Source organism: Plutella xylostella, chromosome 28 (genome assembly GCF_932276165.1).
Source record: "Plutella xylostella chromosome 28, ilPluXylo3.1, whole genome shotgun sequence".
Classification (NCBI taxonomy): Eukaryota; Metazoa; Arthropoda; class Insecta; order Lepidoptera; family Plutellidae; genus Plutella; species Plutella xylostella.
This window is the reverse complement of record NC_064008.1, coordinates 1,333,055-1,883,310: the sequence shown is the minus strand read 5'-3', so window position 1 is coordinate 1,883,310 and position 550,256 is coordinate 1,333,055. Positions and strand designations below refer to the sequence as shown.

The window sequence follows — 550,256 nt, the reverse complement described above, 5'->3', positions numbered from 1 at the left end:
ATCGTAGCTGCTGTCTGTACAAAGGGGAATTTCATTCGGCTCTCTGTAATATTAATTACCTTATTTTGGACTCATGAGCTTTCACGATACTGTGAATATTTAAAGTTACGGTTCGAACAATTTGAATAAAAATCCAAAATCGATATCGCAACGTGGAAAACGTTTTGTAACTTTACAATCCAACGAATAATAATATAGTAACTTTATTGCACAAAAAACAGTTCATGTAGGTAGGTCTATTTTCGATTAGGTACACTATTAGGTACCACTACAATTACTAGCACAAATTCACATGTCTTATTTAAGTTACCTTAATTAATAATAGTGGCCCCCAAACTAGGCTTGGCCCCTATCTTCTGGTACCATAATTTGTGTATTTAAAAGTAGTTTAAATAACAAACAATTCTTCGTAACAAACGTAAGGTCTGCGTAATTTATAGATGACCCAGCTATAGGCTATGATCTAATCAATCTGTTTTTATTGTAGGTTTTTTTTATCATTAGTACATACATTACATACATAGGTAATAATAGTACATACTTACATATTGTGCTCACGATTGTAATCCCCGGAAGGGAGGTCAGAGGTGACTACGGGCTGATGATGATGATGAGAGCTTTTACCTGAATTTCATATGCAGAAGCAATCCGCAGTTAAAGTAATGGTAGACACTACCTAGTGCGTTGTAGTTGGGTTATCAAGGTACTGTCCATTCCCTTGAATTTTGTCATGTTCAGAGCGAATTTCTTTCGATTGTTTTATACATTGATAAGTACTATGGGAGCTATTCAGAAGGCACCAAATTTAAATTTTTGTCTGTATGTTTTTGTATTTACACTTTATCTAATTTTCAATTGGCAAAAAATTATAGTAATAGAATCGACATCGTTCAGGTACCTGACATTATACACTCACGGGCAATGAAAAGGTTCCACTGAGAAAATCACCATATTACTTCTAAACGGAAAAGGTTAGCTTAATGCCGTCTTCTGCAATATTGAAGTAGGTACATTTAACAGAGCATCAGGATATTACCAACTAAAATCGGTAATATTTTGTTTCAATTTTAAATTAAATCTTTGAAAAAATTGGGGTCGTTTGTTGTCGGAATTTTGTGAGTGGAACTTTTTCATTTCCCGGCAGTGTATTATCTTAAACGAAAGATATTTGTAACTATACTATACACCCTCTGTTCAAACAGTTTGATTATTACTTGCTGGTAAAAATATACATTTTATGTTGAATCCTTGTAACTTTTACTATCTATAAAATCATATTGTTATGACTTACCAGAAAACTCCCCATTGTCGGGAAAAAAATACGTTTGCACAGCAATTCAAAATGACACGCTGCAACAAACGAACTGGCCCGATATTTTAGACTTAGTATTCCAATTTAGTTGCAAGAGAACGGCTATCTAGGTCAGGCCTAAAATATTTGTGGTCAGCCGTTGGGAATCCCTTTAAATTATGAACAACTGCCGGCTCCTAGGGGTCACTCTACAGCATTGGTACTCAACCATTTTTATATAAGGGCCACAAACACGTTTAAGTCATGGTGTCGCGGGCCACAAGAAAAATTACCGGCAATATTAATACATATTTCGAGCGCTGCGAATAGGATTCAAAATAATTAACAATATGGGTGTGATTCAAATAAAGGTATGATTCAAATAAAGGTATTTTTTTAAATCATTTTTTATATTAAAATAAGTTTGCCTCTATCAATATTATTTATCATATATTTTTTTTGAGCCAGTAAATAATTTTTGAAAAGTGGAAAAAAACTGTGGTAAAATCAAACTTTTGAAACGTCACGCATCACGTAAAAGGTGTGGATGAAACTGAGCCTATGACTTCACACCAAGCGCGCCACAACGGGCGGGCGTTTATAGTGGTCGTGTCGGTTGTCCTATAAGTACTTATTTAACTTTTATTTACTTTTTTGGCTTATATATTTTTTACTATTATAAAGCGTTGTAAATAATCGATAAAATAAGATCCCGACGAATTGAGAACCTCCTCCTTTTTTTGAAGTCGGTTAAAAATACATAAAAAACAAACGCATATTCCCTATTATCTATCATGGCACGCGGGCTACTGATAAAAGCCCGGCAGGCCACATGCAGCCCGCGGGCCGCAGTTTGAGTATAGCTGCTCTACAGGGTATTGCAAACAGGGTACACTAAGCCGAAACCTACATGTGCAGCAGCATGGTATATCTAAGCCCGAAACTGAAATCAGAATTTCAAAATGCGCGAAAAAAATAATCATTTTCCATAGAAACATTGTCACGTGACTTTTTTACTGTGGAGAATGTTTATGTTTATGTGAGAATGCCGATTGTACGGCAGCTATCATTCGTTCGTTTTTCGTCAGTATAAAGTAACCCTCTGCGATGTCCGGGTTGTAAATTTGATCAGTGTTGCCAGTATTCCGTGGTTTTAATTGTGGAGTGTGAAGTAGTTTTTCACCGTAGCTAATACTATGTAATATCTTCGGAGTCGAGTTCCTATTTGTTTTGCACTAACTTGCGGAACAAATACTCTCTCTCTAGGTAACATTGATTGATGCTTCTGGCTTCAAGTTAATTGGAAATTCATCCCACAGTTTCATGAAAATCTGTTGAGTAGGTTTTAAGCGAAATAGTAAAAAACATACACACTACGGCGATATGGTTCGCAGCCTATCACGTGAGTACGGTCAGGTGCAGAAAAACCTGACCCCCCCTCTCATAGTAACAATGTTTCTGATGAATGATCAAATGAATGTAGAAATGTGCTGCGAAATGTGGGTGGCTCGCTTGTAAAAAACCTCTGACTACCCCTTCAGGGATTACAGTCGCGAGTGCATTATATTTCGACTGTAGCAATTAACAATGTCGTAAGTGAAAAACCGCTACTTTTCAGTAGAGCCGTTTTAAGTTTTAAATATGACTAAAATAGTTCTAAAATTTACATTACTCTATCTATCTTAACCAAATTCGGCATGGTGACTTAGTTTTAAATGTGCTACAAGGTAGTAAGATAAAAAGTTAGTATTTTTGATAGGAAAGGTGAAAAAAGGCACATGTGACATTATTAACCGTCAAATCCCAGATTAACTTTGTCGGAAGAGTTAGATCCAACAATGTTAACTGGACTTGGTGTTATAAATTTTGTTGGTAGTGGGAGATTCAACAATGTTCACTGAACTTAGTACTCAAAATTTTGTCGGAAGTGGGAAATCCTGCTATTTTAAGTGGAATTTATATTCTTTACGATGTCGGATTTATGCTTTCCTGAATAATTTTTTCCATGAAAATTGTAGTTTTCCATTATTTCATTTCTATTTTCTAAGATAAATTTTAGTTATCAATTATAATAATGCAACGATAATCTGCTTATAGTTCTAGACACAAAACTGAATGTCGCAGTTTCTTAAGGCATGCTAAGAGCGGGAAATTCGGGAAACTTCGTCACATATTCTCCTCGGCCATTCTTCAGAGCCTGAAGACAAAATTCTTCAGCCAGTGAGTCCTGCCAGTGAGGACGTATGTTGCAGAGACCTGGACACTGACGGTAGGACTGGTCCACCGATTTCAAATCGCTCAGCGTGCTATGGAGAGAGCTATGCTTGAGGTTTCTTTGATAGATCGTATCAGAAATTAGGTTATCCGTCAGAGGACTACGGTTACCGACATAGCTGTCAAAATATGCAAGCTGACGTGGCAGTGGGCTGGTCATATCTGCCGAAGAATCGATAACAGTTGGGGTAGACGAGTTCTCGAGTGGAGACCACGAACACACAGACGCAGGGTGGGGCGCCCTCCTGCCCGCTGGACCGTAGGCGGGTAGCCGGTTGGAGGAGGAAGTCCGAGAACCGAGTGTTGTGGCGCTCATTGGGAGAGGCTGCAACTGAGATTTACCAACTCCTCAATGAGTGCTGGTGTTGCGGTACAGTGCCAGGTAACTGGAACGGAGCGGTCATAGTTCCTTTGCATAAAGACAAAGGCTCTCTCCAGGTCCGCAACATTCACCGTGGCATCAGCCTCTTAAGTACCGTTGATTCTGTATGCAAAAATATTGATTGAAAGGGTATATAAGGAGACAGAGAATAAAAATCTTGGATGTGTTGGCATGGTATTTGAAGAAAGGGAATGGGATTTGTGGATTACGATCTTATCACTACGTATAATGTCACAGATAGGTCCTGGTTTAACAGAGTTCTGTGCCTTCTTAGATTTAGGAAATGCTATTATAGTAAGGAGGAATGATTTGTGGGACACAATGTCCGTTTATGGAGTGGACAGCCAATTGACGCGACCACTGGGATCCCTTTAGGGACTTTGGCTTGCGTTAGGATAAATAGAGCCTACACTGACTGGTTTAGCATCCACAGGGGTGTTAAGCCCTGCTTAATGTGTGCTTCGCCTTGGGTGTTTCATTTATTTAAAGAAAGTTATGTTAGGGATATAAAAGATGATAAAAAGGATTGCGAATCGAAAAGTTACTTCTTAAGTGCATGCTGTACGCTGACAATTAAGTCTTACTATCATCGTCGGTAGAACAGCTGCAAAAATAAGTAACTTTCCGGTATGATGTTTAAAAATGAAGGAAATGAAAGGCGAAAGTAATGATGTTTGAAAGAGATGAAACGGTGACTGAGTGTAAGATCACGATAGAGAATTAAAGATTACAGCAAGAGAATGAGTTTGTATTGTTTGGGTATCCTGTTAACGAGAGATGTAAGGGTTATTGAAAGTGAAAGTGGGAAATCAGATAAATTTATTGGAGCCTGGAACTCTGTAATGAGGAGTCAGAAAGTGTCTCAAAAAGCTCATTTGGATGTTCATGAGAGTGTTGTTCCCTACGCTGATGTCATTTATTATTGTTATCACTAAAGATCTAGCATACTCGTATCCTTGCAGCTGTACAGTAAGAGGCCGGGGAACCTGCAGGTTACAGTGCACGTGACTGCACTAGTTCATCTTCAAATCCAATAGGAATTTTACTGACGGTTGTTATCCAAAAAACAACAAATAAATAATAAAATATCGGTACCTATAAACATACAGAATGTAAAAGCAATGCTCCTGAAATCATGAACCACGTGCTCCTTCAGTCCAACTAAAATATATAAATACCTACGCAAACTATCATTTTTTTCAGTTTACCATACAGAATTACCTACTCTGGAATATTACGAGTATGTATGGGATTTCTAAAGATGTGAGTGTTAAATTAAAGTAAACTATTTTTGTAGATACCAGAGCTTTTAACTGTTTTTGAAAAATCTGCCCTTAATAAATTTACAGTAAGAGGCCTTCCTTACTAGGCCATGGTCACATCAGCAACTACGTATCCAAGCAGTAGGTATATTGAAATGTATGGTATTAGCGACGATGCCACACCTTCGTCGCCAAGTGAGTTAGGTACCATAAATTTCAATACTTACAGCTTGGACACGTTGCTGGTAACGCGGTCAATGAGGTTCTAGTGAGGCTGGGCTCTAACTTTTATAGAGAGCCGGTCGAGATTTTACAACGTTTACAGAAAATAATGGTACATTGTACCACATCCAACTCAATAGTTTAACATTATGTACAAATAACAAGGTCGGTTCTTCCATATCCGACAATCACAAGGGAAAGAAGAACAAATAATAAAGTCGGTAATACCATATACAACAGTAGTACTTGAAACGCAAGCAAGTAACAATGTGGGATGTGGTACATCCGACTCAAAATTAAAATAATGCGCAGTTAATACTGTTGGATGTGCCGTTTGCTACAATGTTACCTGTTCAGTACTGTTTATACAACTTCCATACGAAAATTTAATAAAATATTAATTGTTAAAAAAAAATACATTGTATTGGGCAAGCATGTTAATGTGAGATGCTATAAAAATATATATTTGTTTAATTGTATCCGTTTTAATGGAACATGTTTGTACACAAATCTTCAAATTCTGTCATACATTGTCTTGAGATCTTTACCCGTTCCTTGATACACTAAGTCTACCATTATTTAGAGCAAGACATTATAGTTTCATTATTTTTATAAATTAATTGATCTTAAAGACCACATAATAAAATTGTATAACGCAACTTGGGCTCCTCCCGCTAACATGGCGGGAAGTGGTAGATACGACCGGCCGCCCCGCTCGCCCGCCCCGGGAACAGTGTCGCAACATACTTACCGACAGTGTTAAGCGGTCGCCATGAACAGATCCGACTTTTTTCCACAAGAAAAATCGGGAAATATTCATAATTAAGAGCTGAAACTTTCCTAACACCTTCCTTATTGATATTATGACCTTCTTGTGCAATAAACTGAAAAATGGCCAAAAGTCAGTTACGACATTGTTAATTGCTACAGTCGATTTGTATGTATGCATTAGTGATGTAACGAATGTGTGTTTTTGGACATTCGCGAATGCGAATGCGAATGCGAATATCTGATATCGATATTCGCGAATGCGAATGCGAATGCGAATATTCAGTTTGTGTTCAAATTTGGTGCCATTTGTATGGTATGGTGGCAGTCTCGTACTGAACGAGCGAGGTACGTTCCTTTCTAGGCGCATTCCGAATCAGACTAGCCAATACTAGTCGCAGTTTTTTTTAAAAGTAGTTACACTTTTGTTAGCTCCGTAACTGTTACGGTACAATGCGACTGTGTGCGGTTTCTGAGGACGACTTACACGAAACATTTAAGTAAACGTATTTAAATCTATGGCTGTCTTCCTCTGACATTACAGGGCTATTGGCAAGCAGACCCGATCCCTTGATCTGGTCTACTTGATATCTTGAAAGCAAGAGGTGATAGAGGAAGACATTTCCAGTCGATCGAACCCCACAATGCATCATCCGAAACTTAGCCACCTCTAAACTATTTAAGGTTTTTAATTTTTTTCCAAAATTTTAAGCTTAAAACCGGAAATTAAAAAAAACTAGTTACACTTCTATAACTTTCCCGGTTCAAAAACCAATAAAATCAATCAAATGTACTTGACCAAAATTAGACACAATACCTCAAAATAGTTAAACATTTTAAAAAATATATTCAAAACGTTAAAACCAATAAGTTTAATTAAAAAAAGAATGTCATATAACAATTTTTTGTGCACCTTAGCTTTCAAATAAAATATTTCAATATCAAATCGATTTAGGTATCATTAAGATGTGGCCAAAACAACCATACTAAAGTCAACAGGACTGAAAACAATCACACTTTTTTAACTTTAAATTGGTCTAATCTTGTTAGTTTAGACGGCCGAATGGTGTAGTGGTTAGTGAGCCTGACTTCTGAGCCGATGGTCCCGGGTTCGATTCCCGGCTGGGGCAGATATTTGTTTAAACACAGATATTTGTTCTCGGGTCTTGGATGTGCCCGTAAAATGGCAATAGGCCCGCCCCCTATTACATTGGGACTAACATAACACTCTGGCGAAAAGTGGGTGCAGCAATGCACCTCTGCCTACCCCGCAAGAGAGTACATTAGTACGAGGCGTGAGTGTGTGTGTTTTTTTGTTAGTTTTCCTATTGAATTTTGTTTTGAGGTATTGTGTCTTTGTGTCTAATCCAAGTCAAACAATGCACACTTGACCACTTTAACCAGCCTATCAAGGTGTCACCTATGCAAAACAACAAAAAACCACTAAAATATGGCTAGTTATTTTTTTTGACTAAATTAAAAAAAAACTTAAATATTAAACATCTTAGAAACGGCTAAGCCCCCGGACAGTTAATGCATTACTTAGGGTTCACTCGACTGTGCCATCCGCTATCACCTCCTGAAAGGATCAGGTCCACCCGCAAACCATCCATAATGTCAAAATACGCTTTTTGTTTGTTTAAAGAGTTTATTTATGTTTAGGTCCTATGAAACTATTTACTATGATATCAAAAGTTTCATTTCCCAAAGTAGGTAAATACTTAAATAATACCAAATCACAAAGTAAGACTGGAAATGTGATTAAGAGGGTAACTTGTAATAAAAAGGTTATAGACTAATGGATTTTGATTTTGTTAACCTACCATTATTTTTAAATCGTTTTTTTTTAATAATTACTGAATTTCGCAAAACATTCGCACAAAATTTTGCGAATGCGAATGCGAATATCCAAAAAAGTGCGAATATTCGCGAATGCGAATGCGAATATTTGTTACATCACTAGTATGCATACACACTAAATCACAAATCAAATCTTTCTTTATACCGAATGCTTTATTAGTAAATATGATGTAACTATTTAGTAATCTGTGGGTATGATGTACTGTTACATAATGTGATAACTGAGAACAGTGGACCCGGAATCACTGGGCTGCAGATTTGCTCCTCCACATGAAGAGGTTTTACTTTGAGACAAAAAGTATCAAGATTGGCCAAGTTCAGATAACTGTTCCGCTAAAAAATAATAATAATATTTATTTTCACACCATAATTTTACTTAAATAAGATAAATCAAGTAGTAGTAGTTAAGTAGTAGGTAGGTACACAACCCTCAAATTTTCTTTACTTTCTATTTCTTTATGTTTAAAGTTCGCTCTTAGCGATAAGGCCGCCTATTGTTCATTGTTTCTATTTTATAAGTATTGTCTGTATGTTTTAATACTGTTTACTATCTTACCTTTTTAACAACCAGAAGATAATTTCAGAGTGCAAACCTCTAGTCAGTAGAATCGGCCTCCAGATGTCGATAGCACACGCCAGCTATAAGATAGTTGTGAGATAAGGGGAGCTGATAGATAAACTTATAAATAGGGGACATATTGTTATCCGTACACTACGGTTCACTAAAGCTGCCATGTGGGTACAGTAGAAAAGTGTAGGTGGATAAAGTTACCATACTTATTAAAATTTTATGCAAATGGAAAAATATAATACGGGTGGCCTTATCGCTAAAAGCGTTATCTTGAACGCTGCCTGTTTTTGAGGAATGCCTTCATCATCACAACCAATCACGTCCTCACTGCTGGGGCGCGGGTCTCCTACCAATGAAGGAAGGGTTTTGACCTAGTCCACCACGCTGGCCTAGTACGGGTTGGTGGCCATGAATGGAATGCCTTATTGAATTGAAATTTAATAACTATTAAATTTATATCATCATATGAAATAGAAATGGAGCTGAAATTTATGAAATTGAAAGCCTCGTGAAAGCTGTCCGTGAAACCATAGACATAGAGTTCGACAAAGCTAACTTCACTACTGAAAGGTGTGCCAACACCAAAAAAACTAACTTAACCCACGATTAAACTACAAAGTTAATCCGGGGGGTCACTCTCTAAGACGAAAAACCAAATTTAGGAGCGCTGCTGCGCGAGCCACGACTCTATCTCGTTGTATTAAACGTGCCGATTGCATGACAGCTCTCGTTCGTTCGTTTTTCGCCAGTGTAAATAAATATAATAAATAAATATGTGGGGACATCTCACACACGGCCATCCGACCCCAAGCTAGGCAGAGCCTGTATTATGGGCATCGGACAGCTGATATATCTACACAAATACATAGATAGATACATATTAATTATAAATATCAACACCCAAGACCCGAGTACAAATATCTGTCTTTAAACAAATATCTGCCCCAGCCGGGAATCGAACCCGGGACCTTCGGCTCAGTAGTCAGGGTCACTAACCACTACGCCATGCAGTGTAGAGTGACCCTCCTGTCTCGCCGCGGCACTTTCATTCGTTCCGAGTTCGTTCACAACTCTCAGTTGATATTTCGCTTCCATTCCTTCATCTATTATTCATTCATTCACTCACGACCGAACGACGTGGCGCTATAGAGCGGTGAATATTTAGGGCCCACCTAAATTAACTAGTGGGCTGCGGTGATTTTAGTCTGAATTGGTGTCTATATTGTGATTTTTAGAATGGCAGCTATGACAGGTACTGAGTTTTTATGTCTACGGATTTAATTGAATAAATAAGGCTATACCTAATGAGTTTTCAGCTCGTTTTCAGACTGATTCAAGTACCTACCTACTAGATAAGAGTCAATGTTTCATAGTAAAATGATGAAATTGGTGAACATTTGAAATCTATAAAGTTAAAGTTGATTCCAAATCTCGGAAGGTATCGAGTCTATTCTCATTTTTGTCGCCTCTCGACTCTCAATTTATTATTCATTCGTTCACTCCCGACGACGGAGTGACGATGTGTGGACATAGAGTTAGGAATTAGGAAATAGCGTCCTTCAAATCCGTCAATATTTTATCCCTTGTAAAATGTGTAAAATAATTGTACACACGTAACTATCAGCATTTTCATCTGTTTCGAGCTCACGACTGTAATCCGGAGGGGTGGTACGAAGTCCAAAGTGACTCGCCGGTGAGCCATTTGGTCTTCATGACCTTACTCAGCACAGCAGACGGAAAATAGTGAGTTTAAAAACCATTTTGAAGACCTGTAAGAAATCTACACCCTACCTTTTTTGGATATCACACCATGCAGACTCCGTAAATAAACTTTTGCCTGGGACTGTAGAAAACCAAGGAATTTCTTCAAGGCCCTTCAAAGTAATCTATCAAAAGTGGCCTATAACTATTTAGGTAATAGGTATTGGCGGGTTGATGGTCCTGTCTATATTTCCCCAACTCTACACCGCGACAGGGTTAAACCCCATAGGGAGATACGGCTATAATGCTGCTAAATTGTAAATGGATGCTTTAGGTTCCCCAAACTTTGCCTTTCCACTTCCTAAATAATACAGTGAGGACGAGGGAGTGCTCAGTAGGTACCTATCGGTGCGGTTGTAGGTACTTATATCGACACTTAGATTTGGTAGAAAGGGCGAAGGATATATACCTCCACTATAGAAGTTATTGAAATACTTGTAGTACCTAATTGCATAATAATTATGTGTTATAAATCGACCAATAACAGTTTTATATTAAGTACTTATTATTCAACTTTGAATTTTCTTGAACTGATGCAATAACGTCTGTAGAACGAATGATTTCTGAGGTACTCTCTAATTTTTAATTGAAAAGAATTCTGACATTTTATAAGTGATTCTACTAAAAAAGTTCTTTACCGAAAAAAGGAAAAATTGCGATCCATTTCTGGGCAATATTTTTTTCTTAATATTTTTATACAAAATGATAAATCTAAATATTTACTTGCTCAAGTAAACTAATACAAAAATAATAAATATTTCAATATAATAGCTGTTCCCGCGAGCTTCGCTTCGCCTTAATAAGTTTTCCCGTGGGAATTCCGCGATAAAAAGTAACATATGAGTTAATCCAGGGTGTCAGCTAACTCCATTCTAAATTTCATTAAAATCGGTTCAGCCGTTTTGACGTGAAGAAATAACAAACATACACACGTACATACATACATACATACACACATACACTTACAAACTTTCGCATTTATAATATGAAGTAGGATCACGACTCACGACCAATGTATCGAAATAATTTTAATTGCTTTATTTTATTCTTTAGCATGGCATCACTTCCTACTAAATTCAGGGATAATAAACCTTTTTAATCAATTTCAAAAAAAGATTGTCTATTCGGTAAGTACATATATGTTCGGTATGTATGTAAGATTATTGGAACTGCACCATATTGACATATGACAATATATTAGGGCTAATAAACAAACATTCAAAATTTTATAAATGTTTATGTACCTATGTATGTTTATATGCTTGTTGGTATGTATGTTTGTCCACGCATACCTCCGAAAAGATTGATCCGATTGTCACTATTCTTTTTGAGGGTTCCGTACCTCAAAAGGAAAAAAAAGAACCCTTATAGGATCACATTTTGTTGTCACCACCTTTTTTCTCGGAAACGGGTAAAGATATCAAGCTGATATTTCGTATAGATGTACATAATTATGATGAAATTAAAAGGAAAACTACCTCAGGTAATTAAGTAGACTTGTACGGAACACTCAGTGCGCGAGTCCAACTGGCTCAGTCGGGTAAGCGCCCGCTTCTCAAGCAAGAGATGCGGGTTCGAATCTCGGCGCTGACATGTAGGTAACAATGAGTCCTTTGAATTTAAGTACAATGTATACCATCGCTCTTACGGAGAAGGAAAACATCTAGATGTGTGAACCCACCAACACCGCAGTGGACCAGCGTGGTGGGAAATGGTCCAAGCTTAGGAAGGCAGTATGGAGATGCTGGAGGCGCTTCCCCATGGCAAAGGGAGGATCCTCCGACCGTAGGAACCAAGTGTAGGTTTCATCAAAATCGGTTAGTGAGTTTTCAAGAAAGATTTTCATTCGACTTCTTTGAATGCTCGAATGCGCTCATATGTTCTCAGTCTCAGTGTAATTTGCTTCTATTTCTTGTCTACATCTTGTTATATTTGTTAAGTTTCTGTTAGGTTTTTCCTTGTTGACTTTTCGCGTTGTGATCGTTTGTTGATTTTTATAAACGTTATGGAGCCACAACCTGGCCCTTCCCGGGAAACAGCCCCAACTGACAGAGCACAAGAGTCAGACTTTATCTCTCCCAGAAAAAAGCGTCCTCGTGGTTCTTTTTCGCCAAACGAAAAGACCATCATTCTAAATATTTACAAATATAATATAGAAAATTGGCCGGAAACAACTGATTGGAGTGCAAAGGAATGTGCTAAAAAGACTTCCGAGATGATTGGCGTGAGTCTGTCAAGTGTCTATAAAATTATCAAAGAATATAAATCAAATCAAAATCAAAATATATTTATTTAAAAACATGTAACATTATACAGATCTTATATCTATTCATTACATCTAAATACACTTTGCCTTCATTGGATCTGGTACTCTGTCTTCTAAACTAGGACAGGGTCCTGTATCTTAGAAGACAGTTTTCCAGTTACAGGAGCTTTGTCGGTTGATACGCGTGTATCATTTCATAGGCCTAAGTTGTTGTGATAAAAAAAATAATAATTAAGTAATGTGAAGTGAAGTGGTCTACAAAGCAAAGACACAAAAGAGTTTCAGAAACCGAAAAAGAGTGGTCCGCAACTATCTTTCATACATTTTGATGACTTTACTTTTACAACAATTCGACGAAAGGTTCACGCGTTTTTCTACAGGAACGAAATTCCGACTATTGCAAATTTTTCACCTCTATTCAAATACGAACGCAACATCGGCCTGACATCGGCGTACTACGGCTACCGTTTCAAAAAGAATTACTAGTTGTTTTTAGATATATTTTCTACGACAGCGATAATTATATAAGATAATTGAGATTATCTTTAATTGTATTTTTCACTGTTTGTGATATATTTAGGTACGGTAATTATTTCTCACCGTAGGTAAATCCCCTTTTAATTTGGAGCGCCGCACTTAATAAAATGGATACAGGGACTAAAAAAAAATTATTATAGTCTCAGATGTCCAGACTCGTATTGAAAAAGTGCCCAGCCCAAAAAGGTTTGTGATCTCTGATTTGTCTAAAATTGATAACTGTCAGAATTCCGTAAGAATACTAATTACAGTGTAGGTATACATCCGAGTCCGCGTTGTTCTATGTTTCTTTCAGATTAGAGATTCAAATCAAAGCTCCTTGTTCCAGCAGTGTTTTTGTCACGGACACGCTAAGAAGTAGGTAGATACCTCAGACAGGTTTTTGGTAGTGGCTGGATGAGGAAGGTCGAGGACAGAGTGTTGCGATACTCCTTGCAAAACGCCTATGTCCATCAAACGATTACAGGCTGATAATTACGGCATTTCTTTCCGGCCTTAGATAGGATACCTAACATGCTGCATACGTAGTACGTAGGTTTCTATAAGCATACCATCAGGGGCGTATTTACCCTAGGGCTAAAAGGGCTACAGCCCGGGGCGGCAGGCGGCGAAGGGCGGCTCAGGGGCGGCCGATAGGCTGGCGGTTGGCTGGCCAGGATGATTAAAAAAGTACAGTACAATATTTTTTTAGGATGTAAGCCTAGAACGGCCCTGCCTGAGCCATCTTTCCACATGTTGATTTCATGTCTTAAGAAATTTGATTTAAAGTATGAAAGCCGACCTTTGTTCTTTTCTGAACCGGTGAAAGTCAAATTTTTTACCACCGCCGCAACATTATGCCGCCCTGCAACAGTTTATTTCTAAACGTTCTAAAATGTACTTACCTTCTCGTCTATCCAGAAAAATCTAAATTTTTTGTTCGGAAGATATCATTATCTTTGCAAATCTATCACCACAATGTCCACAATGTTCTTATACATGTAGTTCGGTAGGTACCCTCACTTCTTCTTCTTTCGTGTCAGTGAAGATGCGAATTTTTAAATTTGTCCAGACCAAAAAGAAGAACTTTGATAGCATTCTGGTTGGCCTGGAGTAAGTCTTCCCGAGTGCTAGTGGAAGGGCACAGGGGACAGGAGAGTAAATGCTCCATAGTCTGAGGGGCGGTACCACAGTCGCATAGGTTGGTACCAACGATATAGCCCCACTTGCAGATATTTTCCTTGCAGCAGCCTACCTTGGCTCGCAACCGATTTAGAGTCTTCCCAATGTACCAGGGGAGACTGTTACCGGGAGCAAGTTTTTTCTCAAGAGGTAGTACCTAATATAAAGGATCCTGGGGCTGCTTTTCCTCCCAGAGCCTTAGCCTTGCGGTTTGTGGGTTTTCATCCGTTTAGGACACTTCACTATTTTTAGAAACGCTTTTTTTTCTCTTAAGGCGGGAAGGTGCGGCAGTATGTGAGTAAAGTGGATGTCTGGAGTTGCATTCTTGTTTGGCTTTCTCAACAGAACATACCACTTTTCGCCGTATACTAGGGGGTGCTATCCCAGCCAGAGAGTAGACTTTGTAGAGCGGTGTCGGAGTGAGGCATCCCGCTACTGTACGAACTGTGTCGTTAAGAGCAACATCTACTTCTCTAGCATGCGCAGACCTTGCCCATATAGGGCAAGCGAATTCGGCATCTGTGAAGCCAAGTGCTAGGATACTTGTTCGTAGAACTTGCGGAGAGGCGCCCCAGCTGGTAGACGTAAGCCGTCACAGAAGGTTGTTTCGGGAGCTGACTTTCTTCTTCGTGCTTTGGCAGTGGGTTTTATACGTGAGGGATGTATCCAGGGTCACTCCGAGGTATTTTGGTGCTGGATTTTAAAGTATGAAAGCCGGCCTTTGTCCTTTTCTGAACCGGTGGAATAGTTAAAAAAAAATCCGCCTCGGTATTTTTTAAGGAAATCTAAAGAAAAAATATTGCCTCTCTCAGTCGCCCTGCACCAGTTTCTTTCTAAACGTTCTAAAATGTACTCGTCTATCCAGAAAAATCTTTTTTTTTTTGTACGGAAGATACAAGCTGGACCAAAAGAAGTCATCCGATGTTGTTTAGCTCTCATTTATTTTCTAAATGAAAAACTTCGATTCTGATTTGATTATGTTTATTTGAACCTTTACAATTTTATTGGTAAAGTCTAGAAAATTATATCGGCCCAATGAGCGCCGCCATTACTTTCATTCATTCATTCATGAATGGTCATTAATTTTGGCCCACCATGTATCATTATCTATGCAAATCTATCACCACAATGTTCTTATACATAATTATGTAGGTCGGTAGGTACTCTACACCGACTGCTCTTTTTTTCTCTACTCGACCGTTTTTTTTATGCCTTGATGGGGCGGAAAACTACAGGAGCCCAGGGCGCGCAATCTTTAAATACGCCCCTGCATACCATTTTTGCAACACATTCTGTATAAATATATAATCACCTCATTTCTCACCAACGGCGGCCTCCTCAACCCTCTCCAATCTGGATTTCGTTCGGGTCATAGTACCACCACAGCTTTGCTTAAAGTGACAGAAGATATCAGGTGTGCCATGGAGGATCGGCGGGTGACAATTCTGGTGCTGATCGACTTCAGTAACGCTTTTAACGCTGTCGACCACGATCTGTTGCTCGCCGTACTCGAATGTCACAAGATCTCCGCTCCTGCTATGAGCTGGTTCTCTTCCTATCTTCGAGGTCGCCAGCAGGCAATTCGCAGTGGTCCTTCTGTTCTATCAGATTGGGCCGACTTGACTGCCGGTGTTCCTCAAGGCGGTATTCTCTCTCCTTTGCTTTTTTCTACGTTCATAAACTCCGTCACGTCTAATATTCACTGCTCCTATCACTTGTATGCCGATGACTTGCAGATTTACAGCCATGTTAAACTTGACGAACTAGATTCTGGCATTGCCGGGGTGAATGGTGATCTCGACGAGATACTGAGGTGGTCACTGAACTTCGGTATTTCCGTCAACCCTAAAAAGTGCCAATCGATAATTATAGGTAGTTCAAGACTTTTATCCTGTCTGGACTACTCCACTGTACCTCCTGTTCTATTCGACGGTCGTGTGGTTCCCTTTTCTCCAACTGTTACTGACCTAGGTCTGACTATCGATGAGCACCTGAGCTGGCAGCAGCAGTTGGACAAGGTGTCTCGCAAAGTTTACGCTTCTCTCCACTCCATGCTGCGCCTTAAAAATTTCCTTCCTCAACACACCAAATTAGCATTAGTCAACTCACTGCTCCTACCGATCCTGGACTACGCGGATGTGTGTTATTTGGATTTGACCGAGGTACTTCTCAATAAGCTTGAACGCTTATTGAACACTTGTATCCGTTTCGTTTTTGGGCTACGTAAATATGATCACGTGTCCCAGTACCGCGCACAGCTAAAATGGCTCCCCATTCGAGATCGTAGAAATCTACGGATTCTATGTCTCCTCTTCTCTGTTCTCCACGAGCCAAATACTCCCCCTTACCTTAAGTCCATGTTTAATTTTCTTCAATCACACTCGTCATCTCCGTTCCTCCCATAACCATCTATTAGCACTGCCCTCCTTCCATTCAGGTTTCATGTCAGACTCTTTCGCTGTTACCGCTGTGCGCCTATGGAATAATCTTCCCGAGAACATTAGGAAAGCTCCTTCTCGCAATGTCTTCAAGCGACTAACCCGTGCTCATTCCCTCAGCAAGTTAGATCAATAGCATTTTCTTGTACCTCTTTGAATATTATAATTATGTATTATTGTATATATTCTATATATATATATATATATTATATATATTATATATATATTATATATATATATTATATATATTATACTTATGAAGTATTCGTGTGTAAATAATATAATTTATATTTATCATTTCTTGTAATATATGTATATTTTATGTATTTCTTTTAAGTTAATTATCAAGTGACTTTTTAGTTTTTCCTGCTTTCATATACTTATCTTTTTTTGCACCTTTTCACCTTTTTACTTGTACCTCCTGTAGGTTGGCTGGTAGAAAATGCTTTTAGCATTAAGTCCACCTTTTGTACACTTATATCTCATATTTGTGCAATAAAGTATTAAATAAATAAATAAATAAATAATAATTGTATTGCTAAATCAAGGAATAAAAGCAAAAACCCTATCCTTACTTAATTTTATATTGGAATCTTAGTGCATGGACTGCATGGTGCAAGTGTGGTGCAAGTCAATTAAATCTGGGGTAATCCCGGACAGACGTAGACGGTCCGATCTCGTGTAATAGGATTGCAGGATTCTACAGGAGTTTTTAATGTTGGGGGTACTTACAATTTTCTAAGCTCGTGCTTAGTATTTCTCCTACTAATATAATATTATGTATAATATTACCACAAAAGTTGGTTATTTATTATGGATGGATGCATGTTTGTTGCTCTTTCACGGAAAAACGGATACAAAATTTTTGATGAAATTTGCTATGTGGGAAGCTGACACCTTGGAACAAAATGTAGGCTACTTTTGTATTCGTTTTAATAAATAATTTAAATTGTGCAGCCTTGTGAACAAGAGTCTAGTTCTGTTATTATCGATTTTTTATCTTCTCTCAATTATTCCTGAATGAAACGGTAAGGAAAAAAATAAACTTTAATCACACAACCATTTAATCACATTATCGTTCGTGTTAGTACCTACTTCAAGAGTATTTCATACATTGTGTCGTTGTCATGAAAGCGGGCCCCAACTGGTAGAGCTTTGCATAAACTGCCCCTGAATATTGATGACCAACTGGCGGAGTATTCTGGCTTGTTATACAGCTTCATTGCTGCAACCCGCCTGCCACGCGTGGAGATTATGATATTAAACCTCCAGTACGTTTAGTATACAGATTTTATAGTCTGGCGAAAACTATAAAAGTTTACGTTTTCTCGCATACGAAGTACGCGGCTCCAGCGGAAACTATCATGAAACTTTTGGACAGATAATGTGTGCAGATGACAGAAGGAAATCTACGCTTTTTTGGTTTTTGTAAATTGCAAAACCAGTAAGTACCCCGTACTATAAGAGAGATTGTAGAAGAGTGTTCGAGGAAGCCTATATCGGGTTGTGTGTGTTTGTGTTTCAGGTTCATAAAGCTATATACTGATGACGACTAAATCTGATATCTGGTCCAGCCGGGGATGGAACCCGGGACCTTCGGCATAGCAGTCAGGGTCAGTAACCGCTACATTTAACATCCGATCGTCAAATATATTTCCTTATTGTACGTCAATTTGAGAATCGCCTCTAGGTCCCAGAATACCGTTCCTGCAACGTCCAGATTTCCTTAGCTAGCCGTATTGAATTTTAACTATTTGTACAATGTTCCGCTGCCGGCGAACAAAGGAACCCACCACCAGGAAATAATTGAATAGCAAGTGATAGCCGGACGGCTTATTCTGTAACTGTGGTGGCTATCGCGATCACGTTCAATTTGACAGCTGAAATTACAAGGAAAGTTACAATGGTATGCTGTGAAAATTGTGTTTAATACGTATAAATTATTTCAGAGATTTCAGGTGTAGATTTTTTAAAGTTTATATAATTCCTTAACTTATCGTCCTAAGTAGACCTACTAATAACTTTTGTTCAATAGACTCACCTATGCTGGACAGTTTAACCACTGATACTTACATGCATTTCTAGAACTATGGTCTAAATGTTATTTATGTCATTATCCATGTGAATGCGACAGGAGGAACTGTTGATTTTAGCCAATGTGATTACAAAATAAAATAAACCAGGAGGTTATTTAATCAAAATAATATACTGTTATGAAAATATCGTTTTCATTCGTTGAAGATCGTTCGCTGAATTTCTTGCAGAATCAACATTTAACATCTCTAACAGAGCTTAATAGATATTATATTTATATCCACGTATAATGTGCCTCCTAACTGGTTCAAAGTTAAAGCGATAGATATACCAACAACACAATATAATATGAGACCGGATCAGTATGCTCAGGCTAATTTAATGTGGTTAAAGAGATACGATTGAACCACAGTACGGTACGGTACGGTTCGGTTCGGTACGGGATGGATAATTAGTAGCGAAGCTCTGTCTGTGCGATAGAGGTCGTTATAAATGCAAATGTTATGAAACATTGCTTAGTTAAAATGTTAGTGTTGATTGCAAATGTTTTTATGAAGTTAAATAATTATGCAGTTAGCAATTCAGGATAAAATCTCTACCTGTTTAGTTATTATGTAGTATCCAATGAATACGTAGTCTAAGTAATTTATTGTTAACTTTAACACCTAGCATACATGGCACTCATAGCTACAGAACAAGTCTACGTTATGTACGAGTAGCTATATATTTAGCAGCTTTTCTTCAGTAAATTGGGCTCATTGACGCATTTGGTAACTTGACTTTACTGATAACACACTGCCCTCTAATCCCTCTATAACTTCACACCCCCAAGGCGACTCCATTCCAAATCCGATCCTTAGTCAACAAACACCCTGTATCCCGCACACTCAATCCACGCTGCACCCCGTGACCTGAACTCGTCGATACGGCTCCCGACACGCAGTTAAGATCGGCGATACGGTCTCCAGTTACTGTCGAAACTGAATCGTCGCCTGACTGATGACAGGCACAGGTAACTAGTATCCGAAAGCCTTATTCCGGATAGCTGAATAACCAACCCACGCGAAAAGCGAAATAATATATTATGTGTATACAGAGTGGTATTTCATCGATGACTTTCTCTACTTACTTACGTCCCTTACGTCTAGTACGCGTACGGGTGTCATAGTTTGCAGAAAACTATAAAAGTTTACGTTTTCTCGCATAAGTATATAGTGGCGCCTCTAGCGGAAACTGTCATGAAACTTTTGACTGATAATAAACATATTGAGATGACAGAAGAAAACAAAACTTTTTTCCTTTTGGTTAATTGCAAAACCCGGCTCAGGTGACAGAAGATAAAGTAAACTTTTTTGGTTTTCGAAAAACTGCAAAAACCAATGCTAGACGTACTGGAAGGTGTTTTTTTACTTTTGCTTTTTTGACATATGTCAGAAAACAACTAACATGGCTTACCTTCGACCTCGTAATAAGACCCGATATAATTTTTTTAAAGCAGACTATACCAACATTTTTACTGAACTCTCCGAAATTGACTGGCTTACTGAATTCGTAGATTGTGAAAATACTGATGGAATGGTTCAAATATTCTATAAAATAATTAATGAAATAATCGATAAGTATGTTCCTAAGCATAAAACCTCTAAATCTAAATGGCCACCTTGGTTTACTGTCCCATTAATAAAACTATTAAATGAAAAAGAAAAATTAAGGAAAAAGTTTCGAAAGTACAATAACCCTCGTGATAAATTAGAATTTGACTTAATAAGAAACCAGTGTCACAAATTAACAGCAAACTGTTACAGTACTTATAGATCAAAGTTGGAGCAAAACATTCCAAAGAACCCAAAAGCGTTCTGGGGTTTTATGAAAGCTAAGAGAAAATCATCAGCTTGTCTTCCAGCTGAAATGAAAAATGAGGGCTCTATTGCTGACACCGGTCCTGATATTGCTAACCTTTTTGCTTCTCATTTTTCATCAGTTTACACAGTCAATTCTATTACTACACAATATAATGAGAACAGTCCACCTTCATCAACTATTTCCCCTAACAACATAAGTAAGGTAGAGAGTCCATATTTCGCGGTATTCAAAATGGCGTCCTTATTTCGAGTTATATTTATTTTCATGATTATTACTTATTTTAATAGGTTTGGATACTCTAAAATTACATTTAATCGTTCATTATCTTTAACTGAAACTACTTGATGTAGTAAATATGTTTAAAATTGCCTAAAATTACTAAAAACTCATGTAATGTGCCGTGAGGGCGACGCCGCCATGTTTTTCATACAAACGCGACCCGGCTTACGTAAGGCCAGCCATATTTAATAATTGTGTTTTTTAATATTTATACGACGTTCAACTTTGTAAATAGTTTATATTTAGTTTATTATATTCTTATACTTACATTACATTTAAATTTTAACTCTTTTTAAACTAATTTAACCCATTTAAACTCAAAAACAAAATACCTCGGTATAAGGGCCTGATTTTTATACGTTGTTCCTAACTCCGAGGTACCCTCGGTATAAGGAAAAATAGACGCATTTTTCCTGAAATAAAAATGACATATTATGTATCTAGCCTATCTGAAACCTAGTTAAACATTGTGAGATATGGCGTTTCGACTTTCTCCGTGTTCGGCATCATAAGGGTCACAGTGACAGTTAAATAAAGTCCATTTTTCTCTCCACCTTTAATTTGCAAGGTGCGGGTGCCTATATAAATAGAGTGAGTCGCCCGCGCGCCTCAGTTGTAATATCACCATGCAGAAATGACTAGGTTTCAGATAGGCTAGATACATAATATGTCATTTTTATTTCAGGAAAAATGCGTCTATTATGTAGTCTGAGCCTATCTGAAACCTAGTTAAACATTGTGAGATGTGTTTATTATCGCATGGTGGAGAGAAAACCAACTGTGACCCATAAGCTACTGATGAGTATATCAGTAGATAAATATTTGAATCTATAAATTTATAATGCATAGATTTCTAGGTAATAGATATACTAAAAAGAAAGGTATAAGTATACATAAGACTTAAGTACTTCCTTATTATTCCTGACTTGTCAGAAGGTTATGGAAGGTATGTACCTATACATATAGGTAGGTATTTATACATATGGATACACACAGTGCCTCTTCGAAAGCAATACTTATAAGTAATTATTGATCAAAATCTTGTTATTCTCAAGACAATATTTTTAACATACACTAGCCGGATGGATGGAACCAGTGAAATACTTTGCAACAATATTTAAAAGCTGTAAAATGTCGATCCAGGCCGCTGGGGCTCAGGTCAGCACATGCTGACTAGGGTATGTAATTCTGGACTGACCTCAGAAATGCAGCAGCCGACCCTGGAGCCTCGTGGACCTGCTCAGTCAGCCCTGTACGACGACACGGCCTGCAACACCTGGCGCGGCATCTAGTCCTTGGAACGAGGAGTGGTGCTTGAAGGGAAGATAATTTTACTAAATATCTCAGCCTCATCAGCTACTGGAAAAGATTAGATGAAGGCTGTGACACTGGCGGATAACTAAGTATTCAGTTTTTCAAAACATGATGCAGGTCACTATATTCATATTCTAGATTGACAAGTAACACACAGTCTAATTTTGTATTCTAACTAACTCGGCGGTTAACGAGTTCCTGTGCAGTCCTACTAGGAAGGAAAGTTATTTTATAAGCCTTTGCACCGATTTTGTGGGCTACTATCATTCTGTATCATCATGTGTGAATATTATGAGCTCTGGCAGCATTCCTTGGTAGATGACATCAATTAATAAAGATTGATTAACACAACAATAACAATTGTAATAGTTGATAAATGAAACCCGGCTAACATGTCTTAGCTGGGTAAGTAAATGATCAGTCATGCCACCAGGATAAGTAAAATGTTCAGTACTTCATATGAAAAACATTAACAAGGTCACCTTTAGGTATGTTCGTCAACACTAAGGGCAGGTCTCGGCCAAAACCTTAAGGCTTCGCCTTGTTGCAACTTCAAAGGTACGTAGGTAGGTACCTACTTACATTGTTGTAGGTTCGATTTTGAAACCATTAAGTCAACCTAGATAAAACAAAATAAAATAGCTCGATTAAATAAAGATGGTTCGTAAAGATGTTAGTTGTACCTGATCAGACCTGATGCAACGACAGCCAACATAGACTCTCTAATCTGTGGAAGTAACAATCATGGTGGCGGGAACATGGACAGTTGGACGAGCCACCTCGAGCCTGACTTATCAATCAGAACTGACAGTTCGCCAACAGCAGATAGCTTGCGGCTATCTATAGGTAAACTTAGGTAGTTAGCTATACCCAAGAAAAAGTCCTTGGACATCGATATGAAAGTGGAACGGCAAATAACTGTGACACTCTTTAAAACAAAAAGGCTTGTTGTTGTCCAGCTAAGGAAGGTTATCTACTTCAGCGACCTGGTATTGCATTCTGAAAGAACTGCGAAGAGTTAATATTATGACTAATAATTATTACTTATTTAGAAAGTTTTCAGCAAACTCTAATAAATCAAGCAGCTACCATGTCACCGCTGCCCGGTTATAACTCTGTACTAGCTTAGTAGATATATATACCAGTTTTAGCCTTCAGCTAGAGGCCAGAGAGCTCCTAAATGAGATTCGAGTACGAGCATGACACAAGTAATTTTTTACTTGGTAACTAGTTACGTAACTAACTGAAAGATCCATAAAACAGTTGAGGATTACTCAAAATGGAATTGTGAAAACGGCACGTCTGCATATTAACCAGTCAGTCTAAGTAGTTTCAGCAGATACAGTGTTGAAAAATAGTTATGAAACGTTTGCGCCAGAATCGAATTAAAAATACATTTTCATTAGAGAAGCCGTTTAGGCATGAATAGGTACTTCCACCCTTTGGATTGTGCTCCAAATGATGACCTTCGAAATTCATAGAAATTTAATGACGACTGCCATTGTTTATTATCTAGCCCCGTACATTGAGTAGGGCTGCGGCTACACGTGATGTGATACACAGTACACAGTAGGTATATGCATGTTCCCAGAATAGTGGAAGTTATAATTTTACCAAAAGGTAGTCGTCTCGTGCAAGAGCACCGTTACTCGATTTATTCGATACACAACTAGTAGACAGCTGCTGCGTAGGAGGTTCACGCATTTTTCAACAAAGAGCCCGGATACACACTCACAATCCACTGGGACATAAGGAAGACAGCTAATATGGTGCCACTCAGAAACCGCGATGACACTCCGATCATGATCACCCGACAGTAGGATCATAATAAATTCGGTAACTTGTGAAGCGGTATGGTATAGCAACAGCGACTTTCACGAAATCAGGAATTAGCTCAGTGCTTTTAGGTTGAACACTCGCCGGTGGGATTCACTTTGCTCACAGCCGAGAAAAGAAAAGACTCAAAGCTGGAATCTGCCGATGTGTCATGACACTTAAGATAGTGTCTGGGGGGTCACTTTATATGACGAAAAACGAGCTTTCAGTGCACTGCGGCGCGAGCCGCTCTATCTGTTTGTATGTATTAAACGTGCCGATTGCACGACAGCTCTCGTTCGTTCGTTTCTCATCAGTATAGAGTAACGCTCCTGTACTTACCGTGCGTCACCATTCCCATGAGCAGTCCAATGATCTTAAGGCAGTTTAGAACAAAAGCTGCATTAGACAGTTTCTTCAGCAGAAACATCGAAATAAAAAATTGATTGCACAACTATCCCCAGGAGCAGTCTACAGGTCACTTTGACAGTTCAGAAGAAAGCTGCTTTAATAGAATACCCTACCTCAGCGGAGGCATCAAATCGAAGTGCTATAACACTTTTAGAAGCGGTGCACGTTACCTGATTTGTCGTCATCCATGCCGATGCGGCTACGGCGACTGCAGGTGGTTACTCAGGCTTCCTTGGTGTGCCCTTGTATGGCTAACATGACTAACCTTGGCAGTAAACGTTCGTCTGCATATGCCAAAATCACTGATGAATAGCGCACGTTACTCGATACCTTCTAAATAAGTCACTCATAATGATGGCTGATGATGATGATGACCGTGCTAGCAATAGTGCAGGCGGTTCCGCTGAGCATAAAATCTCTTCCCAGACAGGGGGCGTTTGGATCTGGCAACCAGAACAGGAGTGCCAGGTGTGCGCAGCGATGCAGGTGGGACAACACAGCCGCCAGGGCAGGAGTGCATGGCTGGGTCTATGCAGCGATGCAGGTAGCACAAACCGGTGGCCAGGGCCAGGACCGGGTGTAGGCTGCGATGCAGGTGGCACAAAACGGTGGCCAGGGCCAGGACCGGGTGTACAGCCGCCAGGGCAGGAGTGCATGGCTGGGTCTATGCAGCGATGCAGGTACCACAAACCGGTGGCCAGGGCCAGGACCGGGTGTACGCTGCGATGCAGGTGGCACGAGACGGCGGCCAGCGCAGGAGCACAGGGCCGGGTGTATGCTGCGATGCAGGTGGCACGAACCGGTGGCCAGGGCAGGAGCGCAGGGCCGGGTGTACGCTGCGATGCAGGTGCCACAAGACGGCGGCCAGCGCAGGAGCACAGGGCCGGGTGCAGGTTACACGAAACTTCAATTTCACCGAATCGGCCTGCCTACCCTCAGCGGGTAGGTACCGGCGGATCACATTACTCGCCGCACATGCCACAATGTCCCAACATACTGAAACTTCTGCTTCCTGTAAAAAATCCTATGACGGTCCTGGAAAGCTCCTGTTTGTAAAGCCTTACATAAGCTATAATCAAGTGCATTATTGTAATAGCAAAGTTTTTATCAACTGTTTTCTAAAAATATTAGAAATTGAGGGTAGAAAAATATATTTTTATTATTTTTTCCTGTATAAAATTAACATATGATTTACTTAAAGCGGTCATTAATGTAAGTATCTAGCTCAAGCGCCACTAGTAGGACCGGAATATGTGATCAATCATCACCACGACTATTGAATCGGACCCTACTGCGTGGGATAAAAACCCCAAGCGCCGGAGCATTATGACCAGTGGCTGAGCTTTTAAAAGCAGTAAATAATAGCATTTTACTCACGGCTTATCAACTCAAACCTTCGTTGCGAAATCCTCAGCAATGGCTGCGTGCGCAGCAGCCGGCAGGCCCCGCGCCGCCTGGTCCGCATCACGCTACAGCTCCCGGCAGCGAGGACTCCGCAAATTCAATATTATATTTTTCCCCGTCGGAGCGAAGCCGACGAGAACCGTGGCTACATTGAGCCATTTTGCCGAAGTGTTCACTTCAAAAATCAAAAACCAACTGAGGCGCGCGGGCGACTCACTCTATTTATATAGGCACCCGCACCTTGCAAATTAAAGGTGGAGAGAAAAATGGACTTTATTTAACTGTCACTGTGACCCTTATGATGCCGAACACGGAGAAAGTCGAAACGCCATATCTCACAATGTTTAACTAGGTTTCAGATAGGCTCAGACTACATAATACTATGTCATGATTTTTAGCTTATAACTTTACAAATAATAACATTTGAAGTATATGCTTGATTACATAATAATAATGATGAACGTGACAAGCTTATAACCTAATTCGGCGGTACAAAATATCCTCTAGGAATCTTAATATGACACGATAATTGTTGACGCAAAAAACATGGTTACCTAGAAAACCTTAACTTAGTATGTATATTTGAAATGATAAAAAACAGCGTTATTTTATCGCTATTAACGTAAGTGATACATATTTTTACCAATATTTTATGTATGATTTGAGTAACATATCTATGTTGTTTCTAAATCGATAATTTGATAACTCGAAATATGGATTATTAAAATACTTGCTGAACCCCTAATATGGAGTATGACATTTTACATAGGTAGGTACCTCGGAAATCGGAATATGACTACATCACACCTTCGCAGTGTCATCCGATGCCGTCATCAAACCATAAAATCAAGATGAATTAGCGACTTTCTTCCTAAATATAAAAGTGGTGTGGATAGATATGCCTGACTTTACGAAACTACTACTAGATACTACCTACTTATTACTCTTTATAAAAGAAGAAAGAAAGAAATTTGTAGACGTAAAACTTTATTTGGGTGAATAAAATAACACACACGACGGTTGAGTTTTTATAACACTTATATACACAATTGCCTAATTTCATTTCTGTATTTTATTTCCATTATCCTTCTACTTCGAGGTCTGATGGCCGTTGTAATATTGTTATCCCAGAATTCCCAGATAAATGAATGTCCTGTATACTGCATTTCATGTTTGGTTTAGGGGTCTGGTTGATTTTTTCATTTTTTTGTTGTTGTCACTGAAAAATAAAGTAAGTAGGTAAATTGTATGGATAGTTGACAAAATTAAGCTTATCCTTATAAGTTGGTACCCATTTTCACAAAACTTAGTGAGTTTAGAAACGAAAACGCTAGAACAAAAACCTAGGTTAGTAACTAAACTGATGCCAAATTACTGATAAAAACATAAAAATATTTCCATTTCACGTAATTTCCTAAAATAATTCGCACACAAGCTTACCTTATCGATTTTCCAATTGCATATTGCAAATACAAACATAATAATTTAATAAAAGATGTTTGTTTTCTAATGTAAAGACTTAACAAAAATACTTTCAAAGAATAGCGGCAAACTTTTCGGCGGAAAATTGAACATGGCGCCGGCGCGCCTCCAGTCCAGCGCGCATGCGCCATAGAGATGTACCTAGTGCAATGTTCCTTGCTTCCGACCTATGCTTGAATGAAAAAATAATCGATGCTGGATCGATTCCTGGGTAGATACTTTTATTATAATCATATTCGTTTATGGTAAATACATTAGGTACTCATCGGAAATTAGTACTGATAAGGTATTTGGCTTTTGTAAGTATTCGATACTTTTCCTCATCCCTTACACATCTACTTTTATTACGTATCATCAACTTTTAAACATTTAAGTAAGAACATAAAATATCGTGGAAAAATTTTAGACCTTACTTAGATAAAAACTATAGTAAAAAATGTTTAAATCATTCGAGTTCAATAATCGATTATAGTCGATTACTGTCACTATTTCATCAATTTACCCCATCTCTACTCTATTTTTTTTTAATCGCTTGGAAAAGTCCATAGAACAAGGTCTATGATAGAACATCATAGAAGCATTATGAATATTTTTTCTAGCCAATGTTACCAGTTGCAATAATGAATTATGAAAATGTTACATAAATAATAGAAATTATCACGAAAACCAATATAAATGGAGAGTATTTAATTCTTTTCATTATTTTCAACTACTATTTAGAATAATTAAATTTATTTGGAGTACTTTAAGGTTAAAAAAGTATATCGATATTTTCGATTGTAATTTCCTTATGTTCATGGCCACACTCATGGAGCCACTGACAGGACTAACTCGGAATATGGAACAGGCTACCTCGGTATATGGAAGAAACCATAATCCTACCTCGGTATTAGGGCAAATCGACATGTGTAATAAATTATATTTTTTTAAGTATAATTAATGTGTTATCAATGAATCTGTGTTAAGAAATATAAAATTTAACGTATATTCTTACAGAAGACAATATTTCACATCAATATTGATGGTTACAAATGCTTATTTTTCTTACTTACTTTCAAATGTTGTGATTTACCTCGGAATAAGGACGCGATACCTTAATTTGTCCAATTTAGTATTTACTGAAACGGATATACTAAAACAATTGAAGCAAATAGATATTTACAAAGGTGCTGGACCCGACGGCATTCCTCCTATTTTTGTAAAAAGATGTGCATCTAGACTAACTTTTCCTCTTTATCTCATTATAAATAGTTCCCTCAAATATGGTATCTTTCCGGCAGAGTGGAAAAAGGCAAGAATTATACCAATCTATAAAAAAGGCGATCAAAGTGATATTAAGAACTACCGACCAATTTCTATTCTATCCTGTTTTTCTAAAATATTCGAATCACTCATGTATAAATCTCTATCTCACACCTTTCGAGAACTGATTTCCGAATTCCAACACGGTTTTATCAGCGGCCGCTCAGTTCAAACCAACTTAGTTGAATACATCTCAGAACTAGCTGATGCACTTGATAAGGGACATGAAGTTGATGCTATTTACACAGATTTTTCTAGCGCGTTCGACAAAGTTGACCACAATCTATTGCTGCATAAACTTAATTATTCGGGAATTAAGGGATCTTTGTTGCTTTGGTTTAAATCATACCTACACAATAGACCACAAAGTGTTGTTGTTAACGGTTATGACTCTAATATTTATCCTGCTGTATCGGGTGTACCGCAGGGCTCTCATCTTGGTCCACTATTATTCTTGATCTTCATTAATGACATTACTTCCTGCATTCAACATTGTAAATTTTCTCTCTATGCCGATGATCTTAAAATTTATAGAACAGTTAATTCCGTAAACGATATAAATCTAATTCAACAAGACATAAATAGGATACAAATCTGGTGTGACAGAAACAAAATGTGTCTCAATATAAATAAATGTTACTTTATTAAATTTACCAAAAAGAAAAACCCTTTAGTATCATTGTATAAAATTGCAAACCAAAATATTAGTCAAGTTCTGGAAATAAAAGATTTAGGCGTTATACTTGATAGCCAACTGAATTTTAAAAGTCATATAGACAGTGTCACTAAAAGAGCGGCTCAGATGCTTGGCTTTCTAAAGCGTAATACAAGGGGATTTAGTAATAAAACGAAAATCCTTTTGTATAACGCTTTGGTTAGGAGTATATTGGAGTTCGCAAGCGTGGCGTGGAACCCGCACTACGCCGTGCACTCGCAGCGCCTCGAGGGCATCCAGCGCGCCTTCACCCGCCACCTCGCCTTCATCAGCCCCGGCATCTCACACCGGTGTCCGTACGAACAGCGGTTGACATATTTCAATATGATTTCTTTACGGCATCGACGGATTCAGCATGATCTCATTTTCTTATATAATGTTGTTAATAATAAAATATACTCTAGTAATATCTCCAGTAAAATCAAAATATCAGTCCCATTTAATTACCCGCGTAAACGTATAACCAATTTATTTCACTCAAACCATTCCAGAACCAACCTCGGTGTACACGCTCCACTCAATAGAATGTGCAAGGAATTCAACACTATAAATAGTAAATTTGACAATTTGGATATTTTTTGGGATAGTCTTGCAGTTTTTAGAAATAAGGTACTTAGTGCGATCTCTAACTAATAATGTATAACATATTAGTGTTAAGAAGTTGTTTTTGTTTTTATAGTTTAAATAAGTTTATATATCTGTTTTCATGTCAGAATTTTTAAAGAATGTGAGTTAAAGTTTTATTTTTCTTTTTTGTAATACTAAACTGTATTTTTAATTATGATTATTTCTATGTTTTGTTATGTGCCTAACAAGTGTTGAGCATGTCTGTAATTGGTACATGTTATTGATAAGTACCTCTCTAACCTTTCTTTTATAAGTGTATTGTAACATGTACTGTTGATGTGCCTTATATAAATAAATAAATAAAAACAACTGGATGGCTTGTAAATCGTTTTGCTTCACCAAATACCAACCCTTATGCTATCCAGATTGATCCGGCATCATCTGGTTATCTATCCTACAATCTCACTTGTGCAGGTAAGTTCACCTCTATTGTGTTCTCATAGGGGTAGTTTTCACCTGGCAATTGGGATGTTAGCCTCAAAATCCGAGATGTTGGATGAAATGTCGTCGTAGGTACGATGGATTGGCGGCAAACGTTGTTGTACGGGTTAGGTATACCATAGGCTAGGCTTCCTAGGTTCTTATAGTGAATTTGACGGTCGAATGGCGTAGTGGTTAGTGGCCCTGACTGCTATGCCGCAGGTCCCGGGTTCGATTCCCGGCAGGGGCAGATATTTGTTTAAAGACAAATATTTGTACTGGTCTTGGGTGTTGATATTTATAATTAATACTTATGTATTTGCGTAGATATGTCAGCTGCCTAGCTTGGAGTCGAATGGCCGTGTGTGAGATGTCCCCATATATTATAATTATAGTGAATAGAGCAGCAGACTGGTGTATTAGTACTTCAGCCTCAGTTTTCGGGGCTGAGTTTAGTACTCGCGGCGAATTCTGCTTTTTGTCTGCTACACACAACACTAGCTGTGCCCGCGAGCTTCGCTTCGCCTTAAAAAGTTTCCCGTGGGAATTCCCCGATAAAAAGTTGCCTATATGTTAATCCAGGGTGTCAGCTAACTCAATACCAAATTCATTAAAATCTGTTTAGCTGTTTTGACGTTTGAAGAGGTAATAAACATACACACACACACTCTTCAACTATTTATTTATTTTATTTACTTATTTATTTATTTTTTTTTTTTTTATTTATTTAACACACACACACACTCAATACTATTATGACAGTTATTCACCAATGCAATAGTTTAGTGTCATAAAAATAACATTCTTACTTATTATATGAAGTACTTTATATAATAGGTAGTTAAATACATTACAACATAAACTTTTCTCACATAAACACTCACAAACCTTTATAATATTAGTGGGATTATACTTCTACATTCGGATTCGAGAACGCTTCTTTATCTCAATGATGTCGATTCTGAAGGCAGAAATTCTAAATTTAGAGCTGCCAAAACCTTAATCAATTTCTTTGTTTAAAATTCGACTCTATGATTGTTGCCGTAAATGTCATTTTATGCTAGCAATTTTTTTAGTTTGACACGTTCAGAATCGACATCAATATGTCGGCTGTCCACACGTAGACTGGAGTGCGGGGCATCACTCACGAGGTGGGGATAGCCGAGCTTCAGACTGATGGGGTGACTCAACTGGACTGCTGATAACAGTATTTTATAAAGGTAGTGTGTGACATGTCCCACTCACAAGCAATGAAAAAATAAATACAGATACCAAACTATGCGTTTAAAAAAAAACGTAAGTAGGTACATAATATTTACGTTTTAATTGGTAATATTCTGATGCGCTATTAAATATGATACTTTACTTCATATAGCAGACTATTGGAGTTAAGTTATAGTTTGGTGTTATATCACCGTAACTTTTTCATTTCTCGTGAGTGTATTTGAGCATTTACATTATGTAGTATGTATTTAATTATAACCTACATTTTAATTTTAATGTTGCTTACTAGTAGTCGCAAGTGCTATAAACCTAATGAATGAACAAAAATTTAATCAAACCTGCGAAATATTCAAAAGCCGTCACCGAAAAATTACCGTAAAAAGTACAGCGTGCAAATCAGTTGTCTGTCCCCGCGTCACGGCGACATGTCGCGAGCTGCCGCGTGGCGCCGCGCGCGGCGGTGGCGCCACTGCGCTGTACCGATAGCAACGACAGAGCCGGGATTGGCAATTTAAGACAACGAGAAAATTTTCTTTTCTTCTGGATTGTGATACAAATTATCAGTCAAAAGTGTCATGGTAGTTTCCGCTAGAGGCGCCACTTTGTATGCGAGAAAAGTAAACTTTTATAGTTTTCGACAAACTATCAAACCTGTACTAGACGTACAGAGGGATGGGTGGTGAATGAGGAATAGGAGATGGATGAAAATGTATGATAGTTTGGGCCAGTCTTTATAAATTTTATTTTTACGTTTGGGTAGTTATCTGAAATAAATGGATTAAGTTGCTAATTAAATTACTTAATAGCAAAAGTATATGCGGTCTTTATTGGGGGATTAAGTAAGATCATAGCAATTAAGAAAAGTATTTTCTATAATTATTATTTGTACTTAGCCTAAATATTTTCATAGCACGTGTGAATTTCTCATCAACTCATTTAGTTCCCACATTTCAACAAAAGCTCACTAATAAACTAACACTTAAACAAAACTCGCCTAATCAACAAACTCTGCCAAAGCTCTGATTCGCACACAAAGCTAAATTAATCCACAAACTAACGAAACCGCCAACTAGTATACATATATGGTATCTAGGTACCTAGCTAAATTTAGTTAGGCGACCAACTAGACGATTTGATGTTGTGCCGAGCGTTTTTAGTTCTAGCTAAGGGCTGATTTTTCAATGGTTAGATAATAATATGCTATAAGGGATAAACTTTTTCCTGTCACTGTCTAATACCAACATTCACATGCGACAGCATCAGAATTATTCCTCAGATAACTTTTACTGATATAGATATGAAGATATTTCATGGGCGAGATTTGAACCCTCAGATCTGGAAGTAGGTTCACTACCGACAAAGCTATCGTCATTTTAATTTTTCATCGGTGAACAAAGTACAAAAAACACAAGATAAGGTACAGTCTTTATATACCTATACTGGGTACGTACCAGTACCTACCTACGTACTGAGTTTCATAATAATAATCTTTATTTGCATTTTGCATACCGTAAAACAAATTTATATCTAACTTAAATAACAGAAATGCACAAATGTTGGTCAAGCTTAAAGCGATCTTTTCCAAACAACCCTTTTAAAATCAGCAAAAGGGCATTGGGCAAAGGTATAGTAAAGTTTATTTAGTGCCAATTTCACCATTCTCGGTTATCTAAGCGACAGGGATTGATTTATAAATTAAACGTCATTTCCATATAAAATTCATGACAGATGTGTCAAAAGTTAACCATTACTCCCTGGTTATGCTCAAACAGAGAATGGTGAAATTGGCACTTAGTTTTTTTTATATACTTTTTATTTTAACGACCATAAATAACATTTTCAGTCTTTTTCTCTACGTAAGTTGCGCTGCTGTCGCTACCACATCAATATTCGTCGATGTCGGAGGCACGTCGCAATAAGATTTATTAGTTTCCGTTCTCATTATTCATATATTGAGGCGGTGGGTTAGCTGTTAGCTGCTGCCGAATTTTGGAGCAGACATTAATGTACTAACTTGCATAGACTGACGACCTTAGGCGGGTAGCCGGTAGTGGTTGGATAAAGAAGGCCGAGGACCGAGTGTTGTGGCGCTCCTTGGGAGAGGCCTATGTTCAGCAGTGGGTGATTATTGGCTGATGATGATTGCATAGACGGGATGGGAGTAGCTTTGTAAGCTGTTTGGTAGTCTTCTTCTTATCATCATCACAGCGGTACGCCTCGGGTCTCCTTCCAATGAAGGAAGGGTTTTAGGCCTAGTCCACCACGGTGGCCTAGTGCGGGTTGGTGGACGGACCCCTTCATATCATAACAACAACACACGCACTCATGCCTTGTACTAATGTACTCCCTTGCGGGGTAGGCAGAGGTGCATTGCTGCACCCACTTTTCGCCAGACTGTTATGTTAGTCCCAATCCCAATGTAATAGGGGGCGGGCCTATTGCCATTTTACGGGCACATCCAAGACCCGAGAACAAATATCTGTGTTTAAACAAATATCTGCCCCAGCCGGGAATCGAACCCGGGACCATCGGCTCAGTAGGCAGTAGGGCATGCAATACCGTAATACCGGTATTCGTAATACCGGTATCAGGGACAAAATTCACGCTTTTTTCAATACCGGTATTGAAAGTTAATACCGGTATTGAAGTAATACCGGAATCGGATTTTTTTAGGCTATAATAAAGCGATTAAGATATAGTATTCCTATGTACTGTGAAAGCGCACTTGTTTCTAACCGTTTGATGCAGTTTTCGGCCGTTTGATATCTACTGTTGTCTATGCGTAAACGGACACTGGATGTAAAAATAATAATTTATTGTAAAATTTAAACTCTAATACTGAATTCTCGTAAAAATCTATTACAAAAAACTGCATTTCATTGCTTTTTCTCGTTTTATTTTGACCTATACGACCTTTAATCACAATATATGCCATTTATTACAAGGAAATCTAATACCGGTATTAATACCGGGATCCCGGTATTGAGTTGCAATACCGGAACTCAATACCGGTATTGAAAATAGTTCCGGTATTGCATGCCCTAGTAGGCAGGGTCACTAACCACTACGCCATTCGGTCGTCTATCTTCATATCATGTTGGTGAAAAACACTAGAGTTGAACCAGGGTTTGTAATCCTGGAAAGATTGATCAGTTATAGTAATATAAAGATTGATCAGTTATGTCAGTCGCTGACTGCCCGGCGCCGAACGTATACAGGGTGTTGCAAAAGTGATAAGAGTGAGGAAGTGACTCAGCTCGTTATTCTGAGCAATTTTTTTAAAGTATAATTAAATCTAAGTCAAGTTATGATAAGTTCAATATAAAGTTTTAAATATAGAAATACAAGTATGTAGTAAGAGTGCAATGCAATGCGTACGCCTTTTCTACATTAGCTGATTATCTACTAACGGTTTAAGTAAATGAATAAGAAAAGAAAATCTCATTTTAAAATCTCTTTTAGGATTGCTATAAAAAAACAAAATCAACGATGTTTCCACCCTCTCTCTATTCGTTACAGGAGTTATTAGAAAGGCGTTTAGAGATCCCCGGCGCAGACGATAAACGTTATTTTATTTTTATACAGTAAAATGATTTTGAATTTATTTATTTTTACATATTAATTTCAAAATAAATAATATTTATGCTATTCACTAATACTTAACTAAAACTATCTCTGTTTAACTTATTAAATTGAATTATTCAGCTGCTTTTTTATACAAAATTTAGTCAACAAGTCAAGACACCTGGCTCAATTAATGTTCCCATAATGCTAGCTGCATTACCTCGCTATATGTATAGCCAGGGCATATACTTGAAAATATAACCTGAGCGAGCAATCGAATAAATTTAATGAATAAATGAATAAATATATTTATTTCACAAATAAGCTTAACCTAATACATCCCACAAAACCAAGTACATTTTGGTTTGTCTGTGGGAAGGGAGTGGCACTTCTTTTTCTATGATTACTTATACCTACTTAAAAAGTTACTTAAGAAGTACTTACCTATCAAACGCTTTACTCGCTCTAGCACTAATCCGTTATTGTTATTTCTACTAAAACATACGGACCCCTTAAATTTCCAATCCACGTCGCAGCTCGCCGTTTTCTTTCAGCGGTCCTGCTAACAAATTGCTTTTGCCAGTAAAATTTCTTATTTCCTGCTTGCAACCCGGAAAAAATGATGCAGAGAGAAATGTTTAAGAAAAACTCACTTCACTTTAGTGTCCAATTTGTATATTTTAAAATAATATATTAAGCTAATCGATTTTTAAAATGTTTTTCTACCGTATTCTACTATTCTATGTTAAACTTTTACAGGGTGTACTTTTTATAAGAATAAGATAAAGATAAAGATAAAAAGTATTTATTCGGTGTCTAGCACCACACACCAAAAAATAATAATAACATAAGTAAGTACACAAAAAATAAAACAAAAAAACGAAATTAAAATTGAAAGTGAAACATAGAAACAAAAGAACATTAAGAATAATTAAAAAAAAATATTATATTTATTATGGTGTGAGTTGTCCAGCACCGAAAAGGCCCGCGCCTCAGCTTACACCGCTACAGATGAGGTGGCATCCACCCACCTGACGCGGCACTGGTTTTCAGTCGCGTCCTAGAGTGACTGTCATTTGAACTACTTTTATAAAATATATATATATATATATAAAATATATATATAAAATATATATATATATATTGTATATAGGTATACGGTTATACATAAATTTTATACTTAAATACCAATACTGGAAAATATAATAACAATCATAAAAACATACACATGATATATAAAGCAAGCATGCAAGATATTTTATTCTTATCCAATCAAAAACATAAATGTGAAATGAGAGCCAAGTTCAATATTACTATACTTACGAGTACCTAAATGCCGAATGTTGACTTCAACGACAAAAGAAGTGAGATCTAAATGGGTGCCAAGTTCGATGGTCAGTCCAGAAATTTATTTATAAGTAACAGTATTACATAATCATATCTTCTTATAACATAAAATAATGTATTGTAGCCTAAGGTCTGATTTGGCTAGTTTTTTTAAACCTATCTCAACGAATTATTATGTTCGACCAGCAATAAAAAAATTGAATTTAATAAGAACCGACAAATTCTTGTTGGTTCAACTTTGTGAAGGCATAATTCATGTATGAAAACTAGCCAAGACAGACCTTACTTGACACTTCTTTTGTCGTTGAAGTCAACATTCGCCATTTAGGTACTCGTAAGTATAGTAATATTGAACTTGGCTCTTATTTCACATTTATGTTTTTGATTGGATATCATTACTTTTTGTTGGTAAGTACATAATAATATATTATCCTCGTAACGCCGTAGGTCCTTTTAAAAAGACAAATTTAAAAATGCATAAAAAAAAACTTTAAAGTCCCTAGACTTTTAAAAAGGATAATTATTCACTCAACCTACATATCATATATTCAATATTATTACTGTATTTTCCTACGTTTACGGGGTACTTATAATTTTCTTGTCAGTGTTATTTTATCCTATCCGATTTAATCAGATCCGATCCGATTTGACTCAATTTGATCCGATCCCATCCGACACGATCCGTACCCATCGGAACCGATCAGATCCGATCTGTCCGATCCGTCCGATTCGTCCGATTCGTCCAATCTGTCCAATCCGATTCGATCCAATTTGATCAGATCCGTAGGTACTATCCGCTCCGATTTGATGCGATCCCATCCGATACGATCCGTACCCATCTCATCGGAACCGATCTGATCCGATTCGATTTGAGCAGGTCCGATCCGATCCATCTGATCTGTCCGATCCGTCCGATCCGTCCGATCCGTCCGATGCGTCCGATGCGTCCGATTTGTGCAGATTCGATTTAATCCGATCCGATTTGATCCAATCCCATCCGATACGATCCGTACCCATCCAATCCGTACATATCCGATTCCATCCAATACGATCCGATTTGATCCGATCCCATTGCATTCCATTCTATTGACAGACTTAGACTAGTTAACATGAATATTATGCAAATGCATCTCAAAACCATTTCATAGTTTTCGCATATTATGATTGTAATAGTACCATAAGAGTTTTGATCTATACCTACGTGAGTGAGTCAGTCAATGTTAAAAATGAGGTTTTTTGGACATTAATATCTAAATAATCGTTTGAGATACGCTTATGAAATTTTTAACACATATGTATCTCGCTAGTGTCAATATATGAGCCAAATTTCATACGTTTATATTAAATAGTTTTTGATTTATGAGGGGGTCAAAAGTGTCTCGAAATGGTTCGTGTAATATTACACACGGTGCGGCTCGCCAGTTCTGTTTCTCGAACTTGGCTTGACACGCTACCGCGTGTCTAGATGAGAGTTCCTATGAACGATGCGACACAACGCAACCAATCCAACCAATGGGGCTTCACCGAGGTGGATTTAATGCTAAGATATTTTTACGAACAACCTACATTATACTTAAAAATTATAACTCTAAGCCCGCTTTCGGTAAAAGAAATAAAAGCTAATTTTCGTAATGAAGGTGGAACAATATTATGTTGGGTCCGCTACATTAGTAGTTTGATTAAATAAAACCGCAACTAAATTAAACTTTGTTAGAAATTCAGAGTTGATTTCGCACACTTTATTTACAGAGATGGCGTACCATAATATACAAAATATACAGGGTGTTGCAAAAAGGGTATACTAAGTTGAAACCAGTATGTGCAGCATGTTATATCTAAGCCCGAAACTGATATCAGGTTTTAAAAATTCGCGATATTACATGCTGCACATGCTGGTTTCGGCTTAGTATACCCTTTTTGCAACACCCTGTATGAATAAAGTACATCTATGTAATAAAAAAGTATTGAATTTGACACTAATTATTAGTATATATCGTAAATGTAATTTCGTTTCGACCTCGCCATAGAGTCCATGATCAAATAACCGTCAATAAAAAATCTGTTAGCTGTTAACCCTAACAAATCGGGTATGGATCCGATGAGCCAATATGAATTTCAATCACTGAATCCAATCAAAAAGATCCGTGCGTTTAGTCCGATCCGATCCGTATAGCTCTCCCACTAAACAATTCATAAGGGATTGGGGCAAATTGACTACCTGTTTCAATGCGGTTTGGATACAATTTGGGGAATTCCCGTCGGATCATTGGCTAGGTGATCGGATTAAAAATGTATGAGCTTGTATGATTATCATATCAATATGGGTTATTGGTGTTAACTGGCTAATAGATGTAAATATAGCTTCTTCTTTCATTGATTTGATCATTGTGGTTCCCAACAACGAGGATTGACACAAGCCATTCCTTCATATTATTATGTCAATAGTCATTTTAAATGAAATACATTTCTTTGCCCTTCAAATTTTTGTAATGCTTCGATTGTCACGGCTCAATCTTTATTTTATTATATCTATTAGCGAAACAAACAGCAATATACAGAGGAAAATTATCACAGCAGAACTTACAATACTTGCCACTTTACATTGCTAATTATACTCTACGACTATACACCAAATATAAATATTAACCTACTTATATCTTCATGTTTTTGAATAAAGGTATAAAAACCCTTAAATGCTATTGAGAAATATATTTTTATGTGCAAGTGGTAATAAATTAATTTGTTGTTGTGGTGGTGGTTTAGAAGCTATCGAGAAACGTTTCACTTCAAAGTTTTTACCACAACACGCCTTTATCGGTCCGTACAACTGTGCAGTGTAAGGCGGATGATCAGAACCGTCCATTACGCATTCAGTGATCAGTCGGGAACATGAGTCAATTTTGACCCAGTTATCTGTTACAGTGCTCTATAATTTTCGAGTATAAACCGACGGACAGGACGGCTTGTTATTATGTTAATACGGAATCGCTGCAGTGTGTGGCGGCCATTTTGTGAGCCTCATGTGCTTTAACCGACACTGCAGCGAAGGGTAGGTTGCGTTGTTATATCACAGCTTTAGTACAGTATCGACTCAACTCAAAATTTAGGGCGAGTTTTTGAGCTGACGTTTCCTTATTTTGCGAATTTCCATGATAGTTTTTTTTTTGAGTTAGGTTGTTACTGCACTAAAGGTGCATTAATCTAACTTATTAAGGCCTAATTTCACACCATTCGGTTAGGTTAAAAATACCTCGGTTTGGTTACATTTTGGACCGTTAAGGTTAGTGAGTGTCCCACCATGCTAAATCACGGGGTTAACTCCCTTGATCGGGTGATAAACTTGATTGCTGCTGTGGGGTTCCGCTAAGACTTGGTTAAGACCGGTAACCAGGCAACGGGTTGTTTACTTGTCACTCATTCTCTCAAGATTCAAGATGGAAAAATGAACAGAGCCTTTGATAAACAATATACGAACTAGATGTTGTGTGACATAAAAAATGAAGCGAAATACTGTCTGGGTTTTATATAATGTCAAACCGAGATAAAAGTTTAAATTTAATGTCCTAACCTAACTTGGAACCGCAATATAGAAACACAAATTGATGGCCCTACCTGGAAATCGAACCCGGGATCCCTGGGTGATGAAGCTGAGCTTCTACCACTAGACCACAGAGGTAGATTCAAGAAGTTAAACCTAATGACTAAATGAGAACTATTGAATTAAGTGAAAAATCTTCTAACAAAATATTTTAAAATAAGTCTTTACTTAGAAATTGATATGTTATTTCCCGAGAAGTTTCTTTTGTACCGACACTCCATCTTGTTCGTTGTATTGTTTTTCAAAGGGCATGGCGTAATAATATTATTTTCAATGACGGATGTCAAAAAACAACCTCGGTAGAAATAGTAACCATGGCAACCACAAAACCAAAAAGTTTGGTTGTTTGAAATCACTTGGAAATCACAGAGACATAGACAACAAATTTCAATGAATATGACAGAATATTGAGTGAAGTGTGAGGGAAATGAGTGAATGATTCTGTTAGATTTTCGTCGTGGGACTCATCCAGTTAACAAGGGTATTGATCCTTAAACGCGTCGTCAGCAAAACCGTGATTTAGACTGTAACTAACAGAATCATGAGAAACCAGGTCTTAGTTTTATGTTATTTTAAAAAGCATTCTTAAAAAATGTAAGTATATATTTATAAACTTATTCATAACCTGTCCGCAAAAACATTAAACATTACCGACTCAAAATACCTAAAAATTGCGAAGAATAAAAGATGGCCGCCGCATAAGCTGTCAAAAGTTCACTGACCCGTCATGACGGCACCGGCGGCTTCTCATCTCAAGTACTCCTTTGTGATGGCGATGTCTTGGGAAGAAAGCACGTTTTTGCACACTCGATTGAAACGCTGCGATGGAGGGTGCAAGAAAGTAGATAATGAAAAACGACGGGAAAAAAGGATCTGTTTATCTTGCGTATAGTAGAGGCCGTGAAAGCGTTTGACCTGTTTTAGGGGTTACAATCAGCCTTATTTTGCAGGTTGAAGGGTCACTTCTGTAGTTTTTCTGTATCTAGGTAGAGTTGTATGTAGATATTTTGTATTTTATTGTTGTGATAGGGATAGTTTTTAGATCGTTATTAGAGATATATTTATTGGAAGGATATATTCTGAAATTGAAATTAATTGTACCTACCTATTGATTGTAACACTATACATATTTATGTACCTATGTATTTCAGTCGAGGAACCATAGTGCGCATATAAACCCAAACAGGTTTCTGACGCACTATTCATTTGTAACCTAAATAAATGTCTCTTATGTTTGCTTACATAAATAATTAAAATGCTGTTTAGTATTTTAGGCACACGAACCAACCTGATATCAAGGTGGTGAAGTATTCTAGATTCATTCAAAGGTTCATTCTGAACTACTTGTCAATATTCATGACACTCCCTTTCGGCATATACAATAATATCTGCAACTGTCCTGTATATTTAAACATTGCATCACCGTTATATTGTTTCTCCGGCATGGGATAAGTGGGAAATCTCTACCTATTTCATCCTGTAGCCGCTATGGAAGGGTTGAAGGATAGACGGTATCCCATGGGGGTCATAGAGAAACTATATTTACTTACCGTCCACTTTTCTTCGCCTTGCTATTTCCCTGTTTTTTTTTTTGCCTCTTTTTAGCAATGAAAGACTTTCACAAAACTCCGAATGCATTTTTTTTTACATTTAATTTAATAATAGTAAAATTTATTTACGTTTTTAGTTAGTTATATTCTGATGTGCTGTTCAATGTAGGTACTCCAATATTGCAGAGGGCTTCATTAAACTACAATTTTTTCCGTGTAAGAGTAACTTGGTGCCAATGCCAAGTCATTGGCATTATTTTATTGCTTGTGAGTGTATTACAATAAAAAAAATACTTTGCGGCTAATGGTATTATGTCAGTATTATAGTAAGCTATTTCGATATCCATTAGGTGTAGTTTTGGACATTTTGCGTACTCTTTGAAACGGCCAATAATGTCCGGGAGCTGTGCAGAATTGCCAAAATTACGCAGAATTTAATGAACAAACAGCAATAGCACAATATTGACTATACTGCAATTACAGGCAGTTAAAATTGCGATTTGGCTAACTAATAAATATTTGAAACACGGGCAAATAGGTATTGTACTAGTACATTGTTTGAATTTGATGAAATTAATACAACCTTACATACCTACACTCAAAAGCAATGAAAACAGTTCCACTTACAAAATGCCGACACCAAATGCCCCAATTTTTTTAAACATTAATTAAAAAATTTAACATAGGGCGACTTGCACCAACATATAAAAAATAGATTAAGGGCCACTTGCACAAACATTTAAATCTAGATTTAGTGTCAAATCTCGATTTAAGAAACGTCAATCCATATAAAATTTGACACTAATTCGAGATTTAACACTAAATCTAGATTTAATATGTTGGTGCAAGTGGCCCTTAGTGTTAAATCTCGATTTAGTGTCAAATTTTATATGGACTGACATTTCTTAAATCGAGATTTGACACTAAATCTAGATTTAATATGTTTCTGCAAGTGGCCCATAATGTTTTAGTTTTAAGTTGGTAATAGTTTGTATAATAAGTTTATAGGTAGTTTAGTTTGTAACATAGTGTCTTATTTATTATTAGGCTAAAGTTATTATATTAAAAAGTAGTATAAAGATTATATTCAATCAGTTGGTAATCTGTTGAATGTACTTATTTCAATATGGCAGACGGCGGCGTCATTAAGCTAGCCTTTTCCGTTTAGGAGTAATGTGGTGCTATTCTCACTGAACTTGTTTTATTGCTCGCGAGGATATTATTTAATTCATCAATGTATCTTATAGCTATGAGTCTCAGGAAGAAACCGTTTAAGCTGGCCATGAGTCTTTACTTTTTTATTGACTGTACACGGTAATTCCCATAAACTCCTACAAGAATAAAATTCTTCTCAATTCTTGAGAACTACAGGTCTCATTGTACTCAAGTGCCTTCGTACTCGTATTATAAAGGGAGCTAATGCTATAAAGCGGTCTCTCCCAGTCAACTGTCGAGGGCACTCAGACCGCCCCGCCCTGATTCCAGGTACTGACTGCAAAAAAAGGCTCTGTTTTTGTGATGAAAAAAAGGGAGGTGGTAAAACTTTGTTTAATGAAAATTCGTAGAAAAATTAAACTTTTTACTTTTTTACTTTGCGTAGCCATTTATATACTTAACTTTTTCTTAGAATCTAACTAAATAAGTTACACAACACACCTCAAAATTGTCAGTCACTGAATGTCCAGGGTAGGATACGATACAGTGGGGTTATCACCACCGAAAATTAGATCGCCGTCTCCAGATTTCACATCTGACGTAACTCGTATGGATCTGACAGATGTTTGGCAGTTGAATGACGCTGCAGGATTTATAATTGCCACTGTGTGGTTACGGTAGCCGCTGATACTCAAAAAGCGCCTTTCGTACCTCTGTCACCGTTGCTTATAAAAGTCATTTTTATAAATGATTTTTACGGTGAATAGTTTTTTGCCAACCATACCAGAATATGACCACTCCATATGCAATACGCAATAAGCGTATTCAAACAAAATCCTAATAATGCAGTGAATATAAACGACCGATTATTCAGAATAGAATTTCTCTAGATCCGCTCTATCATACAATACACACTCATACCTACATATAGGCGAATATGGTTTGGAAACTCAATAAGTAATCCTAAAATTTTGGCCTTCGGGCAGCTTGAAAACATCTGACAGTCGGGTTGCCCACTTACCCGACAACTCCAGTGCATTGTACTCATTCAAAAACGGCGATACGGCTCGCGACCTAACACGTGAGTACAAATGTACAGCGAAAAGCGGGTGACTCGCTTACGAGTCACCTCTACTACTCCTTCGGGGATCACAGTCGTGAGTGTATGTATGTATGTAAAATTTTAGCCAGTGTTCCATAAATAATTTATTGAGAGACTTAATTAAGACCTACTTAGATGGTCCATGCAATTTTCTTACCTGTGGCCTACCATCAAATGGATGCAATACATTTTTGGCATCGTCTAAATCTAGTCAGAGGCCTACGGGCAACTTAAAAACATCTGACAGTCGGGTTGCCCACTTACCTGGCAACTCTCTCAGCACAAGCTTGCTTGTGTTGGGGTCCACCAACCCGCACTAGGCCAGCGTGGTGGACTAGGCCTAAAACCCTTCCTTCATTGGAAGGAGAACCGTGCCCCAGCAGTGGGGACGTGATCAGATGGGTCATGATGTGATGTGAATTATCAAGATAAATATATGACCCCTCTAAGACTGCTGGCTTATTGGCATAATCTCCACGGTTGGCAGGCCTGTTGGAGATATAAAAGATAGTGAATTTGAGCACTCTGTCGTTCGTTCCTCTTGTCAATACTACTGTGCAGTCTTTTCCAGTCCATTTCACATCTTCAGCATACTTTGCTTGTGATTCAGGTTTACTGTTGAAACTATTTTTTTCAACGAGTATTGAAGCGTTATTTAGTGCAAAAGAAACGTCTCGATAAATAACACTCACTCCTATCACTGAACTCTTACTTTGAATTAGTTATTATTCATTGGCACAATAGTTGTCATTAGTTTGATCTTAAAACGGTTTGACAGCAAACCATGCGGACAGTTTTTGGCTTTGTTTTTTAATTGTTAGCATCTAGTTCGTATATTGTTCATCTAAGAAGATCTCAAAGTGTTTTCACCAGTAGGCAGGCCAGTCCTTGCAGCTCTCTCTTGCACTCAGAATACTGACGCGATGTCAAAAAGCGAAGTCTCGATAATGGAGGCCACAGTCCGACGAGAGACAGTCGAACTAAGCCAATACACCGGTAGGGCTGCCACGAACCGTACACAATTATTTAATTTTTATAAAGTAGTTGAAGGTAATGCTGGCTTTCTGGCGTGAACTATAACGTAGTGTTTTTTCTCGTATTTATCGTATGTCGTGAACTTTGGTGGCAGCTGGTCACTCCGTAGGGATTTAAGGTTAATAAGTACGATATTACCTACCCTTAGGCTAATAGGCTGAAGATAAAATACTTATAAAATACTTACATCATTTTTGAACGACGCAAACAATTATTAATACGGTTAAAACTCCAACCTTATCTAATTAATGTTGACGTGACGTAAGAATGTGACCTGAAAGAGATAAATACCTACTGTTGTTTAACGTTGAAACAGGCCAGCTGGCGAAAAAAAAAGAACGGCCAGGCGCAATAGTATTTAACGGGGCCTATAACTTCCACTTTTTCTGAAGGACGGTGCGAGTGGCAACCCTACACACAAATCATTAGCAGGTTGAAAGCTTCGTCGAGATAGTTTACGGTTTCTGTTTAACGAGGTTCTTTCCATTTCACGTTAAAACAACTTTAATGCTGAGCTTTTAAAGCACGTATTGCTCTAGAGCCAACAGTAATACAATTTAGAATAGTGATTCTGTTAATACCTGTGGCGTGAGAGTGTAGGTATTAGGGCGGTTTTAGAGCTTCGTATTTTTCGGCGCGTTACCTTAGATTAACGATATACGAACCAGATGGTATGTCACATGTTTTTAAATATTATTTGTTTTTGTTTCGTGCGTCACGCTGGGCATCCACTGAAACACCAGTGATGTGTCCTTCAAGTTCCTCTAAGACGCAGCAATAGCTGAGTGGATGTGCCTTTTTGACACGCAGCATATTGTTCATTATTGTTTTGTACCAGTATGTTGTATTTTTATTATATATTTTTTTGTTTATTTTCATTCTTAAGTTATTTTTATGTACACTTGTGTTACGAGTGCAAGCCCTCTCTACACATATTTCGTCATACCCATATTCAAAGGAACTGTATTGTGATTGCTTCATTATTCATTTAGTGCTGACAAGTAAATTCCAAAAGTTCCGTGGGACAGTTTTTAGTGTTAAAGGTGTCTTTGTGCTCCAATCGCGGTAGCCGAAGGTCAATCCTCTGATCATCGAGATCAGATAGTTATAAATTAGTTTTAATCACTTCTATGTAATCATTTATTAATTAATTAAATATCTCAAAAATCAATTTGAGTTTTTAAAAACCCTCTTCGGCGTCCAGTTATCGTAATTGGCGCAGTCGACGGAGAGGTAGTCGAGTCAGTGAATCCAACTTCGATCTACTGATAGCAGCATCGCCGCCGCGTTGACTATCTCTACGAACCTACAAGTGTCGCCGACAGAGGACCCACCCGCGTCTTCATCCGAACCTCGATGAGCCCAGGCGCTATGCAGAATCATCTGTTAATGTGAGTAGCACAATATTCCTATTAGTTGCTATTCCCATTCCCTACCCAGTAAGATCCTATTTTTAACTAGTAGTAAATTAGAGTAGTAAAAATTTTTCACCCAAGGAGTAATAAGGGTTCTAAACCCAGTACAACTAGCCTTCGACAATCTTTTAGATTTCATAAACACTTATTAGATCAATTAGAAGAGTTAGAAGAAGACTCAGAGATGGAGAGTAGAACACCCTCCAGTACTCCGAGTGTAGCATCAGAAGGACGTCCTAGCAACATGCACGACGTCACAGACCAAATTTGGAGAGCTCTTAGGTTAGTTCCTGAATTTAATGGCAACACTAACGTGCTGGTCAGATTTTTAGACATTTGCGATCAACTGATCTTAAATTATATGAACCCAGCCCCTGGAAATGAACTTACTAACTCAGCCCTTTTGAATGGTATCCTCAATAAAATCACGGGACCCGCTGCTGGAATGCTAGCAACAAATGGCATTCCCAGGGACTGGAATGGCATAAGAAATGCCCTCATTAATAGTTTTTCGGATCACAGAGACGAAACAGCATTATATACCGATTTATCTATGTTAACCCAAAAATCTGACACCCCCCAAGTATACTATGAGCGTGTACAAAATCTACTAAGTACCATCATGACCTATGTAGAACTGCATGAATCCGTTTCAACAACTGTTGAAGCTAAGCGCGAACTATATAAAAAACTAGCGCTACAAACCTATATTCGTGGATTAAGCGAGCCACTTGGTTCTCGCATTCGTTGCATGCGTCCTGATTCACTCGAAAAAGCATTAGAATTTGCCCAAGAAGAATTAAATGTCATGTACTTGCAAAGTAAAAATAATTATGGCACCAATCCTAGGAAACAATCTATGTACAACTCGCAAGACCATTTCCCCAGTGCAAATCAATTATTTAATCACCCGTTTAAAGGACAATTTAGGCCCAATATCATGGTACCAATGCAGAATATTAATTCTAACTTTTCACCAAAATTTAACCAGCAACAACAACCACAAGTGTCGAATTTCAGACCACCTTCTCAGGGTATTTCTAGGACACAGCAAATGATGAAAGCATTACCCCGATCTAACATGAGCACAGGGTTTAAGATTCCCCCCCGCCCTAACATGCCCCAACCCATTTCCAGCGTTCAACAGCAATACCCTAGGCCTATGAGTGGCGTGGCTCACCCACCCGCCCGTACGCTGCCTCCTACACCGCAGTACCGTCAGCAGCAGCAGCTTAATGTTAATGAAACATGTGACCCTTATTTCAGCGACTTCGACTATGCTACAGACAATTACTATGAATACTGTCCAGAAACTTACATAACTGACTATAACTATGACCAAAACGTAGTTACTATTAGCGAACCACAGACTGAAAATTTTACCCAAAACGAGGACGAAAATTTTTGCAAGGACCAGTTGAATACGGCCCCAGAATAGAACTTAATTCACAGAATAAGCGTAACTTACCGTACATCCAAATCAATAACCCACCTTTAAAATTATTGATCGATACAGGCGCGAATCAATCTTTCATCAGCCCCGAAGCAGTACAAAGCTTTTTTGCTGACATTACCCCCGATTATGATCCGTTCACAGTGACCAACATTCACGCGACAACCCAAAATCATTATTCTATAACCATCCCATGTTTTTCGGAAATCAAAGACGAAAAACCAATCAAACTCTATATCTATCGATTTCATGAGTACTTTGATGGATTGATTGGATGCGACCTGCTGGAACAGTGGCATTCAAAAATTGACCTTAAGTCCCGATCACTAAAGACTGAATATACAGAAAATCCCATTTACATGTATCAATCAGGACAAAGTACTAACTTACTTGAAGTTATCATACCCGCACAGTCCACCCAACTAATACATGTGCCGATTGACATTTCTGAAGGAGACGTTTCTATTGACGGACAAACGATTAGTGGTTGCAATATCATAGATTGTTTGTCTACTGCCAAAAATAGTCATGCTCTAATAGAAATTTCCAACCCGACCCACAATGACCAAATTTTCACCCTAAGCGAACCAATGCGCGCACATATATTTAGCGAACAGACTATGCCATGCACTTATTATAACAATGGTAAGACCGAGCGATTCCAAGAAGTCCTATCGCGGTTGCGCACCGACCATTTGAACCCAGAGGAGAAAGCCAACTTATTATCATTATGTAATGAGTACTCTGACATTTTTTATTTAGAAAACGAGCCTTTGACTTTTACCAACCAAATCAAACACAAAATTATCACAAAAGACGAAATCCCGGTACATAGCAAAACCTATAGGTACCCTTACATTCATAGGGAGGAAGTTAAGAATCAGATAGACAAAATGCTTAGCCAAGGCATAATTAGGCCCTCATCATCTGCTTGGAATGCACCAATATGGATCGTACCCAAGAAAGCCGATGCATCTGGCAAAATAAAGCACAGATTAGTAGTTGACTTTAGGAAGCTCAACGAAAAGACCGTGGATGACAAGTACCCCATCCCTAATATCTCAGACATCCTAGATAAGTTAGGAAGATGTAACTATTTTTCTAGCATAGATCTTTGTAGTGGATTTTACCAAGTTGAAATGGATCCAGCAGACATCCACAAGACTGGATTCAGCGTAGCCGACGGCCATGGGCACTACGAATTTCTCCGTATGCCCATGGGTCTTAAGAACAGCCCTTCCACGTTCCAAAGAGTGATGGACAACATCCTCAGAGGCCTCCAGAATGTAATTTGTGTAGTTTACTTGGATGACATATTAGTCTTCAGTACTTCACTGCAAGAACACGTAGTTAACCTCGGAAAAGTATTTGACAGACTCAGACAATCTAACTTCAAAATTCAAATGGACAAGTCCGAATTTTTAAAACGCGAGACCCCATATTTAGGACATGTGATTACACCCGAGGGAGTGAAACCCAACCCAGAGAAAATTTCGGCAATAACTAAATATCCCATCCCCAGAACCCCCAGACAAATAAAAGGTTTTCTCGGGCTATTAGGATACTATAGGCGTTTTATCCCCGACTTCGCTCGTCTAACCAAACCGCTAACTGCTTGTTTGAAAAAAGGCGCGAAAATTAATTTGTCACCCGACTACGTAAAGTGTTTCGAACACTGTAAAACTTTACTGACTAATGATCCCGTACTTATCTACCCAGACTTTAGTAAAGAGTTTCTATTAACCACCGACGCCAGTAACGTGGCCCTAGGAGCGATTTTGTCGCAGGGACCAATTGGGTCTGACCGACCAATAGCTTATGCGTCAAGAACGCTTAACGATAGTGAGCTTAACTACTCCACTATCGAAAAGGAACTCCTCGCTATTGTGTGGGCCGTTAAATACTTTCGGCCCTACCTTTTTGGCAGAAAATTTAAAATAATCACCGACCATAAGCCGTTGCAGTGGCTTATGAATCTTAAAGAGCCCAATCCACGCCTTACTAGATGGCGACTCAGCTTATCAGCCTATGACTATACTATTATATATAAAAAAGGCAAAAATAATACGAACGCTGATGCACTATCTCGGATCGAAATTAATAATAATGAATTAGAGTCAGTAGTTGTGAACATAAGCTCTAGTTCATCATCCAGACGGTCATCCCTTACCTTGTCCGCCCCAGATGAAAGACCATTGCGGAGTCAATCTTCAACTGATACCGCCCCCAGTCAAAACCCAATTTTCGATGACGACTTACAGAATGACTTACCCGTAACTACAGCTCACACTAGTGTAGAAGATCCCATTTTAGAAATACCTTCTACTGATGACCCCCTGAATAAATTCAAAAGACAAATTCACATTAAAATTGTCAATAAAATCAATAAAGCGAAACCAAAAACCACAAAACCATTCGATAATTTTCAAAAAACCATAATAGAAGTCAGCGAGAATTCATTCGAAAATGACATAATTTCAGTGGCAAAAAATCACATTGACCCCAAATGCAAGACAGCAATCCTGGTAGAACCGTTAGATAAAATGTATACTATCGTCCCGATTTTACAAAAAACTATACAGAGTTCATCCCTTAACCTCGTCCTAGTTAAAAGAGAACTACAAGATATAACCGACTACTTAGTACAACAGGACATCATATCTAAGTACCACACAGGAAAAACCAACCACCGTGGCATAAATGAAACACACCTCTCTTTATCTCAAAGATATTTCTGGCCAAAGTTAAAAGAGAGTGTCACAAAATTTATTAATGAATGTTCAATATGTGGACGAGCAAAGTACGATCGTGCACCCCCGCGTCAGGAATTTCAGATTGTTCCCCCGCCCTCAAAGCCATTTCAAATAATCCACATGGATGTGTTAACTATTGAGCACGAAAAATACTTAACCATAATCGATACATTTTCAAAATACGCCCAAGCGTACCGGTTACCAGATTGTACCGCCCCGAACATAGTAAAAGCTTTTATCTTATTCAGTAGTCATCACGGTTTTCCCCTTACTTGCACAACAGACAACGGAACTGAATTTAATAATCAAGTCGTAAGCGAATTCCTCAAATTGCACAAGATACACCACCACACCACAGCAGCACACGCCCCAAACGAAAACGGCGCCATAGAACGTTTTCACAGTACACTGCTTGAACACCTGAGATTACTAAGATTACAATACCGAAACGAGCCCGTGTCGAACCTCATCCCAATAGCACTAATAGCGTATAACAGTTCAACACATAGTTTGACCAAAGCTAGACCATTCGAATTAATAACTGGACATTACGATCCTAGAGACCCCACTGACTTAGATTTAAACCTAAGATTATACCAACAGTACATACAAGATCACCGTCGAGCAATGGAAACAGTATATGGTGTCATTCATGAGTCTTCACTGTCAAACCGCGAGTCCTTAATGACACAGCGTAACATTAGCCGTGAACCTGTAGTAGACTATAACGTCAACCAGGAGATATATATTCGAAACCCTGCCGCACAGCGACAAAAGCTCGCCCCGCGATACACTCATGATAAAGTTGTAACAAACTTACCTATACACATCTATACATCAAAAAAGCGCGGACGCATCGCTAAAGCTAGAATTAAAAGGCCTAATAAAACTCAATTGTTACAGACCGATAATGACCCTAATGGTGGTCCAAGCACAAGCCGACCGTCCACAAGCAACCAACATCCGACTTGACAGTTTAGCTGACAGCCCTGGACTACTACCCTTCAGACTTGGCCCCACTAAAATTATTTCCCACTACCACACATTCCTTGAAGAGATAGACCTTGAAAAAATAGACCAACAAATAGATCTTATAAAACTTCAACTTACTGACTTAGCTAACAGGATTCCAAATCAGCACTTCCTATCTTTTAAATACATTATCTTTCACCTAACTAATAGACTAAACGAAATTTCAACTAAAATCAGCACTTTTGAACCCATTCGAGTTAAACGCGGTTTATTTAATCCGTTAGGCACCTTTATAAAAAGTATATCCGGAAACTTAGATAACAATGACGCTCTGAGATTCGAAAACGCACTCAAAATTCTGCAGAATAATAAAAATTTACTGTCTGAAAGTTTGTCTCAGCACATTAGTCTATTTAAGGAACTATCCTTACAGCAAAGCCAGGTATTGAATAACATCAGTAGTAATCAGCGAACATTAGAAAAGGCTATCAGTTACATAGTTAATGTCACTAGTACTGATAAAGACCTTTCAATAAAATATATGCAGCTGTCGCAACTGTTCACGATATTAAGCTATAATATTCAAAAGCTTTCCGACGAAATTACTAGAATAGAAAATATATTAGCATTTAGCCGCACTAAATCCATTCATCATTCTTTACTATCTATCAAAGATCTTAAAGGAATGTTGAAAAAATTAAAACAGTTATACACTTCAGATAATGTTTTAAGTTTAGATATTAGGTATTACTATGATTTAACTAGCTTAGGATACTATTTCATAGAGAAAAAAATAGTTATAGTATTAAAGTTTCCTTTAGTTTTACTGCCCACGTATGACCTCTATAGACTCTGTCCCGTACCTAACAAATATTCCCAAATTATCCTACCCACACTCCCTTTTATGGCAACTAATTCCAAGGAATTTGTCTACATGGAGGCTGAATGCCAGAAAGTCGCTACGTGGTACATCTGCAATCATAAAGCGCGGATCCAGAACAAGGAACATCGAGATTGCGTCGATGACCTCATCTACCAACAGGAGATAGAAGGAACGTGCCACCCCACGCCTATCTCTCTGTACAAGGAAGCTCTACTGGAGCTAGATAGTCAACACTATATCATGTCATTCCCGAAACCAACTAAGGTGCAACTAGAATGCGGTCAAGAAGAACATCGACTATTAGAAGGCAGTTTCCTAGCTACAATTCCACATAATTGCTATATAAAATCCCCAGAATTCACTGCTTACAACATCGAAAATAAAGTTCTTGGATATGCCGTTGAAATCACCGCTTCCCAGAAATTGCTGGAGTCATCAAAATCACGAGTTCGCTATAACTTTACAACAATCGACTTGAATAAATTGCACAATATTCAACAGCAAATTATGACAGAATCGCCAGCGAAACTCGATACTGCTGATGTGAGTTCACTGTATCACACCACTATACCTGTGTACATCATCATACTATCCGGTGCATCTGTACTGACAATTATTATACTGATTCAACGCCGTCGAAGAAACATAAAATGGAATCCAAAGCTGCAGTCGAATGCTGAGACGAAGCTGCCCTCTTCTACGAATGAGTCCATGACGTCCCTGGAGGAAAGGAAAGCCGCGACATTTGCTGTACACGTCAGCAAATAGTCACTCGTCTAGGAGGGGAGGTGTTACGAGTGCAAGCCCTCTCTACACATATTTCGTCATACCCATATTCAAAGGAACTGTATTGTGATTGCTTCATTATTCATTTAGTGCTGACAAGTAAATTCCAAAAGTTCCGTGGGACAGTTTTTAGTGTTAAAGGTGTCTTTGTGCTCCAATCGCGGTAGCCGAAGGTCAATCCTCTGATCATCGAGATCAGATAGTTATAAATTAGTTTTAATCACTTCTATGTAATCATTTATTAATTAATTAAATATCTCAAAAATCAATTTGAGTTTTTAAAAACCCTCTTCGGCGTCCAGTTATCGTAATTCTTGCCTGTTTTGTAGCTGTATTTTTTTTTATTTTTATTGTTATCTGCTGTGTGTCAAATAAATGATTTCTATTCTTTCTAATTTCTCACATAAAGAATTGTTAAAGTCACGGATATAATAAAACAATAGGTACATACAAAGTAAAGACATAAAGACCCATATTTGCGGCCCCTTTTAAAAACTAACCAACACAATTTCGTAATCCTACACTTGTTTTGACCTCATCAAGCTTTGTCTCACAAAAGTGGTCCCCTGACAGGACCCTTACCGCTCTGCATTTAAAAGCTAAAGTTACTTGTCATACGGGACTTTATGAGTGGAACAAGGTATTCTTGTGCCTACCCGCAGACTCACCTTGGCTTACATCAACGTAAACAGCCTAATCCCTGGTTTACAGCCGGGGGCGGGTTTACAAATACTACATCGTGTCGGTGAGGGCATGACATTGGGATAGAGGAGCCTTTGTTAGAACAGTAAGAGGCCGTCTGCACAGGCGAGGAAAGTCGTGTCACGCATTTCTATTTACTCTCATAGAAGGTGTCTCCACACGGTTGTATTATCGCCGAATGGTTGATTACGCGCGTTAAGGAACTCGTCGCGATGTCTTTGCCTGTCGAGACGGTCCCTAAAGGCATCACATATTATGTATTTTTATATTCTTCACAAATCTTTAAAATAACATTTGATGATTTTTTAGTGTGAGTAAATTTAAAAACATTTAAAAACCATTATATAACTTCGACTGTCTACATTCCCCGATCGAGGTGTATTTTACGAATTGTTTAATAAGTAGGTAAGTACTGAAGAATATGAGTTAATATACATATTATTTATATTCTCTACCAACACATAGATTATTAACATTTCGCAACGCGAATTTAAAAACAAAACCTCACCGATTTCAGCCCATCACCGAATAGCTTTCGCAATATCGCGCTCAAGAGATAAACGCGGCCATTTCATTACTTGAAGGTTAATGTGATGAGTACTCACTTGTACTACTCGTAACAATTTGGTTAGTTTCATTGCTTGTTGTAGAGAGGTTGTAAATTACACTAATTAACCTGCTCTGCGCCCTTAGTGCGAGTTTTTACACCGTTCGAAAAGTGGAAACTTCTCACTTATACGATATTATGTTAATTCCAGAACTGCCTCTGTGGTCTAGTGGTAGAAGCTTCGCTTCATGACCCAGAGGTCCCGGGTTCGATTCCCGGGTGGGACCATCAATTTGTGTTTCTAAGTTTGGTTAGGGCATAAAAAGCTGATCACCTGATGTCCGAAACAGTGAAACGATCCAAGCTGTCGGATGGGCATGTAAAGCAAACGGTCCTGCGCCTAGCTCTCTCCAGTCGTGTCGGTCAATCCGTCCCATTGGGCTATGAGAGTGATGGAACAGAGAGTGCTCCTGTGTACTGCGCACACACTTGGGCACTATAATCTACTCCTGCGTAGATTGCTGATCTCAAATGAGATTGGCCGCCGTGGTCGAAATTCGGCTAGGAGGACATTATTATGTTAATTATTATCTATTCCATCCAAAGGTTGTCAGGTACAGATTGCTTTAAGCAATAAGGCCGCCTTTTTGTATTGTTGTCTTAGTTTGTAAGTTGTTTTTTTTTGTATTACTGCGGTACACTGCCGTATTTGTATACGAATTTGTGTTCTCCTCTGCTCGATCTATAAGAAAAGCTCCATTAAAAAATCAAACAAAACTGACATAATCTGTACGACAGATGTTTGACTGATAAGCTTCTTCTTCTTCTTCTTCTTGGCGTCCTATGACCCCCCCGTGGGGCAAAGGGCAGACACAACGGTTCTCCATCTCTGTCTGTCGACGGCAGCGAGCTTCACCTCGGACCACGTCATCTCCGCGTCCTGCATCTCCGCATCGATTGAACGGCGCCATGTTTGTTTAGGGCGGCCTCGCTTACGCTTGCCCTGCGGATTCCAGTCAAGAGCCTGTCTTGGAATGTGGTTTTGGTCTCTACGCAGGGTATGGCCGATCCAACTCCATTTGCGCCGTTTTATTTGCAAACCAACAGGATCTTCGTGGCATCTCTTCCAGAGGTCTACATTCGATATCGTGTTGGGCCAGAAGATCTTCAGGATCTGTCGGAGGCAGCGGTTGATGAATACTTGAAGCTTCTGTGTTAGGGTCTTCGTAGTCTTCCAGGTTTCGCATCCGTATAGCAGTACAGATTTCACGTTGGTGTTGAATATTTTGAGTTTCACTCTACGAGAGAGGTGTTTTGACTGCCATACGGAGCGCAGACACGCAAATGCGCCTTTAGCCTTGTCGATACGGGAGCTGACATCTAAATCAGTGCCACCATCGCCTGCCACAACGCTACCTAGGTAAGTGAACCGTGATACCATCTCCACTTCTTCGGTTCCTACGAGAATCGCGTTATCTACGTGGTCGCCGGTTCTTAGGTATTTGGTCTTTCCGACATTAATTTTTAGGCCAGCTTTGGCAGACTCCGATTTAAGCACGTCTAGCCTGTTCTGAATGTCAGATTGATGGTTGCTCAGGAGACATAGATCATCCGCATAATCCAGGTCTTGCAGATTACCAACTGGTTCCCAATCTATGCCTTGGTGGACTTGTTCATTGACGCGCAGCATTATCCCATCAAGGACAACGAGGAAAAGCAAAGGTGACAGAAGACAACCTTGTCGCACTCCCGCAGAAACCTCTATTGGATCTGATATGAGGCCATCGTGACAGACTCTGCACGAGTAGTTATGGTACATGGCCTTCACCAGATTAATTATTTTGGTGGGGACACCAACTTCTTCCAGGCGGCTCCAGATGGCGGACCAATGCAATGTGTCAAACGCTTTTTCAAAATCGACGAACAGCGCGTGGATTTCATTTTGGAATTCCGAGGCTTGTTCGAGGATAATACGCAGCGTATTGATTTGGTCCGTACATGATCTTCCTGGTCTGAATCCTGCTTGTTCGTTACGGATGAGTGGCTCCACCGCTTTTGAAAGGCGGTCCAAGATAATTTTACTGAGGACTTTTGAGGGGATTGGTAAAAGTGTTATTCCTCTCCAATTGCAGCACTTGCTTAGGTCACCTTTTTTCGGTACTGTTATTAAAAGTCCAGTTCGCCATTCTTCAGGGATAAGTTCTTGATCCCAGATATCAGACAGCAGAGGGGTAAGCATGTTTACTGCAGATGAAATGTCTGATTTCAGCATTTCTGAAGCTATTAAGTCAGAACCGGGTGCTTTTCCGTCTTTGAGTGTCCTGATCGCGCTATGGATCTCGGTAGCTGAGGGTGGGTCTTTGCTTATATCCAGTTTATTTGATATGCCTGCCAGTGGCTGCGGGTCCTGGAGGTTATTGTTAGCTATAGAGCTCAAGAATACCTCAGTGAAATGCTCCCGCCAGCGCAACAATTGGCCTTCAGCTGTCGTAATAAGGTCTCCAGCCTTCGACCGCAATGGACGTTTCTTTGGACGGTTTTTACCTGCCAGTGTTTTAGTAGCATTGTAAAGATCTCTCATGTCACCTCTTTTAGCTGCTGCCTCGGCAGTATCTGCGATCTTATCTGCCCACTCACGTTTGTCCCTACGTACACTGCGGTAGATCTTTTTGCGCAGGTTTTTATATTCTAGTCGCAGGTGTTGCAGTGTGCTATCTGAGGGGGCTGCAACAATTTTTTCCTTGAGAAGTTTTCTTTGTCGTATAAGGTCCCAGGAACGATCTGATATCCAATCTTCCCTTGCGTGAGCTTTGTGGCCAAGAATTTTGGAGCTGGTTTCGTTATAGACCATTTTCATTTGGTTCCACTCCACATTTATGTCTTGACCAGGGTGCTTCATGTTCTCGTACTGTTTGCGAAGCTCGATCTTAAACTCAGCTTGGGTTTCTTTGCTTCTTAGTCGTTGCACATCGTATCTTTTCCCTACTTTTCCCACTGAGGGCCTGTGGGGGGTCGCAACTTTGAGCCGTACCTGTGCAACTACAAGTTCATGGTCACTGTCGATATCCGCGCCTCGGCGATTTCTTACGTCCAACAGCGAGCCACGCCACCTTGCACTTATTGCTATGTGGTCCAACTGTGCTCTAATCAGGCCTGCAGGATGTGTCCAAGTATATTTGTGGCAATCTTTGTGTGGGAATAGTGAGCCTCCTATCACTAGGTTGTGGTTGCTGCACATTTCTACGAACATTTGCCCATTCTCATTCTTGCCACCAAGTCCGTGTGAGCCCATGCATTTTTCAAAGTTCTTGTTATCCGATCCTATTCTGGCGTTAAGGTCACCGAGGAGTATGACAATATCTTGGGTCTTTATTTCGCTCAATGATTTCGTAAGCAAGCTGTAGAAATCTTCCTTTGCTTGCGTATCTGCGACATTTGTTGGAGCGTAGCAGATGATCACGGAGATCTTACGGGCTCGGGAATTAAAGCGCGCTACGGCAAGCCGTTCTGAGATAGGTCTCCAGTCAATCAGGCTCTTTTTGGCTTCCTTGGATAGAAGAAATCCAACACCGTATTCACTGGTGTCATTCTCGTCTTCTTTACCAGAGAACAAGAGAGTGCAGCCTTGAGGTGCCTGAACTTCACCGAAACCGTTTCTGCGCACTTCTGTTAGCCCGAGAAAGAGCAGGTTATATCTAAGTAGATTATCTTCCGCTTGAGCAAGTCTACTATCATCCCTAAGTGTCCTTACGTTCCAGAAGCCAATCTTAGTCCGTTTTTTCATGCCAATGGTCGTCGTTTTTAAATCAGTCCGGTTTATCCCATTTGTGTCTGTTTCTTTAATCATTTTAATTCAGATAAGTAGGTGATTAGCCCGCTGTACCCTAGTCTGCTGATGGGGCTGCCATCTCTGGTCCACAGACTGACCCATTTTATATCGGGTATGTTCCCTGCTCTGGTTGTCCAGTTTTAAGGCGCTGGAGACTCGCCTTTCGACCACCTCCGTTTGGTTACTGCAACAGTGAGTGGTGACACTCACGAGTGCAATGTTGCAGCACTTCCAGGGGCCACGACGGGGACGTAGGTCGGTGGTCTGGCTGGCTCTACTTGTTTGAACCCTAGTCACCCCGGGTAGTAGACGGCGTTTCTCGGCACTTTATAGACACTCAACCTACCAGTAGGATGAGTATCACCGAGACCGTTACCAGCCATAGGCAAGTACCAATGTTGGTACAAGGGTCGCATGTTACAACCCCCCCTAAGCTATACTGCTTAAATTTGTTAATTGCTTATTGTGTCGGTGGTGCTGTGGCAGCTGGGTGTTTTGGTGTGGTTTGTCACCGTGGTGAAAGAATTAGCCATTGTAGTGTGGCAACACCTTCCCTCCATACATAGGTACCTAATACGTACTTCATATTAATAATAAAGACCATTCGCACATCAACCGTGTTCTTGATTGCTCGCCTCATTACATGGCGACCGTGCCAGCCGGCCTGCCTCCGTGGCAGTGCCGGCGGACCGAATAATAAAATAAATTAAAAACAAAAGACTTTTACAAAAAAAAAATTGTGTGAGTGATAAAATGAAAATGGACGATTCATATAATCTAAAGGATAAAAATTCCAATAAATAATAATAATTAATTAAATATAAGAAACTTGAAGAAAATAAACATGACAATCAAGTGGACAATATATAATAAAATTCTACAAAAACATGGATGGCGCCGGGAGAAAAATTAGCTGCTGAGGAGAAGGCGCTGGGAGTGTGCGAGTCGGGTAGCAGAGGATGTCCTCCGAGCTACAGCTGCGAGGCTGGAGGAGGATGCTGCTGCCTGATGCCGCCCAGAGGGACGCGAGCAGCTGGACGCGCCCGAGTTGGATCCCCGCAAGTTCGACCGCCACGCCACGCCAGATGAGAAATTTATATTTTTTTCGGAACAGTAGTTATTTAAAAATTCAGGTTGGCTAATTATTATATATTTATTCTTTATAGCGTTCTTTTAAATTCATTGAGAAACAGATAAGTCAAAGTTGTTGATGTCAAAATATACCTAACTAAAGTATTTTTTTTTTAATTGTGTTGGATCTAAATATGCAGAAATGATTGAGTAAATAATAAATAATTTCCAATATGGAATGTCACAGATGGAACTTCTAACCGACTTAAATACCTTTTATTAAATATGGAAGTGCCTAGATTACTTAGGTACCTAAAATATATTATTGTATGTTTATTTTCTTTGGAAGTATAATAATTTTAATGACGCTTGTTGACGACTAGCTAATATTTCATCAATTAAAATCTAGTAAATATATTAGAAAATCATACATATATCGTACGTGTCCATACTTATTGTCAATTTTTATATTACATAATATTATATTTCATTTCAGGATATTTTATTTTACAGGTTTAAAGTGGTTTAAATAAGGACTTTGGTTTAAATCTCATAAAAAATATTTTGATTTCTAAAAGATAAACATATTGATACGGATAAATAATAGAACTCATAAAATTAATACATATTTTAAAATGTTAATCATAGAAAATCTTACCTTATTTCTTATAATTTGTTCGAAAATATTTTTCAATCTAAAATGTCTAAATTCCGTCAAAGTACTATTCATATTTCAAAATTAAATTGCTAACCCTATTAAATAACATCTAATTAAATTATATACTTAAATAGATAATTATAGATACATTTTTGTTTAAAAAATAAAATAATCTAAATTACAAATTCAATGCATTGTAAAATTTACTATTGTGAGTATGTAAGTGATTAATATCACTTAAATTCAAAATATTCTTTGGTACTATAAAAACATTCCTTGACTAGCCATTTTTTTAACCCATATTTAAATTAATTATTTGCATTTAAAAATTAAGCTGCTAAAAATTAAACTATAAAAATAAATTAACTAAATAATCCACCACAAGCCAGATATTGCTGAAAATTAATAAATAGTATGAAAGTAAATATCAATAAATCATATCATCATCATCATCATCAGCCTTCTATCGCCCACTGTTGGGTATAGGCCTCCTTATTTGTACGCCAATTCTTCCGGTCCTGTGCCGCTCTGATCCACTGCTTCCCTGCAACCTTGCAGATGTCATCGGACCATCTAGCAGGTGGTCTGCCAACCGCTCTTCGTCCGTCTCTAGGCCACCATTCTGTGACCGCCTTTGTCCACCTTCCGTCCTCCCGACGAGCCAAGTGTCCCGCCCACTCCCATTTCAGTTCGGCGACCCGCATACCGACGTCGAACACTTTGGTCCTTTTGCGGATCACCACGTTGGGAATACGGTCTCTAAGCGAAATGCCTAACATGGCTCGCTCCATAGCTCTCTGTGCAACTCTGATTCGGTGCACAGTTTCCTTGGTAAGCGTCCATGTTTCGGCACCGTATGTTAGTGTGGGCAAGACACATTGGTTAAACACCTTGGTCTTCAGGCATTGTGGGATCTTAGACTTCAGGACATCATCTAGTTTTGAAAAGGCGGCCCATCCCAGTTGAATCCGCCTCGTGATCTCTTTGACCTGTGATTCTCGGCCAAAGGATAAACAATGTCCAAGATAAGTGTATTCATTCACCACCTCCAGTTTATGGTTTCCAACAGTAATGTTGGAAACTTCGGTGGGAATGCTGGACATGACCTTAGTCTTGGACATATTCATCCTCAGGCCAACCTTCAGGGATAAATCATATAAATATCAATAAATTCAGACCTATTTTTTTTTTAAATTGTGATGATAGTAAACCAATAAAATAATCATTACCTACAGCTTATAAAAAAAAACCAAAAATAAAACCGTTTATATGGTATTTTTCTTGTATCAAAATCGCATTCATAAAGAGATTTATTATTATGTCACAGTTTCGTAACGCTAAAACCGATAATATTTTTCCCATTTATCCCATCATCTTATACTTATATCCCATAGAAAAGATAGCACTAGATGTATCATAACTATTCTTATAAAAACGTATCAAAGTTCAATTACAGATTTGGAGCGATGCATAGCTTTATTCTTTGAATCCATATAACAAAAACATACTTCTCACAAAAATGGTCACACGCTCAACAGATATCGTATTTCGATCCGCCGCACATGCAGTGAAGAATTTGATGATCCTGCATATTGGGAAATCATGTCATGTCACGATGCAACATTTAAGCTAAAGTTTAACAGGTCTAAATTTAAGTTATTATTTTTGAATTTCATTTTGTTAAGGAGATCATGCATTGGTAGTATAAAATAGAATCAGAAAACAGTAAACAGAAATATGCAGTAGTCAAAAAATTTATGCGTGAGATAATTAAATAAAATATACAAATAAAAACTGATGATAATAATACTGTTACAGTCAGAGAGTTAAGTACAGTTAGAGTCAGAGAAACCTGACCACCTGTAATTTTTTTTCATTAAATTAAAATAATTTAAGGATTCGGCATTTCTAAAAATAATATTAAAATATATCTCAATAGTATAATGAAGTTCCAGTATCAACATAAATTTAAGTAAGTACCAACATATTATTCGAAATGTACTTACACTTCAGATAAATATATATTATAATGAAAATTATTTGGGTAAACTAATAAAGATATTACAACTAGGTACGTACCAGAATTAGATTAGGAAATATGATTTCGAAAAATAGTTACTGATTTTAAACATAGGTACCCATAAATAAAAATTATAAAGTTTGGAATGTAAAGAATAAAAATTATAGAAAATAAATATTTGATACGGTTACGTTAATATAATGGTTTAAAAAGAAAACAAAATCGTAATAAAAGAAAGAAGAGTAAAATATAGAGTGTAAAGTTTATTTTGCGAGCAAAGACACGGCTGGATGTAGTATTAAAGATCTTTTTGTCGTTCCAAGAAATGATGATTAGGTACGAATCGTCTTGTCGTCGTCGTATGTAGATAAGCGAAGGGTATAGATGTCGATGTACAAGTATAAAGATTGTTTAGTACTCTTTTGAGACTAGGGATTGATTAGTTTTGTTAATTGAATGAAGATCTATGAATTATGGTGAAAATGGTTATGAGTAAGCAATGATAAAGAATATTAGGTAATGTATGAAGGTTCAGTAGCTCATGTGCACGTGAGAAATGTATGGTTGAGGAAACTTTGGTCAGTGAATAAACAATTGGACTGATCACCCAAGCGTTAACAATATTTTATTGGCCGAAGGATTCTAAAGGACATGAGTAATATAAAGAAGGTAATACGAGTAAGGGACATACAGAGCGCAATTACCAAGATAATTAGCGATTACGTATGGTCAGAGGACTTATATAAATAAAAAGTAAATAGCAAAGTCATCGAAGGTACATATGGTAGGGTACAACAAGGTGTCACGTCCTTATTTCTGATCATAGTGCGGTCGAGAACCCTCCGTGAAGAATTTTGGAATTGCCTAAGAGTAGAGCTAGTTTAAATGTGCCCTTGTAATATTTATGGAATATGTGTTTTTTATATTATAATTATTATAGAGTCGACTCTCGTTGTTTTGCGTACCCTGCAGATAAATATATAAATAAATAATGAAGACCAGGCCTGGCCCACCAAAGAGTGGAAATAATTATATGTACCTTTCGTAAATGTGTATGTGTGAAATTAAATGAAGTATAAATAAAAAATAAAAGATGACTTTGAAAATAAAAGAATATGAATGATGAAATATATACGCAAAATAAATGAAATAAAGTATAAATAAATGATTAAAGGTAATTTTGAAAATAAACGAATATGAATGATGATAAATATACGCAAAATAAATAAAATATAGTAAATGTCAAAAGAAGTATTTAAAAAAGGAAATATGTATAGGAAGAAACATTATAATGATTTGAATTAATAACATACGTCAGTTTAATATATAAAAAAGAAGATAAGATAAAGTTTTAATCATAATGTACATAAATCATATAAACTAATAATTTACATTTAAATATATTTACAAGTACAGTCAAGGACAAATCCTTCTATAATCATTAGATAATTTTGAATTTTAGTTGGACACAACTTGTGTTAAATGAGTTTCTTGTAGAACAAGTATATACGGAGTTTTAATAATATTGAAACTAAATAACTTGAAATAATTAATATAAATACTTATTGAAATTTTAATATTAAATCTAAAAATATGTTTGGAGTATACATTTTAAGGGTACCTATACAGCTATACAGGTGTAATAAAAATATTTTTTTTTAAATAATACCTATATACCTACATTTAATTTTGGGTAATAAAATTATGAACAAGCGAGTCTTTATAGTCGTCAACAATGCGTCAACATTACTTTATGTTAAGATAAAATATATGTTAAGTTTTGAGGAAACTTATAATTGTACTTATTGTTTCATTTTATATTGTATTAATGTGTGCACTATCATAATAATAAATCTTTTCAGAATCAGAATTTGCAATAGGAAATTAATACGTAATATATTATGTTAATACTTGGTATACATTGAGATATCCATAACTAAAATTGTATTAAAAAATAAATAAAACTAAAATATTAATAGTCCGGAAATTATATTATTCTTTGTTGGATATAAAGTGCACACTTAAATTCTTAATGTTAACTTTACGTGTTTAACCATGTAATCAATGAAAAAAAAAAAAGCTTTGATGTCAACGATGTGGTTTAATTTTTGTGTTCAGTACAAAAACACTTGCAATAACTTATTTCTATAAAATCAATTTAAATTTTAATGTTTATACATTTATATAGAGTTTGTACGTAACTAATAACATACCCGAGCTTTCATATTGTTTTAAATTAGGATTTTCCTGTATATAAAAAGATTCAAAATGTATTTTTTTTGTTTAAAAGCAACCAATTTTAAGTAATTTTGTGAACTTAAGTAGTAACATATTAGTAACCTTGGAGAAGAACGAAATTTAAATGTCTGATTATTCTGTATCTGTAATTACTTGTAAAAATCTATTTTAACAATTACCGACTCATATTAAAAATTGAAAAAATGTAATTATGTAACATTTTTTATTCGAAAAGGGGGAAGGTGTAGTGTGGCAACACCTTCCCTCCATACATAGGTACCTAATACGTACTTCATATTAATAATAAAGACCATTCGCACATCAACCGTGTTCTTGATTGCTCGCCTCATTACACCATATAATAAGTTATTATCAGTCGCTGACTGCCCAGGGTGCGCTGGTCGTATACAGGATGTTGCAAAATTGGTATACTAAGCCGAAACCTACACGTGCAGCATGTTATATCTAAGCCCGAAACTGAAATCAGAATTTGAAAATTCGCGAAAAAAAAAAATTATTTTCCATAGAAACTTTGTTGGTCACGTGACTTTTACTATGTTTTTTTTTTTTTTTCGCGAATTTCCAAATTCTGATTTCAGTTTCGGGCTTAGATATAACATGTAGGTTTCGGCTTAGTATACCAATTTTGCAACACCCTGTATAGGGTACTTATAGTATATTAAGATCAAGTATAGAGGGAATAGTTGACACGTCACTCGGGGAAGCCTCTTTTCCTGTGCTTCCCATAGTGAATATGATCGATGTTATTAAGCATTAACACGGGACTTGTGGGACATTTTGTTTTCTTTCATTTCAGTGCGAATTCGGTGTAAAGTGTCATTTATCAGCGGAGGCGCTCCCGGGGGCAGACGAGGTTAGAATGTGGACTGGGAGTTGGATGGGGAAATATAAGACAAATAAAATTTCATTTCATATCCTTCCATCCGGAGGTTGTCTGGAAGAAATCGCTTTCCAAGATAAGACCGATTTTGTGTGTCGTATAAGTTCTGTAATATGTATGTGTCCTGTTTTTGTGTACAAATAAATAATATCTGTCTATCAATCTAATTATTTTGTCTAATTTGTTTAGCCTGTAGTAATAATCCCGTTAAGGACATGATCATCCTTTAAAAAGAAAACGGACATACTATAATACATAGATCATGTTTCATAAATAAACGATGCTGCTTGAGGATTGTTGATAGCTAATGTGTGGCATTTGTTAGTCGTATACCTCGAAATCAAAAAATCCTTGTAGCTTTTCACCTATTCGCATTTCGCCGCGATAGCGTTTTTTGTTGTAGCGTATAATATATTTTGTTACTAGCATATATTTTTAACAGATTTTTACAACAGTAGCAAATTTTTATGTAGCATGTATTATCAATAGCTTATTTATTAAGTTGCATATATTTTGAATAGCAAGTAAGTATTTTATGTCGCATCTTATTTGGGTCGCATATTGCTGTCGTGTAAAAGAAATATCGCGATATGTACCTAATAATGCATTACAAACAAATATCCATCAAGGTGAAAAGCGACTACAGTGAAGGCAGGCAGGAAAGTAAATCTATTATGATTTTTTCAGACAATTGTCAGTAGCGATCAAAAATTATACTACAGGAATAAAAATCTATTCAGAAATTTTGATATCGCGGCGAAATGCGAATAGGTGAAAAGCTACAAGGATTTTTTGATTTCGAGGTATACGACTAACAAATGGTTTTGGTCGTTATTCTACTTACCAACTGTAAATGTTGAATGTTGATCGAAACCGTTCCACGTCACTGGACAGTTGTCATTACTCGTGCTTGTGAGTGAATGATTATTGTTAGCAATTATTTTTGTAGTATGTTTGGTTTATTTACTAATATTATTAATAGGTAGAAGTAGAAGGTATATATTTAAGGTTACCTGTGAGAACTCTGTGTGAAGCTCTTAGCCATATTGATCATTGGTCCTAGTTTATAAGTAATCTTTGTATGTTTTGCTATTTGTGGTGACCAATAAAGTTATATTCTATTCTATTACGGGGTGTGCGTATGTTTTACTTTTAAGCTTCCTGCTCCCGGCCTATACTGTTCAACTCCACAACGGATACAAATTGATAAAAATTCTTTTACACATGTTTCTTTGCGAGTTTGCGAGAATTTCACTTGAAATATTACACCATATTTATCATGTTTCGAACTTATTATTTGTGGAAAACACTTTGGGAAATACGCTGAAATATACGACCGTAATCTTTGACTTTTATTCTGCATGAGATGTATTGTTTCGTAAGGGGAGTTGGACAGTTAGGAATACTTTGATTGTACAGGGTGTTCGAAATATGATATAGTAAGGTAAAGTTAGACGAGACAAGCGGTCGTTACAAAAAACATAAATTCGAATATTTAGAAACAAAAGTTTCTGAGTTGGCTTTTTGCGCTTAATAACCTTATTCCAATACATTATACAATAAAAGATTATACCTACCTTGATTTCCCAGACCAGAGATTAAAATGTCCATATTATGTCTCTCAGTTAAAGTTATACTATAGGCCATATATTCTTGCCCCTACACTATAGGCATCATAACTAGCTCCAGAAGGGTTACTCTATACTGACGAAAAACGAATGAACGAGAACTGTCGTGCAATCGGCACCTTTAATACAACGAGATAGAGTCCTGGTTTGCGCAGCAGCACTCTGAAACTTAGTTTTTCATAGAGTGTATTAAGCTCATCTAGATATGTGAACCCACCAACCCGCATTGGACCAGCGTGGTGGGAAATGGTCCAAGCTTAGCCCATATATGCCCAGAGGGTCGTTAACGACCCATTTAAGTTTTTTGCATATTTGCACTTAGAATCGGAATCTTAAACATATCCTAAAGTAAAACAACTTGATGTTAAAACTAGTTATGGGTTAAGAATAAGAAGGCAGTTTAGACCTTGGGGATATACACAAATAAGGTTCCATTCAAGAGAGCCAGGTGCAGGTACTTACACCCCCACAGCGAATAAAATAGTAAATATAATGAAATGATCAATATAAATATGTGGACATCTCACACACGGCCATCCGACGCCAAGCTAGGCAGAACCTGTGTTATGGGTGTCGGACAGCTGATATATCTACACAAATACGTATTATAATATAAATATCAACACCCAAGACCCGAGTACAAATATCTGTCTTAAAACAAATATCTGCCCCAGCCGGGAATCGAACCCGGGACCTTCGGCATAGCAGTCAGGGTCACTAACCACTACACCATTCAGCCATCATATAGAGTGAGCCCGCAGGTATAAGTGGAAAGTGTCCAGTCATGCAGGCGTGTGTCTGCCACGTGATGGAAACCAGAACTTGGACGATTAATCACAAAGACTGATTACTTACGGCTCAATTTCTGAACTGAGATTTTGACTAGCGCCATAATGGAATAATATGATGTGTCGGCAGTTTCTGGACGGAAAACTTTCTGGCAATTTATGTTGTTATGTTAGTCGTATAGGTTATCTAATAAGTTAATTGTTTTATTATGTAGGTATATTGTAATTAGTTCGGAAAATTATATGATACGCCTAATTATTACTCAGAACTGTAGGATTAATATCCTATGTACTCGTATATTTATTATGTCCTCCGCAGGATATACCTACCTAGGTGACATCTAACACTGTGCATCTTTCTTATTGGCTGATGATGAGAGTAATTTGTAAAAGTTGACGTTCATCAGAAAATTTTATATTTATACGATGAATAAAACTATTTGAGTTTGAGTGAGTTCGAGATGTCTATCATGTAATAAGTCAGCTTTATAAGCAGTTATTATACACGTTTGTAAGTAGGTATCTTATCAGAGAGTATTAAGTCGCGTAATTTTCCATTTAGACCTCAAACATACGCGACAATTTCGGCCGTCGTCGGTTAAAAAAACTTATTGTATTGAAGGTAGATTTGGTTTTTTTTTAATATGTGGGGACATCTCACACACGGCCATCCGACCCCAAGCTAGGTAGAACCTGTGTTATGGGTGTCGGACAGCTGATATATCTACACAAATACATAGATAGATAGATACTAAATATAAATATCAACACCCAAGACCCGAGAACAAATATCTGTGTTTAAACAAATATCTGCCCCAGCCGGGAATCGAACCCGGGACCTTCGGCTCAGTAGTCAGGGTCACTAACCACTACGCCATTCGGTCGTCGTTTTGCAAAGCCTAAGATAGCCCTACGTAATATTACAACCATAAAAACGATATTAATTGACTAATTAACAAAGAAGCTCATATTTTGTTTATGTTTTACGCAAAAACATGGTTTTTATTTTGATAGCCTCTATAAATTACTTGATTTATATCGGGCCACGATAAGTAGGTACTATGTTCCTAAGAAGGCCCGCATTAGAGGTTTCCAAAAATCACTGTTTTCGTAAAGAAGCTTGATTTAATCTCATGATTTATTTCTAGATTAATATTGAAAAATAAATGAAGAATATATTAATAAAGTTTATTTCCTAAATTGTTTCCATTTTTTTATTTATTTAGCTATTGCAAAAATGGGCCTTACTAGTGGATCGAACCCAGAGGGGGTTATGAAGATCTTCTACCACTAGACCACAGAAGCAGTTAGGTATACAACAACTCAGTATACAAAGTACAAGACAGCACTGTCTTTACTCGTCGCATGCAAAGGGTGTTCTTATTCGGGCCGTGCACAGTATACATGGTGCTCTTGACCCGGTTGCCGGTTGAACGAGTGTTCCGGAATAATGAGACGTGACGTCACACTGACGGGGAAAATGTATTTTTAAGATGCCAAGATAACGAGTGGGTTTTTTTAATGCGTCAATCTTTGATGGAGCATCGTTAGGAATAAAATCTTGTGCATGTGAAATATGTATTTCGTGTACGATTTTAAACCTGATGGGAAGAAAATGTAGTTACATTATTATATATTTTTTAAGGTGTGTCTTTGTTTGCACTTTGCAGTCGTAATAAGACTTTTAAAGTAAGAGTCCACCTATTCGCATCGTAAGTATCGGGCCAAAGTGATTTTCGTAAATGTATAGAGAAACGGCGTCGGCAGAAGTAGATGTACTTGTGTGAATTTCTGTACAAAGAACACTGGATGCGATGCGTCCGATGCGTAAGATGCCTAAAGGTGGAAGCTTACCTCTAAACAAATCAGTTTTTTCAAATTATATTATATGAGGACGAAGTTTCAACTTCATATTTGTTATTAGTTTCCAGCATTACCTGTATTGAAGTAGGTAATAAATAAAAAGCTCGATATAAAGTTTGTCAGTTTTGAAGTGGTTTGATGCAGTACAAGTAGTAGAATCAAGAAAATATAACTTTTAACGATCACATTTATTTCTCTGACAAAAACACTAATCGGAATGAATTTATTCAATAGTAACTCAGAAGATTGACTATTTTTTATATGAAAAAAATATGACTTACTTAATATTTACGGAATTCCCGGATAATTCCGGAAATCTCGCCGGGCGCCGGCGGCCCGGACGAAACGGATCCACGATTATCCTCTTTTATACAAAATTTATGGTCATCTTAGCCTGTTTTCTGTAACGTCATAACTTATCTCTCCCTCAAGCGATTCTGGAATTTCTTGCACTGGTTTAGGGTGGGTTTTCGAATGTTTTTAGTGGACAGGAATTTCGTGATAGATAGTTTTTGAAGTGAACTCAATTACTGGAATTGACTTTGGCCCGGGATGTCCTCTGATAGCCTCTTCCTAATATCTTTTAATGGCCGCGTTTAATGTTATTTCGATTATTGGGAGTAATTAATTAGTAAGTAATTTTCAATTTCGTTTATTAGCTAAGTATTTAACATCCTTTATACTATATCTGTGGTTGTTAAATCACTTAAGGCCTGTTTCACAATCTCTATGGCTACCTGTGGGATAAAAGACATGCTGTCACTGTCGAGCAAAGGTAGCACCGGTTTTATTACAGACATTATGAAAAAGGCCCTTAATATATTATATATAATATAATTATTGTACAGGATATCCCACAGTTACGCTACATATGGGAGTATTAATTTACGTGTATATTCTGACGTTAGGATATTTTACTGAAAGAAAACTGTTCTCGAAATACAATTTAAGTAAAAAATACTAAATTAAATTTTCCACGACGAAACTTCATAATTACTTCTACGAAACTCACATATCATAGCGTTCATTATCCTGTATCCTCATAGAATAATTAAGTTTCTAAACGACACAAACTAATACATTGTCATAGGATTTCAGTCCACACCTCTGAGTAATATAGCTTTGTTTGCAAACATATTTAGCCGACAGGTACAGTGAAGGTCAAGAACTCCTGACACCCCTATATAGCTATAACTACAACCCTCCCACTTAGGCGCCACCTATATAAAATAACCTTGAACTACATAAACCTTGTTTCGTTACTAAGACTTCTGTGTGTGTGTTTAAAGATGGCGCTAAATATCGACCTTTATTAATTTAAGCGCCATCTTAAATCAAATATTGGAACTAGCTTCATAAAGTTCATGCCAGAATGTTATAACCTGTGTTGTTCACTTTTAACTATTGCAAGCCAGCTCAGTGTGATACGAACTGATTGCATTTTTCACCAGTTTAACTACTTGACGGTGTGGTCTAATCGTTAAGGTATTCGGCTTTCAATATGGAGGTCCAGAGTTCAAATCTCTGGAAGGAGTGACTTTTAAAATTTATTTTTATGTTTTTCTTTGTTAATCATTATAGATAGGTTATTTTAGACTATCTTTATCAATATGAACAGGAAATAAAATAAAAACATAATATATAAGAAAAAAAAAGCTTTATTTCACTAAACAAGTAAATATTATTAGTCTGTATGCAGAATAATTATGAACAAAAGTAAACAAATTCAAAAATTGTAGAATTACAACAAAGAGAACCAACATGTTACTAAATTTCACAATTTACATCTCTTGTTGTTCTACAATTAAATTATAAATAAGCAACAATTTTATTAATAATTACTTATAAATATGTAATCAATTATCTTAACAGTATGAACAATTATCTTACTAGTTACTAAATAAATTTTACTCATACTTAAACTGGAGACCCGTTAAATACCTACTAAACGTATAATAACATAGTTATAATGTTCCATTTCTTCAATGCGAGTTGTGCTGTTATCGTGTAGAAGATATTTCTCACGCAATGCAAACAGCAACCATTTCATCATCTTTAAAATTCTCAAATTGATTCTTGTCATGCGTTTAGCTATTTTATAACAGTTCTTCAGGGCCCATTATAGGACATCCATCTTCGGTAACCTTTAAAAACAATAATTTGATCATGCCTTAATAAATATAATAATTGTGACATTATTACTATAGTGTAAAAAGTATATTAGGATAATCTATAAGTAAAATAAATGAAAACCAATAATACTTATATAAAGTAACCAATAAAATTATAAAGAGAAAATACGAACCCAATGTTGTCCTGGCACTAAACTCAATTAACAATGACCTTTTTAATAAATTCGTTTGTCATCGTTACAAATTAATAATGTTGATAACAAATTAATAATGTGTATTATACGTAAATATAAATCAGATGGAATTAACAAAACCCATCTCAATGCAACAGAACATTCTCTTCAAGTCTACAATTTCAATTGAGAAATAAATTCAAAATACCCTCTGCGCTTATAATATTTCATATTGTAAACAATTATCACTACATAGATTATACTTTTGCTAATGAACCGCAACATATTCACTATTTTGCAAACGAGTTTAACAAGCTTCGTGGCGTAGCGGGCAAATGGTTGGTTTGCGGATAATTGCGACGCGGGTTCGATCCCAGATGAAAAACAAAAAGAATTTAAATTTTGTATTTCATAATATTATTGTTCTATGAATTCGTTAGTTTGTGTAAATGATGGATATAAATAGGAGAATAGTAAAATAGTTCTATGTCTGTCTATAGACACGAGCACTACCGCAACATACGTCACACCGACAAATTGGCTTTGCGTAGTTAGAATTTCTATTTGAAATGCAGGGGGTCAGGTTTATCTGCACCTGACTGTACCTATAATAAATTAAAGGTGTGAATTTAAATACGTTTATTCTCATGCGGGGCTTTTGAATATTTTAGTACAGAGCTCAAAGTTTATTTTTGTGTTAATCTAACAGATCCTATAAATAAATGGTAGTTTTACTTTTAATACCGAAAGAGGTTTATAGGATACCTTAGGGACAAATGATTTTGTGAATACAGGGTGTTGCAAAAAGGGTATACTAAGCCGAAAAAAATCCTTTTCCATAGAAATTTTGCTGGTCACGTGACTTTTTTACCATGGAGAACGAATATTTTTTTCGCGAATTTCGAAAACTTGTAGAACAAAAGTTGTTAATTATTAACGCGAATTTTCATAAATCGTTGAACAAAAACTGTACAAAATGACCTGAGTCATTCCCTGTCGACTTAGATATAATATAATACTTTCGCAACATTCTATATAATAAATAAGTACCTATAGTCCAACTATAAAGTCGTGAAAACAGAAGTGGATCCTAACTAATTGTTTAAGATCGTATTTAAGCGATCCGTTAAATTTAAAAAGGAAAAATCAATTAAAAACCCACACTCAATCGCTATGTTATTTTTAAAATGTATGTAAAAGTAAGTTTATAACTAATGATCATAAAAAGTCTTAGCAAAATCGCACTCTTTGATCTCAGGACTTTATAGTTTGACTGTAGTTACAGGGAGGTCATTCTCTAAATCATGGCATGCAATCGGCACGCTTAATACAATGCGATAGAGCCGTGAATAGCACTGCAGATTCAGTCAAAATATTACGTGACCAACAAAGTTTAGGTCTATGAAGAAACAGCATAATTTATCGCCAAAAGTCGTGGAAGAAAAGTTGTACCTGAGTCATCCCCTTTTTGGGACATCACACACGGACTTAATGTCAGACTGTACAGACATACCACTTTTACACAACACCCTGTACAATAAATAACTACCTACACACAAACATAACGTACAAAACAACCCGCAACAGTGCATTCGCCTCTGCACTGTACATTTCAGCGGGCTGATTTGAAATTATACGAGGTATAAAAATAAAATATAAAATACAAGGAGATACACGCTGACGCGGCCGGTTCAATCTAGATGCGCGAGATACGGCGAGCTGGGGAGCGTCAGCAACGGAATGATAAAATAAAAATAAATAAAAAAAATAAAAAGAAAAAGCTAAGTAGGTAAAAGCTATGTATATATGTATATATTTTTTAGATTTGTACCTATAGGCTATTATTAAAGCTGAATAACAATCAAAAATCTATGGAGGCTGGTCTAAAGGCCAATAACGACACGTCATAATACAGGGTGTTGCAAAAAGGGTATATCAAGCCGAAACCAGCATGTGCAGCATGTTATATCTAAGCCCGAAACTGAAATCAGAATTTCAAAAAAGTTTACCGTTTTCGAGTTATTGACGATTGAAGTTTCAAAAAATCACGCAGAAAAAAAGTGGTCTAACAACCCTAAAACAGCTGATTACAAGACCCACTGACCTACATGTCAATGAACTCTGTCTCTGTTACTAGGACATCATGCACAAAATTTGAATAATTGCCATTTTACCCCATTTTCTCTTTTCCCTAAAAGTAGGGAAAACTAATTCACAACAGAATTTGAACTTAGCTACATTTAAGTAAGTGCTTACATGTAGTGTTCAGGAAATGTAAAACTAAGATAATTTACGTCATAGGTACCTACAATTGCCTACTACAGACTAGAATCAAATTAATCGAGTAACTAGGTAGGTACTTACGTGCGACATCCAACATCCCGAATATTCTGATAAACACAGAACACAATCACACTTACCCACTATCACTTGGTTTTAACGCACAATAAATTTATCTACCTATTTCTTTCATAGTAGGTACTAAATAAATTAAAAACTGTCTTTACAACAAACATTTCGCGACACACTACACGCACTACACAGTCTACACTACACTTGTGTATGCTTAAAAGTTTGCAATATGACTAAATCAAACTACCTAAATAACAACAAAATGTGCATTTGTCAAAGCCGCCGCCCTTGGCTTTGAAATAGCCGCCTGACGCGGCCGACGCGCCGCGCCGCGCCGCTGAACTTCTTTGATCTAGTTAGAAGAATAACGTATTTCCTATTCATACCTACCTACTGATTTTCTGTTAATCGCGAGCGCAACACACGGGTTAATGCAGGTGTGTGTACTTTACTTACTAATTAATCATATCTCCCCAACGATCGGGTTCTGCCAAAGCTAGTTTCAGGTAATTTATTTATTTGATTCTGGTATCCCATAGGCACTATCTTATCTAAACCATTATTAAACAAAGATAGAAAGAAGATAAAAAGAGAGACGAGAGTTTTGACCAATAGCAAAACCAATAAAAATTTATTACTTTTGACCAATGGCTCTCCAACTTTAAGAATTCGCGCGCGAGCAGCGCATAATGGTCTCCTGGTAGTCGCCACACGTCCCTCGAGCTATAATCCTCCAAAATTTAAACTCAATAGAAACTATTTCTGATGATGCCAAAAAATAGTCGTGAAATAGTCATAAATAGTCGTGTTTTCCAAAAAAATAGTCGTATCATACTTTCGGAGTTAGAGCTATACTTTATGGAGGATTATAGCTGGAGGTCTCCAGCTATAATCCTCCAGCCTCTGCAGAACAAACGGTAAGGCCTATCGACTTGGTTAAGGTCTCAAAAAATAGTCGTGAAATAGTCGTAATGACATGCCAAATTTCAGAAATAGTCGTCCAAAGATAGCAGAGATATAAAGGTACTTTGCTGCAGCCCTGGTGGAGGATTATAGCTGGAGGTTTTGAAAATATCGAATATCTTTGGAACTACTATGACTATCGGTTTGAATTATGTCTCAAAAAATAGTCGTGAAATAGTCGCTTCTATTTATTATAATTTTAAGCTTGATAAAAGCTGTTAAATAATTATATCAAATTCTTCATACAAATCAAAGTGGACGAGAATGCCAAAGCAAGCCAGTACACAAAAGTAATAATACTCATGTCGAATTTATCTATAAATCATTTATTTCGTCATACTTTGCATCAATAGTATCTAAACTAATCTTGGGTATGACATTTTATTGCTTTTGCTCTTAGCCTTTACCTTACTGTGTACAGAGAAAACGTATGCCTATACACGCACATCTGTCCTATATCTCTGTTATCTTGACAAACGATAGCGATGACGACTACGGCGATGTAGTACCTAGGTCAGTTATTGTCATCCCTTACTATCCCGTAATCAGACAAATATTGCTATCCTTGTCTCCTTTCTAACCGGCATGCATCGCACGCATAGAACGCGTGAACGAACGTGTCACCAGTTGCATCTTGACAAGCAATAGCAAAGCGGTATTTATTACGTCCCTTACTATCCCGGGATCACACAAATAGTGCTGTTCTTGTTTTTTTATTAGCGTTGATGTGGCCGCCACCTCCGCTGCCGGTGAAATTGGGATTAGTTTTATTGAAGACGCAGTACAGGGTAGCACTCAAGCGATAAGAATAAAATACGGTGTTTGAAATATAACTCATTTAATTACAATCACAGGCCGAAAGTACTTTTATTTATACTTAAGTTATTCATTAAACAATCTTTAGGTAGATTAGGTTTCATACAATTATCTCAGTATTATTTGACTATTACCTATAAACATATTTAGTTTAATTTAAAATAATCACAGTTGGTTTATTGCTAAGTAATAATATAATATTGACGTAGTTTAATTAAAAATAATCATGGTATGAACTTAAATATGTAGTTATTTTACTATTTAAAAATAATTATTTTCTAGCCCTATATCATAATAAGCTTAAGTTAAAGTAATCACAGATTGTTCATTAGTAGGTTTAGGTAAGTATAATCACGGTTATTGTCATAATGAAATATAACTCATTTAATTACAATCATAGGCCGAAAGTACTTTTATTTATACTTAAGTTATTCATTCCTTCATTCATCTTTAGGTAGATTAGGATTTAATTATTTTTAGTCTCCATAGTAAAAAAGTCACGTGACCAACTAAGTTAATATTTAAATTCTGATTTCAGTTTCAGGCTTAGATATACCATGCTGCACATGTAGCATTCGGCTTAGTATACCCTTTTTGCAACACCTTGTATAATTGTTTTAATAAATATACCTAAATAACTTCGTAGGTGATAATAGGGTATCTATAATGCCCAGATAACTGAATCCTGTAGGTGTAGAACTTGCAAAAATTATGAACAGCCACTGTAGCTTGCGACGTTATTGAAGAACACACGTAAGCTGCGCTGAAAAAAAAATAAGGCAAATTAACGTCATATTAATAAAAATATTTGTTTTTTTTTAAATATTATATACATATAAATATGATATACGAGTAGGTAGATACGAGTAGTAATAACGTTATTTCACCTAGACTATTTGTTTGGTAATTTATTGTCATTTGGAGACCACAGCAAAATTTCTTATCAGTAACTTATTGCAACAATAACTTGAAACTGCGAACTTTTGTGCGAAAAGGGTAGAGTAGAAATACTGTTCATTAGTGTATTCGCTTTTTTCAATATATATGTCCCATAACCGACCTCTATTGTTTTTGAGCGAAAGAGATAGCTGAGTAAACAATTTAGCTTTTGTCCAAAACCGGTTTGGTCGGACGGTGCGTTTGAAACTATTATGAAATTTCACAGGGTGTGAATTACTTACATAGGTATTTAGTTCAGAAACACGTTTTTGTCGCTTGTAACTGATAGGTACAAATGAGTTTTGACAAGTAAATTGGCTGTTATAACTTTATCACCTTCAGCACCACAACACTGTATAGGCCTAGCATAAGCACAATACCATATGAAAATAGTGATAAATTCTTACCCAAGATTTGTTATCTGGTAATCATGTATTCGGAGCCATTGCAGTTTTTTAGCGCATTACATCAATGCAGTCATGATAGTTTATCGGCGCATTACATCGATAGGCTGTGTTTTCACCTGAAATAATAATAGGTAGGCTTATAGGTAGGTTACACATATTTTTTTTAATACATATATTTATTTGCCTAGTTTCATTCAGAAATACAAACAATATCGCCTTTTTTTGCTATTGAGGGTTAAATATCCACATTTAACCAGGCCTACCATATGTAGGTAATCGATGATACCCACATATTTTCGTATCTACTAAGATATGTACATGAATGCCTTGATTGCATGTATGCACAATTTACTCGCTCATAGTGTAAAATTGCTAATTGAATAACAATCCCCATACATATTAAACATAGATATTAAAAAATAATTTGGCTACGTTACTTCAATAAAAAATCATGTTAATAAATAAGCTGAGCATAACAAAATGGGATGGCTTGCTTTGATATTGAGTATTAAAAAGGATACTTACTTGCAATATTCAAACATAGCACTCACTAAACACTCTTATCTGCATCCACTAATATCTATTAGAATATAACATCTTGAATATTCATTTGCGTATAGAGCACTCACAATATTTTAACAACCAACAATAACACCGATCGTGACCATAGTTTGCACTAAACTGTAAACAAATTATCAAACAAAACATGCAAAATACTAACCCCAACTTCACCGGTGGCGGCGCGCGGCGGCGCGCGGCGGCGGTCACATAAGGGACGTAATAAATACCGGTTTTCTATAGCTTGTCAAGATGTTATGCGGTCGCTCACGCGTTCTATGCGTGCGATGCATGCCGGTTAGAAAGGAGACAAGGATAGCAATATTTGTCTGATCACGAGATAGTAAGGGATGACAATAACTGACCTAGGTACTACATCCCCGTAGTCGTCATCGCTATCGTTTGTCAAGATAACAGAGATAAATGTGTGCGTGTATAGGCATACGTTTTCTCTGTACACAGTAAGGTAAAGGCTAAGAGCAAAAGCAATAAAATGTCATACCCAAGATTAGTTTAGATACTATTGATGCAAAGTATGACGAAATAAATGATTTATAGATAAATTCGACATGAGTACTTCAATGCTACGGTGCTATTATTTTTGTGTACTGGCTTGCTTTGGCATTCTCGTCCACTTTGATTTGTATGAAGAATTTGATATAATTATTTAACAGCTTTTATCAAGCTTAAAATTATAATAAATAGAAGCGACTATTTCACGACTATTTTTTGAGACATAATTCAAACCGATAGTCATAGTAGTTCCAAAGATATTCGATATTTTCAAAACCTCCAGCTATAATCCTCCACCAGGGCTGCAGCAAAGTACCTTTATATCTCTGCTATCTTTGGACGACTATTTCTGAAATTTGGCATGTCATTACGACTATTTCACGACTATTTTTTGAGACCTTAACCAAGTCGATAGGCCTTACCGTTTGTTCTGCAGAGGCTGGAGGATTATAGCTGGAGACCTCCAGCTATAATCCTCCATAAAGTATAGCTCTAACTCCGAAAGTATGATACGACTATTTTTTTGGAAAACACGACTATTTATGACTATTTCACGACTATTTTTTGGCATCATCAGAAATAGTTTCTATTGAGTTTAAATTTTGGAGGATTATAGCTGGAGGCACGTCTTGTTCAAACTGATAATCACCGAAAGAATTGCATGAAAAAAGGCATTGAGCTCGTTTCATAGCAGTGACGTGAGGGAATATTTTGATTGGTGATGTACTTAAGGATAACTCTGCTTCTAAATAAGCTTTCACCGCTTAGGTAACAGAACAATGTGCAATGTATTATTGTAGGTATTTTATTCACGAATTCGATTCGATTGAGTGAATTACTACTTACTTTCATAGTGTGAGTAATGAGTATTAATACCTACGTACTTTTACCTTCATAATCATAACCAATACCAACACGACAGTGACAAACCCTAGTTCAGCTCTATTATTTTCACCGACACGCTTAGGAGAAGAAGTAGGTACTTACCTACCTCAACGTATCTACGGTAACGGTATCCACTTTACCTGAAAAAACTTTGAGAACCAATGAACTCAGATTGTCCTAGTAAAAGTAACTACATTATTAAGATAGAAAAAGAAAAAAGATATAACTTATCTATGAAGTAAAAGAGAGATAGATACTTCTTTATTTGTATTACTTTAAAGTATTTTAATGTCTAATTGTCTATGTATGTGTTAATATGATGCGTGAGTGAGAAGAAAGTATTCGTTGTTAATGGCCTTCGCGTGAAATAGAAAGAAATAGCATAATAACATGCATTTTCGTCCTTAAAGCTAAGCCTTTTGTCAACACATCTGCATTTCCTCAATGACGCTGTGATTGGTTCGCGGCGCGTCAATATTTTCGGCGCGAAATTTTAAAATCAAAGGACTCAAAGGAATCCCGCATGCCGCCGGGCGGTCTCTCTCGGTCTCGGTGCATTTCCTCAACTGAAATGTACAATATCCGACCTTTTCATTGACTGAATTCGTCTCTGGTTACTAGGACATCATGGACAATCAATGCCATTTTACCCCAGTTTCTCGTTTCCCTAAAATTAGGGAAAAAGATAAACTTTTTAGGAATCAAGGATTATGGAGATGAAATTCTTACTTGCTTGCGTGCTGACGAAATGTAATTACCTACCTAGAATCAAATTCATCATTTACTATCATTCATTACCTACTTAGATTACGTAGTTGGTAGGTAAATAAGTACTTACTTGCAACATTTATTTTATTAATTACCTAATTTATTTATTTAACGCACAACATTATTATACCTACCTCTACAAACAACATTTCATAAACATTTCGCGGTAAAAATATCTAATGCTTAGCACTGCGATGTGACTAAATCAAAGTACCTACCTTATCAACAATAAAATGTGCATTTGTAACTGCTTTGACGAACCGCGGCAGCCCTCTTTGAGTACAGCCGCTTAGCCGCGGCCGCCTTCTTTGAGTGAAGCCGCTACGCTACGGTACCGCCGCCGCCGCCGCCGCCGCCGCGCCGCGCCTTCACTCAAAATTAAGTAAGTACTTACTTAATAAACTGTTTTTAGGAATCAAGGATTAAGGAGATAAAATTCCCTCAGACTCGTACCTACAAGAAGTGACTTACCTGCTTACTAAAAACGAGATTCCCTACCCTTCATATGAATTTTGTGATAACAACCTTAGGAGTTTAGGAGGGTAGCCGGTAGTGACTGGATGAGGAAGGGCGAGGACCGAGTGTTGTGGCGCTCCTCGGGAGAGGCCTACGTCCAGCAGTGTATTATTATAGGTGATGATGATGATGATGATGATGAATCCAATTATTTAAGGTGAAGTCGGCCAATGCCGAAAATCGGGTAATTACGATTGTTGCCGATTTCTACCAAACGCAACCATACTTTGAACCGTGGAACCATTCACCTTGGTCGCAACTTCGTCAGCGTACGTGTTAAATCGTAAAATGAATAAAAAATGCAAATTCCCGCATTTTTGATTTCCGGAATTACCGGCACGTTATCGGTAAACTTATTGTTTTTTCATCAAAAATACTGTCGTTTTTTTCACTACGTTGTAAGCTAATTTTTTTCCGGAATTAGCCGACTAGGGTAATTTCGAATGATGAAACATTTAACTATGAAATTCTGTGGATCGGGTTATAATAATGAATTTGGCAGTTCTAGGCAATATTGCGAAATATGTTTTTCGAGGTTAAAGTTGATAGAAAAATACATGCACCTTTAGCTTAAATGAACTACTCAAAACTAATTTTTAGATGTAATCGGAATTGCCCGCATCCATTCGGAATTACCCTCGTGCAATGAAAAAAAATATCAACTTTTTAAACTCAAAATTTACCTTACCTAACCTTGACCTTTTCTGATAATGTGACAAAATACGATTGTACCGAACTCGACCAAAACCTTTCGGAATAACCCAGCTTCACCTGGCTAGTAAAAGATTTGTACCTGAACTTTTTATTTTGAATTATAACCACATTATTTAGCTGTCATATTTAAAGTATGACTGTGTCATTTTGATCTTTGTTATCTGAGTGTTATTCAATAAGTATTTTTCATAAACATTTATTTTTTCAGCAGAAGGCCTTTTTTTGCGCTGGTGTCAGGTTTATCGGGAGGTTTTCTCAAACGCTATAGCCTTTGCTAACAACCACTGACGATAAATATCTCACAAACACACATCCGGATAAGCTGGCCATAAGTACAGTACGGACCCACTCTCAGTTACAGATATCCATGGCATGAAAAGGTCCCAGTTCCGATCTGATAGCCGCAGAAATGTTGAAAGTGGACATCCCGTCTTCTGCAGTACTTAAACATGCTGTATCCAATCACATACTTTAATATACTACCTAAAACACCGCTTAACATACTTATCTAAATACCCACGGAATACGTGAATATTTTAGTTTCAAAAGCTCATATTTTTTTTCTTTGCACGAGGGTAATTCCGAATGAGTGCGGGTTATTCCGAATGAGATTTTAAATGAGTTTTAGGTTATTTAAGCCAAAGGACCATATGTATTTTTCGATCAGCGATAACCTCGCAAAAACTAAATTTAAAAATATTGCCTACAACTGCCCAGAAGCACTTACAAGAAGCACTTACATTTATTCATATTAAAATGTTCTAACATTCGGAATTACCCTTGTCGTTTAATTCCGGGAAATTCAGAAAAAAATGAGCTAGGTTTTTTAAATTCCGAACATAGTGAACAAATACGACAATCTTTTAGATGAAGAAACAATCAGTTAAATTAATTATCTGAATTCATAATTACCAATGTGCGGAAAATTCCGAAAATTCAAATCTGCGGAAATTTGTACTTTTTTTACAAATTTTACGTTTTAGCACTCACGCTCGGTCCTACCAGTGATGACGTATGGTGCAGAGACGTGGACACTGACGGTAGGACTGGTCCACCGATTTAAAGTCGCTCAGCGTGCTATGGAGAGAGCTATGCTTGGGATTTCTCTGATGGATCGTATCAGAAATGAGGTTATCCGTCAGAGGACTAAGGTTACCGACATAGCTGTCAAAATATGCAAGCTGAAGTGGCAGTGGGCTGGTCATATCTGCCGAAGAACCGATAACCGTTGGGGTAGACGAGTTCTCGAGTGGAGACCACGAACAGGCAAACGCAGCGTGGGACGCCCTCCTGCCCGCTGGACTGACGAACTTAGGCGGGTGGCGGGTAGTGGTTGGATGAGGAAGGCCGAGGACCGAGTGTTGTGGCGCTCCTTGGGCCACAACACTCGGTCTAGGCCTATGTCCAGCAGTGTATGATTATTGGCTGATGATGATGAAGATGCTCGGTCCTAGCGCCCTGAGTCAACCCAAGCGCAGTAGAAGATTAAGTTGCCATCAAGGTGAATGGTTCCACGGTTCAAAGTATGGCTGCGTTTAGAAGAAATCTGCAAAAATCGGAATTTCCCGAAATTCGGAATAACCCACCTGTACCTTATGGCTGTGTTTAAAAGAAATCGGAATTACTTACCCGATTTTCCGCATTAGCCGACTTCACCTTATCTACTTGATGAATAATGAAATTATGAAATATCATGCTACCTATCTGTACTTTAAACCGAGAGCGTTTCGTCAAATGAATAAAACATCTGAAACAGACAAAAACTAACCTTATTCAAATGTAATACGGGTATTGGTTTTACCTACAATCGCGCGGTGCGGTATCGGCAAAGGCTTTGCGGACATCGCCGCCCGCCGCGTTTGACAAAATGCCGCGCCGCCCGCCCGCCTCAGATTTTTTTGATGTTTGCTAGGTATTTCTTCTAGTAGGTTGTAAGAATAACGAAATTCATCCTATGAATAGTAGGTAGGTACTCCTGAAGTTACCTGAGCAACTTAGATTAGTTAGTTAGATTTTCTGTGAGTTACAAAACACTGGTCAATGCGGATGCGTAGGACGTATGTATTACATGCTCATAAATCAATCAACCAAGCCAAGGCTGTTTTCAGGGGATTTCATATTTTATTCTGGTATCCCATAAGATAGAAAGAGAAAGAGTTGTGTTATGGTTATTTTATGACCCTTTGGCCAATAGCGAACTTACTTACTTTTAGGCTGTCTATGCGTAACAAAGATAGATGCTTTTGTTTTTGCATTGCCTAATCACTGTGGCAAAAAGAGACAAATAGCTTTTGCATAATATCCAATAAGAGAATTGTTCAATTTGGCGGGAAAAAGTTTACTAGTGTAAAGAAAATCTTCATTTGCAAAGTGCATCGCGAGTCGTTAGTGTTTTTTTAAGTTGTCGCGCAATGGCTGAATACACGAACGCTGAATACTACGACATGGTGATGTGTGTGGGGGAGTGTCGGGGAAACCTTTGGGCAGCCCGTGAGATGTACAGGGACCGATATGTGGATGTGCCAGCACCGAGGCGCCTGCCCTCGTACCCCTGCTTCCGTCGCCTGGTGAACCGCCTGCACACGACTGGCTCGGTCCGCGAGCGGAACCCAGGAGGGAGGCCCGTCGCCGACCGGCACGGAGTCATCGACGAACACATCCTCCAGCACTTCGCCGAGGACCCCACCCGGAGCACCCGCCGCGCCGCCGCTGTGCTTGGCGTTGACCACTGGACCGTGTGGCGCACGCTGAACCGGGACGGCCAGCATCCGTACCACCTTCGCAAGACGCAGGAGCTGACGGTCAGGGACTTCGCTCCGCGTCTCGTTTTCTGCGAGTGGTACCGTGACCAAATTGCTGCCGACCCCGGACTGGCTCACAACATTCTGTGGACCGATGAGGCCAGTTTCACGAGAATGGGTGTGTTTAATACCCACAATGAACATGTTTGGAGCCACGCCAATCCGAGGGCATTCCGTGAAACTGGGTTTCAGCATCGGTGGCGCATAAATGTGTGGGCCGGTATCATCGGCGACCACCTCATCGGGCCAGTGTTTTTGCCGCACGCGCTGAACGGGGCCAATTATTTGGGGTTCCTCCGAGGCCAGCTGGAGGAGCTACTGGAGGACCTGCCGGTGGCGGCATACCATCGCGTGGTTTTTCAGCACGACGGCGCCCCCGCACACTTCGCGGTACAAGTGCGCAATTATTTAGCCGCCAGATTCCCACAGTGGATAGGGCGTGGGGGCGTGATCCCGTGGCCACCGCGCTCACCGGACCTCACGCCGCTGGACTTTTTTTTGTGGGGTCACGTGAAGACCACTGTTTACGCAGTCGAGTGTGGCACAGAAGAGCAAATGCGGCAGCGGATAGTCGATGCTTTCGCCGGCATCGACCCGCCCATGATCCGTCGCGTGGTGGATTCTGTGCGCCGACGCACCAGGCTGTGTATCCAGCAACAAGGTCGACACATAGAACCCTTTCTATGAGTTCGGCGCGTGAGGTTCCTACGGTGAATAATAATGAACTTTTGTGCTAATTGTTTTTAAGTCAATAAAGTAGTATTCTATTCTATTCTAAATTTCGTGTGGTTGCGTCATCGAACTTTTTTGATAGCGAGCAGTGAAAAAGTGAAATTGTGCTAAGTTATTATTTCGCTAAAAGATCGTTTTAATACCTACCTACCAAGGAATTAAGTGTAAGTGATAGCAGTGAATGACAAAAACAATGTGTCGTCGTTATTGTGTCAGTGCAATACCGGAGGATATTGCTGTTACCTACTTTTGGATTGGAGAGGTATGTTAAATGTTTAATATTAATACCTGTCCTAATTTTTTAATCAGTACTTTAATTAACTAGTTAGGTTGGTAAAGATGCAAAACCGTAAAAAATGTACTAGGGACGGGCCGTGTCCGCCAGCCAGGAGGTCATGCGGCGCGCGGTGTGTGCTATGCTATATCTAATACTTATACAAAAGTGGGGTACTAGGGTCATAAGGTGCTCGCGTGGCATGTGATGTATGTACATGTAGTTATACGGAAGTGGGGTACCAGGGCTAACATAAAAAAACATTAGGGTTGCCAAAAAAGTAATGAATAAAATATTGATTAAATTTTGTATGGGCATTTTTTTTATTCGTGCGCCCAAATCTGACATCGGAAATAGGTTTTCCAGAACGAGTTGTGTGGACCCTTTTCGGCTTGGTATACCAATTTTGCAACACCCTGTATACATATAATGTCGTTATTGTTGCTCAATTTAAATCAATGTGTATAGTATATTGGAATATCTTTCTGATGACATAATGTCACGACGTTATTTGATTCATCTTAAATAAATATAATATTTTTTATGATGTATACTTTCTATAAATCCTATCCAAAATAATTCAAAAACATTTTATATGCTGAAAAAATAACAAAAAAAGGCGGCCTTATAAAGCAATCTTGCCAATCAAATTTTGGATGGAAGAGGTAAGTAATAATATATAGATTTTAAAAAAAATAACAAATTTTTCCACAGTTTTGCTAACTGTACACATATAAAGCAGGGCGGAATATGCATATACCTGCAAATACCGAGTTCCGGGGCTTTCAATAAATGCATTTAAACGAAACCAGGCGTGTCACAGCCTGCGACCTACACAGGTAGGCTTTGTCGCTGATAGAATAAAACTAGCCTTTTACAGGTCAGATGTGACCTACACTTTACTGACATAAAAAAAATATACTGAAGTACGGATATCAATTTTAAAATTCGTGTTAAAAAGGGTAAAGTAAGACATAAGGCGGTTACTGAGTGGGTACGCGATATAAACTACGAATTATGAAAATTCGCATTTATAGAAACTTTGTTACTCAGGTTAGTCCCTTTCGGATTACTATACCACTTTTGGAACACCCTGTAAAGATCCAAAGCTTGTGGTCAGCATCGTACGTAACGGACGCATTAAATTCATTACTCTTTGTATAGAAAATGACACAAGTGCGTCCACTTCATCGGCATTGCCGACGCCGTTTCTCCATACATTTATGACAATCCGTTTGGTCCGATACCACGTACAATACCGATTGGTAGCCGCTTACCTTAAACCAGACGTCTACTCTGAGTGTTACCAGATAGAGCAGTAGTTAAAGTCTTTGTAGTACACCTTTACACAAACCCTATTTTACCAATCTTCATGCTACAACACTGGGTGTATAAATCTTCTAGCATAAAAGACGTAGGTACTATTAGTTTTACTCCATATTTGCACGCCAAAATGCACTTTAACCCCTCGCTTTAAAGGCTTATGCGAATGCTCTGTACATTTCTAATGCCATATAGTAGCTGCCAAGTTATGACTGCATGGATGGCAGAGGAATATTACCTTTAAAACTACGGTCGTAAGAGTTTAATTGGCTGAAATAGGTGTGGACCGCTACACTGTATTCTAGAATGCAGTCTTTAAACCGAGGAATGATTGTATAGAGTGGCTTTAACGGCTTATTCGAGTAGTTTGAAATAACACTTTATACACTTACTACAAAGAAAAAGTCCTTTATACAAAATGCCGACACTGATGGCCTCAATTATTTAATACATTTTATTTAAAAAAAAACACAATTTTTTATGTTATTTTAATATATGTTATTGAGACAAATAAAAATCTTTTTCTTTCTTACGTTGGTAATATTCTGATGCGCTGATAAATTAATGCACTTCAGTATTGCAGACTACCACGTAATTAAACTTTTCCGGTTAGGAGTAACTTAACTAGTGCTTTTCTCACTCGAACTTTTTCATAGCTCGTGAACACTCACAATGAAAATGTATATACACATAACTCCATAAAATGTGCACAATACTAACAGCTCTATACAAATATTGCCAAAAATACTATTTGCCTCGAGAATATGGCGGGATTGGGCGCCGGAGCCTCCTGTATTATGTAAACTGAACTATGAGCGGAGAGCTAGATACTCAACTATGTACTATGTAGTAGGTACATAGAAAATCCTAGTAGATAGACCGTTGTTACATTATTACGGTTCGTTTATTCATTCACATCTTTCATGTTAAGAACCAACTACAACCAGTCCTATCCTACCTTTGAACCTTTGGTCGAAGCTTTGAACGTACACAAAGGTAGATAACGCACTCTTTATTTGTACACCAAATAGAATTATTTAAAAAACATACCTACTGTAACTTCATTTGGGTACAAAAGGCGATCTTATCATTTAAAAAGTGATCTCTGCAAGACCACCTTTTAACCAACACACGATGTTTATTACTATTTCACGGTAGAAAGGCAAAAAAAATGCTAAAATTTGGTACTTAGGTAACTGAATCCTTGAATTAACCACGGATTAACATAACATTTTAATTAATAGCTAGCAATTTATAATTGAGATTTAAAAGTAGTGTAGCACATTTAATCATGTAGGGAGGTTTGGAATAGAATAAAATATAATATATCTTTATTGACAACCACAAATTAAAACATACAAAGAGAACTTATACACTAGGATGTACAATAGGCGGCCTTATCGCTAAGAGCGATCTCTTACAGGCAACCTTAAACATTAAGAAATAAAAGTAAATCTCCTTAGCAAACCATACATTTAAGGCTTATATGTGTAAATACATGTACATATTATATATTTAAACAAAAACACCGCAAGATGCAATGAGAGAGCCGCACAGGCAGATGAAATCTAGGTCCAAAATATTCACCCGGTTAGTGGAATTGCAGCTCGCTTATTCACGACTAGATTGCGTTTCTACATAGATACTCTAACACTTTATTGTAAACATACAAATATAATTATTACAATGAAACACGACACAGAATAGTTCTTAACTAAGAAGTTATACAATGGCGAACTTATCGCTAATAGATATATTTTACAATCAACCCGGGTATTCTTTATTTCTACAAAAAACGGTATTTCAAATTAATTCAAAGGATTAAAGTTTTACTGTCATAAAAAAAATTCTTTCTAATTGTGTATCTATACTATAGTCATCTGGAAGTTATAAGACCACTTTTTATTTACAACAAGTTATGTTAGGATGTACCGTTTTTTGTAGAAATAAAGAATAAGATTTAATATCTACGAACATAAAGTACACAAATAACTGTACATACAACACAGTACAATCTAAATAACTTATTCATATATTTTGATTAATTGAATCGCAGCACTAATCATTCGGTATTTCTGAATCCCTTTCTCACGTGGCATTGTCCAGAATAGTTCTCCAGGTGTGTGCTGGGTTCATCTGGAATGCAGTGGAATATTCCAGCAGCTTCAGATGCATAGTGCCTGCTGGATGAGCGAGATTTTTCTAAATCTAGATTTCAGGGCGTCTACGTTTGCACCCTAAACCTTGGTAGCTGTTTTACGTAAATATTTTCATAATGTTTTATGACAGAAGTTTTCGAATTATCTTGATAAAAGTAAAAGTTAACAAATAACACAAGAGTACACTACGTTTACATGTATACAGAATGTTTCTGCATACATGCATATACTTTTGCAAATTATAAAAAACACCAATAATGTTAAACCAACAATACCAAAAAATATATATTTGCGATTCAAATTTAACTCACTTATTAAGGGAAAAAATGCTAAAAATCTTAGGGCGTCTTGCACAACAAAGTTAATTAAAATTAAATCTATGACCTCTTGAGACAAACTATTTAATTTTATTTAACTTTGTTGTGCAAGACGCCCTAAATGATATATTTTTGACATTGTGTGTGTCTTTATAGGAACAGTAGTAATAAGTGAGTAACTCATACTACCCATATATTACGGATACACTACAAAGTGGTTCTACGGCGATGGAAACAGGATATTTTTTTTACAAATTACTGAAAGATTTCCCTTTCAGTCCTGTGATCCTGTGTGAAAGCGAGCTATCATCTTGAGTCACTCTATGCGGTGACTTTGCTTTCTCATTCACTGCATAGAGTACTGAGAATATAGTGAGTGCAATTTTGGCACATAAAACATTTATGTTACTTAACATATAAAGACTTAAAGTAAAAAGTTACTATACATGTAATAAAAATTGTTTCTTTTAGGTTTACAACACTAAAAAGGTTCCTTCCGAAAGGCGCATCACTTTGTCATCTAAACAAGAGTTACATACCCACTAACCCTCAAAAATTGATTTCAAAGCATGAAAGTTTCATAAAAACTAGAGTTTTCGTAAGGGTACAATTTAAATCATCACAAAAAAAAATAATTGTACGCTAATACATTGCACCAAAAAAAATAATTAAAACCAAATTAATTAAACCAGCTCCAAAATCGAAATCCCAAAAAAAACCGTTTACGTTCCAAAATAAATAAACATGCCTCCAAATAATTGCAAGTTTACATTAGAAAATCTTTTTCGTCGCCAAAACGGATAAATCATCACCAAATTATGCTATACTAAAATATAAACATTGACACCAAAACTAACTGTTCAAAATTTCATTAGTATCACCAAATGGATGGATGGATGTATGGATGTATGGATGTATGTATGTATGGATGTATGGATGTATGGATGTATGGATGTATGGATGTATGGATGTATGGATGTATGGATGTATGGATGTATGGATGTATGGATGTATGGATGTATGGATGTATGGATGTATGGATGTATGGATGTATGGATGTATGGATGTATGGATGTATGGATGTATGGATGTATGGATGTATGGATGTATGGATGTATGGATGTATGGATGTATGGATGTATGGAGGTATGGGTATGGAGGTATGGATGTATGGATGTATGGATGTATGGATGTATGGATGTATGGATGTATGGATGTATGGATGTATGGATGTATGGATGGATGAACGGATCGGCAGGAAGGTATTTCTATAGAATTTATTGGTACATGGCAGAATTCAAACCCTCGGCCACACGAATGGGAGTCGAGATGGCGTAACGGATAGATTTTACTTGGCACATACTAATGATTTAATTAATTCATAAAGCAATTTAACAAGTGACTTCGTTTTGGGGTAAGCTATTTATTATTTGGTATAAACTTAATTTTTAATGTTTACTTTTACTTTTTTTGGTTACAAAGGATTATTAAAATGATACTGATAAAAGAATATATTGGTTACATCTATTTAGCGATGATATACTTTATTTGGTTTGAAATAAATTTTAATGGTGTCAATATAGTTTTACAGTATGCAGTAAAAAATAATTTGGTTCATTTCAAAAATATTTATCCGTTTTGGCGGAGATTTCGAATTTATTGGTGGCAGTATCATATAATTTCTGGTGGAGGTTTAAATACAAGCCTTTTCGTAAAAGTCTGATAGAGAAAGGTAGGCCTACGCCGTATTTCGTAGCAGGTTCGTAGCACCTGCTACGCCGTAGCGCGTAGCACCTGGTAACAATTATTATTTCTTTGTTGAAGTGGTAATTCTTACGTATTCTTCATGCCTTTATAGGAAAGGCTATCAGCTATAGAATATATATCTAATTTTTACCCATTGCAAAGTTAGCGTCGTCGGACACTATCTCTCTTGATGACCGAATGGTGGTTATTATAGTGATCCTGATGTCGAAGGTCCCAGGTTCGATTAACTGCTGGGGCAGGTATATTATTATAAGGTCTAAACTTTCTTGGCCGAATCATCACTTCGCCAAGACTTATGTGGCATAAGACTCGTTTCGTCTAAAACTCTTTTGGCATAATCTTGAAACACTCTCACACTCACAGTCTCGTTTGCTCAAATTGTTCGTATATATGTAAAATCTTGTTTCTCCTAATATCTTAATAAATAATATTACATTAACGTACAAATTGTGGTATTCTTTTCCTACATCCCAAAAATCACGATATTGATGAATGATCAAAATATGGAAAGTCAATAAAGCAGTTAAACCCCATGGGATCGAAACCTAAAGATAGGTGTGACGACGAGCAAAGCGAGGAGGAGCGTGTTAGGTGTACATGTTAGTCAAAAGCAAAGCGGAGCGCAGCGAAGCGGAGCGTAGCGTTCAAATCAAATCAAATATTTTATTGCCATCAAGTGTACATTACACAGCGTTTCCCACATGTTGCGATATGTAGGGAGACGCTCCGTCTAAGTAAAAGCCAAACGAATAATATTAGTTTGTATAACCTAGGTATACATTATAAGGCTATTCAAGATTAGGCCATACCATTATTAGGCTAAACAAGATTATGCGAAATAACTTTTTACTAAACGAGATTTATGCCATACGATTTTCGGCGAAACGAGACTTTGACCAAATGTTACTATGCAAATAAATCTTAGGCCAAAAAAGGTAGAACCGATGTCCCCACATATTATTACTACACTGTCGCTACTCTACGGACAAGGTTTTACATAATAAAGAGATGGTGTATGAAGCTATAGGTGGGCTTTTGTGCTGCATAATGGACTTTACTCACAACAAACCGGCAATGGCGGCCACATTATATTTATTAATTAATTTCAACTGAAATATTTCATTTTATAGGCGTAGTGTTAATTGCTTTTATTGTTTAGGCTACGGTTTTTAATTAAAATTGGGCGTAGAAAAAGTTCGGGATTTTTTCGTTTTTGTAGTTGGAATATTTGTGCGGAAAATAAAATATTTCTGTATCTCGGTTTACAATTCAATTTTCGTTGGGTAGAATGATGCCTTGCTGTAATTACTTTATAACCTTTTATTATACACTGCCGGGCAATGAAAAAGTTCCACTCACAAAATGCAGACAACAAACGATGCAAATTGTTTCAAAGTTTTAATTTAAAATTAGAACAAAATATTACCGATTTTAGTTGGTAATATCCTGATGCTCTGTTAAAGGTAGGTATTTCAATGTTGCAGAAGACGGCATTAAGCTAGCCTTTTTCGTTTAGAAGTAATTTTTTGTTTTTCTCAGTGGAACCTTTCCATTGCCCGTGAGTGTATAATATTTATATACTACAAGCAAATTTTACCGCACGATTTTGTTTTATTTAAAACAGTTTTCCCCTAAATTTTATTTATGAAAATATAAAAAGCCGTCCTATACACAGGCTTTTTTGTTACTTTTTATTTCAGCTATTCACTCAATGGATTATGAAGCTATTTGTACGGTTTATAATTGATGCCTCAATTAATTTTTTCGCCATATTTTCCACTAGGTTAGCTATAGACTTCACCAGAATCCGAGTTTGAATGATTACTTCAAATTGACGGTTTAAAAATATACGATTTATTCCTAGTAGCGGCTATTAAACCTCCCTGCTATACTAGAATTAAGTACGCGCTGGCAACACAATAAAGGTGTTGCTACATTTGTGCGTATCATTTATCGCAAATAGCCAAAAAAATGGGCAATTATCGGTTTTACTTACCTACCACAAAAAGTTAAACACAACTACAAAAACTTTAAATCCGATCCTGCTTTTAATGATTATAAATAATGTTTAATGATTATAAAAATGAAATAATGTGTTAATACAGTAATTTTTTATCTTGTTAAACACTCACACACAGATTTGTCGTGTATTCCAAAAAAAACAATACTTCGTAGAGTTTTTCAATTTTTTTATTTATTTAGTGACTGGATCAAGAAATATGATTCATAAAAATGAGCGGTACGTATAAGTGGCAGTTTGTTATGATGATTTTAAATAATAAATCACCTAAATACTCAGTTTAATATATTTCGCATTAGTGTAGCTTAACCCTTAAGCTGGTATGCTAAATCCAGTACATTTTAGTGAATATTTTATTGGTAAGCGACGCGGCCGCTTCGAACTATAGCTACGTATACGTGTTAGAGATGTGACAAAAGTGTGAAGAAATCATCTCGATATTGCGAACTTACCCCCTTATTCATAAAAAAGTTAGTTGACGCTTTAGCTATTGAACTGTTTTGTCACAGAACAGTTCAATAGTTTCTACTTGGGTTTATCACGGTTTTGGGTTTATACACCACAGTTATTCTTAATAAAAGAGTGTTTCATATACCTACCTAAGTAAATTGAAGTTTTAAGGTGTAACGTATACCTATGGTTATAGTTACCCTCCAGAGCCTTAAATAAAGAACAAGAGATACTTAACACGAGGATACTGATTTCATACACCTTTTATAGCTCTGTCACTAGGAATAATTTAATGACTCATTTATATCGATATCGATAACTAAGAGTACATATCACTAGTGGTCCGGGATTGGCGTAGCTCGGCCATAAAATGTCGAGTTTCCACGATGAATTACTGAAGTAGGGATGTTCTGCAATATTATGACGTCATCAACATGGTCTCAGTACCTAAAGCTATACAGGATAGAATTTTTATAAAGACCATACTTACGAAAAACATGTGTGAATTTTCTAAAATGGTACAATACAGTAGAATAGGAGATTTGCACATAGTATAATTCATTGACTTGATAGCATACACCACTAGAGAGAAGGTACCTATGTACCTATATATAAGCTCGATGCTATAAGAATAAGAAATCGGTGACTGGACTAAAATAATTTAAAAAAAATTAGACCTGCCACGTAAGAGTCAAAAATTTAAAGTATTTAAACTGTTGCCCTTGTAAACTTGCCTATATTTTGGTGTTGGAACTTGTTTTGGTTGCAAAGTTAGCGCTGTAGGACTCTACAAACATTCTGCTATTGACAGAACCGCCAATCGGATCAAACTCGTTTTTTCCCGAAACTTTCAGGTACAACTCATCATAGCGACACCGCTGAAGGTGAGAACTTTTCACTCATTTTATTGGGCTCTGAGAAGTTTTACTGAAAGTTTTGGCAGGTTTTTTTCCAGAATTTCACGATTATTTTTTGCTGTCATAACTTTAATCGACACGTTCTATTTTTATTTATAGAATGGCGGGAAAGGGTTATAAAAATTATATACACAGGATGTTGAATGGCTACAGATTTGTAGAATAAAAGGTGTTTATATTGAGGAGCCGAGCTCCCATTTTTTGTTTAATATTGGAAACACGATGTATAATAATAATAATAGGTGGGGGCTTCTCACACACGGCCATCCGACCCCAAGCTAGGCAGAGCCGGTAATATGGGGACTATATCGTAGCCGTCAAATGTGAATATGGTATTAAAAACTACCGAATTTATTACATTGTGCAGTGAATGATTAAGGATTTATGATGAAAAACTACAGAATAGATTCAATAATTTAAACTTCACAAAATAGGTTTTTTTACACGGCTCTCGGATGGGCAAGCCGTTAAGCCGAAGCGATGATCGTAGAATAATATAGTTTAGATAGTTTTTTTATACAAAAATATCATTTCTGGTTTTTGTACAAAATCTAAACGAGGATTTATAGAAATAACAAGTTAGAATGGTGTGTAAAAATTGACGTTCATCAGTTTTTTTTAATTAATACGTTGAATAAAAACATTTGACTTTGACTTTGAATAAACAAATATACTAGCCGTTTTCTGCAATCATCGCTTCGGACAGAACTTATTCTGACATATTGATACAAAATGCGATCATCACTAAAAGCTATTTCTTCCATACAACCTTTGCCACTGCCGAATGAAATATTCCTGAAATCCTAATCCTAACTAATATTATAAATGCGAAACTGTGTCTGTCTGTCTGTCTGTTACTCTTTCACGCCAAAACTACAGAACGGATTTGAATGAAATTTGGTATACATATGGTCTAGACCCTGAGAAAGAAGGCTACTTTTCATCCCGGAATTCCCACGGGAAAACTTTTTAAGGCGAAGCGAAGCTCGCGGGAACTGCTAGTATATTAATAAAAACTGTTTGTTCAAGCCGATGGCAGTCCCTTTAGAATTCCTTCTCCGTCTAAAAATAAACCTATGAAATATAATCCCAGCCTTTTTAGCATACCATCCTTCCCACGTTGTATGAAGATATATTGGAAACGAAAATACGTGCGCCTAAGGCTGTATTTACACTGGAGTACCAATATGTGAACCAAACCTAAACTACTATTAAAATATGTTCAGATACACTCGATATTAAGATTTTAGTTTAAGTCATGCCTTAGATGATAATTCTTTGAGGAAAGCATTAAGGGAGTAAATCAATTATTGTATTTAGTAATTAAGATTTGTGTTATTTAAGGTTTACTGCTGTGATTTTCCCATAAATTAATAAATAATAGATGCGATATGTTACTCATCTACAGTTGTATATTGATGAAACTATTGAAATTATAAAAAAGAAAAAAAAACACGCACTCACGCCTTGTACTAATGTACTCCCTTGCGGGGTAGGCAGAGGTGCATTGCTGCACCCACTTTTCGCCAGAGTGTTATGTTAGTCCCAATGTAATAGGAGGCGGGCCTATTGCCATTTTTGAAATTATAAGTGGTTGAAAATGTTATTTAATACACCTTGAATATCATAAGACTACAAATTAGTTGGGTACCAATGGAACTACATGTTTTAAGACATCGTTTCAGTCGTAATACACTCGCGATCCTACAATTTAGTTTAATGACGCCGTCTGCAATATTGAAGTACATTTAACAGCGCATTTTAGCAACTAATAAACTAAATTAAATGTTTTATCAAATTGGGGTCTATTCTATTCTATTCTGTTCTATTCTATTCTCTGTGGGGGTGTAAGTACCTGCACCTGGCTCTCTCGAGTGGAACCTTTGTGCATATCCCCAGGGTCTAAACTGCCTTCCTAAGCTTGGACCATTTCCCACCACGCTGGTCCACTGCGGGTTGGTGGGTTCACATACCTAGATGTGCTAAATCTAGATATGCAGGTTTCCTCACGATATTTTCCTTCACCGTAAGAGCGATGGTATACATTGTACTTTTAAATTACTCTTAAACGAAAAAAACTAACTTAATGACGCTTTCTGCAATATTTAAGTACATGAAACGGTGCATCAGAATGTTACCAACTAAAACGTAAATAAGTATTAGTGTGTACTAACTTCTTCTTAATTTGTGTTTTGTTTGTGTATGTTTTTTTTAAGTATGCAATAAAGTGTCTATATAAATAAAATAAATAAATATTTTGTATAAATTTTCCACGAATTTTAAAAAAAAATTGGGACCATTTGGTGTCTGCATTTTGTTAGTGGAACTGTTTCTTTGCCCGTGAGTGTACATGGAGTAGGACATAGGACAACCTTTCGCCGCCATCTTGTAGAAATATCGCGACAAACTGCTCAGTTGATTTAGCAGACATTTCGCATTCGGCTAATTTGCTTTTACTGCCGTCTGCTCGCGTCCTGAAGAGGGGAGTGGAGATGGGAGGCGGGTGGATGTGGCAATAATAAAGGAGAATGGCCATTTCTCTATGGTGCCATGACCCAGAGCAGCCATTGATGAAACATAATTATACTGATGTGTAGCCCATGACTACAGTATATCCTGGTGTAAACTTTGTTTGTTTAAATTTTGAACTTAAAATTAATGATAAAATTGTTTCATCTAGTGAAGAAGTGGCTTCCGTCTTTGAAGATTTTTTCCGTAGTATACCGATAGCTACAACTGAGAACCTTGATTCATCTTGCGCTGAAGCTGAACGTTTGCTAAGAGGGAATGCACCGCCTTGCGATCTCGACTTTCAATTTCATGGTATAAATACACAGACCATAATTACCACTTATAAAGAATTAAATTTTAAAATGACAGAAGATTTATGGGGCATGTCCGTTAAAGTTATTATAAGATTGGCAAGTTGCTTGGCGACCCTCCTTGCGGGGTGAAAGACGCGGAGGGGACGAGGTACCCAAGACGACAGCGGGTAGCGGGAGGGGTAGCGGTAAAGGGCAACGCGTGCACTGCATGTCATTTTTACGGCAGTCTCGGCCGCGCAGCCGAGGCGGCCACATGTCTTATATAGTCTGTCATAATTTGAGTGCGACCCACATGAGATCATTGATCCTGAGACCATTAGTCTTAGGATGAGTGTTGAGGCCTTTTTATTATTATTATTATTAGGTATCTATAATTCGTCAACAAAATAACGTTAAAAACAACAAATCGTATAATGTCTCAATATAGGGGCTTCTTGTAGAACAGCGTACCGGATCAGTCATGCTACGCGGCTAAAGGTTGGTACTGTGCAGTCAGATACGAAAAAGTAAACAACAAAGACGAAGAGTCCATATGACAGTGCGTCAGTTGTCAGTTCTTGTAACTAGGAAAGCAACCAAAATTTATGTGATTTAATGAAAGTAATTAATGAGCAAAACACAGAGAAAAATTACAAAATTGATGAAATTTTGAAAGAAAATGGTCATATCGTGCTTCGCCTACCCCCATACCACCCGGAATTAAATCCTATTGAACTTGTGTGGCGGTACGTGAAAGGCGAGCTCGCAAGAACGTCGATTGACTCTAACTTAGATAGAGAGATAAAAGACTTAGAGTTGCTTTTCTCTAATTATTCGCCTGAAAAGTGGAGAAATTGTGACGACCATGTCATAAAAAATTAAGACGAATATTATAAATCTGATAGAGTATCTGACGATGTATTGGACAGGTATGTTATTGTTTATTTATAATTGAATTTAAATTAAACATATAATATTATAGTTGTACACTGAACTAATATGACTAGCGTACTCTAGTACATTATACTTCAAAGTAGGTATAATGTTTTTTAGGTTTTTGTCTTAGATTTATAATTGAAGTTAATGAAAACGATGATGAAGATGAGGATGACGACGACGATGAACAAGTTCAAACAGAGAGTGAACATGAAAGTGACATGGAAATTGATTTATAAAATAAAACACTTTTACATAAATAAATTCAAATTGGTAGATATTCTGAAGGTAAACATCCAAATTTTAATGCTGTCAAACTATAAATTTTAAGCTAAATATGACATTTACGGGAACACTCATATAATAAAATTTTACTTACGTCAGAAATAGTTACAAGCTATCGCGAGATTAATCCGGGCACACTTTTCTACGTGTGTAGCATGTCGTGCTACCTCGCCCCCGCCACTTCTTTCACCCCGCAAGGAGGGTCGCCAAGTAACTTGCCACATTATAGTCATGTTATTGATATCCTAGCACCCCACTTGGCTAATCTTTTTAACAGATACATTGAGGTCGGTGTATTCCCCGATTTGATGAAACTTAGTAAACTAATACCGCTTTTTAAATCTGGTGAGAAAAATGATCCCAATAATTTTAGGCCTGTATCAGTTTTGCCAGTACTGAGTAAAATATTTGAAAAAATTATGCTGCATCAAATTCTTTCGCACTTTAGTATTCACGGCCTTCTCCATAACCAACAGTTCGGTTTCACCAAAGGTCGATCTACAACTGACGCTGGTGTCGCGTTGGTCAAACACATATTTAGTGCTTGGGAGGAACGTCTTGATGCTGTGGGTGTATTTTGCGATCTATCGAAAGCATTTGATTGTGTGGATCATGCCACTCTACTTATGAAACTTAAATATTATGGGCTGACTGGCAAAGCTCTTACATTATTGGAATCATACTTGAGCAACAGAACTCAACTAGTTGACATAAACGGAGTGCGTTCGGCTGGCTGTCCTGTCAGTATGGGTGTTCCCCAAGGCTCGATTTTAGGACCATTCTTGTTTCTTGTATATGTTAACGATTTACCGTTTTTGGTAGATAAATTATGTGAGATAGTACTGTTTGCTGATGACACTTCACTTATATTTAAGTTGAAGCGACAAGAAGTCAATTTTGACAATGCAAACAGTACTCTTTCCATAGTTGCTAATTGGTTCACTGTAAATAATTTAGCTCTTAACTCCAAGAAAACAAAATGTATTAAATTCACTTTGCCTAATGTAAGACAAGTAGAGACATATTTGACATTGAATAACGATAAGCTAGAGTTAGTAAATGAAACGGTATTCCTGGGTATTACAATTGACTCAAAATTGCAATGGGGACCCCATATTGAGAGGATAGCCGGTAGATTGAGTTCTGCAGCTTATGCGGTTAGAACCATTAGACAGTTAACAGATGTAGATACAGCCAGGCTTGTGTATTTTAGTTATTTTCATAGTGTTATGTCTTACGGAATTCTATTGTGGGGACGAGCGGCTGACATTAATCAAATCTTTGTTCTGCAAAAACGAGCTATTCGAGCCATATATGTATTAGGGTCTAGAATTTCATTAAGAGATACGTTTAAGGAAATAGGTATACTAACTGTTCCATGCCAATATATCTATGAAAATATTATGTATGTTCGTAAAAACTTAAATTCATTTAGTAAAGTAGGAGCCACTCACGGTATTGAGACCAGAAACAAAAACAAGTTGCTTTTCCCCACACTCAGACTTTCGAAAACAAACACATCATTCATGGGGAACTGTATACGTTTTTATAATAAATTATCAAATGAAGCAATAAACCTTACTGAGCAAATATTTAAGAATTATGTTAAAGCTACATTATGTAGTAAAGCTTACTATAGTATAAATGATTATTTAAACGACAAAAACGCGTGGTCTTGTCCACCTCAGCTAAGGCTATTGAAAAAATGAAATGGATATAGGTACTTAAGTAAAATTGTAGGTACTAGATATAAGTAAAAATTGTAATAGATTATAAGGAAAAAGTTGAAAAGATGCTCGAGGAGTTTCTTTCGCCATTTCTTTCCTTCTCAATGACGGGGCCTTTGTGAAATGGTGGTAGATGACTATCGACAAATAATTGTAAAATTTTACGTCGATTAAACCATTTGAATTTGAACCATTTGAATTTGAATTTATTATGAAGCATGGGATAACGAAGATATAGGTGCTGAAAGATCATGTTTTTTTTTACTATACGGGATCCCGAATTCGCAATCTCGAGTCGGGATTGCATTCTCTACTAGATAGTTCCCTCAAACAAAGTTTTTTTTAAAAATAATTTTCCCTCATTTAGAACACCTTTATCAATGAATAAAAATAGGTTTGGTTAGGGGCTGCCAAGCATTGACAAAAGAATAAAGAGAGGACATGCCATATCAACGAAAAAAATGCGCTTACCTAAACTTTGGTGTCAATTAAAATGGCGGCTTTTTTCTTGAAAAATGTAAACAAACAAATTGTTTGACAGCTGAAGTACCTTGTGTTTGGATGTCAATCTTGGTCAATCAACATGGCGACCGATCGCAATGTTGTAATTTTAGGCAAAGACAAAACTACTGTTGTCCTTTTTTACGTACGATAACACCAATAAGTTAAAAAGAGACGACGATATATTTTTAAGTACCGATTTTTATGACAAGTCCTCTTTATTCTTTTGTCAATGCTGCTAAGCGGGTCAGATTTGGCCATTCCCTTTTATCGCGATAAATACGGCGCTGTGATTCTCGACGTCGCTAAAGAACCCGTGTAGCGGCGGCTGTATGAAGAAGATGCGTTGATTTTTCGCCGCGATAAAGCGCATAGAAATCTTTGACAGATCGGTTGTTTTCGATTATGTGACACATGATATTGACTCCTATTTTTTTCGAACAAGGTGCAAAATGCAAGTGTTTTTTTAAGGCTCTTACGATTTAATGATTCGTGTGTGAAGATCTGCATGTGCATTATTAATTTTGGACAAGTGTATATCTTTCCGCATCCAATCATCACCAGCCACCTGTCGCAAGTCGTCACCCCATCTAGCTGGACGGCGTCCTACACTACATTTATTTTTGATATACAGTGAACACTTTTGTGATAAGTGTGTATTAAATTATTATTATATTAGTTAGTTTCATAGGTGTTAAAATAAAAAAATATATTTACTTAGTCCGTATTTTAGAGTATGAAAAACACACCGGTCGTATTTAACTACACTGTATTTTTTAAATTAAACCCATTTATTATTGAATCACCTCTTATATCCACAATTTACAAAATTGAACTTAACGCTCAAGCATATTTCACTAGTCAATCTATAAATTCAGAATAAAAAGTAACCTTATCCACAAATGAAATGTCTTCCAGGCTCGTGAATCAGAAGCGAGCCTCACTCCGCCCCGTCTGATTTCAGCGACGAATATTTATTAAATAAATATTGAGACATTTCATTTACAGAGTTTGTGGGGCCTCGTCAAAGAGGGAATATGACTATTTCTCAGTACTACGTAAGTATACAGGGTGTTGCAAAAATAATAATAATAATAATAATAATAATAATATGTCGGGACATCTCACACACGGCCATCCAACCCCAAGCTAGGCCGAACCTGTGTTATGGGTGTCGGACAGCTGATATATTTACACAAATATATAGATAGATAGATACTAATTATAAATATCAACAGCCAAGACCCGAGAACAAATATCTGTGTTATATTTAAGTGTGTGTTATATTTAAGCCCGTATCTGAAATCAGAATTAGTAAATAGTCATGTGACCAATTAAGTTTCTATTGAAATGATATTTTTTTTCACGAATTTTGAAATTCTGATTTCAGTGTCGGGCTTTGATATAACATGCTGCACATGCTGGTTTCGGCTTAGTATACCCTTTTTGCAACACCCTGTAGAGTGCTGCAAAAGTGGCAGAGTAAGCCGAAAGGGGTTGACTCTAAGGGTCATTTTGAACAACATTTGATCTATGTCTTTTTGAAATTCGCGGTATAAAAATGGTCCATCTTATAAACTTTTTTGGTCACGCGTGACTTTTTACTTTGGTGATTTGTTCTTACTACTTATCAGTCATTAAATATACATGTTTGTAACGATGATATGAGTACAATACCATAAAAATCTACAAAACCCTCTAAATAAGAGCAGTCGGTTGTCCACCATCGTTGTAGATTATGCGCTTAGTAATGCATGTTAATCATATTCAGTGCTGAAATAAAAATAAAATATGTACACAGGGATTGCAAGTAGGGACAGCAAAAAACTCACGATGGCCACTCAGTGAAAGTACGAGGGCGGGTCAATAAGTCCGTGACTTTTTGAAGAAAATACTGGTTTTTGGATAATTTTATTTTTTATTATTAAACGTAGTCTCCTTTGAGCTCTATACACCTTGTCCAAAGTTTCAGCAATTTTTTTATCCCTTCCAAAAAATAAGATTTCACGAGGTCATCAAAATACCCACCTTGGCCTTCTTTGGCGCCGATTCACCCCGATAAACCCACTGTTTAGACTGCTGTTTGGTCTCTGGTGTGTTGTGGTGGATCCACGTTTCGTCCACGGTTACAAAACGGCGCAAAAACTCGTCCGAATTTCGGTTGAACAACGCCAAACACTCCTGCGAAGTTTTGTCATTCGATTGCGTTTGTGAGCAAACGCGGCACCCATCTTGCGGAAAGCTTTTTCATACCCAAGTGATCATTCAAAATTGAAACCACTGATTCACGTGATATCCCTGTGGCTTCCACTATCCTTCTCACTTTCAATCTCCGATCGGCCAACACCATGTCGTGAATTTTTTCAATCATTTCAGGTGTAGAGACCTCAACTGGGTGCCATGGACGTCCGGCATCTTCCGTACTTGTACGGCCAGAACGGAATTCAGTAAACCACTTTTTGCCATAGATATTGATGGTGCAGAGTCCCCATAATCTTTATCAAGCTTAGCCTTGGTTTCAGTGATGGTTTTTTTCCGCAAAAAATCATGCTTAGTGAGCACACGAAATTCAGGTTTTTCCATTATGTTTTTAAATCACGCGGTAGTTGCTAAGAACGGGTGTAAAACACAAACCAAGTGACGTAACTGGTCCAAATTTTGACAGATGTCAGTTGACAGTTGCCTGTTGACAGGAGCAATGTTGTTCTTTCAGTTAAGTGACGGGAAATTATAAAAGTCACGGACATATTGACCCGCCCTCGTATCTAGATAATTTTTTATAACATTCTTCTTCGCTTTTTCGGTCCCGCAAGCTTCGCTTCGCCTTAAAAAGTTTTCCCGTGGGAATTCCGCGATAAAAAGTAGCCTATGTTCTTTCTCAGGGTCCATACCATCTGTATACCAAATGATGATGGGCACAAATATATAGAAGCTGGGACCAGCACCAATGGAAATGAGTGATACGTCGTTGAAAAGGTATTTTTTTGCAGAATATGAATAACAGAAGCGCTAGTTTTTTTTTTTTTTTAGAAGCGCTAGTCTTGATTTACTGTCCAATTAGAATAATCGTACCTTGAAAGTTTTTATATTTTATTTCTGTAATTTTAATGTTTTTGTTAGTTTTTCACATTCATTTTTAATTTTTATAACAAACTGATCATATTTCATATAATATTATATTTGTTTATTATCTCAGTAAATAAAACCAGTTGAAAGTAATTTCTCCAATTTCAATAATACGTGTTTACGTGTATTACGCCCTAACTGTCATCAGGAGAGAGAGTGCAATGCCATAGAAAAATACTTCCTTCCGACGAATATATTTCAAAATGGACCACTTATACGGATTTGTCGTCATAATACTTTTTTGCTCACTTGAAAAGAGCTATCCAACGATGTATGTCTCATCTTTATTGGACATAGGTCCCAAATTTATTATTAATATAATTTATTCATTATCATTTAATTAAAATCTGTTCGGCAGTTTTGGCGTGAAAGAGTAACAGACAGACAGACACAGTTACTTTCGCATTTATAATATTAAAGTTAGGATTAGGATTAGCGGCTGATCGCAATCTCGTAAGGTTATGGTCCATCTGTCGGTATCGCACCAACGTATCGTCCCAAAAGGATTGTCATAAAATGTAAATGCACCTTATACGCAACGGACGCATCGCATTCAGTATTCTTTGTACAGAAATTTACACAAGTGCGTCCACTTCACCCGCACTGCCGACGCCGTTTCTCCATGCATTTATGACAATCCTTTTAGTGCGATACGTTACGTATGATGCCGATAGATTAAATTAAAATACAATGACAAACAGAACGCAAAAAAACTCTACTGGCCTGGCCATAGAAATTAAGATTTCATTATTAAAATATATTAAAACTAGCTGTTCCCTGCGCGCTTCGCTTCGCCTTAAAAAGTTTTCCCGTGGGAATTCCGGGATAAAAAGTAGCCTATATTCTTTTCCAGGGTCTAGACGGTATGTATATCAAATTTCATTTAAATCCGTTCTGTACTTTTGGCGTGAAAAAGTAACAGACAGACAGACAGACAGACAGACACAGTTACTTTCGCATTTATAATATTAGTTAGGATAAAGTTTACAATATGCTATCAGTACTTACAGAAAAACGCAGAAATTTTAATAAGGCGACAGTATTTGCATAGATTTAAAAGGCTACCCACAAAATATCCTCGCCTATAAAACATTGTTATAATATTTTTATGTCAGCTTAGTTTTAAAGCCTTTAACTACCTCTTTTTTATCACCCTGGGTTTCTTGACAGATGAAGGCTATTTTAAGGATTTCACTGCATATTCATATTTGCTGGATTTCCTGTGAATCTTTTTCAGTAAATTATAGTCTTGACCTTACCGCGTTTAAATAACACATACATTTGTGGACGTTATAAACATTTAATCATATTGAATTGGGTAGTGTTTAGTACTTACATACGTCTTCATTTAATTTCCTATTGGTGATTATAATATAGGTACTTAGTGGATTTAATAAGTACAAACTCCAAATAAATTTATATCCCAATTTATTATACTATTAGGTATAATGACTTATCTACAGCGTGTTCGATTTCGGTATCATTTCAAAGAGTAATCCGATTTTCGACTAAATAGTTCCTAATTCACCCATCCGAAGTGCACCCTAAACTACGAGCATCAAATAACCTGTCAAAACATATGACAACAACATTCACTAAACAAAAACACACCTTGAGGCTCCCGCTTAAGGCATAATTTGCCGGTAGCGTGCCACATCATGGATACAACTCAGTCATTTTGAAACCTGAACTGACGAATGGGGATTTGAAATTGGAGCCTTCAAACGTATAGCTGGCTCTTTCTGGCTCACGGCTTGGCAGAGGTTGTCTCTGTCGTTAATTAACTTTATCCCTGTCAGTTAGTTAGGCGCACTTGACGTAAAGGTTTGTTTTCGTTAGGTCCAAAGTATGGACTTAACTATAATTATGTTTTTTATATTCCTTTGTTATTGAAAAACAGGAGGAAATAGGAAAGATAGGAAAATGGTCCAAGCTTAGGAAGGCAGTTCAGACCTTGGTGATATGCACGAAGATCCACTCGAGAGAGCCAGGTGCAGGTACTTACACCCCCACAGAGAATAGAATAGAATAGAATTATAATCAACAAAGAACATACCTACACATACATACACACAGACCCACACACCAAACTTACAAACCCTCTTAATCATACTATAAGAATATTGTTACTAACACAACTGGGTCTGAGTTGTCAATTTACATATTTTTTATTAATATTAGGTATTAATCCGTCGAATCCTAATCCTAACTTAATATTATAAATGCGAAAGTAACTGTGTCTGTCTGTCTGTTACACTTTCACGCCAAAACTACTGAACGGATTGAATTAAATTTGGTATACATATGGTTTAGAACATAAACTACTTTTTATCCCGGAATTCCCACGGGAAAATCTTTTTAAGGCGAAGCGAAGCTCGCGGGCACAGCCAGTATTAATAATAACCTAGGGTCCAACCCCTAGGTCTGATGGGTCTCAATCAATGAGTACGGCACTTGACGTAGAGTGACGGTGCCAATTTGGACTCACGTTCAATGATGGCTGAGCTGTATCCAAACAAACCTCATTATACTCATCTGTCCTCAGGTGGACCATTTTGCCCGTGGCGTAATATACAGGGTGTTGCAAAAAGTGTATACTAAGCGGAAAGGGGGTGACTCAGGGGGTCAATCTGAACAAATTTTGTTCTACGAGTTTTGATAATTCATGAAAATAAAAACATATTTTCCTTAGAAACTTTGTTGGTCACGTGAATTTTTACTATGGAGATGGAGAACGAATATTTTTTTTCCCTTACGGCTTAGTATACCCTTTTTGTAACACCCTCTATAGGCAGTTATAGTGTATGTTTGTGTGTCCGTAAACTTAGGGAAGAGTTGGTTTGTGGTGATGTGAATCCAACGGCTTGGACTTAACCTGCTGAGGCCCTCATATACGGCGTTTAAATCTCGAGATATGATTTTGTATGAAAACTAAGTATCTAAAATTTTATGAACATACATAAAAAATATTAAAAAAAAAACCCGACGAATTGAGAACCTCCTCCTTTTTTTGAAGTCGGTTAAAATAGCCGCCATTTCTAGAATTTTGAGATTTGACCCCACATATGGGGGTGTTTTCTCGATGAAATCAGTCGTAGAATACACCCTTAAAGTTTGTCGGGTTCGAAAAACAACACATTGTATAATGACGACCGAATGGTGTAGTGGTTAGTGACCCTGACTGCTATGCCGAAGGTCTCGGGTTGGATTCCCGGCTGGGGCAGATATTTGTTTAAACACAGATATTTATTTTGTTCTCGGGTCTTGGATGTGCCAGTAAAATGGCAATAGGCCCGCCACTTATTACATTGGGACTAACATAACACTGGCGAAAAGTGGGTGCAGCAATGCACCTCTGCCTACCCCGCAAGGGAGTACATTAGTACAAGGTGTGAGTGTTTGTTGTTTGTATAAAGGAGTCTACACACCAAACCCGCCGACCCGCCGACACAGCCCGGCGGCTTGGTGTCGGCGACTTTGTTTCAAGAATCATGTCGGCGACTCGTACCCGCGCGTGCAAGTACTAAAAAAGTTGTACTGATTTCTTGCCGCCGACACTCACCGACACAGCCCCATGACACATGTTGGCGGGTTGGCGGGTTTGGGTCGCCGACACCAAGCCGCCGGGCTGTGTCGGCGGGTTTGGTGTGTAGACTCCTTAAGAAACCAACTTTGAACCTTAAATATGTAGAAACGGGTCAGTCAAGGACTCGTATGTTGCTGACCGTATGTTTACCTATCTCGTGTGGCTGACCGTACCTCTGTATTGTTGTAAACTGCATCTCCGCTCGTCTCGCCAACTCGAAGCCTGTTTGATATTCGCCCAGAGTTTGGAGTAACACCACTGTAACTTAGAACTACGTTCATATTATCATCACCGTAATTATAATGTATGTGCCTGTAGGGCGATCACGAAAAACAGAGCTAACGTATAGAATCGAATACGAGTGCGACTATTCGAAAGTGCTGTCAACCTGTCAACAACAAAATGGCGGTGTATAGATTTGCGAAAGTTTGACAGCTATCATTCCATAGGTCATTCTCAGAATAATATTATGTACTCTGTGGTCATTCTATTCGAAAGGTAAAAAGTGTTCGAAAGTGCTGTCAAGTTGACAATTGTCGCACTCGCATTCGATTCTATAGCTCTGTTTTTCGTGATCGCCCTACTGTTATAGGATGTCAGAATAAAGTAAAGAGCTACATAAGGACATTGTACGAGGTAAAAAAAAAAACATTCGTCATTAATCCCTGTTTCACGGGGAAAGACATCTGACAGAACCCTTATTACATTCGAATAAGGGTAGTTTTTATTTGTATTCTGATTATCAGACATCTGTGTTTTTCCCCGTGAAACAAGGTATAAGCTACCCAGTATTTTTTGTTTAGGAGTAAATTGGTGCTATTACCACTGGAACTTTTTAAGGCTCGTGAGTGTGTTCTTTACACCTTAGGCATTTTTATATTTACAGATTAACCTACTGACGGACACTGACTGCATTTGACGTCCTCCAGACTTTTAGAAAAAAATCACAACGTCGAATGCAGTCCCCGCTCTTTTTCTAATTATTTCAACAACGGTCAATGCAGTCCTGTTTTACCTAGAGTTTGTATGAAGACCATCTTGTTGTGCTTTATTTGGAAGGATTTCAAAGTTATATGTGCACCCAGAGTACCTTTTTTTCACACAGCAATAAGTTTTCATACAAAAAAAGTGTGTACTCACACGCACACAACGGTCACCGACGTCGTGTTTTCTTTACTGCGTCTAGGCAGTGTGCCGGCATGTGCACCAGCAAACCATCACTCAACTCCCATACAAAAATGTTGTGCGTTTTTATGAATTTCACCGTTAATCTAGTGTCCATCAATGTGAAAACATTGTTTCCGTGCTGAAGTCTACAGTCTACGTGGTTGGCTTGTACCTGTCGATAGCAGATGGAAAGTCTCACCACTGGCTGTGTGGAAATGCGCTCACCTCAGACTATACAGGATGTTGCAGTTATGACGTTTTATTCTATTCTATTCTATTCTCTGTGGGGGTGTAAGTACCTGCACCTGGCTCTCTCGAGTGGAACCTTTGTGCATATCCCCAAGGTCTAAACTGCCTTCCTAAGCTTGGACCATTGCCCACCACGCTGGTCCACTGCGGGTTGGTGGGTTCACATATCTAGATGTGCTAGTTATGACGTTCACTACTCATCATTACGAAAGAGCATATGGTTATCGTATTAAATGGTTTTATTGTTTTTTATTTTCTTTTATTTGACTATGTGACTAAACTTACAATGTGACAAAATCTAAACAATTATCTTATCTAATATATAATATTATAGATGCGAAAGTAACTGTGTCTGTCTGCCTGTCTGTTACTCTTTCATGCCAAAACTACGGAACTGATTTGAATGAAATTTGGAATACGGTCTAGACCCTGGGAAAGAACAAAGGCTACCTTTTATCCCGGAATTCCCACGAGAAAACTTTTTAATGCGAAGCGAAGCGCGCGGGAACAACTATAGTAGGTACCTATATAATTTCTTTCAACCGCTAAATACCTGTATGCTCTAGTATGTACGTATTTTTTGCAGTGAATCAAAAGTAAAATAGTAAGTAATGTGGAAGACCAATAATTTATAATCATAATAAAAAATCGTGAAAATAATAAATCATCGTGAGGAAACCTGCACATCTAGATTCTAGATGTGTATCCTCAGTGCATTATACTTATCCCAAAACGGCGATATGGTTCGCAACATATCACGTGAGTACAAATGTGCTGCGAAAAGTGCCACCTCTGACTACCCCTTCGGGGATTACAGTCGTGAGTGCATATATATGTATATATGTATGTATGTAATATGTATAATAAAAAATATTTATTGGAAATATTTTACACACACAATTGAAATATAAACCATAAGTAAGTACCTACTTTATATCATTCAGTAAGTGGAGTAGAACTTCTTAAATCGGTTTCTTTACCCATTTAGCCCTTTACTTTATTAGTGCTATTTCAAAAACTAACAGACCCACCGTGAAATGCCTAAACCACTCAATTAAAACCACTTACTGATTGAACTATGTATCAATGTCTTATTTCACAAACAGCCAACCACAAACTAATTTCATCCCTATCACCCTAAACTTAAGCCTCTCTTTCCTCTACTACCAATTTCGTAGTAGTAGTAAAGAAGGATTTAAAGGAAAGTGCACGTTATTAGAACGGAGTAAAGTGGTTTTGAATTCGAAAGAGATCTTATTTGAATTTGCCCGGGACAAAATTGGTTGCGGCAAAGAGGTGGTAATGGTGAAAGCGTGTTTTTAACCACGAATGAAAAAAGGGGGGTTATATGTGATATTTGGTGGTACTTGTGTGTGTGAGGTGTTAGCTTACAAAATTTCAATCTTCTTATGTCGTTTACAAACGCTCGAGCTAGGATGAATCCTGTCACCACGGTGACAAACCCATTGTCAATGAATAAATATTAGAATTTACGTTAGCCATTGTCACCGTGGTTACAGGATTAGTGTAAATTTCACCATAGTGGGTTAGAGCATAACCAGGGATTATTGCTTGACTTTTGACACATCTGTCAAGAATTTGATATGGAGATGACGTATAATTGATTAACCTTTCCCTGGTTACGATCTAACCTACTATGGAGAAATTGGAGCTTATCCAGTTAGATTAACGTCAATTCTAATATTTATTCATTTATTTATTAAAGTTTACCTAACATCTAGCTTCACAATCATTAGTTATCATCACTAGTTTTCAGCAGTTGCTATTTCGTATAGGTAGTACCTTATTAGGAGGTCATACCACAGTTCCTACCTCCTCTGCTTGACTCTGATTCGAAACTAAATTCTCATTATAGCTTTAATGGAAAACTAGTAAAATGATCGAGCGAACTTATAAAAACTATCTCTTTAACATAAAAATATAGATCCAATGAATAAAAAGTGAAATTCACGCTCTAGTAAAATTGTAGCACAAATCTGAAATTATTTTAAGAGAAGATTGAATTGGGAAAGATTTTTTTATTTTTTCTTATATCCTATCTTATACAGGGTAGAATTTCATTAATGTGAACGTTATCCCAGAATAGTATGTGCTAAATATGAAAAAAAGAAGATAATGGTGCATTCATTAAGCTGCCTACGATTTTTTCCCTAATTAAATATCAAAAAGGATAATTCTATATTTCATACAACACATCAATATTAAGTGTAATATACTTAATTATGTTTTTGTATAAATTAATCTATAGTAAATCTCACGAAATTAAGATGTTACAAAAACCTACTTCAGACCAATAAAATTGGGAACCGTTTAACTCATCCCGATTGCAATTTTTCCTAGTAATTTGTGATATTACACTAATAGCCAATTTTCCCAAGATCTTTTATAAACTTCGACCAGGGTATTCTTTACTATATAAGTTGGTATTTTCTTAATAACTTTAAATGGTAACATATATTATGATCATATTAAATTTGTATGCCCGGTTTTATTTTCTGCGTAAAATTGTGTACATAACTACTTAAAGTTATGGCAAAAATAGTATGGTGGTAAGGCAAAAGAACGAGACATCAGCCAATCACTATATACTGACATGACCATTCATCATCACGACCCATCACGTCCCCACTGCTGGGGCACGGGTCTCCTTCCAATGAAGGAAGGGTTTTAGGCCTAGTCCACCACGCTGGCCTAGTGCGGGTTGGTGGACCCTAACACAAGCAAGCTTGTGCTGAGAGAGTTGAGATGACTAATGGTATGTCAATTCTTTAAATCCTAATCCTAACTAATATTATAAATGCGAAAGAAACTGTGTCTGTTACTCTTTCACGCCAAAACTACTGAACGGATTTGAATGAGATTTGGTATACATATGGTCTAGCCCCTGAGAAAGAACATAGGCTACTTTTTATCCCGGAATACCCACGGGAAAACTTTTTAAGGCAAAGCGAAGCTCGCGGGAACAGCTAGTAAACCATATTTCATTTCATTTCATTTCACATGTCACTGGATCTTTTTCATTGCCCGTCAGTGTAAATAAATCGCTATGTGTAAAGTATCCCATTCAATACCTCGTGTAATCCCGTAGTATTGGCTAATCTGTAAGAGATTTCTGCTCTTACGGTTTAATAAATGACTCGACACAATTTTGCTAACGATTTTGTTTCAAGCATGTAAAGCTTTGGTGATTCATCAAATATGTTGATTAACGACGGAAAATAATTAGGGATCGTGTGCACAATTTTTCCCATTTAATTTTAAAAGTGCCCTTTAAAGTTTTATTATTATTATATGTTTTCTCGGTTTTTCAATTTTTCTCTTTTTTTTAATAATAATAATTATTATAAAGTTTATCTTACAAATAAATTGCTTATCGTGTAAAAAACCTGAACACACGATACACAAATTAATACTGTGTGAGGCTACTGTTAAACCTGAAGGGCTAGTACGGGGCGCATTAAGACGTGACATGGCCTGGTGCACCTATAACTGTTTGTGATGATTGATAAAATTAAAAGAATTATATATAAATATTATACTGATTGTTGTTATAAATGCATTTGTAACGAAAGAGCTACGAAGCTGCTACAAGTGGCTACAATCAATGTTGCTACGAAATCGCTACGATCTTGCTACGATGTTGCTACGAAGCTGCTACAATGTACGACATAAGAAATTTCAATATCTTGGTTTTTAATACTTGCATGTATTTTAGGGTACGGTCAGCTGCATTAGTAGCTATACACTTTTGTACTTTGTCAAACTACCTACCTAGTTAACAAACCGTCAATGTTTGGATGAATGAATGGACAGTTTGTGAATTTGACCAGGTAAAAAAGTGTATAGCTACTTATGCGCTGACTGTACTGTTTTTTTTAACGTATTACTTAAGAGCTGGTCGCCAGTTATCTGTTTTGATAACCATACGCACACGTTGTTACGCAATCGAATATTGTGTGTGCAGATAAACTCCAAATATAGTGCCCAGACATTTGTCTCCTCTATATTGCTTGGACTGAGGCCAATATTACTGAACACTAATACATTTAACACAGTTTCTGCCAGTTACATCACGTAACACATACGTAAATATACAGGGTGACCCGTAAAGCGTAGACAACTGGAAATTGGAATAAGTATTACAGGAAGTTGTTTTTTTTTTTGAAAATTTCAGAAGGTCTTATGAGTAAAGTTATTCAGAATGACGAGTATCATATACTTATTTTGGATATATATTTTATTAATATTCATACTGTAAAAATAATACTGTAATTCAATTCTTTATCGCTGAGTTGCAGTTTAAGCTAATGTCGACCTTAAGCAATAAGACCGCCTTTTTTGTACTATTTTATATATAAGTTGTGATATTGTAATGTTTCCTTTAATGGTTCAAAATAAAGAGTATTCTATTCTATTAAATGTATAGCTTCCCTGCTTTGACAGTATACGGACAGAAAGAGACAGACATATACATATTTAATGCCGACATTAGCTTAATGTTCCTTTATGCAACTCAGCGTATGTTTTTTAAAATCTATTCCCTCACCTTAACTACATTTATGGTCTTACTAGCTGGCCCCGCGCGCTTCGCTTTGCCTTAAAAAGTTTTCCCTTGGGAATTCCGGGATAAAAAGTAGCCTATGTTCTTTCCCAAGGTCTAGACCATATGTATACCAAATTTCATTCAAATCCGTTCAGTAGTTTTGGCGTGAAAGAGTAACAGACAGACAGACAGACAGACAGACAGACACAGTTACTTTCGCATTTATAATATTAGTTAGGATACTTTACGCGTTGCCCCATCCCGCTAATGCAGGCGTCTTGAGTCTACAATGTTGCACATAGCTCATCTTACCCGGGTAATATTTTACGTACAATGTATGGTACAGAAGGGCTAGTACGGGGCGCATTTAAGACGTGACAAAAGTTCTCCGTCGCGCTCGCTCTTGAGGCTGCACGTTGTGAGTGAGCGCGATGCAAAACTTATGTCACGTCTTAAAAGCGCCCCGTACTACTAGCCCAGAGCGGTGGTGGCGTAATGGATAAGGCCTCGTCCTCTCAATCGAGAGGCCGTGGGTTCAAATCCTGGCCTGTACCAATGAATTCTTTCAATAGTGTTTTCAATTAAGGAGTTTAAGTACAATAATACCACGTGCTCTTACGGTGATGGAAAATATCGTGAGGAAACCTAGAATCTAGATGTGTATCCTAAGTGCATTGTACTTATTTCTAAACGGCGATATGGTTCACAACCTATCACATGAGTACAAATGTGCTGCGAAAAGTGGGTGGCTCGCTTGTGAGCCACCTCTGACTACCCCTTCGGGGATTACAGTCGTGAGTGCATATGTATATGTATGTATGGTGCAGTCCAATTCACGTATGTTGACCAAGGCATGTTTACTTCAAGCGAAGTGGGGGGAGGGCGGAAAGTATCAAGTGAAATTTATGTGAATTGACACGTTACGACTGATGTCAACTCTTGTGAATTGTTTTGTACCCTGAGTAAAATGACATAATAATATGTTTAAAGATTGCATACAGTATAGTATCTATCTAGTTATACGAACATTGGATACAGTCACAAAACTTCTAACCGAACTAATTCCTAATACCTAAGAGCTCAGCGGTACAAGTGGGGTGTTATTTGTTGAGACGTGTCTTTTGTACTGACAATCCATCTTTTTCGTATATTGTTAATTTAAGTATTAATGCAAAGCTCTCCCATATATTTTTAACCGACTTCAAAAAAAGGAGGAGGTTCTCAATTCGTCGGGATATTTTTTTTTTTTTTTATATTTTTTTTTATGTATGTTCACCGATAACTCCGCCGTTTATGAACCGATTATGAAAATTCTTTTTTTGTTGTATTGGGTTGAGCTTCCAGGTGGTCCCATTTTTTTTTCAGAATTTTATCTCACCCCTAAGGGTGGGTAAAGGGGTAAAAACAGGGTATGAATTTCCATTTTGGACACATATTAACCGATTCTAATGAAATTAAGAACGTAAATATAGTTCTTATAACAATAAAATATGATGGTGACCTTGAGCTGATCTGCTGATGGAAACGGAAGGCAGTCAAGGGAACTCCTCAACGGTATATAGCAACTACCTCGTGTTTAGGCTTGAATGATTCGTATTGATTAGTAGGACTTTTTGGTATCATTTGCATCTTACTTTTGATTAAAAATTATTGCAAATAAACTAAAAACTATAAAATAAAATAATAATTTAAAAAAATAAAAAACCGACTTCAAAAAACCACTAAAATGTAAGTAATAATTTAAGGTTTACACAAATTATATGTGACAGTACAAATATACCTAAGCAGGAACTGTTCTTTTTTGAAGTGGGTGCCATATTTCTTTAGATTACTTTGTCACCGCACCAACATCAAAAAAGAACAGTTCCTGCTTAGGTATATTTGTACTGTCACATATAATTTGTGTAAACCTTAAATTATTACTTACATTTTAGTGGTTTTTTGAAGTCGGTTTTTAATGATAGTTGGTTATTCTTTTGTTCACTCTGAGAAAACACGCGAAGATTTAATTTGGAACGTATTTATAGGCCAACCATAAAATAATTATGTCTGCAGGCAATAAATAGGTAAATTTATATTTACGATAGATTTTTTACATCCTTTAAGTGTTTTTATAACTGTAAAAAACGTCGGAAATGATTCTAGTAAAGATACTTCAACGATGATACCTTTAACTAACAAACATAACCTGGCTTTTCCAGCGATGCATCTGCCGAAAGTTAGTAAATCGTTTTTAGGGTACTGTATTAGATTTTATAATAAGCTTCCAACAGAAGTTACTCAAATGCCAGAGGATAAGTTCAAGTGTTACATTAAAGAGAAACTCTCTAAAAAGCTTATTATAAAATTGATGATTATTTAAAATTGAGTATATTTATAAATCTTAAATAAATAAAAAGTATATTATTAAACTTATAAGTATTGTTTACCAACTAGTTTTAAGTCTTTTCTTGGAGTTTCTTGCCTTCGTTCTTCTTCTTAGACAGAAAGAGCCCCTTATCCGAACGGAGAGTAGTTTGTAAAAATTGACGTTCATCAGAAAATTTTATATTTATACGATGAATAAAAACCTTTGACTTAGACTTTAACTATAAATACGGCCGGCCAAACCAAATCTACCATCGTAGCATGCGTACAACACATTCCATTGCTAACTTACGAGAAGAATTGAGCTCCGCAATACAAAACACTACTGTTTTCAAGTACATAACATCTTCATTCTTAATTATAGTAAAGATTTATTTCTTAGCTATTTCATTTTCTGCTTCATACTTTGAGCTATATTTTTGTTTATATTAGTTTTAAATTTAAATCTATATTAACATATCAAGGTGTCGTAATTTTATCAGTGATCTACACGATGGAGATTGGAGTTTCTACCTCCATTCTCCTTCGTAATTACCTACCGAAAGAAAGGTACAAACAAACCTTGATATCGAAAATTCCAAGGCAAAGTTAAGTTGTATTTATACAAATACAGTGTGTCGTGTCTGTCTCTAAAATAGATTAAGGGTTTTTACTTAACGGTATAGATGCAGATGTAAACCACAGATAACGATTGACAATAAAATTATAATATTTATAAAATATTTAAATTTAATAACTAACCCAAGACAGAAATCCGTTAATTCCGCTCCTTGAGAATTAATTGCATTTTCTGTAGTTGCAAGAAACTGTTACTAGATGGCGCTGACTTCAAGACACTTTATCCCTACCAACTTAACCGTCCTAACTAATACAAACTGGCTCCTATTCCAACGGAATAAGGTGCAATAAAATGCAAAGCAGTCCAACTCAGCATTAACATAATAATTCAATTAGCCAGAACGTCGACACTTCTCTTAAATGAAAGTAGAATGGCGAAGAACTAAGGTCCCTTTGTCTTTTGTACTACGAAGATGGAAAAAAATCTCGAATTTACGTTTTATTTTCAAGATCCGGCCAGTATTTTGCGTTTCGGCAGCTATTTTTTCTTTAATTTTGTAATGTTGGGGACAATGGGGAAATGTGAAAATGATTCAGGGTTGTTTTTGGTGTAAGGAGCGTCTTTTGTTTAGCTTTCTGAATATGGCAGATATTACTTAACGTTATAATATAACTTATGATTACTTAAACCGAGAAAATAAAGATATCACCATTTTGTAGGAATCTTGTGTGAACGGGAATTTATACACAGAAGGAGTTCTTTAATTGAATCGTTTCATAGGTATAAAAATGTGTATTTGAGGAGATGTTCCCGTAGAAAATAATTATAGAAGCGAAAAATATCCAAACCGACCATTGATTGAGGTCTTTAGAGAAATAAATGTTTTTTTCTTTCTTTGTTTTACTTTCAGGAAAGAATCTTTATATCAGAGAAAAGATTTAACGAATACTTTATCATTGATGACCTAAATGATTAACTGCTAGTTTCAATAACTCTAGGATGACTGGTAGTTATTGATGTCGATTCTGAAGGTGGAAATTCTAATTTTAATGCTGTAAAAACCTTAAATTCTTTGTTTAAAATTCGACTCTATGACTGTTACCTGAAATCTCATTTTATACTAGCATTTTTTTTTGTTTGACAGCGTTAAAATTAGAATTTCTGCCTTCAGAATCGACATCACTGTCATACTATTTTTGTCAAAATCGTATGGAAGTACATACCAGTCATCGGTATATATAGTGCCACAAACTTATCTGTTCCGGTGAGAGCGAACTAAATTGGTCCATATAATCTATGTCAATATGAAATTCATTAGTACAGTAAGTAATGAGGTATGGACCAATTTAGTTCGCTCTCACCGGAACAGATAAGTTTGTGGCACTATAGTAGAAACTGGCAGTTAAGAATATATTATTTGGATTTTCATTCTTAGCGCCATCTTACGATCATACATATCTATAGAAGATTACCAACCAAGAATCAAAATTTAACAAAGTACCTAATGTTGGAAATTTGAGACGAAGCACTTCTTCCAATTCGGTTATTCCCAAGCTAATTCGTAACTAAGTAACGAAGGGATGAAGTGGCTATTTATAAGCAATGTTTTATTTTATTAGATTCGGAGTAATGTGAGCTCAGTCGCCGGAATAACCGTCGGACGCCCTCCAAATTAAATGTTGAGGCATTCTTGCATTCTGCTGTTGTTTCATTTCAATGACTTTGAATGCTGGTCATTTCTTGAATTGGATTGCTCTATACTTAAATAGTCGTTTAACAGATCAGATAATATACTGTAAATTAGATTTAGACTCAAACATGTCTACATTACTATCGAGGGATAGGATGAGATTCAAAAAGTGTTTTTCTACGCCCGAATACACCTTATTTAACCATTATTTTATTGTTTGTGGTTATACATAATCTACGCTTCTTATTATATTTTGGCACCTTCATAATATAATATTTTGGCACCTTCATAATGGCCAAGAGATTGATAAGGTAGACTAATTTAACAGGAAATCATAGTAATACGGTGCTAGTAAGTACTTCCTACAAATTATTGCCAGTAGTAATGAGAGCATTAAAACCGAATAAATCTTCTCACTCTGCCGAGATACCAGGGATTCATGACTTTCAAACGACTCTCATTAAAATGCCTGTTACTCGGCAATCGTAAGATTCTCAATTCAAACATAAAGCAGTTACGACGTGACGTCACAGGCTGTGCGCTCTCTGATTGGTCGAGCGGCGCGGCACGGTACGGTGCGCTTACTCTGATTGGCTTAATGAACAATCGCCTTGATTGCGGCATAGAGTGCGCATCTTAATATAGTGAGTTAATGATAATTTTAATAAGGAGGAAGTTCTCAGACTCACTGCACGCTCGTACCGGGTGCGCGTGGCCGGCGCGCTCAGCGAGCGGCGGGCGGTGCGCTGCGGGGTGCCGCAGGGATCCACGGCAGGGCCCGTGTGCTACCTCACCCTGGTCAACAGCTTATGCAGGGTGCTGCGGCACTCCTCAGTGTATATGTTTGCTGACGACCTGTGCGCGGGCAAGGACATGGCTGAGGTTAGCCGTCTCATGCAGGAAGATGTCGATAGAGTAGTCAAATGGTCACATGATAATGGTATTATACTCAATGCTGATAAAACTCAATTATTAATTATTCAATCACCTTATACAGCTCAACCAACTTTGCCGTGTCATATTAAAACCCACTCCTATGAGTGTTATCATAATAATTTAAATATAAACTATGTATGTAAATGCAAACTTCTTAAAAAAGTTAGTGAGGTAACCTACCTAGGAATGAAAATTGATGAGAACTTTGGCTTGACTAAGCATATTGATTATGTATCGCATAAATTAAGAATACTGCTGTATAAGTTTTACCAACTAAGTAAATTTCAAAATACCTAAAGATGTTCTAAAATGTATTTACTTTGCTTTAGTGGATTCTATAATAGGCTATGCTCTTGACTGCTATGGTCTATCATTTAAAACTTATATTGATAAAATAGAAGCTCTTCAAATAAGATTTCTTAAACTTTTAGTTGACAAAGAAACACAGAGAAAATGCCAAAATGATTATAGTCTGAATTCAGAACCAGTAAACTGGTTTTGTGGGTCATTATTAATTGTACTGTGTTTTTCATGTTTAATAAATACATTCAAACAAACAAACATCCTATAAGTTTTCGTTACACATAATACCTACATGATGGAAAATGTCATGAACATTTTCCTTTTAGTCACCCAAAACGGGGACCATAACCGTTGCAACAAGAGAAAAGCTATTTTAGTAGTTTCATTACAAGTAATTCATCGATTTCAACAGCTCAAAATTTTTTGTTCACAAACCACGTCACCTGTGGGAACACTGAACATTAGCAATTAACCAACCTTAAGCCGTTGCACTTATTCGTTCACTTGTCAAATCTAACGTAACTTGTTGTATATCTGACAGATGTTTGACAGACGAGCGACGCTGATATAACGTGTCGGTGGTGGTACAGCAACCGTAACCTTTCCACCCACTGTATTTCAGCTACACTACATTTCAATCAGCATACAGTGCTCCAATGCAAGGAGTCTTACCGCAAACACACCAGGGCCTCAATACTGGAGATATGTATTTAGTTTGGCCGAGTCAGACGACTTTGAGGATGTCATGACTCGATAGACCATTGTCTGATTTGTGTACGCATACAGGCTTTTATGCACGAAGGAAGCCTCCTTGAGTGACCTGTTATATTACCCTGTTAAGGTAAGCGTCCTCTTGTAGGCATCACATTCAGTATTGTTTGTGTAGAAATTCACATAAGTGCGTCCACTTATTTGGCATCGCTGACGCTAATGTATGGACAATCCGTGTGATAGGTGGACGCTTACTTGTACCGAGTTGAGTAAGGCGCAAAAATAATTAGGTAATTTAGTGAATTTTCAAAACTCGTAGATCAAAAGTTGTTCAGAATCTCCGAGTCACCCCTTTTCGGCTTTAGTGTATAGGGTGTTACACACTTATATTGGGTAATATTATTTTGACCTTTTCAGACAGGATCTCTTTATGTTAAATCTAAATAAATACCGGCTCGTAGATGTCTTATTAATAATTGTACTTACGTATACTTACGTTTGCCTGGGGTTCTACGGTGTTAGTGACCGGCGTTATTATTTCATTTCCAGCTTGCAGGTTTTAGGAGTAGGACGATTCGTGAATCAAAATAACGTAAAAACTTTGGAAGGTGATAAAATAAAACCGACTTTTCAGTAACTTATTCATATACTGTACTTTTATTTGAAAATTCATGGTATAATTTACAATATTGGACTTAATTTTCTGCAGCACAAAATCTAAATTTCAATGCTTACAACAACGTCTTAGGGATTAGAGGAATACTTTAATGATTCTTAAATTATAGTAAGTCCGTAGTTGAATGTTAATAATAATAGTTCTTATTACTATTGGAATTTTAAAGGGTTCATTGCAATAACATAGTTACATAGAGAGCTGTGAAAATAATTGACAATCATATTAAGAAGCTATATTTTGGGATTGTATGAAATATAACAGTTTCCGGGATGTCCAAAATAACATATTAATCTGCAATAACAAGTTTTTCAGTAATTTCCCAATGTGTAGAACAAAAATTGTCTATCGCACTACCAACCACTTTCTCGACATCACCAAAGGTTAACTGGTAGAGAATGCTACTAGCATTAAGTTCGCCTTTGTTCAATGTTTTTTATGTGCAATAAAGAATTTAGACGACCGAATGGCGTAGTGGTTAGTGACCCTGACTACTGAGCCGATGGTCCCGGGTTCGATTCCCGGCTGGGGCAGATATTTGTTTAAACACAGATATTTGTTCTCGGGTCTTGGATGTGCCCGTAAAATGGCAATAGGCCCGCCCCCTATTACATTGGGACTAACATAACACTCTGGCGAAAAGTGGGTGCAGCAATGCACCTCTGCCTACCCCGCAAGGGAGTACATTAGTACAAGGCGTGAGTGCGTGTTAAATAATTTATAATAATAATAATAAATTGTTTAGATTGACCAGCTGAGCCTCTGTTTTTTTAGATTGTTACAATATAGTCCTTTTCGATGAATCGGATTAAGAAAGGGCCGTTTTGACTTTCCTTGCAAACAAATTATAATTAGGACCATTTACACCATATTTTAATCCAAGCTTAAACCCAGGTTAAGTCGACAAAGTAAAAGGTACTTAAATTATATTATTTTAGAAATAAAGCCGGGATTATGTTCTATTATTTACATAATTTTGATAGAACTGTTAACAAGAAATTTTATAATACTGTGAACAACATTTAAAAGATTTTCTATTAAAATTGGTGGGTTTTGTCTATAAAAACTAAAAGGTACACTAAAATAATAATTCAATTCCATTAATTCAATTAATATTGATTTGCTAAAAACATCTATCATCAAAACAGGCAACATTTTTAACATTCAACGGCAAAATTATTTACAAATTTATTAAGCGATCCATATTGCTTTTTGTCCATTTTAAATGATGCTAAATGCTAAACTATATTTTTTCATATAATATACATCTTTATTATGTAACATAATATATAATATACATTTATTTTATTCCTAATCTAACACAGTCAGGTTATATATTCCAATGAAACACATATAGTAAGTATATACGCTTATTTTAAATAAATTGACAATATATTTAATTGAGTTCACTATTAACCTTGACTGTACGTTGCAATATTTGAAATACAATTTTGGCAATCACTACTTTATTAACTGTTTCTATACATTTATTGCTCTAGCTAATAATATACTGTGCAATATTCTTCATTATATGGGTTGTATTTTTTATATGCCAGCTAAGCATAATTATATTAAACTGTGCAAAACATTTATATATTATCTTAATTTTCATTTATTTACATTGTTATTATAGTACAAAACATTTGACTATTTTTGTTGGCTAAACGGTATAATTATACTCTTAAATTTGAGACTAACTGAGAGCTTGAGAATCAGCTACATTATCCTAAGACCTAAATAGGTCCCGTTGAATTAGGTGCTCTAAAAAAACGACGTCAAAAACAAAACATTGTGCTATTATAGCGTAGTAAGATTATAGTAAATTTTACTAAGTTAAATCACTCATATGGATCAAATCACTTTCGAATTCCGAGTTTAAATCACTTCATGGAATAGTTTTCTTTTTTTATTAGCCTCATTTCGCACTTTCCACACTGGCTGAAAAGAATAGTTTGTGTCGTCGAATACTCGTTCGATTTTTGAGTTTAGTCTGCGCAGGACTTGCAGCATCTCTGCTTGTAGCGGCGCAGCGCACACATGTTCATCGCTCGAACATTCTCGCAGTATTTTGACGAATCCCTGCAGACGCCATCTGTTGGGAAGTTAGGATTTGTTTTGTTTTAGTAAAACGGTGAAGAACAGGCTTTCAAGTTTTTGTATAAATCCTAAGCAAATTAAATATGCTTTCAAGTTCAACTTACTACGTTCCGGTAAATTGAATATTATTTTGTCAATCAATACCGAAATAGTCTAATTTAACCTCTTTTACTTCTTATGAAAATATGTCCTTAGCCCCTTATTCATAGAGAAGTTACAGAATGTTTTAACTAATAAACTGTTTTGTCCCTCTCCGACAAAGTACAATTTGTTCTTTGACAGAGAGGGACAAAACAGTTTGTAAGTTAAAACGTATTGTAACTTTTCTATGAATAAGGGGGTTAGTCTTTTCATATAGACATAATACATCATCACCAAGAAAAACAATTAACAAAACAACACAAACCTTTGCCCCCATCACAGGCCGTCACATAGCACTCGCGGCTGACCTTGGGCCGCCTCAGCCCCTCACAAGCCGCTGCAGCGCTGCGCTCCTTACGCCGTTTAATGGTACTGCTGGATGGGAAGCGCCACACACAGCGGAGAGAGCGGTGTTGCCGCCCCGTGCCGCACGCGCCTATGCACTGGAAGAAAGGTGGTTATGAGACGTTGCCGCTTTGGGTTAAAGGTGATTGGGTGAGGAAAGGGGTGAGGACTACTGAGGACTTGGTGATATTCGGGATAGTGTATCAGAAGCCAGTAATGTGGTGGAGTAAAATGTTATTCCGGAAAGTTGGAATTTCTTTGGATTCAGGAATATCAAGCAAAATAACCTGTCAATAAAAGGTATTAGGATTGATATCTGTTGGTCCAAGGCGTGGCGTGCCAGGCGGATCCACTGATCACCACAAAATGACACCAACCGATTCTTAAAAAGTCCACGTTCATGGAAAAACTTCTTTCTTCTTCAAGTTTATCTAACTCCAGTCTATCTTGAACCCTGAATCATGCATTACCATATTTACTTTCCCCATACCTTGCTCCAAGGCGTGGCATGCCAGGCAGGTCTACACGCGCTGGCCTCGCGCCGCTGCGCCTCGGGCCGCTGGTCGGGGGCGCACTCCGAGTCCGGGACCACGCCCTGGCTGCTGACGCATTCGACGCGGCGACGGGACACGGCTGGGGGAGATGGGATTGTCAGATAATGTGGCATGATTGTAATAGTAGATACAGATATATGGTATAGCTTCCTTTTGAGCAGTTAGTGACTGACGCTATTTTCAATGGCTTATCCTTTAACTAGGGTAGCAATCACCAGAAAAAGCTCTAGTGTTTGTCACCGACATACTACTTATGAAAAATAAAAATACCTCATGTTCTGCCAAAAGTCATGCACGAGTCGACACAGACCTTTTACAAGAAGCCCATAGATTTGCAACGGTTAACAATTTTGATTAATTCTCTCTAAACCAGCATCTAAAATCAACATACCACTCCCACCAGGCAGGCACCGAGGCTGAGACCAGTTTGTGGTCCTCCAAGTAGCACAGGCATTCCTCGAGCATTCCCTGATCACATCTGGAGGCGCCACGCCACGGCACAAGCACTCCTGTGTCTCCACTGTCGTTGTCGTGTTGTGGGTCTTGTGCTGTTGGTGGGAAGGTGAATTTTAGTGACGTGGTGGAGAGTTAGGAGGGAAATTTAGGGAATTGGTAAAGTTTATGAAGAGAAAATGTGATGGAAAGTTTGGATGGAGCAGCCTAAAATGAGCTTTTAAGTGTAGTGTGTATTGCAATAGTTTACATAGGAATTGGTATAAATGATACTATGATATACCTAAATGATACTATGAAATAAATTTGACTTGATTTGGCCAAATGTATGTATAAGTTGTTTTCACATCCAGTACAATAAAACAGTAATTAGCAATAATACCCTTGTAAGGACAGCAACCTAAAAAGAGTGAAAGTATAATAATCCAATAAGACCAAAGACTTTACCTGACAGACTGCACCTCTAACTTGATGTCCAACTTGTCCGCACGGAGCATTGCAGGGAGACCACTCGATAGTATGCCAGACGTATTCTTCTGAACCGTTTAGTTTTGGTTTTACGGTACTAAAACTGAAATATTTTATAAATAAATAAGTCGGTAAGTAATTGATTAGACGACATTATCATAGTGTATTTTTTAAATGTCTTTTAAATTCTCACCTGGTGTTTGTTGTTGTAAAAACAGTCGTTTCTGGATCCAACTGTCGATCGATGTCATCAACGTAATCCTTGCTAATCTTGTTCTCGCTAGAATCTATTGTGTTTCTACTGATGTCTTCATTTACAATTATTATATCAGAGTCGTCATCCTCGGGAAAAACAATTTGTTTATCTTCAAAATTCATGACTTGCCCTTTCATTGGTGTTCCATATTTCTGGTAAAGAAGGAGAGGATCTGCCATTCGTTGCCCTCTTGAGTTGGTGCCGAAGGTCTGGAAATTCCAAAACATCTGCACATATCAATTACATTAGCTCTTAATGAGTTGTTAAAAATAATGGTGAATGATTAACTCCACTTAAGGTATCGTGAATAATGAAAATATTATGACTACGAGTATTCCAATGGAGATACTAAAAATAAAAAGAAACGAAAGAATGCGACATGCATAAATAATTAAATAAAAAATAACCTTCCTAAAACCGAAGAACCTAATTATAAAGAAACCAAATAAGGATCTCATGCTTCTAAAACAAAATCCAAAAAACTGATACAACCAGGACAAAACCTCAACCAAAAGTCATGCTGTCCGCCAACGCAGAAGAACCAACAGAAACCAAATTAGATCATGAAACCTCGATGACTGATGAAAAATTATATACAAAATTTAATAAGGAACCATTATAAGATGAATTTGAAGACATTGATGAAGTAGATTTCCTTTTTGAAAACGTCTCACCTGAAGTTGAACTACTAAGAAATGTAGGCAGGGGAGCAGTCTAGAACCGGTGTTCCTTTTCGGTGGTAGCTGTTTGGACGAAATAACAGTCTCCTAGTATCCAGGCAAGCATAGGGCAAGGGGGGGTTTGTTAGATACACACTAGATTATAAGTATGTTATAATAAATATTCAAGTCTTTTATTGTATATAAATTGTATAGAAAGTGTAGTAATCAGGGAATTTAAATGTGAATTATACATCTCGTTATTACTTTGGATTTGTTTTGCGCAAAAATATCGCAATTTAATACCTTTGAAATTATACCTTCTGCAACACTTTTACATCTAATTACCTTATTATAAAATCATTAACGTTCAGACTGTTAATAAAAACAATGAAATAAAATCTAAAATTTATAAAAAATCCCATTATGCAAGGAAAATTACCTCATTTTCATCATAGATGTCGCGTCCCTGTGAGTTGTAGTTGGTGGCTGGCTTGGTACTAGTAGTGGCGGTGTTGCCATACATTGCGTCTCTCACTTTGTCTATTTTACCTGGAATTACAATATTACTTCAGAGCGGTTGGTTTATATTTCGCTTGTAACTTTGTGTTTTAAATATTATTCTCGGAATTGGACAAGGATGTTTCTCAATGGAGCTTTAAAATGTATTTGTTGTAATAATAAATATTAAATTATAAGTTCAGATTTGTAGATAAAAGTTGACTCCGAAATTTTATAATAAGAATTATTTATACGATACACGTGTGTGAACAGTAAAGCAGTTTTTTTATGTGTGACCTTTAACATTCAATACGTAGGCTTTTCGACAAAAAATAAAAGCAATTTATACTTGACTTTCCTACATAGGTACATTCTTTTTAACCCTGCAAAGCATACAACACAATTTAGTTACACAAAAGCTTAACCCCTCGTCACTCTAGACAGCGCAGTGCCGGGGTCTAAAAGACCCGCTCTAAGTGCATGGATTAAGTTTTTAATGAGCGTTGCCACGTCTACTAAGGAGGCATTATTAACCTCTTTAGGGTTATATCGGGTGACAAATGTGGCACCGGTACTGGAGGAAAATAGGGAAAATCTGAGTGTTGTTTTAGCAGTTTCCTTCTGAGAATATGAATAATAATAATAAATAATAAATAAATAAATATGTGGGGACATCTCACACACGGCCATCCGACCCCAAGCTAGGCAGAACCTGTGTTATGGGTGTCGGACAGCTGATATATCTACACAAATACATGGATAGATAGATACTAAATATAAATATCAACACCCAAGACCCGAGTACAAATATCTGTCTTTAAACAAATATCTGCCCCAGCCGGGAATCGAACCCGGGACCATCGGCTCAGTAGTCAGGTCACTAACCACTACGCCATTCGGTCGTCTAATAATGTTTTGAATTTTGTGAGTTGAGTAGACTGAGAAGACTTTACGGCTAGTTGTGTGCTTTAGAGACTGTTTCAACCGGTAGTGGCTGGGTGAGGAATGCCGAGGACAGAGTGTTATAATGCTTCTTGAAGCCTATGTCCAGTGGAAGATGACACGCTGATGATCAGTCAAGCCCAAAAACTTGGTAGCATTACCTATCTATCCACCTAGTTTTCAAGACAGAAAAAAATATTTTTTCAAGATTTTTAGTCTTTTTAGTTAATTATAGCATGTTTTATTGAAAGTAGGTACAAATCAAAATAATTATGTTTCTGTTTTGAAAACTACCTAAAGCTACTTTGTCACCGCACCAACATCAAAAAAGAACAGTACCTGCTTAGGTATATTTGTACTGTCACCTAGGATTGGTCTAAACCATTATTTTATTTAATTATTATTTTATTTTTAAATTATTATTTTATTGATACAACTTATCTACCGCAACATATTGAACTACGTATGATTTGACATTAGTTCTCTTTACAAATTACCTAATTTCTGATACAACTCATCTACCGCAGTCCACAACATAAACATTACCTTTCTGTCGGTTCTTGTTGTAGTTCTTCCGCTGGTCTCCGGGACGCTGCTCGTGGGACTGGTCGTCGCCCACAATGGCGCGGTACCGGCCGTCCGTCCTACTGGAGGAATTAATAGAAATAATGTTTACTTTTTCCGAAAAATTAGAGAAAGATTTTTTTTTTTTCGATCTTCGTTCAAAGTACCATTGAAAATACCTATAGGGTTGGTATTATAGATAGAATACAGATGATTATTTTAACGTTAAAAAATTGTGTTATAACTAGTTTGTGTAAATACCTTGCACAAAAGTATTGCAAAAGTGGTATAGTCTATCTAAAGCAAAAGTGTGTAAATCAAGGCTTTTCCACCAATTTTACAATTTCATTAAGTAATAATTTTCAGAATGTTCTTCAATTTAAAGACACCAGCAGTCTATATCGCTTTTGCATCATCCTGTAAATACAGGTATAAAACACATACTTGTTAACATAATTTATAATGTTATTATTATTATCTTCAACTTTATACAGAATTGAGAAATGAAATTCCTTTCCGGCCTTCGATATAACATGCTGCACACGTAGGTTTCGGCTTAGTATACACTTTATGCAACACCCTGTAAATCCTCACCTATCAGCCAACGGCGACGACGGCTCATCCAACGCTTTATTATGCCTCTCAATCTCTTCACTCGAAGGAAACTCTCCCGGCCGAGGCTTCACCACCAGAGTGAGGTTGGCGCTGGACCGCCCCGCCACGCAGGTGTAGACTCCGTGGTCCCGGAGAGAGAGGGACGTGATGCGGAGAGCGCCCTGGGTGGGAGAGAGATGGATGGTTAATGCCTCATACAGTCATTCTTCAAAGTAAAAAGTCACGAGACAAACAAAATTTCTATGGAAAAAGGTAATATTTTGTTGGTGAATTTTCAAAATCACGAAGAAAAAATTAAAGCTGTTTAAAATTACCTGAGTAACCCCCTTTCGCCTTAGAATACCCTTTTGCAACACCCTGTATAAACTCTCATTTTTTTTTTATTTATTGCACAATTTACAAATTAGTAACGTTAAATCAGGTGGACTTAATGCTAAAAGCATTTTCTGCCAGTCGACGTGCATGTATTTCTCACCTTCTTCGAAATCTTGTATTTCTTGGATTTGGTGATGATCTGATGATCTTTGGCCCACTGTATCTTCGTTCGATTGTATCCTTTGACTGGACACTTTATCTTCACTTGAGTTCCGTAGAATATTGTAGCTGAGCCGCCTACTTTCACTGTTACCTGTTAGAGAAAATATTTTCTTGAACAATAACGCACAGCGACCTATACTTAAAACTAACCCCTAAGAGAGGGGGTCAGGTTTCTTTGCAGTCCGCTGTACCTAGTATGGAGCATGTAGGAACTCTACAAGTCAAATAGTGTACATAGTTAACACTAGTTATACCAAAATAGCACAATGTGGAAGAGATACAAAAGGTCCGAAAAGTGAATCTAGTGGTTTTGTTGTATTCTGCCAAGTTCATCACGTAAGGATAGAATAGAAACGAAATGAGGTCAACAGTCTTTATGGTATAGAATTGCAGAACTACATACGCTGGGGAAAATGTTGCTACACTACAGTTGCATTTATGGGTATGTAATGCTTTACATTACAGACTGCTGTCTGTCTTGCTTGTTATATACTACATTATTACCTTCTTCTTCTTCGGATCATGCTGTATATAACTCGAGTTAGCCAGGCCTATCTCCGGTGAGGCCGTGTCTAGTAGGCACGGGCGGCTGTTGCAGGCCTTAGTGGAGGCGGGTTTAGGCGCGCCGCACATCGAGTCGGGACGTTCTACCACGTGGGACTGCGCCATTATTTGTTTGCATTCCACCTGCGAGGAGAAGATATAAGGGGATCAAAAAGGCAAATTAGTTCAGCCCATCAGCGCAGCCCATGAAAAAATAACTACTGTTTAATAGATAAGATAAGATATTCTTTATTTGTACACAAAAATATGGAAAACATTACAAAACTTAATCTAACACATATTATATGTACAAATGGCGGTCTTATCCCTTAAAGCGATTTCTTCCAGACAACCTTTACCAATATAATCTAGAAACTAGAAAGAATTTAGACCCCGAAGACAGAAAACAAACAGAATCTAGCATAGAATTTCCACTATGATAATTATTGTAGATGTAGATGTTCCAAAAAACTCCCAAGTTGAATATTTCGAATGTTTTTAATACCCTGAAAAGTTAGTTTCATTCATAAGTAGCTCAATACTTTTGTTTTTTTAAAGATTGAAAAATATAAAATAATTGCAAACAATGTACAGATGGGGATTTAATAACATAGTAGGTACAAATACTTTACCGCATCGCAGTTATATTTTAACGTTGCATCGTTAATATTTAACTAAGCACTCTACTTTATACGCAGTTTTATAGAAACAATGTTTCTATTTACGATGTAGCTGCTTTATTTGAAAATGGAATGGGCATTATTTTATTTTATACATGAACCTTATTATATTCTCTGTGGGGGTATAAGTGCCTGCACCTAGCTTATACCTTTGTGCATATCCTTTTAAAGTCTAATGCAGGTTTCATCTCGATGTTTCCCCTTAACCTAGAGCGATAGTAACATACCTACTACCACTGCCATCCGCTAAAATTACAACGAAACTAACAATCTGGATAAACACATAAAATGTGCTACTATTTAACCTGTAATTTTCACAGGAAACCCTTAAGTAAGTATAGTTAGTAAGGAAACACTAGTTGTACAAATACTATCTATGTCATGAGAAGCGTGCACTGGAAGTGCCACCAGCCACGGTGCGCGATAACGCTAACAGACTTAACTCCAGCGTGCACGACGCACTGTGTGAAGGGTCTCATCCATTCTAGTGTAGCACAGGAAATAATATCTGCTTACGTAGCGGTCCGTGGTCGACCGCTGTGCGTGATGACTGTGATGAGCCATAGAATCACGCACCGTATGAAGCCAGCATCATTTCGGTACGAACTAGCACGGTCATATAGTGAAGAAGATTTGTGAAGAACCAAGGGACGGGTTCCATCCGTTATAGCACAGAAACTTTATCTGCATCAGGCACCCAACTCACCGCCCTCTGCTTGACGCCTCCGCCGCAAGTCTTGGAGCACTTGGTCCAGTCGGCGGCGTGCCAGCGCACGGGGCAGTCCAGCACGTTGCAGTACTGCCGGTCCGGCGGCGGCGGCTGCGGACACATCGAGTTGGGCTCCTGGACTGGGCTTGAGGAGCTTTCTTAAGAGCTTCGTATATAAGTATTCTTCTATCGTTTGAGTAGAATCAGCTATGTCTATCCATGGTTTTGCCTTCAAGATTGCACCAAATTATACCTTCTTAAGAAGCTGTCTTTAGGGAGCTGTCTTAAGAGCGCTCTTCATTTTGTTGGCACCAGGATTCTTCTATCGTTGGAATGGAATCAGCGATGTCCACCCACTGTTTGGCCATTAGCGCTAGCTTTCGTCAAATCTTCCTAACTAGACACCAGCTCGCACTATGCATTGTGGAAAGGCTCACGGCTTACCATGGAAAGAATCTCGTTTATCGTAACACAGAAGCTAGATATATGCGTGTATCTATGTCCGTGGTCTCCCGCTTTACCTTTGGCGATTCCACGGATCCTCAATCCATGGAATCGCCATCATAACCCAGCTTCCCTTCAGCTTTAGCTTCACTAAACCCATAGAAACCATCACTCACCGCCCTCTGCTTGACGCCCCCGCCGCAAGTCTTGGAGCACTTGGTCCAGTCGGCGGCGTGCCAGCGCACGGGGCAGTCCAGCACGTTGCAGTACTGCCGGTCCGGCGGCGGCGGCTGCGGACACATCGAGTTGGGCACCACCACCGTGTTGGTGCCGCCGCGGGTCACCTGTGGGATGAAGATTGTGAATTTGGTGTGTGTGAAACATTATATAGCTGCTGGAAAGACCTGTCTTTGAAAGAGACATCAAACAACAGCAGACAGATCAAAGACAAAAAGGCTTTATGTGAAAGATAATGTTGGGAAAACGGGAAGAAATGAAACGTGCTATCGACGAACCGTCCAATAGCGAATATGCCGTAGGAGAACGGTTGCTGATTTAGATTTTATTATTATTATTATATCTTTTAGCTATCTTAGGAATATTTATGAGTATAAGAAGGAGATAAACAAAGCTAAAGGGCTAGATAACAAAACGATATAACATAGCTCTTTATATCTGGAAACTGAACAGGTCATATTTGTTAAAATGTGGATATTTTGGAGGGCGTGAGCACTGTGGAGGAGGAGATTGATAAATATATTTTAAAATCTGCAAGCTGAATTGTTATCACGAATAACCATGCAAACGTACTGGTAACCTTAGTCAATTAAAAGTTAATATAGTAATACATAGTAGGTCGTGGAAAGTGATAAAACGAAGGTTTACCTCGTGAATGCAAGTCACTTCTCGTGTTTGTATCCCAATGCCGCAAGACTTGGTGCATTGGGAGAAATCTGTGTAGTTCCACCTGAAAACAATTCCGTTTTAAGTATCTTATGTTATAGGGTTAATGTTTAGACTTTAGTGATACTTAAGTGGTCTGGATGCATACAATCTGTTTATGTTTACTGTTCAACAATTACATTCTTACAATTTAATGTCGAACTGCACATTAATACATACATTTATGGAGAAAGCGAAAAAATCAGATCTACTTATGTATTTCAGTATAATAATAATAATAATAATAAATAAAACTTGTTTATTCCAGTAAAAAGACTCAGATATTGTTAGTAGACTCGGCTTAAGTTAGTAAGATGTCATTGTGTATAAAACCTGTTTGATTTAAAGCGCGGTTTAAAAGTGCTTTTTTCGCATGTTAACTCATTGGACTAGAGTAAAGTGCCGGTTAATTGCGCGTTAAACACTTTTTAATTGATGCTGAACTAACAACATGACTCTCCACGTGTCCACTCTAAATTTTTGCAATTACCCTGTGTGAAACTTGCGTGGTTAGAGAGATAACAGTGTTATTTCATCATTATTCAGGAATGTTTTTCTATTAATCTTCACGGATAGTTTAAGCCATAGACGTCTATGGCTTCAAGCTGTGTTTTTTTTATCAAATAATAAAGAAGGCATTAAGCTTTCCTATGTTTATTAAAGATGAACAAATAAAATAAATTATACAAAGTGCGCATATTATTGATAAACACGTCTGATCTAATTATATCCAAAAATATAGGTACTTGTTCTTGTCTAGTGTCTAATTAAGGAGTTATGATTGCACACAACTTTCTTAAATAAATAAAAGTTTTTTTTAAAGTTGTTGTGGATTCCTAGCCACACAACTAACTGATGGCACTCGAAGCGCAAGACACATAACTCTTATGGAAAACCAAGAAATTAATATAAAATCCTACATAGCGGTATCGAAGTTTCTCAGCTGAGGAATTATAAAGAGGAACAATACTAAGATCTTAGACATTGCCGGCTTAAAAAAAATAAAAAGGCCTCCGTGGGTAGCTCAGTGGGATTGTCTTTATTACCGGTCGAACTGTGACCAAATTTGTCGTCAGGTTTGTTATTACCGTAATCAATTATTTATTGACACATTTCTTACGATAAATTAATATAAAAAGGCATGGTTAATGCTCAACAAATTGTGGTATTTGGTTTATCACTGCTAGTAACTGAACGGCTCATATATTTTTTCAAAGGTTAGGTGGGCGTGTTTTGTTACTTCGGTTTTGTTACTGAGGGTACGGTAACATATAGATGGAACGAAAAAGTAACAAAATCGACAGGTTTACATGGCGACTTTAATAACGGAAGTTAGATTGCTATGACTGTATATTTATTGTTTTATTTTGTTACAAATGTGGTTTTTCGAGCGATATAACCCAATTTAGAGATTAACTCTATTATTAAGATGTTTAAAGTGAATTTCATGTAAAATTGGGCCCATGTTCTAAGTTTATCATGTTCAAATTTTGTGCTGGTGCCATGTAAACCAAGCCCAACAATTTTGTTACCGTCCGTTTAATAGCTGTCCCTGCATTCTGTTCGAAGATTTTGTACTATTTTGTCTAAAACTCTTTACTTTTATAATATATTTGGTTCTAATGATTTAATATTAGTTATTCCCCAACCTATGTAAAAGTTATAAATGTGTTGTTGTTTAAATTACGCCTCAGGCATTAAAAATTATTCTTGAGTTCTTGACGGTGGTAACAAAACTGAGACATTATTAGATTTTTAACTGATTTCTAAAGAATATAGGACTTTTTTTCCTTGATAATGTCATTTAAGAAGACTGTGGCTTTCCTTTTAATACTTTAAATTGAATGAATACCTAAAGTTTAATTAATTATTTAGGCCTCAAGAATGGTAACAAAACAGAAATTAATTCATACTTACCGTCACATTTTTACATTTTATTAAATAAGTACTAAAAATACCGTAATTACACAATAGATTTTAATAACTATAGATTATAGCGGTGTTATTTCGTTTACTCAAAATATATTACAACACCAAAAAATAAAAACATAACATTTTCATCCGTTGTTATAAATTTTTATAATTCCTCAGCTACACTGTAATAAATAGAAGAAAACTGCCTCTGTGGTCTAGTGGTAGAAGCTTCGCTTCATGACCCAGAGGTCCCGGGTTCGATTCCCGGGTGGGACCATCAATTTGTGTTTCTAAATTGTGGTTCTAAGTTTGGTTAGGAGAGTGATGGAACAGAGAGTGCTCCTATATAATCTACTCCTTCGTACATGGCTGATCTCGTGGTCGAAATTCGGCTAGGAGGACAATCCCCAACCGAACCGTTAACCGTTGGGCAGCTGGCCGCCAGGCAACACTACCCGGCGGGGTCGTAGGATCCTGTCTTTGCCATGGGGATGCACTAACAACCTCGCATATCCATAAAGTCATTTAAATTAAGCTATTCGTACCTTGGAGGGCAAGGGTGGTCATTGCACGTCCGCACTCGGTTCTCTGGTTTAGTCAGCGGGTCACACATGTATGGGGACGCGTTCTTGCCGTCTTCGTCTCTGACGCACTGAATTATCAGTTCCTGTGGGAGAATAGTGTGTTTTAGAACAGATTCATGAAGATATGTTGTAGATGTGTACACCACTGTACATGATATATTCCATCAATTCGCATTCTGTGAGCATTCCGAGTTTTATAATCTAGTCAATTCTAAAGATAATTTGTTTCAATGTATAGTTACTTACAATAATTTACGTTACTGGTCAATTCATTAGAAAATATGTGGAAAATAAAGATTTATTTTACACAAATTTCATTTTATTTACTTTATCATATCATGGGATAGAGCACCTGGCTGACAAGAATCAGATGATGACAATAATGATGACGATAATGACTCATTCGTTGAATACCTGGACGCCACTAAGACAAGAAGCACTGCAGCTAGTATATCCCTTCTCCTTCCAGGAGTAGCTCTTGCCGGGCGCGCCGGGCGCCACGCGGATGTTGCTCGATGTGCCGTAGGTGAGAGACCTGCTGATGATGATGACGATGATAATGTAGTAAAACATATGTTTTATTGCACAAAACAAGATGTGGGAGGTAAGGGAAAGATATGAGGAATATCGCAATCTGCGGCCTTATTGCATACTGATATAATATTGCATATATGAATAAAATTGTGTAGTTGTAGTGCCGCCTCAGTGCCATTTGTGATTTTGTTTTACTTACATATGCAATTTAAATAAAATAAATAATAAACACTACTAAAATCGAAATTGTATAATTATACGATGATTACGAGTTATGAGTCTTTGCCCTTATTATTTTTGGTGAAGTTTTTTTTAAATTTATAATTTAAAATAGTTAAAGCTGACTCAAATCTCACTCAATTTAATTTGGCATTATTATGATATGGCTCCCTGACTCATAGAAAATCAAATGAATTGATAACACGTCACGATAATGTTCATAAAACACTGATAAGAACAAAATCATGTTTCTATCTTTATCGAAAAACTTTATCATTATCACTACAGTAATCTAAAGATAGTGGACAGTCTCTGTTGGTTTGTTGTGAAGTTAGTGAGTTTGTAAAATATTGGACATGTCTTTAGAAGTGAATACAAGTGAGCCTGATGAATTTAATAATGATGAGCTGCACAAATATATTGAAGAATACGCAAAAACAATGGGAATGAAAGATTTCACTTATCACGTCGAATATGTTTGCGGACGTGGTGATAATTTCATATCTAATTTATTCCGAGTATTCATTAAAGAAACAAACGATTGTAAAGATGCAAACGTTAGTGTGGTTGTGAAAACTTTAGTGAATACAGTAAGACAAGATTTGTTTAATGAATTACATGCAAGGGAAGTTTTAGTTTATGATAAAGTTATTCCAGCATTTGAAGACATTCAGATGCGTTTGATTGAAGATCAAAGGGTTGTTTTACCTAAATGTTTTGTTTCTTGTGATACAAAAGGTAAAGAGGTGCTGAAGATCTCAAGGCTAAAGGGTATACCATGGAAACCAATTTTGAAAAATATGATACTATTCAATACCAACATGTTTGTCTAGCTTTGACAGAACTGGCCAAATTTCATTTGTTATTCAACATGAGCAACCGGATAATTACAGAAATTTAGCTGCACAATTTTCAGATTTAATCTACAAAGACAGTTTCCTAAATAAGACACTATTACGAAATCATTTTCAAGACTCATTCAACATGTCTTTAAATGTTATAGAAGATGCAAAAGCAAAAAAGAAATTGGAACAAATTGAATGTAAACTGTTAGACATTCTAAGAAAGTATGTTGAACCAAGAACGTACAATGTTCTGTGCCACGGTGATTTGTGGATAAACAATATGGTTTTTAAACACGATGATGTGAGTATTGCTGTGTTTTTAATAACTATTAAGTTTCGGGTTCTAAGAGTTAATAGTTAAAGCCCTATTTTTTCACCTCCTTGTACTGGATATAAAAGGTTAACAAAATGTTTTTTTTTTGTTTTACAGGAAGGGAATCCAACAAGAGTATGCTTTATAGACTTTCAAGCAATGCGATATGCTAGTCCGGTTATTGATATCGTATACTTTATTTACCTTTGCACAGACTCCGAATTTCGGTCCCAGCATTTTCTCACTCTACGAGATTTATATTACGATAGTTTAAAACAATTTTTGAATGTGTATCAATTAGACGTTAGTGTTATATATCCTAAAGAGGAATTTGTGAAAGATTTAAATTATTATATGCCTTTAAGCCTACTCGTAGCTCTAGTAGAATTAAGAGTAATAACAACTACGCCAGAAGATGATGCCATATTAAGAGGTTCAAGTTTAGCTGGTAATAGTAATACAAGTGAAGTGCCTGGAGAAAATAATCTATTTATAAATAGAGTCAATGATATTGTTAATGAATTTGTATCCAACGGTATGTTAGATTCGATTACATAATGATGGTATATTTCAGTTTTAGAATAAAACGGTCTTATTATTATTATTTTTGTTAACCTTCTGAAATACTTGCTCCTTACATTGTCATAATGTCGAAATTATCAAAAAGATATACTACATACAATAAAATTTTGTTGTTCAACTTACCTGTCGCTATTGTAAACCGGAGCACTGGAATCCCCAAATGAGCTTCCGTACGCCATTGAGCAAGGTTCCATCACACATCTCTCTGTATCTTCAGGAGGCTTTGGTCCCAAACACTTTCCATCAGGGAGTTTAGCGATAGTTCTGCTGAACTCTAGAAAGATCTTGCAGTGAACCTCTTTCTTACGCCATCCTTCTCCGCAAGTAACGCTGCAGGGTCCCCATTCATCGTCTTTTATGTAGCTATAGAAGAAAAACCATGTTATATTGGTTTTTTTAATACAAAGCTAAGTATCAGATCTTCTCAATCTAACACACTCTAGATTTAAGAAGTCATGCTGGGATATTATGTGCTTCCAGGGGTCACAAAACTACTTAAAACCTATCGGAATGTTATATTTAATCTGGCTGGTTTATGTAGAAGTATGTGCACCAATGTCTGTTACAATTCGCCAATCGTTTTTGTATCGAGTGAACAAGAGACCTGAAATTTGAAGACAGTAGTTTTAGAAAAGTGTTGGAGAGAATTTTGTGCTGTAGTTCAAATAGTGTTAAATTGAACAGTGTAAAGTTTTTGTTAAGTGTGCGCCAGAAAGAGTTTGTAAGAGAAGGTGTTGAAAGCAGAAGGAACAAAAACTCAGTTTGTGAGCAGTGAGTGTGTGAATACCGTGCGAGAGATCTCAAAGTTATGTGCAGAAGTGCTGGAACAAGATAGTGAGATGGATTGCTCTGAGGTGAATCAAAATGAGATGGAGTGAAAAGGAAGTTTGTATTTTATATTTTTCTAGTAGGTAGGTATTGTGTTTTTCGTTTGTAGAAATATAAATTTCTACTCTTAACAGTAAAGTGTTATTATTTACAGTGGATGTTTTTGCTAAACATTCTATTTTAGACACATAAATTCACAATCTATAACACACTCGGATTTAGGTTCTAATAAGTCTAAGTGCACAGTTTTGCTGATAAAAAAGGGCATCTACTGGCTCGTAGTAATGTGAAAATTCAAAAAGCTAGTAAAAGAAAAATTCTAGCCATTGCCAAAGTGTTCGATGGGGTTTATGTCATTCCTTGTTCATAGATGTGTGATGTTTTTAAATGTCTGAATCGAAAAGTGATACCGAAAACTGAGACGAATGTAGGTACAATACCTCACATACAACCAGCCACACGCAAAGAATATTTTGTAATTGCTGAAAGAGACAACAACAAAATACTCTGAGCTCAAGTAGATAGTAAGAGACGCATACATAAGTACACTTTGATAAAAGGTTGCATGTATAGACTTGGTTAATATAAAAACCAATAGTAGGTATTTTGCGAAATATAGCTAGAAATTACATTATTTTGATTATGAGTATTACGACCTTATTTATAAGTTTATCAGATACCATTGAAAAATTAACAACCAACAGTTTTTTAAAAGCAGCATTACTTATATGCCAAACTTCTATCAGATGCAATTATAATTAGCTCACTTTTTATAGACGCAATGCTGCTAAAGACGTGTTGATTGGTAATCAATAAAGGCAGGTTGGTACGGTTGCAGTAGGTCTGTTCTAATCATTTTTATTCTAAGAGAAGATTTTTCAATAATCAGATAAACGTTATCTGAGGAATAAATTTGTTGCTGTCACTGTCAAATACAAACATTCAGACGCGACAGCATCAGAATTATTCCTCAGAAAACTCCTATATGACCATTGAAAAATCAGCCCTTAACCGTTTTTACTCTACCCAACCACCTCACAATCATTATCATCTACTCTACAAACAAGATCAACTTACGTAGCTTCAACCGGCACGTCAGGTTCTCCGATCAGCCGCTCAGTCTTCGGCTGCGGCGGCGGGTACTGCTGGATGAGGGGCTGCGTGTGGTACACTACTCCTGGGATCAGGTCCTCTATGTCGTCTTGCTGCTGGGCGGAGGAGGTTTGGTTGGAATGAGAGGTTTATGTCAAGGGTATAACTATTTTAACTTATGTATAACTGTATATTGACCACCATATAAGACTACTTTACAACACAATTAATAAAATCTTGTGAGTGAACCTATACTAATGAGTTTTACTTTACTAATAACCATGTACCTGATATGTTGTGTAAAACGAATCAGTGAGAACAGTTGCCGCTACACGGGTTCGTTATCGACGTAGATAAAAGTTACCATATAGCAATTCGTCATAAATAAGGTGCTGTAATTGGTGGAAACCGCATTGTACGAGTTTATCGACGTAGATAACAAATCCGGACACCGCAAATTCCTGAGCATAATTTTCTTGTGGTTTTATCTACGAGCAAGGATTTTTTGATGATAAGTAGACCTCACCTCAGACTGGCTCTCCCCCTCCTCCCTGTAAGTCGGGCAGCTGATGCCCACGAAGCAGGGCCGGCTGATCTCCGGCCTCTCCTCGGGGTCGCAGCCGCCGCCGGGGGGCGCGCACTCCACGCCACGGACCTGGACTCCTTCGCCGCAGGAGACGGAGCACTGGGGGAAAGAGATAGATGTAAAGGCACGGAAATCAGAGTGATGGGGGAAAGAGATAGAGAGATTGCACTCCACTCCGCGCACCTGGACGCCTTCGCCGCATGAGACTGAGCACTGGGGGAGGGAGATAAAGATACATTACTTGACGGGTGTGAAAGTACGGATTTCTAAGTGATAGGGGTAAGAGATAGAGAGATTACACTTCATGCTGCGCGCCTTCGCCGCATGAGACCGAGCACTGGGGAAGGGAGATAGAGAGATTAGGGTTGATGGCAATGGGCGAAAGAGATAGAGAGATTAGTTGACGGTTGATGATAGTACGGAATTGAGAGTGCTGGGGGAAAGAGATGGAAAGATTAGAGTTGATAGTTCTAAAAGTACAGAAATGGTTAAAGGGGGGAAGAGATTAGGGTTGATAGTTATGGAAGTAAGGAAATCAGGGCAATCAAGAAAGAGACGTAGAGATTAGTTTACGATTATGAAAGTACGGATTTCAGAGTGATGGGGAAAGAGATGAAGAGATTAGGGTAGCAGTTTCTGATGGTACCAAAGTACTGTACAACCACCGAACATTTATTATAAGAAATTAACAATCCTTAAGCAGTGTCGCCCGCCTGTCAAACATCCGTCAGATCCATACAAGTAACATCAGATTTGACAAGCGAGCGACGCCAACGCTGCAGGCTTAGTGATTGTTAATAGGGAATATGCATAAAAAAAATATACTTTTATTGGATAGTTTTACATCACTTTATTATAGTTAAAAAAAATCAACGCCAAAATAAGTAATTTAAGGTATTGTAAAGAAAGTTAAAAAATTACAACCATCACGACCACTTTGAAATTCCCGTCAGGATGGCGGGCTGGTGTGACGTCATAAACTTTTAATTTCACGGCTCAGAATAATGAGTCCCATCAGTCGGCATAGATTTTTTACCTAATCAAGTAATCACAGAGTACTTTTGTATTTTCAACAAACCAATGTTGTCATGGTAACAAACGAAAAAGGAAGTGTATAAAGTGTGATCAGTGGCTGTTTTGTAATGGTAATAAAGTGTGACCAGTGGCTGTTTTGTAATGGGAGCTCGTAAATAGCTACTAGTAGCTCTTTTGAAATGGGAGCGCGCAAAGCAGAGGACCTTTGTACACAATATTACGCTATTATGGCAATATGAACATAAGGTAATATTTGTATTGTATGTAAGTACTTACTGTAACTTGTTCTCAGTAAGAGAGACTAGGGTTAGTGGATCATTCTATTCTATTATCTGCGGGGGTGTAAGAACCTGCACCTGGCTCTCTTGAATGGAACCATTGTGCATACGAGTATCTCAAAGGTCTAAACCCCCTTCCTAAGCTTGGAATGTATCCATTTCCCACCACGCTGGTCCACTGCGGATTGGTGGGTTCACATATCTAAATGTGCTTAATCTAAATAATGAGGTTTCCTCACGATGTTTTCTTTCACATACTACATGATTATCCCCGAATTTAATTCTACAAAAATAACAACGTATAACATACATATTATCTTTTATTTATAATAAAAACTACTATTACTGTAATCATATCACACTCTATCATATATCTCTATTTACAGGATGGTTGTGGTTTTCCATCTTTTCTATAATTTTCAGTTTCGAGCCATCATTGTTTATTTATTTATTTAAACTGGAACACCAGCAGCTTATATTGTTCAAAACCAATTTTAACATAATGGGGCAGTTATGCCTATACGTGGACTATATTTGGGCACACGGCTCTCGACTTTTCAATAGTCTTTGCTGTCGTTTTCCGCAGCTGGCCACAGTTTACTCGTTCATACTGCGTAATAAATCTAATGTATCCAGTTCTTCTGATTACGAGAATTCTTCCATAACTTAATTTAGAAAAAAATAACAACTTTTGAAATATACTAACGACTGCCATTATAACCTAAAAGTAGAAAGAGCAACTTGTGTCATGTTCATGTCATAATACTTACAATACAAATTTAATTTTATTGTGTTGCAATATGGAGCATATTTGAGTAGCTCGTTGACCAGCGAACGGCTGTTTACGCCTCATTACAATAGAACAACTATTGGCAGCCCATACACTACCAACAAAAAATATAAAAAGTCCTAAACTTTGCAAACAAACAAGCATATCAAATAAGAAGTGGAGAGGTTATAGGAGGCTAGAATCTATTGGAAGAATTTTTATGTAATCCATCGTATCTGATCACAACGAGCATCACAAACACTCGGTGACATTAACATTTCTTTGTTTAAACTTGACATTTATTTAACTTCCGCCGTAAACGCAAAGAAGTTATTATTCTGAGATTGATATATAAAGAATTTTGACGTCACATCCGCCCTAAGAAAATGGGTGACGTTTCTCTGAAGTTAGAATTTACCGAAGTTTTTTTGTCCATTTCAACTTCATTTACTTGCTCAAAAATAAATTATAATCAAAAATATTGATGGAGTCGAGTCGTAGTTATGAAATAACAAAGTTTATTATAAATAATATTTGACCTTTATTTGAACCACTTGCATATTCCCTATTGCTAATGTGTCGGTGGTGGTACGGTAGCTAATAGCCGTTGAAGAAGAGGCCTTTTCTGCAAAAGACGATTGATCTTCTTTTTAGTGTGTTGGTGAAAAACACGAGATAGAGTCAGACAAGTAAAGTCAAAGTCAAATGGTTTTATTCATCGTAAAAATATAAAATTTTCTGATGAACGTCAATTTTTACAAACTACTCTCTGTAGTTTATAATTATTCGAAGTTTAATAAATAAAATAATGAACCTATTACAAACCAAAGAAATGTAAGCAGGTTACCAGCAAACAAACTTTAATTGAAATTCCAACATCATAATTACTTTCACACGCAACAACAAAGAAAATAATACGAGTACAAAATTAACAAAGGGAAAAGTCAACATTCTACAAAGTTGAAGATTTCCAACTTTTTCCCAAGTTTGTTTTAAATTATGATCGTATATTAAACGACGCTTAACTTTATTAAAACAAACAGGATCTTCCCATTCGGGTATTTAATGTACAAAAATATCCGGTAATTACTCGCCGTGGGAGGTACTTAGTTTTAGATTCTTGATTATTATTGTATACATTCATGTATCATTATTGTTGAAAGTATGTGCTCCCCGTTATCAGTGCAGATGTGAATTATGTATGTTTTTGTCGATTTATCTGCCTGCCAACTGCAAAAAAGTTGTAAAACTAACGTTAGCTTTAATTTAATAAACTATACCTACCTACACTTATATTCGAGTGAGTACGTAAACTCTAAAATTATTCACGGCAAGAAGCGTTGAAGAACAGTAATACAACTCGAAGTCAGTTCGTCTTTTTACCGCTGTGAGGCTTCGCCGCGTCAAAAAGACCACGTCACTTTCCCAACTACACGGACAAGTTTCCTACGAGGTATGAAATTGGTGGAGCGAAGGCAGTAAGCCAACTCCGAATTGACTAAAGTGTGTTTTTAAATCTCAGATACTAAATTGACAGATACTGAACTAGGGTTTCTGCTCGAGAATTCTCGAGCTCGAGAAGATTCGAGAAATTCGGCTTAGTTCGAGACGAGAAAAAAATCTGAAGACTCGAGAATTTCTCGAGCCTTGAAATAAAAATTAAAAATATTCAATTCGATTTTTTTTCTGCGCCGCTTAACAAGACACACGCATACCATGCGCGTGTATTATGATTTATTATGTTTCATCTCCATTTAAGCTAGTGCTGTACTGATAATACCAATGAATGATTAAAAGATAACGTAGTAATACGTACTGTTTCTTAGTTCAGGTGGACCAAAAGAAGTCTTCCGATGTTGTTTGGCTCTGATTTTTTTTCTAAATGAAAAACTTTTATTCTGTTTTTTGATTATGTTTATTTGAACCTTAACAATTTTATTGGTAAAGTCGAAAAGATGATATCGGCCAAATGGGTGCCCTCACAATTGATTGCCATACGGGCTCGTATTATGGCATTTGTCATCATTTCAGCGAAAACTTCGGGCAAGAAATTCTCGCACTCGTGTCGAATGTTGTCCTTAAGGGCTTTCAGAGACACGGGTTTATTCACATAAACACGGGACTTCAAAAAACCGAAGAAAAACTGTCTGAAACTGTTAAATCGGGCGATATTGCAGGGAAAAATGACAGATAAAACGAAAAAAAAGCGACCCGAAAACTGAATAAACACAATTTTCCTCGTTCTTGGGGAGTATATCACTCCACGGCTTCTGAACTTGTATTCTGCATTTGTCTAGTCCACAAATATCAAAACTGATTTGAAATTGGCGGCCATTTGCACAAATGAGAGCAACTTCCAATAGGGTGATTACTTTTGGCCCATCTTGTACCTACTAGTAATTAGTAGCTAGCCAGACAGCTAAATTATGAGTATTAGTAAAGTATTTTCTTTGTGATTAAGTTGACAAAGTAAAAAAAGGAGATTTAGTGTTTTTTTTTAAATTAAGGCTTTTTTCTAAAAGGTTTTCTTAAAAACGCTCGAGACTCGAGAAGACTCGAGAATTTGGGCTCGAGAATTCTCGAAGCTCGAGAACGAAAACAGGTCGAGAAATCAGAAACCCTATACTGAACGGATCATCGACAATGATATCATAAAAAACAGACTTTACGTAAGAGCGATATCACACGGGCGTTTTGAGTGAAAACATAACAAAACGCACATAACGCTCGTGAGGCATTGCTCTAAGATACTTTAGCGAACTATGGGAATAGGGTGGTTTATGTATGGATTTCAGAGAGTTTGCTGATATAACTCACAAATTCAGCCAGCCAAATTAGCAATTTAATAGCTGCTGAAGAAGCGTAATTTTTTTAGGTAGACTAGTTCTCGAGTAAAGACAACGAAATGAAAGAAGTCGCGTCAGACGCCATTCATCCACCCTATTAACTTAGGTAGTCATGTAGCTGTTTAGTAATGATAAAGAGGCCTATATTGAGCAGCTATCAGGGAGATTTTTGACAGACATCTGAAATTTCTGTATGCGAAGACTTTAACTTTCACATAACATTTAGTGTATCTTCCGAAGTTGGAAGCGTCTCTACTGAGCAAGTTTTACCGAACCCGGGACAAGACAAACCGTCGCGCGAAGTTCAGGCGGAGTTGATAGCTTGTTAGTGTTCACAGTTGAACCTAGATCTAGATGTAGATCTAGACGTACCGTGTACTACGCGTTTGATGAGTTACATGAGTGCGAGTGTGCTTGTCGATGGATAGATGCATGAAATGGAATGAAGGTGACATAAACAAAGTTAAAGTGACAGAAACAAAGTTAAGATGACATAACCAAAGTTAAAGACGCCTCGTTAAGAGAGTTACCTACTTGAAGACGGTCGACAACGCCGATAAGGCTTTTGAGCTTTTATAACATTTAAAAAGCTGGGAAGGTTTTTCATGAAACAATGCTAAGATGAAAATAATTCTCGATTCATATTTCTAGACGATTTAAAATCGTTTTCTACGTGAGTTTTTTCAAAATTTGCAAACAGTTTTTTTATAAGTTATACCATAGAATAACGAGACTTGTTATTATATGGTTATACTTACTTGAATTTAAAATTATCATGATACGAAAATTCAAAGCTCAAAAGCTTTGCCAAAATCTCTAAACTGTTCACTTTATTGTCTCCATGTTGACGAGATGCCTAGTCTAGTCTCTGCACTCAGCATATTTTCTGAGTAAGCGATTTATTTAAAAGCGCAATTGTACGATGTTGTCCTGAAATGCCCGATGTAGTCGAGTCTGATATAAACCTGTTTTCTAAAGCAGTCTGCAGTCTAAGATGGTTCAAGAATTCTGTGTGTGTTTTGTGTTATTATGGGGACCATTAAATATATTACACTCCCATGCAATGAAAAGGTTCCACTGAGAAAAACACCAAATTCCTCATAAATGGAAAAGGCTAGCTTAATGACGCCTTCTGCAACATTGAAGTATATTTAACAGAGCATCAGGATATAACCAACTAAAAAATATTGTGTTAAAATTTTAAATTAAATGTTTGAAAAAATTGGGGCCGTTTGGTGTCGGCATTTTGTGAGTGGAACTATTTCATTGCCCGTGCGTGTATTATATTCAATTCTGTTAAGTAGTGATGATATCAATAAAACCTCTCACTGTTGTATTGAATGTCAGAAAATCATCAGAAAGTCAGTTAGGCCCGTTATTTGTTTAAAACTTTTTGCACTGGGGATACACAAGGTTGCCTGTAAGAAATCGCTCTTAGCGATAAGGCCGCCTATTGTTAATTATTCCTAGTTTATGAGTATTGTTTTGTATTTTTTGACTATTTTTGTGGTGATCAATAAAGTCATACTTATTTCTTTCTACACATTTATCTGTATTCTTGATATTGTAAATAACGCTATTTGTAATATAATAGTTAGTGTGAAGTATATTAATGAATCTACATTTCCTTTTTCATGTACCCAATCTTAATCTCTTATTCCCGCCATCCAAAGGTTGTCTGACAGAGATCGCTTTTAGTGATAAGTCCGCCTTTTGTACCCTAATTAAGTTGCAACTTGTTAATCTTATTATTCTATGTTGGTGTACAAATAAAGTGTATTCTATCTATCTATCTTGTGTTTTTTTTCCTGCACTGTTTCCTAGCAGGCAAAGCCTTGCAGTTTATGCCCTCTGGCCTGGTGCATGTTGTGGTTTTACGAATTAACGCGTTGGAATGTCCCAACAAAAGCAATTTACAACTTCCGAACAACACATCGTTAGTTCTGGCGATTTCCTAAACTATTAACGGGCAGCCTAGCGCGGTAAATTAATTAATAATGAAATTTCATACGCCGTTACTTGGTACGAACAATAGCCATCACTGCCTTGCTTTCAACACGGGTACTTGCATAATTTTATCATCTATAGGTACGCAACGGGTAAATAATTGAATATAATTTTTTATAACCCTAAAATGAAGAAGAGAAGAAAATGGCAATATAATGGAAAAAAATGGTTTTCGTTGCTATGTTAGCTTTGTCGGACTGTATACCTACATATTTATGTACAAAGTCTACTTTGATGTTCAGGGATATCTTAATAAGACACGGTCAACCGGAACACTTAGTTAATTTAATTAATTGAATTAAATAGTTAATAGTTATTCATTTTATTAATATTTAAATGAAATTATTTTAAACGTTGTTAGTAATACTTAATTAAAATATACAACACATTTTATTTTGGTTGGACGTTAAAAATAAATACGGATTTACGTTTGCATAACAAATTCATGCTACCCTGTCTGGCTGAATACATTTCTCACTCAGAAAGTATTTTTGTTCGTGCTACTATTGCACCGTCCATGGATCGATACACTCTCAACATTTTATACAAAAACGAGGATAAAATGAATAAATGCAAATGCGAGTTGATGAATATCAACCCAATATCAATTACGCAACGTAATAAATCGAATAAACACTGTAAAAGTTCATACAAAAATGGCTTTAATAATACAATTTAAACCAAATGGCGACAGCTACCATCAAATCCATTTGGCTAAAAACCTCTCCGCTAAGTATGAAAGTTGCAAATTAAAATAAAACTCTATGAATATAGCGAAAAGACTCGCTTCACATTACCATTCCAGTCTGAGACGCGGCTAAGTTTAACTTTATAATACATTATTCAATGTACCTAAAGGAAGCTATGAAAAGTAACATAATTTTGTAGATTTTAAGTTTTATGTTGTTGTCAAGCTAGCTTCAGTGATCGTAAATCGTAAGTGATCAATGATCATTGATCTTAAGCAACACATGCAATGGTCATCCATTTCTTTTACACAATAATAATAACATGTTCGTTAAATCGCAATAAGTTGTCAGCACACTTCACTAGGCACGCCTTGGATGGGTCAATTTCTAGTGGTTGTTTTCTGGACGCTTCCGTGCTTCGGACGGCACGTTAGCCGTGTGTCCCGGTTGCTGTTTCGGCAGCAGTCGTTAAGCCTAGTCAGAGGCCTTCGGGCAGCTTGAAAACATCTGACAGTCAGGTTGCCCACATAGCCGACAACTCTCTCAGCACAAGCTTGCTTGTGTTGGGGTCCACCAACCCGCGCTAGGCCAGCGTGGTGGACTAGGCCTAAAATCCTTCCCTGAAAGGAAACCCGTGCCCCAGCATTGGGCACGTCATGGTTTGTGATGATGATGATGTACATGTATGTATTCACCCGGGCTCCGAGCCTCGACCTACGCAGAGAGAGAGAGAGAGACAGGTTATAGACTCACCCCAGACCAGTGTCCGGCGACCCAGCGCGGGCAGGATTGCTGGTTGCAGGGCTGCGTGCCTCAACCTGTGCGGAGAGAGAGAGAGAGAGAGAGAGAGAGAGAGAGAGAGAGAGGGAGAGAGGGTATAGACTCACCCCAGACCAGTGTCCGGCGACCCAGCGCGGGCAGGGCTGCTGGTTGCAGGGCTACGTCACACGCGAGAGAGAGAGGGAGAGAGAGAGAGATAGAGAGAGGTTACAGACTCACCCCAGACCAGTGTCCGGCGACCCAGCGCGGGCAGGGCTGCTGGTTGCAGGGCTACGTCACACGCGAGAGAGAGAGGGAGAGAGAGAGAGATAGAGAGAGGTTACAGACTCACCCCAGACCAGTGTCCGGCGACCCAGCGCGGGCAGGGCTGCTGGTTGCAGGGCTGCGTCGCGCGCGGCGCTGGAGACACGCAGCCGGGCTCCGAGCCTCGACCTGTAGAGACAGAGAGAGAGAGGTTAGAAGGTGTTGGAGATGTGGCAACAGCTGTAGCTACACGGGTTCGTTGTCGACATAGATTAACCGCCCCTACCACCCCACCAACCCGCACTAGGTCAGCGTGGTGGACTAGGCCTAAAACCCTTCCTTCATTGGAAGATGACCTGTGCCCCAGCGGTGGGGACGTGATGGGTATGTGATGTGATGTGATAGATAAACGTCATTTGCCATAAATACGACGCTGTGATTGGTGAAACGTGCACTAAACAAATTTATCAACGTCGATAATGAACCCGTGAAATTTATTTTAATGGATCTGGCAGACGTTTGTCGGATAAGTGATATTTCAGTATTTTTGAGTGGTCTAATGTGTCAGTAGCAGGTATGCTATATGGCGATAATACGTACCAGGTTCATAAGTATCCGCCTGCGTGACGTTAGCGGACCTGGCACAGACCACCCTGCGCGTGCGCACGCCGCCGCCGCACGACACTGGGCAAGACGACCACTCTCCTACGTACCATCTGGGGGAAGACGAGGAGATTAGAGATCTGTTGTGGGAGGAGGTGGAGATATAGAGCCTACTAACTACTTAGTACAATTGAAATCAAACACGAAGCTGAAGATGGAGAGTCACTGTGGAGTGTGGATGCTATCTGCCCCATCTATGAGACATAGGACACTAAGTCATGTTTACTGTGCGGGTGCCCCCCTGCCGCACGACACCGGGCGTACCATCAGGGGGTAGAAGAGGAGGAGATTAGGGTGGGAGGTATTGACTTACATTATTACTAGCGTAAGGATAGGCCCAACTGCTCAAGAAACTGGCACCCTCACGCTGGTCCTAAAATCTTATATTTATGTATAATTGTCATAATTTTTTTCAAATGCGTTTAGTGCGCAGGTGACGTTTTCATTACGAAAAATGTTCTGACGCGCCCATCCTAACAACTTATTGAAATCATTGGTTGAAGGATTGTATTTCTTTATCGCGCGCGATGCGTATTCATATTTATTTTTATATTTTATAATATTTTGAAACTGTCATCCCAACTGTGTCCCAACCAGTCAGCTTCATTAGTAGCTTGAATTTTTGTATCTTGTTATAGCCACAATAAAATAGGTTCGAAGCTACAAAGACAAACGGTGACGAGACTTAACGGTGAGCCTACGGAATTTCTTACAGAATTATTTATAATTTCTTCAGATTTTGCTTATCGTAAAAATAGCTAAATTGCAACGTGCAAAGCTTTATTTTAATGTACCTATGTTAATAATAATCTTATTAACTGTTAGCGTTAGAGGTAATAATAACATTGTTTCAAGATGATCTACTTAACTGTTTTCACATTATTTTACGGAAAAATACTTAGCTAAGTAATATAAAACCGATACCCTTGGAAATCTTCACTGGCATTTCGATAAGTATTTGAATCTCTTCGCATTTCTTATTACCTGAGATTTCTCTCTAATGACGCTGCCAGAGATTCTTCAACTCTTATTATTCACAGAACAACGTTGTATATTGGAAGAGCAATGAAAAACGGAAAACAAGTATTTCCACTTTGCAGTTAACGTCCTTGCAACAGTTTTCTTAAGAGGCGAAAGTATTTGCCTAGTGTTGTGTAATATTGATAGTTTATGATCTTTTGTGTTTATTTAACTTAACCTCTAATAATCATACTAATCTCTAATTTTTAATTGGAAAGAATTCTGACATTTTATAAGTGATGCTACTAAAAAAGTTCTTTACCGAAAAAAGGAAAAATTGCGATCCATTTCTGGGCAATATTTTTTTCTTAATATTTTTATACAAAAAGATAAATCTAAATATTTACTTGCTCAAGTAAACTAATACAAAAATAACAAATATTTCAATATAATAGCTGTTCCCGCGAGCTTCGCTTCGCCTTAATAAGTTTTCCCGTGGGAATTCCGCGATAAAAAGTAACATATGTGTTAATCCAGGGTGTCTGCTAACTCCATTCCAAATTTCATTAAAATCGGTTCAGCCGTTTTGACGTGAAGAAGTAACAAACATATACACATACATACATACATACACACACACATACACTTACAAACTTTCGCATTTATAATATGAAGTAGGATCACGACTCACGACCAATGTATCGAATTAATTTTAATTGCTTTATTTTATTCTTTAGCATGGCATCACTTCCTACTAAATTCAGGGATAATAAACCTTTTTAATCAATTTCAAAAAAAGATTGTCTATTCGGTAAGTACATATATGTTCGGTAGGTATGTAAGATTATTGGAACTGCACCATATTGACATATGACAATATATTAGGGCTAAGGCTAATAAACAAATATTCAAAATTTTATAAATGTTTATGTACCTATGTATGTTTATTTATATGCTTGTTGGTATGTATGTTTTTCCACGCATATCTCTGAAACGATTGATCCGATTGTCACTATTCTTTTTGAGGGTTCCGTACCTCAAAAGGAAAAAAAGGAATCCTTATATGATCACACTTTGTTGTCACCACCCTTTTTCTCGGAAATGGGTAAATATATCAAGCTGTTATTTCGTATATTTGTACATAATTATGATGAAATTAAAAGGAAAACTACCTCAAGTAATTAAGTAGACTTGTACGGAACACTTAGTGCGCGAGTCCAACTGGCTCAGTCGGGTAAGCGCCCGCTTCTCAAGCAAGAGATGCGGGTTCGAATCTCGGCGCTGACATGTAGGTAACAATGAGTTAAGTAGAATGTATACCATCGCTCTTACGGAGAAGGAAAACATCTAGATATAATGTGAACCCACCAACACCGCAGTGGACCAGCGTGGTGGGAAATGGTCCAAGCTTAGGAAGGCAGTATGGAGATGCTGGAGGCGCTTCCCCATGGCAAAGGGAGGATCCTCAGACCGTAGGAACCAAGTGTAGGTTTCATCAAAATCGGTTAGTGAGTTTTCAAGATATGGACGTGGAAGTGCTATGATGTGATACTTTATGGTGATAGCTATCACCAAAGAGGTTTATGAGATATATTTTTTCTGAGGTCAATGACTGTCACGATGCATCTGTCACATTGACTGATTTTCATTAGGCTACGTACTACGGCTACCGTTTCAAAAATAATTACTAGTTGTTTTTAGATATATTTTCTACGACAGCGATAATTATATAAGATAATTAAGATTATCTTTAATTGTATTTTTCACTGTTTGTGATATATTTAGGTACGGTAATTATTTCTCACCGTAGGTAAATCCCCTTTTAATTTGGAGCGCCGCACTTAATAAAATGGATACAGGGACTAAAAAAAATATATTATAGTCTCAGATGTCCAGACTCGTATTGAAAAAGTGCCCAGCCCAAAAAGGTTTGTGATCTCTGATTTGTCTAAAATTGATAACTGTCAGAATTCCGTAAGATTACTAATTACAGTGTACACTGCCGGGCAATGAAAAAGTTCCACTCACAAAATGCCGACAACAAACGACCCCAATTTTTTCAAAGATTTAATTTAAAATTGGAACAAAATATTACCGATTTTAGTTGGTTATATCCTGATGCTCTGTTAAATGTACTTCAATGTTTCAGAAGACTGCATTAAGCTAGCCTTTTCCGTTTAGAAGTAATTTGGTGCTTTTCTCAGTGGAACCTTTTCATTGCCCGTGAGTGTAATTATGATGAAGAATGGTTTGTGTATATGAAAATAATGATGTATCTTAATGGATGTAACGAATACATTCCAAAACCAGCTAACCGATTTCAAAATGTCTTCACTATTAGACCTAATTTGTAATAACATTGAGTGCTATGTACTTATACTACTTTTTATCCCGTTTTTCAATTTTGTGACTGAATTTCTTTTCCCAACTCTTCAGAACTACAGCATGAAGTTACAAAGAAACCTCACCTTTTGTTATTCCAATCCGCTCTTTGCGCCTCTAGCAATAAACACTACAACAGTGTGCCATTTTTACAGTTTCCTTTCAAGCTATGTTACTTATTCTCTCCCGTTGCTTTATTACGAGTCTATTTGAGTTCAGTTTAAATAGGGATTGCAAAGTTGCTTTCAATATTTACGATTTGACGGCAATTTTCAAATTGAATTGCTCCAGTTCAGGGAGAGCTTTTCAAGTTTGAACCTATTACAGATTTTCACATACCTATTGACAAACATTGACAAACATATATATTCACGATTGATATTATTAGGACTTGTGTTTATTAAGGGTAGAATATTTCCGAGCCATTATTTTATAATACCTACTTATTTTTTATTGTTTAGTATACAATATACATTAAGTAGTTTACATATTGTAGGTTTGTAAGTAAGTATATAATAATTTATGATATCCATTTTCACCAATTATGATATTACCTAATAATGTTATTATAATAATGTTGTAAATAAAAATACTTAAATTATTATTAGATATGATTCAAGGGACAACCTTAAACAAGTTAACGGTAATGGCTGGATGAGGGAGGCTGACGACAGATCCTTGTGGCGCTCCTTGGGAGAGGCTTTTGTCCAGCATAGGACGTGATGGATTGATTATGAGATGAAATCATTTATCAAAATTCAAAACACACAATGACATTATATCCAAGAACTCATGCAAAAGAGACACTTATAAGGACAAGGATGTGTGTATCATTTCACCACCTTTGCTAGCGGCTTGGTGGATGCGTCAAAAAGTTCCTATGGTGCATTTACATCCATTCATCTTCCAGAACACATACCCACAATACACGAGCGTAAAAGAGACAGATAATACGACACTTACTTGTAAGGACAAGGATGCGTGTTGCACCTCACCACGCTTGCTTGAGGCTTGCTGGATGCGTCACAGAGTTCCTCGGGTGCGTCGGAGCCCGTGAGCCGGTCGCGACACACGGCTAGCGTCATCTTATAACCTGGAGACAAACATGGAAATAAATTTATATCATGTATAACATATTAAACTAGTAAACACAACAATTTAGCGAAATGGTGTCACGTGGTGAATTATAGACGAATAGTAAAGAGGGGATTAGAAGTTGTTTCCGCAATAGCCGAGCGGCACCCACTCCATTTAATTAAGTTACGTAATTGGTATGCAGTTAGCTGACACCCTGGATTTAACACATAGGCTACTTTTAATCGCGGAATTCCCACGGTAATACTTTTTAGACAAAGCGAAGCTTGCGGGAACAACTTGTCTACTCATAATTTTGGTGTGGCAAAGTAGAAAACTTTGTCGTCTGAAATAAATATTATAATAATGTACCTACGTATTCAAACATAATGTTGTCTACTCTCTCTGTTTGTTTTAGGTGTTTTGGTTGGGGTTTATATGTCCCCAATAACAATACAGAAAACCCATTTTCTACTACTTAGCAAAAAAACTTTTCGTTTTGCAATATCTTTAGGCAATCCGCAAACACACAAACCTTCATATCTAAGGCAATTCCTTTTTCATTACCGACCGTTCGCGGCCCGCAAAGAGTTAAAAAGACCATTTTGAGAGTGCTTTAAAATGAAGAATATCTTTTTAAAAGTTAAGAGGAAAAGCGAGACTGCTCCAGTGTTTAAATAGCCATTAGGTCGGGCTCTCGGTACAAAATTACTGAAACGGGTCTTTCTCGAACGATCCTCTTTAGGGTGTCACAAAACTTAAAAAATTAAATAACTTTATCTTTGAAATTAATATTCTAAACGAAAGAAAATTCTAAATCGCATTAGGCGCTAAGTCAGAAAGTCATCATTAAATTCGTTATTCATGATTATCGTGACTATGTACGGGGAAGACAATATTTTTTTCTACATAAGTATTTACTTCTTAAAAGCCTAATGTAGTTAAGTATATATTATAACCATTTACTTAATTTTTCTATAAATGCGTATCTCTCTTCTGTTTGAATTTGGTTTTTATTACGTCTATAGATATTTTACGTTTGATTTCATCTTGATTTTAGTTTTCATTCAAATTCCCAAATGGAGTGATCAGTTAGGAACCCACCGGCACGGACCGGTAACAAGAAATAACGTGAAATGGGCTCGGACGGGAAGCATCCTCGGTGTGCATAAATATGCAAATACTGGCGGTGGCTAGTTTAGTCAAAATTTGTATTTTCCACGTTTTAGACCAAAACCCTGATGAGAATGAGACTCGCGGGACAAAAGTCACTTTTGTACAGGAAATTTCGTGTGAAGAATTCAACGAAAATTTGCTGTGGAGACTGGGTCAAATATACTCGGAAATGGAAATAAAGTAAACATAATTTAGCCTACCAAAATTGAAGCCAACACAAAAGTTAAGTAAATTCTTCGGTGGTCGATAATTTGGCACACACATTTCATGTGAACATTATCTTGAGTTAAGTAAGTATTATTTATTTTTGTGTTGTTTCCGTGTGTGTGTGAAATAAATGTATTTTCTTTCTTTCTCTTTCTTTCTTAATAATCTGGTAAGCGTCCAGCTATTGGTATGGTACGAAAGGCATCAATCGGATTGTCATACATGTTTGGAAAAACGGCGTCGGCAATGCCGATGAAGTGGACGCACTTGTATGAATTTCTATACAAAGAATACAGTGCAGCGATCACAGGATTCGATACTATTTTCGAAACTACACAAACATTTGTGATCGCTGCACATATTTTTTTCTCTATGGGCTGCACTGAATGCGATGCGTCCGTTGCGTACGATTCTGCTGAAAGGTGGATTGGATTAGACTTCTACTCCAGTCCAATACTCATGACAAATAACAAAACAAACCCAAGGCCATCGAGATATTTGTCACAGTAAATTGCGTCGCTTCATTACAAGTGCTAATTCTTATCGAAGCATTCATCTTCAGGGACGCAAATTAACTTCGGGACACTTCTGCCTTGGGACTTAGATACAACGGGAGCTGTTTCTTTAGTTTATGATAATTCATAACTTTACAGGGTATAGTTAGAGCGTTTGGGATCTTTGTGTCAACCCGTAAGTTTAAACTATTGTGTCTCGTTTGCATGTTTTTGTTTTTCACTTTGATTTACAACTTTTATAAGTAAGTGCTATAAATACGGTGATAAGACTCAATAATATATTATATTCCTCATTGGCGGATTATACTTACTAAATTTATTTATAAATTACTTTTTATTTTACTATTTAATTTTTTCTTCTGTTTGTATTTGGTGTGTGTGTGCAGTGCACTGAATAAACGTTTCTTTCTTTCTTTCTAAATTGTAAAGACAAATCTTCTGCATAAATTATCATAAAATGCATTTCCCCTCTTCCGTGTCATAAAACCTTGTCACCAACGCGATCGCGTATCTCCATTTCCAAAAGATATTTCGCAACCCTTTGGCGGCCTCAAATCTACAACACAGGCCAAACAAGAAACTGCTGGAAGAGACAAAGGGAATTCGGGTTGATTTATCAGCCTCCTTCGATTCCCGGCCGGGGATAAATTACAGCGCTGTCGAGCTCCAATTAGCTGGGATGATACTGTTGCGGCCCACTCGGGGTGTTGGAGACGTAATGTGCTGTTCAATTGTTTTGATAAGATACGTAGAAGATATGGAAATTTTTGTTTTTGGAACATGAAAATCGAGGACTTTGTAAAGGAGGGCACAACATGAGGTTTTCAATGAGTATGTCGTACAAAAATTTAAACAGGTAAAAGACACAAACCTGATAATTTGTATCACGAAGATATAAGAAATAAAATTTGTTCGCAGGTCTTGTGCGTGGTGAAAAATGCCAATATGTACCTATAAATGCTCTTTATTATTTTTGTTTCAGAAATACCAAAAACTGTCCTTAACACAAAAAAAGCTGAAGCAAAGCAATTTTCCATACATAAGCCTACCATGGACTGTACGACTGTACGTTATGTGTATGTATGTATTGTATAGGTTCCCACACATTCAAATATGAACTCTACACTACACACCTACATAAATCACACCCCATTTCCATTACACCCAGATATCATAACACCCATAAAATAAAATGGACTACAATTGGAGCACTTAGCTTGGTATATCTTAGAAACCTCAGAATCTTATTACATGTGCTATAGGGTCTGTTTTGCTGAGTACTTCTGGAATATCGTGACCGGATGTAATAATAAATCATGAAACTCACAGTAGGGTGTAAGGAAATATTTCTGTTATTAGAAAGTTTTGGTTCAGAACTAGCTACAGCAAGATTTGATTATTGCTATTAACAAACTTCTCCCACTTATGATAATAGTAGTGTTCAGTGTTAGTATGTGTCTCTAATGTCTATTGGTGAAAACAGAATTATCATCATCATAAGCTTCTAATTGTCCACTCCTGGACATAGGCCTAGGGAGACTCTGTCCTCGGCCTTCCTCATCCAGCCACTATCGACTGCCGTCTAGGGTCATTGGTCCAACAAACCCGAGGGTGTCCCACGCTACGCTTGCCTGTTCGTGGTCTTCACTTCACTTAGTAATTTTGTCCCACTGATCATCGGTTCTTAGGTTTATTGCTACTTAAGCTTTCATATGTGAGAGATAATACATATATACACATATAAATAGGTATGTCAAGTATATAAACTTGTGATGTTATATGAATAACTGTTATGATTCTCTTGTGAAACCTTCACCATTCTTTCAATACCGCTACTACTATAATAGCAAAATAGTTAACTTTCAAACCGTCCATTCGGCATATTGAAGGGTCTTTATATCCCAGAATCCAGATCTAAGATTATTTCAGTCGCTCAGTAGTATTGGCCGTATTGATCGGACCCTTTGCAACAAATTTCACCATCCAATCGGAATAGAATGGCATTGTGTATTTTGGTATCGAAATTTATGTTTTGTGCTTTGTAGTTTAGAATGATAGACCGGTTGGGATTTGTTTGGAAATAAAAAGAGATTGAATAGTTATATCACGACTATTATAAAGGCGAAAAGTTTAGTCCACACATTTTGTTTCTACATTTACGGGAAACAAATTTTAATGAAAATTGATATGCACGAAGCTGTAACCCTGGTTTAATACTTTCTTTTTCTGAAATTCCCATACCTTTTCAGTTGGTAAGCTATAAAGAAATGATTTTGACACCATTTAATTAGAGTGAGTTTGGAAAAGGTAGTATAGGAAGAATGAACAGAATATTATGCAATCACTTTTGTAAAAAAGTTGTGAGGTCAAATTTGCAGAGAAAAGCGGATGGCTCGCTTGCTAGTCAGCTCTTACTACCCCTTCGGGGATTACAATCAAGAGCACATAAGAAGCTGTTGAAAAGAAGTTATAATTTTATTTTCAATACTATCTTACTAATTTCAATTTTACTACGAAGCATGTTACGCTGACGATAATATTTTGTTAAAATTTTATTTTATACAAATCCACGTTAAATTTGAATTGGTATAAAATGCATGATAATGTCGAATTGAATTACAATTTTTTTGCATTAACATGTTGATTCATATAACTAATGACTTGCCTATTTACTTTAGTAAAACAGCCAGTCCATCCTTTTCTGATTTTACTACTAGTACTACTATCTTACTAATTCCAATTTTTTGAACCTACCTCCAAATACCTATTGCCTAAAATAAGTGATCCCATCAAAAACAATACTTGTCAAAAAAACCAAGTCTCGTAACTCAGTTGTTCTGCGGTAAAAAGTTGTGAGATCCATGTAATACCAAGTCTTATCCACGCACGCATCTCAATCTTAAAAATCTTTTATGTTTCATATAAATATATTGACTCGGCCATCGCATTTAAACACGTATTAAATAAATTATTTAGTGCTGCCGTGCCCCCAGATATGTGATTATGAAATTGTTTCAGCAGTTATGTACCTATCTAGAAAACTGGACCAAAATTGAAAAATTTTACTCGAGTTGGTGGGGGCACTACCGTGCCCCCAAATATTTTAGTTTTCCCTTGATACATACACCAAACACTACTTATATTCCAAATTTGAAGCTTCTAGGTCTGCTAGAAGTGCCTTAGAATTTTTATGATCGGTGAGTCAGTCAGTGAGTGACAAAATTAAGAAACTTTGACTCGTTATAATTCTTAAACTACTGTTTCAAATTTTATGAAATTTTTAATATACCGTGTCTTTACAATGCCTGCATGGTTAGTGAAAATTCAGTCTTCTAGTTTTATCCACAACCAAGTTACAGGGGGTCGAAAATGGCCCGAATTGCTTTGAGAAAAGGATGGTACGGCCGTGCCGCTTTTTTGCTCGACTTGGTGACTGACGTGCCCCCAGATACTTCAAGGGAATGGTTACTATTTGTTTATGTTTTCCGTATTAATTTTATCACGAGAAAAAATCTTTTGGCTTCTGTTTCAGTACCAGTTTTTTTTCACCCGCACTATTACTTAATTTGATTTGATATGGAAACGGATTTTCAAATATATGTTTTTACAATATTTTTCACCATTTCCGAGCTAAATCGTAAATATGGCGGCTTTGATAAATCACCGTGAAGCAAACAGCGCGCTCTATTGGCGTCCGAAATCAAATCGGACATTTTAAAATACAAATAAACGTTCGTTTTCGTGGAATCCGATTGGATACGACTGCGGGTGTAGTCTCTGAACCTTGTCACTACATATGTAGCTACATAATGTACAGTTGTACACTCACAAGCAATGAAAATATTCCACTTACAAAATGTCGGCAACTCGGCACAACCCAATTTTTTAAAACACTAACCCCATTATTCATAGACCAGTTCAATACCTAAAACGTCCTATAACTTTTCTATGAATAACTAAGGGAGTTAGTTTAGAGTTTGATAAAAATATTTACGTTTTTACCCGACTGCGACTGCCGAAGGAGGAGGGTAATGTTTTTTAGGTGGTAATATTCTGATCAGCTGTTTTGTATATTGAATATTGTAGACAGATTTTCAGTTTAGGAGGAATTTGGTGCTATTGTGGATGGAACTTTTTCATTGCTTGTGAGTGTATTTAGTCAGGTATAGGAATATTTAGATTAATTGAAACTAAAAAGAAATAGTCAGGCCTAAAAACTTTGCTTCATTAATGGGTCGTGACGATGATGAGTCATACCTACAATATTTACCAAGCCTTCCTCCCAATATTTTCCACCATCGTAAAGAAAACAACATTTTACCATCCCCACCCTTCTTGAACTAAGCACCAAGCGATGTAACTCTCACCCCATCCTTGCAAGGTCGAAAACACAACCATTTATCATTCGCTCTCCCCTTAATAAACAATTAGATGTCTACTTTTAGACATCTGAGGGCAAAGGCAAGGGATGACGGTTAATATTCGAGATCATGTTAATGAGCCGAATTTGCGAGTTAATTTTAGTTTAAAGTCAGTTTTAGTTTAGTTTAATTACTAGTGAGCAAAATTCGTGTCTGTAAGAATGTGCTTTTGGTTTTTGGGGAAGGAATGTTCTATTCTATTCTATTCTCTGTGGGGGTGTCAGTACCTGCACCTGGCTCTCTCGAGTGGAACCTTTGTGCATATCCCCAAGGTCTAAACTGCCTTCCTAAGCTTGGACCATTACCCACCACGCTGGTCCACTGCGGGTTGGTGGGTTCACATATCTAGATGTGCTAAGTCTAGATATGCAGGTTTCCTCACGATGTTTTCCTTCACCGTAAGAGCGATGGTATACATTGTACTTAAATTCAGAAAAGAACTCATTGGTACATGTCAGCGCCGGGATTCGAACCCGCATCTCTGGCGTGAGAAGCGGGCGCTTACCCGACTGAGCTACCAACCGCTCTAATTGAAGGAATGTTGCTAATACAAGGTTATAATTATAGTCGTGTTTAAGGTTTACTAATGAGTAAAGTTCCGTAAATATTATAGCAATAAATATGGAAATCATAGACTATAAACAGAATGATTGGTAAATGGACGTATTCCTTGGAAAGTGCCTTGAACTATCTGTGAAAAAAAAACCTACTTTAATGGGTGTTCAAATAAATAAAAACGATTTCAGGCGTTTGACAGCCAACTCAGAGCGCTTACCTATCTAAGTTTTGCCCGAATACCTTTATCCAAATTTAAACCAATTCTGAAATATTGTGTTATGATATTTAACAACTGTTTTAAACTTGTTAATATAGGATCGCATCGGATCAAATCGGATCTAATCGGACCTAATCGGACTAAAACGGACATATCGGATATTTTCTAAAACCACCACCTACCACCACCGCGGGCGCGCGCAGGTGGACCCGTCGCCTCCACAGACGCCGCACTACATACTGTTACTTACGGTACAGTAATAGTAACAAGACAGATTATAGTCTACCACAAAGCGATGCAGCTGTTTTCAGCTACCATACATATTGTATCGCATTGTAACAGTAACAAGACAAATTAGGAACAACCTACCTCCACCGCAAGTGGCTCCACATAATGAGGCCGCAGTAGGCAGCCAGTGGTACCGCGGGCGCGCGCACGTGGACCCGTCGCCGCCGCACACGCCGCACTCGTCCACGCGACGGGTTGAACCGACGCGCAGGTCGCAGCCTACTCGCTGCGGGGGGAGAGGGGGGTTATAGTTACATAAGATAAGATATGATAAATTTACATATTATTGTAATCCGCGAGGCTCGCGGGAACAGCTATTGGAGAATATCTTCGCCTCAAAAGAAAACCGTGGAAATCCCGCAATAAAAAGTAGCAAAGTATATGTGTTAATCCAGGGTGTCAGCTAATTCCATACCAAATTTCATTAAAATCGGTTCAGCCGTTTTGACATAAAGAAGTAAGAAACATACACACATACTCTTAAAGTTTCGCCTTTGATAATTTTCGCGAATGAAACATCTCTAAGAAAATGGCGTCTGGTAGCGAGGATGCTAATGATCCAAGGGACTAAATACAAAAACCATAAATTTTCATCGCTCACTGAACTTCATAGTTGCATTTTAGAAAAGTATAGTTACATAGGTGTACATACTTAAATATGTATAATTGAACAATTGTCAATATTACGAAGGACTATTCCGTTTTCCACAGTATTTTGTTTCAGTTGATTTTCTTTCACATGCAAGCCTGTAGGTTTGTATCTCAAACAGTATACGCATTTGAGCATAACTAAACAGCTAGGTATAAACACAGCTGAGCTGCTAACATAGCCCTTTGCGTCGCCAGAATCATGACACGTAAGCAAAGCAACCCTTCAAGACACACTAAATAATAAATGCTTCGCGCATTAACGTCTGCCAGGAGGGGTTACTCTGTACTGACGAAAAACAAACGAACGAGAGCTGTCGTGCAATCGGCAAGTTTAATAAATAATAGGTAAATATGAGGGGACATCTCACACACGGCCATCGGAGTCCAAACTAGTCAGAGCCTGTGATATGGGTCTCAGACAGCTGATAATAATATATCTACACAAATACATAGATAGATACATATTAAATACATAAGCGACAACCAGACACACGGCAAACACAAATGCTCATCACACGATTGCCCTGAGCGGGATTTGAACCCGCGGCCCCCAGCTTCGGAAGCAGCTTCACTACCTACTAAGCTACGGTGCCGTCAACAACGAGATAGAGACGTGGCTCGCGCGCGTTGAAACTTCGACTTTTTGTATTATAGAGGGACCTCCCATACCTCCCCATCCCTCTAAGGCTCAACCTTCCGAATCCCTGGACATTGCGTCACATTAGTGCGTCAGTTTATTCCGATGTCGCCTGCTGAATATTCTATAAGGGTAGATTGTCGTACTCAACAGTGGCACGTATAAAACACAGCTAGTAGAGTGGATAGTTCAACCAATGTGTCTATTTTGTTGTATATCTCTAGAGCCGCTGGAAAATGGTGATAGAGTCTTAAAATACGTTGAATATCTTGATGTTTTCAGCGTTTTGGTGACAAACTAGAGCTTATCTAGGGTTTGTCGTTTATTGTACCTATTTATGTAATTTAATTTTAATCAAGATTTTTGGGTGAGTGATAAAGGGTGAGTGTAAAATAACTATATATGGACAAAGCTTCATATACCTACATTTCTCAAAATGCTATTAATATTTTGGTATTTTTTATTGCATGTATAAATGTCTTTTTGTATATTTTTCTTTCCTCATAATCTCCAGAAACACCTTCACTCACTGACCCATCTGCTAGTCCACCCGTTCCCTCAAAGACACCCACATAAACAAGCAGTAATTGAATCGAAGAATACAGCCGAGATAAATGAAAATAAGGGAGACTCTTAGCTCAAAGAGGCGCTTAACAGCTGTTGATGCTTGCGCTTGAAATAAGACAGAGGCAAAGGAACGTAAATAGAAATAGTTATGTGACCGTTCTAGCGCTTTATGCTGAAATGGGGTTAGAACGAGCAGCGCTTTGTCCCGTGTTCCTAGTTGGATTGATAACAACTCTGAATGGAAGAGAGTCGTTTATAGCTGAAGTTTTTCATTAGAAGATAACTTGAGATGTACTGATGCTATTTTAAGGTAATATCCACCTAAATGTGTCCGTGATGTAACTTTGTGAATAAAGATAATACCTACTAAGGGCCTGTTTCACGATGGCTGGATAATGGCTACATGTAGGATAAAAAGTATGCTTTATATCTAAAACATTATTACTCTCTGTACAATGACTTTCATCTCATCCCACAGGTAGCCATTATTCAGACAGTAGTACCTAGATTGTATTTCAAGCAGTTTACTGTGTTAATTTAACTGGATAAAAAGCCTTTATTAAACATATACAGAATATATTTTAAGGCAGTGAAGTAAAAACAAGTCTAGTATTTGAAAAAAATCGTTGATTGAAGTTTGTCTGGCCAACTAATAGACAATAATACAAAAAGAAAATAATAGGGCGAGTAAATAGTTAACGTAAATAATAGCACAAATGAGGTAAATAAAAGAAACATATCAATACTTTCTCGCTCCCAACAACTAGGACTCTGACTAATTGGCCTAGTTAGATATACCTAGAGATAATAATAACAATTTATCTGCGTGTTACTGTATGAAATAATACACTCACGGGCAATGAAAAGGTTCCACTAAGAAAAGCACCAAATTACTTCCAAACGGAAAAGGCTAACTTAATAACGTGTTCAGCAACATTTAAGTACATATAACGGAGCCTCAGGATATTAACAACTAAAAACGGTAATATTTTATTCCAATATTATATAAAAATCTTTATAAAAATTGGGGTCGTTTGGAATCGGAATTTTGTGAGTGGAACTTTTTCATTGCCCGTGAGTGTAATAATTCGGTAGCCTATTTTTGATAAACTGCATACGTAGACATAGGTACGAGGGCGGGTCAATAAGTCCGTGACTTTTTGAAGAAAATACTGGTTTTTGGATAATTTTATTTTTAATTTTTCAACGTAGTCTCCTTTGAGCACTATACACTTTGTCCAACGTTTCTGCAATTTTTTTATGCCTTCCAAAAAATGAGGTTTCTCGAGGTCATCAAAATACCCACCTTGGCCTTCTTTGGCGCCGATTCACCCCGAGAAACCCACTGTTTAGACTGCTGTTTGGTCTCTGGTGTGTTGTGGTGGATCCACGTTTCATCCACGGTTACAAAACGGCACAAAAACTCGTCCGAATTTCGGTTGAACTACGCCAAACACTCCTCTGCGAAGTTGTCATTCGGTTGCGTTTGTGAGCAAACGCGGCACCCATCTTGCGGAAAGCTTTTTCATACCCAAGTGATCATTCAAAATTGAAACCACTGAGCCACGTGATATCCCTGTGGCTTCCACTATCTCTCTCACTTTCAATCTCCGATCGGCCAACACCATGTCGTGCATTTTTTCAATCATTTCAGGTGTAGAGACCTCAACTGGGTGCCATGGACGTCCGGCATCTTCCGTACTTGTACGGCCAGAACGGAATTCAGTAAACCACTTTTTACCATAGATATTGATGGTGCAGAGTCCCCATAATCTTTATCAAGCTTAGCCTAGGTTTCAGTGATGGTTTTTAGGGTTCCGTAGCCAAAATGGCAAAAACGGAACCCTTATAGTTTCGTCATGTCCGTCTGTCCGTCTGTCCGTCTGTCCGTCTGTCACAGCCGATTTACTCGGAAACTATAAGTACTACAGTGATGAAATTTGATGGGAATATGTGTTGTATGAACCGCTACAAAAATATGACACTAAATAGTAAAAAAAAGAATTGGGGGTGGGGCCCCCCATACATGTAACTGAGGGATGAAATTTTTTTTTTCGATGTACATACCCGTGTGGGGTATCAATAGAAAGGTCTTTTAAAATGATATAAAGTTTTCTAAAAAACATTTTTCTTAAAGTGAACGGTTTTTGAGATATCAGCTCTCAAAGTCGTAAAAAGTATGTCCCCCCCCCTCTATTTTTATAACTACGGGGTATAAAATTCTAAAAAAAATAGAGGTGATGCATGCTAATTAACTCTTTCAACGATTTTTGGTTTGATCAAAGTATCTCTTATAGTTTTTGAGATAGGTTGATTTAAGCTACGGAACCCTTTGTGCGCGAGCCCGACTCGCACTTGGCCGGTTTTTTTTTCCGCAAAAAATCATGCTTAGTGAGCACACGAAATTCAGGTTTTTCCATTATGTTTTTAAATCACGCGGTAGTTGCTAAGAACGGGTGTAAAACACAAACCAAGTGACGTAAGTGGTCCAAATTTTGACAGATGTCAACTGACAGTTGCCTGTTGACAGGAGCAATGTTGTTCTTTCAGTTAAGTGGCGGGAAATTATAAAAGTCACGGACTTATTGACCCGCCCTCGTACATAATTTTATAGGAATAAGTAAATGTTATAACAACTGTATTTTTACAATATTTACTGTATTTTTAATCTAATTTGTTTGATTACAAAAAATACGCATTTTTACTAAATAAAATAAACAAAGAGCCATTAATTTTATCACTTTCCCATCTTGCTCACATTTTCCGTGTGACGTTTATCTGTGTTTAGTTTTACAAGAAAAACAGGCCGTGTCTCCCCACGGGAAATGATGTGTAAGTGGCAAAAAAGGGACGGAAACACCCCTGTTTACCACAAAAGCTCGGAATATGCTCCGAATAAGAATTATTGGTGGAAGTGACATATCGGGACTGCTAGAGATTTTTTATTTTTAGTATATTATTTATTAAACATTGCAGTGTTATACTTATACATTAATAGTTACAAAACAAATAGTGGCATTACCGCAAAAAAATAGTTTACGGGATTTCTTCTTCTTTAGTTTAACCCGAGTTTTGGCGTATGCATAAGGAGTTAGGACAGCGCTAAACTACTGTATAGCGGTTGTAGTGATTAGACGATTAGTTTAACGCGTGTTCCACCAATCAAAGCGCCGTATGTATGGCGCATCGCGATAGTCACGCTTGTCTAAGTCGATAACGAACCGTTGCAGCGGCTGCTGGGCACCTGGGCAGTTAGCGACTGACTCTATTCTGACTGGCTAATCTTTTCTCCACCACCGTGACAAATCCTATACTCTTTCCATCTTATTGTTGGTTTATAGACATTCGAAATCCCATACGTACTTAATTTATTATTTATTTAATCCTTTATTGCACAAATATAAAAATAAGTGTACAAAGGGTGGACTTAATGCTACAAGCATTTTCTACCAGTCAACCCACAGGAGGTGCAAGAAAATTTTATTATAAGGTGTGCAAAAAGAAAACAAAACTATTACTACAAAATTAAAAACAAGTCACTTAATAATAATTACCAAATATAATATAAAATACGTAACTATATATAAGTTATGAATATATAAATAAACATAATATAAATAATATATACCTATATATATATATAAAAACTATAATATATATTATTATATAAATATTAATATTATATAACAATAATTAATTTAGAGGTTCAGGAAAGAGCTATCAACTAACTATCTTACTAAGGTAGTGAGTTCGAGTAAGACGCTTAAAAACGTTGCGAGACGGAGCTTTCCTAATGGAATCAGGGAGATCGTTCCATAGACGCACAGCCGTGACCGCGAAAGAGTCAGACATAAAACCAGAGTGGAAGGAGGGTAGGGCTAAAATTGAATTATGAGAAGAACGTAAGTCTCTGGTATGAGTGTCAGATAGAAATTGGAACATAGACTTTAGATAAGGTGGGGTATTGGGCTCGTGGAGGATAGAGAAGAGAAGACAAAGGATACGCAGGTTCCTACGGTCACGGATGGGGAGCCATTTCAATTGAGCGCGGTACTGTGAAACGTGATCATATTTACGCAGCCCAAAAACGAAACGAATGCACGTGTTCAATAAGCGTTCAAGCTTATTGAGCAAAGCTTCAGTTAGGTCCAGATAGCACACATCCGCATTAATGACTGCAAAAGAAACCCAACTTTACTTACCAGACATGAGGAAACGTTAAAAATACAATTATACAGTGGAAGCTCTATAGGCGCCCTATCGTTTGTCACCGACACTAAGAAGAACCACATCTCAGTTATTTCATTGTGCTCTGATAGGACCACTGAGACAGATTTCATTCTGGGAATGAGTGTAAGATTAGAAAGCGGAAGGAAAATGTACTTACAACGTTATAATGGAGCTACGTGGATGTTTGTCGAAGATGTTTCCAGGAAGAGTTATGTCTTTAAACATGATTGTGGGGAAAAAGGTGTGGGAATTTACGTTTACTTAGTCAAGAAAATACTTGGTGATAAATATTGACAGCTTGTTTTTCTATAAGGTCGTTATTATAAATTTTGTTGCATCTCCTACAATATTAAGTATTAAATAAATAAACATACCTAGGTAAATCATCTGAGATGGAAAAAAAAAATCTCTATATTTTTCACTATAGTTAATTTCTCTATATTTCACTCGTGTTATCGTAAGAGTTTGAATATGGTCACACTTAAAACTGATATAGTAATTATTGCAGAGAGTTTTCAATAAACTACGTTTGTAACCACAACTTTTCCATCACTAAAATATTACTTTCATGCGAAAAGAAAAAAACCACCGCAAAGACGCAACCTCTAAGTTCCAGAAGCGAGTTCAGGTCAAGAATTAGTATTCCGAAATCGTGGAATTATGCAAAAGGAGTGTTGAAGACGCACGCACACATGCATATGACCTATAGACGACGCACACAACTACAGATGGTCATCAACCAATCACACGGCGCCGCGATGTCGTGATAAATCATTTCATTGGCTATTTACATGTTCCCTTCCCCTTGTCCTCGATCTATGTAACCAAAAATTATTAATATACTACCTGTTTGAGTATTGAACGATAAACATCTTTTATTTCCAAAATCCTGCCACTATTCTCAGTTAGGACAATTTCAGCAAAAGTAAAAGTTGGCTAGATAAAGTAGCAAACATAATTGGACCTACGAAGCCAAATATAAATACCAAGGAACGACGACCTATGGACATATTTAACGTGATTGGGAATCACGTGGCACGAGATTGAAGACGCAATTTCCCTGAGCTCATTCCCTGGAAACCAAGGAGCTACTGGACAGGAGTGGACAGAGGACACTGGATACCACTGCAAAATCAGTCTAGAGGAGGAGCGAGGAACTAGACGGCCAAAAGTTCCACGTGGACACGATACCTACGCCACGCACCACGGTACGATCAGCCATCCCATCCTACTCCTATCCCACCTATATACTTCTTTTGTGTAAACACAGTGCTTAAATTAATTCCAGTGTTATATAACGTGACCGATCCGTTATCTCGCCGGTGACCGGCCACGCGGCATCCGCCCGCCTCCCGTCTACTTAGTGCAACACACGTGAGTACCTTCTCTTTTCACTTGCCACCAAAATGTCTTTAGAGCCATCTGCACCCAGGTCTAGTGCCAAGTCCCCCACACGAGGTGTTACAGACGAACTTACTGACAAACTAATTCGCGAACTTGTTAGGAAACGTGGCATAGTCAAAGGTAGACTCACTAGGTTTTCTAATTATCTAGCCAACGTGGCCAAGGATAGTGTTTTAAAAGCGCAAGATCGCATTGATTTAAAACTACGCATTCAAGGGGCTACTAGCCTATTTGCTGAGTTTAATGAACTCCAAACTAAATTAGAAGAATCTGTTAATGAGTGTGATTTAAATAGCCAGTTAGATCAACGTGAACAGTTCGAGGATTCTTACTACGGCACCATTGCGCAGGCCGAGTTAATTCTCAACAGTGGAGAGGTCACTAACAGTTCTCACAGTAGTAGCAACAAAAACCTTCTTAAATCAGTGCAATTGCCCACCATTTCCATGCCCACCTTCGACGGCTCATTCGAGCGTTGGTTAGAGTTCAGGGACACGTTCTCATCACTCGTACACAACTCAACAGATATTACCAATATTCAGAAATTCCATTATCTGAAATCATCACTGAAAGGAAGCGCTGCACTTATCATTGATGCACTAGAGTTCTCTTCGGATAATTATAATGTCGCCTGGGAATTGTTGTTAAACCGGTACAACAACAATAGATTGCTAGTTCAAAACCATATTAAAGCTTTGTTTAACTTAAATCCATTACCCAAAGAGTCAGCTGCTTTAATTAGAACATTAATTGATACAATTCTAAAAAACTTAAGGGCACTTAATATGCTCGGTGAACCAACACAACATTGGGACACTCTTGTCGTGTATATGATTGTATCAAAGCTGGATAAAACCACTGAACGCGAGTGGGAGCAATATAAAGGCTCCTTACTTGCACAAAAGGATTCGAAAATACCCATTAAAGTCGACGATATAATTAAATTCCTTGAAGATCGGGCTGACATGTTAGAAACATTGCATTTGTCGCACAGTAAAGAAAGTCTAGACCATAAAAAACAAAGCGCACCCAAGACTTATAATTCTTCACACTGTAATGTTTCTACCAACAATAACAAACCGCAAGATCGTAGTAATTCGATTACTTCGCGTCCTAAAAAACTATGTCTCATGTGCAATGCGAATCACCCAATTTATTCGTGTCAAAAGTTCCTCGACATTAGTTTAGATTCGAAGTTAAAACTTATAGCCGAAAATAAGTTATGTCGTAATTGTTTACGTTCAGGACACGCGGTAGACGATTGCAGGTTTGGCCCCTGTAAGCGTTGCAATAAGAAACATAATTCAATAATTCACGTTGACGACAGCCCGTCTAGTCAATCAGTTGTTACTATACACGCAGTTACTGAAAAAAGCGTACCGTTACGTTTTCAGGAATCAGCTGATCGCGTCAATGACCCGAGTACCGTTACCTCTTTCACAACATGCGCTGTCCCTTTCAGTGATACTGAAACCAATCATTCATCTCACTCGCAGATTCAGGCACACAACGCACACACGCACACTCAGGCCGTAAAACCTGTTCTAGCGCAGCCTGTTCTACTATCCACCGCACTAGTCGAAGTAACTGATGTCCATGGCCGTTTACATACCGCCCGCGCTCTTCTGGATAGTGGAAGCCAGCGATGCTTCATAACTAAATCATTTTGCGAGTTGCTAGGCGCACAATTAATACAGTCCACTCATGAAATACGCGGTGTAGGTGATTCTGTGACCCAATGTACGCAAACTTGTGTCATAGATATAAAATCGCACGTAAATACCTACACTAAAACTATACAATGTTATGTACTACCAAAAATAACATCAACAATGCCACCTGTATGTGAATTAAGCGCACAACAGTTCTGTATTCCAGACCACATACAGTTAGCAGACCCCACGTTCTTAGATTCCAAACAAATTGACATTTTAATAGGCGCGGATCAATTTTGGAATTTATTATGCGATGGTAAAATTAGATTACGTAAAGGACCATATTTACAATCTACCAAGCTAGGCTGGATCATATCCGGTCCGATTTACAATAATAATAATAATCATAATTCACGCGATGATACTAGGCGGGTTCATTGTCATTTCACGCAGACAATTGAAACTCAACTTAGAAAGTTTTGGGAGATCGAGGAAGCCTCCACTATCTCCGACAAGCGCACGGACGAGGAGCGCGCCTGCGAGGAGCACTTCGTGCGCACCACCACGCGCGCCGCCGACGGCAGGTTCTGCGTGCGCATCCCTCACAAACTGTCACCAGACACGCTAGGTGAATCCTATTCCCAGGCGGAGCGTCGCTTCTTAGCTTTAGAGCGGCGGCTGCAGCGTTCTGCTGAGTACAAACAGTTGTACAGTAATTTCATTCACGAATACGAAGATCTCGGGCACATGAGCCGCGTGGAGGCGCCCGGCAGCCCGCACTACTTCCTGCCGCACCACGGCGTGCTGCGGCCCGGCAGCAGCTCCAGCCCGCTGCGCACCGTGTTCGACGGCAGCGCCGCCACCTCCACCGGCGTGTCGCTCAACGACATACAGATGGTAGGGCCTCCTATACAGGGTGATTTAATCGATATCATGCTTCGCTTTCGACAATACCGCTATGTTGCTTGCGCTGACATTGCAAAAATGTACCGGCAGTGCTTGGTAGCTGAAGACCAACGCGACTTGCAGCTTATTCTCTGGCGCGATGAACCGACACAACCCATCAGCATTTATAAACTAAGAACCGTGACATATGGGCTGGCTTCCTCAGCTTTCCTCAGCGTAAGGTGCTTGAAGCAATTAGCTGTCGAAAGTACTGATCCGGACGTCCAGCGAGTAATTAATTGCGATTTTTATGTCGACGATATGGTCACGGGTTTAGACGACAAAAATGATTTGTTAAAGCTTTGTACAAATGTTTCAAACACACTTCAGTCAGGCTGTTTTCCATTACGCAAATGGATTTACAACTTTGTACCCGATGATAGCAGCTATGATCAGCAGTCGGACTATAAATCATTCAATGATAATAACAATGATAACCATAGAACATTGGGCATAGGTTGGTCTCCCATCAGTGATGAATTTCATTTCAATACCAATTATAAAAACAATGAAAATTCTATTACAAAGCGCACTATCTTATCTAGCGTTTCTCAAATTTTCGACCCGCTAGGTTTCCTCAGTCCAACAATAATGCAAGCTAAGGTTTTATTGCAACGACTTTGGCTTCTAAAGATATCCTGGGACGATGAACTACCTAATGACGTCACGCAACTCTGGGTTCGATTCGTCTCATCATTACCTATTCTTGATAAAATAAGAATCCCGCGTCATGCTATAGGTATAAATCCCAAATTTATTGAATGTCACGTATTTGTCGACGCTTCTCAGTCGGCATATGGGACGTGTATTTACTTACGCACCATCAGTGCTGATAACGATAACACACCACACAGTGTTACAATGCGTTTGTTGTGTTCCAAGGGTCGAGTCGCGCCGGTCAAGCCTGTCAGCATCCCGCGACTAGAGCTATGCGGTGCTTTGCTAGGTGCACGATTGTATACAAAGGTACGCGATTCCTTACGATGTGAATTCAGCAACGTAGTTTTCTGGACTGACTCCACCATAGTGCTAGGCTGGCTTAAAATGGCACCTAACTTGTTAAAAACATTCGTGCAAAATAGGACTGCAGAAATTCACGATTTAACCAAAGATCTCCCGTGGCGTCATGTCAGTGGCAAAAAGAATCCGGCTGACCTAGTATCACGAGGCGTAGGGTTAGGTGATCTGTCTACCTCTTCTTTGTGGTGGGAGGGTCCTGAATTTCTTCACGATGTTAATTTCAATCACGAGCAAGTTCCCATTCATGCCGAGGTACCTACGTCGACTGAGCTGCCCGAGTTAAAATCAAACACTGTTTCGCTCGTTGCTGAGGATAACAGTGAGTCATTTGTGTTTCCTTTCATAAGATTTTCACAATATAATCGCATAAAGCACACCGTCGCGTATATGCTACGTTTTATTCATAATGCGCGCAATAAGAATAAACACAATAGGCGTACGGGCGCGGTTACCGTTTGTGAATTAAAAGAAGCCGAAAATAAACTAATAAAATTATGTCAATTAGAATCATTTCCGCAGGAATATAAAGCGTTATCTGCTAACGGTTCGTTGAAAAATAAACATAATTTGTCCAAGCTCAATCTATTTATAGATAAGGACGGTCTAATTCGCATTTTAGGCCGATTAGAAAATGCGCCTGACCTTGACTACGACAAAAAACACCCGGTGTTGATTTCAGGTAAACATTACTTTGCGCTTTTGTTATTTCGTTATGAGCATAGGCGACTGCTTCACAGCGCACAACAAGCGTTATTATTTAACATTCGCGAGTCGTGGTGGCCTATAGGAGGCCGAAACTTAGCTCGCAAGGTACTCCACGACTGTGTCACGTGTAGGCGCATTCGTGGTAAAACATTAACACCGTTGATGGGTAATTTACCGATACAGCGGATCACTCCGAGTTATCCGTTCAACCGTTGTGGTGTAGACTACGCAGGGCCAGTACTCGTCTTGAACCGTAAAGGGCGGGGCGCTAAAACAACCAAGGCCTATATATGCCTATTTGTCTGTCTAGCTACGCGGGCTATTCACTTAGAGCTAGCTAGTGACCTCTCGACTGAATCATATTTATTATGTCTAAAACGCTTAATTAGTCGTAGGGGTAAAGTATCCGAAATATTTTCAGACAATGGAAGAAATTTTCTAGGTCTAAAAAATGACTTTGCCAAGTTTCTCTCACAATGTAGTGACGAAATAAAAAGTTATGCTACCAGTGAAAACATAAAATTTTCCTTTATTCCTCCATTTTCCCCTCATTTTGGTGGCTTGTGGGAAGGGGGGGTAAAATCGTGCAAGTACCATTTACGTCGGGTGGTAGGTAATGCTCACCTAACGTATGAGGAGTTCAGCACTGTGTTGACGCAAATCGAGGCAGTCCTGAACTCCCGACCCTTAACTCCTATGTCCGCAGACCCAGATGACTTAACTCCACTTAGCCCTGGTCACTTCCTGGTTGGTCGGCCGCTGACGGCGCCCGCCTGCCCCGACTACAGCGCCACGCCCACGCACCGACTGTCACGATACCAAAGGCTAGAACAAATACGACAGCAATTCTGGTCCCGCTGGGCCAAGGAGTATGTTTCTGAGTTGCAGGTTCGAGTGAAGTGGTGGCAAAATAATACCGACCTTCAACCCAACACATTGGTCGTCATAAAAGACGACAACTTGCCGCCGTTGAAATGGCAAATGGGCCGCGTGGAGAAGACCTTCCCAGGCAAAGACGGGATCTCGAGGGTGGCCGACATCCGTACGTCCTCAGGCATCCTCAGACGACCGTACACGAAGATTTGTCCTCTTTCAGCTGATGGCCATGATACCTAAAATTTCATTGAAACTGGATCATTTCAAGGCCGGGGGCATGTTGAAGACGCACGCACACATGCATATGACCTATAGACGACGCACACAACTACAGATGGTCATCAACCAATCACACGGCGCCGCGATGTCGTGATAAATCATTTCATTGGCTATTTACATGTTCCCTTCCCCTTGTCCTCGATCTATGTAACCAAAAATTATTAATATACTACCTGTTTGAGTATTGAACGATAAACATCTTTTATTTCCAAAATCCTGCCACTATTCTCAGTTAGGACAATTTCAGCAAAAGTAAAAGTTAGCTAGATAAAGTAGCAAACAAGGAGCTTTTCAAAGTTTCCTTTTAAATAATATATGAAATTATGTAAAATACGCCGTCGTGGGCACGCCGACGACGTAAAATTGACAGTATTGTGTGTTCAAAGGGTATTAAAAATACTGTGATTTTCTGATTTTGGATGGTAAATATCATCGACTCCGTTGGATTGGTAATTTAAAAGGGATGGGAGATCGGCCTGTCAAGAGGCTAAAAACTATTGAAGTACTGTTGATGTTGATGATAAAATGATGATGCGATGATGTGCAATAAATGCCACCAGTGTTATGCTATGTGCAGTATTGAGTCTGATTGGTGGACTTCAAACGTAGGTACTTATACACTGCAACGAGCATAGCAACAGCACCAGGGGGGACATTCTCTAAATTGACGAACGACAGAACATGAATTGTCACTTAATTATCGATAAAAAAAAATTGCAGGTACCCACGGCTCTGTTTCGTTGCATTAAGCGTGCCGATTACGTGACAATTCTGGCGCGTTCGTTCGTCAATTTTGGGATTGACCCCCCGGAGATGGATAAGCGATACCATACTGCCCACGTTTTACTGTGCCGTAACATCGTCGATTTCAAAAGATCCTCCCCATAACTTGTTCTGAGTATCCAATGAAAAGAAGTTTGAAGTTCTTTCCGTACCCTTATTATGTATTGTGGACCGATACTTTAACTTACTTTGCAGAAGCTAACGTGTACAAGTTATACCTTACGCTATTATACAGGATGTCCGATGGAAAAGTTCATACAAAGTTTAAAATGAGAAATACTGATAACTTAGACACGGCTGAACCGATGTCTATAAACTTAATATCGTTATGTATTAAGTCACATTCCGAATACAATAAATACCAAAAATGCGAACTACATAGTCTTTAAAATCAAAAGGCACCTATGTCAGGAGTCATGGTCATCCAAAAATACCGGCTACCTGAATTAGGTCGTCAATCTAGCGTCCTGTGTGTTAGTTAAGGGGTGCCCGAGTGACGTATCAACTATACTTTCCATACCTCTATCGCACTCTGAGCAGTCAGTGACTGATGCTATTCTGACCAGCCAATACTTTCACCAGGGTGACCAACAACCGACACGCTAAGACGAAGCTAAGTTTAAGACAGGCGCGTGGATTTTATACAACCTCTTTAAATTGCCCGCTTGCTTTCACAAATAAATCACTGCAATAATTAGCGCACGCCACCTAGCGTCGTGAAGCGGGACTAACTTGCGACATTCTTCAAAACAACGAGCAAATTAGAATAAACTTCTCGGTGGCACAGACGTCTGAGATCTCAACATAGTCGAGGCTTGCAGCTCACGTGGTATACAGGGTGCGCGGTTGACAGTGCTCAAGTCTGTGTAAGGAGACGTTTTAAGGTTTTCTGCTAACTAATGATGTAAACCTATGTCTTCTATGACTAGTAATAACACAATCAACATAGGTTATAACAATAAATCCATGTTTACACATTTAGGTAATTGTGTTATGAAAAAATATATTTTTCATACAATTTAAACTCAGTTTCTTTAATAATTTGCAATTAAAAAATAAGAAAATTAATAAATCATTTTTAGAATAAAGAGGTTTTAGGGAAACAGTTGATATACATTTTCTGTAGGACATATTTATAATATAGGTACTTAAGGCCATTTCTGAAGGACATCTAAGAACATTGTGTCTTAATTTTTGTGTCTGGTTTAACTTTATAAAGTTCCATCTTGTATATCTGACAAACACTGGCAACTATACTGGCAACCGCGGAATGAGTGAGTCATGAAGTATGCAAAATAGTTCTCGGGACAAAATCGTTGCGGAGAAAATGTTTCCAGTCTTGAGAATAGCTGAGCAACGCTATTGATATTTAACTTGCATAGAAATATAATTTAATCATGGTTTTAGAGACTTGAAATTTGCATGGAGTAAAACATGATTGTTCTTTGCCGTCTTCTTAACTTATAGCCTTTTCGCTATTTCGTTTTCACATTTTCTAATTTCATAATGTTTGTGGTAAATTGGTTGTGTAGTGTTGTAGTACATACCCTGATTGGGTATATAATACAAAAGTTGAAGTCACACCAAATGCAATTGCATTTATTGATGATGTCTTCCAAGCCGATACGGCTACGGCGACTGCTAATGAAGATTTAGGCTTCGTTGGTGTGCCCGGATGTGGCTTATGTAGCCAATCTTGGCGGTAAATGTTCGACCGCACATTTCACATTTCAGTGAACCATTTTCGTAATTGTATACGATTGCCGCAGGTGGTCTGGCTTTTAGTTCCTCTCTTCTTGTGTCCAGGTCTGTTCGCCGCTGCTCCTCAAAAGTGAAGACATTTCCTTGCACAAGATGTCTCCATTTTGGGCGTTCAGCTGCAGTCTCCTCCCAGCTGTTCGGGTCTATGCCGCATCTTTTCATGTGCCTTTTCATTACGTCCTTGTATCGAAGGAACTGCCCACCTCGCTTGCGCGTGCCTTCACGGAGCTCCGAATAGAATACGCGTTTCGCGAGCCTGTCATCGGACATGCGGGAGACATGACCACACCAACGCAGTTGTCGTCTCATAAGATAAGCTTCGATGCCACCGACCTTAGCCCGACGCAACACCTCTGTATTTCGAATACGGTCTGACCATTTTATATTTAAAATCTCTCGAAGACACTTGAGGTGAAACCTATCTAGTGTCCGGATGTGTCGTCGATACAAGCACCACGTTTCGGCTGAGTAGAGAAGGTTTGGGAGGACTATAGCCATGTACACAGCGATCTTAGTTGACCTCCGGATGTCGTGTGAGCGGAACATCTTCAGCTGTAGCTTTCCAAAGGCTGCGGAAGCCGCGCCAATCCTGCTGTTGATTTCGGCGTCTAGGTCCCCCTTAGCTGTTAAGGTACTCCCCAGGTACCGGAATTTGTCTACTTGCTTAAGAGTAGTTTCCCCCAGGCGAATATTCAGTGCAGAGTCGGCCGTTGGCGGTGTGTCCAAAGACATAACTTCGGTTTTCTTAACACTTATTTTCAGTCCAAATCTGCAGCACGCCTCGTCGAGCTTGCTCATCAGCTGTTGTAGACCGCCTGGTGAATTAGCCACAAAACATAGGTCATCCGCATACATAATCTCCGTTATCATGTCGTAAGAGACTTTGGTGCTGGCCTTAAGTCGTTTGGTTGCTGTCTTATGGCTGTAATAACTTCTTCAAGTGTGAGCGGATCACACAAATTTGTTTTTTCGGGGAACTTTGGGAGTGCTCGAATGTGCTCAAGATCAGCTGATCGATCTACATTTAGTAGGTATTTAAAATGCTCAGCCCAACGATTCATAGTTTCTTCCCTAGATGTTAGCCGTTGCGTCCCGTCTAAGGATCGAAGTGGTACATTGACACGGGGCGCACTGCCGATTAGTTTCCGTACTTCAGCATAAAACAGCCCTAGCCGGTTAGACTGGGAAAGCCAGTTGATGAACTCGGCTTTCTGTTTCCACCACTGGTCCTTTACTTCCCGAGTAAGAGAACGAAGCGCAGCACTGCTTTTCTTTATCTCCTCCAGCGTCTCTCGAGATTGTCTTCCCCGACGGTGACGTCGCAACAAGGCTCGGTGCTTTGCAATCGCATCGGTCAATGACTGATCGTTCTCGTCGAACCAGTCTTCGTTAATACGGGGTAATTTCCCTAACATGTGTTTGGCCGAATCAATTATTTGCGAACATAGTAAGTCCCATGTCATTTGTAAGTCACCATCTGTGTCAATTGTTGAGGTTGCGTTATTCAAAGCATGACAATAACTGTTTCGAGTTTCCATACTAGCCAGTTTATTTACGTCAAGACGTGCTGAATTGACTCTGTTGGATCTGACGGGCGGGCGAAGTCGCAGTTTTACTTTAGTCACCACAAGCTTGTGATCCGTCCAACATTCGGCCCCTCGCATAACCCGCGTGACGAGGACTTGCGAAATATCCGCTTGCCGGACTATGGCGTAGTCTATAAGGTGCCAGTGTTTGGACCTCGGGTGCATCCATGTGACCTTGTGCTTAATGGGTAATCTAAAATAGGTATTGGTTATAGCCAAGCCAAATTGCGCACAGAGGCTGAGTAACATTTGGCCATTACTGTTCATGTTACCTATACCGTGCCGACCCAAAACACGCGGCCAAGCTTCATAATCACGGCCAACTCTAGCATTCAGGTCACCAAGCAGAAGGATCTTCTCTACCGGTCGAATACCAGAGAGGGTGGCTGCAAGCTCTTCATAGAAACGCTCCTTAATGTCGTCATCGTTGGTCATCGTTGGGGCATAAACGCTTATCAAGTTGAGGTACTGATTATTTTCCAAGTGTAAGCGCAAAGTGATAATGCGGTCGGAAATAAACACTGGACATTCAACCAGTTTCTTCACAATAGCGCTTTTGATCGCAAACCCGACTCCTGAGCGTCTTGGCTCGGATGCAGGAGTCCCCTTCCAGTAAAAAGTATACTCGCCACCGTGCTCCACTAGTTCTCCTTCGTCGGCCAGGTGGGTCTCGCTGATTGCGGCTACATCCACATTATAGCGACGAAGTTCACGTGCCACTATAGTGGTTTTTCTTTCAGGGCAAATGTTGGTATCGCGATCAATCAGTGTGCGTACGTTCCATGCAGCAAATGTCATTTTTAATGTCGTGTTATAATGTGCTCGTTTTCGACCACGATTGGAGGGATGCTCAGGCAGCCGTGGTTACTACCTCCCTGTAGTTTTGAGGCGAGCAATTTTTAGGACACCTTTTCTAGTCCCGTCCCCCTGTGGGGCAAGCAGTGCTTCCCTGAATAGGGCTGCTTGGACACTCAGAGTGCTGCCGAGCTCACGCTGTCACCTCAATCAGCGCAAAAGCGACCACTCTCTCTCTGAGCCGCCTGCGTGCAAGCATCGGACAAAGCCCGGTGTGCATCACAACCGAACCTCTCTACTTTTGCTCATCGCCGTAGGTCTTGTCGATTCCGAGTCCGTTATCCAGAAGCAGTCCGATACGCAGATCATATTATAGTGCACAAGTAGGTGCGCAACCACAGGTGCACTCTCTCGTCCGCCCTCTTCTGTACCCGATGGAACGGAGACCGCTACGATCGGAGAAGAGTTGGATGCAGTGTCTGCCGACAGCCGCTGTAGACCTCTGCTGTCGCCTCTGGCCTTCCACCATGCCTTTGCTGTCCCGCTGACTCTGCCAATTACCGTTGCTTATCAGCTGTGGTTTGCCTTCGTCACCGGATCAGTCTTCATGCACTGCGTAGGAGGTGTCTACGTTCAGGCCTGTCCGCCGAAGCGTGCAGGCTCCCCTCGACCAGGTTTAGCCCACGAGCCGACGTGGTTTACCGTGGTGTGGCCGCTGCGTACACAACAGCTTCTTGGAGCCACTGGTGAGAGATTTGTGGAACGCCTGTGGACCAGTGTGGCATACACCCTCCGGATGGAGGGCCGGCTGTAGAGACCTGAAAGGTACTACCACTAGACGCCCCACTACACCACCATTTATTACGTTAAAATTGAATCATACCTAAGTCCCATCTTCAAACCGTATGCTGGCCAAAATTCATAGCAAAAGTGCACGGTCCAAGATAAAGACATCTTCTCAAAGCTTGTCATACTACAGGACATACCTAAGGCTGTATGTACAGTTGTACACTACTAAAATCCATACAAATGAGCCTGCAAACCCTGAAACATTAATCCATAGAACAGCACAATCGTCGCCAGAATCAAAAAGGCTTTAGCGCCCGTCGCCAGTGACTCGAAAGCAGACAAAAGACAGACGCCGCAGAGCCTAGAATAGAGCCTCTTTTGTGCCAACAAAAAAAGCCCAGAAGAGATTGAAACCTGTGACACAATAGCGGATGAGGCTGACATCATCAGGGAGAGGGACGCGAAATAATAAGGCTTTTCGGGCTCCGGGTACAGGCGGGGAGCGGTTTTTGAATTCGTCCTTAAAATATAAGCTGACTCAAAGATGAAATGATGGGCATTGTTGCATAAATAAACACTTTATAACATAAATCATTGATGAATAAATAACATAGAAATCTATATTTAGTACACGCCAGAATTTGAATCCACGGCCTTTCGAATAAGAGGAAGAGACATTTCCCACCACGCCACCATACTTCAATCGATGGGAAATTTCGAAGCAAGAGCGAAAAAGCTGCACCTAACAAATAAAAACATTATCCGAAGCGTGCAATAGCATTCTCGCTCTGAGCGTATAACCCGGCCACGTTTGAAAGCTCGGCTCATGGCCTTTGTCTACTGTTTGCCCCCGTTTTTAAAATTAAAACTATGTGGGTCGGAATACCGGGCCATGTATTTTGTAGTCTTCGTAGAAAAGAATGAAAGAGATTCTTTTCCCGGGCTACTGAGCACTGGGCACCCTGTTAAAAATGTATTCGAGTGTTGAATTTAATGTAGGTACGGATTGAGGCGTAGGAGTGTAAGGTTTAATCGTGGGACGCGATTTGATTGAATTATTTTAGCTGTGCGTGGCGTGGGTTTGGTCGTTTGTTCAGGTAATTAATTACAAATTACAATAATGAATGGGTCGATGCCTTCTGTATTCTTAATTTGGTCGGTTAATCGATATTCTAAAAGTGAAGTAGATGAAAGCTTCACAGCGGTTGTTAACGTAACATTGTCAAATAGCGATGCCACGGGCGTTGTGTGTGCGTTGCGTTAGCGCTCCGCTGTTCTATATAAAAATTTGAACAACGCTGCCAGAGGATAAGTTAAAGTGACGGAACGGTGGTTTAACGCAGAGCCCAAACAAAGTCCGTATTGCGTATCACCGAAACCGTAGGTCACTTTGCAATGACCATTTGACCATCTACCAGCCTTTTTCATAAATTTTTAGAGGCTCTAAAATTCAAACTCTCTTTTCAGCCCTCCTGAAGGCAGAATAAAAGGATACCCGGTAAACATGTTTTCAATTACGTGCGTTAAACAAAGCGAGGCTCATAGACACAAAGGTAATTTTTACAAAACCCACGCAAAGTTGCCAGCTTAAATAATTTGCATACTTTGAGTTACAGTCGACGCTACTGCGGCCAACACTGAGCTATGGACTAAGATGTAAGGAGAAGTGGTTTTATTTATCAATTACTTATCTAGGTACTAATATATTTCATTCAAGATTTCCCCACGGGAATTCCGCAGGTGAGACAAGTGGCATACTAACATAATTTACTAGCGTTTTCCCGTTTGAATCCCGGATTATCCTGTACGATTATGGAACAATCTTCCTCATAATATTAGAAATGCACCTTCTCGCAACGTGTTCAAATGTTTGACTCGTGCTTACTACCTTAGCAAGTTAGATAAATAGACCGCTTCTCCTGAACCGCTTAAGTATATTTTATAGGTATATATTATTATGTATGTATTAGATATACTTATGTATATTACGAGTATGTATAATATATTGTATGTATCGGTATATTTGTACATATATTTATATAGGTTAATTAGGTATAATGTTAAGTGACTTAGGTTTAGTATTATTTTCCTTTTTTTTATTCTTTTTTGTACACCTTATTACCCTATTTTTCCTGTACCTCCTGCGGGTTGACTGGCAGAAAATGCTTTTAGCATTAAGTACACACCCTTTGTACTTTTATTTGTAATATTTGTACAATAAAGAGTTAAATAAATAAATTAAAAAAATAAAAGTAGCTTATGTGTTAATCCAGGTTATTAGCTTATCACATACATTGGTCTCTAGTCGTTTTCCTTTGAAAGAAAAAAATATTAGCAGCAAACAAAAGTTAGAAATAAGATGACTTTCTTGAAAACGTATTTCAGAGAATTTACCCTACCCTAATAAGCTGTGATAGGGTAAAGGGGTTATTCTCAAACATACGTTTTCTAGAATCCAACATACATACATACCTAGATTGGAATAACCACTGAAAACATGCACGGATGAAACTTTTCTCCCACTTCCCATGTGCGTTAACTAATTTGATTTTAATTTGTAAACTTGAGACAGCAACGCGACGAGTTTATTTGTTCGGAATTTGTTATATTTTATAACGACACTGTGTATTCGGAATTATAATTATGCTAATTACCGGAGTTTTCGAGCGGAATTCGATAAGCCAATTTGGGGAAACATTCGGTGGTTTTTGTGTTATTGTATTGGTGATTTTAGTTGGGAAGCACAAAAAGATAGCTGCTCCATATATATGTATATATAACAAGTAACTAGTGACAAAAATCGTTCTCCATAGTAAAATGTCAAGTAACCAACAAAGTTTCTATGGAAAATAAATTATTTTTTTCGCGAATTTCCAAAACTCGTACAACATAAGTTGTTCAGAATGACCCCCTGAGTCCTTTGTTCCCATCGAGTCACACATCAAACCTGTCACACTGTAAACAGTTGGGAATTCTTCATGAAAAGTGTGCCATCTAGTCACAGTGTTACTCGATGGGAGTGTTACTCGTTGGGAATGATTTATTTCTGAATTCCAAACCAGCCGCTGTAACTAGATGGGAACATAAACTAGAAAATTCCCAACTGTTCTCCCGTTACTCGTTAAGATTTGTTCAGTGATGATGAATGATGATGATGCCTAACCAGTGATAGGTACTGTGACTTATACAGTGTGTTGTTTTTCGGACCCGATGGGGGTTTTTTCTCGATGATATTACTCGTAGAAACCCTTAAAGTTTGGGTCCGAAAAACAACACACTGTATTACAGTGCCACAAACTTATCTGTTCCGGTGACAGCTCACATAAATGTCTAATATTTCTTAATTGTATAAGATTTTAAGTTTGCTCGTATTGTTCATTCACTCTTGCGGTGTTAATAAACCCATCTAATCTTTTACAATATTACAATTCATTAGTAAGTAATGAGATATGGATCAATTTAGTTCGCTCTCACCGGAACAGATAAGTATGTTGCACTGTAAGTATTTATTATTACGATTTTTTTTATTTTCGTTTCTTGAAAAAGTATGAAAATAGAAATAATTATTCCGAACAACCAAATAAGTTTTATTAAACTAGTTAACAATAAAATTATAAAATCAAAACCGAATTGTAAAATCCAATCATTTTTTTTCTATGAATGATAGATAGATACTGGGTGTGTAGTACAGCAGTAGCCACAAAACAATAGAGAAAATGAAAACTTTCAGTTCCCAAATTTTGCGTGGAGGTGACTTTATGGCAGTTTGATATTTACTTATCGACTCATATCTGTTGCCCGAGCACAGGATTCGAAACCTCCGTTTACGTTGCGTATCGTCAAATGTCACTGTCAAAATGTAAGGCAAATTTGTTAGTTCCAAAAGTGGCATTTGTTTTTTCCATGTTAGGTGGAATTTCACCAAACGCTAAACGTATTTAGTAACCTGTCATACGTCTGTCAGTTAGTACAAAATGTATTTAAAATTTGATTTAAATACGTTTAGCGTTTGGTAAAAGCGACCCTTCGTGTAGATTCGAAAATAGTATCGAATCCTATGCTCGTGCCTCAGTTGCCCGAGCATAGGATTCGAAACCTCCGTTTACGTTGCGTATCGTCAAATGTCACTGTCAAAATGTAAGGCTAATTTGATAGTTCCAAAAGTGGCATTTGTTTTTTCCATGTTAGGTGGAATTTCACCAAACGCTAAACGTATTTAGTAGCCTGTCATACGTCTGTCAGTTAGTACAAAATGTATTTAAAATTTGATTTAAATACGTTTAGCGTTTCGTAAAAGCGACCCTTCGTGTAGATTCGAAAATAGTATCGAATCCTATGCTCGCGCCTCTGCTCTGCTTCACCATGAAGAAATAATTAGGTACTTCCGAAGTACCTACCTCAGATTAATGATGATCTGGCGCTTACACCGCGGGCGCGCCTCGGACATAGACGGAAGATGCAGATGATCTCAAAATAATGGCGAAAATTATGGGGACCAACACCGATCTAGTACTTACGTACTTATTTATTTATTTTATTCGGAAAACTTAAACTAGTTAAAACTTAATATTACTAATTTGCATAACAGCCATGTAGTAATTATAGTTATCGCATATGGTGGAATTCAGATCCATTGGACTCTTGTATTGGCTCAAAAGACTTGATGAGGTTTCACTAGCGCCATCTACCTTAATCTCTTATTCCCTCCATCCAAAGGTTGTCTGTCAGAGATCGCTTTTAGTGATAAGACCGCCTTTTGTACCCTAATTAGGTTCGTCATCTTTAGCCTATAGTCCACTGCTGGACGTAGGCCTCTCCCAAAGCACGCCACTGGATGTGATCTTTAGCTTTCCGCATCCAAATTAAGTTACAACTTGTATATTTTATTATTCTTTTGGGGTGTACAAATAAAAAGTGTATTCTATTCTATAATCGGTTTTTGTCTATGGTGGAAAATTCTTCATTGAAAATCCCAACAAGTTACTGTGACTTGTTGGGAATTTTTATTTTCATAGTCCTAACTAGTTACAGTGTTACAGTTGTATGTGACACGTTGGGAATGAAGGAAAAGGGTGTTTCAACGAGTAACAGAGTGTGGACTGATGGGAATTTTGAACATAAAATTCCCAACGAGTAACAGTGTGACTGGTTGAGGTGTGACTGGCTGGGAACAAAGGCCCTGAGTCACCCCCTTTCGGCTTAGTATACCCTTTTTGCAACACCCTGTATCTGTACCTTATCTGTGCCTACTTTAATATACGCCCAGCGCACCCGTTTTTCTATAGAATCTTTTTAAAAGTGCCTATGTTTTGATACATTATTCATACATCGGATCATCATTTGGTGTTGCCGCTTGTTTCTGTCAAATTAGCGTTCTCGGACCTTAAACAGATGCACAGATACCCACGCACATCCCATAGAACCCCTTTTACGGTCGACAGTTAAAAAACAAGACCACAATTCAAATCCAAAGTAACAAATCATCCAGAAAAGGCTTACAAATGTTGCCCCGGGCTTTATTCAACGATCTTTTGAACACCCTGAGATTGGTTCCATTCATACTTTATCTACAGAAATCTCTTTTACTACCCTCTGGTTAATAAATGGATCTGTATTTGTGGTTTTTAGACTTGCTGAGTAATGGAAATCAGGGGCTTAGGCTCTTTAGGAAAGGATTTGATGGTACGGTTGTAGAAGACGGCTTCCGTGCCAAAGGTCCTGAGTTTGAATCTTGGCAAATATGTAGAATTATGTTTGAAAACGTACATCACCATCATAATCTTCATCAACCCCTAACAGTTTACTGCTGGATGCAGCACACAACACTAGGACAGAGTGTTGTGTGCTGCATCCAGCAGTAAACTGTTAGCCGGCCTTATACAAAACAAAATTACTTCATTGATCAAACAAAACTCTAATATTATTTTCAAACTACATCAAAATCTGTTAAGCCATTAATAACTTACGGTTTGTTTTGTTATGTAGTAAGATATTTCGGAGAAACCTTATACAAACTTCAACAAAACATGGAACCTATCTCGCAAGCAACAAACCCATTTGTAAACTAAACTCTTAATGGAGAATCCCACAATAACAATATCTGAACTTGAATTACATTCAATCTGAAGGCTAAGGTATCTCCAGTAGATTTACAGACCACTTGTAAGAAAAAATATGAGACATTAGAACTTCTCTAAAGAGAATGTATAAACAGTAATGGAAGAACGAACGTTACTGGCTCCCAACACTAAACATTAACGCACTATATCTAGGTAGGTAAGTATTTAATTAAAGTTTAAGTATTATTTTTTTTATTAATCATTTTATTTGAATACTTTTTCTATTCTCTAAAATATGGAGTATAAATAGGTAAATAAGAATTTTGATTTTCGTACCATGAAAAATACCCTATTAGCTATACTGTGGCGTACACGCAGACTTCTAAGATATCTGTGGTAGCGTATCAATTTATGCGAACAGTACGCCTACTGGGAACTCAGTCGAAGACAGAGAGTGTAGCCATATTTCATCCTAAGCGAAGGCGGCAATTTGTTAGGAAATAATTAATTATTAGAAGAAGCGACGGACGTGATCTTTGAGTTCTGGGGGAGATTCCTGTAATTGTTTCAATACATATATAAGAAGATAAGCAGTTTCTATAAATATAGGTCTTACATCAAAAGGTTGAGGGATTATTAGACTGATAGAATGAATGTTATATGTTTTATTCGTTGTAAGTTAAAGGAAATAATTTCTAACGAAAGTTAAATAAATTACTCCGAGGTATACTTTATTTATATAGTTAATAAATAACAGCAGAGGTTACTTTTGAAATTAGAACCCTAATTCAAACGATGTTCAATAAATTATTATTCATCCACTTTAGAACTGCGGATATTCTAATCGCTATATTATACCTATACATGACCAACGAATCACCCTGGTCTTCTTATGATTACGACATTTTTTACTCAATAAGTAGGTATTTTTCTTTATGTATCTGAGTATAGCCCCCATTTTTATTTATAATAATATGTGGGGACATCTCACACACGGCCAACCGACCCCAAGGCAGGCAGAGCCTGTGCTATGGGTATCGGACAACTGATATATCAAAACAAATACATAGATAGATATATATTAAATATAAATATCCCATCAAAAACAATACTTGTCAAAAAAACCAAGTCTCGTAACTCAGTTGTTCTACGGTAAAAAGTTGTGAGATCCATGTTATACCAAGTCTTATCCACGCACGCATTTCAATCTTAAAAATCTTAAATGTTTTATAAAAATATATTGACTTGGTCATCGCACTAAATAATTTAATTAACACGTGTTTCCATGCGATGGCCGAGTCAATTTTACCGTAGAACAACGAGTTACGATACTTGGTTTTTTTGACAAGTATTGTTTTTGATGGGATCTCATTTCTTTTTGTATTTTGTAGACAGTTCTACTTTTTTTTCTTTTCGGTACCTTCTAGGTACGTAGGTGCGTTAACTTAGTTTGGTAGGTACTTAATACATAAATCGCAAACTTGAGATAAGAATCAAGAATCTTTATTTTTGGCTACGTAATGTACGTAATGAATAAACGTAACTTTGATACTTCGTACTGCATCAAATTTCCCTAATTAAATTTCAACTTTCATTTCCATTACGCCACCACCGCTCTTACCGTGCGCCTATATTTACTTGGTGGGGGCACTGCCGTGCCCCCAGATATGTGATTATGAAATTATTTAAGAAGTTATGTACCTAGCTAGAAAACTTGACCAAAATTGAAAAAAAATACTCGAGTTAATGCTACCGTGCCCCAAATATTTTAGTTTTCCCTTGATTCATACACCAAACACTACTTATATTCAAAATTTGAAGCTTCAGGGTCTGCTAGAAGTGCCTTAGAATTTTTATGATCGGTGAGTGAGTGAGTGAGTCAGTGACAAAATTAAGAAACTTTGACCCGTTATAATTTTTAAACTTCTGGTTCAAATTGAATGAAATTTTAAATATACCGTGTCTTTACAATGCCTGCATGGTTAGTGAAAATTCAGTCTTCTAGTGTTATCCACAACGATGTTACAGGGGGTCGAAAATGGCCTGAATTGCTTCGAGAAAAGGATGGTACGGCCGTGCCGCTTTTTTGCTCGACTTGGTGGGGGCACTGCCGTGCCCCCAGATCAACATCAAGACCCGAGTACAAATAATTGTCTATAAATAAATATCTGCCCCAACCGAGAATCGAACCCGGGACCTTCGGCACAGCAGTCAGGGCCACTAACCACTACGCCATTCGACCGTCGCATTATTCGCTGAAACAAAGATTACCATTAAGAAATCCGCATTCCCCGCCTTTGCAATTAAACTAAGTTGATTCCACAATTGGTTAGACTTGCTTAGAAATAATTCAATTTCACGAAAGCAGAAGTTGGGTGTTTAATTTGATAATTTGATTGAATTTCAATCTCAAACACACCCAACATTTCCGTAGTTATTTAGATTTCTGATGTAACTTTGTGTTGTGTTACTTGGTAGTTGAAACTAAAGTAGGAGTTACTTTTAGCTTCTTTGTCGGTAGGTACGTGTCAATAGTTGTATAAGAAATTCTACTAGAGAAGTCAACAAATGTAAGCTATATCTGCGATGTAACCAGATAGATTTATTAATGTGCTACTCTCTAGAGCTCAAAATATACATAATAATTATAGTATTCCTTTTCATCATAATTATAGCTGCGACGTATTATTTTTATTTTTAAAATCTTATTTATTTTCTTTAGGTCCTACTTAAGTATAATGCCTTATAACACAAGGCCGTCTATTATATGTACCTAATTCCAACTGTATAAAATCGATCAAATTTGTTTTTTTTTTTTTTTTTTTAAGATTTTATTATCACTCCACAGACTTTATGTCCGTGCCTTTTTGAGAGATCAATATATTGTGAGAGTTTGGTTGTTTTTTGTCTTCATCTTTTAACTACTCACTAATCAAATTTGATTTATGTATATGTAAAAAAATGGTAACGCATTGCTTTACTTTTCAATAACACCTCTTATTTTCCGTTACGGTTTAAAAACATCTAATGAAACCTGAAAGCAATTTCCCAAAACATCCTCGCGAAATCCTTTCAGGCTCATCGGGTGGGAACCTCATCTCATTTTCATGAGGTGAAAAATTTCGTTCAGGAATTCTTTCATTTTTATCCCACAGTGTCTGCCGTAACTAGTACAGAACTAACTGAATTATGACTGGGGGTCACTCTACAATGTGTTGCTATTCGGACCCGACTAACTTTAAGGGTGGATTCTACGAGTAATTTCATCGAGAAAAAACCCCCATGTGTGGGGGTCTAAGTAACTTAAATTAGATTTTCTTCTTCCTTATAGAAAATCATATCTCGAGATTTAAACGCCTTACGGACATGAAATAAAATGCTTTTATCCGCAAAAAGTCATCTCTATCCAATAAAAATATCCACAACCGCTTAAAAATTACATAGAAAAGTTCAAATCAACTTTAAAATGCCCGCCATTTCTAGAATATTGAGATTTGACCCCACATATAGGGGTTAATTTTTATCGATGAAATTACTCGTAGAATCCACCCTTAAAGTTTGTCGGGTCCGAAAAACAACTCACTGTATTTGACGAAAGATATAGTTTTGCGCCAGCCACGAGTCTATCTCGATGTATTAAACGTGCCGATTGCACGACAGCTTTCGTTCGTTAGTTTTTCGTCAGTATAGAGTAACCTCCCGGCCGGGCGTAAGGTAACGAAGTTGACGATTTGAGAATGTATTTAGTTTGGTAATTAAATTGAATTGCGTAACCCTTGGTAGTTATGAAATTGTTAATTAGATTTGATTGCGCAATGTAAATACGATTAGGCTTCTTACGATGCCGTGAATATTTCTAATATCGTGAAACAAATAGATCGTTAAACATGGTTTACAACAAACACGTTGTTCTCTATGACTTTCTTGACTTAGTATCCTATGTCCCCTGGATGGGGCAGAGGGCGTCTACTGTGACTCTCCATCGCAACCTGCATCGCATTCACTCCAAGACTTCCCGATCTTTTACGCTTCGTCCACTACCGTGCGTCGCCAGGTCTGCTTGGGACGGCCACGCTTTCTCTTTCCTAGCGGATTCCAATCCATCGCCTGTTTAGGTATAAGGTCAGAATATCTTCGGAGGGTGTGGCCAATCCAGTTCCACTTGCGTCGCACCGTTCTCTCAGGTGGTCGTCGGAAATTTTATTGGACCAGTATATTCGGAGTATGCGTCGAAGGCATCGGTTGAAGACTTGAACCTGGTGCGATATGGCTTTGGTTACCTTCCACGTTTCGCAACCATATAGCAACACGGACTTAACGTTTGACCAGAATATTTTGTGTTTGACTCTTCTGGTTAACTTTTGTGATTGCCATATTGGACGCAATTGCGTGAAAGTAGCTCGGGCTTTGACAATTATGGCATTTATTTATTTATTATTACAAAATACTTACACCACTATTACAGAATTATTCTAATGCAGTAGTGCAGTGAAACAAACAACTATAAACTATAAAAACTTAACTAACTAATTACATAATACAGCCAATGTTACTTTTGTGAACTCATTCAGGGAAACGGTGAATATATCGACAGAATATGCTCACGACTGTTATCCCCTAAGGGGTAGTCAGAGGTCACCCGCTTTTCGCTGTACATTTTTACTCACGTGATAGGTCGCGAGCCGTATCGCCGTAATCATTTATGTTGTAAGAAATAGTTGTAAATAATAAGATTTACACAATTTCAGGGCAAAACAGATAGTCATAATAATCCCCGAAATCTTATAACTTACCCCGTACGTAATACCACTAGGTACATTATACATTCAGCCCGCGGCCGCGCGCTGCGAGAGAAATGTATCACCACCGCGATAACGATATTTATATCCTCTGGCTATGTCGTGTGATATAATATATTAGCGGATAAACACGCCATTGTACGCGACGGAAATGGTTTTTGTTAAAAAGTTGACGAAGTTTGAATTAAGGCTGTGTCTTGATTTTATGGTGGAAATGTTCTTATTATTTTTACTAGGGTTAGTCACCGCGGCGCGGTGAAAGATCTAACACTGTTCGGTGTTCGAGTAGTAGTAACAGTAAATGCAAATTTGTATCGCTACCTAGCGGTGAACTTGACAAATTCGGGTATCCAAAATAAAAACTCATTTCCTATCAAACCGTCCCTGAAATCACAGCAAACTACACGCGCCAAACGTATGACGCCTCTATTTTTCCGCCGCGGGTGTTATTAAGGCGGATCACGAATTTCCATTCAGCATATTGCATAGAATAATACTTTTGTATAGAAAACACGCAGAGTAAAACTCACAGAAAACGCATCTAAGTGCGTTCATACTTTCATATAATTCACGCAACACGCGCAGTATGATGCGGCAGTGTGATAACCGCCTAAACTCTAAAGGATTCAGTTGTTGTTACTAAATTAGGCATTAATCGCAGGCTGTTCACACAAAGTTTTCTTTAAGCGACAACAACAACTAAATGTTCCTTAAACTCAGTCGCTAAGGGTGCTTGTACAAAGTTATACAGAACAACTTTTTAGTAAATGTGTAGTGTGAACACATTATGAAAACATTAAGCAAGCAAAATGCCTTCCGGGACCTAAGGAAAATGTATGCGGCGTTGTATCGTTTAGTTGCGGTTTTAACCGTAGTTTTAAAGAAAATAAAATGGTTATTGGTTTTAACTACGGTACGTAATTTTTATGAAATTGTTTTTTTTCTTTTAGATGGTAATGTACGGATATTAGTCATATTTAACCCATAATTCACTTCCTGAGTCCCTGGGACTCACATCAAAATTTCAAAATTCAATAATTGTAACGTTTGAGCGGTGCGGTAGTTTCTCCCCCGTCTCAGTACCTTCCTGAAGGGTCACGGGCTCCGCGGTGGCGAGAGGACGTGCGCAGACGATGCGTATTTAGTGAGTTATTACATCGAGTGAGTCCCACGGACTCATACAAGTGAATTATGCTATATTTATTTTATTAAATTAAATTTTCGAATGTTGCTTATTTGTCGTTATTATTGATATAAATAATATTTTTTTATATGCTTATAAGATATATTTTTATGGATTGGCAAAATGAATCGAAAACAAGTTAATATTAATGAATCTAAGGACACGCCTGTACATAACTCGTCTGCCACACAAAGTTCGCTGCTCGATTTCATCTATCATGAAAAACGAGATTCCTGAAGATGCGAGCCACCCTGAATCTGAAGATATGTAATAAAAGAAAGTACTGCTGTCTGTTCCATTACAAAAAGAGAATATAAACTGCATTTCTATGTACCAAATGTACAAAACCCATATGTTTGGCCTGCTCAAAAAAGGTATGCTGACGTTGCCTGTAAGCAGTGGCAAAACCCATTGCACGTTTTTTATTTTTGTATTAGAGCATACATTTTTGCTTTTTTTATTTTTGGTTTGTATGTCTTTAATAGTCAAAAAAACGTAAAAACATATATTTGTTACGAATATTTCATATTTTTGTAGAGGTTTTAAAATACCTCTGTTTTTTTAGGCTCATAAAATTAGTTTCTTTAATTTTGGAGAGGATATCAGGAGCTCAATTCCGGAGGTTCCGAGATTCATCTCGGATGCCTAGATGACGTTTATCTCGGTAGAAAATTGAAAAATGCTATTCTAGTGATCTCGAAACATCAAAATCTCACCCGCAAAAGCACCGAAATTTCCACAAATGTCTCAGGTGGTCATGAGCAGCCGAGATGTCATTCTCCCTTGTGAGACTGACAAATTGACAACCTATTGATGTTTTTTACGTCACTTTGCGGTTGTTTTGTTGTTTTGTTGTAATTGTTTGGGGTGTCTGCAGTGATATTTTATGATTTTATTGAATAATTTGACTTGGCTACGTATAACGGACTTAAGATTTGATTCCAACTGTGACGATCTTTGGCATAAACGGACTACGGACTCGATATTTCTCACACGATGGATGAATTCTTGGCGAATTTTATCCCGGAGCTTGTCGAGGCAGCTGAAGCTGCTTTGGCGGCCCCTCGCCGGCGAGCTGCATGGCGAGTAGATCCATTGTGAGAGCCGCAATTTTTGTGCCACCGACGGATACTGCCGTTTCACTTTTTCCAGCGGCTGGTCCATGTTGACTTTGAAACCGCACACAACAAGAATAAGTTAAATTATTGGGATGAAAATGATGAAATGAATAAAATTTCCCGAACCGAAACGAAAACGAAATTCAACTTTCAACGTTTATTTGCTTTGACAGTCTTGTTCACAGAATACTATACTCTCTACCAGTCTTGACCACAGAGTAAAAAATACTAAGTAAGTCGTGTCAATTGCGTTTCTTTTTTCTAAACTATCAAGATGTAAATGTAAAGTATAAAAGCATAAAACTATCGATTACATTAAAAATCCTTGTTTGTTTTGACTGCTTTTCATTAGCGTTATTGGTTTTGGATATTTTTTTATTGAAAACTGCCGTTATTTTAACGAAAAGAATAAATAATATATTTATCGATTATATAAAATTGAATCGATGGAAACCGAACGTCTTTTCGGGTATGAAGTTCTATCTAGGTCGTGAATGTATCTCCTTGTACCGCGAGAATACGGTTTGAGCCTAGTTCCGAGATTTGAAGCTGACACGTTAGGGTAGATTTCAAACTGAGATATATCTCGGTTCTGAGATTTATCCCTGAACCTCCGGAATTGAGCTCCAGAAGTCTGTCCAGTTTCGTTGCTTTTTTATAGTGCATTAATAAGTACTGAATAACATTATTACATATTTTTTTAAAAAAAATATGTTTTATTTGAGTAACCCACGCTTACAAAAATTTATGAGTCCCAGGGACTCATACAAGTGAATTACGTTAGTAAATTTCACGAAGTGAATTAAGGGTTAATAATATTAAGGACCCTTTTGGATATAGAGTGGAATAATATAGGATTATGGATTTAGATGCTAAATGAACTATCTTATTGAGACTTTGTACATAATTGCATTTCGCTCACGAAAAGAAGGCTGGGGCATACACACACAATAATGGGCAACAACAGTATCCAACACATTAAATGACGTAGCAATAATGCCGCAACATAGCACCCTGAGGTGCTGAGGAAACCTATACTAATATTATTAATGCAAAAGTTTGTGAGTGTGTATGTGTGTTACATATTCACGTAAAAACGGCTGAACCGATTTTAATGAAATTTGGTATGGAGTTAGCTGACACCCTCGATTAACACATAGATTATTTATAGCGGAATTAGGAATCAGCTAGTTATTATTACGAAGCACTAACCTGACACCGCCCATCGATGCACATGTCCAAGCTACCAGGGCGGCAGCGAGTGCCGTCCGACACCCGCGCGGCGAGCACCGCCACCACCACGCGTTCGTCGTCCTGGTCCAGCGCCGTGGTCTGTGGGCGGGAGGATAGAATTAGAGATGAGGGGTCTAGCGGGGTTGGTTGTCGTGGGTTGACAGCCTGTTGGGTTATGCGATCCTGGTATTGTAGGTGGAAAAGAAGTGGAAGAGATGAGGGGTCTAGCGGGATTGGTGGTGGTGGAGCGACTGCCTCTTGGGTTATGTGATCCTGGTACATAAGAGTCCAAGTTTACTGGTGGCGTAGAATTAACTGTACTGGGCAAAAGTTATAACGCAGAGGGCGCGTTGTATATAGCCTATAAAATTATGCGATCCTGTCGTCGAATTAAAAAGCAAGGTTTTAACGTGGATTCTGAAAGCCAGTACCGCCACCACCAGCCATTGTCTTTGGCCTATGCAACCCTGGTACATCTTCTCACCCTAACACTCACCGGATGCGCTTCATGCCCCAGATGCCTCGGTATCCCCCGACACGTCAGCGCGCACGGCTCTGCATCGTCTCTATGTGCCTTCCAATGGAACAGCTCCCATCCGTAAGGGACGCCATCATAGTACATTCTGCATAATTACACGAGCGGGGAATCTACTGCCTGCCTCTACCACCAGCCATTGTCTTTGACCTATGCAACCCTGGTACATCTTCTTACTCACCGGATGCGCCTCGTGCCCCAGATGCCTCGGTATACCCCGACACGTCAGCGCGCACGGCTCCGCATCGTCTCTATGCGCTTTCCAGTGAAATAGCTCCCCTCCGTAAGGGACGTCGTCATGGGCCGCGCACTGCTGGGAGCGCCAGGTATCGTCTTCTAGGAGGGTTATGTTGCCTCCGCCGCGGCAGGGCTGGAAAGAAGACAAGAGGTTAATAGGTTTTCTGAGGGAGCTTTGGCGTTGACTTAAAGATAACCGTTAAACTTGAGGTTATAAGTTTACTGAGGAAGTTTTGGCGTTGATTTAAAGATAAGCGTATCGTACCTATCGCATCAAACGGTCATCAAGGTAAGTATATCGTACGTATCGCATCAAATTGTCATTAATATATGGAGAGGTGGCGTCAGCAATGCCGATGAAGTGGATGAGTTGTGTGTATTTTTAGACAAAGAATACTAATTGCGATGTGTCCGTTGCGTACGATGCCGAAAGGTGGGGGTGGAGGGACTAAACTCTGGGTATAAAACACTATAATTGCATCCATAATGTGAACAAAGATGATTTTGCAAGCCGTTCCCTTCACTAGAAGGCAGTTAGTTCTACAAAGTTCACACAAATAAGGTATGTGATGTGAACCACCCCTACTCACAAATCGAACAATAATATTCCAACAAACATCGCGCAAACTGACAAAAACATTCCAAATTCCAACCGAAGAAAAACCGATTCGAACGCCACGACATATAAAGCTAGCTGATATACCGCCCTCAATAATATTCGTGACATGTCGTTTACATAAATCGTTACCAAATGCGCGCTTCTAAGGAGTTAGGGCCACACCCCACCGATACGGAGACAAGCTGAAATGTTTTTGAAACAACCCAATAGAATTGTGCTATTAGCTTCAGACCAAAAAATAAGTAGGTAGGTATGTTAAATCTTTTTTAGTAGATGTGGATGTTTTTGAATCAAACGTGAGACCACTGTGGCAGTGTTCGTTAGAGAACGCACACATTATCAAAGAATAGTTCGAAATCAACAAAATACCTGTAGATTTTAAATACCTAATAGAAAGCTACATAAATAAAATGGAATTCAACTATAAATCCTTTTTAATTTTACACCTTATTTACAATTTTCATTCAGCATTGTCAGTAATGGCGTTCAAAGAAAACGTCTATAAATATCCTGAAACGAAATGTTTTGTTGAGGAAGTACTCACAAGAAGTATTTAATTAAAATGGTGATAGAATTTGGACAGATCAATAATGCGATAGCCGAATATTTATTGCACGGCGGAGATGAGATTTCGGAGAAGTAATTTTTCATCTTATTTACTAGAAGCTGAGTTTTATTATTTATAGATAAAACAGCAGGGATTATAAGCAACTTCATCGTTGAAGACAAAACGTGTTTAATTAATTTATTTAATAATTAACACGGGAACTTAGTTGCGTAACCCTCGTGTTTATGATAAATATTAGAAATTATAACAGTTATAACTAAGTTTATTATAAAAATAGTAACAGTTGCTTTTTTCAGAGTTGACAATTGCATGTTGAAATGAAAAGATCTCGCCCGAGCGTAAAATTCAACAATATAATAAAAGTTGCATTTAGGTATTAGGGCTAAATGCTATGTCGATTCCTTATTTAATATTAAAACTTCAGTATCATTAATCAAACTCTAAAGTTATAAGTTTCCTCTATCAATACAGGCTGCAAGGTTAGATCGTTTCCCAGCGCCACTTAAACGCCAGTTTATTACGACACTTCAAAACTATCAAACGAGCGTTATTTTATTTTGCAAAAACTTCTCTAAAAGGGAAAAGTTTGTGTGCGAAAGTGTCGTTAATTTCTTTCTGCTAAGTTTTTGCATATTTTTCTTGAAAGTTCCACGCCGGATGATAAAAGTGTTCTCGCCTGTACTCTTATTTCGCTTTTTTGTAAAATATGAAGACGTATTTTGGCATTTATTTTTTGCTCTCAAAGCCAAGTGAATGGCGGGTCATTTGGTTAAAAAGTTCGCGGCACTTTTGAGTGGTTTTGATTGCAGAATTAATAAAAGACAACTTGGGTGCGGGAATCTTATACAATTTATCATATTAGATTAATATTAACTTGTAAAGTCAGTGACGCATTACGCAGAAGCTGCTTAATGATTGTAAATTTTCGGTGGTGGTAACCCCGAACAGTCATATTATCTTGAAAAATCGCATTTTTTTTATTTACATTTTTGAATTCTACAGATTATTCTCTACAATCTGGTAAAACAGTCAAATCTGTAGCTCATTTCTGGGCCGACATAATGACATAAGTATAAAAGTCCTCTAATCATCATCTTTTAGAATGACCCACTTTCACACGAGCCAATGAACGCAAGAACAAAGCCAGCCAATAAAAAAGTAAGACAAGCAAATAACATTCCTTATTGTCATTCAGTCGACGCAAGCCCGTACGTTTTTACCTTCGCTTCTTTCACCCTCTCGTTTGCTTATCGATTCAGGGATGAACTTGAAAGAAAGGTATATAAAATCGTTTATCGTACTATGATACTTTTGGTAATAATAGTGCTATTTATGCTCTGTTACGAGTAAATATATGTAAATCCAAATACGGCTGGCGACCTATCACGTGAGTAGGAATGTACAGCGAAAAGCGTGTGACTTGCTTGCGAGTCACCTCTGACTACCCCTTCGGGGATTACAGTCGTATCATTATGTATATGTAAATCCCGTTTATCTGCAATAAAAAGTATTTTACCTCTATCTATCCTCCACGGGACAGGCATTGCCTAGTGTGTGGGTCAGTATATCACCATCTCTTGCATATTTTTAAAGGAAATGTTCGGTACCGACGAACACTTTAATGTATGTGGGTAGGTTCTTATATTTGTATGTGGGTAGGTTCTTTTATTTTTGACAGTCTACTCAGTCGTTGGCAGCCTCTCGTCGGGTTATCTGCTCTTGTATTTCGGCGCGGTCTCGATATTCGCAATATTTGTATTTTCGGTTAAATATTACCAGCTGCTATTAGGCATTATATTTGTGTATACAATTATAAGTGGACATGTGATTTTGTGTGTGAGAACCTCAAGATTAAAACGGATTACTCAAGCATCGGGAGGGACCTCCACGCCGAGCTTTGGACCTTGAACCATCACGTGAGCAAAAACCTATATAATATTTATTTTATTAAATATATTTATCCAACAGGAAATAAACATTTTTACTTACTTACTTACTCTTAATAGTACAGATCGGTAACATTTTACGGGATCGGGAGCACAATTAAAATTCCACCCTGTACCGAGTGTCCTGAATACCAGAGTCTTATAGAATGACCAAGAGGGTCACTCTATACTGACGAAATACGAACGAACGGGAGCTGTCGTGCAATCGACACGCTTAATAGAACGAGTTATTTATATTGAATATGTATCTATCTATTTATTTGTGTAGATATATCAAGAAAGAAAGAAAAGAAAGAAAAATAGTTTATTGCCACAAGCAGAAAATACAATTTGAAAGCTTACTTAAATACAAAGGTAAATGCATGCGGCAACACACTGCGCTGGTTTTCAGACTGCCCAGTTCTTAATACTAACTTAAAAACTAAAACTAAAACTTAAGGTCACAAGGTACACACATAAGGTTTTATTGTAAGTATATGTATCAGCTGTCCGATACCCATAACACAGGCTATGCCTATCTTAGGGTCGGCTGGCCGTGTGTGAGATGTCCCCACGTATTTATTTATTAGGTATTTTTATTTAAGTAAAGCGCTGCAGTTTTGTTTTTCAACATCAGAGCGCTATGCTAACCACAGCTCTATCTCGTATTAGAATAGAATATTATTTATTTGTGAACAGAATTTACAAAGCTTACAAACAAAGACATGGGTACAAAAAAGGCGGTCTAATCACTAAAAGCAATTTATTCAAGATAACTTTTGGGTGGAAGAATATTTATGTTCAAATAAGGTCAAGTGTACTAAAGAATTCGTATTGTTATTCGTTCAAGAGTGGTCACCTACCACCCTAGAGCCTCATAGAATGACCAGGATCTACGCAAGCCTCTGTAGACGTGCATGGAACAGAAATGAACTTCGGGCTAGTTCCGCTAAACTTAGCCGGTACACTGTCGTGCCAACAAACAGTGCTGTTGTGTTTGACTTGAGAATCGCTTTACTCTGTCTTGTCTCTGGCCGTTTGGATTTTTTAATTGAGTTTCAGCTCGTCAAAGTGAAGTTTAAAGTTGGGTTGTTTTGCTGAGAGGGTTATTTATTAGTTTATTAGTCTGTGGGAGTGACGACGTTCAGAGGTTCATGGTTCGATTCCTGGGGTTTCCTAGTTAGTTAAGTAGTTTATTATGTATCACCAAGTAGAGAAGATTATAATAATATGAAAATTCAGATGATCGATGTTTCCAGATGTGTTAATAGATCAATCGTTACTGCGCCAATAATTATCCATTCCGTTTTGTATTACAGTACGTCGATGTAGAGAAAAGTTATTTTACGAATGTCATTTTAACATAAGTGACTCTCTATCCTGGTATTCACTAGTCAAGCTAGTTAATGTTAATTAATTAGCACAGAAACTTTAAAGTGTCCTTATTTATCGTGCAAGCCACTGTACGTCGGCCGGAACTGCAATTACTACGACGAACAAGTTGCACCAAGTTTGATGCTCGGCATTATAACATCAGCATATTGTTTTAAACTATGTTGGTAAATGCTCTGTTTTGTTTTAGGCAAGTTTTGTAGTTGCGAGCTATTAATATCGACAGCAGTATTGCTATTTTATTTTTATATATTTTTTACTGTCGTTGATACTGCCTTCTTAATTATTATATACTTAAATTTAAAAGTTTGTAAGTAGGTATGAATGCTTATTTGGCACTCTTTCCAAAACCGTTGGAGATTTTTATATGAATTTTGGTATGTAGGAAGCGGATACGTTTTTATCGCGGGATTTCCACGGTAATTTTTAAGGCAAAGCTCGCGAGAGGTTACTTTACAAAAAAACGATATTTCGCTGCTACCCTAATCACGGCTCAATCCACGTTCGTTTGTTTCAAGCTAGACTAACCCATCAGTTCCATCAAATCCAACGAAGATTACACTGTATAGGCACCTGTAACCCACCCAATACCTTAGACAATACCTTGCGTAGATCCAATATTAGTTTTAGACTAGTTAAAGGTCAAACTGGAGTCAAACGACTGAAACTACGACCAAGTTTACAGCCGCCACCGTCGTTCTGATTCTGAGCTCTGTTCCTGATTGGTCTATTTGAATTAGTGTAGTTACATTGTTTAGCTATTAGTTGAATGTACTTGTTATTAAGACGTTAGGGTTTAGGTTTAAGGGGAATTGAGGAGAGCTAATATCCTACTTATATTATAAAGGCGAAAGTTAGTGAGTATGTGTGTGTTTGTTACTTCCTGACGTGAGCCGATTTTAATGAAATTTGGCATATAGTTAGCTGACACCCTGGATTAACACATATGCTACTTTTTATGGTGGAATCACCACGTAAAAACTTTTTAAGGTGAAGCGAAGCACGCAGCTAGTACCTACATAGATAATAATTTACAGTTAGGAGCAATTAATATTTCCAAAACATGTAACTTTTACACCAATTTAAATCTTTACAGCTCACATTATTATTATTCTGCTGCCGAATTTGCTCTATCAACGCTAACATTCATCAGTTCAAAAATAATATATCCACTACATAATGAACATAAGGCTCACAATCCTGTGCAGCAAAATCTAGAGCAACAATAAAGAAAGTTGAAGGAAGCATACTCCACTTACACAATATAAAACTATTTAATAATGTCCTGAACTTCAGGAAAGTTAAAGACGTGTACTTAATCAATAGTTCTTAGAAATGTAATATGAAATTGTTGAAGGAGCTTTATTTTATTTTCTACTAAAGTTTTACAAATGCAGACGTATATTTATTAGTCGATTGTGTATTTATTTACGACTAGTTTAATAATGCATGTTGATACTTCTAATGATATGTAATGCGTACATATTATTATTATTATTAGTAGTTCTGAAAACAAAGAGCAGGATACGTTATCAAAGCAAACACGGTGCAATTCAGATCTTAATACAGTCGGAGGCAATGAAAAAGTTTCACTTACCAAAAGCCGACACCAATAATTTAATCTTAAATTCGAACTCATGTTTACGTTTTCAGTTGGTAATATTTTTATGGTACCGACGAACACTTTAATAATTGTATGTGGGTAGGTTCTTATATTTGTATGTGGGTAGGTTCTTTTATTTTTGACAGTCTACTCAGTCGTTGGCAGCCTCTCGTCGGGTTATCTGCTCTTGTATTTCGGCGCGGTCTCGATATTCGCAATATTTGTATTTTCGGTTAAATATTACCAGCTGCTATTAGGCATTATATTTGTGTATACGATTATAAGTGGACATGTGATTTTGTGTGTGAGAACCTCAAGATTAAAACGGATTACTCAAGCATCGGGAGGGCCCTCCACGCCGAGCTTTGGACCTTGAACCTTCATGTGAGCAAAAACCTATATAATATTTATTTTATTAAATATATTTATCCAACATTTTGGTAGCAGAGCGTGGTTTTAATACGGCTATATTATTAGGTTTTCGTGTTACGTAAGTTTTTGAGGTTAGCTCAGGGCGGCGTTATCAATTCGGTTAGCTTCATTGCATATTGTTTACGTAATAATTTTACTTTCGGAATACAGTTTCTATTGTACTAAGTATAGGTATATTTATTTCGGGTCGGTCAATACTTATATTTGTGTCGGTTTTCGTACGGTAGGTACTACGGTAGCTACGGTAGCTAACTACTTAACTTTACGGCTATAATTTGATTATTATTGTAACTCAGATATTCGGTAGGTACAATTACGTCTCACGTTAGTAATTACCATATTGTCTCAGCTCGCTATGGGCGTTGAATCATTTATCTTTTAAGTTAAACATACTTACCTATTTATTAACTAATCGTGCAGTATTGCTGTGGTGAGATTAGGTCGGTGATTTGGTGATTCGACCTGAGAAACTAGGTACTTTATGTTGAATAATTTACGGCTGTAATATTGAAGTGTAGTTAATATTATTGTGAATTTAAATGGCGGTTGGTTTAGTCACTTTGTAACTTCGATTTCTTAGTAACTATAGCTTTTTGATTAAAGATAACTGGTTAATTTCATAGTAAATATTATACTTATAATACGGGATAAAGTTTTATTTGAATAAATTTCAGGAGTTAGTAAATATTGACGTTATAAAGTGAGGTGATATTCATAACCGACCATCGAGTTCGGTATTGTTGCGTTGTTTATTGTTTAAGATTGTAATATGGCTTTGAGAGCATCGTTTTCGGTATTTAAAGTAAAACTTCAATGGCTTATTGACAGTGCTGACTTGCTGGATCGACCTGAACATGTCAACCGTGTCTCTGTTCGACTGTTAACGGTTAATACGGAATTTACGAGTTTAGAAGCTTCATATCAACGAATAATTGAACTCGCGGACCCGGAAAATAATTCGGAAAATCAAATTTTAGAAGCGGCACGGAAGGAGTATGTGAGGGCATTAGAAGCTTTTGACAAATTAATGTATGAAAAATTAAAACAACGCCGGAGCACGAGCGGTTCCACGGACGAGTCGGAGCCGCGGTCAGACGGACACAGGTTCGACTCAGAGGCTTTGGTGTCGAGATTACCTACCCTGCAGTTACCTATTTTTACGGGTGATTTGGATCAATGGGTCGGATTTAATAATTTATTTGACAGCTTGATAGATAATCGTACGGATTTGTCACCCTCACAGAAACTAGCTTATTTAATGTCATGCATTTCTGGTGAGGCTCGCGGGCTAATTCAACATATTAAAATATCGGATGCTGGTTATAAAACAGCTCGTGACCTTTTGATGCGGAGATACCAAAATTCCCGCCATCTAGCGGACGTTCATGTCGGTCAAATTATGAACTTGCCAATTATTTCGTCAAATTTAATCGGATTGCGACCGCAATTTTTAAATCCATTAATTATGGCAACAAACTCGCTGGAACGTTTGGGATTCCCTGTAGCTGAATGGTCCTTTTTGCTACTGTATATTGCTAGTACTAAATTGCCGCCATCAATTAAAACTCGGTTCGAACAAAAATACGGTACGGAAACAGATGTTATACCAACATTCTCGGAGTTGGTAGAATTTTTAGAAACAGAATGTCGGTTATTGGAGAGTACCAAGAGAGAATTTGTTTCTCATAATAATCGCGAGGACCAGCGCCCTCCACGGCGCCACCAAAATTATGCGGTTGCGGCAGCGCAAGTCCCGTGCTGCGCTTACTGTGGTGAGTCGTCGCACTCGGTGTTGAATAGATGTTCACGGTTCAGGGAACTTACACCCGTAGCTCGGAAGGAATTTGTTACTCGGAAGCGGCTATGTTATTTCTGTTTGGCTAGTCATCACTATCGTGACTGCCGCCAGGTGCCGCAATGCGATGGATGTGGTAGCCAGAAGCACCATCCATTGCTGTGTTTCAATCGGGTAGGCACTGCACAGCCTCGTGTGAATAATGGTGCATCGGACAGACGCTCGCCGCCGCGTGCGGGCGGGAGCGCGGAGTTTTATCGTCGCGGCGGCGGCGGGAATCGAACCCGTTCACCTCGGATGTCACCGGCTCGCGCCGCGTCCCCGGAGCGTCGGAGGAACGACCAGTGGAGCCCGCGTCGTGCGGCTCAAGTGGGCGGCAACGGTTATTCTCATCACCCTCAGCGTGACGGTGATGGTCGAAGGGATCAGCGGTGCGAACGTGAGGCGCCGCAGCGATCTTATAATGATCGACAATAGGATACGGCTCCTACCTACCCATTGCAATCACCTGTTCAACATAAAACTATTTTACTTCCTACGGCTATTGTAAGAGTGCATGGTGATAACTTGGATGATTTTGTTGAAATTCGGGCTTTATTAGATGCAGGATCCCAAGGCTCTCTTATAACCTTAAATTTAGCTAGGAAGTTAGGATTAATGTTAGAACCTACGGATGAGCTGGTGAGAGGGGTAGGAGGATTAGAACTCGGTAATATTTTCGGTCGGTCTTGTGTTTCATTTTCACCTTCGGGAAAGCGGTTTCCGGTTATTTCCACTCCGGTTACTTGTTTACGGAATCTTGTCGGTAATCAGCCAACATTTAATTTAAATGAATCGGTATTAAATTTATGTGAAGGACTGTTCTTAGCTGATCCAGAGTTTCATAAGTCCAAACCAGTTGAGTTATTACTCGGTTCGGATGTTTACGGTTCACTAGTCGGTGGTGATAAAATTACTTTAGATACAAACGGTTTAACGGCGTATAATTCGGTATTTGGTTACATTTTATTGGGACCTATTGATCATTCGTTTGACGTAACTTCGGAGCCAGCAGGTGATGTTTTTGCTTTATCACTTTCGGATGCTTTACAAAAGTTTTGGGAGGTTGAGGAGCCTCCATCGGTTTCACAGATCACCCCAGCTGATGAGGAGTGTGAACAGCTTTATAAGCAAAATACACATCGGCTATCAGACGGTCGGTTCTCTACTCGACTTTTATTTGTTTCCTCGCGTCCAGTGTTAGGTGAGTCTCGTTACATAGCCGAGAAACAATTTCATGCGGTAGAAAGACGGCTTATTAAAAATTCGGTCTTAAGAAAGGAGTACATCAGTTTTATGCGGGAGTATGAAGAACTGGGACATATGTCGGTTTCAAAATTTAATTATAAATCGGGCGAGGAACACTTTTTTATCCCACATCATGCGGTTTTTAAATATTCGGGTGACGTGCCCAAAATTCGGGTGGTTTTTAATGGCAGTTGCGTCACATCTACGGGCGTGTCATTGAATCAGTGTCTTCACACTGGTCCCAAATTACAAAGGGACATAACGGACATTTTATTAAATTTTCGGAGACATAAAATTATTTTCATTTGTGACGTCAAACAAATGTTTCGGCAAACGGTAATAGACGAATCGGATCGGAAGTACTTACCAACTTATATTATGGCGGGAGTCTCCTGATCAGCCTCTCCTCACATATGAGTTGTGTACTAACACTTACGGGTTGCGGTGTAGCCCGTACATTGCTAATCGAACAATCTTGGAGCTCGCCGAGCAAGAGCGTGAAAGCCTTCCTCGTGCGGCAGCGGTTTTAAGAACAGATGTGTACGTAGATGACATAATCACTGGTACGGATTCGGAATCTGATGCGTTGAGCCTTCAGCAAGAACTCATTACTTTAATGAAATCGGGTGGTTATGAGCTCCGTAAATGGATTTCAAATAGCTCAGCAATTCTACAAGGTTTACCTGATGATCATAAACAATTACCTCTCTTATTTGAAAATTCGGAAAATCCCCATACGGTTGCGGTTCTCGGCGTTTTGTATGATCCGGTTCGAGATGTCTTTTCTTATAAACTAAATCTTGGTGCATCGAGTTCGGACACTAAACGATCTATTTTATCTGTAGTTGCCCGGATATTTGACCCTAAGGGTTGGATTTGCCCAGTAGTGTATTGGGTTAAATGTTTACTGCAGCGTTTTTGGCTAAACAAGCTCGATTGGAATGATCCTTTACCTTCGGATTTGTTGCGTGAGTGGCAAGCGTTTCGGGAAGACTTGGTTAACCTTAAAAGGTTGGCTATTCCTCGATGTACTATGACTAAGCCTGCAAGCAGCTACTCATTACATGGGTTCTGTGATGCTTCGGAGTTAGGTTTTGCGGCAGTGGTTTATTTGCGATCAAGTAACCAAGACGGCTCGGTGTCGGTACACTTGCTCATGGCTAAGAGCAAGGTCGCCCCTCTCAGGACACGTCCCACCATTCCTAAATTGGAGTTGTGTGGAGCCGTGCTACTGGTTAAGCTTCTCAATCATGTGAGTCTTTGTCTTCAAAGATCCGTTGAATTTGAGGAGATAGTTGGATGGACCGACAGTATGATTTCTTTGGCATGGATTAATACATCACCTCATACTCTTCAAGTATACGAGGCTAACAGAGTTTCACAAATTCAAAATTCTGCGGTTACTATCACCTGGCGACATGTACCTGGCAATTTGAATCCGGCAGACGTCGCTTCACGCGGGTCAACGGCTTCAACGTTACTTTCTCATCCATTGTGGTGGGGACCTGCCTGGCTTACTCAACATGAGTCCGCCTGGCCCTCTCGCGAGGTGGAGAGGCCTTCGGAACTGCCTGGTATTAGATGTTGTGCAGTTACTAAAACGGAATCGGATTCGGAATTTGAGTGGATTTTAGATAGATATAGTTCACTTGATAAATTAATATCGGCTACAGGTTGGATTCGGAGATTTATTCATAATTGTAAAAATAAAAATAATCGGATTTCAAAGCAATATTTAACGGTGACAGAAAGGAAAGAATCCTTACTTTGTTGGGTCAGTTTGATTCAAAAGAAACATTTCGGTTCGGAAATTGAAGCTCTAGGTGACGGCGAGCAGATCAGAGGCAATTTAAGGAGTCTTACTCCATTCGTAGACTCTCGTGGACTGTTGCGCATTGGCGGTCGGCTCCAAAATGCAGAGATCGGATTAGAAGCAAAACATCCCTTGCTTCTGCCAAAATCGGGACATTTCGTAAAACTTTTAATTTTTGATTTGCATTAAAAAAATTGTCATGCGGGACCAAATGCTCTTACGGCTATATTACAACGGAATTTTTGGGTACTTTCAGCTAGGAGAGCTGTCAGGAATGTCACTTTTAAGTGCATTCAATGTTACAAATTGAAAGGCCTGACGACTCAGCCATTGATGGGTAATTTGCCTCGTGATCGCGTTACTTCGGCTAGACCTTTTCAAGGTATCGGTACGGATTTTGCTGGACCTTTCCAGGTCAAAACACATAAGTTACGGAATCCGAAAATCACCAAAGCATACTTATGCGTGTTCGTGTGTCTGGCCACAAAATCGGTTCACCTGGAGTTGGTTTCGGAACTATCTACTGAGGCCTTTATTGCCGCCTTGTCTCGGCTTGTGTCAAGGCGCGGCTTGCCCTCCCTTATTCGGTCGGACTGTGGCACTAATTATAAGGGTGCTGATAATTATTTAAGGGAAGTTTATCGTTTTTTGGAACAAAATCAAAATTATATCGGTCATAATATGTCCAAGCGCGGTATTACTTGGATTTTTGATCCTCCAGCTTGTCCATCATAGGGTGGTTTGTTTGAGGCTGCGGTTAAATCGGCGAAAACTCATTTAAAACGGTGCATAGGGGAAACAAAATTAACTTTTGAGGAACTTAGCACGGTTTTCTGCAAAATTGAGGCCCTACTGAACTCTAGACCTTTGTGTCCCATCTCCTCAAGCCCTCATGATCTGGAGGTATTGACCCCTGGTCATTTTCTTATCGGTCATCCGCTGGATGCTCTACCGGAGTATCCGTTGCAAGATGTGAAGATGAATAGATTAAGTCGGTTTCAGCTGTTACAGCAAATTTCACAAAGTTTTTGGCATCGGTGGCACTTAGAATATCTTCACACTTTGCAACAGCGGGTCAAATGGACGGACTCCACCTCTCCTCCTAAGGAAGGTGATTTAGTTCTGCTGAAAGAGGACAACGTCCCTCCTCTTCAGTGGAATCGCGGTCGGATAATTAAACTCTACCCAGGATCGGATGGTGTGGTCAGCTTAGCGGATATTCGGGTTGCAAATGGAGCAACGCTCAAGCGGGCAATAGGTAGGCTATCTAGACTGCCTTTAGACTAATTACAAAAAAAAATCGGTTGTACGTATATACTTGTATACTTATTTATTTTTAAGCAGCGGTTACTGCTTAGGCGGGAGAATGTTCGGTACCGACGAACACTTTAATAATTGTATGTGGGTAGGTTCTTATATTTGTATGTGGGTAGGTTATTTTATTTTTGACAGTCTACTCAGTCGTTGGCAGCCTCTCGTCGGGTTATCTGCTCTTGTATTTCGGCGCGGTCTCGATATTCGCAATATTTGTATTTTCGGTTAAATATTACCAGCTGCTATTAGGCATTATATTTGTGTATACGATTATAAGTGGACATGTGATTTTGTGTGTGAGAACCTCAAGATTAAAACGGATTACTCAAGCATCGGGAGGGCCCTCCACGCCGAGCTTTGGACCTTGAACCTTCACGTGAGCAAAAACCTATATAATATTTATTTTATTAAATATATTTATCCAACACGCTGTTAAATGTATTTAATATTGCAGACGGCATCATTAACATAGCCTTTTCCGTTTAGGACTATTTTGGTGCTATTGTCACTGGATTTTTTCATTGGTCGTGAGAGTATAATCTTTTTTTGACGGTAAAGTCAAATCAAAGCATGCCAAAACCTTGCATTCATACCTATTTTCCAGTGCATATCCTGAAATTTTCTAGAACATGCCCTAGAACAAAATATAGACCTGTTTTGATTAAAATTAAACTGTACCTCAGTATACACTTTAAAAACGCTGAAATATCGCTGAAAGATCGAACAAACAATTTTCCGAAGCTACGCCAAGCAGTTTACATAAGAAGCAAAGCAGAACATCTAGGCAAGCGTGGTCCAACTTGGTCCAAGTTTGTCCAACTTGGTCCAACTAGCGGACATTATAAACCAGTTTCATATTGTGTAAAACACGGCCCGCCTCCTTCATTTATTAATCTCCTTTTGTTCAGTTTCCTTCGGTATCGGAAACTTGGGTCTTTCTTTGAAAGTCTTGGTGAAGTAGTAATAAAGTTTAGTTGCAGTGGATACTTATGAGTGTTGTGAGCGTTGTTGTCCTGTGATTAAAGTTTTAGTTTTGTATTTTATTACGTTTTATCTGATAACTTATCTAACTCTAAGACCACTTTGTATAGTGTTGTAAAAGTGGTGTAGTAAGCCAAAAGGGGTTCACTCAGATTTTTTATTTCGAAATTTCGACCTATTTCGATTTACGAATGTTCATTATAGGCTTTGAGGTAATGAAATAAGGCTAATATCTCAGAATTCCCACCGAAAAACTTTAAAACGCAAAGCAAAGCTCACGGGCTACAGTTAGTTCATGAATAAACCAGTTTTCTTCAGAATATTCGCATTAAATAAATTACACCTGAAATACGGAAATGCGCCAACTCACTTCTTATTTACTTGTTCAGTATTTCACTTTGTGCGGATGAAATTTACTGTTGCCATTGAAAAAAACATAAATAAAAATTTACCTTCATCGAAAAGTCGTATCATCCAATATTTTTTTGTGATTTTACAGACATAAAGATAGATTTGATAGACTGAGAAGTACACTAGTCGTTGAACATTTTCTGTGAAAAAACTTACTAAAAATTTACTTCGCAAAACTTTCTTGAAGTTATTTTAACGCTTGTGTTTTTAATATCCGAGATTTCTTTTCAGAAAATCGGTTACCTGGGTTAACTGAGCTGTATTCCTCATTTAATTTTGTAAAGTTACTAAGCGTGGGATGCCCTCTGGTCCATTGACTACTGGCCTTAGACACATAATATTGATGGAGACGGACACAGTATACAGAATATTTTATGTCTTCTTATTATGGGGTTGGTGACAAAAACGACAGCTAGACTAAGATTAGTCACTGTGGTTACACCATGATTGACCAGTCAAATTTGCTTCCTCAGGGTGCACCGGGCATATTTAGAGGCGTAAAACAGGTTATATGTCACTCTAGGAGGCTTCTTTAGTGCCCCCATTTTTTCTCTGAATTAATTCGTCTTTTTAGAAACAAGAATTTCTACACAAATATACCTAATTATTTTATGTTGTTGGAGTTACGTTAACATTACGTTTTTGTAACGACTTGGATGAGCAAATAAAATGTATTATATTGTGAAAAGTTAACCCTTGTAAGTAAGCTTAAATTCTGTACAAGAGTACACTAAACAATCCTTGTTATCACAAATTTATTCCAGTCACAAGGGACCCGAGATTTTAATAAGAAATTCTCACGACACATTTTGTAAAGCAGTTTAAATGGGAACTTCCTACTAATTGTGTTGAAAATTTTAATTAAAGCTACAAGCTTAATTAGTAGGAAAAACTTTACAGTTTCATAAACATTTTTTACAGCTCTATTGTTTCTGTTTAATAGGATCTGAGCTTTGCGGTTAAATACTATTAACAGTTAAACATTATATTCCGTTGTTGTTAGAAAATTTAATATTTTTCTTGAAAGCTTATTTGTTAAATACTTCATAAGCACGGTAATATTTACATGAACGGATTGAAATTTTTATGTAAGAAGATGCTGATATATAAATAAGAAGCTTTTTTCAGACTGACTCGCATCACCCTGCGTGTTTCGTGAACTGCATGAACGCATAAACCGATGTAGATGCGTTTTCTGTGTGTTTGGAGTGAGCGTGTTTTCTATTCAAACTGAGACTCTTACAAGCAACTTTCGAACACGCATTCAAGCTAGACACAGCGTGATACCTGGCAGTGTATAAACCTCCATACGCTACTTTTCATCCCAGACTTACCACGGGAACTAGTAGCTATTACAATATACATATATTTGTACATAGTTTTGCACACCTTTTAACAAAGTTTTTCCTGTACTTTGTATGTACTTTGTTTGTACTTTGTACCCTTATTTATATATTTGTGCAATAAAGGACTAGGTGCAGCAATAAAACCATCACTAACCTGCATATTACAGATGTTATACCGCACTGGCTCGCCCCGGCATCCAGCCGCGTTGCTACACGTCCGCAGCTGCCTCGACACGCCTCCATCGCAAGTCCTCGAGCACAGCGACCATTCGCTCCACTGCGACCAGCCGCCGGAGTGCTCCTGGGGAAGAGATGGGTTAGTTAGTAGACAGAAAGGATGGCTTAGTTGCAGAAGAAGTTCTAGAGTAGAGCGACAATTTGCTCCTGGGAAGAGATAGGTTGATTAGTGAAGAAAAGAAACAGCAGAAAAATGCACTTCGCATAAAATAGGCTCAAGCTCAGCATTATAATATAAACTCACATTCGAAAAAAAAACGCAAAACTAAAATGATGCGATTTTTGCCTACGCAGAACGAAATGCTACGAGAACTGCGTAGCACATTCCGTAGCATCCGTAGCGTCGTAGCAGCGCTACGATTGCTACAAGAATGGAATAAACTGATTTTGTCGTCTTGTCTTGTCATGCGATTTTCGTCTGAAATATAGGTTTGGGTCATGTTTGGGTTTCCCAATTTAAGCTGCGTACAGACCGACCCAACGAACGTCCAACGATGGGTATTTATCATACATAATACAGGGCAGATTGCAGCAACTAAGGTCAACGAAACCGTTTCGTTGGCGTTCGTTTGGCCGGTCTGTACGCAGCTTTACAAAAAGGTTTACGTTTTCTTCTGTCATCTGTAAACATTATCTGTCAAAACTCTCATGATAGTTTCCGCTAGAGGCGCCGCTTTGTATGCGATAAAACGCGAACTTTTATAGTTTTAGACAATCTATAAACTCGTACTAGATGTACGAGTCATTTTCTTTACAGTGAATAACTAAGAAAAATAAGATGAATAAGTATACTAAAATGACTAACACGGTCTATAGAGTGAATTAATCACATTGCAGTTAAAACTAGTGTTTTTTAAACTAAAACTGGCATGACCTTTCAAACTAACAAAGTTTAATTTGTACCAGCATTCTACACAGTTGGCATCTAACAGTGCAGTTTTTTTTTTATAGTACGTTCACTATCTCTTGCATTCAAAGTGCACTCGTATCTCTATAGCGGTAAAAAATATTCATTACATTCAGCGTTCGTTGGTCTCATCACTCACAACACATAACTAACAAGCCATGCTACCAAGACAGGTTGCGATGGAGAGTCCCTGTGGATGCCCTCTGCCTCATCCAGGGGACATAGGATAATAAGTAAGTAGTAGCATGCTACCTACGCTTTCTTTCATGTAGCAAATAAATGCTTTATTTAATTTTATTCAGCGTTCGTTGGTTACACCAGTGGTATAAGCTAGCAATACCTTTCACTCATTCATTTCATCGGTAACTATACTACTTTTTAACCGATTACGAAAAAAAGAGGAGGTTCTGTATTCGTCTGGTTTTTTTTCATTCATTCATTTCATTCAGCGTTCTTTATTCACAGTAGTGACAAGCTAAGCTCCCCTGGCTGTAGTGCAGCGGCGCTGAATCGGTGATCCGCCCGGCCGCTGCCCGTCAGTCGGCCCGATGGAACGGAAAAATGTTTTATGCGGAAGCATCCCGGTTCCCAACTGATCATCGGGTTGGTTTGTTGGGCGAGTGATCGGTTTGAGAGTGTTTGCCTGTCTATGGCTGGGGAAAAGAATTTAACTACCTATAACAATCTGGTTTTGGCCATCTCACCCAACAATGTCATCAGTTTAAGCTAATAAAAAAACCGATTCATTTTAATACATAATCTTTTTCTTTACAAAAGTGAGTTTTAATCGTTATCATCCGACTAACGTAATGATCGAGATTTTTATACTGATACACATTTTAATGATTGCGGAACTGAAGTCCGAAAAAGAAACGCAAATTTGATGCTATACTTTCTTATCTCTTAATTATAACGTTGATGATGAATATAAAGATTCCTTTCAATTACACACCATTGAATGATACCGATGATCAGTTATGACAAGACTGTCCTCACTGGAGTGTGGCGGTACACTGCGTGGACAATTATTCGGTACACTTCGGTTGAATTCTTCCAATGCACTTTGCACGTTTTGACACAAACACTCTCTCATATTTTTATACGGGGTTTTTTGTTTTTTAACACGAAGCTTCAACCTTCTACTAGTTTTTGTGAAAATTGGGACGCGATTTATAGCAATTGAAGCTCAGAAATACGCTGATGAGTAGCTAAATAACTTAATGAAAAACTACCTACAAGTTAAAATCAAAATATCTTAATTTTAATTGTTTATCTTATTAGGCTTAAAATTCCTAACAACTACCATTCAGAAAGGACTTTTGTCATGGAACAGTAAAAGGGCAAAAAATATATTTCGTAAACCAAAACTCCTAGACAGCCACAAAAATTCCGAACCTAAGCCCAGCCCACACTGCGAGACAGCGAAATAGGGGCGCTGCAATATTTATATATCGTACGTAAGGGAAAACTTTCCGTGAAGCGTATAAGGAAGAGATTTTCAGGAACGTGCTTATTTTGCATGGAGCTGACCGGAATATGTAATTGTTCGGGGAAATTGTTGAGAATCGGCCCCGCTTTTAGCACAGCATAAAATAGAATATAAGTTTATTAGAAAGCAGAGTTTGTGGCGGTGGTAGGGAGATACTTTAATGAAGTAGTGGGTTTTTTGATTACGATACTATACTATACAGGCTGTCCCGTAAGTTATCGTCAAGCCGGCATGAGATGATATAACTCGTCATTCTAAACAACTTTTATCATGTTACAGCACTGCAGCAATGACGAAAAGACGATAATTTTACATTTATTACTACTCACTATCACATAAATCTATTTGAAAAAACCATTAAATCCGATAAGAATGCAGAGTATCATTACTGCACAGTGAACCCACTGTAACACTAGTTCACTATATACAGAGTTGTATATATTTTTGTGGCCGGCAGTGTTTTGCTGGTTATGAAATTGTGTTGAAAAAGTTCAGATTCGTCTGTTTTTGTTTCAGTTTTCAGTTTGAAATGGTGGAATTGAATAAGTTTTAATGGCCTAGCGAGTTAAATGGTTTGGACTTTGGACCGATGTCTGCGTAACTTGGCTTTTGCTACTACCGGATATTATAATGTTTGAATGGCTACATAGTGCGTTATAAGATTTACTGTATATATGTAAAATTCATAACTTACATACAAAATAATGTGAAGATGCATAATTTTTTTTATTTATTATTACTGCTAGACATAATATCTAAGCTTTTTACAAAGATTGGTTATAAAAATAAGTTAAATCATTTTGAAAATAATAAATGTGATGATCAATTAGGACAACATTCTGTCCTCGGCCTTCCTCATCCAACCATAACCCAGGCCCCATATAAGTTGTATGATTTGAGGAGCTTCTTTCGCTATTTCTTTCCTCCTCAATGACTTTTGACTAGGGGCTTTTGTGAAATAGTGGTAGATGACTATCGACAAATAGTTGTAAAATTTTACGTCGATTAAAGACTCGTATTATAAAGTAGGTAATATGTCATTGTAACTTACTGTATTCCACTGTAAAATCATTAAATCTTAATTCCTCCAGTAGCCATTTTTAAAACACCATCAAGCTGAAAAACGAATGTCTCTATTTATTATGTAAATTTTAAACAAAAACATAATTTTACATTTCCCACGCGCTGTTCCTACATTTTTGTCACCACTTTTTCACAGTCTCATTTTTATGCAAACAAAATGACATAATATTTTTGCGAGACTCGGTGCGAAAACCCTGCATGGCTTATGAAGGTTAAAATGTGTAGGTGTTCTTTTACTTTGTAGGATATCTAAGGATTAGTTATTTAAATCTAGATTAGGTGTGCAATGGATACTTTTATATTACTCAAAACTTTGTATTATAAAAAAATATGCTTTATATATATTTTTAAATAGATCTTATATACTGCATTCATTCAATTTGGCACAAAAAGTAAATAATGACAAGATACATGTCACTTTTAACAGCTCATAAATTATTTGACCTCTAAACGATAAAACTTTGTGTTAAACACAGCAAAGAACGAAGTATAATAAATCAAAAGAAGACAAAGCTGTTTTCTTATAAAAAGTAGATTAAAATCATAAAGTTTTCCGCTTAATACAAAAGTTAGTGCTTCATTAACCTAATAGATCGGTCAATGTTTGTTTCAAGTTTTTGTATTTATTAGCTAATGGAAGTTTAAACTTCTCATAATGTTTATGAATGATAACAGTATGATCATTGATCCCTGATAGCTTATAATCAGTTAAAACGATTTTAATGAAATGTGGTAAAAAATAACATCCAAACACGAGAATATCACTAATAAAATTTTACCCGATCTTTCATTATTTTGATTATTTCATTCATCATCAGCCAATAATCACCACTGCAGGATATGGGCCTCTCCCACGGGATCAATAAAGGAGCGCCACAACACTCGGTCCTCGGCCTTGCTCATCCAACCACTACCGGCCTAAGGTCAGTCCAGCGTTCGTGGTCTCCACTCGAGACCTCGTCTACACCAACGGTTATCGATTCTTCGGCAGATATGACCAGTCCACTGCAGTGGCTGAAGTGTCAGCTTGCATATTTTGACAGCTATGTCGGTAAACTTAGTCCTCTGACGGATAACCTCGCATAGCTCTCTCCATAGCACGCTGACTTTATTTTCATTCATATATTTTTTTTCATCTTAAAATGGTGTAGGAATCAATCTAATCCAGCCAAACTTTGCTGCAAAGGTCAGTTACCTTTCAGAAGGTTCCAGAAACATAATTCACAAAACTGTAGGTACAGTCGAGAGAAAACATAAACATTTAGGAACGGGGTGTACTCATAAAAACAAATAACAATAATGGGCTTGTATTTTTCGCGGGAAGCTCTAACTTGAGCGGCGCACACGAGAATTTGTTATTCACTTCAGGTTGTTACCTGTAGGGTACAGGCGGGTACACAAGTTTCTCCATTTACCACGAATTTTCCAACTTAAAGAAGTAAGAGGTGTTATAAATATGTGTCTGTTGCTCGCCTCGTATAGCTCCCAAATGGATTGCATGAAAGAAGCCTCCTCGAGTGACTTATCACGTGTTTCTTACTTATATTATAGAAAAGTACGGTGAAGTTTGCAGAAAGGATTAACAACTAGTCTAACTGGCTATTCATTTCACAACGGTGACATTGATTGCTAGGTAACTTTTATTTCAGGGTTGAATGTGTTTAGTATTTTTTCATTACAATTAGTTTACCTGCTCAAAAGTTTGTGTGCAAATTATCACAACACCTGCGAAAAATGCATTCGCCTTTTCAATGCACTGTTATTTTAGAAAACTAAAATACATTCTCGCTTTTGAATGCGCCTGTACCTCGCACAGGGGTACACTGATCATTAAAAGTTACACTCTCTCACACATTCGTATGTTTTTTTTATTTATTTCCTTTCCTATACAGCGTTGAGGCACGGAGGGCCGGATTTGAGTGTAAAACAGACATTTCGAGTGATCTTTTAAATTGTGTCGCCATTTTTGAATATTCAGAGAATATTTTCAAAGTCTGCCGACAGACACTTCAATTTCTGTAATAGAGAGACTTTTATGTAAATTGAAAAATATTTTGTAACAGCGGGTTTTGTTGTTTAGTAGGAATTTTTGGATTTTCTTTTAAATATCTGGTTTGATCTCGATTTCATTTTAGCTTCGTAAATTAAACTTTGCTTTTGTGCCAAAAAATTAAAAATGTCTTTTTAACTTGTCCAGGTAAATAATTGACTCTAAAATGATGTGGTGCCGATGTATCGTTCTTCTCCTTAGATTATCGGTGACAGTGACGCATTTATAAGCTTTTCACCAATCACGGTGCCGTATACATATTATTATATGGTATTATCGCGATATAGTGACGTTTATCTACGTCGATAAAAAACCTGTGAAGCGTCCCAAAAAAATCGTCAGTCTCGCTGCTCTACTCGGAAGTGATCTTTAATTCCTTTCTGTATTAGATTATATTCTCACCTTGCTGTGGAAGCTGGTGCCGTTGTTGTCGTGCTGCGGCTCCTCTGTGGAGAGGTCGTGGCCGTGGCGGTGCGCCGCGTAACTGGGGACCTGGGGGAGAACGAAATATGTTTTATTAATTTATGTATCAACACCATAGTTACACAAGAGAGTATATACATACGTTACAAATTAGAAAGCACAGGAAAAGACGCCGTAGGTCGAATAGTATAATCTTTTTTTGCAACCCATCTTTGATTTCGGAATAAAATATTTGGGTTTTTTCTATATTAGTTTAATTTTTTGATAAGTTTTTTAATTTTAGGTGCATTTAAAGTCTTACATACAGTCTTTTTAACGAACATAATAATTATTATACAATTGTTAGACTGGTTCAGCGATTTTATGTCGCTAAAAGCTACATGTACGAAGGTTTATTCAAAGGATCGCATTAGAAATCCTGAAATGAAGTCGTGCATATTTTCTAGTAAGTTGTCTACCAAAAAATATTTCGTACCCAAAAACATACAGAATGAAGCCACGCAAAATCACCGACGCGTGAATCGATAGCAGAGCATTCGATACAACAATCGAGAATACATTCGAATACGTGCGATAACTGCTATAAATGCGCTTTGATACGCTTTGACTGGTTTTGTTCACTTTTGTAATTCAGCACTGTGCATACTCGTATACATAGGTAAAACACGCGAGAAGTAAGCTAACTACTGATTTACTGACTCACTGCCAGTTTCAATAACTCTATTTACCGATGAATGGTAGTTACTTTTATACGATTTTGACAGGTTGTAACTTTAATGCGTCAAAATAGTATGAAAGTAACTACCAGTCATCGGTAGGTAGACTTATTGAAACTAGGAGTAAGAAATAAATCCTAATTAGCTTTGATTTGACGACCGAATGGCGTAGTGGTTAGTGACCCGACTACTGAGCCGAAGGTCCCGGGTTCGATTCCCGGCTGGGGCAGATATTTGTTTGAACACATAATATATTTGTTCCCGGGTCTTGGATGTGCCCGTAAAATGGCAATTGGCCCGCCCCCTATTACATTGGGACTAACAGAACACTCTGGCGAAAAGTGGGTGCAGCAATGCACCTCTGCCTACCCCGCAAGGGAGTACAATAGTACAAGGCGTGAGTGTGTGTGTACTAAATTGACAGATTCTCAACGGTTAATTAACAGTCGATTGACACCGAATAGTCTGACAAAAGAACGATACGTCACTTAATTGCGGAACATTAATGGGACAATCGACTGTCGATGAACCGTTTCAGATTCTGTCAATTTAGAATCTGAAATAAAAATAGACTTAGCTTTGAATTTCATAAAAATTTGAATGCACGATAAGAAGTCAATCGAGTGACGTATCACTTATTCCTATGTTTATGTCCGTCCGGCGGACCCTGGGCAGTCAGTGACTGACGCTTATCTGACAGCCCGATCCTTCATCTATGTATGGTGACAAACCATTGTCAGATAGCTGTAGTGTTTCTCACCGAAATACTTAGATGAGTATCAGGAATGAGTTTTTATTTAATTTATTTATTTATGTATTTATTTCGGTAATAGACAATAGATTCATGATAATAAACTAAAAGTTCGCAGGTACAAATGCAAAAAAAAACAAGTCTAAGTATATAAATTTTACACTACACTAGTTTGTGGATGGAATACTGCCCATAACATCTAGGTATACTAACTGTGTGCTAACAGTCGTTGATTGTGCAATATTTTCAGCGTAGTGGCTAAAAGCCCGTATGCGTGAAAGTACACAATAGTTTTTCATTCTCATCAAACCACCCTGAATTTTTTTGAAAACAGATTTTGAGGAAACATAATATTGAAGCAGCAAAAATGATCTAATGGCTACTCTCACTGGAATAAAAAGATGGGCATTATTTTTCTATCCTTATGAGTTATGTTTACATTTTAGCGTGATCGTTAGAATAGTCATAAATATAGATGCAAATGGCACTTCCACCCCCGATATAGACCACTGGAGGCCTACTGACGAGATGCCCCTGAAGCTTGTCATGTTCGAATGCTAAAGTATCAATCAGAACCAGGGCAAAAATGTTGTGTTCCTTTAATAGGACTTTAAAATGATGAAACAAATCTCAAGGTCCTAAGCACATAAATAAACCACACCTCCCAAAGCAAGGCGTCAACATCAACATTTACACAAACACCTTTGACAAATTTTCCTTCAACCTGCCACATTAACTGGCCTTTAAATATTTCTTATTTTATCCCCCGTAAGAGTGAGAATTGACCCACAAATGTACCGCTTTGGATGTCTTTCTCGGTATAATTCTGTGGGCAGACCTTTGTCTAATGCGGTGGAGTGGGGCCAGTGGTTTGGATAATGTGACGCCCGTGAGGTTGCGGGGAGGAAACTAGCGTCATGCCATGATAGCGGAGGAAGAGTAACTGCCAGTTTTAATAACTCGTGAATATTATATATTATATCTATGAATATTTTAATAACTCTCTATCTATAAATAGCTGACAGCTACTTCCATACGATTTTGACAGAATGCAACTTTTTAGTAGGTACTTAGAGTAATAATAAGTTAGTAGTTGAGGGTTTCAGTAATCATACCTACATACACGGTATGTAAGTATAGCAAAGCAAAAAACATTATTGTTTGTCTCTAATGAGAGAATACTGGACAGAAATCATTAAATTTAATTAATATTTTACAATCATTAGGGAGGTAAATCTTGAGAAATTTATTTTATTCTAGTGACCTTTAATTTAACTGTCTGTTTTTTTAAAAAATCTGATATAAAGTGACAGATTCAGAACGGTTCATCAACAGTCGAATGTCCTGCGATTAAGTGCCGTATCTTTCTATTGGCGGGACAATCGACTGTTGATGGACTGTTCTGAATCTTCAAATTAAGTACCTGAGATTAAAAAACAGACTTTAGTTCTGTTCGTCACCGTCTTCGCTGATTTCGTGGACAGAGCCCAAAGGTTGAGGGCAATGGGCTATGTATGAACTGAGGCGAACCCACAATGTTTACTTCTGATTTGTATTTATTTGAAACAAAGACTGAGACTGATTTATTAACATATTTTATAAATGGTGCTACATTTTACTGTGGGAGTTTTCAAAGTGTTTTCAAACGCTCGCTCTTCCGTTATAATTATTCTGAGACACAGAATGATTTTACCGTAACCATAGCAACCGCATTTGCTATTCGTACCTTAGCAACGACCATTCTGCTTTCCGTTGTCATAGCAACCTCCATATTATGTCAATAACTCCCCGACCTATCACTGCAGATTTTTAGCCAATGCTACAGCCAGTATTGCAGTTTTATCACCAACGAAAGTTCTAAACTAGAATTCTCCATCAAAATGGTGATACTCCACATAAAGCGAGGCGACGAGAGCCAGTTCCTCTACGAGACAGTGGTCACGCAAGCGGTAGACGACGTGGTGAGCGACGTGGCGGTGATCTTCAACGGACGGCTGAAGGTGGAGAGGATCTGCTATGAGCTGGAAGAGTTGGGGAAGTATGGGACTTACCAGCCTCCGGAGATGCAGGGGTTGACTGAGGAGCAGGTATTTATTTGTTGCCATTATTATTACACCAGCCAGTAACTGTAACTATAAATTTTCAAGGAGGCTTCTTCTCCACGTTTTCCTACATATATTGAGCTGTCTCTTTGACTTCGAATATCTGTAGTCCTAAGCTCCACAGGGGAGTAACAGGAGTGTAAGAAGAAGGGCTACAACACTCTGTACTTGGCCTTTTGAATGTAACCGCTACTGGGTATACCTAAAGTAATCGCTCCAGTTGCCTTGGGGCCTTTTGGGGCTTAGTAAACATAGATATCGAAAAATAAGTGCAGAAATGCCCCTCTGCCTACCCCACATAGATGTCATTCCACTCATCACAAACCCATTAATTTACTTTCAAGACCCGTATTTAAAAATATCTACTCCTTTCAGCACAATGTATCGTGTACGTTTAGCGCGCAACTGGGAAGTAAAAGACTGTGTACTAACGAGCAAGTTCTTACATTTCTTTCCCTTAGCACTTTTTGTTTTCAAGTGTTTCAGTCGAGAGACTCGGGGTCGGAATAAATAATGGCGGCTTCACTTGTTTCGGTGTGGAAGCGTTGAATTGAGGATTTCTAGTTTTGCTTTATGACTTGCCTTTTGATGTACTTGAGGGTTGACGACACTTTGTTACCATTAAATGTTTCTGTATTATTCCTATTCGTAGCTTGTTCGAGGTGCACCATTTCATGGCAGTCACCGATTGACGCTTATTTGACTGAGCAATAAAATCAACACGCTGACAAACCTTAGTCTAGCTCTAGAATCTATCATCGACATGTTTAACGACGGTTGTGCCTAGTTCAAATCTGAGTTTTACGATTAACCGATTATTTAATGACTATCTATTGTTATGTAGCTACTTTACGTGACTATATAGCATATGATAGCGTGGAGACCTCACGCCTCAAAGCCTTCGAATTTTAACCCATTTCTTTGCTACTTTCACCAGATACTGGAGCTGAAACTAGAAGACCCGTCATTGTATTGTAATTATTGAAATGTTTTTTATCTACATGCTTTTTTCTTTTTCCCCAGATAACGGAGCTAAAACTCCAAGACCCGTGGGCCAAAAAGTGCGCCCCACAGAACTACGTCATAGAGAAGGATCCACTAGGCCGGCGCTGTGGGCTGGCGCCCCCCCCACACATGCAGACAGTGCTGACGACAGCTGCTGGCGTGGCCAAGGAGTGCGTTAGTAAGAAACATGTGAGTACTACCTCTAGAATTAAAGGAACGCGGACATTATGATGGGTTGCAGTAGGATTTCCACATGGTGATAAATGATAGAAAGCGCTATTTATCGCTTCTTCGGCAATGAACTATCAGTGAGTGCTATATTAACGCTCAACCGCACCTTTATCGCCTGTTACCGATAGACCCATGATGCCCGCTGGAGGATTACTAACTGACGAAACACGAACGAACGAAAACTGTCGTGCAATCGGCGTTGTAATGCCTTCTTCTGTCTCAAATAAAAATAATAAAATATCTGTGTCTCACTTCAACACGCGGGATGACCAACAGTTATAGATACGAAAATAATAAGATTAGTCGATGGATTGCATAAAAAATTAACACATTCCTGCACATAACCAGACCACTCTCTCATAAACTACAACAGAACGTGTTGTTTGCAAAGAAAAACAAGCAAAGCTATCGATTCCCAAACAACATGCAAACCCATTAAGGGATCCGTGTCTGAAATATTCATTGAAAACTCGCTGAAACATGCTTTAAACAGAATATTGTGAACGGCTCGGCAATCAAAAAGAAAACTCGGTGGGAAACTTCGGGAGCAAAGTCTTTAACCCCTAAAAAGGTTAGGAGTCTTCACTTTATCCGTTCTGTACAAAGTTTATGCCTCGTTTGTATTAGTGGCGGTACTTGGGCTAGTTAAGATGCTTTTGTCAGTATTCTTGCACTTTTCAGTGTCCATCTCCCGTCAGCGTAATCGCGGCCTGCATTTTCACACAGACAAATTAAGAAAAGGTTATCTGGAAGAAATTGCTTATTGGCAATAATTCCGCCTTCATATGTAAATTATGTTTCTAAAACCTGTAGTGTAACATTTCTGTTATTTGTGTGCAAGAAAGTGCAAATTAATAATATTTATTTATATTAGACTGAAACAAATAATATAAACAAACTAAAATTAACCAGGTATGAAAGAGCTCCTTGCGTTTTGTTACATGAAAAAGTTGAAACCACCACCACTGTAGCACCAGTCACTGGATCGCTGTAAACACAGCACAGCAGCTCAGGCGATCTCCCATTCGCCAAGTTGGAAGTGCAGACGTGACCGTATTGTACAAGCGAATGTTCCAGCAGGGTTACTCTATACTGACGAAAAACAAACGAACGAGAGCTGTCGTACAACCGGCACGTTTAATACAACGAGATAGAGTCGTGGCTGGCGCAACCGCGCTCCGAAACATGGTTTTTCGTCATATAGAGTGACCCTGAGACGGAAATATTGAAACATAAAAATTACTGCAGCCAAACGAGCTGATGCGGCAGACGTGGAGGGTGACAGTTGGGGTGATGCTGAGGTTGGAATTTGGACCATGATTGGATTGGATAAGGGTGTAAATATAACGCATGAAGTTATGCTTGTAATTTGGAACTCGTGGCCGAAGAAGCTTCTGATAAGTTCTAGAATTGAAAATGTAAAGTGGAAAGCATGATGCTATAATTGCTGATTTAGTTTTACTTAGCTTAGAACAAAAAATAGACATACGATAAATCGAAGTTTAAAGCTGTCAAATACTTTATTTATCTGTGAGATGATAATTATAATATGAAAATAATGATAAACTTATTTTATTTTATGAAGTAATTTTAAGACCTATTATATTTTTTCCAGAATCTGTAAAATGTAAAATCCCATGTTTTATCACAGTTTTCTGGTGTCCAATAACCCTAAAAACTCTGCCTAGCTAGGGGTCGGAAAGCCGTGTGTGAGATAACCCCACGTAATTATTATTATTAATCTATAACCATCTCACCAGGTGGACCTCCGCAAACCACTCACTCAAAAAGACGTGGCGCGCGCTCTAGCCGAACTCCGCGGGGCGACACAGATCGTGTTTCCTGGTGGTCTCCCTCCCCACGACCCTGTGAGGATGGAGCTGGACAATGTGGAGGATCTGACGGAGAAGCAGGCGGGGAAGGAGGTCATCGACCCCGCCAGGGCGTGTCTGTGGGTGTGCGGGAAGAAACTGTTGGCGGGGAATAAGTTGAGCGACCATTTGGGTGAGGATTTTGGCGTTTTATAATGGTTTGCTTAGGTGGATTTGGCGGTTTGTTGTTTTGGGGTTCCGCTCATCTCGCATAATCTTTATTGACCAAAACTCATTTCGCATAACTCGTATGGTCTAAACTTTTTTGGCCGAACCATCACTTTGCCAAGACTTATGTGGCATAAGGCTCGTTTCGTCTAAAACTCTTTAGGCACAATCTTTAAACACCTAAATTTCGTTTGCTCAAATTTATGTTCGTCTATACCTATGTATAATCTTGTTTCTCCTAATGTTATCTTAATAAATAATATATTAAGTATGTAGCAAATGTACAAATTGTGGTATTTTTCTCCTACATCCCGAAAATCACGATATTGTATGATCAAAAAATCGAAAGTTAACGACCAATATAATTATTACAAACCCCATGAGATCGAAACCTAAAAATAGGTGCGACGACGAGCAAAGCGAGGAGGAGCGTGTTAGGTGCACATGTTCATCAAAACCAAAGCGGAGCGCAGCGAAGCGGAGCGGAGCGTTTTCCAAACAGCGGAAACAATACAAGGCACCAGTTTGCGCTATGTAGGGAGACGCTCCGTCAAAGTTAAAGCCAAACGAATATTATTACTTTGTATAAACCTATGCCATAGCATTATTAGGCTATTCAAGATTTGGCCATACCATTATTAGGCTAAACAATGTTATGCGAAATAACTTTTTACTAAACGAGATTTATGCCATACGATTTTCGGCGTAACGAGACTTTGACCAAACGTTACTATGCAATACGAGATTAGGCAAAAAAATCTTATGCCAAAAAAGGTAGAACCGTTGTTTTGTCAATAGAACTATGCTAGGCACTGGTTTGCACGGAAGAGGCTTTGTATGAAAAGTTATATATCAACTCCTTATAGATACATATAATAATAATAGATCTACCATGGGCAGTCTGATGCTTATCTGGAACAGCCAATCCCTTCACCACCGTGAATCAAGCTACTCCATCTCTAGTTTTTATTACAAATTCCTACAGTACAGAAGAGCAATGACACATAGTACATTAAGTAGCATTCCATACCTGATAATTTAAAGTCTTTTTGCGCCCTCCCTCTCGTCTCACTCCCAAACGGCTAAGCCGATTTTGACAATTCCTCCACCGGGTTCCAGGTACCAACGACAAGTGCAAGGTGGTGGCCAAGCTGTGCCACGCGGCCGAGCCCGCGCCGGGAAGGGAACCCGTGATGACGGAGGACGAGAGGAAAGATCTTATGCTCCACGCTTATAGGTCAGTTGGTGTGGCGGTTTTTGGTAACCCTAAAGCAGTCTGTTGCTGTGGTGTTATATAGCTATAGGATTGCTAAAAATAGGTTATTTTTAGCGTAGGGTTACCAAAAGTTCTTGACAGGTCAATAAATAATTAGGCTACATTAATTTATAATGATGTATCAAATATAAAAACAGAACAGTTACACAACTTAAGTATGAAATATAAAAAAGCAGCTGTTTCATAGTAATGATTATTTTAATATCTAGAACAAAGTTTATGAAACAGTTGTTTTTTTAAGCATTTTGTTTTTGAGAGATCAATTTATTGTGAGAGTTTGTTTATTTTTATTCTTCATCTTTATAGATTTTAGGGTTGGTGGTGATACCCACAAACATTTAACTTGTTGTGACTTTCTGACGCACCTTGGAGACGACTATGTCCAGAAGTAGATTTTATTGGTTCATGATGATGTAGGGTGCCTATTTTGGCTTGTTCAGTAGTGAAATGGCCATATCTGTCATCATATTTCAAAACACACAGCTATTAGCTTTAAACGTTATTAGATCTATTCCAAGAATTAAACTTGCCTATTCGATTTTGAATTGGGTTTAAAATCCGTTTATAATACGCGCCGATGGCAGAAATTTAGATCCTGAAATGGTTTGAACAGAGTAGTTATTTTAGAATGTTAATTCACGTTTAAAGTGGAATTTAAATTGTGGTTTGGTAAACGCATGATAGCCTATTTAGAGTTTTAATGGGAATATGGATAAAGCTTAATCAGTTGAAATCCGTTTTTAGGCAAAAGCAAAAACAAAGGGTGATTAATTGATGCTCGTTATGAACTTCTTATTCGTGGTGGTAGCCGTGAACTAACACGACGATTATTTAACACGTTCCACGCCATGTCGGTCACTGCTGGGCGACAGTGGTATATTTCAATCGGGCCAATTCAAATCTGTAAAATGTCTAAATTTCACAATTTTTTTTTGAGTTATTTAAATAGAATAACCGATTTTAATAGTCTTGTTTTTCAAAAGATTCGTTAAGTTATATACATATATCAATTACTAACGACCCACCACGTGATTTTATCATATAACAAAAAAAAACATTTGTCATGACCCTAGATATTTGATTTTAAAAATTTAATCTTAATCATTTTCAAAAAACCAAGTGGTAATAGGACATACTAGAGAGCCACGCGGGTCAACCTTCATTTCAATCGCCTAAGAATTACTGCCCGTCGGCCTCTGGGAGCACGTCAAAAAAGACTCTGACTCGCGGTCACCGTTGACCGACACGGCCTGAATGGAAAAGCTTGTTGTCGCCCAGCACTGTCCGCCATGGCCCCAATGGAAATTCACTCATTCATTTTTGATGGCATTGAACGTGTTAATAAATTAGCAAATTTTGCATTGTCTATTTGTCATAGTTTTGGAATAAGTAATGCAACAGTAGGCTAGATTCGCCTACGCACATCGGAACGGCTTGGCAAGGGTTTTTGGTCATTCAACCGTAGTGTTACAGAAATATATACGTCATACGTGGGGTTATAGGTACTCTCAAGTGAATGATAGAGGGCTGATGATGATGATGTCAACTTATTATTCTGTTTACTCTTATTTCAGAAAACAAGAAGAATGGAAGAAGCTGGAGGCAGACGATGACGACCACTACATGGACTCCAGGTACATAATATAATAGATTCATTATTATAATGACCAATGAAAACGTTCCAGTGACAATATCACCAAATTACTACTGTACAGTCAGCAATATTGAAGTAAATTTAAAAGAGAAATATTGAATCATTGTGTCACCTAAAATTAAATTTCTATCTTGAATTCTTGACAGATGTGTCAAAAGTCAACAACTAATCCCTTGTATAATGTATCTGGGTTGTTAATGAACTAACAGAGTATAGTGAAACTAAGTCTTAGGCTAATCTCCTAAAATTTTACGCAGAATACTTACAACTTATTAAATTATTTTTGGTTTCATTTCCAGGTGGGCTGACGGGGCACAGATGAAGAAGCAACTCCACGGCCTCAATGACATATCTTGGAAACCGACAGTCTTCAAGAAGTAAACAGTAAACGGTATCGTACGCACCGCTCCAAACGGCTTGTCACAAATGTATGTAGAAACGACCTCGGCAATGCCAATGAAGTAGACGCATTTGTGTGAATCCTAACTAATATTATAAATGCGAAAGTAACTGTGTCTGTCTGTCTGTCTGTCTGTCTGTCTGTCTGTTACTCTTTCACGCCAAAACTACTGAACGGATTTGAATGAAATCCTAACTAATATTATAAATGCGAAAGTAACTGTGTCTGTCTGTCTGTCTGTCTGTCTGTCTGTCTGTTACTCTTTCACGCCAAAACTACTGAACGGATTTGAATGAAATTTGCGCGCGGGAACAGCTAGTTTCTTTATAAAGAATACAGAATGCTATGCGTTGTACGGTACCGATAGGCACACAACTACACATACCTTTACCTCTCAGAAAACCCACGTGTGTAAAATTGAGCCGTAATGTCAAATGTGACAAGAATATAAAAGAGCGCTCCACTGTTTCAATAAGACAAAAGACAGAAGTTTTTATTTATTTTATAAAGCCAGGCATAATATAAGTTTGTTCTAGTCTAAAAATAGTTCTTGAATTTAGACTAGATGCTAATACTGATTTTTTTATATGAGTAGATGAATCGGTGTTTAAGATATAGAATACTACCTACTTAGCTTGTTTTCTTGAAAATAAAGTCCGTTCTATTGATAAAGAGGTTTTTCTTTTCTTATACTTACCCAAGGGTTTTAAATTCTTAGCAAAAGAATAGTTGACGGTATGAAATAGATTTCCTGTGGCCTTATTATAATATTCTTTGCCTTTCTATTCACAAAACCCAATCCATCATAGGATATGACGTTGTTTACCTACCTATAACATTAATATAAATATGTATAAACATTTATTTGACTACTACGGTAGAAAGGGAAATAATCATGAAGTTTTTAATATTAGTTATGTGTGATTTTATTTTTTGGGTATATGTACTCAAGTTTGTCTTTTCAATTTTAAAGTTATAGTTTTGAAATTCTAGGTTTATCCAACAAATAAATACCTAAATATAATTATTTGTGAATGAGTACGATTCGTTATGCAGCAAAGGCAAAATGCTTTCCGAAGTTTCTCCATTTATCAACATTATCATACAGTTTAATACACTTCAAATGGCTAAGAGATTTAAATGAATAAATAATCGCACCAACGAATTAACTGAAACAGTTTAACCAATGAATACTACATACAAACAGAAATTAACACATAAACGAAAATTTATAACATCGAGAATGAATTTATTAATTATATTAAAGTTTATATTTTAATTTATTTTTGACAGTGGGCTGCAAAGAAACCTGACCACAATTTCACAACAAGAGGGGTTAGGTTTCTGTATAGGCCACTGCATACATTTTAAATATACTAAATACTGTATCTTCGAGGAGAATTGTTGGTTATCAAATAACTGTCAACGTAAAAGTACCATTATTTATTCATTACTAATCTAATTCCACAAATGTTAAAGGCAGATTTTTCAATAGTCAGATAAAAGTTATCTGAGGAATTATTCTGATGCTGTCGCGTCTGAGTGTTTGTATTAGACAGTGTCAGCAACAATTTTATTCCTCAGATACATTTCAGATAACATTTATCATTTATCTGACCATTAAAAAATCAGCCCTAAGATTGGTTGTGCTTTTTGGTTAATTGCCAAAGTTAATTCCAAATTATTGCCGCATTCTAACGGCACAAAAGTTACAAAATACAGAAGCTTGAACGCCATTTTTGTACTACCCACCTAAATTACAACCAACACATAACCTCAACCTTTTTATACCTCGCCTGTCCTAGACATTACGCTTCATTAACCAACAGGTATCCTCATCAAAAGACCCAAAAACTTGATAACGTGACAGTTTTCTACACAACCGTGTCAACCGGAACCCATTTTGTTCCCACCTAATGAGTCCTGAAATTACGGTGACATTTTCAGGAATGCGCTCATCTACCAAAGCCCTCCTTCCAAACTGGATATTAATTATGTTTAGCTGCGGTGAATATTTTCAGCTCGTATGTAAACAATGTGGTAACTAAGTTATTAACTTATTTTTTTAAATTTATTTACTATTAGATGTTCCAGCGGCCTTCGCTTCGGCTTAAAAAGTTTTCCCGTGGGAATTCCGGGATAAAAAGTAGCCTATGTGCATTCTCAGGGTCTAGACCATATGGATATCAAATTTCATTCAAATCCGTTCTGTAGTATTGGCGTGAAAGAGTAACAGACAGACAGACAGACACAGTTACTTTCGCATTTATAATATTAGTTAGCATAGTTAGCATTAGCATTAGGATTTTAATCATTTACTATAGTATTAGGTAATTAAGCACAAGCTTACTTGTGTTGGGTTCCACCAACCAGCACTGGGCCAGCGTAGAGTACTAGCCCTAAAACCCTTCCCTAGAAGGAGACCCGTGACCCAGCAGTGGGGACGTGATGGGTTGTGATGATGATAGATAACTTATGACTGTATGAAGCCAAAATAAAAATAAATAAAATAAAAATAAAATGATAGGTCAAAGCTCATTTGCGTTATCTTGTATGATGATGGTTAAATACAGGTTATTAAAAAAGAGTACAAAAAACCACAACTAGGTAACGTCGCGAAAAAAGATGTGTTTTCTATACTTATAAACTTTATTGGTCACGTGACACATGTTTGTATGTTAGTGACCGTACTGTTCCTAGTTTACTATTGATTGTAAGCTACCTGGTGATTGTAATGTTAATTATGTTTCCAAACATTGCTTGTTGATTAATATCAGTTTTTGGTCAGCGCGGATTTATTTATGACATCGTGTCAGCATCGGATGTGGTCAGCGGATTATCCCGACTATGACAACTTTACTGACAAATATTTAATGATAAATTATTAATTTATACACTAGAATGATCATTCATTGTTGGACATTAGTCCCCTTACAAGCGTAACTAAAGTTAGCTTTCATACAAATTGGTAGTTCCAAGCGGGGTTTATTTATTTATTTATTTATTTATTTAAAGGAAAACTTACAGCTAGAGATATCAGTAAAAATAGCAAAGTATGAGACAGACAGCCAATTACAAGTTTCCACATGTAAGAAACAAAATATTGCCATTATGCCTAATAAGTTCTACTTATTTCAGTGAATAGTAATAAATAAAAGTAAAAAACATTAAAATAGCCTTAAATAATAACTTTACGTAACTATAAGTGAGATTACAAATAAATGAAGTGAATGTGCCTATTACACAAAATATCTATATAAATATCTACCTACTTAACAAATTTTGAGCTGAATTTGTCGGTCAGACAGAAGTATGCCATTTTAGGGTTACTAACAAATAAGTCAAGACCTGGGTATTCTCTGGTCAGGGAGTTAAATGATCGTGAGGCTCTTAAAAGAAATGAGTTCTGTCGGTAGTTTGTGTGAACTACTGGTACATGCAAAATAGTCTTTTGTCTCATTTGACGATCGGGGGCTAATATGTTAATTTTACCTAATAAATCCGGACAGTCAATTTTATTTTGAGCGATCTTTAAAATAAATGCGATGTCTGCTGCGTCACGCCGTATATAGAGGGGCAATAAATGGAGTTTGTTACACATAAATTCGTATTGACCTTTAGGGATTTTGAATTTATAACCTAAGTATTTAATAAATTTTCTTTGAATTGATTCGATCTGTGATATATAAACATTATATAGTGGATTCCAAACCTGACTCGCGTATTCTAAATTACTCCTGACAAGGGAGCAGTATAGAATTTTTATGGACTTCATCATTTTGAAATTTTTACAGGAGCGAATAAGAAAGCCCAATGCTTTGTAGGATTTTTTTACTATAGTTTGAACATGTGTATCAAAGATGAGCTTGGAATCCATTGTTACTCCTAGGTCTCTTATTTCGGAACAATTGGAAATTGATTGGTGGTTCAGCTTGTAACTATTTAAATATATATTTCTTTTCCGACTAAATGTAATAGAAAAGCATTTAGATACGTTGATGTCTAATTTGTTATGGCGACAGTATTGTTCCACTCTATCAAGGTCATCCTGAAGCAAAGAGCAATCTAGAGAGTCATTAACTACTCTAAATACTTTCATATCGTCCGCAAAGAGGAGAAAGTCGGAGTAACGGAAGCAAGTATCTATGTCATTTATGAAAATAACGAACAGTAAAGGTCCCAACAATGATCCTTGAGGAACTCCTGACGGAATATCTGTCCATAAAGATTTATAGCCATTTAGTACTACTGCCTGAGTTCTGTTACAAATGTATGAAGAAAACCAACGATACAGATCACCTCGAATGCCAGCCATAAGTAACTTTTTTAGTAACATTTTGTGATCGATGCGGTCAAACGCCTTACTGTAATCAGTATAGATTGCATCAACGTTATTGTTACTTTCCATTTCCTTGCTAATAAACTCATTTAACAGTACCAGGTTAGAAACGGTGGAGCGATGCCTTAAAAAACCATGTTGCTGGTGATTAAAAGTAAGTTTAAGTGAAACGTAGACTTCATTATAGACTATTCGTTCAAATACTTTTGCTACTAAACATAATTTTGAAATAGGTCGATAGTTGTCTACCTGATTTTTAGGACCCTTTTTATGAATAGGACTGATAAAAGCCGATTTCCAGATCACAGGAACTACGCCTTCAGCTAAGGATCTTCTAAATAGAGTGGCTATGGGGACTGATAGCGACTTTGAGCATTTGATGAGGAATATCGCTGGTAGATCATCTGGTCCTGCTGATTTATTGGGATCAATTGAACTCAATAGCTTGTGGACAGCGTCTTCGGTTATTTCTATAGAGCTTACGTCCGCAATATTAGGAGTCGCATCGTCCACAGTACCACCATCCGCATTTTGATCAGGCTCCGGTTGAAGAAATGTCGAATGAAAGTAGGAGGAAAATAAATTGCTTATTTCATCTCCAGAAGAAGATGAGTTTCCTAGATAGTTCATAGTGGATGGGAATGAGGACCCTTTACGTTTGTTCTTTATAAAAGACCAGAAAGCCTTCGGGTTGGTGTGAAGTGAATTTTCAATGCGACTCATGTAACTATCGTAGCACTGTTTTTCAAGACGTTTAACTCTTTCTCTTAGTAACTCGAAAGTTGCCTTGTCACAGAGATTCCCATATTTTTTATATTTCTTGTGAAATTTGAATTTTTCTTTAATTGCTTTAGAAAGAGCTCTACTATACCATGGCGGATATTGGCCAGTATAACCAGTACGTTGAGCAATATGATTATCACGAATTTTATAAATAACATCGTAGAACTTAATTACAGCCTCTTCAACGGATCCACAACTTAGGATTGATAGCCAATCTATATTACAGATTTCATCATTAATAACAGTATAGTCCGCGCGATTGTAGCTATATACTAAGCGAGTTAGTGGACGAAGTGGTTTGAGGTCTATAATTGTAAAAGTGATAGAGAGCGCTTTATGGTGCGGGTCTTCAGGTACAAAAGGGTCAGAGCATGCATCAACAAGCACTTGCTCATTTTCGTTGCAGATGGCCAAATCCAAAATACGGTTAAATTCATTTTTGATATTGTTAAATTGCTGAAGACCACAAAATTGAAGGGTTTCTAAAAAGTTATTTATGTATTCACAAGAGTTTGGTGCTGCTTCGAGATGGTCGTTGATTGTAGTCCAAACAATGTCGCTCATATTAAAGTCACCTAAAATTAAGAATTTATGGGACGCGTTCGACGTAGTAGCTAGTTCTAAACTATCACAAAAAGCCGATAATTGGTCCACAAACGATAAACCTAGGTTTTCGGCACATAGATATAGCGTACAAATACTAAGGATATAATGAGATTTGGATGTCGGACACCGTAGAGTCACCGTGATCCAAAGATCCTCGGCAGATGAACGCCAATTGGGTTGTTCATGTGCGATAAGTTGCTTCTTAATCGCGATTAAAACCCCTCCCCCGCGCTCTTGTTTTGTGCGGGCGTAATCGCGATCGCGCCTCCAGACACAATAACGGTCGTCAAATAATTCCGTATCGAAAAAACCGTCGTTTAACCAGGTTTCTGTTAAAGTTATTATGTCGTAATTATTGATTCTTACGTTTCTAGAGAAAATATCTGTTTTTGTGCGTAGGCCCCTGACATTTTGATGATATATTTTTAAGTTAGGCATTGTAATAAGTAACTAAGTTGAAAACTAACTTGATTAACAACATTATAAGATAGCAATCCGGAACAGAACTCATTTCATCATGGAACTCCACTTCAAATATAACAGTCAAAACAATGTTGAAAATATAAACGTGACCAACTATAATTATAACGACACTAAAGTATAAATTGAGTAGATTGATTTCAATACAGGTAGAGACACCCAGAAAATAGAAAGCAAGGCACACAACATTAATAGCTAATAAAAACAAATACATAAGAGACTTAGAATATACAGTACAACAGACCAACAATGACAAATAATTATTTTTCGGCACAATCAAACTTAATCTTAACTGCCAAAAGAACCTGATTAGTTGAGTTTGTTTAAATCTTCGATGGATCTGATTGTTAAAACTGGTGCAGAGTCATTTTTCCGAATATGGATCTTGGCATGTTTCACCCAGACATAGAGGTAATTCTTATCGCGCGCAAGTTGCTTGGTTCTACTTAGCAGCTTCTTGTTATTGGGTGATAAGTGGTCGTTTATGTAAATTCGTTGGTCGCAGTTAGCAAAGCCGATATCACAAGCTTTAGTAGTTTTCCTAGCTCTTGCTGCGGCCACGAAGTCCTCCTTTACGTATCTATTTACGAAGCCAAGTAGAATTGATTTTTCCTTTGTATTAAAAACAGGCACACGAGAAACAAAGTTAATGTTGGCCTTAGAAATGGGTACGTTTAAGTGCTCGCTAAGGGTCTCGACTATCTTGAAGAGATTTTCATTATTCTTGAGTGGCACTCCTTTAATCTCGACGTTGTTCAGCCTTGACCATTGGTCTTTTTCATTGAAATCCTGCTGAACCAACCCCATGGTAGATTGTGTACTTGTTAGAGCTTCCTTCACGACCTCCAATGACGTAACCCTGTCCGTGAGCACAACGAGTTTCGACTCGAAATCGTCTATTCTCTGGCCCGCGAACTCACAACTTTTAACCACTTCCATCATGTTAGACTTTAGCTCGTTTACATCGGAAATAAGCTTAGGCAGCACATCCAATTTTTTTGTTAGAATATCTAGGCGACTGATAATTTCATCAAGGGAAGCTTCTTTATGTTTTATTGGACTTTGAACTCTCGGAGATGAAATTCTGCATCTTGGACACTTCCATCCAGCTCTGCGCTCAGCCCCTAAGTTGCGGTAACCTCGCTCAGTAATATTAGCGCAACCAAAACACAATTCTTTTTTACACCCGGAACAGGTGACCCCATCGCCACATGAGACGTTGCAATCAAGACACAACATAACTGACTGGTCAAAATGAAGCAAAAGCTCAAGCCAAGCCCCTAGTACAAGCAGCACAATCAGTTGCACAGGCGTGCGTAAGTCGAATTTACTGCTTCGACGACGTCGCTCACTCCGTAGCAATATCTCGTAGCACGTAGATCAAAGCTCTTAGACAGAATCCGTACGCTAATTTTAGCGGGCGCGCTACGGTTCCGATAGCCAAGCGGTTAAGGCGTCAGGAACTAAGTTCACTCACCGGAGAGGCACGGGTTCGATCCTCGGCAAAGCGTCTTCCACTTTTCTAATTTTCTTAATTAGACTACGTCCACTCAACACGCAGCTAAGGCAAATGTAGCTGTCTCACTTCAGACACGCCCAGTAGGAGGAGCTTGCCGTAAGTTATCCACAAGATAGAGCAGGAAACGGCCGCAAGGGTCCTCGACCAATCACGATTTAAATAAATACAATTTAAAACTATTAAGAACACAGAGAAGTACGTGTACTCGTAAGGCTGGCCAAAAGAGAACTGTTAAACCAGAACTATCTTTAGTCTTTGTTTTAAAATAAGGAACTAGGAGCCTACTCTGGTTATGGCCTTCCTCATAGTTTCTTCCTAGCGTGTCGGTGACTGTCTGAAAGTTAATATTATTTTTCAGCTAATACCTAGGTACTAAGTATAAGGTAGGGCTGAGCTGTAGGCTACTACCGGGGTCCATAGGTGGCGGATAATGGAACGGCTTGGAGATATCCTAGCTAGCTGTGTATGCAGCCCCCGACCAAGCAGCGGCAGGTGTTTGAGGGTGTAGTGGGTGCTCCTAGGGAGGGAGTACCTTATAAAATACTGCAAAAGACTCGATGAAAACTCTGTGACATGGCGAGTAAGTGCCGCCATCAAATAAGCACTCCCCTGTACGTTGGCAGCTGGACGGACAGTAGGCTCGAGAGTGGAGATCGCGGGGATCGGTACGGTCGAGAGTCACCTTTTGTTATTCCGGTAGCAAACAGCGATGTGGAAAGCAAAGGGAAAACTACCACATTATTTCTTCCCAGGAAAATCATTATGGCTGTACAACAAAATTGCATGGCCCTCAGTCCCCGGCAGACCTTAAATGGTCAGAGGGTGCTAAGAATCCCCGGGTCAGCCATAAAGATTGCCACATGGAATGTTCGGAGTATGTATACTCAGGAGAAAATAAAAAATGTAGAACAAGAGATGACAAGACTCAATATAGATATACTGGGCATTAGTGAAGCCAGATGGAAAGGTTCTGGTATTGAAGAATCAGAAGAATATGTCACATACTACAGTGGCAATACCCACAAGGACCATAGACAAGGAGTTGCAGTCATGGTAAAGAGATATCATAAGGCATCTATAATCAATTTCTTGCCAATATCTGACCGCGTTATGCTCCTTCAAATACGATCTCAACCTGTGAACATAAACATAGTGCAAGTTTACGCCCCGACTGCAGACAAAAGTGACGATATGGTAGAAACTTTTTATAATGAGATCAAAGACGTCCTTCAAAAGTTAAAATCACACGAGTGTAATATTGTCATGGGCGACTTTAATGCCAAAATTGGCGAAGGTAGTGTCTCAGATATCGTCGGAGGCTATGGCTTAGGATTGCGCAATGACCGTGGTGATCGTCTGTTTCAGTTCTGTCAAGAGGAATCACTGGTGGTGACGAATACCTTTTACAAATTACCACCACGAAGACTGTACACATGGAAATCACCGGCAGATTCACCCTCCCAAATAGTGCGTAATCAGATTGACTTCATTCTTGTAAATAAACGCTACCGGAATAGTTTCAAGGCTGTAAAAACATACCCAGGTGCAGATGTAGGATCCGACCATAACCCACTAGTTGGAACGGTTACTACTAAACTGAAGAGGTTGATATCACCCAAAATGAGACCCAAATTTGACATATCCCGACTTAGAGATGTGGATATTAAACAAAGGTTTCATATGAACCTCCACAACCAAATGCACGAATTGCAGCAGAGTCAAAGAGGTGTAAAGGAACCGGAACAAGTATGGAATCAATTTAAGGGTGTCATTATAAATACGGCTAAGGAGATACTCACACCAACAGCCGTCGTGAAGAAAAAGGAATGGATCACGGATGAAATCATGGATCTTATGATACAACGTAGAGAAGTGAAACATACAGATCCAGCAAAATACAGGCTGATTCATAGACTGATAGGACGGAAATGCATTGAGGCCAAAGAAAACTGGATAAACGACAGGTGCACGGAAGTAGAGTCACTACAGGCCAGACATGACTCCTTTAATATGTACAAAAAGATAAATGAGATCTTAGGACTGAAAAAGAAACCTGCCAACAATACCCTTATAGATAAAAATGGAGCATACGCCATGACTATTAAGGAGAAACTGGACATCTGGAAGGAGTACATTGAGGGGTTATTTTATGACAACAGAAGTGAAAACGAGCAATCAGTAGTAGATCATACTGGACCATCTATTACAAAAGATGAAATATCTTATGCCATTAAGTCAGCACAAAATGGTAAGACAGTGGGCCCAGACGAAATACCAGCCGAAATTTTAAAATTGCTCGAATATGAACATCTGGGAACTCTGGTACAGTTATTTAATGCCGTATATAATACCGGACACATTCCGAAAGATTGGCTCCACTCTACATTTATAGCTTTACCGAAAATCAACAACGCCAAACGGTGCAGTGACTACCGCACAATATCCTTAATGAGTCATGTTCTGAAGATATTCCTCAAGGTTATTCATAACAGGATATATAGAAAATGTGAAGAGAACATCTCAGACACTCAATTTGGATTCAGGAATGGATTTGGAACGCGCGACGCACTGTTTGGTTATCACATTTTAATGCAACGTTGTTGGGATATGGATCGATGCGTATACATCTGCTTCATCGATTACGAGAAGGCGTTCGACCGTATAAAGCACGATAAATTAATTTCAGTTCTGAAAAAGATTGGCCTCGATACAAAAGACATTTCTTTTATAAAAAACCTGTACTGGCAGCAGACGGCAAACGTCCGAGTTGAGCACCACCTTACTGACGATATATGTATACTGCGAGGTGTAAGGCAAGGATGCATAATGTCGCCTTTACTCTTCAACCTCTATGCAGAGGATATATTTTCTGAAGCTCTTGAAGATGCGACTGAAGGAATTATTATAAATGGGAGGCCCCTAAATAATATAAGATATGCAGACGATACCATCCTCATAGCGAGCTCAATGGAGGAACTCCAAAGTTTACTAGACAGAGTAACATCAGTCAGTGCGCAAAATGGTCTGAATATTAACACCAAAAAGACCAAATACATGACGGTAGGACGTACACCGACCATAGCTGCCCTCTACGTTAACAACCAACCGCTAGAGAAAGTACGTTCATACAAATACCTTGGGTGTATAGTGAACGATCAGGAAGACCACAGTACAGAAGTCAAATGCCGCATCGAACAAGCCCGAAATGCATTCATGAAAATGAGCCATCTTCTCTGCAACCGTAGTCTCAAGATATCCTCCAGGTGTCGATTACTCCGATGCTACATATTTTCAATACTTCTTTACGGAGTAGAAGCTTGGACTTTAACCCAGACCATGTGTAAACGGTTAGAAGCATTCGAAATGTGGGTTTATAGAAGAATATTGAAGATATCATGGAGGGATAAAATAAAAAACGAAACGGTATTGCAGAGAATGAAAAAAGGGACCGAAGTGCTTAAAACCGTAAAAAGGAGAAAGTTGCAGTACCTGGGACATATTATGCGCAACAGTAAATACGGTTTATTGCAACTTCTCCTACAAGGGAAAATTCAAGGCCGTCGAAGACCCGGTCGAAAAAGAACATCTTGGGTCCAAAATCTGAAAGACTGGTACAACACCGACACCACATCCTTGTTCCGAGCAGCAGTCTCGAAGGAAAGAATAAGCCAGATGATTGCCGACCTCCGATAGGAGATGGTACCCAAAGAAGAAGAAGTATAAAAATACTCATCGCTATTATCATAGAATAAGAACATTAAATATACAAATGGCTACAGATGGCTAGATTTTGAGGTTTATAATTCAATAAGTAGGTACTATTCAAACTTTGCAGACACTATTAAAGTCATTTTAATGCTTGTTCTTTCATAGTTTCAGATTCAAATCAGTAACTCTTCACTTTGCAAGGAATTTATAATTGAGTATAGGTACTAAGAAACAATACTACAAAAAATGTCGCCCGTTATCGCTCTTATTAAGCCATTTTTTTAAATCACTAAGACGTTACTGATGATAGAAAGGTAGTTTTGTGGCACTAGTCCCAGTCCTATGTCCATTGTCTGTTGAAATTCATGAAATACAAATTGGCTTACCCAAGCTTAATAATTAATATCAGGCAATGCCAAGTTTCACTACAGAAATGAAAGTAACTACAATCATATTCTACTAAGATCCAAACTACATCCCTAAAGGGACTCCAATCCCAACTATGCGCAGTGCTCTCAATGCTATTCAATAGTATTTTTATACCCCAAAGCACGTACCGTACCTTTAGAGCGGTGGTAGCTCAGTCGGGTAATTGCCCGCTTCTCACGCAAGAGATGCAGGTTCGAATCCCGGCGCTGACATGTACCAATGAGTTCTTTGAATTTAAGTACAATGTATGCCATCGCTCTGACGGTGAAGGAAAACATCGTGAGGAAACCTGCATATCTAGATTTAGCACATCTAGATATGTGAACCCACCAATCCGCAGTGGACCAGCGTGGTGGGAAATGGTCCAAGCTTAGGAAGGCAGTTTAGACCTTGGGGATATGCACAAAGGTTCCATTCGAGAGAGCCAGGTGCAAGTACTGTCACCCCACACAGAGAATAGTATAGTATAATAGTACCCCAAAGCACAGCACACACAGTGGTCAGACCTCGGCCTGTTTACCGACAATAGGGCGAGTGTATGCATGTGGGACGAATCATATCTGCCGGTGAGACGTGTGGACATCGGTGGGACGTGTGGACATCGTTGGGACTTGTGTGGACATGACTGAAGCTGAAAACGGAAACTTCACAATGGTTTGGTTGACAATTGACGCAGTGAGTACCTACATGGGGGAATATTTATCAATGATCTAGGCAAGGTGGGAAGCCTTAATGAATGTTTTGGAAGATGTTTATCCGTGAGGTTATAAAAGTTTTAAATAATAAAGTTCCGGGTAAAAATTATGATCCTAATCTAACCTAGCGGAAATAACTATTTTCAATGCAAATTATCGGAATTCTAGCAGTTTTTGAGAAATAAATCAGTGTTTTTTGTCCAAAAATATATTTTATATCGGTAACTAATTAACTATAAGTACTTAAATAATTTTCAAATATGCTACTAAACAAACAATTAGAAATACCTTAGTCCTCTACATAGCGGTGGCACATGGACTCATTTCTATCATAACTCAACAAATAGGCTCCACCACTTCACCCTCGCTTCAAGGGGGGTCACTTTACATGACGAAAAACCAAGTTCCCGAGCGCTTTCATCAGTTCGTTTTTCATCAGGTATAAATAGAATAACCCTCCAGGGTTTCTCAGTTTATTTCCTTCGCGGCACCTTTGACAGGCCTTAATTTAATAAAACCACGAAGCTAAATTGACTTCCAGCTAGGCATATTAAAATATTGTGCTTCCAACGCAATTTCTTGACGATAGAAAAACGATTTTTAGTTTGGTTGAGTTTTTATACACGGGTTTGAAGTTTGTAGGGTTTAGGTTGGAAAGAGAATTTTCTATAAGTTTTACGATAATTTAAAAAAAAACCTAGTTATGATGTTTTCACGTACTAGGAAAAATTGTACCACGAACTAACTTAGTTGTGGAAAAGCTATGTAAGTTATTGGTAAGTATATTGATATTTTCTGATTTTTTAATAATTGTACCACTGTTTAACCCGAAAAGGATTATATTACAGGCTTAATATTTTTTTTTACATTGACACCGTATTTCCGATATTTTCTGTGTGTAATACATTAAGTTTGCTTTTTCGCCGTGGCCCGCCGCCTGCCATCAATTTTCATTCCACGTCAGATACAGTAGATTTATTAGTCGAACTCATATCATTATGGTATCGATATGGTATGGTTTCATTCAGAAGTTAGGGTCCCATACTGTCAGTTTCACACCTGAATACAGGGTGTTGCAAAAAGGGTATACTAAGCCGAAACCTACATGTGCACCATGGTATATCTAAGCCTGAAACTGAAATCAAAATTTGAAAATTCGCAAAAAAAAATTTTCATTTTCCATAGAAACTTTGTTGGTCACGTGACTTTTTACTATGGGAAAATAATTTTTTTTTCGGGAATTTCCAAATTCTGATTTCAGATTCGGGTTTAGATATATAATATTTAGATATAGGTTTCGGCTTAGTATACCAATTTTGCAACACCCTGTATAATGACTAGGTACATAGTGCGGAGCAAAGTAGCCTCCCGCATCTGTCTGTATTTAAATGTAGGTACCTACATATGTACTTATGTTTACCACAACGGATTTAGATGCGGTTTTTTAATAAAGATACCTTACCACAAAAAAATGATAGTCTAGTTTTTTGTGGTAGCACAGAGAGTGTTTTAAGAGGAAGGTTTGTATTTATATATTTAACGCGTTCTTAACCCTCGGGTAAAAGCTAGTATAAAAAGTATCAAGTTAAGCTGCTTTTGACTTGATACTTACTTTGAGTTTCACTTTATTTGTACTTGTGCTACAATCTACAATACAGTTCGCTACCTATACTTACGTCACATAATTATGTTTCTCACCCCCCATTATGTTTATAAAATGAACCCCTTTACATTTATTGTGATTCTGGCTTGGATCTGAGTATTGACATGGATAATGAAGATAGATAAGACTTTCTGTTTATTTTTTAATAAATATGATTCGGATTCACACGCCAGCTATATTGGAATTAATGGAGCGTTGAAATTAAATAAAAGTAGAACAACGCTCACTTTGCAACAGAACCAAACGTTATTTCGTTACTCCAATATTGTAGACGGCGGCGTTAAGCTACTTTTTTTTCGTTTACATAATTTTGTGCTATGTCACTGGAACTTTTTCATTGCTTGCGATTGTAGTTATGTCTAGTATATTGGTCTTGTCCTCGGCCTTCCTCATGCAACCACTACCGGTCAAGGTCGTCGGTCCAGCGGGCCGGAGGGCGTCCCACGCTACGCTTGCCTGTTCGTGGTGTACACTCGAACTAGTTCAGTTCATATAGAATTAATCCGTCCAAAATTTAGTTCCACTGAATCATTCTCACGGACTGTCCAGCTGTTTTTTCTCAAAGGGTAGAACTTTATCAGTGCTCCTTGACAAACAGGTATAAAATATGCACTTAGAGAATGAACAGAAGGAAGTTTTGACAATACTTTGCTAAGGAATACTGTAGTAGCATTATAAAAGTGTAAAAATTTCAATTCAGTTTTTCAGTTTATTCGTTACAGAATATCGTATTATCATTTGATAAATCATTGTTTCGCGTAAATACTAGAGATATTGCAAAAACACCCATAATACTTAGATAAGTGTTCGTATGAAATATAAAATTAGGATTATTATTCCTACCGCTGATAAAATTCTGCCCTTAGACAGGTAAGTGTACCTTAATCATCATCTATCATATTTTATTTCCGGCGCTGGACAAAAGCATTTTCCTGTTAGTATCTGTTAGTGTGTACACACATAATATTTTGTGTGTTTTTCCACATACAACTTAATCCAGAAGCTTCTAGTGGCTCAGAGGTAGCTAATGGAACTTGCCTAACCTCTATTATTCTGCGTTGTCGGGTAAAATAATGGACAGTGACTAAATATTGTTTTTACAAGGACAAAATAATAAGAACCTACCTTTCTCTGTCCTATGTTGTAATACCCAGCCACTCTTATTATATTTATTTTACAAGACTACCTAAAACACTCCACAATGCAAAACTTAACACCACATTGCAGAAACTAAAACAAAAAACACGACCCAAAAAACCCCGCCTATCGTCTCTCAGAAGCGGCTCACTCAAAAATGATAATCTCAAATTGAATCTCGCAATATCTCCGATCTCCCCAGCGAGGAGGTATATCTTAGATATTGAATATCCGCCGCAGATGCGTGGCACAAATCCTAGTCGGGAATAATTATATCTTGGTAACTGTTAGTACGTGGCAGTTTGGACGTGAGCTGGGGCCGTGCTGTGTTCACTGGATGAGATACTTGGGCAAGTCTACTTGAACGAAGGGTGTCCCACCCCACGCGTAGTCGTAAAAAATATCTTCCGTTATTATATTAGATAGGTATGGTACACATGTATAATTTCCTAGTTGCCACGCTCGTATGCATTACTTGTGAACATTTTTGTATAACTTTTGTTATGTATAACATCGCTTTTTCAGTAAGAAGAAACCTGCACATCTAGATCTGCGATCCCATCAACCCGCAGTGGACCAGAGGGCCGGGCAGTGGGAAATGATCCATAAAATGGTACCTACACCTCACAGAAATAGAATAGAATAGATATGACGTTCATCAAAACATTTTTATTACTTAGGGTGTCTTGCACGAAACATTTACACGTATTTAATTAATCTATTGCTAAATTGTAAACCTTTTTACATAAATCTTTCTAACGCATATTAACTTGACCATAGCTTTCCAGTGACTCGTACAAGTCACTCACCCATGCTCTCGCAGCTCTAGTGTAGCTATTACAGTCACGTGCGCCTCAGTGCTGAGTAGAGATTTTTCCCGCCGCGGTAAGCAACCAATCCCACTATAAATTATTGATAATTTCGCTCAATACCACCGATTTAGTTCTCATTTTCCACTTACAGCCGTTCAGAGCCTCGGTTAGTCAAGAAAATTCAGGTTAGAGAAATTATTGTGTAGGTTTATTTAATCATCTATCATTGTTTAATTATATTTCCTGCACGCTAATCTGCCTATCCTTTCACCACAGTGACCAACCCTAGCGAAGCTCTTGCTTTGGTCACCGACACGATAAACAGAAGAAGATAATATTTCCAAGAAGCCATAAAGCTTTCTTTTTCTCCATAATGTTATGCTCAGGAGAGCTAGCACTTTTATTCACCGAGAATTTCCCATCGCTACACAAAAGCCTCACAATTCAGTTATTCCCAACACTATTCTAACACCAATAGTGCCACAACAGCTCTATAACGGTTCCGATGACAATCGAGTCAGACATGGCTTAACTGCAACTGTAACAGCCGGCTTAAGATGTCGCTACACTGAGGCTAGCTAGAGCCAAGCAAACTGTGTTTGAGACGTCTCGAATACCATCGTAGTGTAGTACTTATACGGAAGTGGCTGTAGTCGAGCAAGCTTCAGTGATCGTAACTGATCATTGAAGTTGAGCAACCGATTGACCGTTTTGAAGACCATGTTTTGTGGGCGCTTCCGTGCTTCGAACGGCACGTTAAGCCGTGGGTCCCGGTAGCTGTTTTGGTAGCAGTCGTGGAGCCTAGTCAGAGGCCTACCAGCGTGATGGACTAGGACTATAAAACCCTTCCTTCATTTAAAGGAGACCCGTGCTCCAGTAGTGGGGACTTGATGGGTTGTAATGATGATGATGATGATGATGAAGTATCAACTGTATTAGGGAAAGGGGTGTTCAAAAAGGGTGTAGGAAGCCGAAAGGGGGTGAGTTGTTCAGAATGATGTCTTGGGTCATTTCCTTGCGGCTTACTATACTTTTGCAACATCCTGTATACTTAACTAGTTTTAATGACCATTAATAAAGTGACCAGCGAACACAACTCAAGACAAACACAAGCAATTAGCATTTCTCCTGGACTTATCTCCGTTCGCTTGGTTCCTATCGGCTTAGCGCCACCGTCTCACATAAGACGTTAAGGCTGTCACTAAAGCTGGAAGAAAATCAGAATCTGTCAAATCTAGTGAGGGGGGGTTGAGGTATGCGGGGCGTTCTACGGACAATGACATGAAATTTTAACATAGTACTCGAAAACATAAAAGTGAAGACATGCCACTTTGTTAAAAATATACTAAGTAAGTAATATTGTTTTGTGATACGAAAATATTTATTTTTATTTGAAAGTATTTTTAATATTTAATCATTAATTATATATAAAGTCGTACCCGTGCCGATATTTATACAGGTTGTTGCAAAAAGGGTTTAATACTATGCCGAAACCTACGTGTGCAGCATGTTATTGATGTTATTTCTAAGCCAGGAAATGAAATCAGAATGTAAAAAAATCGCGAAAATATTATCAGAGTTTAATAGTTCAGGGTGTTGTATTAAACTCTGCCCCCGTGTGAGGTATAAGAATAGTAAATAAAAAAAGTATAGTTAGCCGAAAGGGCGTTACTCAGGCGTCACTCTGAAAAACTTTTATCCTACGTAATTTTTTATATTCGTGAAAAAAACGCTTCTTCATATAATTTTTTTTTGGTCACGTGACCTTTTAGTTAGACGACCTGTTTTTTTTGGTGTTTCAAAAGCAGAACAGTAGTTGGCAGAACTCTGCATATACAGGGTGTCACAAAAGGTGCTGGCAAAGGGATATGGGGAGGTCACCAGAAAAATAATAACATGTAAGTACCCCCGCAAGGGAGTACATTAGTACAAGGCGTGAGTGTGTGTGTTTTTTTTTTTAGTACTTATGTGTATTTGGGATATGATAGAAATAATATTTTTGTTTCTTAAAAACCAAAAAAATTATACCTTGCTGCGCTCTTTTGCTCACTGTAAGTACACCTACAAATATTGCTGTATTAAAAAAAACGGTTTTGTAATAACGATTATAAAAAAAGGTTATTTTCATGTCAAGGAGTCATTTACCTAATTACGATTTCACTCAACAGCAGGTGAACTGAAAAAATAAGTTCTAGTTCTATCATCACTTTAGATCGCAAACATTGTAACTCCACTTTTCTCGGCGAAAAGTACTCTTTGGTGTCAATAGAAACGTTTTTTGAATTCACATGTTTTCCTCTTTATTCGAAAAAAAAAACTGTATTCCGCATTTTAACATTTGTTTTCCTCTAAACCCCAAACCGTGATTTTTAAACAAGAAAACTTAGTAATTACCCTTTATTCTCATATACAACGTGCGATGTAGGCGAACGTGAACGAAAACTATGCAATAAGCCTTTGTTTTTATTACTACTTTAGTAAATTACAATAACATACTCAACAATGTTAATTTTTTTTTGCAATGTTATGTTGTTAAATTAAGATCTAATATTTTATTAACATGAAGTTACTTTCAACTTTTTTTTGCATCTATGCGTCGAATCACAGCATGACGGCTGCTGCAGCTTCCTGCTGTCCTGTCCTCCAACCAATCCCACCAGTACTGCAGGTTGCGTCGAATACGAGCCATTCTCTTCGACTTGACAAGACAGGTGCTCCCGGAAGGATCATAGATCGCACGGAACCCGTACCGTATAGAGGCAACGGACTCCTTTGCAACAGCCCCCCAGATTCGGAAGTAGCCCATGCACTGCATGGCGAGCACAGCTGCAGCAATTTTTTCGTAATGAATCATTGGGATGTCATCCCCGAAGGAGGCTCTCAGCCTACCTCACGACCTGTGTGACATTAGAAAAATGCACTGTGCTAACGCCGTTTGCGAGCTTGATTTGCAGGACCGCGTTGTATGCCAAGTTCCACAGCAGAGGGGTCCAAGACCTACCGCTGTGGAACTCCGCAACTGAACTTCTTCTGTGAAAACAAACCCTCTCTTTTCGCATCCTTAATGTACTTGTTAGACACGTATGACCTCTGTCAATTTTCTGCAGATAAGAAGACAAGTGATGGTATACAAGAGCCGCCCTAAAGGTTCGCCCTCTAGGGGATAGAGTTGAACGCGGTTACTATTTTTAAGCAAACAGCCAGCGCAACAACTCGCCCGTGGTTCTTATCCTGCTCCGACAGTGAACGAACGCAAAGTATTGTACCCACTATTCGAATCCGCATTTCGGATGCCAAACTGACTGTCCGTAAGGTCGAAACCGTACCACCACAGAGGTATGACTCGTTCGAAGAGCTTATCAGGCTCTTACGGCAATCAGATGTGTCGGTACACTGAAAGATAATCTACAGGCCTGCTTTATTTATTTAGGAGCACTAATGGCCTCCTTTCAGTCATTGAGTCACTGGCACTCAGGCTGCGGTTGAACAGGAAGATAGACTGTCGGCACAGTATACCCTTTTTGCAACATCCTGTATAGGTAATATCAGGTTTATAAAAGACCTGGGCCTGTAGAGTGAGACTCGGCATGGGGAGTCATAATTTATAGATCTTTTAGGTTGCAGTGGCGAATGGGCACTGGTAGCCCTGCCCTTTTCTATAACTATAACTATAGGTAATTTTATGGCAATTTAAAAATGGTATAACATTTATCTATTTGAAAAAGTCATTAAAAATATACATTACCCATCACCCTAATTTAAAAAAAAATTCAGCCCTTACTTTAAACTTATAACACGCCTCTATTTCCTTCAGGGGTTAAAAAACCTGTGTATTTAATATTTTCTTATGACTTTTTTTTTAAATACTAGGCTCTTACATAGTTGTACATAATATTATGCGGTATTTTATTCCACTTGTAACGCATAAAATTCATAGCTACAGTAAACATTTCATTTTTTTCATGGCGAGATACAGTCGCACTTAACCGCTTTTTTGCAAAGCTTGTTAAATAGATTTAAAAAATTATGTAAATTTTAGATCTTCAATTTTTAAAAATACTTACTTATTTTTAACAACCTGTAGTGTACAGACTACCACATCTTAAAATATATATATTTTTAATTAACTACGGTTTTTGGTTTCAAATAAAACAAATTATGAACTTACTTTTCAAAGGCCCTGTATATTGTGTAGCTTACCTAGCATACACAACCGTTAAAATAAAATAAATTACCCCTCAGAATATAAACAGGCTCGCGCTTTGGCATACTGCATTGACCGTATAGTTCTTATTCGGAGAATCTAATAAGTGTCATTATGTGCAATGTTTACCTTTATCTATGCATCTGTAACTCTATAGTAAAAAATGTAAACAAATCGAAAAGGCGAAATGTTTTCTAAGAATTTTCGGCTTTTCTGCATCTAAAATGATTAGAAAATTAACTTTCCATAGCAAATGCATATGTATTATAATACTTGTAGTCATAATTTGTTGATTTAATCAGTTTTTGTGAAATATTTGATAAAAAATAAAATGGCGTGGGTATCGCTCCTAACAGGCCGCCACCAGGGCGACGACTGAAGAAATCTGTCACGGTGTCATCATTTTTAAACCGGAATTTATTAGTTTTTTGCAAAAAAAGTTGACTTCTGGTCCATTAAATCCAACTCTTTAAGGTAACTTTGTTAAGAATTTAATTACCTACACATACATATAAGATTCCATGAAAATGGGCCCTCTGATTTCGAGGGTTTTTTCATAATAAGTCAAAAAATGGCAAAAGACATGGTGTATTTGCAATTTTTTTTAACATACTTATTATAATCCTGCACCAATTTATAAGCAACTAACATGTTCAGTATACCCTCTGCTACAATATATATTTTTATCAATGTGATAGAAGCGACCGTTTTTCCAATCTAATCAAGTATATCAAGCCGACTTTAGCATTTTAGCTTTAGGGATCCTCTTAAGTCCCACCGACCAGAAGCGTACAGGTTATGTTAATGTTCTGTGCTTTACCTACAGGTTGCATTAGTACTAACTATAGTAATAAGGATGTTAAAAAAGGGATACCTATCTATATACTAAGAGAAAGGTGGGTGGTGTAACTTAGTTTCTTAAGACTATAAACTCATTAGGAAGTTAGTTAAAAAAATATGGTAAACAGACACCAAAATTAAAATTAAAACTTAAAATTTAAGTAGACAACAGTCTACAGAGAATTTGAAAAATATTGAGACTTTCAAAATCATGCTCGCTAAGTTGGTAGGTAAATAACTATCTGAGGAAGTTTATTAGTACCTACATTATTGTATTTCTAATTTCGTCAAAAATGAAAACCAACAATCTTGTCCTACTAAAACTAAAAACGAGATCTCAATATTATTAAGAGTAAGACCGACCCAATACGGTTTCTTGCAAATTTTTCCAAGCAGAAAAATCAATATTAATTTACTTAGTGAAGATATTTTCAATCTGGGCCGGAACTTCGGTCCTATCTCCCATCTAGTAACAACATCGGCTGATGAGAAAAAAAAATATTTCAGGGAATTTTGTTCACAATAATGTAGGTAAGTAACAAAAGATTTCATACATTTTGATAAAAAATCTTATCCATATAATTAACAGGTAAAAATCTTATTAGTTTACAAATAACTTTAATGTACTACCAAAGCCATCTACCGTAAATTTATACAATATAAGCCAAAAAAACGCTACTTTAAAACTTAAATAATATATAAACTTAAAAAGTAGTGCGAAGTCGACCGAATGACTACTGAGCCGAAGGTCCCGGGTTCGATTCCCGGCTGGGGAAGATATTTGTTTAAACACAGATATTGATTCTCGGGTCTTGGATGTGCCCGTAAAATGGCAATAGGCCCGCCCCCTATTACATTGGTACTAACATAACACTGGCGAAAAGTGGGTGCAGCAACGCACCTCTGCTTACCCCGCAAGGTAGTACATTAGTACAAGGTGTGAGTGTTTATAAAAATACAAATAGTGCGAAGTATTTCAAAACACAATATATATGTTCTCGATATGTAAAATATTACCTGCATCACTGAAATATAAATACCTTATCGCGATTAATAGTCATAGCACTCCAGACCATAAGATACCAATACACCACGGGCTCAACACGAGAGCTGCGGCTCAAGGTAAATACCAAACTGTAAAAGTTAATAACTATTTTGGAGGCAGATTGTTACAGCGCAGAATTCCATTGTTATATAATGAGATGCCTATCCATATAAGAAATGAACCAAATAAAAATACATTTTCAAGATTATATAAAACTTTCCTTCTACAAAATATAGCTATGTAATTATTGCTAATTAAAAACCTACCCTATATAACATTAATAATCAACAATATGTCTATGTATGTAACGTTAGGTATGTCTATCTTGTGTAAAGTTAAGAAAATGTTAAGTTAAAACTTTTTAAGTATAAGTAATCATAGAAAAAGAAGTGCGACTCCCTCCCCACAGACAAACCAATATGTACTTGGTTTTGTGGGATGTATTAGGTTAAGCTTATTTGTGAAATAAATATATTTATTCATTCATTTTATTCATTCATTTCATTCATGTAGGTGCCTCTACAATAACAATTAAAAACTTAAAGAATGTTTTTAACAAGCGCGCTCAAACAACGAATGATGGGTTGTTTTCCAGGAAACTCCTAAATCGGCTGTCGATCGTGGAAAATATGAAGTGATTTATTGAATTATTGGTTTTGTTTTCGGTTTATTATTTTACGAAAGAGCGATTTAACTAAACGAAAGGGATGGCGTGGGTGTTATCTTACAGTGAAAAGACAAACATAATAAATAATAGTGAGAATAATTATTGTAACACGTACGAGTAACACGTCGTATTTGGTACATATTATATTGACTATGCTGATTTTTGTTATTAAGGGCCTGTTTCACAATTTTGGGATAATGGCTGACTGTAGGGTAAAATACATGCTGTGGTTTACTAGTCTAAGCTTTCATCCCATAGGTAGCCATTATCCAGAGATGAAACAGGTCCTTAAGCTAAAAAAAATAATTGAGTATCTTTACCCAGCTTTGCATAAGTTGTGTAGTTATTCAGTAACGAAAATAGTATAAAAAACGATTAGTAAATGGGTAAACGCTAAACAGATGACAAATTTCTTTACTTTGATTTGTTATTTTTTTTAAATGTGAGAAATCAATCAAACACATTCATATCCCACACTTAGTTACTGGAGGATTTTCAGCCGTGAGAAGCTTTTATATTCCACGATAAATCCAAGATTTAAACTCGGCACTACTGAAAGTTTCAGTCGCCCTCCCGCGGATTTTGCTGACGCTGCACAGATTCGTAGGCGCAGCGAAAACAACTGCACACACGATATTGTACCGTCAACAAAACATATTTTATTAATCGGGATCGTATCTGGCTCAAGGAGTCTCTCTGGCTATACAGAGACGTAATGTAGCCAGCATTATGGGAACCTTTGAGCCAGGTACGATAAGAGGAGGTCTTTTTGATATAATTTAGGTTAAGTAGTTCGTAAATCGCATATTTGTTAATTAATATAATCTTATTGTTTAGTTTTAGTTTTAAAAATATTATTGTTTCAAATACACAGACATATTATAATCAATATTACCTATATGCTGTTTGTTTAAAATATAAATATTTTAAAAGGCACATTTCAATATTTGTTGCGGACTGTACCTAAATCTCTAAAGTTTTTTTGTGCTAGGCATATCGCAGCCTGAACCAACAAAATGCAGGAAGCAAAATATTTTCACAAACAGCTTTTGGGGCGAATCTGTTTTAACGATAGGGAAAAAACGTTGGGAACAAAGCATAACAAATGTAGTACAGTGCATGCACGGGAAGTGATCTTTCGACTACGGTAGGGAAGTCGTTAAAAATAATATATAAATATTGTATATTGGATAGTTTTTGGATGTAAATAATATATAAAATAAAATACTGTCGTGTTATGCTGTATTATTATTTCAACGTTATTATACCTATAATAGATACACTCAAGAGTCAAGAGCATTTTTTTAAACATTTAATTAAAAATTTGATCAAGATATTTACGTTTCTAGTTGGTAATAATTTGATCCGCTGTTATATGTACTTCAATATTAGAGACAGCTATTATGAATCTAGTCTTTTCTGCTTACAAGTATTTTGCCTATTGTCACTGGTACATTCCCATTGCTCGTGAGTGTATATCCCGACAAACTCATAGACCCCTTCGTTCTTACCCGTAGTCAAGTAAAACCTACATTCACAAACTCACCGTAACTACCTTAGATATTGATAGGTAACCCTGGGAATTCACCCAATCACAGCGCTGGAAAAACAGGACTGTCCCTTAACCCTTCGTAGGGTTAATTCGACCCTCAGCGCTTGTAAATAAGGTCGACAATAAATATTATATTGCTAGAGCAATCTACACCGGCGACAGAAGGAGGGAAATATGCGGGTAAGGGAGTGGTGATAGTGACTAAGAACATACAGGGTGTTAAAAAAAGAAAGCGAAATACAGGTGATTCTACGGGTCAATAATATAAACCGTAAATGTTCGACGAATCCTAACTAATATTATAAATGCGAAAGTATCTGTATCTGTCTGTCTGTTACTCTTTCACGCCAAAACTACTGAACGGATTTGAATGAAATTTGGTATACATACGGTCTAGACCCTGAGAAAGAACATAGGCTACTTTTTATCCCGGAAATCCCACGGGAAAACTTTTTAAGGCGAAGTGAAGTTCGCGAGAACAACTAGTTTAGAATATTTGCGAAAATTAATTTTGTTTCTCCATATAATTTTCGTTGGTCAAAAAGTATTATTACTTATTGTAAACATAGAAGTATTTAGATTTTCAGCATAACACGGTGCGAAAGTCCCCGTTGCGGTGTCGTGTCGGTGCGTTCATCTGACCGACACTTAGGGTTGCCACACATACAGCCAAACCAACACCAAATATTTTTCAATTTCACGCTAGCAGGCTATTTCTGCTTGGAGATAGTAAATAAAATACAGTTAGGTACCTACTTAATGCCTTCCAGTAATTTAATAAAAAAAACAAAAAAAAATAACATAAACGTTTGTGTCAGAAATCACCTGCCGTTGACTTCAATCACCTGACGTAATTCACGGGTATTTAAGTGCACATCAACTACCTAGTAATATATATATCCTAACTAATATAACCTAACTAATATTATAAATAACTAATATAACTAATATTATAAATGCGAAAGTGACTGTGTCTGTCTGCCTGTCTGTCTGTCTGTCTGTCTGTCTGTCTGTTACTCTTTCACGCCAAAACTACTGAACGGATTTGAATGAAATTTGGTATACTACGATCTAGACCCTGCATGAGAAAGAACATAGGCTACTTTTTATCCCGGAATTCCCACGGGAAAACTTTTTAAGGCGAAGTGAAGCGCGCGGGAACAGCTAGTACAAAATAAAAGGACAAGGTCTAGTTAAGTCATGAATTATAAGAAACTTTTTGGTTGTCGGCACTTGATTCTATTCTCTAGCTTTAGAATTTAGTACCTATAGTAAGAAAAGCGGCGTTATCATTTGGGCGGAAATTCGAGATCGTTCCGAATGTAATATCCAACAAATACATTTCACATTGTAAGTATTTCCATTCTGTGCGGGATACAACGTAATAGAGGAATCAGGTTGGCGGAATCTTCTCAGATTTATGAAAATCGAATGCAGCTATGTGGATGCGGCCTTATGTTGTTACTGAATTTGGTGGGGAAATATTTTTTTTTAAATTTCTGAAGTATGTGTATGTAGGTTGGATAGGTTTTTTTTATAGAAAATAATTTAAAAATATTTTTTTACATACAGTGTAGATATAATCCAAATGATTACCGACATCCCTAGATAAATCGTTAATTTACTTAACACAGTACATCATACACCAATTACACGGAAAAATAACATTAGGTAGGAACATCACGGATAAACACACGATAATATTAAAAATGGTCTGGTAGAGATTGCTATAAGCAATAAGACCGCTATTTTGAATCGTTTATTTTGAAGTTCTTGTGATTTCATGTATTGTTTTAATATAACAGACATGTAAATTGAGTTGAAATTGACTAAGAATAAATATTTTGTAAATAATTATTGAATAAACACAAACATTCACTACTGACAGCCCTAATTCACAGGTGGTAATGAAAACCGGACGGCCTGTCAAAGAGGTGGGTATTGAGTCGCAAATCCAAAATGTGTTTCGTTTGTGACTGAGCGTGGGACGCCCTGCGCGGGGCTTCAATGGAAATGGAGATTTTCATCAACCCCACTGTGACTAGTAATTACAGTGAAATCTGATTACTGCGCGAGCTTCTGATGATTACGTAAGACACGTTATGGAGTAATCGGATCGGACAAATTTTGTCGGATGAATGGAAGTCCTATTCACACATTGTTTAGTGCGAGTGTTGAGTAGTATAAATTGGGGAGTATGCAATATATAAGTAGTCACAAGCAATGAAAAAGTTGTTACAAAATGTCAGCACCAAATATGGCCCCAATTTTTTTAAATATAGGTATAATTTAACTCAATATGACGTTTTTAGTAGGTAATATACTGCTACGCAATTAAATGCACTCCAATATTATTGTTTGTGAGTGTACCTACCTATGTACATTCAAAAGTTATGTTAAAGAGTGCTAGTTTTATGCTCACTCTACGCAGTCTTAAACGGAATCACTCTTTTAGCTTAGTTTTTACCATTGTAATGAAAGGATTGGCATTATTTTATATTTTATGTAAGTATATGTTTTTTTCATGGTCACCGTATAGAATATACATTTCTGGGAAAAGGAAAGAGGGGTCTGCTTACTGTTAACGCAGCCTTATGTACCCATCAGTTAGTTTGTCAACTGAAAGTTTTCCGTTTCGTTATTTCCAACTCGTGATGGCAGTAACTGGGCGCCAGTTAATTAAAAGTTCACGTCAATACGAGTAATAGAAAAATATACCATCCGACGGTTTTCAAAACAACTTATTACTTACTCTGTTTTTTATAGCGTAGATGAAAATGAGAGGGTGTGAAAAGATTGACGTCTATGTCTGTCTGTCTGTGGTATAGTCAGCTTTAAAGCTGACACACGCGAGCAATTTTTAATAATTTCCACTCACAAAATACCGACTAGTAATAGGCCCAATTTTGAAAACCAATTACTTGAAAATATTTACGTTCCTAGTTCGTAATATGCCGACGCGACGTAATCACTAGACTTTTCCGTTTAGGAGGTATTTGGTGCTATGTCACTGGAACTTTTTTTGCTCGCGAATGCATGTACTGGGCCTCTAGTACGGGTTTTGCCATTTACGTAAACGAAAAAAGTTTTGGTTTTCTTCTGTCACCTGCAAACATTATCTGTCAAAAGTTTCATGATAGTTTCATTAGAGGCGCCACTTTGTATGCGAGAAAACGTAAACTTTTATAGTTTTCGTCAATCTATCAAACCTCTGCTAGACCTACTGATAATAAATCCTGTGAGGTGTAAAAAAGCACACTTTAAAGATTCACTGAACAAAGCTCGCTCGTCGTTTAGCACAGCAAACACTGAGCATTTACATTTCAAAATCCAACGTTTAGCTCCAATATTTTATCAGGCGATTTTCGCCGTTTGAGAAAGTCAAACGGGGACTTTTATGTAATAAATCAATATTTATTCAATGAAATATTCCGCTATGTTCCAATCAGGCGAGAAAGGGGAGGGGAAGTGGGGGGAGGGGAAAATGTGATTCATTTTCTTGCCGTTCTTTCTAAAATATGCAGGTTTGAGCTGCCTTTTAACGCTGTTTTAATTCTAGAGGTAGCTCAACGAAAGCTATTGATTCTTTTGAAATGCTTATTTTACAAGTGCTGGTAGTAAAACATAATTATTAATAATAGGTATTATAAAGCGGGAAAAAATGAGTTTGTGTTTGTAATAATAATTATAAATTGTGTGTTAAATAAATAAATAAAAAATATAAAGCTCCGAAAGAACAGACTAAGTTTGAAAAATTCTTTCACAATTTTTAGGCTACATTATTCTTAACTGCTTTTGACTACATTTTATCCCGGAATTCCCACGAGAAACCATTAAAAAGCGATACGAAGCTCGCACGAAAAACCTGGTCAGTGAACATTTTTCGGATCAAATCGCACTGTCTACACCCCAAACCGCTTCTAAACAACCCTTTAAGCCCCTAAACAGTGAACACAAAACAGGCGACCAAACAAAAACAGCCGCTAACTAGCCCGTCTAAAACGTTGTTACACGGAATGTTTGCAGTCGAGTAAACGCGGGTTAATTTGTTTACTATGCAAAATAGGGTGTCACGCCCAAACATCGGCCATGCTTCACTGTCCCACTCGTAGTGCAACTTGGCTGGGGAATGCTAGTTATTAGTACGTTCTGGCGTTTACTGGGTGTGGAGTTTTTACTGTGACAGAAGGCTGGTAGTTTTCATGTAGCCTATTGTAGAGCATATTAATGAAAGAAGCCCCCCGTAATGACGTGTCAACTGTACCTTAGTCACACCGTGGGCAGTCAGCGAAGCTAAGCCGTTGACTAATCTTTACACCATGGTGTACTAGAGCTATAGTGATTGTGGAAACATCAGGAAAAATAATGAACTGTACCTATATTTTAGTAATACTTAAGTTTATTCGAAATCGAGAAAAAATAAGTTAAATTCGTTCATAGGTTATAGTTGACATAATCGACCTGAATTTCATAATTTTGTTTTTTGTTAAATTTTCTTGTGTTTTTAATTATTGCACACCATTATATTACCTACATACAAGTGCACAATCATAATAATAATAACAATTTATAAACTCAGTCTCATTACTATTTTGTATGTGTTAGCAATTTTCTCCAACTTTTCATTTAGCAGTGAATATTAATGAGTAGTTTACAATGCAAGTCTGGTGTCGGCCTCAAACTCACTCCACGTTTCATACTGTCAAGTTGGTTGCTGTGGCCACAACAAGGTGGACTTTTATCAGTGCTAATATTGTAATAACCACAGTAAAAACCCCCGGCATTCAACACTAAAAGTCGGAAAACTTTTGAACGGGTAAGTCGATTTTGATACAATATGGCTAAGAACACTCGGGGTAATCCCCAGTTTCACCATACTCTGTTATTTACCACAGACAGATAGTTATATAGTTATAGTTATAGAAAAGGGGAGGGCAACCAGTGCCCATTCGCCACTGCGACCTAAAAGATCTATTGTGACTCCCCTTGCCGAGTCAAATCTCACTATCCAGGCCCAGGTCTTTTATAAACCTGATGATCTTACCTGGAGGGAGAGACCTGACATCTATGGGGGCTAATTTGTAGCCGCCCAAGATTCTGTTTCTCTTGTGAATGATGGCCTCACATTCACAGAGAATATGTATGGGCGTTTCGTCCTCTTCATTGCAAAATCTACAAGTTGGAGTATCGGACAGACCCATTTTATGTAAGTGACTGTTCAACCTACAGTGACCTGATAAGGTTCTTGTCAAGACCCTTAACTGGTTGCGTGTGAGCTCTAAAGCTCGACGTGTAAATTTCTGCGAATAGCCCACGATTAGGGCTCTTGCATGATGTTGCCCTGGTACATTATTCCAAGCCTCTAAGCTTTGGTTCTGTGCCCAGTCCTTGATCTCGCGACGACTGGTGCATTTTGGTAGCCCGATGATGTGCTCGGGGCCCAACGGTAGGCTTTCTGCTCCCAGACGTGCGAGCTCATCTGCTTCCTCATTGCCATTGATGCCACAATGTCCGGGCACCCATCGCAGGGTCACTCTATTGTTAGCTCCAATTTTGTTCAGGATGAGGATGCACTCCATTATAAGTTTGGAGTTAACTTCTGCAGAAGTCAATGCTTTAAGAGCAGCTTGGCTGTCTGACAGAATAAATATATTCCTCCGAGTGAAGGCTCTATCCAGGTTTTCGTATGCACATCCAATGATGGCATATATCTCGGCTTGGAATACGGAGGCAAACCTTCCCAGGCTCGCATATTTGCGCGCTCTTGGCCTTTCTCCGTAAATGCCTGAACCTGCCAGGCCTTCCTTTTTGGATCCATCGGTGTACCACACGATGTCTCCCGACCGGAAAGTTTGAAGGGCCTTATCATCATTCCACTTCTCCCTTTCTGGTATCTCAACTGAGAAGAGCCTTGAGAAACAGTACTCCGTTTCCATAGCGTCGGAAGGCATCGCCATGGCATGGGTACTGAGAAGCTCTCGGTGGAGCGAGCTGAACACAGCCGAGTGCCATCGTTTCCTGCCTCCTTCAGCAGCCCGTAGCATAGCTGATCGAGCCTCTTTCTGCACATGTATGTGTAAAGGGCTAAGATTCAGCATGGCTTCCATCGCTGCTGTCGGAGTGGACCTTATAGCTCCAGTGGCCATCAGACACGCTAACCTTTGAAGACTACTTAATAGATCTTGACAGGTTTTTTGTTGGGTTTTCCTGTGCCATACTACGCAGCCGTATGTAACCATAGGTCTCACTACGGCTTCGTATAGCCAAAGGGTTAACTTCGGCTTAAGGCCCCATTTTTTCCCAACTAGTCTACAGCACGATCCCATAGCGCACTTAGCTTTCTGGGCTATGTACTGCAGATGTTGATTCCAAGTCAGCTTCTGATCTAGGATTACACCAAGATATTTGGCTTCTTTGGAGAAGTTTACCGTTTCCCCAAAGAGAACCGGTGGTCTCAGACCATCTAGGATCCTTCTTCGGGTGAACGGTACAATTATGGTTTTGCTGGCATTTACAGAGAGTTGATACTCCCTGCACCAGCGCTCTACCATCTTAAGGGCTGTTTGCATCAGATCTGAAATCGTGCTGGCGCTTTTGCCTACGATGGTTATGACGAGATCATCAGCGTAGCCCTGAGTGTCGAAGCGAGCTTCATTGAGCTCACAGAGCAGGGTGTCGACAACAATGGACCACTCCAGGGGCGATAGTACGCCGCCTTGGGGACATCCTCTTGTTATTTTAACCTCAATGCTCTTGTCCAGGAGTGTTGTTTTAACAGTCCTGTTGGTTAACATCGATTCTATCCACGTAAGTGTGGTGTTGTCGATGTTTTTGTCCCTCATACATTTGAGAATGACATTCGTCGAGGTGTTATCAAAAGCACCCTCTACATCTAGAAAAGCACAGAGGGCAATTTCTTTGTCCTCTAGTGCTTTCTCAATCCTATCAGTAAGTTCAATTAGGGCAGTTTCCGTAGATTTGCCCTTCTGATAGGCGTGCTGCTTCACATGTAGTGGGTTTTGTGTGAGGTAGCCCATTCTAATATGAAGATTGATCACCTTTTCCATAGCTTTGAGCATGAAGGAGGTGAGACTTATGGGTCTATAGGACTTAGGTAGGGACTTGTCTCTATTTCCCGTTTTGGGGATAAAGGTCACCCTCACCCTAGTCCAAAGGTGTGGCATATACCCCCAGGCATAAGAAGCTCTGAAGATTTTTACCACAACTGGAAGGATAATATCACATGCTTCTTGTAGTAGTGCTGGAAATATATTATCCTCTCCCCCGGTTTTAAAGGGCATGAAGCTTTTGATTGCCCATCTAACACGGTTAGGAGTGAAGACCTGTGAGGCTTTTCTCCAGTCCTCATTACTTGGCCTGATTTTGGTAGGCTGCTGCCCTGTATGTGCATCAATGTACCACAGACAGATACACAGACATGTTAAACTTGTAACACCCCTCTTTTTTGTCGAAGATTGAAAACACGCGCACAGCAATGCAACTATTTACTATACTTACCTGATAGAGTAAAGTAGGTACTATGCTAGGTATTTCTGCATCCATTTTAATAGGTCTTACCTACTTACTTATATTATTATACTTATATTATTATATTATATATTATTATAATTTTGGTACTGTAAAAGCTGCTACCAGTGAAATCAATGTTCTATGTTCTGCCGGACACATTGACCCCTTTTCAGTAGAATCACTGATAAACAATCTACCCTAGCTCATTATTTATACAATAGTGGTATTTCAGACGGCACTAGTAACTCCTTACTCCCGTCGGCAAAACAGTTACCCCGTTACAGTAACACGTTACAATTTCATTCAAATAGCTCGTATAGAAACAATTAGGGATGGGAAAAGTTTGTATCGATACGAGGAATTTAATAAATTTAATTCAGGTTGTTATAAGTAATTGTTAAAAATATTTATTTTGGTAAAAAAATATGTTTACAGAATCGGCTCGATACACGAAAATCGTTTAGGTAAGTTCTCGGAAAAAAATATGCGTAGCTTGTTACTATTTTTAGTTAGATGCAAAAGGCAGCTTACCTTGGTTATTAAAAAGTCTACTTTTATATCTTTTTTTTAAAGGGCAAAACCGGAAAATTGAAAAAAAACTATTTATCAAAGTGAAGCTCGAATACTCAAGCTTAAGAAAAGATGGCGAAGGAAAACAACGTGAGCAAACCTGCTTATTATTTCTTGATTTAGCACATATTTATGTGAAGGTGAACCCACCAACCCACAGTGGACCAAAGTGGTGGGAAATGGTCCAAGCTTAGGGAGGCATATGCACAACTTTGGGGATATGTACAAAGGTTCCAATCGAGAGAGCCAGGTGCAGGTACTTACACCGCCATAGAGAAAATAATATTTTCACCAAAGATCATCGATAAACATGTCCCCATCCCTAACCGGTACACAAATAGATACCTTGAAGGCTCTAATTTCACGCACGGAACTGATAAATTACTGAAACACCGTGTACTATCGGTGGCCATCTTGAACTATCGTCGGCTTCAGTGAGGTCACTCTACCAAAAACTAAACTTCTGCTGCGGCGCTAACCGCCACCCTATCTCGTTGCATTTAACGTGTCGATTCCTTGGCAACTGTTGTCAGTGTGTTTTTTCTCAAGGTAGAGTAGTCCTTCAGGTGCTGCAAGGGAATATAGGCTTTAAGGCAGGTGAGCAGGAATTAGGGCGTGCAAAACCGGAAGGTTTTCAAAACCGGTTTTGAATTTTCGGTTTTCAGCCTCAAAACCGGGTAACCGGTTTTTCACCGGTTTTGATATTACTTAAATATTTTTTGTCATACAGTACTAATTAAACAAGGAACCCATATTCTTAGATAGAGATATCCACAAAACATACGAATAAAACATTTTTTATGATATACTTACCTATTTTTAATCAACCATATGACAAATTAATAATTTAGTGAACAGGAAAAAAAGTTAAATAAGAATTATCATAGTACTTACTGTTATCACATCTAAAAAAAAGTGTGTGGCACCTTAATGGTGTTTTTATATCGTTCTGTTATCATCAATAATTGTATATTTTAAACATACAGGCAGATTTTGAAAAAAAAAAACATTTATCGTCTGATTCTTACGACCACTCTATAGTAGCAGTAAGATGATGAATGTTTTTTTGATGTATTACAGATTTGTTCATATCAACGCAACCTAAAGCCTAACTCATTGATGGACACGACTGCATTTGATTTGACGTCCTCAACACTTCATGAAAAAAGTCCATAACGTCGAATGCAGTCCCCGCACTTGGCCTAATTATATTTTCAACAACGGTCAATGCAGTCCTGTTTTACCTAGAGTTTGTATGAAGACCACCTTGTTGTGCTTTATTGGGCCAGATTTCAACGTTATAATTATGTGCACCCAGAGTACCTTTTTTCACACAGCAATAAGTTTTCATACAGCAAAAAATGTGAACTCACACGCACACATCGGTCACTGACGTCGTGTTTGCTTAAGGCCTGGGTCTCCTATTTACGCCGCAGGTCGCGTCCAGCGTCACGCCGTAGGCCGCGTCACGATGCTCACTATAGAAATGTACTGATGCGGTCTCCCTCACACGCCGACGTTGGCGCGTAGACGTAGTGAGAATCGTGACGCGGCCTACGGCGGTGACACTTGACGCGACCTACGGAGTAAATAGAAGACCCAGGCCTTACTGCGCCTAGGCAGAGTGCCGGCATGTGCACCAGAAAATCGTCACTCAATTTCCATACAATATTTTAGTGCTTTTTTATGAGTTTCACCATTAATCTAGTGTCCATCAGTGTGCCAACCGATAAAAAAATTCTTTTATTTTTAGAGTTTATGGGTTCAACTTCTAATGTATGTAAAAAAGTATATAAAAATACGATCAAAATCGGTGAAAACCCGGTTTTCGGTTTCCGGTTTTGAGAGTTCAAAACCGGAACGTTATGAAAAACCGTGATATATTGTCCGGTTAACCGGTTTTCCGGTTAACCGGTTAACCGGTTTTGCACGCCCTAGCAGGAATGTCGACGGATGAAGGATTAGTGCTGGTAGTGGAGTGAGGTGCATGTTATAAGCGGTAAGCGGAAATTGCCCTTCGGTCTCTCGGTAGAGAGTATAGTGTCATGTGTCTTTCGTCGACAGCTAATGGCCGGAATTTTTTAAAACATTAATTTATCATTTACAATATTTACTTACGTTTTTATTAGTAATATTCTGAATTCTCATGCGCTGTAAAATAATGTACTTCAATATTGCATCATTTAAGCTAGCCTTTTCAGTTCAAGAATAATTAGGTGCTATGTCACTATAACTTTTTCATTGTTGTGTATAATTAGTAGAAGTTTATTCAATTCGGTCCTAGTAGAGGCAACGTTCCATTTTCTTACTAAAAATGTCTAAAAAATTGTCAATCTGTTTCTATTCTTCCCATTGACTTTGGGAGGAGTATTGTCAACCCTACCACCAGCCGCTCTTCTACTTCTACCCGTTGACTTTGGGAGGAATATTGTTAACCCTATTTCCGCCAACCATCACAATACACACAAACATCGCTCGCATCTTAACCCTCGCCTACTCAAACACCGCTCACACTCACATCTTAACCCCTCACAGCGCGTGGCTCGCTGCGATTAGAACAAGACAATTCCGGCCCCGGAACTACGGGCTGCTCAGTTACACGCGCCGGGCACGCCACGGCGGCGGCTGAACTCGACATTTTATATAAAAAAAATGTTTTTATTTATTGGTGTGAAAAATATTTTATTTAATCGGTAATTTTTGTTTAAACCATTAAGATTTAACTGAGACTGAGAAGTAATGCCATTATGCGAGGTCCAGTGGAATAAAAAAAATGCGCTATCTATGATTTAGTTCTTCATAAAAACAAATCATGGCGATTTTTTTAATTTAACTATGCACTTCCATGATTATGATGATTCTATTATTATCACTAATCAATTACCTACATGAATGCGCACAATGAATATTTTCAAAACATTCTATTTTAGCCCTCCGTTCCCCATGAGAAGGATGTAATACATTTGTTTCAATGTATTTGTTTCAATGTATTTATTAAGTAAACATAAAAAACACAGTACAATTAATAATGACCCACAAAACCAGTTTACTGGTTTGTCTGTGGATTCAGACTTCACTCTTAATAAACTAATTATATTATATTCTATTTTTTAAGAAACTTAGTGCTTAACAATAAATTTAACTTGATACTTGTTTAAACATAAGACAATAGGTTTTTTATATTTTACTTAACAAATGTTTTTTTAACAATCTTGAGAATCTTGCCTTAATATATTACATATTCATAACGAACACATTGAAACCTACAGGTTCCGTAAATAATTAATTTTCACCTACATTTTGACCTACTAGTTTTGTGGCATGACGCCAGTAATTCTCTGCAACCAAGTTTTTTCAGCTATTACTCGGTAATTGGCAACGTTATAGCACCTATTACTGGGTCCGTGTGTGGCCTTGACTGCAATACTGAAAGAGGTAAATTGTAGAAACAATAATAGGTAATTTCACCTTAAGAAATGTTTAGTCCTCATTTTTAAATTGAAATACTGTAAGTTAACAGTGTTAAGATAATGGATATTACATATACTACTGAAATTTAATGTTACTTATTTAAAAACGCCCTAATCTAGTTGGAGGAAGAGTATCCCTCACTACATTTGATTTTCTTCTGTCTTGTATCCATAACTTACATCATATAATATAATATATTATATAATATAATTTATTATGTAATGGCTAGTCTTTTCCCCACAGTGACAAACCTTAGTCCAGACACATAACAGAATATGAGTAGCCATTAGCCCTAAAATCTCCCATTCAAATTACTTTCATTGACAAAGCAAAGCAAAACAAAGCTTCACCGCACAGAATCTAGGTCACATAATAATGGCTAAATGTTGTCGAGAACAGTACGCACCGTAGTTAGTTCAAATGCTATAATTAAGACATGATTGTGCTAGCGTTGTTCATTCCACTACTGCTCACTATCTCAATCACAACTGCTTGTTTAGATGTTTAATCCGTGTGAATTTAACCTGAGTTTGGTAAATTTGATCTGTATACACTTTTGGTTTAAACCACGCCACGCTGGTTTCATGGTAAAATGAAATAATAGTACATTGGTAGTGATAGCTATTTTAAAGACAGAAATTTTAATTTAGCAATGTCAAATCTTAAATTTGTAGATTTGAATTTGAACTGTATCGTTTGGCTGCGTAAATCCCGTTTTTCATAGGCCAAATTTAAGTTGTGACAGTGTTCAATTTAAGCATTGTAATACAGTTTTCCACGTATCAAGCATTATAAAAGCGCTTCCTTTTGAGTCAAATTTAGCATTTCGGGGAAAGCAGAAAGCACTAAAATCGTTCATCAGAAAATTTTATATTTATACGATGAATAAAAGCACTTGACTTTGACACTATCTCTACAAAATGAATTTGTCTGAATATTTTTGCATACTATCACGTATCAGCTATAGCTGCATAGCCACTTTGAAGGTTTAGGTATCATGTTGTCATTTTTAAACACTAAAGTTTAGAGTTTAAAGCAAAAGTTCCAGTGACGATAGCACCAATTACTCCTAAACGAAAAAGACTAGCTTAATAACACTGTCTGAAAATATTGAAGTAAATACATTTGATTGCGCATCAGAATATCACAAACAAATTCATAAATATTTTGATCAAATTTTAAATAAATGGTTTAGAAAAATTGGGGCTATTATTGGTCTCGACATTTTGTAAGTTGAACGTTTTCATTGCTCGTGTATATTTATTTTTCCTTTGACATAAAAAGGGAACCCCCATTATTTCTAATAGTAGGTACATGTCTACAAAGCTTTCAAATATGTATCTAAAATGTTAGGTGCATTGTACGTTTGCCTGTTAAATAGCAGATGTGGTTATTAAGACATTTGCATAGTGGCCCAGATCCATTCCACACACTGTAGGGATGTACATCTAGTCAATATTACTTTCATTCAGACACGGTAGTATATTGGTAGATAATAATAGCGATTCTGAAGGGAACTATATTTAAAATTATGCAACATGAAAACGTAAAATTCTTAGTTACAAGTTAATACAACTCTTTATAATTGACTGCGTAAGTGTAGATTTTCATTTATTTTTTGTTTCTTCATCATTAAAAACGCTGGTCGATTATGAAAGCTCCAGGTTTTTTTGTTTTTCCCTAAATTTTATTTTTAATACCATAACTTTTCATAATTTTCATTCTTATTCTGAAATACCCAGCTTTCAGTGTCCAATCGCCGCTAACACTTCCCGTGAACACCCAAACGAGCCTTTCGAGACACGTTTTGAAGAGTACAAGGCCCCATTCACTTTATTTATATCGATAAAAAACAAAAGCTTCCCATCACTAGTTTGCTAAGTGCGCTTAATATTCGGTCGCGGTACATTCTGATAGTCCGCGCGGCGACAGTGCCACTATTGGTCTAGAAATAACAAGTGCAATTTTGGTTTCTAAACGTACTTCGTTGCGGTATAGTTGTGTTGTTTTATTCTGCTGCTTTGTTTGTATATTTATGTTAAGTGGGTTTTTTTTCTTTCGAATACTTACTATGTTTTATTTTAGGAATCTTCGATAGGTCGTAGCTAGGTGGGCCTATTATGTAATCACTAAAACTAGGCACAGGTAAAATACCTAGATGTTTAGGGGTGTTAAGACCCCTTGTATATGTCAAATATCGTGTCGATGTCCCGTTAAACACGGTTTAGACATTCTTGAGGTTATACCTAACTACTAGTAGGTATTTTTATAATTCTTATAGCGATTTTTTTCAGACAATCATTGAGATTCAATTTGAATTAATCAACAGTCTGCCGATGAATGCTAAATACCTAATGCGCTTCATATTAACAAGTGAACGAGCGTTTTATAAATGATAAAATATCAATTTGTGACAAATATGCAGTTAGCAAAGTGCATGCTAATAAATTATTAGCATATATCAGATGCACCATTTTCAATTGCTACCTACCTCGAAATTCCCAATATGAATATATTGGTTCACAAAAGCGCTACATAGTTTTCAGTGTACGAGTTAGGTAATTGGCTTGTTTTGACTTCTAGGAAATAATTCTCTGAATGTTTGTATAAACAGATTCTAATGAAAGTGATAGCAACAAAAATCTTCTGTTAACAAATAACAGTTAAACAACTATTGAAATTACTTTCTTTTTTATTTTCAAAACCGTTCTTTTCCAAAACGTAACAATGCTAAACTAAATGATTGCCGCCCTAATTCCTATTTTGAGAACCAATCACCAACCGACCTAGCATCTAGAAGTTAAATAAATTTTCACCAGAAAATGTATTTTTCGTCTAAGGCGGAATAGATACTCAATCACTCATGCTCACTCACACAACCGCCTAATTATTAAGGGTCAGTTGAAAACCAGCGCTGTGGCCTTAGTGTCCACATTGAGTTGGTGGCTTTTTGACCATCTGGACAGCAACCTAAGTTTGTTTTGTCTATTGCCTGAATTTTGTGGTTGTTTTGTGAGACTTAGGTATAGATTTTCTGTAAATTATTTTGTGTTGTTGTTTTCAGCATTGCGTGTTGTCAAATAAATGTTTCTTTCTTTCTAATTAAAGCCTTATGCCAATGACTCACCAGTAAGGCAGCTATGGCCAGGATGAGACAGGCGCGAGTGCACGCCATCGCTGACCCTCTAGCTGCAGCTCACGGCATCATCAGGGCATCTGGAACAGAGAGAAAACAGTTGCTGTATTCATCATCATCATCATCACAACCCACTGTACTCTTTTTTAGTAACCTGTATGATAAACATCATGATACAAGATTACGCAAATGAGCTTTTACCTATCATCATCACAACCCATCACGTCCCCACTGCTGGGTCACGGGTCTCCTTCCAATGAAGTTGCAATGAAAGAAAGGGTTTAGAGTTAAGGCCTAGTCGACCACTGGCCTAGTGCGGGTTGGTGGACCCCAACACAAGCAAGCTAGTTCTGAGAGAGTTGTCGGATAAGTGGGCTACCCGACTGTCAGATGTTTTCAAGCTGCCCGAAGGCCTCTGACTAGGATTGACGACTGCTGCCGAAACAGTAAGCGGGACCCACGGCTTAGCGTGCCGTCCGAAGCACGGAAGCGTCCAGAAAACAACCACTTGAAACCGATCCTATGGGTGATCGTGCCATAATTATGTTGCTTGATATCTCGTGACTTCGCATTAACTTACGGCAAAGGTGACTCACCTATGAATCACCTCTGCCTACCCCTTCGGGTTTTACAGTTATAATGTGTATTTAACTATAATAACCGTCAAAGCTGTTTGTATTGTATCGATCGTTTACTCGATAATGTTTATTACGCGGTGTTTCAGTTTTTTCCTTATCTTGACATTCACGCTATTTGTCACAAGAAGGTTACTCTATACTGACGTAAAACGAACGAACGAGAGCTGTCGTGCAATCGGCACCTTTAATACAATGATATAAACTCCGAAAACTCCGAAACTTCGATTTTCGTCATATAGAATGACCCCCCCGCACTAACAGGTGAGCGGCTCGATAAATGTGATATTTTATATGTATACGGCGGAAATGTACGATTTCCCGTACAAAAGTTGAACTCCCTACCTGTTTTCTATGAGTTATCGAAGGAAATTGTACCTATGTTTGCTTTGGAAAGCTTTTCGGCCAAGTTGGTATGCAGAATCTGTAACATGACTAACATGAATGTAAGTTCCTTTCACCATGATGACAAACCCTGGTTGCGCTCTAGTGGTTGTCACCACTTGTCATCGACACGCAAAGAAGCTCGAAAGCCTAGCTAGCCCCTTTCTGTGCTTTAGCCAGTGACCTAGCCACTGCTTCGTTGACATAATACGATAATGTCGTCAAGATACCGAGTGGTCCCCATTATATCAACAATACATCAATGTCACCGCACTAAACGATAATGGACTACAAAACGATTTCCATGTTACATCAGTGTTATCATGAGTGTTTTGTCATTTTGAACGTGATAATTAAGTGTTCCTAATGGCAAACAAGTACATACAATGTGTACAATAACATTTAGTTCCCTGAAATTGTTAGTTAACGTTTAAAAGAATGATTACTACAAGTTTCAAATAGTTATCTAATTCAGATATATACGAGCTAGATAGCTTACAATTCTAAACTAGCTCACAAATACTAAGGGCCTTACCACAAAAACTTAGACAGTATTTAACAGATGTTTAGCGCTGTCAAACGCCTACAACATGACTGCTAAGCCGAAGGTCCCGGGTTCGATTCCCGGCTGGGGCAGATATTTGTTTAAAGACAGATATTTGTACTCGGGTCTTGGGTGTTGATATTTATATTTAGTATGTATCTATCTATGTATTTGTGTAGATATATCAGTTGTCCGATACCCATAATACAGGCTCGGCCTAGCTTGGGGTCGGATGGCCGTGTGTGAGATGTCCCCACATATTTATTTATTTATATTTATTTATTTATCTGTCAAATTTCGTTTTAAACACTAGTTAAACAGTGTTTAAAGTTTTTTGTAGTAGCACAGTAAAGGTTTAGTTTAGGGTTTTCATAACCAATCGAGCAGTGAAACCTAACGCGAAATTGTATGGTGCAGAGTTCCCGTGCCATACAAATCCACGTTTATTGGATACTACTCTAATGGTGTAAAAACCCGCACTCCCCATGCACCACTTCTATATTCAGTCGGAGCTTGAAAAAGCCCAAGCTTCTCTCCTAACGAGCCAAACCCAAGCTAATGCGGAACAAATAGCCGTGATCAAAACACGGCTGCCGAAAAATCCAACGGAAAAATTCTAAAGCTAATAATATTCAAATTCCGAAAGCCCAACGCCATTAAGCGTGCGAGCGAATCAGAAACGACATCAATAAAAATAATCCGGGGAAGTCCCGGGCAAAGTTTTAAAGCTCTTTTTAATGCAGTAATCTTCGTCCGACATATCTCCGGGCCATAAAACGTGGGAACTAGGGAAGGGATTTATTGGAGAATTTCGCAGTCAGCTTTACAGTAATAAAGTATGAATAATAATATTATTTTGCTTACTCTAGAGTGAGTTGAATGTAATTTCTGTGACTTCACTATGGGAAATAAAATCATTTATTATGATTACAGTATGTTGCAGAAATGGTATAGTCAGCCGAAAGGAGATGACTGTTGGGATCGTCCTAAATAAGTTATATTCTGCGACTTTTAAGTGGACGCACTTGTGTGAATTTCTATACAAAGAATACTGAATGCGATGCGTCCGTTGCGTACGATGCCGAAAGGTGGATGCTTATGCTTACCTCTCGCCACTAATCGAACGGAGTGAAAACTCACACTCTCCATACAGATGTACCTGTCAGATGCCAGATGTGCCTTATTGTAGCATACACGAAAAGTTCCGCCGCTGGCGCCGAATATCGATGTCAAAACAGCTTTGCGGGGGGGTATCGCGAACTTGTTTTGAAAACCGTTTACGGATTCAAATAGACACTTATTATTTCGTAAATGTTACTTCGTTTTGAGTTCGCGATAACCCCACAGATACCCCATCCCTACCGCGTCTCTACTTGTCCGCTCCATTTGCCTCACAATCAGACGAAGGTAGTGGGTAGAAGGGGTGAGATGACCCCGCTCAGTTATAGGGAATGTATCGACTGGATGTCTGCTTGTGACGTTTCAGATGCGAGAATACTATATGCCTGTTTTTTTATAAAGAAATAAATAAATAAATAAAAATACCTAGAATTTTAAGTGAGCCGTGGTGGTGTAAAGGATAAGATCTCGACTTTCATTCTTGAGGTCGTAGCTATTCGAATTGTCTAAGCATTATTATAAGATTATTTAAGTTTGCAAAAATAAATAAAGGTACGGTTATTTATTAAATTATTTAAAAGCATTAGGTATTATTTACCTACAGTATGTTAGGATGTCTCTGGTAATGTGTCATCCATCTACACTGCAGTGCCCTTTGGGAATAATTCTTCTTACTTAGCTGCTGTGAAACCCAGGTACCTACTCTGCATAAAATTCCTTGCAGGGAATATTTAGATCTATTCTTTTCTAATATAAGGTTACAATAGAAATAGTACCTAAGTATTTTTGGTTTAGGCTAAAATGGGTGAAAAACTATGTAAAATGAAGTTTTAAGATATTCAAAAGATATGAGCTAATTACTAAAATAGCTTTTGATCTCTCATTTGTGTCATTCAAGCGGCACTCGGGGTGCTTTACTCCAAGATAACCAAAATGCGATCAAAGTTGCATCATGTTGGTCTGGGAAAATTTGGCCAGAATTTACAAAACTGACACGCAAGAAGAAGACTAAATTGGCTAATTAATTCATGAATAGAGCCTGTATTCCCAGTTGAACTGTACTGATATAGGTCTCATATAGGTACTGTCAGAGACGACATCGACGACTAATCAGGCCCTGTAGTACAGGGTGCTAATAAGACGTGACAAAAGTTCTCCGTCGCACTCACTCTTGAGGATACGCTATGTGAGTGATGGCGATGCAAAACTTTTGTCACGTCTTAAATGCGCCCCGTACTAGCCCTTCTGACTAGCTTATCGTATCATCACGGTGACAAACCCTAGACCATCTGTTTAAATAAATTGTTAACAGTGATTCTCACTAGATGGCGCTGGTGTGACACATGCTACATCGCGGTATGGTTGTGTTTAGCAACCACCATATAAGACTTCCTATACTTTTTATAAAGACGTGTGTTGTGTGTGATCCTAAAATAAAGAGTTTTACTTAACTTCCATCCATGATTGATGTGTAGTAATTATCACTAATCCACCACCACCGCGTCCATTTTTAGCAACGTACGCAACGGACGCATCGCATTCACTATTCTTTTAATAGAAATTCACACAAGTGCGTCCACTTTATCAGCATTGCCGACGCCGTTCCTCCATACATTTATGACAATACGTTTGATGCGATACGTACGATACCGATAGGTAGACGCTTACTTTTAAGTACCTTAACACACATATAAGAGTCGGTCGAATGGCGTAGTGGTTAGTGGCCCTGACTGCTATGCTGAAGGTCCCGGGTTCGATTCCCGGCTGGGGCAGATATTTGTTTAAAGACAGATATTTGTACTCGGGTCTTGAGTGTTGATATTTATATTTAATATCTATCTATCTATGTATTTGTGTAGATATATCAGCTGTCCGATACCCATAACACAGGCTCTGCCTAGCTTGGGGTCGGATGGCCGTGTGTAAGATGTCCCCACATATTATTATTATTATTATTATGTTGTGTCTTTACCATCACGGGACCATGGGGTCCCGGGCATTTGGAAGGCGTGCATGGGGCCGAAGCCAACATGTAGAGGCCCGTTTGACAACATTAATCTATATGAAATGTGACACCAACCGACGATTTTCCCTGTGTAAACTATAGAGTAAACCCAAGGAAAATCCCCGGTTAGTGCAGAACTATTGTAGGATATGGACAAAACTAATACAGGGTTATGGAAGGGGGTGCTAAATGGAATGGGTAACTGGGACTATGGAAGGACTATGGCCCCTGCCTGACCTATATGTTTCACACACGGATAAAAAGGCAGGGGGTGACTCGCACACACAGTAAATGGGCCCCCCAAAACAGTCGCTAGCACATAACAGTGACGTAGCAACAAGGGGGCAACATGGCATGAGGTGCTAAGGATGGAGAGGTATTCCACGGCTCTCAGGACAATTATTATTATTATTATTAAGAGTAGTCTAGCAACGTCAGACTGCAGTGATATGACAACACTGCGCCACAACACAACCGGTAATGTTGTGTAGATTACATTAAGTAGTTAGTGAAGCTGAAAGCAAGCCTTCGGGAGTTGTTATTTTGTTTGTCGGTAAAACTACTGAGCGTAGGAAACTTTGTTCTTGATTCGGTGGCAATTATTGTTGTGCATTTTGTGCAGTATTAAATTAGTGATCAGACAGTGACAAAAAATCTAGGCACACCTCATTATCAAAAAAACACGCACTCACGCCTTGTACTAATGTACTCCCTTGCGGGGTAGGCAGAGGTGCATTGCTGCACCCACTTTTCGCCAGAGTGTTATGTTAGTCCCAATGTAATAGGGGGCGGGCCTATTGCCATTTTACGGGCACATCCAAGACCTTAGATCAAATATCTGTGTTTAAACAAATATCGGCCCCAGCCGGGAATCGAACCCGAGACCATCGGCTCAGTAGTCAGGGTCACTAACCACTACGCCATTCGGTCGTCCTCACCTCACCATCAGTTCGTGACTAAGTTTTTATGGCTCATCCTTTTTTTTGCCGAGACCAGGTGGCGATAAGTTGGCGTTATAGTTGCGATAGTTAGTAGAAGTAAAATGAGAGGGCCCCAATTTAAATTAAGTAACTTATTTTACCAGAAAATTTCTTGTCTTCATTTTTTTACGGTTTATACTTATCCCCCTATTTCTAACATTCAGTAGGTATAATTTTAGTCAATCTTAAAATTACCAACAAGAACAAGAATAGAATGCAGACACCTCAAGAACTTTCAAAACTAGCGGCTGAAATTCACGAAGTTGTCAAATCCTTGCGGGGCAGTTCACTGAAGATTGTTCTTGCGGCCAGAGGGTTACTCTATACTGACGAAAAACTAAAACGAAAGAAGCCTCCGTTATCGAGCGTAACTGATCACTGAGATTAAGCAACAACTGGCAAGGGGTTCTTTTCTGGACGCTTCCGTCCTTCGGACGGCACGTTAAGCCGTGGGTCCCGGTTGCTCTTTTGAAAACACCTGACAATCGAGTTGCTCAATAATTACTCGACAACTCTCTCAGCACAAGTTTGCTTGTGTTGGGGTCAACCAACCTGCACTAGGTTAGCGTGGTGTACTAGGCCCTTCTTTCATTGGAAGGAGACCCGTGCCCCAGAAGTGGGGACGTGATGGGTTGTGATGTCGAAAAACTAACGAACGAGAACCGTCGTGCAATCGGCACGTTTAGTACAACAAGATAGAGTCGTAGCTCGTGCAGCCCCTCCGAAACATTCGCGGAAAGGTTTGACTGCCAGTACCTAAACCACTGTAGCATGATACACAGGGCTGCAGTCAAAATATTATTTTAATATCATTGATTATTTTTTAGAAATTTATGTATATGTATTTTATTGTGTTTAAATTTGATTGTGAATATTAATTGTGTTAACTTATGGACTTTGAGTCTGAATTAAATGATTTGAATTTGAATTTGAAACTTAGTTTTTCGTAAAGAGTGACCCCCAGGCACCAGAGGGGATAGAGGGTTGTTTTGAGGTTACGGAAAGTTGATTCAGTTATTCACCACCTACATGATAAATATATAGATAGGGTAGAGTTCTATCAGTGACTTTACTGTTGGTAGAGCAGTTAAATTTTACACTTACTTAGCAAATAAAAAACGAATGAACCACAAAATGGCGGTGCTTTTTTTATTCATTTCCTATGCTAATATTATAAATGCCTAAGTTCGTGAGTATATTGTGTGTGCGTGTGTGTGTTTGGATGTATGTGTGTATGTTTGTTACCTCTTCACGTTAAAATGGCTTGACCGATTTTAATAAAAATTGCTATGGAGTCAGCTGACACCCTGGATTAACACATAGGCTACTTTTTATCACGGAATTCCCACTGAAAAACTTTTAAGGCTAAGCGAAGCTCGCAGACACAGCTAGTATTTTTTTAATAATGAAACTTGATCAGTATGTTAGTGCGTGCACTGGCAATAACAAGGTCACTGATAAATGTCCATCATGTATGCAGGACGTTTTCAAAAGTATAGTAGCCCGAAAAGGGGTGACTCAACTCGTTATAGTATAGTTTATAAATTCTGACTTGAAGGCAGTTTTAAAATGATTGCACTGGTATCGCTCTAAATATATCAATACAAATTCTGAGCTATACCTTTGAGCTACCACTTATGCTGCCGTGCAACCGTAAATTCAGTAAGATTACACATAAACCTGCACCTACTTAAGGTGAATTTGGCAAAGCGGGGAAAACGTTCACGTCCCAAGGATCTAAAATTAGATTCATTTGGCTCTGAACTTAAAATCTACAGTTTGAACTAGGAGTTCAAACTGCTAGATATCGTCGGAACTGGATTTGTATGACTTAAATTAATAGCTTATGCAGGGTGTTGCGAAACTGGTACAGTAAACCGAAAGGGGGGTGGGTGGCACACATTCAAAACAATCCTATTCTATTCTATTCTATTCTCTGTGGGGGTAACAGTACCTGCACCTGGCTCTCTCGAGTGGAACCTTTGTGCATATCCCCAAGGTCTAAACTGCCTTCCTAAGCTTGGACCATTACCCACCACGCTGGTCCACTGCGGGTTGGTGGGTTCACATATCTAGATGTGCTAAATCTAGATATGCAGGTTTCCTCACGATGTTTTCCTTCACCGTAAGAGCGATGGTATACATTGTACTTAAATTCATAAAAGAACTCATTGGTACATGTCAGCGCCGGGATTCGAACCCGCATCTCTGGCGTGAGAAGCGGGCGCTTACCCGACTGAGCTACCACCGCTCTCATTCAAAACAATGTCTGGTCTAATTTTGAATGTTAAAATGATGATCAATAAATTTTTCGTGTATTTCGAAAAGCTATGTTAAGTTTTGTTCTAAATGACTGCTGAGTACCCTTTCAGCTTACTATACTACTCTTATAGTACACTGTATAGTAAATGCTTTTAGCATTAAGTCCACCCTTTGTACTTTTATTTGTAATATTTGTACAATAAAGAGTTAAATAAAAAAAAATAAAAAAAAAATTGGTATCTTATAAATTATGTGCGCTATGGTGTGGCACTCCTTGGGATATGATGATGAAGTACCTAATAGGTTAACTCTAGTTACCGACATGTTTGAATTTAGCAGCTTTCACATGTTTATCTTTCTTGCTTTTACATACTACATCATGGTTTCTTTACAATCCTTACATTTCTATAACAAATTCTGTAACTCCCTCTAAATTAGGCAAACGGCAAAATGCTTTTGGCAACACTGTATATTTCAAAAGTGGCTACATGGCCTCATTTCCCTGCCTTCCTTCAGCTTGCACGAATCGGCAAGTTAACCTGAAATAGGCAACCAGATTACTTTTCCAACGAACCAAACCTCACGTCAGATAGAAGCCTTATTCTGGGCAGCTAAGCGTTTCTAATGTCTGTTTTTTTAATCTAAGATACTAATGGTGGGTTGCACCATTTAACTTTAACTATTACAAACGTCAAATCTCTTGGCGAGACAGATCAATCTTCAAGAGACTTGACGTCTGTAATAGTTAAAGTTAAATGGTGCAACCCACCCTAAATTGACAGATTCCGAACGGTTCATTAACAGTCGATCGTCCCACCAAATAGAACGATACGTCACTTAATAGTCATCAACGACATAGTGTATCACTGCGGAAATAAGGTTTGACTGACAAATAGGGGGCCAATCGCGAAGTCAAAACGAAATAAATACAATTAATTCAAAACATTTTGCATCCGAAAATGGTTGTCAAAACAAGTTCGCGATAGGTAAACAGGGCCGGTATTCTGCTAATATACTTCTTGGACTTCTTGTCATGCCATTGGTATACCATTGACGCCATTGACACTGAAGTTCAATCGACAAAGACTATGTAATAACTGTCAAATTACATTTCTTGGTTTTTACATCCAATTGTCAAGGCCCAGGCTCCCTATCGCGAACATGTTTTGACAACCATTTTCAGATTCAACACATATTGAATTGACACTAATTACTTCGCAAATGTCACTTCGTTTTGACTTCGCGTTAACCCCACAGGTCAAGCAATGTGGCACGAGGTTGGAACCGCTCTGTTTTCCCGGATACGGAACTGGCAGCTTATTTCAACAGCCTATTTCCATCCGAAATACTGGTTCGTGCGGTGGACTGTCGTGTGTCAGACATTGATTTTTCTCTTCATAAAATATTCAAGAATATACGGATACAGCGTGCGGTAAACGCTGGAATATTCTAGACTTCTATGTGGAGGCTGGTTCTATTCTATTCTATTCTAATCGCAGGGGGCGAAGACCCTGTACGAGGCTCTCTCGAGTGGAACCTTTACGTACCTACATATCCCGCTAATTTCAGCCCAGCCGGCCAAGCTCCCGAGTAAACTGGAGCAGCAAGCCTGGATGTTGCAATAGCTGTTGGTCCAAGAATAGATAATGTCGTATCTGTAGTCTTTGTCAGAATTTCAATCTACCTAGATTTATAAGGACAGCTCACAATCACATTGCGATCGTCAGACAGTCTACAAAAGACTTGTGATATCCACACGATCGCATTCTTCTTCTTGTCGTGTCGATGGCAACTGTCACACTTCCGCGGCCCAGTGGACCGCCACGTTGATACCCCTCTGTTACCAAGATGACCAAGACCCAACTAACTGACGACACGATGGCAACAACAACAACAACGATCACATTAAAATCGTTAGACAGTCCAGAATGAGGCCGTCAGGTCGACGGTTACCTCGCCTCGGTTATTACTAAGTAATATACATTTTTCTTTTATTGCCTTTCACGGGCTACGGGCGCACATACCCGCTTATATGTTTAGCCGGTTATTTACAGAAATAGCTAGATTTTCACGGTGAATGTAACGTATTTTTTGTTACTGTGATTTTGTATTGGTCTACTATTTTGTTAGTGACATGGGTTATTTGATGAAAAGTGGTCATCAGACAACTCCACTCCAGTATACATTTTGTAGACATAGCACTAAGAATAATACTGAAAAAATGTGACGCAGAGAAGTACTCAGTATGTCATGATACTTATCAACAATAAAAAGCCTTCTCCCTAAGTTTATTATCTACAAGCATGACGCTATTACAGAAAAGGCGAATCACTTTGGTAAATTGAGTTTATTCAATAAGAGAACAGTTGGAAAGCCCAATTAAAATGGAGGGTTTCGTCGGAAGGCGTAAAAGTAAAATACATTGTGAAAGAATTATACATTTCCTGTTCCATCGACAGTAATTGAGGAAAATTCCTTTGTTAGCTAAGTTTTAAATGAAAACTGTTCTTTTTGTACCTATAGTATAGGTAGTTGTATTTTTTTTGCTTTTGTAATTAATACGATGGCTCTTTTGCTAAGATTTACTGCGACAATCTGGACATTGGATTTGGAACGATTTGTTTTCAATTGACACTGGAATTAAAGGGATTTTTATATCATAAGTACATAATCCTAACTAATATTATAAATGCGAAAGTAATTGTGTCTGTCTGTCTGTTACTCTTACACGCCAAAACTACAGAACGGATTTGAATGAAATTTCGTATACATATGGTCTAGGCCTTAACAAAGAACATATGCTACTTTTTATCCCGGAATTCCCACGGATTTTTTTTGAAGGCGAAGCCAAGCTCGCCGGTACAGGTAGTGTGAAATAAATTTTAAGTATAAAGTTTTTATGTGGAAACCTTTAGCTAGCATATTTGTTACTTTAAATTTTACTATGTCTAGACCTATAATTCTATGATGTCTGTTTTCCATGATTCTCAAATAAAGGAATAAATGTTTTATTTTATCTACATCGTTATTTCAGAAGAAAGAACTGCTATCGGGGAAGTGTAGGGAATTCCTAAAACGATTCGAAGCTATATGTTTTTTATTATTATTACTGTCACTTTCTATCCATATACTGCTGAAGCGTGATAATTAATCTAATAGATTTTATCTTAAGATTAATTTTGTATGTGCCTAAGAGAGGAACTAAGAGTTACCAAACGTTAATTGGTAGAGAATTCTACTAGCATTATATTCGCCTTCGTAGAACTTAATGTTTTACATGAAATAAAGAATTTATAACAATAATACACTCACGGACAATGAAATAGTTCTACTCACAAAATACCGACACCAAACGACCCCTATTTTTTCAAACATTTAATTTGAAATTTGAAAAAAATATTAACGTATAAAAAAAAAACACGCACTCACGCCTTGTACTAATGTACTCCCTAGCGGGGTTGGCAGAGGTGCATTGCTGCACCCACTTTTCGCCAGAGTGTTATGTTAGTCCCAATGTAATAGGGGGCGGGCCTATTGCCATTTTACGGGCACATCCAAGACCCGAGAACAAATATCTGTGTTTAAACAAATATCTGCCCCAGCCGGGAATCGAACCCGGGACCATCGGCTCAGTAGTCGGGTCACTAACAACTACGCCATTCGGTCGTCATTAACGTGTTTAGTTGTTAATATTCTGATGCTGCGTTAAATGTACTTCAATGTTGCAGAAGGCGTCACTAAGCTAGATTTTTCCGTTTTGGAGCTTTTCTTACTGGAACTTTTTCATTGCCCGTGAGTGGTAAGAGTCAAACATCATCACCATGGCCTTTGCCTCACAGCCAACTGTTGCTAGCCCTATAAATGTTTTTGAAAATACTATTGCACGTCAGTTCTTTTTCATATTTCACTGGTCGAAAATACTTCTCTACAGACGACATTCTATCAAACGGTTCTAAAAACAAACAGCTAACGGTAAAATAAAGACAAACGTACGATATAAAGGCGAGCACTTTCTATTCTAACATCAACAAGACTATTCGATTCAAAACGTGATATTTTTCAGGTTTCGCCCGGTGCAGTGTTTCCTAAACTGATAGGGTTACCAGCTTATAAAAATGCTACATGCTACAATTCTACTGAAGCTATCGAAACTATGCTTCGTTTACCTGAATTGATAATTTAAATCTACTGTCCATAATATAGTTTAATGACTGATAGCCACAAGCTTAATCAATACTTATAGAAGAAGTATATCCTATGATCACAACGCTTGGAATGTGTGTCTGTCTATTCTCCTGTATCCAAAAACAAGTAAAAAAAAGATTGCTTAGAAAAAGTACACACTTACTATATTATGTACCTATACTATTGCCCACGTAATTTATTACTGCGTTGCTATTGGTCCTAACAATGACCCATTTCACTCAATATCTGAATGTGCGAAAAACATACTCAGTACCCGTTTGTTAAAATTTACTAATGCCTAGTTTCACCATCGTCTGTTAGATCATTAACACCCCTGTTACATTGAAATATTAAATTCTTGACAGATATGTCAAAAGACAACATCTAATCCCTTGTTATGATCTAATAGAGTATGATGAAACAGGGGCTATAGCAGCCCTATTATCCGTGTGGACGTCGAAACATACAGACAAGTGCCGCCACCTGCCGCCTCGGATCGAAGAATTGTTGGAAAACAACGCTAGAAATAGCACTGAAATCCAATAAAGTTGGACAGGGTTGTCCCGACCGACTAGCCTCACTGGCAACGAAAGGGTAATGTATTCGGAATTACTGGAAAGGTTTATTCCGATAATGGGTTAAGTTTTGCGAAGTTCGTAATTTTTTGTTAGCTTGTGAATAAGTGCAAAGGTTATTTGATATTTCTGTTAACTTTTGGCAATGTGTAAACTTCATAATATATTATGCTTTGGATTGTTATCCCCGAATGATAAGTCAAAGATGACTCACTGAGTGAATTATTAAATTTTTAACGGACTTCAAAAACAGGAGATTCTGAATTCGTCATGTAACTATGTTTTTATTTTATGGCTCAACATTCGCACTCATAGTTGCAACCCGTACTGAAGATTTTTGATAATAAACGTCATCTTGGCATAATCTCGTATCGGAAATGATCTTAGTATCTCGAGAATCGGTACCCTGACCTGGACAAACACATCCATTATAATCACAGTAAGACAAGCCGAAGTCCGAATACGGTTGGATCGATCAATTTGTGTTTCTAAATTTCAGTTTCCAATTTCAGAAGCGTATATAGGCTTACAGTTGCAAATATTATTGAGCGCAGGTTAAATTTGAGTGAGCCAGGTGCAGGAACGAAGATCCTGCCAATTATAATACTTAATTATAAACGCCAAACTGTTTTCCACTATTTTGTAACTATATGGAACGGTTAATCTTATGTTCACTTTACTCTATCCTGTCTTGTCTATCATTCGTCGTATTGGGTTATTTATTTAAAATTAGTTAGCTAAAGTACATTTTGTTATTTTAACGACTATTACGGCTTTAATCTTTATTGTGTCACCCTCAAAATTTGTTAACAAACATAGGTAACAATATGGTTTATAGGTACTAATATGGTTGCGGGAATTTAAAAATGTACTCAATAGGAATGGCCCGGGCTACTCCTGTTCGATCCTTCTTTCTATCGGTGTCGACATGTTTTACTATTCTCGCTTGCGTCGGAAATATCTTTCGTCGATCAAGGAAATAAGCTTTGTTTTAAATCGGCGAATTTTTTGAACTTCGACATTTTTGACCTCGCTAGTTAGACTGTTGTTATAGGTAAGTTTGATTTTGAGGTTGTCTGTCTGTGGTTTACAAATAGATGTGTTACCTACTAATTTGGATGAGGATTATTCATTTGCAGACTAGGTAAAAAGAATTATGTATTGATCTAAAACGTGTAAAATTGTGAATATTTTAGGTGATATATTATGTATACATTTATATTATTTATTTAAGCGGTTATGAATGAATATATATATAGAAAAGGATTATCAAAAAACTACCTAGTTCACAGTAAAAACAAATCCTATCATATAATAACATGAAGGCCTTATACCTACCTCTGTTACTAATAATAAGTAATTTAAAAGTCCCTAACAATTCTATTTCATTCCGAAATTCTAACCCATTAAATACCTTTGTAACAGTTCCTGAACATTGAATATTACATAGAGACGAAAATTAATTTTACCGTTACCCATTTCAAAGCGAATTTAAGCCGATTACTAGTCTATAATGAATATAATGACATTAATGACCCTTGCTGGTATTATGTTCTCTTTGTATCGTCGATCTTTGGTTCTCTAGTGGGCTACCTATTTTAAAAGCTTTGTGTCTTCAAAGTCTATACGCCCTCTTAAAGAGTCACAAGCACTCAGTCAGTTCAGGTTTTGAGTAGTACCAAAAGGAGAAAGATCTTTATAATGTTCTTTGTTGAATCGGTTTAAGCCCTCCGAAAAAAAGGTGTTATAAGTTTATAGTGTGTGTGACGACTATGTGTCTGTGTATCTCTCTGTGGTGACGTAGCTCGCTAGAGGCTTAACCGATTTTAGTTTTACCTACCTACTCTATAAAAGCTGACTGTTTGTGTTGAGTTAGAAATATACCTAAAAAAATATGATATTATACACTAGCTGAATTACGCCAACTGCGATATTGATGTCGATTGTGAAGGCGGAAATTCTAATTTTAATGCTGTCAAAACCTTAAATTCCTTGTTTAAAATTCGACTTTATGACTGTTCCCAGAAATCTCATTTTATACTAGCATTTTTTTTGTTTGTCATCCTTAAAATTAGAATTTCTGCCTTCAGAATCGATATCATTGAATAAGTACATTTAAGAGCGCATAAGAATATTATCCACTTAAACCGTTACTGTGCTACCACAAAAAACTTTAAACACTGTTTAACTAGTGTTTAAAACGAAATTTGACAGATTTTGTAGGCGTTTGACAGCGCAAAACATCTGTTAGATACAGTCTAAGTTTTTGTGGTAAGGCCCTTAATATTTTAATCAAATTCTAAATTAAATAGTTAAAAAAAAAAAAAATTACTGTCGACATTTTGTAAGTGGAACTTTTACATTGTGGGACATAGAACCTACTCTCGTGACAGTCTCTGCAGTGCTGCATTGCGATTCTATAAAGCTAATTATTGTCAGAACTCGATTCTGAATCCGAAGTGAGTTTTCTATTCTATTCTATTCTATTCTCTGTGGGGGTAACAGTACCTGCACCTGGCTCTCTCGAATGGAACCTTTGTGCATATCCCCAAGGTCTAAACTGCCTTCCTAAGCTTGGACCATTTTCCCACCACGCTGGTCCACTGCGGGTTGGTGGGTTCACATATATTATCTAGATGTGCTAAATCTAGATATGCAGGTTTCCTCACGATGTTTTCCTTCATCGTAAGAGCGATGGTATACATTGTACTTAAATTCAGAAAAGAACTCATTGGTACATGTCAGCGCCGGGATTCGAACCCGCATCTCTGGCGTGAGAAGCGGGCGCTTACCCGACTGAGCTACCACCGCTCCTCCGAAGTGAATTTTGAAATTGGCATTCTGTAATTTCCGCAATTTCGATATTTTGACAAATAATGTATGAGATGACAGTCATACGTGAAGGGAAAGGTGAAGAGAGAATGAAGATCGAAGTGAGATGCGAAGTGAAGTCTGATTTTACAGAATCGCAAAGCTGGGTGAAAAATCAAATTGCTACATTGCGTATCTTTCACAATAATAGCAAATACGATTTAATTATAGCGCTCCAGTCATTTCATAGTCAAAATATGGCAGCTTGCGAACTCAGATAGCTATACCTTATTCAATTCCGCTAAAACATTACAATGAAGCGTACAACTTTGGTGCGGAGAACACGCTCGGTATTTAGTCTGTGCGAATAACTCGTAAACTTCTGCGTCATAACTTGTGGTTTCCGCCGCTCATTTACCGGAATTGGCCCTCAACTTTGAGCTGAGCAATAAAACGAGAGTAACAAAGTGTAGAAACACTTGAATTTTGTTAATTTACTGCTCGGCGCTTAACGGAGGACTCAATTTCTGTAATGTTGAGTGGCTCTAAGAGAGCTGTGTACAGTCGGAAAAAGAGATATAAGTAATTTAAACAGGGTGCTGCAAAAGATGTAAGTATAAAAAAAAAAAAAACACGCACTCACGCCTTGTACTAATGTACTCCCTTGCGGGGTAGGCAGAGGTGCATTGCTGCACCCACTTTTCGCCAGAGTGTGATGTTAGTCCCAATGTAATAGGGGGCGGGCCTATTGCCATTTTACGGGCACATCCAAGACCTGAGAACAAATATCTGTGTTTAAACAAATATCTGCCCCAGCCGGGAATCGAACCCGGGACCATCGGCTCAGTAGTCAGGGTCACTAACCACTACGCCATTCGGTCGTCGTTGTAAGTATATTAAGCTAAAATGAGTGATTCAGGGGGTCAATCTGAATAACTCTCGTTCTAAGACTTTTGGAAATTTGCAAAAAATATGTTTTACAAGTTGTAGAGCAAAAGTTATTTGGATTGACCCCCTGAGTCACCCTCTTTTGGTTTAGTATACCACTTTTGCAACACTCTTTATAACGACGGTAACACTACAGTGAAAAGGAGAATTTAACCAACTATGAATTGGCTTGGTAAAATTTTAATTAGGTATTCCTTGTTGATTAATGCGTAATTTATAAGTTGAGTAAGATTATTTATTTATTTATTTAATCCTTTATTGCACAAATATATAAATAAGTGTACAAAGGGTGGACTTAATGCTAAAAGCATTTTCTACCAGTCAACCCACAGGAAGTACAGGAGAAATTATGTTAAAGGTGTGCAAAAAAAAGAAAAAAAAAATTGCAATGTCACTCAATAATTATTGTACCTAACAATAAATAGAATACATAATAAATAGAAATAATCCTAACTAATATTATAAATGCGAAAGTAACTGTGTCTGTCTGTCTGTCTGTCTGTCTGTTACTCTTTCACGCCAAAACTACTGAACGGATTTGAATGAAATTTGGTATACATATGGTCTAGACCCTGAGAAAGAACATAGGCTACTTTTTATCCCGGAATTCCCACGGAAAAACTTTTTTAGGCGAAGCGAAGCGCGCGGGAACAGCTAGTATAATAATCCTAACTAATATTATAAATTCGAAAGTAACTGTGTCTGTCTGTCTGTCTGTCTGTCTGTCTGTCTGTCTGTCTGTTACTCTTTCACGCCAAAACTACTGAACGGATTTGCATGAAATTTGGTATACATACGGGTTAGACCCTGGGAAAGAACATAGGCTACTTTTTATCCCGGAATTCCCACGGGAAAACTTTTTAAGGCGAAGCGAAGCGCGCGGGAACAGCTAGTAAACTATAAATATAGATTACTGAAATCTTCTAGTTTTAACTCACACTCAAATTCTCTTTTTAGTTTAGTGCTCTTCGAACCAGAATTCATTCGTCAGTAGTTTTTATGTTCATAATATATTATTATATTATCCAATAACTATATAGGTATTTAGAAAAAAACATATTAGCTAGGACTAAGACTTTAATATAAATAACGTATAGCATGCTGTCATCATAATTATCCTTAAGGGTTAGTCACTAGATTGTTTGTTCAATAACATATTTACTTAGAAATGTATTGTGTCTGACCTGTTTTATGATGCTTTAAGATAAAATAAAATAAATAAATTATGTTAAACTGGCCATATTTACTGTCAATTTTGCTGAGTGTACCTCTACTCTCGGCAACTTTGTTATAAAAAGGATTTATGATAAAAGTTTATACTTATAGAGTTTTAGAGAAGAAACCATGCACGGTAAGCTTAGCGTGGGACGCCTTTATATACACACCTATATGATATAAGTACTTACTCTTATGTATGATAGGTAGGCCTTTACTGCCCCATCTATCTTTCCACACTATCCTAACTAATATTATAAATGCGAAAGTAACTGTGTAGGTCTGTCTGTCTGTCTGTTACTCTTTCACGCAAAAACTACTGAACGGATTTGAATGAAATTTGGTATACATATGGTCTAGACCCTGAGAAAGAACATAGGCTACTTTTTATCCCGGAATTCCCACGGGAAAACTTTTTAAGGCGAAGCGAAGTGCGCGGGAACAGCTAGTATTATATAAATAGAAAATCTTATAATTACTGCATCCAGAATCATAATGATGTTAACCCTTTAACTGGTAGAAAAGTTTATATAATAATAATAAACAAATAAATGTACATTGCCTTTGGACCTTAACTTAATTGCATGAAGTTCAAAATTATGGTTGGCTTTTTCTTCTATCATGTAAATGGACTAAGCTTACTTCCTCCAGTGTTTTGCTACTCTTATACCTACCACTTCTGGTAAAAGGGTTAACGCAATAAAGGTTTTCGCACATTATAACAACTCACCGGCGACTCCACTCTATACTAGACATTGATATTTAAGCCCTGTGTCATATGTTCAAGGTTTAATTTTAAAAAATGATTATAAAGTAGTGTACAACGAGTGGCCTACGCATCGTACACTAAATGTCTAGAAAAACTAAAGGAGTGTGAGTAGAGTTGCTGCCGCGTTGTCCTAGAGTTGTTATAATGTGCGAAGACCTTAAACCAACAAAATGAAAACATTCTGCAAAGAATTCCACCTTTTATTTCATACACGCGGGATGCGAAATGGCATTTGAAGCGAATGTTTTATCTAACGTTGTCACGTCGCCTCAATTTACATAGTCGTGTGACACCATAAGTTCACACTCCGCTCCGTGCATAAGCAATACGCTTATCTATTTATGTTTTTGAGTTTATTAAAATATTTAATACGAAATGCTGAGATTCTTACGGTCGGATAGCACGGCTGTGCAATTTCAAAATCTAGTAAGAAACATGAGACAAAAATAATGTCCAGGAGAGCCAAAAACGGTATTGTCACTTCATTTCAATGACTTTTTTTTTTCAAACATGTCCCTTTGTAGGTTTTCAAATTACACAACCGAGCAGTTGGGATAAACTGAGTCTTGTGTCCTTTTGGACCAGGGTTAACTTCTTATATAGTTATAGTAGAAAGATTAATAGGAATTCAAGCAATATAAATGAAATTCAGCACTGTGAATATCTGCAGCAAGCTACCGTCTTCGTTATCTTAATCTTAACTAATATTATAAGATAAAGATAAAGATAAAAATTCATTTATTGTAAACATGGGTAAATAAAATGGTGTTACAAAAAATATTAGTTCTCCATGCTTTGCACTATACAGTACGTACAACTTTTTGGATTACCTACACTATAGAATTCATGCAAATTTATATAGATTAAGTTCAAACTGAGATAATACAATAATAGCAATATAATAATTAAATAGTCATACAATAATAGTCATTCATTTAGTTATATAATAAATTATAAAATGTCATTTAGGTAGTCATTAATTGTATAATAACATTTTTTTTGGAGAATACAATTCAGTTCATTTTTAAATTTAATAATGTCAAGACATCTTATATTGTAAGGCAGTTTGTTGTACAGTTTAGGGCCCATACACACAATACTCTTAGTTAAGAGCGTAGTGTTATAGCGCTCAGTGAACAGCCTGTCTCTGTTGCGACCTAGTCTTAAAGTGACATCGGTCATTGTTTTAAATAAATTTGGATTTGTTTTTACAAACAGTAGTATCTCATAAATGTACAAGCAAGGAAATGTTAATAAACTGTTTTTGATAAAGTATGGTCGACATGAATCAGTGCTTCTTAAATTAAACATTGCTCGAATGCACTGTTTTTGAGCTTTGAACACCTTATCTTTATCTGTGGAGTTGCCCCAGAATATAACTCCATATCGTAGTATTGAAGCTGCATTACCATGATAAGCAGTTAGGAGTGTTTTTAGATTTGTAGTACGTGAAAGTTTGTGAAGGGCGTACGCAGTTTTACTCATTCTCTTACATACATGGTCTACATGGAATTTCCAGGACAGATTGCTGTCAATCAATAGTCCAAGAAAGCGAGTGACATTAGTGGTTTCAACCACCTTTCCGTCATGGCTTACATTTATGTGATCTGGTAGTTTTCTCTGGTAAAAATGCATAAGCTTAGTTTTCTCCAGGTTTATTAAAAGATTGTTACCTGTAAGCCAGTTTATAACTTTGCCAAGTGAGTCATTTACTTCAATTTCATAACATTGAGGATCATTGCATTCTATGAGAAGTGTGCTATCATCTGCGAATAGCACCATTGGAAATTTTGTGTGAAGGGGTAGGTCATTAATATATAAAATGAACAATAGAGGCCCTAAGACACTACCTTGGGGTACACCACGACTGTTTATCCTCTGTAGAGACCTATAGGTAGTTTCACATTTAGTGTCCAAACTTATTTTGGTTATTTCTACCAATTGGAATCTTTCGCTTAAATAGGATTCAATAAGCTTATATATATTGCCACGAATTCCATAAGAATGTAGTTTCCTAAGTAAGAATTTATGGTCGACTAAGTCAAACGCCTTAGTCATGTCCATAAACATTGCACAGCAGGGTTTTCTGTTGTCAATGTTAATCAGTGTTTGATGAAGAAAATTAAATATGGCCATGTTTATTGTTGTGTTTCTCCGGAATCCATATTGTTCATTTACAAGGATATTAAATTTGACTAGATACTGGTAAATAGAATTATTAATATATTTTTCGAGAATTTTTGAGAAAATGGATAACAGGGCAATAGGACGATAATATTGAATACATTCTTTGTTATTCTTTTTGTGAATGGGGATAATAACCGTGGTTTTGAGTCTCTTTGGAAATACACCCATTGTCATACATAGCTTAGTGGGAATGATATTGATTCAGCTACGGTTTTTATGACCTTAGTCGTAACTTCATCATGACCTACACTATTAGTGTTCTTTAGCTCTTTTATTATCTTTAAAATGTCAGTGGGGATGGATGGTGGCATGAAAAAAGTATGATTTACATTGTCTAGTAGGTTAGGTTTAATGTCATTAGAGGGTAATTTAGGTTCGTCAATAAAATAATTATTAAAAGCATTAGCAATGTCAGTTGGGTCAGTGATTATATGAGAATTAATGTCAATTTTTGAGATAGGCTCTTTTATGTTATTAAATTTTGAATTTTTTATTATTTGCCACATAGCTTTAGACTTAGAATCAGCAGTTTCAATGAGATGGTATAAACGCAAAAGTAACTGTCTATCTGTCTGTCGGTCTATCGGTCTGTCTGTCTGTCTGTCTGTCTGTCTGTTACTCTTTCACGCCAAAACTACTGAAAGGATTTGAATGAAATCTGGTATACATATAGTCTAGAGTTCTAGACCCTGAGAAAGAACATAGGGTAATTTTTATCCCGGAATTCCCACAGGAAAACTTTTTAAGGCGAAGCGAAGCTCGAGGGAACAGCTAGTTTTTAATAAATCCCACGGGGCAACCTGATAACGCAATGCAAAATCGGCGGGAAAATATTGTGTCATACAAAGTTTGAAGCCATTATTGTCTGTTGGTCTATCAGTCTATTATAGTATCGTGAATCCGAACGTAATAGAGTAACTATTGGGTTTTTATTAAAAGCCACTAGTTGATCAAGATTAGCCTCGATTTAATAGTCTCATATAAATCGATACACAGTGATACACATGAAGTAAGTGATGACAGCCAACACATAGAGTACGTGCTATTTTCCTTTTTTCTTGACTATGACTTTTCGTTTACAATTTCAACACTAGGCCTTAAACAAAAATCATATAAATAGGCAAAAGAAAATTAGCACAATTCTAGGCCTCAAACAAAATATCATAACTTATATAGGTATATAAAACTAAAACATAACTTTAACACTGACTAACGGAGTACAAATAAACAATATCACAAAAAAAACATATATGAAAACAAGTTAATCAGTTTTAAGTAGTTTAGACACAAACTTATAATGCTTCTCTGAAGTTAATGGCTTCGTTAACACGTCCGCCAACATTTCCTCAGTAGGAAGGTAACTTAAATCAATGACCTTCTTACTTATCAACTCTTTAACATAATGGTGCCTTATATCTATATGTTTGGTACGCGAGTGTGTTACAACATTCTTACAGATTTTCTGTGCTGATTGATTATCGTTAAACAAATCAATTTTGCACACAATACCAGTACATTCTTTAAGAAATGTTTGCAAGAACAGAGCCTCCTTGCAGGAGTCAGAGACCGCCATGTACTCAGCTTCAGTACTAGAAAGCGCTACAGTCCGTTGCTTTCGGCTTTCCCACGAAATAACTGAACAACCAAGACTAAAAACATACCCAGTATATGACCGACGATCCATCTGATCTCCTCCCCAATCAGCATCTGTAAAACCAGTAATTTTCAAATCGTCACCCTTTTGAAATAGTAGACTGTAATGTATTGTTCCTTTTAAATATCTCAGAACCCTTTTCGCTGCTTTCCAGTGAGTTTCACCAAAACAGTTATTGAACTGGCTTAGATAGCTGATGCTATGAGTAATATCCGGCCTGGAACATACTGACAGGTACATTAAACACCCAATAAGGCTCCTATAATCATATTTACATGCCGAATTCTCTTCCTTTTTAAGTTGAATTCCAACTTCCATAGGAGTCTTAGCTGCTTTGCATTCTGCCATATGCAGTTTATCTAAAACTTTCTTTATGTAGCTGGACTGATCCAAAGTATAGCTTCCATCAGGTAATCTAGCAATTTTCATACCTAGAACCTGATGAGCCGGTCCCAAATCATGCATCACGAACTCTTTCATCAGCCCTTCCTTAATAACTTTCTTTTTCTCAGAATTTTCGGAGCTAAAGATCATGATGTCATACATACAGCGCTACGATTATTACTTCATCATCAGTATTATGAATATACACCGATTGCTCAGAAGATAGTCTACTAAATTGCAATTTATTGATGAAAACATTATTAATGCGTTCATACCATGCTTTCGCCGCCTGTTTTAAGCCATAAATTTCTTTGTTCAGCTTATATACTTTCCTGACCTTTTCATCTTGACCTCCATCTTGGATGAAACCTTCAGGTTGCTCCATATATACAGTTTCGGTTAGTAACCCGTGCAAAAATGCAGTTTTTACATCTAGGTGCTCTATAACTAAATCATATTGAGCAGCTAATGCTAACAGTATTCTAACTGTTGAGTAGCGAACCACAGGTGCAAATGTTTCATTGTAGTCAATTCCGTATCTTTGTGTATAACCCTTCGCCACCAGACGAGCTTTATACTTTAACAATTTTCCATTTAGGTCTCTCTTTTTGCTAAATATCCATTTACATTTTACTGGTTTTTGCCCCGAAGGCAGATCAACCAGTGTCCAGCATTCATTAACTATGAAAGAGTTATACTCATCTTGTATAGCTTCCTTCCAATATTTAGACTCGCAGCCACCCAGAGCCTCTTCTATTGTCTTCGGTATATCTTCGTCTTCTGTAACCGCTGTAAACCCAGCATACCCATCCGTATCAGCATCTTCAAAATCAAGCGAGTCCTCCGAATCCATGCTTGAACATCCTGGAATATATGTAGGGTCCGAAGAGTGGTTATCCGAATTTACAGATTCTACTGATGAATCCAGACTAAACATGGTTTGTCTCCGAGGATTCACTGTGTCATCAGGTAACAACTGATCCATCTCGACCACGTCTGGCTGACATAATGATGTCTCAGAAGCTTCCGTCGACGACTGTGCTGGATCAGGTTGTGTAGTACTATCTAAGTTATCAGATGAATCTAAAATTAACAATTCATCATGCTCCTTACTTTTATCATCATTGGACACTACTTTATCCAAAAACATACTTTCCATGAATGTGACGTGCCGGGCTTTAATACATTTCTTTGGAAAAGCAGGATCTACAAGTCTATACCCTTTACTATCCTCACAGTACCCTACAAAAATATACCTTTTGCATCTAGGGTCCAATTTCCTGGCTTTCTCATCAATGGCATATGCTACACAACCAAATACACGTAAGTGTGCTACATTCACCTTTTTGGATGTCCATTTTTCTTCAGGTGTTGTTCCCATGACCGCTCTGGTTGGTGTATAGTTCTTGAGTACGGCAGCCGTGTTCGCCGCCTCCGCCCAGTACTGTTTCTCCAACCCAGCCTCCTGGAGCATGCAGCGGGCTTTATCCATTATGGTGCGATTAGCCCGCTCCGCCACACCATTCTGCTGACTACAATGTGGGACGGTAGTTTGATGTTTTATCCCACTGCTCTTCAGATACTCCTGAAATTGATTAGACATGTACTCGCCCCCATTGTCACTTCTCAAGGTTTTGATTTTACTACCTGTTTCATTCTCTACAAGCACTTTGAATAGTTTAAATTTCTCAAAGACCTCGCTCTTTCTATCCATGAAGTAGATGAATGTTTTCCTCGAGAAATCATCAATGAAGGTAACAAAGTACCTTTTCCCACTAAATGATGGTACCTGCATAGGTCCACATACGTCTGTATGTACCAACCCTAGTTTGACAGACGACCTACTATAACTTTTCTTAGGAAATGGCAGTCTGGTCTGTTTACCTTCTATACAAGCTACACATGGATTAAAAGTAGTATTTGGATAATCCATACCTGTGACTAGCCCATTTTTCATCAGTTTCATACTCCTGGCATTCAGGTGTCCAAGTCGCTTATGCCACAACTCGTGATCAATGCCCTGCGCAGACACCAGCGCAGACACCTCCGGAACCTCGCTAGACTCTCCAGTCACCGACTCCTGCTCAATGCCCTGCTCAGAAACTAGTGCAGGCATCTCTGAAACCTCGCTAGACTGTGCAGTCACCGGCTCCACACATGCTGAGTTCATGGCGATCCCTGACTTAACTACATCAAGCTCATAAACACCATTGAAACCAGTACCAGTGGCAATAACTTCACCTTCATCAACTATTTTACATAAATTATTATCAAAAACTACACGAAACCCTTTCCTATTTAACTCACTAACTGAAAGTAGATTTGCTGATAGTTTAGGAATATAGTAGACTTCACTTATAGTCTTAAAACCAGTCTTCAATAATACTTTTACTTTGCCGATACCCTCAGTCAGTAACTTCTCTCCGTTGGCAACATTTACTTCCAGCTTCTTGGTGCATTGCAGCTCTTGCATGATATGCTTGTTATTGCACATGTGATGAGTCGCCCCTGAGTCAATGTACCATACGTCGTTCTGAACTTTCACCGACAAGGCCGTCAGTAGCGAGTTTTCTTTTACACTACTTCGTCTTCCTCCCGCCTTAGGCTCCATGACCTCATCATTAGGGCAGTCCTTCTTCACGTGACCAGGCTTCTTACAACGAAAGCACCTCACTAGCCAAGGTCTCTTTACCGCCAGTGCATTCATTTCATTTTCCTTGCCATCACGCCGATGCTGCTCCTGGAGAAGTTTACTCCTGACTGTCTCGCTTGTCAGCTTCGTATTGGAGTTCTCCAGCGCCATAATTAGTGGGTCGAAGTCTGTAGATAGCCCGCTCAGCATTATTATTGCCAGGAACTCATCCTCTATTGCTGATCCTATATCCGACAACTGTTGCCCGAGCTCCGTAATATATGTTAGGTAGCTCTGCATACCATCTCTGTCCTGTAACTTCACACCAAACAGCGACCTCAACAGCCCGAGTCTTCTACACAGCCCCTTGTCCTCATATGCACGCTGAAGGTTGCTCCAGGCCTCATAAGGCGTCTTTGCATTGCGTACATGTTGCAACGCAGACGGACCTACTGACAGACATATTTTTGCCATCGCCTTTTGCTTCTTCCTCTCATCCTTACAACTGTCCTCACCTTCGATACAGTCGTGAAGATCATCGTGCATGAGGAGCATTTTCAGCATAAATTTCCACTGGTTGTAGTCTTCCATCCCTTTTAGTTTGTCTACAGGGAGACCAATTGGTGTCGTAATAGAACTCGCCATTATTGCTGTTTGTATTTGTAAAACTGTTTGACAACCGGCCTTTTAATTAGATATTATTTTATTTTTGTAGTAGTATTTTCCAAAAATATTTATTGTATGACACGCGCCAAGCTGTCCTGGGCCCATAACCTATTGGGTTTTTATTAAAAGCCACTAGTTGATCAAGATTAGCCTCGATTTAATAGTCTCATATAAATCGATACACAGTGATACACATGAAGTAAGTGATGACAGCCAACACATAGAGTACGTGCTATTTTCCTTTTTTCTTGACTATGACTTTTCGTTTACAATTCCAACATAACAACAGTAATTCATTTAAATGTTAAGAAGTATAATTTTATGCTTTTATAAAAATAACGTTACTCATAAACAATTTTCAAACTCAACCCTTCCTCATACATCATTCGATTTTCGAATAATGAATTGATGACATTTAGTTTTGACAGCCGATGCGGGCGAGTAATAAAAAATAAAAAGTTATTTGTATTAAAATTGAGTTTGTTATTAAATTAACAGGGTGTATAGGAGCTGATGAAACGATTACATCAAATGTTGGACAATAAAATAAAATGGAGCCGTAAAAAATATGTAAAAAATCATTTGGTCGCGTCCCGTTTTTCATCGTTTGTTATGGATTTTAATTGACGAAACATCGACCATGCAGTTTACATAAAAATATTAGTAGAGTACTACAAAAAATCTCGATGAAAACAAAAAAATATGTTCTAACCTATTATTTAAAATAAAAATTCATTGTTTTCATAATTACTGGTGCTAAGGTTACCAACATAGCTCCAAAATCTGTAAATAGAAGTTACAGTAGGCAAAACAACTAAAGAACGTTCACATACGAAAGAAAATCACAGGACCGAGTTCTGTGTTCCTCTGCAGAGTTCTATGATTTTATTAACTAATTAATAATTTTCAAAAGTTGTTCAGATTGTTATCCTCTTTGCAACAACCTTGTTAAAGAAATATCATTTATAACATTATATTACTACCATCACACACACACACACACACTCACGCCTTGTACTAATGTACTCCCTTGCGGGGTAGGCAGAGACGCATTGCTGCACCCACTTTTCGCCAGAGTGTTCTGTTAGTCCCAATGTAATAGGGGGCGGGCCTATTGCCATTTTACGGGCACATCCAAGACCCGAGAACAAATATCTGTGTTTAAACAAATATCTGTGTTTAAACAAATATCTGCCCCAGCCGGGAATTGAACCCGGGACCATCAGTAGTCAGGGTCACTAACCACTACGCCATTCGGTCGTCTATAAAAATATATACTTACCTATTATTTAAAATAAAAATTCATTGTTTTCATAATTACTAGTGCTAAGGTTACCAACATAGCTCCAAAATCTGTAAATAGAAGTTACAGTAGGCAAAACAACTAAAGAACGTTCACATACGAAAGAAAATCACAGGACCGAGTTCTGTGTTCCTCTGCAGAGTTCTATGATTTTATTAAGTAATTAATAATTTTCAAAAGTTGTTCAGATTGATATCCTCTTTGCAACAACCTTGTAAAAGAAATATCATTTATAACATTATATTACTATAATCAATTCATAGTTAGTTATATAATAAGCTTGCAAATATACTTACCTACTATTTATGAACTGCATAAAATACTTTTGCATCATCCTGTATAATAAATAACGACGGACGGTCGAATGGCGTAGTGGTTAGTGGCCCTGACTGCTATGCCGAAGGTCCCGGGTTCGATTCCCGGCTGGGGCGGATATTTGTTTAAAGACAAATATTTGTACTCGGGTCTTGGGTGTTGATATTTATATTTAATATCTATCTATCTATGTATTTGTTTAGATATATCAGCTGTCCGATACCCATAACACAGGCTCTGCCTAGCTTGGGATCGGATGGCCGTGTGTGAGATGTCCCCACATATTATTATATTATTATTATTATAAATATACAATATGGCACGTGTTTCAGTGTTGATGATAACCTGTGGCCTAACAATACTAAATAAAATAAATGCTAAGTACTGCACACGAGAGACAGCTACAACCAAGACAATATTAGACCATGTCTGCACAAATTTGAATGAACATAGCTATATGATGTCAATCTTGGATTCAGCAATGTCAGATCACAAGCAAATATATTTTGAAATTAAAAAATTCCAACACAAACTAAAACCTAAGGTAACGTACAATGCCATTGACTACAAAAAGATGTACGAAACAATGTCGAATGTCAGATTCAATGAAGATAGCGGCTATACGAACCTAGAAAATAATATTCTCAAATGCATTAAAGAAAGCACAGTGATAAAAACACGGATAGTCAATCCTCCTAGAGACGAGTGGATAAATCGAGACATCATCAAAGGAATTGAAGACAGGAACCACCTCTGGCGAAAACATAAACTCAATCCTCGAGACAACATACTGAAAGAGACCCTATCAAGATCAAGAAACTGGTTAGCAAGAAAAATTAAAAAGACCAAAAGTGCATTCTACATAGACACTTTCAAGAAAACAGCTAGAAAACCTAAAAAAATGTGGGAGCTTATTAATCAATTAACAAACAATAAATTAAAGAGTAGTTGTGTTCCTTCAAAGCTTAAAATAAATAACATAACTGTAACTGATGGCAATGAAATTTGTGAGAGCTTTAACAATTTTTTCTCTGGAATCGGTGTTGAACTGGCTAACCAAATACCTTTGAAATATCAAAATAATGATGTGCATACAACTTGTAAAGGGAACGAAAAAGATATACTCTCAGAACTTAAAACTATCACGGTAGAAGAGATTGAAAAAATTATTAACAATTTAGACTCAAATACTAGTGCTGGGATAGATAAAATAACTACAAAATCCATAAAGTGCATTAAAAACATTGTGAAAGACGAACTAACTCATTGCCTTAACCTATGTATTAGTAACGGTAACTTCCCAGATAGTATGAAAATCGCGAAAGTGACACCAATTTTTAAGTCTGGTAACAAAGAAAACCCAGGGGATTATCGCCCAGTTTCAGTTTTGCCAGTGACATCAAAAATACTTGAAAGAATACTTCATACTAGACTTGCATCATATTTAGATTCCACAAATTTCCTATTTGAACGACAGTATGGATTTCGCCCAAAATCAAATACACTATCTGCAACTATCGACTTGACAACACAAATAAAACTGAGCATCGATGGTAAAAATATAGTTCTGGGTATATTTATCGACCTGAAAAAAGCGTTCGATACAGTAAGTCACAGCATTCTTCTAAAAAAACTAAAAGGTATTGGTGTCACTGGTACAGCCTATGAGATGTTCCAATCATATCTTACTAATAGGTATCAAATAGTTAAGATCGATAACTTTGAAAGTAATGCTCAACTCATCAAGTGTGGAGTGCCACAAGGATCCATTTTGGGACCTTTACTTTTCCTTATTTACATAAATAACATAAAGGATATTGGGCTTACAGGACAAACTTATCTATATGCTGATGACACATGTCTTTTTTATTTCGGCAGTTCTATTGACAGTATTATCAAAGAGGCTCAGGAAGACTTAGATAAACTTTCCATATGGTTTCAGTGCAACCTTCTAACTGTGAATACCTCCAAAACGAATTATATGATATTCTCAGCCAAAAATAAGAAAATTCCAGATCATGAACCATTAACCATCAACGGGGAAACCATTACTAAATCCAACCAGGAAAAATATTTGGGTCTAATTTTAGATCCTAAACTAACATGGAAACCTCATCTAGACCGAATAAAAACGAAACTTTCTTCAGTAAGAGGGGCTATACGAGGAATTGTGGGGTGTTTACCAACTAGTGTCCGGTACACAATCTACAATTCTTTGGTTAAACCTCACTTAGAATACCTGATAGAAATCTGGGGAGCAGCTGCCAGAACGAATCTTAAACAAATACAAATTGCTCAAAACAAACTTGTCAAAACTTTGTTCAATTTTGATTATTTAGAAGCAACACAAATTATCTACGAAAAAACTAAATTGATGCACATTAATCAACTATACACTTTTAAAACATGCATTTTCATTCATAAAGTACTTAATAAAACTACACATTCACAACTATCTTTCACTAAAAAACAACAAAAATACAACACAAGAAATGCAAATAATTTAAAGTTAATCTCCCACCGGACTTTGTATGGCAAGAAAAGTATAGCTTATGAGGGAGCACAGCTATACAACAAATTACCTAAAGACATCAAAAATGTAAAATCGCCATTTATATTTAAAAAATTGCTAAAGGGTTATATTTATAAAAATGTCACTGTTATAAAATAGCTGCTAAGTACTTATTATTTGTTTAGCCACGTAACCTACACAATATAATACAAAAATATTTAACTATAACTACAACTATTGTATAACTTTCAACAACTTGCATGCGCAAAAAATGTAAATATTATTAGTTAAGGACTAACATAGATACTTAAGTTAATTAATTAACATCTCATTTTAAGTGAACAAATGTATATTATGTTCTTATGAGAATAAACGTTTAAACCTAACCTGTTAATTGATCGAACGAAAATTTACCAATTTTATGCAAACATGTCAAACTTGGCCATCGTATCATAATGTATTAATTAACTATTTAAATATTAAATCCTCATTTTAGTAAAAGCGAAAGCGCTAAATAACAAAAGCTAACGAGTGTCAAAATATTTCATGCATGATAATTTATAAATTTTGGACTTACACAACAGAATCAAATTTTGCACTTACACAACAGATGTTAAAAAAAAAATAGGTACCTACCGTCAGCTAAAAAGAAATGTATTTGTATACCAAGCCAGCGCAAAATTTACAGGGTGTTTTAAAAGGAGTATATATATATTATTATACTAGACCGGAAGGGGGTAACTCAGGGGGTCATTCTGAACAATTTTTGTCCTTGGAGTTTAAAAAAAAATGCGAAATACTTCGAGAAACACTAATAAATTCGCAGAAAAAATAACTGTACTCTGCTTTACCCAATGTCTATGGCTGCACGTCTTCCCAGCATGCAGGGTTTAATAGGTAAATTACTTTTCTCATTCTAATGTTTTCTAACGAACGGGATAGCCGTAAATCTCTATAAGTATGTAAATGGGTCATTTATTTTAATTAGGCGAGAAAACTGTTGGTTCAGTTTGATCTATGTCCGTAGAGCTATGTATCTAGTAGACTGAGCACTAAATTAGATAATATAAATAAAAAAACTTTGTTAAAAATAAGTCTGGCCAAAAGGGCTACTACGGGGCGCATTTAAGACGTGACAAAAGTTTTGCATCGCGATCACTCACATCGCGCATCCTCAAGAGCAAGCGCGACGGAGAACTTTTGTCACGTCTTATTAGCGCCCTGTGCTACAGGGCTACGTATAATCTTATCATGTCGTTTTTGGTATTTGTTAAAAAAGAATGATTATCCTGAGACACTTGAAATTTACCAAGGTACCTACTTTTTGATTTCTATTAGGTACGGTTCACTATAAGTAATACATTTTGTTCTGCTCAAAATGCTCATTTAACAATAAAGAACCAAGCAGGGATACCATCACTGCTAAATAAATATAGCACTTGTAGGGAAATCGACATAAATTGATCCTAAACCATACAGACCAAATTGGCTCAAATAGTCATTCCAACTAAACCTAAGTCAAGTCTGAGAACTAAAACAAGCACCTTACACCGCCCGCAGCAATGTCCAATACTAACATTGCCTAGACAATACCTAGGTAGTCTATACGTACCTAGCGTCTCGGCAAACTTTGGCCGAAGCGTAATGCTATTGACCTATGATGTCTGATGTATAGATCTGTGATTTGAGTGATATAGCTGTATAAAGTTGTTCATAGTAAGTACCTAATTATGTTGTATTATCTCTTGTCTTGTCACACATTACCCCTTTCTTTATACTATCGATTTCCTTTCAATGTGGTTGTCTGGAATAGATTACTTTTAGAAATAAAGCCGCCGATTGTACTGAAATAAATTAATCGGCATTCCTGTCAACTGTTTCAGAACATTCGTAACTCTATGGGCATCTCATTACTTCCATATTTAATTGGTTAAGATTCTTCCCGAGATATCGACTCTGCATTCACAGACCGATGCATGCTGGATACGAGCATCAACTAATTTATTTACTAAACTAATTTATTTATAGATTATCGATTTAGTTGCCTAGTTAGTAAAGGTAAATTTATGCGTTCAAACCTAGTTAGGGTTGATTGTGTGAGCTGTCAAACACGGATAGTATAATTTTGTTGATGAATTATGTTGTTCATTAGGAAGTTGGGTACAGTTTACAGCAGCGGTTCCCGGCTAGGGTTCCGAGAGACGTCGTGGTTCCGTAAGAGGCTAACTGGGGTTCCGCGAAAATAAAGAATACCGCAAATGCGCGTATGGATATAGAGGTAGGTTATCGTAAAGGCATAAGCAAGGGTTCCGCCAAAAAAACGACGAATAAAAAAGGGCTTAGGAGGGAAACGGCTTGTGTGGAGTATGTAAAATGTGAAATACATAAATCTAAATGTAAATAATAATGTTCTACAGAAAAAAAAAATACACAGCACAACATAGGTAATTTTTACTTCATTAAAGATATTTTGAAAGTGTTTTGAAGCTACGTTACCTGATTTAGTAAGTAGGTATGTAGACGCGTAGACGAACGAGTAATACCTACTTATGACACCATATTAATATTTATAATACCTTATTTTCAATCACTTCTAGAAAAAGACAACCATGAGTATCGCATTTTTCTGCTCTGTGTCCTGTAACCTCCATTGTTTGGCGGAAGGCGTCCGCTAACCGGAAGTGGGCTCAGCGACGCCTGATTTCCGGTGTCGGTGCCTTCTGACACTGCTGCACTGCACTTATATAATGTAAGTACAGGGTTTTGCAAGTGATTTCATCGGGAAACTAAGGTTACTGACGTAGTTTTGAAAATCTACTAGATGAGGTGGTATTGGGCCGGGCATATCTGCCAAAGAACCGATAATTGTGATGGATAAGTTATCAAGTGAAGAACAAGAATAGGAAAACGTAGGGTCGGTTCCCTGTTGTCCATTGTGATGTTGTTTTTAGAGATGTATTAATAGTGGCTAGACCACGAATGGTGAAGATAAACTGTTGTGTGTACCTATAGCAATTACCATTTTGATAAATTCATATTTTTTTCATTGTAAAAATCAAAACGTGAATAAATACGAAATATATCTTTTATCTTTGATTATATTTAGAAATTTGAAATCCTTATTCTTATTTCCAAGGGTGTCCAGATGAGAGCGCCAGTGCGGATGGCGCCGCTGTCACGTCGACTTCCGGTCGCCATATTGCCATGTATTTCGGCGGGAAGCGCCATTGTACTGTGATCTATTTTAGCGCGTAAAGCAGCGACGGCCGCCATTTTGCAAATTGAAATTTATTAGCATTTTCACGGCTAGCTAGAGTTCTTTGATGGCGTGAATTTTATTTTGTTTAATCATTTAGGTAGGATATCATTTTATTTTGGTCATGCATAATCCGACTAAGGGATTTTAACGCAATTTTAAGCCTTATTTACACCGGCTCGCTAATAATTAAAATCCAAAGAATCGGTTATTGGATACCTAATATCAACAGAATGAATATTTATTAACGTGAGGGACCAAAATTATATTCAAAGTCACAATAAGAAGGTAATTAATTTATATAATAAAATGTAAAAAAATTAATTATAATAAACTTGTATTGTATTGTAAACTGTGGACTTTTATAGGTGAACGGCATGTGAACAGACTGAAGTTTAAATATATGACAGACAATATAATGAAGTAGATATCAACAAAAACTTTTTATACTTATAATTTGTCAGAAGTAAAAATATAGTAATAGCAGGTGTAGTATTAACTGATAGCTATTCGCTACAAAAAGCATAAAAATAAAAGGTAAAATTTCACTATTTTCTAACTAAAGATTTAAGGTTTCATTATTTTCAATAGTCAATTTCATACAATAGACAATCTACCTCATAACAATGTGGTCTAGCTGGGTCTAGCCATCCTAGGTCACGACATGACCTGGGCTAAAGGCTACAGAAAAGGTGCCTTTGAGCCTAATTGGCTTACTTATTCTGAGGGCAAAAGATTCTCAGAATAATAAAATATTTGAGCATTACTTGTGAAACATACTGGGCCGCACAAATGAAATGAAATGAAATGAAAATGAAATGAAAACATTTATTTGCCTATTTGGTTTAGAAATGGGTTCCTGGCTCCCAAACTAGGATACCCTGTGCTATGGGTAGCCAGGCATCCTTCGTATACTCAGATGACGACAACAAGTAGTTAGGAACTATTTAAAATTTATAATTTACGTACATAATAAGTAAATATTTTAGAAAAAAAAAATTATTCTGTAGGTAGTTAGCAAGTAATCGAATACTTATATATAGTTAGTAGTATAGTTATAATAGGACTAGTTAACTGATTGCTATAAAAGTTTATAGCAATCAGTTAACCAGTAGGTTTTACAAATTATATTTATAGTGAGTTACTTATGATTAAGTTTAAACAACAAAAAATTTAGGGTAGGTAGTGAAATACTTGAATATTACGATCGATATGATAAGTGTTCAAGCAGCTAATGAATAAGGAACATTTTATGTGTTCCGTATCCTCATTACAATAAAGACCATTATTGAAGCAAACATCGTATGACTGTGGGTTAGGGTCGTGAAGTATATTTGTTACAACGTTACAAGTGATCATGTCCAAGCTGTGAGAGTGTGCGTGATGGGTAAATGTATACAATATATGTGGTGATTGCAGATTAATTTATGCTGTGATAGTTAGGTAAATTATGTTGTGATAGGAAAGCAGTATATTTCAGTAAGTGTTATGTATTTGGAGTTTAGATAGGTATTGATTGGTGTTTAGTGTTTGAGTTGTACTTTTTGTTTTTTTTATTTGTTTGAAATTTAGGTAAGTTGTTAAATTTGGTATTTAATTATATATATTTTTATTTGGAATTTAGGTAAGCAGGTTTTAGTATTTTAGTTGTAATTTTTATTTTATTTTTTTAATTTTGGTAAGTAAGTATTTGATAGTATTGTTTTAATTTTAAGTTTTATTTATTTAGTATTCCTTATAGAATGTCTTCGGTGTCATCGTAGTTCATTTGCAGTAGCCATTCAGTTAAGATTTTTTTACATTTATAGGAATTTAAGTTGACAAAGTTAAGTATTTTGTTAATTTTAGTATACAAGATGGGCCCTTTGAAATTGTAAAAATGACTTGCAAACTTTGTCTTAATTACAGGTACGTGCCAGCGGTCATACCTCGTGGGCCGAATAGGTACTATGCGGGTTACTACTGAGTTTTTATGGAATCATAAGATAGTTTTTAGTATGTAAATTTGCCTAATTGTGAGTACCTTACTTTCTTGATAAAGTTCATTTGTAGAGAAACGATAGGGCTTGGAGTGAAGAACTTTTAGCGCTGCTCTCTGTGCGCGTTCGAGTTTGATTAGTGTCGTTTTGTGAGTTCCCCCCCACACCACAATGCAGTAGCTGATTATTGACTGACACAGAGCGTAGTATACCGATTTCAAAACAGTTTTATTAGCCGCGTTACGGAGTCGTTTAAATATGTGAAGTAGCTTTCTGACTCTTGGCACTAATGCAGCTATTTGGTAAGTCCAGTTTAATTTTTCATCAATAATGACACCCAGGTACCTTATATTTGATGTGCGTTCAATGTGACAAAATATGTAAGCATGGGATAAATAGCAAGTAAAATGTAAACAGAGCAATTGTTTTAAATGTTACGTAGGTATTTGACATTGTGAATATTAAATCTAGGTAACTAGGTAATTCCTACTTACGGTTTTTTTCTATTTTATTTTAAGAATGCGTCAACTACATGATAAAACTACGCAATACGTAGTAATTGTTGGGATTAGGTACTTACTCATAATTATTAGGTATATACGTAATCTTAGGAGCACTAACGTTAGTCATGTAAAGCCATGTTGTAGGTATCGTGTGAAACTTGTAAAGTAAAAGTAACTTAAATTTTGACGAAACGAAACGATGACCAGTCGCAGAAAGTAGTATTACTTACAAAGGCAGTGAAGTATTAAATATACTTTACTTATTGGTAAATAAAAATGTCCTTATACAGGGTGTTGCAAAATTGGTATACTAAGCCGAAACCTACATGTGCAGCATGGTATATCTAAGCCCGAAACTGAAATCAGAATTTGGAAAAAAAATATAAGTCTCCATAGTAAAAAGTCACGTGACAAACACCGTTTCAATGGAAAATGTTTTTTTTTTCTAATCTACATAAGAACTAGTGTATTTAACGTATCCAGCTTGTTGGCATATTCTCCTATTAATTACATCGCACAAGAGCGCATCCATCACCACAGATCACCAATAAATGCATAAACGGACCATCACTCTGTCAACAACACCGTACTTGGCGAAATTAATCGTTGCAATCTTAGATTAACAATATACGTACACGATGGAGTGTCATTTCAAACCGTCTTGACAAATGACACCCCACTTCTACCACTGAGCTCTCATTTTGAATTAGTTCGGTTAGAAGATTGGTGACTTTATTCATTGGTAGTTACAATTTACAATGGTTTTACAGCAAACACAATGCGGACAATTGCTTCCGTTTTGTAAGTGACACACCATCTAGTTCACATATTGTTAATCTAATGTTGCAATCAAAGTAAACAAGCAAACAAACCTCAGTTTATTCACTTAGCTCACTCGCGGTGCGGCGGACAGGCGTAATGAAGCAACCTCTAAACGTAGATTAATGTGGAAACGGCGAGGCTGCAATTTGCAGTCTGCCAACGTGAGGTGGTTGTTATATGAGTGACGGCGAGGTAATGAATTTCGGATTTTCATTTCGTTTACTTTACTCAGGTAATACTTACTGACAATGTTTGTCAAGTGTGTAGGTAGGTAGGTACTCGATGTAAGTTGGTATTATTTTTACTTTGGTCAATGTGATTGTACGTAAATTTGTTAATTATTTCTTGGTGTACCTACAAATAAAGAGTGCTCTATCTATCAAAACCGTTGTTTTTTTCTGATTTTACAACTTGCTAATAATATTAAATTATATACTGTGTACAATAGTGTGTGCCTTCATTTTAAGCATCAACCCATAAAGGACCCAATATTGATAGACTGAAACAAAATATCCACCAAAGCTCCACGCTGCCTCGTTAGTCGGCGCCAAGTCACGATCTCATCATAAACCCGCGTCAGGTGCAAAATCTCGCCTCATAATATTGTGTCGTGGCAACACTGGATGTTGCCGAAAAACTGGCAACACAGAAGGGTTACTTTATACTGACGAAAAACGAACGAACGAGGGCTGTCGCGCAATCGAATGAAGTAGATACAATGAGATAGAGTCGTTACTCGCGCAACAGTTTTACGAAACTTCGTTTTTTGTCACATAGAGTGACCCTGCCTGAGGTAGGTTTGCTGCGAAAAACGTGATGGGACAGACTGGCAAATAGGTTTTAAAACGAAACGAAATGGAAAGTTCATCGTCATTTTCGTCGCGACGTTGTGATTTATGACCCCTTATTAAATATAATTAAGCGATTATTATAAAATAAAAAATTATCTGCTGAAAATTAGAGTGACTAAGTAAAATAAATGCAAACAAAATATCTTAAAAATAAGGAGCACCTTACCTTAGTAGGTACCTATACCTAATTTAGAAACGTGTTAAATGTAATAATTAATTATGCCAACAATTGAAAACCGTTGCGTCACAACGTTGCTCTAATACCCCATTTACACTCTCGCACGAGTGGCGAGGCGAGCGAGGAGGCGAGGGGCGAGGCGCGAGTGTGAACAGACGCTCGTGGCTCGCCTCCTCGCTCGCCTCGCCACTCGCGGCGCTCGCGTCCGGAGCGGTTTTTGGGGCACGAGTCAAAGGAGCTCGCGTCGAGCTCGCGTCGCACGCGAGCGGGTGTTTACACTCTCGCGTCCGCTTCATTCTGGCTTCTACATCGTGCCGCGCAGGCTGTGTTCGTCGTCGTATAATTATAACGTAGTGTTTTTTCCTCAGTTGTATAATGGATTCAGATTCAGGAAAGAAATCGCAATGAGGCGCTGGAGATGGATCGGCCATACAATGAGAAGACACGACTGTAACCATGCTCAAGTTGCTTTCGAGTGGCAGCCTGGTGGAAAAAGGAGACCAGGTAGACCCGTACAGAGCTGGAGAAGGTCCGTGGAGGCGGAAATGAAGAGGGCAGGTCTATCGTGGGTCCAAGTGAAGGAGGCGGCTCAAGATAGGGAAGCGTGGCGAAGAATGTCTGTAGCCCTAAGCTCCACAGGGGAGTAACAGGACTATAAGTAGTATAATGGATTGGTCGCAAGACGAAACATTTAATTTCATATAAGTAAATATTTCAATAAAATAATAATAATAAAAAAACACTAAAACGTAAGAAATAAAAGCAGTATTTACCTGCTTAGATATATTAGTACTGTCACAGTCATAGAATAGGTCTAAACCATGTCTAAACCTTAAATTATTTCTTACGTTTTAGTGGTTTTTTGAAGTCGTTTTTTTATCATTATTTTATTTTATTACTTATTTATACTTAGTTTATTTGCAATAATTGACAATCAAAATTAAGAAGCAAATGATACCTATAAGTCCTACTAGTCAGTAGTAAACACGAAGTAGTTGCTATATACCTACCGTTGAGGAGTTCCCTTGACTACCTTCCGTTTTCATCATCAGATCAGCTCAAGGTCACCATCATATTTTTTTTAATGTTAAAAATATAGGTAAGTACCTATGTACTTTCTAAATTTCATTAACTACAATCGGTAAATAGGTACCCAAAATGGAAATTCATAGCCTGTTTTTAACCCTTTACCCACCCTTGGAGGTGGAATCAAAATTTGAAAAAAATGGGACCACATAGGATCTCAACCCAATACATAAAAAAAAGAATTTTCAAAATCGGTCCATAAACGGCGAAGTAATCGGTGATCATACATAAATTCTTTATTGTTGCGGCTAAAACTTCGACGTCCTCCATCGTTGCTAGCTCAAAGACAACTGAAATCTGCACGAGAGTGTAAACACCCACTCGCGTCACACGCGAGTGGGTGTTTACATTCGCGCCTCCGCACGAGTGACGAGGCGAGCGAGGAGGCGAGGGCCGAGGCGAGAGTGTAAATGGGGTATAACAATACAGCGCCCGGTTTCCGCGCTGCGTTCCGGATTCCAACGATGCACGATGCACCTCCCATCACAATAAGCTGCGCACAGATGGCGCCACCACGCCGCTGGCTTCCCGCCAAAACTATGGATTGTCACGATCGATCGCGCCGCGAATAACTGATTTTATTGTGGCCGTTTCGCAAATGGCGGCGTCGTGAGCATCTTCATCGTAATTTGTGTGGACGTGTAGGAAAATTATTATTCGTATCTTATAAAGATGATAGAAGGGTAAATTTTGACCCTTATGTAATCTAATAATAAAAGTACAGATTTTTTAAAAAGTTATAAGTGTAAACTGAGCTTTATCTGTGCCCTACCTATATGAAAAGAACAAGTCTAAAATAAATATATTTTATATTATTAGGTAGACGTACAAATTACATTATCATTTTAGTATCTCAGTATCATTATGAGTGCTCTAACTAAGTTTGAACAGCTTTAATGTTTTCTTACCCCTTCCATAACCTCATTCATTCTTCGAAGGAAAGAGGCACATCCACAAAAGCGTACATTTTGGCTAAATGTCGAATTCGCGTGTCCCACAGCCATCGCTTTGGGATTGCGTTGAGCACGAAACATGCAAGCTGAGCTGATTCTGATGAAGATGCATAGAGCAGGGAGAATACAACTAGAAGTAACACACATATTTATAAGTTTGCTTTAAAACACCATTATTAAACTTAGTTTTATAGTAATTTAAATGACCGAGTGTTGTGGCGCTCCTTGGGAGAGGCCTATGTCCAGCAGTGGATGATTATTGGCCGATGATGATGAATTCATTTCTTAGTTATGTTCTTATTTAAGTTTAGGTGTTCATCATTTAAGGTTTTTTTTATTGTTTTTATTTGTGTGTCGGTGTACGGTGCTGGACACAGTGGAGATGTGATGGGTTGTGATGATGATGGTGAGGGATAGACAAATTAGACATAGATATGCATACTTATGCATAAATAAGCCTTATATTCAACAATAAAAAGCCATAAATACCAAACAATAATACTGCCAAGTCCCTTTACAAAACAGACGAAAGCTAGTTACCCTCGCATTAGAATAATATGGAATAACGAGACATAGAAGCGAAGACTCAGTAGAATCAATTGCAATTATTGCTACCCGCCCGCCGCTCGCACGTACAATTTAATAACTTAGAAACTTGCACAGTTACGTTCTATAGCCGTGTGGGAAATTCAATATCGCTTTTGTGAAGTCGCACAGTTTAACTTTATTACATTTGTTATGTGATTTTGCTACGGTGCTTTTTTCTACGTGTATTCTCCAGAGATAGCATATAACGAACGATAAAAACCCCGACATTCAACACTAAAAGTTGCATAACTTTTTAATGGCTATGCCGATTTTGATTAAACATGGCAAGGAACACTCGGGTAACATTAAATATGACCCAAAAAAACAAACCTAAAATCACAGACACACAAACACAGATACACAGACACGTTAAACTATAACTCTACAATAAACGCAATCCAGCATAACTTCATCACCAATGTCCATCTGTGACCTAGGACATCCACAGCTACATTTAGACCTAGGTCTAGGTACAGCTTGAGTACTAAGATAAGACTAGCGGAGGGAGAGCATGGATCTGATAACCTCTGAACTTGAGTGAATTCTGTTGCGACAGTACGCGAGCTAAGCTCAGGGAATTTCGAATTGAATTCAGAATATAATATTGTATATACTTACCGGGTACACTACATAATTCCGAATTACTTTTTTACGAATATGAAAATAACGATTTTTGAAATTTCGAATTTCATACTTCCGAATAATTCACAATCCCGAATTTTAAGTTTCCGAATAATGAAAATCACAAATAGTTTATAAACGAAATTTCAAACAACATATTTATTAAAATGACGAAAGTAAATTTTCCGAATATTATTATTTCGATGTTTCAAAAGTACGATTTTTTATTTTATCGAATTGTTAAAATTACGAATCCCGAAGTTTTAATATTCCGAAAATACAAATTCCCAAATGTTTCTTAGTTAATAAGAAATGGTTATATATTATGAATAGTGGGTTAATTAACAGCATAATCCGTATAAAAACAATATTTTTGAAGCTATATTATGTGAAACGCTCCGCTCCGCTTCGCTGCGCTTCGCTTTGTTTTTCGATATCTATGTGCACCTAACACGCTCCTCCTCGCTTTGCTCGTCGTCGCACCTATCTTTAGGTATAGGTCCTAAGGTTTTTAAGTTTAAACACCATAAAAATCCTAGCAATTGTTTTGCTCTATATTTGAAACGCTCCGCTCCGCTTCGCTGCGCTCCGCTTTGTTTTTCGATATCTATGTGCACCTAACACGCTCCTCCTCGCTTTGCTCGTCGTCGCACCTATCTTTAGGTATAGGTCCTAAGGTTTTTAAGTTTAAACACCATAAAAATCCTAGCAATTGTTTTGCTCTATATTTGAAACGCTCCGCTCCGCTTCGCTGCGCTCCGCTTTGTTTTTCGATATCTATGTGCACCTAACACGCTCCTCCTCGCTTTGCTCGTCGTCGCACCTATCTTTAGGTTTAGGTCCTAAGGTTTTTAAGTTTAAACACCATAAAAATCCTAGCAATTGTTTTGCTCTATATTTTGAACGCTCCGCTCCGCTTCGCTGCGCTCCGCTTTGTTTTTCGATATCTATGTGCACCTAACACGCTCCTCCTCGCTTTGCTCGTCGTCGCACCTATCTTTTGGTTTTAGTTCTAAAGTTTTAAAGACGATTATGTTTTTTTTTCAAAATCACGAATTATCATATTTCCGATCGGGTATTTGACTTTTTCGTGATTATAATAAATCGGTATTTTATTTTTCGTAAATTAAAGTAATCGTATTTTTTAACATTCGTATATTTAACAATCGTTATAACAATATTCGTGATTATAATATTCGAAATTATAATTTTCGTGATTATTATAATTCGGTATTTTAAAAAATCGGTATTGCAATATTTCGTAAATTACATATTCGGGGTTATCAAATTCGGAAAAAAGTTTTTCGGAATATTTGTGTGTTCCCATACTTACCTACTATTTTGATGATTTCATAGAACACAAGATTACAAATTAAAAGAAAGGAAAATTACTCAATAGGTGGCCTTATCTCTAAAAGCTTCTTCCAGGCAACCTTTGGGTGGATAAGTGAGTTAAAAAATAAATGAAGAAGGTGTACAAATATTGTAGTAAATATTAATAATTGGTTTTAATAAAAGATACAGTTTAAAAATTCAGCTGAACAAAGGACATATAATATATATTTAGGTAAGTATATGTTTTCGAAGTGAATTCATCGATACAAATCTTTTTCTTTCTTTCTTTTTTGTTAATAGTACTGATACTGACTGCAACATGTTTACTCTTTAACCGCTTAGACTAGCATCCTGGGAATTCAAAGACCTAATATGCAGAGGTTATGTTACGTAAGCAAATAATAGTACGTACTTGTTTATTATTAGTTTAACAATAATACAGTTATATCCGTAGTAAGCATTTTGTGATGATTGCTTCTGTCTTTATAGTTTTAGTCAAGTTGTTATTTTACTGTGCTTAAAATGTAGCGTTCTTAGCCATCAGAACCTAGACTAGTACGATTTTAGGTTTTATTTAGCTCAGCTCACAATTTTATTGTACAAATGGTATCTCTATTTATTATCTTTAAGTTTAAGGTCGCATGATTATGTCACCTAGGTACCTATTAGGTATTTCATTTGAAGACACGTGTCACTACGTCACTAGGGTGGTCAATCTATTTGACGAAAATCAAGTTTCGGAGCTTTGCTGCGCGAGCCACGACTCTATATCGTTGTATTAAACGTGCCAATTGCACGATAGCTCTCGTCCTTTTATCAGTACACAATAGAGTACCTACCCCCCTAGGTCTTTATCATCGTCAAGACTTCAAGAGTCATGTCGCTAACCGCGAAATGAATAACATTATAAATGTAGAAAAGTATCTACCGATGTGTATTCCATTTTCTTACAGTAAAAGTAAAACCATTTATAAATGCAAAGCTACTGCATGAGATTCAAAATATTACACTGTCTTCACTAAATCTTGATACCCTTTTATGGAAACAACATTCAGCTTCCAAATACGGCGAAGTAGCTAAATATCTCAGTATCAAGTTACTGACACAAGCGACCTATGAGCTTAACCAATTTCTACCCCGTTTGAAACCTGATATTCAGGTGTATCTGTAGCAATCTTATGTTGTCGGGAATATACCTGGTAAACACACACACAGCCCGTTGGTATACAGGGTGTTGCTAAAAGGGTTCGCGAATTTCCAAAACTCGTAGAACAAAAGTTGTCCAGAATGACCCGCTGAGAGTCACCCCCTTTCGGCTTAAAAAAAAAACCCTTTTTGCAACACCCTGTTTAATCTACTGTAAACGAGTCTTTCTCCTAGACTAGAAGGTTATTGCCATAATCTCCACACTTAGCACTTTGGCAGGTGTAGATATCACACAACGTATTTTTTTTTACATCCAGGAGGCCTAGCACGGAAGCAAGACGCGCGCGTCAAGACGTGACTAAAGTTTTCCGTCGCACTCGCTCTAGAAGTCGCGTGATTTGATAGCGTGACGCAAAACTTTTGTCACGTCTTGGCGTGCGTGTCTTGCTCCCCGTGCTAGACCCTCAGATCTTTACATCACCACGGTCAAGGTAATCTTCTGGAATAGTGCTCTTCTTGTAACTTACCTGAAAAAGAAATTAATCATTTAGAATTCAAACATTAAGACAGGCATACTTATATAAGTAAGGCTAGTAAATTAGTAGTAAGTACATAATTATTTGTACATTATTTTTTAATTTATTAAGCCTTTCTAAGACACTTTTGCATCCCAGGTTTTTATAGAACTTAAAAAAAATGAAAATTTTTATACAGGTTGTAAAAACATTTCCGAAATCGGTCCACTAGTTTCGGAGCCTATCCAATACAATCAAACAATAACATCTTTCCTCTCCATAATATTAGTGTAGATGATATCGCACTTTAAACTTTCAATTACCAAACACCATTACTTATAGGGAATTCTTCATCCATATAGCCAGGCAAATTAGTAACCTATTTGTAATATCACGCATTCGGTACATCAAAAGAGGCTTTGACGCTGACGTTAAATCAAAAACAGCGGGCGGCGCTACACACGTTTTTGTGGGTAATTTGACACAGCGGGGTGGTTCTGTTAAGGGGAAGCTCTTCCAACAATAAAAGTGGTGAAATCGCTGTTTTAGACTATAAACAGGGTGTTGCAAAAAGGCCACTAAGCCGAAACCAACGTGTGTACATGTTATAGGTATTTAAGCCCGGAATTAAAATGAGAATGTCAAAATTCGCGAAAAAAAAACATTTTCCATAGAAACTCACGTACTTTTTTACTATAGGCAAGGTTTTTTTTCGCAGCGGGCGTTTTAGGAAATGCAATCTCGATCACGCGAGATAATTTTATTACTAAAATACCTTTATAGTAAAAAAGTACCTACATGATTTTTTTATTTGCCTGGTTTAGCTAGCTATAGAGCTTCCACTATGTTATTGTATTTTTGATGTTTCCTTATCTCTGGTAAGTAAAGTTGGTTTTCCTTTGCAGTCGTCAAATATGTATGGGATTTCGAATGTCTAAAAATCAATAATATAATGGACAGAGTATAATAATAGCTAGACATAAGAAACTTTAACTAATAGACACCTCTTACGTTGCAAGGTAAGTAAATTTATCAGGCTGATGCTCTTATTACAACGGGTGAAGTTAAGTGAGAATTTAACATCACTTAAAAGGCCTTTAACTTGCGACAAGCCTACCTATGTACTTACTGAAGTTTCTATGTTCTTGTTAAAGTGGTTCGAATTACCTGAAGCAGTATTTGGTGTTGTCATAAGTAAATAATTTAAAACTTTCTAATAGACTTAAATTTTTGTACGTGTAGTCGAAATGGCATGACTCAGATGGTCATCAACTTTTATGCATTGAGTTGATACGAAAGTAGTCATTTTTCCACGAATTTCTAAAAGTCGTTGAACAAAAGTTGCTCAGAAAGACTTGTAACGCCCTGGTGGTACCTAATTATAATTTCAAAAAACACAGTCAAAAGAACCGCAAACAAAATAATTTTGAGATGTGGAATAAAACTAGAGCCAGTTGGCTGAACTTTAAATAGAATTCGCTGCAGCATTGTTGAAGTCAGTTCACTTCAACTTCTTACAGTGTTCTGTACAAGTGATTGCAAAGATACTTGAACTTGGTATACCTAGTTTTGAATGTTGTGATAAGGATAAAACTTTCTCGAATGTTCAATAGAATCTATCATGCGGTGTTTAATTTATGCATTTCTTAAAATATATTTAAAAAGTTCAAAGTACTCAAAATATTATTTATATAAAAGTGTAAAAATGGTTTTTCGTAAATTCCTTTTTGTCGCCAAGATTTTTTTGTACGTTTTTTTTTTTAATTAGAAACCAAATATACCGATTTTGTTTCATTTGCAAACTGTTATATTTCGGAAGAGCTCCCCCTTAACGTTAACCAAATAAAATAAAAACAAGTGTTAAACTTCAGATTAAGTATGCTTATTGCTTGTCCAAGTGGATTTATGCGTGAAGTCATGTAATTTAGGTGTCGAGTTGTCGACAACAAATGAAGAAAATTGCTTTTCAAAACAAAGATACATATATGTACTGTATATTAGTATACATGAATATAACATATTGGAATTAATATTTATGCCTTCTATGATAATGGCACATATAAATCACGGCTAGAAATCGAAACAAGCTTAATTAAGCCTGCGTTTCGAGTAGGCACACTGTTGGCCCGTTAGTATCTACTAGGCCGGGCCGCCGCCGCCGCCGCCGCCGCTTGCAAATTGCTGAGAATATGAACGCAAATCTAGCCAACTGAACACTCGGCATACTAAACCGATACGCCGCTAGCTCAGTCGGCGGTGAACTTTTTGCCTACTGGAGACGCAGTCTGATTATACTATACGAGGGCGGGTCAATAAGTCCGTGACTTTTTGAAGAAAATACTGGTTTTTGGATATTTTTGTCAATGAAATAATAACATTAAAAATAACTTCAGTCATAATAAACCTGAAACTAAAATTACCTATATCTTTAAAAAAATGCATCCCAAACAAAATTCCACGAAAATCTATTTTACAGCCCGACAGCAAACAAATATAGACAAAACAAAGTCTAGAGCTGGCAATAATAATTTTATCTCGAGCTCCAATGATAGAGATAGGTCAGCCGTTGAATAAATTATTCTAGATTCCGAATAGAAATGCACACAATTTGATAAGATGCGGCCGATTCGGCATGTCTGCTTCCGATGCAGTTTTACGTCGTCCAGTTACTCTCAAACTTTATGATTTAGATTTTTTATTTTTTATGTTCTTTTGATTCTGATATTCTTATAAGTAAACATATTGGGCTTTTGTAAAGCTTTAATGAGATTGGTTTTAGCTATCACAAAGCAAAAAGCTATCATAATGTAAAATATTGATCATAATATTTTATTTTTTAAAAAATATTGGAATGATTCACTTTTTACTGCCTGAATGCTGCATAGTTTTGAGTTTTCTAGAATATCTCCCTTATCGAAACACGGAACCACTCGTTAGCATAAACAGTCATAAATGTATGTATTGTATATGTAACTTATAGGTATATATTTATCATACATGTTTCATATACAAGTAAGTATGTATATTCTATTGTTTATAAGTATTTTAACAAATTATCTTTTTCCTCTCAGTCTATCGCACTACCTATCACTTTCTCCACAACACCCAAGGTTAGCTGGAAGAGAATGCTGTTAGCATTAAGTTTGCCTATGTAGGTACATATTTATTATTGTGCAATAAAGAATTTAATAATAAATTTAAGTCCACTCCTTCCTTCCATTCGGAGCTAAGTACATCGAAATAGTTGAACCCAAAATCATCCTTTTAATCAGGCAGAACCAATTGAAAATCTCACTTATGCAGGTAACAATAGCGTATGAAATTATACGAGCCCTCTTTACCCTCTCAGAGGAACTTGGCCGAACAAAGTTTGTCCATACAACGTTCGGACAAAAGAATGAAATGTTCGAACAAGTCTTTGCAAGAACTCCAAGTTTCGAACTAAGCTTTAGCGATAACTCCAAGAATAAATCTTATTCGGATGGATTTATACTAACATGTTTATTTGTTGCCCGATTTCGGGTGGAAACTTATGTTAGTTTTGATTCGCTTTGTAAGAAAAAGGACCAAGTTTTTTTTGTTGACTGACAAGTATTTTTTGTGTAGTGCCAACGAGTTTTGAAGTTTCAGCCTTATTTGCTTTGATCTGTAGTTTCAGTACTATTTGTTACACAATAATGGTTCGTATCGATACAAACACGTGTTTTATAAATTAAAAGACTGTCTTATTTTGTTAAAATAATGTAATTTATCCTTCAATTATAATACTTTCCTCGGACTGTATCTATTCTATTCTATTCTCTAGGGGGTGCAGTTTAGGCCTTGGGCATATCCTCAAGGTCTAAACTGCCTTCCTAAGCTTGGACCATTTCCCACCACGCTGGTCCACTGCGGGTTGGTGGGTTCACATATCTAGATGTGCTAAATCTAGATATGCAGGTTTCCTCAAGATGTTTTCCTTCACCGTAAGAGCGATAGTATACATTGTACTTAAGTTAAAATAACTCATTGGTACATGTCAGCGCCGAGATTCGAACCCGCATCTCTGGCGTGAGAAGCGGGCTCTTACCCGGCTGAGCTACCACCACTTCGGACTGTATCAAACCCGGGACCTTCATATTTCGCCATTGTTTAGTTTCTGTTGATGGGGCTACATACATCACTCCTCTTTTAGGCAAGACGGTTAAAAACAAAAGAATTATGCAAAGTTTGAACACCACTTGTCAATAAATACGTCGCGTAAATCATATCATAACATAAGCATAATATGAGTGAGTTGCGACAATCTTTGCATGTATCTGTCGACGTATAGACGTTTTTTGTGAGCTCAGTGATTCAATATGGCTGCCAGAATTTTAGTGTTTCTTTTGTTGTGCCTTTGTGGAGTGCAGAGTGATGGAAATATTGGTGCAGGTTGGTTATTATTATTCATAATGTATTAACCTCATTCTCATTAAGTACATTACAAACAATTAGGTATATAGCTATTATAATATTTTATTTGTAAGTTTATATCTAGGTAGGTACAGGAAATTATCTGTCATCGACCTGTAGGCAGGTCAAAGTATAACTACCTAAACTTTTCTAGGCGACACGCGACGTCATAATATATATATATATATATAAGCATTTTGTTATTCAATATTTTTACGATATCAAATATTTTAGAACCTAATTATGTTATGTAGTTTTTCGGCGAGGATTAAAAAGATCATGAAGTTGTTTACATTGTACTTGTAGTTTGGAAACTGCATATTATAATTTAGAAGTAGAAGCAACGACCAGAGGGCTCCATTTACGGATAGGACCAGCACTGCACATATTAAGTTATGGATTGCAAGTTGCTTTCATGACATCATGTGAGAAGTAGAAAACTGATCACCAAACCCTCTAGTACAGGTTTTGCTATTTATGAAAACGAAAAAAGTTTACGTTTTTTCCTATCATCTGTATACATTATCTGTCAAAGGTTTCATGATAGTTTCCATTAGAGGCGCCACTTAGTATGGGAGAATCCGTAAACTTTGATAGTTTTCGACAAACTATCAAACCTGTGGAATGACACACATGTTGTAGGATGGGCAATATGGGCAAACCGGCTAAGCAGTAAGTCCTGGGGGGTCAGTTTCAAAATAAACGAACGAACGAATAAAAATGATCATACAATCAGCACGCTTAATAGAGCTAGATAGAGCCGTGATTGATATACAGGGTGTTGCAAAATTGGTATACTAAGCCGAAACCAATTTTTTTTCGCGAATTTTCAAATTCTGATTTCAGTTTCGGGCTTAGATATAACATGCTGCACATGTAGGTTTCGGCTTAGTATACTCTTTTTGCAACACCCTGTAGATAGAAGAAGCAGATATACGGAAGGCAGAAGAAGAATGATAGAAGCTTTGAAAAAACAAATCTGCAGCGCTAACCACGACTCTATCCATTTGTTAGTCGTATACCTCGAAATCAAAAAATCCTTGTAGCTTTTCACCTATTCGCATTTCGCCGCGATATCAAAATTTCTGAATAGATTTTTATTCCTGTAGTATAATTTTTGATCGCTACTGACAATTGTCTGAAAAAATCATAATAGATTTACTTTCCTGCCTGCCTTCACTGTAGTCGCTTTTCACCTTGATGGATATTTGTTTGTAATGCATTATTAGGTACATATCGCGATATTTCTTTTACACGACAACAATATGCGACCCAAATAAGATGCGACATAAAATACTTACTTGCTATTCAAAATATATGCAACTTAATAAATAAGCTATTGATAATACATGCTACATAAAAATTTGCTACTGTTGTAAAAATCTGTTAAAAATATATGCTAGTAACAAAATATACTACCGATATTATACGCTACAACAAAAAACGCTATCGCGGCGAAATGCGAATAGGTGAAAAGCTACAAGGATTTTTTGATTTCGAGGTATACGACTAACAAATGGTAACAAAATATACTACCGATATTATACGCTACAACAAAAAACGCTATCGCGGCGAAATGCGAATAGGTGAAAAGCTACAAGGATTTTTTGATTTCGAGGTATACGACTAACAAATGACTCTATCTCGTTGTATTTCGCTTGCCTTTTACGTGACAATTCTCGTTCGTTCATTCGTCTATATGGAGTGACCCTCCTGCGCCTAGCTCTTTGCAGTTGTGTCGGTCAATCCGTCCCATTGAGTTATGAGAGTGATGGAACAGAGAGTGCTCATGATTAGGCACTACAATCTACCCCTGCGTCGATGGCTGATCTTAATGAGACTAGCCCCCCTGTATTGGCTTCAAAAATCTTTAATGAAAAATACCTATTTCAATTTTAGATACATAGATAGATAGAATACACTTTATTTGTACACCAAAACAGAATACTAAAATTAACAAAATTTAACTTAATTAGGGTACAAAAGGCGGTCTTATCACTAAAAGCGATCTCTACCAGACAACCTTTGGATGGAGGGAAACAGAGATTAAGATTGGGTTGATTTTAATATTTATAATCGATTCTTTAATACATAATTATGAATACGGAAGCGTGTTTTCGTTTTATCTTACATACTTAACTATTACATAAACTATTATCAGTGCAATAAAAGTATTATTTTTACCCCGGAATATCATAATAGCCGTGAACATTATGTAAAAGCAAAACACTTAAATTATTCCAGACTACATTTTTTGATAAGGATTAAGGAAGTCATAATAATATTGGGTCACAATTAGAGGCCATTGGCATTGAATTTGATTGATAAATACGTTTTACCTAATTAATTATAGAACTACGTAAATGAAACCACTATCTAAAATATATATGTAAGTAAGTATACTTACTATTTTCTTTACCATACTCAGGTATTATGAAATATTTATGTAGATTTAATTTGTAGGAAATGTATTATCTTACAGAGTCATCTCATCTATTTCAAAGAGTCATTCCTCCTCTCAAAAGTTGCCGGGAAGAAATCGCTTTTAGGACCGCCCATTGAATAATTCCAACTTTAAATAATGTTAGCCCAGAGTTACAAAAGAGATACTTATTCAATCATATTCATATTCATTCATACTGTTACCTGGTCGTTCAGTGTTTCAATCTTTTATTTAATATCTCCTATTTTAATAAAATTGCACATTGTGAACAAACAATACTACAATACAAATGGACATCGTGATTCAATTGTATTGACAATAGAATTTGTGTTCAAACTATGTTCCCCAGTGAGACAAGATGTTTTATTTCGAAACATTAATTGTCTCTGCATTATTTTTGTTTACAAATACAGAGTTTAGCATTTGATAAATTATAGCAGCTTTAAATTGTATCTAAATAGATCATGTATTAAGTAGATAAGTAGATTACTGTCTAAACAATGTACCTTATATCTGACTAAGATATACACGTAATTAATCACTTAAAATAAAGTTAACTACTACACTTTATACCTGTAAATCAGATTACAGGCAAAGATAAGCTAAAGCTAAGGTTTATAAAATTAATCAAATAACTTGTTTCCTTTTCAGATCTATTCTGCATAGACCCGGACGACAGCTCGTCACATCCCGTCAACTCAACCTGGCTATCGTCTACATTCTGCGGAAAATATACGTGCAAAATACGGAAAAAACATCAAAACAATACAAGAGGTATTTTACCAAAAGATGACAGTAATTCTATACCAGATAGTATTAAACCAATTGATATTAATAACTTAAGAAATGACCAATCTATGGATCAAAGTCATGCAGGCAGCGATACACAAGTGGTTTATGCCAAACCACCTGCGAATATGTCCCCGTACCCTATTTTACATAAAGAAAAGAAGTTGAACACCGACAAAGATAAAACGAGTACAATCAAATATATTCACGAGAAAATTATGAACTCAATTCATGAAAAAGATGATCGGTACCTAACAGAGGGGGAAATCAATACGATATCAGAGCTCCTGCATACAGTCAAGAAGAGTGACTTGGAAACTATGGCGGAAATCTACTCACTAGCCAAAGATATATTCAAGGAAATGGACGCCAAACCAGACCAGGAAGAACTGTCTAAAGTAGAAGATGAAGTTAATAATAAAATTTACGAAAGCACAAAATCGAAGTCTGTGCCAGTACCGAAAAAAACTTCTTACTTCTACGAGCCGCTGGTGCAAAAGAATTCTTATGAAATGAAAGACATGGCGTCGCATACAGTTCCTTCAGTAATACCGACCCCTGCTCCATACGTCCCTCACCCCGTTGCGCACGCAATGCCATACTACAACCAGATAAACTACCAACCACAGCCATACCACCCTTACGTGCCAATACCGAGCCCTATCCCACCGCAATCTAACATCCAGAACACTTACTCTTATAGACATCCAATCACTGCTCCTCCTTACATCAACACAAATAATTACCACAGAGAACATAACAGCTCTTGCTCACACTTTCCATTCACTCATGGAGTTGTGAAGACACCTTTCCCCGTAGAACCAGCTGAGGTGAACCAAAAACCTGCTTTGATGCCGTATCCATTCAGTTATGTTTACCGGCACGATCTGCGTCCACAATATGTTTACTACAATCCTTTTGAGCAATTTGATAATCGAAACCCTCCTGTGCCAAGCTATGCAGCCCAACCAGATTCAAATCAACAGAATTATGCTAAACCTTTTCAAGCGCCCAATGTTAACGCGGTGGCAAAAGATATAGATGACGATGTGGAAACAGACATTAATGATGTCGACAGTGATGAAGACTTAGTTCAAAGAATACTGCCAACATACAAGAAATCCCAAGACAGAAAGTTACAGCCATGGCAGACAGAAGAGCTTTCCTCGCAAATTTTGAATGATATTAGAGCAAATTTGACGAATAAGAAACCGAGTATATTCCCTGTTAAAAAGATGCGGTTAGAAAGAATTGGGAAGGTGATCAAATTGGATGACTTCTTGAGGGTTAAGAGGTCTGTTAACGCAGACGACGAAAGAGAAGATTCGAATGAAGAATATGAAGCGTTTGTCGATAAAATCACGTAAGTAATCCAGAATTTATTTTGTAAATATTTTGAACACCTATTAATAAAAGTCTCTTTAATACACATAAAACCGACTTTGTATAAAAAACTAAAGTATTTTTTGTGGTAAACATATTTGCGTATCTTTTTTTGTACAGTATAAAGTAGAAAACAAAAGTTTTTGTCTTAAATTCTCAACTGACAAATTGCCGTCATTTCAAGCATTCCATTTTTCGTATAAAAAGTGTCGAGATTTATTTTAAAAAAAAACGAAACATGCCTTTTGTCACGAGGCAGATGTTTTAAACAGGGGTAGATTAACTTTTTTGTTAGAAATAGAATGTGTTGTGTGAGAATAAGTAAGAAGAAGTTAAAACAACTGACCCAATAAAGTACCAATGACATATTTGACACATACCTTTGATTATTGTAAATTTTAATGTAAATAAAAAAATATGTCAAATATAATACCTATGTATTTTTTGAATCAGCCATCATTGACTTAGAAAAACAATTTGCTTTCTCATTGTCTTTTAAATAACTTTCAAAACGAAACTATGGCATAAACATTATAATTATTAAAGGTACTGTACAATTTAATTTCCTTTCGTTCGACATCCAATTATTCCCAAGTGCTATTTGAATTGAAAGTTCAATTAAAACAGTAACAAAAACAGACCTATAATTGAATTGAATGGTTCCAACGAGAGAGGCTGCAAAACTTTCTTGATTATTTCAAAAAGAGGTCGATATGTCAAGGATTGCTATGAAATTGTTAGGGTTGTGACTGACATTGAATATTTACATAAGTCGAATATTTGGCATTTCATTACAGCAAGCAGTTCGATACAATAAAACTGTAAAAAAAACACATCGATCGAATCTACACCTTTAGTGTTTCTATAGGAAAACAACCAAACAAATATTTTTCTTGTTGGCATATATTTAATGATTATTATGTGTGATAATCCTTTTATGAAATATTATAAGTAGGTAACTAAATATTTTAATTGGAATAAAAAACTTCATTATTTGTACCCACAACTTATAATAATATGTACCTACATGACTTTAATTAAGTAAAGAAAGTAGGTATTTTTTACTTGAATTAAAATCCTTTCTGATTTGTATCCAAAACTTATGCATGACTTTATTTATTTATTTCAGATGTCCGATATCTACAGAGCTGGGATTCTTCAGAATGGGCGACCTGAGTTTGCCATTCCCCGAATGTTGCCCGCAGAAAATCGCCACTCACACCAACACATAAGGTTCATAATTCAACAACACTGTAACTTTTGATAAAATGATAAATAGTGATAGTTCCCGTTTTTAGTAATGTTTATTTATTTATTTTTAATTTAAAAGTATGATTCAAATGTAAACAAAAGGTACCTAATCGCCCATCTTTTGGCAACGTACGCAACGGACGAAAGCATTCAGTATTCTATGACTAGAAATTCACAAATGAGAGCGTCCACTTCATCGACATTGCCGATGCCGATGCCGTTTCTACATACATTTATGACAATCCGTTTGGTACGATACGTACGATACCAATAGGTGGATGGTTGCCATAATTGGCAGGTCAGGTAATATTCAATTAAATACTTACTGTAATGCCTAATAATGAATGTGCTTGAAATAACAGACATAAATGTAAACATAATAATTATGTGTATTATATTTCATACGGTGTATCTATCCTGTAACTCTTTATTATTTATAAATTTATAATAATGAAAAAACTTTTATAAATTACAGTTAGATTAATAAGTAAGTAAGTTAGCTAAGTTATTTATAAAATGTTAGTCTAAGTTTGTACATAGTAATAATTTTCTACATTTATAATTAAATAAAAGACATTAAAACATTAATCGGTCTTTTGCTTTTATAATGTGAGCTAATGACGTACTGTATGCATAAATAAAATAGCTTTACTTTAGTATTGATCTGTAAAAAGAGTAAGGATAATAACTATAAAAGCTAAATTATGTTGATAAATAATTAGGTACTTAATCATTAAAACTGAGTTAAAACATTCTAAATTCACATTACAGAAAATAGTGTTGTTTTTCCGTTTTTTAGTAAGAACATTGCTCCAGATAAAGATAAACATATGGAATGATTATAAAACTCTCTATTAATTATGTTAAAATTTTCTCTTCCATCCAAAGGTTATCTGGTAGATATTGATTTAAGCAATAAGATCCCCAATGGTGCAAAATAAAGAGTATTGTATTCTATTCTCTCCTTAGCTGAGTGCATAAAATCATGACCTAATTATAAGCCAAGTTAACAAAGAAAGTTGACGACCGAATGGCGTAGTGGTTAGTGACCTGACTACTGAGCCGATGGTCCCGGGTTCGATTCCCGGCTGGGGCAGATATTTGTTTAAACACAGATATTTGTTCTCGGGTCTTGGATGTGCCCGTAAAATGGCAATAGGCCCGCCCCCTATTACATTGGGACTAACATAACACTCTGGCGAAAAGTGGGTGCAGCAATGCACCTCTGCCTACCCCGCAAGGGAGTACATTAGTACAAGGCGTGAGTGCGTGTTTTTTTTTTTTTTAACAAAGAAATAAAATGGCGCCCGTCACCCCCACAGCAGAATATCTGGTTACCCGTAATATCCATTCCAATTTCTCCAATAACCATAAAAATAAGAAACCCATTAAATAGGACATTTCGGCCCAATCTTCCGATACTTTTCCCGAGGACATTTGCTACATATCTTTATTCGACGATTGCGATAAAAAAATAATGTCCAACATTAAAGGAGGACTTAATTTAAATATTTCTGGAATAATGTATAGCTTTCTCGCTCTGTTGGAAGGGTTTCTCTATGGCTCTGTCTCGCTCTACGGGTCCTGATAAGTAACCACGTAAAATGTATTTCTAAGTGCCGTTGATGATAACGTGCCGTTTTGGAATTATGCTGTTTTAAAATTCTGGACTTTTCAAGTTTAAAGTAACAAAAATTTAATTAAGAATTGTTTAATAGAAAAACAGTTCTTTCCAGTGATCTTTGCTACTGTTTTTCTATCAAAACAAAAAACCACATTTAATACGAATCAAATAGTTATGTAGTTACGTGACGATTAACATTTGCACACAAAATAATCTTATGATAACCCTCTTTATTTTTCAAGATGGATGACAACACATTGCGTAGCCAGTATTGCCCTAGTTCACCCCTGCTAGTATTTCTATCTTAATTTATTACTTAAAAAACTGTTTCCTTTACTATTTATGTGGCAACTTCAAACAAAGATTTATCTCGTGCTTTTGGGCTAATTGGACAAAAAAGATAAACAAGGGAGAAAAATGTGTTTTTAAATAATGTATCTTTTTTGTCAATACTCCGTGTTTTTAGACCACCACGGGTGGTTTTGATGTCATGTAGGTAATTAGGTACTGGGAGTTTTGTACAATCATTTGTCATTACATTCAAAGATAATTATATTGAAGTAATTAGGTGGGAAACATTGCGTGGGACGCCCCTCGAAACACCGCTAACTAGAGCTGTTCAATGAAGAACTAAAGTAAAAATTTATTTTGAAAGTTTACAGATCTGATTATTTTGATCAAAATAAATTATTATGAATTGTGATATTTAAAATATTGAGTAGCCATTGTTAAAATAATAAAATAAACAATCTAGGACAATAATATTATGACCTTGGTTAGTACCACGTACCCAGTAGCAATACCCAAATTGGATAGAATAATTAGTAGGTACTTAAAAATATATATTTTTTTAATTTTCTTAAAATCTATGCTCAGCGCACCAAATTAACCCACCGCAAAATGATCAAACATAAAAGCAGTGGTAGTCCCAGAGCCAAAAAAAGAAAAAAAAAACACTTCCTAACCCTTTAAGGCTTTAATACCTTGCCAGGTACACGACCCATCTCACACCTTATCACAACTTGTACAAATATTTTATGTTACCCTTTCTCTAACAGCTTACCTGATTTTTAATCCTTCTGTCACTTTTTTTCTCTTTTTTCCGACATGATAGGGTGGCATTAATAACTGCCAGTACTAAAGAGGTTTGTTATCAAGATCTGTGTTCCATCTATGGTTAGAATTAAAAAATATAGTTGCATTCATTCAATAATGAAATATGGTAGGTATTATATAAAGTACCTACCTGTACAATAAATTCAATGTGTTCACGCTACTTACTACATAGATGCTTTAGCTATAACCTCCTGACCCAGAGAGGTATATGTATACATATACTGTTATTAAATTGAAAAAAATATTGAAAGTTTTAAATATGTATACATACACTGTTATTAACCCGCCAGTGGTGACGTATATGTCTGTAAGACCGGGTGGTTCGAAAAAGTCGAATAACTTTCTCACTAGCCATCGATTTTTGTTGTGATTTCGGGTAGCTGCCTCATTTCCCATCCCCCATCGTCAGTCCACCCCACGACGGTGACTCGTGCGCAGGTTTCGGAGTTTTGGCGCCAACCCGGTGCGTGAGACCGGGGTCACCGACTATGTAAGTCAAATTTAAAGATGTTTTTTAAATTTTTCATACATTTTTTTTATTTTTCTTGACTGTATTTTTGTTTTGTGATTGTAAATTTCATGATTGAACTATTTTTAATAGATAGTTGTAGGTATTTATACAAATATAAGTACTTAATAGATTTCAATAAGTTTTTACAGTAATATCAGCTAGTTTCAGCATGTCCTTGAAAATGACGACGGAGATAGCTGGACCTTCCAAAAATTGTCAATGTTATGAATGTGGATAGCGAAAATAACAGAAAAATTTAATATATTTGTCACAAAATGTAAGAAATATATGTGTTACGACCATGTAAGTGCCGTCTTGCAGAGACTGTTTGGCTGTGGAGAAACAATGACTTTTAGTGTATTATTATTATTATTTTTTTGGTAGAAGTATATAAATTTTTGTTTTTTCTTATGAAGTTCGTAGTGTTATAAAACTATAAAAGGTGTACTTAGTTATAAAAAATTACATCATTGTTGTATTTTTTTAATTTTTAAGATTTTAGGTGAAAAATTATGTAAATATTAAGTGTTCTAAGTACCATGGTAAAAGTACTAATAAACGAGCCGCTATTTATGATAATGCTTTGTTTTATAGTCAAACAAATACTTATCTTTAAAATTAAACGAATTTTAAGTAGCATGTGTAGTTAATTAAGTAAAAAAATAAGTTTGAAAATCCCGGTGCGTGAGACCGGCGTCACCAACGATGTAAGTCAAATTCACGTCACCACTGGCGGGTTAAATTGAAAAAAATATTGAAAGTTTTAACTACTTAACTGTTTTGTCACTTTCTGGCAAAGACAAATTGTTTAAGGGATAGGTACCTACTCTATAAAACTTTAAAGGAATAAAATAACAGGGATACTCCATAAAACTTTTAATATAGGTTTTTTTAAACTAAGTATATATAATATTTTTTTTCAATGTCCTACTCATAGCACGCCAGGTGTCAGGAGGATAATACTTAGGAAAACTTGCACCAAACATTTTAAACGTATTTAAATCCATAGCTCGCTTGCTTTGAGAGTATAGTGGTACGAGTAGAGAAAGACAGCAATAGATACTTTAAAACATTTGGTGCACACATAATGTGTAAATTTTTCAATTTTAACTATGTAATCAATCTAAATTCCAATAGATCCTCTTCAGATTGAGACAAAGCAATTTAATCAGTTATCGACCGAGAGTAGCCAACAATAGCCTAATTTTGAGACCAAGTAAATCATTCTGGAGTATCTAGTGATAGGCCGGGATCGCACAATTGTATTGGTAAGGGTGTTTGGACGGCAACATAGGCTAAACATCAAAGGTATATTTTGGAACAAAATAAGCGAACAGAAAACGACTAATATTATAAATGTGAAAGTTTGTGAGTATGTGTGTATGTTTGTTACTTCTTCACGTCAAAAGGGCTTAACCGATTTTAACGAAATTTGGTATGGAGTTAGCTGTGACCCTGGATTAACACATAGGATACTTTTAATTGCGGTATTCCCACGGGAAAACTTTTTAAGGTGAAGCGTAGCTCGCGGGAACAGCTAGTATGGTTTAATTGTGTCTTGTGCGCTGGATGTATACCTACAGAGTGTCTGTCATGTAACATTAATGTATGTATAAGGAAAGAAATTAAATTATTGAATAAAATGAGGAAGCTAAAACATTACAAAAATATAAACACTAATAGAAGAGGAAATTAATACCTACTGATGTTTTTAAAAATAAATACTTCAATACACACATTTAAATACTATTTTGCATATGTACAAGATACAATACTGAATAGATGTTAAGAAGGAGGCTCCTATTATGCCCGTCCTCCTCATTCCTCCTACATACTAATCGTTCGACTCCCGGCCCACAACTAACTTAAACCTCCCGCCACTCCGTAGAGGTCATGAAGGCTTTAATGAAATTCCGAGCAGCCATAATTGAAGTCGTTACATGTTGTTAAAACCTATTGTGGGCAGGAACAATGGACTTGAAACATTCATTATTGGTAGGCTTTTGTTCGTAAGTTCGGTTAGTACGTTTGGAGGTGTGTTGTGTGGTTTTTTACCTTCGGAAATGGAGGGTTAAAGTCCAATTCGGTAGTGGAAGACTACCGGTTTCTATATACATATTATTTCCGTTTAGCGGTAATTTGGTGTTATTGTCACTGGAACTTTTTCATTGCTAGTGAGTGTATGACAATACAACGAAATGGCATGTCATCATCAGCCAATAATCATCCACTGCTGGACATAGGCCTCTCCCAAGGAGCGCCACAACACTCGGTCCTCGGTCTTCCTCATCCAACCACTTCCGGCTACCCGCCTAAGGTCGTCAGTCCAGCGGGCAGGAGGGCGTCCCACGCTGCGTTTGCCAGTTCGTGGTCTCCACTCGAGAACTCTAAATGGTATGTATCTCAATTGTATACAGCTTGGTGCACCTTCCATACAAAAACACGCATTCTCCTTTCCATACCTTTTTTAATTATTTTAATACAACATAGTCCCTGAGCTCCACATATTAGTACCTAGTCTGGATTAAACCTGAAACACGTTGACCCCATTCTAGTTTCCCGTTGGATTATTTGTAGCGAAATTCTATTTTTGTTTTCAATTAATCCGTGCCGAGGATATTGGTAGACGGGAAATCGATAATGATTCCGAAAGTGCTCTGGTAAGGGTTCCGTACATAAAATAAAAAGGAACCCTTGTATGTTATATTATAGTGGTAAAAACCACAGACGTCTATTATACTAGATTGCCCAAGTGTACGTACTGTTGCCCGAGCACAGGATTCGAAACCTCCGTTTTCGTTGCGTATCGTCAAATGTCACTGTCAAAATGTAAGGAAAATTTGTTTATTCCAAAAGTGGCATTTGTTTTTTCCATGTTAGGTGGAATTTCACCAAACGCTAAACGTATTTAGTAGCCTGTCAGTTTGGTACAAAATGTATTTAAAATTTGATTTAAATACGTTTAGCGTTTGGTAAAAGCGACCCTTCGTGTAGATTCGAAAATAGTATCGAATCCTATGCTCGCGCCTCTGTACCTACGTGTCAAAAGGTTGAGCATTTATCAACTTTTGGTGTTCCGTCGTGGTGCCATTCTTGAAAGGCAATTTATAGCGTCTGTCTTGCGTTCCCCACATTTAAAAAATCATAACTTCTCTTCAGAGTCGTTTTTCCAAAAAACAAAAATACTAATACGAGGGCGGGTCAATAAGTCCGTGACTTTTATAATTTCCCGCCACTTAACTGAAAGAACAACACTGCTCCTGTCAACAGGCAACTGTCAGTTGACATCTGTCAAAATTTGGACCAGTTACGTCACTTGGTTTGTGTTTTACACCCGTTCTTAGCAACTACCGCGTATTTATTTTTTTTATTATTTATTAACATAATATATGTGATTTAAAAACATAATGGAAAAAATTTAATTTCGTGTGCTCACTAAGCATGATTTGTGTAAAGTGCTTCTTTTTTTTCTGTCATTTGCGTAATTATATTATCTGTCAAAAGTTTCATGAAAGTTTTCGCTAAAGTGGTCACTTTGTATGCGAGAAAACGGAAACTTTTATAGTTTTCGACAAACTATTAAACCTGTACTAGACGTATTGGACGGTCATTATGGCATACTTAATACATACAATAATAAAATTCCTAAAGACAAAAGAGTCAGAAGGCACTCATTAACACAAACTTAATCCAACAAAAAACCCAAAAACAATCTCCAAATTCCCTTATCTCTGAAGTTCAAAGTCCTGGGAAGAAATTCCCTCCAACGCTATTACCTCGTAATACGGACTAAAATCACAGATATTTTAAACAGATTTCAAGGATCATAACAACAAGAGAATAAGGTATATTTTAGTGACTTTTACTGCAAGTGCAGACACAATGTAACATAATAAAGTTGGACAGATGTATATTGTCCCTCACGTTATAGTGATAAGGAATTGGAGCTAAAGTTAATGTAATAGATGGATAGTTTTTGTATTATTATTTGAAGCTCAATACGGTTTCTGTATCACGCCCAGGAATTCTGTTAAGGCGAAGCTGCTATAGATCAAAGACAACAATAATAAAATACAGTGTTAGGGGAAGAGGAAATACTGAAAAAAATATTGTAATAGCTCTCTTCCATCCAAAGGTTGTCTGGTAGAGATTGCTATAAGCAATAAAGCCGCCTCTTTGTACTGTTTTATTTTTAAGTTTTGTTTTTTGTAATTTTTGTTCTTGGTGCAAATAAAGTGTTTTGTATTGTATTGTAATAGGGATACAATTATGCTTGATATGACTGCTTTGATAAACGTTTCTTCAATCCAAAATAATAACACAGAAAAAAACTTTTGGTATGAACTGTTGGAGATCACAGACGAACAGATAAAATTAAATGGGTAGCAATAAAACGAGTGACTGTAAATTACAGTTCTAAGTGTCAAAATTAATTAATTTGGGTTATAGAATTACTAAGTGAGCGACTGACTGCGAGTGACAAGAAATCAACAGAACAGCAACTTACAAACATTATTTGAGTTACTTAAAATACAAAATGAGCAACTTCATAATATTTGAGCGACCTAATATTTGTTTGAGTGTCAACGTTACGTCCTGCATTTTTTTCAATATATGGCAAATGTATTTTTTATACTGAGCGGCATTTTATCTTAAATGAAGTGTTTCGAATACAAAAACCACTTTGAAAAATACACTAATGAGCAGAGTATAATGAGCTCACATTTAAAAAATAAAAATAATATGAAATAACTATTTGAAGAAACACTATTCTATTAGTTGAGAAATTTTATTATTGAAATATAAGGGTAATTAAATAAAACAATGTACTCCGTAAAAATAAAGTAATATGCATGAATTTATTTCAATCAAATGAACAAAAAATAAAATAAGATTCTTCAGTCAACAAAAAAATAACTTCTTATTAGTACTAAGGGTCACTTGCACCAATATATTAAATCTAGATTTAGAGTTAAATCTCAATTTAGTGTCAAATTTTATATGGACTGACGTTTCTTAAATCGACATTTGACACTAAATCTAGATTTAATTTGTTGGTGCAAGGGGCCCTAAGAAACATTGATAGGTATGAGGAGCCCTACTACAACTCACCTGACTGCAACGATTCGTCGCCCCGCCCCCATTCGAATTCACGCGCATTTAAAAATCTGTAGTTTTCATTAAAAAAGCGTATCAAAATAAAAAACATAAGCCCTCAAATAGAATATCAGTAACCAATAATCATTAATAAAGCACCATACAAAACTTTGCTCAAAGTGAACTTTTTAGTAGTTCGCTTAGTATAACCTCACTTAGAAAAATCGAATCTATCTTAATATTGAAGTTGCCCTCTCTGTATTTCCAGTCGCTCACTTAGTAATTAAGTCGCTCGGATAAAATTTTAATATCTGAAATGGATTTATCACAATCCACTTTTTGTAAGCTCGTTCTGGTTTTTATTATAAATCAATATTCGTCGTCAGTTTAGTTAATTTTTCGCTTATTCAAATTCATACCGCTCAAGTTATTAAAACAGTATGTCATCATCAGTCGCAAAGTTTTTTTTTGTTCGCTCATTTTATAATTCCCCAAATTAAATTGCGACAGATGTGAAAATAAGTCTGCAGATCTCTGCTGCTCTCTGATGGATAGCATTGAACTTTAAATAAAGTTGAGTCATGAATTTTCACTTAGTGTACTTTCTTTTCCTCTGCAAGGGTGAGTAATAAAATTAAGTTGCCGTCAATATTGAATTTGGCTCCGTCAAATGCTCTTATGCATTGCTGTCATTCTACGGAAAACAATGCATAATATAATAAATAGCATTTGATGAAGCCAAATTTGAGTGAATGAAGACAAATGAACATTATTTACTTGTACCTACGAGATATTAATGGCGTATATTCACTTTGAGAAAACTTCAGGCCCAAAAATATTTTACGGGGATATTACTAGGTACCTACTTTCTGTTATTTAAATACCTAGTAAATAACAAATAATGTCTCATCCGAAGTGGTAGACCAAGTGTATCCCCTTAATAAAAGTGATTCTAAACCCATAAATATAAAATCGAATAATGCTTCTAACAAGCGTGTAGACATAACGTAACGTCTAGCTCAGATAAATAACGTACATTTTGTATAAGTAATGAGTCCTAATCCCTACTTTCTCCACATTACCCGCAACTTATGAGTTTAAAAATAATTATTCATAGCAATAGTAGTAAGGTATTTAGTAAGGAGTAATTTTGTTTACTTTCTAAAAGATAAATTGTTCAGCATATTTTGTATTTGAGTCATCATAAGTGTAATTTTATTACAATTATAGTAAAATGAAGAAGTGTTTCTAGTTAAACGTAAATAAGGCATGGCAATTTAAAAAAAAAATGTTTCCCCGTAACCGAAGGTATACTAGAGTTCAAAATAAGGTGGGAGCTATTTTCCGCTTGCCCTATTAAAGGTTTACAGTTAAAATGTATTCCAACAGAAATAAAATAAAAATATTTTTAAGTCTCGGCACTGTACTTTCTTGTTAATTAACCCTAAATAGGTTATCCTACTTTAATTGCCCAAAAAGCTAGACACGCCTACGCAGAGACTAAACACTAAAACCAAATTTAAAGTTCTCCACTTGAGTTATTAATGGTATAAAGAGCCTGAAAGCCTAAAATGCTAACTAGGTTGGCAAAAAACATGAAAACAAGGCTACAACCCACTCACAAGTGCGACGTAGAGCCATTAAGGCTGTCACTAAAGCTAGAAGAAAATCAGAATCTGTCAAATCTAGTGAGGGGGGTTGAGGTATGCGGGGCGTTCTCCGGACAATGACATGAAATTTTAACATAGTACTCGAAAACATTAAAGTGAAGACATGCCACTTTGTTAAACATATACTAAGTAAGTAATATTGTTTTGTAAGTGATACGAAAATATTTATTTTTATTTGAAAGTATTTTTAATATTTAATCATTAATTATAAAAAGTCGTGCCCGTGCCGATATTTATACAGGTTGTTGTAAAAAGGGTATACTAAACTAAGCCGAAACCTACGTGTGCAGCATGTTATTGATGTTATGTCTAAAACCCTGGAAATGAAATCAGAATGTAAAAATTCGCGTTTTTTTTTTTTCGCGAATTAAGTATAGCCTCACTTGGGGGCAGATTTTAATATAAGAGGGACTACAGGGTGTTGTATTAAAAAAAGTATAGTTAGCCGAAAGGGCGTTACTCTGAATAACTTTTATCCTACGTATTTTTTTTGGTTCTACCTTTTTTGGCATAAGATTTATTTGCCTAATCTCGTATTGCATAGTAACGTTTGGTCAAAGTCTCGTTACGCCGAAAATCGTATGGCATAAATCTCGTTTAGTAAAAAGTTATTTCGCATAACATTGTTTAGCCTAATAATGGTATGGCCAAATCTTGAATAGCCTAATAATGCTATGGCATAGGTTTATTAGGTTTATACAAAGTAATAATATTCGTTTGGCTTTAACTTTGACGGAGAGTCTCCCTACATAGCGCAAACTGGTGCTTTGTATTGTTTCCGCTGTTTGGAAAACGCTCCGCTCCGCTTCGCTGCGCTCCGCTTTGGTTTTGATGAACATGTGCACCTAACACGCTCCTCCTCGCTTTGCTCGTCGTCGCACCTATTTTTAGGTTTCGATCTCATGGGGTTTGTAATAATTATATTGGTCGTTAACTTTCGATTTTTTGATCATACAATATCGTGATTTTCGGGATGTAGGAGAAAAATACCACAATTTGTACATTTACTACATACTCAATATATTATTTATTAAGATAACATTACGAGAAACAAGATTATACATAGGTATAGACGAACATAAATTTGAGCAAACGAAACTTAGGTGTTTAAAGATTGTGCCTAAAGAGTTTTAGACGAAACGAGCCTTATGCCACATAAGTCTTGACAAAGTGATGGTTCGGCCAAAAAAGTTTAGACCATACGAGTTATGCGAAATGAGTTTTGGTCAATAAAGATTATGCAAGATGAGCGGAACCCATTTTTTTTATATTCGTGAAAAAAAAAACGCTTCTCCATATATTTTTTTTTGGTCACGTGACGTTTGACGTTTTAGTTAGACGACCTGTTTTATTTTGGTGTTTTAAAAGCAGAACAGTAGTTTGCAGAACTCTGCATATACAGGGTGTCCCAAAAGGTTACGTAGCTGGCAAAGGTGGTGATATGGGGTGGTCTGGGCGAGGTATAATATGTACTTAAGTATGTGTATTTTGGATATGATAGAAATAATATTTTTGTTTCTTAAAACCAAAAAAAAATAAAACCTTGTTGCGCTCTTTTGCTCACTGTAAGTACCTACAAATATTGCTGTATTAAAAAAATTGCGGTTTTGTAATAACGATTATAAAAAAAGTTATTTTCAAGTCAAGGAGTCAGTACCTAATTAAAATGTCAGTCAACACCAGGTGAACTGAAAAAAAATAGATAGTTCTAATTATTCTATAATCACTTTAAATCGCAAACATTGTAACTCCACTTTTCTCGGCGAAAAGTCAATTAGTCTCAGTTGGTGTCAATTAGGGCATGCAATACCGGAATAATTTTCAATACCGGTATTGAGTTTCGGTATTACTACTTCGGGATTCCGGTACTAATACCGGTATTAGACTTTCTTGTTGTTATAAATGGCAAATATTGTGTTTAAAGGACTATAGGCCAAAATTATACAAGAAAAGGCAATCAAATTCTGTAATTATAGATATAAATTTCTACGACAATTGAGTATTAGAGTTAAAATGATAGATTTGAAAAAAAAAATTTGGTGTCGGTTTACGCATGGGCAACAGTAGATTTCCAACGGCCAAAAACTACATTAAACTATTGGAAACAAGTGCGCTTTCATAGTATATAAGAACACAAGGCTAACTATACCTTAATCGCTTTATTTATAGCCTAAAAAGTCCGATTCCGGTATTACTTCAATACCGGTATTAACTTTCAATACTGGTATTGAAAAATACTTATTTTTTTCCGGGTTCCCGGTATTGCGGTATTGTATGCCCTAGTGTCAATAGAAACGTTTTTTTAATTTACATGTTTTGTTTTACTCTTTATTCGAAAAAAAAAACTGTATTCCGCATTTTACAATTTGTTTTCCTCTAAACCAGAAACCGTGATTTTTAAACAAGAAAATTTAGTAATTCCCTTTATTCTCATATACAACGTGCGATGTAGGCGAGCGTGAACGAAAACTATGCAATAAGCCTTTGTTTTTATTACTACTTTACTAAAATAAAATAACATACTCAACAATGTTAATATTTTTTTTTGCAATATTGTAAAATTAAAATCTAATTATTAACATGAATTTCAACTTTTTTTTGACGGCATGACGGCTGCTGCAGCTACGTGCTGTCCAGACCTCCAACCAATCCCACCAGTACTGCAGGTTGCGTCGAATACGAGCCATTCTCTTCGACTTGACAAAACAGGTGCTCCTGGAAGGGCCATAAATCGCACGGCACCCGTACCGTATAGAGGCAACGGACTCCTTTGCAACAGCCTCCCAGATTCCTAAGTAGCCCATGCACTGCATGGCGAGCACAGCTCCAGCTTTTCGTAATGAATCCTTGGGATGTCAGCCCTCTAGGAACGCGGTTACTATTTTTAAGCTAAGAGCTAGTTCTCATCCTGCTCCGACAGTGAACGAACGCAAAGTATTGTACCCACTATCGATCACGCATTTCGGATGCCAAACTGACTGTCCGAAAGGTCGAGACCGTACCACCACGTACTACAGAGGTATGACTCGTTCGAAGAGCTTGTCAGGCTCTTACAGCAGTTAGATGTGTCGGTCAACGGAAAGATAATCTACAGGCCTGCTTTATTTATTTAGGAGCACTAATGTGGCCTCCTTTCAGTCATTGAGAAACTCACTGGCACTCAGGCTGCGGTTGAACAGGAAGATAGACTGTCTAAACAAATCCTTTTTAGGCTAGTTAAAAAAAAACTTTAGGTAGGTAGTATGTTAACTAGAACTACAAATAAAACAGTATATGTGTCTCCTCTTAAAGTTGGTCACGAGGAGTTACGATGATTACGATCTGAGGTGACGCTGACGATATACAAGGTGTTGCAAAATGGGTATAAAGCTAAGCCAAAAGTGGATTTAGGGGTCATTCTGATCCACTTTTCTTCAACAATTTTGAAAATTCACAAAATAAAACCTTTTACAAAGAAACTTATTCGATCACGTGACTTTTTACTATAAAGACCGAATTTATTTTTCGAGAATTTCCAAAACTAGTAGAACAAAAGTTGTTCAGAATAACTCCCTGAGTCACCGCCTGTTGGCATAGTATAATCTTTTTGCAACATCCTATATAGGTAATATCAGGTTTACCTGGACCTGTAGAGTGAGATTTGACCTGGCAAGGGGAGTCACAATAGATCTTTTAGGTTGCAGTGGCGAATGGGCACTGGTTTCCCTGCCCATTTCTATAACTATAACTATATGTAATTTTATGGCAATTCAATAATGGTATGACATTTACATATTTGAAAAAATAATAAAAAATATTGGTACATTACCTATAACCCTAATAAAAAAAAACTGGTTTAGCCCTTCCTTTAAACTTATAACACCCCTCTATTTCCTTCAGGAGTTCAAAAGCTGTGTTAAATACATATTTTTTATGAGTTTTTTTTTAATACTAGACGACCGTATTGCGTAGTAGTTATTGACCCTGACTACTGAGCCGAAGTTCCCGGATTCGATTCCCGGCTGGACCAGATCTTTGTTTAAACACAGATATTTGTTCTCGGGTCTTGGATGTGCCCGTAAAATGGCAATAGGCCCGCCCCCTATTATATTGGGATTTAAACAACACTGGCGAAAAGTGGGTGCAGCAATGCACCTCTGCCTACCCCGCAAGGGAGTACATTAGTACAAGGCGTGAGAGTGTTACATACATGTGTGTATATATGTAGATAAAGTCGCACTTAACCGCTTTTTTTGCTAAGCTTGTTAAATACCTTCATAGATTTAAAAAAATATGTACATTTTAGTTCTTCAATTTTTAAAAGTACTTATACTTTTGAACACCCTTTAGTGTACAGACTACCACATCTTTAAATATATATTATAAAAAATTACGGTTTTTGGTTTCAAATAATACAAATTGAGAACTTAATTTTCAACACCCTGTATATTGTGTAGCTTACCTAGCATACACAACCGTTAAAATAAAATAAAGTTAAATTATTACCCCTCAGAATATAAACAGGCTCGCGCTTTGGCATACTGTATTGACCGTATAGTTCTTATTCGGAGAATCTAATAAGTGTCATTATGTATAATGTTTACCTTTATCTATGCATCTGTAACTCTATAGTAAAAAATGTAAACAAATCGAAAAGGCGAAATGTTTTCTAAGAATTTTCGGCTTTTCTCCATCTAAAATGTTTAGAAAATTAATTTTTCATAGCATTCAATGCATATGTATTATAATATTTGCAGTCATCATTTGTTGATTTAATCAGTTTTTGTGAAATATTTGATTAAAAATAAAATGGCGTGGGTATCGCTCCTAACAGGCCGCCACCAGGGCCATGGGCTTTTCAGCTAATACAAAATGTCACTCTTATTTTTCAAGCACTAATTTTTTGTTTGTGAGCACATCTATAGATGGCGCTGTAATGAGAATTATAATAATGATAATTGAGTCCAAATAATATCTGGCAACATTATTTTACTATTATTTATTTTTAATACTGGTAATTATTAAAACTCCGGCAATGGTACGTTTCTTTACAGTCAAAATATTACGTCAAATTCAACTGCTATAATAGTTATTAAATATTTTAGTATCTAGTCATTCACGAAAATTTAATAAAATAAAACATTACATATATATTTATATTACTAATACTGACATCAATATGTTTAAAAAATATAGAATTTGCATACTACAAAATATTTCAGTGTGTATATATTCACGCAATGTGTGCATAATACGGAACGTTATTTGTTATTACGGCCGCCATAATACAAATAACTTTTTCGGATTTTTGGGATTTTTGTGATTTTATCGACAACTCTAGCTTTTTCGTGGACTCTGATTTGCCTCCTCACGTTCTGACCTTTGCGAGTACTATAATTGACCTTCATTTGCCTTTTGATTTGGATTTTGTACTATGGCGTCGAAACATAAGTGTTTTATTCCTGGTTGTGACCAGAACCAGAATGAAAAACGTAAGTACCTATATTCACTAATAAATGTTCCGACTTTGGACGAGTGTTGTGTCTACCGTCGTAAAATTAAGTTTGATGTAATCTAGCTGAAGGATTGGTGCTTAGTGGCGGCTTATCAAGCTATGTACAACTCGGTTGCCAAAAGAATGGACCTGATACCGTATTCATAGCAACTCGGCGATACCGTAATGGATCGCGTTCGTAGTTCATCGACGCTTAAGCGAAACCAAGAGTAGAAACCAGTATCCCGCGCGGCATTAAACTATGAACTCCATATCATTGGTACAGGCCAGGATTTGAACCCACAGCCTCTCGATTGAGAGGACGAGGCCTTATCCATTACGCCACCACGGCTCTTCGTCATGCTGGTTAAATATAAATGTTTTTATTGCAGGTGAAACCACCAGTACCTTACATAGGTTCCCCAATCCTGATAAGGATGCTGGAAGATTCGGAAAATGGACCAATGCTATTGGTGGAATGTTATGTGTGGAGTATTATAAAAAAAGAAATAAATGTCGAAAACCTTATCCTGATGTATTAATTTATCCCCGTTATTTTATTCACGTAGGTATTTAATAGATACAAATAGCTAGAAATAAATCAAAATACCTATGTATTACCATTAGTGCTATATATACATATATGAAATTTAGTTCCTGGGCACATCTACAGCTGGCGCTGATATCATCGTGTGACTGATAGCTCTATTCTCAGAATAATTAATGTACTCTGTGACCAGGGCGACGACTGAAGAAATCTGAAATCTGTCACGGCGTCATCATTTTTAAACCGGAATTTATTAGTTTTTTGCAAAAAAAGTTGACTTCTGGTCCATTAAATCCAACTCTTTAAGGTAACTTTGTTAAGAATTTAATTACCTACACATACATATAAGATTCCATGAAAATGGGCCCTCTGATTTCGAGGGTTTTTTCATAATAAGTCGAAAAATGGCAAAAGACATGGTCTGTTTGCAATTTTTTTTAACATACTTATTATAATCCTGCACCAATTTCTAAGCAACTAACATGTTGAGTATACCCTCTGCTACAATATATATTTTTCTCAAAGTGATAGAAGCTACCGTTTTTCCAATCTAATCAAGTATATCAAACCGACTTTAGCATTTTAGGTTTCGTAATCCCCTTAAAGTAGACTTAAGAGGATCCCTAAAGCTAAAATGCTAAAGTCGGCATGATATACTTGATTAGATTGGAAAAACGGTGGCTTCTATCACATTGATAAAAATATATATTGTAGCAGAGGGTATACTGAACATGTTAGTTGCTTATAAATTGGTGCAGGATTATAATAAGTATGTTAAAAAAAATTGCAAACACACCATGTCTTTTGCCATTTTTTGACTTATTATGAAAAAACCCTCGAAATCAGAGGGCCCATTTTCATGGAATCTTATATGTATGTGTAGGTAATTAAATTCTTAACAAAGTTACCTTAAAGAGTTGGATTTAATGGACCAGAAGTCAACTTTTTTTGCAAAAAACTAATAAATTCCGGTTTAAAAATGATGACACCGTGACAGATTTCAGATTTCTTCAGTCGTCGCCCTGGTGGCGGCCTGTTAGGAGCGATACCCACGCCATTTTATTTTTTATCAAATATTTCACAAAAACTGATTAAATCAACAAATTATGACTACAAGTATTATAATACATATGCATTTGCTATGGAAAGTTAATTTTCTAATCATTTTAGATGCAGAAAAGCCGAAAATTCTTAGAAAACATTTCGCCTTTTCGATTTGTTTACATTTTTTACTATAGAGTTACAGATGCATAGATAAAGGTAAACATTGCACATAATGACACTTATTAGATTCTCCGAATAAGAACTATACGGTCAATGCAGTATGCCAAAGCGCGAGCCTGTTTATATTCTGAGGGGTAATTTATTTTATTTTAACGGTTGTGTATGGTAGGTAAGCTACACAATATACAGGGTGTTGAAAAGTAAGTTCATAATTTGTTTTATTTGAAACCAAAAACCGTAGTTAATTAAAAAAATATATTTTAAGATGTGGCAGTCTGTACACTACAGGTTGTTAAAAATAAGTAAGTATTTTTAAAAATTGAAGATCTAAAATTTACATAATTTTTTAAATCTATTTAACAAGCTTTGCAAAAAAGCGGTTAAGTGCGACTGTATCTCGCCATGAAAAAAATGAAATGTTTACTGTAGCTATGAATTTTATGCGTTACAAGTGGAATAAAATACCGCATAATATTATGTACAACTATGTAAGAGCCTAGTATTTAAAAAAAACTCATAAGAAAATATTAAATAGGGCAAAACACCCAGTAACTGACCACCTTAAGGGAGTTGTTCCAGTAATTTATCTGTAGCGTGCTCAATTCTTATCGCTTATTAAATCCGATTTTTGTTTTAGAAACTAGAATAACAGAGCTACATTCCTGAGTAAATAGCAAAAATGTAGGAGTTACTCTTTTTTTTATATATTTTTGCAAACAAAAAGTAGTGATTTTCCCAGTAACTGACCACTAAAATCTAGTAACTGACCACACTCGATGCTAGTAACTGACCACCAATTTAAAAAGGTTTAAAAATGGAATTATGATTAAATCTTATTATTTTTTATTTATTTGATTACTTCATGTAATAGTACCGATCCTCTGGTCTCTTTTAATGTGTGACTCATCACGTTTGCTCAAGGTTTCTTAACTGAAAAGTGCATTAAATTAATTAATCAGATTAATGCATAATTTAAATGATATTTTTATCCTAATAATCAACCATTTATTTATTAAAAACACAAGTTTATGCATTTTTGTTAAATACTAAAAACAAAGGAATAAATACACATGCACATAGTGAACACGCATTTTAAATTTACAGCTTTCAGGGAGATTAAGTGGCCCCAATGTAGTACCTTCAGATAAGTCACAGGAAGGGCGATTTTGTTTGTCCGGAACAAGCAAGGATCAGTGGGACAGGCCCATGAAGCATTCATGGTGCCAGAAACGAGCATTTTCTTAAATATAAAGTAGCGCCAGTAAATCCAAGCGCTAAAGCCGGTCTTTTCCATATTCGGTATCAACTGATGAGGAGGAGGAATCGTGGCGGATTGTATTGTCGGCCTGGGAAAACATAAATTCCCCGCCGGAAAAGTAGGCCCTTTCCCCGCCGGTCCTTTCAAGGATGTAGGACCAGAGACAGATGGTTTTCATTATTGCTGAAACCCCACCCAGAGACTTTCAGTGCGGCTAAAAGAGTCATTGAGGCTAGCCATTGTAATTATGACCGAATCAGATATTGTATCTTTGTATCTTTGTATCCTGAAAAACTAACCCTTGGGGGTTATTTTTTCAGGATACAAAGATGGATGCCTTGACGAACGGGATTTCAATGACTTTGTTGAGGATTCAACTGGAATATTTAGGATGCTGTTGAAACGTGCTTTCGTAGGTAAGTATTTGGCCAAAGACAGGAGTAGTCATTTCTGCAAGGGGGACAGGGAATCTTTGCCTCGTTGAAGAGGCGTCACTGAAGCAGAACATCGCTGTACTTTCTGCATTTTCCGCTGCTGGACTAATGTGTCTGCCAATGATAGTATAGCGTTGGCAGTGGATTCCGGATAGTTGTGGTATCGGTTCCAAATCCACGGCTGGGGTGTTGGTCGTGGTAACAACTTATAGAAGAATGCCCCATTTCTTGTGTGCCAATTTTACCGTTCTATTTGAAATCCGCTGGCCGTTCATAATGCCATTGAAGGGCGTGTTGGTGCACCGGCTGAGGTTGCTAGCATTGTAGTGATGCTTTCTTTTTCCTATTTTGCTGAAGTGGCTTTGCCTGTCTTTGGAAAAATGTGGAGGTGCGTTTCGTCGGTAACGTATATTCGGGTTGGGTCATTAATAGCGTCATTGAAGTCTTGTTCGCCAAGTGCTTTTGTGCTCGGAGAACCAATTTCATCTGGTTCACAAGCGCTGGCATTGGTTAGGTACGCCTTCAGCTGTTCTGAAGATAGCATTTGAGTATCTTTTCATAGAGTGAGATGGTGAAAGCCATTTGTCTCCTGGTCTTGCATTCTTGAAGGGACTGCTCCAAGGATTATCTTTAAGGAAAAATGGTGACATCTGTCTTTATCCTGGAGAATCCACATTATCCTAGGCTGATAGTATGCTCCACTAGCGTTTTTATCTTCCTCATCAGCTAATACTGAATCTGGAACAAACTTGGACTTTGTGTTTAAATTCTCTATATTTTAAAAGGTGCTTGCATGTCACCCTGAATTATTTTGGAATGTCTTGTTGATCCTAGTTTGTCTCAGACAAGTGGAATTGCCTTTTCTATACTTTTTTTGCTATCTTGGCGCTTCTTCATCTCGCTGAAAGCTGTAAAAATATATCATATATAATAATACCAGTAACTGACCACCAATTTACCCAATAACTGACCACCTATGTCAGTAAATGGAAGGAGTGAAGATAGAATGCTCATATTTTGACACAAGAAAATGGCACATATGAGCTTTAATATTACGTTCTTATTTTGCCTAAATTCAGCTTCAACCATAAATCCCAATAACCGACATAGGTGGTCAGTTATTGGAAAATCGCTGTTTTGTCGTCCAGTAACTGTCCACCCCATTAAAAACAATTAAACGGAAAATAACAAGCTGAATCTTATCAAAAACGTAATCGTTATAAATAAAAATATATATGATATATTTTTTTCTTTCAATGATTTCAATTTTTTTCATGGTAAATTTTACGATCAAAAAATTCACTTTCCTTAACAAATACGTTAGTCACAACTGCAATTTACTCGGTTCGCGCGCCAACTGAACTTTTTCGATCGCTCACTATCCATATGTTGGCGGCTGGCAAAATCTTTTGTATCAGTAATGCTCTCAATGTACCACAAAATAGACTGGATGTTCACTAGATGGCCCTGCTTGGCTATATTTCTTATTTATTGGAGTTGAAGAGGAAGGTGGTCAGTTATTGGCACATGGTCAGTTACTGGGTGTTTTGCCCTACACAGGTTTTATAACCCCTGAAGGAAATAGGGGGGTGTTATAAGTTTAAAGTAAGGGCTGATTTTTTTTTTTAAATTAGGGTGATAGTTAATGTACCTATATTTTTAATGATTTTTTCAAATAGATAAATGTTATACCATTTTTAAATTGCCATAAAATTATTTATTTATTTATTTATATACACTATTACCTATAGTTATAGTTATAGAAAAGGGCAGGGCTACCAGTGCCCATTCGCCAATGCAACCTAAAAGATCTATAAATTATGACTCCCCATGCCGAGTCTCACTCTACAGGCCCAGGTCTTTTATAAACCTGATATTACCTATACAGGATGTTGCAAAAAGGGTATACTGTGCCGAAAGGGTTTGACTCAGGGGTTGTTCTCCAAGTTTTGGAAATTCTCGAAAAATAAATTCGGTCTCGAGTCTCGAGTAAAAAGTCACGTGATCGAATAAGTTTCTATGTAAAAGGTTTTGTTACGTGAATTTTCAAAATTGTAGAAGAAAAGTGGATCAGAATGGCACCTAAATCCACTTTTGGCTAAGCTTTATACCCTTTTTTCAATACCTTGTATAAAATATCGTCAGCGTCACCTTAGATCGTAATCATCGTAACTCCTCGTGACCAAATTTTAGAGGAGACAAAAATACTGTTTTATTTGTAGTTCTAGTTGGCATACTACCCACCTAAAGTTTTTTTTAACTAGCCTAAAAATGATTTGTTTAGACAGTCTATCTTCCTGTTCAACCGCAGCCTGAGTGCCAGTGACTCAATGACTGAAAGGAGGCCATTAGTGCTCCTTAATAAATAAAGCAGGCCTGTAGATTATCTTTCAGTGTACCGACACATTTGATAGCTGTACGAGCCTGATAAGCTCTTCGAACGAGTCATACCTCTGTGGTGGTACGGTTTCGACCTTTCGGACAGTCAGTTTGGCATCCGAAATGCGGATTCGAATAGTGGGTACAATACTTTGCGTTCGTTCACTGTCGGAGCAGGATAAGAACCACGGGCGAGTTGTTGCGCTGGCTGTTTGCTTAAAAATAGTAACCGCGTTCAACTCTATCCCCTAGAGGGCGAACCTTTAGGGCGGCTCTTGTATACCATCACTTGTCTTCTTATCTGCAGAAAATTGACAGAGGTCATACGTGTCTAACAAGTACATTAAGGATGCGAAAAGAGAGGGTTTGTTTTCACAGAAGAAGTTCAGTAGCGGAGTTCCACAGCGGTAGGTCTTGGACCCCTCTGCTGTGGAACTTGGCATACAACGCGGTCCTGCAAATCAAGGTCGCAAACGGCGTTAGCACAGTGCATTTTTCTAATGTCACACAGGTCGTGAGGTAGGCTGAGAGCCTCCTTCGGGGATGACATCCCAATGATTCATTACGAAAAAATTGCTGCAGCTGTGCTCGCCATGCAGTGCAAGGGCTACTTCCGAATCTGGGGGGCTGTTGCAAAGGAGTCCGTTGCCTCTATACGGTACGGGTTCCGTGCGATCTATGATCCTTCCGGGAGCACCTGTCTTGTCAAGTCGAAGAGAATGGCTCGTATTCGACGCAACCTGCAGTACTGGTGGGATTGGTTGGAGGGCAGGACAGCAGGAAGCTGCAGCAGCCGTCATGCTGTGATTCGACGCATAGATGCAAAAAAAAGTTGAAAGTAACTTCATGTTAATAAAATTAATATTAGATCTTAATTTAACAACATAACATTGCAAAAAAAAATTAACATTGTTGAGTACACTTGTCCAAAATTAATAATGCACATGCAGATCTTCACACCCGAATCATTAAATCGTAAGAGCCTTAAAAAAAACATTTGCATATTGCACCTTGTTCGAAAGAAATAGGAGTCAATATCATGTGTCACATAATCGAAAACAACCGATCTGTCAAAGATTTCTATGCGCATTTTCAATTTTGGAGCACTGTATGTTATTGTAATTTACTAAAGTAGTAATAAAAACAAAGGCTTATTGCATAGTTTTCGTTCACGTTCGCCTACATCGCACGTTGTATATGAGAATAAAGGGGTAATTACTAAGTTTTCTTGTTTAAAAATCACGGTTTGGGGTTTAGAGGAAAACAAATGGTAAAATGCGGAATACAGTTTTTTTTTTCGAATAAAGAGGAAAACATGTGAATTCAAAAAACGTTTCTATTGACACCAAAGAGTACTTTTCGCCGAGAAAAGTGGAGTTACAATGTTTGCGATCTAAAGTGATGATAGAACTAGAACTTATTTTTTCAGTTGACCTGCTGTTGAGTGAAATCGTAATTAGGTAAATGACTCCTTGACATGAAAATAACATTTTTTTTATAATCGTTATTACAAAACCGTTTTTTTTAATACAACAATATTTGTAGGTGTACTTACAGTGAGCAAAAGAGCGCAGCAAGGTGTAAATTTTTTGGTTTTTAAGAAACAAAAATATTATTTCTATCATATCCCAAATACACATAAGTACTTAAAAAAAAACACACACTCACGCCTTGTACTAATGTACTCCCTTGCGGGGGTACTTACATGTTATTATTTTTCTGGTGACCTCCCCATATCCCTTTGCCAGCTACGTAACCTTTTGTGACACCCTGTATATGCAGAGTTCTGCAAACTACTGTTCTGCTTTTGAAACACCAAAAAAAAACAGGTCGTCTAACTAAAAGGTCACGTGACCAAAAAAAAATTATATGAAGAAGCGTTTTTTTTCACGAATATAAAAAATTACGTAGGATAAAAGTTTTTCAGAGTGACGCCTGAGTAACGCCCTTTCGGCTAACTATACTTTTTTTATTTACTATTCTTATACCTCACACGGGGGCAGAGTTTAATACAACACCCTGAACTATTAAACTCTGATAATATTTTCGCGATTTTTTTACATTCTGATTTCATTTCCTGGCTTAGAAATAACATCAATAACATGCTGCACACGTAGGTTTCGGCATAGTATTAAACCCTTTTTGCAACAACCTGTATAAATATCGGCACGGGTACGACTTTATATATAATTAATTATTAAATATTAAAAATACTTTCAAATAAAAATAAATATTTTCGTATCACAAAACAATGTTACTAACTTAGTATATTTTTAACAAAGTGGCATGTCTTCACTTTTATGTTTTCGAGTACTATGTTAAAATTTCATGTCATTGTCCATAGAACGCCCCGCATACCTCAACCCCCCCTCACTAGATTTGACAGATTCTGATTTTCTTCCAGCTTTAGTGACAGCCTTAAGAGAGATAAGTAAGTTTATATTTTTAGGTTTTAGACATTTATTTCCCATAAGAATACAAAAAAATATTTATTTATTATTTATTATAAAAATACATTAATATTCGCTAGTGAGAAAAACATGTAAAATATAAATAAATGTAGGTACAAAATACTAATTAAATCTCAAGCCTAAAAGTTTTTAGCTAATATTATTTCTTAAATAACTGTAGCTAGGGATATTTTTTTTTTAAATTGTGGAGTTTATTTTTCATCTCTAATTTTCAAACTTACATAAACAAAAGTTTATTGCGAATGACCCCGTCAGTGACACTCTTTTGACTAGCTTTTCAACATCCTGTATTTAGCCTTTAATTTGAGATACTTTTGCAGACAATCCTAGTCCGCTTCTTGTTTCATCATCGACCCATCTCGTCCCCACTGCTGGGGCTCGGGTCTCCTTCCAATGAAGGAAGGGTTTTAGGCCTAGTCCACGACGCTGGCCTAGTGCAGTTTCTTGACAGAGATGTTGGGCGATTGAAGTAGTGAAATGAGTAACGCGTCGCGTCGTGTCTTAACTGTATAGAACTCTCTTTATTCAGTAAAATAGTAACATATTTATATGAAGATTTTGGAATGCGCTATGACGTAGACATGTCAATAAAGTCTAGTTTGGCGATCTATTAAATACATTGTATGTGACTTGTGACGTATGTTGTTTAGAGATAGTATTACAAATATTTATGGAATGCATTGTAGGTACTACGTCACATGCTACATTTAGTTCAATTTAAAATCCGCTCCCGCCACATCGTATGCCATAGCCACACAACAGTAGGCTCTAATGACTGCACCGCGCTCCTCCACACCTTCTGTAGTGGGCTGAGGGTGCGGGTCACCTACTTCTCAACTACACCTGTTAGGGGCACTGTACAATATGCAGAGGGAGCTTAGAAGCCATTGTTTTGGGACATACAGTCATGGGCAATGAAATAGTTCCAGTGACTAGCACCAAATTACCTACTCAAAAACGGAAAAGACTAGCTTAACGTCTCCGTCTGTAATATTGAAGTAAGTAAATTGAACATCGCATCAGAATCTTATCTTATTTTTCAATATTTTGAGTTTTGTAATGAAAGTAACTAAATGGTAGCGGCAGATACTGGATCTTCCGATAGTTGGTGACTCGGGAGCTAACAACTTCTATTTTACAAATTTTGGAAATTACAGAAAAAAAAATTTTTTGGCTTGCAACATCCTGTATAACAGCGATAAAAAATAAATAAAGGTAAATATTCCCTAACATAAATATTGGATACTCATTGAGTTTCCAGTAAATTTTAATTAAGTAGGTACTGAGGTGAACCTTAAATTACAATTTTCATTACTTTTATGTAGATTAACTGAAAATTCCTGGTAAGTATCCGATTATCCGATTTAATAAGCTCATTGATTAAAAGTTCATAAATGGTAAAAAATTGGATCTGATTTACAGAAAGCGTACAGGTGATTAATGCCTTCTGTAAAGTAGTAAACAGTTGTAAGTAAAGCCCTACCATTCCATGGTAAAGCCTTTTATATTATAACAAAAATTTGTGTTGGTTCGCTACTATGTAGTATACTAATAGTATAACTGGTAAAACACATAGGCCGGGGTCTCCTATTTCTCGCCGTAGGTTGCGTCCAGCGTCACGCCGTAGGCCGCGTCACGATGCTCACTACGTCTACGCGCCAACGTCGGCGTGTGAGGGAGACCGCATCAGTACATTTCTATAGTGAGCATCGTGACGCGGCCCACGGAGCGACGCTTGACGCGACCTACAGCGAAAATAGGAGACCCGGGCCTTAGGTACATGAACGTCAGGGTACCTGTATTGAATATTGTATGTCTCATTAGTGACGGCTGAATCTTTCATGAACGTGTCACTTTATAAGGTTCCCTTGTAAGGGAGACTATTGTCTTGTTACTACAGGTATTTTATAGTGGAACTAAAGCTTCACTTCTGGTATACCATAATAGTCAAAAGATTACATCGGAAACTCGAAACAGCGATAGTAAGAAGGAATTTTCGGAAAGGAATGTTTGATGACAAAATAATTTGAGCAGTACCTATTTATAGTTTTGCTGTTTTCTTACAAAATCAATGTTTTGTAGAACATCGTGTGAAACCTACTAGTACGGAAGGTGTAAAGGCTTTACTTCGTGTCGTGCAAACACTATGCTGGACTGTAATGACCCACTTTCCACATTCGTACATTGACATATATTATATATTAACTAATTGCATTCGTATCAATTATGTAAAACATGGTATGCATACAATTTACGTACAGCTTGTTGACTTATGCCATCACAAATGAAGATATACCTGAAAAAAAAACAGAATGATTTAATGAAAATCTGTTCAGTAGTTTTAACGTGACAGAGTAACATTATCTTAAACATTCCCCTTTATAATATTAGTAGGGTACATGCAATATTGTTATCTTCATCATCATCACTTCATCACAACCCATCACGCACGATCACGATCTCCGTCCAATGAAGGAAGGTTTTTAGGCCTAGTCCACCACGTTGGCCTAATACAGGCTACATTTTTGATAGTAAATTTTTAGTAGAGGTAAACTAAACTATAACTGAATAGCCAATTTCATTACCTGCACAATATTTTCCTGTACCCCCCATTAGTCCGAAGTATCCCCTCCAAACAGGAAAACCTTGAAAGAGCAACGCTAACGACTCGTAACGCCAGCTAATTGTACGTGACGATAAAGCTACCTTAAAAGTTTTGTGGCTAAAACTGCCGGCCCTGTAGACCTAGAATGTGGTTTTCAAGTTTTTATACTACACTCATACTCTATTCTATTCTATTCTATTCTCTGTGGGGGTGTAAGTACCTGCACATGGCTCTCTCGAGTGGAACCTTTGTGCATATCCCCAAGGTCTAAACTGCCTTCCTAAGCTTGGACCATTTCCCACCACGCTGGTCCACTGCGGGTTGGTGGGTTCACATATCTAGATGTGCTAGATCTAGATATGCAGGTTTCCTCACGATGTTTTCCTTCACCGTAAAAGCGATGGTATACATTGTACTTAAGTTAAAAGAACTCATTGGTACATGTCAGCGCCGGGATTCGAACCCGTATCTCTTGATTGAGAAGCGGGCGCTCACCCGACTGAGCTACCACCGCTCCTACTCATGATCAATGAAAAATTTCCACTCAGAAAATAGGTAAGTAGATAAAATTTAAACACAATATTAACGTTTTTAATTGGTAATACATTAATATTATTCACTTCAATCGGACGGCGACATTAAAGTAGGTTTTTTTGTTGTTGGTAAGTTGGTGATAAGTATGTCAGTGGATTTATTTATTGCTAGCGAGTGTAGTAAATTTACTAAATTTGCAATCCATATGAAAATTTAAGTTACCCTGTTGTTTACATACAACTTCTGTAAGTAGCTTTCTGAGATATTATTATATTATAATTATTATATAAGGATTAGGTTTAGAAGCTCTATGCCTAAGTACAAAAGTAAGATGACTTTTTGGGTCCTCAACAAAATATGCAAAATTAGGTCAGTAGGAAATTGAATTAATTAACCTTTTATGGCCCCAACTTGACGTCCTAATCACGGTATTCTATTTTAATTAGGGGTTTTATTCAAATAATTAATGGCCCCTAATTTTTGGGGAGGTCTTGTCAAATAGCTTGACACTTTGTAATTAAATTCTTATTTCCGCGCTTCAGGATGAGGGTTTTATGGATTTTTTCATTAATTTAATGAATCCTGAAAACGGTTTCAAATTCATTAATTTATGTAACGGTAAAAAAGTATTAATTGCAATCTGCAGTTTTAAAATTTTATTAAAATAAATACCTACTTTGTTATAAAATAAAAACATAATAAATGACGCTAATTCCTCATGATGCTATGGAGTGTAAAGGTGTCGGCATCGTACACAACGGACGCATCGCATCAGTATTATTTGTATAGAATTTCACACGAGTGCGTTTCATCAGTATATCCGACGCCGTTACTCCATACATTTATGAAAATCCGTTTGGCCCAAAATACGTACGATACCGATCGTACGTATCGTATCGTTTATCGTCTACTTATTTTTTTTTTACTTTTTAACCTTTTCTTCTAAATGTATGTGTTGTTTCTGTGTGTGTAAGAAATAAATAAATTTTCTTTCTTTCTTTCTTTCTACATACAGCACATGCTGCGTTGCTCCAGGCCCTAGGCGCAACCTTTAAAATGTTACTCTCTATATTCGTTTCTTATTTTTGTCGGTGTGACAAATATACACAGTCATCTCTTTTTCTTCCTTCCTACAATCATCTAGAATCGTCATAACATCCACATCACACAACTCACACTATGACACGCGCGGTTCGCCGCAGCACGCACTATCGCCATCCATTCTGTCCATTTTGCCGCCGCGTACCTTCCTGTGTGACACGCGTTGGCATTCCGAATAACTACTACTGAATGCATTCATTCTGTAGGTAAATAAAGGTTTATTAACAAACCTTCCAAAATTGTCGCGTATGTCTGAGGTTTAAATGGAAAATGTGGCTTTGCGATTTGTTAGCGACTGTCTTTTAAGAGGAGCGAGGTTCCCGTGAGCTTCGCTTTGCCTTAAAAAGTTTTCCCGTGAGAATTCCAGGATAAAAATGAGCCTATGTGTTAATCCAGGATGTCAGCTAACTCTAAACCAAATTTCATTTTAATCGGTTCAGCCGTTTTGACGTGAGGAAGTAACAAACATGCACACATAAATACACACGCACATACTAATATTATATAGTAGGAAGTAGGATTGTCATTACATCCACATCACACACCTCACATCTAAACCGCGGCACGCACTATCGTCATCCATTCTGCCGCCGCGTACCTTCCTGTCCACGCAACAACCGGACATTACTCGCGGACGTGATGTAACGTGTAACACAACGCGTAACAAGACGTTGCGCGTTGTTATTGGAGAATGAGAGAGTGGAGAGAGATTTCGGAAAGGTATTTTAGTGGAATAGAAGATTATTTATTAAAAAAAAATGAAAATTGTTTTCATGATTACGACTATGGTACCGTAGAAGTAACTATGTAAGTTCGTCGGTTAGCAACTTTCCGAAAGGCGCCCAACGCTACTCTTGTGTATGATTCGTATATTTTTTGTAGAAATTTGGCGAAATATCTAAAATCACTTAAATAATGTGCATCTTATTATAATAAGTTAAATTCTATAGGCAAGTATACCTACATGCAGCGAGGAGAAAATGACTCCTGTACTTAGTCAAAATCTCTAGAAACGCGACTATCCAATCATATCAAACCCATACCTGCATTCAATCAAAAACAACTCTGAAATTATAAAATATTTGCCACTAAAGCTATTATTTTCAGTTGCAAACAGCCGGCTCATAACTTCCGGTACAACGTCCGGCCCTGATCCGGCCTGACGCACCGGACACGGCTCGCCGCCGAACACATCCGCTCGAATTACCGGTAGTCCGTTTGATCCGGACTTTCCTTTTGACAGAAATCGCGGGGCGACCAGATTTGAGCGAGCGCGTTGCTCGCATTAACCACTTTTTTATGCCTTTATTTTTTAAGTTCTGTTTTTTTTTTCTCGCTGTAAGTTCTTATTTAGTTTCACTTCCTGTCCTCAGTTTTTCTCAGTCCGACACTACCTGTTACACATAATATCTTAAGAAACACAATTGACGACCGAATGGTGTAGTGGTTAGTGATCGATCCTGACTGCTTCGCCAGCAGCGGATATGATTCACGGCCAGGGCAAATACCTAATAATAAATAAAAAAAGATTTGTACTCAGGTCTTAAGTGTTAATATAGGTAATTATGTATAGTGTATAATAATGTATGTATATGTGTATTTGTGTAGATATATCAGGTGTCCGATACTCATATTACACGCTATGCATGCATAGCTTCGGGTCGGATGGCCGTTTGTGATATATTAAAAAGAAAAAGAGTACAAATACGAAATAAAAATTAAAATACATTTTTTGTTCGTGCATAAAACTATTTACTATTACAACTAATATGTGTATTATTTTATGACGTGTCGTTCAAATAGTGAATTAGAACCGTTCGTCAGTGGCTTGCCATATTTCGCTCGCACAAGTCTGTCCACACCCTCAAAGCCAGCTGCGTCGACGTTGGCCCGCATACTAATTATACCTAAAGGCGTCCCCTTAAAGATTTAATTTGCTAATTGGCAATAAGGGTTAATGGGCCGTTTTTGTTTGAGTAGCACAATTGGACGTATTGTTTTATGGCTTGAACTTCGGTGTTGCGATTCGTTACTGTTTTGTCAGGTCCTAGGTTCAATTCCGGAGGTAGTTTTTTTAAGCTTTATGGAATCGATTTTAGAATAGCTGTTGACTTGTATAAGGGGCGCTGTTTTGTAAATGTGAACTGATTCTAATTTAGTAGTTTTTTAGGGTTCCGTAGCCAAAATGGCAAAAACGGAACCCTTATAGTTTCGTCATGTCCGTCTGTCCGTCTGTCCGTCTGTCCGTCTGTCACAGCCGATTTACTCGGAAACTATAAGTACTACAGTGATGAAATTTGATGGGAATATGTGTTGTATGAACCGCTACAAAAATATGACACTAAATAGTAAAAAAAAGAATTGGGGGTGGGGCCCCCCATACATGTAACTGAGGGATGAATTTTTTTTTTCGATGTACATACCCGTGTGGGGTATCAATGGAAAGGTCTTTTAAAATGATATAAAGTTTTCTAAAAAACATTTTTCTTAAAGTGAACGGTTTTTGAGATATCAGCTCTCAAAGTCGTAAAAAGTATGTCCCCCCCCCTCTATTTTTATAACTACGGGGTATAAAATTCTAAAAAAAATAGAGGTGATGCATGCTAATTAACTCTTTCAACGATTTTTGATTTGATCAAAGTATCTCTTATAGTTTTTGAGATAGGTTGATTTAACTGTAATATTATATTTGCTGCTACGGAACCCTTTGTGCGCGAGCCCGACTCGCACTTGGCCGGTTTTTTATAAGGACACTTTCATTCACACCGCCGTGAGCGCTTACTCGAGTAGGACGTATACACTTGCTGCGGAGCTTGTTCAGTGGTTGTCAACCTTTTTTCTCTAAAAAGTATCTAAAATGCGCCGACTGTGATCACGATTTCACGGATGGAGCTCAATGTGGAGCTTGCAAGAAGCATTATGACTTCAAGTGTGCCGGCGTTGCAGAATCCAGCTATCGTAAGATGAAGAGGCTTTCCTGGCGATGCAAAGCATGAAGTCGCGGCCACTCTTCGCCTACGGTGCAGAGGGAGCCACCGTCGCTCGAAGACATAATGGATAATAAATAAATAAATAAATATGTGGGGACATCTCACACACTGCCACCCGACCCCAAGCTAGGCAGAACCTGTGTTATGGGTGTCGGACAGCTGATATATTTACACAAATACATAGATAGATAGATACTAAATATAAGCTGAACAAATTGACCGATCAGCTCGCCCCCTTGTCGTCCTTAATTGAGTGAAGATGAAGTGAAGGGGTGAATGAAAATAGCTCCTTGGGTGATCATATTATATTGTTATATCAACTCTGTACCTTATACAGGGTGTTGCAAAAAGGGTATACTAAGCCGGGAGGGGGTGACTGAGGGGGCTATTCTGAAACACTTTTGTTTTATGAGTTTTAAAATTCACGAAATCAACACCCTGTATACTTCCTTTACGCCCTGGGCAGCCAGGAAATGACAACTAACCTAATATTTTAACCACAGTCTAGCTCAATTGTTAGTCACCAAAACGCTACAAAAAGATGATAAATAAATAACCCAATTTCATAAATACCTACTTACAAGCGACAAAATCATAACACCACTCTTTTCGTCTGGAGTGAAAAACACAAACAATTCAATTCAATCAGAAACCCAACTTGGCAATTCATAATTGAATCAGTCCACAAGCTGACTCAGTTAGTTCACAGACTTAGGATACCTAGCGTGCCTAGATGGGCTAGATTCTAGATGCAGTGATTACGGCTAGCTTTGACATGTATTAGGTCTGCTTGGCGTAATTTCATTGCGGGTGGAATGTGGGTATTCGGTGTAGTGACCTAATAATTATTATTATACTAGCGGTTACCGCGCGCTTCGCTTCGCCTTAAAAAGTTTTCCCATGAAAATTCCGGGATATAAATTAGCCTATGTTCTTTCCCAGGGTCTAGACCGTATGTATACCAAATTTCATTCAAATACGTTCAGTAGTTTTGGCGTGAAAGAGTAACAGACAGACAGACACAGTTATTTTCGCATTTATAATATTAATATATATTATAATATAATATTATAATATTATATAAGTTAGGATTTATGTATCTACGTTTGACACAACTTATGTTATTAGGTATTGTGAAAAACCTACATGCTTTATAATTGTCATACAAATACACACGTGCCATGAAAAACTTCCTGTGATAATTGCGCCAAATTACAATATTCTTAAACAGAAGAGACTAGCTTAATGACACCGCCGTCTGTAATACTAACAACTACACTCACGGGCTATGCTTGGGGTTTCTCTGATGGATCGTATCAGAAATGAGGTTATCCGTCAGAGGACTAAGGTTACCGACATAGCTGTCAAAATATGCAAGCTGAAGTGGCAGTGGGCTGGTCATATCTGCCGAAGAACCGATAACCGTTGGGGTAGACGAGTTCTCGAGTGGAGACCACGAACAGGCAAACGCAGCGTGGGACGCCCTCCTGCCCGCTGGACTGACGACCTTAGGCGGGTGGCGGGTAGTGGTTGGATGAGGAAGGCTGAGGACCGAGTGTTGTGGCGCTCCTTGGGAGAGGCCTATGTCCAGCAGTGGATGATTATTGGCTGTTGATGATGACACTCACGGGCAAAGAAACAGTTCCACTTACAAAATTGAGATACCAAATAGCCACAATTTTTTTGAACAATTAATCGGATATTTTAACAAAATGTTTATAGTTGCTTATATTCTGATGCGCCGTTAAATGTACTTAAATATTGCAGAAGGCGTCATTAATTTAGTTTTTATACGTATAGGAGTAATGTGGTGATTTTCAGAATGAAACTTTTTCATTGCCCGTTAGTGTAAAAACATAAAAGTATTGATGAAAAAAAAATTGGGGTCATTTGGTGTCGACATTTTGTAAGTGGAAGATTTTCATTGCTCTTGAGTGTACTATTCAAGTTTTATCTGTTGGAGGTTTATCAAATCAAATCCTATCGGCTATCCCAAACAAAATAGGCACATTCCTGATTACACCTAAATAATAAATTAATAAACATTAATAACCATTATTTCATCATTAAAGAAGCGTCCGTAGTCGAGCGGGCCTCAGTGATCGTAACTGATCGCTGAGGTTAAGCAACAACTGACACGGTCAGCCATTGGATGGGTGACCAATTTCAAGTGGTGCTTTTCTGGACGCTTCCGTGCTTCCGACGGCACGTTAAGCCGTGGGTCCCGGTTGCTGCTCCGGCAGCAGTCGTTAAGCCTAGTCAGAGGCCTTCGGGCGGCTTGAAAACATCTGACAGTCGGGTTGCCCACTTACCCGACAACTCTCTCAGCACAAGCTTGCTTGTGTTGGGGTCCACCAACCCACACTTGGCCAGCGTGGTGGACTAGGCCTAAACCCTTCCTTCATTGGAAGGAGACCCGTGCCCCAGCAGTGGGGACGTAATGGGTCGTGATGATGAACCATTATTTCAAAATCAGCCGCGCGGTTCTAGCACCAAATAATATATTGTCAATAGGAACACAAAACAATGTAGCAATCCTTATAATCCGATGTTGACAGTCCAATTTAAATTGACAACACCCTGTATAAACTCCAACGAGAAGGCACTCGTGTGTGTTGTGTACGGGGTGAAGTTTTGTCATTGATCTAGTCAATGGAAGAATAAATAACCATAAACTCTCGTAATTGACGACCGAATGGCGTAGTGGTTAGTGACCCTGACTACTGAGCCGAAGGTCCCGGGTTCGATTCCCGGCTGGGGCAGATATTTGTTTAAACACAGATATTTGTTCTCGGGTCTTGGATGTGCCCGTAAAATGGCAATAGGCCCGCCCCCTATTACATTGGGACTAAAATAACACTCTGGCGAAAAGTGGGTGCAGCAATGCACCTCTGCCTACCCCGCAAGGGAGTACATTAGTACAAGGCGTGAGTGCGTGTTTTTTTTTTTTTTTTTCTCGTAGTTAGGTAATTTTGAATTTTTTAAATTTAAATAACTGCAACATATTTTTATAAAAGTAATAGATAGTTATCTGTTTATTACTATTTATAGGCGATATCGCTTGAATCCAATGCAGGCTTTTTAAAAGTAATGTGAAAGGCCTTATCCTGAGAAAAAAAGGGTAAAGTACAACTATTATTATTAATCATTCCTTTCCCCTCCCATACCCTCCTCTACCCTAAGTTTAGCCATTACAAGTTATGCACTGCAGTCATCATTATTCTCTAAGTTTTTTTTTTATTTCGTTACATTTTGCAGACACGTTTTAAAACATTTACCTAATATAAATTTAATATGTTTATATTGTACTGTGTAGGTAAGTTTCAAGAATTGTAACTAAAAGACTATTGTATATTTGATTTGATTAATTGTTTAGTTTGTGTTTTTATTTTGTTGATTTTGTCATATAAAATTTGTTTTAATGTAACTTTATTATAATAAATTCCACGATACAGGTTCGCCTAGTGTGGAACTTGCAGCCACATCACAAAATTTTTAGCAAATTTATTAATAAAAAAACTTTACTTTTACTTTTTTACTTTTAGTTTAAAAAAAAATAATATCGTCGATCACTGACAAAAATCCACCCTGTATTTAATGGGAACCGATACGTGGTCACATATGAATTTCATTGCTTAATACGATTGTTATTGAGACTGTAACATGTATGAACGTATAATGTATACGTTATTGATCTATTTTGAAGATTATAATCTCTGAAGGATCGTTTCAGAAATTAGGTCATACCATATCTGGTCCAAACTGCCTTCCTAGGCATGGACCACTTCCCACCACGCTGGTCCACTGCGGGTTTGTGAGTCCGCACATCTAGATGTGCTAAATCTTGAGCAGGTTTCCTCACGATTTTTTCCTAGACTCTCCTGTACACAAAGCCACCGCCGTCACCGCGCTTTTACACCCAGTAAATTTGACATATTCACTACCTATACAGTGGGGTTACCACCGACCATTATGGGTCGATTACACCTAACGAGTACAATGGTGAGTCAGTAAATAAGATCTCGGCCGAGAGAGTTGCCGAACCGAGTGGGTGGTTACACGTATTTATTTACACCAGCGGCGATTCAGTTGATAGTTGATAAATAGTTTGAAAAAAATACACAAACACGCACACTACTTGATGACGAATAAAGAACGAGTGGCGAGTGGCCGAGTGACAGCGAGTGCGTGTTTATACGTGCCGGTCTCCACGGACGTCTCGGCTGGCGTAGGCTCGTGCTAGCCCGCGTCGTTTAAACGAGCAAGCTTGCGTCCGTATTTAGCCGAGCCGCATCTCCACGAACGGCTCCGCTCGCGTAGGATCGGTCTAGCCCGCGTCGTTCAATCGCGCCTTAAGCCGCTTGTAAACTGACAATTCGTTCTATGAATTCTGGAGTTACTTTTGATCAAAGGTTTGGTGCAAGCCACTCTAAATAAATATGTAAGTGGATATCATAATCCAACTAATCATACAGCCCCAATATCTACCCGAGCACTGACCGCTAACATTTGGCCCGAACATGGTATAAATGCGAGGCCTATCTCCCGTACCGAGCGTGTTAAACGTCGAACAATAATGGCCTATGATCTATGGGCCTAATTGTTAGGCGCCTATTGTCTGAACTTGGTCGGGAATATTGCTTAAATTATTAGCATGGAGGGGCAATGGTTTGGGGTGAAGTAATCGAAATTAAAACATAATAAAAAAAAACACTCACACCTTGTACTAATGTACTCCCTTGCGGGGTAGGCAGAGGTGCATTGCTGCACCCACTTTTCAGTGTAATAGGGGGCGGGCCTATTGCCATTTTACGGGCACATCCAAGACCCGAGAACAAATATCTGTGTTTAAAGAAATATCTGCCCCAGCCGGGAATCAAACCCGGGACCTTCGGCTCAGTAGTCAGGGTCACTAACCACTACGCCATTCGGTGTTCAATACTAATTAATAACCTGTATATTTTTATACAGGTTATTAATTAGTATTTTTGGCGCAATACCACATCTCTCTCACTACATGTTCTAAGATCACTGTTCAGCGGATGTCTATAGGCGGCTGAACGTTATTGGATGCGCTGAAAGCGCAAAAGATACTTACCTACCTGAATATATTTGGTTGGCTGAGCAAAAACAAAATGAACCAAATTCATGGATGTCAGTCAAAATTTAAAAGTCGCAAACAAATGAAAAACTGTAATTTCCACCAAAAAATGTTTCACAATCCTTCTAGTTACTTATTTCAATTAAAAATGTCACTAACTAATTAGGTACCTACCTAAGTCGTATGTATGTAAGAAATATTACTCTTTTTATAGCCGCCGCCGTTATAAATAAGTGCCTTTTAAAAATGTCATAAAACAAAACGTAACATGTGTTTGTAACATAAATTATACTCTTGTTTAAACTCGCAAAATTATTCACATCAACAGCACAATGAAAGTAACATAAAAATAAACCAACCGGAATTTGTGCGTTGAGAAAATTTGTTGTGAAAATTAATAAAACAAAGGACGTTTTATCTAAATTACCTACTCTCATAGCCTACCAATACTCAGTGAGACTTGCACCAAATATTTAAATCTATTTAAAACTATTGCTGTCTTGCTCTGTCACTATACTGACTGTCAAAGCAAGTGAGTAATAGATTTAAATACATACGTTTAAATGTTTGGTCAAAGTCACCCTTAGCTCCAATTTCTCCATAGTCGGTTAGATCGTAACCAGGGAAAGGTTGGTCAATTATACGTCATCTCCATATTAAATTCTTGACAGATGTGTCAAAAGTCAAGCAATAATTCCTGGTTATGCTCTAACCCACTATGGTGAACTCGGTATACTCACTTTTCATAGACGAGTTAAACTCGCAGTTATCCAGAATGACCAGTTTTGTTCCCCTCCCTAAATCCACCATCGGATCCCTAATACCCCATTTTTCCCGTGACACATGTTCCTGTATATTAATTAAGTTAATTTTGCTTGACCAATAAAGATTAGTATGCGACCCGTCTTTTGGGAACATCTGGCGTGGACTATGTCATCCAATGTGTAGATAATTTAAACCGACTACAAAAAGAAGTAAGATCTCAATTTGTACTAAGTTTTTTGTATTTAGACAGTTATTTAAAAAAAAACGATGTAGTTACTTATTACTTAATATTTTAGTGGATGGTAATACAAAAAACGGTCTAGCAATTAGGTAAGCAGTTACTTTAGTTGTTTACACCCTAAATTAACCTATTCAATGGTATTTCGCCATTACTGAAACAAAAGGATACAATACAATATGGCGGAATCCAATTCTGAACAATAGAATTCAGGTGTTACCAGTGACATTAACACCTTAATTTTCCCTTTAATTTAATTTATACAATTCCCTCGTAAAAGAAAATTAATTCGAATTGTACCAAAATATTCCCAAATCGTACCCTCATTTTGTCTCACCGCATAAGGCAGCAAGTCAATTAGTCCTATCATACGATAACGACCCTTATTGTAGCGGTAAAAGGGTTCAATTTTCATTAGAAGTTTATATTGGCCAGATGTAGAGAGCCTTGGGTCGCATACTAATGTAGAGGTATTGATATTAATTATGTTTACTCGGGGCTATTACGGCTTGGTATCTATGATACTAGGAATAAAATTGAAAGCAATAATAAACTACTATTAGTAAATGGCGCAAAAGTGATGCTCCCGAAAACTGAAACGATACTGATCAATCTGAACAACTTTTCCAAATCAATATACCGCAAATGCACTTCCATGAGATTAAAAAAATAGTTATTACTTTCCGATAGTATTTTTCTTAGGGAATGTTTTTCAGTTTATCAAGTACTGGCTGTTCCCGCGAGCTTCGCTTCGCCTTAAAAAGTTTTCCCGTGGGAATTCCGGGATAAAAAGTAGCCTTTGTTTTTTCTCACGGTCTAGACCATTTATGTATACCAAATTTCATTAAAATGCGTTCAGCAGTTTTGGCGTGAAAGAGTAACAGACAGGCAGACAGACACAGTTACTTTTTCATTTATAATATTAGTTAGGATTTCATTTTGATTTATCCGGAGCACATAATTTACAACCTCTTTACCTAGTAAAAACAATTAAAAAAAAATACCCAACATAAACGAAAAAAAACCCCAGAATACTAAGCTAAATCGTTTTCTCCAAATAGCCGTGTGTCTGCAGTTCACAACTTGTATATTATTCTTCTGGCAACAATATATCAACCGTCATATCCAGCCTTTGGGAAATACTGCAAGCTCTACAATCTACACAAATAATAAAAGTAATAGTTGTAGTCTAAGACAACGTGCAGAGTAAGACAGATGAATGGATGGATTCCAGACTAGATAGATAGATAGATAGAATACGCTTTATTTGCACACCAACAAAGAATCATAGGAATAACAAACTGCAACTTAATTAGGGTACAAAAGGCGGTCTTATCACTAAAAGTGATCTCTGCCAGACAACCTTTGGATGGACGGAATAAGAGATAAGAATGGGTGTAGTGTACATGTTAAAAGAAAATGTAGTACGATATTATAGTGACTACAAGAGTTTACATTCTCATGTCACAAACACACTTGTGCTACCACTTTGCAACCGTAAATTTTATGTTGAATAACGGGGGTTTCATTATTATTATATAGTATTTAATTACATATACTTTATTGCATATAAAATAAAAATTGAATATTATAAACGAACTTAATGCTAGTAGAATTCTCTACCAGTTAACCTTTGGTGATGTCGGGTTTTCATTGCTTTGGTTATTGTACTTCGTATAATATTTTTCATCCACACAATTCCGTAAATATTGTACCTACAAATCATTTGTGTATTTCTGCAACGAATGCCATGTCACAGTCGTCTGTTCGGATTGACGTGGCGGTGGCTCGTGTTGTTATTAATTCTGCTTGCTGGGAGCCAACTCGGTCAACCATTGCTGTTTTTAGCGTTCCGCACTGTCAACGGGGTCCATACATATGTAGCATAAACCCCTTACATTAACGATATACACTCACAGGCAATGAAAAAGTTCCACTCATAAAATACCGATAGGTACTATTTATAGATAATTTTTTCAAACGTTTAATTTAAATGTTATCAAAATATTACCGTTTTATATGGTAGTCCATTCTATTTCTATATGATAGTAATATCCTGATGCTCTGTTAAATGTACTTCAATGTTGCAGAAGGCGTCACTAAGCTAGCTGTTTCTGTGTAGGAGTCTCTCTCTCAGCCTTCCATAGTCCACTGTTGGACATAGGCCTCTCGTGTAGGAGTAATTTGGTGCTTTTCTCAGTGGAACCTTTTCATTGCCCGTGAGTGTGTAGTGTGTGCTGGAGTACCTATGTATGAACAAGATGGAGTGTCAGTGTAAAAAAACTTCTACACAAATAACACCCCACTTACACACTCCGCTAAACCACTGAGCTCTTATTTTGGATTATTTCGGTTCTGACATTTGTGACGTTATTCATTGGTACAATGGTTTAGATTGAACTTTAAACAGTTTGGCAGTAAACAAAATGCGTACTTACCGTTTTTGCTTTGTTTTTGTATGTGACAAATCATCTTGTTCGTGTATTTTTAATCTAAGCTAAAACCATTTGAAGTCTGCCGGTATGTTCACTAAAATACGTTTTTATATTGGACCAGCATAGATTTTCCCTATGGTACCTACATACTGGTACAGACTCCTCCGTTTTTTTAGAAATCTGTGAAAAATATCCGCCATTAGAGTGCTCCTAAAGTAATCCATCACATCACACCACAATAAAGGTAACCTACACAATACAACATTCATCCATCAAGTACAGAAAATACGACACTCCAATATTACCGAAAAGCAATCATAAGAAAAGATTTTCTTTAATCAAACCCATAATAACAGCTGTAGTTCTGGATAGTCAGCAAAACCCCGACCGACCAAACAGTTTACCTTGACCTGAAGAGCTAGTACGGGGCGCATTTAAGACGTGACAAGAGTTTGGCATCGCAATCACTCACATCGCGCAGTCTCAAGAGCGAGCGCGACGGAAAACTCTTGTCACGTCTTAATAGCGCCCTGTGCTACAGGGCTCGAGGAAGTGAATATTATCTGCAGTGCGTTTTCATATAATACGGGAAAGGATAAGGGTCTGCTTAGATTGGTGATTGTGCGGGCAGAGTGAGTTGGTAGGTAAGGCTGCTTGTCCACTAGAACGAGTCATAATGGCGGCAAAATAACGTGAGCGTTAAAACAATATTGAAAACATAATAAAATCGCGATTCTCGCCAGCAATGAAAAAGTTTCAGTGACAGGACGAAAACTCCTAAACGGAAAAGACTAGCTTAATGACGCCATCTGCAATGTTAAAGTATTATAGACAACTAAAACATAAATATTCAGTTCAAATTTTAAACTAAATGTTTGAAAAAATTGGGGTCGTTCGGTATTGGCATTTTGTTGGTGGAAATTTTTCATTGTTTGAGGGTGTACATAGTTAGCGTAGTGTTTACATTATTATTTCCAATTTCGCCATAGTGGTTTAAAGCATAATTAGGGATTAGGTACCTATTGGTTGACTTTTGAAACATCTGTCAAGAATTTAATATGGAGATGACGTACAATTGATGGACCAATCCCTGGTTACGATCTAACCGACTATGGCGAAATTGGAGGTTAGAATGAAAAATCTTCAAGCTTAACAGAGGCTGGTCATGTCTATAGAATCGATAACGGTTGTGGTAGACATGACATTCTAGTGGTATATCCAGACCAAGAACAGGTACATGTAGTCTAATAATAAATAGTTACTGTAAGAAAAAACCTTCAGATAAGTATAGACCTATACCTGCCTCTGAGCTAGCCACAGAATTGTAAAACCGATCAACATTCAAATACCCGACACGCTTCCCACCTCACAACTCACGACACAATACCCAACAGACAACGCAGTACGGAACCCGCAACAACTCACCAACTATAAAACCCTACCAATTATCTACCGACATTACCGACGCTGTATAAAGGCCGGTTTAGGGTTCCGCGGTGGCCGTAAGCATGGGGGGAATTGTGTGTGTTTGCAGCTGAGTTGGGTAGTGGTTAGATTGTGGATAGTGAAAAATCCAGACGTTTTTGTCCCTTACCGCGAAATTGGGTTTGAAAACAAAATGTTTTTATTTATTCGTCCTGTGATTTGCTTAAAACACGAGCAATTGTTTATACATTGTACTTTTAACCTTAATAAAATGTTTAAATAGGATTAATGTATTCAGTAGTTGATGTACGAAAGTCAACGCCTTTTATGAATCCTTGTTCAATTTTAATTGTTTAAAACTGGACAATATTAAATTATTTGCAATATGAAACGTTGCGTCGCATTTAAAAAAAAACGTTTCTGAGACCTTCGTGGGAATGAATCCAGTTTTACGGTTGCATAATGGTCGCACTGTGTTTGTGACATGAGAATCTGAGCTTAGATTCTCGTTTAAAAACACAGAGTCGGTATGAAACTAGCACATAGCACTAAACTCAACAAAGAACCAAATACAATCGACATGTACGCTCGCTTGTCCATTTTTTCATCTCCGCCGCCTCCTCCTCACAAATCCTATACAACATCCAACCAGGACAGTTTATGTGCGAGGCTATCCCTTTATATCCCTCGCTTGATTGCCCCAACCTTCGGGGGGCCGTTAGCAGAAAAATTCGAGCAACGCTTATTACTATGTAGGGGTGTGTTTGTTGTCTGTTTGTAAATTATTTTTTCGGGGGTGGCGTTTTGTCAGTGTGGTCCGTGGCAGGTCAATGAGTTTACGTTAATAAGTTTAAGGTAATCTGTGGTACGGTCAGCTTCGTAATTATATAGGGTATTGCCAAAGTGGTATACTAAGCTGGTGCGCTTCAGGCGTCACAGGAAGTTAGGAGTCGATGGCAGTCGCCATGGCCGAAATCGGTCGGAAGGTCATCATCATCATACTAATCTGTACGGGCTCGACGGGTTCAATCTGAATAAAGCTGTTGAACGACTTTTCGAAATTACCTACTATTTTTTTCTTATTTTTATTCTAGGTATAGTCAAAAGTCACGTGACCCTCAAAGTTCCCATGGAAACGCTTTTTTTGAAGAAGTCGTAGAACAAAAGTGGTTCAGATTGACTTAGTATTCCGTTTTTGCAACACCCTGTATCATACGAAGCTGACATTATATGAAAAAACGTGAGGTCAAATTAATATCTTAGGTGAAGTACCAAGAAAAATCCTCCTTAACACTTTCTAGAACTGTAGAGCAACTCACAAGAAAATTACCCCTCTGGGTATTATTTCAACTTACTTCGTGAATTTTATGATAAGAAAACACCCAATCTACTGTACAACATTCAGAGATACATTCAGTTTTATTTCTCATTGTAACATTACATCAATTAATGATGGGTACCTACCTAAATGTAACATAAATAAAACTAAAATATTTGTGAGTATTTTGTTGACCACAGCAACATTTTGCTATGAAAAAAAAACATAATATTATTATTATCAAATAGACCATCATAAAAATAAAAGAAATAGACAAATAGAAGAGTTCATTGTACTGAATACTTCAGAACAATGGACTCTTAAAACGATAATGGTTCAAACTTTGCTTGCTGACTGTACACAAATAATATGAAATATAGGAATGAATTGGATTCGCTACTTTTGAAGGAGATAAAATATTCAACAAACTACTTATATATATTTGTATAGTATTAGGTAAGTAATCAAACGAAAATCAACTAAAAACTAGTGGCCATTCGAAAAGAAAAAAAACTCGGGTTCAATTCGATTCGAAGTTCATACCCGGTAGTATAGTAGGTCATAGTATAAATAAATTTTGTTTTTCAAAGTAAAAAAATGTCTAAATTACACCATGCCAGGAATTGGAAAATGGTACCTATATTATTTGAGAAATCATAACACTGAAAATTTAATACATATTCAACAACTAAAACACCTCGCGTGTTTAAATAACTTACTAAATCCTGACCTATTTACATACATTGGTACTGTCGGGGAATCTACCTACCTTAGCTTAGAAGAAGAACGAAGAAGAAGAAGAAAGAAGTTAGCTTCGCGAGTTCTTAGGAACGCTCGTACAAAGAGTTGCGCACGGGTAATGGCCTGTAAGAGATCGCTCTTGTTCATTGTTCCTAGTTTATAAGTTCTCTTTGTATGTTTTAATTTGTGTTGTTCAATAAAAATATATTCTATTTTATTCTATTCTAATTGAGGAGTAAAGATAATAGATCTACATGTTACCCTTCAAAATTCCGCTAAGGGTATGTACAAGAATTTACCTAAGCCAATTTTTTCTTTACTACGGGTCATTTTTAAGACATACATTTCCCAGAATCCAACCTAGAATGATTTTTCTAGTGTAATATATAGGAATAGCTGTGATTTTGTTATGAGCCTCTAGTACGGGTTTTGCAATGTACAAAAAAAAAATCTGTCAAAAGTTTCATGCTAGTTTCCGGTAGAGGCGCTACTTTTTATGCGAGAAATCGTTACCTTTTATACTTTTCTACAAACTATCAAACCTGTAGGACATAGTCGACGGGTTTGTGGCCCTGACTGCTATGCCGAAGGTCGCGGGTTCGATTCCCGGCTGGGGCAGATATTTGTTTAAAGACTCGGGTCTTGGTTGTTGATATTTATATTTCATATGTATATATCTATGTATTTGTGTAGATATATCAGCTGTCCGATACCCATATTACAGGCTCTGCCTATTTTGGGGTCGGATGGCCGTGTGTGAGATGTCGCCACATATTATATTATTATAATGAAATCGGGAGGGTATGGATTCCCCGATGGTCCTGCCCAGCGGGCCGTGGAATAAATCTACATTTACCTTTTCTGTATTAGGAACAATATTTATCTAAGCTTTATCAAATGATATATTGGTCAAACATTATTGTCGGTTCTGTTTGCGTTTCTGTAATAAAGTTTGTATTCATAAAATCTGTATATTGGAAACTGACGAGAGAAAAACCTTTTTATAGATATGTAAGTAAGTACACACAAATTTGTTTTTGATTATTTACTCGCTTATACCCACAAGCTTTGGTGATTAGCATTGATAGAAGTTTTATGGATAAAAATATCCAAAATTACAGAAAGAAAGAAATAAATAAGATATTTTTATTCGTTGTAAAATGAATACATTCTTAAAGTAAGTCAACTACTCCTCATTCGAAAATAAAAAGGGCTCTACCTACCTATTCTAACCTATTCTGGGAATTATTGGTTGGATAAAGAAATGTCACCTTATAATTTCTTGAACAATTATTGGAATTAACATTTCACATTGCATTTTATAGATATTTTAAGGTGCAGCACTCTATGAACAATGCATTTTAGCTGATAATAAAGCAAAAAATTGCACGTAATTACAACAATACCTTAGTACATAATATTATTATAAAAAATACACCAATGCCCAGGTTTTCACTGGAGAATATTAAGTCAAGAACAACCAACTATGACGCTTTGTATTTGCCAAAATTATCGCTGAGCAAGACTTAACTTCATGCTTATGTCGATTCACACAAGTGTGAAACTGGGCCCAAGCCCAGTGTACTAATAAGGGTTCATAAATGTCTGGGCGTGTCCTCATTAGACCGGTATTTGTGACCCAGTGGGGCGGGAGCGTGGGGTGTGTGGGCCACGACTGTAGCGATGTGTAGACGTAACTTGTTGAACATCTAAAGATTTGACGCAAATGTTCAAAAAAATACCCTACCCTACCCCTTAATAAAAAAACGAAGACTCAAGATAGTTCTGGTTTAGATCCGGTTATACAGGGTGTTTGGTGCAAAAAAATCGACATAATTAATTCCGTTGGCCTAAGAACTATTTGCGGGGCCTGGGATGATAGCTGAAGACCCCCCCAATCCACCATTTTAATTTGGCAAACGATGCAGACACCCTGTAGTTCCGAGATTTCATACAATTCAGTAGTCTCACCAAGTTTAAACCAAGTTTAGTCATCTTAATCACTAGCCCAAACCCTACTTCGGAATGACGTTACAAGGGTAGTTATAGTTATCACCATAGAACAACATGACTCAGGTGTTCCTCAATTTGCCAATACAGACACAGACAAAGACATCAAACGTATAACACATCCCTTATTCGTTCTAGGATAAAGAAATCAGCTTGGAAAAAAATACGAAACGGTACAACAATTTGTTTACAAAACATAGCTCGAGAAAAAATGAAAGAAAAAGCTTCTTTCATAAACATGGCTAGTTTATTGGCTCGGAAACTAGGACAAAAAGTACAGCAGGGCGATCACGAAAAACAGTAGAGCGATCCGGAAAAAACGCAGCACATTCTATTCGATAGTCTATTCGAAAGTGCTGTCAACCGGTCAACAACAAAATGGCGGTGTATAGATTTGCGAAAGTTTGACAGCTATCATTCCATAGGTCATTGTCAGAATAATATTATGTACTCTGTGGTCATTCTATTCGAAACTCATTCGAAAGGTAAAAAGTGTTCGAAAGTGCTGTCAAGTTGACACTAGTCGCACTCGCATTCGATTCTATATTTTTCGTGATCGCCCTGCAGATTAAGTAAAATCTATAACACTAAATGCCTCTGGAAAAAAGAAATGTATACTCTGCATATCTACTACCTAACCACTAAAGTCTGTTTTTTAATATCAGATAGTAAATTGACAGATTCTGAACGGATCATCAACAGTCATTTATCCCGCCAATAGAACGATACGTCCCTAAACCGCGGGACAATCGACTGTTGATGAACCGTTCAGTCAGAATCTGTCAATTTAGTATGTGAGTTCAAAAACAGACTTTATCTAACCACTAAACCTATCAAATGGGCATACCTATGTCCCTGTACATCACAATTATCCATTAAAACAATGAAAAGTCCCAATGAAGGTGAAGCTCCAATTAATTGCTCTCTCACCCCAAAATACCATTACTGGAAGGTGTAAGCTGAGGGTGTGAATACGGCCGGAATTTGGGACCTTCACCTTACCGTTAATGTGTGGCTACGGTCAGATAATAGCATCTTCACCCTATGGTATGTGGGTAAGTTTGTAAAATATGTTTACTTGATCTTAACTCCTACATATTACCTACGTGTTTATGTTTAGGATACCTTTATAATTATGTATATAAGTAAGGCGTCTTTGTAATACAGAATTTTGGCAGAGTTATCAAGTGTCTAAGATTTAATGGTAAGCGCCTGATGTTTTTAAAAGTTATATATTCAGTAAGAACAGTAATTGACACCTGACTACCCCTTCAGAGAACACTCCTGTTTAAAATTTAAACTAAACATAATTAAACGTAATAAACCATTCAAAATAAACATACTTATCACTGAAAAAAGTGTATAAAACAGGGCCATGGCCTAACTAGTTTATTCTTCGATCATATCGCTTTTGCAATAGAGATCAGTTTCGATTGACATTGAGTAGCCATAAGGGACAAAATTGTGAATGGCTTTTGCCTTAATAAAACAAGATGGGAGCCCAATAAAATCGATAAAAACTAAATAATGGCTAGTTATTTCCTTAAATGTCATGACCCTAAACGGAGTTTACAAAAAGAACAATGGTTATAAACTTACAAAGGGTTGGTCTTCAAACTAAGCTCGTTTTCTTATGTACTTACTTACGTATGATGTAAGTGTGTGTGTAAATTAATTAATAAATTAATAGGCTCAATGATATTAATGATTTATCCTAAAAAAAAAAAAAAGATAGCTAGCGTTGTTCTTTGGTCACATCTAAGCATCTCATTTAAAGCATCTATTTTTACAATATATATATTTTTTTGATTAATTTAATTATTACTTAAGTTCTTTATAAATATACTTAGTTGTTTTTGAAAGTAACTGTATTTTTGTTTTTTCTTTTTTTGCTGCGTGTCAAATAAATGATTTATTTTCTATTCTATTCTATTCTATTCTATTTCGTTTATATTCCAAAAACATTTTATAATAGGTACATAAGAGTTTACAACAAAAACCTGCCGCTTCATTTTACGTGTGTTTATTTTTGTTGAATACCGACGATAAAAACAAAGCAGTTCCAAAATTCTTACTACAGATACGAAAAACATTCGAAGACCTCCACTCCGAAAGCGTGTGGTATTCCTCCAAAACTGTGGCAAAGTGGAAACAATATCGATTAAATATATAAAAGTTCCGATCGTCTGTCGGGCGGTGTGGGCGACTGATGCTATCTTCTCACGATATAAGGACAGTGTGTAGTGGCAGCTGAAATATTCGAAGCTACTATCGAGAGTTTCAAAGCTTTCTTTGCAATCGAAACAGGTATCTACATATTTTGTGCCCGAAATTTCGTCAGCTAGGCACAATAGCATTTTACAGGACTTACTTAGCTAGGTAAATTATACTTTCATGCGATTTTAGTTGGTCAAATTACAAGTCAGATTGAATTTTTTTATTTTATTGCATAAATTAGAATGTAATTGCATGACAAATGAAACAGATTTTGGCATTTGCCTATAACATTTTTGATAAAATATAATATAAGTACCTACTAGTATTACAGCTCCAATAAGAAGAATCCCAACATAAGGGTCCCTTTCCACCAGAGATGTGATAGCTGCATATCTCATCTCTGGTGAAAAAGCACCCTTAGATTGATACGCATCTCTTCCCGTTTATAGAAAACCGTGGGTGTAAAGGAAATTATAATCTCCCTACATCTAAATACCCTCAAAAAGGAATGCGTATAATTATATGCGGTTAGTTCGAAGTAAAATGTAAATGCTAGTTAAAGTTATTTGTTTAGTGGACAGCGATAAAAATTACAATGCTTGTTTGTTTCCAAGAATGTTTAACTTTGAATGTGTGTAAACTCTTTCACACCAAATAATGTAAAGTTAAGCAGACCTTAACCATGCTATGCAACGCTGTGATGAAATGAGAAACTAGATGTTTCTCTACTTTACACAGTGAAGATGTGGATATCTGCCTGTATTTATTATACCTACATATTATGAATTTCGATAGAGTGAGAGTTATTTCCAGTTTAAGTAGTACTTAAATAATAATAAATATGTGGGGACATCTCACACACGGCCATCTGACGATATATCTACACAAATACATATATAGATACATACTAAATATAAATATCAACACTCAAGACCCGAGTACAAATATCTGCCTTTTAAACAAATATCTGCCCCAGCCGGGAATCGAACCCGGGACCTTCGGCATAGCAGTCAGGCTCACTAACCACTACACCATCCGGCCGTCGGTAGTAGTATATCATAAATCCTACTAGCTACGATATGCAAAGACAAATAAGTAGACTAAGGGTCTGTTTCACAATGTCTGGTTAGTCGCTACCTGTCGGATAAAATACATGCTGTCACTGTCTAAAAAATAATAACAGAGAGTGACAGCATGTATTTTATCCGACAGGTAGCGACTAACCAGACATTGTGAAACAGGGGCTAAAAGTTGTTTTACTTACGGAATTGATGTTATAATAGAGTCGATAAGCTTTTAACACTTAGCCGACATACCTGAAAAGATAAATACATACATTTACAACAAAATTGTACATTATAATACAAATCAATAAAAGCTTCAAAATAACATACAGGGTGTTAGAGAACGGTAGTGCAACCCAAAAGGGGGTCACAAAACCCCATAACAGCTTATTTTAAACATCATGTATTAGAAATCATCAAGTCAAAGCTGTATTATCCACAATGGAATCCAAACCCGTTCATCTTTAAGGATTCCCATCAGGATAACAGCCAGCTAGCCTAGCACGGGGCGCAAGACGCGCACGGCAAGACGTGACAAAAGTTTTCCGTCGCGCTCACTGTCGAAGCGCGATGGGAGTGAGCGCAACGCAAAACTTTTGTCACGTCTTGCGCTCCGTGCTAGGCCTCGAGATTAGAACTGCATGTGTTAATATCTTTTGCAGTAAATCTATGATTCACCCATATTTATGAAACATTAACCTTTTATTACCATTCGTTAACCAAACAGCAACGCTTCGCACTTAGCACTTCCGTTAACTTTTCTTAACGGTATGTGCGTTGTTTGATTATCGTGATTAAACGTAATACAGGGTGTTGCAAAAAGGGTATACTACTAAGCCGAAACCAGCATGTGCAGCATGTTATATCTAAGCCCGAAACTGACTCTCAGATTCGGGCTAAACCTTGAATTGCTATTATCCGAAACTTAAAGTCCACGTATCTGTATCATACGTATTACACGAAACGGATTGATATAAATAATATATAGAGAAACGGCGTCGGCAATGCCGATGAACTGGACGTACTTGTGTGAATTTCTATACAAAGAATACTGAATGCGATGCGTCCGTTGCGTGCGATGTCTTTAGGTGGACGCTTACCTTTTATACTTTAAAAGGATGCCTTAGAAACTAATGTATCTAGAATGTATGGAATTGTAAAATTAAATAAAAAAAGTCATATTAGGTACTTGGACATTGTTATAACTCATAGGTCAACCAAAATGTACAGCAAATTCATCTCAGACCTAATTTCGCGTGACCGCAAATCGCATTTTGGTGAATTTGTTATTTGCAACCATAACACGCCGAGGGAAATGCGGCTACAGCAATATTGCTATGTACGAGTGAAAATAGCTGGCCTTAGATTAACAATATACGAACTAAATGGAGAGTCAGTGTAAAAGAAACGTCTTAACAAATAACACTCTGTTTACTACCACTGAGCCATTATTTTGAATTAGTTTATTTGGAAGATTTGTGACTTTATTCATTGCTACAATGGTTGTCATTAGGTTGCACTCAAAACCGTTTGACAGTAAACAAATGTAGACAGTTTTTGCTGAATTTTTGTGTGTGACACATCATCTCGTGCGTATATTGTTCATCTAAGTAGCTGGCACTTGCCTGGCCTATTACTTTGATATATGTTTGGCAGACTGTCTTTACCGCGTGTACACTGGCCGAACTTACAGCTTGAGGTGAATCTGATAGCGCAAAGTTTATTTGTGAAATGGGCTTAATGATCACGGACATTTTAAGGCACGGCTGAATAAGAGAGGTCTTATAATGACATTATTATTTGTATATCTGTTAATAATGATTATGTACATTGTGTTTGTCGTTACGCAAATTCTCTTTAGGATGATTTTAAATAGGAATATCCGCTAGGAGACGGCACTTGAAGAACAATAAAAGCGTCAGAGTTCGTCCTTAGGTATAATTAGGTACTAACTGTGCTACCACAAAAAACTTTAAATACTGTTTAACTAGTGTTTAAAACGAAATTTGACAGATTTTGTAGGCGTTTGACAGTGCTAAACAACTGTTAAACAATGTCAATTTTTTTGTGGTAAGGCCCTATATGTTTATTTGTTTATGTCTTTCTTAAGTTCGTTAGCTGTAAACTGCCCTTTTAGATACTCTCATATGTGGGATGGCTATGTGACCGCGAGCTAACTGAAAATTGCAGACGTGTCACGCACAACGTAAAATTACTTATACGTTTTTACGTAGGTATGTATGAGCCACTCATACATGAGATTATTTGATGACAGCGCGTACATGCGCGCCCTCAATTAAGGAAGTCGTGACATCTTTGTAAATACACGATTATTATATTTACGATTATTATAAGTTTAAGCTTGAGTAAATTGTAGACCTTTATACGTATCGGTTATGTATTCATTCTGACATCCTGACATCTCTAATTGACAATAATTATTATACAGAGTGTGACATATTGCATACCGCTCTGTACATTGGTCCTTCGAGCCGGATCACACCGCTCTCTGGGCCCTGAGTGTGAAAAAACTCGCACTCAGGGCCTTGTACAAAGTAATAAGATTTGTTACTGACTTTTCACAAAGAGTGGCGAAATGAAATAAATGGTTGAAGTCTTATCACAAAAATAAAATGCTTATTAATCTTAATTAACAATACCTACATGATCCATGATTTTTATTAGAAACCAGTTGTCGGGGTCATTGACCTTCTGACGGTAATGACACTGCTAAAATTCCATTCTACAGGTATAATAACGCAAAACATTAGGTACTTATACAGGGTGTTGCAAAAAGGGTATTTTTTTGCGAATTTTGAAATTCTGATTTCAGTTTCGGACTTAGATATACCATGCTACACATGTAGCTTTCGGCTTAGTATACACCCTTTTTGCAACACCCTGTATATCGGTTCTTTTTCCGTTTAGATAACCTACATACATATTAAACTTTTAACACCCATATTTTCTATCAGGAGTTAAATATCGATGCGGGGTATAGGGTGGAGAGGGTACAAAAACATTATGTTTTTGTGTTTATTACCACTGTTCTTTGAGGTTATAAAACATGAGTTTATGGTAAGGACTTGCCATAAGAAAGATACTTTTATTTGGTTTTCGTTATTGTTTGCCACAACCATAAGATTTCATGTCTTTATGTTATTCGTTATAACTCGGATATAGAGAGGGTAATGTAATAAGAACAGTGGTGTGAATGAAATAGCCTTTAAATTTGGATCGGATGAACCACAAATTAAATATTAGGGCTAAACTGATTTTGATTGGATGATAATATTTTGTGATAAGAATAAATTTGCGTAATACGGCCTCCTAACATTCAGGGAATGCTAGGACATTCAAAGCAGGATTTAATTATTGGGCACAGACATCCAGTGCAGATCTAGGTAATGCCTAGGTCCCAAGACAATAGCGTAGACAGACCTAACTCAATATTGTACAAACTGTATTGTCCCGAGATGATAATAGGCCATCTTCGGACTATCTTGATTGTGTGTGGCTGTAGTTATAGAACTAGTCTATCTATAAAGTCCTGAAAACTGTAATGGATCCTAAATCCTAACTAATGGCTTCAGTCGGTATTAAATGATTTATTTATTTACGCATTATATTATACTAGCTGTTCCCGCGCGCTCCGCTTCGCCTTAAAAAGTTTTCCCGTGGGAATTCCGGGATAAAAAGTAGCCTATGTTCTTTCCCAGGGTCTAGACCATATGTATACCAAATTTCATTCAAATCCGTTCAGTAGTTTTGGCGCGAAAGAGTAACAGACAGGCAGACAGACAGACAGTCACAGTTACTTTCGCATTTATAATATTAGTTAGGATTTTCTTGACTTTATAGATGCACTGCAAAAATATATTAGGGCGACTAATATACAAAGTAATTTATATGGTGGCGTAACGGATAAAACGGATCTCATTCGGTCCAAAAAATCATGACAACAAGTTCATTATTGTCAATGATTAATTTATTGATTGTCATGTTTATCACGTTGCATTATATTCAAACCACAAGTATTTGATTTCCTTGATCATAGTGACCAACTTTCATAACGGGACCAAGTTAGTTAAGGTTAGTAAACATAGTTTTCCTCACCTAAATAAACAGTATAAATTAGATGATTATTCGGTAAATAAATATAGAAAAGACTATTTAAAACAATCAATTATTCTAAATACTAAACGATTTCTTAATAAAGCTATGAAACTGCTAATAAAATGTAAATCATCGAACAAGCGACCAGTTAACAAATATTTAACTTAAAATATAAGATGCTTAAACATGATGCCTACCTCTTATTATAATTACCTACTGATGAACTGTTAAATGTTAGTAAAATAAAAGAGAATGGCCAAATCTGACCCGCTTTGCAGCCACTAACCAAACCTATTGTTATTCAATGATAAAGGTACCTATTTTAAATGAAGGGAAATATTTAAAAAAATCTAAACCACTTTTTAAAAAAACTTTGCTTGAGGGATACATCTAGACAGCACTAAGACTTGATCTTTCAGCAACTAATATCTTCGTTCTCCCATGCTTCATAATAACAAAGTTTACACCAGAATATACTGTAGTCATGGGCTACACATCAGTATATTATGTTGCATCAATGGCTGCTCTTTCGGGTCATGGCGCCTTAGAGAAATGGCCATTCTCCTTTACAACAGAATATTTTTTTTTATTAGACGAGACTGGAAAACTTTCAAACAAAGCGAAACTCGCAAAAATATTAAGTTACACACTCAACTGAGCCAACTAGAGAATCCGCCTGCGAATAGCGATAGAACGTAAAAAGCACGTTTCACGACCCAAGAACGAATCTAAACAAGTCACGGGGAAGTGATAAAATGTACCGGAATTCACGCGCGCCTAACGAACCGGCACTGCATAATGGCGGTTTAGACGCTGCGTTTGAGACGCGACGTTTTTTTCTATGGTTATGGAAAACCAATTAGTATTATTATCAAAACAAAATAATGTAGAATTTTACTGAAAAATCTATTAAGCACGGTGAAAATACTAGATGTAGACTTGCGCTGTATTGAAATACTTAATCTAAGGTTAAAAAAATTAATTAGGTAAATTTTAGTAAATAATAGCTTGGAAATTTCAAACTTATTATCATGGCAAAGACGTTAAAAAACAGTACGGTCATGCCATTTACTATGTTATACCGTGTGCTGCAAAAAGAGCATAACTACTAAGCCGAAAAGGATTGACTCGGGTGTTATTTTTATCCTCAACAACTGTCGTTCTAATATTTTCAAATAAATCCCAACAAAAATAACCCTTTTCCGTAAAAATTTAATAATACGGGTATACAATTATAAAACAGTGCGTTTTTTAAACCGCAAGTTTGTCGTGTGACTGCGGCCGTCGGTAATGAATTGAAACGGAAGAATGTCAAATGTTTGTCACCGATCCGGACAATTTGTTTCCTTTTACACCTGTTTTTTTATTATTTCCCAACTTCGGAGTCGGACCATGGCTTTATTTGAAGAAGTTATAAACGACTGCGTTAAATAAATATGTGTTTAGATAATTTGTTCCTGTCAATTCTAACGGCCGGTTTGTAAATGGTATTCAACTCTAATCTATGGTTAAAAATATTGTAATGTTACAGTATAGGTAGGTCTCTTTTATTGTATTTTGTATTGCTGCAACCAAAAAAACCTAAGGGTGTTATTTGTTGAAACGTTTCTTTTGCACTGACACTCCATCTTGTTTGTAGGTATATTGTGAATCTAAGTTGTCGGCCCGTTTTCTTTTTTTATACCCTAAATATTCTATTCAGCTTCACAATACGAAGTAGGTTCACCAAACTACAATGCATTGTCAATTGTCATACTAAGGAATGTTTCATAAGACTTAAACTCCATCCTCTCATAATATTACTCAAAAGGTTCCGTAGACTCAAAGAATAAAATAACTAGTGAAGAGTCAGGCAATGCTAAATTTGCAACGAGTAAAAGACGGATGATTATTTTCCTTTAACTGCGGTAGCCCAATGTTTATTGAAACGAGAAGATTTTTTAAAACGTAAGTACCAGAAATTATTTTACAATAAAGAAAAGTAAGTACTTACTTAAGTATATCTCCTGTACGTTGCATTGGCTGGTAGAAAATGCGTAACTTATTAACCAACACTATGTATACCTACCTACAGGTAAAACTTATAACACTCCATTGACCTATGTTTGGGAAAAATAGTTTCCTTTCCATATAACCATAAATTTCCGGAACCTTAAAAAGTTCTAAAATAAAACTCTACACAAAAGTGCAGTGTATAAATGGTATCCCGGCTAAGTTGAGTGGGTCATTTACCCTTTGAGCTATAAACGTATAAAGCTGACTCGGGATTACAACTCTATTTGGCTAGCTTATCTCTCTCTAGCAGTGCGCTCAGAGTAGCATAGAGTAGTGTCTTGCTAGTCGCAGACAGGACAGGTTATTGAAATATCCTGAGTCGTGAGCAGTAAGTTTCGATCTTCCGTTAACGTTGCGTATCGTCAACTGTCACTGTCAAAATGTAAGGCAAAGTTAGTTCCAAAAGTGACATTTGTTTTTTCCATATGTTAGGTGGAATTTCACCAAACGCTAAACGTATTTAGTAGCCTGTCATACGTCTGTCAGTTAGTACAAAATGTATTTAAAATTTCATTTAATTACGTTTAGCGTTTGGTAAAAGTGACCCTTCGTGTAGATTCGAAAATAGTATCGAATCCTATGCTCGCTGCACAGATGTGGACATTCTCTGCCATGATTTTGTCTCCTCAAAAAAATGAGTATAAAAAATCACGAAGATTTATAAATATTTTGTAAAATATAGCCAGAGCCCTATAGTAGCTGTAAAATCTACAGCGTGTTGCAAAAAGATTATACTAAGGGGAAATAGTTCAGTACTCAGGGGGTCATTCTGAACAACCTTAGATCTACGAGTTTTGGAAATTCGCGAAAAAAAAAAATCGTTCTCCATAGTAAAAAGTCACGAAACCAACAAAGTTTCTATGGAAAAGGAATAATTTTTTTTCGCGAATTTCCAAAACTCGTAGAACAAAAGTGGTTCAGAATGACCACCTGAGTCACCCCCTTTCGGCTTAGTATAGCCTTTTTGCAACATCCTGTATACATTTTACTTGACATATTTTGTTTGTTTTCAAGGAAAAAGCATACGGATATGTGAATCAAACGTTATAGTGCTCATGCTATATTTTACAAAGTATTTTTGAGCCTTCAGAATCACGTCACTTCTGCATTCCATCCGTTATCTATTCTATTGTGGCATGAGCTAACAAGTCCCGGTGTACTGCGACAATATTTGTGTTCAGGCACAAGTCAAGATGCATAATTAGTTAGAGAAGTCACCTTCTCTTTACACTATTGTATCATTTTACTTTTATGATTCTGTGGCAACACGCTTTTTGGAACATCCTGTATACATAAGTATACAGGGTGTTGCAAAAAGGGTGCACTAAGCTAATTTTGACATTCAGGTTTCATTTCCGTCCTTAGATATAAAATGCTACACACGAAGGTTTCGCCTTGGTATAACCTTTTTGAAACATCCTGTAAATAATACATTGAGAGCCCAAGTGTCTCTATTATCCTCTGAGAAATATACAGGTTAAACTCTATCAGTGTTCCTCCCATCTTTTCCATTTGAGACCGAAAATTCTGTCGCGTTTTTTTTTGACAAAAATTTTAGGATCCGAATTTTGATTAAAAAAATTGTTAATTTATTTTGACTTCCCAATTTAAAGTTTAATTCACATAATTTTAATTAGGTTGTATTGAACATATCATCGGTAGTAGTTTTAACAAAACAGTCAATACCACCAACAAAGCGCTATGTAGATTCCTAGATTTAGGTTCCAAGCGCTTTGATACCTGACGTATAGCATTCCTAGCGAACATTGAAACTGACCTATTGGTACGGACTGCAACCCAGAGTGTCTATTCTCCTCCTGAAAAGACAGTCGCAAGCAAATCGCAAACTGTCATTTTTTTTCATTTTTCCATTTGGACCTCGAACACACGCGACGTTTTTGAGGGACCGATAAAAAACATTTAATGTAAAATGAATGCATTCGTTGCATTTTGTTGATGTTCAGAAGACAACGCTTTTAATACAATACCTACGCTTTTTTATTAATATTCGTTCAATTTTCGATGTAAATATAGAAGTGAGCGTTGCGTTTTATAAAACGTTTTTGAGACCTTCGTGGGAATTAATCCAGCTTTACGGTTGGTCGCACAAATGTGTTAGTGACATGAAAATCCAAGCTCTGCTTTCTAAACGATTCTCTATCAAAGAGCATTCGATACAAAAGCCCCGAATCTCGAAATCGTCATCAAATAGGTGAGTGATCGGTGTAGCTAGTTACTACTGTGTGGGTTATCCGAAGATGTGTGCAAGCTTTTCGATCTAATTTCAGTCGAGAACGCATCTATCGGTGGAATGTCTTTCGGACAAACATGTGAGCATAGGATAGCAGCCATTTTGTTTATAATTGGGCGTGTATGTATAACAAACTGGGTAGGTATATACCTAAGTCCAGGGCGATTTGTATTAGAATTTTTCACCCATTTTAATGGTACATTAATGTTGAGTGATATAATTTGATTTTAACAGGGTCTTTTCACGGAAACCCCTATTTAAGGCCATGCGAAGTTCTCACGAAAAGCTATCGGTCAAAAAGAGGCAATCCATAGGCAAAGGAACAGTTTTTTTTAAGTTACAACCTACACCGCCATTTATATAAACCGCCTATAATTATATCAATAAGTGGCAGGCACAGCTGAACACAATGGTATTCCAATACCTCGAAGAGCTAGTTATTTGCTAAATGGTCGAGGAAATTGGTAATTTCGCAAAGTGCCCGCCTTTTGTCATAGACTTGCGGGGCTTTTTTGTTAACTGTACCGTAACTATTTAAGGGGGATTTGGTGACCGTAAATCTTTGTAGTCGATACATCTGGCAAATAACATTTTAAAGGTAGATTCTGGTATAACAGACGGTTGAATAGAGATGTTGTGAAAGATTGAGTTCGTTTCTAGCGGAAACGACATTAACTTTTACATTGTAGGCACAAAAAGTCCCATAACTTTTGAACGGCTAAGCCAATTTTGATAAAATGAAGCTAAGAACACTTAAGGTAACATTACCTATGAGTCCTATGATCAAAAAAACAAATAAAATAAAGGATAAGTACACAAACATATACACAGACGTTATAACACTCCTCTTTTTCGTCGGGGGTAAAAAATACTGCTACGGGTAGATATCTCTACTAACACAACAAAGTGATTACTTACTTTACCTATTTACCCAGTACATATTTATACATAATAAAATAATTTCCAAGTTGTTATCTAAAGCAGCTTCTTAAACCAAGATGAGCTCTGGTTTATTTGTCTAGTTTATTATTTGCACTTAGCTTGTTATCTCAGTACAAGTTTGTATACTTTTTATTTACTTAGGAAAATATTTCTCTTTAATAAACTTTACTGTGTTTTGATTCCGTTGCACAACGTTTTAGTTACAAAATATGTAATTAGTTAAGTATGTTAAATTGGTTGCAAAAAATAAAAGTGCGTTTTCAACCATGGATTCAAGATTGGCACTAAAATTAGGTAAGTTAGTGTACCTACTTGTACTTTTTTTTTCACCGGAGTTTTATAAATGTTAGGTCGGAAGAGCCTCACACAACACGTCATAATAGTACATTTTTATCCAAGGGATAAAATCCACTCAGGTATTCAGTCCTGTATAGTTGTTAAAAAAACAACATCGAAACCGACACCAACACCGAAAAAGTTGTCACTTTGGCAACACCCTTTATATATCGCCAATCACATTACAATTTGAACAAAACGCAGAAGGAAAGAACTGGGCAATATTTCAGCGAGTTCACAAACAATTCAAGCCGAATAACTCAGCCTCCCTTAAATCCTTACAAGTGTTGAAGGATAAAATGTGTCTTACTGATAATGCTGCCGGCATCTGGACATATTTATATCCCGTTTAAGGCGAGGTTCTGCGATTGTTATTGGCAGAGCGAGAGGTGAACTACTGATTGGATGTTAGAGGAGTCCAAAAGGGCTAGTACGGGGCCCATTTAAGACGTGACAAGAGTTTTGCATCGCGCTCACTCACATCGCGCAGCCTCAAGAGCGAGCGCGACGATGAACTTTTGTCACGTCTTAATACCCCCCCCGTATGTATGAGTGTATAGTTTTTACTTACCTACCTCGTGTTCGTGACTGAGGTCACCATAAAAGGGCCAGCTGAAAACCAGTGCTGTAGCCTTGCCACACATGCTGAGCTGGTGCCGTTTTGACTGTCCGACAGCAACCTTTGTTTGTTCTATATTAAGTATATTATATTCTTTGTTTTTTTATTGTTTCTTTTTCTGTTTTTATTGTCCTGTTTCCGTGTGTTTTATTCTTCTTCTTAGGGTTTTGATACACTAGCTACCGTGTCACAGTCTGATGCTGATCTGCCAATTATCTACCAGATCCATAGGTATAAGTTATGTCGGATATTTGATAGCGACTGTTCGACGGTGATACGGTAGGTAGGTATTTTAAGTTTATTTTTCCATTAGTAACGCGGAAGGAGAGCCTTAAATCCAGAATTTACTTGCGGAAGCGTGGTGCTTGTGACAGCTAAATGAAGTGGGAGATTTACCCTGGTATTGCTGGAGCTTATTCTCTTCTGGAGACCTGAGGGGTTACCATCACCGACCATTAGCAATTAACAATCCATAAGCTGCGTCGTGCGCTTGTTAAATCTGACGTAACTTGTATAGAACTGACAGATGTTTGACAGGTGAGTTAATTGCTAATGTGGCGGTTTCGGTACCGTAGCTGTTTACTAGGGGCAGCATCTGATCAAGCCAGCAACAGGGAATGTTGTACCAACATGGGCTTTTAGTAAATTCATTGTTTTTTCAATACAAGCGTACAACGAGCCTCCCGAATTTTACATAATTTTAATGTTGGTTTTATAGCTAAGCTAAGCCATAGACTAGACTAATAATAGTCTATGGCTAAGCAGAGAGCTAAGGCTAGGGCTACTCTTGCTTGAAAAAATACAAAGTTTTAGCGTGCTGTCATGCAATCGGTCGAGATATACTTAAAATCAGTTTTAAGTCCGCTCTAGTTGGACGTTTTGTGACGCTTGTACAAACAACGTTCGGCCTAGTCATACAATTGAATAGCGCCGTCCAATGAACGCGCTAGTGATTCAATGAAGAAGGAGGTTCAACCAGATGCCTGCGACATACATAAGTAGTTATGATTCTGTTATAAGCTAGACTGAACCTCCTATTAAAAAAAACTTATTTCACATCCTGCTAATTTCTTTGTAAGCTGTGGAGGTGAGCTTTATTTTGGGTTCCTGTCTATGGTATTTTGGGGCTGAAGTAAAAATACGTCGGTGACCAGACACGTCGCATTGGTCCACCACAGACGGCCTCACTTAGGGGCTTTGAAATTTTGAATATTGTTTAACAATATAGATTTTAAACAAAATTAAACTGTCCTCATTGTCTTTCGCACTACCTATCACTTTCTCCACAACGACCAAGAAGAAATGCTTTTAGCATTAAGTTTTTAATAATAATAATAAAATTTAATTAATTAAATTCTTTATTAATAGTAAAGAATTTAATAATAATAATAATAGAAACAATTAAATTATACTAAAGTTAAATTTGGATATAAATTACAGATATTTGTATGAGTAAGTAGTTTTTACTGTAGGCAGTGGAACGAAATATTCAGTTCACCCTGTATGCTAAGGAATGGTTAGAAATGACGATGAAAGACGACCGAATGGCGTAATGGTTAGTGACCCTGACTACTGAGCCGATGGTCCCGGGTTCGATTCCCGGCTGGGGCAGATATTTGTTTAAACACAGATATTTGTTCTCGGGTCTTGGATGTGCCCGTAAAATGGCAATAGGCCCGCCCCCTATTACATTGGGACTAACATAACACTCTTGCGAAAAGTCGGTGCAGCAATGCACCTCTGCCTACCCCGCAAGGGAGTACATTAGTACAAGGCGTGAGTGCGTGTTTTTTTTTGTGTTTTTTTTTGGTTAGAAATATTAAAATGTACTTACACTTTATTGTGCGATTTGTACTTATTCGACAGTAAAATCAAAGGTAAATTAAATTAACTCTTTTATACCTCAACTCTCTGTAGTCGAATAACAATATGTACAATTTAACAATGTTCGTGTCAGACAATTTCGTTATTGTATAGTGTACGGTTCAGAACTCAAGCATTAATTGGTGGTAGCAAGATTTCAGACTGAAATTATTTATGTATTTCTCAAAATTAGCACCAAAATGTTGCTTTCAATTCGCTCTCCGAACTTAGTTAAGTGTATAACAAATTTCCTACTTATGTATTGTGACTGTACATCAGTAGGTAGTTAGGTACTTAGTAACCATAATTACTATCACTACCTCAGCAAGTTGGGACAGATTAATTAGGCAGTTTTTCTTGTTCCCCCTGTTTTTATATATTTGTATATATATATATATATGTGTGTATATTTATATGTATATATTTATATATATATTTTGTATAGGTAGTATTTTACTATTACTAGGTATAGGGTCATATATATTTATTTTCTTAGTTTTAGGGTTAGGTATTATTTTTATTTAGGCACTTCACAATCATACTGATCTTTTTTTTCCGTTTTTGCACACCCGTACTTTTTATCTTTGTACCTCCTGCGGGTTGACTGGCAGAAAATGCTCTTAGCATTAAGTCCACCCTTTGTACTTTTATTTGTAATATTTGTGCAATAAAGAGTCATTGAGCCATTTGGCCATGCATTTGAGTTGAATTATTTCACTAGAACTTTTTCATTGCTCGTAAGTGTACTAATTTACTACTCTAACATTTTATACTAACATTTTATCGGGATGAATTACATAGATATATTTTTTCGAATTATTAAATTTATATGATATGTTAACTTATTACTTTACACTTGGTTTATTGAAAAATCATAAATATTACCAACCGTCGATTTTAATTCAAGAAATGCCATTCGAAATCCTAACGAAACGTTATATTTTTTTACAGACAGAAATGAGGAATTCATCTTAAAAGCAAACCCGTGTATGCCTCCATATGATATTGAAATGATGTGTAAATAGAATTCCAATATACGAGTCTCTCAATCATTCCATTACATTAGACTGGAGGAATAATTTAATCCCCCTGTATACGCGTGATTTGACGAAGTTCCCTGATTGGCTTAAAAAAATCTTCCACGAAATTTAGTACAGGAGAGGTGCAAGGTATAGGCGGTAAGAGTTTAATAATAATGATAATTTACACTTTTCGCCAGTGTTTATGTTAGTCCCAATGTAATAGGGGGCGGGCCTATTGCCATTTTACGGGCACATCCAGGACCCGAGAACAAATATCTGTGTTTAAACAAATATCTGCCCCAGCCGGGAATCGAACCCGGGACCTTCGGCTCAGTAGTCAGAGTCACTAACCACTACGCCATTCGGTCGTCATAATAATAACAATATTTTTTTATTTGCAAAACAAACATATTATCCTAAAAACAAATGCACAAATGGCTTTCTCATCACTAAAAGCGATCTCTTCCACACTACCGTTAATTGTAGAATCAGCGTGTCTTTTACCATGGCTGTTGAAGTTGATTCTTTTTCTCTTTTTTCCAAGAGCCAAAGACAAAAATAAATACGTACCTATACTGTATTCATTCTTATTTGGCGAAAAAGGTAAACAATATTTGTGTGTCTTTTTAATTAAAATACTATTAAACAAATAAACTACGGCCAAAATAAATGGTTTAGTTACGAAATCAATCATTTTTGCGGTAAGTATTTCATTTGTCATTATGTTTTATTTTATAACTTAGTTTTTAAATTAATTCAAATAAAAAGACACTCCAAGATTGCTCAAAATCTACGACAAGTAAGAAAAAATACATTATAGAATGAGGAGCAGTGTCACCTACTTTCGGCTTACTATTACCTTTTTCTATTCTATTCTATTCTCTGTGGGGGTGTAAGTACCTGCACCTGGCTATCTCGAGTGGAAACTTCGTGCATATCCCCAGGGTCTAAACTGCCTTCCTAAGCTTGGACCATTTCCCACCACGCTGGTACCCTTTTTAAAGCCTGTTTTTGTTGTTATTATTCTACGTCCCGCTTCCTCCTATGCCTCGCATCCTACGCAACAGGGCTCGTTACACATTTCAGCGGCAACACGTTTTTGCTGTCTCTCCTTCGGTTGGCTCTTAATTAGCCGTCAGCGGCGACTGTTAGTACTAGCCAGTTTATGATGCTTGGACGTTTTTGTGCACCGTACTTACCCCACGATTTGTGTTAGGGTTGCCTCTTTTCTTTGGTGACAAAAGTTTAATATGGAAATTATTGAAAAGAAAAGCTGTTTCGATGACTTGGGTACACTGCGTGATTTTGAAATATATTTATACTTTTATTGCAGAATTCACAGTCGATATACAGGAGTTCCAGGGAGCAGAAAGGGAATAATAAAATATATAGTTCGGCAAAAACAGTGGAGTTTGGGGCTCTAGGTAGGTTGTATCAAAAGTAAAAAAAGTCATAAGTTTTATATTTTTGTACGTTATACCTTTAAAACTATTTACTCACGTGCCTACCCCAAAAACCTTTCTCTCTTCCTACACCTAGTACATCACATAGTTTACCTTAATAATACTTGAACCTTTAACTAGGCTACGTTCTTAACATCGCTGCATAAGAACTAAATTCTATCGCACGCATAAAGCTACACATTCTTTGACTGTACCTAATGTAAGTCTCCCAGGAGGCCAATATTTTATATCGAATTCTGTCTTCTGAAAAAACCTACTTTTGTTTTATGTTGCGCAAAAAACCGGGGCGAATAAAACTGGCTTTTTTCGTCCATCACGTTATTTGGGGGTTGGAATTGGTATTGCCTTTCGTCAATTTGAAGGCCGTTGGAAGGTCATTGACTGTCGTTCTGTTATTGTCCTGTGTGTTATTGGAGAGTTTATTTATGAACTTAATATTAAGGGGGAAAGAGGGTTAGTATTTTTGCTTGAAATTAATACGCGACGTTTTTGACAGTCCGTCAAAAAACGATTAACTATTTTAAATTACTTACTGCATTCAGTAAGTAGTTGATGTTCGGAAGTCAACGCTTTTAATACAATACGCACTTTTACTAATATACGTTTAATATTTTTTGATGTTGATAACTGAACTGAATAAATATTTTTTAATTAATATGTATCCATATATATATATATTTCTGTTTCACACTTATATCTATTATTATAGTACTTTTGTCCAGTATTCTAAGTATAACAGTTAATATTCTAAGCCAAAATACCTAGTATTTTGGCTTAGAATATTAACTGTTATACTTACCTACAATACCTAAACTGTCTAAATTTAATTAGATTAGATTTAATTTTAAGTTGTCTTATGTTTTTTATCTTTTACATTTTGATAAGTTTCATAGTTACCTAAATGCTGTTATAGTAAATTGTTTCATGGCTTATTTGCACTAACTAAGGAAGAGCGGTACTTCCTGACACAGGCTCTGCTTAAAAAGAGGCACCAATCACGTTTAACGTATACATGTTCGTAATTATCGCAAATAAAACATTTTTTTGAATTTTGAACATTATGAATTTATTTATATTTTAATTACATTATATTTAATTAATAATAATAATATAATAATAATATGTGGGGACATCTCACAAACGGCCATCCGACCCCAAGCTAGGCAGAACCTGTGTTATGGGTGTCGGACAGCTGATATAATCTACACAAATACATAGATAGACATGCGGGTAGATGTGAAATAAAGTACACATTAACTTTTAAATTTAATTTAATTAATATAAATAATTACCAAATAAAAATAAATAATTTTTAAATTTTATGAAATTGTGATAGTTTTTACCTGCGAGTGACTATTATAATCTTTTATAACACCACAATATATACAACACTGCAATGGAGCATATTGTTGACTCAATCAATGAACTGAAGGAGCATTTTACTGCAAAAATGGCAGACTTCCACACTCAGATGTCGAAGGCCCCGCCCTCCACCACCACAGACGGACTGGCTGCTGAATTCTCTGTGTTCCGGTCGTTCATCATGATGGCACTGGGCAGCCTCCAGCAGCAGGTGGGGATGTTGGTGCAGCACATCGACAAGATGGAAACACACAGCCGCCGGAAAATGCTTCTTCTGCATGGTGTTCCAGACAATAAGAGCGAGGACACAGTTGCTGCCCTTGTGAAGGCTGTGACTGATCACATACAGGACCCTGGATTCGTCTGCGCCACCGACATTGCGCGTTGTCATAGGCTGGGTCGCGTTGGAGAGAAGCCTCGCCCTATCCTTGTCAAATTCAAGGATCTCTCAGTAAGGAACAGGGTATGGCACGCTAAATCGAAGCTCAAGGGCAGCGGACGGACGCTAGCAGAGTTCCTGACCAAGCCGCGTCACGATGCGTTCCTGGCAGCCCGGCAGCGGCTCGGCGTCTCGCGCTGCTGGACGAGGGGCGGCTGCGTCATTGTGCTGGACCGCGACGGGAAGCAGCACAGCATCACGACACTGGCTGAGCTCAATGTGATCTGCCCGGCCGCGGCGGCGCCAGAAGCACCAGCCTCTGCGCCTGCGCCTAAAGAAGCGAAGACAGCCGGTGATGTGGCCTCATCAGCTAAGGCTAGGGTCAAAAGGGTTCCAAGAAAGTAGTCCCCATCACGTTTTCATTTCCCGAGTTCGTTCTTTTGCGTTCAATTTGGTACCCTCCACTGGTTCAATGTGCATTTTTATTTTTTATTGGTTATGTGTTATGTCCGTGTTGTCCGTGACGTAGTAAATTGTCAACTTGACAAGTGACAACTGACATTCTGTCTTAGCGTGCGTTACACAGACTATTATTTGTAATTTTGTTTTTCCTGTTATAACTTAGTTTTTGGAACGAAATAATATTGTATTGCGTTTTGTTTCTTTTTGCTTATGTTGTTTTGTGATGTTAAAATATTTCTGTTAGTTAAATTTTCTGTATTAATAGTTGCTCGCAGGTACCTACAGGTATTTGCAAGTTTATTGTAATACTTTAGTATATTATTATTTGTACTGTTAGTGTAGGTTAGTATTATATTAGGTATATTATTTTATTATATATAACTAGGTATATTTAAAATTATATTTATTTTTGCTGGTATTAATGCAAGTAGCTCTTGACGTGAGTAGTGATGAAGAGTCACTAGCTTCTGAATATTTCGATGGTTCCGAGTCAGATGAATTGAACAGTGCCGGTAGTAGCTTTCATAGTCTTCCTGATCTACCTGATGTCCTTGACTCCGTATTCACGGATGTGAAGGATAATTTCAACGTTATTCATATAAACGCCCAGAGTATTCCGTCTCATTTTTCTGATATGCTGACTTCTTTTGAAAATAAAAACCTACACGCAATTTTAGTCGCCTAGCAGCCTTACCAACCCCTGACTTTCCTTCTTTCCATTTAAGTCAATTTTCCAATTGTGATGTTAAGAAGGTCATTATTTCTATTACTTCCAATGCAATTGGAAGCGACAGTTTAAGTCGTAACATGATAATCCCTATCCTAGACATTATCCTTCCCATTATCACAAATATCCTCAATTCCTCTATTTCCTGTGGTATATTTCCCTCTGCCTGGAAAGAAGCTCAAGTTGTCCCTTTACCTAAGAAATCCAACCCAACCTCATTTTCCGACTATCGCCCCATATCTATTCTTCCTTTCCTTTCAAAAGTCCTAGAACGTCTTGTACATTTCCAACTATCCAATTTCCTTACCCGCAATAACCTTATGAATCCTTACCAATCCGGTTTTCGCCCTGGCCATAGCACTGTCACAGCGCTCGTTAAGATCTCTGATGACATTCGCCAGGGCATGGACAATGGTAAAATCACAATCCTCTCCTTGTTAGACTTTAGTATACTATAACTATAACTAATACTGTTAACTTCGAAATCTTGCTGGGAATACTTCGATCACTTAACATATCTCCAATGGTAATTGACTGGTTTCGCAGTTATCTGCAGGGGCGACGGCAGCGTATACGCATTGAGGAATCATACTCCCAATGGTGTGATATCGCAGCCGGTGTCCCACAAGGTGGTGTGCTATCTCCTCTGCTCTTCGCTATTTTTATTAACTCCATTTCTGATAAACTGATTTCTTCCTACCATCTTTATGCAGACGATCTCCAGATTTATGCACACGCTTCTCCTTCTAATCTAGCTCAAGCAATTGATACTATGAACACTGACCTGACTAAAATAGTAGACTGGAGTAAACACCATGGCCTTATGGTCAATCCGAAGAAAACTCAAGTTATTCTTATTGGAAGTTCTAGGTTGATGAACAATAATTTTCTTCGGATGGTGCCGCCAATTTATTTTGACGGGGTTCATGTACCCTATAGTGATACGGTCAGGAATCTTGGCGTTATTTTTGACAAGTTTCTGACATGGAGTCCTCAGCTGGAGGCGGTTAGCCGGAGGATGTTTGCATCCGGGGGATCACTTCGAAGACTACGCAATTTCCTTCCTACCTCCACCAAAATTGCTTTAGCTCAATCACTCCTTCTTCCCGTTCTTGACTACGCCGATGCCAGCTATCTTGATCTCACTGAGGAGCAACTTAACAAGCTTGAGCGTCTTCAAAATTATTGCATACGATTCATATTTGGCTTAAGAAAATATGATCATGTATCTGTATTCCGACAAAAACTCAAGTGGCTCCCAATTCGTCTTCGACGGAATACTCACATACTTTCACTACTTTATTCGGTACTGTTCAATCCTTGTTCCCCAACATACCTTAAGGAGCGTTTTGAGTTGAGATGCTCTACACACTGTCGCGCTTATGAAAATGGCTAGCCAACGGAGAGGTAGAAATGAGAAGCCAGGGTTCAGCTTGACACAAATTTATTTATAGGTCAACGTGGGTTAGGCCTACACTACACGATCAGTCAGTTTTCAGTTGGCACGGATAGGGACTCCCCTGAGTCGAAGAGTATCGGCGTGGAATCCCGATAACGCGACCGGCGTGGAAGTCCTCTTCTCCAGTGCCCAGGTAGGTAGGCAGGCAGGTCACGTGGCCGTTGCGTGCGCGTGGCGTGTAGCTCGGCTGCGCGGCGTGGTCAGCAACACGGAGGTAGGGGGTTGCCGAACCAGCACGTAGAGGGGCGAGCCGTAGAAATAGGTAGAAGTTCCGTGCAGTAGGTAAACCGTACCGTGGACGTAAGCGTGGACCTTGGAGTAGTAGCGTGGACCTTGGACCCTGGAAAAGATGGAAATCCAACGCATCAGTACACCGTTATCGTCTAGGTTCCACATACCGTCATCAAGACCTACAGCAGAGTACCTAATCTTACTTGATTGAGGCGGCAGTGGAAACCAGAACGGAATACCTAACATTAATTTAAGAAAGATAGGGTATTCAAAAAGATAAAATAAAAGAAACAGGAAAGCTGATGAAACATCAAAATGATAATGCGTAATTACATATCCGCCATCTTGGCTGTTATAAGTGCGCAGTTAGTTAAGCCAGCTAACGCGTAAGCAGGCGAATAAAATAAGAAAGGAAGCTACGTTAAACAAATTAAAATTAACACTTTTAAAATACAGTAGTACACGTTTAAAACACAAATAGGTTCCTAAAATGAGCTAAGCAAGTCTGATCACACTTACCCGATATTGGGGAAGACACGCACAAGGCACCACTGGTAAAGTCTAGGTCATTCGACACTTTAGAGCGGGCTAGGCACCTAGAGGACTGCCGTGAGGTAGGGTCACGCGCAGTCGATGCCGTAGCCCGTGGACGAATGATCGAGAGCCAGTGGTCACCGAGTGGGGCTGCCGCGATAGTGGGGACAAGAACAAAAGACCGCTTCGCTGTCTAGGGATGGGAACGCGTCGATAATTTGAAGAATTATCGACGCCGAAGATAATAAAGTTATCGATAAAGTCGATACTTTTAAAAAGGGAATTTACAATGAAATTATGAAGTTATTTACTAATATGTAAGTTATTTATTTAGAAGAAATAAATAACGTTACAACACAGCCGCTCACTACGTTCATCTCATAACTTTCGCCTTCATGTTCCCTCTTGCACCACGGTGTTTTATGAGGGTTCCTTCACTTTTCAGGCTGTTAAATTATGGAACGATCTGCCCATGGAAATCAGACTCGCACCCTCTCTACCATCCTTCAAAAACCAGCTCAGACAGCATTATTTAAATTTAGCTTATATATATATATATATATATTTTTACATATATATAGATATTTATTTATGGTATGTACCTATTGTATTATTACATATAAGGTCTAGGTATATAATTATTAATAGCTATGTAGGTTTAAAGTATTTATATGTGTTCATAATATATTTAAGTATTATTGTATGTAGGTATTTACACATTGTTCATAGTAATTATTTTTTATTTTCTCTTGTCTTGTCACACGTTACCCCTTTCTTTATACTTTATATTTCCTTTCAATGTGGTTGTCTGGAAGAGATTACTTTTAGTAATAAGGCCGCCAATTGTACCATTTTTCTTTTCTATGTTTGTGAAACTGTTTCTGTTTGTGTGCAATAAAGTGTATTTTATCTTTATCTTATAGATAGATAGATACTAAATATAAATATCAACAACCAAGACCCGAGTACAAATATCTGTGTTTAAACAAATATCTGCCCCAGCCGGGAATCGAACCCGGGACCTTCGGCTCAGTAGTCAGGGTCACTAACCACTACGCCATTCGGTCGTCGATTATATTTGATTCTTATAAAATTGCGTGAGCGTCGCGTTTTAAAAAAAAACGTTTATGAGTCCTTTATAGGAATGCATTTTTACGGTTGCACAATGGTCGCACAAGCTGTGTTTGTCACTTGAGAATCTAAGCCAATGACAAAGGAATAAAGAGAGGACTTGGCATAAAAATCGATACTTAAAAATATATCGTCGTCTCTTTTTAACTTATAGGTGTTATCGTATGTAAAAAAGGACAACAGTAGTTTTGTCTTTGCCTAAAATTACAACATTGCGACCGGTCGCCATGTTGATTGACATCCAAACACAAGGTACTTCAGCTGTCAAACAATTTGTTTGTTTAAATTTTTCAAGAAAAAAGCCCCCATTTTAATTGACACCAAAGGTTAGGTAGGCGCATTTTTTTCGTGGATATGTAAAGGAATATTCGTGGTGGATATTGTGGTAATTAAAGATAATTAATCAGTTAACTCGTTTATTGGAAAAATATAACGGCTTACGGAAAAGGAACAGATTTGACAGCTCATTCAAATTAAGTCTTAGCACGACAACAGCGCCATCAGTGGCAGAAATAGGAACTATAATTGGTTGCGTTCCAATATCAATAACACCCTCCCTAGGGACGCAACCCTATCTTCGTTATACAAAACAAATGTTTTTCAGCACTAGTGCCCTTGGTAAGGTTGTCTGCTAACATTTCCTCCCCTTTAATATAATCAAACTTTAACTTTAAATTATTTACATGGTCTTTTAAGAAGTGATGAACGAATATCAATATGTCTGGTCCTAGGTAAATAACAATTACTATACGACAATTTTATAGCACTTTGATTGTCGCTGAATATGACGAGTGGCTTGGTCTGCTCCTGGCCCAGCTCCTCGTGCAGCTGCTGCAGCCACAGCGCCTCCTGCGCCGCCGACGACATCGACATGTACTCGGCTTCGGCGGTAGACAATGCTACAGTCTTCTGCTTGTGTGACCGCCACGATATTGGACCACCCTGCAACAAAAATATGTAACCCGTATACGACTTCCTATCGTGCACATCGCTCGCCCAATCGGCATCACAATATCCAGTGATGTTTTTATCACCATCTTTGGTGTATACCAGTTTCAGATTCTTGGTGCCCTGAAGATATGTGAAAATTCTCTTCACTGCAGTCCAGTGTTCAGCTGTAGGATTTTTATTGAACCTACTCAGTGTATTCACTGCATATGAAATGTCAGGTCTAGTGATCTGCGCCAGATATAATAAACATCCAATAGCTTCTTGATAAGGACAGTCACAGATTCCTTCTTCCTTTTTATCATTGAACTTCATACCAGCTTCAAATGGTGTTTTCACGGGCTTACAGTCTGACATTCTGAATCTTGCTAATATTTCATTTATATATTTTTCTTGATCTAACAAAATCTTTTCTCCATCTCTAGTTATGTGAATACCAATACATTGACTTGCCTGACCAATGTCCTTCACTTCTAGGTTTTCTTTCAGTTTCTGTTTGAAAAGATTTTTTGTGTTATCATCTGAGGTAAACAAAAGTAAATCATCCACCCAGATAGCTACAAAGGCATTCTTCTCTGCATTAGAATAGACACACGGATCAGTTTTCGATTGTATCATTCCCAACTCTTGTAGGACAGAGTTTAATTTCAAATTCCACAGTCTGCTGGCTTGCTTTAGTCCGTACATAGATTTATGTAGCTTGCATACCTGAGATCCATTCTTATACTCTTCCGGCTGCTGCATGTAGATCTCTCTGTCTATGTCTCCTTGTAGGAATGCACTCATAGCATCCATTTGATCTATATTCAGTCCATACTTGGCTGCTAAAGCAAATAGGTAGCGTAAAGTTGTGTACCTGACAACTGGTGAATAAATTTCTTCATAGTCGGTGCCCCATCTCTGAGCATACCCTTTTATAACAAGCCTCGCCTTGTATCTCAGCACATTCCCACTCTGGTCTGTTTTTGTTTTGAACACCCATTTATATGGAAGAGCCTTTTTCCCTGGAGGTAAATCAGTCAAAGTCCATGTTTCATTTTTCATCAATGAACAGTATTCATCATCCATGGCCTTCTTCCACTCTGCACCTTGAGGCGACGTGAGTGCTTCTTCAACAGTCTGTGGGTCAGTCGAATCCGTAAACAAACACAGTAGGCCCTGCTTGTCCTGACATGCCTCATTTTGTTTAGCCTGTGATCGTGTTGTCCGTAGTGTTACATTACTATTGTAGTCTTGTTTCATGTGACGAGGAGGACAATAAGTTTCATCGAGCTCTCCAGTATCAGTGTCATACTCACTCGAGTCTTCACTTTCCTGTATATCTGCAGAAGTGGACGGCTCCTGAGTCTGACTGCCTGAGTTGCGTTGCAGCGGAACGGAACTTGCAGTGGTTGATTGGCTCTCCTTTGCTGGAACATGAGATTCACAATCGATTGGTACACTGATATTCTCATTGTAATTTTCCATGAATGAAACATCTCTACTTTTTACAAGTCTGTGTGATACAGGGTCCATCAGTCGATATCCCTTGGTGTTTTCACAATAACCCACAAATATCATTCTTACTGACTTTTTATCCCACTTTTGGCGTTTTTCTTTGGGTACGTATACCATAGCTACGGAGCCAAATATCCTCATGTGAGATAAATTGGGTTTCTTACCTTTCCACATCTCGTATGGGGTTTTACCTTGAAGTGACTTTGTCGGGGAACGGTTCACCACATATGCCGCAGTTGCCAGTGCTTCAGCCCAGTAGCGCTTCTCCAGGTTGGCATAGAATAGCATGCATCGTGCCCGTTCAACTAAAGTCCTGTTCATTCTCTCCGCCATCCCGTTTTGCTGTGGAGTATATGGAGTAGAGGTCTGATGAATTATGCCATGATTTGATAAGTACTTTTCAAAGTTGGTATTACAATATTCTGTACCATTGTCAGTGCGAAGCTTCAAAATCCTGTGATTTAATTCATTCTCTGCCTTTGCTTTAAAATCTTTGAAGCTCTCAAGAATATTTAACTTATCTTTCAGTAAATACACATGAACCATTCGTGTAAAATCATCAATATAGGTTATAAAGTATTTCATACCTGCAAATGATGAATTCTCCATTGGGCCACACAAGTCTGAATGTATCAGTTCTAGTGGTCTTGTTGCTCTTGAACCAACATGATTGAATGGCAATCTTGCTTGCTTACCTTCCATACATTGAGTGCATGTGACATTACTGGTATCCTCAGAAAGAGTCACACCATCGGTATAAACTGGCAGCTTCTTCACATCTGTGACATTCAAATGGCCCATTCGCAGATGCCACAGGTAAGTGCTATCATTCTGTGAACTTGAGGTTAGGTGTACAACTTCAGAACTAGTGTCCATGACATATAGCTTGTTACTCAGTGTCGCTGTGCACACCACTTCATTCTTAGAGTTTTGTATCTCACATCCATTTCTGGTAAAGGTCACATTATGTCCACTTTCTACTATAGTGCTGACTGAAAGTAGATTGGCAGCCAGACCCGGAACATACAAAACATTCTTAATTTGTATCATATCCGCTTGACTTGTTTGTATGTTGATACATCCGACTCCCTTCACAGCTAATGGCTCTCTGTTAGCTACAGTTACTTGTTTTACAGTTGGTTCGGTGACATTGTACATCCAATCATTTCTACTTGTCATGTGCATGGATGCACCGGAGTCCAATAACCATCTATCCTTCATAATGCTTCCTTTGGTTGCCGCTGAGAATGCTGCTACAAAACCTGAGTTCTCTCCTTTGTTTGCTGATTGTTTCTTTGGCTGTTTACAGTACTTGGCAAAGTGCCCATTCTTGTTGCAATTGAAACATCGGGGTCCCTTCGGCTTCACTGGCTGCATATTGTTTTTACTTCTATTGGTATTTGTGTGGAAAGCTAACTTTGATGTGCTTACCTCTTGTATGAGTTTTGACTTAACTGAGTCGGCACTAATTTTGATCCCAGAACTCTCCAGCCCCATGATCATAGGTTTGTATTCTTCTGGTAGACCAGCCAACATCAAAGTACCGAGCCACTCATCATTTACTTCAAATCCAATGTTCCGCAGTTTGTGAGCAGTGTTCATTATCTTACTCACATAGTCTTCAACACTATTGCTTGACTCCAGTGTAGTATTTATTAGATCTTTGAGTAGACCTACTCTTCTAGTTAGACCATTGTCATCAAAAGCTCTTTGCAAACTTTCCCACACTTCTTTTGCAGTTTTGCATTCTTGAACATGAACGTAGTTCTGTGGGTCCAGCAACAATATGAGTTTAGACTTCGCCTTCACGTCTTTAGCCGTATCAACAGGCGTGGAGTCTGGACGTTCCACGCAGCACCACAAGTCCTCGTGCTCCAGGTAGGTCTTTACGCCGAACTTCCACGTTGCGAAGTTTTCCCTCCCGACCAGCTTTTCCAAGTTAAATAAGTTTTGCCCCATTTCGACAGGGCCGGTAACCTCAAATAAAACCGCAACGACAATTTTATCGGTTTGAAGTTTTCAGCACTTAACTTCGGTACCACTTCACTGTTCCAACCACGCTCTGCTACCATAAAGGAATATTCGTGGTGGATATTGTGGTAATTAAAGATAATTAATCAGTTAACTCGTTTATTGGAAAAATATAACGGCTTACGAAAAAGGAACAGATTTGACAGCTCATTCAAATTAAGTCTTAGCACGACAACAGCGCCATCAGTGGCAGAAATAGGAACTATAATTGGTTGCGTTCCAATATCAATAACAATATGCCATGTCCTCTCTTTATTCCTTTGTCAATGATCTAAGCTCACTTCCATTGTCATTGACCGGATCTAGTTATAACGCTACGCTACCGATAACGGTAACGAATATCACATACGAGTAGGTATGTCTGAAGAGGTGTTCTTTATTCATGATGGCTTTTATCAATGAGCGGACGTTATCACAGGGTGTTGCGTGTTTCACACATCACTTATTTCGTGTACTTATTGTCTGTACGATACTATGTGGTGCGATTAGTTTGTTCAGAATTTTAGTTGAGTTACTAAAGTATGTATAAATAATTAATCTTTATTTAATGATGCGTCATTGACTGTATTCCTATGTTTGATAATTTTCTAACTTTTATTTATAATACATTACTTTCTACTTTTATTTTGCACATCTTTGTAAGTACCAGTTTTCCTGCACCTCCTATAGGTTGGCTGATAGAAAATGCTCTTAGCATTAAGCCCACCGTTTTTTACATGTATTATATATATTTGTGCAATAAAGAATTAAATAATAATAATAATATTTTAAGGCAATTAACTAATCCGAAAAACAGTCATGTTTCTTCTGTTATTATTCTAAGTACTGGACACTACTAGATAATATAAAATATCTATGCTTACATTATAACGGTAAATAATATAATATCCATCGGTTTTTATTTTATCAATAAAGATTTTTCTCACGATCCTTAATTTAAAATACGTTTTTGGCTATTCACGATAAATTTAGCCATTTCAATAAATTTGAATTCGGATCTAATTTGTAATTTAGACGCTGAACACTTAAACCCATTCTTGTGAGACGGTTCAAGTGGATGCTGTTATACGGAAAGGACTCAAACCACTTTCTTAAATATTACTTTTGGAGTTTCGTAAAGAAACTACTTCCCATAAAAAAATTACGTAGCAAAATTTAAATTGATGAAGTAATATTGTTTAATTAAAATTACCTCCGAGCCAGAAAGAAAGTTGGAAACTTATATGTGCTTAGGTACTTTTCCATATTTTGCCGAACCAGCGATAGCAACATAGAGTCAAAGTAAAGTAAGCGATTAAAAGTATACAGCTTTCTTTAGTATACGGCCTAACTCAATATTGACCAAGTTGTGGATTGAGTCCTTTCTGCATAACGGCGTCCAAAATTATAACTTCGCCATCTTTAAATATTTGAAATTAAATTACTGATAAAAAGTAATTTAGATGTTAACACTTTATTGTGCTGGCCTGTAAACAAACTCATTTTATGAATGGAAGAAATACAATAGAATAGGAATGGACATAAAGCAAAGAATATAATTATAATAAAAATATTTGCTGTGCCTTTATAATATCACCAAAAAGTTAAATAAACAAAGTAGCTTATACATTTTTTATTACAAAATGGTGCGTAGCGCGACTCACATTACTGTTTAATCATTTAAACAGGATCTTAGAATAGGTGTATTACAAGAAAGCTAAAAGGGGGTAATGATCCTTTGAATTTCGGCTTTTTATCAATGATATTTTAATACGAACTACGAGTACATGAAGTGTCATCCTAACTAATATTATAAATGCGAAAGTAACTGTGTCTGTCTGTCTGTCTGTCTGTCTGTTACTCTTTCACGCCAAAACTACTGAACGGATTTGAATGAAATTTGGTATACATACGGTTTGGACCCTGGGAAAGAACATAGGCTACTTTTTATCCCGGAATTCCCACGGGAAAACTTTTTAAGGCGAAGCGAAGCGCGCGGGAACAGCTAGTTGCAAAATAAACGCCTAAAAATAACGCCCCACTTCTACCATTGCGCTCTTATTTTGAATTAGTTCGGTTAAAAGAATTGTGACTTTATTCATTGGTACAATGGTTGTCATTAGGTTGAACTTATAACTGTTTGACAGGTATAGGTCTTCAATCCAGCGGGTTGGATGGTGTCCCACGCTACAAGTCAATACTTTATTGCACCCAAAAAATGTGTCAAAGACATTAGTACAAGGCGTGGGTGTTAAAAACCGCACAATAATTCTTTGTGCCTACTCGCTCCCATCTCATACAAACTTATTCTAACTGTATCTACAAAGCTTGTTCGCTTGCCGTATTTAAATGTTTGATTTAAGATTATGGTGGGCTGAGGCAGTGGGTTAACTTCAAAGTGATTACGATATCAGTAATACGAACAACTTATGTGACATGTTATTTTAATAAATGTAATGAAATTGGTAGCCAAGGCCCACTGATATAAAATTAAAAAGCGTAAGTTTGTAAGGATATTTGTTGCAATGTCATGGGAAAACACGGATGACACTCGTAACTGATCGCTGAGGTTAAGCAACAACTGACACTGTCAGGCATTGGATGGGTGACCAATTTCAAGTGGTGCTTTTCTGGACGCTTCCGTGCTTCGGACGGCACGTTAAGCCGTGGGTCCCGGTTGCTGCTTCGGCAGCAGTCGTTAAGCCTAGTCAGAGGCCTTCGGGCGGCTTGAAAACATCTGACAGTCGGTTTGCCCACTTACCCGACAACTCTCTCAGCACAAGCTTGCTTGTGTTGGGGTCCACCAACCCGCACTTGGCCAGCGTGGTGGACTAGGTCTAAACCCTTCCTTCACTGGAAGGAGACCCGTGCCCCAGCAGTGGGGACGTAATGGGTCGTGATGATGATGATGACTCGAAGAGGGTTACTCAACGGGTCAGTCTGGACTAAGTTTCAAAAGTGGAGCAAAATTTATAAATCCTTTCGGCACGGTGACATACCCTAGTGGCAGCTTTAGTATTATCACCGACTTGTTAAAAAGAAGAAGCTGACGAAGTATGACTCCATGATGGATCTAGATAAATTCTGCGTTTCCATACTAAAAAAGTCACGTGACAATCTATTTTTTTAAGGACAAGAAAATATTTTTCGTGAATTTCTAAAAGCTGTAAGTAGAGCTAAAGTTGTTCAGATTGACCCCCTACGTTAGTATTCACCACTTTTATAACACATGTACTACTATTAAAAAAAGTGAAGATATAGTACTGTCGTCCATTTCACTTAACAGTACATTAGAATGTTTGTCCAAAAACTTCACAAGTCATACATTTCGTAAGAATATCGGAACCGTTTTTATCTTGACTTAGTATCGTTAGTGAGATCACGGTATCGTTTGATATTCGATACATTTCGAGATAAATGTTTGTTGATATATTTAGTTAGTGTAATAAAACTTTTATTATTACTATCGTATTTGTAGGATGAATGTTTAATTGATGGGTTGTGATTGATTTATGAGATCGAAATGTTGAAATCGATAATTAAAGATGTCGTTTTGTTGGTAAGATTTGTAGCTGAAAATATTTGATACATACCGTGTATTATATTATAAAAACATACCCTGGAATTCATAGCTTTTTGTCACTAAAATAGGCTTAAAAATGGCGTTGTAACGTATACGAATTTTAACTTTTTGACTAACGTAAAAAGTCAAAAATAGTATGTTTTATAGTAAATTTTAAACGTTTTCTAAACTTACAATACGGTCTATGAATTTGAGGGACAGACTAGAGGAAAAAGGATACAAAAAAATATAGGAAAGCCCACTTTACTCTCACCGAATTGCCACAACCCTCGATTTTGTGCCGTGTCAGTCAAAACAGACAGGAGTAGCGACAGCAACGCAAATAAAATACCATGAAGCTCAAAAATAAATGTCCAAAAATGCTGTTTAAGAGCGGTGGTAGCTCAGTCGGGTAAGCGCCCGCTTCTCACGCCGGAGATGTGCGGATTCGGATCCCGGCGCTGACATGTACCAATGAATTCTTTGAATTTAAGTACAATGTATACCATCGCTCTTACGGTGAAGGAAAGCATCGTGTGGAAACCTGCATGTCTAGATTAAGCACATCTAGATATGTGAACCCACCAACCCGCAGTGGACCAGTGTGGTGGGAAATGGTCCAAGCTTAGGAAGGCAGTTTAGACCTTGAGGATATGATGTTCCACTTAAGAGAGCCAGTTGCAGGTATTTACACCCCCACAGAGAATAGAATAGAATAGAATAGAAAGCTGTTTCGTCGAACCTGCACGAATGAATGAAGTCGGTGGCAATAAATATTGTATAAATAACGATACAGTTGGTCTCTCTCTAAATGGACAAAACGAACGAGACTTGCCACGCAATCTGCACGCTTACTACAACGAGATAGGGTCGTGGTTAGAGCTGCAGTTTTGTAATTCCGAAGTTTTGGACTTACGGCTCTATCTCGTTGGATTAAGCGTGCCGATTGCGTGACAATTCTTGTACGTTTGTGCTCCAAAATATTAAAAAAATACCTTTAATATCCTTTTTCTCTGTGTAAAATTTTATTGGATTTCTGTTATGATCGAATAGATGATGTATGACAAATAAGCAAAGATAATATTAATTATTTATTGTACATTGCTAATGTGTGAAGTCGATAGTGGTACGTTAGCTTTTTATAACTACTGTATTTTATAAACTTGTCAGTGATTTAAATATAATATCCCTTTAATTTTTACTCATTTTGCTAACCATACTCAGAATAGGTGCTTCAATTCTCAGAATATTCGCCCATCGACTATTTCTCGTCGCAGTTTTTTATTAATCCAGACATTTATGAAATAAAAGATTTTGTTTTTCTCAAGTAACGCTCAGGCGCTGTAACGATCCACTTTTAACGACTTCTTCGGCATTGATTTAGCATTGACATTGACATGTCCTGCTGTAAGTTACTGTCTTTTATGAACGACTAGCTGTTCCCCTAGCTTTGCTTCGCCTTAAAAAGTTTTCCCGTGGGAATTCCGCGTCATCTAAGTCCAAACCAAATTTAATTAAAATCGGTGTAGCCGTTTTGACGTGAAGAAGTAACAAACATACTCACAAACTTTCGCCTTTATAATATTAGTAGGAAGGATATATCTGCTGAATCGAACCCAAGACTCTCGGTACAACCGGCACTATACAGGGTGTTGCAAAAAGCGAAATACTAAGCCGAAACCTACGTGTAAATGCTGCACCATTTTTTGAACACTCTGTATACAACCAACCCTGCGCCATCCGTCTGCTACGCGTACAGTATGATGTTTTCTGATTAATTTCATAACAAATACAGGGTTTTCCCTCATTCCTCCCCGAACGTACAAAATGATTAATGGCTGCAAGCAGTTAGCTACAAACAATAACATAGAAACAGCTCAAGGTTAAATGTTTATGTTATTAAATGCTGTTGTTTTGTTTATGGCCCAGCGGGGTTAACGCGAAGTCAACACGAAGTATAATTAGTGTCAAAGTCAATACGGTATGAATCTGAAAATCGTTTTCAAAACAAGTCCGCGATAGGGGACCAGTATTTTTACATACACATAAATACATAATAATATGCTCACGACTGCAATCCCCGAATGGGTAGTCAGAGGTGACTCGCAAGCCATCTACATCAATATATAATAGAATCTAGGTGTGCAGATTTCCTCACGATGTTTTCCTTCACTGTGACAACGATGGTAAAGAACTCATTGGTACATGTCAACGCCGGGATTCCAACCCGCATCTCTGGCGTGAGAAGCGGACAGAGCTACCACCGCTCAGTATAGTATTTATATCCATGAAACTTAATGACAACCTGTCAATATGTCATAAAGTGTCAAGTGAATCTAATAATGTGGATCGACGCGGACCGCCGTTACAACCTTGTCACAATGAGCGGGCGAGTGGGCACGCAAATTACTTTGTCCCTTCCCATTTGTCACCCTAACAGGTGTAGGGTGACCATGGGAACAGCCAATGATGTGTTCTGAAGGCACAGATTCTTGTTTTGGTGCTGTCAAAACCTTAAATTGTTTGTTAAAATGCGACTCTATGTATGTCTCCGTAAATATCTAGTAAATCTAATTTTTCGACAGCTCCAAATAAATTGAATTTTTGCCTACAGAATATTAAAACAAATAAGATTTTGTTGAAGAGAGATAGAGAAAAAAGTTGAAAGTTGTATACCTACCTACTTAAACTTGAGTTTTCTATCATAATATAAATTTAAAATAAACGTAGGTACATACTTATACTGTTTTCAATAATATATTTATTTTCAAAAAATCCTGGTCACCCTACTCACATCACTTTCAGCGGTGGAGAAAGCTGAATCCCACCTATACCGTTGATTGATGGTCACCCTACTGACGAGAATAGGTCCAGACTTACCCTTTAGTGAGATTATGTAGAGATATTCATGAACTTACGGTTAACATATACATAAATAAGTATGTCTACAGTTTATGAGTAAATAAAATAATACCCGAGATTCAACACTGAACGTCGCATAACTCTTGTTTGAAAAAACTTTTTCCATTTGCTCGTTTCTTTTAATATTCTATTAAAGTAATTGTCGGGTCACTAAATATGTATAACTAGGTGGCCATTATTTAAGAAATAGACATCAATTTATAAGTGCTAAGTACTTAATTTATGGTAAGCTCGTACAAAGCAAAATAAATAAGGCACCAGAGCTAGGAGCTAAGTCGGTACTTTTTTTATATATTTTTTTTTTTTTTTTATAAATATGTGGGGACATCTAACACACGGCCATCCGACCCCAAGCTAGGCAGAACCTGTGTTATGGGTGTCGGACAGCTGATATATCTACACGAATACATAGATAGATAGATACTAAATATAAATATATCAACACCCAAGACCCGAGTACAAATATCTGTCTTTAAACAAATATCTGCCCCAGCCGGGAATCGAACCCGGGACCATCCGCTCAGTAGTCAGGTCACTAACCACTACGCCATTCGGTACTAATTATAGTAGAACTTATACCATTTAGGCATTGTTTTACAATAACGTAACTATGAAGCAGGCTTATAAAACTTTCACCTGTAATCTAACTTGAATGACAGTTTAATTATATCCTCCAGGAATCGTGTAAGTGCTTATTATTTGAACTTATCCAAAGTACTCCAAAATGTACAAAGTTTCATAACAAACTTGCTAGACTAGGATTTAATTTGTAAATATTTTATTTAGTTGAAAACTACCTACGTTACAATAAATAGACATCAGATCTAATCTCTATTTATTATGGTGTGTAAAGTAATAATCGTATTATAATAACTATTATAAAAGTATGATAAAAGTATAAACTTTGACAACGATAACTTTGCAAAGCTTTTTTTTTCTTAAACTTATATCCCTAAATTAATGAAAATAGGTCAGTGTTACAAAGAATAAGTGTAAGCATAATAACTTTTTTAGAGTTGGCATTTATTTATACTGCAAAGTTAGCTTTTCAACTCTACACCTACGTTAGATAGATACCCTGGGCTAGTAACACGACGCGGACATAAGTTTTGCATCGCGCTCACTCACATTGCGCAGCCTCAAGAGCGAGCGCGACGGAGAACTTTTCTCACGTCTTAAAATCGCTCCGTGCTAGCCCTTCTGTATCGAATACCTATTCATTAAAATATTAACTAAATAAGATACTATTCTAAGCCAAAAACTTACACAAAACCTCACAATAAAAGCACTCGCATTAATTAAATCAACAATTCCTTTTTACAACACAGATCCGTCATTATGACTCCCGAACACTCACGAACAAACTAATAAACGAATAAAGCTTTAGATAAACAATACGAACTGTAAATGGCGAGACGGTGCATATTTGCATAAGTAAAGAAAGAAAGAAAGAAATAGTATTGCCTTCAATAATACACATAAGTAACGTCTGTGTCGACAAATAACATCTCACTTTCCAAGTGAATTATTTTGAATTAGTTCGGTTAGAATATTTGCACTCTTGTTGTTTGACTTTATTAATTGGTGTCATTCAATTGTTGTCATTAGGCTGAACTTAACAATCTCTCTTTGATAGTAATCAAAATGCGTACATCATTAAGCTTTCTTTTCTCTTCATCACTCCATCTAGTCCACATTGTTTATCAAAGAATAAAACGATACTTATAAACGTTTTGTCTGTCCGTCCAACACCGCTATATCACAAGCCTCATTATGAGGTGTCTACGAGTGACAGGTCAATAGTTAGCGACTTTGTTTATCGCCTTCACCGTGCTATTTGAATATTATTTGAACAACAAAGCGTTTAATAGACATTTTGTTTGAAAGACTATTGGTGTACACTTTTTAGTGATAATTAGGGTGAAAATATCTAAGTTATTTTACTCCTTTCTCCGAGAAGATGATGGATCTGGATTTACCTGTAAATAAAAAAAACAATAATTATTGTAAACCATAACATAATCAATATAATACTATAAAAATTAAATATATAGAATTTTATAGTATTTTTGTCTGAAGGCCTAGCAAGGGGCGTAAGACGAGCAAGCCAAGACGTGGCAAAAGTTTAGCGTCGCGCACACTCACACGCCCTTGCTAGGTCTTCTGAATGTGTTTCCACCGGCTGATTACGTGTAAGTATAGTGCTCTTAGTATAGTGTGACGGTCGAATGGCGTAGTGGTTAGTGGCCCTGACTGCTATACCGAAGGTCCCGGGTTCGATTCCCGGCTGGGGCAGATATTTGTTTAAAGACAGATATTTGTACTCGGGTCTTGGGTGTTGATATTTATATTTAATATGTATCTATCTATGTATTTGTGTATACAAAATATCAATCGTATATATCAGCTGTCCGATACCCATAACACAGGCTCTGCCTAGCTTGGGGTCGGATCGCCGTGTGTGAGATGTCCCCACATATTTATTTATTTATTTATTTTATTGGCGTTTTTTTTTTATACTAGAACGCGTCTAGGGTGTAGAGTCAATCGCTGACTGTCAAGGATTATCAAAGCCTATAACAGACCCATGCCGCGGCCGCTGACGTCGATACGTCAGATATCTGCTTAGCAGTCTGTACGCATAATATCAAAGTGTTATGTAAATGCAGAAGCCCATCGAAGCATAAAATAATACTAAACAGCAAGGCGGTGTTCTATTGGTCAATAAACCACACTCGACGCGACCAATCACATTCTCATTCAAATCGAATAATAAATCAATGTGCGTTGACACAACGAGAGAAAATCGTCAAAGGTAAGCTTCCACCTTTAGACATCGCACGCAACGGACGCATCGCATCCAGTATTCTTTGTATAGAAAGACGAGTGCGTCCACTTCATCGGAATTTTCGACGCCGTTTCTCCATACATTTATGAAAATCCGTTTGGTCCGATACGTACGATATCGATAAGTGGACTCTTACCTCAAAAGTTATGTTTTTCCACTTCGCTTCGTCAACTTATTCGTAATCTGTGGCTGCGGTAAGAAATATAACCTACATTTTGTGAACGAAATCGTTAAAATAACAATTTGTCAGAAAAGATATAAAAATACTTAATTTGTGTCAGCCCAGCAGGAGTAAGCGAAATCTTGAATTCAAATAACGAAATCAAACAGACCCAACTGATCATTGGTTATGATCAGAAAAGACTTTACAGAGCTAACATGATATTTTAATAAACTGGTAATTGTGATAATGAGCTCAAAAAATGTATGTGAGATTTTTTATGATAGCGAACCACGTGAATTTAATGGCGAATCATTTATGACACAGAGAGTTACTTTTAATTTAGTTTCAAGATATAGGTATAAAAAACTATCGGGTTTACAAGAAACTTGAAATTGAGACCATCTATAGTAACACCGGTAAAGAAATATACCTGTACCAACATTTTAAATTAGGAATTTGTTTCCTAACAGATCATGAAACCGCATGGATAATCGAATATGTTTGATGATCCGTTGGGAAAACTGTCATCGCTCATCCCGCTGAGCATGTTTATTCAAAAACATTTTAAACGCCTCTAAAATGTTAATTTAATATTTTTTGTCTCACTCTTTCATTCTCTTGTAGGACCATTTTTACATAATGTAGGTACAACGCGTAGTTTTTGTCACATGAAATATGTTTATTTTAAACCTCATTTTCTTATGTTGCCAAGGTTTAAGAGCGATCAAAATGTCCATAAAATATATCATCGCATACCATGAATAAATAAGACGTATTTATTAAAATACCTACATACGCATTAAATTGTGTAAATAGTGTAATAACGTTTAATATTAAAGGTTGTATAACATAATTAAATTTGTCATGGAAGACGATCTTATTATTAAAATAATGCGTTGATCGATGCAGAATTCATAAATAAAGTTAAATATACGTAAATTCAGTTTACATTGAGGGCTATTTTGAGTATAATATCAGTTTACTTATATTAAAATTTACTTTATATTGTTTTAGTAATGATAAAAAGTGTTGAAAAGCTCATCATGTAACTATTTTCATCTAGAGGTAGTGGATGAGGGACAGTCAAACTTTCATCACATGTTAAAAGTTACCTACATAAGTGCATTTTTAAACTCACAATTTAATCATCACGACCCATTACGTCCCCACTGCTGGGGCACAGGTCTCCTTCCAATGAAGGAAGGGTTAAGGCCTAGTCCACCACGCTGGCCAAGTGCGGGTAGGTGGATCCCAACACAAGCAAGCTTGTGCTGAGAGAGTTGTCGGGTAAGTGGGCAACCCGACTGTCAGATGTTTTCAAGCCACCCGAACCTGCCTAGGCTTAACGACTCACAATTATAACACACAAAATAACTCTGACAAATTATTTTCAAGACTCTATTAAGTAATTCCAAATCCCCCCCCCCCCCACCAAAAACCCGCATAGGCCCTGACACACTACAACTTATCACAGTGCGGGGCTCATCAACAAATCTACAAACACAATTTGGCGTCACGCCAGTGTAACTTTGACTCGGATTCGGCGGACTCAGTATTGCTCAATCGATATGGTTAAATGCGCTATTGTAGTGAACGCTGAAGCTTGTATTTTTTGCTATTTTATCATACCTACTTATTTATGTACAAAATTTAATGTTGATGGGTTCGATTCACTTGCACGACATCATCACAGAACTCAAATGTTTGTTCTGAATTATCCTCTGTCAATGTAAAACTTACTTTTTACTAATAAATGTACAAAAACGGTGTTACGACAGAATTTACAGCGAATTGGGAGTCACTTCTGACTACCCCTTCGGGGGTTACAGTCGTGAGAATAATATGTATGTATGTAAACATACAAACTATTCATAAACCTCGGTTTTCATACAATTAAGATATTAAGATATTTTGAGTCGTGATAGAGTCTTCGATCATTCGAGAATCACAATGTTACCGTTTTTTTGTCCAAACGCTTTTCACAGACAATCTTATCAAAGACGAGTGTGGGAATCGGCTTCCGCGATCTACGTCTACGTCTGTTAGGAAAGTAGTGTGTCTTTGAAGAAGCACACACAATGTCTAATCTAATAGAATGTTGGTGCAAGCAACCGTCAAACTTCGACCGAAAAGGTTATGTCGATGGCATGTTGAATTTGACAGCATCGTGTCGTGTTGCAGTCTGACTTTCGCTATCCCACGCCAAATAAACTCTTTTATTATTGTAAGGTATATTTGGCCAATGAATACATATACATAGTATAATATTATGTTTAGACGTCCAATTAACATAATAATGTGGATATCAAAATTGATGTTTCTATCGAAATTTGAAGGAATTAATATTACAAAAGGCAAGGAGAAGGCTTTAAGAATATGGCATTATATTGAAAATAGGCCCAGGAATTCTCACGGGAAACCCTTTTAAGGCACAATGAAAAGGTCGTGAAATAGCTATAGTTATAAAAGTATACGCAGACGATCTATAAAGCATAGCCTTAAGATAATTATTTCCAAATGAAGTTGTCCCAGCCAAACGTCCAGTGTGCATGCCAAAAAGCGACCACTTTCAATTACTTAATGGCGCGGTCCCCCGATGTGGCGACCTACTGACATAACTTGACATTTACTGCGTATTTGCCTTGTTTTCCGAAGAATTTTTACTTCACTTACTGCAGAAAGTAGGCCATGCTTTATAGATCTGGCTGTTCAAGTATGATTATGAAATCCAAGTTTAATTTTTTTATGGATGATTAATAGAAAAGAGGGATCTTTTGCTGATTGTGAATAGATTTTCAACACTAAACTAGGCAGAGGCTGTATTACGGAAATTGGACAGCTGATATATTTACACAAATACATATTACCTCCCAAGATCCAAAAATAAAAACAAAATCCCAAAAATATGAGCTCAAAATAACACAACATCAGGGCTTTAGTAACATCGCTGTTTTAGTGTAATTATTAATAAGCAATATTTTATAAAATAATATTAATAAGGGAAACACGTGCAAGAGAAACCATATTTTAATTGATTGCTTTCATTAAAAAGTTAACGTTTAAGTAATCATAAAGACGTAATAGAGAGAATAATTTAAAAGGTTATTCCAGCGAAAGCTTTTAAAACAAATCAGATCTTCTTTAATAATTTACCAACAGGAAATAGCATAAAATTGCTAAAAGTTTTTAATCTCTTTAAATTTCAATCATACAACTCTTTCATTTACTGTCATCTGTTAATGATGATGAATCCTCTAAGATCATAGCTCAGTTTTAAGATTTAAAGAAACATTTATTTAACACACTGACGACAACAACAAAAATGCAGAAATTAATACAAAACAACAACAAAACACAGACAATAAACCACGGGTTGCCGTCCAGAGCGTCAAAAAGACACCAGCTCAGCATGTGCTGTAGAATTAGTTTTCAAGTCCTTCTGTCTAATGATCTCATTGGATGCAATCTGATTTTGAACAACTCTTCTCGATTGCTGAGCAATATGACCTACTACGAAGTAACTAATAAACAAATTTATACAGTTGTTACTATGATTGCGTTCGCAGCGAAGCTCGTTCCTAGAAGAGGCTCTTACTAAGTTGAAAGCTCGAAGCTCGACTGTGCAACTCTGACTATTCTAAACGACTGAGGGTCATCTTATTGGATTTTCCATTTCTAGCTTCATAAGCTGCGTCGGAATTGTTATTAGATAGATAGATAGATAAAGCGTTTATTTGATCCATTTTCTTACATACACTACAAATCACAATAACAGATATACATAGTTGAACTTATAACTAAATAGTAGCTATGATAAAGGCAGGTTTTTACTTAGCAGGTTGTGTGTTGATGTTACTACATATTGTGATAAAAGACTTTACTCTATAATATAGAGAGTTACGGACTGTCACAAAAAGGAACTGTTAGGTTTGGTGACTTGCTAATTTTAAATACATGCAGATTAATATAACAAATACCTTATTGCATCTTCTGTTTTTAATTTTTTATTAGTGTGTTCGTTTTTAGACTGCTGGGCAAATAAAAAAATATGTATTCGCACAATCATTTCCTAACTGATATCTATTTTTAATACAGGAAATAATTTGTAATAAGTTTAAAATATTTCTAAATCTGTTCAACGAAATTGGAAAAAGTCCATCCCAGAACGGTGCAGTAGGTAAACGTCTTTAAATAACATATGTAAATTATCTTCTTTTAATATGATACAATTTATCAACTTAATAGTCGTTCTGAATGGGAAGGTTAAAAAATTTATGACACACTATAAAGTGTTAGATTTTATTTGTGATACATCATTCACATAATTGCATAAATTAAATTACAAGATATCTTCGTACGTGATATGAAGATAAACATATTAATCTTCAGTAATTGGTTTAACACTGAATGGTATTTAATACGAGTTATCAAGTTTAATGCAAATTTTAAGTGATTTATTAATACGTACTTCTATTTCATGTCATGTTGTTTTTTCTAGGTATTTAAAACCTTAAACTTAATCGTTTTTGTGGATGGTTAGCATTTTAAGTATTTTTTTCTATCATAAATTAGTTTTTTTTATAGCTTTACTTAACTTATAATTCCTATCATTCTACATCGTAATTCTGATCCTATCCTCAGGTGATTGAATTGTTAACTAATTTATTTTAAATTTGTATTGTATATGGCATACTCTTTATTACAATTCAAGGTACAAAAGTGCATTCTTGCAATGTTTTGCAAACCTAACTGCTAGTATTTATCAATTATTTTTGACTGCATTATGGGAATAATTATTATGAAACTTGATGACCTAATCCACGAATTTTCATTACAAAATACACAATAAATTTGACACGTGATATCCGACATATTCACACGGACAACAGAGCCTTCAATCAAAAATTCAAATAGGCGGTCTTATCTCCATTTTTAATAAAAGCCAATTAAACAGTCGTAAAGGTGTTTACAAAAACACCGCCCGGGCGACGGCGATGTTTTATTTCCCCACTCGGTCTCGATAATCGGGCGGTGATTATGCCGAAACAAGAACACTTTAAGTCCACGCCGCACGGTATAATTTAATAGGCGACATAAAACCTATTGCATTATATTAATAAATAAAATGGCCGCCCGTTGGGCCGCCTGTGGATTTTCATTTTACTTGCAAAATTCGTGGAAAGCTCCAAGAAATGGATTATTAACAAATCCGCTTTTGCTAAGTTTTTCTTCGTTGTGAAATATGGGTTGTAAATGTGGTAAACCCCATGGGTTATTTATATTTTGTGCTTAGGGATACATACTGCATGAAACTCAGTCAACTCAATTTAATTTGATAAGACTATATTTGTCTCAGCAATGATGATCCAAAATAGCATGTACCTACCACTGGTCACGTACCAGCACCGTCACACTAGCAACAAACAATCCATAGCAGATCCATACAAGTTACGTCAAATTTAACAGACATTTGGTGGTGGTAACCCCACTGGAAAGGCGTGCTAACAGATAACAAGATAAACAGTTTTTTTCCGAAACCATGAATACAACTGCATATTTCACGTCCCACTCCAACTTTGACTGACTCTATATGACAAAAAACGAAGTTTTGGAGTGTTGCTGCGCGAGCCACGACTCTGTCTCGTTGTATTAAACGTGCCGGTTGCACGACAGCTCTCGTTGGTTCTTTTTTCATCAGTATAGAGTAACCCCCCTGATCGCCCGCACACGCGATTGTGCCGATATCTCCCGGCGTCTCGTGACACATACGATCTATGTATATTTATTTGAAACGGGCGTATTTTCGTGTTATGCCGCCGATATTTTATGGGATGATTTCGGCCTGTTTCATCTGATCATGTTGCTTTGTAGCTTTTATTGTTAACTTCCTAGTAGGATCTGGTATTTTTTGTTAATTGAAAGAGTTATTTTTGCGTGAAAATTGCTACAGGTATATTTTTATTGTTACAGATAATCTCATAACGAATATTAGGTATGGTACTAACCTACGTATGTTTATTTTTGTCATTTTCTAAAATACCTGACAATATATATTTTAGCTAATGTAATGATTTGTAACTTAAAATCCTTAACAACCCAATTATCCGTTAGGAATAAATGTTCGGGATTTGATGATCAGTTGGGAATCAATTGACTTAGTTACAAGCGCGTTTAGTTTGGAAGCAATTTATTAAATTAATTCAAGTGTAGAAAGTTAAACTTAATATTAATGGCGGCAGGGTCAAAGGTTATAATGACTTTAACAACTTTGCAGTACATGCAGAGAAATTCCGACCTTAGGCACCTAGTAATAACGGTCGTATGTACATACCTAATAAGTTTTGTTACCTTAAGGTTGACAAAATTGGTGGTACTTACCTAGCTTGGTAATTGTAATTCGTGATGTTTAGTTATTTAACAACAAATGATTTAACCGATAACAACTTATAACTGATAACAATATATAAGTAGGTATATATATACCTAAGCATAAAACAGTCAAAATTTGAAACTTGAAATAATAATAAGGTTGATTAGGTTTTAGATTTTATGAATCATGTTTAACCTATAGAGATAAGTAATTCCTTACAAACCTTACCTACCCGAATAGCTAAGAATGAAATACCACAAATAAGAAAAGTACTTTTGCTATTGTGAACCAAGAAACGTACAAAGCTTTAAGAAACTAAACATAAAAGCTGAAAACCGAAGTAACCTGATTTTTAGAGGCATTAGTGGACAAAGACTTCATTTTCACAATCTAAGGTAAGTTCAGTGAAGCTTGGCACTTCAGTTTTTAAGCACTAAGCTAGTTGATAAGGGAAGCTATTACAACAATTCAGATAATTACTGGTATTACATAAAGTATGGGCAGCGCAGAAAGTTATGAGAGTATAAGACGAAAATCAGAATTTAATAATAAAAATTTAATACCTATTGCAAAACTATTTTTATTTTAAACTACCTGTGTTTTAAAAGATCATAAACTGAAAGGATGATATAATATATAGCCAACAATGTAAAACCTAATAACGCTTGATTACAATAATATTCGCAAAGAAACCATCATTTCTGTGAATGTATGTTGCCGTGAAAAAAGCGTTTGATGTCCTTTTTATAGGATTAAGTTCACTTACACAATCCTAATCCTAACTAATATTATAAATGCGAAAGTAACTGTGTCTGTCTGTCTGTCTGTCTGTCTGTCTGTCTGTCTGTTACTCTTTCACGCCAAAAATACTGAACGGATTTGAATGAAATTTGGTATACATACGGTTTAGACCCTGGGAAAGAACATAGGCTACTTTTTATCCCGGAATTCCCACGGGAAAACTTTTTAAGGCGAAGCGAAGCGCGCGGGTACAGCTAGTAAGTCTATAATCCGATCACTGGAAGGATTCTTAATTCTACTCATTTCATTGTATGATACGTTCTATAAAGGGAAAAAAGAATTTATTATACTAAGGGCTTGTTTCAAAATGTCTGGTTAGTGGCTACTTGTGGGACAAAATACAAGCTGTCATTGTCAAAAAAATTATAACAGAGAGTGACAGCATGTATTTTATCTCACAGGTAGCCACTAACCAGACATTGTAAAACAAGGCCTAAGCATTTTTTATTTTATTCGACAATATAGAATGGTACGTATCTGCTTGGTAGAAACTTAAAGTAATAATAAAATCATGGCACATAGAATTTTCCAACTGAATACGAAACCCTTAAATAACATAGTAAAAGTAAACATAATCATAAATACTATAAAACATGAGAATGCTTTTAAAACACTACATTATAAGTTACTAAAGCACCATTAATTTGATAACACAATAATAACTTGAATATTATCTCAAAATCGATAGAAAGCCCGTAAAATGGGCAGATACCGATAATAATCGTTGTATATTAAATTAACAAGCATTTTACCTCCGTAACTATTTAATAATAATATTATAATCTAACATCTTTGTGTGAAAGTGATCAAGGTTTTGGTTTCAAATGAGGTAATTATTATCTGATATCCTTGATCTTCAAAGTTTATATTTAATATTCATACAATTATAATACAATATACTTTTGTTCACCATGTGATCAAATTTATTTATTTGGGTTTAGTTCATTAACATATTATTAACATTTCTATTTCCTATCAATTTGGTTGTCTGGAAGAGATTACTTTTAGTAATATGGCCGCCGATTGTGCTATTTATTTTCTTTTCTTGTTTGTAACTCTGTTTCTATTTGTGTGCAATAAAGAGTATTTTATCTTTTATCTTTATATTATGTGACAAACACTAGAGCTGGACTATGTTTTGTCACCGTGGTGACAGTATTGGCTAGTCAGTCGCTGACTGCCTAAGGTACGCCGTATATATATTTTAACTCCAGTGCTTTAGAGAATAACCTAACCAACGTTAAAAACCCTCGACTTATAGCACTTAACACACGCACTCACGCCTTGTACTACAGTACTCCCTTGCGGGGTAGGCAGAGGTGCATTGCTGCACCCACTTTTCGCCAGAGTGTTATGTTAGTCCCAATGTAATAGGGGGCGGGCCTATTGAAATTTTACGGGCAAATCCAAGACCCGAGAACAAATATCTGTGTTTAAACAAATATCTGCCCCAGCCGGGAATCGAACCCGGGACCATCGGCTCAGTAGTCAGGTCACTAACCACTACGCCATTCGGTCGTCGCACTTATAAAACGAAAAAATAAAATCAGTTAAGCCGTTTGGGAGCTACACTACTACAGACAAATACACAAATACACTGATACTTCCCACAAAATGTGGCATTTCTACCGCAAACCCCATCAGTGCCCAAGCAACCTGATTCCAAATCGAATACTCAATAAATAATCGATGTCTAATTGACCGGTGGCAGGTGTCTGAATCGATGCCGTTCGTCAATCGAATAGTTTTAACGATGCATATAAATCGATTAATTTGTGGGTGTAAGTTTTTTGGGTGCTATTCAATTTAATCGACCTCTTCGTTGTGCTACCTGGCTTTTTTATTCACTTCCTGTATTATTTTATAATCACCTATTAGGTACCGTCTTTCACTCACAACTGGACTGGCGGGTAGCAATATACAGGTTGTGAGTAAAACGGTATTGGTTTGGTATCAACAAGGTGGTTCATTTTTATTATTTTATAAAATATTACTTCGACATTAAAGTATGACCTAGGTTTCTCTCCTTCGTCCTATGCTTTGTATGCCTAAGTGCCAATTTCACCATTCTCGGTTATCTAACCGACAGGGATTGATTTATAAATTAAACGTCATCTCCATATAAAATTCATGACAGATGTGTCAAAAGTTAACAGAGAATGGTGAAATTGGCACTAAATGTGTCAAAAAATATGGTATCGCAAAACACTTATTTATAAGAAAGTTTTTATTAGCCGGGACTGCATTTTTTAAATTATTATTTTTATTGAATATTGTTCCTACCCAAAACCCATAGAGAATATAGGATAGATCTCAAATCCCAGCGACTGAAACTATTCTGTATGGCTAGTGCTTCCACCATGGTTACAAACCCTAGACCCTCTAGTGTTTTTTTTTTTAAAGATTTTATTATCACTCCACAGCATAGAACAACGCGGACTCGGGTGTACCCTCGGGAAGCGTCATAGCGATCTTTCTTGATACAAAAAAGTCTGCCAATTTTTGCGGGGGGAAATTTTACCGTTTACCATGATTATGTCTCATGGGACATATCATTATGAGTTTTAATTCCCAGCAATAAGGGTTACGTGAAGTGACATTTAATAATGAACACAGTGTCTTCATTTTTCTTGCCAATGGATGTAACAATTATCGATAAGTGTTATCGATGAATTCGAGAACATGGGTTAGAAATACTAATTTCAATTTAATTAGCTATAGTTAAATTTGAAGTCACCCGCTTTTCGCTGTACATTTATACACACGTGATAGGTCGCGAGTCGTATCGCCGTTTTTGAATGAGTACAATGCACTGAAGTTGTCGAGTAAGTGGGCAAACCGACGGTCAGATGCTTTCAAGCCGCCCCTTCGGGCGGCCTCTGACTTGGCTTAACGACTGCTGCCGAAGCAGCAACCGGGACCCACGGCTTAACGTCCCGTCCGAAGCACGGAAGCGTCCAGAAAAGAAACATTTGAAATCGGTAACTCATGTTGTACCTACCAATGGCTGACCGTGTCAGTTGTTGCTTAACCTCAGTGATAAGTTACGATTACTGAAGCCAATTCGACTACGGACGCTTCCCAACTATGACCTTTTTTGCCGATTAATACATATCTACATACCGGTACATCACTATTGCATTTTTTTGACATTGGTTGCTAGGAAACAGCTAATAACAATAAACTATGACCAAATCTGTGATCAAATCCGGAATCCGGATATTCTATGAATTGAAGCTGTCATTTTAGTATGTAAACAAATCATTTTCTATGAAACGAACGCTTTGCCAACTAGATTGAGTCTAGTGAAAATTGAGACTGCAACTAGTTTTTATAAATCGGTGGGCCTTTCTGGCCTACCACCCCGCCAGAGGGGAACGTCTGCCTATTTCGTCTCCAGACCATTCATACTCAATGCTCCACAGACTTTAGTCCGTGCCTTTTTGAGAGATCAATATATTGTGAGAGTTTGGTTGTTTTTTATCTTCATCTTTTAACTACTCACTAGTCAATATAATGTATATATATATTATATATATTATAATATATATATAATATAATGAGCTTCCACATTGACTAGTCGTAGAATATAATGTATATATATATTATATATATTATAATATATATATAATATAATGAGCTTCCACATTGACTAGTGAGTAGTTAAAAGATGAAGATAAAAAACAACCAAACTCTCACAATATATTGATCTCTCAAAAAGGCACGGACTAAAGTCTGGGAAGGGGACCCAGGTAGTGTCGGCCTTTAACCGACTAAAAACCCCCAGTTGTGCATTTCATGTTTTTTTTTTCTTTGTTTCACACAGTCATACTTACAATTATAATGGCAACAAGCATTTGAAGGGTAGGGCCAATGTCAGCCGTCTTCAGAGAACTTAATAGACGCCTGTCAGTGGCCACCCTCTATAGTGTTAGTCAGGTTCACGCTAAGAAAAATAATAAATTAAATTTCACTTCACTACACACTCGTGTTTTTCAATACATCTTATATTAATTGAACTGTTTACAGTATTAAACCAAATAGTAATTTAAATTTATACACTCTTTCTCACTAACATTGGAAATTGATTCATCGCCTTAAACATAGGTGAACGAAAGCTCTAAGCAGCTTTACAGATATTTCCCACGGGATCGGTTAGAAGTAGAGCTTAAAAGCTTAGTGTGATCGTGATCATTGAAGGAACGAGTACTTTATAAAGGAAGTCTTCGCTTTTAATCGAGCTTTTGAATTATGTCGCTTGTTTGGTTTGTCTGTTGAGCTGTGAATTTAAGTTAAATTTAAGTATACTTAACTATATGTACCTAGATAGCATGCGACTGAAATAAGTGTCAACACCAAACTTATTAGGGCAACGTAAACTAACTATATCCTAACTAATATTATAAATGCGAAAGTAACTGTGTCTGTCTGTCTGTCTGTCTGTCTGTCTGTCTGTTACTCTTTCACGCCAAAACTACTGAACGGATTTGAATAAAATTTGGTATACATACGGTCTAGACCCTGGGAAAAAACATAGGCTACTTTTTATCCCGAAATTCCCACGGGAAAACTTTTTAAGGCGAAGCGAAGCGCGCGGGAACAGCTAGTAACCTATAAAAATAAATAGTTTAAGTTCACAGCTCTTTGTATTTCGTACAGTATGCAGAATATCATAAAGCGAAAACTTCATGCGATAAAATCTTCAACATTAAGCTCCAATGTGATATATTCCACTTAAACAGGGTAAGATTTTGTGAGTGAACAAGCCAATATATAAATAAATATAAAATATAAACACTCACACCTTGTACTAATGTACTCCCTTGCGGGGTAGGCAGAGGTGCATTGCTGCACCCACTTTTCGCCAGTGTTATGTTAGTCCCAATGTAATAGGGGGCGGGCCTATTGCCATTTTACGGGCACATCCAAGATCCGAGAACAAATATCTGTGTTTAAACAAATATCTGCCCCAGCCGGGAATCGAACCCGGGACCTTCGGCTCAGTAGTCAGGGTCACTAACCACTACGCCATTCGGTCGTCTAGAAGAAGAATCTAGAATTGTTAAAATACTTGATACTAATACTATTATTCATAAAGTATTGTTGATAAGTACGTATATACGAGTATTATAGTATGAATTATGAGTATAAACTTATGCTCAAAAACTACTGACAAGTTATTTCACTATCCTAATCCTAATCCTAACTAATATTATAAATGCGAAAAAAACTGTGTATGTCTGTCTGTCTGTTAGGTACTCTTTACACCAAAACTACTGAACAGATTTGAATGAAATTTGGTATACATATGGATTAGACCCTGAGAAAGAACATAGGCTACTTTTTATCCCGCAATTCCCACGGGAAAACTTTGTAAGGCGAAGCGAAGCTCGCGGGAACAGCTAGTTACCTATAATATGTTATCCCGAGATTCCTACGTTAAAACCTAAGAGCATGCGAAAAAACGGTTTCTCATGAAAAAGCTCCTACAAAATATAGCTCCACTACTGAAATACACTCGCACTATAAAAGCACATCAAAACAAAAACTGTAAATGTACTAAAAACGTTGAGAATAACCGTTGTTTCTTAGCTCCACGCCGGGGTTACTCTATCTTGACAAACTAGAAAGAATAAGAACTAAAGTCTGCTTTTAATCTCAGATACTAAATTGACAGATTCTAAACGGTTCCTCAAAAGTCGATTGTCCCGCGATTAAGTGACATATGGTTCTATTTGCGGGACAATGTTGATGAACCGTTCAGAATCTGTCAATTTAGTAACATAAAAAGAAATAAAAACAGACATTGTGCCAAATTCTCCGAAGTGCATAACCAGGGATTTTTGCTTGACTTTTGTCACATCTGTTAAGAATTTAATATGGAGATGACGAATAATTGATCAACCTTTCCCTGGTTACAATCTAACCGACTATGGGTAAATTGGAGCTAAGTGCCAATTTCTCCATTATCGGTTATCTAACCGACAGGGATTGATTTATAAATTATACGTCATCTCCATATTATAAAATTCATGACAGATGAGTCAAAAGTCAGCCACTACTCCCTGGTTATGCTCTAACCGACTATGGAGAAATTGGAGCTTAATATAACAAGGTAGAGTCGTGGTTAGCACAGCAGTGCTTACAAACTTAGTTTTACGCAAGCTGGTGTGACCTCTACAACGTCAAAACATTTCGTTTTACAACCTCACTGAAACTTGAGCATTTGAAACTTTTTAGATTTACACCATTTAGCCCCGGGGGTTTAAAGAAGCGGGCTCCTTCGTCTTCTCGCATTTTCTTAGAGTTTAGGAGCATTTATAGTAACAGTGTACTCATAGAGTACAAAATCAGTAGGTACAACCATCAGTAGAATGAGATAATACGTGATTAGATAATTATTAATAGACCGAGGTGACTCGCAACAGATACACCCACTTTTCGTTGTAAATTTACTCACGTGATAGGTTGCGAGGCGTATTGCCGTTTTTGAATGAGTTCAATACACTTAATGTATTTAAAATCCTTATTTCCAAAGAATGATTTGGCACTTACTTGCTAGGACTTCCTCAGAGTGCTTCAGGAATTAGAGAAGAGAGCTTATGCGTTACACCAACATGACTAACTACGTATATACATATAAGTACCTACATACATAGTATAGACGGCCGACTGGTGTAGTGGTTAGTGACACTGATTGCTGAGCCGAAGGTCCCGGGTTCGATTCCCGGCTGGGGCAGATATTTGTTTTAAAGACAAATACATATTCTCTTATTATTTGTTATTTGTACTCGGGTTTTGGGTGTTGATATTTATACTTAATATGTATCTATCTATGTTTTTGTGTAGATAATTATATTAGCTGTCCGATACCCATAACACAGGCTCTGCCTAGCTTGGGGTCGGATGGCCGTGTGTGAGATGTCCCCACATATTTATTTAAGATACATACTATAATTATTATGCTCACGACTGTAATTTCAGCAGCCTACGAATAAAAACCGGCCAAGTGCGAGTCGGGCTCGCGCACAAAGGGTTCCGTAGCAGCAAAATTACAGTTAAATCAACCTATCTCAAAAACTATAAGAGATACTTTGATCAAACCAAAAATCGTTGAAAGAGTTAATTAGCATGCATCACCTCTATTTTTTTTAGAATTTTATACCCCGTAGTTATAAAAATAGAGGGGGGGGACATACTTTTTACGACTTTGAGAGCTGATATCTCAAAAACCGTTCACTTTAAGAAAAATGTTTTTTAGAAAACTTTATATCATTTTAAAAGACCTTTCCATTGATACCCCGCACGGGTATGTACATCGAAAAAAAAAAATTCATCCCTCAGTTACATGTATGGGGGGCCCCACCCCCAATTCTTTTTTTTACTATTTAGTGTCATATTTTTGTAGCGGTTCATACAACACATATTCCCATCAAATTTCATCACTGTAGTACTTATAGTTTCCGAGTAAATCGGCTGTGACAGACGGACAGACGGACAGACGGACAGACGGACAGACGGACAGACGGACAGACGGACATGACGAAACTATAAGGGTACCGTTTTTGCCATTTTGGCTACGGAACCCTAAAAAAAAACTCATGAATGACCGAATGTCGTGGATATCTCGCTAATTGCCGAAGTTAGTTCGAAACTTTCCACCATTTTGGAAACAAACCAACTTTACACACTCATAACGAGAAATTACAGTTTAAATACGAAGGTTTTTCGGAATAACTGTGTTACAGCTATTTTATGGTCGAAATAGTGTGTATGAATTTAATAAAAAAAAATTATGGTTAATTTATAACATCGTGAGAAAACCGCACATCTAGATTCTAGATGTGTATCATAAGTGCATTGTACTTATTCCAAAACGGCGATATGGTTCGCAACCTATCACGTGAGTACAAATGTGCTGCGAAAAGTGGGTGGCTCGCTTGTGAGCCACCTCTGACTACCCCTTCGGGGATTACAGTCGTGAGTGCATGCATATAACTATATGTATGTATGTATGTATTAATTTATTGTGATCGCAGATACGTAACTTGTTTAAGTTTATTTCAAAAATTTACCCTTGAAAGGTACAGAAGAATTTACCCTTGAAGAAAAATACTTTCTTATGTACCTACATATAATATATAATTATTAAAATTTTTCAGACAGCGTAGCAAACGAGCTGAAACACCTGTCTGAGGCGATTATATCGCAAATCCACTCATAATACACGGGCCATTGGGCCTGGCACCTCATTCTACTAATTTGGTTCATGCAACGTCCTTTTTAGTATTCATGTTATAAATAAATATGTATAAAAATTAAAAATAAAATGAAAAAATGTTTATTTAATAAATGCATACAATACATTTAATAAATACTTAGTAGTACTTGTATATTTGCTGTCTCTCTAACTGGAAGTCTTAATTGCACCAAACATTTAAACAAAATTAAGTTTATTGCGCACTTGTTATGACAGTATACTTCAGGACAGCGATAAATTTAATTTTGTATGAATGTTTGTTGCAACTCACAGCCTTTTCTTTTATAACTGCTAAATAAAGGTTATCTGTATGAACAAAGTGATGCTGTTATTCTAATAAAATAGGTTGTTAAAAAATTCCCGCGAACTCCACTTTGTCATAAAAGGTTTTCCGCAGAAATTCCAAGGCAAAAAGTTTCACATTTCGTAAAAAATGGTCAAGCCGTTTTACCGTGAAAGAGTAACAAACATCTAGCCAACTTTCACGTTTAAAATACATTCGCGGGCAATGAAAATGTCCCCATTTTTTTCAGACATTTCTTTTAAAATTTGGGCACAATATTAACTTTAGTTGTTAACATTCTGATACGCTGTTAAATGTACCTACTTCAACAGTGCAGACGCCATCATTATCATCATTATCATATTGGCATCTGCGAACAGTACGCGCTCGAACACGGCTTACTTTATAATGTAAAAAAAGTTAATGCATGGTGTTTCAGGCCCGAGGTAACTATCTACATGACATACCAGCCATTAAACTTAACGGGTGTCCTCTAAATAGAGTGTTTAAGTTTAAATATCTTGGACATGTTGTAACCTCGGACCTGAAAGACGATGTAGACATAGAGGGAGCGTAGGGCGTTGTCTGTTCGTGCGAATATGATAGCCCGCAGATTTGCACGCTGTTCAAGAGACGTCAAAATCACTCTTTTCAGAGCATTTTGTACTTCGTTCTACACGAGCAGTCTGTGGGCGAGTTATACGCAGAAACAGTACAGCGCTCTACGGGTCCAATACAATAATGCGTTCAGGATGCTGTTGGGGCTGCCGCGCTTCTGCAGCGCGTCGGGCATGTTCGCGGAGGCGCGCGTGCAGTGCTTCCCCGCGACCATGCGCGCGCGCTGCACGTCACTGCTGCGCCGGGTGCGCGCCAGCCGCAACACTATCTTGAGCGCATTCGCGGAAAGGTTTGACTGCCAGTACCTAAACCACTGTAGCATGATACACAGGACTGCAGTCAAAATATTATTTTAATATCATTGATTATTTTTAGAAATTCATGTATATATATATGACGCCTCTTCATGCGCGCGCGCCGGCACTTCGGGGTCAGCAGCTGCTGGACGAGGAGCGGCGCTGTCATGGTAAAGTTGCCTGACGACAGCCGGGTCAAGGTCGTGACCGAGGCGGCGCTGGACGATCTGTGCAAGAAGCACCCCGCCGTCATCCCGAAGACCAAGGCCAAGGACGCAGTCAGGGCTGCCTCTGACAAGCCGGTGCCCAACCAGCCGAAGGTCACTCCTAAGGGTCGAACCGCTACCGCTGCAGCAACCGCGCCGGCGACAAGAAGCAAGACCGCAGTCTCAGCGGCCTCAAGAGACAAGCGGTGATAGGTTGGTCCTTATCGTTGTTCGTTTTTACTTTTTCTTTCTTCTTATTAGATTATGAAGGTACAAAACGTAGTGTTATTTTCTCTATGAAGGTACATTATTCTATTTTTGTTTTTAAATGCCCGGTACCGTCTGTTATTCAATGTTGTGTTTTTAAATGTCACTTGTTCTGTGACAGTTGTCATTTGTCAAATGTCACGTCAACATATTGAACTCTGTATTGTCACTTTCAATTATCCTAATCTGTGTTCTAGTTATTTTACGTTCACCTCAGAACAATTATCTTATTAACTTAACCTAACTAAATTTATCTATTTTTATTTTATTTTTTTATCTTAGTCGGGTTTTACCCATTTACCTAACTGTAAAAGACGTTTATCTATAAATTCAACTTGGCTGTTTTGATGTATTTTTGCTTTATGTTTTTATATTGTAAAATTATGACTATCTTTTAGCCAGCAGGAAGGTGTAAGATAATTTAAATTTATTAATAGTACGAGTATTATCTCGTTAAACGTCGTCACTCAATATTATTATTAATTGCTAAACTATATTATACCTATATATATATATATATATATTTATTTAGTATATATACGCATATAAATATATTAAAACTATAATTATATACATATTATTATATTTTATAATTACCTAACTATGTCTATATGTGATGATGATAATGATTCTTTTACTTCTGCTAATTCATCATCGTCATACTTAAGTGCCGATGATGATTTAACTTTGGGTGCAGTTATCTCTAAGGAGTTTGCGCCATTCTCTAAAAATTTTAACGTATGCCACATAAACGCTCAAAGCATACCTGCACACTACAGCGAGCTCCTCGACACATTTTCATCTGGTAGTTCTCATGCCATCCTTGTCTCGGAAAGTTGGCTCAAACCTACCCTGCCCTCCACTTCCTACTCGTTGCCTGGTTACGTCCTTATTAGAAATGATCGTTTGGGTGCTAGGGGTGGCGGAGTTGCCATCTACCTGAAAAGCAACATTCCGTACAAGGTGATTGCCCAATCTCCCCCTAATAACTCTCCTGCCGAATACTTGTTCCTGGAACTTAATTTCGGGTTCAAAGCTCTACTTGGAGTGGTGTACTGTCCTCCAACCAACGTTTACTTCTCTTCCCTAGAATCTGTCCTTGAAAACCATATGTCCAACTACACGCACCACTTAGTCATGGGTGACTTTAACACTGATCTCCTTGTTTCTGACACTCGCTCCCGTAAATTCCTCTCCATAGTCGATTCTGTCAATCTCAAAGTCATGCCTTTAATGGCCACTCATCACTCAAACACTGCTGACACTCTAATCGACTTGATACTTACATCTGATAGCTCCCTTATTGTCAATCATGGCCAATGTCTAGCGCCTGGTTTTTCTAGGCATGACCTAATCTTCTGCTCATATAAATTACGTATCCCGAAAACAAAACCAGTGGTCTTGCTCCAACGAAATTTTGCGAAGATGGATGTGGAGAAGCTCCAACATGATGCTTCCTTGATTCAATGGAGTGATATGCAGGACCTGCCTAACATTGACGACAAGGTTGCATTCCTATGTTCCAACATAATTAGGATTTTTGACAAACATGCTCCAGTCCGTCCTGTAAAATTAAAGCATCGTCCTACTCCATGGATTACCGACTCCGTCCGAAAGGCTATGGCCCATCGTGACCGGCTATTTCGTCGGTACAAAAAAGATCGGACCGACGAAAATTGGTCATCTTGTAAAGTTGCAAGGAATCGGTGTAACAAGCTGTGTAGGAACGCTAAACGCCGATATATTTTTGAACAAATCGAATTATCTTCACCTGCAGGGATTTGGAAATTCCTCAGGTCTCTTGGCGTGGGAAAACCTCCAAAAGTTGATGCTCAAATACCATTTGACATTAACCATCTTAATGTTCACTTTACCTCGCTTCCCCCATTTGATCCTCAAATTAAGATATTATCTTTAAATAACATTAAGAACACCATAATTCCCGCGCCAGACATTGACTCATTTAAATTTTCACCAGCTACACGGGAGGAGATCAAGAAGATTATTCTTTCACAGAAGTCCAAAGCTGTGGGTCATGACAACATAGGACGCATTATGATTGCAACCCTCCTCGATATCCTCCTCCCTGCCATAACACATATTGTCAATCATTCACTCTCCTCTGGTCAGTTCCCAAATCTTTGGCTCAAAGCCTTCGTGCTTCCACTTCCCAAGGTCCCTGTCCCCTCTGCTCCCAATGAATACCGCCCTATCTCCATTCTTCCCTTCCTGTCCAAAATACTTGAATCGGTAGTTCATCATCAATTGACTACGTTCCTAACGAAAGGCAATCTCCTAAACCCATTCCAGTCTGGTTTCCGGCCGGGTCATAGTACGACCACAGCTTTACTGAAAGTGACTGAAGATATCAGGTGTGCCATGGAGGATCGGCGGGTGACAATACTGGTCCTGGTGGACTTTAGCAATGCGTTCAACGCCGTCGACCATGACTTGTTGCTTGCCGTTCTTCAATGTCACAAGATCTCCGACCCCGCTGTTAGCTGGTTCTCTTCTTATCTTCGTGGTCGTCAGCAGGCAATACGCTGTGGCCCTTCGGTCATATCTGACTGGGCTGACTTGTCTGCTGGTGTTCCTCAAGGCGGCATTCTATCTCCCTTACTTTTTTCAACATTTATTAACTTTGTAACCTCTAATCTTAAATGTTCCTATCACTTGTATGCCGATGACTTGCAAATTTACAACCAGGTCAAGCTTGATGAGCTAGACGCGGGCATTGCTGGGGTGAACGGTGATCTCGAGCAGATACTTCAATGGTCTCGAAACTTCGGCATCTCCGTTAATCCCAGCAAATGTCAAGCCATAATCGTAGGGGGTTCACGGCTATTATCAGGTCTGGACTATGCTGCTGTGCCGCCAGTTAAATATGATGGTAGAGTGGTACCTTTCTCTCCAACTGTTACTGATCTTGGCCTGATGATTGACCAAAACCTGAGTTGGGAACCACAGCTGGACAAAGTGTCCCGCAAAATTTACGCCTCTCTCCACTCCCTTCTTCGCATGAAAAATTTCCTTCCGCAGCACACTAAACTCGCTTTAGTTAATTCTCTCCTTCTACCCATTATAGACTATGCGGATGTGTGCTACCTGGACCTGACTGAAGCACTGCTCAGTAAGCTTGAACGCTTACTGAACACCTGCATTCGTTTTGTTTTTGGGCTCCGTAAATATGATCACGTGTCTCAGTACCGCTCAAAACTAAAATGGCTTCCCATTCGCGATCGTAGGAACTTGCGTATCCTTTGTCTTCTTTTCTCTGTCCTCCACGAGCCTAATACTCCTCCCTATCTTAAGTCAATGTTCCAATTTCTTTCAGATACCCACTCCAGGCAGCTTCGCTCCTCTCACAATTTGCTTTTAGCTTTGCCCTCCTTCCGCTCTGGCTTTATGTCTGATTCCTTTGCGGTCACAGCTGTACGACTTTGGAACGATCTTCCTGACAATATTAGAAAAGCCCCTTCCCGCAACGTGTTTAAACGCTTAACTCGTGCTCACTACCTCAGCAAGTATGACAGCCTATCTTGAACCTAATGTAAATGATATTAATAATAGGTATATATTAATCTATTTCTTCGGTATACATATATATTTATAGAAGTATATATTATAGTTTATTATTATGTTATTTCTATTTGTGTATTCTATTTATACAAGTATATATTTATAGTTTATTATTATATTATTTCTATTTATGTATTCTATTTATTGTTAGGTACAATAATTATTGAGTGACATTGCAATTTCTTTCTTTTTTTTTCTCTTTTTTTTGCACACCTTTATCATTATTTCTCCTGTACTTCCTGTGGGTTGACTGGTAGAAAATGCTTTTAGCATTAAGTCCACCCTTTGTACACTTATTTATATATTTGTGCAATAAAGGATTAAATAATAATAATAATAATATATGTATTTTATTGTGTTTAAATTTGATTGTGAATATTAATTGTGTTATCTTATGGACTTTGAGTCTGAAATAAATGATTTGAATTGAATTTGAATTGAATTAAGCTAGCCTTTTCCGTTTAGGAGTTATTTAGTGATAAGTCAACTGTTATTTAGTGTATGGAACTTTTTCAGTGCACGTGAGTGTATTAGTAGGATTGTTCTCGGCATCACCTAGAATGAGTTTCAATTAGTAGAAATGTTCCCAATAGCTGGTACGTGTGAGGTGTCTAATCAACTTGAATGTTCGAGTTACTTGCTCCACTTATTTCGGTAAATATTTTCAAGAGAGAATTTTCTTTCGGAGAAAATTATTTTCTTGTAAAGATATTGAAGAATGGTTGCCTAAAAGCAGACCGTACATTAGCAGAAATAACATAATCTTTAGACCATATTATTTGAAACCTATTCAATAGAACTACGACTTATCAGGCATAACTATTAGTTTACTATTTAGCTCATTAAATAGGTATTTATAAACATAATTAGACCCATCGTCCAGAATTACTAAGCATGTCACTATGTTATATGTTATCAACAGAACTAATGTCAACAGTTTCCAAATGACTGGACATACGAGTACGATTTGATAATATTGATTTGCTATACAAAATAATATGGACGTCCCTATTTCGAAGTTGGTCCCATTACTGAAAGTTGCTTAGTATATTTTTATTTTATTTATTTTATTTTATCGTATTCGGAAAACTTACAGCTATCTTAAACTAGTTAACATTTATATGATGCATCTAAGAGCCATTTAATAGTTTTCGCATATGGTAGTAAATTATTACAAAAAGAAAAACAGTATAATGTGTACAATGACCTTGCATCGGGTACCGTCACTGATAAAACTCACTCTGTCTGATTAATTTATACACAGTTCATAATCGTTTACCCAGTTTACACTTGAAACTTACAACACCCGTCAGTTTACGCCGTCGGTTAAAATTAAGTGAACTACAAACTCAAAGTACCAGGATGGCATGAAAAGCTAAGAGTGTTTGCGAGCGGCACACTGACTGAGCCAATTCAGGAACAGTAGTCTGATGTGCTCCAACATTTGCTGCGGTCCAAGCCACAGGGGCCCTATCGCGAAGTCTAGCGAAGTAACATATAGAAGAATCCGTTAATCGTTGTCAAAATAAGTTCGCGATAGGGAGCCATAAAGGATATTGCAGCCTAGCTGTAAATTCCGCTACGCATCTATCCATATCCATCCACTCTAACAGGCGTTTATACAATGTTTATGTATTTAGGCGAGTAATTAGTTAGCTGACATCCTGGATTAGCATAGAGGCTACTTTTTAGCCCACAGTTTCCACGAAATCAGCGCTTACTGCAACCGCTAGTTTTTCCACAGCTAATCTAAATATTCACAATGTCATTTTATAACATTTTTATTAGTCTCCTTCTCTTTTTTTAAAAGCCCAAGTTTACTATTTATCCACCCCGCTATCGCCCATAGCTCGCGGCTCCCCGTCGCGATTTTATTGCAAAAGTTTGGAGACGGCAACACTCGGGAGACGAGCTGGCTGGTCGAAGTTCGACCAGAGCTGTACAAATTCAGCGTTATGAATTGAAAAATGCGCAGAGATCCGTTTGATGTGCAAAAGTGGAGTTTTCAAGTGTTTACGGCGGGTTTTGGAAGGAAATATTAAAGTTTTTGCGGGGTTTTTATCGATTATTCGCGGGTTTTATTTGGGCTGCGATTTGTCGATAGTTTTTTGGTAATAATAATTAGGTTTGGTTCACCAATCCGCACTGGGCCCGCGAGGTGGACTAGGCATAAACCCTTTCTTCATTGGAAGGAGACCCATGCCCCAGCAGTAAGGACGGTTGAGATGATGATGATGAATTAGGTTTGTATACCACTACAAGGTTCGTGAACTTAGTTTCATGAAATTTTATATGACTTGCCATAACAGACCGTTAAATTATAATTAAATTATATTCTATTTTTGATTAAAAAACAAGGTAAGTATCAACGAACGTTATTTTATCATATCATTATTGATTGAAAACTTTGTATACACTTTTTATACAACCTTCGTGAGGTCAATTTCAGAAAACAAGTCTGTAAACTTTGACTGAAACTAGTCTAGTCAGGGTATTTTCCGTTGAACACAGAGTCATAGGGGAAGTGGTATCTTTCATAATTGCAACATAATGCGATTGAGTCATCCCCTTTCGTTTCATCCATACTTTCTCGGGCACCTGCAAGCCTATCAGGGGGCGCAAGACGCGCACGATAATGTTCTGCTGTAAGTATGTTGTATCCGTCCTCAGTATAATTATGTACCCTAATCGGTTAGCCACAGCAAGTTAATACAATGTACCTTTAATCCCCGACACGACAAGACCCACTTCATAGTGTGCTTGTTATTTGAAAATTATATTTATTATTATTAAACACAACAGTAGAACGCTGCACCAATTATTTTCACTGATCATCTTTCTAATCCCGTATTCTACGCTGTCGGTAATACTTTTCCCTGATAGATTGTTTTATGAAAGTTCTGCTCTCGGCTCGTCCGATATTCAATCAAACATGACGTCTCGGTTTGGGAACTTTATCTCCAATCATCTTTCAAATAAGTTAATAATCTAATTAATGGATGGCCGTCGTTAATTTCAATTTGGATTTAGTGCTTTTTGACCTTATTATTATAGTAATAAGCGAGAAGAGTGCTTGTTAAGATAGTACGGGGGGAAAAGTATAAATTCCGTCGAAAGGTATTATACGAAATGAGCCTACACGAACGTATCATGCAGCCTGCGTACCTAGCACGGGGCGCACGACAAGACGTGACAAAAGCTTTCCACACGTTTGACAGACGGGTGTTGCTAGCCCTAAGTCCTAGCCATGTTTTATCAAAATCAGCTCAGCTTTTCAAAAAGAATCAGTTGAAATAAAAATTACTTCCGCATTTCACCCATTCCAAAATTATCGTTGTCAGACTCTACAGAACATTCACGAAATATGATTAAGAACTTGCAAGATTTTATATGGCTGTTCCCTACTTTTCGGTACTAAAATTACTTAGTTGTACAAGTCATAAGACATTATAGGAATGAAATGTAATTGCTATTTTTATTGCTTCATCGCTTGTTTTATGTGATGGGGCGGGAAATGTGGCAGTGAAGGTGGAGAAATGGTTTTTCATTAAAATTAGGTACTATGATTGTATTTTAAGGCTCAAACAAAAATGGGGGTTTGATATTTTTTTTTGTATTTTATATTTTAGCTTTTAGTTTAGTAATTAACTAACTTATTTAATCTAACAGATTTCATGGTCGAAAAATAAATAAATTATTAGGTATCCATTTAAGAACTCTTAACCTAAAAAATAAAACCTCAGCATTTCACAAAAACCAATGAATGAAAAACACGCCTCCTAAAAATCAATAAAGGACTTTCAATAGCTCTCTTTAAGATTTCCTCTTCGATCATCCCGAAATACCCCTCCCCATACGATTTTCACCTTAACGAGCTTTGTAATATAGTGAAGAATTGTTCCAATTGTGAATGAACGAAGATGAGTGTATAAGTCCTTCTGAAAGTGGAAATGGTCGCTCATTGACGAACGAAGTGGGCATTTTAGTATGAAGTGGGTTTCTATTCTTTTTCCAAGTGCTATTGGAGAGTTACCTATAGACAAAGAACCAATATCTGTATAAATACCTATAGTTATACCTGCGTATGTAGGTGTTTTATAGCTGAAATGAGCATACCAGGCCCAAGCGTAATACGGTAGATACAATGGTATGAAAATCTGAATTCTATACACCGTATTTTTATGGTATTAAAATTAAAAATTATAGCATACAGTCCGCGTTTTAGAGAATAGAAAAATATCAGACACATGTCATCTCATATAGCGTTTTAAGTATGATTGCAAATATATCTGGATACAATAAGTACAAACAAGACTTCCAAAAAATAAATGTCCTTTTATTATACAAGAAGCCATGTTTATTTCATTCCCTCGGACTTCCTTAAAACCGCCACAAAATACCGCTATCTTTCATCAAAAGCATTAAGAACCCAGAACAATAACTTAATCAGTGCTTCTTCCGAGATTAAGATCCACAAAAACAAAAACATGGCGCCAACCCTTTTACTGAAACTCATTTCGGAATCTAATTTTAAATTAAGAACGTCTCAGAACGGTTTGTTTCACTCGGAATGACGGAACCTTACACTTAATTAGGGGTATCTCATTAAAAAGATTAAAATTGGCAATCTTATTAACATCGAAGCCTCTGAAAGGATATTTCTAATGAACAGGAACTAAGAAAGGGAAAAAGGAAAATTGGAATTTTCTTACTCAGAGCGACGAGTCGGTATTTAATTTATTCGCCATTTGTAAAATGTTGAATGTACAATTAAATATAACCTTTTAAAGGAAATAATGCAGTGCGTACATAATTTTTATGTTAGGTTATAGCTTATAATTATATAATTATTATTAAGCTCTAGGGATTAGTCAAAGGTGGCTCGCGGTGGGATGAATATAATGATAAAGTACATAGTACCTTACGAGAAAAACTTACCAACTATTTAGTAGATTTTATCTTATGTAGCATTTTATTTCGATTTCAGTGATCTGCCATACCTGTAAAAAAAGATATTACTTTAAAATCCGACGGTTTCAATACACCAATGTTATCAAGGATTCGCACAAAACCACCAACACCGTCCCGTAATACAAAATGGCTGCCACAATAACAAAAATCTGCGCCATTTTGCCGATCAAAAAACAACATAAAACATCAACATCAAAGCAACTCATTTGACAAAGTTCCCGCCACATTCAAGATTCGAACACCTTTTTCTTCCATCCTCATTTTGAGGAGCAAACAAGTGAAAAGCGCCACTTCTATTTTTTTCTTCACATTATTTCCTCTTAGTTTTTTTCGGCGAAGGAAAAGATTTCTAAAAGGCCTTTGTGACGAGTGTAAGCGGGCTTTTGTACTTTTTCCATCCAGTGTTTAGGCGTGGCGCGTGTTGCGTACGTGCCATGATTTTTTTGAACGATTAGACGTCCCTGTTTGTGAAGGATTTTTAAACGGCCTCGCTTTGCCTGTGACATGTTGCGTTTTTTTTCAACTGAACCACAGCCCGGCTATTGCGTTCAAATTCATTTTTTTTTTATATATTGAGTATAGGTAGGTAGCTGTATCTTACGTCGGAGAAATCCTGGTTCCTCTATAGTTAACATTTTAGTCCCGCATCGCATAAGCCATCCTATTATCATCATCAGCCTGTAATCTACCGGACCGTACTTAAAAATCTTCCTCAATTTAGGTAACATACCTACATCATTAAATGAAGTAAAAACATCCATTCCAAGTTTGAAACTATATTCGCCGTCGACAACTCCGACGCCTTATTCTGAGGAAACTGCCGAGAGCCACAGACAAACTAAACGTCAAAGTTGTGCGTCTGAAACCTCCGTGAAGGTTACATATTGGATTCGGTCCCACATGACCCGAGGTGTAATGCGTAATACAATTTGCTACATTATAGGTCCCTGCGCACGACCGTTTTGTAAAGTTAATAAAATGAATTCCGTGTAGTCTTGAATTTCTGAGAGAAGACAGTTTTGTTGGGATTCAGAAGGGCTAGTACGGGGCGCATTTAAGACGTGACAAGAGTTTTCCATCGCGCTCACTCACATCGTGCAGCCTCAAGAGCGAGCGCGACGGAGAACTTTTGTCACGTCTTAATAGCGCCCCGTGCTACAAGGCCATTTCATTTCGATACTTTGCAAGATAGTTTTTGGTACTTAACGATAAGGGTTATTACAAGCAGGATATAATATTTTTAAAATATTATTACTTAAGCTTTGCGAATTTAATACTTATAACAAACGCTTATCAGTGCTCGAGTTAGAAGCCTGTTACTTAACACATACCTACCTACATTTAGATAATTTATAGATACATACTTCAATAACCTATCATTTAGATAATTTATAGATAACTACTTCAATAACAGAATAATTGAGGCCACGTCAGTACTGGTAGCCATACAATTTGGAACTTGTCTAAATCACAAACCGCATAAAATATATTCATTGCTTAAAACATTGACGGTTACTTAGTTTGACAAGGTACAAACATATATACTAACATATGAAGCTAGCCATATGTGATAATAGAGCAAAAGCACCTTATTCACTTTCCTATAAACTGTTAAAGTCGTAGGGCAAAAATATCCGATCAGACTTGTTGAGCGCCCGTAAGCTCCTTAACTCAAATAGTCTATCAGCGATCCCAGCAAAAACATAATAGACATATTATAGGTATATTTATAACACTGAACTTAATCTAGTAATACACACACTCCGCACACTCAAATGTCTATTTCACTAAACTGAATCTAGTGATATAAGTATATCACTAAACTTGGTCCGTTTTATAACTATATCCCTAGTAAGATAGTAATGAATGGCTTTCTTATAACTATGTTCCGGTATATAATCATATCCCTAGGGATATAATTATATCCCGGCTATTACTATCTTACTGCGACATACACATTATACCGCGATATACGTACAGCCTGCCACGCAGGTATCTTTACACCACTTTAACACAATTCTAGGATTATAAAACCACTATGACTAGGTCTGAATAATCCTAACTTAATATTATAATTGCGAAAGTAACTGTCTGTCTGTCTGTCTGTATGTATGTATGTTACTCTTTCACGCAAAAACTCCTGAATGGATTTGAATGAAATTTGGTATACATATGGTCGAGACCCTGAGAAAGAACATAGGCTACTTTGTATCCCGAAAGTCCCACGGGAAATGGATTTGTCAAACACCATAATATTAAACACCTGCTTAAACTGTTTCCAATAGTTTTATCCTCATAAAGTAGTCATCCCAACCACCGGATCCACATTGGATTGGCATTCACACTCCGACAGATCACACACAATAACAATATTCGCATGAGGCATCGCCGCCATATTGCCGCGGGGCGAAGTGGCAAAAGACCACCGATACAGGAAGGAAACCAATCAGTGGCGACAATAGCGAACAAAGTCGCGGGAAAATATGGACGAGAACATGTAAAATGGGACCAGGGGGTTACTCCGAACCGACGAACGAACGAACGAGAACTGTCACGCAATCATCGCGCTTAATACAACCAGGCGGAGCGGTGGTAGGTCAATCGGGTAAGCCCCCGCTTCACGCGCAAGAGATGCGGGTTCGAATCCCAGCGCTGACATGTACGCCCCCTCTCATAGTAAAAATGCTTCTGAGGGGGGTCAGGTTTATCTGCCCCTTACTGTACCAATGAGTTATTTTAACTAAAGTACAATGTATACCATCGCTCTAACGGTGACGGAAAACATCGTGAGAAAACCTGCATATCTAGATTTAGCACATCTAGATAATAATATGTGAACCCACCAACCCGCAGTGGACCAGCGTGGTGGGAAATGGTCCAAGCTTATGAAGACGGTTTAGACCCTGGAGATATGCATAAAGGTTCCACTCGAGAGAGCCAGGTGCAGGCACTTACACCCCCACAGAGAATAAAATACAACCAGAAGGGCTAGCACGAGTGAACACAATGCAAAACTTTTGTCACGTCTTAAATGCACCCTGTTATAGGGCTAGCTATGCTACCCTTAGAGCCGTGGTTCGCGCATTGCTGCGAAACTTCGGGAAAATAAAATTGCAGCGCTAAGCAAGGTTGTCTGTAAAAGGCCGCTCTCAGTGATAAGGCCCTCTAATTGTACATCGATTGTAATTTATAAGTATCCTTTTGTATGTCTGATTTATGTGGTGTTCAAAAAAGTAATATTCTTTTATTCTGACCACGACTCTATCTGGTTGTATTAAACGTGCCGATTGCATGGGAGCTCTTTTTCGTCAGTATAGAGTAACCCTCGAGAAAAGTGGGTCGGATGAGTACAAAGGAAAATGAGGTACCATTGCCATTTTTCTTTGATGCCGCGAGCAATTATTACTTGTTGTAACTGTTGTAAGAAATGTGGTTTTCAGGTTCTGATTCCGTTTTGAGTATGTCTTAAGCATGGACTTGAGTTTTACTTATGGAAACGTTCGCTTCGCCTTAAATTTACCGGCAGGAATACCCAGATAAACATCATCATCATCATCAGCCAATAATCATCCACTGCTTGACATAGGCCTCTCCCAAGGAGCGCCACAACACTTGGTCCTCGGCCTTCCACATCCAGCCACTACCGGCTGCCCGCCTAAGGTCGTCCCAGATTAACCTATGTGGGGGTGTCAGCAGCTTCCTAGATGACTTTCATAAAAATAGGTCCAGAAATTTTCCCTTGAGTAACAAACATCCATCCCTATATACACGGTTAAAACATTAGTAGGATAATTTTTCATTAAGTACTTACTGAATACAAAACGATTAAACTGAACTTGCTATGAGTGACTCATTTAAATCGTTATTAATCCGAAACACACAAACAGTTAATCAGGGACGATCAATGACTATTTATATACTGGAAAAGTAAATTAAATAGGAGCTGAATTGATATTTTAAATACATTATAATTATATTGGGGTTGGGTGCATCATAAAAGTAGCCTCGGTTCATATCAACTCTATCGTTAAACAGGGTGTTTCGTTATTAAAAGTAAAGCGTAAAGATGATACAAAATCGTAAATTATAATATAAAATATTTTATAATTTTTCTACCTGTGTATTCTCTATTATTAGGTATTTACCCCATCATCATTGTAATAAATGTTTTTTATTCATATAATAATATGTGGACTTGCGAATGGTGGCTGGTTATGATTGGATGCGGAAAGCTAAAGATCGCATCCAGTGCCGTGCTTTGGGAGAGGCCTACGTCCAGCAGTGGTCTGCTATAGGCTGATTATGATTATGATGATAATAATATGTACAACTCAGTTACATTTTATTATGCTAAAAACTATCTGTAATTTTTTAGTTAGTCTAAAACCTTGCCAGTAATACGAGTAGGTTGGCATATTCACTCACTGTGTTACGGTACCCTGAAAAAGAAACTTTTGTAACATTCCAAATTTAAAACTGCTTCTGACTTCCCTGCACATTTATTTCATTAATTAGAAATTCTATCTTTCAACGCGTCGTATAGAGCTTTTTTCACGCCATTCTTACAGTTAATTGAGCTTTAAATTGCTTTCGAGCTTCAGAAGCTTTTATCGGACTGTGTGTCAATAGCTGTAGGTCTGGAGAGTGTAGGGGAGAGCGGGGCGAGTGGAGCAAACAGGATTTAACAAGATTCCCTCAAATATAACAGCTGAATGGGATATTTTGAAGCTGAAAGCTTTCAAGCAATATGCTGCAGCAGTATTTGAGTTCAAAGTTGAAAAGTGAGCGATGAAATTTATTAGATTTGGGATTGTGTGCGGTTCAGGATTGAGTTATAGTTACCGGGTTTTATCGGGTTTATTTTGTCTATTACTTTTATTTCGCTGTGAAAGGTTTTGCTAAACAAGTTTTCTGGTTGACTGATAAGCGATCGCATACATTGCACAGATAAATATGCATGAATTATCGTCGCCGTAATAAGATAATAGTCCACCTTTTGGTATCATACGTAACGGACGCATCGCATTCAGTATTATGTGTATAGAAATTCACACAAGTTCGTCCACTTCATCGACATTGCCGACGCTGTTTCTCCATACATTTATGACAATCCGTTTGGCGCTATACGTACGATACCGATAGCTGCTTTGCGATTCTGTAAAATCAGACTTCACTTCACTTCTCACTTCGATCTTCATTCTCCCTTCGCCTTTCACTTCACGTATGTTATCTCATACATTATTTGTCAAAATCTCGAAATTGCGGAAATTACAGAATGCCAATTTCAAAACTCACTCCGGATTCAGAATCGAGTTTTGACTATTAGCTTTATAGAATCGCAATGCTGGACGCTTACCTTTCGATTCCTTTCTTCATCAACACGACATATTTCTCGCATCCCAATAAACCCATCCAAAGAAAAAGCGTGAAAGAAAACAAAACAGACATCAGAGTTCGCGCGCAAATATTTCTTCGCAATATTGACAGAAATATTGTCCTTAAACGGATCGAAGGCAGACCCCAGGGTAATACAATTTACCCCTCCCCACCCCTCCCGTACATCCCCTGAGGCGTAGAACGTCAACACTCAACATTACGGCTGAATAACACAAATTCCTTTGCCCTTTCTTGTATAAATAACGTTGACGGTATTGGGGTTTTTATTTACAGATTGCAATTTGGTGATGATTGGTTCTAGTTAACGTATACAGTGGGGTTACCACATACCAACTATAAACAATCCATAGGCAGCGTGTCGCTCGCTTGTCAAATCTGACATAACGTATGAATATGACATACTGCTGGACGTAGGCCTCTCCCAAAGCACGCCACTGGATGCGATCTTCAGCTTCCGCATCTTACAGTGTATCATAATGTATCAACCTATCTATTAGAATTTGAATTATTAACCGTATGCACATAGTATAATCTTACATAGATTGACAGGTACTCACGTAAATCCCTGATGTAATACGTAAAGAGCCCAAATGTGATTGGGCATTCAGAAATAACTCCGTGTAACGGAAAAGCCAATTGAATAACTCTTTAATTAAATAATAGCTGTTGTATCGATCTATGCCCTAATTACGTGGCTAAGCCAAAGCCAAATTTAATATATTATGTATTTCTAATCCATTTGAATTATTTTTGGCAGCTAATTTCGTTTTAATTAATTTGGTTCTTGCATTTATATGTAGTAAAAGTCCCGCAGAATTGGATAGTACCTAATAAGAATAAGGTATATTTATTAATAATTCTTATATAATATTATTCGTAAATTATTTAGTACACTTGACCCTATTTGAACATAAATATTCTTCCACCTAAAAGTTGTCTTGAAAAAATAGCTTTTAGTGATAAGACCGCCTTTTTTGTACCTATGTGTTTGTATAATATGCTTTATAAATTCTGTTCTTGTGTACAAAAATAAAGAATATTCTATCTATCTATCTTATGAGTGGCCTTTTTTTCCTCTCCTTATCTAAATACAGGATCCGAGGCCATATTTCCATTTCTTGTAAGTATATAATTTCTCTCCTCTGTGGTAGTCTGAAATATATTACTCGTAGTAATAAGACCGCCAACTGTACTCTCTATGTTGTGGATTTCCTTCTGTCTCTTCTGTGTGTAATTTATGAACACTTTATTTTACACAAAATACAGTAAAAATCCATCACAAATGAAAACACACTAAAAGCATACAAGGGCGGGCGGGCTAAAAAGCAATTTCTTCCAGCCAACCTTTCGTTGGTGATGGTATTACCTATCTATCTGTCTTAGGTAGTCTGTAACGGTAGACCTTCACACATTGTTGACTTTGGAACTCCAAGTCTACAATTACGCAGCGCTTTGTCAAATTTCCAAAGTGGGAACTCCCCAAATTGTAAGTTATCGAGTAACGGGATGGAAGTTACTTTGTGAACTTGTAACGAGCCGTTACCAAACCATCCACCGCACCTACCCACATTCCGAAGCCGCAAGAGCGCCCGCAAGACGAGGTGGGGCACCACACAGACGACTCCGGAGAATACAAGGGGCGCGGGGCGACCCGCCTATAAATAGCCGCCGGACCGCCGCCCGGCCACCATTCGTCACCTCCTGCTCCGACGAGTGACCAGTCCGCTCCCGAGATCCTTCCCCGCACCTATATCTATCTTAAGTATCTATTCACGCATACTAAGCTCACAACACCGTCCTCCCTACGCTGTGGGTCGCCTACTAGCGGATCGAGGTTCCCCGGAATACACGGACGCCTGGGTCGCCTAGTTGAAAGCGGCCGTGTACCGAACTATACAATCGCTGAACACACACCGGCCCTCAGCCACACTTTCTTATCAACACAAGTACACTCCACAAATCCTGGAACAAATCGACACGCACCACCAGTATTCGCCCGACCTCCTGTACCCTATATTCCTTCCCCTTATTAGGATATATAGAAACGTCCGCGTAGGCCCCTTCAGGGCCCGATCAATTTAAATATCGATAACTGTGATAAGTATTTGTGCATTTGCGTAGTGTGTTTAATATTAAGTACATAAGCTGTAAGTACCCTAGATATATAAGTAAATGGTTGTAAATAAAGCGGGTCCAGTGCCGCCTCAATTGTGTTACACTAATTAATCGGCATTATTAATTCTCACCCCGTACACCTACCGAGGTTATTTCCCTCCAGGGGCCTCAGGATTCAAAATCAGGACAGCTAGGACCGCTTCACGGTCATTGTAGATCCCCCAGGTGACCAGGCACTCCTTCAGAGGCCGGCGCCAAGCTGAGCTAGGCTAAAACCGCTTCCCGGTACATATTAATTGAGAATTATTAGGTAGGTACCAGCCCTAAGCACCAGGGACGTTAGTCATAAGGGTAAGTATCACATAACAATATAGCACACAACCCCTGCTCTCGGGGGAGGCCAGGCAGGTCGATTCGCCCAGGGGTCGCTCCCCGGTGATCCAGACCAGCTCCTGCTGAGCTGCTACATTACATTTGGCGCCCAACGTAAAATCCACCAATTCTCATCAATATTTAATATTATTTAGCCCCCCGTAATAACTTGTAAATCATTAGAAATAACCGACCGACCGACTAACCGCGCAACTTAACTAGCGACCCGTAGTTATTCTAAAAATAGATCTACGACCGACCGACCGACCCCGTTTAACAAAAATTACAACTCAGAAATAAAGAGCAAAAATTATATACAGTTGTAAACAATTTCTTGTTAAAGTTTTTTTTCAAATTTCCGTAACCAATTACTGCGAACTGGCCCCGTTTTATAGTAGGTAAACATATACAAACATACAGCATCAAATGCCAACTTCTTGGATTTATAACCTTAGTAAAGAGGAATTAATAAGGGAAAGCAAGGAAAGGAAACTACCAACCATAGATTTAACCGTAGACAAATTGAGAAAACAGCTGTCCGACTACATTAGAGAGGAAGAGGAGGAGCCATTCGAAATGACGTCCGAAGACCAAGGAAGAACCGCGAACCAACCAAGTCTGTCAGCCATCGTGAAGGAGTGGAACATTTATTTCGACGCCACATGCGACCCGGTCGAGTTCATCGAACGGCTAGAAGAGCTAACAGCAACGGGCGATATCCCACAGGAACGCCTACTTCAAATCCTACCGAAAATATTAAGAGGCAAACCTTTATTGTGGCACAGGAATAATTGCGATAACTGGGAAAAATGGGAAGAATTTTTGGAAGATTTTAAACTATTTTACTACCCAGCAGGATATGAGAAAAACTTACAAGAAAAAATAATAGCGAGAAAACAAAAATACCGCGAATCTTTCGTCGACTACCTAACCGACATCCAAACGCTAATGCGCAGATACGGAAAAATGACAAAAAAGGACAAGGAAGACCGAATATACGAAAACATGAACGCGAATTATAAATACTATATAAAAAGACAAGACTTCAGCAGCCTCGGGGAACTCATAAAACAAGCGGCCGACTACGAACAAATTTGTGAAGAAAGATACAGAACCAACACAAGATTCACACCGACTACAGATGGAGCGTCAACGTCACAACAATGGAACCACCGGCCAGACCAACAAAGCCACCCACCGAAAAACATACAGTCGAGGAACGCAGAAAACCGCACAATACATCCGAAATACGACAAGAACACATGCTGCTGGAACTGTGGAAAACCAGGACATTCACATAAGGAGTGCCGTGGACGACAAGTCATCTTCTGCAGCCAGTGTGGATTACTCGGAAGGCTGACACGCAACTGTTGCAAAAGACCAGCGAGAGTCGGAGACACTTATTTAACCGTAGAAGAACACCGCCCAGAAAACCGCATATTTGAAACAATAAAAATAGGAGATAGAACCTACAAAGCATTAGTCGACACCGGATCAACAAGATCATACATCAGCAAAGAAATATACGAAGAGAATTCAAAGAACCCCGACAAGGAAAAAATTTCGAGGATGAAAATAACAGTCGCAGACGGCAGAACAGTAGACATAGAACACAGAATTTACCCAGAAATAGAAATTCAACAAAGAAAAATAACCCACGAACTATTCGTACTTCCAACAGAAAAACCATCAAACCTAGTAATTATAGGAATGGACATTCTGAAAAGAACAGGAGCCACGATAAATTGGAACAACGACGTAAAAGAAACACCACATGAAACCCGAACCGAAAAACAAACAAAACCACCGTTCAGGATACAGAAGTCTACCGAACTAACAGAACACCAACAGAAAATCCTAGAAGAAACAATAAGAACCGAATTCGAACGCTGCGAGAAAAGCCCAAAAGGAAACACATGGGTAGAACATAGAATCAAAATGAAGCACAACGAACCAATAAAACAAAAATATTATCCAAGAAACCCGAAGCTTCAACAAATAATCGACGAACACGTACAAGAAATGCTACAAAACGGTATAATAGAAAAATCAGACAGCCCATACAGCTCACCGGTAGTACTGGCAAAGAAAGAAAACGGGAAGTACAGATTCTGCATAGACTTCAGGAAAGTAAACGAAGCATCAGAGAAGGACGCGTACCCGTTGCCACAAATTGACCACACACTAGAGAAGCTGATCAGAGCGAACTGGTTCTCAAAGATTGACCTGAAAAACGGATACTGGAACGTGAAACTCGCAGACGAAAGCAAACGGGTGACCGCCTTCACCGTCCCAGGCAGAGGACTCTTCCAATTCCGAGTCATGCCATTCGGATTGCACTCCAGCGGATCTACATTCCAGCGGCTACTCGACAGAGTAATCGGACCAGAGTTAGAACCGAACGCATATGTTTACTGCGACGATATTATTGTGTGCAGTGAAACCTTTACCGAACACATAACCCACCTGAAAGAAATATTCAAGAGGATAAGAGAAGCAAGACTCCAAATCAACATAGATAAATGCGAATTCTGCAAACCGGAACTAGAGTACTTGGGACATATAGTAACAAGAGAAGGAATTAAAATGGACGCAAGCAAAATACAAGCAATCAACGAGATGAAACCGCCGACCACAATAAAAGAAACAAGAAGATTCATAGGCATGACGTCATGGTACAGAAAATTCATACCGAATTACGCCAACGTCATGGCCCCACTAATTACCCTATTGAAAAAGAATAGGAAATTCGAATGGGGTGAACCACAAGAAAACGCATTCAGAGAAATCAAGAAGATAATAACACAGAGTCCAATCCTCACAAGAGCGGACTTCACCAGACCATTCATCCTCGAAACAGACGCAAGCGACGTAGGAATCGGAGCCGTCCTAATGCAGGAACAAGAAGGAGAAAAGAAAGTAATCATGTACGCAAGCAGATCACTAAGCGCCCCTGAAACAAGATACACAACCGCAGAGAAAGAATGCCTAGCAGTGGTATGGGGAGTGAAGAAAATGAAAGCATTCCTGGAAGGATACCAGTTCACAGTCATAACAGACCATCAAGCATTGAAGTGGCTCAACACACTGAAAAACCCATCAGGAAGGCTGGCACGATGGGCACTAGAACTCCAACAATACGACTTCAACATCGAGTACAGGCCCGGAAAAAATAACCAAATAGCAGACCAACTATCAAGAAACCCAGCACTGGCCACAATCGAAGACAAAAAAGATTGGTATGAAAGAAAACATTCCGAAACACTGAAATCACCGGATGCCGACCCATCATTCTGCATTAAAAACGACAAATTATATAAAAAGATATCAAATCCCTCCTACGGACTCAAAATAAACACCGAATCCGAGTGGAAACTATGCATACCAGCATCCGACCGAACACAAACCATTAAAGAAAACCACGACGAACCAACCGCAGGCCACCTAGGAGCCGGGAAAACCATGAAAAGAATAGCCCAGAGGTACTACTGGCCGGGGATGTACCGAGACGTACTCAGATACGTAAAGAAATGCATGAACTGCCAAACACACAAGACGTCACAAGAAAAGAGACCCGGCCAAATGCACATTAACAACCCCGAAGGACCATGGCAAACCATCACTACCGACCTGATCGGACCACTGCCGCGCTCCTCAAACGGACACATATGGATCATAGTATTCCACGACAAATTTACCAAATGGAGCGAGATAAGACCGCTAAGGACCGCGACAGCGCCGACAATAACCAAGGCACTGAAAGAATGCGTGATCATGAAGTACGGGTGCCCCACGACCGTCGTAAGCGATAACGGAAGACAATTTGTGAGCAAACAGTTCACAGACGAACTAAAGAAATACGACATAAAACACGAACTAACCGCACCGTACTCGCCGCAATCAAATCCCACGGAACGAGTCAACAAAACACTCGGCACCATGATCGCAACATTCATAAACGAAAATCATAAGAAATGGGACCAATTCCTACCAGAATTCAACTTCGCACTTAATACATCGATACAAGAATCGACACAGTACACACCAGCATTCCTAATGTTCGGAAGAGAACTGAGAATGCCAAGAGATAAAAACCAGTTCCCCGTGGCAACTATCAAAGATAAATCAAACATGGAAGAGATCTACGAAATCGCGAAAATCAACCAAAATAAGGCGTCGCTACAACAAAAGCGACACTACGACAGTAACAAAAGAACATGGTACCCAAGAATAAACGAAACCGTATTAAAAAGAGAATTCCCATTATCATGCGCAGATAAAAACTTCTGCGCTAAACTAGCACCGAAATACTCCGGACCGTATATAATAACGGACAAAAAGTCACCTGTAATATTCGAATTAAAACACATGCATAATCATAAAAAATACATAGCCCACATAAAGGACCTCAAAACATATAACAACTAATAAAATACTTAATTAAAACTCGACCGCAACTCGTATGAAACAGGCCCATGAATAACAACCACAACTACCCTCAAATACAATTATCAACCGGTAAATACGCAAGACGAAGAAGAAATCGGCCAGTTGAAGACACAACATGTCCACAGCAACAAGCGAAGGCAACCTCATAGTGACCGGGAAGCCGTCGGAGATCGTGATCCGGGCGGACGGGGCGCTAGCAATCATCACCGAACCACCTACACCACCGCCATCTCCGCCGACGATACACATCCCGGAAACTGAGGACACCGTAGCAGCAGGGATAGAAATAATGGCAGACGGGACCATATACATCCGACCGACGCCACCACCCCCGCAGACGACACCGCCACCTCCAACGACGTCATACTCATTGGAATCCACCGGGAACAACGAAGTAGAACGACGGGGAAAGAGAAAAAAAAAGCGAGGGGGGAAGAAGAAAATCAGGGGTCCTACCAGGGGCCTAGCGCGTCTGCCACGATGGGAGAAGCGTTAAATCCTAATAAACAAGTCCTGTAAATGTCCTGTAAGTAAAATAACAAATTTAAGTTTATTCGCAAAGTAGGCAAAATAATAACCTAGATTCAAATTTAACCCGTTGATATTGTTAATAACATAACCGTACACCCGACCACTAACACGGATGCACAAATACACCTAAATAGGAAAACTATAACAACACCTATTTAGGGCCAATAAGTTAGTTCATCCATTATATAGATTTATAGGTTATAGGATGGTTATAGGTTATTTTATCCCAACACCAGCACGATGTCTCATATTGTCCATAAAACGTCATCATGAAGCGTAGAATAATCATAAAAAGAAAAACACACCTGTCAAATCATACGAAACGTAATCTGTGTACAGGAGAATTGGAGGTTATAATTTTTCATGTACAGTCACAATGTTGTTGTAAAATAAAACACATAGTATTCATTTATCAAGTTTATTGTTAAATTTGTTAATAAATCTAACAAACATAACCAGTACAATGAAATTAAAATGTCAAAGAACACATAATAAGAGAGACACAGTTGAAACATAAAGAACAATGTTCATCCGACCGATAAAATAAGATCACAAAGTATATGTAAGTAACCAGGAACACATAAGAAAACCTGCCGAAATAATAAAATTAGACATATGTATCACTTATAATGTTATTACCGTAAAGAGAACAAACAGTAGCATACTAAAGTTAATAATTCTTATTATAACTCGGATAGATTAACCCCAAATGAATGTCTAAGTAAATATAATGTATAGATAATGAAGGAAGACAATAAAGTAGGAACCTGTTGTAACAAATGCACAAATAACATGCACATTTCTCTTTAACTTTTTCTACATGACCTGTGAATTTTTACCAGGTAAAAATTCTCCTGCTGAGGGGGGAGAATGTAACGAGCCGTTACCAAACCATCCACCGCACCTACCCACATTCCGAAGCCGCAAGAGCGCCCGCAAGACGAGGTGGGGCACCACACAGACGACTCCGGAGAATACAAGGGGCGCGGGGCGACCCGCCTATAAATAGCCGCCGGACCGCCGCCCGGCCACCATTCGTCACCTCCTGCTCCGACGAGTGACCAGTCCGCTCCCGAGATCCTTCCCCGCACCTATATCTATCTTAAGTATCTATTCACGCATACTAAGCTCACAACACCGTCCTCCCTACGCTGTGGGTCGCCTACTAGCGGATCGAGGTTCCCCGGAATACACGGACGCCTGGGTCGCCTAGTTGAAAGCGGCCGTGTACCGAACTATACAATCGCTGAACACACACCGGCCCTCAGCCACACTTTCTTATCAACACAAGTACACTCCACAAATCCTGGAACAAATCGACACGCACCACCAGTATTCGCCCGACCTCCTGTACCCTATATTCCTTCCCCTTATTAGGATATATAGAAACGTCCGCGTAGGCCCCTTCAGGGCCCGATCAATTTAAATATCGATAACTGTGATAAGTATTTGTGCATTTGCGTAGTGTGTTTAATATTAAGTACATAAGCTGTAAGTACCCTAGATATATAAGTAAATGGTTGTAAATAAAGCGGGTCCAGTGCCGCCTCAATTGTGTTACACTAATTAATCGGCATTATTAATTCTCACCCCGTACACCTACCGAGGTTATTTCCCTCCAGGGGCCTCAGGATTCAAAATCAGGACAGCTAGGACCGCTTCACGGTCATTGTAGATCCCCCAGGTGACCAGGCACTCCTTCAGAGGCCGGCGCCAAGCTGAGCTAGGCTAAAACCGCTTCCCGGTACATATTAATTGAGAATTATTAGGTAGGTACCAGCCCTAAGCACCAGGGACGTTAGTCATAAGGGTAAGTATCACATAACAATATAGCACACAACCCCTGCTCTCGGGGGAGGCCAGGCAGGTCGATTCGCCCAGGGGTCGCTCCCCGGTGATCCAGACCAGCTCCTGCTGAGCTGCTACATTACAAACTTAAGGCGAAGTTACAATGTTGTAATTAAATCAGTGCGACGACCTTTGAGCTGGAATTGTAGTGGTTTTATACACGCTATCAATGAGGAGTAGGTTAAGGGTGGCTTTAAAGGAGTGTGTGTATTCTAATTATAAGATGAATAAATTATATTCTGACTGGCTGATACTTTCACCACAGTGACTAACACACGCTAAGAAGAAGATAAAGATCATTTTCGAAGAGAATCAACAAAAATAGGGGTTGATTTGATAAAAACCTTCGCTATAACCAATTCTTGCAATTTAACAGTTTCTCTAAGGTCCCTACGTAATAAGCAGCTTTCATCATTATCACCAACTCTGACATAGCGAAGTAACGAGCTTATCTTCAATAAGTTTTTTTTTAAATACCAATATATACCAAGTGGATTCTAGACAAATTCCCACAGGTTATGTAAAAAAAACGGGAATTTATAAGACGATGCGAAGCTCACACACAAAAGCTAGTATTAAACATGAAGTAGAATGCCTCTGCGGCCGTCAAATTAATTAGGACAAAGTTCCACCTAGCGGGTAAAGACCTAACTAATTTCATTCAATATAACTTTGTCTCCTTAAACCATCATATGTTACGCGTAAATCGACTCTATTTCTCTTCGCTTTAAGAGCTAAAAGTCGATAGCAAAAGGGAAGTTTAACAAGAACTGTGTGTAACTTGTGTGTTTTATAATTGAACTAGTCTTCGTCTCTGCTCCTTCGGGACTGTTCCAGAACATTCTAGAAGCCGAGGACAGGAATCTATAATGGAAGCTTTTGTTTCCAAAGAAAAGCGTCTCTTCCGATGCTTATTGCTTACTAACTTAATCGAACGTTGTCTTATTGTCTCTTTGTTTATTTTTCTAACGTTAACGTTCGGTTGACAAGTGTTGAGTGGAAATACTCTTCACGAGCAATTGACCTATTCCTAAACGGAAAAGACTAACTTAATGATGCCATCTGCAATATTGAAGTGCATTTAACAGCGCATCCGAATATTACCAACTAAAAATGTACTTTTAAATATTTTGTTCAAATTATAAATTAACTGTTTTAAAAAATTGGGTTCATTTGGTGTCGACATTTTGTAAATGGAACTTTTTCATTGCTCGTGCGTGTATTAAAGTGCACAAATATTCCATTCTAGTGAGCTAGCTACAGGAACTAAAGCCGTCACAAAGAAGAGAAGCAAAGTGGATGCCGATGCGTTATAGAAGTTAAAGATCATAGAGTATCTTTAAAATATTTCCTTACAAAGTATTCCGGGTCGTTACTTCTGAATCATGAATGTAGAGTCAAAAAAACAGAATAATACTTATCCAGAGCAAAAAGTTACTCTTAAAAGACAGATGAATGATAATAATATACTTACGAGTTGAAGAATAGTTAATCGAAACATACAATATAAAAACTAACTCTATTTATTTTCTCTAGACTACGGGCTTTTTGAGAGTGCCTGACAACTCTTTCAGGCCAGCGTAGAATAGGACTAAAACCCTTTCTTCACTGGAAGGAGACCAGTGACCCAGCAATGGGGACGTGATGGGTCGTGATGATGATGACGTGCTTTCTATCACTCGTCAGTGTAGCATAATTAAAATTTAAAGTATAATTTGCTGGAGAGGTATATATCTTTTGTTGACTGTACAGCTCTACGTTTTATACATAAAGGTATAAAGCTGATGTGTATAACGTCATAACGTATGATGGATTGGGTTTGCGAATAGAAAGCAATCATAATAAGGATACTCTCTTAGGAAAACTGTTGTATATCGTCAACTATGTACTACATAATATAAGTATATGTATATTTTTTAGGTTTTACTTTTTTAACCTGATTTGTTTCGTATAAAAAAACTGGCGCAGAGGTTTAAAAAATACACGATTTAATTAATTATTTCTGATTGTCTGAAGCAAAGATATTATTGTACGACCATAGTACCTACGACCTGTAAGTTTAATATTATAATTCTATGGAAGCAATCTACTTCTATCGTCGCTCGGTAGATTCCACGTATGACGTCGCGTACCTTTCCAAACAATATTCTGTCAGGATAACCTAAAAAGCGAACAATGGAATACCAATTCAATGCCGATTCCATGCAACGGAATATTCGAATTTGAAAAAGGCTGACCGCCATATTGTTTTAACGGAAATTCGAATTTCAAAACTTCACGTGTACACAGAAAGGCTTTTGTCCCGTAGGGCCGGCCCGAGCGAGTTTCTCGAATATTCCACTCAAGCGAGTGTGGGGAAGGACCGATTATGTACCGCCGTTTCGTGTGAACTTTATCCAGCGCTAGGGTTGCCAATGATCACTTTGCAATTCTTTGAAGTCTTAGATTAAATAAATATACGAACAAGATGATGCGTCACATACAAAAACTATCCAAAAATCTGTTTATTGCATTTTGTTTATTGTATTAATTAAAGTCACAAATCTTTAAAGCGAAATAATTCAAAATAAGAGCTCAGTGGTAGAAATGGTGTATTATTAATTTGCGGAGACGTTTCTTTTGCATTGACACTTCAAGTACTTAATCGGTGATTAACTTATCATTCATCTCATAAATCGAGGAGTAGTAATTAAAAGGCATTTAAAACCTACAAAATTATATTTAGGGAATTCTTATTATTTTACTCCGTTCAAAACGGGACCACTCAATAAAGGTAAAATTATTAAATTCCTCTCTGATAAATACAACAGTACTGCGACAACCCTAAAATTTTACAGAAACTATGCTATTTTTATCGTCAACTCCCTGAAAAGCTCTAAGAATGAACTTGTATAAGAGCTGCCGTCTTTAATATTTTCATATTGGTTGTCTTCACAAGCAATAAAGAATATAATACGTTAAGAATGCGTTTTATAAAAACTAGGATAAAAAGAATATACCTAAGAAGCCAAGTAGGAATAGAATTTCAGCTTTTAGAATAAAAATAACTGGCTAACACAGAAAGAAAATATGGAAATTATTAGTGACCTAATTGTGTACTAATATAAACGTAAAAGTTAGTAAGTATGGATAGATGGCTGAATGTTCATTAAAACGGCTTAACCGTTTTTAATGAGATACCACTTGAAGCGTCCGTAGTCGAGCGGGCCTCAGTGATCGTAACTGATCGCTCAGGTTAAGCAACAACTGACACGGTCAGCCATGGGATGGGTGACCAATTTCAAGTGGTGCTTTTCTGGACGCTTCCGTGCTTCGGACGGCACGTTTAGCCGTGGGTCCCGGTTGCTGCTTCGGCAGCAGTCGTTAAGCCTAGTCAGAGGCCTTCGGGCGGCTTGAAAACATCTGACAGTCGGGTTGCCCACTTACCCGACAACTCTCTCAGCACAAGCTTGCTTGTGTTGGGGTCCACCAACCCGCAACTGGCCAGCGTGGTGGACTAGGCCTAAACCCTTCCTTCATTGGAAGGAGACCCGTGCCCCAGCAGTGGGGACGTAATGGGTCGTGATGATGATGATGACCACTTGAAGTAAGCTTCAAGCGGCTTCGAGAGCAAGTGCGACAGAATACGTGTCTTGCGTCCCATGCTAGACCTTCTGCAAACGCAAAGGTCACAGAGGCAGTTAGTGTTATTTAATATTGATACACTAACAAGTAATCATACATAATTAAATGTAACAGTTTAGTACACATCGGGAATTAGGTGAACTATCGATCGTGGACTATCAAACTACACAACTATTATGTTACTAATGAATGATTTAATTAGGGGCTCATTGTTTTATGGTAGTTTTGGTTGTACGGTCATGTGCAGAGAAACCTGACCCCCCCTCTCTTAGTAACAATGCTTCTGAGAGGGGTCAGATTTAGCCGGTATTTTTTTATAATCTTAAGTTTTTGCTAATTTTGCTTAGGTAAAACTTCATTTGCATTTTATAATATGGCTGCCTTTAGTTACCAACCTGACGGTTACATTAAATTGTCATTCACAACCGGAAACAGAACTGACATCGCTCTATTCATTACCCAGATATGACGTCACATGCGATTTTGTAAATAGAAAGTAATATCGGCGTCTAAAATTTTTTCATACATTTGGTTAAAGATATTTTGTAGTTCCAAGAGTGACTAAGTACTAAATGCTCTTCTTTTTACACATTTAAATGTTTATGATTTATATCTGTCCGCAAATGTAGCTAATATGTTATATAATTATGCAAAATTTGTAGTTAGATTCAATTTAAAACTGCCTATTTTAAGTAGTGTAGTAAGAATTAAAGTACCTACCTAAACTTACTGTTAGTTTCTTCGCGAAGTTTCCACAGCGAAGCGTCTTGAAGTTATTTCCATATTAGTCTTTTCAAGCAATATGGGCCGTTGAGCCTCATGTAAGAGGAATATATTAAAGCAATCTCGGTAAGATTTTATTATACGCTTACGAGAGATCGAGGTAGGAAAGAGTTCATAATCCATGATCACAAACTCCTTAGAAGCCTTCTTTGCGTTTCGCCGCCATATTTTCATAAGTGGCCAGTACCTGGGATTTAGTTACGGTAAAATACACTAAATTATGAAGAGCAAAGTGTTATTTTCATTTTTGAAATGGAACTGTGTATACAATATGGCGCCCAAACATGGTGCTCCGTGGTTCCATGTTGGGCGCCACATTATAATAATTATGCATTTTCTCCTATTTTTATATTCATTCTATATTTTCATAATTAGTCAGTGCTTGTAATCCAATTAATAAAGAGAAAATATTGGTTTGAAGCTGGCATTTTTAAAATGGCACCCAAACATGGGGCAACGTGGTCCCAAGTTGGGCGCCAAATTCTTCCAAATTTGGCGCCCCAACGCTTGATAACTTTAGACTTTCGCTAGTTTGAACTAATAACTTAATGAAATCACTATACATTGGCTTATTATGGCTCAAATCGTCTACTGTTTAGCGTGTGGTGACACATATATGATGCTGAACTAACAACAATATTCTAAGGTGACCTGTCGTTGACGCTTCATATGTCACTGGAACTTTTTCATTGCTCGTAAGAGTATTATTAAAAGACTTTTTCACTGAGAGGCGTATAAAATAGATAAATAGAAAAAAGTATGAATGCGTAAAAAAACTGAAACCTTTTAGCATATAACGTGAATCCTATCTCCATGAAAGAAGAATCTGAATTTTTATTACTAGTCTATATGAGGATAACCGTCAATTTTATTAGAAGGTTCTTCCCTTGTGTATACGTGAGTACGTATATGTATATGATAATGTATAGTGATTTCGCATTGAAATTGATATTGAAGGATTTGAAAGGCTTTTATGCCGAAATTTGGGTTTGTGGGTACGAAGAAATCCTTTATTTGTGTAATTTGCGGAGGTACGATTATTGATTTGTGGCTTGCGCATTATTATAAGTAATATCTTCTTCTAATAATAATTATTATACCTAAATAATAATCGTTTGTTACTCTTTCTTAGCAAAAAGACCACTTGGATGAAATTTGAAAGAAAAAGGCAGAAAACTACTACAACTACTGGCGTTTAGTTCATCGTATTCACTACTGAATCATCGGGAAACTGTTTACCAACTGGTAACGCAGCTTGGGTCAAGATACTTATAACGAATTCACAATCGCTTTGAAATCACCGAATGGCCCAGGATAAGGTGACTGGAATAGTGCAGGAAGATTTATTAGCTTTGTGTAACCGGTTCAAGGATAATTCCGCGCCTGCCACCTATGCACGATTTATAGATCACACGAAATTGCTAAGGAAGCTATTCTCTTGGCTACAACACATTCAAACCTTTGAATAAATGTAACTACCTAGGTACTAGCAAATCCAACATAGAAAGTTAAGAACAATAAAGGTAAACTTAGGTATAAAAAATTAGGTCTCTATTTTTTTATTTTATAAACTAAGTACCAAATTTAAAATATCCTTGTTAGCATTTCATTCACTATTCAAATTCCACTTTATGTTAAACAGTTTTTGTTCAACGGTTCTTCTGGTGTTCCTTGTAGTCTGAGACGCAAACATAAACGTAACTTATGGAATACACGCTACAAGCTACCAATAAAAGCTTTGGCTTTAAAACGAGCAGAAATGTTTCACAGTTTTCTACTTTTCAGCGGAAGATGGAAAAAGAAAATAAACTATTGAAAAAAGTAAACACAGCACAACATAATACAATGCCAGTTTATTGATATGAAAAACACAAATGTTCAATTTTAAACTTCAAATCTCTTCCTGGTAAGCAACGTACCTCACAGGACTTCACAACCGCAGTTGCAGCTCCTGGAAGACTTTATCTTGACCTTTAGTAGATGTAAAATGTTTTTAAAAGTATTATTTTAACGCTGGAGAGACACACATTTGTATGCGTAAATTTTTTTCCAGCTAATTGTTCCGTATTCGGCAAGGTTCACTTATGAAAAATAATTATTTTTTACCTTATAGTTAGCTTTAATTTGCCTATGTGCTTTTACGGACCCAGTCTTTCGTTTAATCTATAGGCAGACTAATTCGTGTGTATGACTCCACGCGACTTGTGTGCGACAAGCGAAGGGGAAAGCGAGTAAAATAAAAGTACCTATACGAGTCCCGACGAACGAGCATCATCGTATATTTTTTACGTCACATCTCGAGCCGGGATAGACATCGGTCCATGCTGGTGATGCCATTAATTTTACTGCTTTTGTCCACCTGACGGTCCCTTGTGACCTCACGTACGGGGTTTTAGGACAGGCTTTCACAGTTGCGATGAAATGTAGGTAAAGTGCTACCAGGTTTTTGGCTCAGAAGGGTTGCAAAATTCGGGTAGGGAATAGTTTTGATTGTGAACTTATCAATCATCGTCTCTTCTTTTAAATTTCTTCCCATTTCTGTCTTTTAAATGTCCAAACAGTCCTCCAGTTTACGAAGCACGCTTGTCCGTCACAGTAAGGAGCTCCGTAAATGCTCACAGATAATATCGGCAGTTCGCAACGCGCCCCGCAAACGCTAACGAGGGTGACAAGTTTTTCCCGCGCTTGTTTACCGCGGCGGCCATTTTGTTGGCGCATTCTGAAGTGGTGTCTTTTCTAAATAATAGTAATATGTGGAGATATCTCACAAACGGCAATCGGACTCCAAGCGAGGCAGAGCCTATGTATGGGTATATATGGGTACAAAGGCTGTAGGTATATGGATATCCGATAGCTGATATCTAGACAGATATGTATGTATGTATCACATGTATGTATGTACCTCATAGATATATATACATATTACCCAATATGTGAGTACAAATATCTGTCTTTAAACAAATATCTGGCATAGCAGTCATGTTCACTAACAACTACACCATTTCGGTCGTTAATATTAAATGTTGAAGAATTGGCATGGAATTAGCATTACCAACAGATTGTCCTGTCACTATTGAAAAACCCATTTAAATATATTTTTTCAATGACGGCTTTAGTTAGCCTTTATACCTAACAGCCTTTAGGTTTCCCTAACTTCGGTCTTGTTTAGTGTAGTAGCATTGGTTCAAGAGGAACAACCCACTTTCAATTGCAAACCCGTAGTAAACAGTTTCAGCTGACCTAAACATATATAACGACCCTCCGTTTAAATAAACGACTCAGGAACAAATAAAAACAATATCCGGTATACATATAGCCTTACATAGAAAGAAAATCTAATGCCCATGGTAAAAATTCACGACACTAACAAAGTTTATAGAGGACTCCCCCTATAAACTTTGTTAGTTCAGTGTTTTTTCACTCGCGGATTATCAATATTCGTAGAAAAATAGTTGTTCAAAATGACGACCTGAGTTACTCACTTACGGACTACGGTTTTCTACCTATTTCAACACCCTGTTCGTACATACTATTTATTCAGTTCTGTACCAGAAACATTTTACATATTAAAATTTTAAGTAAAAGGTCCTTTTCCTATTTCAAACCAAAGTCAACATCTGTCCTAATTGAAAACTTGCGGTGCCCATTACACATTAAACATAATAGCGTGAAACTGTTTCCATTATCCTTTCCCTTTTTAACATAATGTTTAAAGGTACCTCGGTATTGTTTCCGCAAAACCTTTTCAGTATAGGCCTGTTATTTTAAGTCTACCTTAAATATTATTTGCCTTCGAAATTCCTGCTTAACAAAACATGACTGGTTAACCGAATTATATTTAACAAGTATTTCAAAAATTATATTCATATTATTATTATCTCACAGAATGTAGATGTACACTTGTCCAAAATTAATAATGCACATGCAGATCTTCCCACCCGAATCATTAAATCGTAAGAGCCTTAAAAAAACACTTGCATTTTGCACCTTGTTCGAAAGAAATAGGAGTCAGAATCATGTGTCACATAAACGAAAACAACCGATCTGTCAAAGATTTCTATGCGCATTATCAATTTTGGAGCACTGTACCTAGGTATGTTCCTTTTTTATTACTTACTTTTACTTTTTAAATGCGGATAACTATAACTTTCGCTGTCGTCAAAATATTGTGTCGACAACAATAAAGCAATAAATACATAATGATTACCTACCTTCTTATCTTTTAAAAAGTTAGTTGTCTTTTATATAAATATCATGTTATGAAATACTTTTTCGTTCTGCCAATAATATTGTCTATGGTCGGGCACAGACCCAGAGCTGGACCAAAGAGGTTTTTATCAAACCTTGGAGAATGCAGTGAGGCGAAACATTAGGCGGGCGCCTGCCACTGGCAGGTTATACGATTTTCTTTTTCATGTCGTAAAAATGGAACGGACGTTCAAAAACTACGATACGGAGCCATTCTGATTGATGTGATGTTCATGGAATGGAATACAACCAAATTGTTTTTATTTATTTTGTTGCTTATGTACAATGGTTTTTTTATTTAGAAGGCATAAAACTAAATTAGTACCTACTTACTGGATTTTTTAAAATTTGGATATGTAAAAGGAGATTTACGTAGCCAAGTATAAAATTGAAATTTGTACAATTAAACGTTCTAAAGTTGCAAAATGTTAGTTTGCTTAGAGAATCGCTATGATTGACTTTGACCTATGAATAAATAATTATTTGAGTACGTTTGTTTACTGCAATTTGTAATTTACTGCCTCCGTATTATGTCCAAAAAGTCCTTGATCAAAAAGGTGTGAGCCCATTTTTACACTTCAGCAGCTAACTGAAATGGCTTATTGTATTCATACCCTAAATGTCAAGTGCGGCATAATTTTAGGATCAGCTCCAGATATTAGCATGCCCTTAGATCTATCGAGTGTAAAGGACACGCTACATTAAGCAGGGGTTATTATTTAAATATGGCCGACTCAAAATGCCTTGGTCTTTTATAAAGTGCACAGCAGGGTTGGGAAAAATATAGTAAATGTCGTTTATTTATTTTTATACATCAGAAAGTAAGCAATGGTCTGTTAGATAGCTGTAGTTTTTTATAGCATTAACGTAGGTATAACCATTCCTATAAAGGTAACCCTTTCGGCATTATTAAGCAACGGACGCATCGCATTCAGTAGTCTTTGTATAGAAATTCACACAAGTGCGTCCACTTCATCGGCATTGCCGACGCCGTTTCTCCAAACATTTATGAAAATCCGTTTGGTCCGATACCGATAATGGGCGCTTATATTTAAGAAATTATTTGAAAATACGATTAGCATGCCTCAGCAATCATTCGCTTGTAATTGAATAGACACTCCTATTATCGTTTCTCAAACAAAAATAGCTTTTCCATAGTAAAAAGTCCCGTAAAACCGACAAAGTTTCTATCAAGAACAAAATGATTTTTCGCGTTTTTACAAAAGTGGTTCACAATCACTCCTGAGCTCACCATGATTGAACTTTTTACTTACTTTACAACTTTTGTAACACCCTGTATATCGATATGTCTCTATCGATGTGATTCCCCTCCCTACATCCCTGTAGACCTGGCGGGAATTTTGATACAACGACTGTCTTCATTATTACCCGAGCGAATTTAATCAGACAATTAGTAACAAATATCTACATAGATATATATACTGTTGACACTCGGCAACTCTGATCATAGCACATTGCTTAGGGTGGGTTGCACCATTTAACTTTAACTATTACAAACGTCAAATCCCTTGACGAGAAAGATCAATCTTCAAGAGATTTGACGTTTGTAATAGTTAAAGTTAAATGGTGCAACCCACCCTTACTCTACCGATGACTGATAGTTAATTTCATACGATTTTGACAGGTTGTAACTTATAATGTGTCAAAATCAAGGACTTTGTACAAAGTCCTTGATCAAAATAATAAGCACCAGTCATCGGTAGGTAGAGTTATTGAAAGTGGCAGTTACTTAACTACTAAATTAACGTAAGGGCCTGTTTCACAATGTCTAAACAATGGCTGGCTGTGGGATAAAAGACATGCTGTCACTATAGACTTTTTATCTTTTGATTCTGGAAACGGGAAATATTTGTAAAACTAATACCTAAATCTACAAATAAATAAAATTCATAATCTCTATTAAATTATGATGTATATGTTAGCCTCTTGAAAAAAGCTCAAATATTAACTATGTATTTAAGATACTATTAAGAATTTAATTTCGTGAAAATCTCAAACACAATTAGGTACAGAAATGGCTACTTAAGAATTAATAATTTTTCACTTAACCCCCGAATCCCTTAGTCTTTCACTTTTGAATATTTTATTCGATAACCGCAGTCTACATTAATGTCTCAAAGAAAAGTTCACTGAACTACGATTGTAATTTGAAGAAATCTTATATTATGCACGAAGGTTTATTTAAGTACATAAGATAAGATAAGGTAAGGTAATCTTGAGATATTTAACTTTAGTTTTATTTTACCACATTTTTACACTGTATACTTTTTGGCAGCACCTACTGCCAAACGTATGTAAGTTTGTACAAAGCGCACCTACTCGTATTTAAAATTGATTTAGGTAGATAAAATTTTAAATACACTTAGCGTTCGGCAAAAGTGATCCTCCATTATAATTATTTTTTCCCTAATGTTGTTAGTAATCGCATTTTAGTTTTTCTACAACTGGCTTTGCCAAAAGAGTCATCTTATATTCATACTAATTTCTTATATCAACTTTACACACCAATAGATATTCGGTAAACCAATAAGTACAATAAGTACAATATAATATATACCTACTTCTACATAAATAATACACCTTTATTCGTCCATCCCAAGAGTATGAAAGAATATACTATATCCGAAACAAAGAGGTCGGTACTACATTTATAGCATCTACGTAATATCTCTAGAGAAATATGTTTGTGTAGCTACTCAAATATTATATTATTATATTCAGGTAAATAAATCTACGAAATTCTCGATATACTCCAACCAGAATAGGTCGTAACACAAAGCCAATATCATATTAATTTAATGGTTTTCGAAGCTTACTAAGAGTACTTTTATTAAATTAATACCTAGCAAACGGATTTATAAATACCAAAAATATAATCAATAAATATAAAATCTAAGGGCTGATTTTTCAATGGTCAGATAAGTGTTATCTGAAGAATAAAATTGTTGCTGTCATTGTCTAATACAAACATTCAGATGTGACAGTAATAATTTTATTCCTCAGATAAGACTTATCTGACTATTGAAAAATCCGCCCTAAGTAGCGTGTATTTTACACAAGCTCCGTTAAGTACAAAAACAACTTTAAGATGAAGTGTAAGGCCTACTACCTCCCAATACCCTGTAGGTACCAAGAATGAAGAGGCTAATTATTTCAATTACATATTTCACAAATATCGCAACATAATTGGAATACGGTAATGAGGACTAAATTCTCCTAATACACTACCCATAGTCCAATCTATCCAATTAGTACCTGGTCTGTGTCCCTATTCACCTACAGGATGTTGCAAAATTGGTATACTAAGCCGAAACCTACATGTGCAGCATGTTATATCTAAGCCCGAAACTGAAATCAGAATTTGGAAATTCGCGAAAAAAATTTTTTTTTCCGTAGTTAAAAGTCACGTGACCAATAAAGTTTCTATGAAAATGAAATTTTTTTTTCGCGAATTTTCAAATTCTGTTTTCAGTTTCGGGCTTAGATATAATATGCTGCACATGTAGGTTTCGGCTTAGTATACCCTTTTTGCAACACCCTGTATATAGTGTGATGTGGGATGTCCGTGTCACAGCCAATAGGCCTATTGCCTAGCTCCTTGTAAGGTTAAGTTAAGATTAGGTAACGAAATAGAATAAGATAGGTTAGGTCTATGTACTACTAAATAAATTACGAATTACCTAAGTCACAGAATAATAACTAGCCTACGTAGGTAGGTACTATACTGGGATGAAAAATAAGAAGGGAACTGTAGGGTAAATTTATGGGAGTTTACTCAAAAAAGATAATTGATAGTTTTTATTACATAAATTTCATTGAGTAAAACCTAAGAAAATGTTAAGATTTGTTATCAAAAGCTAGAGTTAACAAAAATTAACGTAGGTAGGTTTGTTTACTTTAACTCCCTTATATTCGAATTAATCTTGATCAATATTAAGTTAAGAGATTTGTAATATATGAACCCGTGAGCCCAATAAAATAGAGCTTTATCGTCACATTTAATTAACATCAATGACGTATAAATATTTATTTTATATAAATAACGACGCGCTAATATGTAAATAAGGTATTTAGATTCAGTACAGATATCGGCTATTGGTCCTTATTGAGACCTCTAGAGATTTACAATTACGGTATAAACATAGTTTCGGCTACGTCAAATCTTTCATCAAATTCATAAATATTATAATATCAGCAAGGATGTACATTGTGCAATTCCCAACCCTTTGTCCTCAGCTTTCCTCATTCAACCAACACTCTACGGTAATCGGGTCTTCTACAGATAAAACCCGCCCAACACTGAAGAAAAAACCAAATTCTCTGTATAGCGTGGAATGTTATCAGTGTTGGTGCCACAGTGTTTTATTTTCGTATGTGGGATACACTGACTTGCTAACAGGAACTACAATGATAAAATTTCATTGTCCTGTATAACCTTAGGGGATAACAGATCTGTCTTTACAAATTATGAAACACGTCGCTTCGCCTTAAAAAGTTTTCCCGTGGAAATTCCGGGATAAAAAGTAGCCTATGTTCTTTCTCAGGGTTTAGACCATATTTTATGTACACCAAATATCATTCAAATCCGTTCCGTAGTTTTGGCGTTAAAGAGTAACAAACAGACACAGTTACTTTCGCATTTATAATATTAAGTTAGGATCTAGTTATAAAATACTGGCCGAAAACTTCTCAGATCTCTAGCAAATCACAGCATAAGTTATACAATACAGATTATCTTTATTCGATAGATTAAGAAATTCTTGACCCATGTGTCACCGAATTGAAGCATTTTCAATAGAGCTAGGCCTTTTTCGGCCAAATTTAAATTGTAAAATATTCTACAGATGTTTATCGGGAAATCTGCATTGCATGCATAATTCTCAGATTAAAACAATTATTTAATTAGTAAAATGAATAAAATTGTCTATAAGATTGTGCCGCACGCAAACAAGTTAGAAATAATTAAATATAGGTTTTAAAAGTAGGGAACATTACTGTAATATGAAAATATTAATATTACTGATTTTTCCAGGACTTAAAGGGAATTAGGCAATAGGGAATATCTTCAGGGAAAAGGTTTGTTAGGACTTAGCAGGTCAATCACTGAAAGATAAATGATCTATGCTGTCGGTATGGCATGTAAAACAGTAAATAGGGACTAGGTCTATGTATAATAAAAATGAGTAGTATATTTAGTACAAAAATAATGCTCACGACTTTAATCCCCGAAGATATAGTCAGAGGTGGCTCGCTTGCTTTTCGCTGTATTTTGTACTCACGTGATAGGACATCGAACGTAAACCATATCGCCGTTTCTGAATGAGTACAATGCAATTTATTTCACAGCTTCATTATTCGTGGCAGTTCCTTCGCTAGTATTAATGTGTTTTAGTATTTTGAGTGTTGTGTAGCAATTTGTCTAATTGTGCTGGGGCACGCGGTAGGTACCACTACGAAATAAACGAATAGAAATAATGAGGTTTAGGTTTATTTCGGAAACTACATGGTGTAGTGTAACTGATAATGAATTTGCGTGTAGAATTACTAACTTATTCCAACAACCTGCGTTTAATAAAAAAAAGCATGATCTAGATTACCATTAAAAATTAAAACATGGTTATTATTCAATCGCTATTGTTAAATACCCACTTACATAATATAATAATATATTTATATATATGTATTGTAGTACCTACATATTGTACTCATTCCAAAACGGCGATACGGCTCGCGACCAATCATGTGGATACGAATGTAGGTAAGTACCTACTGTGAAAAGCGCACTACCCCTTTAGATATTACATGCGAGAGCATAATATACATATGCATAGATATTACTTATGTAATAGTTACTAAAAATAAACGAATAAATTATGCAGCTTCCCACTAAAAACATTAACATTTTAAAAGGGTTGCCAGGATTAAACCAACCCCTTCCGAAACGTGGCTGATACCGACTCACTTTCATATTTTATTCACAACCATAAAAAAACACAATTAATTCCATCTTCATAGCGAAATTCAGCTCCGGAAAAGTTAATCCATCAAGATATTAAAAAAGCTCTCAATTTTTTCAACGTACAAATTTTAAATTACCGACAAGAGAGAACTGAAAATAAAATTCGCCGTTCATAAAACATAAATCACCAACCTTTTTGTCCGCAGCGGACCGCAAAACCGTAAACACTGTGTCAAAAATTAACCACTTCCAAATGAAAACACACAAAAAAGTGCTTTTCAAAACCACAACACTGTACCTACTTCCGAAACAAAACACAACTTTTCGCCAAAAAAGAAAACAAACACTTGGTTTTTAAACCACCATAAATAATAACAATCACTTTCTTTTAAAATTCACAGACAAAAATTCCGGCCAGTGTTTTCAAAATCCAGTCACATGTCCCGATGATATATTTTTTCTACGCGCGTAAATTTGAAATCCGAACGCCAGACGCGCGCGCTCTATGGCTGCCCCGCTAGTACTGCCTTTTGCGCATGGACGCTACGGCCGGGAGAAGAAGGCTGTATGTCGCATTGCGTTACATTCATAGCCTAGGAGGCACCAAAGCAGGTTATCTCATACTAATTTCCACGAAAGTCTGCCTTATTGACAGTTCAAATCTCAAATATCGGCATCCGATTCCATTCCTTCCTAGCTCTACCCTTCAAAGGTCGATCCTCAGAATACTGACTCCATGGATTTCTTCAAGGGGTTACCAAAGTGAGCGTGTTTTTAGACTTTTATGAATGTTTTCTTTCGCCGTGTAGGTTTACTTTACCTTTACGATTTTCGTCGTAGATTTCAGGTAAACATTAATATTCAAGGTTCATTTTCAGGTATCGCAGTGTAGGGTTGCATAAAATATGACTTAGTTCGGTTATTATAATACTCCCACTTCAATTTTACATAAATATTCACATCATAAGATTTTTTCGGCTGAGTTAACAAGCTGTTATTTTCAAGTGTGTGTTCTATGTTTTTTGTGAGAGTTTTACGTGTATATTTATTATTTTTATGTGTGTGTATTTTTATCCAACCATGTAAGTACCTAAGTACTTATTTTGATTCACAAAAATGCTTCTACATCTACCCCTTTACTTGCGTTGAGAGTAAATAAATGTTTCTTGCATCCAGCACTAAAACACTCAAATGTACACTCGTGGATAAATATTACGGATCTTTTTAAGTCAGGATTAATTATATTTATTGATATTTTAATCCCCCAATGCTAATAGCATTAATAATGTATACTTAATTATGATCCTTAATTATTTTAATCCGTATCCATTCTATTTTGTTTTACTTGAATTGAATTTTATCCTCTATCCTAGGTTAACATGTAAAACAATTTACTTACACAAATCTTGTAACATAACAAAACATATTTCTCATATTCTTAACTACGCATTTAACATTTGCTTGTTCATTGATAAAAATACTACTTAGCGGCAGACTGTCAACAACTGACAATGAGCCTAATCGGAATGTGCCCTAGCTCTCGCTAGCCCCGGCAGTACTAGGCTACCTAGGTCTTAGAGGCGCTGTCTAGATAACGCGGCACTAGGTTTTGCTACGCCCAAGACTTAAGGATTTATGTCCGTGCATTTTGGTGATAATTCACTCTTTCCTTTTCTTACTCCATTTTTGGGGTTCCATTTCTATTGGTTTCCACGAGTGAAGGTGGTTGGGCTAGTTTTTAAGGTTCATACATCCTAATCCTAAATAATCCTAACTAATACTATAAATGCGAAAGTAACTGTGTCTGTCTGTCTGTCTGTTACTCTTTCACGCCAAAACTACTGAACGGATTTGAATGAAATTTTGTATACATACGGTCTAGACCCTGGGAAAGAACATAGGCTACTTTTTATCCCGGAATTCCCACGGGAAATCTTTTTAAGGCGAAGCGAAGTGCGCGGGAACAGCTAGTACATAATAATACATATATGCTCACGACTTTAATCCCCAAAGGGATAGTCAGAGGTGACTCGCAAGCGTGCCACCAGCTTTTCTTCTGTACATGTGATAGGTCGCGAGCCGTATCGCCGTTTTTTAATGAGTACAATGCACTTTATTTTGATACACTCATGAGCAATGAAAAAGTATCAGTGATATATGGAACGTCAATGGCAGGTGGAAGTTTTTCATTGCCAGTGAGTGTAATATTTATTAATACCTACTATTTTATTTATTTCACAACTAGCTGTTCCCGTGAGCTTCGCTTTGCCTTAAAAAGGAATTCCGGGATGAAAAGTAGCCTATGTTCTTTCTCAGAGTCTAGACCATATGTATACCGAATTTCATTCAAATCCGTTTAGTAGTTTTGGGGTGAAAGAGTAACAGACAGACAGACACAGTTACTTTGGCATTTATAATAGGGTGTCATTTAAACGATCGCCAATTAAATCCGTTTTGAATTTGCTAAATAATAGGTTTGAAGGCAAAATAGTAGATTTGCCAGCAAATTTTTGCCCCCAAACAATTTTAAATCAATTCAACAATTAATCACTTAAAATTGCCGGGATTTATGATCAAGTGGCAAGTTAACATTTATGTATATATTTTAATAGGTATGTCCACATAACTCGATGTTATGTTTAATATTTAAATGAAACAAAAAATTAAGTTTAAATCATCAATATTCTTAATTAAAAACAACATAAACAACCTTCTTCTAATTATAACTTAAACCTTAATCTTCTAATCAAAAGCAATCTTATTGTAATTAAAACTTAAACTTCCTCTTTTCATCATCATCATCATCAGCCAATAATCATCCACTGGTGGAGATAGATCCGCTCCCAAGGAGTGCCACAACATTCGGTCCTCTGCCTTCCTCATCCAACCACTATCGGCTATCCGCCTAAGATCGTCAGTCCAGCGGGCAGGAGGGCGTCCCACGCTCCGTTTGCCTGTTCGTGGTCTCGACTCGAGAACTCGTCTACCCCAACGGTTATCGGTTCTTCGGCAGATATGACCAGCCCACTGCCTCTTCAGCTTGCATATTTTGACAGCTAAGTATGTCGGTAACCTTGGTCCTCTGACGGATAATCTCATTTCTGATACGATCCATCAGAGAAACTCCAAGCATAGCTCTCTCCATAGCACCGTCTCCGCTAATTTGTAAACTCATGTATTAAATTGCTAACGAATTATAATGTTTTAATAACTGGACCAATCATAATGTAACTACTGCAATGCTGATAAAATATGAATTAAAAAGAAATCGCAACATGCGACCTAGAGTCAATATATTTGCTGGCAAATCTACTATTCTGCGGGCGCAGTTATTATTTGAGGAGCAAAAATAATATTCTGCATACAAAGTTTTTATTTATGTAATGAACTCAAATTTTTTGGCAATCCATCTATTATTTTAGATTTTTGTATTGATATTATTTGCTGATTCATACCAGAGGACACTTTTTATTTATTTGAGGACAAAAATATATTGTTGCGGTTGATCTATTAATTTGCTGATACAAGTTGATGACAAAAATAAACTTTGCTGGCAAGAAATATAGTTCCCTTTATAATATAAGTTAGGAAGTTAGGATAGTTAGGATACTTACCTACCTACTCTAACTATGACCTTTAAACGGACATTCTCATAATAATCTAACCCACCACATTTGCAAAAGGGTGCATCCTTCTATTTATAGGTCAGTTCTTTGAGTCCTTTTAACATAGTTTTTCTTTAGAGCAAAGAGGATACAAAAATACTTGCTCTATCTTTAATAGGAAGACAGGTTTAATTCATAACAAAGAGACTTGAATGGGAAATGGATGGAAATAAAAGTTTATAAATAAATGTTACAAAGAAAACTTTTATAAAAGGTACATTAATACTATGAGATGTGTGGATACTTGGGTAGTATTATATTTATTGTCATGGAGGAAAAAACTTTGATCTACAAAGGTCTTTTTTCTTCCAAAAATAAAAAACCTTGACCACATACGTAATCGATACACTTAAATGTTCACATAAACCCAAAATTTTGCTATGATTTACTCATTCAAATCCTAGACTAACTGCCACATGAATATTTTTTTATTAATTTATTTTAAAATAAACGACCGACCGAATGGCGTAGTGGTTAGTGACCCTGACTACTGAGTCGATGGTCCCGGGTTCGATTCCCGGCTGGGGCAGATATTTGTTTAAACACAGATATTTGTTCTCGGGTCTTGGATGTGCCCGTAAAATGGCAATAGGCCCGCCCCCTATTACATTGGGACTAACATAACACTCTGGCGAAAAGTGGGTGCAGCAATGCACCTCTGCCTACCCCGCAAGGGAGTACATTAGTAGTACAAGGCGTGAGTGCGTGTTTTTTTTTGTTTTTTTTTTTTAAATAAGCTAAAGAATTTACTAAATTATAATAAAAACTTATTGGTATATAAAATTAAAACTAAATAGGTAGGCACCAACTAAAAATAACAAAGCGTGTATAATTTTAATATGCCAATTCATATTTTAGCTAGCCTTTTGTCCTTTACATACTTTGAGCAAAGCCCTTTATTACCTCATAAAGTTTTGTCTAAATTTCTTAAAAATTTTCAATAACTTTGCATTTCCGCTAGGTATTTGTAAATATTATTATTTTGAAGGTCCAGATCTATCAAAAGGAATTCCGTTCAGAATTCAAAATTGGAACACTCCATTCTATCTCGAAACACCATCGCATCAAAAAGAATTATTTACCCCTCTCATTATAAAATCCAACCACTTAACTTTGATCCTCTCCTTTGTTAGGCTTTCTATAGCTTTGTTCATACGGGAAATGTCTCGTTAAACTGGACAAGAAGTAAGGTTAAGCATCTTAGGGTAATTAAGGAGTTCTTAGCACCAAATTAGGTTTTATGTTTATTATACTTTCTTGGGGTAAGTGAAATAAATAGTGGTTGTTAGGGAAATCGGTCAATAGGAAGAAAGCTCGATGTCATTATTATTCTGAGGAAGTTTGATAACTTTAATTGTAAGCTTATTAAAAACATTATTTAAGTAATATTTTACTTTCTTTCAATCCGTAATTTAGTTGCTGGATTCAAATCGAATAAGTAATCTTTCAAACAAAAGGATGAAAACAAAAGACGGCATCCATTTTTCAGACCTAAATTACAATTTCAAATTACATGAGATTCTTTTCTCTTGTAATAACATTAGTTTTTGTCAACTTTCAAACTGGTTTTTCATTTGTTTTCTCGTTAGCTCAAAGTTGAAGTTATTATTTTAGTAAGTATTCTTATAAGCATACTGCTGAATAAGTCTGGAAGGTTATTGTATTAAATTGGATAAGAACTTTCACATTCACTGCAAAGTGAAAATAAAACAGCAAAATGAAGTCTGAATTCAATTCAATGTCCAAAAGTTGTCGTAGGCATAAGTACTTATGTAATAAAAATTGTTTTACATACTTTACAAAATTATTAATTTTTTTGTAACAACAGCAACAAAACACTAGCTGGTCACTGTGATTGCCACACGGGGAAAGAGGCCAGTGATGTGACGTGATGAAAAAAGTAAAAAAAAAAAACAAATAATAATAATGAACAGGCACAAAAGAATGGCATACGCAACGGTGGACGCGGCGTAAAAAGTATTGTGAAAAAAATATTCCAGATTTCCTTCTATTTTAAACGCAAATGTACGTTTTGAGTGGTTCTCAACTGATCATTATCAGATTTACTTGTTTGGCTGTTGAGAAGGAATTGTATGGATTCGGTTAATGTCTGCATAAGTTCATAAGTACATATTAAGTTTATAAGTATATAATATATTATCATTGTATAATATTATGTAATTGTATATTTAGTGCATAAACTCTACTTACTTAATAGACTCTACTACTTACTTACTATGTACGAAAGATTATTTATTTCGGTATATCGATAAAATATTAAGTAAGTATTTGATACATCTATTGTTGATACCACACTCTCAGGAACAGACTTACACACATTTTTTTATCTTTGGCTGTATAAACCTTAATTATATATTTTGCTGACTGTACATAAAAATGTAGAAGTACCTACGTTTTCAAATTACAGGAGAAAACCAAAACATTTCCTAGCCGATATTGATATAACTTTAGCTTACTTCAATTCGAATGATCAGTTGGTACCCACGCTTTGTGCCTACGCTTCGCAAATATTCACATTATAATTTTATGAATGAAAAATTCGCTCTTTGTTTTAGTTCAAACCTGGTTCAAACGTTTAATTTCTCCGACACAAGCTGAGTTGTGTAGCTTTTTTCGTTTTAACTCTCCAGTGCAGCTTACATCCTTTTGCAGTCCTATTGTTGCCTTTAAGGGATTTAATAACACTACCACATATTATTACGTACGTTGCTTAAAGGTAGGTACGGGCACATTAAGGCTGATTCACATACTGTTTAGCGCGAGTGTTAAGTAGACGTACATTGCTGAGTATGTATGGCAGATTCATCAGGCCTTAAGGCCGATACTCAGCAAAATAATGTACGTCTACTCGAAGACTTCTCGCACTCGCACTAAACAGTGTGTGAATCAGCCTTTATGTCGGGCCGCAGCTTGCTGACATTGCAATCGTGTTTTATGTGAAAACTAGCAGTTCCCGCGCGCTTCGCTTCGCCTTTAAAAGTTTTCCCGTGGGAATTCCGGGATAAAAAGTAGCCTATGTTCTTTCTCAGGGTCTAGACCGTATGTATACCAAATTTCATTCAAATCCGTTCGGTAGTTTTGGCGTGAAAGAGTAACAGACAGACAGACACAGTTACTTTCGCATTTATAATATTAGTTAGGAAGTTAGGATTTTATTAAAATATTTACATACGTTTTCAGTTGGCATAATTCTGATGCGCTGGTAAATGTACTTCAATATTACAGTCGGTGTCATTAGCTCATTAGCCTAGTCTTCGTTTAGGATTCATTTGGTGCTATTGTCACTGGAACTTTTTCATTGCTCGTGAGTGTATAATTATGTATAAATCCTAACTAATATTATAAATGCGAAAGTAACTGTGTCTGTCTGCCTGTCTGTCTGTCTGTACTCTTTCACGCCACAACTACTGAACGGATTTGAATGAAATTTGGTATACATACGGTCTAGACCCTGGGAAAGAACATAGGCTACTTTTTATCCCGGAATTCCCACGGGAAAACTTTTTAAGGCGAAGCGAAGCGCGCGGGACCAGCTAGTAAATAAATAAATGTATGAATTCGGGGTAAAGTCTAAATTGAATAATTAGGACATTGTAAGGACTTTACGACCCACTCAGCCTAATCTTGAAGGTTTAACGAGATCCTAATAATTCTAGAGCTATAAATGTAGGTTTTATAGCTCCAATAATATGTATTGGATTTCTTATCTCTGTTTTACATTTTATTGCAGAATAACATAGGTGAGTGCCTACTTGTTAATTGGGTCAAAATGTTTGACCCAAAACGTATACATCTGCAGATGACAGGGAGGAGAAAAAACTATGATGACATGTTTATTTAATTAAAGCAGGATATTGTATGTATATTGTAATCAAGGTGGGTAAATATGGTAAAATCGAACCACCTTGTGGTATACCGTAAACCTAATTTAATACAATAGATTAGATAGAATATAATATAATTAAATCATGCACCTTTTTATGTTTCTGTCAGTGTGTCAAAATAGTTAATCGTTCACCTTTCGGCATTGTATGTACAGTCAGTCATCAGCCAATAATCATCCACTGCTGGACATAGGCCTCTCCCAAGAAGCGCCACAACACTCGGCACTGTACGCCAGCATTCTTTGTATAAAAAATCACACAAATGAAAAAATCCACTTCATCGGCGTTGCCGACGCCGTTTCTCCATACATTTATGAAAATCTTTTTGTTCAGATACGTTACGATACTGAAAGGTGGAACCTTAATTTCTTTCTTTCGGTGAAATGACGAAATTACAAAATCATACTGTGCTACCACAAAAAACTTTTAACATTGTTTAACAAGTATTTAAAACTAAATTTGACCGAATTCTTAGGCGTTTGACAGCGCTAAACATCTGTTAAACACTGTCTATTTTTTGTGGTAAGGCCCATAGTCTCTGCCTTCCCCATGGGCAGGCAAACTTGATTATATAAATCAAGTTAACTTACCTATTTTATGGTTTATCCTACTAATGTATAACTATGTAGATGTCACGTCAATTGCTCAGCATCCCGCGATGGCTCTATAAAGTTTTATAACCGTATACAGGGTGGTTATTTACTCTCCTGTTTATTTCCACCGACGGAAGAAGTTTATGGTAATCTTTGTTATACGACAGTAGTTTTGTTAGAGTGTTGATGATTATTATGTATGTGTGTGTATAGAAGAGTTAGGTAGGTAGATACATTAAAGGTATGTGAATTAGTTTTATTTTTAATGAGGCAACCATAAAAATTTGAACCTTTTTTGATCTTTATATTATTTTGTGAGCTTAAGTGCCCATTTCTCTATAGTGGGTTAGAGCATAACCAGGGATTATTGCTTGACTTTTGACACATCTGTCAAGAATTTAATATGGAGATGACGTATAATTGATCAACCTTTCCCTGGTTACGATCTAACCGACTATGGATAAATTGGATCTAAGTGTACCTACTATTTATAAAAGTTGTGCTTTATGCTATATGTAGGTAGGTATTTGTTTTATGGGAAAGATAAATATCGACTATTGAATGTATTATGTTTCATAGCAAGATAATTTTTCACCAAAACTCCAAATACTTAACTGTTTTACCTTATAGATATTTTTTTGGCGAAAAAATATAACTAAACCCTCTATAAAACTAAACCCCCTGTATACAGCCAAGAGGTGTTCATAAAATAGGGCCGAGTAATGAAATTGGAGCGGCTTTTTGTGCATTTAACGATCCAGCCAGAGTACCTACAGACTGATAAACATTATTTACCGTAACATGATAGTTTGTAGTAGTGATGTAACGAATATTCGCATTCGCATTCGCATTCGCGAATATTCGCATTTTTTTGGATATTCGCATTCGCATTCGCATTCGCAAAATTTTGTGCGAATGTTTGCGAATATCAGTACTTATTAAAAAACTATTTGAAAATAATGGTAGATAGGTTAACAAAATCTAAATCCATTCGTCTATAACCTTTTTATTACAAGTTACCCTGTTAATCACATTTCCAGTCTTACTTTATCATTTGGTATTATTTATTTACTTTGGGAAATGAAACTTAACATATTATAGTTAATAGTTTCATAAGACCTAAACATAATAAAAAAGCGTATTTTGACAGTATACAGGGTTATTTGCAAGTAGACCTGATCCTTTCAGGAGGTGATAGAGGAAGGCCTTTTTCAGTCGAATGAACCCTATATTGCATTATCAAAAACTTAACCATTTCTAAAATATTTAATATTCAAGTTTTTTAATTTTTTTGTCAAATTGTTTTGCTTAACACCGAAAATAAAAAAACTAGCCATATTTCAATATTTTTTTAGTTGTTTTGCATAAAAAAGTGTTAAATAATCAAATGTGCATTAATTGACTTAAATTAGACATAATACTTACCTCAAAAGAGTTAAACATTTTTTTAAATATTCACAACGTAAAAAAAGTTTAATTTAAAACGAATATCATACGACAATTTTTTACGCACTTCAGCTTTAAAACATTATCAACTTATAAGCTTTCAAATAAGATATTTCAATATCAAATCGATTTAGGTATCACCAACATATGGCCAAAACAACCAGCACAGGCGGACAAAATTCAATAGGAAAACTAACAATATTAGCCCAATTTAAAGGTAAAAAGTGTGATTGTTTTCAGTCCTGTTGACTTTAGTATGGAAACCTCTATTGAGTTTTCTCCGATTTCTCTGGTTGTTTTGGCCATATCTTAGTGATACCTAAATCGTTTTGATATTGAAATATCTTATTTGAAAGCTTATAAGTTGACAATGTTTTTAAGCTGAAGTGCACAAAAAATTGTCATATGACATTCTTTTTTAATTTATCTTATTTGAAAATGAAAAAATCTTTATTAAAATTTAAAAGTTTAACTTAAATCACAACACACTGTGATCCTCACACTAGGTAACACCTGTATCGTGAGAGATCAGGTTCGAACTTACACAAAAACAAGCCGTAAAACACAGTTTGTCACGCTTTTACGTTGTTTTTACGTTTTGAATATTTTTTTTAATGTTTAACTATTTTGAGGTATTGTGTCTAATTTAAGTCAATTAATGCACATTTGATTTTTTTATTAGTTAATTTTAGGTGTCACTTATTTATGCAAAACAACCAAAAAAGTTATTGAAATAGTTTTTTTTTATTTTCAGTTTTAAGCTTAGATTTTTTGAAAAACATAAAAAAACTTACATATTCAATATGTTAGAAATTGTTAAGTTTCGGACAATGCAATAGGGTTCAATCGACTGAAAATGTCTTCCTCTATCACGTCTTGAAAGGATCAGGTCTACTTTACCAATAACCCTGAAGTGTCAGAGCAAGACAGCCATAGATTTAAATATTTTAAATGTTTCGTGTAAGTCGTCCTCAGAAACCGCACACAGTCGCAATGTGTCGTAACAGTTACGGGCCTAACTAAAGTGTACTTTAAAAAAAAACTGCGACAATTATTGGCTAGTCTGATTCGGAATGCGTCTAGAACGGAATGTACCTCGTCCAGTACTAGATAGACACCAAACCATGCAAATGGCCCCAAATTTTAACACAAACTGAATATTCGCATTCGCATTCGCATTCGCGAATGTCGATATCAGATATTCGCATTCGCATTCGCATTCGCGAATATCCAAAAACACACATTCGTTACATCACTAGTTTGTAGGTATAATATTATGATGTACCTAGAATAAGTTTTTAGTTTTTTATATACTTAATATATAATATCAAATTAAACAGAGGATTATCATTATAACGGTGTATAATGACTAGGTACATTTAAAAAAAAACAAACTAAATTGACTTGAAATAATACTGAAGTACCTACGTATGTTTTCTACTAAATTTACTTATTTCTAATAACTTTCAACATTACTTATATGCTTACCACTTATGTTTTCTAAACTACCTATTTTGAACCCCACCTATAACACTAATTTCGTTATTTATATGTTAAAAAATTACCTTGGACGAATACAATAGAAAATATAGCAAAATAAATATAACAGTTTATGTTCAAATTTACTGTTAGGTCTTCGGACGGGTAGCGTAGACTTGTCGAAATAAATATTGGTTTTTTATGAACCGATTTGTTTGGTGTTGGGCCGCTTGAGAATTAACCGCGATTTGCTTATTCAATTTCAGTTTAGACATTGCGTCATTTGGGAGTTGACCTTTTTACATTTTTATCCACTTAGTTCTCCTAAAAGGATGTTTTTTTTTATTTTGTCCGGGGTCTACGGGTTTTTATTTCTTACTTATTTAGGCATTACTTTTTAGTAAAATATCTAAACCAGTATTTTTAAGTTATCATATCACAATTTTTGCAGCAAAGTAGATACTTAACTATTTTTACTGAGAGTTTTCGCTGAGGGTGGACCTGTATCTCTTTGTCTGACTATACAGTTCGCCCGTAATAAAGCAATGCATAAACTAGGAACGTCTGACCACACATGCTACACATGTTTGAAACAATTAACTGAATGCAAATGCCTTTTCTAATTCCTTTAGAAACGAGACGAGTGTAGGTCCCTTGTTGCACGGTATAGTGCGCGTGAGTATTCATTGACATTCGTAAAAAAAAAATGCGTGCCGGTGAAAAACACTAGAGCTAGACTAGGTTTTCGTCACCGCGGTGAAACACTTTAAATTAATAATTGAGGGCCAATCGACAGTTTAAACAATGAAACATTCAGGAAGTAGTGTAAAGTATCCCAACAACTCGCTGAGAAACACTAGTAGACATACTTTCATAGTGTTTGTCACCCACACGCTCAGAAATTCATTTATTAATAGGTTCACATTCCAAATTCAAATAAATATGTAAAAATAATTCTTAAGGTAAGCTTCCACCTTTCGGCATCGCAACGCAACAGACGCATCGCATTCAGAAAGTCAAAGTCAAAGTCAAAAAATTGTATTCATCGTACAAATATAAAATTTTCTGATGAACGTCAATTTTTACAAATTACTCTCAGAATTATTTTTATACAAATTCACACAAGTGTATCCATTTCATCGGCATTCGGTTTCTGCGTTGGGTTAAAAGGGTTTATTGCAAATACGTACGATACCGATAGCGATAGGTGGACCTTTACATTTGTGTGTGAATCCAAATATAGTTGTCCAAAGGAGTTCGCAATATGACCTCTATTATTTAAAAAAACTCATAAACAACTTTAATAAATTGTCAGACATGATTTATTACGCCGACTGCATTTAAGTAAAATGATAGAAACTAATTCCTGCTCTCTAAGTTCCGTTGGCAAATTATGTTATGCAGTTCTAACTTGTATAACTATTGGAGTTGAATACTACAATAGCTGAGAGTTGTGTAGCTTTCAGTGGAACTCTACATTACTTACCTACTACGGTAAGTATTTCATTGTTTAGTGGCGCAAAACTAGTACATAGTTATTTATAGGTTTATGAAATCTTTATTGTTACCGTTTAAACTTATAACTTATCCTAATTATAAATAACTGTGTCTGTCTGTCTGTTACTCTTTCACGCCTTAACGCGTTAACTACTGAACGGATTTTAATGAAATTCGGTCTAGACCCTGAGAAAGAGCATAGGCTACTTTTTATCCCGGGATTCCCACGGGATAACTTTTTAAGGCGAAGCGAAGCTCACGGGAACAGCTATTTAAAATAAAATACTGTTACAACTACAACATAAAGTGTCACGTCTAACGTCTTGTACCTACAGAGAAAAAAGGAGATACTCGGTCTTCACACTGCACCGCATCACATTTCTAAGGCGTTTGACATTAATAGTCCACCAAGCCGCACTAGGCCAGCAGCGTGGACTAGGCCTAAAGCCCTTCCTTCATTGGAAGGAGACCCGTGCCCCAGCAGTGGGGACGTGGTGGGTCGCGATGATGACTGCGTGTCTCGTGGGTCTAAGTTTTGGTGCAAGAATTACCTTCCAAAAAGACACCGTCCACCCTACGTTTTAGGCCCTGTCGATAACATCAAGGATATTGTTATTAAGCTCAACCAGACTCCGCCTTTTTCAATTTAAAATAATTCACTCGATACTTAACAAGGCGCCGATAGCTCCGAAATAAGTATTTTAATGTAATTATACTCAATTTATTCTGGAAGCTTATAAAATAACGAGTATAAAAAAAAACATATAGGTACTTACCTAATATGATTCCATAACATAAACACAGAATGTTATAAAAGTTGTACTTATCGCAGGCATCTGATTGAATCTCCTTTTTGGTTGAATCACTAGCCCGTTCATTGGATGGCGCTACTCAATTGTATGACTAGGCCGAACGTTGATTGTACAAGCGTCACAAAACGTCCAACTAGATAGCTGACTTAAAATCAGTCAGGTGGTGAATAAAACAAATATGGCGGCTAACAGCTAACAGCTGACACGAAAAGCACCTATATTGTTAGTTTTATGCAAATAAATTAGCTTTAAAGTGCGTTATTTGTGTTAAAATAGTGTGACAACATGGATTTACCTATTATTACGCCGCGGGCGGATAGTTTCAAAGAAAAAGATGTGGCGAAACTGGATAATTATGAACAACAATATGAAGGTACTTACGTTTATTGTTATTGTTTAGTTAATTTGTGAGATAAGAGTTTCGTAACGTAGTCTTTTTGTTGACTCTTGTCTGGTCATGTTCCCCCTAACCAGACATTACAAAGTTGCTATACTATGTATATCCCATTCAACGACTTCGCTGAGTGACGTTCAGTCAAGACGTCGAACGTTACAATCAACGACTTGACCGACGAGTTGTCCTTTAGTCATACAACTGAATAGCGCCATCCAATTAACGGGCTAGTAGTTCAATCAAAAAGGAGATTTTGACCATTCTTTTTTTAGTTGATAATGTTCTCATGCGTCACTAAGCCAAAAACCAAAATTTCGCACCTTTACCCCCCCCCCCTCTCCTCCCCCCGCTCATCACCTAGGAGTCAGGACTTTTGGTATGTTAACAACCTAAGCCCCCTGAACAAGTTTCTGAAGGAATCGCTTAGTTACCTGCTCACGCACTCTACACCTCATTCCTTGACTGGACTATAATTTAGCCTTTAACGGTTTTGGAGTACCTAATGTGCTATTATCACTGGAACTGTTTCATTGCTCGGGAGTGTATTTAAACAGAGCCTGCGGGGCGCGGGGGGTCATTTTTGACGCCTGCTTAATGCGACCATAATCCGACCTCTTGTTACTCTTTTTTATACGAAATTAATTCCCACGCCGGCCTGTAGCGTCGGCAAAAAGAGGAAATAAGTTTATATTTACTTCTGTATAGAAAATTATTCCTACTTTTATAATGGTATTGTGTCTTATTCATATAAACCTATGTCTTTATACACACTATACAGAATGTCCCTAAATATCTACGAATTCATATTAAATAACGAACTGTTGTATACAAGAGGCAGTGGCGGATTTACAAATTTGCCGCCCGTAGGCCATTCAATTTTTGCCGCCCCTACTGACTTCTGAAATTCAATTTGTTAGTTTAATCCCGTTATTAGTATGATTGTGAACTTAATGATGTGAATATTTCTATGTCTATCTGTCACCAACTTCAAATGTTTCATCAAATTTATTTAAGGTTCCGTACCTCAAAAGGAAAAAAGAAACCCTTATAGGATCACTTTGTTGTCCGGCTGTCTTTTTCTCAGAAACTGGTAAAAATATCAAAGCTGACATTTCGCAAAGATATACAAGGTGGGCCGCCAAAAGTAATCACCCTATTGGAAATTGCTCTCATTTGTACAAATGGCCGCCAATTTCAAATTTGTTTTGATATTGGTGGACTAGACAAATGCAGAACACAAGTTGACAAGCCATGGAAGCCACAATTCCCAAGAACGCCAAATAATTTTGAATATTCAGTTTTCGGGTCGCCTTTTTTTTCGTTTTATATGTCATTTTTCCCCGCAATATCGCCCGATTTAAACGTTTCAGACAGTTTTTGTGGGTGTTTTTTCAAGACCCGTGTTAATGTGAGTAAGCCCGTGTCTCTGGAAGCCCTTAAGGACAACATTCTTAAGAACACGAGTGCGAGAATCTCTCGCCCGAAGGTCTCGCTGAATTGATGAGAAATGCCATAAAAGGAGCCCTAAGTAGGGCAATCAATTGTGACGGCGCCCATTTGGCCAATATCATCTTCTAGACTTTACCAATAAAATTTTAAATGTTCAAATAAACATAGTTAATAAAAAAAGAATCGAAGTTTTTTTAGAAAAAAAATAGAGCCATTCAAGATAGGATGACTTCTTTTGATCCACCTTGTACAAATGTACGGCATCGACAAACTGGTAAAATAAATTAATGAAAAAAAAAATGTTACCTACATGTAAAATGGGGATGATTTTTTTTCGTTGGTTGGTTTTTCAAAAATATCAAAGGTCTTCTCAAACCATTTTTTTATTCAGTGACTGGTTTGCGAAATATTAAGCTTCAAACTGCGAATTCTTGAAAAGAAAAAATAATAATAAAATTAACAAGTTGTAACTTAATTAGGGTACATAAAGAGGTCTTATCACTTAAAGCGTTCCCTGCCAGACAACCTTTGGATGGAGGGAATAAGTATTTTGCTATCTCTACCAGAAGTGGTCCCGTCTCTAAGCGGATAGATTTAATTGTTTGGAACCGAAACGGGTCGAGATTTACTCAAAAAGGAACGCGTCCTTTATTTAAGTACTTATTTATTTATAACCACGTGAACTCAAAATATTTGTCGGTATCACAAAGTTTTTATATTTAATTAAGTTGTCAAATAGACTCGCCTGTCAGAGCCAAGAAAGTGTTGGACGTGTTGGATTCACTGTTGGATTCTTACCCTCAAATTCATAGAACGTATTGTAAATTTACAACAAAGTTAAAATTCACTTTGAAACACATGAGTTTCGACTCTTTACGTCAGTGAAAAGGTTGAAATTCGTATATCGCAACGTCAATTTTAAGCCTATTGTAAAGTGTCAAAAAGCTCTATGAATTTGGGGGTTAGAGTATAGGTATATTTGGTTGGATTATATTTTTGTGCTTATGTTTTTTTTAAAGGAGTTAAGGCTCTCATTCACGGGCGGACCATTCCGCGGATTTGTCGCTGGCGACAAGTCCTTTGTCCTTTGTCAAACTAACAAACCGCGTATTCATTCTTTCAAAGATTGACAGTTGGTTGATTTGACAAAGCACAAAAGTGTAATTGCAGGAACTATCAACTTATTTGGATCGAACTATTCAATTAATTCTTTAGATCTAAGTACTAAGTATACCTACTAAAGTATACAGATAGCTACTTATGAAACTGTAGCATCGTCCCACTATCGTCTTCTTTCCACTAGAAAACACAACTTAGAAAAACTTCGCGAAGATCTTAAACCGATCTGTAAGTACAAAATAGTGTCAGAAAGGGCAGAGAGGATAGTTTTAATTAGGTGCATGTGCATTGTGTGCAATGTTGGAACATTTTGTAGTTTTTATCGTCTGAAAGACGGTAGGTCGGTAAGTAGGTAATATATGTACAATATGTAGGGTAGTACTGGTTTGATAGTTTGTCGAAATTAAAAAAAATATACTTTTTCTCGTATACATACAAAGTGATCATGAATTAGACACATAATGTATACTTACAGATGACAGAAGAAAACCTATATTTTTTTCCCTCTCGTTAATTAATTGCAAAAATTTTACTAGAGGCCATAAGCTAACCTTTACCTTCTTAGGTACTTAATAAACTGCAAGTGCCACAGATACTCTAAACACGTCAAACACACAACACCCCTCTTATTCAGATGGAGGCATTTCCACTGAACTACTCTTCTGGAACATTCTGATCTAGGATAAGTACCTATAAGTAGGCTTTGAACGGATACCTACTTTAAGTTCCGCGGATCTAACGCTCGATGTAACTTTGGGATACTGTTTCTTCTATCGCACTTATTTCTTATAGCTGTTCCCGCGCGCTTCGCTTCGCCTTAAAAAGTTTTCCCGTGGGAATTCCGGGATAAAAAGTAGCCTATGTTCTTTCCCAGGGTCTAGACCGTATGTATACCAAATTTCATTCAAATCCGTTCAGTAGTTTTGGCGTGAAAGAGTAACAGACAGACAGACAGACAGACAGACAGACAGACAGACACAGTTACTTTCGCATTTATAATATTAGTTAGGATCCCCAACTAGAACAGGAAATTATAAGTTTCCGATAGGTACGTCTGTTTGGTTGTGTATTTGTTTAAGCATATTGGTCTCATTTAAGTATTTTTTTTAATTTATCGCTATTTCAAAGTTAATCTCATAACGAAAGAGGCTCAATATGAATCTTAGCTATACTTTTGTGACTTGTTAAACTAACAAACCGCCTATTCATTCATTCAAACATTAAGTTGTAGTTTGAAAAGGTATAAAAGTTTATAGCTACCTATGAAGCTCACTGTACATTCAATCACCTACCAGCGAGCGGTAAGTTCACTGATAAAGCCCCACCCTGTCTAATTCAGCTACTTTTACTTAACTAAAATACATAAATTTTGATGCTTCAAGCTATAACTCCGCAATGGATTAAACTGTAGCTGCAACAAACCTAGCCATTTCCCCGAAAACTACATCGAATCCTAAAACTGCTCGTCTATAATAGACTTGGGTCCAAGCTTTGCTGTTATCCTGTTTTAGATATTCCTGTTGCAGCCATTTTCGGAAGTGGCTATAAATACATATTATCTGCAGTGCTAGATTTCATCTTCAACAAATTATGAAAATTCGTGAAAAAAATTGTTTCACCTTAATAGTCACGTGACCAACAAAGTTTCTATGGAGAAGCATATGATTTTTTCGAGACAAAATTCGTTGAGAATGATCGCCTAAGTCATCCCCTTTTGGATTAGTAGGTACATAGTGTAGGTAGTAGGTATATAATTATGTATACGTACCTACGTACTTTTAGTCCTTCGCGTGCGTTATTCGATAGAATTTAAAAGAGAACGTTTCTATCGATGGACAAAACTCATGGAGGCTTGGAATTTTCAGTTGTTAACTTGTTACCAAATACTCGCAGCATATTATATTATCTTAACGAAGCTCCCAATCCGCAGGGCTGCGCGAACTCAAATATTTTGGACAAGATCCAACGTGGAGGGACATAAACTAATGAATAATTCACGGCTAACTTCATTGTTTTAAAAAACTGACCCGGGCAAACTGGATTGCAGCCGGGCGGGAAAATATTTCTATGCAATTTTTGCTACAAACACAAATGCTAGTTCAGCTCTATTGCTTGTTAGGTACTGATATGTCAGAAGATTAAACTTTGTTGTAAGGGTATTTACTTGTTAAGCCCCCCATTCACTACACGCACCGCGAGACGAGCTCCGATTCGTATCATTCCAGTCGATTGTCGATTGTGAACTTGATTGAGCCGTGCAAAAGGTACATAACCTATTTGTCACGCGGCATCTTCCAACATCAGGAACATGAAAGGTGTTTGGACTGAACTGTACATACCAGGATTTGAACCCACTGCCTCTAGAATCAGAGGCGATCTTACACGTTACGATACCACGGAAGATGGGTACCTAACTTAACCTAACTAATAAAATAATTTTATATTACAAAGTCAACTAATAATAGACTGTCTATACCTAGCTTCTATATGAACCTACCCACACATAGTAAAACTATTTCTAAACTTTCCCACAGTATTTCCAGTAAGTATAAATACTAGCTAGATCCATTGCTACTTATAGAGGTGTTGTCTCAACGTTTTACATACGATTCGATACTCAAGTGATGTTCTATGAAAAAATATCGATGGTTCTTTTCTATTTTTTGTGTTTAATCTTAGACATTCTTGAAATACGTAAATAATAGTGTATTTTTGTATGATTTAAGGTAATTAAAAATATTATTATGATGGAAAAGTTAAAGAGAGTAATAGTATAAGTAGTTAGTTATAGTAAATAGTATAAAATTACCGTTATGTCTGCTACAACTAAAGTACCTACCTTAGGAGACATACGATACAGACAGAGTTTTGAGTAGGTACGTATTTCATTAAAGAATAACAGTTTTTTTAATAAAACAACTGATATTTTTTTCCGTTTCCTAGAGTCCGTTAGACACACACCTACCCTACATACCTAACTACTCGTACCTGAACACGACAAACTTATGATAAGTACTCTTTTTTCCTCAATATGGCTAAAAAAGTAAAAACACACCTAGAATTGCATCGACTAAATTCCGCCACCATTATTGGGTCTCGTTCATAAATAAAATATAGGTCAGAGTTCAGGCCAGCTGCATCTGTTCCCACGAGGTTTAGTGTCCATGCGAGACCATAGACACTGTAGAGCTACGAGCTGGACCTAGGATTAGACGTGGATTAGACAGGCTGTAGACAGGTGTAGGAATTGTTCTGTTCTGGCTTCAGTGGGTACCTATATACCTATCCTCGATAAATACAACCGAACTTCGTACCCGTATTGCTATAAAATTCAAATAAACGGACGCTAAAGTAGTGGTTAAGTAGGTAGATAGGGTTTACCGGAACGTCTAACATCACAGGCAAAGCAATTTCAGAACGAAAAGTGGTTAAACTTACATGCTTTACAACCTATTTTCACTGTTCAAGATATTCCAAAGTGGTTGTATGAACAAGCAAAAGTTTGCATGTCCGTTTTATGTGTGTTAGCTTGTTATTACGAGCAATTATGTAATTCAAGTGCCCATTTCCATTAACCAACTTCGTAATGGGGGTTATTTTTGCAGTGCCGCCAGCAAGAATGTTAGAGTTTTTATGTGTTGGCTAGCTAGCTGGAAATAAGAAATAACCCGTAGGTATTTTAAATGTTTTATCGGGAAATAAAGCAAGCTGTTGACTAGAAAAAGTTTTAATTTTCAGTTCAAACACGAAAAAAGTTGTAAATATTAATTTACAAACTTGTAAAAAGTTGCTATACCAATTCATTTAGGCGCGAGAACTTTAACAATCCAATACTACCAACATTCAGAAAATAAAAATAAATAAATACATCTTCATTCAAATTAAATAAAATGAAATGCGCCAAATTCTATTTTGGTCTCTAGACGAATATTACGCATATTTCTCGTGTTGTGCTTGTATGCCAACAACTTGGAGAGTATTTCCGAGTGGGTAGGAGGGGTGGTTCGATAGACAGACGACAGCGTGGCGCCAGTTGTGGTAGGTATAGACTATAGTGCGTGCACTCTAAATTGATACTTTCCGTGTGGCTAGCTTAAATAAAAATAAAAACTATAAGTAGGTACAATTTTTTTTAATTTCGGGCACATTTAGGGGGATCCTGCATGTAATGCTCATGCTCTAAATAGTGTACTTATTTAAATATGACATACTTAGCTCTTGACCTTCCAGTTTTCATGCGATAACTCCTCTACAATATTTCCCAAATTTCTTTTACAAAATTTATATTTCCGACCCGCCAGATTAAAGACAAATAATTTGTTTTCGGGTAATGGACATGCGGTCATAATTAATAATTAATAATGGTATATTAATATTATAACTTAGGTATAACCGATAATGGCTGGTATGAGCGAGGTCAAGGAAACCTAGCGTGGGAGACTCCAGCCCGCTGGACTGACCTTAGAAGGAAAGCCGGTAGCTGGTAGAGGTTGAAAGAGGTAGGAAGGCCGAGTAATGATTGATGCAAAGCTCCTTACATCATCATCAGCCTGCAGCAGTCTACTGCTGGACTTAGGTCTCTCCCAAAGCACGCCACTGGATGCGATCTTAGCATAGCTTTCCGCATCCAATCATTACCTACCAGCCGCATCACGCAAGTCGTCACCCCGTCTAGCCAAAATGCGTCCTACACTACGTTTCTAATACAAATACATTAATACAAAGCTTCTTACATAGACTAGTATAGGTATATGGTCCTTATGAGATGCGTTGGTGTGCCCAGAAGCATACAAATAGAGTTGGTTGATGACGCACGCTGATAAGTGGATGAAACAAATCCTACTGTATATCACATAAGTTGTTCGGTAAATATTGGGTCTAAAAATAACATTGGCAAAAATAGGAGAGGCAGTAGTTAGGTACCTCGTAAAATAAACATACTAATCATAAGTGTTCAGGATGGTGCTTACGTTTTAAGTTACTATCAGCAAGAAAAGTACTATAGTACTCTCACAAATAAAGTTATTGTTATTGTCACTCTAGTTGAGTAATACATCCACTAATGGACATTGTTACACATGTAATACACAAGAAACAATAAAAAAATTACATGAAAATGAAATCGCCATTTCATGCAAACATAAAACCGTTGCAAAAGCTAATAAAAACAAATAAATTGCCGCCACAATCTCTGGAATAGACTATACTTTGCGTTCCGTTCACCCTGAGGAGAATCTCAGCGCTATATCGGCCTTTTTATTGCATTTTATTTTGGCGCGACTAGCTACCCCGCCATGTCACGACGGCTGTGTAGTGAAACAAGGTTCTATGAGCTCCAAACGACGCACGGCCGGTGGAACCGTGTCGAAATAAATAACTCATGTCACGATTGCTTTTATAACGGCATGCGAACTATTTATGACATGGCATGCCATACCGTTTTGGTTGGTGAAATTGGTCGTGGAATCGGAAAATTCGTCGGTTGCGCTGTTGATAGTTCATTTCACTTTCCAATTTGAAATTCAGAAGATTTGGAATATTCACCGTGATTGTATAAACTTCAATGATAGATACGTACGTACAGTCAGCTGCATAAGTAGCTGTACACATTTTTAACTTGTCAAATTCACAGACTGCCTACTCAAACATTGACAATTGGTTATGTAATTATGTAGTTTGACAAGGTACAAAAGTGTAAAGCTACTTATGCAGCTGACCGTACCTACTTAGCTAGAATTTTAATACAGTCAAATATTACTAATAATAGTAACATTACATTACATAATAGTTACATTACCAACAATATACCTACCAACGTAGTATTATTTTTGTATGAAAATGCATGCTATGTAGGAGCCAGTATATGGCTGGTTGCTGCCAAGTGCCAACAAAACATGCTAACATACAATTTTAACCAAATTTGTACTAAATACGAAGTGTACGATGCATTATTTGTTTTTTTAATAACATTTTTTGTTGTTGTGGTATGATATAAAATTCTGTTGCTTTCTGGGTGACTTGAGCATTATTTAATACGGGCAAAATGAGAACTTTTCTGTGAACGCGAGAGCGAGTCGGCCGCGGCGAGTTTGACTCGCGTACGAAGGTTTCACACAGATGGCGCTATTATAGCGGTAGATGCGATTGTGATTTTTTCTATGCGTTAGTAATTTTATAAAAATAAAAACATTTAAAGTTTCACTAAACGGGGGATTCTACGGAGGTCAGGACTTTTTCCATCGTCTCTATAAGCAATAAAAAATATATGACAGGTAACCTGTCATATTGATGTGAGCACCAATCAAGGACTTTGTATAAAGTCCTTGGCACCAATAGACGTACAGTGCCACAAACTTATCTGTTCCGGTGACAGCTCACGTAAATGTGTAATATTTCTTCATTCTATAAGATTTTAAGTTTCCCAGTAGTGGTAATTCGCTCTTGTGGTTTCAATAAACCCATTTAATCTATATTAATATATATAATTTATAATAATATTATGAGATATGGATCAATTTAGTTCGCTCTCACCGGAACAGATAAGTTTGTGGCACTGTACGTCTATTGGTGCCAAGGACTTTATACAAAGTCCTTGATTGGTGCTCACATCAATATGACAGGTTACCTGTCATATATTTTTTATTGCTTATAGAGACGATGGACCTCCGTAGAATCCCCGTTTAGTGAAACTTTAAATGTTTTTATTTTTATAAAATTACTAACGCATAGAAAAAATCTGAGATTTTTTTAGGATGATACGGAGGGTTATTCCTATCATCAGAAAAATTATGAGCGTTGTCGAATTTTTTCGGACATTGCCCATTATTCTTATATTCTATTCGACTATTTTTTATTCCATGTGACATGTGCTTGCGCATATCATTATACCAAGATACGTTTGAAAAAAATAAATTGGAATGCATCCATCGGTGATGTTTTTTTCATACAACTTGTCAAGTTCTTGCTGTTGGCAGCACTGCTTTTCAATTTCAAACGGTTTTCGAATGTGTAATATTTTCAAGCGTTTGTGAATTTCCTAAAAACCATTGTAAAACTGGAGATTTCTATTTAATTATGTCAATTTTCAATGAATTGCTTCAAAAAATCAATGAAGTGCCAAACGGTTTTATCAAAAACCTCAAAGATGACCTCCAGGTAATGATTTACGCGAGTGTTAAATCCGTTTAAAGTTGTGTGGTTTGATGGCATTTGAAATTAAAATAAAAGTGAATTGTGTTGTGTTGTGCATTGCTCGTGAAGTTCTATAATCCTCGCCTTTGTTTTAAGTGTAATTTTACTGTGTTTACAGAGTGCCTTAGATTCCATTGATAAGTTTGGTGATGACTTCTTAGCCGCTAAGACAAAAACGCGGGACGCCTCCCAAAAGAACAAAAATGCTACAGCACTTCAGAGTATCCATGAAGACGAAGGTACGTATTGTTGGCATCAGTCTAGTTACTTAAAACATACCTACTTAACATATGTATTTGGGTATAGATAAACCAGAAAGCTTTGTTTGAATACCGGGCATTACTTGTTACACTTCGTAATTACTTCCGTGTTAACTTAGCATCAACTCTATAAGCGTCATAAAATATTAGGATCGGTGGTACCTAAGTAAGTAAGTATCTTAAGGTGCTGTTGGTGATAGAAGTTTTAAAATACCATTCCTTGTGATATCATTGGTTTCTTCTTGGCAAAGATTGGCATAGCAAATGCACCATTACAAAGATAGAGGAGATAAGCTTGTTGAGAGATATATTACTTAGTTTAAGTGTGGCATGATATGATTCCTTATTTGATATGAAAACTTATTTATAACCCAGGCAGTCTGCCCTGCCCATACTTTGTGTGAGGCTGTGTAAGCTGTGGTTTCAGTAGCTAAACTGCTTGTTTATCCTTGGGCTTAAAATTAAATAGAGTGAGTGTAAAACTATCAAATCATGACAACTCGGCATACTTAACTTAGTGACATTTTCAGATGAGCCTCCTTTTTTTCTGAGGGTGCATTTGTTAAATTCTTTACACCATTTTCCTTCACCCTCAGTTTGATGTTCTACATTGCATATCTAGTAAATAGCCATGGGTTACAGCTTCATTTAAACAACTTGGTCCTGAAGTTGGCAGCAAATGCAGTTCTGTACCTTTTCAAACTAACAAACAGCCTATTCATTCTTCGAAGATTGACAAAGCACAAAAGTATAATTGCAGCCAACTTCAGAACTATGAAGTTGTTTGGACCAAACTGTACCTCTACATGATGATGTCAATACAAATCTTACTAACCATACCACTGTTACAGATGAGCCAGCCAAAGGCCAACCGGAGCCAGAGAAGCGAAGACCAAGTCGAGCATCAAAGTCTTCACTTGATAATAAGAATGCAGACGATGCTCCAAAGAGGAGATCAAAGAAGCGGAGTAAGGACGAAGTGGACGAGATGTCCAGCCCCGAACAGGATAAGAGACCAAAGAGAAATGCGTCGGTCAAAGCCCAGGGTGTCATTAGTAAACAGGTAAAAAAGTAGTTTTTAATAGAAAAGTTCTGTTTTCATTTAGCATTTTTCTATGAATTTAGAAGAATTTATCTCTGGCTAACTTGACATAGGTACTATTATCACCTCAGTAACAGGCAGTTTGTTTAGTGTGACCCTACAATACAGGATGCAGGATTACCTAGTGTAGGGAACAGAGGCTAAAATGAAATAGGTACTTTGTAACCTTATTCAATTTCCTTTCTCTTTTCAAATGTATTACTCAAATCACAGCAACCCACCAATCTAACTTGCACTGCTAATGATGTCGATTCTGAAGGCAGAAATTCTAATTTTAACGCTGTCAAACTAAAAAATTTGCTAGCATAAAATTACATTTACGGAAACAATCATAGAGTCGAATTTTAAACAAAGAAATTAAGGTTTTGACATCGCTAAATTTAAAATTTCTGCCTTCAGAATCGATATCAATGTATGTATTAGGATACCAACATCAAATAGGGCATACAAAAAGAATAGAATATATATTTATTGGTCAACACGCCACAAATATTAAAACATACAAAGAATACTTATAAACTAGAAACAATGAACAATTGGCGGCCTTATCGCTATGAGCAATCTCTTACAGGCAACCTTAAACATAAAGAATTTAAAAGTACAGAAAATTTGAGGGTGGTGTACCTACTACCTTAGTACTTATAATAACTTATAAAAGTAAATGTAACTTTATATTGTAGCTGAAGAAGAAGCAGTGGTGGGAGATTCTGAATGAGAACAGTGTTGTGTTGATGAGTGCCAGTAAAATGGTAAAATATTTTAAACATTTGCATATAGCAATTTGTAGAAGATTTTCTGATTTTAAAACAATTACATTAGGTACTTTAGGTATTAGGTATATTGTAGCTTCCTTACTAGGATTTCATCATAGTTGTAGCTATTTTATTTAGTATAAATAGAAAGAGTTTTTACCTATAGAGACTTTATGTTCTTTCTAGCTATTTAGTGTAACTGCCACATTGTATTTTGATTCATCAGCATAAATTGGTCTTCTGGAAAGACCTGTAATTTCTTCTAGTATACTGATAAAGTTATTGTAAATTGTAGTCAAAATCTTTTGAAACTGATGATGATGATTGAAGACCAGAACCTTTCTTGTGACTTTCCCACAAAGTTTTTTTTAAAAGTGATAATATTCCTAAATTTCCAAATAGTCACATAAATACTTTGTATTCCTGAATACATAACTGTATCATTCATTTTCTTGAAAATATACTGTAGTGGAATAATGGTGTGATTTGTTCAGAAAAAAAATCCCGACGAATTGAGAACCTCCACCTTTTAAGTTGGTTAAAAATAGTTTTGTAACACCCCGTTGTTTAACCACATGCTAAATAACTCCCTAAACGCCAGGTAAACGTGAACCTGTCCTCCAAGCTGCGTCGCGAGGCGTCGTCCGAGGATGCGAGGGGAAGCAAGAGGCGAGGGAGGAAGGACGACGGGAGTGACAAGGAGAATAGCGAGCCGGTCGTGCAAGGTTGGTGATGATGATGATGATTTTGTATTTATCTAGTTATGACGATGATGACTTTTCTGTATGGTCCACAAATCTGATAAATATAATTAATGTTAGATCATAGATGTCAGTAACTTTTTCATGTTATATTTTACGAATTGTGTGTCTACACCATACAACATATTCATCTGTGTGTCAGTGAAAAATTTTAGAGTTAGCTAGGGTTTTTCACCATCGGTAATGGATAGCCAATCAGATAGCTATCAGTTGCTGACTGTCTAGGGTACATATATCCTTGTTAATATACCAATGCACGAAAGTTGCCAACGTTGCGTCTTACTCGTAGACTTGTCTAAGATGCAACATTCAAATTCGAGTTCAAGTTCTAAATTCACTAATAAAATATCTGTATAATTAAATCAAATGTACTTACAGTAAAACTGGAGAAGATATCCCTGCCGCCAGAGCCTATGGACACGGAATCCTTGCCACTGGATATTAACGTCAAGCTTGAACCGAATAAGGACGATATTGCCATGCCGCCGCCCGCTGCCCCTATACCTAGTAAGTTTACTTCTAAATGTCGATTTCATATTTATAGAAATAGTTACTTGTTTATGAAATCATCAAGCAATAGTAGTCCATTGATGGTCACAGGCCTCTCCCAAGGAGCGCCACTCCTTCACCCTACGAAAAAGGCCGGCTATTATATTATTGTATATGTACAGCGTATCCTGTAAATAGTGGACCAACTTTTGTACAATGACTTGAAGAAATTCGCAAAAAACGAAATTGGCTCTGAATAGCAAAATAAAAGTCACGTGGCCATCAAAATATCTATGGGGAAGCCATTTATTTCCGCGAATTTCCTAATATCATAGAACATAATAATGTATGTAGAAGAAGAAAAGTTGTTCAGATTGGGTCACCCCTTTTCCGTTGGCACATTGTATAAAATTCTTCTATTCTCAGAGCCCCGCGGCAGAGCAGCCAAGAACAAAGAGAAGGAGAGAGAAGCAGAAGACAGTGTGAGAGAGGAGGAGAGTAACAGGAGACGCAACACGCGCGGGAAGAAGACCGACACAGCCGCGCCGCCTGGTGAGTGTAGGGGGAACTAACACAATGCTTTACTTTAGTATTGATGTAGCTATACGACCGAATGGCGTAGTAGTTAGTGACCCTGACTACTGAGCCGATGGTCCCGGGTTCGATTCCCGGCTGGGGCAGATATTTGTTTAAACACAGATATTTGTTCTCGGGTCTTGGATGTGCCCGTAAAATGGCAATAGGCCCGCCCCCTATTACATTGGGACTAACATAACACTCTGGCGAAAAGTGGGTGCAGCAATGCACCCCATAGTATTGATGTAGCTATAGTATGTATGCGAGAAGGAGAGAGAAGCAGAAGACAGTGTGAGAGAGGAAGAGAGTAACAGGAGACGCAACACGCGCGGGAAGAAAACTGACATGGGGGCGCCGCCTGGTGAGTTTAGTGGGAACTAACACAATGCTTTACTTTAAATGTGCAGATAAACTTTTACTAGGTTTAAGTCACATTATTTAGTAGAACAATAATGTAAACTATTAAATGAATAAAAAAAAAATAAAAAAAATATGTGGGGACATCTCACACACGGCCATCCGACCCCAAGCTAGGCAGAACCTGTGTTATGGGTGTCGGACAGTTGATATATCTACACAAATACATAGATAGATAGATACTAAATATAAATATCAACACCAAGACCCGAGTACAAATATCTGTCTTTAAACAAATATCTGAACCGGCCGGGAATCGAACCCGGGACCTTCGGCGTAGCAGTCAGGGCCACTAACCACTACGCCATTCGGTCGTCTAGTTTAGTATTGATGTAGCTATAGAAGGGAGAAGGAGAGAGAAGCAGAGGAGAGAGTGAGAGAGGAAGAGAGTAACAGGAGACGCAACACGCGCGGGAAGAAGACCGACATGGGGCGCCGCCTGGTGAGTGGACTGGGAACTAACACAATGCTTACTAACATGATATATATTATAGTTCAAATTTAACTCGATAATTTCACAAATTCCTGTGATGAAAAGTCTCGACAGGCAGACATAATATGTACATATTATGTACGGAAAACAATTTGATCCTATAAGCGTTTGGTCTATGTTGACGTTCCGAACTGTAAAAACAGGAAAATTTATGTGGATCAGTTCAGTTCAGTTCAGTTTCTTTATTGCCATAAATTACATGTAGGTTGCTTAGATGTATGTACAAAACAGTGTAAATTAGTTTCAATGTAATTTTACCGCTTAGGGTGTAGCACAATATATTATTTACATTAGATACATATTTTGAAAAAAATAAAATAAAGTTTGTAAATAAGTACATAAATTTTTTAGCACCATAAATAAACTAATTAACTATTAATTTACAATTTACATTATGTATGTACAAAACAGTGTAAATTAGTTTCAATGTAATTTTACCGCTTAGGGTGTAGCACAATATATTATTTACATTAGATACATATTTTGAAAAAAATAAAATAAAGTTTGTAAATAAGTACATACATTTTTTAGCACCATAAATAAACTAATTAACTATTAATTTACAATTTACATTATCTAGTTGTCTGTAAAGGTCAGACAAAAGACAAACACTGAATAAATATTGAAGTTTAAAATATAGCTTACATTGCGACATAATTTCATAGATGCATTTACATTTTAATTATAATTTGATTATGTTAAATAATGATGTGTATTTTATTACAATTTACATTACATTACATTAATTTATACAATAAAATCAATAAAAAAAAATAAAATATTATATATTAATTAACTATATTATAAATCCTGATAATGTATTTTTAACATCTAAACTGTCAGATTATTTATTTAAATTACAAAATTCGTTGATGCTGTAGGGACATTTCATTAGCAAATATTCTTTTAGCCCATTGAAAAATTTAGTTCCTTGCAATGCCTTAAGTTCCTCCGGTAGGTTATTAAAAACTTTTATTGCCGCCAGCTTGACCGATCGAGAGTATGTGGCGGTTCTACTCTGTGGAACTTCTAAATCATATTTAAATTTCTCATTGAGTCGGTTGCTCGGGCCCTGCACTCTCGAAAGGAACTTCGCTGGATACCTCTTGATTAGCTCACATAGCTCAATGACATACAGTGCTGTGATTGTATGAATTTTTAATTTAATAAAGGACTCTCTACAGGACTCCCTATTCGATTTCAAACCAGCCAGAATACGTACACAGCGTTTCTGAAGGAGAAAAATGTTTTCTATGTGTATACTGCCACCCCATACTGCTAATCCATACAGGACTCTAGATTGGAAGAATGCAAAGTATGTTTGAAGGCAAGCTCTGTTTGTAGAAATGTATGATAGAGATCTAAGGGCGTAGCAAAAGCTGCTTAGACGGTTCACTAGCATCTCGATGTGCTTTTTCCAGTTTAAATGCTCATCAACAACAATTCCCAGAAACTTGGCGTATGGTACACTTTCAATAATTGAGTCCCCTGTATCAATTACTAAATCACTTTTTTGGGCGTTATAGTTCCTGAAGTGAAGCATTTTTGTTTTGCTTACATTTGTTTTGAGATTTAAATTTTTAAACCATGACATTACATTTTTGATTGTCGTCGCAATAACATTCCCCATATCAATTTGTGCGTTTTTGTTGAATTTAAAAAAAACAGAAACATCATCCGCAAACATTATTACCTTATCATTGACAATATGAGGAAGATGATTCACATAGAGAAGGAACAAAATAGGACCCAATATGCTTCCTTGTGGTACACCCATTTGTATATTTGAAGACTTTGATTCTATCTTTTTTTAGGTTTTTTTTTTGTCATCAAGGATATTTAGAATGACACTTTGTTCTCTATTTTCCAAGTATGACCTGAACCAGTCGTTTACGATACCTCGTACTCCATATCTATCCAAGATTGTGAGCATGGTATTATGTTCAACATGGTCAAAAGCCTTTGACAAGTCAAGCAGAACTGCAGACACATTTTTCCTGGTGTCTAATGCTTCGGATACAAAGTCTGTTAAGTCAAATAGAGCATCGGTCGTGGAACATCCTTTCTGAAACCAAACTGCTCTTTTGCCAGTATTTTATTTTCTATAAGGAACAATCTAAGTTTACTAGCCATAATCCCTTCATAATTTTTTGATAGAGTGAGTAATAAAGAAACAGGTCGATAGTGGTTGACATTTAGTTTATCATCTTTCTTATGTATCGGTATTACGTTAGCTTTCTTTAATTTATTCGGAAATATCCCTGTAGACAGAGACATATTTACAAGAAAGAGCAATGGACCAGCGATAGCCTCAATTATATATTTAATGACTATTGCAGGTAAATTGTCGTAGCCGCTAGACTTCTTGTTTTTCAAGTTCTTAACTGTCGCAAGAATATCTTCCATTTCCATCGGTCGTATAAACATCGAGGCAGTAACAAAAGGAGGTAGTTCCGGTAGAGCCTGAGAACTATCGATTTGCTTTTCGCTTTCACATGATGTACATGCAAAAAAATCACTAAAGAAATTTGGAGCCTCACTGATACATGCGATTTTTTTAGTACCATCATTTAGTCCCACAAAATTATTGACTTCGAATGAGGAACTGCCCTTAATATTTTTGTTGATCAAATTCCAAGTGGTCTTTACCTTGTCCTCGGAATTTAAAATTTTCGTTTCGTTGTAAGACCGTTTAGCAAAATCAACAGCCCTCTTCAGTATTGCGCAATATCTTTTATAATGAACATGCTGTTCTTTATTTGTGTTAAGCTTTGCCTTTATAAACAAATCCCGTTTAGTTTCGCAGGACTTTCTTATTCCAGGCGTTATCCATCCAATATCTCTACTTGTATATTAATTTTTCACCCTAATTTCAGGACAGTACTTCTCAAAAGCATTAGTTAATATATTATGAAATATGTCAAATCCTATATTACAATCAGTTGCATTGTAAACCTTATCCCACGAAACAGAGAGTAGAAACTGTTTAAGTCTTTCTAAGTTATCGGGTTTCAAATTTCTCGTTAGAATATAATAATTTAATTTCTGTTTAAACGGAATATCTAGATTTACATATTGCAAACTATGATCAGAGAGAGCGATTTCTATAACTTTTGCCCCGGTTAGCTCCACATTTGATATTATATTATCTATGTCACTATTATATCACACTATACAAATTCATATCTATAGGTAATTGATTGTGAGAAACCCTTCCAAGCTAACGCTTCATTAACCCTACATCCTACGGCAGATATTTTTGTACTTTATGCATTTTTAAATACTGTGGCAACTTCCTTTAACCATCATAATCATCATCAGCCAATAATCATCCACTGCTGGAAATAAACCTATTCCAAGGAGCGCCACAAAACTCTGACCTCAGCCTTCCTTTTAACTAATTGGAAATCTATAGTGGTCATGGTCATACAATAAATTACATCATTAAACCAACCCGCCATTGTCCCCAGTGCCGGCCCCGCGCCCCACTCGAGCGAGCTCTCGAGCGAGTTCCCGCGCGAACTCGACTGTGAGCGAACCAGTGGAGGTAGCTACTCAAGAGAGCAGGCCTAAACGGACTAGGGCTAAGAAGGTATGTAGTGATTGTTGTCTAGTAGTCCACCAACCCGTAATGGGCCAGCGTGGTGGACTAGGCCTAAAACCCTTCCTTCATTGGAAGGAGACCCGTGCCCCAGCAGTGGGGACGTGATGGTGAACACTAAACTGTATTCATATTTTATGGGTTGTTTTTGGATAGCATTTCCTCTTCCGTTTATGCATTGCCTATGAAAACACACGATTCAAGTTAATTATGACGTTTTTATTTAGGTACTTCAGCAAGATTCAAACATACCCCAATAGTTGCTGTGTCGTTTACTTTGTACACCGTGGGCTGTTTAAACCCGACCAAATTAGATGTTTGTTACTCATATCATTTTTTTCTATTATTACAGAAAGTATCTGAAACCACAGATTCGGAGAAAGAAACGACAACTCAGGACAATGGTAAGTCTCTTTTTTATTTATTCAAAGTTAAACAAAGGGTATCATTCTTTTAACATCATTCTAAATAAATACTTTTTTAGATAAAACCATGCAACTCAGCACTAAGTAACTTTGTAAATCTAAGCTATTGTGAGCTTTGAAACCTTTATAATAAATTGATTTTTTCGACAGCTACACCAGAGAAGCCGAGACCTAAACGCACTAGAAGAGGACAGAAAGCTGCGTAAGTTGTCTCTTTCTATTTCATATAAGTAATATAATTTAGACTCATAAAGATAAAGATAAATCCGTAATATTTTAATCAAAATATGATTATTCTCAGTGAAAAAGAACCAAAAGAGAAGGAGACCGAAAATCTACCCCAAGAAGAAGCGAAACCAGTCGAAATTATATCACCAAAGGAAGAGAGAATATCTGAACCACCCACAAACATTTCCTCTCCAATATTGACTAAGAAAAACAACCCCAAATCCAAAGACGCAAAGTCTAAACTCCAAAGGGATTCCACAGACGGTGCTATACAAGTAAATGGTGTTGGAAACAGTAATTTGGATCAAACGCACACAATATCTACAGATATGAATGTGACGGTTAACATTTGCAATGGAGAGATGGACAAGACTGTTATATTGCCTAATGGGAAATATGATCATGGGAAAACGGTAAGTTTCCATATATTTTTCTTTTATACAAAGTGCCACAGTGGCTCAATCAATACTCTCTTCCATTACTATAAAAAAATAAATAAATTTAATATACTTACCTAGCTTGGAATTTGAATGGCAAAAGACTGGAGAACGCATTATTTTAACTATATTTTAAGCAATACAATCTTCGTTATTTACATCACATTAAGCAAGTATTATGTTTAGTTTAGTCCCTATGTGATAGTGTCAAGTATTGAATGTCGGAAGCTCTGCAGTAGAAATTATGTGACTTGATCATTTGACTAAAACGGCGGGCGGCAAATGAAGTCGTAGAATGAAAGTTTTTTCCTAAACCTTCTATACTAATACACCACTGTAACTAGCTTTATTATTAATAAGACACTTTCCATACCAGGGCAACATGAATGAGACGGTGGTAATAGACTCGTCCACGGCGAGCCGCGAGACCATGGTCATTGAGAAACATCCGGAGATCATGAACGCGACTGTCGTCATCGAGAAGATACAAGGTAAGAAAAGGAAGGGTTTTGGGAAAAATAAATAATATGATGAGCTTCCAAATAAAAACCAAATTATTTTGTAAATAAGCTATCGATAAAATCCGAAAAGTCTAAAATATTGATTTGTGTTTACAGCCGAACTTTACGTAATCGGAAAAAGTATATGTTTTTTCTCCAGAAGTAATCATACTATTATATTATCCGTAATAAGTTTCATGATAGTTTCCGCTAGAGGCGCCACTTGAAAACTTTCATAGTTTTCTGCAAACTATCAAAGCCGTACTAGGCCGCTATAGGCCTATAGTGGCAACCAACATAAATTAAAAATATTATCATTAATTTCTCACTACAACATGTTTGTTCCTCAACAGAACCGCAAGCGCCCAACGTCACAGACGACAACTCTCTACTGACTGACGACAACAGCGACCACGAGCCGACCACCCCGCCGAGACAGGACGTGCCGAGCGCGCAACCCAAGTATGTACATAGATGATTATTGATTATGTGTTTTACAGTCGTGATCATAATTATATTTAAATTAGTCATTAGATATACCGTGACTTTCAAATTATTTCACCACGGCGACAAACCCCATTCCAGTATTGAAAAAGAATAAGCCTAAGCCGAAAGTACTAAGCATAAACTGGAGGAAGTTAGCTTAGTGCATTTACACGATAGAAGAAGAAGCCTAATTTATAAAAATATGAATGATATTTTATGTAGCCTCTTTCGTCATATGCCAATATTCCCTATGCTGACCAAAGGCTAATGTCTCTTCCAACCAATTAGATAAAATAATTCAAATTATTAATTAAACGTTATTAAAGTATTTTCAAACTTATTATACACTCACGCATTGTGCTAAAGTAACCTTTAAAACTTAACTTTCTTTTTATTCTAGATCGGCAGTAAAAGAGAAGGTGCAACAATTTGAAGAGTTGGCCACACGAGTGACCCGGACCAAAACTAGAGCTATGGCTAAAAAGGTAACACCACATAATCTAATATACTTTATTTCCCCAAAGACTTGTACCTATGTATGAAATTCCGTCCAATATAGGGTGTTCAAAAACATGATTTGTTAAAAACGATTCTAAAAAGTTATAGGTACTTACACATGTTTGCATATCTAATTTTGACTCCCATGTTTTCAGGATGAGCCTGCAGAGAACCAGACTCCTCCAGACAAGATCAGCAAGGCGGTGTTGTCGGCCGAGACCCTGACCAAAATGAACAGCCTCATATTTAACGGAAAAACACAACCACAGGTGAATAACATAAATTTTGTAATGATCTACTTCCTTGTGAAGTAAGAAAGAGGTGCATTGCTGTATTACATTCACTTTTCACCAGAACTTCACTAACGAACTTATGGCGGGCATTTTGCCCTTTTTCGGGATCATTCAAGACAATAACAGATAGTATACAAATAACTGCCTGTAAAAATCAAACATCTCATCAGTCTTCACTCTAGCCAAATGTTGTTGCAAAAGTATCCCATAAATTAAATTGGTCCCATACATCCAGAAAATAAATGTTTCATAACATTTCGTTAATACCAATGACTTCTAGATCTAGATCTAGCACACGCTAGCGATTCTTAGCATCTAAGACCTAAGTAGGCCGCCCGATTCCTCGATAGCAAAACAACCTTACTTTTTACTAAAAATATCATTTTTCTAACACCCTGTATGTGTATACCCTTCAGATATCAAGCAGCGCGTCAAAACCCCGAGCTAACATAGTGACCTCAGTGAAATCTTTGATACCGTCGTCCACTTCCAAACTAAGCAGTCTGTCCAAGCACATGGAAGAACACGACAACATGAAGAAGGAGCGAGAAGATGCTAGAAAGAAGAAGGAAGCTATGCTGCTGGCGAAGAAGGAGCAGCAGAAACGGTACCCGTTTATTTATGATATTTTTTATAATATCTTTCCTCCGAGGTAATCTGTAAGGAATTACTCTTAAGGTCGCCAACTGTACTGTGTATGTTGTGTTTCTTATTGTAATTTCTGTGTGTCTGTGCAATAAATAATGGTATATCTTTGTGTGTAGCGTGTCGATGACAAACACGAGACACTAGATCGCTTCTAGGTTTGTAATCGTTGTGAAAGGATGACTAACAATCATTTGGGAGCCAATTCATTTAAAGTAGCCTGTCTTTTGCGCTTCATAATAATGCAGTAATTATATCTATTGAAAAAGCTATTCTGGCGATCTCGCGTTTGATTCGCTTCATATAAAAGTAGTTCAACATGTCTGGTGCATTGGTAATGTCACTGATATCCTATCCGGCGTAACACGTAACTCAAACCAACCATCCCCCCAACAGCAAACGCGAAGAGAAAATGGCGGCCGCGGCGGCGGCTCGCGAGCAAGCCGAGAGAGAGAGGCAGCTAGCCATCGAGGCGGCCGCCAGAGAGAGACAGGAGAAGCAGGCGCAGGCCGACCACGGCAAGATGGAGCGGATGAAGGAGGCTGAAAGAGTGAGTAGTAGAGAGTTTCTACATCGCGGTATTAAGATTTTTTCTGCAACATAGGGGTTAGACGTATGGGTATTTGAAGGTTGTGGCTATTTGGTGACATCTTGGCTACAATAACGCTTGTCACCATGATGAAGAGATTGTCGCTGCTGTAAATGGCTTATTTAGGTGGGTGACAGTGGAAATGTAACCAGGATTTGTCACCAATCGTCAGAATAGTGACACAGGCGTTGATTGTCAAGGGTGCGTCGGATACTTGGTAAGACGCCATAGCTATATGGAAGAGAGTAAGTTACGAGAGGGAGAGGCAGCTAGCCATCGAGGCGGCCGCCAGAGAGAGACAGGAGAAGCAGGCGCAAGCGGACCACGGCAAGATGGAACGGATGAAGGAGACAGAAAGAGTAAGTTTTCTACATCGCGGTATTAAGATTTTTTCTGTAGCATAGGGGTTCGCTGTGTCTGATTTTAGTGACATTTGGGTTTGAGGGTTTGTCACCATGGTGAATAGACTATATTACTGTTGCCCGAGCACAGGATTCGAAACCTCCGTTTACGTTGCGTATTGGTTGCGTATCGTCAAATGTCACTGTCAAAATGTAAGGCAAATTTGTTAGTTCCAAAAGTGGCATTTGTTTTTTCCATGTTAGGTGGAATTTCACCAAACGCTAAACGTATTTAGTAGCCTGTCATACGTCTGTCAGTTAGTACAAAATGTATTTAAAATTTGATTTAAATACGTTTAGCGTTTGGTAAAAGCGACCCTTCGTGTAGATTCGAAAATAGTATCGAATCCTATGCTCGCGCCTCTGCTCTGTTGTAAGTGGTTTTTGAAAGTGGTGATAACTAGAGCGGGACTAGAGTTAGTCGCTCTTATAAACCCCTGAAGAAGTACATAATTATTGAATCTCGCTCGCCCCTGTATTTTATTTTTACATTAGAACAAAAACCAATCTCGTTTTATAAACTTCTATACGCTAACTAACCAACATTTCTCCTTACAATTTCCCAGAAAAAACTCGAGCTAGCGCGCAAGGTAGCCGAGATGGAAGAGCGGAGGAAAGCCGAGGAGCGAGCGAGACAGCGGCGACTCGAGGACGAACAGAGAAGGGCTGAGGACGCCAAGAAGAGGCAGATGGAGGAACAAGAGGCGTAAGTATACAGGGTGCCCCTTTAGTCACCGTCATGATAATAATATGACGACCGAATGGCGTAGTGGTTAGTGACCCTGACTACTGAGCCGATGGTCCCGGGTTCAATTCCCGGCTGGGGCAGATATTTGTTCTCGGGTCTTGGATGTGCCCGTAAAATGGCAATAGGCCCGCCCCCTATTACATTGGGACTAACATAACACTGGCGAAAAGTGGGTGCAGCAATGCACCTCGCCTCGCCATGCCTACCCCGCAAGGCAGTACATTAGTAGAAGGCGTGAGTGCGTGTGTGTGTGATAATAATATGTGGGAAATTTCACATACGGCCGACCCCAAGCTGCTATAGCTATATCTACACAGATGCATAGGTAGATACGTATATTAACACCCAAGACCCGGGTACAAATATCTGCCCCGGCCGGGGATTGAACCCGGTACCTTTGGCATAGCAGTCAGGGTCACTATTAGTGACCGGACTGTGCAGTGTTTACTCACTAACCACTACACAAATGGGTCGACAAATTACTTTCATGGCCCAAAATAAAGAGTATTCTATTCTATTAATGACATTGCCATTGTTACAGAGTGAAGAAAGAAGCTGCACAAATGGCCAAAGAGATCGAGAAGAGACATAAGGAATACCTCGAGAAACAGAAGATGAAGCAACGAATGGAGGCCAATAAGAGTAAGTAAATTACCGTCATTCAATAGAATTTTGATTTAATTGGTTTATTATCTAATTATACATATAAATACCAGTCTAACGTACTTACTTAGCCACATAAATTATGCTACTACAATAAAGTACAATAAACTTGTTTCTGATGTCATAAGTCTATCACCCACTGAAAGGATACTTGAAAGAGATAGCTTTTAGGGATAATGAATGACGACTATAAAAATGATCCCAACTTTAAAATAGCAATTCATGAGTGTGTTATGTTTCCAAAAGTACCAATATATTAGCATTTAGTTTACATTAGCGTTGCTACATTTGATAATTGCAAATGTGCATATGTTGATTGTGTCACTTCTATAAAATTACGTTGTACACACACACACACACACTCACGCCTTGTACTAATGTACTCCCTTGCGGGGTAGGCAGAGGTGCATTGCTGCACCCACTTTTCGCCAGAGTGTTATGTTAGTCCCAATGTAATAGGGGGCGGGCCTATTGCCATTTTACGGGCACATCCAAGACCTGGGAACAAATATCTGTGTTTAAACAAATATCTGCCCCAGCCGGGAATCGAACCCGGGACCTTCGGCTCAGGGTCACTAACCACTACGCCATTCGGTCGTAGTTACATTGCATTGTAAATTTAACCTCTATCTTTCTCCCCCAGTGCACACACCACTCAAACACACGAGTTTCTCCTCCCAATCCACGCTAGAACCAGTCTACATGGCGGACGGGTTCGAGCAGCTCAACTCCGACGAGGAACAAGACGAGCCGTCCGTCCGGCGGCCCGTGCCCGCTTGGAGCTCCTCTAAGGTATGTGTTCTAGCTAGATTTATGTATACAGTCCATCTATAAAGTCATGGAAACGGAAATGGATCATAACAAATTGTTTAAGCTGGTAATTCATAGATATATTACCTTTATTTTATGACAGTCTGTAAAAAAATACCTATAATATATAAATACTAGCTGTTCCCGCGAGCTTCGCTTCGCCTTAAAAAGGTTTTCCCGTGGGAATTCCGGGATAAAAAGTAGACTATGTTCTTTCTCAGGGTATAGAGCGTATGTATACCATATTTCATTCAAATCCGTTCAGTAGTTTTGGCATGAAAGAGTAACAGACAGACAGACACAGTTACTTGTTACGTGACAGGCGAACCGTCCCCGCTTGGAGCTCCTCTAAGGTATTTATGGCATCATTGTGGTAAATTTTAATGTAAATACAAATATCTATTAATTAATTTAGGTAGTACAATGATGTCGATTCTGAAGGCTGAAATTCTAATTTCGGAGCTGTCAAAACGTTATTTATTTGATTAAAATTCGATCCTATGAGTGTTAGCGTAAATGTATTTTTTTCTGCAGAATAGCTACCAATGTCTCCCTCTCTCGTGATCTCTATTGTAACTAACATTGTTCTACCTACATTCAAGCAAATCAATATATTTTGCCGGATTGCAGAAAGGAACATTAAGCTAATGTCGACAGTAAATATATGTCTGTTTCTTTCTGTCCGTATACCGTCAAAGCAAGGCAGCAATGTAGTAGCAGGTTGACACAACCTTATAGTTCCTTTCTGCAACTCGGCAAAATATATTTATAAAGGGTACAATTTAAATCATCACCAAAAAAAATAATTGTACGCTAATACATTGCACCAAAAAAATTAATTAAAACCAAATTAATTAAATCAACTCCAAAATCGAAACCCCAAAAAAAAACGTTTACGTTCCAAAATAAATAAACACGCCTCCAAATAATTGCAAGTTTACAATAGAAAATCTTTTTCGTCGCCAAAACGGATAAATCATCACCAAATTATGCTATACTAAAATATAAACATTGACACCAAAACTAAGTGTTCAATTTTTTTTTATATCACCAAATCGTCCTACCCAAAAACAATATAAAATCCTAACTAATATTATAAATGCGAAAGTAACTGTGTCTGTCTGTCTGTCTGTTACTCTTTCACGCCAAAACTACTGAACGGATTTGAATGAAATTTGGTTTACATACGGTCTAGACCCTGGGAAAGAACATAGGCTACTTTTCATCCCGAAATTCCCACGGGAAAACTTTTTAAGGCGAAGCGAAGCGCGCGGGAACAGCTAGTATAGTAAAAAGGTAATCGATTTACCTGTTAATTTTAATATGTAGGCATTTACGGCTTTAAGAGTGGTGCGGCATGAATTTTGAATTTGCGCGATGCTTGTGGACGCAATGTATTGATGTCCAGTACATCGACCTCAATACATCGCGGCAAATTCACCCCTTCTGGACAAGGTCAAATTTAAGCGGCGCCATCCCCCCGCGCCCGCATACTCATATACATACATTTACCTATCATCATCATGATCATCAGCCAATAATCATCCACTGCTGGACATAGGCCTCTCCCAAGGAGCGCCACAACACTCGGTCCTCGGCCTTCCTCATCCAACCACAACCCGCCTAAGGTCGTCAGTCCAGCGGGCAGGAGGGCGTCCCACGCTGCGTTTGCCTGTTCGAGGTCTCTACTCGAGAACTCGTCTACCCCAACAGTTATCGGTTCTTCGGCAGATATGACCAGCCCACTGCCATTTCAGCTTGCATATTTTGACAGCTATGTCAATAACCTTAGTCCTCTGACAGGTAACCTCATTTCTGATACGATCCATCAGAGAAACCCCAAGCACCAAGCACTTAACTATAATAAATTGTATTTCAATTCCTTATTTCTATAGAATTTATTGGTACATGGCAAAATTCAAACCCTCGGCCACACGAATGGGAGTCGAGATGGCGTAACGGATAGATTTTACTAGGCACATACTAATGATTTAATTAATTCATAAAGCAATTTAAAAAGTGACTTTGTTTTGGGATAAGCTATTTATTATTTGGTAGGTATAAACTTAATTTTTAATATTTACTTTTACTTTTTTTGGTTAGAAAGGATTATTAAAATGATACTGATAAAAGAATATATTGGTTACATCTATATAGCGATGATATACTTTATTTGGTTTGAAATAAATTTTAATGGTGTCAATATAGTTTTACAGTATGCAGTAAAAAATAATTTGGTTCATTTCAAAAATATTTTGGGAAGCATGATTTGGTGATGATTTATCCGTTTTGGCGGAGATTTCGAATTTATTGGCGGCAGTATCATATAATTTCTGGTGGAGGTTTAAATACAAGCCATTTATAAATACAAGGCTACTATCAAACACAAGTTGTTAAGCCTAGTCAGAGATCTTCGGGCAGCTTGCAAACATCTAACATGCGGATTGCCCACTTACCCGACAACTCTCTCAGCACAAGCTTGCTTGTGTTGGGGTCCTTCATTGGAAGGAGACCCGTACCCCAGCAGTGGGGACGTGATAGGTCGCGATGATGATGTGATTTATTTATTTATTTATTATAATAACAATAACGCTTAACAGCTACTGCCAACACGCGATTATTGCTAGGTAGTACAAAAAGTGATGATTCAAACATAAACCTTCTCCCCACAGGGCCGCTACCAGCAGCTCACCATCCAGTCTCAACTCCGCCAAGCCCACGTCGCCCGCTGGTTCTGTGTCCGCGCACAGACCCCCGACCTGAGGACCATGTTCCCCGACATAGACCGGAGGGCGCTCAAGCGGACTTCGAGCGCTGTTTGGCGGACGCCTCGTTGATGGTAAGCTGCTGACAGAGGAATATGTATGCTGACAGTGTCATTGTGTGTTATCGACGTAGATAAAGTCGTTTAATGCGCATTACGCCTATCAGAGCGCCAATTCGACATAAATACGGCGCTGTTTATCTTCGTAGATAACGAATCGCGATTCGCCATAAATACGGCGCTCTTTATCTACGTAGATAAAGAATCACGATTTGCCATAAATACGGCGTTTTTTATCTTCGTAGATAACGAATCGCGATTCGCCATAAATACGGCGCTCTTTATCTACGTAGATAAAGAATCACGATTTGCCATAAATACGGCGTTTTTTATCTACGTAGATAACGAAACGCGATTCACCATAAATACGACGCTGTTTATCTACGTAGATAACGAATCGCGACTCGCTATAAATACGGCGCTGTTTATCTACGTAGTTAACGAATCGCGATTCGCCATATACAGCGCTATTTATCTACGTAGATAAACAGCGCCGTATTTATGGCGAATCGCGATATAGTGACGTTTATCTGCGTCGATAATGAACCCCATGTGCACAGTACCCGTATTACGAAAAACCGCAGCATATTCTATTCGATAGTCTATTCGAAAGTGCTGTCAACCTGTCAACAACAAAATGGCGGTGTATAGATTTGCGAAAGTTTGACAGCTATCATTCCATAGGTCATTGTCAGAATAATATTATGTACTCTGTGGTCATTCTTTTCGAAACTCATTCGAAAGGTAAAAAGTGTTCGAAAGTGCTGTCAAGTTGACAGTAGTCGCACTCGCATTCGATTCTATTCGTTAGCTCGAATTTTCATGATACGGGTACTGGTTTGTTATCGACGTCGACGTTTCTTTATCCCCATTGTGATTTAGTATTTGTAGTTTATCAAATTTAGTACTTAATTGATGATGTTTAATTTTCAGGTAGTTTCCGAGATCTGCGACGGTCGCTGGCGCCTTATTGTAAATATATTTGATAACTATTATTATATTAATAATATAATTGATAATCATGAGTATTAGTTTATGAAGTGGCGTTAGATTTCACGTTGGTTAGTTTGTTTACTCCGGAGTTTGTTTATTATAAAACACTGTGGGTGTTTTTTTATTCACAATAAATGTGTTTGGAAAGGTTTTGGCTGAGAAAATTATGTTTTTGTTTGTTAGCAATTTAGTTTGGCCATCACACAGTTTGTTTAAACGTTGACTTAGAATTAATATATAAATTAAGTATGTATTTTTTTCGTATAAAATGTCACAGTTGAAAATATTGGGCATTTTATACACAATTTACTGAATAACGTCGAATTTCAACCACTGCTTTTAACCGCATTGAGATAATTTAATTCATGTTTCAGTATGATCTAGAACATACTGTTTTTCTCAATAGCAACAGCAATCGCAAGTGTATATTTTCTCAATAGCTATCTGATTACTTCAATTTCAAAACTATATGCAAGAGCTCTGGTATTTGAAAATTTATGAAATGCTAAAGTAAATAATAAAAAATGTAATATGCTATTTAAAGTACTGAATAAATTGCGCTTTGCGTGATATAGAACTGAAGTAATTTACAAATTCAGCGATAATATTAAGTTTTAGATAACTTTTGTATAAATAGTTATAATATAGTTTTGCATTTAAAGACTTGTAATCCTTTAAAATTCGTAAATAATAGTAGCAATATTGAATACACAAAGTACCTAACTTTGACTTATCATGTTAACTATTCGGCCTACAACTTTTATTTAGTACTAATATTTAGAGGAATGTAAGAGCCATTAGTATAACTAGCCATATATTTACATAATTAAAACAATCTGTTTTAATAGAATGCCCTAGAAACTAAAAACTGTTTAGAACTTAGTTACTGTATTATGAAGGTGACATCGAAATATAAATAAGTTAATATATGAAGTTTTTGTATTTAAATCTGATTTTTCTTTTAGTATTCATGTGAGTTTTGGGTAAGCGTCCCTAAAATAGTTTACTATAAAGAAAAAAGTAATATTGATCTAAACAGAACTTTATTACTAATCACCACTGTATCCTTAAATAATAAGTTGACAATATACATACATACAAAATCCCGAACCGACAGAACGAGTATCCGAAAAAACCTCTAAAAAGGTGTTAAAAGCCAGTGACGTCATTTCTTGCGTGTATTTTTTACAAATTCCCTCGCATACTCATACTATTTCCATATTATCGACATCTTGTTACATACATTCGCTATTTCAAAAGATACATTTAATAACCGATACATACATGATTTGAATACATTGGCAGTTTTAAAATTAAATTCCAACCAAACAGTGACATTAACCCAAAATGGCGGACAGAAAACAAAATGGCTGCCTTTTACTCCAAAGCGGCAGCTCCAGAGATGATCTCAATCAGCTCGCGAGTAATCACGGCTTGGCGAGTTCTGTTGAAGGTCAGAGTGAGCTTCTCAATCATCTCTCCAGCATTCTTAGAGGCGTTATCCATGGCCGTCATTCGGGATGATTGTTCTGAGCATGCGCCCTCTTTCAAAGCGTAGAACAGCATAGAGGCTAAAGAGAACTCCATGTAAGACTGGATGACGTCGGAGTCTAGAGAGTCGTAGACGGTCAGCTTGGGGGCGTTCTGGAATTGAGAAGGTTATGGGTTAGTTGGTGTTTATGGCTGTGGAGGTCCATTAAAGAGACATTTATAGTTTGTTTTCAGGTGTAAAATGTGAAGGAAGGGTTATGTAAAATGTGTAATAAAATCTTAACCAATTTCATCTTAGATATAGGATATCGGGGTGCAAGAAAAGACATCATGTTATATGAAGTGACGTTAGTAAATTACTTATGATGTTCAAAGAAAGCACCATAACATTTATGTCTTATAAATGCTGACGATCTATGGCAGTGGTCCGACCGGAGACCATGAACGAGAAACGAGTAGAACTAGAAACTATCAGCGAGAAGCGAATGTAGTTTTTTCGCCTGGCTGTAAGCGATTGCGTTATTGGCATCGCACATCTACTTTCAATGCCGCACTGTATAGAAATGATGAAGCGGGCGAGTATCACTGAGTTAATAATTGACGTCTTCTTTAGATGCTGACAAACCGCATCTCCAATCTGACAAACCGCATCTACGTTCTGAAAAACAGCATCTAAATACTGAAATTCCACATCTACACAGTAAAACTAACCTCAACAGCCTTCTGACTGAACAGCGGCATGTCGCTCTGCTGGTAGGACACGACGGAGCGGAACTTGTTGTAGATAATCTTGCCCGAGCCGAAGTCGTAGCCGCAGGTCAAGATGGCGGTGGCCAGCTTGGACGCGTCGGTGAAGGTGGGCGGCAGGCGGCCGATCTAAGGGGAGAGGGAAGATATTTAATTGTAATGTACTTATAAATTTATGTTACCTGTAGTGTTGAATACACTAAATATTACTATAAGGCTTGGAGTTTTGTTATTTCCAGCCATGTATAAATCTACACTTTGAAATTCTATGGTAAAGCAAATTTTCCTGTGTGCTACAAGACTTTCATTCCCACAGAAAATCCCTTTAAAGTTGAAGAGAAAACTGTACAGGTTGTTGCAAAGGTAATAGGTATTTTATGAGTTGTGAAACTTTAGTATTTAAAAATGACCCCCTGGCCTTGTGGCACGGGTCCGTTATCGACGTAGATAAACTTGTTTAATGCACGTTCTATAAATCGCAGTGCCGTATATATGGTGAATCACGAATATCATGATATAGTGACGTTTATCTACATCAATAACGGACCCGTTTTTGGCATGACAGCGGCGAGTGAATCATCTCATTTCGGCTTACTATAGCCGTTTTAAACAACCTACTGTATATCATAGAACATTATGTAGTTACCTCGTTGGCGACGGCCACGATGTGCTTGCTGTAGAGACGCTGCAGGATGGCGCGCGACTTGTCGCCCACACAGATCACCTGCAAACATACATACAATTACAGAGTTAATAATAAATGAATAGGCAGCAGTCGTCAAGCGTAGTCAGAGGCCTTTGGAAACATCTGACAGTCGGGCACTCTCGGGTCAACCAACCCGCACTAGGCCAGCGTGGTGAACTAGGCCTAAAATCCTTCCTTCATTAGAAGAAACCAATGCCCCAGCAGTGGGGATGTGATGGGTGATGATGATGAACATCATTTGAGGAAGGCTGAGGACAGAGGCGCTCTTTTGGTGAGGAGTTTCTTCAGCAGTGAATGATGATTAAGCTACACTTCATCTTCAACTTTTAAGGCAAATTCGTACCGAAGGCTAGTAAATACAGTTCAATTCACTAAAGTTCAATTCACGTCAGACCTCCCTACGACAGAAGAAACAGTGGCAGGTACATTTGCTGATGACACAGCTTATCTTGCTAGTCACAAAGATCCAGAAATTGCATCACAGAACCTGCAAACTGCCCTCTATAAAATGGAAAAATGGTGCAACAAATGGAGAATCAAGGCTAACGAATCCAAGTCTGTACATGTAACATTCACTCTCAGGCGAGAAACTTGCCCCACTGTCTACCTGAATGCGCAACCCATACCAAAAGCAGAAGATGCAAAATATCTAGGAATGCATCTAGACAGACGACTCACCTGGAGAAAACACATCTGGACAAAACGAAAGCAACTTGACTGCAGATTGAGATCCATGGACTGGCTAATAGGACGCAGGTCACAATTATCAGCAGAATGTAAAATTCTGGTCTATAAGGCCATTATTAAACCCATATGGACCTATGGTATCCAATTATGGGGAACAGCATGTAAGTCCAACATTGCCATCCTTGAGCGGTTTCAGACAAAAACATTGAGACGGATACTTGGGATACCATGGCATATAGCAAACAATCTCATGTATATGGACTTAAAGATACCTACAGTGGCAGAAGAAATAAAGAAAGCCAGCCTGACCTATCAGTCACGACTTTTCCATCACCCTAATGAGCTCGCATCAGCACTGCTAACAGATAATGCGCCGAAATTTACACGACTTAAGAAAAAGAACATACTTGAACTGAAATTATAGTGGAACCTTCCCATGAATGGTAACAAAAAAGGAGGATGGAGGTCAATGGGCCTCACTCTGCTACTACAACAACCCAAGGAGATACAAAGTAGAGAAAGAGATTGCTTATTATAGCCCACTGCTATAGATTGCAATGATGCAAACAAATGAAAAGTGAAAAAAAAAAAAAAAAAAAAAAAACTAAAGTTGACCACATCTCACCTTAATGTTCTCCGCGCCGGGCTCGGCCAGCCTCAGACGGATGACCTTGCTCACTCCGGTGTGGCACGCGCCGCACAGGCCACGGTCCGACGACATGGCGATGTAGAGCTGCTTCGGGTCGTCTTCCGTGGCTGTCACCTAGAAGGGCATAGGAGTTGGGGGTGAATTTGTTAGAAAAGTTGACGTGAAAGTAGGATTGAAATGAAATAGGGTGAGTCAAGTGCTTTGTCTGAGCAACTATTGTTGTAAAGACCCAGCTAATAAGGATGCCCAGTGTTGACGACGAATGCTGAAAACAATACGCACCGCGGTAAACAATGCCAAAAGCGGCCATGTTTATGCTGCGCTAAACAGATAGCGCTTGCGTGACCAATTCCGCCTGGGTCTTATTTTTTGTGAAAATTTGATTGTTTTATTTTCCTTTTTTCTGTTTAAAATCATGATGATTACGTTTATTTTGTTCATGTACATAAGTTATTAACTAGTTTTAAGTTCAATAAAGAGATATTGATGATTGTGCAATGTTAGAAATTACTTAGTAAAATGTAAGGAAAATTGTTATAACTTTTTAGTTTATATACCTAGAGTAGGTGTGTTTTATTTCCCTGCTAGATTATTTAGTAATTAAGTTGATTAAAACGTTAAAATGTACATAGATTAAGTCTTTATAATAAATAAATGCGTTTGAAACAGTAAAGGGAAGCAAAAGAGGGCAATAAAAAATGATTAAAAAACAAGGTTCGTCTGTGCGGCATAGCTTCGAGGTAGCTAAGCAACCATTTCGCTAGGTAGAAATCGTACTACGCCAGCCGAACAGAGGAACAATAAGAAGACTAGAAGAAGCCTGAAAACACTTCTGCCTCCCTTTCTGCTCACTTTTCAAGAAAGAAACTGGAGTTTTACTTCTGCCCCGGTCACCTACCTAAGCCTAGGTATTCAACAACCTTAAGAAGCAAGTTCAAGTGGATTACGGCCATCGGTTATCTTCGTTTTGCAACTGTAAGCAATCCGCTACAGTTCATGGTCCTTCGAGTGCCGGATTCTGCAACCAAGAAGCTTCATCGAAGAGGAGGAGACCAGCAGCTGAAGAGGAGGAGAATCAAACCTATAAGCGATTACTGGGAGTAATACGCTGTGAAGAGGACGATTCGAAGCCTACGCTGATGCGATTACGTTGCCACTCTATCGGCTCGTATATTGCTAAGCGTCCCACAGAAGAGGCGGAGTGTTCGAGAAACTACGCGCTCAGCGCGGTTGCATTACGTAACACCTTGACGTTGCGTATTTGCAATTAACGCTTTAGAAGCGGTGCGGTCGATCGAAGTAGACTGCCTTCGCCTAGTATGTGAGAAGATCGCCGAGGGACATCAAGTGGAGCCCACATCAAGCAGAACGGCGACATGATGAACACACGAGCGAAGACCAGTCGGAACACGACCCCCACCGCTGAAGGGAGAGCCGTCGAAACTCGCGAGAGAGAAGGCACAACGAACAACTCGCCGGCAGAGTCAGCATCGACAGCAACAACCGACGCCACCAGATCCACGGAGGTCACCGGCACCACGGGCACGTCCGGCACCACGGGCACGTCCGGCACCACGGGCACGTCCGGCACCACGGGCACGTCCGGCACCACGGGCACGTCCGGTACCACGGGCACGTCCGGGGCAACGGGAACCTCAAGAACGTCAAGAAACTCAGCCAAGTCGACTGCCAAACTCAACGAGCCGGCCAGCAAGCAAAGTACCAGCAACAAGCCAATGGAGAGAGAGATGACTGCACCGACCCATCACGAGAAGAGGGCCGGGTCAGAGCACACTGTGGTACCTCGAAGGAGGCCAACGTCGCACGCCTCGACATCGAAGACAGTAAGAAGAAGGAAGGAAATCGAACAGATGATCGAGATCAAGCGACAAGAAGCGAAGAAGGCGCAAGCTGAACAGGAGCTAGCCAAGATGAGGCTGGAGCTGATTCACCTGGAATCCGAGACAGATCTGAGCGACCTGGAGGAGGACAACGACGAGCCTCATGGCCAGGCCGGACGATCGAGCCATATTGACAAATGGGTCGAGGAATCAACAGCGAAGCGCTTCACTTCACTTCCAACATCACACGTGGAAGCTCACACATCGGCAAGACGACACGAGGGGGAGCGACTGGAGTACGGAAGATACTGTGAACAGGCACCCCACATGTCAGAACCGCCACGTCTCTACAACGGCAAACCTACAGCGCCGCACACACGCGCCACCCCATACGATGGACAAGTTCATCATCATCAGCCGCCGCCGATCGCACCCCGGTACATGAGTGAGCTGCATACATTCACCGGGGAGCCGAGCGACTGGATCGCATTCAGAGCGACATACAGAGATACAGAGATGTACTTCAGCGAGATTGAGAACATCGCAAGGCTCAGAAAAGCCATACAAGGAAAAGCTAAAGAAGCAGTACGTTCGATGTTATTCAACGATACAAATCCGAAGCTTATCATCGACACATTACAACGAAGATTCGGTCAACCACTACGACTGATAAGAAGCGAACTAGAAATCATCGAGAAAATGAAGCCGCTGTCTGACGACGCTCGCAACCTCGCTCACTTCGCCGGGGTCGTAGCCAACGTGGTGAACACCATCCAACTCACGAAGCGCACACACATGCTACACTCTGAAGACATATATGAGAAGATATTATCGAAGATGAGCATCATGATCAGATTCAAGTGGTTTGAATATAAAGCCGCAGAAGAAGCACGAGAATGGCCAGTATTACTCGCGCTCACGTCTTTCCTGAACCGGACCGCCGATCAATTCGAAGCCTGCGAGTTCGAGAGCCGACCATACATCAAGAAGGAGAGAGAAACACTGCGCAACCGCATGAAGAACAAAGTGCACATGACAAGAGCGGACAACTATGAAGAAGAAATAAGCGACAGCAGTGCCGAGTCCGAGAACGAGTCGATCATCGACGACGATGAAGAATACCACCAAGTTATGTTGACCTCTCGGAAGGACAATCAAGAGTGCCCAGCCTGCAGTGACAAACACGCTCTGAAATCATGCAAGAAATTTATGAAGCTACCACTGGAAGAAAAATGGGAGGTTGCCAAGAAGGCATACGTGTGTTTTCGATGCCTGAGCTCCACACACCGGGGTTTCAACTGCCGCGCGAAACCATGTGGAAAAAACGGGTGCAGAGGATCACATCACAGGCTCCTCCACCGAGATAAGGAAGGCGAGAAGGAGTCGACCGAGCCTAAAGACACACAACCCACGAATACACCACAGCAAGCTAAAGACAAGCAGACGCACTCAGTCAACACCCTGTGCACCATGAAAGGATACCTGAAGATAGTGCCGCTGAAGTTATACGGCCCGAAGAATACTACTGAAGTCTACGCCCTGCTGGATGAAGGAGCCACCATCACACTCATTGAGGAAGAAGTGGCCGACTGCATCGGAGCCACCGGTCCAAAGGAAGGTCTATGCATAGAAGGCATCGGCGGACATCGAATGAACGAGCCCGACTCAAGGCGACTGAAACTGAAGATTCAAGGAAGATACGCACGAAACATTGAAAAAATGAATGCCTACACGATTTCGAAGCTGAGCATTTCGTCACAAATGGTGCCACACACACTAATAGAAGACTGTCCGCACCTGTCCGACATCGCCGACGTGATTACCTACGACAACGTGCGGCCGAGAATAGTGATTGGACAAGACAACTGGCATCTAATCATATCACAAGACGTGAAATCCGGAGACCGAAACAAACCTGTAGCCTCACTCACAAGACTAGGCTGGACATTACACGGTTGTGCAACATTCAGCACAAGACCAGTGATAGCCGTGAACCACATACGAACAACTCGCGAAGACAAGATGGACGAGCTAATCAAACATCACTTCAGCATCGAGTCTCTAGGCGTAACTCCCAAAACGCCTTCAAATGACCCCGAGAAGAAAGCCAACGAGATACTGGAAGCAACATGCCGACGACTACCCGAAGGCCGACTCGAAGCAGGTCTATTATGGAGAACTCCGAATGAAACTATGCCAAACAACCGCGAAAATGCAATGAAGCGACTAATCGGTATAGAAAAACGACTGAAGAAAGATGAAAAGCTGAAATGCGAGTATGAGAAGCAAATAAGAAACTTACTCGACAGTGACTACGCTGAACCAGTACCTGGACCGTCTACATCACCGAGAACCTGGTACTTACCTCATTTCGCCGTCGTGCATCCACAGAAAGGGAAGGTTCGCCTGGTGTTCGACGCAGCCGCAAGAAGTAGCGGAAAATGTCTAAATGACGCGCTACTGACTGGACCCGACCTACTGCAATCATTATTCGGAGTACTACTGCGATTCAGAGAGGGACCGATAGCAGTCGTGAGTGACATCAAGGAAATGTTCCTCCGCATTCAAGTGTGCGAGCAAGACAGAGATAGTCTCAGATTCCTGTGGAGAGAAAAGGACAGCGAGAAGCCGAAAGAATATCGAATGAAATCACTCATATTCGGCGCAGCATCGTCACCGTGCACCGCAATATATGCAAAAAATCGCAACGCAGCCGACTTCAAAGAAAAATACCCAGAGGCGGTACAAGCCATAGAACGCAACCACTACATGGACGACTACCTACAAAGTTTTCAGTCTGAAGAAACCGCGAAACGTGTCATCTCAGAAGTCGACTACATACACAAACAAGGCGGATTTCTACTCAGAGGATGGGCTAGCAACAGGCCACAGATATTAGAACAGTTCCCCGAAGACGTGCGAAACAACGGTTCTATCGACCTGGGAAAAGATAGCGAACAAGTCGAGAAAACACTGGGACTCCGATGGAACGTGTCTTCAGATCAACTCAACTTCACGCTGAACCTGCGGAACACACCGTCTGACGCCATAGAGGGCACGAGACCGCCAACGAAACGCGAGGCAACAAGCGCAGTAATGTCCGTGTTCGACCCGCTCGGGCTGGCCTCGCCGATAACTGTACAAGGAAGAGCTATGCTACAAGATGTATGCCGCACGGGCATCGGATGGGACGAGCCTCTGAAAGAAAATGAAGAACGAAAATGGAAAACGTGGCTGCAAGACCTGAAAAAGCTACAAGACCTGAATATACCTAGATGCACTACAACGAAGCTAACTGAAGGCGAAATTCACGTATTCTGCGACGCGAGTGAAAAGGCATATGCAACAGCAATATACTGGCGAGCAATACACCCCGATGGTCACGTCGAAGTAAAGCTGTTGTCAGGAAAGTCACGGGTGGCACCACTCAAGCCCGTGTCTATCCCACGCTTAGAACTGCAAGCCGCACTACTGGGCTGCCGCCTAGCCGCCACAGTAACAAAAGAAACGGACTTAACAATAAACAAGTCTACCTACTGGACCGACTCGAGAACTGTCCTCGCATGGATAAAGTCGGACCCGAGAACATTCAAGCCCTTCGTCGCACACCGACTAGCCGAAATTGAAGATCACACGAAGCCGACTCAGTGGAGATGGATACCTACTGCTCAGAATGTCGCAGACGACGCTACACGAAACGCGCCCTCTCACTTCGACATACAACACAGATGGTTCACAGGCCCACCGTTCCTCTACTGTGATGAATCAGAATGGCCAGAAGACAAGTGCTCTCCCAACATACCTACTACCGGTGAAGAAAAACCAAACTGCGCCCTGCACGTCATCAACACTGAAGAACAGCTTATCAAACCTGAAAAGTTTTCAAAATTCACGCGACTGCTACGAGCGACCGCCCGCGTGTTTCAAGCCGTCGACATATTCAAGAAACTAATTAAATCAAGAAAAAATCAAATTCAAGTAACCAAGAAAATTACACAAGATACCACTTGGCGTATCAAGAAGACTGCCAAAACCATCCCGCGCAAAATTGTTCCTACTCAACAACGGAGCACAATAAATTACGTGATGCTTACGCAAGAATACCTAAACAAAGCTGAAAAATACCTAATCCGCAAGATACAAGACGACTGCTTCAAGAGCGAAAAACATCACCTGAAAAATAACACCAAAATACCTAAAAGCTCAAAACTGAAAAACCTGACGCTCACGCTGAAAACTGAAGACGACATAATATACCTATCAACGAGAGTCGGCGCCGCTCCATACCTACCTCACGACTACAAGAACCCCGCCGTGCTCGATGGAAGTCACTACGTCACGCTCCTACTCATCGAAGAGAAACACCGACAACTTCACCATGGCAACCATCAAACAGTCATGAATGAGATAAGACAACGATACTACGTGACGAAATTACGTAACTCCGTGAAGAAGATAACAAGAGAATGCCTAACGTGCAAAATACGCCGACAGAAACCACAGAGTGCTCCCCTGGGCGACCTACCTAAAGAAAGACTGAATAGTTATCAACGGCCCTTCACATGTACCGCCGTGGACTACTTTGGCCCAATGACTGTGACAGTTGGAAGACGTCACGAAAAACGCTGGGGTGCATTATTCACATGCCTGACTACGCGTGCAATCCATCTAGAGTTGGCCAACTCACTCTCAACCGACTCTATGATACTGGCGCTGAGGCGAATGGCTGCCCGCAGATCAACCCCTGCAACAATATACAGCGACAACGGAACTAACTTTGTGGGCGCGAACAAAGAACTTCAAGAACAGCTGAAAAGTCTATCACAAACAGACTTAGTACGAGAAACTGAAAACTACGGAATCACGTGGAAATTCATCCCTCCCGGGGCCCCACACATGGGCGGAGCCTGGGAGCGCCTCGTACGCTCCGTGAAGACAGCACTAGCAGCAACTCTGAATGAAAGATCGCCCAAAGAAGAGGTGCTTCACACACTACTCCTGGAAGTCGAACATGTGGTAAACTCAAGACCACTCACTGAAATAAGTCTTGACCCAGACGCAGAGGAAGCACTAACACCTAATCACTTTCTGATTGGAAAATCATGTGGTCTGCCGACACTGGGAACGTTTCACAATAGTTCTCTTGTTGGTACTGCGACGTGGAAGACCTGCCAACTCCTAGCGGATCACTTCTGGGCACGATGGACGAAGGAGTACCTACCTACACTGCTGCCACGCCGCCACCCAGGCCGACCTTACACTAACCCAAAGGTCGGTGACATCGTACTAATCGTGGACTCTTCACTACCACGTGGTACGTGGCCTAGAGGCGAGATCGTCGCGACACACCCTGGACCAGACGGCACAGTAAGAATCGTCGACGTGAGAACCAAGCACGGCATCCTGCGAAGACCTGCAACAAGGCTGATCATCCTGACGACTACAGCACCACCCGATATGACTTCAGCATCCTGCCGCCAGAACCTGGAACCGGTTACTAGGTAACGAGGGGGAGACTGTTGACGACGAATGCTGAAAACAATACGCACCGCGGTAAACAATGCCAAAAGCGGCCATGTTTATGCTGCGCTAAACAGATAGCGCTTGCGTGACCAATTCCGCCTGGGTCTTATTTTTTGTGAAAATTTGATTGTTTTATTTTCCTTTTTTCTGTTTAAAATCATGATGATTACGTTTATTTTGTTCATGTACATAAGTTATTAACTAGTTTTAAGTTCAATAAAGAGATATTGATGATTGTGCAATGTTAGAAATTACTTAGTAAAATGTAAGGAAAATTGTTATAACTTTTTAGTTTATATACCTAGAGTAGGTGTGTTTTATTTCCCTGCTAGATTATTTAGTAATTAAGTTGATTAAAACGTTAAAATGTACATAGATTAAGTCTTTATAATAAATAAATGCGTTTGAAACAGTAAAGGGAAGCAAAAGAGGGCAATAAAAAATGATTAAAAAACAAGGTTCGTCTGTGCGGCATAGCTTCGAGGTAGCTAAGCAACCATTTCGCTAGGTAGAAATCGTACTACGCCAGCCGAACAGAGGAACAATAAGAAGACTAGAAGAAGCCTGAAAACACTTCTGCCTCCCTTTCTGCTCACTTTTCAAGAAAGAAACTGGAGTTTTACTTCTGCCCCGGTCACCTACCTAAGCCTAGGTATTCAACAACCTTAAGAAGCAAGTTCAAGTGGATTACGGCCATCGGTTATCTTCGTTTTGCAACTGTAAGCAATCCGCTACACCCAGGGTTGTTCATAATGTGTGTGAGAGGCAGAGGCAAACATTTACCACTAGGTACATAAAAAGTTGTGGTCCAGTCATGACAGTGTGGCTAAGTCCAGTGCAGCTTTGGTGAAACATTATAGATTATTACGGTCTTATTCATAAAAAGTTACGGGAGACCTATAGGCCTGCTATAAGCAAATGTCAAAAAAACTTTATTCATAAACGATCAATAGCGATAAAGAACTCTCCAACTGATTCGTAAAACCTTGATATGCTAAAGTTGGCTGGACCCTACTATACACCTTCCGTAAGCCTCCTCTTGTACAAAAACATGGCGGCCGGTCAACAGCTGTTCTGCTTTATTGACGATTTGACATTTGTTGTGAGTTAATATTTGCTGAAAATAAGTTGCCATGGTAACGTAAAAATTTAATTATTTTTTTTGTGGGTTTTGGCTTGGCCAACTGCGCCTTTAAGCCAACGTAAACTTTTTTAAGTGCCGCGCCGTGGCTAACATAGATAATAGAGATTGATAAATGAATGAAAGTTTTCGCTATTTTTGTTTATGGTTTCGTCGGACCGGCAACTTAATAGGGTAAATGTCAAAATGTTTGGTCTGTGAAATCTATTAGCATCACTATAGTTACTGAAGGTTTACGGAACTATTATGAATAGAGATTTTTACGAAACCTCAAATAGGCTTAATGTGTTCCGTAACTATTGAGCTCAGTAAACCTACTTTAAGGTTTTTTTATGAATAAGACCGTTATTCTATTCGATTCTCTCTTATGGAACCTTCAGACCTTGAAATATCTGAGATAGCATTTTATTTCCTACAGCATTCTCTTGGAGATGTCTGATGCATACCTCAGCCTGTTCGTAGAACTGCACGGCTCCCTCGCCATACGGGCGAGCGGCTTTCAGGTCACGCTCGGCACGGGCATACCTGTAGAAGAAAACACATAAAATAGGCTAGTTGATGTAGAGGAGAAAATATCAAAAAATGAATCTATTTTATTTTAAATGTCATATTATCAGGTAGAAAGAACTTGAATGTCCAAGCACTATGTGTACATCTGCCAGTTTCAATAACTCTATCAATGATTGATAGTTACTTTCATACAATTTTGACAGGTTGTAACTTTTAGGCACAGTTTCGCAATATAGTGCCACAATCTTATCTGTTCCGGTGGTCAAAATGTGCAACAATGAGACGTCATTGTCAAACGTCATTTCATACTCTGTGCGTTATTTGAGTTGTCAATTTCTGCGAAGAGGCTGACGCTACGTTATTTAATTTGTTTTGTGATTTTCTGGGTGAAATAATGCCAAAATCGCTAAAATGTGATGCAAGAAAAGTAGTACTATATATATTGGCTTTTATGCAGGAAGAATAACGTATTCAGGCGCCTTTAATTCCGTTTGAAAAATTGGAAGAACGAGTTGCAGCGGCTACAGGTTAGTGTTGCCAAATATGACGAATAATTTTACCCATATACTCCATGTAATTTTATTAAATATTTTCCTGAGAGGCCCGTACTCCAGCAGTGGGGACGGGATGGGTCGTGACGTGATACTCGTGATGAAAAGTATATTATCTTTATTTTTCTTTGATTACAGGTGTGAGGACATGACATGATACTTTAAATCTTAGGCAGTATACCAAGAAGAATTTCGCGCACCTGCAGCGATTTTAGACGAAATAATGATGATTTATGACATGTCATTGTTTTCCCAACCTATCAAGAGTTGGCTGAAAGAAATTGCTTTTTGGCAATTAGCCCTTGGAAGGAGACCCGTGCCCCAGCAGTGGGGACGTGATGGGTCGTGATGATGATGATGATGAATTAGCCTTTGCACACTGTCAGAATTTCTTTTAATTGTTTCTTGTTACTTTAGAAAATGTAAAATAAAGTGTTCAAAAATCATAATTCATAGTTTTTTTTAAAGTCGTATCTCGTTATTCCCACGACCCACATATACAGGGTGTTAACTAGAATGCGTTTGAGCGGGAAATGGGGGTTAGTATTAGTCTAACCAAGCACGTTTCTAAGAAAAAAAACATCAGAATCTCGAATATTTATGTTTAACCCGCGGATAGTCGCGCGTGGGTCGAAAAGACCCAGCACTCTATTTATACCACGATAACTTTTAAAATATTTGATATTACTAATTGGCGTGCCTAGTACCTTTAAGTAACCATATAGGCTAGCCGCACTCCCCACCCCGACCAGATTGCCCGCGGCACTTGGGCAGGATGGATATTCAAAGTGAGTATGGGTCTTTTCGACCCATGAGCGACGCTTTGTGTCAGTATAATTTTTTTGATATTTTTTTTATTTTATTATTTTTTCTTTTCAGAAATGTCACGTAACCTTTTAGACGATCTTTGTAGAGATCACACTGCATTTTTATGCATTAATTGTAATCCGAATATGTGAAAATACCGAAGAAAATACCTAATTATATACTTAATCAATACAAGGAAGAAGTAATTTTGTATGTAAATTTATGTTAACTTTGAAGGCTGATTGTTGATTATTTTTTTATATAAAAAGTTAATTATTTTTTTGTTACTGAGAAGAATGGTTATTAGTTTAGATAAAACTAAGTTTTTTTTATTGGTAAATATAAAATTAATAAAAATAAGCTGTCATTTATGTTCCTATGTAGATAAATAAGAACATGAAGCATTGTACTTTTGAAACTGTCAAAACATATTTTTTTATCCATAAATTCATAAATAATTTTGATTTGAATATAGATTTATTACTAACCTTACGTTTGATGTACAATAATATCTAAATTTTCTTTTTTTTTTCGAGAAAATAGATCAATTTACTTTCGGGTCTAAAAGACCCACATGCGACTGTTTGTGTCACGAAATTTGACGCGAGCACTGGCGGGTTAAAGTCTAAAGTAAAGTGGAAAGTTTTACCTTAATCAAAAACATGGTCACCCTACACAAACACATAACCAATGAGACATTCGATTGCAAAAGAACACACACTGTAAATTTGTTATCAACTTCACTTTTCATAATTTATTTGATGTAACTATGATTGTAATTAATTACACAGTAGGTAATAACAATTATTAAATAAAATTGAAATTATTCATGGTGATTAATGACATACTAATCAACAATTAAACAGCTGATTGTCATAAAGTTTGATAGATCGTACAGAATATAATTTATGACTTTCTAGGAGCTCAGAACAATAATTAAACCTTTTTACTCAGAATAAGGTAAGCGTTTAGTATTCACCCTTGATACTCACCACATTTTATTTTTCTTTTATTACCTAAAGATGCGTACAGACCGGCCCAACGAACGCCCACCGATGGACATGCATAACAGGATGATAACAGGGTCTACTTCAATGACGAATTGGTTTACTTACACTCGCTCATCTCGATTTGTGTTGTGTACTTGCGATTGAGACGTCTTTGATGACGAATAGTACGGAAATCCTCATAATAAGTATGGCCTCACTTTAAATACCAGTAGAATAATAACAATCTTGCGTATCATAACCATCGAGTATTTATGATAGTCATTACCTTCTCTGTGGATCTAGTCTGTCAGTCAGTCATTGTTGTTTACTTGTTTACAATCATTTTTTACAATTAAGTATTACCTAAAAGGGAAAAGGTACCTACAATTCTATCTTTTGATTACCAAGCCTTGTTCCTCATTTCGTTTTATGTTGTGCTGTGCTGTGAATACGTGTGACCTATGTTATGAAGCATAAAATGAAAATGTTCTGTATTCATAAAAGATAATTGTGTATCAATAAAGTGATACTTATGGAGTAAAATGAAATGTCTACAATGGATTGGGTACTTTGAGTACCCAAAATCTCGGTAGGTACCTTGACGATGTGGCTCCACGAGTGTGGTGCAGATGCACGCATACTTTTTTATTGACCTTGGCTTTGAATTGTTTGGCCTTGATCTTGGCTTTCAAGTTCATGGTCATTCTGTCAAACGTACCTAAACCTGAATAGGGTGACTATGAAATTTTAAAATGTACTAAATAAAACTGTTTTATGTTGGTCAGCTTAAAGCAAATAAAATACGTTTTTTAATGTCTTATCGTGTTCAGTATCATCAGCTGTATCTACCATTTCCCGCTCCAACGCAATTAAGTTAACACCCTGTATTACCTATACCATTGTAATCTAGATTTAATCTCCTTTATCAGAACATAATCAGAACTAATTTTATTTCTGTTCGCCGTAGACAAATTTTCGATACAACAAATGTCGTTTGATATATTATATCCTCTTTCATTTACTATCGACCCTATATTTTGATTTATCTATACGTAAGAATGTACCTAATTATAACAATAGGTAACTAATAGCAGAAATGCATTGTCGTTTAAACCAGAAATAGGCAAAATTTAATCGAAAGCAACACTGGATTCGATCACAGTGACGTCGCCACCGGAACAGATAAGATTGTGGCACTATACTCAGTTAGATAATAACCAGATTAGTTGTTGACTTTTGACACATCTGTCAAGAATTTACTTTGAAGATGACATATAATTGATGAACCTTGTCATAATCTTACCGAGTATAGTGCCACAATCTTATCTGTTCCGGTGGCCACTTCGCTGTGATCGAATCCAGTGATGCCATCGATGAAATTTTGCCTATTTCTGGTTTAAACGACAATGCATTTCTGCTATTACCTATTTTTATAATAAGGTACATTCATAAGTATAGATAAATCAAAATATAGGGTCGATAGTAAATGAAAGAGGATATAATATATCAAACGACATTTGTTGTATAAAAAATTTGTCCACGGCGAACAGAAACAAAATTAGACATTAAATTTAGATTTTACAATGATATATAGGTAATATATGTGGGTCGTGAGAATAACGAGATAGATGGACTTAAAAAAAATATTAAGTACTTAATTTTTATTTATTAATTATTTATGAACACTTTATTTTCAAGAAACAAGAGCATAAAATTAAAAGAATTGCCAAAAATCAATTTCTTCCAGCCAACTCTTGATACTCGTAGTGGAAGAAGAAGATGTCATTAATCATCATTATTTCGTCTAAAATCGCTGCAGGTGCGAGAAATTCTTTTTGGTATACTGCCTAAGGTGTAGGTACGCAGCTTCAGTCACACCTGAAATCAAAGAAAAATAAAGATTATAGTATACTTTCATCACGACCCATCCCGTCCCCACTGCTGGGGTACGGGTCTCTCGGGAAAATATTAATAAAATTACATGTGAGTATATGGGTAAAATTATTAGTCATATTTGGCAACACTAACCTGTAGCCGCTGCAACTCGTTCTTCAAATTTTTCTAACAGAATTAAAGGCGCCTGAATACGTTATTCTTCCTGCATAAAAGCCAATATATCTAGTATTACTTTTCTTGCATCACTTTTCAGCGCTTTTGGTATTATTACACCCAGAAAATCACAAAACAAATTAAATTACGTAGCGTCAGCCTCTTCACAGAAATTGACAACTCAAATAACGCACAGAGTATGAAATGACGTTTGACAATGACGTCTCGTTAGTACACATTTTGACCACCGGAACAGATAAGATTGTGGCACTATACTGCGAAACAGGGCCTTAAGGCTGTCACTAAAGCTGGAAGAAAATCAGAATCTGTCAAATCTAGTGAGGGGGGGTTGAGGTATGCGGGGCGTTCTACGGACAATGACATGAAATTTTAACATAGTACTCGAAAACATAAAAGTGAAGACATGCCACTTTGTTAAAAATATACTAAGTAAGTAATATTGTTTTGTGATACGAAAATATTTATTTTTATTTGAAAGTATTTTTAATATTTCATAATTAATTATATATAAAGTCGTACCCGTGCCGATATTTATACAGGTTGTTGCAAAAAGGGTTTAATACTATGCCGAAACCTACGTGTGCAGCATGTTATTGATGTTATTTCTAAGCCAGGAAATGAAATCAGAATGTAAAAAAATCGCGAAAATATTATCAGAGTTTAATAGTTCAGGGTGTTGTATTAAACTCTGCCCCCGTGTAATAAAAAAAGTATAGTTAGCCGAACGGGCGTTACTCAGGCGTTACTCAGGCGTCACTCTGAAAAACTTTTATCCTACGTAATTTTTTATATTCATGAAAAAAACGCTTCTTCATATAATTTTTTTTTGGTCACGTGACCTTTTAATTAGACGACCTGTTTTTTTTTGGTGTTTCAAAAGCAGAACAGTAGTTTGCAGAACTCTGCATATACAGGGTGTCACAAAAGGTTACGTAGCTGGCAAAGGGATATGGGGAGGTCATCAGAAAAATAATAACATGTAAGTACCCCCGCAAGGGAGTACATTAGTACAAGGCGAGAGTGTGTATTTTTTTTTTTAAGTACTTATGTGTATTTGGGATATGATAGAAATAATATTTTTGTTTCTTAAAAACCAAAAAATTTACACCTTGCTGCGCTCTTTTGCTCACTGTAAGTACACCTACAAATATTGCTGTATTAAAAAAAACGGTTTTGTTATAACGATTATAAAAAAAAAGTTATTTTCATGTCAAGGAGTCATTTACCTAATTACGATTTCACTCAACAGCAGCAGCAGGTGAACTGAAAAAATAAGTTCTAGTTCTATCATCACTTTAGATCGCAAACATTGTAACTCCACTTTTCTCGGCGAAAAGTACTCTTTGGTGTCAATAGAAACGTTTTTTGAATTCACATGTTTTCCTCTTTATTCGAAAAAAAAAACTGTATTCCGCATTTTACCATTTGTTTTCCTCTAAACCCCAAACCGTGATTTTTAAACAAGAAAACTTAGTAATTATACCCTTTATTCTCATATACAACGTGCGATGTAGGCGAACGTGAACGAAAACTATGCAATAAGCCTTTGTTTTTATTACTACTTTAGTAAATTACAATAACATACTCAACAATGTTAATTTTTTTTGCAATGTTATGTTGTTAAATTAAGATCTAATATTTTATTAACATGAAGTTACTTTCAACTTTTTTTTGCATCTATGCGTCGAATCACAGCATGACGGCTGCTGCAGCTTCCTGCTGTCCTGTCCTCCAACCAATCCCACCAGTACTGCAGGTTGCGTCGAATACGAGCCATTCTCTTCGACTTGACAAGACAGGTGCTCCCGGAAGGATCATAGATCGCACGGAACCCGTACCGTATAGAGGCAACGGACTCCTTTGCAACAGCCCCCAGATTCGGAAGTAGCCCATGCACTGCATGGCGAGCACAGCTGCAGCAATTTTTTCGTAATGAATCATTGGGATGTCATCCCCGAAGGAGGCTCTCAGCCTACCTCACGACCTGTGTGACATTAGAAAAATGCACTGTGCTAACGCCGTTTGCGAGCTTGATTTGCAGGACCGCGTTGTATGCCAAGTTCCACAGCAGAGGGGTCCAAGACCTACCGCTGTGGAACTCCGCAACTGAACTTCTTCAGTGAAAACAAACCCTCTCTTTTCGCATCCTTAATGTACTTGTTAGACACGTATGACCTCTGTCAATTTTCTGCAGATAAGAAGACAAGTGATGGTATACAAGAGCCGCCCTAAAGGTTCGCCCTCTAGGGGATAGAGTTGAACGCGGTTACTATTTTTAAGCAAACAGCCAGCGCAACAACTCGCCCGTGGTTCTTATCCTGCTCCGACAGTGAACGAACGCAAAGTATTGTACCCACTATTCGAATCCGCATTTCGGATGCCAAACTGACTGTCCGAAAGGTCGAAACCGTACCACCACAGAGGTATGACTCGTTCGAAGAGCTTATCAGGCTCTTACAGCAATCAGATGTGTCGGTACACTGAAAGATAATCTACAGGCCTGCTTTATTTATTTAGGAGCACTAATGGCCTCCTTTCAGTCATTGAGTCACTGGCACTCAGGCTGCGGTTGAACAGGAAGATAGACTGTCTAAACAAATCATTTTTAGGCTAGTTAAAAAAAACTTTAGGTGGGTAGTATGCCAACTAGAACTACAAATAAAACAGTATTTTTGTCTCCTCTAAAATTTGGTCACGAGGAGTTACGATGATTACGATCTAAGGTGACGCTGACGATATTTTATAGAAGGTATTGAAAAAAGGGTATAAAGCTTAGCCAAAAGTGGATTTAGGTGCCATTCTGATCCACTTTTCTTCTACAATTTTGAAAATTCACGTAACAAAACCTTTTACATAGAAACTTATTCGATCACGTGACTTTTTACTATAGAGACCGAATTTATTTTTCGAGAATTTCCAAAACTTGGAGAACAAAAGTTGTTCAGAATAACCCCTGAGTCAAACCCTTTCGGCACAGTATACCCTTTTTGCAACATCCTGTATAGGTAATATCAGGTTTATAAAAGACCTGGGCCTGTAGAGTGAGACTCGGCATGGGGAGTCATAATTTATAGATCTTTTAGGTTGCAGTGGCGAATGGGCACTGGTAGCCCTGCTATAACTATAACTATAGGTAATTTTATGGCAATTTAAAAATGGTATAACATTTATCTATTTGAAAAAATCATTAAAAAAATACATTACCTATCACCCTAATTTAAAAAAAAAAATCAGCCCTTACTTTAAACTTATAACACCCCTCTATTTCCTTCAGGGGTTAAAAAACCTGTGTATTTAATATTTTCTTATGAGTTTTTTTTTTTAAACTAGGCTCTTACATAGTTGTACATAATATTATGCGGTATTTTATTCCACTTGTAACGCATAAAATTCATAGCTACAGTAAACATTTCATTTTTTTCATGGCGAGATACAGTCGCACTTAACCGCTTTTTTGCAAAGCTTGTTAAATAGATTTAAAAAATTATGTAAATATATATTATGTAAGATCAGAGATATAATATGTTATGTAAGATCTAAAATCTTCAATTTTTAAAAATACTTACTTATTTTTTACAACCTGTAGTGTACAGACTACCACATCTTAAAATATATATATTTTTAATTAACTACGGTTTTTGGTTTCAAATAAAACAAATTATGAACTTACTTTTCAACACCCTGTATATTGTGTAGCTTACCTACCATACACAACCGTTAAAATAAAATAAATTACCCCTCAGAATATAAACAGGCTCGCGCTTTGGCATACTGCATTGACCGTATAGTTCTTATTCGGAGAATCTAATAAGTATCATTATGTGCAATGTTTACCTTTATCTATGCATCTGTAACTCTATAGTAAAAAATGTAAACAAATCGAAAAGGCGAAATGTTTTCTAAGAATTTTCGGCTTTTCTGCATCTAAAATGATTAGAAAATTAACTTTCCATAGCAAATGCATATGTATAATAATACTTGTAGTCATAATTTGTTGATTTACTCAGTTTTTGTGAAATATTTGATAAAAAATAAAATGGCGTGGGTATCGCTCCTAACAGGCCGCCACCAGGGCGACGACTGAAGAAATCTGAAATCTGTCACGGTGTCATCATTTTTAAACCGGAATTTATTAGTTTTTTGCAAAAAAAGTTGACTTCTGGTCCATTAAATCCAACTCTTTAAGGTAACTTTGTTAAGAATTTAATTACCTACACATACATATAAGATTCCATGAAAATGGGCCCTCTGATTTCGAGGGTTTTTTCATAATAAGTCAAAAAATGGCAAAAGACATGGTGTGTTTGCAATTTTTTTAACATACTTATTATAATCCTGCACCAATTTCTAAGCAACTAACATGTTCAGTATACCCTCTGCTACAATATATATTTTTATCAATGTGATAGAAGCCACCGTTTTTCCAATCTAATCAAGTATATCAAGCCGACTTTAGCATTTTAGCTTAAGGGATCCCCTTAATGTGTCAAGTATGAAAGTAACTACCAGACATTGGTAGATAGAGTTATTGAAATTGGCAGTTAGTGTGCAGTGCACTGAAGTGGCAGTCTCGAATAACTGAATAACAAAAGGTAAAGAAGCTGTCAAGTGGAACCATAGATAGGAGGTATTGGATAGTGGCAGGATGAGGAAGGCAGAAGACAAAGCGTTTTGGCGCTCCTTGGGTGTGGATCTAATTTGTCTCAATGTTTAAAAACTCAATCAGTGCTGCTGAATCATGTTTATATTCTATGGCAGATGTCCATCAAATAGGTATCCTTTCCATACTTATCAGAGCCAGTAAAAAACTTAATTAAACCCAAGGACTTGAATCAACCAACCACCCATTGATTTTACTTTTAAAAAGATAAGAACTTTAACTCCAGAAACAAAATACAATCCATGACATTCTTCTCATCATTCTAAATTCAAAACATCAACTTTTTTTCCATCACTTCTTCCTACTATTACCAGCCAGCTATACTCACTTGGCAGCTGACACCATCTTCATGGATTGGGTGATCTTCTGGATGTTCTTGACTGACTTCAAACGCATGGAAATCTGCTTCAGAGTAGCCATATTTCTGGTCTGCTGCTGCTGGGACACAGCAGCAACCTGGGTGCAGACACCCGGGGCAAAACGACCCAACATTTTGACGTCCTGTAGGAAAAATCAAGGTTGTCAGGGTAATCAGATGATAGATACAGGTTAAGTCCTATACAGCACAAGTTATGTAAGATTTGATACGGGAGGCTGGAAGACTTTGCGACGGTTTTCACTTGGTTTTATACACTTTTTACGAGCACAAAGAGTTTAGGGTGGACCTTGGTGAGAAAGAAGTTTGGGATTTTGATGATTTTCTACCTTTTTTAAGGCTTTTTCGGATAAAATACGCCAGCCGACGGAAAATGTCCGGTCGGAAAACGTCGTTTGAGGGCTGCCAGATGAAAAAAAGAATGAATTTTATGAAAAAATAGCAAAATAAAACCCATTTTGTACTCCCCTTTGTATGCTAATTTTAATTTTATTAAACTATTTTTTTATGATTGACGAATGGAAAGTCCCTTTATTTTCTGAGACGAAAAAAATAATTTTGTGTAAAAACTGTGAATATAAATTAGTTGAACGAAACATTAACATTTTGGGTGTTCCGTTTCAAGTAAAAGTCAAAAAGTCATTCATGGAAACAAGAGTGGTGGCAAAGAATGGAAAGCCATTTTGTTTTGCGTAAAGAGGAACGAAACTGTCACGTTGACATTTGAAGGTCAATGCTACCCGGCTAAATGAAGAATATCAAAAATATGCTAGTCTTCAAAGTTTTTATAAACAATTTACATTAGTAGGCCTACAGTAGTAGTCATCCAACCAAGACGTCATCTGACTCTTTTGTTTTTATTATTGAAATTTTCCGATTTTCTACTGGTTTTACTAACTTTTGAAAAACTGTAACACGTTTAGTGAAATGCCGGAACCAGAAAAGACAGCCCCTGCCAATCCAGAACCGTTAAACGACCAGCCTCCACGGGAAATAAGCCAAACCGACCATATCAACAAGAAGTTGTTAACTTCGCTATTCAAACGAATGGACGAGGAAAAAGACTCGCCATTAGCCAAGATGCTAGAACCAGACAGTAATGACGTTGAGGAGCAAGACTGGGATTAGTGTCGGCATATTCTTTAGGTTAAGTTTCTAGTTTTGTAAGTAATTTTGTAATAAAATCTGTAACCCCATTTTGTCTTTCCTTGTTTGCATGGGTATAGGGTATGTACCTACCTAGTTAGTGGATAATGCATTGATTACTATACTAGGTACCTAGGTGTATGTTGTTCCTCCTCCTAATTAGTACTGAACAAATTTACTCCAGCGACTAATTACCCTATTCACTTACGTTAAGTATTGCCTTATATACCTTGCACCTAGTTATGTTTTATCTGTGTTTTCCATCCAGTTTTTTAACATTGCAACTATTATGGGTTCCCATAAGAACATTACTCTCTAAAAGCTGTTACTCTGTGTTCCCTGGTATAAGATTGGTTCACTATAGTTCCTTACTCTCAAATTTAATGGCAAAATGTTTTGTCAGTTTCAATATATTCAAGCGTTAAAAGAATAATGAATGGTTTTACTGTACAATACATACCAAAATGGTTTATTGATACATATTGTAACCATTGTACACCTAACTATTTGTTTATCCAACAGTAAATCCTAACTAATATTATAAATGCGAAAGTAACTGTGTCTGTCTGCCTGTTACTCTTTCACGCCAAAACTACTGAACTGATTTGAATGAAATTTGGTATACATACGGTCTAGACCCTGGGAAAGAACATAGAGTACTTTTTATCCCGGAATTCCCACGGGAAAACTTTTTGAGGCGAAGCGAAGCTCGCGGGAACATCTAGTGTGATATAAATCTTTAGTGGCCACCTTTTTCTACTTCTAGCTCCACATACATAAATGCTAGTCCTTCAGCTTACATATAAAATAATAAATAATTACAGGAACAGGTGTTAAATATATAAAAACCACAAGAAACAGTAACTTGAATAATATTTTTATTATGTACTACACAAATTATAATGAGGAATGTTCTTATTTACATAGTTTCTTTTTTTTTCAAAATTCCAATATACTTCATTTAATTATTATTGAACATTTAATATACAGTGTTTCAAACAGATTGGTATTCACTACTCTATGTCAAAATAGCAACTGACAATGTTTTAATACTGAACACAAAGTTATTGTGTTTTTAATCTGCAGTTAACATACTGCCCAAAGCACACTGCAAAACATGCTAGAAAGCTCAAAACAATTATTGCATTTACATCAACAATTCTTTCCAATGGCATCTTAGTAATTAAATATTAATAAAATAACATAATTCATAAATACGCAACCACTAAAAACAATATTGAGGGAGAAAATCTAAATGTAAACAATTGTCAAAATTAAAAAGAAAATATGGTAAAACTGTACATAAAAATACATCTGCAACAATTTACAAGGGGGCAAATTATAGATATAAACATTTGTGTGTATAACTTGATCAATAAAAGATTGGTAAATATAATTGTACATTTGAAACTGATTGCGAACTATCGGACCGCTGCGAGACGCACCAGGCAACTGCGAACACCATTTTGTATTATCTGTGAAAAATAAATGGGATTATTTATTATTCAATGATACAAAACTGTAGGAATTAAAAACCGTTGTAAGTAGGGTAAAATGAACGGCCTAAGTGGACACACAGTCATGTGCTATCGCCATCATAAGACCATCTATGAGTTGGTTGTTGGTGCTTTTTGGGAGAGTCCTATTTTCAGTGGACAGGTACTTAAAGGCTGATGATGATGATTTCAACTGACATTATTTGTTTTAATGTAGCAGTCTAACTATTACTATTATCAAAAATTACAAGCACACTTATTAAAATGCAACATTTCTCTATAAACAAATGCGAAATCGGTTCAACGTTCTCGAGTTATAGCGTCAGGAAGGAAAACCGACTTATTTTTATATACTACTCGTAGATAACTTAGCCGGCGATCGAACCCGTCACATCCGCCACTTTAACCACTATCACCATCAACACCCACTCACCTAAAGCCGCTGTCAGCGTCCTACAGAGCCTTCTCCACCATGTCGATGTTGATCTTGTAGAACACGTACGGGAAGTACTCGGAAGAACCGAACCCGAGACCGGCCAGCTCCGCGTTCTGGGGAATGAAAGGGGGATTGGTTAGATATGGTTGAGTAAGGCTTAGTTTCACCCTACTCTGTTAGATCATTAACACCCCTGTTACATAAAAACTAGGGATTAGTTGTTGACTTTTGACACGTCTATGGAAATTTTATTTTAGATGACATTTACCATGTAACAGATGTATTAATGATCTAACAGAGTATGGTAAAACTAGGCCTAAATGTCATGTTATGGGTTCTGAAAGTAGGTTTGGAAAGTAGATCGAAGTAAATAAAATCAATACTTTACAAGCATAAGAAGAGGGTTGGTTTTAACAAGGTCAACTTAATGCGACTTTCGTCTAGTCGGTTTTTATTAAAAGTACTAGGGCACACATAACAACAGAAGAGCTAGTTACGTCGGAACTAGAACCTTGTCGTATGACATGTGCGTGATTGTAATTTGTATTCAACTGTACAACGTACAACCCCACTTCACCTGATAAGTACCAGGCGCACAAAGAGGTACAGGAATCAAACTCACGTCCGAACTAGAGCCATGCCCCTGCGCTGAATGATCAAGATGTGCGTACATTCCTATTAATATTTTTCAGTATTTTTCTCCATATTCCGCCACTGCTTCATTTCAAAAGTAGGTACCAGGTGCACATAACAACAAAAGAGCTCACCCCATGACGATACTGACACTACGCAAGGTGCGTTTCGCCACAGATTTTGCGTTTTTACCGTTATTTCCACAATTTTCCATCGCTACTTCATCTGAAAAGTACCAGGAACCCATAACAATACAAGAGTAATCTAACTCACGTCGGAACGATAGCCATGCAGAACTGCCGAATGAGCGTAGTTTTTACAGCCTTTTTCTCCATTTTGCGCCACTGCTACATTTTAAAAGTACCAGGAACCCATATCTATATAAGAAGTAAAGCAAACTCAGGTCGGAACTAGAGCCATGCCGAATGAGCCAGATGAACGTAGTTTTTCCAGCCTTTTCCTCCATTTTGCCCGCTGCTTCATTTACCAAAAGTACCAGGCGCACAGATCTATAGAGGAAGCAAACTCACGTCGGAACTGGAGCCATGCCCCTGCGCCGAATGATCAAGATGTGCGTACAGCTGCTGCAGCACGTCGCGCAGCTTCTTCATGGACTTGCGGCTGGGAGATAGGACCGCCGCTTGGAAGTTCACGGGGAGACCGTATCTGTGGGGTGAGGGATGTTATTTTATTTATATATTACCTAATTAGCTGTTCCCGCGAGCTTCGCTTCGCCTTAAAACGTTTTCCGTGGGAATTCCGGGATAAAAAGTAGCCTATGTTCTTTCTCAGGGTCTAGACCATATGTATACAAAATTTCATCCAAATCCGTTCAGTAGTTTTGGCGTGAAAGAGTAACAGACAGACAGACACAGTTACTTTCGCATTTATAATATTACTAGCTGTACCCGCGAGCTTCGCTTCGCCTTAAAGTTTTCCCGTGGGAATTCCGGGATAAAAAGTAGCCTATGTTCTTTCTCAGGGTCTAGACCATATGTATACCAAATTTCATTCAAATCCGTTCAGTAGTTTTGGCGTGAAAGAGTATCAGACAGACACAGTTACTTTCGCATTTATAATATTTAAGCTCGAATTCACTAGGGCACAAGTTCTGAGACTGTTACAGAACATCTACGGTGCGTGTTCTCAGAACATTTTGGTAACATGTCGTGATACAGAAGTCGCGCACGCGTCCACACTCTGCAACAGCGGTCGCTAGACCTAGTAAAAAAAATATACTCTATGCGCTAGACTGATGTCGCAGGAAGTTCTGTCTCGCGAGCCAAAACACGGAACCTGTTCTGCGACACGTAGATGTCGCTGTATAGTCGCATGCGACGTCGCAGAACAGAGCGCGACGTCGCGGCGACACGTAGACGACATGTGCCTAGACAGGTTCTGCGACAATTTGTCGCCTAGTGAATACGAGGCTTAAGCCTCGAATTCACTAGGGCACAAGTTCTGAGACTGTTACAGAACATCTACGGTGCGTGTTCTCAGAACATTTTGGTAACATGTCGTGATACAGAAGTCGCGCACGCGTCCACCCACACTCTGCAACAGCGGTCGCTAGACATAGTAAAAAAATATACTCTATGCGCTAGACTGATGTCGCAGGAAGTTCTGTCTCGCGAGCCAAAACACGGAACCTGTTCTGCGACACGTAGATGTCGCTGTATAGTCGCGTGCGACGTCGCAGAACAGAGCGCGACGTCGCGGCGACACGTAGACGACATGTGCTTAGACAGGTTCTGCGACAATTTGTCGCCTAGTGAATACGAGGCTTTAAGTTAGGATCAACTGAATGGCGAGGGTGGGGTGGTGAAGCTAGTTAGTGTGCTGTTGGGGATTCATGGGTTTATTGTGGTTAAAAGAGCTTTAAAATGATTACTTTTCTACGTCTAAATTTCTTTTACATAAATATTGAATGCAACATTACTACACTCACGGGCAATGAAAAGGTTCCACTTAGAAAATCACCAAATTACTTCTAAACGGAAAAGGCAAGGTTAATGCCGTCTTCTGCAACATTGAAGTACATTTAACAGAGCATCAGGATATAAACAACTAAAATCGGTAATATTTTGTTACAATTTTAAATTAAATCTTTGAAAAAATTGCGGTTGTTTGTTGTCGGCATTTTGTGAGTGGAACTTTTTCATTGCCCGGCAGTGTAATTGCTGTCAAACTAGTGCCAGGTAATTCTGTACGAAATTCCTCGTTTGTTCGTCGCTGACAAAATGCATACGAAATGTCCTCTGCTGGACATAGGTCTTTGTCCTCAGCCTTCCTCATCCAACCACTACCCGTCTAAAACCGTTGGTCCAGCGTGCCAAAGGGCGTCCCACGCTACGCTTACTCACCTTAACACAGACTCAACGAAGACGCGCAGCGCCTTGACGTGGATCCAGGCGCAGAAGCACTCCGAGAAGTTCACCTTCAGCCACCGCACCAAAGGACCCTGGGGATGGACAAAATTATGTGAATTAATAATCATGCCGTCTCGACGGTCGAATGGCGTAGTGGTTAGTGGCCCTGACTGCTATGCCGAAGGTCCCGGGTTCGATTCCCGGCTGGGACAGATATTTGTACTCGGCTCTTGGGTGTAGATATTTATATTTAGTATCTATCTATCTATGTATTTGTGTAGATATATCAGCTGTCCGACACCCATAACACAGGTTCTGCCTAGCTTGGGGTCGGATGGCCGTGTGTGAGATGTCCCCACATATTTATTTATTTATCTTTAATTATGCATATTATCTCCAACCCACCTGCCAAACGTGGAGATTATGGGAATAACTCTCCTTTCTGTAAGGTAGCTCATGTGTGGCAGTGGATTATTAACGGTGGATTATTAACAAATAAAGAAACTAAATTAGTGCCAATTTCTCCATAGTCGGTTAGAGTATAACCAGGGAGTAGTGGTTAACTTTTGACACATATGTCATGAATTTTATATGGAGATGATGTTTAATTTATAAATCAATCCCTGTCGGTTAGATAAACGACTATGGAGAAATTGGCACTTACTATGGCTGAATGTATAGCTATAATACAGGATTCTATGGAGATAGGACCGAATAGGACGAACTGTGTACGTCGCTGATGCACAGTGGCTATATTACAGTTACAGTACTTTGTGGACATTAGGTCTCAGTTGCAAAACCGTGGCTGCTGCATTGTGGTCACATTCTACGACTTTATGGAGATAAGACCCTATGGAGTTAGGCCCCGCTGAAGATAGAACCCAGATACTTACAAAATTAGTCGTTGATGCACTGCAGCTGGGAACACCCAAATATTCCGAAAAACTTTTTTCCGAATTTGATAACACCGAATATGTAATTTACGAAATATTGCAATACCGATTTTTTTAAATACCGAATTATAAAAATCACGAAAATTATAATTTCGAATATTAAAATCACGAATATTTATTATTACGATTGTTAAATATACGAACGTTTAAAAATACGATTACTTTAATATACGAAAAATAAAATACCGATTTATTATAATCACGAAAATTTAAAATCCCGATCGGAAATATGATAATTCGTGATTTTGACAAAAACGCATAAACGTCTTTAAAACTTTAGAACCTAAACCAAAAAATTGGTGCGACGACGAGCAAAGCGAGGAGGAGCGTGTTAGGTGCACATAGATATCGAAAAACAAAGCGGAGCGCAGCGAAGCGGAGCGGAGCGTTTCAAATATAGAGTAAACAAAGTTTGTCAAGTTTTGTTAAATAGTAAACTATTTAATTTTTTAGTACTTGTTGTTAAGTTACAGAACAAAGCAATACAATTGCTCGGATTTTTACGGTGTTTCATCTTAAAAAGCTTAGGACCCAAACCTAAAGATAGGTGCGACGACGAGCAAAGCGAGGAGGAGCGTGTTAGGTGCACATAGATATCGAAAAACAAAGCGGAGCGCGGCGAAGCGGAGCGGAGCGTTTCATATAATATAGCTTATTTATTTTTGTTTGTATACGGATTATGCTGTTAATAAACACTGACTATTCACTAAGAAACATTGCGGAATTTGTATTTTCGGAATACTAAAACTTCGGAATTCGTAATTTTAACAATTCGATATAATAAAAAATCGTACTTTGGAAACATCGAAATAATAATATTCGGAAAATTGACTTTCGTTATTTTAATAAATCTGTTGTTTGAAATTTCGTTTATTATACTATTCGTGATTTTCGCTATTCGGAAACTAAAAATTCGGGATTGTGAATTATTCGGAACTATGAAATTCGTAATTATGAAAATCGTTATTTTCATATTCGTAAAAAAGTAATTCGGAATTCTGTAGTGTACCCACTGCAGCTATATTACAAGACTTAACGGAGATAAGACCCTGTGGAGATAGGACCCTATGGAGATAGGACCTTGGAGATAGGACCCTGTTCCAAAAAACATTTATCATGGTTTATTACCATATTCTACGACTTTATGGAGATAGGAAGGACATAAAACATAAGACCCTAAAGATGGACTCACGAACTGCTTATTCTTGTCGGTGACCAGCTTGGTGATCTCGTGTTTGCCTCGTTTTAGTTGAACTCTATGGAGATAGCACACTATGGACATCTCTATGGAGATTGCACCCTATGGACATAAGCCCTTCTACTCACGAACTGCTTCTTCTTGTCGGTGACCAGCTTGGTGATCTCGTGCTTCCCGGCTGCGAGCTCCGCCTCGTTGTAGTTGAACTCTATGGAGATAGGCCCCGGTACCCAAAAACGCAACTGATGCTCTGTTACCATATTCTACGTCTCTCTGGAGATAGGACCCCATGGTCAGAGCACCCTGTGGAGATAGGCTCCGGTACCAAAAAGCATTGCTGATGCTCTATGACCGTATTCTACGACTCCTTGGAGATAGGACCCCATGGAGATAGGCCCCGGTACCAAAAAGCATTGCTGATGCTCTATGACCGTATTCTACGACTCCATGGAGATAGGACCCTACGGACATAAGACCTTCTACTCACGAACTGCTTCTTCTTGTCGGTGACCAGCTTGGTGATCCCGTGTTTGCCTCGTTGTAGTTGAACTCTATGGAGATAGGACCCTATGGACTTACGAACTGCTTCTTCTTGTCGGTGACCAGCTTGGTGATCTCGTGCTTCCCGGCTGCCAGTTCGGCTTCGTTGTAGTTGAACTCGCGCACGATGAACTTGCGTTCGCGCGCGTGCAGCTTGAACTCTTCTACCACCTGGGGGGTAAAGGGGGTTATAAAGTTGCAAAAAGAAGAAAATTGTGGTAAAATATAGCATGAGTGAAGCATAGCAAAAAGAAGAAGATTGTGGCCCATAGATTGAGACTTGCTGTTGATGGCTATTTCCGAAACTTGTCTTGGACGAGTTTGTGTAAAAGGCTATTGTTTAAAATATCAGTCAGTTCAAAGTGCAGTCAAGGAGACCTGATGAAGGCCAATGACTTCGCAATAAGAGTAGCAAAACACTGGAGGAAGTTAGCTTAGTGCATTTACACGATGGAAGAAGTTTAAAATAACTTCTGCTTCGTGTCAATGTCCACTGTTAACCTTGCTATATTCATTCATTTTGTATTCAATGTAGATTAGAAGGCCTTGTTAGTAACTTAATCGACTACCTACCTATATGCGTAAGCCAATAATTCCTTCATGCTTTAATTCGTTAACAAACTCATTTATTCACTGAGTTTCTTGAACAAGCTGACAGATTAGAGCCCGTAATCTTACGTAGTTTGCTCACTCACGCATCCATTTATTCACCAATTCCTTCATTCGTTTACTATTCGTATTATTCTTATTGCACAGGCTGACAGTGAAAGAGTGAACCCTGTACACTTGACCTTCAAGCGGTAACTGCAAGTCACTCAAGCATTAATTGATTCGTTCACTAATTGCTTCATTCACTGACTCACTCACACACTCACACACTCGTCGACGTACCTTCTTGAACAGGCTGACGGAGTAGAGCCCGTAACCTTACGCCATTCGCTCGCTGAATCACTCATTCACTCACTCATTCATTTATTCGTTCACTATTTACTTCATTCATTCACGTACCTTCTTGAACAGGCTGACAGAATACAATCCGTAGTTGCGACGAGCGCGGCACGATCATGTCCGTTATCTTATCATAGCTATAGCTCGTGTATAAGTTAGAGATTTTAGTTCCTATATGTGTCACTAGATGGCGGTGTCGCTCCATTTGTACATCGCGGTATGGTTTGATTGTTCATCTAGCCTATATTCTTTAAGTAACTAATAAAATGCATGAGAACCAAACTGACTCATTCACTGACTCACTTGCTGACTCACTGAATCGCTGACTCACTCACTCAACTTACTTGCTGACACATTCATTCACTCACTCATTCATTCATATTTATGTATCTGTGTAGATACGAGTATATCAGCTGTATCTGCCTAGCTTTGAGTCGGATGGCCGTGTGTGCGATGTCCCCACATACTATTATTATTACTATACCTTCTTGAAGAGGCTGACGGCCTTACGTCATTCGCTCACTCATTAATTCATTCACTCACTCGCTCACTCACTCACTCGTCAACGTACCTTCTTAAACAGGCTGACGGAATACAATCCATAGTCTTGATCCTGATGCAGCAGCTGCGACGAGCGAGGGACGATCATGTCCGTTATCTTCTCGTAGTTGGCGTTCCAGTCGTTGAATAACGCCCTGCGGATTAAAAGGGTGTTGTTGTAAGTTTGGGGTAGGTGTTTGATGGAAGAAGTGTCGAATTATGTAGAATGTTTGATTTACAAATTTCTAGTTTGAGGGGAAACATTCTGTGGGGAAACAGCTCATGGGTCGATCGGCGAGGAATCGTTTCAGACTCAGTATTATTATTGTAAATGGTGCCGATAGTGGCCTAGATGGGTCTAAATGTAGACGGATTTTGCCTGATGATGAATACGATCATAAAGCTCAAAGCTACCAGGAAACTATACATAAACAGGAGGTTGGTATAAAAATGATCTTGTTGAATATAAATAATCAGCTATAAACCCCTAAAAAGCCAGACCAGCAAAGAAGGTATTCTATAAAAAAAGTACCAGGACATCATACACAAACAGGAGCTTGTATTGACAACTCACTTGGGCACGATGACGAGCAGCGTGGTCAAATACTCGCTGTCGAGGATGAAGTTCTCGCGCTTCACCAGGTCCGCCAGGTTGCGGGTTAGCAGGCTGCCACTGTAAGGTAGATTGTTATGAATAAGTGTATTGGTTAAACATATTAACAACATAAGAAGTGGGATAAACAATGGAAGTAACTATAACACCAAGTGTGTAAGCCCCTTCTCCCACTACGCGACTCTCAAGCGACGCGACTGCGACGCAACCCTCGGTCCCATATATTTGACAAGTCAACGACGATGCGTCGAAGACCCCTTTTGATAGGCGATCATGGGTTGTGTCGCAGTCGCGTCGCTTGATAGTCGCGTAAAAGGCAGAAGGGGCTAAAATTTATGTGGTTTCCAATGATTGTATACTATTACCGTCGGTGACTGGCACTAATCTGGCTAGCAAATCTTTTCACTACGGTGAGACACCCTACCCTAGCCTAGTTCGGCTTGATAGTTTTGTCACCGATACGCTAAGAATGAGGTTGACTTTCTTAAACATTGCGACCTATCATGTACGTATCATCATACGAGTTACATTATGAACTGCAAAAAGTAATTGTCTCTCTTTTTGGCTGATGATGATGTAGGTAGTGGAATAGGAGCTGTAAAAGGTCTACTCACGTTTGCTTCTTCTCCAAGTTCTGTAGGTTTCCTTTCAGGGAGTTGTAGCCCTGCGACTTCACCTTCAAGTCGGCGTCTATTTGCCCCACCTGGAGACACATACAATTTTATCTAAAGAGGGTGCAATTTTATGAGTGTACTTCAGGTCAATGTGAAATCACAAAAATAAGCACTTATCCTTAGAAACTGCAAGCTGAAGTGGCAGTATTCTGTTTACCGAAGGACCGATAATCGTTAACACAACTTATCGAGCAATGATGTAATACTAACTTATTGGCCATGAAATTACAAAAATAAGTGTGACTGGAAACAACAAATAGGCAAGCTCCAAGCTCCGACCCGCGAATGAAGAGCTTACATAAGTAGCCAGCTGAATGTTCTAGCGTAGCAGTAGAAGTTTACAGGATAATTATATGTATATGATTATGATGACAATGACTCACCTGTTTACTGATAATATCAGCAATGTTACGCAGACTCTGCTTGATGGGATACTTGGCCATGTCCCACTGGAAGCGTGTCAAGTAAGTGGGCAGGTCGCCTGGAAACATTTACCACCCATTAGCATCGAACTAATACATTTCCGAACCACTTTACACGCATAGACAACGCATTCATATACAGAACTATCTTTAGCGCCATCTTTTGACGTTACTCAGAACAATAGTGACATATAGCGCCATCTAGTGAGTAATTTTCTCAACTTTTTGATTATTCGTAAGAAGTGTATGGTCGAGGTTTCGACGACAGTAATGACCTCTGTTGGTGTGAGATTGTTCTGTATGTTGTAATGTTTTGTCTGTGCGATTCGTGGGATGATGAATGGGAAAACAAATGGCTGAAATAAAAAATAATAACCACGGATATTAGATCTTGACAAGAAATAGTTAAACCCCAGCATTTAAAAACAAGGGGTAGGCCTAGCAGTATTACGGATAAGGGATTTCATTGTTTTATATAAGGAACATAATCAGTATTTTTCTGTTTCTTTATTAATTTTCTTAGGGAAGGGGACATTTTCATTGATGAATAAATATTTTAAAGTAGTGTGTGATATTAACTTTATGTTTTTTTTGGCACAGCTGTTTTAAAAATCAATTCTTATAACGTATGACATTATGAACTAAAAATTGCATAATATCATCATGTATGAGTACTTGTCATGTATGTATATGAAGTTTTTAGTAATGATATCTAAGAAGGTATTCTTCTGTCAAAGTCTAAACTAAGCATGGGACTATTATGTTATAACAACGGAATTGATTAAACTAAGGTTTTTTTTATTTATTATTTTGCAAAAACAAAATATACACAGCTTAAAGTTACAATAACGAAAAACTCATGTAACTATAATTATATTACTAGCAATGTTTGAATACATGCAAACATCCATAACATACAAGGAAAACATACATACTGGTATCTATTATTATATCAAAATACATGCATAAATTCAACATAACATGCACATACAAAATTGGACCAATGCAAAACAAAATACAGAAAAAAACAAAGGTAGGTAAATAAATATTATCGTAGATCCGAAGACTACCTGAAAAAGTAATATTTTCTAAACAACATTAGGAAAAATATACATATATTACCTAATTGTGAATACATACAACATTATACATAAAGTCGTAAACAATATGCACCTATTACTCTCATCTATCCCATAAACGCACACTGTTACATAATTATATTAAAAGAGTTTCATATTATATCCTTAGTTTTTCACCAACCAAGGGTTGGCTGGAAGAAATAGCTTTTTGGCAAAACGCCCGCCGTCGTCGTATACTTACTATTTCTAAGTTTGTATTTGTAACTATGTTTTGCCTGTGTGTATAAATAAATAAATGATTATAGTCATATTTTAAGTCGTCTTTTTAAAGCAGATTTTGTTTGGTGTTTTTACCACCCTATAGTTTGATTTAACGATTAATTATGTGGTAATTCGTTGTTATAATCACAATGAAATATAAAATATACCTAATATGAACCTGCATTTAAACGGTTTTATACTAAGATAAGATAGATAAGTATAATGCTAATTAAATGAACGGATGGCTAAGTTCATAGTGAACAAACGATTGTTTTAAATTCAATGAAATTCTTATGATTATAGTTAGTAATAAAATAACATAATATATCTCGTAAATATCAATTATGAAACAAAATAATAATTAAATACGGGTGGTAACTACTTTATAAGTAGTACCGGTATCGTAGCATGGTAAAATAACAATAATCTTTAGCATAATATGAAATAATACATACGTACCTAAAAACGGAAAAGATGGTTATACTTAGATACAAAAGAAAAGTACGTTACTTGTATTTTAGTATAGTACACATATTTAAAAGTAGTTATACACATGGGGTTCAGAAAAAGCTTACACCGACATACACAGTGTTAACAAAATTAAGGTAGCGTCCGCAAAAAAAAACAACATAAATAAAAAAAAAACTTTGTGTAAAGCTGCTACAGTGTGTTACTATTTGGTATAGGTAGCTATAAAAAAGCTTATTTTCCATAAAAGTGACGTACACAGGTGTTTTAATTAAAACGTCATCCTAAATTACAAAAATATAATGATAAAATACTGTTTCTGTAAACGTGAAAAATGTATATCGTAAAAAACCATAAGTATTGAAACCTTGTTTTTTATGACACACATTTTAAAAAATATTATTTAATAACCTCGTAAGTATTGATAATTTTAAATAATCCAGGATGGCGCTTATAAACAGACTTAATAAACGATCAGCGCCACCTGTTGATCACACAGTTAAACCAATTATACATAACCTCACATTACTATCGATCGCAACCACTGCCTTAGCATCCACAGCTTAGAAACAAAACCGGCAAATAAAATGGCCCTAACGCATTTAATAGGACGAAGAAACTTGGTATAATGATGATGAATATATAAATGGCAGATTAATACAAGCATTTCAATTTGTTTATTATAACTATTATTTTTACAAATATTTAACAAACAATTAGGGAGTTTTTCATTTACCAAAATCTTTCCGCCATTTGCAATTTCACCAAAAGTTTCTAAAACTAAACGACAGGGGGCGCTGACCGCCGTTCAGTTATTGTACCGCCATTTCTAAAAGCGATTAACGAATCGCTAATAGACGATGGCATACTTTGCGCCAATAAAGAAACTAAAATACCTGCAGAAGCTAGTAAAATAAAAACCAATAAATGCCTGATGGTAAGGAAAACATAGTAAGTATCGACAGAGCTACGAAGCCTTCAGTTTAGATTCATTTCTTTATTGGCACATCTCAAAACGGGTGCTGAGCTTAGCGACAGGACATCGGGGCATCAGGAACCTTGCGTCAGCACATGATGGTGGTGTCTGTCATCGTCGTCATCCTCGTCCCATCGCGGTGAGCTTCGCCCGCTCGAGTGAGTCGCCTCGCAGTCCGAATGGTCGCCATGCTCGCAGTGGTCTCGATGCTCACACGGCCAGCAGCCGTGGTGTTCAGAGAAGGCCGAGTCGCACACCGGGGATGTGGGAGTGGGGGGAGGCTCGCCCCCTCCAGTGTCCGCGAACGATAGGTCGAAGCCTAAAGGTTTGGTTAGATGGTGGGGTTGGCACCTTTTTCGGTGGTTCGAATTTTTTCAGTGACATGGCATAGGCCTCTCCCGAAAAGTGCCACGTTTAATGAGAAGTAATGTATTAGTATATGTCTGTTTAACTTTTAATGTACACAGAAATACAAACTTAAGAAAAAACTAATATTAATTGCAAATGGTAAAGTATCGTATTTTTTTACTAAATATTGAATGATGTGTAAATTTTCTTTGTTTTTTAAGAAAATATTTCATATAAGTCGCCTAATAAACCTATTTCTATTATGTTTACTTTTGTGAGTTCGCTTTGATATGTAAAACAAATATAATCATTCGCCATGATTATACTTGAGTATATTAACTTGTTCAAGTCCTAAACGCCTCACGTTTTCAATAGAGTTGGTAAAGTAAAGAGGATATTAGTATGGGGTTGGGAAAAATTATATATACTTAACAAAATGAAAATATATTAAAATAATAAAAAGCGTAAAGCATAAACAATATGAAGCTCAGTAAGGCTTAAGCTATGAATGTATCGTGAGGCAGTGATTGCGATATTCTCTATGGTATGAAGACATATTTATATTTATTTTGTATATAATATACCTAAACTTAACATAAAGTGTGCGAATAACTTACAATATCATTGAGTTTATACATTTTTACATACGAAGGTGATCTTATTAACTAGTCTAACAAATAATATATACTTATTTAAGTGCAATTGACTGGTTGGAATTTTATTAGCTACCTTAAAGGCAAGCCAGTGTGCCCAACGCTCAAGTTTACTTCCGAAAGTAAAAAATATATATTTGAAAACCTTCCTATATTTATTAAATAGTTTTTTGAAGTTAAGACTAATGAAATTCCATCCCGTAAGATATAAATATAATTTATAATTCACGTTGGTCATTTTCTAATTATGTACTATATTTTTTTACAACTAAATGCTTGCGCTATTTCATTCTTTACTTACAATTTTACCAACGAGAATTAAAATTCATGTACATATTTTTTTTTTATAAATCAACAATTATTATTTCTAATAAATTAATACTATATTTCAATACAACGCCCTAAAGATTTATTCCAGTAAATAATATCTGGTCATAACTGAGGATACTCAACCTCAATCGGTGTCCCATAAAACGATCATGAATCGGAGAATGACAGTAATTAATTATTCCGCTGACCCAATTTCTATCCTAGCGGGCCTATTGCCATCTTTAGGTAACTTGCGTATTATATCAAGTAGGTTTTTATTATTAATGGCGTTATACTCATGAAAATATAAGTCTACACTGCAAATCGATTGTATACCAATGACTAAGAGCACTGTAAGGCTAAAAAATAATGCGAGATTTAATTAATTTAATATTATGTTAACAGAAATCTTCTTATCGGGCCGACACAAGACTCAATAGGTCATGTATTTAAACCTAAATAAGAAAATAAGACTGACCAAGAAGCACCAAACGAAGAGCCGAATATTTTTATTCATACCAAGAACATACTCCGTAAATTGATATGACACCGCCCGACACTATTCATGATTTGACGTCGCGTGTCGTGTAGACCCAGAAACGCCTGGGACTCAAGCCAAAAGCAACCTTATTCACTTAAACTCAAGTTATTCAATACGTAAAATAGGGTATAACTTCTGCTATCCACACGATGTACCGTCGAAAATCTCGTATCCGTTTAGTGACAGTCGATTAACCTAATGTAGTTGAAAATGAACAGTTTTTTTTAAATAAAAAATAAAGTTTTTTATGAAGCATATACAAATAACTGAAGCACGAACGCACGTAGTAAAGCGATACATACACTACAAATATTACTCACTGCCAAATACTTTTTTCCATTTCTCAGACACTGAAATATAATATAAATTCTAACATTCTCATAAGTAAGACCAAATCTAATTATAGTTAAAAACATCATTCAAATAAAAGCTTCAGAAGAGAAAGCGTAACAAATATTTTTAGATAAAAAAAAATAAAATGGTAAATTTTGAAACAAATACATTTTCCCAGGCCAATAATTCTCCTTAATATTTGCCAATTTAAAAATCAAATAATACAACAAGTAAATGCAATTAAAGTGCATTTCAAAAACATTCCATTCCAGCTATGTACATTTAAAATCACACCTAGAGTAATAAACAAAAATAAACAAATAGCTGTGCTCGAGGTTTTGAAATAGTCGCAAGTAAATTAAAAACCTCCTATTAAAAATTATAATAGTTATAAAAAACACTGTCCACGCAACATTCGTAGCCTTGGCATTTTTATATAAATTTTAAAAAGTATTGACATTACTGTTAGATTCTATTCAGCAAAATTTTATAAATGGTACCCATTTTTTTTAGGAAATTTTCATAAATGTATAAAATTTTGCTGAACTTTTAGTAAGTGCTATTTCTTTTGTGAGAATTGTTAAAGAAATGAGATGTGATGTGTGACTGTGTATAAATAAAGAGACATAATTATAAATAAAACAAAATATGTATTAACACTTTAAATAAAAAGTAGTATATAAAATATATTTTATAAATAGTTCGAGAAAAGTATTGTGCAATTTATAATAAAAAAAAATATGCAAAATTTTGTTTTTATAAAAAAACGAACCATTTTAAATTTGAATTTTCACATAAAAAAATGGTCCGAGTTATAAATAAAATAAACATGCAAAATATACAGAGAAAGAAAAGAAATAAAGTAAAAAGTTAAGGAAGAAATGTATTTTGAATAAACCACCGATATTTAGCGACATGCTCCTCAATTTTTTTATAGCACTACCTTGTGCCTTTTAATATCATTTTAAGTTCTACTATTTACCCAATATTTTCTACCTTAAATTAGTTTTTCATGCTGGCAACGGTTTTTTACCACCATTTTTTAAACACCTATTTAATTTTCGTCTATTAAAACTCCCATTAACATGCCATGAAACAATTTTATTACTATTCTATGAACCTTAGTTTTCATGCAAAATGTCACCCTGTCAACTCGGTTGGAACCAAGATTTCTGTATATTATAAATCCATTTGGAAATTATATTAAAAAATATTTATAGCATAAGTAAATGGATGACATCAAAAAATACAATGGTTGAGCTGAGACATTTTTTGATGTCAGTGAAATTGATAGGCATTTAAAAAAACACAAGTGTCACTTACTGTTGTTTGCCATCAAGTTCTCGTGAAGTTTGTCACGCTGGTCTTCTAATACCTGACGGAAAAAATTATATTAATGAAAAATAAAAAATATAAAAAACATATTTTTTGTTGACCGTACTTTAAAAACTAGTGTGGAGTGAATGAGGATATGACAGAGGATAGAGTAAAATGGCATGACATGACCAACAAAGCCGACCCTAAATAAGGATAAGGCAAGGAAGAAGAAGAAGACTTTAAAACTAAAATGCGAATCACATTTTTGCACATTATGCTTATACCTTGATTCACGGGGAAAGACATCTGACAGAACTCTTATTACATTTTAATAAGGGTGGTTTTTGTTTGTATGTCTTTCCCCGTGAAATGAAATATAACTGATAATCTATCCATTATTGTTAGTCTCATGGAAGTGATAAGCAAAAAAATATAATATTTACATTGTGTTCATTTTATATTCTTTCAAAAATGCTGGACTTGTATTTGTCAGTAAATTAGTATCTTTTTTCGGTTACATTACTTTACTATAAGTACAAACCTGTCTTTATCATAGCTACTATTTAGTTATTAGTACAACTATGTATATCTGTCATCGTGATTTGTTGTGTATGTAAGAAAGTGGATCAAATAAATGCTTTATCTATCTATCTAGAATTTATTATAAAAATATACATATACATACCTCTCCGAGGTATTGTGCCACCTTTCTGGTGATGTTCTCGACAAATGTGTCGAGTTTGCCGAGATCGTCCGACAGCCCCACCAACTGATCCAATGTCCCAACCTGGAATCAACAATTTATTGATGATTACTTACTGGTGTACTTCCACCAACCCACACTAGGAAAGTGTTGCAGACTAGGGGTAAAAAACCATCCCTTCCTTGGTTTGAAATCACCCACCATGACTGGTACATATGATTTCAATTTTACTAACTATGATTGAATATTACAAACTTACTGTGATGCCAAACTCTCTCAACACAACTGCTCATAGTACACGTACTGATCGCATGTTTGCAAAATCATAAAAAAAAAAAAACTGTGATGCTATCATGTTTTATTGATAGTTTTACTGATAGAGATAGTATTTTTTGCAGAGGAACTTTGTTAGATTTAAATGACAAAACACTCCTTTTGTTGTCGCAGATAACTAAGCTTTAGATAAAAGTATTAATTATGTTTGGCAATTCATCCAAATTTTCTCCCTAAGCACAACTACTCCAAGTCTTTTGGTAAATAATACAAGCAATATTTGTCACACATAGAAGGAAAAATATACCATAGAGGTCTTACCTTGAGGTCCGGGATAGGGAATTTGTAGTTGACACTGAGGTTGCCAGACTTGGTGGCATTATTCAGGGTGTCCCAGGTCTGCTGGCAGGTCTTGTCGCCCGGGGCACTGATGAGCCAGTATTCCGTCATTTTCACAGCTAAAACATAAACGAATCACTCATCAGCATCTCTGACCTTGAATCAATCAGCAGTCACAAGGAAAACACGAAAAGGAAAGACCAAAATATGTACTCCAGTTAGCAAACTACATGCTTCGATTACGTTACAGACGCGAGTTTGGGGTAAAATCGATAATTTCAACGAAAAATCACAACGCAAGTTTCGTTCAAGGAGTGCGGGCAAGTTATGGGGTTTCAGGCGGTTTGTGTTTAACAATAGGGTGTCGAGCAATCAATACAGGGTGTCGCGCCGCGGCGCCGGCCTGGAGGCAGACACCGAGGCGCCGGTCCCACCTCCAGCTCACAGAAATCACCCCTAACCACCCTGCGGACCCACACATATCACAATTTGACACTTGTTGTCCCGCGTAAAGCGCTCCGCCAAGGATTTAAACCACATAACCTCACGTAAATCTCCACGACACTCACCCGGAACTCAATAAATACTGCTGTTTATCAATTTAATTTGCAAAACAGCAAATTTTTGACGAAATCACAAGACAAATCGGGACTAGCCCCTCAACAGCGCCATGAAAATTCACGTGATGCGGTGCTGCCACCTACAACGACTGGTCGGACAGCTGATTTACGTCAGTTGTCTATGGTTTACTATATTTCGGTAGAAATAAACCAAATATTTTGGGCTTTCCGCTTTCGTTGCAGCACGAAATTTTAAATAATGCATTAAGTAAAATGTTCACATGGTTGCAAGCATTTTTAACAGCATTATTATATTTTTCATAAAGTACTAATACATTAATATCGTTGTCTATTTTTAAAAAAGTACAACTTTTGTCTCTGTTTAATCCGTTCCGTTACCATAACAAAGCAAAGTAGGTATGAAAAATTTGAAGATAAAAATGAAAATTAAACTAAAATGTACCTGATAAATGTACCTAGGTACATGATGTTATTATAACTAATACAATTAAAAATTTTACGTTACAAATAAATTGAATTCACTAAAATACAAACTACAAAACCTTAAATAACGAATATAGAGAGTACGGAATTAATACAGAGGGGACTCGAAATTAAAAAGAAAAATGTCAAATTCACAGATTTGATTTGACACCTACATTGTTGATGATTGTTGTTGAATTTTTTTGGGTTATAAATTACGAAACAAACAAAAATGCGAGTTTATAGCTTTTTATGCAAGAAAGTTGGTGATCTCACCATCAAATATTCCAACTTTCCGGAGTCCTATGTCAAAAGGAGTTATGAGCAGGTAATTATTGCATTTTAAAGGAGAGAAACAACTACAAAAGTAACCTCAAAATACTGAGCTAGCTACTTGAGTATTCTTTCTTTTCTATTTCCCATATCGACAACTTTTTCTGCCTAGTAAATTGCTGACTGACCAATGTTTAAAATCCCAGACCCAATTTAACGAGTTGTTCTCGTTAGCATGAAAAAAATATAAAAAAAAAACCTAACCTGTTTTAGGTTCGGATTCTTTCATCTTTATCCCAAACTGCTTGAGTTTGCTTTGCACCGAATGTTTGCTTTCTACCGACGGTTGAGCACTGGACTTCGCACTCTCATTGTCTGCCATTTTTGTGTACCCCAGGTTTACTGGAAAAACCCAGAAGGGTACCCTCAGTACCCTAAGGCAGAAATAGCAAGAAGAAAGTATCGTTTCACGACGAACAGGCCGTGGACCTTTCAATTCAGGATGCAGAACGACCGCAACATCAGAAGGAAGAAAGTATTCTTGGAACCCGTTGGAGAATGGAGTTTTTTCAAGTAAGTGCCACAGGAATCCATTTTTGTTGTTTTTCTGATGAAGAAGAACTGTGCTAAAGTTTATGGGACATATTTGAATCGATTTTTAAAGTATTTATTTATTTGCTATTGTATTGATTTGGCACACAACTTTTGTTGACCTTTTTTGACATTTGTAAGAACTTCATGCTGTCAATCTCACTCACATTTGCTTAATATAAAGAGTTTTAATCTCAAGGATAAAATACTCAGAATAATAACAGTCCTGTTCATTACTCCCTTATTGTATGTAGGTATCTTCTGTGAATGAAGAAACAATATGAAAATGGCACACCACCACTTTTTTTATTCCAATTTTATTCGCAGTATAGTGCCACAAACTTATCTGTTCCGGTGAGAGCAAACTAAATTGATCCATATCTCATTACTTACTAATGAATTGTATATTGTTAAAGATTAGATGGGTTTATTAAAACCGCAAGAGTGAATTAACAATACGAACAAACATAAAACCTTTTAGAATTAAGAAATATTAGACATTTATGTGAACTCTCAACGGAACAGATAAGTTTGTGGCACTGTAGTTATAGTCAACATGACAATATGTGGGTCTTCTCAAGTAAGTTATCTATAGTATTCATTTGCTGTATGTTTGAGAGATACCAATCTACTCAGTAGTAGTAACAAGAGTAACACTGCGCAAAGCATATTTTTTGGTATACTCTAATCGTTCTGAAATCTTTCCAGAGGTGACCGCGTAGAGCTGATGGTCGGGCCGGACAAGGGTAAGCAGGGCATCGTGTCGCAGGTTATCCAGGAGAGGAACTGGGTCATTGTGGAGGGACTCAACACGCATCTCAGAGTTGTGAGTGTTTTGTTTACATGTCTATCATCAATGAAACAGATGGATGAAGGTGGAAGTTGTAATATTTTTATCTGTTGTCTGACAGACATCACTTTAAGTGCTAAGACCGCCTTTTGGCATCATCATCATCATAGTCATTAGGGATGTGCTTCCAGCCATACAATCTTAGAGGAGTTATATTGTAACCTTCAGAAGTCGGAAAGTAGTGGTATTCTAGCTCATTTCACTATTGTATACCTTTATTAATACTAGCATATCCTCTAACAGGTAGGCAAAGACAAGAAGTTTCCCGGCGTGACCATCAAGTCGGAGGCCCCGCTGCTGGTCACCACCGACGTGAAGCTGGTTGACCCGGAGACCCTCAAGCCGACCGAGGTGGAGTGGAGGTACACCGAGGATGGGGACAAGGTAACAATATCATCTATAACATATAGTCTCTAGTATGGGTTTTGCAATTTAGCGTCAATTCACACGTACCACAACCACACCACGTCGCAGCGACAAAATGTGGTCAAGCTGTGGTTACGTGTGAATTGTGTGACAGCGGCTTTTTGCAGTTGCGTTGTGGCAGCGACAAAATGTCGATGTGGTTGCGTTGTCGCTGTCATTGCGATGTGGTAACCACGTCGTCGTGTGCAGTTAATATGGAAAACAGGTTGCCGCGGTGCCGCCGCCGCGTGGCGGCGTTGCCGTTGCGATGTGGTTGCGTTGTGGTTGCGATGTGGTTGCGATCTGGTCGTATTACACAGGTGGTCGATAACAACGGCAAAATGTGGCACGTGTGAATTGGATTATTCATTGTCAATACAAAATATACGCCCGACCACATCGCGTGGTTGTGGTGTGGTTGTGGCTGTGGTGTGGTTGTGGTACGTCTGAATTGACCCTTTCGAAAACAAAAAACGTTTTGGTTTTCTTCTGTCATTCATTATAATCAGCGTTCATTATCTGTCAAAACTTTAATGATAGTTTCCGAGAGACACCACTTTGTATGTGATAAAACGTAAATGTTTATAGTTTTCGACAAACTATTAAACCTGTACTTGCCCTCTTTCTAAAGAGATTTATACTCAAGTGAAAAACCATTAGTACTTATGCGTATTTTTTCCTTTATTGCACATAGGAAAACTTAGGCCCGGGTCTCCTATTACGCGCCGTAGATCGCGTCCAGCGTCTCGCCGTAGGCCGCGTCACGATGCTCATTACATCTACGCGCCAACGTCGGCGTGTGAGGGAGACCGCATCAGTACATTTCTATAGTGAGGATCGTGACGCGGCCTACGGCGTGACGCTGGTCGCGACCTGCGGCGTAAATAGGAGACCCAGGCCTTAATGTCAATAGCACCTTATTCCTCCGGGTCCGAACATATTAATTAATTCATTTCATTCACTAATGCGAGGTGCGAGTTTGCGAGTATGACTTCCCCAAAGCCGCGTCATCCCTACGCCCAAGTTCCCTTAACTCATTCATTCACTTGCTCTAGGTCCGTTTATAGGCGCATCTACACCCAATGTTCATTCATTCACTCACAGATCCGCGTGACCCTGGCCAGCAGTCGCATCATAAATATGCCCAAGTTTCCTTCATTCAATAGTACTAGACTAGGCTTAACGGCTACATCCGAAGCAGCAACCGGGACCCACGGCTTAACATGCCGTCCGAAGCACGTCCATGTGATCAGTTACGATCACTGAAGCCAGCTCAACTACGGACGCTTCACCTACCCTTTCACTCACTATTTCATTCACCCGCAGGTCCGCGTCTCGCTAGCCAGTAGCCGCATCATCCCAGTGCCCAAGGCGGCGGAGGAGACCATCGATTACAAGTCCAAGTCGGCGTACGTGGAGAACAAGGAGAAGGACACCCTGGATGATACTATTTCTAAGGTTTGTTTATGTTTTTACAGGGTGTAGCTTTAAGCTAATGTCGGCATTAAATCTATGTCTGTCTCTTTCTGTCCGTATACTGTCAAAGCAAGGCAGGTATACATTTAAGGTCATCATTAGCTTAAAGTTCCTTTCTGCAACTCAGCGTTAAACATACACTTATTTAAAGTATCAATTTCTTCCAGATAACCTTCAAGCCGAAGCTGCAAACATTCGAAATGGACGTGATGGAAGCGATGGGCATCAAAGACGAAAGAGTGCCGGCGAAGAGCTACTGGTACTAGAAGAATATACCAAGAGTTAATATTACTATTATTATTCTTAATTTACGTACAGTCAGCTAAACAGATATCTGACCCACTCCACGCAATTTTATTTAGTCTGCGAAAGCACTATCATTGCCAAATGTTATATCTGATTGATAAGCAGTCGTAAACTAAAGTTTGTTTTTTGTATTGAAATACCTGCATAATTCAGTCAGATGGGGGTCAGATATCTACTTAGCATACTGTACCAAACAAACGAGATGTGCAAATAATATAAGTTTAGGTAGATTTTAATTAAAATGTATTCTGTTTATTATGATGTGTCTGGTTAAAAATTATTACACAAGTTGATAGTTTTTACTATTTATTGAGTCTTATTTCTACTAATTACGGACTACCTACCATAGCTACTTCATCATCATCATAATCAGCCTATAGCAGTCCACTGCTGGACGTAGGCCTCTGCCAAAGCACGCCACTGGATGCGATCTTTAGCTTTCCGCATCCAATCATAACCAGCCACCTTTCGCAAGTCGTCACCCCATCTAGCCGGAGGGCGTCCCACACTACGTTTGCCTAGTCGCGGCCTCCACTCCAGAACACGTTTACCCCATCGGTCATCGGTTCTTCGACAGACCATAGGTACTTACCTACTTTTAATTTTACTCAGATGTAATATTACAAAGTTCACATTTACATAGTACTTATGTATAGTACAGTGTAATATGGTCCTAACCCTAAGCCAATTAATTAGGTCTAATATCAAAACAGACGTCACAAAATCTGCTTATAAGCTGTTTCGAGTTGCAAAAACATGTTTTTGTTTTGCATCTATTAATGAGAGATAAAAGCTATCAGTTATCACAATTTCTATGAAACATTATTAGTATTGGCTTAGTGAAATTGTTTCCTGACTAGGGGGGCTATCTTTTTAATTCTCTTCGTATCTGTGTAAGTATCTTTGTGAATCAATTTCGTACTACGTAGTAGATAGATTAACTGTTTGGATAAGTAAGTATGCATTCCGTAGTGTCTACGAAAAAATACACTGAAAAATTTGGCTATTCAATCCATGTATAGCTGTTGTGTATACCATCGCTTTGGTGAAGTAAAACCTCGTGATGAAACCTCTTAGACAAGTGAAACCTGCATATAAGTATTTAGATTTAGCAAATCTAGATATCATGTGAATCCACCAACCCGTAGTGGACCAGCGTGGTGGGAAATGGTACAAGCTTAGGAAGACAGTTTTGTTTGGTGATATGCACAAAGGTTCCACTCGAGAGAGCCAGGTGCAGGTACCTAACCCATCAACAGATATATAGGTTTTAGAGAATAAAAGGCATCTAAATTATTCGGTTTCAATTGACCTATATAATCTAATTATAGTCAGTATGATGTTTATGTTATGATGAACTTGCAAGTTGTTTTCCAGTTGCGTCCAAGTTATCACTATCAGCATCGTAGCGAGTGGAATAACTAAGTAGGTATATTAGGTATAATTATAATAGGTACATAATATACCTTAAGAACTATTTACGAGTTAGTAACGTACGTAAATGACCTACTTACTGCACTGCATCATGGGGTCAAATCAAACACAACAATGATTAAATTCCACCCTTCTTCCTAGCGAGTCGGTTACAAAAACTATTAGCTATAGCTTAGGGTTTGTCGCCGGTCACCGCGGTAAAAGGATTGACCAGACACTTAAAAAGTGTTAGGTACTTAAACATAAACAAATGAATATACTGAAATATAAATAAATAAAGTTTATTTCATAGCATTTATGTCCACATTTGAAAAGGAAACAACGATATTGTGTAATATTTTACTATCATAAAATATATTTGAATGGCGGGTTTTATTTATAGTACGCACCTATAAATACGTACCTATTATTTATTCTACACTAGCTGTTCCCGCGCGCTTCGCTTCGCCTTAAAAAGTTTGCCCGTGGGAATTCCGGGATAAAAAGTAGCCTATGTTCTTTCCCAGGGTCTAAACCGTATGTATACCAAATTTCATTCAAATCCGTTCAGTAGTTTTGGCGTGAAAGAGTAACAGACAGACAGACAGACACAGTTACTTTCGCATTTATAATATTAGTTAGGATAGTTAGGATTTCCAGGTACTTTATTAGGTACTTACTTATATATTTAGGATTTCTTTTACAGGGATGTTTATTATGCTAATGCACTTAAAATCTGTAATCTGACGTGGTACCTAGTGTTCATTAGGTATTCCAACGAACCGATAACCGGTGGGATAAACGAGTTCTTAAGTGGAGACCTCGAACTGGCAAGCATAGCGTGGGACGCCCTCAAACCCGCTGGACCGACAATCTTAGACTAAGTAGTAGTTGGTAGTGGCTGGATGAGGAAGGCCGACGACAGAGTATTGTGGCGCTTCTTAGAAAAGGCCTGTGTTCAGCAGTGTATAATTACGGTCTGATGATGATGATGATGAATTTACACACAATAATGTACCAAGCACCTGATCTTTTCATATCTCCCGAGGATTGCAGTTCTGCATCCATAAATTGCCGTAATCTGACAATCCATTCAGCGTTATCTAAAGTCATTTAATTCTACAATTTTTCCAATGAGCCTGTTGTGTGATATCTTCTGATACTATCACGCGTCTGAAGCGTGGTTTGCGAGTGGACATGAGCTGATAAAACGAAAGGGTGAGTGTGTAAATGTATAAGTATACTTAATGGGTAGGTACCTATAGACACACTTTCTTCTTTCGAGTGACTCGTGTTCGAATTGGTGTGACATCGCCAGACCTAGACGGCCCGATGGTGTAGTGGTTAGTTATTGACTGGTTTGTCGGAGGTCCCAGGTTCGAACCGTGATCAGGGCAGATATTTCGTCGTCGTGGGGC

The 550,256-nt window shown here is 37.5% G+C and overlaps 10 protein-coding genes and 2 long non-coding RNA genes across 15 annotated transcripts; 7 read left to right on the top strand and 5 right to left on the bottom strand.

Annotated features, from left to right (window-relative positions):
* Window positions 1-72,343: 72,343 nt before the first annotated feature.
* Window positions 72,344-95,564, bottom strand: LOC125490890. Its single transcript, XR_007267956.1, has 2 exons — window positions 95,511-95,564; window positions 72,344-72,451 (listed from the first exon to the last, which is right to left on the bottom strand). It is a non-coding gene; the product is annotated as an uncharacterized LOC125490890 (long non-coding RNA).
* LOC125490889 lies at window positions 76,500-78,270 on the bottom strand. The gene is made up of 3 exons (XR_007267955.1): window positions 77,849-78,270; window positions 77,324-77,439; window positions 76,500-76,740 (listed from the first exon to the last, which is right to left on the bottom strand). It is a non-coding gene; the product is annotated as an uncharacterized LOC125490889 (long non-coding RNA).
* Window positions 95,565-122,181: 26,617 nt separating the features above from the next.
* Window positions 122,182-458,136, bottom strand: LOC105389347 (ADAMTS-like protein 3). Its single transcript, XM_048631226.1, has 29 exons — window positions 457,817-458,136; window positions 265,150-265,238; window positions 215,778-215,867; window positions 209,764-209,910; window positions 194,068-194,256; window positions 193,331-193,450; window positions 160,358-160,502; window positions 152,784-152,913; window positions 148,416-148,531; window positions 147,904-148,004; window positions 139,109-139,267; window positions 138,568-138,698; window positions 136,786-137,025; window positions 134,584-134,707; window positions 134,131-134,252; window positions 131,615-131,696; window positions 130,906-131,073; window positions 128,858-129,040; window positions 128,292-128,444; window positions 127,796-127,977; window positions 127,184-127,284; window positions 125,637-125,746; window positions 125,210-125,302; window positions 124,473-124,762; window positions 124,259-124,382; window positions 123,750-123,906; window positions 123,295-123,437; window positions 122,725-122,902; window positions 122,182-122,313 (listed from the first exon to the last, which is right to left on the bottom strand). The coding sequence occupies exons 2-29, from the start codon at window positions 265,195-265,197 to the stop codon at window positions 122,207-122,209; spliced, it is 3,933 nt and encodes a 1,310-aa protein (XP_048487183.1). The 5' UTR covers window positions 265,198-265,238; window positions 457,817-458,136; the 3' UTR covers window positions 122,182-122,206.
* Window positions 167,279-182,225, top strand: LOC125490853. Of its 2 annotated transcripts, XM_048631222.1 has the most exons (3): window positions 167,279-167,569; window positions 167,650-168,691; window positions 181,876-182,225. In XM_048631222.1, the coding sequence occupies exons 2-3, from the start codon at window positions 167,768-167,770 to the stop codon at window positions 181,918-181,920; spliced, it is 969 nt and encodes a 322-aa protein (XP_048487179.1). In that variant the 5' UTR covers window positions 167,279-167,569; window positions 167,650-167,767; the 3' UTR covers window positions 181,921-182,225. The 2 variants fall into 2 exon arrangements, with proteins under 2 accessions (XP_048487179.1, XP_048487178.1); XM_048631221.1 differs by having other exon boundaries at window positions 167,279-168,691.
* On the top strand, window positions 168,887-173,455 carry LOC119692053. Its single transcript, XM_048631225.1, has 2 exons — window positions 168,887-171,331; window positions 172,797-173,455. The coding sequence occupies exons 1-2, from the start codon at window positions 171,295-171,297 to the stop codon at window positions 173,204-173,206; spliced, it is 447 nt and encodes a 148-aa protein (XP_048487182.1). The 5' UTR covers window positions 168,887-171,294; the 3' UTR covers window positions 173,207-173,455.
* On the top strand, window positions 219,033-226,047 carry LOC105389335 (cilia- and flagella-associated protein 298-A). Its single transcript, XM_048631223.1, has 6 exons — window positions 219,033-219,352; window positions 220,391-220,561; window positions 222,364-222,607; window positions 223,762-223,879; window positions 225,493-225,552; window positions 225,872-226,047. The coding sequence occupies exons 1-6, from the start codon at window positions 219,146-219,148 to the stop codon at window positions 225,951-225,953; spliced, it is 882 nt and encodes a 293-aa protein (XP_048487180.1). The 5' UTR covers window positions 219,033-219,145; the 3' UTR covers window positions 225,954-226,047.
* On the top strand, window positions 313,341-319,955 carry LOC119692021. The gene is made up of 3 exons (XM_011552203.3): window positions 313,341-313,489; window positions 316,605-318,105; window positions 319,255-319,955. The coding sequence occupies exons 1-3, from the start codon at window positions 313,417-313,419 to the stop codon at window positions 319,355-319,357; spliced, it is 1,677 nt and encodes a 558-aa protein (XP_011550505.3). The 5' UTR covers window positions 313,341-313,416; the 3' UTR covers window positions 319,358-319,955.
* On the top strand, window positions 383,665-384,956 carry LOC125490854. Its single transcript, XM_048631224.1, has one exon. The coding sequence runs from the start codon at window positions 383,788-383,790 to the stop codon at window positions 384,535-384,537; it is 750 nt and encodes a 249-aa protein (XP_048487181.1). The 5' UTR covers window positions 383,665-383,787; the 3' UTR covers window positions 384,538-384,956.
* Window positions 458,137-480,945: 22,809 nt separating the features above from the next.
* Window positions 480,946-500,402, top strand: LOC105384614 (axoneme-associated protein mst101(2)). Its single transcript, XM_048631229.1, has 21 exons — window positions 480,946-481,138; window positions 481,293-481,413; window positions 482,286-482,497; window positions 483,890-484,013; window positions 484,428-484,556; window positions 484,965-485,090; window positions 489,495-489,616; window positions 489,978-490,029; window positions 490,201-490,252; window positions 490,352-490,691; window positions 491,092-491,206; window positions 491,569-491,677; window positions 492,102-492,186; window positions 492,355-492,468; window positions 492,909-493,099; window positions 493,534-493,687; window positions 494,694-494,833; window positions 495,417-495,517; window positions 496,182-496,330; window positions 499,021-499,187; window positions 500,106-500,402. Exons 1-20 carry the CDS (start codon window positions 481,058-481,060, stop codon window positions 499,183-499,185), a joined length of 2,682 nt encoding a protein of 893 aa, XP_048487186.1. The 5' UTR covers window positions 480,946-481,057; the 3' UTR covers window positions 499,186-499,187; window positions 500,106-500,402.
* Window positions 500,403-501,191: 789 nt separating this feature from the next.
* LOC105384612 (ATP synthase subunit gamma, mitochondrial) lies at window positions 501,192-523,385 on the bottom strand. The gene is made up of 7 exons (XM_038111271.2): window positions 523,243-523,385; window positions 522,866-523,038; window positions 513,397-513,475; window positions 504,422-504,559; window positions 503,050-503,127; window positions 502,368-502,532; window positions 501,192-501,809 (listed from the first exon to the last, which is right to left on the bottom strand). The coding sequence occupies exons 2-7, from the start codon at window positions 523,027-523,029 to the stop codon at window positions 501,543-501,545; spliced, it is 891 nt and encodes a 296-aa protein (XP_037967199.1). The 5' UTR covers window positions 523,030-523,038; window positions 523,243-523,385; the 3' UTR covers window positions 501,192-501,542.
* Window positions 523,386-524,915: 1,530 nt separating this feature from the next.
* LOC105384610 (V-type proton ATPase subunit C) lies at window positions 524,916-544,195 on the bottom strand. 3 transcript variants are annotated; one of them, XM_048631287.1, is made up of 14 exons: window positions 544,062-544,195; window positions 542,464-542,600; window positions 541,852-541,953; window positions 541,173-541,224; window positions 534,843-534,940; window positions 534,400-534,488; window positions 533,747-533,845; window positions 533,234-533,327; window positions 532,693-532,722; window positions 531,724-531,855; window positions 528,988-529,085; window positions 527,155-527,290; window positions 525,989-526,104; window positions 524,916-525,534 (listed from the first exon to the last, which is right to left on the bottom strand). In XM_048631287.1, the coding sequence occupies exons 1-13, from the start codon at window positions 544,177-544,179 to the stop codon at window positions 526,009-526,011; spliced, it is 1,281 nt and encodes a 426-aa protein (XP_048487244.1). In that variant the 5' UTR covers window positions 544,180-544,195; the 3' UTR covers window positions 524,916-525,534; window positions 525,989-526,008. The 3 variants fall into 3 exon arrangements, with proteins under 3 accessions (XP_048487244.1, XP_048487243.1, XP_048487245.1); XM_048631286.1 differs by lacking the exon at window positions 532,693-532,722 and having other exon boundaries at window positions 533,204-533,327; XM_048631288.1 differs by lacking the exons at window positions 532,693-532,722; window positions 544,062-544,195 and adding an exon at window positions 543,051-543,211 and having other exon boundaries at window positions 533,204-533,327.
* LOC105384611 (probable 39S ribosomal protein L24, mitochondrial) lies at window positions 543,678-547,730 on the top strand. Its single transcript, XM_048631289.1, has 6 exons — window positions 543,678-543,852; window positions 544,195-544,370; window positions 545,097-545,214; window positions 545,482-545,622; window positions 546,970-547,101; window positions 547,287-547,730. Exons 1-6 carry the CDS (start codon window positions 543,757-543,759, stop codon window positions 547,383-547,385), a joined length of 762 nt encoding a protein of 253 aa, XP_048487246.1. The 5' UTR covers window positions 543,678-543,756; the 3' UTR covers window positions 547,386-547,730.
* The last annotated feature ends 2,526 nt before the right edge of the window (window positions 547,731-550,256 follow it).

Coding starts and splice junctions, on each gene's coding strand:
- LOC105384612 (XM_038111271.2), bottom strand. CDS start 523,029: ATGTTGGGTCGTTTTGCCCCGGGTGTCTGCACCCAGGTTGCTGCTGTG. Junction 513,476..522,865: donor AAGATGGTGTCAGCTGCCAA/GTGAGTATAGCT, acceptor TTTCTTCTACAG/GTATGCCCGTGCCGAGCGTG. Junction 503,128..504,421: donor CCGGCGCGGAGAACATTAAG/GTGAGATGTGGT, acceptor GTATGTTTGCAG/GTGATCTGTGTGGGCGACAA.
- LOC105384610 (XM_048631286.1), bottom strand. CDS start 544,179: ATGGCAGACAATGAGAGTGCGAAGTCCAGTGCTCAACCGTCGGTAGAA. Junction 541,954..542,463: donor TCCCTATCCCGGACCTCAAG/GTAAGACCTCTA, acceptor TGTTGATTCCAG/GTTGGGACATTGGATCAGTT. Junction 527,291..528,987: donor TTCGTTGAGTCTGTGTTAAG/GTGAGTAAGCGT, acceptor CTCACCCCACAG/ATACGGTCTCCCCGTGAACT.
- LOC125490853 (XM_048631222.1), top strand. CDS start 167,768: ATGTCTTTAGAGCCATCTGCACCCAGGTCTAGTGCCAAGTCCCCCACA. Junction 168,692..181,875: donor ATTCGAAAATACCCATTAAA/GTCGACGATATA, acceptor TGACCCCCTGAG/TCCTTTGTTCCCATCGAGTC.
- LOC105384611 (XM_048631289.1), top strand. CDS start 543,757: ATGCGAGTTTATAGCTTTTTATGCAAGAAAGTTGGTGATCTCACCATC. Junction 545,623..546,969: donor ACACCGAGGATGGGGACAAG/GTAACAATATCA, acceptor ATTCACCCGCAG/GTCCGCGTCTCGCTAGCCAG. Junction 547,102..547,286: donor TGGATGATACTATTTCTAAG/GTTTGTTTATGT, acceptor AATTTCTTCCAG/ATAACCTTCAAGCCGAAGCT.
- LOC119692021 (XM_011552203.3), top strand. CDS start 313,417: ATGGCTGCCAGAATTTTAGTGTTTCTTTTGTTGTGCCTTTGTGGAGTG. Junction 313,490..316,604: donor TGATGGAAATATTGGTGCAG/GTTGGTTATTAT, acceptor TTTCCTTTTCAG/ATCTATTCTGCATAGACCCG. Junction 318,106..319,254: donor GCGTTTGTCGATAAAATCAC/GTAAGTAATCCA, acceptor TATTTATTTCAG/ATGTCCGATATCTACAGAGC.
- LOC105389335 (XM_048631223.1), top strand. CDS start 219,146: ATGGTGATACTCCACATAAAGCGAGGCGACGAGAGCCAGTTCCTCTAC. Junction 223,880..225,492: donor CTTATGCTCCACGCTTATAG/GTCAGTTGGTGT, acceptor CTCTTATTTCAG/AAAACAAGAAGAATGGAAGA. Junction 225,553..225,871: donor GACCACTACATGGACTCCAG/GTACATAATATA, acceptor TTTCATTTCCAG/GTGGGCTGACGGGGCACAGA.
- LOC119692053 (XM_048631225.1), top strand. CDS start 171,295: ATGCGGTGCTTTGCTAGGTGCACGATTGTATACAAAG. Junction 171,332..172,796: donor GTGCACGATTGTATACAAAG/GTACGCGATTCC, acceptor CTATGTCCGCAG/ACCCAGATGACTTAACTCCA.
- LOC125490854 (XM_048631224.1), top strand. CDS start 383,788: ATGGAGCATATTGTTGACTCAATCAATGAACTGAAGGAGCATTTTACT.
- LOC105389347 (XM_048631226.1), bottom strand. CDS start 265,197: ATGGCGTGCACTCGCGCCTGTCTCATCCTGGCCATAGCTGCCTTACTG. Junction 209,911..215,777: donor GCACCAGCTTCCACAGCAAG/GTGAGAATATAA, acceptor TCTCTTCCCCAG/GAGCACTCCGGCGGCTGGTC. Junction 139,268..147,903: donor TCGCCGGACACTGGTCTGGG/GTGAGTCTGTAA, acceptor TCTTTCCCCCAG/TGCTCCGTCTCCTGCGGCGA.
- LOC105384614 (XM_048631229.1), top strand. CDS start 481,058: ATGTCAATTTTCAATGAATTGCTTCAAAAAATCAATGAAGTGCCAAAC. Junction 482,498..483,889: donor AGGGTGTCATTAGTAAACAG/GTAAAAAAGTAG, acceptor CCTAAACGCCAG/GTAAACGTGAACCTGTCCTC. Junction 490,692..491,091: donor AATATGATCATGGGAAAACG/GTAAGTTTCCAT, acceptor TTTCCATACCAG/GGCAACATGAATGAGACGGT.